Genomic DNA, 411,730 nt, shown 5'->3' on the forward strand with positions numbered 1-411,730 from the left:
CCGTGCCCGAGCGCTGCAGCTGCGCCGGGGGCAGCGTCCACACCGACTCGGCCTCGCTGGGGTGCCTGTGAGCATCCAGGGGACGGCGTGAGGTGGGACAACGCCCCCCCCCCCCCAAAAGCCCCCCTCCCACAGCCCTAAGGGTCCCCGGCCCTACTTGTGCTGCAGCAGCAGCGTCCTCAGGAGGTCCTCCCTGTCCTGCGGCTTGAGCTGCCCCTCGTAGATCATCTGGTCGATCAGCACGTGCGCCACGGCCGCCAGCGAGGTGGCCGCCACGTCGAGGAGCACGGCGCCTGCGGGGACACCACCGTCACCGCCCGACCACCCTGGGGGTCCCCACCTCCCCCCCCCCCATGCCCCGTCGGTGTCCCCACCTTTGGCGAGGGCGCGGTGCAGGTCCAGGAGGCTGCGGTAGGTCAGGAAGGAGACGTGGGGCTGGCCCCAGTCCCCGCTGGCCGTGAAGTTCTCCTCCAGCTGGAGCCAGTGGCCGGCCTCCATCCAGCACAGCTCCTTCTTGCTGTCCATGACCAGCTCGTGCAGCTCCGTGTAGACCTGCGGCCGCAGCCACGGGGGTGTCAGAGCCCCCCCCTCCCCCCCAAACCCCTCACCGGGGACCCCCGGGGGTCCCAAAGCTGCAGCAGTGCCACCCGCCGTGGATGGGACCCCCGGGTCCCGGTGTCACCAGGGTTTGGCACCACACCCTTGCAGCCCCTGCCCTCCCCGGGGGTGGGAATGAAGTGGGGGGGGGTCCCGGGGGCACGGCACCCACCTCATGGGTGTCCCACCGGGACACGAGCCGCCTGCTCCCCGCCGCCTCCAGGTCCACATCGGTCACCGACGGAGCTGCGAGCGGAGCCAGCGCCGTGTTAGCTGGTCCTGACCCCCCCTCCAGCCCCCCGGGGTCTGTCGGAGGCATCCCCCCCATCGCCCCCATCCCCAGCACGCAGCTGGGGGGTGCTGGATGTGTCCCCCTGTCACCTCTGCCCTGCTGGTGCCCCGCTGTCCCTGGGGACAGCGCCCGGTGCTGTCCCGCACCCCGGGGTGCACCAGGACGGGGACAGGGATGGTGACGGGGACAGTTTGTCCCCAGCCAGCACAACCCCAAGAGCGCAGCGTCCCCCGTCCCTGTCCCCTGCCTACCTGCACCCCCTCCGCGCTCCCCGTGCGTCCCTGCCCTATAAAGCCTGGGTGGGGGCGGCGGGCCGGCCCCACGCCCTGTGTGCACCGTAAACCCCGAAGCACTTTGCCTTTGCTGACAGTAAACACGGGTACAGCCCCCGGGGGGGCAGAACGTCCCTGTCCCCGCTGCGCCTGCTCTGGGGACCACCACGGTCCCCTGTATCCCCCACCAGGCCCCGGGGACACCGCGACGCCCGCATCCCGCTCTGCCAGGATGCCACCCGCACGCCAGCGGGGACGGGCGCGTGTCCCCACTGGTGTCCCCGAGGGCACGTGGGCACGCGCCGAGCTCGTCCTCGTCCCGGAGCTCGTCCTCGTCCCGGCCCGCTGCCACCGCCGAGCCGCCCAGCGCCAGCCGGCGTTCAGCCCCGAGTGGTTCTTGTCCTCACCCCAAACAAAGCCTTTATTTATCCTCAATCAGCGGGCGATTACGGGCAAGTGGCCGCGGTCACCCTGCGGCACGCCCCGACGCCCGGGTGACGGCCGCCTCGTGGGGCCGGGGGGGGGACACACACACACGCCGGGGCCGGGTCACTCACTCTGCCCTCCGCCACGGCGGCTGACCCGTCCCGGGGGGGCCCCGGCCGCGCGCCTCCTCCCGTCCAGGTCATAGGATCCCCGGTGGCTGGGCAAATACCGGCTGCAAAACACACACGGCGGGGACGGGCGGGTGAGCCCCGCGCGCCCGTGGGTGCCGGTGGCCTCCCGGGGCCGAGCCGCATTTGGGACTCACCGCAGGGGCGCCAGCTCCTCGCCTCTCGCCCTCCGCGTGGCCAAAGGGGGCCCGGTGCCGCCGCCGGCCCCTGCGCAGAACGGGCGGCAGCGTTACCTCGGGTGGGCGCGGGACGGGGACAGCCACCACCCCACCCCGTGGCCAACGTCACCACCCGGCGTCACCCCATGGAGGGGACCCTGGAGGGCTGGGGACACCGAGACCTTTGGGATGCACAGCGGCAGCCGGTGGGGACCGGGGAGGAGCCACCCTGCTGCATCGAGCACAAAAACCTGGCTGCGGGCAAGGAAGAGGGGCAACGAGACCCCTCTGAACGCCCCTCGCCGCCCACCCAAGGACCTCGGTGTCCCCAGGCTTGGCCCTGTCTCCTGCACCCGCCGGCAACCTCCAGGGTTTCAGCAAGCCACGCTGGCACCCATGCAGTGCTGGTGCCCGTGCAACACGCCTGTGCAACGCCAGCACCCATGCAATGCTGGCACTCGTGCAACATTGGCACCCATGCAGCGCTGGTGCCCATGCAATGCACCCGTGCAACACTGCCCCCATGCAACTCCAGTGCCCATGCAACGCTGGCACCCATGCAACATCTGCACCCTTGCAACGCTGGTGCCCATGCAACACGCCTATGTCGTGCTGGCACCCATGCAACACTGCTGCCCATGCAATGCTGGCACCCTTGCCATGCACCTGTGCAACCCGAGTGCCCGTGCAACGCGCCCGCACAACGCTAACGCCCATGCCGTGATGGTGCTCATGCAATGCTGGTGCCCGTGCAACGCTGGCACCCGCAGAACCCCGTGCAACATGCGCCCTTGAACCTGCAGTGCCCACGCCGTGCCCCCTGCAGTGCCCACACCGTGCCAGCGCCCACAGGGTGCCGGTCCCCGCGCAGCCCAGGTGCCCGTGCAGCAGCACCTCTCGTGCAACGCCCGTCCGTGCAACGCTGCCACCTCTGCAACGCTGGTGCCCATCCGACACCGGTGCCCATGCGGTGCCACCAGCCATGCAATGCCAGTGCCGGTCCCATCGCCCCTGCCCTGCTGGCCCCCACGTAGCCCCCCCGCCACCCCACGTGCCCCCAGCTCCCCCCTCCGCCCGTGGGTGCCACTCACTGCTCGTCTCCTCCAGCGACATCCTCGAGACCTTGATCCCCGGGTCCTCGTAGCCCTCGGGGTCCAGGTTTCTCCGCATCACCTCCTCGGCGTCCTGCGGGGCAGAGAGCGGTGGGGGGGGCTCAGTGGGGCTGGGGGGGTTGGGGGGCCGGGGCGCAGCAGCGGGGCCGGGGTCTCCCTACCTGGCCGGGCCCCTCCATGGCTCCGCGCTGCGTCCCAGCGGTCAGCCCGGCGGCGCATTAACGCCCGGGGCCGGCGCCCTGCGGGCGGTGCGGGGAGAGGAGACAGAGCGTTAGGGAGCGGAGATTGGGGCCCCCCCCGTGTCCGCTTCGGGAGGTGCTGGGGGCCGAGGGGGGGTCCCACGGGAGCCGGGCCCTGCCCTGCTGGTGGGAACCGATGGCAGAGCTCCGGCTGCTGCCCGCCGGGACGTGGCATCGCGCCCCCGCTCCCACCCGTGCCCACGCACGAGGGACGTCCCGTGAGTGGGGTCAGGGCCCCCGGGGGGGCTGTGAGCAGGGATTAGGGGCCCTGTGGGGCTGTGAGCGGGGGTCAGGGTCCCCGTGGGGCCGTGCGCGTGGGTTGGGACCCACAGCCCCTCACACGTGGGGCAGGTCCCGTGTGGATGCCTGCGTTTAGTGGGGACCCCAAATAGAGCCGGGGACGTGAGTGGGGGGCCCCACCCGTGGGCGAGGCCCCCCCTGGGGAGCCGTGCGCGTGGGCTGGGCTCCCCAAATCTTCACGCGTGGGGCGGGCCCCACAAGGACCCAGGGGCACACGTGGATCCCCACGCAGGGTTCGGGTCCTTTATGCCCCCCCACGTGTGGCTCCGGTCCCGCGTGGGTGCCCACACCCAGGTGGGGGGGTCCTGGAGGGCCCCACGCCCACGGGGGGGTGCAGCTCAGGTCCCACCCCGACCCACGCCCACGGGGGGGGTCCCGGCCCCCCCCCGCCACCCCAGGGGACACCCGCCAGGGGGCGCCCTTCCCCACGCGCGTGGGGCACCCCCAGCCCCGGGGCACCCCCCGGGAGCACCCCCCAACTCTTCCCCCCCCCCCCAACCCCAGGAGCTGCGTGGGGAGCTGGGGGGGTCCTGTCCCGGCCCCAGCACCCCCCACCCGTGGGGTACCCACGCAGGGGGACCCCCCACGCCCGCTGCTGCCCCAGCGCAGGGACCCCTCGTGGGGGGGGGCGGGAGGTTGGGGGGGGTCAAGGTCAAGGTGGGGGGGTGGGGTGGGGACAGCGGGCCCCCCAGCTCTCACCAGGGTGACGCAGGACCTCGCTCCCAGGCTGGCAGCAGCGGGGACCCCAATGGGGACACGGGGACACCGGCAGGGTCACAGGGATCCCGATGGGGACTCAGGAGCCCCGGGGGGGGATCGGGGGGGGACGGGACGGGACACACACGGAGGAGCCACCGTGGGGCTGTGGGAGCCACCCGTGGGGACACGGGAGCGGTGACGGGGTCACGGGAACCATGGCTGGCTCCGGACCCGGCCTCCTCCTTCCTGCCCCGCCTGGCCCCGCTTTGGCAGCGGCCCTGGCCCCCCAGGCCAGCCCTGGTCCCCGGTCCCCGGTCCCCGGCCCCACTGCCCCCCCCCAGCCCCACTGCGGCCCCGACGCCTCTTGCGTCAGCCCCGCTGCGCCCCACTGATAATGCGGCTCCGGCCCCCGCCCCGCTCCCCCCCGCTGCCCCCCTGCTCCTGCGCATGGCCCCCAGGGGCCAGGCAGCGCCCCGAGACCGGGGTGAGGGGCTGGGGGGTGCGGGGCAGCCTGGTCACCCCCCCCCGGGGGTCTGCACCTGCTGTGGGGTGCTTGGCAAGGAGGCAACCCGTGTCTCCTGCTTGGGTGTGCAATGGGGATCCCATATATCCTATATGGGTGTGCAATGGGGAACCCATACATCCTATATGGGTGTGCAATGGGGAACCCATATATCCTATATGGGTGTGCAAAAGGGAGCCCATACATCCTATATGGGTGTGCAATGGGGATCCCATACATCCTATATGGGTGTGCAAAAGGGAGCCCATACATCCTATATGGGTGTGCAATGGGGATCCCATATATCCTTCATGGGTGTGCAATGGGGAACCCATACATCCTATATGGGTGTGCAATGGGGAACCCATATATCCTATATGGTTGTGCAATGGGGAGCCCATACATCCTATATGGTTGTGCAATGGGGAGCCCATATATCCTGCATGGGTGTGCAATGGGACCCCCATACCTCCTGCATGGGTGTGCAACGGGGTGCGCACACCTCAACCACGAGCACTCGTGCTGGGTACAGCCCCCTACACCCCACACCCTGTGCTCAGCACCAGGCACCCCATTGCACGCTGCAGAGCCCAAATCCACCACCCCACAGAGCTGGCGTGCCCAGCACGGAGCCCGAACCTCCTGAAGGACATCCCATACTGGTGCCCAAACCACAGCTCCCAGTGCACGCACCCCATGCACCCAGCACGGCACCCATACCTCCTGAAGGACACCCTGTGCACCCCATTATGGTGCCCACACCCTAATCCCCAAATCACTCCCCCCACGCACCCAACGAGGCCCCCATAGGACCTGAAGCACAAACCCCACGCACCCACCGCAGCGCGGGACCGAGGGACCCCACACCCCCCCCCACCCCAGTGCCAAACCCTCCCGACCCTACCCGCACCCTACAGGGCCGTATACCCCCAGGTGGGCACCCTTGGGTGCTCCCACCCGCCCCATCCCCACCACCCCCTTACATCCAGGGACCCCGCGGTGCCCCCCACCCCGAGACCCCACACCGACCTTTGGGGTGGCTCGGGGACGCCGCTGCCGTCGCCGCCAGCCCCCGGCTCTACGGTGGAAGAGCCGCGCGCCACCGGGGCAGGCACCCAAATGCCCTGAGTCACGCTCACCTCCTAATCTGCCCCCCACCGCTGCCCCCCCCGGCTCGCCCGGCCCCCCCCGGCCCCGTAAACAAGGTTATCGGGGTGCAACATCTTGCGCCTCGGCGGCTGCGCCCGGCCCCAACCCGCGGTGCTGCCCCACGCTGCACGGCCCCGCTCCGGCCACCCCGCAATCCCACAGCTGCTATCGGGGTTTTGGGTCCGGGTTTCCCTTGGGGAATCCCCGGGAATCCTCTCCCCTCCTTGGGCTTGGGGTTTTCTCTTTTTTTATTTTTTTTTTTAATTTTATTTAAAAAAAAAAATGGGGTTCCCCCAGGCTGGGGAGGCACGAGGTGCTGCGGGGCCCACGGGTGGTAGGGGGTGCGCCCATCATGGGGTGTCCTGGAGGCTGGGTGCACCCTGTGTGTGTGTATGCACGCCTGTGTGTGCACGCTCGTGTGCGTGCAAACGGGTGCACGGGGCTGTGTGTGCACGCACGAACCTTTGCACTCGTGTGTGCACATGCACAAAGGTGTGCACGCACCTGTGCATGAGCGCATGAATGCGGGCAGGTTTCCAAGTGCCCGTGTGCGTGCACGTGGAAAGTGCAGGTGTGAATGCACGCATGTGCACACGTACACGTGTGTGCATGCACACGTGTGTGTGCACGCATGCGTGGGGCTGCACGCTGCCAGACCAGGCTGCTCCTGCACGCAGGGTGCAGGGAAGGGGAGAAAGGTGAGCCGGGCGCACCTTGCACGCGCACACGCACGTGAGCACACGCATGCACACACTGGTGCACACGCATGCACACTCATGCACACGCATGCACACGCATGCACACGCTCATGCCAGCTTGGGGACCCTCGCAGGGCCATGGGGACGGCACCCGGGGGGCTGGTGGCCCTGTTGGGCTCGGTGCCGGGAGGGGCGCAGCCTGGGTGCGCTGATAACAGCCCCCGCCTTATCAGGGTGACACCGAGGGTTCCCCCCCCCTTCCCCCCCCCGCAGGTTTTGGGGTCCCAGGAACCCCACCGGGAGCTCTGTGGGGGATGAGGAGTGCGTGCCCCCCCCCCCGGGGGTGTCTGGGGGGGGCACATCCCCAGGGACACCCCCTTGGGGTGACGCTGATTTATCTGGGTGCTTTTTTTTTTTTTTTTTTTTTTGGGGGGGGGAATGGGTGCAGCACCCCCCTTTGCTTTCCCTGTTGTACCCCTGGGGAAACTGAGGCAAGGGGCAAAGGGAGGGGGCAAGGGGGTGTCCCCCCCCCCTTACTGCCCATTTGGGGGTGGGGCAAGTGGGGAGGGTGATGATTGGGGGGGGGTGAAGTTCGTGGGGTGGTTTGGGGGGGGGGATGTTTGTGGGGTGGTGACTCTTATGGGGTGGGGCATGGGAGGGGGTGTTCATGAGGGGGGGGATGCTCGTGGGGGGGTGAATATTATGGGGGGGGAGCATAATGGGGGGGTCATCACGGGGGCAGAGCATCATGATGGGGGTGAGAATGATGGGGGGGCATCGCTGGGGGGTGAGCACCATCAAGGGGGGGGGCAGCATGGGGGGGGGGCACGTTCATGGCAGGGCATGGTTGGGGGGGGGATGCTTAATTGGGGGGGTGCTCATGGGGGGGATACTTATGGGGGGTGCTCGTGGGGGTGCTCATGGGGGATGCTCGGGGGGGGGGATCCTTATGGGAGGGGGATGCTCAGGGGGGAGATGCTCTTGGGGGGGTGCTCATGGGGGGGGATAGTCATGGGGGGGTGCTTAATTGGGGGTGATGATCATGGGGGGGTATGCTTATGGGGGGTGCTCGTGGGGGGGGGATGCTTAATTGGGGGTGATGATCACGGGGGGGGATGCTTATGGGGGGTGTTCATGGGAGAGATGCTCTTGGGGGGGGGGGGATGCTTAATTGGGGAGGATGCTCATGGGGGGGGGATGCTCCTGGGGGGGGCGATGCAGACGAGGTGGTGCCCCCCCCCCCCCCCATAAACCCCCCCATTCCCCCCCTTCCTTCCCCCCAATCCCCACGGGGGCTGATTTCGGGAAGGCCCCATCCTGGCTGGCGGGGTTGCGGGGGGGGTGGGTGGGAAAAAGATAGGGGGGGGGGTGTCAGGAGAGAGGGGGGGGGGGGGGAACGCGGCGGCGCGGGGCCGCGGGGAGGGGGCCGCGGGCCCTGTTGGCTTCGCCCCGCTCTGGATGGCAGCGAGCTGCGTCCAGGCTGCCATGGCTCTGGGGCTCTCCTCCAAGAAGGCGTCCTCCAGAAACATCGCCGTGGAGAGGAAAAACCTCATCACCGTCTGCAGGTGGGGGGCTTTTTTATGGGGGGGGGGGGGCGCAAATCCCCGGGGTGGGGGGGACCCCTGAAATATAGCCTTGGGGGGGAAAGGGGGATGGTGATGGATGGATGGATGGATGGAGGGATGGATGGGGGACCCCCGGTGGAGGGGATGGAGGGGAGGGAAGGGGGGGAAGGGGGTGGGGGGGTGGGTTGTGCCCCCCCCTCGCAGCCCCTCCAAGATGGGGGGGGGATTTTTTTTCTCGTTGCCGGTGTTGGTTTTATATTGGGGGGGGTTGGGGGAGGGTTGGGGATGGGGGAGAGGGGGAAGGATGCGGCTGGGATGGAGCCTGGGGGGGCTGGGGGGGGCACATGGGGGGTGTGGGGGGGGGGCGCACACAAGGCCGGAGGCTCCTGGGGGGGGGCAATGTGGGGGGATTGGGGGGGGCACAACAACAAGACGGGGGCTGCAGGCGGCGGGGGCGGCGATGGGGAGGCCGCAGAGGCCGGGATGGGGGGGAGGCCCTGGGGGGGGGGGGTGAAGGATGGGGGGGGGCACCGGGGACCCCCCCCCGTGGGGTGTGGGGCCGAGGAAGTGACGTCAGGCCGCGGGCCAGGCGGGATGCGGGGCTGGGGGAGCGGGGATGGAGGATGCGGGTTGCCATGGCGACGCCGGCTGGATGGGGGGGGGGGGAGATGGGGATGGGGTCTGGGGACCTTGAGGGGGGGGCACGGGGATGGGGGGGCCCTGCAGGTGGCGGGGAGATGGGGGGGGGCACCCAGGTTTGGGGTCACCGTGCCCCGTGCCCCCCTGGTGCTGATGTTGGGGGCTGGGGAGCCCCAAAACCCCTCACAACACCGGGGGGGGGCACCTCCATCCCCCCCCCATACCATGGAGACCCCCTGCACCCCCCCAGGTCACACAGAGCCCCCCCCCACCACGACACCCACACGAGGGGGGGGTCTCCACCTTTATGGCCACACCACGGGTTCCCCACAGCCCCCTCCATCCCCCTCCATCCCCCCATCCACCCCCCCCAGTTTCTCCCCCCCCCCTGCCCCCCCCCCGGCGTTGCCCCCCCCCTGCATCCTCCCCATTCCCCGGCCTTTATGGGCCCGGTCCTGCGGCCAAGCGGCCGGCGGAAGGGGAAGCCATCACCGCCCGCGCGCGGCCGGGGAGGAAGGGGGCCTTTGTTCGCCCTTCCTGGCCGCTCGCGCCCAGGGGCAGCGGCACCCGCCCCACGGGGTCCCCGGGGACATGGGGACAAGGAGCCGGAGCCCCCGCGTCCTGCAGGGCTTGGCAGGGATGGGACGGGGCCGTCCGACTCCCCCCGGGTGTCCCCTCCCTGCTGCAGGTGGATGTGGTGCGGGGATTGGGGTGAATGTGGTGTGCCCAGGGCTGTTGGTTGGGTTTTGGGTGCCATCAGTTGGATTTTGGGTGCCATCAATTGGATTTTGGGTGCCACTGGTTGGGTTTTGGGTGCCATCAGTTGGTTTTCGGGTGCCATCAGTTGGGTTTTGGGTGCCATTGGTTGGTTTTCGGGTGCCATCAGTTGGGTTTTGGGTGCCATCAGTTGGGGTTCGGGTGCCATCAGTTGGATTTTGGGTGCCATCAGTTGGATTTTGGGTGCCATTGGTTGGGTTTCAGGTGCCATCAATTGGATTTTGGGTGCCATCGGTTAGGTTTTGGGTGCCATCAGTTGGATTTTGGGTGCCATCGGTTGGGTTTCAGGTGCCATCAGTTGGGGTTCGGGTGCCATCAGTTGTTTTTTGTGTGCTCGAACCAAAACGGAGACAGCCGGCACCGTGCCTGTGCCCACACAGAGATACAAGCCCCGTTTTGGGGAGGAATCATTGGAATAAAGAGCTTTTTGGGGCTGAAAACGCACGTCCTGGCAGGGCACCGGGGGCGTTTTATTCCCGCTGCAGCCCCGTCCCCCTCCCGCCCCGTGACACCCCCTTTGTGCCCCCCGCCAGGTTCTCGGTGAAGACCCTGCTGGAGAAGTACACGGCGGAGCCCATCGACGACTCCTCCGAGGAGTTCGTCAACTTCGCCGCCATCCTCGAGCAGATCCTCAGCCACCGCTTCAAAGGTACCGCGGGGACCCCCGCACGTCCCCGTCCCCCTCCTTGTCCCCGTGCCAAGCGCCGGGTGGGGACACGCGGCCGTCCTGTGCTGGGTTTGGGGCTCGGGGCCGCTGGGGGTGTGTGTGGGTGCGGCAGCCCCGAATTGTCCCCGTGCCCCCCCCAGGCCCCGTCAGCTGGTTCAGCTCGGATGGGCAGCGCGGCTTTTGGGACTACATCCGGCTGGCCTGCAGCAAGGTCCCCAACAACTGCGTCAGCAGCATCGAGAACATGGAGAACATCAGCACCTCCAGGGCCAAGGTCAGCCCCGGGACAGCCACAGCCCTGGCCCTGGCCCCGTCTCAATTCCCATCCCAACCCCAACCCGTCCCATCCCCATCCCATCCCATCCCCATCCCCATCCCATCCCCATCCCATCCCATCCCCATCCCCATCCCATCCCCATCCCATCCCATCCCATCCCATCCCCATCCCCATCCCATCCCCATCCCCATCCCATCCCCATCCCCATCCCATCCCCATCCCATCCCATCCCATCCCCATCCCATCCCATCCCATCCATCCCATCCCATCCATCCCATCCCATCCCCATCCCATCCCATCCCATCCCATCCCCATCCCATCCCATCCCATCCCATCCCATCCCATCCCATCCCATCCCATCCCATCCCATCCCATCCCATCCCATCCCATCCCCATCCCATCCCATCCCATCCCATCCATCCCATCCCATCCCCATCCCATCACATCCCCATCCCATCCCATCCCCATCCCCATCCCATCCCATCCCATCCCATCCCATCCCCATCCCATCCCATCCCATCCCATCCCCATCCCCATCCCATCCCCATCCCTATCCCCACCCCACCCCATCCCATCCCACCCCATCCCATCACTGCCTCCATCCCTTCCCTGTCCCCATTCCCAGTTCTGATCTTTGGCCCCATTTCTATCCACATCCTGGCCACAGCCCCATCCCTATCCCCTGTCCTTGTCCCCATCTTTGCTGCCATCCTCTCTGTCCCCATCCCCATCCTCCCATCACCATCCCTGTCCTCATCCCCATCCCCGTCCCCATCCCCATCCCCTCTCCCTGCCCTCCCGCAGCCCCATCTTCCCCCTGCACGAATTCACCAGGAGGGGCTCCCTGGGGACCACCCCTGCCCCCCAGGACGAGGTGTGTGTGTGTGTGGGGGGGGGGCACGGAGCAGGGTTTGGGGGCGCAGCAGCCCCCCGCTCAGGGCTGCCTTGCAGGGCCGGGCGTGGATCCGCGTGGCGCTGATGGAGAAGCGCATGTCCGAGTACATCTCCACCGCCCTGCGCGACACGCGGACCACCAGGTGAGCGCCGCGCCTGGGGTGGGCACAACGAGGAATTTTTGGGGTTTTTTCCCCCCCCCCTCCACCTACCCACCCAGCCTCTGGTCCCCGCAGGCGCTTTTACGACGACGGGGCCATCATGCTGCGGGAGGAGTCCACGGTGCTCACCGGGATGCTCATCGGGCTCGGCGCCATCGACTTCAGGTAGGACGCGGGCAGGCGGCCACGATCCCCCCCCCTAATTCCCCTGCGCCCCCCCAGGGCTCCCCTCACCCTCTGCTTTCCCCCCCGCACCCCCCTCCTGGCTCAGCTTCTGCCTGAAGGGCGAAGTGATGGACGGCAAGACGCCGGTGGTCATCGACTACACGCCCTACCTGAAGTTCACGCAGAGGTAGGAGCAGCCCCTGCCCCTCTCCGTGGTCCCCTCACCCGTGCCCACCCCCCTGAGCCCCCCATGTGTGGTGTCCCCCCCCCTCCCAGCTACGATTACCTGAGCGAGGAAGAGGAGCGGGGCAGCGTGGAGAGCAGCACGAGCGAGGACAGCTCCCCCGACCACCCCTACCTGCCGCTGGTCACCGACGAGGACAGCTGGTACAACAAGTGGCGCAAGATGGAGCAGAAATTCCGCATCGTTTACGCCCAAAAGGTAGCGGGGAGGAGGAGAGGGGATGGGGACGGGGGGGATGGGGGTCACGGATGGGTCCCGATCCTTATGGGACGCTCTGAGATGGGTGGGTCCTGATCCATGCGGGATGCTCTGAGCACCCCTGGCATGGAGCTGGGTGGGTCCTGATCCTTATGGGGTCCAAGCACCTCCAGAACGGTGCTGGGGGGGGTCCCGGTCCTTATGGGGTCTGAGCACCCCCGGCACGGCACTGGGTGGGTCCTGATCCTTATGGGGTCCAAGCACCTCCAGCACGGTGCTGGGGGGGGTCCCGGTCCTTATGGGGTCTGAGCACCCCCGGCACGGCGCTGGGGGCCTCGCAGCCCCGCTGACGGTGGCCTCGCGCAGGGGTACCTGGAGGAGCTGGTGCGGCTGCGGGAGTCGCAGCTGAAGGACCTGGAGGCGGAGAACAAGCGGCTGAAGCTGCGGCTGGAGGAGGTGATGGTGCAGAACCAGCTGGAGAAGAGGGAGCTGGAGGGCGTCATCCTGGAGCTGCAGGAGCAGCTGTGAGTGCGGCCCCATACCGGCCCCATACCAGCCCCATACCGGCCCCATCCCGGCCCCATACTGGACCCCCAGCTGCTGCCGGGTCTGGCCCCACGGGATCCGGGTGGGTGGCGGGGATTTGGCATCCTGCATGCACCCAGTGTCTGGGTGCTCCACGAGCCCTGGGGGGTGTGGTGGGTCCCCAGTGCCCTATATGTTCTGTAGGACATGGTGAGCGCACTGTGCTCGTATGTCCTGTAGGACAAGGGGGGTTCCCAGTACCCTATATGTCCTGTAGGACATGGTGTATCCCCACGCCCTGTATGTTCTGTAGGGTATGGTGAGCGCACTGTCCTCCATGCGTCCTGTAGGATGTCATGGGTTCCCAGTGCCTTGTATGTCCTGTAGGACATGGTGGGTCCCTAGTGCTCCATACATCCTGTAGGATGTTGTGGGTCCCCAGTACCCTGTATATTCTGTAGGACGTGTTGAGTGCACTGTGCTCCATATGTCCTGTAGGACATGGTGGGTCCCCAGTGTCCCATATGCCCCATAGGACATGGTGAGTCCACAGTGCTCCATATGTCCTGTAGGACGTGGTGGGTCCTTAATGCCCTATATGTCCTGTAGGACATGGTAGACCCCCAGTGTTCCATACATCCTATAGAAGTGCTAGGTCCCTAGTGCCCTATATGTCCTCTAGGACATGGTAGATCCCTGGTGTCCCATACATCCTGTAGGACATGGTGGGTCTGTAGTGCTCCATACATCCTGTAGGACACAGTAGATCTCCAGTGTCCCATATACATCTTATAGGACATGGTAGGTCCCCAGTGTCCCATATGCCCTGTAGGACATGGAGGGTCCCTAGCGCCCCATACACCCTGTAGGACGTGGTGAGTCCACAGTGCCCTATATGCCCTGTAGGACATGGTTGGTCCCTAGTGCCCTATATGTCCTCTAGGACATGGTAGATACCTGGTGTCCCATACATCCTGTAGGACGTGGTAGATCCCCAGCATCCCATACACCCTGTAGGACATGGTGGGTCTGTAGTGCTCCATACATCCTGTAGGACGCGGTAGATCTCCAGTGTAGATCAGGACATGGTAGATCTCCATATACATCTTATAGGACATGGTGGGTCCCCAATGTCCCATATGCCCTGTAGGACATGGTGAGTCCACAGTGCCCCATACACCCTGCAGGACATGATGAGTACACAGTGCCCTATATACCCTGCAGGACATGGAGGGTCCCCAGTGCCCCATACATCCTGTAGGATGTGGTCAGTCCACAGTGCCCTATATGCCCTGTAGGACACGGAGGGTCCCTAGTGCTCCATACAGCTTATAGGTCATGGTGTGCCCCCAGTGCCCCGTATACCCTATAGGACACGGTGTGCCCCCAGTGCCCCGTACACCCCATGGGACACGACGGGTGGTGGGTGCCCGGTGCCTGCAGGCCACCCCGTGCGCTGAGCGCCCGCGTGTGCCGCAGGACGGGGCTGATCCCCTGCGAGAACACGCAGCTGGCGCAGCTCCCCAAGGACATGGGGACCCCCCTGGTCAACCAGTGGCCCTCGCTGGGGACGCTCAACGGCAACGAGAGCGGCTCGGACGGCAAGCTCTACAGGAGGTAACCCCCGGGGGGGTGTAAGGGGAGGAGGGAGGGGGGCAGAGCCGCCCGGACCCGCGCCCCAAAACAGCCCCGGGGAGGTGGGTGGGGGGGGGACGGGGGCTGAGCGCCGTCCCTCCGCAGGCACAGCTTCGTGAGCACCGACCAGCTCTCGGCCGAGAACAGCCTCAGCTCCGACTCCCAGCGCCTGGGCGAGGGCAAGCGCGAAGGCGAGCCCTGGGGGCCCTTGGGTAAGACCCCCCCCCGCCCCTTCGCCCACCCCCATGGGGTGCTGCACGGGGCCCCTCATGCCCTTCACACCCCCCCCTCCCCAAGCTAGGGACGCTGCCCATACAACCGCGGGGTCCCCAGGCCATCCGCGGCGATCCCCAAGGGGTGCTCCCCGTCCCCGTCCCCGTCCCCACCCGCAGCCCCCCACGACGCCCGCTCTGTGCCCCCCCAGGGAAGGACCCCACGCCCTCCATGCTGGGGCTCTGCGGCTCCCTGGCCTCCCTGCCCAGCTGCAAGTCCCTGGCCAGCCTCAAATCCAACGAGTGCCTGGTGAGCGACAGCAACGAAGCCAGCCCGAGCCGCAGCCCCAGCTGAGACCCCCGGCCCCCTCGCCCAGCGCCGCCGCCGCCGCCGAGGACTGACCTCGTCCCCCTCCACCCCGGGACCGACGGAGGACCGAGGGACTCGCCCAACTCATCGGGGAGGCCGGGGACGGCGTCCTCCCCCCCCCCCTTTTCTGCACCCCACCCCGGCTGCGTGTTGGACCCCCCAGCCCGGACCCCGGCTGGAGACGTGGACCCGTTGGGATGGGGATGCTGGAATGGGACCGGGATGTGTCTGTGTGTGTCCCCCCCCCTTCCTCCTGTCCATCCAGGCTGGGGAGGAGGTGACGAACTGCGGGGACACCGGGGTTGTGCTGCGGGGTGCAGGAGGGGGGCTTGGGGTGAGCCCCCCTGCAGGGGTGAGGGTCCGGGCACGGCCCCGTTGCCATCCCAAGGGCTCGGGGCGCAGCTCTTCCAGCAGCCCCCTGCCTCAGCACCCATGGGACCACCCGGCCCTCCTTGCAGCCGCATCCCCACAACGGCGATTGGACCCCCCCCTCCTTCCCTCCCCATTCCCCCCCGGGTTTTGGGTTGTTTGGGGTGTTTTTGGGTTTTGGTTCAGCCCCAGCTTGCCTTGTTGGAGCGAAAGGAATCAATAAACGCAGCGATACGAGCTGACCCCCCCGTGAGCACCCGGCCAGCTGGGAGGGGGAAAACAGCCTTGTGTCCCCCCCTCCCACACCCCATAAAGAGATATGAGGGGGGTGCTGGGAGCCCCCATGCCCCAAACGAGCCCCCCCAGCCCCATACTGGTGGGTGACAGCACTGTCCCCCGGCAGCAGGGACACAACTGCCAGCCCCAGGGACACCTCCCACGCCCCCCCCCCCCGCACACAGCCAGGCAGCCCTGCAGGGACCAGGGGCAGGGCTCCATGCCCTAAGACACAAATTCCATTTTGTTTTATTTAAGAAAATAAAAGAAACGCCCCCCAGGCACCCAGGGGGACGGGGAGGGGGTCGGGCAGCACCCGCACCGAGCACGGCACGGGGCAGGTCCTCGCGGTGAAGGGAGGGGGCACGGGACAGAGCCTGGCCCCCCCCCAGAGCAGCAGCGAGGTTTGTCCCCACGCAGGGTCTGAGCAGGTCCTGAGGGGGCTGGGGGGGGTCCAGAGGCAGGGCTGTGAGGTTGAGGTGCCCCCACCCCACATGGGGGCAGGAGGGGAGGCTGTGCGTAACTGGGGGCAGGCGGGGGGGGGGGGCAGCCCCCGGGGTTTGGTCCATGCTGGAGCCCCCGCTCCTACCCCCGAGCCTGGCGGGAGGCTGGGGGCTCCCAACCTCGCCAAAGTCCGTGAGTCAGTCCAGCAGCATCTGTCCAGCCTTGAGGGAGGGCCGGGGGGGGGCCACGTCCCCAATGTCACAGCAGGCAGCGTGCCCCCAGCACAGCAGGGCCGGGTGGGCCCCCGGGACCGTGTCCACACCACGGGGCCAGCGGGGAGCAGAGCGCACGGGAAGGCACTTGGGGTCAGTCCGGGGGGTGTCCCTGTCCCACGGGCCACAGTCCCCATCCGTGCCCCCCCCCTTACAATCCCCGCAGCCGCCGCTCCTGGTTCAGCTTCTGGAAGAAGGTTTTGCCGAACTCGTAGGTGCTGATCATGATGGCACAGGCGGGGGCCACCTTAATGACACGGGGCAGGAACCCTGCAAGGACAGCGCCGTCAGCCCCACGATGACACCGGGACACCCCAAAACCCCAAAAAAGGGTGTGGGGGGGGTCACAGCCTCACCTGCAAACAGCCCCCGGGTGCCCGACTCGGCACGGATGCGGCGCATGAGCAGCCAGGTGGATGAGGGCTTGGAGGCTGCGACTGCAGGAGGAGAGGGGAGCGGGGGGTTAGGGGGTGCCGGGGGGGGCTCCCCGCTGTCCCCCCCGCCCCAAAGGAAGCCCCCTCACCCGGGTGCATCTCGCTGCCTCCCAGCTCGATCTGCCGCTGGGTCTTCACCACGTCGAAGGGCAGCGTCAGCACCGCGGCCACCTGCGGGGCGAGCGCACGGGGCTGAGCTCCCCGACCCCACAGCCACGGCACAGCCCCAGCCCTTTGCAACCCCATTCCCCCTGGGGGGGCTGCAGACCCCAAACCCCTTTCTCACCGTGCCGGAGATGGCCCCGGAGGCGAAGCTGATCATGAAGGTGGCCTCATCCAGCCGGGCTTGTGCGCACAGCCACTCGCGCACCAGCTCGTAGTTGAACCAGTAGAGAGCTGGGAGGAGAGGTGAAGCCCCCGCGCTGCCCGGCGACCCCCCCGTGCCACCCCCTGCCCCCCCCAGCCTTACCGGAGAAGGGGACGTCCCGCAGCACGGTGGGTCCCCAGCCCCTCCAGAGGGACAGCCAGCCGTCCTGAGCCACCGCCGACTGGATGCAGACGCGCAGCTCCCGGTAGCTCAGCTGCCGCGACTGCATCTTGGTGCGGATCAGCTCCAGGGGGCTGATCACCGTCACAGCACCCACTGCCCGGGGAGGGGGGAAAAACGGGGGTGTCAGCCCCACCGGGGGGGCACAGCTTGCAAACTGGGGGTGCTTGGGGGTACTCACGGCGGGCGAGGGCCCCCGCCAGCAAGGGGATGTGGTGGCCGCGGCTCCCGGTGCGAGCGTGCAGGTAGTCCCGGAGCTGGTCGTAGGCGGTGAAGTAAATGACGGTGGCCGGCACTGCCATCACCCTGCCGGGGAGAAGGGAGGGGAGGGCACCCCGGCGTGAGGCTCGGGGTCAGTGCGCCCCCCCCAGACCCCAAAAATTGGGGTACAACTCACAGCGTCGGGGGGAGGCCGCTCCACAGGGACCTGATGCCCTCGTAGCGAGTGATCTTCACGAAGGCGTCCTGCGGGGAGAGCGCAGCGCCCGGGGGAGGGTGGGAGGGGGGCAGAGGGGCGAGCACCCCCCTCACACCCCCAGGAACGCCCGACCCCGCACGGGGAGACCCCCGCAGCCCCTACCAGGGTGCCGGTGAAGCGTGCGGGGGGGGGAGCCTTGTACCAGGCGGTGCAGCCGGGGCCGTTCTGGCAGACGTAGAGGTGGTCCATGAGCCCGTTGCAGTAGAGGAAGCATTTCCCTGGGGTGGGAGGGAATGGGGGCACCGTCAGAGCCCAGCCCGGACCCCTCCAGCCCCAAATCAGCCCTGCCTGTCCCAGGAGAGCACCAAACCCGAGCTCCCAAGCCCCAAACCAGAGCCAGAAGCCTCGCTGGCCGAGACCCCACAGGGCAGGGGGCACCCTGGGGGAGGCAGCGAGGCCACGGGTGATGCCCCCAAGGCTGGGGGAGCTCCCCTGGCCATGAGCATCCTGCCCCCTGGCCTGGCACCGCTCTCAGCAAGGCCAGCAGGAGCGAGCAGGAGATCCCAGGAGGCTTTGGCACAGTGGCAGGGCAGAGCAAAAAGAAAAACACCGGGTCCGGGACGTCCCCGCAGCCACCAGCAGCAGCTGGGTACTCACACGTGGCGTCCTGAGAGCCCCCCCAGGGCGCCGAGCGCACCGACCACGCTGAAACACAACGGGGACAGCCTGAGCGGGGCGCCGGGGACAGGACACCCTCCGTCTCCGAGCAAAAAGGGGCTGGGGACGGAGCCCTGCCGGCACCAAACCGGGGCTGCGGGGAGCCCGGAGGCCGTGCCTGGTGTCCTCCGAGGGGTGGAGGGGTCGGCACCCTTCTGGCACCCGGAGGAGCACGGAGCAGCCCCACAGCTCGGGCAGCAGCACGAAAGGCAGCGGGTCCAGGGGATGGGGAGCCTCTGGAGCACGCCGAGCCCCCCACCCAGCCCCGCAGCACTGGCCCAGCTCCAACACGGGGCCATAACGAGGGGAAGGAGGACGAGGGGGGGCCCATGGCAGCAGCGCCCCCACCATGGCCCCGTGCGCCCGGGCACGAGCGGAGACGTCCCCGCCGCCAATGGGGTACCTTTGGAGAAGGGGGTCCTCTGTGCCTGCAGCCGGATCTTCACCACGTCCAGCGGCGTCACTGCAACGACAGCCCCCCCGTCAGCCTCCTCCCGGGGTGCCCCCCACCCCGGGACCCCCCCCCATAGCCCCGCGACCCTCACCGAAGAGCGAGGTGAGGATGGCGCCTGTGCCGGAGGCCAGCATCTGCTGCAGGGGCGTGATGCCCCCCCCGGGGCCCGGTGATGTCTTCTCGGCCATGGTGCTGCCCTCCTGAAATGTAAAAATGGGTCGGGGGGGTCCGCCCGAGCCCACCGGGGGGGCCGGGCACGGCTCCGACCCGAGCATCCCCGGTGCGAGGCCGCTCCGTGCGCCGCTATCGGCAGGGCGCAGGGGGCAGGCGCGGCCCCCACCCCGCTGCTGCCCCCGTAATCGTGCTGCCCCCATCAGGGACCCCTCCTGGGGCCGGCTGGGCCCCGATAACGCCCGGTGGGGGTGCTGGCAGCTGGCCTGGACACCCCATGGTGCTGCTCCCATGGGACCGGGGGGGGGGAGATGTTGTGTGTGTCCCCCCCCTCCCAGTGCTGGGTAAGGGACAAGGTCCAAAGAGCAGGAGCCCCGTGCTGGGGACGGCCCCGTCCTGGTCCTGGCTCCGAGGGCAGCCCCATGGGCACATGGGGGGGGGAGACCCCCTCCTTGCAGAACCCCCCCCAAAAAAAAGCAGCTGCACACCCCAAATCCCACAGTGCAGCACCAGCAGCGTGCCCATCCTGCGGGACGCAGCCCCCAGACCCCACACAGCACCCCCGCTATGGGGTCAGGAGCAGGGGTCCCCTCCCTGGGGGGGGGGCAGCGGGGGGTTTTCTGCCCACCCCCACCCCCCCCCAGGGATAAATCACGGCCGCTGAGCGCGGACGGAGGCAGCGGGGCCAAAAAAACCCCAAACGCCTTCGGGGCCTGACTCAGCACCTCCCCAAGGTCGCTGCGGCCCCTCGGGGCTGGGCGCCGGACCCCGGGGGGGGCCACCCATGGGTGCTGCATGGGGTGAGGGGGTCACGCTCCGGGGGGGGGGGGGGGGGGTCACAAACGTGGAGCCCCCCCAGTGGGGAGGAAAGAGCCCATGGGGGGGGGGGGGCACGGAGCTGGGGGCTGCCATAGGGAGAGGGGGGTGTGAGGGGGGGGCGTGTGGGCACCCCAAGGGAGGGGGAACCCCCATGGGGGGCATATGGGGGGGGGGGGGGCGCACACACACACACAGGGGGGGCTCCCCCACCTTGCCCCCCCCATGGGGGTCTCACCCTGCCAGCCCCCCCCTCCGCAGCCCCCCCAAGCCCTCAGTGCCCCCCCAGCCCCTTACCCCCCCCCCCACTGCTGCCCCCCCCCAGCCCCCCCAATTCCCTCCAGGGAAACTGAGGCAGCGCCCCCACGTGCCCACCCCCCCCCCCGGGGGGGTCTCTTTTGGGGGGGAGGGGGGTGATGGGGGCGGGGGGGGTGTCCCGGGGGGGCCCCCACCTGCTCATTCCGGCCCCGCGCGGCGCTGCCGTCCCCGGGCACGCGGAGGGGGGGGGGTTGGGGAGGGGGGGAGGAGAGGGGGGGGCGGCGGCGCCTTTAAGGAGCCCCACGGGCGCCGAGCGCGCCCCCGCCGCCGCGCGCCGCTTCCGCCTCCTGCCCGCGCACGCGCGCGCGCGCGCAGCGCCCCCCCCGCCCCGCCCCCGCGAGCGCGCGCGCGCGCCCCCTGCCGGGCCGGGGGACGCGGGATGGGGAGGGGGGGGTGGGAAGGGTCGTGCAAGGGGGGAGCTTTGCACGCGCACCGGGCTGGCGGGAGCGCGCTTTGCACGATTGCACGCGCACCGGGCTGGCAGAAGCATTCTCTGCACAAATGCACGCTCACCGTGCTTGCAGGAGCACGCCCTGCATGGTTGCACACTCACCGTGCCGGCAGAGGGGCACCCCGCGTGGTTGCACGCTCAGTGTGCTGGCAGGAGCACGCCCCGCGTGACTGCACGCTCGCTGTGCCAGCAGAGCGGCACCCTGCATGATTGCACACCGAGCTGGCACAGGGGCACTTCACGTGCTTGTCTTGCTGGCGTAAGCACACTCTGCATGATTGCACACTCACCGTGCTGGCAGAAGCACGCCCTGCATGATTGCACGCTCACCGTGCTGGTGGAGGGGCACCGTGCACGCTCACCAGACTTGCAGAAGCACACCCTGCACGTCTGCACACTCCCCGTGCAGCACCCTGCACCATTGCACACCGTGCCGGCAGAGGGACGCTTTGCACACCCATCACGCTGGCAGAAGCACACCCTGCACAATTGCACACTCACTGTGCCAGCCGTGCAGCACCCTGCACCATTGCACACCGTGCTGGCAGAGGGGCACTTTGCACGCTGTGCAGCTTTTAGCTGTGGGTTCCCCGGGGGGGCTGGGGGTCCCTCCCTGCTTCATGCAGCCGCTTGGCTTTGCTCTCTGCACCGTGCTGAAAGCCCCCAGCATTTTGGGGGACACCCCCGAGTCCTGCCCAAGATGTGAGCTCTTTGGGGTGACGTTATTTCTGCTGCTGTTTTAATTTCTCAAGGATGCGTCCTGCTTCCCTGCGGGTGGGAGGTGAGGGCGCTGCCGTGGGGCTCCTGAGCCTCCTGAAAATTTGGGAAATTGTGCAGCGGGGCCACCAGTGGTGCTGGTGCCTGCTCCCCAAAAAAGGGACGTGTAATGCCCGGAGCAGCACCCGCTGGTTGTGCAGAGGCTGGGGATGTGCCGGGTCCGTGCTTGAGGCTGGGAGCTGCTGGCACGGGTGCATGGCCGGGAACGGCCCTGACTTGTCTGCAGGCTCTCGCTGCCTTGACACCAAGTGGGGCGAGGTGAGGCTGCAAACCCCATAAAATCCCCCCAAGGTCACGTAACGAGTCGGTGCATCCCGTGCCTCCCCAACCAGCAACTCTGCCTCTTAAACACCGCGTTTAAACCGTCTGCAAAGCTGCTGTAGCAGAGCTTAGAAGCAGAACAATCATTAATTACAAAAACAAACCCAACACCTTAGGGTCTGATATATTTTTCGGTGTCGGGCTTTGCATGCCTTCCACGTTACCCAACCGAGAAGAAAAAGGAATAAGCTTTTTCCAGCTGGGGTGGGGGCACGAGGGAAGCATGTGAGGGCCTTAATCTCAGGGCGGCAGGGCTCTCGGAGCCGGGGACGGTGCTGGAGCAGCGCGGGGTGGCGAGGAGCCGGCCGGCTCTTTCTGCTGAGTCACGGGGCGTGCGTGCCCGACCCACGGCCCCGCAGCCCCTCCGGGGCTGTGCTGTGCTCCTGGAGCCTGCCCATGACACGTAAGCTGACGGTGGAGAACCGTGCCCAAACGGCAAATCCGTGCGTTTGGTCTCAACTTGTGGGGAAACGGAGCCAGCTGAGCTCTGATCCCCTCCCGCAGGGGCTCGCACGCAGAGGCTGAGCTGCTGGGAAGGGCTGGTGGGAGGCTCTGGGAGGCTGTGGGCTGCTCGGGGCAGGAATGCCGCCCTCCTGCTGCTCCCAGCGGCGTGTGAGCATGGCTGGGAAACCGTGCAAAGCTCAGCTCCCTGCTGCCATCTCCATGGAGAGGCCTCAAAGCACGGAGAGATGTCGCAGCCCAGCCGGTTCCCTGCTCCGGCACCGTCTGCACTGGTGGCCATGCCCTGGGGGCGAGGCTGGGGGCTGCATCTGCCCGGGCTCCCCCCGGGAAGGGGTCGTCTTGGGGTCTGCCAGCCCACCAGAGCGTCTGGAATTGGTTCGGGAGGAGCAGTCCTGTCCCATGGCTGGAAATCATTTCACAAGCCGTTCCCCGTTTCCTTTTCTAGGTGAAGTTTTTATCGGCCAGGTTGCGGGGAGGATCTGGGTAGTGCTGTAATGGAATTACACTGGTGCAGAATTTGAGTATTTATTTCAACTAGGATCACTGTGGTTTTGCAAAAGCCAGCCTTAATCTGAATTAAGTGACTGAAATGAAGCAGCTTGCAGGCAGATAAGGCCTTGGGGACATCAGGCTTAAAACCACCGTAAGCCTGAACCCATCACTCAGTTGCGGTTCTGCAGCTCCCGGTGCAGGCGGGACCTGAGAAATCAGGGGTTACCTTCCAGAGCACTGCTGGGGAAAACCTGGCTGGGGAAAATGAGCCCCGTTTTACAGAGGAGGAAGCAGATTTGGAAGCTTAAAGCTTTCCTTCTTAAAGGTTGCCTTTATAATTTGTTAAAAAATAGTCTTTTTTTTTTTTTTATTTTATTCTTTCTAGTAGCAGGGCAAAAGGGATGGAGGGGAAGGAATAGCCCGGAGTGAGCTATCGAGTATCTTGTTGCACGGTGGTTTCACATCAAGGAGGCGGTTTTGCAGCAAACCAGCGGTGGCTGCGTGGTGTGTGGGCACAGGAATCTCCTGCCACTTGCTGCCCCTCTGACGCAGCCATTCAGCCCCTGGTTTTGGCCCTGCAGGGTGAAAAGAAAGAGAAGCTGGGTGTGGATTTGATTATTTCTCTGTAGGAACCTCGTTTACCAGGAATACCCGTGTGGTTCTGTCCCTATGAACACAGAGGGAATTGGGCAGCAAGTCGCGGGGCCTTTGCTCTTTCTAGATATGAAACCCTCAGCATCTTTTTGTTTTCAAGTGCAGTGCCACCAGGCTTGCATGTCCTGGGCCGGGGCAGGAGGTGTGGTGCAGCCCTGCAGGATTTTGGGGAGGCACTGCTGCTTTCCTACAGTCCCGGGTCCATCAGCTGATGCAGTTTATTCCTGACTCGCCTTTACCAGCAGATCTAGATGGTCAGGCTGTAAGAGTGGCAGTGCTTGAACACCCTCGGGACCGGTTAATACTTCCCAGCTTGTGATTTCCTGGATACTGAAGGGACTCGGGGCCTGGTGACCTGAGAACATTCAGGCAGGCAAAGCTGAACACCAGCAGATGGCTTCAGAAAGCCAGGTGTCATTCTCCGTAATAACTCCTTCTAGGAAACAAAAAGCAGGGAGGTCCCTTCTGGTTTTGTCCCCGTTGGATGATGGAGCAGTCCCGTTAGAGGGTGCTCAGCTGCTCGGCAGTCACTGCCGTGTTCCTGCTGCATCCGTGCCGCCTGTAGGAAGAGCTGCTGGTCCGGGATCGGGCTCTCGCTGCTTGCGCTGCGAGTTCAAATTCGTTCCTTGTCACAAGGACGGATCCCCTCGTAGCATGAGTATTCATTTGACTATTCCCAAAGCAGTGAGATTTTGCACAGACGTGCTTCCCCTGGGGAAATTCTCCAATCAATTTATATCAGGCACTTCTGAAATTCTTTAAGAGCCACTCCCTTAGCTTTTTTTTTTTTTTTTTTTTTTTTTTCAGGTCAATAGAAACAACTGATGCACGTAAGCCTATCTCATGGTGTTGTGTGTTCATAAAGCAAAATTTTTGCCCTCAAACGACTATTTCTACTTCATACTAATTTGACTGTACCTTGTACTCATGTAGTTACTTATACCCTAGTAAGAGAAGGGCTTTCACCCTCAAAGCCGTAAGGCACCTTGTTCCAGCCTGGGGTGGGCCATCCCAAACCAACACTTGTACAGCCTGCTTTTTAGGAGCTCTGGTGCTGCAGGTTCCACTTCTGTTTCTCTCCTTATTGAGTTTTCCCCTTCGTAACCTCTGTCAGAGGAGCCTGTTCTTAAACTGGCTGTTTGCCCTTGATGTACACCGGAATGCTTCCCAGATAAAAAATAATAATAATAATAAAATAAATCTGAGCTTGTCTGCCAGAAGATGAGGCTGCTGCCATGAGGCACCCGAGCACCACGCAGATGATGTGGGCAGGTGGAAGGCTGGTGCCTTCAGCCTCCAATTTCTTTCAGTTTTTCCAATTTCCAGGACTTGAGGCAAGGCCCTCCAGGATGAGGAGGGAGCCTGGTGCTCCTGTGCTGTCCCTTGGTCACTTGTCACCTCCTTCCCGTGGGTGTCAGCTGCCCCAAATCCTCACGGGTCCCCTCCAACGCGGGATATTCTGATTTTTATGATCCCTCCAAGCACGCTGACACCCACCGGGTGTGCGTGTCCCTACAGTCCGAGGTGTGCAGATAACCCGGTGGGGCTGCCAGCCTTGGGAGGGGGGAGGCTGCTTTTCCCTTCCTTAGCTTAAAACTTAAATTTGGGTGAAATTAAACTTTGGGGCTGCCTGCAGCTGAGGGGATGCTGGTGTGTGGGGATGGTGAGGGTAGGAGCCAGGCAGGAGGAGCCTTCAGCCCCCGGACAGCCCCATGTGCTCTTCCTTCCCAAATCGTGCTTAGTGACATGTTTAACCACCACAGCTGGGACAAATAAATTTATTTTTAACCGTCCTGAAGGGCTGCAGCTCCCCCTGAGATCCTCAGGGGAGCAGATCTGCGCTCGTTCCCTTCAGAGAAACCTCCTCAGAGGTTAAAAAAATAAAAAATGAGGGAAAAGAGGCGGCGGGGCAAAGAAAAAAAATTAAAAAAATAAATAAAAGAGGCGGGAGGGCGGGACGGGGCCGAGCACAAAATGGCGGACACGGGGAGGGGGGGGAGGAGGAGGAGGAGGGCGGGCAGCGCGCGAGCGCTCCCTGCTGGCCCCCCCCCAGCACCGCGCATGCGCACCCGCGGGGGTGGGGGAGCGCAGGGAAGGGAGGGGGGACAGGGAAAAGGGGGGGGGAGGCGAAGCGCGGCGCATGCGCACTCCCCTCCCTTGCTGCCCCCCCCCTCAGGGCGGCTCGGCGAAGGTTCCGGAGCTCGCGCGCGCCCCCCCCCCCCCCTCCCGACCCGCCCCCCCCCCCCTCCGCGCGCCGCCGCCGCCGCCCCCCCCCCGCCTCCCCCCCCCCCCGGCCGCTGTCGCTTCCTCAGCGCGGCTCCGGTGCGGACACCCGGCGGCGGCAGGTAGGGGGGCACCGGGGGGGGGGGTTATTTTTTGGGGGTGGGGGCAGCCCTAAACCCACTGATACGGCTTGGGGGGGGGGGCTGCATAACCCCCCCCTTCCCCGTCTGCCAAAAAAAAGCGTGAAAAGGGCGGAAAAAGGGAAAAATAAAATAAAAGAAGCACCGGGGATGGAGGGGGGGGCACTGAGGTGCCGGTTTGTGCCCCCCCCCCCCTCTCTGTGGTGATGCCGGTTGGAGGTTTTGGGTGCCCCCCCCCCCCCGATAATGGGGTGGATTTTTATTATTTATTATTTATTTATATATTTATTTTTTTTGGCCGTTTTGGCAGGTTTTTGCCCCAATTTCCTGCGGCAGGTGGGGCCCGGGGGGGGGGGGGTTGGGGGGGCTGCGGCAAGGAGGGGTGGGCTGCGCCTCCCAGCCCCGGTGCCATCTTCTGCAGCCTGGGCGTGGGGGGGGGGGTCGGGAAAAATGGGGGGGAATCGGTTAAAATGGGCGAAATGATAAAAATCCAGCCGTTTTGGAGAAGGGGGGGGGGGCACGCAGGGAGCTGTCCACGCCCGGCCCTAAAATTGGGGGGGAATCCGGGGGGTGTGGGTGTTTTTTTTTTGGGAGGGGGGGGGTTGAGGTGCTTTGTTGGGATTTGGGGTGAAATTTGGGGAGAAATTTGGGGAGGGGGGGACAAAAAGGGGGGGCAGCCCCAAAAGCTGTCGGGTTTTGGGGTGCTGGGGCCAGCCCCGGGGGGGTGGGTTGGGGTCTCGGTGCCACCCTCCGCTCGCCCCCGTTACCCCCCTCCTCCCCTTGCTGTGCCCCCAAATCCCGTTATCATGTCCCAAAATCCCCTTATCTCACCCCAAAAGGGGGGCAGCGCACCCCCCCCCCCCACGCCCCTTGCTTCTCCGCCGCCTTTTTCTTTGTGTTTTTTATTTATTTTATTTTATTTTTTTATTCCCATCCGGGGGGAACTTCGCTCCCCGTGTGGGGCGGGAGCTGATTTTTGGGGTGAGGGATGGGGATCGGCCCCGCACGCAGGTTTTGGGTGGGAAAAGCGGGATTTTAGCACCTGCCGCCGCGGTCCGGGGGATTTCTCCTCCCAGCTGAGGGTCCCCGAGCCGTGCCTCTGCACCCAGCGAGGGTTTCCTCGGTTTTATCTTCCCTTTTTACCTCGTTTTAGGGTTTCCCTTCTGGAGCGTGATTTTTTTCCCCCTTTTTTCCACCAAAATCGTGCTCGGCTGGGCGTTCACAGGCCAGCAAAGCGCCGTGATGAAACGAGAAACGACCCAACCTGTTCCTAACCTCACCCCTTTTTTTTCCTTTTTTACCCTTGATACGCCAAATATTTGGGATTTTTTATTTCCAAGGGGCCGTCCCGCTCACCCGCAGCACGTGGGGGCTTTTTGGGGCGGATAACTCACCCCTGATTAAAAAAAAATAGTGTTTTTTTTTTTTTTTTTTTCTCGTTATTGGGTGGATCAGTGGTGTTTGGGGGATGCCTGCTGGACGCCGTGGGGAATGGGTTGGGTTGGAGCCTTTGGGGTTTGGCGTGGGCAGGGTTTGGGGTTTGACGCCCGGGGGCTGTGCTTTGCCTCGCTGTGGGTAAAACAAGAGGATTTGGGGACGGTGGGACACGGAGCTTTCCCTTGGAGCCCCCTTTTCATGTGGTTTAGGGGTTTTTAGGGTGTTGGTGTGTGCCTGTAGCCATCCTGCCCCATCCGTCTTTCTAACTGTCCCGAACCCCCAGGGCTGTGATTTCCCCTCCCCGAGAGCCACGGGGAAGCAAATTTGTGCTCGTTTCCCCAAAAGGAGCCCGCTGAGAGGTGAGAAATGGGGGGAACGAGGTGGCACCGCCTTGTCCCTGCGGGGCTCGCTGCCTCCCACCGGGGACGCTCGATGCGTGCTGGCGAGGTGGGTGCCTCGGTCTGCTTTTGGTGCTCCTTTTCCTTAAAAAACCCTTGAATTTTGCATCATCTCAGCTTGTCCCGAGCAGAACGAGCTGCTTCTGGCAGCCCTGCTCCGTGCAGCGACCCGGCGGCACCCTGATGGATAATCGAGAGAGGACCGGGGCTGGCTCCCAGTCAGCTCCCAGTGTTTTCCAGTCCCCTTCCCCTGCTGGGGGTGGGGTGGGGTGGCCGGCAGGTTGGCCGCAGGTAGGTGTGGGGCTGGGATGGGGCTGGAAGCTCGCGGTGGACCCGTGCCGGACCCGTGCCGGACCCGTGATGCTCGTAGCTGTGTGATCTGGGTGATGCTGGGGCTCGGTGCCGGCGTGGGAGGGCTGTGGCTGTCCCCCTGGCTGGGTTTGTGGCTTCCACGGCACCTTCGAGGTCTGGAGAAGCGCTGCCAGCCCCTCCTGGGAGAGCAAAAAGCGATTCTGGCTGCACGGGAACGCAGCAGGCTGAGGATCAAACCCAGGGCTGGTGGTTTGTGCCTGCCCCACAGCCAAACGCCGTGAAAAGGAGGTGATGGGGGCACTGATCCTCGAGGAGCTGAGCTCCTGCTCAGCTTTGGGGCACGAGCAGCCCTCGGTCCCAAGGATTTGTCCCAGGACGTGGCAGGAATAGCAGATCGTGGCCCTGGAGGTGACCTCTTCTTTTTTTTTTTAAGACGGGCGCAGCTCAGCCCTGAGGGACCGAGCGGATCTCAGCCTTTTCTCGTGGCAGGATGGGTCCCCTCCATCTGCGAGGTGGAGCTTTGTTTCACGCTGAAATCTGCTGCTCGTGGGCTGGGTTTTATTTTAAGTGCCTGCGGAAAGCATATGCGCGTTACCCCGGAGTCTGGAGGAGATGGATTTGCGCCTTTAGACTGGAGTGGATTTTCTCTGCAAGTCTAATGAGCCCTCGGTGCTGTCGGAGCATCAAGCCACTGATTTTTTTTTCCCCCCTTTTCCCTTCCAAGAAGTCCGATGAGCAGAGGCAGTCATTGCTGCCTGGCTCCCGTTCCCAGTGCCTGCTCTTTAAATACCCAAGGAAAAGCAGCGCCAGGGGACACCTCCCGTGGAGCTGACGGGATCGGTGCTGCAGCTGGGCTGGTGATTTCCATCCCTGCAGCCTCCCCGCTGTACCTGCCCTGACTCCTTGCAGAGCAGCTCCATGTCACTGCCTGCCCGCCTCCGTGCTTGTCCCATCAAAAACGGGGAGCTGGGCTGCTAAAATCACTCGTATTGGGGTTTTTGAATAACGTTTGGGGCTCTGAGCCCCTGTGGTGCCGAGCTGCAGGGCTCTCTGCTGCTCCTAAGCATCTCAGGGCACGGCTCCCCACCAGCTCCTGGAGGTGCCCGATGGCATCCCCATCGCTGCATGAAGTCACTTTTTGCCAAAATAAATTCCTCGAGGTGTTTGTAAACTGCTCGCATCTCGGGAAAACTCTCCCGTGATCCCTGAGCAGTGCCCAGCTCAGTAACGCACACGTTTGCGCTGGCCTGGAGCTCATTTCGCTCATTTTTGCTGTCTTGTATCGGACAGAAGCGTTTGGGATGCGCTTTGGAGGCTGAAACTGTGCAAGGACACATCTGGCCAGCTGGGCACCTCCTCGGCTGAGGAGTTAAGAGGAGAGGCAGCACACAAAGCACTGGGCAAGGATATTTTTTTTGGGGCTGGCTGTGGCAGCAGGGCTGAAAGGGACGTTCCCAGCGGTGCTGAGACACGAGGTGGGTGGAAGGGGGGCGAGAAGAGGGCTGAGGAGATGGAGTAAAGTGAAATAGGGACCGAGGAGTGATGAGCAGCTTCATCCTGGGTGTCCCTGCTGGCTCTGAGGTGACAAAACGGCCCCGTCCTGCTGTGTGGGGCTCGCGGGATGAGCTTTCCGAGGTCAGTTTGTAGCTCTGCAGGTTGGCAGGAGGAATCTGGTGTAAACCAAAAACGTGACCTTTACCTGAAAACATCCCTCACGGTGCTGCGGGCAGGGGTGAAGGAAACTCAGTGGAGAGGTGTGGAAGGGCTCGTGCTCCTCTGCCACCTCCTGCAAACCAGTGCTTCCTTACCATCCCACTGCAGATCCCGCGTGTGTGATGGGACGAGTGGCTGGCACCGAATTCCCTTTGGGTTTTAAGGGCGAGGACTGTGACGGGGCTGGGTTCGCACGGCTGCATTGCAGAATTCCTGTCCCTGAAGCTGTATCTTGTGGTGCTGGGGAGCCCGGGGCTGGGAGGTGCTCCTGGGGCAGAATTTGGTGGTTTCAGCCTGGAATTCAGGGGCAGGCTTTACCCTGAGCGGGCTCTGCCCTCTGAAGTCCCCTCTTTTAGCGTGGTTTCACCCCTGCCTCGTTGCTGCTCTTTTGGGAATGGACATCTCCAAACGGGACAGAAACCCCTGTGCTCTCCCGTGCCTTCTGCTGGGCAGGCAGGAGCAGCAGGCACTGCTGGGGGAGCACAGATGGGAGCACACAAAGCTCCCAGGACCAGGACCCAGCACATTGGGGCGTTGAGGATGGATGGGGACAGCACCGGGGTGTTGGACCTGTCCCGTGCCAACGGCCCTGCGAGGAGGAGGCGTGCGGGGATGGCAGCGGCGGTCGGGACATCCGAACGGGGTGACCGGGAGCTGGGGCAGGACCCAGCAGGAACCAGCACTACTCCCACCACAAACCTCACCCGGCAGACCCAGACCCGGGCTCTGCAGCGCTCGGGGAGCCTCTGGTGCTCGGGCAGGAGCTGGGGGGCTGCGAGCGCCCCGTGCCCGGCTCCCTGCAGGGTGCTGACGCGCTGGGCTGGGCTCCCAGCGCCGGCTGGTGCCGGAATCTCAGCTGCAGCAGTGCTGCTGGCAGCGCATCCTCCTCCTGCGGGTGGGTTTGGGAGCCTGCTTTGGGTGTGTTTTTGCCTTTTTCCTGCTTTAGTGGCAGCTGAATTGCCGTGCCTCTTGCCTGGAGGAACCTGGGGGTAGAGGGGAAGAGAGTTAGGAACGCTGGTTGATGTGAAAGCGCTGCTTAAAGCCGAATCTCCCCGATATGTCGGTGCTTTTATGGTGCCTAATAATAGGGCTCATTGTCACGGCTGTCTGAGGTCCCTGCGCAGCTCCGAAGCCGGTTTCCTTAGTGACTCTGCTCAGGCACTCCTCTGACAGAGGGATTGCTCGCTCCCGGGGCTTTTTTGCTCTTCCAGCACCCCGGAGCCTCGCGGTGCTTGCTTCGAGCCCCGAAATGGCAGAATCCCGTCCTCTGTGCCCCGACCATCTCCCCTTGCTGGTGCTCGTTGCCAAATTTCTAGCAAGATGCAGCCAGTGGGAGCGAGCTGGGTGTGCCAGGCGATGCCGAGGAGCCATCAGCGAGCATCAGAAGGGTTTGGGGACCTGGCAAGAGCCACCAGGCACTGCAGGCGTGCACCATGCAGAGGGGGAACACCACGGACCCTCACCTCGTGTGCGCACAGGTTTGGCTTTGCTGCAGCTCAAGCCTGCTGTGGGAGCAACCCCAGCATCATCCGCCACAGCCAAGTGCTTCCTGCCTCCCCCGGGGGGCTCCGGGTGTGCCCAGAGCCTCCTGCAGCACCTGGCCTCTGCTCCGTGCCGCGATATTTTTATAGAAGCACGACTGCAGCACCCGCACCCTGCTCCTTCCTGCCTTTGTATTAACGATCCGGGGGAGCCGTGACCTTAGGGAGCGTGAATGGATCCTCGTAACCCGAGAGCAGCAGCAATATTATTTTAGGCAAGAGGTGAGGCTCCCGAGCAGGCTGTCCCGTTGTGCGTGTCAGACGTGTGACAGCAGAGCTGCATTTAGATGGAGGGGGACGAAGCCCCTGAGGACGCTGGCTGCACCTCGCTGATTTTTACCCAACGTGCTGGGAGGACGGAGCCCAAATCCTAGACCTTAAAGGTGGACAGCTTCAACTGCTCATCCCCTGGGCCTCTAGGTGACTGCCACAGGATGAAACACACACGGGAGCTGGATTTTGAACCTCTCATCCCGCAGCCTTTGGGTTGGGAAGGGGAATAACGGGGCTACCGCTCGGGCTGCGTTTAGTGCCTGGATTTATGGCACTATCGCTGTTGGTGCCGCCCGCACCTGCTGCTGTTGTCAATGTGTTTGTTGGCTCAACAAAGCTAGAATCAAGGCGAGATGAGATGGGTACCTGGTTATTGTCCCGAGTGGCCCTCGTGGGGTGAAGATGAGCTGGAGGGAGACTCCCGAGCACTCGATTTTTACCTGCTGTTGTTTGTCCTTCCGCACTTAAAAATCCTCCTTTGCTCTGCGCCTCAGCACAGTTCCAGCTGAGCTCCCTCACTACAAAAAATCCAGGCACTACTCTACATCTCTTGGTGTAGAGGATTTAGGGGAGCAATTTGTTTCTGCTGCTCTGCACCAACATGACAGCGGTGACACAAGCACGGGGAAGTGCTGGATGAAGATCCTATTGCATCTTTGGGCTTGGAAGAAGAAAGACTGAAGCACGCTCACTTTGGACTTCAGCTGAAATGTTTCCTGGTAGGGGAGAGCAAAATGATGCAGAAAATTCGGGCAGAAGCTAAAATCTTCCTCTGGATGCCCTGCGATTGCTGATGTGAGAGTCCCAAAGAGCTGAGAGCTCAGCCGTGCTCCTTTCGTCTAGGGTGAGGCAGCAGCGTGTAAGAGAGCTGGCTTCCTTTCCCCTATATTTATAGGATCAGCCACAATAAGGCGTCCCGCTGCCTTCCAGTGCTGCCAGTCCCAGTGGGATGCTGGAGCTGGTCACTGCGTGGCCCGGTTTGGGTATCAGGAGGCTCCCGGTGACGTCCTGGTGAGATGAGCACTGGTGCTGCTCTGTCACAGGACCGCGTGGGTCACAGCAGAGGAAAGGGGGGGATTTTTCAGGCCAGCTGTGCCCTGGGCCGTGGCGGCAGCTGGAGCAGATGGTGCTGTTGTCATCGGTTTCATTTCTAGCTGTGTGCTGAAACAGCTCAACGTACCAGAAAGGCCAGCCCGAGGAGATGGCCTGAATGTTTTCCTTGCCCTGAAAAAATCTCCCACACCCTCGTGGTGTCCCCAGCACGCTCAGTGTTGTTCCCAACACCTTCCCGGCTCCTTCCCATCCCTGCTGGCTGGGATCATGTGTTTGTAGGCTAGGGCTGTGGCCCGGAGCATCTTTGATATTCAGTGTCCTCGTTCCTGAGCTGAATGTTCACCGAACTTCTGCCCAGGCTGTGCTGTCAGGGCTCAGACAGTGTCGGCGCCGCGAAATCAAAGCGGGAGGAGCGGCTGAGATCAAAGCGAGCGAGCAGCACGCACACCTTGTGTCTCAACAGCATCTTTCCCAAAATCTGCGGCTCAGGGTGTGGCTGGATGGCAGCTGGATGGCGAGATCCCTGCTTCTCCCTCCGGAGCTGCAAACCCAGGGCGAGGAGATGACAGAATCACACAGATGGCGTCGCTCAGTGCCACGCACAAATCCTGCTTGTGCAGGGTGTGCACGTGTGATGGTGGCCAAGGTGGAAGGTGACAGCACCTACCCGCATCTCCAAACCCATTTACAGGTGCAAACGAGGCTTCCTGCTCGTTAAATTGCAGTCTGGCTGCACGCTGATCCCCTCGGCATGGAGCGAGGCCGGGGAAGGGGCTGGTGCTCAGCCTGCTCGGTGCTCGCCCTGAGGCTGCTCCAGCACTGCAGGATGTGGCTCTGAGCACCGCAGCAAAGGCAGAATTCCTGCTGCAGCAAAGAAAGAAGAGACTGCTGGGGCTGGCAGGGAGGTGGCCGAGTGCTGCAGGGAGAGCCCTGCCTGCTCTCCTCGCTGGGGGCTCTGCACGTTTTTGCTGCTAAATGCAGAACATTTGGAGCATTTGACACGAACGCTCCGGTGCCCCCCCTCTGTGCCCTGTGTGGGTGACCCCCGCCTGGTGCTTGCTCCCCCGTTCCCCCCGGGCTGCAGACATTTCTCCAGCCGGTGGCTCTGGCGCTGCAAATGGATGCTGCTGTACGTGTGCCGCTACAAAAAGCCTGCGGAGAGACCGAATTAGCAGGAGCTGTGGCTCTCAGACCGGCAGTCGGCTCTGCTGGGTCCTACGGCACGCGGCTGCGCTGCCGAGCGGTTGTAAAATGGAGACGGTGCTCGGGAGCCTGCACGGAGGTGAAGAGCGGAGCTGCTGTCACGGAGCTGCTGTCACGGAGCTGCTGCTGGTGGCCAGAAGCACCCCGAGCACCCTGACCTGGTGCTGTGCAGCGCCGTGCACCTCCCTGAACACCCATCTCTGCGCAATCCCGCTGGCTCAGCACCAGCCTCGGGTTTGAGCCCTCGGTCCGCCAGCCTTTCCCAGCCCTGGGACGTGTCCTGGTATCAGTGGAGCGTGAAATCAGCCCTGTCACTTTGTTCCTGACCTCATATTAAGGAAGAAAATGGTGATAGCCACAAGGAACCTCTGGCCACGCCACCAGTCCTGCTCATGGTGGATTGCAAGCGTCCCCAAGCAGATGAGCCCCGCTGGGCTCCTTCTGCCACCGACGGCTGTGAGAAAGGGATCTCCCTGGGCTGCCATCGCAGGAGCAGCCTTTATAATTGTTCCACGGGAGCGACAGAGAAGAGGGCAGCAGCTGCTGGGCAGTGGGGTGATGTCTGCTTTCCTTCCTTGTCCTCGGGAAAGCCATTTCTTCATCCCCACGGTGCAACCTGCAACCAGGAGACAGGAGGCTCGGTGGGGCAGGTCCTAATTCATAAACACTCCAGCAGCATTTTGGGCAGCTTTTTTTGTTGGTTCACACTGACTGACACAGACCTGTGAGCCTGCAGCAGCAGAGATGCTCTGATTTCCAGCCGGTCAGGCTGAGCCCGGGATGGGAAGAGTCAAAGGGAATTAGCTGGTAAATAAGATCTTCTGCCTTCCCTTTGATCCGCTCTACGCGTTCAAACTGCTTAAAGGCTTCCTAAGGAAGCAGGATTTTGGGGGAGGAAGAACTGAGCTACCCACGGCCCATCTCGTGGCTCTGAAACGCAAAATACTCCAGCAGGGGGCTGGGGCGAAATCCGAAGGCGGCCTCGTAAATCCCTGCAAAGAGGCTTCCCCTCCTCCTATCCTCCCGGAGCCCGCTGAACGGCAAGGGCAGGCTCCAAAATTCCTCTGGCTTCTCTTTCCCTGCCCTGTAAGCCCCTCTGATCAGAGCCCTAATCTAGCTCAAGCCAGCGGGCTCGGAGGCAGCCTGAGCTTCGCATCACAGTGCGGAATGAGAGGGGGGATCCGGGGCACTGATGCCCTTCAACCACCCCCCGTGTGGGCGTGCAGGGCTCGAGGGGGGCTGCAGGAGGCTGCTTTTGGCTGGGTCAAGTGAGGCAGGAGGAGAAGAGGAAAAGAAAGGTGGGAAGGGGTGGTGGCAGCCCGACACGGAGGTGTGTGGCTCCGGGCGAGGCGAAAGGTGGGTCCTGATGTCCTGGGGGTGTCTGTCGGGGGGAAATCAGGGAAGGTGGCATCCCGGGGGTGTCTGCCAGGGAAATCAGGGACAATGACATCCCGGTGGTGTCCACCAGGAGCTTCCTGATGGGATCTGGGGGTGGCGCTAGGTCTGCAGCAGTCTGCACCTCTGGCAGTTATGCAAGGCTCAGGGTGGGTGTTCCTGCAGTGCAAAATACTCGCGTGTGCTCCTCAGGCGATTCCCAGCAGGGGCTGTGTTTGTGGTGTCCTGTTATCTGGGCAGGTGACACGTTTCCCATTCCCAAATCTCACTGCTCGGGCTGGGGCCGGCTAATCTGCTCTCCTGATTGCCACCCTGCGTGGAGCCAGCTGCCAAAGCGAGCCTAAGCTGATTCGGGATGGCAAATTGTGTTAGTGTCATCCTCAGAAATGCCGAGGAACCGGCGGCCAGCACGAGTGGCCCTTGGCTTTTCTCTGGCCACCGGCGTGCCCTGGGGACCGTTGCCAGCTGCTGAGAGCTTGGTGGCCCCGGGCGAGCGGTCAGATTCCTAAGGGAGGGTTTCTGATGGTTCCCCGAGCTCGTGTGTCTTTGAACCCAGCTTTTTTATCCCCTTTTGACCCAAAGGGGTGTGCGTGAAGCTGGGATGAGGTCCTGAGCCTCAAAGCTGCTCTGCCATGAGCCCAAACCACATCTGCATCCAGGGAAAGTGTCGAATGTCCCAGGCCTCCAAGCAGCCACCTACACCAAAACATGGAAAAAACATGAAAAAAATGTAGAAAAATGCATTTCTGAAACCATTTCTATTGCAGCTCCCTCCTGCTTCTCTAAGAGGCATTTTTCTTGTCTTTGAACCTGGGGGAACTTTTCGAGCCTCTTTTCAGAGAACTCAAAACTCCGTTTAATTCCTCAGCTCACCGCATATCAGACAAATAACAAGATTGCCGTCCGTATTCCTTCATCTGTCGGCTTCTCGGAAAAAAACAGCACTTGGAAAAGTACACAAAGGAGATGAAAAGGGAGTTGCTTATGAATTATGAAGCACCTTTCAGGCTGGTGGTGTTTTCACGGGGCTGTCACTCCGTTTTAATTGAGTAATCCAGGCGGAAGCCTGCTTTGTGAACCCCCCTGCTTGCGTTTGATCACCTTTCAGAGGTAACGCTGAGCAGATGGCTGATGTTTGGTGAGTTTTCATTTTTAAGCAGCACGAGTGGGCGCCGGCTGCCCTTGCAGGTGAGCCCCTGGCAGCAGAAGGGCTGCGGGGCCGCGGTTCCGTGCCCCTTTGTGACCGTGCTGGCGACGTTGGCTGGAACATACCGCGAGAACCCAGCGCCACCAAAACGCAGCTGCGTGTCCCCGGCACCTGCTTCCCTCCCTGGGCGTCTCTCCGTGGGGTAGGTGTTCTCCAGCCCTGCTTTTCTTCACCTCTCACGGCGAGGAAACCTTTTGCTGAGGGATTGAGGCTCGGGGCTGCTGGATCTGAGTGGGGTGTGAAGCTGCCCGGGCTTGGTGCGCTGCTGTTCGGCCCCAGGGGAGCAGGGTGAGTGCCATGTGTGCTGTGTGTGCTGTGTGTGCTGTGCCATCGCTGCTGGCCCTGCAGGAATCACAGCACCAGACCCTGCAGCCTTCAGCCCTGTAGCACAGGAGGCACGGGGCAGGAGGAGGAAGGTGCTGCAGCACCAAGGAGTTTCTTACCAGCACCTGGGGCTGGTTTGTGCCCCGTACACAGGGCTTCGGTGTGCTCGACTGGAGAATTTATTGTGTATTTTGGTCATTTATTGGTTTTTCCTTAGTAATCCTGGTTTGTACAGGCTGTTCTCCCCTCTTTGTCAAACTGCTTGCTGCTGAGCCCTCGTGGAGGGAGGAGGTGCTGCTGCGCTGCCTGGCCCCGTTCTCACGCGTGCGGGTGGTGCTGGGGAGATGCCAGGAGCCCAGCACTCAGCTCTGCTCAGGCAGTGCCACCCCGGCTCTGGTTGAGCTCCCCGTGGCTCAGACCACACCAAACCATTTTCCTGACACCTCTAGGGAATACGCTTTGGACCAGGCGATGGGAGGGGAGCGCTGCTTTAATTTCTGAATCACATCAGGGCGCAGGATGATGCCAGGGCTGTGGCTCTGGCACCCCAGCTCCCGAGCACTGCATCCTGCAGAGGAGTTGAAGTCTGAATTCTTCGCTTCAGACTTCTCCTGGTCCTGCAGGCTTTGGGCTCTTTTGGGCTGGAAACTTCTTTTGTAGCCACGTCCACTTAGGCTTTTAGCCCCTACCATTTTGCACAAGAGTCCCGCAGGGACCACCCTGGGCCTGAGCCACACAACGCCACCATTTAAACCCAGCAGGAGCTGCTCCTGGTTTCGGCAGCACTGGGCTTAGCCCCCAGCCCCCCAAACCTCCTCCCAACCCAGCTGGGAGCCCAGCACCACTGCTCCATCCTCTGAACCACCTCCAGGGCTGCGCGCTGTCATGCAACACCAATTGCTCCTGCACTGGTGCAGACGGCAAAAAACAGCCAAACCTGAAAAATCAGATTTAGGCTGAGGGACCTGACCAGTTTGCACCAGCAGAGGTGCTGGTGGGAGAGCTGGCACTGCCAGAAAGCGGCCGCTTTCTCCTGCCCTGGCCCCGCGGTGCCTCCTCGTGTGCCTTGCTGCACAGCTGGGAAGGGCCCCAAAATAAAGGCGCCTCCTCCCTCACAAGGCGGGCTGCGGGTTTGAAAAATGCGAGGTTTGGAGGAGCTGTTCGTAATGGGGTGGGCTGTAGGGTTGCAGATAGTGGCCCCGAGAACGACAATAGTTCTGCTGGAATGGATAAGGTGCTCAGGGGGGCTTGTGCCTTATCTGCCAAGCAGGAGGTGCTGCCAAAGTTTATCTCTGGGCAGCTCTCGTTGGTGTAATTATACATTATCAAGCCACTGCTTCAAGGTGGGGCTGTTCCTACAGGGGTTTTGGAGCATTTCTCCCCTTATGTTTTTCCCTGAGAGGGGGATTTCCCTGTCCCCCACTGGAGAAACAGATCGTCATTACAGGCGTTGTCCAGAACTCGAAGCAGCTCCTCAAACGTGCGATTCCAAGACCCTCTTTCTTCAAAAAGAAAAACCTGAATCCAAAACAGGCACTTTCTCAGGACTTCAATTCCATTTATTACTTGAGTGAGAACCCAAAGCCAAGCCGAGCTGTTCCCCTGGAATAAGAGGGGCTTTGCAGGCAGGACAGATCCGTCCCCACCCCGTGTGCATCGCCAGTGCAGTCCTGAGCTTGCCGTGTCCAACGGGTGAGAAAAAAAGGAGAGAGAATGAAGCTGAGCATCCATCGGAGAGGCACGAAGTGTCTTTATGAGGCTGTTCCTGCTGAATACGGCTGTATGATTTTTCCGTGGCCTGCGTGTTTCGAATTCAGCTGGGAGAGCTTCGCAGCTTGGAGATAATGGTGCTGCTGGCTCCTTCCTGCTCACCCACCGGCTCGCTCTGCGTGCCCGCCGTTATTTATTTACTTCTCTGTTCCTGTTGAAATTCCATCAGCCCTGCTGTGATGGGTTTCAATCTCAGCCTCGGAGGGCGAGCCGCAGGAAACGCGTCCGGGGCGGTGCAGGAGGCATCTGGTGAGCGGGCATTTCTCCTGCTAAAAGCGTGATGCCACGGGAGCCTTGTGGGAGCCGGGTCCCTCTCTGTGCTCCTTGGCTCATGCTGGTTCAAGGAGCTCCTTTCCTCCTCCTCTGCCCACGGGAGGATGACCTGCTTCGTGTGGGAGATGCTTCTGCTCCACGTAGCAAACCATGCCCCCATGCTGGCCAAATAAATGAGCATCCAGGGCTTCTCCTCAGCTGCAGCCAGGTTTCTGGGGCTCTCAGGGTATCGCTGAGTGATTTTTTGATGCATCTTTGTGGCTGCTGGTGGTGCCTTTTTCCTTGTAGCCGAGCAGGCAGCTCTTCCTTTCATCTCTGCAAAATTAATGGCTGTATCCTCCCGGGCACATCTCCACTCCTTGAGCTCTGGCTGAATCGTGCTGTATGCACGGAGCTCAGGGGGAACAGAGCCTGCCTCTGCCTGGCCGTGAGCATTGCAGCGTTAAAGCCCTTCCTGCAGTGCTCAGAGAGACGGCGAAACCAGCAGCTTCTCTAAAAAACACCCAGCCCTTTCTTGGCGCTGAAAACCCCCAGCACAGCAGGTCAGCGGCGCATCCACCGGCCTCTGCTGAATCATCGCTCGCTGCTGTCGTGCCAGGCTTGCACAGATGCTCGATGCTGTGCTCGGGGAAAAGCAGGATGGCTGTGGCTGAGATGGGTGCTGTGCACAGCACCAGCAGATGAGCCTCCGGCACGGTGCGTGAGCTCGGTGGCTGTCGAGCCAGGAGTCCTCTCTGGATGGTGTCCCAGGAAATTCTTGTCTGGAGGCAAGAAAGCACGAAACGTGTCCTTCCAGGGAGACTGGGAGAGAGGCTAAGTGCTCCTCTCCAAAAATCAGGTGGGAGGAAGGAGAGAAGGAGGCAGGAGGAGGAAGCCTCAGTTAAATCCAGCAGGGTGTTTGTGGGCGGTTTGCCTTGGGGTCAGCAGTTTGGAAGCAGAGCTGTTGGTGCCTGCAGAGGTTTAGTGAGCTGAGCTGGGCTGGGGGGGCCCACCAGTAGGGAGTGGGACAGGGGCCCTCTTATGTCCTCTATATGCTAGGTTAACAATATATTTTTGTATTTCAGTGCTAACTAGACCTGTAAATAGCATCAAGTCCCAGCCAAACGGGACCAGGATAGCATCAATGCGATCCTTTGAGCCCTGGGAGGAGGGCGGCCGTATGCCCAAATAATTAGGGGCGTTCATTTTTGAAGGGCAGCCTCCCAAATTTTGGCAAACGATGGATACTTTATTCCTTCCCATTTTATACCTCCATTTTTGTGAACCATTTTCTTTCAGGGCAAATTCTCGAACTTCCTCGGTACAGCTAGGTCGGGTGGCTTTATAGCTGTCCAAGGCAGAAATTCAGTTGCATAGTCATCTTCCCAAGGCTTAAAAAAAAACGGGGTAAGATCTGGTTACTGGCATTTGAGCTTCCCTCTTGCTTAGTTCCATATATCCAGAGAATTTATTGCCAGCAAACAAACCCACGTGAGCTTGCTTCCTTGCTGCTGGTAACCGGAGCCCCACTGCTGGATCCATGCGCTCCTGGCGGTCGTGGCAAACTCGCCATTTCCCTTAATAGCTGGTTATTAATCACTGCCACTGGCTGTAATTATATCAGCTATTAGGAAGTCAGCTAAACCCACTGTCTGTCCAGCTAGCACGGAGGATAAGGAGAAACACGGTCCATGCTTTGCAGGAGCGGATGTTTGTTGGCGGCTTCGTTTCCTTGAGCAGCTCGATGCTCGCTGGAAAAAATAACTGAATTTTAGCACCTTTCTGCGTCAAGACCCAGTGCTGGTCCCGCTCAGGCCCTGTGGGAGGTGGTCCTGGCTTTGGTTTCTTTGTGGGGCATGTGGCTCAGCTGGGAATTTTGGATTCGCCCTCTGAAGCCAACCCACCGGAACGTGAGGGTTTGGAATGGTGTTGAACGGCAAGCGGGATGAAATAAAGATGTTCTTGTTGCTTTGTGCTTCCCTGTCACCTTCTGCACCGTTTCCCAGCAGGCTGACCATGAGGTTTGTTGGCTCTGCATAGTTTTTCAGTCCTTCTCCCCTTTGGAAATCCCAACCACAGCGTTTCAGGCATCCCTGCCCTGCTGCCAGCCAAGGCTCCGGTGGCAGAGCAGAGGCTGAGCAGTGCCCAGGGTCACCAGGATGGGCGTTTTGCTCTGGAAATCCTAAACACCTGGGTCGTTCTGGTGTTGCAGCTGGGCAGAATTCACCCATACCCTTACGCAGACGGATGCATCGACCAGAACATGCTGGTGCTTGTGCAGGAATCATTAGACCTTCCCTCTGTGCACAAAGAAAATCTTCCTTTACATGTCTTTTATGAAAAATGGGTGCTCTGTTGGCTGTAGGTACATTTTCAGCACCTTAGTGCTCCCTTTCCACTGCCCTCCACTCAGCGACCGTGGATAAAATCTGCTCCTGGTGGACTTGGAGGCGCCTGCATTGGATGCTCCGGGGAATATTGCAGCACAGGTGTGAAACACAATAGGCAGCGTGTATCTTGAGCCCTGACCTTCCCCGAGCACAGGGATGGGGTTTCAGGGCTCATCAGAACAGGGAACAAAGCAGACACCTCGCAGTGTCTGAAGAGATGGCTGGAAGTTGGTTGATTGCTTGCAGGTGGGTATTTGGTGCTCCTGAAGTTGGCTGGTGAACCAAAATCGCTGCGTGGAGCAGGAGGAGGGAACGCAGCAGGTGAGGGTGTGCGGTGCCAGCATTTTCCTGATGCATGATGATTTTTTTGTCCTCTTCCCCAGGTAACTGTGCTGAGAGATGGCGGAGCAGCGTCAGGACGTCACCACGATGGAGGATCACGCAGCTGGCCAGGAGAAGCACATCCCCTCAGGTGAGCACCTCCAGGAGGAGGTGGTGTAAAGGACCTGCCCTGGCCACTGCTGGGAGAAGAAAGAGCTAAAACCGGGGAGAGCAGGGCCAGCGAGGGGGCCTTGGGGACGGCCAGGAGGAGACCTGAAAGGGCTGCAGCCAGGGGACATGGGTGGCCCACAAGGTGCTGTGGTGTTCACAGCCGTAGGAAACCGCTGCTGTTTGATACCATTGCCCAGCAGGAGCAGAAATCCCTCTGGTATCTAGCCTGGGGTGATCTTAGTGCTGCAGCTTGGCACGTGTTTCTGTGTTCACTCCTCAGTTTGCTATCGAAGTAGAGCACTGCTTTTATTTTGAGACACGGCTCAAGGCTGCTGCTTGCTGCCTGCTTTTCTCACCTGCACAGGGAGAGGGGAGGACTGAGCAGAGAGCTCTGCTAGCAGGAGCCACGCAAGGGTCTTTTGTCCCACATTTCAGACCTGCATTTCTCGAGAAGCCTTTCCTTTCTCATTCCACCATGCTCCACAGTTGAGCTTGGAAGCCCACACAACACCAGCAGACGTGGTGGGACTCACTCCTGGCTATGCTCCATGTAAACATCATCTTGGTTTTCTTTTCTTGAGGTGCTTTGGCCACAGCTTACACCAGATAAGTGGGTTTGTCTCTCTCTTCTGAAGAGAATCCATAGCATCCATTCCTCATGGGTCGTATAACGCATTTCAGTCAGAGCTTCTCGCAGCTTGTAGTCCCATCTTTGCACATCACAGCTTCCCAGGGATTTCACTTACATTAGTTTGAATCTTCTTTTCCAAGCCATTTTCTCCAGTTCTCATTATATTATTTTATTTGCCCAGACTCCTTGCAAAGAGGAGACTTGTGCTTCTTGCCCTGCTCTTCCAAAAGATGACTTTTGCAACCAAGCCTTCACATTGTACGTTACGTGCTGCACCGAGCCCGTTACAGAGACTTGCTGGTTTGCAGTGCCGAGAATTAACACATCGTGGAAATGTTCGGGAGCCTGCTCTGGGAGGGAAGCTAACGGCTCTAGGGATGGCAGAGAGGACAACAACCCCTCAAATATTGCACATCTTTTCTGCTTATGTTGCTGAGATCTCTTTTCCTGCTTGTGCCATGCTTTCTAGCTCTCTGGTTCACTGGGTTTTTCTTTTGCTGGTGGGCTCCTGCTTGTTCTTTTTGGCGATGGCACCGGTGCTTTTGGTTGGCATTTTCACGCTTTGCTTGCTCATTGAGGTATTTTACACTCTCCAATTCCTTGCTGCTGTGGATCTGGGCTGGTAGAGGTTCGTAACACATAGGCCGTGACTCGTAGCCAAGGACTTGTTCTAAGCATTTGAATGTTTTCCAGGCTATCCCCTTCAGATACCAGTCGATGATGGATCGGATGAGCCTGTTTCTGAAACATCTGACGCTAAGAGCACCCCAACTACGGAAGGTGGGAGCTCTTTGACTTACTGCTTTGAAACCATGATGGATGGGGTCGTGGTAAACCTTGCCAAAAAACTCACTGTGCCTTGTTCTGCTGGGGTTTCTCAGCAGGAGTATTCGTGCTCTTGGACAAGTGCTCTTCACGAGTCTCATCAAAAGTGAGGTTTGCCACTGCAGAACGAGATAATTCATTTAAAGGTGGACACTGGGTTGGAAGGCCTACGGCTGAGAGTGTGAAATGTTGCTCGTAGTTGAGCGAGTTGCTTGTGGGTTGTGTCCTGAAGGCTTTTTACGTGGTGACCACAGGATCCCATCAGCTCAGCACAGCCAGGAGCAATCCCACCTTGCTCCCAGGGGCAGAGGTGTGCACATGGTGCACCACTGAGATACTCACAGCACTCTCAGAGCTAGCTGTGCCTCACAGCTCTTTTTTTGATCCGTCTGTATTTGTATGTTCACCAGTCCAACACCATTCGTGCTGGAATGATGAGATGGACAGAGTCTATACACGGAACAAAACTTTGTGCTGGTGTGAAGGTCCTGTGGGTAGGACTCAGTGCCACTGAATGCCACGTTGTGGAAGAAATCTCATTTGGAAGTAGTCTAGGGACTTGTTCACTGTTTTAATTAACTGCACTTTTTGTGTTCCTTTAGCCAGGAAGAGGCAGACTCTGAGGCAGAATCCTGGGTGTCTGCCTCTTGGATAGATAAAGGTATTATCTGCAAACATTATCAAAAAGAAAGACGTGCAGAGATGCTGACTAGTCCCAGCTCTGGCTCGTTAGAGGTGTGGGCTGGCAGTGATCTGCAGCACAGCTCTGTTCTGTGCGTGTGGCTCAGGAAATCAGGACATAAAAGAAGGGATGTTGAACATCTTTCCAGTCGGATGAGGGCTGTCATGACGAGCAGATTGCCCTCTGGCAGGGCACAGTTCAGGAAGGGATCGAAGGGAGCTGCAGGCCCAGTGGCCTCAGCTCTGTATTTTCAGACAGAGATTATGGAAAAGCCTCCAGCTGCCTTAGGAGCTGCAGACGTGTGGTTTGTGTGGCAGAGGGGACAGCTCATGGTGTCCCCGAGGGACTGGCTTTGCTGTGTCGTGCTCGGCTGTCTCCCCACACAAGGCCTGGCTCGAGGGAGGGAGCCGGGTGCTTTTCTGAGCAAAACCATCTCCAGAAACGTCCCTGCCTCCCCCCAGGGCCTTGCCGCTCACCGGCTATGTGAAAGCTGCGTTGTTTTTCAGATGCCACAGCACCTTTAGTGGAGGAAGGAGACCAAGAGGATCAGGGTGGTGTCGAACAGCACGGAGAGATCCCAGAAGGAACCACAGGTGAGGGAGACCAAGGCGCAGCTTCATCTCTTGATGCAGACAGGGCAGAGAGCTGCACTGGTTGGTGCTTAAAAACGACCAAACCTTTCGCAGGCTTGCTTTGCTCCTGACGCTTCCTTCTTCCTTCTCCATGGCCTGCAGAAATCCTTCCTAGCTTACAGCTTCCTTCTTGCCTTCCCCAGCCTGGGGGAAACTCGCAGCTTTTCCTTCTCTCTTTCTCAGCTCCTCATCTGGCAATCTTTCTGAATCTTTCTATCTGGTGTCTCTTTGTGGCTTCGCCTCCCATCTCCAGGCTAAGCGCGGTCCCTTCCCGAGCCATCTGCGACCTGCAGACCCCGCTCATCCCTGCCCCTCTGCCGGTGGCCGCCGGGCCTTGCTGCTCGTCTCGTGGCCCCCTGCCTCGGCCCAGCTCCTGTGGCTCTCTCGGGAGTGGTGGCTGGAAACCAGGCTGCTGCGGCGTGTTTTAGGGATAACACAGAGGAAGGGAAGGGGCTAATTCAGCCCAAATGCTCTCTGGGGACTCCCTGCACCTGGGCCTGGTTTGGCAAGGAGCAATGGTGGTCTCTCAGAGGAAAAACTGTGTGTATTGGGGTCTCTCAGAGGTAGAGCTGTGTGTACGGCCCAGCAGGACTCCATGAGAGGACCAGGCCTGTCTGTGGAAAACGAATGTCTGGCCCCTGTGCGGTAGCTGCTGGGTTCCCCAGGAAATTCAGGCAGGTTCTGAGACAGGTACTGGGTAGAAATGGGCTTCTGCCAGTGCCCAAACACCGGCACAACCCCACAGCTCAGCCCCACAGGTGAGCTGCCTGTCCTGCATCCATCCCAGGCTGCTGGAGGAGCCCTGGATGGGGACAGCTCGCCAGGAGGGACGTGCAGTGTCTGCACAGCCTGACTGCACCAGGGAGCCAGGAGGAAGCAGTTCCTCCAGAACTCTTTGGAAAAAAAAGGAGGAAAATGGAGAAATTCCTAGTTTGACTCTAGAACTGTGGCATACAAGTGTAATTGCTTAGGTTGGTTTGAAGGTATTTATATAATACTTGGAAATAATTCTGGTAGAGACAAATTATCACTGCCATGAAGAAAATTATGCTTCTCTAGTGTATCTGTATTCCTGAAGCAGCAGATTGATAAAAGACAGAGATTAGTTGGCATCAAATAGCCTGGGCAGAGTTGGTTGCAGTAAGCTTAGGTGCAAGACACCGAGGAGGCAGGGCGCAGATTGGAGGCAGGCTTCACGTGAGTGCCACCGACAGCGTAACTGCTAGGTGGGGATGAAAATCCACAGGTTTCCCTGCTCCTTTACACCTTGTTTTCTCCACCTCTGCCTGAAGGAGCCTGTGCTAAGCTCCCACCCAGGACTTGGTGAAATGCTCCTCCAGCCTGGTACAGCACATGCTGAATAAATCTGGCTAGGTTGATCGTCGGCATGGGTCAGTTCCCTTTCTGATGCTGCCCTGCTCGTAGCACAGCAGTGATGGGCAGAGTCAGCAAGGAGGTAAATACATTCTCCAGACATGCTCAAACTTAATTCTTGTGGTTTTGATCGTGTTTTTTCCCCTTCTTCCTCTGAACTGGGACCAGCTGAAGAGGCGGGCGTAGGAGCCACCCCCAACCTGGAGGACCACGCTTCAGGAGACACCGCTCAAGGTTAGTCCAGCTTCTCTTACTGGGTCCAGTTAGTGCTGCTGGTGGCTTGGGGTTTTCTTCTATGATGAAGTTCTCCCTCTTCCTGCCGGGAGGGTCACACATGCTGGGAATGTCCCCACACAGTCATTTCAGGGAACTGCAGCTTTTCATGCACCAGCTTTGTCTCTCAGATGGCTGAAGCCCTGGTGCTTGGTTGCAAAGCACCAGGTTGCAAAAGAGAGCATCCTCCAGGCTAGGAAAAGTACTGAACAGAGCTGGGATGGTGCAGGTAGCTGGGGGGCACTGCTCGATACCAAGCAGGGTCAATTTGGGGCCCTGCATGTGAAAGAAGTGAATTATTTGACTTCTATCAACTTAAAAGTCGATCTCAAACCTACTCACTGATGCCCTTGATATCGCAATAAGGGCATTGTTTTCTCATCCCAGCCTCCAGGAACAGAACTGACAAAGGCAATGATGGGCTGTAAGCATTTCTAGAGCATTAATTGTGCATCTGCTCAGAGGAGCCAAGTAATTATCCGGGGCCCTCCTGGCTATCTGGAAGCCTGCCTTGACTCTGCTCAATTCAGACTCGAGTGAAAACTTGAGGATGGGATTCTTCCAAAGCACCCAGTGCTGGCTGAATTCTGTGCCCAGTGAGGCAGACTGAGGGGTTTGAAATCCCTTTGACATAGCCAACGTGCTCACACTCATATATTATAGCTCTAATTTTGTGTGCTGTTTACAAAGCCAGTTAAACCCTATTTTGTAAGGTAGTTTTGTTACACGCTACGGATTCCTCAAGCTGCTTGGCCAGTGTCTTTCCTCCATGGCTGAATTAGTGCATTTACAAACATCCATCTCTTTTCAAGAAGTGGATAGGTCTCTGCCTTCTCATCTTGGGGAATAACTGAGGTCTTTGCTTTCCACACACAGCACAGTTACTCACATTCTGCTCCTTGCAATTAAAATACAGCATTTGCTTACCTGTCCAGTGGGTCTCAGGTTAGCAACTCTTCTGTATTAAAGTAGTGGCGTCGCTAAAAAAGAAATCAAGAGAGGGTAAAGGAGAGGGTACCTCTTCTGCCTGCCCTGTTTAGTCTGGTTCTAGCTGCTGTTCATCGCCAGATTTTTAATAGGACCTTTCTATATTGTCCTGGGATCTTTCAGCTGTCAGATTTGGGGACATGCAGCTAGCTGGAGCTCTGATATGTCCAATACAACGTTTCTAAATTCTTATGTAAACTGTTACTTCTCTGAAAATGGACTTTTAATAATGTGCTGCTTCCTTTTAATGATGATGTGATTGTCTTTGATTCGGAGGAAAATACGATTATTGATGCGTGCACACAGCCGTGGATATCTCATTACTATCTACCTTCGTTTTTTGTGTTGTGGGATTTGAAACACTGATCTCTGGAGTGAAGATGGAGCGTGTTAAAATGCCTTTGGAGTCTCAGGTGGAAAAGCATCTTCTGATTCACGGTGCTGTGAATTTTTGCCGTGCTGGTGTTCTGCCAGCTCCTGAGCTGGTGCTGCACATTTTGGCACAGCTAATGAATTGCCTGTCCACATCCCTGCACCAGCAGCCCTTAATGGTCCTGTTGGCAGCAGAAATGAGCCAGGACGGTGAGCTGGCTCCTGCAGAAACACTCTTCAAACCATGTGGTTGCAAAAGGAGTTTCTTGATGCCACGTTTCAAATACTCCCTTGCCAATAGATGCCACTTTAAGGTTTCTCTTAAACCACAGTTCCGGAGGTCTTTGTGTGGTAGTCTCATTTAACCATTATGTTCTCTTAAAATGGGGAGACCATTGCTAAAAGACTGAGTCAGTCTTGACTCCTCCTTGTCCTCTTTTAATCTCTGTCACCTAACAAAGAAAGAACTGGAATCTTGGTACTGAAGTGCTCTAATCGAGGCTCTTCAGTACTCAAAAAGACCAAAGAGAATTTGAAGGCAGACAAATTCAGAATATAAGGTGCACGTTCTTCCAGGAGCAGTTGACTCAGAGCAATTTACCTGTGCTCGGGGTGAATTCTCCACGGCTCAGTACATCTCTGCCTCAGTCGGATGAGTTCCTAGCAGAAATGCTCCGGCTCAACCAGAATATATGGCTTAATGCAGCAATTGTTGGGTGAAATTGTGAAGTTCTGTGTCATGCATGAGATCAGCGATAGAACATAATTGTCTCTTTTACTCTAAAAAAAAAAAAAAGATCTGTGTCTCTGTGACCTTAAGTTTTGGGTTTTAAATGTCACCATGTCTGAATGGTGGCAGCGCTGCTGGAACACTGAGGAGTGGATGTGTGCTCCAAAACTGCTGTGGCTGCGTAGTTACAGCCACCTTTTACTTGCAGTCCTTTCCACTGAGGCTCTCTGCTCCACTGGCTGTTGAAATACACAGCGTAAGAGAGGGGACATTTTAAGACATTTAAGAGAGGGGTGCTCTTTTCCAAGCTCATTAGAAATGACCTAGAGAGGAAAGCAGAGAAGGTTTGAGCTCTGGGAGGATGTAACTGGGCTCGTGATGTCTGCATGAGCATCTCCTGGAAGGGAAAAGAGGCCTCCAGGGTTTTGTAAGCCCACGAAGGAGGGGAGGGTGCCTGGCCTGATTCATTCAGGCCCTGTGCTTGCCAGCTGGTGGTCCGATGGTGATGGTGGATGAGAAGCTGGATGCGTTCATGGCCAGCTCGCAGCACAGGTGAGGCAGTGTTGGGGTACGTCAGCCTCCCCTGAGACTCCAGGGAGCCTTCCTCCTGCTGTGCCTGTCACTATTTCCAATCCCCCTGGGGTCAGGGTCCCACATTTTGCTGACTGGGGCAGGGTGGACTCGCTCTTACCCTCTAGATCAATAGCACAACTCCTCAGTCTCCCTGTCCTGTTCCATGACTGCCTGTTTGCTGTGCCTGTGCTAATTGTTTGCCCACGCTTCGTACTCTGCATCTTCAGCTCCAGGGGAGCCGGGCTCTCCAGAGCTACAGCCTGGCCCTAAAGAGCCCGTGGGAGATGCGATCAAAAAAGAAAGCCAGCCCACAAAGCAGGTGGCCGGGGCTCTCCGGGAGCCTCCCCCGTCACAAGAACCGAAGGCTGCTCCCACCAGGATCGAGGTCACGATCCCAATCCCGCTGGACATGTACCAGGACTCCAGACCGCCTGAAGACGACGAGGTGTGGGATCATCGAGGCAGGGAAGGCATCGGCGTGGGTGCAGAGCTGGGAGCAGAGCTGGGTGCTGATGTGAGCGCTGCGGGGCTGGCAGCTGCAGGAGGCACGGTGGACCCCCGCGGTAAGGACGGGCCAGATCCTTTGGGTACCAGAGCCCCGCTAAAAGAAGATGCCAGCAGACGGGAAGGAGATGAGGACCGTGATATTGATGAGACTTCTGAGCAGGATTTGCCTTCCCTGCTGGGACAGCGCGTTTCTCCAGGACCTGAAGCAGGGTTCTGTGCAGCAGCAGCCAAGGAAGCCCTTGAGGAATCTGCCTTTGGAGAAAAGAAGTCCCATGATGGCCTCGGAGACACGCCGAGAGAGGCGCTTCCTGGTGAAACCAAAGCACGAAAAGCAGAAGAAGACCAAGAGGACAGGAGACAGCCAGAGAAGGGGGAAGAATACACAGAGACCACCCCACCAGAGCCTGCTGCAGCCACCTCCCAGGCAGAAGCTGAGCCCGGCGAGGCAGAGGATGCCGGACCCTTGCTGGAAACACCCAGCCTCCCTGCTCGGTCTGAAGACGACACAAAAGACCAAGATGCTGCTCTGGAAGAGGCTGTGCCGGAGGCAGGAGGACGCCAGACACCCAGGAAGAAGCCGAGTGCCCCCGCTGCAGACAAAGCAGGCAGCCGCGTGCCCCTCCGGAAAGGTGTGTGCGCACCGCCTGCCCGCTCCCCACAAGGCTGCCCCAGCCTCCTGCAGCTTGCTGCCACCTCTCGAATCCCTCTGCTTGGGAAATGGCCCGGACCCGTGCTGCCGACTGATCTACAGAGCACCGCTGCTTCTCCCTCCCCTTCCTTCCCCCCCCTCCCCGTGATTTAATCCCGGGCGTCCTGGCGTCCCCGCTGGACCCTCGCGCTTTGGTTCTGCGCCCCCCTTTGCATGGTGCTGGGCTGTCCCGATGGTGCTTGGTTCTCCTGGGTTTGTTTCGGTCTCTTTGGATTTGGGGGGTGGGCTCCTCGCCTCGCCCCCGGCGCTTTCCCAGAGGAGGAACACTGGCTGGCGCTGTCCTGGCATGGTTTGCGGGGCTAACCCGGCGCACGCTGTGGCTTCTTCCTAGACCCGTGTCCTCTGACCACCCCAATAACTCCTCGTATCGCCTGTCCTCACCAGGAGGGAGAAGGAAAAATACAACTGAGATAGGTCAGACCTGGGAAAAGGCCCTGCCTTGGTCCTTTTTCCCCTAGTTTTCCCTTAAAACCGCTGACTGCTGTTGGAGGCAAGGTCTGGACCTTCTGCAGGGCATTTCCAGCACTCTCACACAGCACCCGCTTCCATCCCGGCTCGGGATGGTGTGTCCGGGACGGCCGCTGTGATGGCTGCGTTTGGGGTGGACACTTCCAACGGGGGCTGCGTGTCTCTGGGCTGGGCATCCTCCACTGCGAGCCCCTGGGGGGCAGTGGGAGGCTGGAGCTGCTGCAGTCTCAGCTTCCAGCTGGGTGAAGGGCTGAGTTCACCCCTCAAAGCATGAGGGTCCCTGCCCGCAGGGCAACTCTCAGAACTTTCCTTTCTCCAAGAGCAATTTTCTGCTTTTTCTGGGGGTCGGGGGTGGCACAGAGGAGCCTGCTCGGTGCAGAAGTGCAGATTTTGCAGCGAGTTGTGGTGAGAAACCAGGGCAGTGGGACACATCAAAACCCGATGGTCACCTCCCCATCTCACGCCTCCCCTCTGGCTTTTGGGGTCTGGCTGTGGGGAAGCTCTGCCTTTCACTCCAGCGCCACGTCCCCGAAGCTGTCCTGGCTGCTTCCCTATCCCCCAAATCCTGCTCCCCGCCTCTCTCTCTGGTTTGCAGCAGAGGGAAGCGTGCTCTTTGCTGCGTGGGGTTGACAAAGAAATTGTTGATGTAGCTTTTCCCCGTGGAGCTGAAGCTCAGGACATATTTCTCATCGCATCGCTCCCGATACGCCAGCAGAAAGCTTTGCAGATGGGCTGCAGGGTGCCAGCATGGCTTGCTCGCGCTGTCATCAGAGCCTGGAACCAGTGGTGGGTTGCAGATGCATCGCCCAGCGTCAGCCAGTTTCTGATTCAGCAGGAGGAATTTCCTTAATTAATTAATGAGCTTTTCCTTCAAACCCAGAGGTATTTTGTGGCTGTTCAGCCTCGCTCTGCTCTGCAGCACTCTGGCTGCTGGGATGGGGTCAGGGTCTCGGCGCTGCTTTAATAGCGTTGGTCGTGGGCTGAGCCACCGGGGCTATTTCCAAACGCTGGGGCGAGGATCAGCAGCTTTTCCTCCCAGATTAGGGAGGAATTAGCTGAAGATGGAGAAAAGGGGCTTTGTTACGAGTGCCCTGTGGTACAAACGTTACTTCCTCCCCGCTTATAATCTCCTAATGACTGCAGTCCTGCACTGTTTTGCTCGTGGACTAACGGGACAAAGCAGTGAAACTCTGTGAGAGTCACCAAATGCTTGGTGTGAACCACACAGGACAGCAGCTGAAATGCTCAGACCCTGCAGGGCCTGACCCAAATCGAGGCACGCAGTTCTAGTCTGCAGTTTTAGTCTGCGTCTGTGTGGTTGTTAGAGCCAACTGGGTGTTTGTTTTAACGAGGGAGGCTCGCATTTAGGGACAAAGAGGGCTGTTCTGTCCTAAATTAAATGGGTGTTACTGGAACCGACTGCAAATCTGGGCAAAACACAGAGCTTGTGTGTGTCTGATGCTCCAGCGATGACTAACGCATCACTGCCTGGGAACAGGATAATCTGCTAACCCAGACACAACGTGCTTACGATATCACATTTATAACTTGCTAATACTTCTAGGAACGGGATTTAATTTAAGCAAGAGCAAGGTGTAACACCACCCCAGCATGCATGTTACCCTAGCACAGACGTGCTCAGCTAGCTGGAGCTTACCTCCCAGTCCCAAAACGTGTAATTGTGTCTGTTTCCCTTTGTCAGCTCGTATTGACAGCAAAGACAAGGAAGGGGCTGAAGCTGAGGAAAAGAAACCGAAGGTAAGCTAAAAAATCAACCCGCCACGATACCAGCCCACCTGTGTGGGTTGTGCATGTTGCTGTCTTCCTCTCCTGCTCTCCTGGACTGGGCTGTGCCAAACCCTGCCATTATCTTCCATCCTTCAGTCTTTCTTCCAAGAACATTTTTGTTTTTGTCTTCCCTCGCCCTGGTTTGGATGGTGCAATCCGTGGTGATCTTGGAGGGCAAGGAGGCAAGGCAACCGAAAACAAGGATGTGGCTTGTGGGGTTGTGCAGGCAGTTAGGAAAATCATTTTCTCAGCCCAAAACCAGGGAGCAGCAGGCTGGGTTTGCTGGGCCAAACTGGTGCAAAAGCAAATTCCGTGCTGCATTGGGTTGTTTCAGGGATGAGTGCCATAACAGCACAAAGAGCAAGACGTGTAATTAAAAAATGAAATTAAATAATCCAGGCTTTGCAGATGCCATGTTCTTCAGGAGGAACAGAGTTTAATAAAGGCTAAATTGCAGAATTTTGGAAGGTACCTGCCACAGTGCTGGTTTGGAGGATGTTCAGCTCAGGCTGGCCAGGGTCTGGGCAAGATAATGGGCAAGCTGAGAGACAGCAGTGGGTGAAGAGTTAAAGCGAGGCATGTAATTCCTTCCAAACAGTAGGAAATGGAGTCTTTTCCTAGGGAAGTCTGGCAGGGTTGACAAGGAACTTAATAGCAAGCTGTTATTGATAAAGGTGTGATGGGGCTGAGGGACCTGGGAGCAGCCGTCTGCGTCTCCCAAAAGTGCTGGTGGTGGTGGTGCTGTGCCTGGTGTCTGCGTGGCGATCCTGCAGTGTCTCTGCTAGTGGTCTGGGAGAAAATGGAGCAGTTTGGGTGCTAAAATGGTGTAGAGGGTGGTGGCAAGGACACGCTGCATCCCCTGGGAGGGGGCTCGGCTGTCACCGTGTCCTGGTGCAGCCGCAGGACCTCAGCAGTGCCCCAGGACCTGCACCTTTGCCTAATTCTGTGCCTCAAGGACAGGGCAGTGCCAGCTGTCTCCTGTCCCACGCCTGCTTCTGCATTGCACCTTCTAATCCTATTTGATGTCAGCCATCCCTTTCTGTTCCCCTCCCATACTGATTTTTTTTTGTTCCAATTTGATTTTGTTTCCATGTTTAAGAAATCCTCACCTTCCACCGCCAACCCCCCAGGCGATAGAGCCTCCATCCCCCCCCATCGACACACCTCCTCTAGCACAACCCCTCCGAAAACACCCTCCAGCCCTGCTTCCACCTCTAAACGAGTCTCTTCTGTCACCTCCCGACCTGCCAGTACAGGAACACAAGAAACGAAAGCCAAGGTAAGGAGATGGGATGCGAGAGAGGCAAAAGCTGCCTCGGAGAGCACCTTAAAGCATTTCTGGCAGTGCTTACGGGGCTGCACCATGTCTCAGGAGTATCTCACGTGCTGCAGGGTGTTAGCTGGTCTCCCCGAGGCATGTCAGGGTCCCTTTGTGTTTTTTTTTTGTTTTATTTTTTGGGCAGCTTTTTGCTGTGTCTCAGGTAATGGGATGCCGAGTTTCTGTGATTGGGGTTGTGACTGCTCTGCTCCGCTTCCCTGCTGCCTGGGGAGCAGCCGGCTTTGAAGTTCTCCCTTGCTGTTTTGCATCAGCTTGTGTACACAGACCAGCATCAGACAATTGCTAGAAAGAGGATGTGCAGATCTGGGAGGGCTCTCCTGCAGGATCAGAAGACAGGAAAAAGCATCTTGCTATTTACACACCCCCATGGGCTATTTACACGTTACCTGAGGGCGTTCCAGCTGGGGACCAAGGAAAAGCTGACCTGTGCTCGGAGCCTGGCTCTGTCCTGAGCGGAGGCTGGATTGGTTTATTGCGCACGAATTTAGCAGGATGAGGGGAATAAAAGGGGAAATGCAGAGGACAGACAGAGCAGCTGGGCACATCTTTTGACCTGAGTTTGCGGGGAGCGCTGTGGCTGCAGCTGGGAGCTCACGTACCCACGGCAGTCGTGGCAGGCACTGCGATGGCAAGCAGGGTAGGAGCAGGCACATCACGGATGCCTGCACCTGGGGAAATTTGGGGAGCCCTGCAGGCTGCCAGGGCGGGCAGCAGAGGGGTCCTGCGTGGCTCTGATCCATGAAAAGCGATGGCAGACACCCCCCTGCATCAACCTTCTCCCCCTTGTGTCCCCAGGGCCCGGGTGGCACGAAGGCGGCCACGCCACGCTCCGCAGCCGGGCAGGCTCAGAGGAACTCGGCCAACGCCACGCGCATCCCGGCAAAGACCCCCACGGCCCCCAAGACCCCTCCCAGCTCCGGTAGGTGGTGGCGAGAGCGGCGTGCGGCCGCCTTCCCTCGGGGCTGCGGCCCCCAGGCTCTCCGTGCAAGGATTTTGGGGTAGGGGTTGTGCACGGCGCTGAGCAAGGGCAGGGCCAGCAGGATGAGATCCGTGCGGTGCCTCGGAGCCGCTCAGCATCGTCACGGGGCTGAGGAGGGTTCCCCCGAAGGGAGCCTTGCTGCACGCTGCTTCCTCTGCTCGCTTCCTCTAGCTGCCAGTGTGTAGGAGAGGGCACTCGCTTTATCCCCGTGGGATTTCCTCCAATTTGGAAGATTTAGACGGCTCCGTTTTTTTTTTTTTAATCCGTCTATTCCTTTTCTCTTGATGATATTTCACAAAGACCTGGGAGAAGAGGATCAATTCTTCGATTGCAGGAATGGAGATTAGCCCATTATTCTCAGAAGAAAACCCCAGAAAGCATCAGGCATTGTGAATTTCCATTAAAACGGTGCATTTCACTGAATATATATATTTTCCATACTTACCCAGAGCTGCATAAATTCTTAAATCAATTAAATTTCCAGCTTTATTAGGTTTAACCATCTTTCTCATTCATTAAACAGGCAGAAAGGAGCAGAAAAAACCACCTCCTGCAGCAGCAAAGTCTGAGAAAGGTGATGTGTGAGGATTTTCTTTTCTTTTTTTTTTGATGGGGCACAGTTCCGAGCTGCTCAGTGATCTGAGCTGTATTTAATTACATCATTTTATAAAAATGCTTCCAAATTCCTTATAGAAAAGTAGTTCTGATTCAGTGCCTTTTGTCAGGTTTTTCATGCATGCTAATGCCACACGCTAGCGGGGCATGATCCGGACAATAAAAAGAATGTCTTTCTTCTGAGATATTGGGGAATATTGTTTCTAATTTGAGCTCTCACTTGAAAATGAAGTGCATCTGTCTGCTGACCCTGTGCTCGCCTCGCTGTGTCTGTAAACTGCAGGTGAGCAGCCCAAGTCTGGAGACAGAAGCGGTTACAGCAGTCCCGGCTCCCCCGGGACTCCAGGCAGCCGTTCCCGCACTCCTTCTCTGCCCACCCCACCAGCCAGGGAGCCCAAGAAGGTGGCAGTGGTTCGCACCCCCCCGAAATCTCCTGCATCTGCCAAGAGCCGCATCCAGCCCTCAGCTGCACCCATGCCTGACCTGAAAAACGTCAAGTCCAAAATCGGCTCCACCGAGAACCTGAAGCACCAGCCCGGAGGTGGCAAGGTAAACGTGGGCTCTGCCTTCCTGCGGGGACAGCGGGCACCCAGCGCTGCCTCTGGGAGCAGCAGTCCTGGGGGGGCAGCTGTGGCAGCTGTGCTGGGGCTGATCTCCAGCCCCATTCTGGTTTTGGGGTGTTTTGGGTTGGGGGCTTGTCCTGAAATCTGCCTGCCTTGTGGCTTCCACGGGGTGCTACATCCGAGTGCAGACCGGCTGCCGGCGAGTGATACTCCCCTGGGCATCCAGTTAGGGAGAGCAGCTTGTGCCCTGCAGCCCTAAAGAGTCGCAGGATCGGGGCTGTGTTTCTGGATCCTACCTGGAGCAGTCACCCCGATGCTGCCTCCGTTCCTTCGAGATGATGGCCGCATCCTGTGAGGGTCCCGGGTTAGGTGAAACACCCCCAGGAGAACTGCAGCCTCTGCCAGGTCGTGGTGGTGCTCCCTGAGGGCAGAGAGCTTTGGGCTCGCTGGGCTGGCCCCAAAACATGGCCAGCGCTGAGACCGCAGGGCTCTGGGGTCCGACGGGGGGGTTCCTGCTGGGTGCTTTCCCCCTGGGGCCAGCCAGGGCTCTGGGGGCGATCCCAGCCCTGCTGGGATGGGGCTGGGGCTGAGCTGGAGCTGCTGCTGTGGCCAGGATTTGTCGGCTCAGGTCTGGTGAGGGAAGCAGTGCAGGAGCTGAGCGGTTTTCCTAAAGCACTGGGGTTTGGGATCTTGGTTCTGCTGGCAGGGCTGTGGGCTGCACACTGCAGTCAGCTGCTGGTGGCAGTGTTTTATCCTCCAGCCCCTGCTGCTTTTCACTCCCAGAGGGAGCAGCAAAATGAACGCTGGGCTCCGAGCGCTCGGGAACGAGGGTGGCACGTTCAATTTTGCAAGCCCGGTGGCAGAGACTTTTGCAAAGCCCTGGCACAGACCTGGCCGAGGGCCTGGTGGCTCTTACGGGGACGTTACGCGGCACAACCACACGCCTGGTGCCCGCTGCAGCCAGGATTTGCTGCGTGCTCGTGCCTGCAGCTGCCGAAGCAGCAGGACCACGACACGTCCGAGCGGTGCCTGCTGCTTCGTGCCACCCGGTGGCTCCGTGCCTCTGAGCCTTTGGCACGGGGGGAGGCTGTGAGATGGCTCCTCTCCATCCTGAGCAGCGGGCTTTTGCATTTCTGGAGGTGCATGGGCTGGCGGTTTGCTGGACGATGCACATTTCGCTCTCTGCTGCAGTCTGGGGATCAGTTACGGTCTCTGGACCCTGGCTGTTAGCAGGGCAGAGCAGCATGAGTCCCTTCAGCTGCCCGTGTCCCAGGTCTCATCCCTACTGCCTGCGTAGCACCACGCTTACATTTTTCTGCCACCCCCCAGAACACCGCTCCTCTGGGAGTTTCGGAGCCCTCCCGCTTGCTGTAAACGCGTCAAATTGTTGGCTTGTTCTTTTTAATCCAGCTTTTGCTTTTTTTTTTCCCTTTGTTGGCTTCTCTCTCGGGCAACATGCTGAATTCGGGACGATTCATTGCTCCCTGCAGGGGAGCATGGCTGGGTGCTCTGCTGGGGGATCTGTAGGGCACGAGGCTGCCGCTGGAGTGGAAGGGGCCGACCCCACAAGCCTGGGTTTAGGCTGGCAGAAGGTGGCCCTGCAGCCTTCTCTCTCCACCCAAATTTCTGCCCCCCAGCTTAGGGAACGTGGCGCACGTGAGCCAGAAGTCAGCCAGACCAAATCCTTCCCAGTGCTCCTGCACCGAGCACTTGGGTGGGTGTTTCTCTGAGCACTGCCCTCGGTTAGCCCGGTGAGCTGAGCTGTGCCCTGAGCTGCAGGATTCATTGATCTGGACTTGAAAAACAGCACAGGGGGCTTCTGTCAGCCTTGGTGCTGGAGAACCGCGGTTCAGCGAGGAGCAATCCTTGCTGCAGCAGGCTGGGGAAATGGAGAGTGAGGTTTTGTGCCCTGCCAGAGCCCTGGTTTAGGTCAGGGAACAAACCCAGCCCAGGCAGGGGAAGGAGCAGGGACTGTACCTCCATCGGTGTCTCTTCTGGCACAGCTCCTCCTATGCGTGGGGTCATTCCAGCATCACTGGCCTTATAAAAGACACAAAAAGCAAAACAAACCCTAAGTGGAAACAGCTTCTTTGGTACAAAAAATCAGGGAGAGGGCAGGCAGGCCTCGGGACGGGAGGGTGATGTTAGCGGGGTGTGTGGTTCCCGGGGTACCGAGCCATTTCCCACCCGAGGTGGTGTCAGGAACATGGGGCAGAGCCTTTGGGGTTGGCCTGGGCTGTCCGATCATCTTATCTGCACGGGGGTTAAGAAAACTGCAGGCATGGGACCTCGTCCCCGGCAGCCACGGCGTTTTCTCCTCGGAACTGCAGAGGGAGTTGGAGCCCTGCGCAGCACGGAGCTCGCCGTCCCCTCCGGGCTGCTCTCCAGGATGCTCCGGGCATCCCGGCACAGTTTGCTCTGCATCTCCGTGCAAGGGAGGGGAGATGTGGGCTGGTGCAGGACTGGGTGCTGAGCCCCGGGGTTTTCCTCAGCCCCATTTCTCCTCCCAGCCCGATGCAGGTGCTGAGTCACTGAGCGCTGCCGCTCTGCAGCGCGTTTGCTGCCCAGCAGCTCCCTCCTTTTGTTCGGGGAAAGCAAAGGGGGGGCGCTGGCTGTTCTGCTGGTGTTCTGCCTTGGAAACCGGGGCTGCCTTGCCAGCCAGACATCAACAATCTCTGCCTAAAGCTCGCCCACCTCCATCTTCGGTTTCCAACCCGTGAGCAGAGTCGTGCAGCCAGCCAGAGCTCCTCCTCTGCTCCTGACGCTGGAAGGCAGGCTCCTGGTTTTAGTGCTGTTTCGCATGGTCAAGCTGCAGATGATCACGTTGTTTCTCACGCTCTTTTCTGGCTACCAAAGGTGCAGATTATTAATAAGAAGCTGGACTTTAGCAGCGTTCAATCCAAGTGTGGCTCAAAGGATAATATCAAACACATCCCAGGAGGAGGCAGTGTGAGTACCTTCACACTTTCATGCACTGTAATGGTTCTTATGCTAAGTGGCATGTTGTGTACGCTGAACTGCCAATGCTATCTGCAGCCACCGTGCCGTCAGATAGCCATTGGTGACGTGCAATGACTCTTTTCTGGCTACCAAAGGTGCAGATTGTTAATAAGAAGTTGGACTATAGCAGCGTTCAATCCAGGTGTGGCTCAAAGGATAATATCAAACACGTCCCGGGAGGAGGCAGTGTGAGTACCTTCACACTTGGAATGCTCTGTGATCATCCTGACCAGTAGTGGCATGTCCTAGACACCGAATCCCCAATGCTATCTGCAGCGGCCCCGCCGTCAGATAGCCATTGGTGGCGTGCTGTCCTTTAACCCATTAACCCAGAAGACGTGGGTAGAGGAACCCTAACAAGTCCTGGACGTGGACAGAACTAACTGACCCGTGTCTGAAGCGAACCGTCCCGTTAACCCCGAGGTTTTACACTACCTGGAAGGCTCAAAGCCTCATTGCCTGCAGGACGGGTGGCCTCCAGCAGGCAGTGACGCAGCTGCTGAGGCAGTGCACGGATAGATTTATGAGCAAACACAGCCCTTACTGCTCATCCCCTGCTAAATTGCACCTGACCCTGCACAACACGTAAAAGCCCAGGTTCCTCATCGTTCCCATCAGGCAAGTACGATCCGTGTGAACATCCACCGTGCTAATGAATGTGCCCAGTGTGTGCCAGTGCCCGTGGAGGCTGAGCCTGAAGTAGCACTGCATTAATTGAGCTGAACCCAGGCGTTTCCAGCCATTCCCAGAGGAGCAGCCAGCCTCAGCCTTCACTTAATGTGCCAGAAACCTGCAGAAACTCCCCAGAGGTCGGTGGATTTGCACCGGTCTCTCTGGAGGCAGAGCTGGGGGCTAGGAAAGACGATGGGCCAAGGAGGGAGCCTCGCCGAGACCCCAAACGGTGCAGCCCACGGTCTGTGGCCACCTGAGGCAGCCATCGGGTGCCCCTCAGACGTTCCCGATGGCTTTTTGTTGTGCTGTTTTTGGTCTCTGGGGATGCCCTCCCTGGGAAACCGAGCGTTGCAGAGGGCTTGGCACGTAAGCATCGGGACATGCCTGGGTTTGCAACCTCGGTCTTAAATTTGCTGGCATTCTCCTTTTATTTTTGGGCCGGAGGAGCTGCTCTGCAGAGGTGGGTCTCTGTGCAGCAGGTTCCCTGCTCTTTTTGCCATTTCTCAAAGCCGGGTCCTGCATTACGCCAGGAGGGGGTGTCTGGCCATCCCATCACATCACATCATGTGCGTGGCTGCTGCTCAGCTGCAGCACGAGGTGCTGAGCTCATCCCTTCCTCCACTGAGCGCTCGCACCGTGGGCAAGCACTTGCCTCTGCAGTGGCTTACAAATCCTCTGGATTTTTGGCTAGAGATCGCCATCCCTCCCCAGGCTCTGCCAGCACCCAACGTGCTGTGGTTGCTGACACCGAAAGCAGCAGCTTTGCTCGGGGCACGGGTGCTCGGGGCAAAGTTTTGTGCTGATTTGGCTCGAGTGTGAGCACAGGGGCTGGCCTGGTGGCAGAGCTGTGCCTGGGGGCTCCTCTGATCGAGGGGCAGCGAGAAGCCCCTGGGGGCACGATGGCATTCGTGTCTTAATCCTCTGCAATGCTGCCAGCAGCGACGCCTGCCCAGCCTCTGCCGCTTCGAGGGAAGCGAGCTGCTGCTGCTGCTGCCTGGGGTCGGTACCTTTTTTATTTATTTTTATTTTTTTAATGCCAGGGGGTGCTCTGGCAGGGGGATGCAGTAGGCAAAAACTGCCGTAAGAATTGGGGATGCTAAGAGATGGGGTCCCAAGGTCTCTGGCGCTGATTTCCCCGGCGAGCAGCTCTGTGCCCCTTTCCCTTTCTTGCTGCACTGGGAGGCCCCTGCTCTGCTCCCAGCAGTTCATCGAGTCCCTCCTGTAAAAAAAAAAGGAGCTGGGAGGAGAGCAGAAAGGGATTGGGGTGCAGGTTGCTTGCTCTGGAAATGGGGGGGGTCTTCCAGACCCAGCAGTGCCCCGAGGTGCTCCCAGGCCCTGGGATCAGAAAGGCTCTGCCCTTCTGCGGGCTGTCTGCTACCTTCCACGTGAATTTAGCTCTCCTACCCAGTGCGTTAAATGTCTGAGCTTCCCCCCACCCTGTCTCCATGTCTGTCTCTGCAGTGTGCTCCCAGCCCCTGGGGTTGTTTTTCTCCCCTCTCCCTGTCCCCCCCCCTCTCATTTACCTGTGCCTTTTGGCGTGCGTGAGCATCGGGACGAGCCTGGCCTGCGGGCATGGGGCACGGGGCGGTGGCACCGAGCCTGTGGCCCTGCAGGAGCCAGGCCCTGCACCTCCCTGAAGATTTTTGCACATCCCAAGCACCAGGGACGCTGCGTCCCCCCCGTGTTTTCCTGGTGAAGGGGGGGGGACGTTTCCTTAGCAGTGTGCACAGCCACGTCCCCACCCGGCTCTGAGGACGGCGGCCACGGGGCTGCCAAGAGAGCTGGGGCTCTCGAATCAGTGCGGGGTGCGTGGTGCCATAAATAAAGGTGACCAACCCTTCGGCCACGCTGCTTCGGGGGCTGCCTGGCTGCTCGGAGGGGTCCCCTCCTCTGCAAGGGTCCCTTTGGTGCTTTCGGAGAGCTCGGGGGGCGTGCAGAGAGCAGCACGCGCTCCCCCCAAATCCCAGCCTGCTCCCGAGAGCCGGCTGCTCCCCAGCGGGATGGGACCAGCCCGGAGGTGTCCGTGAGCTGGTTTCTCCTGCACAGGCTCCCTACCTGCAGCCAGAGCCGATTCGCACGCAGGTGTGGGTCCGAAACCAGGCTCCAAAGCAACTTTGGGGGGATTGGGGACGTGCCCTCGCCCCGCTGTCTCCCAGCCCTGGTGTCGGTGGTGTGCACGTGCTGTGTTTGCCGCTGCTCCCAGACCTCCAGATGTTGGCGTTTTCCAGCGTGGTGTCTAACCTCTAACGCAGCCACTAAAAGCTCCCCGTTAACCGTCCCCGTGTGTGTGTCTCGTGTCACCCCGTGGCTCCCGGCACGGCGCCGCGGCCGCTCCTCGGACGGGGCGGCAGAGGTGGAGGTGCCGGAGCCCCGTTCAGGGACAATAACGTGTGAAAGAACCAAAAAAAGAGCATAAAACCAGGAAATGCTGCAGTACTGCTGCAGTTCAGTCTGTTATAATTGCCATTTTAATTTATATTATGTGAACTCCTGCCAGATATTTAGACTTTGCTTTTGCTTTTTAGTTATTTATTTTTTTTGTTAACCGTTATTTCCATTGCAGCGTTTTTCAGAAATGCATATTTTGGTCACTCTTTTAAAATTTCTGTGCACATTGATCATTTCTGTTCTTTCAGTTTTTGTGGACATAAGCTTTATGTTTTACACCAGCAAAGGTATTTAATTTTTTACGTTTTCTCTCTGGTATATATCTCCTCCTTTTGGATGATGTGTATGCAAATCTTAATTAATCACCACTCCACTTTCTTTCTCACTTAAGCACCTTAAAATTGCCTCTACTCCCCCCCTCTGTGGAGAGGTGATCTTGTGCATGCTGACATTAAGAGAGGCTCCTGCACACGGGCATTAATGATCTCCCGTTTCCGATGCCGGTTTCTTTTGTACTGTTAATCTCACCGGGGCTGGAGCTGTCCTTTCCCTCCAATCCAGCTCAGGTGCTGCTGTGTGTTGTGCCTCCCCCTCCCCGGGCACCCCGTGCTGGCAGCAGGCTCATCGCCTTCTCTTTTCTCGCACGGACAGGTCCAAATCGTCTACAAGCCGGTGGACCTGAGCCACGTCACGTCCAAATGTGGGTCCCTGGGCAACATCCATCACAAACCAGGTACCCGTGGTGGCTGCACGCTGGTCCTGGGGGGCTCCCAGGGCGGTGGGGGGTGCAGGGGGTGCGGGGAGATGCTTGGGCAGCGACTGGAGGGAGCATCAGCGTGGTGCTGGGCGCTGTTCCCAGCTCTGACACCGTAAAACTGCTCTGGGGAGGGATCTGCTCTGGTCCATGGACATCCTTGGTTGTCCCAGCACACCGCTGCCCTTCAGGATTAATTCAGGGTGTGGATTGGGGTAAGGGTAATAACGCCCTGCCTGTGGCTCTCCGAATCGTTGGGATGCCCTCCAGCTCCGCACAGCATCCTCTGGAAGGTCTCTTTACCCCAGTTCCCTGTGTTTCCAAAACTCTTGCTATCATTTTTGTGGTCCTTGCCCTCTGCACAGCCCCAGCAGCGCTCGGCTCGGCCCGGAGCTCTTCCTCTCCTGGCTGCTGCAGGGGCTGACTCTGCCCTCCTGGTGCTCCTCTCTTCCAGGCGGTGGCCAGGTGGAGGTGAAATCTGAGAAACTGGACTTCAAAGATAAGGTGCAGTCGAAAATCGGGTCCTTAGATAACATCAGCCACGTTCCTGGAGGAGGAAATAAAAAGGTAAAGGGGAGCGTGGTGGGCGCGGGGCTGCTCTGCTGCTGCGTGTGTCCGTGTGCCCTGAGAGTGCCTGGAGGCTGGGCTCAGAGGAGGACCCGCTGGCCAGGCTCATCTTTAGCCCACACGACCTGAAACCACTTGCTGCCCAAATTCTGGTGGAGGGCAGTCAGTAAAAGCCCCCTGCCCGTGGAAGGAGGCAGAGCTGAGGGCTCCCGGGCTGCGTTTTCCAGCCCCGGGGACGTCGGAGCCTGGCGGTGGCGGAGCTGTGGGGCTTGCAGCCTGTCCTCCTCCTGCCCACGGCCGCCTGAGTGAGTGTGAACGCGTGCGATGTCCCCTCCTGTGGTTTCCTGCTCTTCCTGCTGCTCTCTGAAGGCTGCGCACCGCAGGTTTGTGTCTGGAACCTTTCACGGGTGCTGTCGGCATCTGCACCGCGTGCTGCTGATGAATCTCAGCGGCGTGGCACGGAGCTGGCGGTCAGGGCACTGCGTGGGCATCGTTTCCCCAGTGAAAGTGGAGCATTAAAGGCTTAGCTTTATTTAGAAGAGGTGGCTGTGCCGGAGGCTGCCATTTCCGAAGCAAGGTGATGTCTTCTTCAGATCTCAGTCTCCCACACGAGGCTGGCCAAGGACGGTGTCAGGAGTGGCGCGTGTCTGGGGGAGTTAAATTGAGAGGGAAAAGCTGGGCAAGTTGGGTGAAATCCTGAACCTGGAGGGAGCCGGTCGTGCCGAGGCTTTGATGGTGCCTTCCCAGTAAGGGTCAGCAAGAAAAACCCCTCTGCAGCTGCAGCTGAAGGACAGACAAGCCCCTTGCAGGCAGGGCAGCCGGGAGATGGGGGAAGCGTTGGGACCCCAGCCTGGTGACACACACGGATGAATTTCCCTAGGGAACGGGGCTTTTTCTCTTGCTTGTTTTTCAAACACTGTTCTTCTCGATGGGAGGGGAAGGCTCTATTTCGGCTCCTGTGTTTTGGCACTCTGTTCCTGGCCATGTTTTCTCTGTGCACCTCCCAGCTCTTCATCTCCCAGCGGTGCGCTGGCCTCTGCCGGAGGGGCCGCTTGACTTCCTTACCCTTCTCTCGCTGCTGCTACGCATCAGACTGCCCTGTGCTTCACTGAGCCCATTTTCATCATTTTTATTATTACGACGCTGACGATTCTTTCATAACCTGGCACATTCACTGGGCCATAGCTTGAAGAACTTGCCCTTTGGAGGGGGAGTTTATTTGCAGGGGGCTGAGCTGGCAGCGGGATCACCTGCCTCAGCCTCCTCGCATGGCAGCTGCCCAAATCCTGCCCAAATCCTGCCTAAATCCCCACCTGGAGGAGGTTGGCAGTCTGGAGTTCATCCGCTTCCCTTCCCCAGCCCATTCCCCTTCACACCTTAGCACCGGGACCATCCTCAGGTGCTCCGAGGTGGGATGCTGTGGCCACAGGGTGGGCACAGGACAGAGCCGTGCCTGGTCAGCCCCGCAAGCACAGCGGCTGGGGGCGGCTCTGCTGCCCCTTCCCCAGCCTTTCCCTCGTCCTCATTCCCCTTCTTGCTGAAGGATCCATTTGGACACGTCCCCAGCTCTCCTGGCCCCAATACCTCGGAGCTGGGCTGGCTGCAGTGCAGGTGCTGGGGATGCTCCATGCTCTGCCCCATACCTGCACTGGCAGCACCTGCCGTCCCCTGCCGCACAGGGGAAGCCTGGCTCCTGTCTCCCAGGGCGATGCTGTTCTTCCTATGAGTCAGTGAATGGCCTGGTTTTTCAAATCTTTTTCCACCAATTTTCTCTTTCTTTTCTTTTTTTTTTTTTGGTCTTTTTCCTTCTGGTTGACATTTATTGGATCTTGTTTTTTTTTTTTGTTGCTGATGCGTTTTTTGCACCCCACCGCCTTGGGCGGGTTTCTTCACCTGTAGAGAGAGAAAGGCAAGGAAGACAAGACCTGTCCCCAGGCTGCTCGGACCCCGAGCCCAGACCCCGCTGGGCTCCAGTCCCTGGTGCTGGAGCCGCCCACCCCCCCGGAGAGCCAGCCCCCAGCCTTGCACTTGGCTGGGGAGGGCACCAGTAAGTAGCAAACCTCATAAACCTCATCCGCTTCACCTCCCCTCGCGCTCACCAGGAGAGAGGGGTTTGGCTCATGGGAGCAGCTGGGCCATGGGGTAAGGGGCAGCCGAGCCGTGCGCGTCCCCCTCACCGCATAAACCCCAGCCAGGGGAGCAGGAGCAGCTCTGGGTGTGCCAGCTGAGTCCTGTGCCCGGGACCCAGCCCTGCACCAGGGCTGGGCACTTGGGAAGGAGTCGGCAGCATCCCGAGGTGCCCCAGTCCTGCCACCCCCTTCCAGTTGTGCCCATCCCCAGTGTGTGCGACTGGAAGGGACGCGCCTGAGGACTGGGGGCACTGGGAGGGATCAGGCCAATGACCCGAGCAAGCCTCCGGCCCCCGGGGGCTGGCAGCCCAGGGGAGGGGGCTGTCCCCAGCGCCACTCTCGGCTCTCAGCTGCCTCCTCACCGCTTTCCTCCCAGCTGCACCGTGGCCCAGTGGATGGCCTGCAGGTAAAAACAGCCTCTCCGGACCGTGCTCCCTGTCCTCTTATCTCACCGACCTCTCCTCTCATTGCAGATTGAGACTCATAAGCTGACCTTCCGCGAGAACGCCAAAGCCAAGACTGACCACGGCGCCGAAATCGTCTACAAGTCCCCCACCATCTCCGGAGATGCCTCCCCGCGCCGCCTTAGCAATGTCTCCTCCACCGGCAGCATCAATATGGTGGACTCCCCCCAGCTCGCCACGCTAGCTGACGAAGTGTCCGCTTCGCTGGCCAAGCAGGGCTTGTGATCGGGGCACGGCGGGCAAAGATGAGAGAAGACAAGGAAAAAAAAAAAAAAGAAAAGAAACAAAAATAATAATCTGGCCTTCTTCCTCTGTTCCTTTTACAGCTGCTTCCCCATCCCCTAACTGGTTAATGATTTAACCTGCTTTTACTGTTCATTCAGCTCTAGCTCCAGGACTTCAAAATCAGACACTATGAGGTACAAAACCTCCTCTCCCCCTGCTCCTCGGAGCGCACAGCCCGTGCCCGTCCCCGCTCCCTCCCCTCGTCCCCTCGTCCCTTCGCTGTCCCGGCGGGAAGGAGCCAGGGGGTGGAGGGGGCAGCCCCAGCACGACGCTGACCCCAGCACCCCAAGGGCCTCGCGGGGAGCGGGGGTGACAGCCCCGGGGCTCCCCACGCTCGTTACCCTAACGAGTCCCGGGCTGGAGGCCTGGCCTGCACTCAGCGCAGGTAGTGGGTGCTGCAGCCAGGGACTGCAGGCAGGCGCCCTCCCTTTCTGCATTAAATTTGCCTGCTGATTTGGAAGAAACCTTTTGTTTTTCCCTCTGAAAGCCGAGATGTGTATGAAGGTAACTGCCAGGCATCCCCTAATCCCGCTCTCAGCTCCGGCAGCTGGAGTACCGGCGACACCAGGGTGTCCCGTTGCAGAAGGGGCCCCGGCCGGCCGGCCCCCTCTCCGAGGCTGTGCTGGAACCGCTGAGTGGATGAGTAGAGGCTTTTCCCCGTTCCTTTGGCAGCCCCTCGTGTCGTAGAGTAGATTTGTCTGTATATGCTTGGACCGTGCCAGGGTGATTGTTTTCATAAACAAGCATGTGTTTGAAAACGCTGTAAGTAGTTGTGCGCTGCCCCGCGCTGGCTCCGCCGCAGCCCAGCGAGGAGGGGGGGCGTGGGGAGCCCCTGCCGAGCTCCGGGTTGTGCCCAGACCCGGCACCGCATGCCTGCCGGGTGCGTGGGCGCACACAGCGCCGCTTCCCCACTCCCTGGGGGGGCCTGGGGGCCGCACAGGGTGTCCCGGTGCTGCGCCCCCGCGGCTGTGCGCCTCCCGGGGCCCGGGGACGCGGCACGAGGGGCACTCACAGCTCCAGGGCTGGGATGGCTCCTGGATTTGGGTGCAGCTTGTAACAGTTTGGGGTTGATTTGTTGTTTTTTTTTCTTCCCTGCAAGGTCAGCTAAGAGGTCACGGAAGTGGCAGCTCCATGGCTCTGCTGGTCTCGTGCCGTTGGCAGCGGTAGGAGACAAATGGGAGAACGCGAGGGGAAGGCGTGAGGGAGGTGTTAGTGGTGCGTGGCGGCAGCGCCCCCGGCCCTGTCCCGAGTCCAGCGGCTGCTCGGTGGCACTGCCCGCCCCTTTCCAAGGTGCCCTCCCGGTTTCAGCACGATTGCACCCACCCGGTGTCCCGGTCACACAGCACTACCCGTGTCCCCCCCCCAACACCACGCAGGGGAGAGGAGCTGACTGCTTGCTTTCACCGCTTTTGTTCCTGTGGCAACCTAGGGCTCGTGAGGGGGTGGCCGGGGGCTGTGCTGCACCCACCGCCGTCCCCGCGCGCCCCTTCCTTCTACAACCAAAGAGGCTGAGATGCGATCGGTGCAGCTCAGCGCGCATCCTCCCTCCCCGTCTCCCCCAGGAGGCGCGAGCCGAGGGGCTGGGGCAGAGCTGGAAGCGGGGCTGAGGGCGGGGGGATGCCCCGCAGGACCGGCACAGGGCCCAAAGGGCTGTGCTGCAGGGAAAGCCGAGCTTTCCCAGCAAGGGGCATGCGGTGCTGGGGCCAAAATCCCAGTCTGACTGGGGCAGCAGGGGGGAGGCCTCGGGGTGGGGACCGGGAGCCGCCAAGGCTGTTTGAGCTGCCGCTCCTCGGGGCAGTGCCGCGTTCACTCCCTGCTCCCGTCCTTAGCAGGAGGTGAGGAAGCTGCCGTGGCCTTCACACGGGTGCACACCACTGGGCTCTGCAGGGCGCTGGGGCCGAGGGGGAGGCCTGGGGAGGGCGCCTGCTCCAGGCTGGAGCGCTGCTGGTGGGGTGGAGGTGGTGGTGGTGGGGGTCCAGCCCTTGTCTCTGCAGCCCCTGGGGCGAGAGCCCACGTCCGGCGTGTCGCTAGCTCCGTTTCAGTTGACTCGATGATTGTAAGCCTCTGTATTTAAGTCCGTGACCCCCTTTGTATTGCTGTGGGATGTAGGCGCCGCTGTGGCTTTTTTGTCCTTTGTAAAAGCGAGCGAGTGGGAGACATCCCCACCCCCACGCCGTCACCCCTTCCACCCCTGAGGCTGCAGCGCTGCAGCTCAGCTCACCCAGCCCAGCCCCGTCCCGACAGCCCCCTCCCTGCGGCTCCCGAGGGACACCAGTGCCAGGAGCCGGCCTTCACCTGCGGCTCCAGTGAGCGGCCCCTGCCCCGGGTCCACCGGGACACGGGGGGCCTGGACAGCCCCATTCCCCCCCCCCCCAAGCACCTCCCGCTGCCCCCTCCCAGCAGCCCGAGCCACGGCCCCAGCCCCGACCCGCCTTCAGACCCGGGCCTGGGGGTTTCTGCGAGCAGCTGGCCAGACCGACCCACGGCTTTCCCTTTACTCCACACACATCTTGGTCTGAAAAGGGTTGAAACCGGCACTGATTCCAAAACCATGTTTTCTGCACTCAAAATTATGCTTGTTAAGTGAACTGCCAGTGTCAGACTGCCGTGGCGGTGGCAGTCCCGCGTCCCCTTCGTGCGCTGGGGAGGGGAGGGCAGGTTTGATCTCAGTGTATCATTCTAGCTTAGCTTCCTGTCTGTGAATGTCCATAGTGTATTGTGCGTTTTAACAACTGGTTTACACTGTTGCCGTAAAAGTGAATTTGGAAATAAAGTCATTACTACAAGAAACGCCGCCTCTGTCGCGTGGAGCGGGAGCGTGGAAACACCTGGGGAGCAGCAGGGAGCTGGTGGTGGGCACGTGGGGGCTCCGCAACACTGGGGCTGGGTTTTGGCTGCACTGTGGGGTTGGAGGGGGGGGCGAGGAGGGCAAGCGCGCGTTGTCTGTGGTCCATGACAAACCCCCCACCATGGCCAGCAGTATCCACAGAGGTGCCATGGATGGGGACTAGACAGCTCTGCCCACGGGTAGCAGTGAGCACTGGGGGTTTTTCAAAGCCCATTTCAAATCCACGGTGACGCCCTTTTTGTCCCCTTCACCAGTTCCAGCCCCCATCCAAGCCCTTGCCCATCGTGGTTGTAGCTTTTTCGGCCCAGAGCCCTCCAGCTGCCAGCACTCTGGGGGCCACAAAGCAGCCCCAAAGGGCCTTCAACCGCTGCAAACCTTCCCAAGGGCAGCGCCTCTTCTTGTGGGGTCAGAAACCCCGAGTTGAATGGCCACAACCAGTGCGGCTGCCAGTGCGACCGCTGGCCGCCACCATTTGCTTTTCAGATTGGATTTTTCCTCCTCGTTGTAAATACACGGGTGATGCACAGGTCGCTGCCTCCCACTCCTTTGATCATGGGGCGAGCAGTCACCCCACAGCTGCCCGTTTCCCAGCCACACCGGTTACTAGGAACAAAGAATGGTCTCAGCTTGGAAATTTAAGAGCAGCCAAGGAAGTCGCCTCCCACTCTTGCTGACATTTGAGTGTCGCAGTAACAGCCTCATTTCCACAAACCCCACCTGGGCATGAAATAACCCTAAACACAAAATGAACGCCTCACCCAGCCCCAGGCATTTACTGGTGGCCGCAGGGCAGAGCTCGGTTCTCCTGGGCTCTCTCAGGGAAGCGCCACCAAGCCCTGGGCGTGCTTGATCTGATACCACAGAGCAACGCCTAAATCCAGAGATCCCGCGGAACAATTCCTCTTTTCAGTCCTTGACAATAACTGCTGGGAAATAATGGTATCAAAGAAAAAAGAGGCCATTCATCCAGGCGGTGGGAGGGAAGCGGCTGATCGGCCCGGGACCGGGCTGAGCACACCGAAGGCTCCCTTGCACCACCCCAAGCCAGCGTTTCACAAACACACATTGCATGGAATATTCTGTTTTAATTTTTTTTTTAATCTTTTTTTTTCTTTTTTTTTTTTTTTTTTATAAGCACATTTGTGCTTTGCCAACAGAATCAAGACATTAACAAAGATCAGCTTCTCGGAAGAAAAGCATTTCTATATAACAAGGACATTACACAGCTCAAAGCAGGAAAAGAAAATATTTACAAAATACAAGGTGTTTTTTGTGGTTTTTATAATGCTAAAAGGGTTATTCAGAATTTTCAACCTTATAAATAGAAAAGCACTTATGCGGAGGGATATGGTAGCATTGTTTTTTGTTTTTTTTCTTTTTTTTTTTTTAAAGAAACGATGACATATCCTTTAAACTAGAACAGAACCAAAAACACTAGATAATGTTGAAAATTGTGAAAACCCCAACCATTAAGCAGTTTAGCTACTATTTCTTTACGATTACAAAATGGAAAAAAAAATATGTCCTTTGTATTTTTTTTCCTTTTTTGGTGATGTGATTATACATAAGACAGGCACAATGCTAGCAACAGGACAGGGACCAATAGCCACACCGTCGGGATCAGAAAGCGTTACAGATGGGAACGGTGTGCGGGATCCGGGAGTCGCTGCGGGTGCAAAGGGCCGGGGAGGGAGGGACGGGAGGAACAACAGCGAAGTCGGTTCCAAAATAAAATACCTGTCAGGAGGTGGCGTGTCAGACCAGACTCGGAAATGAAACAGAATCGACACCTTTCTCGGACCGTGCGTGGAAGTGGAGCGAAGCAGTGGTGACGGATCCCCATCCCTCCCATCCCTCCCAGCACGTCGGTGCCGGCGGGAGCTGCCCACCCCCCCGGCAAAGCGCCGCTCTTCCCTCGCTTTTTTCCCCTTCTCTCTGAGACCAAACCCACCGAAAGGAGCCACCCCAGCGCCTCGGCCTTGCAACCCAGACTTGCCCAGCCCCGCTCCTGCCATGGGACGCTCCCTCGACCCGCAGCTCTCGGCGGCTCCTTGGAGCCGCAGCCCAGAGCTGCCCTGACCCTGACCCAACCTTCCCAGCCCTGCAGGGGACACAAAGGCCGAGCTCGAAGCCACAGCCACAGCCCCGCATCTCCCAGCCGAGAGCTGCTGCTGGCCTCAGCCAACGATCGCATCCCCGAAGGGTCTGTAAGTGCACGGTGCGCCCTGCCTCTGCTCGCAGCGCACGGGGGGCTCTCCCCTCCCCACCTTCCACCCAGGGTAACAACGCGAGGTGTGAACGGGGCTGTGCCCGAAATCCCTCTCCTCCCACGCGGGGCTGTGCGTCAAGCGGCTAAAAGGGTCCTTTCCTTCCTTTTCCCCGGCTGAGGCAGTGGCCAGGGCTCGGCACAGCCGGCGGCTGCTCTGGGACAAGGAGAAGGAAGGAGGCGGCGGTGGGCGGCTGGGGGCAGAGGGTGGGGGGTCGGGGGCTGTCACCCCCCCCCCCCCCGGGACACCTGGAACCAGAAGCTGCGGGAGGGCAGCGCTGGAGGTGGCGGTGCAGGGTGGGCACGCTGCAGGTGAGGACAGACAGACAGCTAGTGAAGGTTGCAATCCCAAGACATCACTTTTTCACCACTAATTTCACTCCACTAAAACCTTTCAGGGAGGGGGAGCGGGTTAAGAGAAAAAGACACCCTTTTGCTTGAGAAAAACTATCCCCGAAGTCCGCTAGTCAGCTAAATCCTGTGCTCTAGTTTTATACACCTAAGAGGGGAGGGGAGAAAAGAGGGAGGGGGACTGGTGGGCTGCTCCCCTCCCGAGGCTTCACTCTGCTGGGAGGAATCTGGGGGCTCTCATTTGTGTGACAAGGAAACATGGAAAAAAACAAAAACAAAAAACAGTTTCTAAACTCCTTAAATTCACTAAAAACTGTGAAAATTCCCGGCAGGATGTTTGAATATCAAACGCAGATTTTGGAAGCTTTAATGCCAAGAGTTAGTTCTGTGTGTTGGTTTTGCTCATGTCTTCCCGTATGTCTCTATCTGTGCGCTGGCCGCTGAACTGCTGCGGAGGAAGAGGAGGAGGGTGTCGCCAGGGGGGGTCGGCTCTTGAGGCTGGCCAGGTTGGGCAAAGCAGAAGTGCCATCGGTCTCCCGGGAGGATTTACTGCCCGACGTGCGCCGGGTGCAGCGCGACGACCGGTCCTGGGGGTCGGATTGGTCCTCGCACTCTGTCCTGGGATCGTACGACAGGGGGAAGGTGCGCCGCTCCCAGGGCAGCACGGCCTAAAGGGAAGAGACACCAGGCTATGGAAAAGCCTCCGCACAAACTCTTCTGCTCCCCCTCCGTGCGTGACTCCGGCTGCCCGCAGTGGCGGTTGATTTGGGCAGCTCTCTGGGGCGGGCTCAGTGTCACCCCGTTAGCGCGGTGCGGAGAGCAGGACCTTCAGCACCCGTGGCGAGGACGCGGCGGCCGCCAAACCGAACCCACCGCCGGTGGGCAGCGGGACGTGTTCCAGCACGGGACGGGACTCTACCTCCCCTCCAGCCGAGCCTTGGGGCCGAATTCCCCACATGCAGCTTTCCAAGCTGTTGCCCCCCAGCCAGGGGAATTAACCAGCCAAGTCTGAGCACCCGATTTAGCTCCACGCCTCTACAGCGGTCGCTGCAGCGACGCCGTGAGCAGCGCGGCGCTAGCGCCAGCAGCCGCGGCCGGGCCCTGCACCCACCTGCTCGTCGAGGCCGGCCTCGGGCGTGGAGCAGCGCGTGTCCTCGCTGGACAGAAGCCGCATGGAGTCGCGGGACAGGGGCGTGAGGGGGGCTGAGAGCAGTTCGGGGCTGATGGGGCTGCGCGGGGAGTGGGTGTGGGACAGCTCCGAGTGGGAGTGGCAGCTGCCCACGTCGGGGGATGCCGGCTGGGGAGTCGAGGGGTTCCCCAGCTGGGGGGTCGTCCGTCCATCTGTCGATCTGTAGGACCTGAGGGAGGAACAGATCCCAGAGTTTAATTTCAGTCCCGTTCCGGGCGCCCAGACCGCTCTCTGCCACCCGATGCCACCCTTTGGTCCCTTCCACCATCCCCACCTCGGGAGGGCCCATGCAATGGGGAGTGCTGCAGGAATTGGGTGTGTGCACCGAGAGGGGATGTCACAGCCCCAAGGTTGACTCCTCCAGGCCCACCCGTGCCCATCTCCACTGCCTCCATGCGGCACTGCAGCACTGACACTGCTCTGCCAAGGAAACTTGTCCCACACGGCTCCTACTTCATGAGTGCTGCCTAAATGCCACCCTGAGAAGGCCCCTATGAAATCAGATTTTTTTTAGCAGCCCCTCCAAGTGTTCCCAACATCATCCACACACCACCTGACACCTCACAGATAGTCCAAGAGGCAACTGTAGTGAATCGGTAACGCTGAAACCGCACCGAATTCAACATTCAGCACGGGAGGAGCACGGTGAAAGCCCTCGACTTCAGCAGATTTAAACCAAGAATTAAGGAAGCTCGAGCAGCCACACAGATTGCCTGATAAGAGACCCAAAGGCTGCAAGCAGAAAAGCCCATCTCACGCCTCCCTATCTGTGGGTATCTTATCAAGATGAATTCCAGCAGCAAGTGGATGAATCAAGGATGGCCAAGGATCACACTCCAAAATTTACCTGGGCTATGATGTTCATCAGAACACACAAACCCAGCCCAAACTGCACCAACTACGCCTGCAGCAGGCTATATGGAGCACGATGTGCTGAGTCAAGATGCCATTAGAAGCTGCTACACGAAGAAAACAAAACAAAACGATCTGTTACGTACACGAGGCAGGAAGACCACAAGATGCTCAGCAGATCTGCTGGGGCAGGTCACTTCAGAGAATGGTATTTCAGAGAAACCGACTTCACCCCAATCTGTCCTGCTGTTACCTGGCCCACGAGGCCACAGGCAAGGAGCAAGGACTGGCCGAAGCACAGCAGCAGTTCCTGGGCCGTGAGGAGGAGGCCCCCAGCAGTTTCTAAGGACCAAAGCAGCCGCAGCAAACAGCCCCAGCATCAGCCCAGGCTGGCCACGGAGGACCAAGCAAGGATCCTGTCGAGGAGCAGCTCGGGATGTGGTGAACGCCAAGCTGAGCTCAGCACAACTCACCACAAACACAGCAAACCACATCCTCGGCTGCACCGAGGAACGTGGCCAGTGGAGCAGGGGCACCTACATCCCCATCCCACCCTGCAGGGTCCCAGGATGGGCATGAGAAGCAGAGGGAGCTGGGCTGGCTCGATCTGGCAGAGAGGTGAAAGCAGGATCCAACTGCTGCCTCCCGTAGCAGCAGCAAAACCTGCTTCCCAAGTGGGCACAGCCCTGCTCCAGCCACCACGGAGGTGGGGGAACTTCCATCCTCGGAAGCATTCACACTGTGTTAGCCAAAGTCATGGCCAACCTGATCTTCAGCCCTGCTTCAAGCCGGAGGCTGGACCAGAGACCTCCAGAGGTCCCTTTTCACCAGCATTTCTACACCCGCACCATGAATTTATGTCAGTGATCCAGTCAGGGCACCATCTTGCACCAACACCCCCCTACAAGGGGTTTTTAGAGAAGAGAAACGGTGGGGTGAAGTACTAACAGATGTGAGAAACTAGCTGAAGAAGCTTGCAGACAAACACCAAAATGTCCCACGCTCAACCAGCGCCAGGAAATGCAGCTGCAGATGAAGTGCAGCAGCAGCAGAAATGGAGCTTGACAGATGCAACCTTTGGTGAAGTCCTGCACGATCACACCCCCCCGACAGGGCTGATCTGAAACCACAATGAGACCAAGGCCAGTGCACGTTGCAGTTGCACTTCGGCAAGAATTTCTGTCCAAGAGCAGAGTGGTGCGAGGCCAAGGCATCAGAAACCAAACGGAGAGGAGCCAATCTCATCATAAAGCTGTGTAAGAAGAGAGCCACAGCTGCAAAGTGCGTGCAGCTTTAGACACCCACTCACAAAAAGAGGCTGCAGCACAGGAACCAAGTGTCAAGTGATGAGAGGAACGGAAGGACACGTGTAAATGGAACACCAAAGCAGCACTGCTGAAGCTATCGAGCAGCGATGCGATCCGCAGCACAACGCTCAGCACAACTGCTCCGTGTTCCTGTTTAAGGATGCCCAGCTCAGCCCTTTTGTTTTTCTCAGAATCCAAACCCAGAGTGCAAGAGTTGCTCGTCTGCAACTTCTCCGGTGGGTAAGTTACCCCCGGGCTGAGCCAGACCCTGTCCCACTCCTGCAGGGGCTCCTCAAGTTGCTCTTCTAGATGGAAGCAACCTTCCCGATGCCAGCACAAACATCCAACCATTTTTATCCACCAGCCAGCTTAACAAAGCCAGATCTGTTGTGAACAACGCCTGGGCCGAGGGAAGCACACTGCGCCCTCTGCCCGAGTGCTGCTGACCCCGGGACACCCGTGCCCTGCAGGGACATTGAGCTGACAGCGTACCTGCTGCCCCGCCGCTGCGGGGGCATGCTCGTGCTCCAAAGCCACCGGGCCCGCTCCATCTCCTCGCATTTGCCATGCCGAGCAGCGAAGGCCGAATCAGACAAGTCCTCGATCTGGAAAGGGAATGGTACAGGGCTTGGTCAGGGCTTTTCTGACGTTAAACGCACAGCTACGTGCAGTTCTTCCAGCGTTAGCTACAGCACGGGTTTAAGTAAATGTTCATGTCTGGAGGGAGGCAGGTGCCTCAGTGAGCGAGCAAGCACCTTGTTAAACTCAGCCTGCATTGCTAAGGAAGGGATTAAGAACTAAAAACCAAGGGAAAGCCATTCATCCCAGAGCGAGTGCACTCACACAGAGGTTTAAGGAAATGCCGTCATAGCAGTTTAGCTAAAATAATAACTACAGCAGCATGACCGGTCATGATTTCTTGATTAGTCTATCTCTATAAAAGATTGCTGCCCAGAAAGGTCTCCTGACAGCAATCAGACCTCAAATTGAGCTGTGCCCAGTCAGCTAATCCAAGTTCTGCCCTATCACTCTGTTTCCAAAAAGAAATCGGCACCAGAATGGCTCCTGCAAAGCTAGTTGTGCCCTTTTGTTGCCAAAAAGGAAAAGATTGCACCTCTGCTGCAGTCCCTGTGTCTGTACCCTTCCAGTATCCACCACCGACTCCGTTAGCTGCCATCAACCCCGTCCCGAGCTAAGGGGGACATAAAGCAGCTCTCACCTCCTCGTTGTCTTCATCAGGGCTCGCCTTCAGAGCGCCGATATCCACTTCACGCCAGCTGCAACACACAAAGTCAGACCGTCAGAACGCAGTTAGGCATGGGCACGGCCAAGCACGTGCCCAGCACACCCCAAACCACCTTCTGTGGGAGAAGAAACACAACCCTGGCACAGCGAGAAACACATCCGGGCTCAACTTTAGCCACATTTATCTACCCAAATCCACCCCTCGTGGTACCAGACAACAGTTTCTCCATTTCCTGCGTTCGCCTGACCCATTCTGAGCAAGTTTTTCCATAGGAAGGGGGCGGTTTGTGCACACTGAGTGCCCACGCAGGAGATTTGTCCTTCCTCAGTGGGCTGAGCCATGGGCAACGCAGCTCCTGGCGCGCTCCCGCTGCAGCCCCTCCTCGCTGCCCCTGCCCAGCTCCTGGCGCTGCTCCGGCAGCGTGGCCGGAGCCTGCGGGGGCAGAGGAAGCGGAGCAGATGCTGCAGCGTTTCCTCCTCTTCCTCTGGCCCAGCAACAGGCTTCGTTCAAGATCATCTGAGCAGGGGCTGACAGCTCACCTCCTCGCACTCAGCTCGGGCACAGACTCCCAGTTCCCACGGCTGCCTCTGCTCCTGGCCTCAGCCACCCTCAGCATCAGCCCCCCCAGCCCAGGGGGCCTGGGCACACCCGGGTGCATGGAAAGCACCGGGAAGCACCCGGACCTTCAGCTCACTGCAATCAGGAGCTTTGTAGAGGGAAAGAAAACAACCAGAATGACTTTGGGTTGCTCGGGGAGACGTGAGCAGCGCAGGCGGCTTCCCTGCACCACGGACACTGAGTCAACGCAGCCCTACCCCAGCCCAAAGTCTGCTTCAGTGAAATGAGCCGAAGTTTTCCAAATTTTCTCTTCCTCTCAAGGAGGAAGGAAGCCCCTTTCCTCACCAGCCACAGGAGCAAGCCCTAGGCTTCATTTGAGGCCTGAGAGCTGCGTGGTGAAAGCAGGCAGACCCCCTCGAGCTGGGGCTGGGGCACGTACCTGGGTGTGAGGATCTCTTTGTACTGCAGCTTCTCCACGCGCGTTGTTGCAGCGACAGACATGGGGATGACAATGTTGTTAATATCGAAGGAGCTCTCCCCTCTCCTCCTCCTTGGCTGCTGGAAAGAAAGGACAAGAACAACGTGAGAGAGGGCTGCAGGTTTCGCCGCGTTAAACCGTGGACACAAAAAGGACGTGGCCTCACGGGACGTGGTCTCGTGCAACCAACAGACCCCAAAGCCAACAGCAATTTGTGTGGGAACAGAATTTGCCTACCGCCTGCTGGAAGCCCTCCTCCCCCATGGGCACAGGGCGACCAAAGCCCTTGGTTTGGAAGGCACGAACAAGGACGAGGCTGCGGTGGCTCCGTGGGCACTGCAGCGAGGTGAGCAGGGGCTGCTGAGCTCCAGCCACCATCTCCACCCTGCTGCCACCACCACATTGATCCGGCTGAAAAGCCAAGCCAGCAAAAGATGAAGCAAGGTCTCCTTTACTACGATCTTACTGCTTTGATACAATCCTATTCCCTCCTGCCTGTGCGAAGGGGGCGGTGAGAACATGGGGGCAGAGGGAAGGACCACGCGTCTGGACCACAGCCCCGTTCCTCGGGGCACTGCAGGGACCTGCCAGGAGATGCTGTGGCAAAGCAGGAATGGGAAGCAGGCAGACAGCAGCAGTTCATCTCGGGTTTTGACAGCTGTACCGAGAACCTAACAGCTTCCATCTGCATCGTACTTCTGACTGGAATAGCTTTTCCAAGACAGAAATAAGCTACACACTTAGCTATTTAAACCGGGCTGAACGCTGGGTGCCCTCCTACCATCTGTCTATCCCCAAACCTCCCCCAGACCTGTGACAGCAGCGCTGCCGGCACAGCGACACGAACCTTCCCCATCAGCTCGGGGTGCTGCCTCCCTGACGAAGCCACCTGCACGTTACCTGTGCCCCCTCTGATCCCCGTGGCTTTTGGGGCAAAAACACGCAAGAGCCCAAGCGCAAGGGACCTGCTGCGGGTGCTGGATGAGGATGTGAGCGGGTGGGCAGCTGCCATCGCCCTGGTTCAGGTTCCTCGCCCTGTTTTTCAGCACATTCCTGGTATTCAGGTGGTATTTGGGGGTGCTCTGAGCTGTGCGCACAGCCCCTGGGAGCCAAAGCCCAAAGCTGGGTGCACCCCAGCAGGCCAGGCGGGCTGTGCTGCACGGGGGGGCTCTGGTTGGGTCACAGCACACCCAGATGGGGCGAGGATGTCCTTTTTTACATCTGTTCCCTGATCCGAGAAGAACAGCAGCCCTTCCCCATGCAGAATCCTATTACCACATGCCTTTGTGTCCCCAAGCAGCAGTGTTCCTGTATTACGCTCGGAGCTCAGCCCACACTCGCTGACAGCACTTCGCTGAGCTGCCTCAATCAAATTTGTATCGGATTTGGTAAAACACAACAAGGAGCAGCATTTCTGAAGCAGAATCTGCTGGGGAGCCACAGAAGAAAATGAAGACTACGGGCAAGACTGCACAGCCCCGCTGCCCCACGGAGAGTTAGGGTGCAGCACGCTGCACCTCCCCTCACACACACAGCTCCCCGTTCAATCCAGCTCGTTCCACCTCCCCTAATGAACAACTCTGGGGGCACTGATTTCATGCAAGGTTCTGCATGCTGGTAGTTACTGCAAAACCATTAAACCAGACCCAAACCCTGGCCTGCCCTACAGTAACTCATGCATACACCGACAGCTTCGGGCTTTTGGAAGAGCACAGGAGGCTTTCTGGGACCAGGGAGAGTTGCTGGACTTTGGTGATCAGCAGATTTGTTGGATTTGTCATCTGTTTTCAGAATCGACACTCCACTGAGATTGAATGGGGAAGCCTGTAAGTCAAAGCTGCAGCCTCAGCTCGTCTGCAGGCTGCAAGAGACAGACTTTATAAATCCTAATTTCAACACGAACAGGCACAGCCATGAATGCAAAAAAAAAAACACCCACCAACAACCATTTCTCCAAAACAAATATAGATTCTGCTTACCACATTTGTTTAATTCTCCAATCTATACTACAGACTCAAAATCTGCCAGTGCTACGAACCGAGAAGAGTCTCGGCAAGGAAGGAAAGGAGTTTTAGGAACCAGCTGCCAGGATGCACCGTTAACGTCCTGCCCAGTCTGCTCGGGCAGTGAGGGGTGGCGCAGGGATACCTGGCAGGGCTTCCCCTCGCCCCTCAGTGGACATTTTTGAGGGCATCATTTCAGCTGTGAGGCTGTCAGCACCGCTCAGCAACCTCGCTTTTCAGAAGGGGTTTATGAAAAAGCAGCGAGAGAAGCGGAAAGCAAGCCCAAGAGAAGCACACGAAGCACAGAGAGGTGGCATCCTGAGACACTACAGCTGCTGGGAAGAGCTGTCCCCTTCCCACAACACCCAGAGCATTCTAGCAAATGCTACCATTGCTGGCTGGGTTCTTCGGCCACCCCGAGCTGGCATCATTGATGACACAGCTGATGACGCAACAGCAAACGTGTGTTGGGCAGGAACCCAGCTGGGAGCTGGCGGAGCTCGGAGCAAGGACCAGGGCACGCGGCGGGCTCTGAGCCAGCAGGGACAGACGCCTCCCACCCGCCCTACGCCCAGCCTGGGCTGCACCACAGAGAGGGGCCAGGGGCTTCCCTGGGCCACCTTCAGAGCTCAGAGCAGGATGGAGCTGGGGTCCTGCTCACTGATGGTTTTCAGGCACCGCTCCATGAAGGTCCCAAATCCCGTTATCCTTTTGGGAGGCTGAGCAGATCTCGGAGGGCAATATGAATTAAGCAACTGCTGAAACCCGTGTCCAAGTGCAAGCTGAGGTCCCAGCCAGCACTGCTCTGCCCCAGCCCCATTTCCAACCCAGCACACACAGAACAGGCCGTGAAGGGGAAGACATCGCAGTGGAAGCACTGCTGGAGCAGCAGCAACACGCTGCTGGTGCTCAGCTCTTCTACTCTTTTTTTTCCTGGCATCCACTGACAACTTCAGAAACCAAAATCCGGATGTGGAGCGAAGCCAGGGGACTACTGGGAACAGGAACATTTACCAGCAGCTACTGAACTAGCAGTGAACCTCTAATTGCAGCTGACTGGCTCTCTGCACAGCCAAAGTCAATCCAGAAACGCAGCAAACCCAAAGCCAGAGCAGAAAAAGGGCCGGCGATCCCACCTCCAGCTGAAGCAGCGGGTCCAGCGAGGTAAGAGGAACACCAAACCCTCAAGTCTAGGTGGAACAGCTCGAAGGCTGAGCCACGCCGTGGTGGAGAGGAGCTCAGAAGCCCCTCCAGCCTGGCAGCAGGTACTTACGGCTGCGTTGGAGGTGCCCTGTGAGCTCGTGCTGGCAGGGGCAGAGCCTTCCGAGGAGGTGGACAGTTGCCGTGCGATAGGGCTGTGAGGGGCAGGGGTCGCAGCCGCCGACAAGTAGCTCGGGCCACCGACGTCCGCGTGATGCTTCAACACTGCACGGGGAGGGAAGGAGAAAACAGAGAGAGAGAGGGAGATGTTAGCCACAAAAGGCCGGGGGGCTGGGGGCAGAGAGAAGGACCGTCTGCACCAGAAATGGCCGGTGCTGAGGAGCACTGCAGGAAAGAGAAGCGTCTTCTGACCGCAGCTGCCAGCTCGCCAGGCCCTGCGGGATGAAGCAGTTAGAGCACACGAGGCGTCGCTGCGGTGGTGACAAGGCCCAGAAGCAGTGCGTTCCCCCCTTCTCCGAGGCCGAAGGGGGAGAGAGAGGCTGGGTATGCAGCAAAGCCCAAGCTCCCCCCGAGAGACCTGGCCGTGGGAGCCTACCTTCACTCCTCTCAGATGAGCAGTCTCGCAATCGCTTTTTGTCATAGGCAGGAGGCTGGACAAGCGAGCGCTCTGGCGCTCTCTCGGCCTTGGACACGGCCGTAAAATCGTCTAAAGCCGGCCTGTGTGCCTTGTCTGGTTGGATTTTTTGATGTGAGCGCTCTGAGGAGGGGAACAGAGAAAGAGCTATGAAACGCCAGTTTTCACCTCTCTTTCTGTCGGCACAGGAGGCTCGGGCAGGATGGAGCAGCTCCCTGAATCCAGCCAGGTCGGGCTCAGCAACATCCCGGCCCCGGGCAGCCACGCTGAGCTAAACTGAGCTGCCCGTGCTGGGAGAGCTGCGTGAGCACAGCCTCGGGCTGGGCGAGGAGGGGTCCCTACGAACCGAGACCACCTCAGCATCCTGCACACGTTTCACCTTCAGCCCTGGCCTCATCCCTGAGGGCTCCGTTTGCAGGGCATCCTCCTCTCTCCTCCCAAACTGCACTGCTTTTGGGTACGAGACCGGGGCGGTGTTTGTGCACGCGGCGGGGACGAGGAGGGGGCCACTTACTGGCTGCAGTGAAGAAGGAGTTCACCAGCTTGTGGCGGTCCTTGCGAATAGGGTCGGACAGGCTGCTGGTAGGCATGGGGGCTCTGTGCTTGAGCGAGAGCTTTTTGGGAGCTTTGATTTTCTCGTAGGGTTTGTTCTGCCACTGGGATTTCAACATGCTCTGGAAGTGCAGGCTCGTCGGCACGTCTGCAGGAGGACACGAAACACAAAACACGGCGCTCACGTTAGCTGAACGATGCCCCAGAAACACCACCACTGCCCCCCAGTCCCCAAAAAACACAGCAGCTTTCGCTGCACAGCCCGGGTCTGCCTTCCTCGGGCTCACGGAGGACCTGCAACGTTAGGACCCAGCTTTTCCAACCTGCAGCTCTTGGAGAGGGGCACGTTACTGCTTTCACAGCCCAAGTACATCCTGGCAGGGGAACGAGACCTTTGTCAGGAAAGCCACGTGTCTCCACCACTAGCAGGCACCTCGTGTGCCCACGTTTTGTTCTGCTATCTCAGATCTGACTTCCAAGAAGCCCAGTTATCTCAGCACATCAAATCTAGAGAAGTACAGGCTGGAAGAGAGGAATTCAGCTTAAATCCTCCATTTCAGGTCAGCCCCAAAGCCAACCGAGCGCTGTGTGAAGTTAATCTGCCTGATGGGGCATCTGAACCACCTAACGAAGGCTGTGCTAGGACAGTCCTACACCAGGTCACTCCGGAGGCTCCGGGTGAAGGCAGCCACGCTGGGGCTCTCCCCAGGCAGGGGCTGGGTCACTCAGCCACCCACGAGCACGGCAGGCTCCATTCATCCTCAGCACACCCCCACGGCCCCCTCTTTGCCCCTAATCCTCTTGCCCAGCACCCCGAGCACCTGGCTCCACATCGTCCTGCCTGCTCACAGCCAGCACGTGCTGTGCAGCCGGCAGACGCTGCTTCTGCCCATATTTCTCAGGCTTCGTTTCACCCCAATCCCACGCACATGTGCGCCGCTGACCTTAGCTGAAGGATGGGAGCTAATGAGATTATTCAGTGCTGTGCTCGGGCGGATAGCCTGAGCCGTACGGTAGTCTACAAACACCACTAGGTGGACCAGGAGGCTCCCTCAGCCTCAGAAGTGCCACAAATAAACCTTCCTTTCACACCCAGAGCTTCAAACCTCCCATCTGATCACCAAACGCTGGTGCTGTGCATCCCTCTGCCGAGCCCCAGCTCTCTTCTGTGCGCCCAGGGGCCAAAATCCCAGCCTGGAAAAGCATTAAAACCTTTCAGGTTAACAAATTCACATCTCGGTAGTTCTCTTATCTTCTCCAACCACCCCTCAGATCTCTGTATATCAGCACGAGGTTTGGCATCCCACCCATCGCTCTCCTTCTGAGTTGTCCTGACAGCTCAGTGCTGGCTCTGGCTGCTGAAACCAGGAGTGAGAAGCACGAAGATGAGCACGAGCAGTAAAGCATCCCTCCCCTAGGTCTCACACGACATTTTCACAGGGATTTTGAAGCAATCTTGCTCAGAGATGAACCTTCCCAGGCCCCGCAGCAGGAATAAAGCTCCCTGCGAGGCCTGCAGAGGGGACACGGCAGTGCTCACGAGCTGCCCTGCGATTTGGGAACTCCATCTCGATAACCTCAGAGGGCAACCTGAAGGGATTGAAGCCCTGCCGATAGGCTCGATGGCTGATATTTGAACCCCTTCACCATTTCCCAATAGGTCCAGGGACTGGAAAGCCCCAGCAGAGCTGGGACAGGCAAACAGGACAGCGGGAGCTGGCAGAGCTCGGGCTGGAGCCCGCTGTTATTAATAGGGGGAACCTGACTCTCAGGAAAAAGCCAGGACAGCTGCGTTTAACGGGCTTTGACAGCTACAGCTCTGGTTTGGCCCCATCTGTTTGGGAAGGAGAGGTGATCACGGTGTGACGGCAGCTCTTTGGCCACCACCGCTGTGTGCAGAGACACGTCCCGAAGAGAAGAGAGGGCTCAAACCCTCTGATTATGCAGCCAGCGAGGTTCAAGAGCAGGATGCTGCAGCCTCTGGGAAAATGGCCTCTTTGCCAACCTTTTGCTTTCTCCTGGAAATTCACTCCCTCCACAGCAGCTCACATGTCGGTGGAAGGACGGGCCAGGTTGGGAGGGAGGAGAAAAAGGAAGGCAAAGCAGAAAAATGAGTAATCTGCTGTGTTTTTTCCTCTGCCCTGCCGCCAGTGCTGGTTGCAGCGGAGCCCGCGCAGCGCCGGCGCCGCTCCTCCTGCAGCGCGCTGCAGCCTGCCCAAGGACCGGCAGATGGCAACCGCGCCGAGCCCGCGCGCCGCGGCTCCCATCCTTCCCACCAAGGTTATTACATCATCTGAAAATTCCCAGCTAGAAATCAGCCGAAGCAGAGAGAGAAAAAAAAAAAAAAAAAAAAAAAAAGCAAAGGGAAGGGGAAAAAGCGCTCGCAGAGTGGGTTAAAAGGCACCGAGCCTCCCCGCCCGCCTGCCCGCCAGGAGAATGAAAGGAGCTTTTTCCTCCTGCAGTGCTCCCGGAGGTTTTGCCCTTGGCAAACTGCACCGGAGAGCCCCGGCTGCTGGAGGAGCCCCAGGGACATGGGCTCAAAGCGAAAGGCAGCACATGCTCCCAGCTCGTCAGACCGATTGCTCTCCGGGTGAGCCCCCAAAATCCACACGCGGGAGCGCTGGCAGCAAACGGCGCTGCCACTTGGCGGGGAGACAACTTCAGGCTGAGCACTTCCCCTGCCTTGCTGTATGCCTCGCTGGGAAGGTACCCCCAGCCCCAAAAAGCAACCCCAGCAAAACTCCACGAGGCACTAGGGAATAATCCAAGTGGCTCCGTCCCCGGCTCCGGGAGGGAGGCAGAGGAGGTGCTTCTGTGCAGACCCTTTGAGCTTTAAACACCCTAGTTTTAAACACAAAGTTTTTAATCTCACGCAGCCAGAAGAGATCTTTCATCATGTGAGCTGGCTGCGGCTGACCCTAATAAAATGGATGAGGCTCTGCTGGTGGCCGTGATGCAATGGTTTGTAACAGGGCTGCTCGCCGCCCCGCGGGGTGTCACATCCAGCACTCCGGGCAGAGGATTACCGGTGCTGCGCCGCAGGAGGTCAGCACATTCAATTCCTGTAGCATTCCTGAACACAGGGATGTTTCTTAAGGATGGGTGGGGATTTAGTTTTTAAAAATAGCCCAAATTTGTTTTTTTTAAGTCTGCTTTAAACACAGGGCTCCTGAAAGATGCCAGATTAATTGTTCCCAGACATGCCATGCATTTCCTACTGTTGCACAAAGTTTGCACAAAGCTGGAATTTAGCTCTGCGCACACCAGCCCCATGTCTTAACCCAGACCAAGCACTTCTCATCACCAGCAGCAGGAGCGTGCAGCTCCCTCCGTGCGGTGCCAGCGGTGTCTTACACCCCGAGCCTCTCCTAGCAAGCAAAGCGACTGCTGTGATGTTTAATTCCTGGCTCTTCTGATGGAAGTGCCGGTTTGCAGCCCTGTATTCTGGGAGCAGAGGGAAAAGATGACAGGAGGACACCAATTTCCTGCAGGGCAGTTGTTTTTGGTCAAAGCAGCAGCTTGTTTTTAAGTCAGGAGCTTAGGAAGCAGAAGACCCTGGAAACTACAACTACCACAGCGCTGGGAGAAGTCCCCGTGCACCGAGTGTGAATGCCCCACAGCCAGGGGTGGTGAATTACTCCTCTTAACGATGACTAACCTTGAAACCAGAACACAGGGAAATGAGCATCCTAATGGGAACATCCCTTCTTGTACCCTCTGACCCAGCTCCGCTCATTTACAATTCCATACAAGGTCAAAGAAGTTTTCTGTGACTTCAACCAATCCACAAGTAATTTTACACAGATGAATAAATTCTGCAGAAGCCAATATTTCTCAACTGGTTTGTAATGACACCAGCCTGAGGGCCAGGTCCCAGCGTGGACTCGCAGGCTCCAGTAAGCGCTCTGCTCCTAAAACCACTTGCAGACGAAGGAGCTCGGTCTTAACAACTGCGCCCAGCAGCTCTGCGATTCCTTGGGGTGAAGCCCTGCACATCCCTCATCTCCCATTTCGGGCCCCAGTTGTCCTGTGGGTGCCGTGCTTACCATCTGGGAATGATAGAACAGGATGGATGCAGGAGTCCAGCTGGGAGAGGCGCTCCAGCAGAGGGGCATCGTACTGGATTTCCAGAGTCGTCGAGCTCCGGGTGCCGCACAGAGCGCACGAGGGGTTCACGTCGCAGCTACATCGCACCAGGCTGTTACGGTGGACCTGGGAAGGGGACAGGGAATTCAGCATATCAGAGGTCATGTTTCTAAGGGCTCTGTTCACACGTTCCCCTTTGACAGCTCATGAAAAAAGTCCTCAAGGCTCAGGTTTTTTGTAACAGCCTGCAGAAAACCCACTGGCTTAGCCCAGACTCGGATGGACACTTTCATCTCATGTCAACAAACCTGAGAACTGCAACTCTCCTGCACAGCTGAACATCTAGTAGGTTTGATTAAAAGAGTTTATCTATGTTGAAGAACTCATTTAGAAAACCATGAGGCAGCACAATTTCATTGTCAGGGAGGAAAAACGCCTTTTTCTAGTTCAGACAAGTCAGAGAGCCATCGTTACGCCAAGAGCTGGCACCTACAGGGATGTCTTTACAGAGTGAGGAGATTTTCCGCTTGTTTTTTAAGCAGGACAGACTTCCAATTCAGATTTATAGACCTCAGACTTCCTTTACATGAAACCACCGTGGCACGGATGCACAACTGGATGTAAAACCCATACAGAGACAGTAAGCAATGAGTCCCTGTCAGAATGTAAGGATGCTTCAAATTGGATCCTGTAAAAGCCTCGTCTGAGTCTAGCATTATTCAAATAATTTCCACTAATGACTTGAATGATGGAAGAGAGAATATCCTGAAGGCTCAGAAGGGCTGTGAGCACCTTGAAGGAAAGAGCTGCAATCCCAGGCACGGTTACAAATTAGAGAAGTGATCTCAAATAAATCAAACCCAACTCACTACGGGCAAAAGCACCAGGCAGGCACTGCAGCGACCCGTGACGAGGAAGAAGAGCCAAGCGAGCAGCAGCTCTGCCCAGAGGAGCTCGTGGTGGTTATGGATCAGAAAACGAGCATGAATCAGCAGTGTCGTACCATTACTGAGAATTAACACCCCACGGGGCTTTACAAACAGGATGGTGCGAGTGAGGTAATCCTGCCTCTGCTCGGCGTTACTCATGGGCGAGCTGGAGGGCTGCGCCCAGTTCTGGGTGCACATTTCACGAAATGCATGCACCAAATGGAGGGAAACCAGAAGAAAAACAACAACAAAAAGACAAAAAGATCCAAGAGCCACGTCCTGTGTGGAAGAACAGAGTGGCCTGGGTTTGTGTAGTGCACAGATGACGACATTAAGAATTATCACAATAATTTGCAAACTATCAGGAAAAGTGCTGGAACGAGGCGTGGAGCTGACCAGTTTACAGCAGGATTTGGACTACTGGTAATATCTTTATCCAGTCCTGTTCCACAAGACTGATCCCGTTCCCAATCCATGCAGGCTACCAAGCCTCTCCCCTTTAAGCCTCTCTTCTTTTCTACAAGCCATCTCCTCACTTGAAGAATATCTTCTCTTGAATATCTGGAAGAGCCCACACAAATCCTTTGCTACCTAGCACTTCTTCCACTCCTTGGAGCTGCTCTTCTGAACCAGCTCTGATTATCAGATGTAGTAGATGAATGCAGTCAAGAGCTAACTCAGAATTAACAGACCTTCCTCGAACAGCAAGTGCACAGTCAGCACTACCTATGGGATGGTAGATAGCTTGTCAGCTTCAAAACACTGAAAATCACACAAGCAGTCACTGCAGAGGTCCACCAGAAATACCCCAGGTTAACTGGTTCATCTTTTGCTGTTTTAAGCTAACTCAGCTGGCCAAGAATCTGTTTTGCTCAGCAGAAGGATGCTTTTTGGGCTTTCTCTTTTTAAACTCTAGCTCCTGCAGAGTGAAACCCCCTGAAACCTCGTGGTAATGAAGTTTGACTTGAAACACTGACTCAAAGGTAAGTGAATTTGAGCCATCTATGGTTCTGCAATCATAAGAGCACAAATGCACAGAAAAATGTCCTTATTCCCTCAATTTCTTACCATCTATCCTCCAACTGACAGTTTATGGCATTCCTAGGGGAGGTCAAAAATGAATGAAGCATGGCCCTTCCTCACACAGGGTGCTCAGGGAATAAACTGCATTTCCACTGAACTGAATCCTGCATATGGGCAAGGGAGGACTATGCAGAGAAGAGTACAAAATTAAAAAAAAATAAGGAACAGAATCACAACACTCAGTGATTTCCAAACGTAAGTAGCAGAAGGGAGCAGGGTCGCTTCTGCAAGTCTTTTGCAAGACACCCCCTGTACACCTGGGCAGACAGCTGCAGTCTTCCTCGAAGCAAGCAGCAGCAAGTTCTTGGTCTGTGTTAATTCCTGTGCTCAGGGTGAAGGTTTCCTGATACCTGACTTTCCACAGGTTCACTTAACTGCTGAGGCTTTACCACATTAAACTACCCAGCCTGAAGATTTCCTTAGGCTGGTTGGTTTTAGAAAAGAAGGCCTCATGTCAGAATTCAGCATCTCCCTTCCACAGTGACAGCTAACAGAAGTCTCCATCAATTAAGAGCTTCTCCTCTTCGTGTAACTAGTAAAAGCAGTGGGCCACCACATCAGGAGCTTACCAGGACCTTTTGCTACATGCAGCAAAGAAGAAAAAGAAAAAAAGGACAGTACTAACCTTTTTGGAAAGGGGCATAATGCTGCTAGGTCGAACAAGCCGTCGCTTCTTACAGCTCAGTACTGGGCGAGTGCGAGCTGCTACACACGTTCCATCAGATGCAGAAACCATGTTCAGTCGTTGCTTTTTATGCAAGAGCTCCTCAGCTTCCTGGCCATCTCCCTGAGCGTGTTCTGCCAGGCCAGGCTGAAGACTGCCCAAGAAGAGAGGAGAGGAAGAAAGACGAGCGTTATTCGTTCAGCCATCCCCCATGACCCAGCAGTACCAGACAGGGTCAAGATTCAGACCTTAGCAGGGTTAAAGCACTGCAGTTTCACAAGGCAGTAGTTTTATTAAGCCAGCTCAAATTTCTGCTTTTGCTTTGGTCACTTTCCACATTCTCTCCCACCTCTCAACCTTTGACCAAAAAGCTTTGGAAGTTCTGAACAAAAAGCAGTTCTTAAAGCCAGGCATGGAACAAGCTCCCCAAAAGCCACTCTCGCCACAAACAGCTTTAATCCTAGAATTCATCCTGCCCAGAATTACATTTCAGGGTATCTTAAGCCTACAGGTCCTAGTGAGTTTCGGTGCAAGAGAGCGCAAGGCAGAGACCTTGCAATTTTCTAGTAAAAATAATAAGCCTAGACGTAAACTTGATTCTGATGCATACTCGGGAACTGTACCTCTAACAACTCTCTGCACCTTTCTGGTGTCACTGCCGTGCTGCTCCTCACCTTTCTGTTTCACACACAAAGGAGTTTCCAGTCCGTGTGCAGTAACCCTACCCTGCCGTGGCATCAATACACCACGCCACGCACCAAATACCAGAGCAGCTCCCCAGCTTTTCATGTATATTTCACAAGTGCTTCATTTCTAAAAATGCAAAACATGAAAGCCCTGCAGTCTAATGCTCTGTAGTTCAAAGGCTACGGGCATATAAAGGGCCCTGTCGTAGCCTGCAGCGTTTCAGCTGTAGCGATGAGTTGGTCAATCAGGATTTCTGCGCTGGCTCACGCTGCAGCATCCTGCCCAAGGTACTCAGCAAGGGCAAAGGTGCTGGCAGCGCTTCTCTAGCCACTACAGAACTTAGGGTTCAACCCTGAAATCATCCTGTAGCACAGGAGAACTTCTGTCGCTTGTTTGCATTTATGCACTTAAAAGATTTTCTTAACAAAAACAACCTGGAGAAACAAAGGATTTAGAGAATCCCATTCCCAAGGAAATCAATGGGATTTGGGTTCCTCTGCATCTTCAGAAAAGCAGGCCAATGGTTTACAGATTTCTGCAAGCTAATTGCAAGCAGGCCTCGAGTATCTTTGAATCACCCAATTTGCAAGTGTATTAAAAATACCCATAAAGGAACAGTTTTGAACATGCTCACTGCACAGTTGCCTGCAGGGCTTGCTCATGTAAACACAGCTCAGTTCAATACCATTTTCAGAAAAACAATGCAGCATAAAACCTCAAGCAAGAGATCTCCTCCAACGCTGTTTCCGAGCACGATCTAGTACCAAACATTATTTTTTTCAAGAAGAAACCATTCATACCATTACCCACCCAGTTACTACCAACCAGCACATTACAGGGCTGCTTTGCAATCACAAAAACCAGACTCCATCCGTAACACACGGGCAGCTTACGTGTTAATAACTCCATTGACGGGTCTCGGTGCTCCACAGGGCTTGGCGGGATGGGATTCAGGAGTACTTGAAGCAGAAATCCCCGAGTTCTCTAGTGGCTGGGATCCAGAAACACTCTACAGAAGGATGAGAAAAAAAAAAAAAGATAAATTAATGTTTAGAAATATTCTTAAGTAGCTACAGCTCTTATTGCTAGTTTCGAGCTGAGGTTTCTGCACTGTAGCTACGGGCTTCTGAGCAGAACTTCAAACCAAAGATTTAGGAGTCAGTGTGAACAGGACACCAGGGGTGTAAGGACTTTGTGGGGAGCAGCTCTGGCAAGAGGATGGATCCACAACGGCGCTTTCCAGGTGAGAAACAAAGGCTTCAAATTCCCCTCGGGCGACCGCTATAGAGCATGAAAGACTTGGGCTGAGGTTTTTCAGATTTTAGCATTTTGTGTCGAGGTGCAGAGAAGTTCCTAACCACCTGCACAGCTCGCAGGCTGCTTCTCGTGTCGGACGGCGTGCTGCAAGCCACGGAGCTGCAAGCGCCTGCCTCAGCATTTTGGGGGAAAACGGGCGGCAAGGAGAGCGGACTCGGACAAGTCAATCTGCATTTTAACTCAAAACCTGTGCCAGCACGGTCCGAAGAGCACTCTGCAAGATCTTTTAAATTAAAATGCACCCAGGCTGTGGTTTTGGGGTGTAAGCGGGCCAACTCTTTAAAAGTGCCGGATACACACAAAGCTGGAAACACCTCTGTGGAGAGGGAAGCAAGTACGGGCTAAGCTGAAGACCTCCTCTCCCTCCTGCCTTGGGTGTGAGAAGCAGACAAACCCTCTCAAGCTACAACGAGCTGCAGCTCCTGCATGGCTCCAGCACAGAAATATCAAATATGGCAAAGCTTGTGCTGGCCTAAAAGTGGCAAAAGAGGGGGGGCTGTCGCTGTCACCTCCCTGCACACGCTGGCTTTGTGCCTCCTGCCGTAGCGTCCCCGCTCTCCGCTGGTGCTGGTGAAGCCTGGCACGTCCTTGCCCTGCCACGAGGCTCCCCCAAACCCATCCTCGCAGCCCTGTCTTAGCTTTCAGCCACGCTCCTCCTCTTCCCCGGGGTTAACCCTGCTTTCTTCCCTCGTGCAGCACTTCCCAAACTCGCTGCCAATGTCTCTCCAGCTGGGCTTCCCCCTCTGTGCACCCAAGGGCGGTGGTGCATTTCAAGCACTAATAAAAAAGACAAAAGGCAAAGGGCTGATTTATCTATCCGGGCGTCCAGGCAGCCACCCTGCCCGTCCCATGCTCCTTCTCAGAGGGATTGGTACTGGCCTCGATTCAATAAACCTTCCCTGCAACCGCGGTGCTGGGCCACGCGGAGCCCAGCAGAGACCTGGCTCAGCCAGGGCAGAGCCCTTTCTGACGAGGCAGAGAACTTCTGCCTGCTGCCTATTTGAGGAACTTGGCTGGCTTTTCTGCACTTCTGCTAAAAAAACACACACCACATTTCTCCTGTCCGGGCTGATGGGCTCGTCTGGTATTCGGTTGCCCCAGGCACGGGTCGGACGGGGCTGGGAGCTTTACGCAAGGTGAAGGCTGCACCCCGAGGAGGTGAAGCGGGGCGAGAGCCGTTCCCCTCGGCTCGCAGAGCCGTGGCCAGCCCGTGCCATCACCCGACACCTCCGCCGGAGGCAGGGCCGGCGCGAGGGAGGGCGGGTGCACATGACTCATGAGCTCTTTTGAAACAGGGCTATTTATTTTCTCCTCCAGGAAGGGCCTTAAAGGAGGAAGCTCTTCTCCAGCGCGGTCTCTGGCTTGGTTATTTGAGATAGGAACACGGGGCGAGCCGCCTCCTGCAGAGGAGCTGCAAAGTGTCAGGGCAAAGTCCCTTTTATCAGTCACACCGCAGGCTCTCCCTATCGCACTGGACATGGGCGTTCCCTAAGCGGGCTCTTGCACGACCAGCTCCAAGCACGGAGATCTCCAGCCTTCAGACTCTGTCCCCAGCTATCCCTGGCCGCACCTCCCCGTGCCGCGCGCTTCTGCAGGGCAGCCAGGCTGGGATCTTTGCAGCAGGACCACGGCGATGCTCCACGCTGAGCTCTTCTCCAGGTTCTGGGGCTGGAAGTCCAGGTCTTGGGGATGCCTGGAGCTTTTAGGATGGTCAGACACAGCTTTATGCTGCTGCTGGCTGCACGTGAAACCAGGAGCCTGCAGAGCACCTCTCCCAGCAGCACAGGATCCACTCCGTGAGCATGTGCTGGGAGGGGGGTAGCCATGACCCAGGACCAGAAATGTCCCTTCTGTTCCCAAAAACACAGGTTCAGGCCCTCACCTATTACTAGACACAGCCCCCAGGGCACGGCAAAGTCCTAGCAAGTCATCCATCAGTATCTTCTCTCATGTATTATTAAAATTTCAACTGTGTCCTCTCGCTAGCAAGTCCAGCAACGAACAGGTATCAGCGCTGAGTTATTTCTTCAGGGCTTCACGTTATTCCCATCTTCAGGCAAAAACATTTAATGACCCTGGGCTTCCAGTTCTAAAGTGGAAGTTGGCAACGGACCTTTCCAAGCCTGCTCTGTAAAGCCTTTCCCTCACTGCTGCTATGATTAATTCCTCTAGGGATTATCAGCCACGTCCTACAGATCGAGCTGGTGCCCAAGGACACACATCCTGGATTCGGGTTGGCCGAAGGAGGTCCCAGGGGTGGTTGAGACCCAAAGGTGAAGAGCTGGGCATGAGATGGGAGGTATTCCCTCCCCTAACCCTGCACTGCAGACCTCTTCTGCTCTTTGAGCCTGAACAAAAGAAAAATCTAATTGTAAGCAGCCCAAGGAGTGCCAAAACGATAAGCAGCTCTCCAGCAGAGGCCTGAGCTACCCTTCCAGTGAGTGTCCTAATGCACCAGGAATGGTCTCTGGGCTAATCGCTGGCTCTGAGCAGATCAAGGCTCTGACTCAACACCCCACCCTTATGAGCAAGTCTCATTAGGCACAAACCCTCCTGCAGGAGGGCGTAAAAGCCGGGTGCCTGCAGGCAGCCTTTCTGCTGGCTGCCGCCTCCAGCCCCGCTGGAGCAGCGGGCAGCTGGGTGCCACGCACACCCACCAGCAGCCACGTGTGCAGGGGGAGGAAGAGTCCATTTCGGGAGCAGGCATCCTCCGAGGAGCAAGGACAGCTGCAGAAGTTGCTGCAAGAAGGTGCCAGGCATTAGCTACTACTGCTTTACTTCGTAGTAATTAAGCCTGCTACACGCAGATGTTCTGTGCTGCTTTTGGTACCTGTTCCTCGTGTCACTGCTACCTCCAAGATCTGCAAGAGGTCGGATCTCCGTAGTGCTACTGCTCCAACAATAAAAATCCCTGAAGAGCTTCTGTCCCAGAGAAAGGGATGAGAAAGGGGACAAAGCAGGGAATGAGTGAATGGCAATAGCGAGGTGGCTGAGCACCAAAAGTGCTGCCTGAGCAAGCATTTTCTTTCCTCTATACCAAATCTGTGGATGTTTTCTATTCTGTACACACAGAGATGTACATCTCTGGACATTTTCTATTCTATCCATATAGAGATGCCTAAGACAACCTGAAAAAGGGCAGCGTGGTGATTTTAAGTATTATGGACAATGTCTTGAATCTGTAGGGACAAAGTCAGAAGGGACACAGTGCTTCCATCTACAGATTCCAGGTTGAAAATATACCCGTATCATTGGATAAACATCCTGATTGAGACAGATAAGAAAGAAAATTTTCTTCCTTATCATTGTTAAATTTGATTATTTGTCTCTGTTATCAGCCTATTTACAGGTCAGCTCCCAACCAGCAGCCAATCCAGCAGCGCAGGAGCCTGCTATTTCCGAGGAGAACCGGAGCACGCTGTCCCAGCCTTTGTTTATTATTCCCTGAGTGCTTTTTGGGTTAAAGCGTGGACGGGGGGGGGGGATGACAGACGGACATCACTGTTCAAAACCAGACGCTGCGTAATGCTTCTGCTTCAATCATGATCCGTGGCGGCCCTGCCATCGCTGCTCTGCAGCCTCCTGTTGCTCTTGCGGCGCGGCTCCGTTTCCATCCGAAGCGCCATCGGTCCTGAGCACAACCTGCTCGCTGCACCAATTACACCGCGGAGTTTTGGGGCTGAGCTAATCTGCTAATTAAAGCCTTAAATTCCAAACACACAGCTGAAAGGCAACGTTAAGCAAGGGGACATTTCATTACAGTCCCTTGTCAGAACCCCTCGCGGTGCGCTGTTAATCAAAATTTTCACAGCATTTCGTGCTGTCGCTCGCTATCAGAACAACCCCGACAAAGTCTCACCAGCGACAGAAGGAAATAGTTGAAATACAATTTTACGGTCGCTTTCAGTTAATTTTTTTCTCTCTATCAACCACGTTGAATATTGGGCTGCGAAACCCAAGCACTCCCTCTGCAGTGAAGTTTTGCTTCTCCCCATCAGGACAGGGAAGCGGCAGCTCTGCAGCCTGGCAGCAGGAGCTGGAGCCAGGCAGGGACCACCCTTCTCCTCGTACTACACCACGACTTCAAAACCCTCCGTTTTAATACGCCGATGCGTCCCGCAGGATCAAAAGTAATCACAGCCAGAGCGAGCGGTACGATCAAGCCTTTACTCTGTGGCCTACATTTCTGCATTAAATAATAAATACCTGGCACTCCACATAGTTTCCAGTGCATCTCCCTGAAATCATTAGTTCCCTTTCTGAGGGGTAAAGCTCCGGCAGATTATTAATAGTCACATCTTCAGAAGCCTTTGCTAATTGTGCTGCTCTCAGTTTGAGGTACTGTTGCTAGAGGGAAAGGATTAGTTAGGATTTTTAAGCTTCATAACATGCTAATGGCATATTGCACAGGTACCCAAGGAACTCTGGGCTAAAAGGTGTTTAAATCATATCATTAATTAACCCCAAAATAACCCGGGAGGGGGCAGAACCAACAGCGGGGCCATGGCCACATGAAGCCCTGCAGGGGCTCCTGCAGAGCCCTGTGGTTTGAGCATCCCTCCTGGCTCCAGGATTACGGAGCACCAGGTCCCCAGCATCACCCTGCTGCTGGCACTCACCAGCCGCTCAGCCCCGGGCTCCGGCTTCCCCTCAGCACTGACGGCACGGGACGCATCATCTACCGCAGGATCAGGGGGTGCTGCTTCACCGAGAACTATCAGCCCCTGAAAAAGAGGGAAGGGAACAGGAATTAACCGCGGATCCTTCGGGTTCAGCAGGGAAACTGCGCATCATTCATCCTCAAATAAAAACCCCATAACCTGAACCCACTGCAAAACGAGGCTTGCATCCCCCCATTTTCCAGACGTGATGCCAAACCGAGTCCCCTGCTGGATTTTCCTGACACTGGAGCTGGACTCAGATGGGGAAGGATGGTGGCAGAGGACAGATCACACGCCTCCAGCCCTTTGGGAGCAGACACCGAGCTCCCTTTTCGCCCTTCCCCTCCTGCACTCTCACCGGCTGCAGCACAGAGCAGGAAGCGGCTGCTCTAACAGCACCGAGTGCAGCCGAGCAAACCATCTCGAGTGGGTGCCAGAAATCTGCAGTCAGACTCCTAACTCTGAGCAGATTTTTTCAAAGAAGTGATATTCACAAAATTCAATAAGGGAAGAACAACACTGATAAACAAGCCCCTGCCGTAGAGCTAGCGGGACCAAGCGCAGCGGCTCAGCGCTGTTTTATCAGCCGTCGCATGCGCTGTCCTGGTGGTGTTTCTCTCCAAGCAAAGCTCACTCCGGCAGCAGGAGGACTGCTTGCTCACTCCATGGCACAAAGTAAAATAAAATCATTGCATTTATGCCTATTCCCAGCTATACCATCCCAAAGAAGGCTAAAATGTGTGAGGGGTGACAGCCAGAACCTAAAGGCCATGAATACGGCTGGGATAAGCCGTGCCGGAGCAAGTTGGATGGAGAGAACATTCATTTGGGAACAACTTCAGAGTTTGCTCCGTGTGTCCCAGGGCAGTCAGCCTGAGAGCGGACCTGGACACATTATCTGGAGAGGAAAGAGCCGCCAGACATCCCTCAAAGTCCTCAAAACCAGATTTCACACGTAACAGTGTCACTGACCGAAGCCATGGCACGTGGCCACTCAAATCTCCCGTAAGGTTGATCCTACACCTTGACACCATCTTCTGTACAACACGGCTGTGGCTTTCCAGAGAAACAGTGGTAGCTCATCGTTCAGGGACCGCTTATTTAAAAATAGCTCATTCATAAACTAAATACAACTCGACATGGCCTCAGCAATCAGGAAGCAGCCAGCTTCTAGATAAACACGACGACAATTTTCTATAGTTTTCTGAGATCCCAGAAGGCTGTTTAGCAGATGAGAGAGGCTGGAAGCCTAAAATCAATTAAATGCTGCTGTGCTGTGCTTGTATTCCTGGAAAAATCCCTCTCGGAAGCACCCATCGTGTTCTGCTGCCGCTTCTCGAACCATCCCCGGGCGTGCTGCAGAGGAGGTCGCTCGTCCCCGCGTGTCCAGTGCAGGAGACAAGGGACACAAAAAGGGGAGGAACCGGGACTAAATGCAAACTTGGCAGCAAGGGAACCGCTTCCCTTTGCCGCTCCGGAAAGCGCTCAGGCTGTGTTTGCTCAGAGAGAGAATGAGATGGGGAAGCGAGCACATCGGGAACAGGAACAGCCAGCGGGGACTTCTGCCTTCAGCTGAAGGCAAGAGGATGAAGCGAGGCGCCCGGTGGCTCAGGATAATCCAGGTGGATGTTGAGAGGAATGTCCCTGTGCTGGGGATTTGGCTGCACTCCCCTGCACGATGCCTGCAGTGTGCACAGCTCTGCTTCCCCCATCCAGCCCATCCGCAAGGCTGGACGGGCTCTCCGCTTTGAAGATATTTAATCTGTTATTTGCACCCATCTGAATAACAGACAGGAGTCAGAAGGGCAACATCACCCTTTCAACTCCCTTCCAGGCCACGGAAAGCCACGGTGCTTGGCGAGTTATTCCAAGCTCACCCAACGCTTGCTTTTTACCAGCATCCTCCAAAATAAACAGAAATAACGAAGAACTCCTTCGTGCAGCTCTCAGAAGCAGGTCCAGCTGAGGCTGGCAGCTTCTGCCAAGGGGCCAGGGGGGAAGGAAGGGGCTGAAGGCAGCAGGAGCCTTTGGAAGAGATAGGGAGGCCCCAGCGGTGTTGCTCGTCGTGCTCTGAGCCCGACACCACCGCACCCATGTGTCCTGGTCATCGTGTTCCAGCCAAATCACCGCTACACAAAACTCCTCCAAGAGCCCTTCATCTTCATTTACCTCATCTACGGGGGAAACTCAGGAGAAAAGAGGCACGGGAGAGGGAAATTGCTCTCCGTTCCTCCTCCAACAGCGAGCACTTGCCACCCACACGCAGGGAGGTGCGCAGACGCGATGGGGGGAACTGGCATCATCCTGCACCCCCTCTAAAAACAGCCCAAGGAAGCAGAGCAGCGAAAGGAGACAAAAACACCCCGTTACCTTCATGGACATCCAGTCCCTTCAATCAACTGCACGCACGCTTCAAAACCAACACAAAATCGAAGCCCGACAGCCAGAAACTCAGCAGCTGATGCTGAGCTGTGCACACACGCCTCTGATTTCTTGTTTTCCTCCACATCTTGCCAGACTCCGACCAAAGCGCTCCCAAATGTGCTGAAAACACAATTAGAGCCCAGACGCCGGGCAGCGATGTACCCTCAAAGCAGAAGGTTGTTTTCCCCTGCCCTGTCCTTCCCTTGCTTTGCTTTGACAAAGCGACGCGCCCCGCTTGCAAGGGTACGCCAGGATGGAAATTTTAACGTACAGGTGCAATAAAACCAGAAAAGGAATAAAAAGGAATGCCTCCAGAGCCTACACCTTAACCTCCTTAGGTTTTAGGCCAAAAAAAGCCAGAGTTATGTTATGCTGACCAAAAAAAGACGGTGTCTCCAAATTCTTTAACTCCTACCCTTGTACAGTTTGAAGTCAAGCCCATTCGAAGTCTCCTGCGTTATGTGTGTTTATTTCCTCGTCTTCTCTGCTTGCTGCAAGTTGATTTAGAAGTCTTTCTCCGAGCTCCTCGTTGACAAAACCCAAACACATTTGCCAAGGCATCCGTGAGCTCCACGACACCGACACGACAGCTGGGTGCAAGCGGTGACCTCCATGAATCCGTCAGAAGGACGGGGGCTGTGACTGCTGCTTTCCTGTGCATCCCTCAGATCCCGAGCATCCCAACTCTTCTGCCACGTTAACTGGCAGGCTTCATCTTGAATTCACCCATCAGGTGACCGCAGTTGAGGAGTTTTTGTTTGAGCAAACGGAAACAAGGTGACAAGCTGTTTCCCAAACCCTCAGCTGTACTTTTCAACTCTGACACAATGCTGTGATGTTCTCCTTTCAGACCCGGAGATTACAACCTTAGATGCAAACACATGGGATGCTTGTAGCCATTATGGGGCCGCTTCACGAGTCTGACAAGTTGTCAGAACCTGGGAAAAGCAGCACATCTTCCACTTCATGAGATGAGCTTCCCCATCTCCTTTCTTTATTAGCTCATAAATGTTTAGCCATTTTCTATTTGATACTTCAAAACCACCTTGCAAGATCTGCTTTATTAAGGCAGAAGGGATAAGGATTCCTCTCCCTGATGTATTTATTCCCTTTCAGCTGGCCAGGCTCCTCCACCTCCTCATTTCCAGCCCTCACTCGCCCCATCAGCCTGTTCTTCTGCATAGCTGCATAACAGACCACAGTCTTCCTCTCCTGCCTGTGCCTCTCTGCCCCTCTGGAAGGCTCCCTCCCGGCCATCCCCATTCCACCGTAAATCTTGGGAAAAAGAGTTCACTGGACACTGAATTCCTGAGGATCTCCAAGTTGATGCAATACCAAGATCCTTCTTGCCACAAACTCCAGACATTCCTCCCTGCAAGGCCTGACATTTAGACGTGCACGCCTGGACAAGTCTCGGTAACGATTCCTTCCTCATCCTTCTCTGCTCTCCCCCATCCTGCCATCTGAGAGCAAGTCTGAAAAAAAATAAATTCCTTCCATAGAGAAAGGTCAGCACCTACAGTCTTTTTTTTTTTTTTTTTTTTCTGACTCAATTTTAAGCCTGTGCTCTGATAGCATCTGAAGCTAACTTCCTCCAGAGTCCCCTCCCTTCCCCAGCAAGCCTCTGGTCGAGCCGTTCCTTATCCCCGACTTCAGATACTCCCAAAGAGAAAGAAAGGTTAAACAAATCAAAGAAAAAACCAAGACTGGAGTGGTGGGCGAGTGCAACACATGTGCAAAAGCAGCAGTTTTGTTTGGCACCCAAAGACTGGCTTCTAGGTGAGGGATTGCTCTCTTCTTGTTACCGTATTGAAGCAGGGAAAAGAATTGCACTCAGCCCATGCCAAATTGCATCACCATTAGTCAGCGCCGTGCAATGTGCTTTCTGAGATGCAGGGGGGAAAAACTGCATCACGCTCTGCACACACACTCCCCGCCGCAGCGGAAGGGAGAGCCATTAGGAGGCAGGGCAAAAACCCCACGTAGCCAAACAGTCCTCACCTTGTTGGCTCTAATCTGCTTGTAAATATCCGTTTGCTGCCGGATTCGGTATTCCAGGTCCGAGACGTGGGCTTGGAGCCAATTCCAGCGACTGACGATGGCTGCACGGTCTGCTGCCCATCTCCACTCTGCCCTTCGTCTCCTGCAAAAACAGACAGGGGAAGGGGGGATGATTTTGAGTGAGATTTTAATTACACAGCCCACGGAAAACCCGGCAGAACTGACAGCCAGATCAAAAGCTACAAGCTGAATGGCACGACTGATACCATCTAGCCACCACCAATAATTATCGGCCCAACTACAGGCGTGCTGGAAAAGCCATGCCTCCGCAGAGCGATATTAAACCAACTTTTGGTACCCGGTGATTGAAGTTCTGCCTATGCAAGCGTCAAGGTTTTACTCCACGCTCAGCTGAACCAGCAGCTCCAGTCCTACCTGGCCGCATCAGCCGGAGCCACTTGGCCAAGTCTTGAAGAAATAACACCCACCTGCCCGCCCTCCCTCCGCTTATCCCCTTTCAAAGCACCTCTGGCATCCGTCACAGAATAGGCTCGAACGCCAGCACAAACCACACGCCCACAATTAAGGCGCTGTGGCCACTCTCACAACGCATCATCGTTGGGTTTTCGGAGAGCATCTTCTGTTTGGAGGCGAGCAGCAGAGCTGACAGCGCCCTGCACAAGCTGCTGCCCTGCACGGAGGTGTTGCAAAGGAAGGAGGGCAGCGACAAACTCGATTTCTGCCTCTGATGGCTCGACCAAAGCCAGGAAAAAAGAGCAGAAATTACCAAATGAGCTGCACCCCTCGATCTCACGGCTGCATGGGGGAACCCACATGCTTTGCAACCCTTGGCTGATTTCCCACCTTCTTTATCTCCACTGCGACCACAAAATACGGTTCAGCAGGAGCATAAATACGCTTTTGCTAGCACGTGGGCTACAGCATCGCATTTTAGAGCCAACTGCTACAAAAACGCCCTGCTCCCTGCCACCGAGCTCCAGGCAGGAATAAACACAAAGAGGTAAGGGACGCACAAATCCACGGCTCCGCTCTCCTACGTTAGAAGCTGTAATACCATGGGAATGGATCAGAAGGATCCTGATTCTGGTGGGTAAATACTAAAACTACCCAGGAAGAAAGAAAACCGCAACATGATGCAGAAACAAGGCACACAGAAGCGCACGCACGAATCCAGTGTTGCTGCACAACGCCTTTGCCACATCTGGATGGCTGAGAATAAGGAATTAGTGAGAAAATAATTCCCTCTTCCCCCCATCCCTTCCTCCTACAGCATTTTTGGCACCGAGCACCTTGTCTAGGCTGGAGCACAGCCACCCCACCGCCCTCCCACCAGGCAGAGGAGCCCCGGCGAGGTCCAGGTTTTTCTTCCCCAACTACCCCAAGTCCCCTGCTGCTGAGATTGACCCGGTTGGAAGCTGAAACCAGCCACGAGAGCGAAAGCAATACGTGGTACACGAGATTTATTACCGAAGCACTGCAGAGACTGCGCGCCACAGCAATAAGCAAGTTCTTAGAAAAATCTGCACCTCTGACGCATCTGCCCTCGGTCAGGCGTCCTGCTGCCAAACGTGGCCCTAAGAAAAGCACCGGGGTGACTACGGGTTTCACATCAGCTAAGCAAAATACCCTGAAACTAAGGAGTTGGCTCCTTCGACCTGCAAGCGAAACCCACAAATTCAGAGCCAGACGCGTTCTGCATGCTCGTGCCGGGCTGGTGGAGCATGCGGGGGGCTCAGCGGTTGCTGGCATCACCCCATCACGGAGCTTGAATCCAGATCTCCATCCCAGCCAGGCTTTATTCTGTTCCACGAGGGATAACACCGCAGGAAAGGCAGGAAAGGGGTGGCCGGGCACCAGACCTTCTCCCTCCTCCTGCCGGGAGCTTTCCCCGAGCATCGCTGGGAAGGCAGCGCTGCTCCCACTCCGTCACCCATGAGACCGATGGCATTTTTGGAGCATGGTTTCCCACAAGGCTTTCCAGAGCACGTTACTTCTCCACCAGCAATGTTTCAGTGAAGTTCTACCACTCTCATTTCAGAAGCAGAGAACAATTTCACTGGAGAAGAGGTTTTTTTTTTTTTACAAAAGGCACCCTCAGCATCTGCAGGTAATCCCGACTTCAGGAACATCCCCAGAGTTTGGGATTCTAAGCCAGATCTCTGCAGGACTGTGCTTGCTTGCTGGGGATCCACCTTGGGAATATTTTTTAAAAAATTGGGTAGAAGAAATGTCAAAAGCCGCCGAGAGCACCTCCGAACTCCTTCCTCCCCTGGCTTTCCTCTGCAAGGCAATAAAGCACCTGTACAATGCTCCAAAGCCCCCGTGCCTGCTGGAACAACGCTGTCCTGCCCCGTGAAGCCTCACTCTTATTTCCATTACACAGAAATCAAGATTAAGGGTAAAAAAAACACCCAAAGCCCATTTCGATTCCGAGGCGGCACGGCGGTGTGAGCGGCGGCACAGCCATTCCTTGTTTCACCTTAAAATCAGGGCACATCCTACCCCGGAAAAACCCACTGGATTTAAACCCAAAATAAACCGAGAAAGCGAAAGGCGGGAACGTCTGCTTCATCCTGTGCCCCCCCGCAGCACAGGGGGAGGAGAGGAGGACAGGCAGCGATGGCTCAGCCACACTTTCCAAAACAGCGCCGGGCGCAGCGCGCTCCCTCTATATTTAGAGCCGAGGCTTTTCAGAGCCGGCTCCATTCCCCCCCTCTGCTGCAGTGTAGAGCTTTTCCTCCCGTAGATCAGCTTTTGGACGCTTGGTGCGCAGCTTCTTTAGTTTTAATCTCTGCACAAACACCTTGCAAAGCAGTATTTTCACTAGAAAGTGGCAACCGAGCACAAAACAGAGCGCTGGAAGAAGTCACGGGCAGTCACCCCAAACCCCAGCTGGACACCCAGCTGCTGGGGGCAGGGACACCCACTTTTTTTCTTTCTAAACATCAGGGGCTTGGAAATGATGATCAGTAGACCGGTTCGCTCCACCTGCCCCAAAACAGGGCTGAATGAAGCTGGAAATGAAGGGTGGGGAGAGGCAGATGGCTGTGACCGTGCCGCGTGGCTCGTCCCGGGTGCCAGTGAAGGTGGCATGGGCAGTGCCATGAGCAGCTCCTGCATCCATCCTCCAGGACAAACTCCTCCTCGTGCTGCTGCGTGGGCACCGTTTTGGGCAAGAGCACACACAAAGCAATCTGTGGAAGACAACACAGGACAGCCGTGCAGCCTCTCCAGCTCAGGACATGGCCACAGGACAGAAAAATGATTTAGGGGCCTGACTCTTTAAAAATAAATACGCTCCCAGGTAGGCTCGATCCCCTGGTGGAGGCTGTGACGTGTGCAGGGCTGCAGGCGTTGGGTGGTGAGCACGCAGCTGGCGTGGCACTCAGCTTGAGCGACAGGGACAGCGCGCGGCCAGCCCGAGCAGATGGCGCCGCCGGTAAATCGCGCGCAGAGCTGGCAGCCGGGAGCTGACACCGGCCCGGGTGGTGCAGGAAGAGGTGGAGGAGGAGGAAGAATAGAGGAGGAGGAGGAGAAGTGGTGGAGGAGGAGGAGCAGAGGAGGAGGAGGAAGAATGGCAGAGGATGAGGAAGAGCGGTGGAGGAGGAGGAAGAGCGGTGGAGCCAAGCTAGAGAAATGCTCAGCAATGCAACGCTGTGTCCATGGGAGGCTGGGGGACTTCACCCATGGAAAAAGGCCTCCAATCCTGGGGTAAAATCAAGTTAAAGCCTTGACAAGGTGGCAGCAGCCCCCTCCTGGCTGGCACCGTGCTGCTGGATGTGCAGGGTTGGGCACAGCCTCTGCCTTCCCCACAGAAACGCTTTGGAGAGCTGCAGGAAGCAACTTCATCAACGTGCCGAGTCCTCAGATCGCTCTGATTAAAGCACGGGGAGCAGCTGAGAGATGGAGGGAGGCAAACATTTCATCAAAAAAAACAACACAGCAGTTAAACATGACTGAAGAAAGGCAGGGGGAAAAAAAATCCCGTGTTACATCAGCGCAAGTCCTTGGGACAGGCTCCAGTCCCTCCCCAAGCACACGACAGGCAGCTGTGGGTTCGATTCAGTGTCCTGAACAGCAAAAAAAAGCTCCCGAAAGCAAACACCCCCCCACACACCCCTGGGGCAGGTGCTGCTGCCCTGTGTTAGGGTCCCCAGACGCAGACCATGGTGCTCACGGCCAGCCCCGCTCGCTGCCACCCGGAGTTTTGGGCATTTCAGCCCGGGGCGTGCGCCCTGCTGTGTTTGGTTATAAAACAGGCAGGATAAATACAGCCCTGCCAACAAACACAGCCCACACCTAGGTCAAGGCGCTGCCGTCGGTACGACCTGTGCTAGGTTCAGTTGTCTCAGCAGCTGCGGTGCCGTAAGAGCCGGACGAGCCCCGTGGAGATAAGCGCTGCGGAGCGCAGCCTCTGCAGGGCTAAAACCAAGGGAAGCCACACAAACCGAGCTGCAGCCGTGCACGAGGCAGTTCTGGGTGAATTGGCACAGGGATCTCCCCGACAGAAGGCACGCCCATGCCCTCTTTCCCCAAGCAGGAGGCTTTGCCCACTGCCTAGGAGGAAATTAAAGCCCCGTGAGAGCTCCCTGGTTCCCCACAGGTCTGATGAGCCGCGTTTGCTCGGCTCCTCCTAGACCCAGGAGAAGCTGTGCTGCTCCCAGCCCCCAGCCGTCCACCAGTCCGGCTCTCCTTCGGATGGACCCACCGGAGTGTAAGGAGAAAGCCCTGCAAAGCTCAGGAATTGGGGATGAGCAGAATTTTCTTCACCAGGAGATGCCCCGCGAAAGGCCCGGCTGCGAAGTGACCTGAGCAGAGCCGCCAGCTGCTGCTAAACCATCCTGGTAATGGCACAACAAAACGAAGTAAAAGGATTTGGGATGGAAAAGTTTCCTTCACCTCGAGCCTAGATCATCCCAGGGCATTGTGAGGAGCAACAGGTAACGATGGAAGCAAGAAGACACCACCAGGGGAGAGGAATGGGACCCGTGGAAACGCTGAAAAACCCTTTACACAGCCCGGGGGGGGGGTGAACCAGCCCCGGTGGGACTGAGGGCAGGCTGGGGAGAGCTTTCTGCCAGCAGGCACCAGGCCTGTGCCGTGGGGACGTGGTGGGTTGGGTTGGGTCGGGTCGGGCAGCGCCGTGCCGTGCCGTGCCGGCCTCCCCCTGCAGCTCCCCGTGCGGCTGCTCCCCTCCTCCACTTCCCCTGGCAACCCCCCAGCGGTTTTCTGTCCCGAGCTGCAGTTGTTCCCAAAGTGGAGGCCGCGCTGGATTTGCTCTCCCCCTTCCCACGCAGCTTTCGGTGGAAAAAAATCGCCCAAGATGAGGCCGAGGTCAGAGCCCCGGAGTCCGAAGCCTTCTCCCCATGCCGGCACAGCCTCCTCGTCCTCCTCGTCCTCCTCGTCCTCCTCGTCCTCCTCCTCCTTCTCCTCCTCCTTCTCCTCCTCCTCCTCGTCCTCCTCGTCCTCTTCCTAGCACACAGTGGCAGAGGTGTGAGCAGCTTTCACAAACCCTCGTAGGACGAGCATTTCCTGACCGAGACCTGCCACCGAATGAGGTCTCGGTACCAGGAATCGAGACCTTTGTGAGACATTTGCCAGACCCACGCTGGGGGCCCCGCTCTGCCAGCCCTGAAGGTGCCCTGGCACGGCCCTTGCCCACATCCCGCTGCCAAAATGCTCCAAGGAGCTCTCGGTGCCTCCCCGAGCACCGGCAGCTGATGCAATTCCTGCAATTCCCTGCTCCTGACCGAGGCCGGGCACGCACCAGGACCACGCTCCTATTTCCACCTGGGCTCGTCGGCGAGGCCAAACCCTGCCAGCAGACCACAAAAACCAGCTTCAGCTACGCCAGCTGAAGACACTCAGCTGTCAGCTCTGTTAAAGGGCAAATTATCCACATTAATCCCGCGTGCTTTCCCTGCGTTACCTGCCACGAGGCAGCAGCCCCGGGGCAGGACTCGGCTGCGCAGCGCCTCGTGTCCGTCCTGGTGCAACGTCAGCTCCAAAAACCTCATGGTTCCATCAGCTCCTTGCTTCACAGCACTGCAATCTGGTTAAGAACAGTATTTTATCATCTGCTTTTTTTCCTTTTTTTGAGAGGTTCAGCTGCCAGTACTGACTGGAAGTAAAATATGGGGACATTTGTGGTGGGGCTCCGTGCTGCGGACACCATCACTGGCATCAAACGACAGGACAAGGCCAGGCAAAAAGGCCAGCGCTCTGCTCACGGACGTTGCAGCCAGCAGCCATCCCAGCACCGTCCTCCAAGCGCTGTAAACAACTTCTTCACGTGCTCTGCTGATCTTTATTTGTGCCTCACTGAAGGGAAGAGATTCACACCCAACTCAGGAGCTGTTTTGCAGCTTGTTCCCGTCCCCATATACTCCCCACGTCCACTCCATCCCCCTAACAGACCACCAGGCTTTTACACCTTCCTAGACTGACACGAAATGAGGTCTACGGGTGGAGCAAGGGTTAAGGGGAGGAAGAGAACCCCCCCCAGCGATCCCAACAACCTCCTGAGCCCACCCCAACGTCTCTGCCCTCGGAGGAGCCAAAGCGCCCCATTTGTTCAGCTCAGCGCCCGCCCCCACCCCGCGGACAGCGGACTTGTGAAGGGCTCCTCTGTTCACAACTAAATCCAGCTCAACCCTCGGCCCGCTTCATTCAGCCCCGGACTCTGAAAAACCCGAGAGGCTGGGAGCAAAGAGTTATAAAATTCCACCGGTCCTCCCCGAAAAAAAACCCTGCTGCTCGGAGGATGTTGGCGAGCGCAAATCCTACGGCATTTTGCGCAGGGATACCAGGCTGCTGCCCCAGGGAGAGGGCAGCCCTGGGTGGCTGCCAGCAGCCCGGGGCCATGCGTTATTTGCATTTGAGCACAGCCGATCCCAGGACCCCGCTTTCTGGTGCCGAGGAACCATGCGAAGCGCCCCAGCGGCCGCAGCACGCGAGGCTTTGTCTGCAGGGCAAGCAGCGCTCCGGGCAGGATATGAAAGGTTTGTTTTGGCATCTCCGGTCCGGTTCTATGAAAAAGAGGAGGGGAAAAAAAAAAAAAAACTGGCCCAGGCCAAGCATTAAAAGATGCTTGAACTCCTGCATAGGAGTTACAGCGGGACAAGCACAGCAGAATCCGGATTTCTAACACCCCGCTTGAGGTCTCCGGCAGCACCGGGCTGGAGCTGGTGCCCAGTGCTGGAGTTGCCAAGCCCGAGCCTTGCCCCGGGCCACTCTCTCCTGGCACTTTGTCTCCCCCAGATCCCTCCCTAGCAGAAGGGTGCAGCCCACGGATCTCAGAAAACCCTCGGACGGCACAGAACTCAATCCACCACCAGCTCTGCAGAGGGGAGAACAAAGGAGGGAAATTAAAAATACCAGAGTGAAGCAGCTGCCGGGGGGGGGGGAGGACAACCCTCCCAGCCCTTCCTGCTGCCTGCTAGCAGGTTTTACTGAGATTCAGGACAATTTTAACTGCTTTAGAAGCTGTGGAACAGAAATATGCTCAAATCCACTCTTCAGGAGTTAAGTTTTCCCTAACATAAAAAGTCACGGGATTATTTATCTTGCTGAACATCGTAACCGTCTGCATTCCTTGGTATCACGCTTACCTTAACAAGTTTTATACCTCTGAAGTGCAAATGGCTTCAAAAAAAGAAGCAAAAAAAGCAGCTATTGAACTATCCTTCCCTTAAAAGTAAGGCTTGGAGAAAAGAGCACGCCGTGTAGGAGCCATCCCAGCGAGCGGGCAGGGAACGAGGCAGCAAATTTGATGGAGATGCACGCACACGGAACGAACACCGCACTCAGTTTTTCTCCAAGAACCTGAAAATCATCATTTTCTTTACCTCCTGGTTCAGAGCAACGCTGCTGGCTGGTGAGATTTTAATTTCAGCTCACGCACACCTGTGCTGCAGGAAACGCAGTGAACACCTGAAGCCATCACAGCCCAAGGACACCGCTGCTCCTGGCATCACGGGGACATCACCTCGTGTGCTGCTGCTCGTCCCAGCCTCACGTGGAGCCCACAGCATCCCGGATCCGAGGCCAGCAAGGTGACAGGGCGCAGGGTTGGTGGTGCCAAATCACTGCCACGTCTGCGTGAGCCCCTCTCTTGGCCCCATGAACAATCCTGACGGGAAGCACGAACCCAGTGGGGAGCACGCGGAGCCTTTTGCTGAAGCCTGGGTGCCTCCGAAGGGCAGAGCGCATCCCTTAGCAGGGCTTGGTGTGAAGAGCTGGAAGGATGCAATAAACTCTTCTATTTGGGTGGTGAGCCTAATTTTAGGGTCGTTAAAGCCACGCTGGCAGAAGGATCTGTGGGATTCCAGACACCAGCTCCCGAGGTGGATCTGTGCGTGGTGTCAACACATTTTGGTGACACCACAGCAGCTCCATCGCACTCAGCTCGCCTACAGCCGAGCCAACAGGAACCAAACCATGGCCGGGCACTGGTGGATAAGAGAATGGACCGGGTCCCAAGGCAAGAAATATTACAACAGCCCTGACCCCTGTGCCATCCCAGCAGCGTGACCAGCACACGACGGGGTGCCCCAAGGAGGACACCTCCCAAACACAGACACGGGAGCCTGGTGCCGGTGCTCCTCTCAGCACCCCTACCTTGTCCCTTCCTAAAGATCACCGCAGAGAGCATCTTCCCCAAGTCCTCGACCCCCCAAACCATCGCGCACACACAGATGTGACCCCAACAAGCTCCTTCTGGTTCCTCTGAAGCTCCTGCTGCTCCATCACCCCGCAGCTTGCTCAACTTCTTCAGCTGCCTCAAGCTGTCACCTGCTTAAAATTAGAAATAATGCCCTAATGCTCAATTAAGAAAATCCCAGTAAGGCCCCTAATCATAAAGGGCTCTGACGTAGCATATTGGGTAAACTATAAAAAGATTTCAGCAAAACAACCTTCATGATTTTATTTTCCGTCGGGTTCACGACCGAGGCACCAGTTTGGCAGTGCGCCGATCAGAAGGGAAACAGCACGGCCCAGCAGAAGGCTCTGCTTAGACTCAGAAGCAGAGTTCAGATTTTTTTTTTGCTCTGTCTCAGTCTCCCGAATGCTTGAAGATCTTTGCTGGAATTCCTCACGCCGGTTGCCAGGGCTAGGTTTGAACTTCGGCGATATTTCCAATCCGAGCGCCCCAGATCTTTACGCTCTGACATTTATGTAATGCCCCAAGCATTTGTTCAGCTGACTGTCTGAAAAACATCCACTGCAAGCTTTAGCTGCTCTTCAGCCCTTGGTAGCAACAATTGTTCTGTGACAATAGCCTCAAATTCCCAGTTATTCGTCTAGGCCAATGCAAGGACTTGGGCTCCTGGCTGAAAGCTGCTTCAGCTCCTGCTCACTACGGGGCAAGACGAGGGGGGGAGAAGGGGAAGGTGGTAGGGGAGCAGCCTGGGGGCAGGGGGGGCAGCCAGAAAAACGTGGACGTGAAGAGCTGGCTGGTATCACCAGCAAAAACCGCCTCTCCAGCTGCACAGCAGAGCAGCCAGCTGGAAAATACCACGTTTATAGGAGAATTTATTGGAGCGCTTTTCCAATGTAGCTCTCCCCACGCTCACGGGCAGCTCCGCAGGCACAGCGGCCAGCAGAACGGGCAGCCCAGAATTTGCCTGATCATCCTCGCAGCAGAAAACGCAAGGCAGTTCGTTACCCCCGGCGGCTAAAGCCAGGAACGAGGAGGTAAGAACAGACCACGCGTGGCACTTTGGGTTGGTTTCTCTTTTTAATAACTGGAGAAGTTTTCTCCGACTGCAGCGCGCTGCTAAGTTCATCGGTAATTTTCCCCTTTAGCTCTAATTAATACGCCGTTCCCAGCCATACCGACTGAGCACCACGATGCATAAATACCTAACGTAACAGGATGAGCAAGCTCCCAACATGCTTCTTCCAGGAACGTGTGCTTCGTTTTGGTAAGCGTGGCCCTTTATCAGCGCTCGCATTTCGCTTACAGCAGCTTCCCAGCAGGTCTGGGTCGCACAGGAAAGCACAATCGTTACCTTTTTAGACCCGCATTTTAGTTATATTTCTTCCATTAGAAAGCAGAGTGATAAAAGCTCTATCCTCAGGCAAATCTGGCCCTTGTTTTTCCTCCTTCAGGTTCAGAGTGGGGTTTACTCCGAGATTCACAACCTGCCTTTTGGGAGGGACTGGCAGCTCCTGCTCCTGGAGCAGAGGATACAGCAAGGGATACCAGAGGTGCTTTTACCACCTTTGCTGATGTATCGTGGGCACAACCAGCAACAAGTGCAAAAATTCAAGAGAATGGTTAGGTTGCTTTCAAGAGGTCCTGAACTGCTTGGCCAACTGCAAGGATTGCAGTTCCAGCCTAAAACTGCTCGCTGCCGAAGAGCAGCAGCGCAGCACGCGCAGGCAGACGGACGGGCAAAGAGCACAAGCCAAGCATCCCCAACACATCCCCGGACAAAACCAGTGAAGAAACGAAAGCTGCACAGGATGGATCTGACTTTTCGGACCGCTGTCAGCTGAACTTCCTATAAATTAACGCAGTTACAACTCCGAAGAGAAGGAAGGGGGTGCTCAGTGCCTGAAATTCTCCAAATGAGACTAAGCGCGCAACAGAGAGGAGACAATTGCAGCCCGGAGTAAAGCGTTTGAAAAGTTATTACACTTGTTCAACAGCACAGCCTTTTGTGTGTGTGCAAATAGAGGAGTTTGGTGTCAAAGTGGGGGAGCGCTCGCGATAGACCATTAGTGGCACAATCCCTGGGGAAAGGAGAATAGAGACTATGCAAATCAGGAGCTATTGTTAAAAGGGAAAATTTATTTCACATTCCTGAGCAGCAGTGTTCCTGGAGCATAACAATTGGTGAGGCCCTTCTGCTGAGTACTGCACATTTTTATGCTCCACAGTAAATCAATATTCCATAATACAGAAACTATGTTAAATGATTGCCAGTGCGAGGCCGGCAGCTCCGAGCTCCAGTTGGTGAACAGCATTAATGCAACGCTCTATCAAACCAGGACTTATTTGGGCCATGCTTTTCATTGATGAGAAGAGTTTACTCAAGGCAGAAGTGATGGAATTCATCTCCAGGATGCTCAAACCTCCCAGCGCATCGCGGTGAGGACAGCACGGGCAGACACAACTCGATCCGAGCACGTGGGGCTGCCTGCAGTCACCTCGGGGTTGCAAAGCCTTCCAGTCGGGCAGCACCAGCACGACTATTTTGCAATAAGGCACCGAGGAAGAACTCTAATCTTGATGTGGGAGCTCCCTGGATGCCCACACCCCAGCTCTCCTTGCAAGACGAGGGGACGGCTCCTCCAGCAGCGGCTGCGAAGGATGCCCCAGCACCAGCCACAGCCACCTGCCCAAACTGCTTCCAAGGAAGCAACTTCTGATCCTTATCTTTCCAAGGAAGCATTTTCTGATCCCTACCCTTCTAAAACTGACTGTTGGGAGCAGTCCAACCGAAACGTGTTTGTGTTTTCCTCTTGGCAGAGCCAGCAGACGGCACCAGGTCTTCCTCTTCTCCTCCTGTCCCCCATCCACGGCACTTTGCAAAAACCAGGGAGTGATGGAGGGAAGGGAACCAATGTAGCAGTGCACACCGCTTCCAGCTCTTCCCTTGTTATTATGCAGCTGTAGGACCAAAGGTCAAAGGGTGTTTTGTCATGGGTTGAAGGGAGGGGGGTGTCTTTGTTCAGCTCCGCAGGTTGTGGCCCAAGATCAAAACAGGACTTAGAAATAAATGCCGGCCTCTGCTGCCGGCCTGGGAAACTCCTGCACTCCCGGGATGAGCAGGAGGAAAAGGAGAGGGCTTGGCAAGCAAGTCTCAGAATGCAGAAGCCTAACGTGAAGCCTGAGTTCACAAATCCAGCTCCGAGCATCACAGGAGCAAGCTCTGCTCTGTACCTGAAGCACAAAAGCCCCGAACCCTTTTCCCAACAGTCTGTTTTTAAGAAGCTTTCCCGGTCCTTCCTCGTTGCCCATTAAAGCAAGCTTTGAAATTCAGCAGCAGCAATCTAGAAAAGGTTTGTTTGGAGCACGCAGCAACAGAACAATACAGGTAGAAGCCAAGAAGGATTTCCAGCCAAAGCAGCTGCCGTGAGCCACGCAGCTCCAACGGTGCGGCTGGGCAGGGACCAACAGCAAACCAGGAGGTTTGGGGGCACGTGGGAGCAGCGAACAGAGGCAGCCCCGCAGTGTAACAGCCTCAGGGGAGGGGATTTACATGTGGGGTGCAGTCCCCAGGCCCCCCACTTTCACCAGGGGCGATGCACGAGGCAATCTGCTCAGCACCCGCAGCTCGTGCCCGCTCACTCGGGGGCTTGCCCTGATTTCCAGGCCTTCAACCTAAGCAACAAGACTCAAAATACGTGTTTCTGGCTCAAAGCACAGGACGGTCGTCCCTCTAAAGTAGAGAAATAGCAGGCCTGTTAGGAGCAGGGGACACCCACCGACCGCAGCTCCTGGCACCCCGCGGTAGTGGCCGCGCTCTGCCCCAACCAGCACAGGCACGGCCAGAGGAGGCCCCCAGCACCAAGACTGGTGTAAAACAGAGCAAGGGGACAGCCACACGTCAATGTCAAATCTGAAGGTCGTTTAGCCCAGGGAAGGGGCAGACGTGCTATTTCTGGCACGAAACCAAGAGAAGTTTCCTCCCTCAACCCCTCTGCGTTAACGCGGGAATAACACAACGCTTCTGGCCCCCCTCCTTTACCTTAGGAACAGAGTAAAAAAATCCTGGCCGAAGGTTTATTGTATAGTACGGGAGCATGAAAAAGTCCAGAGAGAAATGGAAAGAGAAAAAAGAGAGGGAAGGAGGGGAGGCTGATGTGAATGATGCTGCGTTGGGTTTGGCCTGAGCCACAGGGAGAGGTGGCACCGAGCATTTAGGGGTAGGGGCAGGGGGGCTGCTGCTGGCCACGGCCCCGTGGCAACCAGCACTAGAAAAGGACCATCAGGAGGCATGAATTAAGGAATTATGAACTAAGGAATTAGCAATTATGGCCCACAGAGAGGTTTTAAGGCACTGGATCAAATCCGAGAGCGATGACGCGGGGGCAGGTGCTGGGGCAGAGGCTGGGGACGGGGAGCTTTGTGCAGGGTCGCCTGTCCCGGGGTAACTGGGGACGGCCAAACTGCAGCACGCCCAGGCTGTGAAAATCGCGTTTTATTCCCATCAGGAGAAGAAAGGCACAGCCTGCATTGTTCGACCATGTTAAACGCCTTTTGTAGCAGATGCTGCGGCGTACAAAGAGCCGAAGGAACGGGATTCGCACATCGGGCGGGGGACACAAAGAGCATCTCCGCTTTCCAAGGAAGGACTGAGCTCCAACCAGGCCCAAGAACCTTCCAGAAGGGCAACTGGCCACTAACGAAGGTCACTAATGAAGGGTTTTCGGGGAACTTCCCAGCTCAGCTCCATACAGACCGACACATCACGCCAGTTCCCTCCGCTAGCACTCGTCCCCCCTTTTCACACCAGCAGACGTCTGCCAACACCTCTGCATTTCTCAGGCACTCCTGGCTCCTTTTTTTGCAGTTTTTCCACCCAAAAGCTCACTTAACGAAGCTGCAAGTCACCCTGCACGGTCCCACGAAGCACAGCACAAAAACCTGCCCTGTGCTGGACCCAAAATCGGGAGCTCCCTGGATCCGTCCTGTGCCTCCCACGCCGGGCGCCCTACCCCGGGACGAGGCGTCACCGCTGAGCTGTGAGCGGCCTTTTCCCCGTAACACCTACAAAACAGATTCATCACCGGCTTCAGTGGAAGTTGGTGAGTCCAGGAGGACAAGCTATGCAGTAATGTCTGTGCTCTGTGCTGGGGCAGCCTCGGTTTTGGCCTGTGAAGGCGTTTGGGATGTCCTCGCTCGGCCAGGCAGCGGGGAGAGCGGGTACGGCGCTGCCTGCAACCCCGAGCAGGGGATCGGAGCCCTCCTCCTGCCCGTCCTTGGGGAGCAGCAAGGCTCAGCGGTGATGGATGCAGCTGAAAAAGCCTGCGTGAGCTGCAAGGAAGGAACTGAGACAAAAAGGGCCGAATGCTCCACTTGGCGAGCGAGCTGAAGGCCGACATCGTCTCCTCCACCCCTGCCGTACGCGCTGCCCTTTGGTACAAGGACAAAACACGCTTGGCACAAGGGGTTTGGAGGGAAAAGGGTGAGGGGAAGACTCGGTGCCTGTGCTCCACCTGTCCCCCGGACAGAGGACTTCAGTCTCGGGGCTGTCAGGGCTCCGTCCTTCACCAGGACTCAATGCACTGTAAAACGAGTTCCTCCCCCCAAACATAGTTCTATCCACAGGAGGCCTCTGCTCCTCGCTGCGGGCTGACAAAGGCCTTAATGTTTAAACTTACAGATACCCTATTTATTTTCCTGAAAAGAGTACGGGGTAATTCAAACCCTGGGAGAGCGTGCATGCCTTGGAGGGGGAAGGAAGCGGGAGCTGAATGAGCCCGCAGAACTCTTTTTCTGCGGCGCTGAGAGCTGGCGATGCTCACAAACGCTGGAATTCCTATGCACGCCGTCCAAACTGCAAATCCCTCTGTGCCCAGCGAGGCCAAGGCTCGCACCAAGAGCCTGGAGAGCCGCAGGCTGGAGCCCTGTCACGGCTCCACGGTGCCGCCTTCCCCACGGCTCGGTGGCACGGGCTCCGGTGGTGGCAGCTCGCCGGTGTGCTGCTGGCGGCCACCATTGGGTCCCCCAAATGAAAGGGGCAGAATTGGGGTGTGCTGAGCGCCCGCAGCCACGAGGGAGCAGTGGGCACGGCCGTGGCAGGGCAGCCCAGCGAGCCCGGGTTGCTCTTTAACCAGGTTGCTATTTAGATTGCTGCGATAACGAGCTTCAAAAGTAACATCCAGCTGAAAGCCGCCCGAGGACGGGCAGTTTGCACATCACGAGGTTCCCGTTTCTGCTTGATGGCAGATTTCCCCCCGGGGTGTGTCTTCCTTTAAGGTTCCAGATGTGAAATTTCCTTTGGGTGTCCCTCTAAGGGCCGACCTGGTGGGCGCTGCTCTGCTCACAGCAAGTTCCCGACACCAGAGGTTCTCCAGAGCGCAATAAATCCTTAACTGCGGCATTCCTGCAATCACCCTTTACAGCCTGTTTGCATCTTCAACACAGCAACAAGCGCTCTGCAAAGCTGATAAAGAACTGGCTGCACTAGTTCCCAGGTGTCCAAGTCCACTCCAAGTGTCCCCAAAGGGGACGTGGGCACAAGGCAGCTTATACAGGTGTGCCACCGCCTGCTGCCTCCCCGAACTTTCTTGTCCCAATGGTCAGAAAATCCACTCAGCTTCAGCCCCGAAGTTCAGCCAAAGGAACCCCAAATTCAGATGGACAACTAGCACAGAAATTCCCTCCATCCTCCTGTTCAGACCATCCACAGGGCTATGCAGCCAGACTGAAGCAGACCACCAGCACATCTCAACCCCCCAATACAACAGCAGAGCCCTCGTACGTTTCTCCTAACCCTGCTACAGCTTTTCCTAAGACAACGCTGCCAAAAAAAAAGCCTATAGAGGTTTTAGTTTAGTACATCACAAAAGTTTATAACATTTTTTATTTCAGCAGCTCGCACACATCCTGCTCTGCACGTAACAGATCTCTAACATTTCATTCTGGACTGCTCTGAACGGCGCAGGGATGAGCGATGTGATTTCATTGAGAACTTCTCCGGCTGGAGAAGCAACTCCTGCGTTTCCTCCGCAGCTCTTCTGGTAAGGCACCAACATCCCCCGGTGTCCCACTAAATGCCAGCTGGATTTGTGCTGCCACCTCCTTCGCAGCTCCTCCTGTGCTGAGCAAGATGCTGCCGCCCTCCCCTCTCCCTATCCCCAGACCACCAGCCACTACTCCGCTTACACCACCGAGTACAAATCCCTCGCTGATGTGTGAGTGAGATCCAACCTTGTTCCCTCCATCTGCGACCTATTTACATCTCTAAAGCACATTTTTTAATGCTGAATGGTTATCAGGTCCCAGCAATGCCCGGATTTGGGGCACTGCTTTGAATGGGACGGGCTTCGCAGGGTGAAGTTGGTGTAGCGCAGAGCCCAGCTACGTGAAGTCACAACGGTGCGGCCGCTCTGCAGAGCCGAAAGGCACCAGCCCAGAAGGTTTAGGGACAGAACAGTGAGGAGAGATCCAGAATTAACTCCAGGTAGGAGCAGATCCACATCTGACCAGGAATAAAAGCACAAAATCAGGGCGAGAAGCTGGCTGCTGCGTGTGCAGCTGTAGGTCCACGGTGAATTATGGGGGTCCCTGTATTATGGGGTCCTTCTATTTGAACCTTTTTACCATTTCCCACAGGAAAGCTGTTCCTTACAGAGCAGGACACTACAGGTGTCCCACCACAGAATCCCGACTGAGGAGGTGGGGAGGAACCCACGGACACACTTCGTTCAGTGTTCTTTTTATCTCCTTGCGCTCCATTTTCTTTCCTCAATGTCTCAAAAAAAAAAAAAAAAGAAGCTACAAAACTATCCCTCTCCTTTAGTAATCTTGAATATATTTATTAGCACTCCTGCTGTACAAGAGGAAATGTACAATTCGACCTCCAGCAGCCTACACCCAGCCTTTTTTGCCCTTTTTTTTTTTTTTTTAAATACAACTCTCCCTTCCCCCAGAGCTCTCGTTCCACGGCAATCTTGCCAGCGCCTGCATCAGAAACTGGCCAGCAATTAGGGTCAGAGGAAGTGGCAGCATTTCATGGATGCGTTTACTGAGAAAGCCCCCAGGCAGCGGGGCAAGGAAGCCCGGGAAGTTCTCAAAACCCTGCCATCCCTTCCCAGCCAACCTCTGCCCGCGTAACATTCAATTATGGGGAAAACTAAGTGAAAGGACACAATTTGGAAGGAAGGAAATGCAGATCCTGAGCCCCAGATCACGTGCGGGGCAGATCTCTTCCCCACTGCAGACAGGATGCTGGAAGCTCTGAGCCCTCCTCCCTCTTTTCTTTTTTTTTTTTTTCTTTTTCCTTTTCTACCCCAAGGAGGAAAGCGTGTAAGACAGCACGTGCTTTCCTGAACAAATCCAACCACGCTGCATTTTTCCCCTATGTGCACGTCACCGTCCGGCCCTGATTGCATTGAGCATTTTCCAACGATTCGGACAAGGCATGGGATTATTTCAGCTCGGCAGCACTCTCTCCCTGCTGGATGGGATGCTCGCTGGGACCTACGGTCCTGTACCAGAGCACACCGCCTGTGCCAAGCTCCCTCCTTTACACTTGTAGGGAAATTTGGGGAATTTAGGGCTATTTACTATTTATTGGATACTAGAGGATGGTGGCACTGCCGTGTGCTCGAAGCTTACTGCTCCTGGAGGCTGCTGCTGGCTTTCTGCAGAGCTCGACGCCAACTGCGGCAGATGCAAGCCCTGATCCCGATGTGAGAAAGGCGAGAGCCCGGCGGCACGGGGCTGGCTGCTGCGGCCGGCCGACAGGTGTGGATTCGGGAACCTGGCCTGGTGACAGCGCCTCAATGCTCCCCTTCATGCCGGGCACTTCTGGGACAATGAAGTCCCTTGTCCGCCGCTGCGTAAATCAAGTTCCTCTTTGTGAAAGTTCAGCTCCAGCCAGCCACAGCCCCAACCCCACCCCAGGACTCAGAGGGACAAACCCAAGCTCCAACGCCTCCACTGCCCTCCGATCCTGTCTTGTTGCTGCTGGGAAATTCTCCGTACGGCCCTGGCTTAACCAAATCCTTGCAAATTCAGAGCTTTATACCAGATCCAAGAGCCCCGGCCATCCTCAAGGGCAGTCGCCAGGCCTGGCAAAGAGGGCAAAAAAGGCAGAGGAAATGAGTCTGGGCGCAATTCAAACACTCGTGCGCAGCCATCGCATGGAGAGGTTGTGCAAACGCGTTTCAGAAATAGGTCAGAGAAACGGGAAAGCAAATGAAAGCCAGATGGCACCGCGAAAGGGGAGGCAGGAGGAAGAGGGCAACAGCACCACAGCCAAGAGAGAAGCAACCGAAGAATTCCTCAATGAAATCCCTGTTCGGTTTCACAGCCCCGTGCTCCGGAGCTGACAAGTAGTGGGGATGGAGCAGGAAGCCCATTTTACTTTATGCTTGGGGGGGGGGGGACAGGAAAAAAAAAAAAGAAAACCGCATCTCTGAGCACAAGGCACTGTTCACCTCCCAGAATCTCAACCTCGGAGGTGTCAACGTCTTCCCGGGAACGGAGCCAAAGCGTGCTCGTAATTACGGACTAAAGGACGGTGTGGATTTAGGGCACGCCACCCTCCATCTCCAGCAGAATCCCGCCGGTGTCAATACCACCTTTGTGCAAACTTCACGAGCCAACTGTGACCTGCGTGCGCCGCAGGAAATTAGGAGGGAAATTAGGAGGGCGGTGTCTTCAGCTCTCTGTCAGGGAGGGAGGCCTCGGTGCTTAATCTCATCTTCTGCCCTAATCCAAATCTATCCCTGTGCTACCGCGGCGCTGAGCATGGCACAACTGTGACACCATTTCGGTAATTTAGCTCTTTTGTTCTTCTGTAAAGAGTTGTTTTTACAAGTCTAAAGCTGCGTGTATGTAAAAAAATATAGATCTCTTTTTAAATGTTTAATTGTTTAAAGGTAACTCTTGCTAAGCTATCAGAAGGGTTCGTACACACAGGAGACAAACCACATCCCGGCTGATTAGCAACTGAAAGGGAAGACTGAGAACAGGAGGCATTTTGAGTAATTTCTGCAGAAACACGAATCTAAATAAACCTTGATTGAAGGAACAAAAAGGGGTAGGACGCGGCGCTGACAGAAGATGGCTTACTGCACCAGCAGCGGGGGACGGCTGAGCACGCTTAGCGCTCCTGTCCTGATTTAGCAGAAACAAAGGAACATAAACCAGAATTACAGAAATGTTTTTTTTTTAAAAACAAGGGGAAAAAACACGCTTTTGAAAGAGTTTCTGATCATTCAGGATGAAGATCGCTCTGTTAAAAGAAATAACCAGCCATCCACCCACGAGCAAGAGCAAGTCGAGTCTCGGTGGTAACAGAAACTGCCGAAAGCCACCGCATCTCGATTTCAACTCTTAGCTCTGCTGAGATGGCACAGGACAAGAAGATCCCATCCACGAGCACTTCAGCTTGCCACGAGGCTTCCCGACCCAACAGGCAGGGAAGGAAACAAGAACCGATGGCCAAGAGATCAACCCAAGCAAGGTCAAGCCAGGAGACACGAGCAGATCCCCATCCTACAACGATTCCTTCCTTCCCTATGTGATGTGAGTGATCCCATTGGGCCCTGAAGTTCAAGTATACAGGGAGAAAATACTAAAACACGTTTATGACATCAGGCAGCGCTGTCCATACTGTGTGCTCACGGAGGGAGCAGCCAAGCTGAAAGTATTTTCAGTCCTAGCAGTGTGTCCCAGAAAGTACAAGAAGTATTAAAACATTTGGCCGCGCTCGCTTTGATGTGGTATTCCTGGGAGAGCGAGCCAAGTGTTTGGATCATTTCATGGAATCATCTTTGTCGTGGAGGCTTTAATCCAAGGATTTTGTTCTAGTTTCCATTAAATTCTGCCCCCAAAGGTGCAGAGCGCAGCTCGGCAGTCACCACGCATGCATCTGGCTGCTACCGAAATAACCACTCTAAGCAAGAGATGGTCAGGAGCAAACAGTCCTGCAGCAGCTGATTGCTTAACAAGATCTTCCTGGAAACATCTCTTAGGAGACCAAGGGCACGTAACCCGCGGGTATCCAAACTGCTCCAGGTGGTCTCAGCAGGGAGATTTCACCACGCAGCCAGAGAATTGGGAGGCGCAGAGGTGGCGAAGCATTTCTTCCTGCAGCCGCTTCAAACAAACGATGCCGGTGCTGCACCAGAGTAGCAGGCATCCTCCCCAAGTCGCAGTCAAAACTAAATGAATCATAAACCAAGAGAAGGAGCAAACAACTGAAAAAGTGTCCCGGCTCTGACTCACCAGAGGATCTGATTCCTCCGTGTCCGTGGTTAGAGGCAGGACGGCCGCGGTGTGCCAGAGGCACTGCTGCTGCTCGCTTCTTACACCCAGCTGGACCCACGCACACGCAGCAGCCGCCACCAGCACCACGCGGATCCTTCACCCCAGGCTGAAGAAATCGGCCAAGAGCAGAAATCCACTGCCTCCTCCTGGGAGTCGGCTTTAGGGGGACAGCTTCGCTGGGAAGAGCTTCTCGAGGCCATCCCGGCTTCCACAGGATATCCCCCAGGAGAGGAAGGAGATGACACGGTTTGAACTTTTAAGACACGAGTAAACAGGCTGGAAACGTAACCCAAGACGATTTTGGAAAGCAGAACAAACAACAAGTACCCGAGGCAGAGGTCGCTCGCATCCTGCCTGGGGCTCAGCCGAGACGGGCAGCGAGGGACGAGCACCAGCTGGGAACGGCCCCCGCTCCCTCCTGCCCCTTTGCTTTCCCCTTCCCCTCCCAACAGGGAGCTTTTTCCTTTAAAAAACACTAAAATTAAGCACCTCTCTCATTATTTCACAGAGCAGGAAAAGAACAGGCTGCGCCCATTTTCAGCTGTTGTTACAGAAAACACAGAAAACCAGAAAAAGCGTTATCTGTTTGGGCAGCCAACCTTCCTGCAGCCGCTCCCCAGGCACTTCGGGCCAGGCTCGGCTCAAAGGTAGAGAAAAAGGAGGACAAAAAGGAAGGTGGGGGGGGAAGGAGAGGGTTAACAACTGTCAAACTTCATTATGCAGCGGTTCTGCTCAGCCACCTACTACTCCGAGCTGGAGAGTGCTGACCCTGGTTATTTTCATCCTTCCAGGCCTTCACAAGCTCCTGCAAAACCTCTGCGTGTCTTGAGACAAAGTGGGCAAATCCCGGGGCAGCGAATAAAGCCCCCGATCCTCCTTTCTCCATTTCAATGCTTCTCCTCGCCACGTTCTTCTTTTGTAGGCCAACGTCCCCCGCTTCAAGATCGAGGAGCCATAATTGCTTCAAAGCAGCCAAGAATCCTGGAGGAGCTATTCCAGGCTTCACGACGCTGGTGGGAATAGGGTCCGCGGTGAATGAGGCTTCAAAAAGCGCCCCGTGCCCTCTTCCTCTTTCAACTCCCTGAAATAAGGCTTCAGAGGAAATCTGCCAAGACACCGAAGAATAAGGCCACCTGTTCTGCTACGAGAACGAAAGGAAGCAACAATAACCCGCTCGCAAAAGCACAAAGACGAAGGTTTTTCAAGCTCTGCTGCAATGCCGAGGGAGCCAGGAATGTTTCAAGGACTTGCACCCACGTCGGGTCCTCCCTTCCCGGGGAAGCGTCCCGATGCCGTCCCCTTCCCCACGCACAGAGGAGCGGGGCAGCCCCCGGAGCTCTCCCCAGAGCTGTTTTTGGGGTAATTATGTGCTTATTTTGCTTACCACCCAGGTGAAGATGCGGAGATTCGCCGGATGAACCAATTTGGTGCTCCCCCAAAATGAGGCTGCGATGTGGTCGCTGGGTTTCTGCTCGCATCAGTAACGCGGGTCAGAGCCAAAAGCAGCTCAAGTTCTCCTACACTACCCAGAACCATCAAACCCTCGACTGGGATTTTTGGCCCCCTTCGGCAGCCCCTCCTGCAACTTGCTCGCAGTCAACGTAACGCTACAGCCGGCCAGGAGCCTGCCCTCAAACCTCAGCAAACTCTAGCTAGGAGAAAGTTGAAGGCTTCACTGCTAGAGATCATTCTGAATTCGTCTCTCTGCTCGCTGGTACACAGCTACACAGGTATCTGCTTTTTGTAGACGTGGTACAGGAATCCAGAAAGCCAAGTTCCAACCCTTAAACTAGATAAGTAACACCAAAAATATTCTTGAATGGCAGAAAACCATCCTGAAAGGCCATTTTTTTCCTGTAGGATACCTGTAAATCTCGAAGAGCCTCAACTTCACGGCCTATGGAGTTTCTCTGACCTCCACGCTCAGACACCACACACCAACCACGAGAAACTTCAGGGGAAAAAAATGCCCTATAGAAGACTGGAAAAGCTCTAGAAGGTTTAAGCAGGAATATGATATATAAATATTTAATATTTATATAAATATTTATACGTGTAACAAGTTTTAAAATGAGATTCAGACAAGGAATTTCCAAGCTTGGCCAAACAGCATTGCAGCTTGATGGAGAGCTGCAGTAAGGAGGTTTCCTTTAATGGGACATCTGAGCCCAGGTCTCCCTCCCTGTACCTGAAAAAGCTTTTAGGGAATTTCTGGAATTGAGTTTATTCTTTAATCAAAAGAATATTTTCTTTCAGCTCTCGTAGCACATCACGTGGTACCCCCATGTCAGAAGTGAAGACAAAGCTCCTAGGACTTCACGTTCTTCTTCCTCTTAACGCAAGGCACGTGGCTGGGTTACACCTCTCGTCCCTCCTGCTGCTGTTTCTTGGTCCCCAGACTCTGATGCACTGCTCCGAGCACCTCGGGGTGATGGAGCACAGGCCACTTGTGCAGAGACACCTCCCTGCCCTCCTCCTGCACGTTTCGTGGCAGGGAGCAATGCCAGTGCTACCCCGGGTGCAGGTGGAGAAGGCAGCAAGCACCGCGGGGGGCTGAGCTCACCCTGCAACACACACGGTGGCTACAGAGCTCCCCGAATACCAGATGAGTATATATACCACCCTATAACTCACCTCGGTCTACCAGTCCAGCAGTCAGAGCACAAATCCTAAGAGCAACACGCTAAAACAGGCCAAGGAAATCCTGCATCCTTGTCGGATGGAAACCTGGAGCAGAGGAACGTGACCCCAGAGGGAAAATTTCTGCAGTCCATCCGTCAGAGCGTGCCTTCAGTTTAAGTACTCCAACATGGGGGGACACTGTCCAGTGGCCTCCCTTCACTCTCACACCACATTATAAGGTACATTATATATACCAGAACAAGGTCTGCTAGCTTTGCTGGTGCGCATCGATGTTCCCAACACAACAGTCCCCGAAGTTTCAACTTAAAACACCCTAGCGCAGAAGACATAAGCCTGATTTTAGCTGACAAGCATTTTGCTGGTTACAGAACCTCTCAGCGTACACCCAGTTCTCAGACAGCGCCCAGGAAGGCCGCTCGGAGCCCTTCCAGCCCTCACACTGCAAAAGGAGGAATCGTGCACCGCAGGCACCTCCTGAGCAGAAGCTGAGCTTTCTCGGAACAGCAGAGGACAAAATCCACCAGCAGGATTTATCTGTGCCAGGAAGACAAGAGGCAGATGTGTGCGATTGCCCAATGCCTTTATTTATTAATCCGTTCATGAGAAGGATTACATTTAACAGAAGAAAACAGCAGTACCTGCACATCACCACCTCGACTTGAAAGTCTGAAAGCCCGTGGCACGGGCTGGAGCCAGGACAGCTCACACCCTTCAACAAGTCAGCACAGATCGAGCAGGGCAGAGCACGAACGGCGTTCCCTGACGCACGGTGCCTGCCTCCTGCCCTCTCCCATCCCAAAGCAGAGACTTCATCCTGAAATCAAAAACGCACCGGGGCACAAACACGCACGGCTACTGCAGAGCGGCTGGCAGGCTGCAAGCTCGGGGTGAGATAAATCAGATCACGAATGTTTCACGTCTGAATCCCAAGCCCGTAATTCAAGCCTCTACTACTGAGAGAGGGAGTCATCCTCAGCCTAATGAGAACAAGAAGATGCTCAAATATTTACAATAACAACAAAAATAAGCAGGCTCTGAGGCTATAAACCACAGCTGCAATTGTTACCGAGACACTAACACCAATTTTCCTGGAAAGGAGGAAAAGGCGTGCACTAGTAAAAAAACACAACAGCTTTTATACGTTTCCATACGTCCTTCACTACAAAAAGCAGGCTTAATCCAGGTGCTCACAAGGCTGGTCAACAACAATTCCCTACAAAACAGCTTCAGGAGACTGGTGGTTTAGAGAGGAGAAGCTGTGAAGCCAAGTCTTTTCCCAACGGGACCAACACAGATATCATCGAGTCTCTTCCCCACCGAGGTTCTCAGAGGTCTAATAAGGGAATGAAAAGACTCCCACGAAAGTTTTCCTTCCACCACTTGCTGGCAGCCTCTTTCCCCCGAGTTGCTGAGTTGTTGTTTTGATTTGTTTTGTTTTTAAGATCTATTTACTCTGCTTTTGGAAGCCCCCGTGCGCACGGAGTAACCGCGGCAGAACGAGCAGGGGGCTGGCTCTGCCCAACAGGTCCCAGTCCTGCTGCAGAAAGCGAACGCATCGCTTTAGGGGATTTTGGCAAGGCGCAAGCAGGAAATAAAAAGCAATTTTAAGAATGATCACAAGCACTTTCAGCCATATGAAATCATCTTCCCAATGGCAGCGTCCAAATCACGTGCTCTGCGCTTCCTGCAGAAGACAAATTCACGCCGTATGCCCGAGCACGCTCTTCCCCCCCAGAAATCACACGCTACAAGTTTAAGGGGTGTTTTAAATTAGCCACGTACGCTTGATTTAAGACTCACTCGGGAGGTTTTCCTACAAGAGCGCAAACCACGGAGTTCACGACACTCTCAGAAAGCAGCACGAGCACCAGAGGAGAGGAGGAGCACCGGGACGGGCTCGCTGCTGCTCTACGATTCCCTGCTCTTTGCATGTAATTGGCCTCCGAGGGCCTCCAGCCCCAAATTTGGGGAGGAAACCCACATCTGATCAACCCCAGCATTAACCCCACACCCTCCCTCTCATCCACAGGCTTTTCTTTCCAACACTGGCTCCAAGAAATGTCTTTTGGTCTGTTCAGCTGTGCCCTGCGCAGCACACAAGAAACCCATCACAATGGGAAAGGAAGGACAAAAGCAGCTAAAATTTGTCAAAGATTTTATACATGTACCCAAGTTGTTTCAATGACCAAACAGTCCAAGAATTTGGACTGCAAGGTGGTAAATGCAAAAGGTGTCACCTGAAAGCACAACGGGAAAGCTGCACGCTCAGCTGTGCGAGGAGCTGGCAGCAAGAATGTGTTTGGATCGAGCATCCTCAGCTGTAGCGACCTGCCCGTCTTTTTTCTTCAGGAGAGAAACCAGAGACAACCACTGGCATCAAGGAGCCTGCTCCATGCTGTGAATTCTTTGGAGGTTTGGGTTTTGGGGACAGGGGCTGTTGAAACTAAAGGCATTGCCACTGAAATGCAGCAGCCCAGCGTACCGCACGCTTCCCAGCTGCGTGGGAAACTCCCGCTGTGAAGAAGGGAGCTGGGGAGGATCCAGATGCACAAACCCCCCCCATGGAAACCCAACTGCTGCGGAGGGACCGGGTGTTTTGTTACACCTTCCAGGAATTCTGTCTCCAAGGACCTGTAATAAAAACTTCACAAAACCACTCCGCTGCCAGCCTCCTCCCACAGCTCCCCACGCGCAGCACACCCTGCGCTTTCGCAACCACCAACTGCAGCAGATTCGGTGATTCCCAGGCACAGCAATGGGTAAATCATCAACCCTCCAGAAAACACCAGCCGTGCAGCAGTTTTATTAACTCCCATTTTGACAAGGAACATTTATTCTCGTTGACATCTTTGCTTTGGTCTCCCGGGAATTTAGGAAAGGTCCGGTCTCCAAGCGCCTTTTTCCCCAAAGTTCGGGCACGGATATTTGGCAGAGGTGGCACCTGAGACTGAGAAGAGCGACGACCGCATCATTTTTTGATTGGTGTGACTCCCAAAAGGACAAAGAAAACAAACAAAGACACCTAGTTCCATCTCAAGCATCAGAGCAGTAATAGAAAAGGGATTCAGAAAGCAGACAATTTTAGCAGAACGCGTTACTGAGTGGCACGCAGCTCGGTGATCGCAATAAAAAAGCTCAGAGCTGCAGTTTGGGTGAGCTGTTTTGAAGCATACACAGCTTCTGAGCAAGGAGGGATGTGGTGCTGTGTATCAGGACTCAATTTGGCTGGCCTCCCTTCTCCAAACAGCACCAAAGGAACATTGCTCCTCACCAGAGGACGGAAAACATTGGCACGTATTTTCGGAGACACCTGCTACGACCGGAGGAACTGGCACCGAGGGCAGCAGCGGTGGCCACGCGAGCCTCACCCAGCGTCACGAGGCCGAAGGAAGGTGACAACACCGTGACTGATGCTCCAGAGGCCACCACGCTCGCTGCTTTCTCACCCTGCTATAAACACAGGTACACAACCAGCAGAGATGCTCCGTGTTCACCGGGGACGAGCTACAAGAGGATCTTCAGCTACGTTTTGTAGGTGAAGCCCACCTCCCAGGGCAGCATTTTCCCTTTATTTCTCCATGGAACGAATAAAACACTGCAAAGCCCACTTGGGCTTTGGTCAGGAGTTCTCAATACTTATTTTACTTTACCACGCCAGCTATTCCTGCTAACTGCCTGCAAAAGCCTCACCCTGGAGGAGCTCAGGCAACTGGCACGCTTGTTACAGCTGCAGCTGGAGACACGCAGGCTATGGACCCTCTTCTGTTTCGATGTACACCCCCAAATACTTCAGGCTCCAATCTGGAGGGGAGGAGGTGGGGAAAAAAATAAAGAATAAGGCCCACAGCACGGGGAAAAAGCAGCAGTTGGAGGCTTTGAGAAAAGCTTTCCCCTCCGAGCCTGCCAGACTGATACAGAGTGCTCCAGACTTCTTTGACCTTCACGAGAAGACAAAGAACTCGTGATTTACGTCCCTCGAGATACAGCCAGAATTCACTAAGGAGCTGCAAGAAGGGTTCTGTGTTATAAATGAAGTCCTCGACAAGCTGCTAACTGCAGGCAGTTTGGTTTAATAAGAATCTGCAACCCCTTAATTCCACTTGAAGCAGGGCTGATACGCTGTCCTCTGCTTATTGAGGAGCTTCAGATTTCAAATCTTCCTGGAGAAGATTGCAAGTTCCCAAACATTTCTCAGACCCGGGCAAACAATCTCCAGGCCTGTGTGCAAAATGCTGCAAAAAACAAATTGCACCGCTTGCTAGGCGAGTTTTGGGGAAGCTCAGCTGCATGGTTTTTTGTTTTTTTTTTTTTCTTTCTATTTTGAGGGGTGGGAGCTCTTGGGTCTGTCTTCGACTCCAGTTAGAGGCGAGGTGAAGGGGAAGGAGGCTCAGGTGAGATGCCAACAGACCGAGCTACAGCAGGGCTGTGCTCTGTACCACACCGGATCTGACAGCAGCACTTAGCAGAAGTGACGGCGAAGGGAAACCTCTAAATTTCTGAAAGCTGCGAGTTACAAATAAGGAACGCTTGCCAGAACTTCACATGAGACAATCTAACTCCTCCAGCAGGCTCCAAACAAACCGAGAAGTCAGCCACATTTACGTGTTTTGCTTACTCTTACCCACAAAGTTCTAACAAGTTTTAGCCGAGATGTTAAACCTCCAGTTTGAAAATTTAAACCAGCCCCTAACAAACAGGAATGAAACCTACCACGAAGAGCACAGCTTCCTCATCAGCTTTCCTCTGGTCTTTTAAAGAACAAGGAAGGCTACAGGAACACGGCCACAGTCCAACATAACCCCCTCCTCTGAGCAATGGACGTGAAAAAAAGAACAAGACCAGATTGTGGATGTGAAGGAGTAAAACAGGAGATGTTTTTGTGGCTGTACTACGAGGAAGTATCCATGCACACAAAGATTTGGTGCTCAAATCCTCAAAATACTCCTGCTTTCACCTATTACAAACACCTCGCTTCCTGCCCTTCCCCTGCATTAACGAGGTTACATTCTCCTGGAATTAGAAGGGACTTCGGATCCCCTCCTTTCTGCCACTGAACTATTTCTGTAGGTAAGGAGATCGGGGCAAGGGCCTCAGGAGTAAACTGCTGGGATAACAGTAAACACAGGAGCTTTTGTAAAACCTTTCTGCTATACCACACGCACTGAGTGCATACATACGCAGTGAGATGCTTAGACATCATTCAAGGCTTACATAGGTCCCTATAAATCCCATACAAGTCGTTCAGAATTCCCTGTAGTTTGAAAAAAACAACACAAACAGCTAAAAAAAGGATTGTATGTAAACACGTGCAGGGGAAAACAGGACTATTTGTACTTTCCAGCAGTCCGACTCAACTGCAGCTCGGTAAACTTACTGCCAGGTGCATTTTTTCCTGCAGCTCCGGGTTCCTGCAGCCCATTCCTGACCCCAGCACTACCTGAATCCTCTTTGTGGGTCTGTTTACACATCTCCGTGTGGCTACAGCACTCCAACTCATTAAGCTGCTAACGATTAACACAATCCTGCAAAAAGGCAGAAGGCTTCTGATGCTACATAAAAAGATACACGGAAGTATTAATTTCTTCTCATTTAGACACAAAGATTCACCGTTTTGCTCGGCAAACGTAAGATGCTTTCCACTGCATCTAGGCAGCCAGAAAGAGCCCGAAATAACGAGTTCCCAGCCACATCTCTGGTTTTCAAGTAGACAAATTCCACAGCCTGAAAGAATAAATTGCCGTCTTAAGCAATTAAGCAGCACTTCCCATCCGCAAAGTGCATTCTCCTCTGGCGTCACTGAACTGTGCGCTGCTTTCAAACAACTCAGCTGCTCCTAAAAAAAAAAAAAAAGAAAAAAAGAAAACTGCTTTCTTGCTGGCAAGGTGAACGGCTGGAAGGATCCTCCCTCGTCAAGGACAATGCGGGTCGCTATCCCGCAGACGTGGCAGGTTTGCTGCTGCTCCCTGTTGTTAATGCAAACAGGGGAGGCCCTGCCTCCAGCGCCGGAGTGAGGGCAGCCCGGGGAGGAGGGCAGGGAGCTGCGGCCACGGCACCAAACCTGGAGAGGACGGAACACGCCGAGGCCCGGCTTCTGGCCTAAAATAATTCAGTCCTTCCTTATCTGTAACGGTTCAAAGACGAGAGGCTGTTATCCTGCCATTCCACCCGCGTTGCTCGGAGCCACCCTGGGAAATGAGCGGCTACGGGCACAACGTATTTCCACCCCCTGTCATTCTCCCTCCCCAAAAAGTGGTTGAAGTCACACACGCCGTTGGCAGCTCCACCAGAAATTTGTTTTGCTTGGATAGCTCGTGCCCAACCCTTTCAACCAGGTTCAGCCAAGACACACTCCCTACTTTGGGACTCTAGAAAAAAGACGAGATAAAGTTTAGTCCATGCCAAAACACCAGGCACCAAGCAAACGTTTTGGCACAGAAAAAGCCTGGTTCCACCTCCTGAGAGGACCCCCTTGCAGCCCGAGCTTGCAGTCCAAGTCCTTGCCGAGTTTTTCGAAGGATCTCAAGTCCAGACTAATTTTATTTGTATCCTGTGTAAAGGCTGTAGGAAATACCCAGCGATTTAATAGTTAGGAGAGGAGTGAAAGCAAGCCGTGCATTCACACGCACCTACGTTAGCCCTGAGCACTGCCCTGTTGCTTTAACGTGGATGCCCTGCAATCAACACAACGTTATTTAATATCGGGCTCCGATTTGCAAGAAGAGATTCTTCTCGAAGATGGGATATTTTTAGACGATGTTGTGATTGGCAGCACTGAAACACCTCGCACAAGAGGCAGAGCTCCCATCATTACCCCGGCCCTCCCCAGTTAATAAATAAAAAAAAAGCCAGACCCATCTCTCAGAAGAGTTTGGAAGAGTTTGGTTCAGGAGGGCTTTATCCAGGCTTTTGGGGAAGAAGGAGCCAACGGAGCCCTACGTACCTTACAGGGACGACCTTACAAGAGTTGCACTTTTCAGTAAGAGCGAAAGCTCGATGCTTTTTAATTTCTTTCCAAGCAAAAGCAAAGCATGTCACACTCACATGCCTGGAAGCCAGGACAGGAGCCAAAAAATTAAGCTGCGGCAACATTCAGCCGAGCAATCTACGAGCAAAGGCAGCACATGAAAATAGTTTGCATTACTGTCATCCTCCAGACCTTAACGCCAGACAAAAATCTAAAGAGGTTCACACAAAACAGAAGAGAATACAGACTCTCCTTCTACTGAGGCTTCCAAAATCTGCTGCAAACAATTTGCTGATGGCAAATTCAGTCCCAGGCCTGGTGCCCCAGAGGCTCTCGTTGGCCATCAGGGCGAGTTACGGGGCTGAACCTGAGCCTCGCTGCTCCAGGACCCTGCTCCCCTGCCTCACGTCAGAGTTCTTTGGACGTGTCAGAAGGAAGCCTGACACACATGGTCCTTTTTCAAACGCATTCAAGAAGCCCGAAGCCAAGCATTTCCCAACAAAAGCCAAGACAAAACGAATTGTGTCAGAAACAAAGAGCGATGGCTGCAAGATGACTACACAGCCTCCAAGGGTCCAGAGGGTCTGAAAGCCAAACTATTACCCAAACTATTACACGTTTTCCCCTCCCCGGACCTCGAGGACTCCCGGCTCTGGAGGACACAGGACGATGCTTTATTGTGGGTGCAGCTGGAGCAGACCGGAGCAGGGACCAGAGCGGCCGTGCAGCCGCTGTGCTCCAGTGCCCCGGTCAAGGGCTGCGGTGCTACAGCAAACGCTAGCGGCAGCGGGGTGTTTTAACCTAAAAAGAGCCAGATCTGGGCACAAAGGGAAATTTTCCCTCTGAAATTGTCATCTGATCTCCTGCCTTAGGTGTAAGGAGTGTAAAACTGGTCCTAGCCAGCGCTAAGCTCACAGGCAGCTACAAGATGTGCTCCTTTTTTTTAATCAAAGCGAGATCGTGAGTTGGTTTTCTTACATTCTCTAAGACATTTTTGGGAGGGGAGAGGTGACCCTTCTCTGCACAGCTCTCTGCCCCCATGCATGTCAAAAACCAATCGCAGGTACAACGGAGACGCTAATCCCGGAGGAAATCAGGCAGCTGCTGCAGTTCGCAGTGGCAGAGGAGGGGTGCTGCCCGCTTGCTCCACTGCACCGGGGAAAATAACAACAGCAGCGTAAGCCCTGCTAAGTCGATAATCACGAATTCTCAGAACCCCCTTTATCTAGGCGGGCATCAGCCGGAGAAGCAGAGCGAGGTGCTTTTGGGCGAGAGGCACGGGAGCTCTGTGGCTGCAGGGAGCGCTCCCGTTTGTACCCGGTCAGCACTTCTCAAGGGCAGCCCGCACAGGCACGGGCACGTCCCCGTATTTCCCGTCCGACCAAAATCCGCCAATCTCCAGACAATAAGCAGCAAACTCACTTTACGGCTCCAGGCAATCTCTTACACCGCCAAAAAAATAATAATTAATAAAATAAAGCTTATGGGAAGGAAGGCTCCACCAGGGTTGGATATTCTTAGAAATTTTTTATTTTCAGTCTCTCAAAAGGGGAGGGAGATTAGACAATTTCCTCCCAAGCCTAATAAACTTCAGCAAAAACAAATATTTTTCCAGTAAGCAAGCTCCAGAATGGGAAAATTCCTTTATACGACAGTTTGACAAGTTGAGAAAGTCAAACACCTGCATCAGAGCAGCAAAAACTCCTCCTAGAAAGCTCTAAAGGAAGGGGGGCAAAAAGTTTCAGTTCTATAAGGCAAGCATTTGACACAGCCAAGTGCTCTGGGTGCAGAAGGCTGGAAACGAGCAGACAAGAACAAGATGAAAGTGATTTTGAGGAATGCTGCAACATCAGAGCAAGGCAGCAACGAGAGGATTCCTGGGGTGGATTCACCAAATAGCTGGGCAGCAGCGCACTCATTACTGGGAGCACTTCATCGGTGCTATGAGATTTGAGATTTGGTGCTACACGACTGCAGAGGTGACCTTCCCAGTGCTGAAGCCTTGCAGCCGTTCCTCGACGCACCCATCACCACTAAAAGCTTTGGGGAATTTATACCGGAGCCTTTGCACGCACGGCAGCACTCAAGAAACTCAAAGTCTTGCACGCATTTTATCATCTCTAGGAGCTGGGTCGCTGAGGAGTTGTCGGATCCCCTCGCTCCGAGCTGTGGGAAGGATGGGAAGAGGAGGGAGCCCCGAGGGCTGTGCGGCTTCCATCACTCGGCCACCAGCTCCTGCAGGGGGGACACGAGCCCCAAGGAAGCAGCTGCAGGGGCTACCCAAGGGTGAAGAGGAGGAGGCAGCAAACACGCAGCTGCTGCCCGAGGGGAGAGGGAAAGAAGGCCAGAGACACTCAGTGTACCAGCAAGAACTGAGCACTTTCAGTGGTTTTTCATACAGCCACCAGAAGGTTCAACCAAGCCCTTTTCTTTGAATTCATCACCCGAGAGCGCCGCAGCCCTAGCGCACACAGGCAGGCAGAGTAAGCGAGTCCATTTGCAGAGCAGCTTAATCTGCTCTGGGCTTACCTGTTCCCAGCCTGGCGTTCGGTTTCAGACATTTAACATAACCAGAGCACGGCTGGGAACAGCGGGGAAAATACGGCAGGTCTGTGCCATGACAACTCGGGCAGGTTACGAAAGCTTTCCCCCCGCAGAGGTCATGATTCTGAAAAGCGATGCTGCTTCGGCAGCCACGCCACGGGAGGATTACCTGCACAGATAACCAGAACGCCTTTACCTCGGGGAGCTGGATGGTAATGCAGGAGGACAGCTCAGGAGGGAGAGGAGAGCCACGAGGGTGTGTTTGGCAAGTCAGATATTCCCCCAGAAGAGCAGCCACGTACCTCGGTGCTGCAGCTGGAGACATCTCCCTGCAGCCCGTAAGGGGTGGGAGAAGTGGGGATGTTCACCAAAAAAAAGCAGCTTGAAAGAAAGCGGAGTTACATACCTGGTAAGCCAGTTTAAGATCCAACACACAAGGCGGTGTCAGTCAAGGCTTTCAGGTAAGATTCTCGACAAGAATCACTTAATGAAAATAGGTTTAAGTAACAAGGAGTTAAGTTGGTTTGGGCTCCCTGCCCATTTCCAGAGGCAGGGAGAAGGGGGTGGTGCAGGGAGCTGGAGGGCTGGATATGGAAAGCTGTCCTCAGGCTCAATATGAATCATCACACCGAAGGATTTTCTTTAAGTGGCTGGCTACGACTCAAACAGATTGAGTTATTTCATTTAAAAGGCAGGGCTTTGACCGACGCCTGAATGACAAACCTCTGGAAAAACTCAAAAAGATGACAGTCACGTGCGTGCGCTGGAATAATACTCAAAAATTACCCTGTATTGGATTTATCTGCCCTGAAATAGAAAAAGCAGCTAACGCCTCAAAAGACTTCCTAATAATGCTGTAGTTTCTTCAAATTATTTTCTGCTGTGTCAGGAGAAGCAGCATCTTCCCTCTGACATTCAGCAAACCCTGCAAATGGCAGAGGAGCTGCCCACAGCAGAGCAGGAGCGGGGAGAATTCTTTTCTTGTTTTCGTCTGACACAGTCAAGAGCCAACGCCACAAAATGTTGCATACATGGAGCAAGAGCCCCGCAAGTGTTCTGCATTCAAAATGCACACCCACAGAAGGCTAATTGTCTCTTTTTTTTTTTTTTTTTCTTTTTTCTGAAATAGCCAGCGCTGGAATAGCAGAAGTCACATGGAGCAGGGCTCCGATTCACACAAAAATAGGCAGACTTTGCTGCTGCCGTTTTTATTTACGCTGCTGTCCCAGCCTGGAAATGGGAAGGGCTGCTAAAAATGAACAAATATTCTCCCCCTGGATGCAGGATGTGAGCCTCTAGCAGAGCTGGAAGCCAGCGGGCACACAGAACCACCACCTCAGACACCCAAGACATGAGCACCCTGAGCGAGGCCAGAGGCTGGAAGACTTAATGCCTAACTTAATGGAAAGGTTCAATATCTAACCCGATAACAGAAAGCCACAGATAAGATACACGGAAGTGAGACGGTTGCTCGCTGGTGTTTCAGCCGACGCGGACGGCAGGAATTGCTCCTTGCTGGGTTCCTACAGGTGATTTCACTGCAAGGTCACCTGAACCGCAGCGCCTTTGGCTGCCCTCCGCTGCTGCTTCTTGCCAAAAAGTGGGCAGAAACGCTGGGCTGGGACAGCTGCTGGGGCTGCAACGCACAGCTCACATCCACAGCCCCTCAAACGTGTGCACAGGAACCCCTCTCTGAACCCTTTTTCCTCCAAAAACCCATTTTTGTGACTTCTGTCTATTAAATCTACATAAAAAAGCAGCACTTCTTACCCGAGAGTGGATTGGATTTGATAATGCAGTGTAACAGCAGCAGCCCTGAAGCAGCAAAAGCTCAATATCGGTCATTAAGTGGGAGCCACCGGGGAATTTGCTAAATGAAGATTGCCTGGAAAGCCACATGAGCTCCCCTGCCACAAAGCCTTCCAAACGGAGCCGTCCCATTTTTAACCCAACCGAGCTCAAAGAAAACTCCGGGCACACAAAGGGGCCAACAGCTCCCAATATTTAACCAAGTATCATAAAAAGAAAACGAGTTCCAACCGCACACGGGCTGGGTTCAGAACTACTCGTGAGATAAGATTGGAAAATGATTGATAGCAGAACACCTCCAGAGCTTCACCTCCGGTACCAGAGAGGAAGGATTTCATGGCAAACACTCCCAGGAAAACTGCAGCTCTTATTTTCTGTTCTCTAGCCCGGGAAAGTTTGATCTACACAAGGCTGATGGCTCAGGACCATAAGTTAAACCACCGTCTCCTACCTAGCCTCGTTTTTCCTGCTCCCACCAGAAAACACCACCCGACTTCCCTGCGATTCACGCCGCCTCTCCCATTAATATTTTACAGTCCTGCCTTATAGAAATAAAAACCCTGCAACACTCCTCACAACATCATTATGTGTTACTATGGCAACTGCGAAAATGTCACAAATCCGAGCCCAAATCCCTGCTGCATGAGGAATACCTTGCTCCTCCTCACCTCCCCCTTTGTGAAGTCGAGGACCGAATCTTTTGAGCCTCGTTTAAAAGCCACCATCGGAGCACCGACGGGTGCTGCTGCTTTTGCACCACTTTCAGTTACTGAATATTTCATTAAGCAGGCAGCCGAGTGATGTGACGTTTCACAGGTCACCCCCGGCGTCTGCTGGGGGCACTTTTTAAGTTCATCGAGTCCCAAAAGCATCTGAGAACTGGACAGGGACACCTGGAGCCACAGGGCCGTCCGCAGCGAGGTGCCAAGCGAGGGGTGACACAAATCCTGTAGTTACACTGCCATGTCACTAGTAGTGACAGCATACAGAAGTCTGGGGTTTTGTTCATATGTATTTCTCTTTACATTCCATATATGCTTGCTCAGAAGTAACTATTACCGATAATTACATCAAATCAAGAATAAGACTTAGATTTAACATCAGTTATTCTCCTGTTCCAAACTTGCTGGTAAATCTGATCTGATTTTGTATGATCAGAAATTCTGGCACCGTTCAGTTTCCATCCTTTACTGTACTGGAGGAGGGTGTTCAAATCAATAAAGGAAGCATAACTGGACGTGTATCTCTGGAAGTATGATTATACTGGTTAAAAGACACCAGATTTTTACTGGCCTGACAGCACAAAGTCTTAGGATTCCCCTGGATGTGCGTAGGCCTGAGCTGGTTTTACCTTTTTTCAGCTGTGATACCAATTGCCTCCTTCGCAGGGCAGCACGAATTAATCCGTGCCGCCAGCAGAAGCATCACGAGGTGTTCCCGGCCCCGCTCCGCCACCACGAGCCAGGAACAGCTCGCCCTGCAGCTAAAGCTGCACCAGTACGGGGGAAAAAACCCACTGCCGAGCTGCTCCTCTTCAGCAGCTATCCTTCAGCAGGATCACAGCTACCAGCCTGCACCCTCCCAGGGGCACAAGGGGTCTGGCACAAAGCTGGGGGGCTACGGGCTGTAGGCACCTGCAGCAGGACCCGTTTGCAGCAGAGGTTGATGCCTGTTTTTTTTGGGGAAGCTGGGGGGCAACCTAAGCTCTCAGCAGCACAGGTTTCCAGCAGCTCCTTTTCAAGTGTTTTTTCCAGCAGGGCATCCCCTCTGCTGCTCCTGAGGTGCTGTGCATGCTCTGCAAACACATCCCAGGCACCAAAAGCCTCGTCTCTGCGTGGCCGTGCCCAGCACCCTGCCCAGGAGGAGCTTGTTCAGGGCGGGGGCAGAGCTGGAGCGGGTGGTCCAAAAAGCAGCCTTGCCACTGAGAAGGTTGGGGGAAAGAGAAGTTGGATGTGACTCGAGCAAACCATTTGATTTCATTAGCACCCAGTGCATCAGCAAGTCTTTTGAAAACCCAGAGCTGTGAGCAGAGGGCGCTGGGGACAGCTCTGGGCGCAGCAGTGACCCAGCTCCAGCTCAGGACCCACCTGGCTCTGGGGACAGACAGGGCAACTCCAGCACTCGACTGCAATTCAAGATTGCTTCTGCTTCCCGGCTGAATCACAGGTCAGTGCAAGTGCCTTCATCCGTTTGTATTTTTAAGTCCTTTCTTTCATTCAGCAGCTAATACCCAAGTCAATTTATTTATTTATTTTTTTTAAGTTCCCTTTCGCCTCCAGGGGTTTCTCCCGCGGATGGCCCAGCAAAGCCATCCAGTTCTCCGAGCCTTTGAAACGAGACACTTGCAAAACGCACCACGGCCAGGGTGTGCCCAAAACACGCTCTGTGGAAAAAGCTGTTGGGGTAGTGCCAGTGCAGCAAGGAAAACATTTTTCCCCCAGCTGGAAGCCGAGCGCAGCGCTGCTGCCGAGCGAGCGCAACCAGAACGTATCTGCTGGAACGGAGAACAAAGGAGAGGGGGAAAAAAAAAAAGGCAACGTTACAGCATAATGAAAACCAAAATCCTGCAGGAAGAGGAGCACATCTGCGAGGCGCACCTTTCCAGGCTCTGTAAGGAAGCCCACGTTCGCTGCTCCTCCACTTCTCGTGTCAGGCAGAGTCACTTTGCAGCTTGTATCGGCAGCAGCAGAACAAAAACGCGGCTCTGAGCCGCTTCCAGATGCCGGGGTAACAACATGGGAACCTTTTTCCCATCCCCCAGACCGGTGCGTAAGGCTTCGGTATCAGGGATGAGCTCTAAGCAGGGCCCCTTTCCTTGCTAAAACGCTAACTGCAATTGGGTGTGAGGCTGCGGGGCAGCAGGCAGGACACCGCACCCGTCCCGAAATGCCAGCCCACGTCCACAGACATTTTTCTGCTATTCGGATGCTGTGACAAACTTTTCCCAACGCAAAGTGAATGTTTATCCAAACCTCTCCAAAGCATCAGCCACAAGTCCTAAAATACCTGAGCGAGAGCCCATTCGTTCCTCCTGGCTGCCCCCCTGGGGCAGGGCTGTAAGGACAAGGTGTGACTTCCAGGTAGCGCCAGACCCCAAATCATTCCCAACCCTCCACCTTACTTCAAACACGAGCCCAGCACAGCCCCACAGCCTAAAATCTGGCAGAGATGTGACCCAGCAAGGGGAAAAGAGCTGAAGGAGATGGGTGCTGTAGCAGACGGGTGATGCACACCCATGTGCTGCTGCTCCGCGCAGCCACCCAGCAGCACCCAGGGCAGGCACCCATGGGAGAGGCAGGGGAGGGTTTGTAGGGCAGGCGGCAGCACCAGCCCTGGAGGAAGCAGCTCTGTCGGCGCTCAGCCACCTGGATGGGAAGGTTTTCCTGCAGCACAGCACCCTGACTGCTCGCTGGGGTGACCCAGCACCAATACCCTCCTGCTTGGGTCCCCTCTGACACAGCCGCAACTTCAGCCCAGGGAGATGGAGTGAAACAAACCCATTGCGGGGTGAAAACCCATGCAATCTTAACCAAACTCTGCAGATGGCAACAGGAGGACCTGGTAGGACACCCAAACTCTCGTGTGTACTCCAGGGAGGCACCAGGCTGAACAAAAAGCCCGGAGCTGCTCGCTGGGCATCCCCTGCACCTCCGCACGGCGTGCTCTGACCGTGTTTCCAGCAGCAGCACTCCCTTTCCTTAAGATCTTTTTCAAGCAGCGTTCTCATTTGCCCTCTTTTCTTAAAAGCAAGAGGGACTCACACAGTGTCCTACTTACTGGGGATACCTGATTAAGCAGTTTTGAACAATGAACTGCTCCCTGCTATTCTGCTTTCACACGCAGAGCGAGCACGTGCTCAGGATTTGCTCTTGCGCTCCCTTCCCAAGCGAAAGACGTTTGAGGGGCATCACCCTTGGCCAGCAGCAGGCGGGTCACGAGCAATTCGGGTGTGATATGTACAGATGTTCATACACTGCTGAGAACCAGAAGGTCAGGAACTGTGCTGCAGTCCGTACCTACAAACACAACGAGGTCAAGAACAAGAAAAACACCACAAAAACACGAGCAGGTAACTGACAAAAAAAAATAATTCATAGAGAGTAGAGAGAGTTTTATGATTGCTCTGCATAGATCAGAGCAAGTGAAACATGCTGGAGACCAGCAGGAAAAGTGTCCTTGGTCTCTGCAGAGGGGGGGATCTGCCACCTGAATTGCTGCTCCATGAAGTCACCGCCATGAGAAACGTTCTTTAATAGCCCTCGAGGCTACCTTCTCACGCTCTCACTTGAAAAATAAAATCAAGGGAGAAAAATCTGGATTTCTAAATTTTAATTCCTCAGCCCACTGATGCACCGACTGCACCTGCCCCTCCAACGACCCCTAATGCAAGCACCGCAGGCATTCCTCTCCAACACGGGGCTTTGAAATCGGTGCTGACAAAAAGCATTTATTAGCCAAAAACCTTCATTACTACTCCGGGTCCAGCAATCCCGAGCTGCAGGCAGGGTGACGCGACACAGCACGAGGGAGGAGCCAGCACACAAGCTCCCAGGCTGGGGAATGATTCACTGCAACACTGCAGTGCAGAAGGTGCTCGGATTTCCCACCAGCACAGGGGATAATTACAAAGCGTGCTACGGCATCGCGGCCAGAGGCGTCGGAACAGCCCCGACCCAAGGCACGGCACTGCCTGGCCCCCGGAGGAGGTGGCGTGAGGAGTCAGTCCCTAAAACTTGGCCTCCCTCCCAGCAGACATTCCAGGTAAGAAATCCGAACTAAAAAAAAAAGCCAAGTTGCCATTAAATATTTGTTTCCGGTACCTTTTCAGACAGTTCCTGCGATTCTCAGGCCGAATTTGGGGAGCAGAGGCTGCCTCCCACATCGCTTCCCGGCTGATGACCGCATCGTGCTCGGCACAGGTAACTCATCAGCCAGAAATAGCTGTCGGCTCCTGAGGAAACCACCCCACAGCCAAACACAAGGCAGTCAAAGAAACCAGCCAGACCGAGGAAGGCAGCTCCTACGGATACACGTGCACGTGAAACATTTCCCACTCTTACAGCCACGAGCGCAGGGAGGCAGAAATACCAGGGCTTGGGTAACTCGCTAAACCCTCGCTCGATTGCACAAGCCAGAGCCCCCACACCAGCAGCCCTCCAGCGCCGGGGGGAATCCATGCGCCGGGCTCCAAGGCATCTTTCACAATCAGCAGCCCCCGATCCTATCGCTCTGACAGCAGTTTGGGCCCTTTCAAAGCCCCACGGGTTTCAGAGAGGCAGGAGGCTGCTGCCTACGGTCAAAAATCAGAGCAGTTGTTGACAGGGGAGGCTCCAACCTGGCTGTGCCACCACGAAGCGAGGCACTGCGCCTGCTGCTCCCATCCCTGCCACCAAGCACGCTTCTGAAGCAACACCTCCGAGGCTCTTAGCTGTGAAGCAAATCGCTGCTTATGGTTAATCTGAGGGCAAATGAAGGCAGCGGGGGGGTCCTTGAGCCAGGGAAGTCTGCAGCTGCGCACCAAGAGCCGGCCCAGCCTGCGCGCACTCGGTTCCGCGTTAGCCGCATGGGAGCCAAGAGCAGCTCATTAAACCAAGCCCATAGCTGGCAGGGCTTCCCAAAAAAGAAGGTGTAACGAATACCTCCCTGCTTTGTTTATGCATTACACGCTGGCCTGGTTATCTGCTCCAATGGCAGCGCCTTCCCAGGCAGCAGGAAGCTTTAGGAGGACCCAGCGAGTCCTGGTGCGCGCCTACTGCTACGGGGAGCTGCGATCCCCGCCGAGATGCTGCCTTTACAACCAAGACCAGGCCTGAGCAGCGCGAATGCTTCAAGTCTGTCCTTGACCAGATAGCGATTCTGGAATGCCACCGTGCCAGAAAAACTCAAAGGTCAGCTCTTATCTCAGCATGATGTAAACAGGTCTTTGTTTCTTTCGCATGCTTCTACTTCGGTCCCAGAGGCGGGCGGCGACTCGGCCGCTCGCTGCCAGCCAGACGCAGGATTTGAGAAGTCAGGATTTGAAGAGTCACTCTCACTAGGGAGTGAGAAAGCAGCAAGCGAGTCCTTGGGGGAAGGAAGGAGCAGCCAGGAACAATACCCAACCACAGGAACCCGGCTGGGGGATCAGGCAAAGTTTTCGCACCCATTACCATACTCCGTCTCGCTACTGGAATTATGAATAAGTATAATAAAAGTCTTCCCAATAATAAATAAATTCTTCAAGCTGCAAAACCCAGCCATACTTAAGCAAGCCTCTGCCCTTCTGTGCTCGCACAAACACCAAGCAACGCCTCTGTACAAGCAGCTGGCCCAAGGTAGCTCTTCCCCCTCCTGCCACCGCGCTGCTCGCGGACGCTCAGCCGCGTGCACCAGCTCCTGAGCTCGACTCCAGGAGTTTGGGTAAGGAGCACAAACGCGCATTCAGCCTCAGCAGCACCAGAGCTCATGAGACCCAACGTCAAAGCGCTCGCACCAACAGGACAGTCGATGCTGGAAAGAGCAATTAGTGAATCCCCAGAGGCGTAAACTTTAAACTAGGCTTGGTGGGCCTGGCCTAGATGCCACTCCGCGTACACAGCGGCTTCTGAAACGGCAAACAACAGAAGGATCATTCTTTTTATTGGCTTTACAAATCTTTGGCTTTTAAAGAGTACTCGGGAGGCCGGGGAATGGCAAGGCATGACTAACAGAAAGGGCAGAAAAGTCAGCAAAGAATTTCACGCGTCGTGTCTCTGAATACCGCACTTCCTCTGGGGATTACGATGAGTGGCACAGGGATTTCACTTTGCTCGACGACACGGGAACCTACGAAACCCGCAATGTGGAAAATTTAATATTGCTTTGGACAGACAATAGTGTCAGGTGCCACCTCCAATAAGAGCTACAATGCTTCTGAATTCAACTTCACTACTAAACCCAACAGAGTAAGTTTGGGGATGTTATACAACGGGAATAAAGTTACCCAACTCTTTGCTACCAGCACCAGGGCCGAAAGCCTGTGCCCAGCCAGCACAGATCACATGCCCAGCTGCTAGCTCCACGCTGAACTCATCTAGAGCTAAAGATTTCACGTAAAGAAATTCATCTTACACTAACATCCCCAAAACAATGTGAAATTCAGCTGGAATTTAATGCCCGAGAGCCGCAATATACATGTTTATTAGCTCTTATCACGTGAGCGTGTTTTCTGTGGGACGCTCCAAGGTACCAAGTGCGCACGCTGTCCGTGTCCTACTTCAGTGAGATTTATGTCACGGCACCTGACCAGCCATAAACGTGCCTTTGGACAACAGGAATCAAAATACATCCAGCCAGTTCTCCACGGCTACCTGCACAAACCCAGAACAGCGCGGGTATGCCAACAGCGTGCCCAGCCAGGGAGGAGCACCGTGGCCGTGCAGAGCTTTCTGTCTGTGCTTCAGCCCGAGGGTCAACCGGGATGGAACCGATCTGCTGAGGCAAGCAACATTTCACACAGCCCAAACACACAACGCGGCCTTTTAAGAGATTTGTTCAAAACTACCCTGATAAGCAATCCCAGGACAGACGCTTGTCTTTGGAAGAGAAGTTTCCCTTGTTCCTTGCCCTGTCTCAAGACCTTTTTCCTTGATGCGGGTTTTCCTCCTCCACACACAAGTTGACAGCTAAGACTTTGGCAAACAGGATCCAGTTAACAACCTATTAGCCGCTGTCATCATCTAATGCAACTCATCACAAATAATAAGAAAATTGCCAACAGTGACTTCCCAGAGGTTAAGGAAGACGACACACTCACTTTACACTTCTACCACCACTCAACCCAAATGCTTTAAGATTTTTTTTTTTTTTTTTTTTTTACCCCCAGGCAGTTTAACCAAAAAATATAAGAAATAAATTAAAAACCATCACCACTCTGCAGTCAGTGAGGATTCAGGCTGGCCTTACTTTACATAACTGGTTTACAACAAAGATCCCCATTGTAAAAAGACAAATATTTCATTTCAGGGGACAGGGCCAACACATAAGCAAGATAGCAGAGAGAACTGCTCATAGTATTTCAGGTTTGTATCTGCAGCATGCCTGAGCTGCTCCAGCCAGCCTCTTTCCAGGACTTGCTGCTCTGAAGGAACACCAAGGACTGCAGGATGCATGGAGGATTTTAACTTCAGCACTCCATGCGCTGCCTGAGCTAGAAGTGTGCCACAGATCACACCACACTGATTTTAACAATTATTTCTTTGATCTAAGCCCATCAGAAGAGAAAGGTGTTCCTACAAAATCCAGATTCTCCATCCGCCACCTTTCCCCTTGCTCTCCCCCCTGCCAGCAGTAAGGCAAAGCACAACTGCTACTTACAGCGGTACGTGGGGTTGTTCTGGGTCTGCTTTGGTCAGTTCCTCCTCTTCGACGTCAGACTCTCCTCCCGAGCTGCTGTCAGTGACATCCGAGTCAAACGCTTGTTCACTGGATCTCAAGTTGGCCATACCACTGGCCGTGAATCTCTCCAGTTCTTCCGATATCGAATCGCTCTTCAAGAAGCTGCTCAGGCCTTCTGAAGTAACTGTCTCGCTCGCAGCTTTCCTTAAAGCTGCTTCTGCCTTTCTGGTCAACATCAACTGGCTCCGATGCCTCAGGGGGTCCAACGTCGGGAGCTTGCTCAGAGTTTTCTCCAAGAAGCCACCCAACTGCTGCTGGATGTGTCTCTCCACCTGCTTCGCCTGCACCACTTGCAAGCGCTTCTGCAGCCTGCGAGCCCGGTTCTCGATGTCTGCCTGCCGTCGCAGCAATGCCCTCGTCCTCATCTCGGAGTCAAGAGCACTGTGGTAACCGGCCATCAGAGAAGGTTTCTGCTCCTCCGACTTACCGCTCCCGAAGTCTGAGTGGCCAGCAGCACCGGGCAACCTGCTCTCCCCACTGCCACCCTCGAGCACCCGCTGCTGCTCCATGGAATTAAGGGAAGATTTGTTTGCAGTGCTATTATTGCTAAACGGAGTCGTGTGCTCGGCATCAAGGCTTCGGTGTGGAAGAGTGCAATTGGTCAACCCGGTCTTCAAATCCCCTGATTCGGAACCCCCTGCGTTATAGTCAACGCCCTGGAGGGCAGCGGCAGGAGGAGCACACTTCCCACCATTCAGAGCACTCGAGTTTTCATGGTCTGAATTGGTACTTTTGGCCAATTTCTTGGCCAAGCCGTTCACAGGCGCTTGCGGGAGAGGTGGCTGGCTATTAGTACTCATTGTTTTTAGATTCTCCAAAGTAAATTCCAACACCGGTTGCCTCCCCAATAGATCGCTTGTTTTCAAGAAGGACTGAGATAATAGAGAGTGAGATTTAAGGACTGTCTGCTTGTTGAAGACTCCTTGCAGCTTCAGAGGCTCTTTTGAAGGAACAGATGTAACATCCGAGCAGAGATAAGAGGCCACTAGCGGCTGCAGCTTGCCCAGCTCTTCCTTCGTAGGGTTGTTTCGGAAATCTAAACTGGGATCCTCCGGAGCAATGGCTTTCCTTTTGGTGCCGTTGGCAGCCAGGAGGATGTTGTTGGCGTTGCCGTTGCTCTCGGCACTGCCAGGCGACAAGGTGGAGGACGGGGGAGCCAGCTTGAATCGGATGTGGTGAGCTTCAGCTGCTGCGTCAGTGAGAGCGGGCGCCATCGCAGCCATTCAGCACAGAGAGACGGGAAGTCCAGCCTCTCCCGGTGCCGAGGCCAGCTCCACTGCCTCCCACTGCCTCTCCTGAGGACAGCCTGCAAAAGAGAAGAAGGAGACAGTGAGGCACTGCACTTACATCGGATGCAATAAGCAAGACAACAGTAACCAGAGGTACCGACTCAAGGGGCGCGCCATCCTCCCCCTGCCACCACCAGCCCCGTGCCGAGCGGAGCCACCCAGGTGCCAGCAGGGTTAGGACAAAAGCAGCAACACATGAGCTGACCCCGAGGATTTTCCCGAGCTGGTGCTTCTAACGACTGCCCTCATCTCACAGACCATCCACCGAGCACCCCTGCATCCTTCCAGGCCTTTGTGAAAGGTTTGGCTCTGGGTACCCACAGCCCACTGCTCAGTGCCACCAGCTCGCCAACTTTCTCTTGAAAATCCTTGAGCTGTGCCTATAAAAAACTTTTCACTACTTCTGCTGCCAACTCAGGTGTAAGAAGTGACAACGCAGAACTGGAACGTGCAACACAGACAGGGCCCGAGGGGAAAAAAAATCTCCATATGCTCCAAATCCCAGTAGCCAAAGAAACCCCGCAATCCCACACGGGCTGGGAACCTCATCGCTTCCCTGAGAGTAAGCCCTGGACTTCAAGGAAGCCGGTTCCCTGCTGTGTATGAAGCCTGCTTTCCCAGAAGTTCATTTCCGAATAAGCCAGGTGATTTCCAGCGTTAGCTATTTCCATTTCTCTTTCAAAAACATGGATAAAGATTAACTCACACGCACCATGACGGAGCACTTCTACACTGGCCGTAAGAGCAAGCCGCTGGCTTAACTCAACTAGATCAAACAAGAAAAATAACCAAAGGCATTTCATTCATATCCACTGCAACTTTTTTTTTCCCTAGACGTCAAGTTTCTAATAATTTACCTACTTCCTTTCCCATTAAGCATCAGCAGTTTTAATGCCTTTTTTTGTTCCAACTGCCTTCACAGAGCCCCCAGGACAGGCTGTGCTAACAAGTACGAGTTACTTTACCCTCCTTGCGCTGCAGAAGTTGTGCAGCACCTTCACAAGCTGTTTCAATGTCAAGCTAATAACACGGAATCGCCCTGATGTCTTGCCTGATAATGCCAATCCTCTAATTTCACATAAATTTGCATAAGCTTGTTGTAGCTGTTCATTAACGCACCCCAATGACCAAATTAATACACCATTAGATAGTCCTCGCTTATCCTGTGACAACTTTGAAGATGTTGAACGAACAAAATTCAGCAGGCAGCTTTGGTTTGGGCCTTGTTCGGCCGCACCGAGGTTGCTCCCCCGTGTCAGACCAAGCACCTAAGGCAACCTACAGAGCTGCCTTCAATTCCCACTCATGTCTGCTCTCAGAGCTCTGCCCTCCTCCTTGTGGACCTTCAAGCACTGCAAGATGAGCATCTCAACCTCCTTCTCCAACTGGGAATCGAGCAGGGTGCTCAGGTCAGACCAGGAGCAACCCGAGAGCAACCCCAGCTCTCCCCCATGCAGGTTGGGGCTCTGCTTCCCAAAAATAAAGAAGAGCAAGACCAGTAGAGATGAAACCTTTTCCAAACGGATCGCTGATACTCTTGCCAGGTCCACAACTCACCACCTCCAGTCCTGCTCACGCTTGCCCAGCCCGCAGAAGGGTGGCACAGAGGAAGGCAACAGGGAAAAAGGAGACACTCATGGGGGAACTGGTTAAAAAACAAGCACAGAGCTACTAGGGATGAGTTCAGACTTCAGAAGTCCCCTGCTGACAGAACTTAACCTCTTTTGTAATCAGCTATACTTTGTCCTCACTGAAAAGAAAGTACACTGCACGCCTAAAAATTTAATGTACATCGCACTGAAAATAGTTTTGAAGTCATCATTTGGGTCCATAAATAATGACGATGACTCTTCGGGGCAGAAACAAAAAAAAAGGAACCTGCAGGGAACTTTCCACTTGTAGCTAAGATGCCCTTGGGAGAGGAGGGAGGAAGAGTGCCGGAATAAAGGACTTCCCCCACTCCAGCCTCCTACCAAGACCTCCAACCAGACGTGAACACCAGGAGGGACTGGAGCAGGCAGCAGGATCCCACTGTCCTGCCTTGCAAAGGGAGGCTCTGGATCTGTGCTCTTCACCACAACTGCCACCGTAACATCACAAGGGAATGAGAGCAGCTTTGTGAACGCCCTCACTGCAAAAGAGCAGAAAAATCCACGCCTGGTGCAGAGGGCAGCGATTCACTGTGGACACATTCGCACTGCGCTGCAGCCGTTGAAGTTTACCAGGGCTGAAAAGAATTTCGGAGTAAATTTGTAGGTCATCAACTTCAGTTAAATTAAGAGAAGTAAGAAAACGGAAGCAAAACTTTCATGCTGCCTCTTCCTCCAGGTTAGCAAACTCGCTTTAAAGAGAAAACCTTCCTCCCAAGCTAGAGCAACCCCCCCGCCTTCACTTTGAGTTGGGTGCAAAACATTTCAACCCTTCTGAAGCCCGGGAAGACACCCTTCAGAGTAAGGCTTTGCTCTGGTAGCTTACAGATGACCTCCAAAAGTATTGGGTGCATGGCTTTTTATTTAAATCCTTAAAAACCGTGTTTCCCTAGCACTGACTTAGCTCCCTACTGCTCTGAACAGCCTTGGGAAGAAGCGCTCAGAACATCTGTGAGCGTGCTTCCCCCTTGGCTCTGCTCGTAGGTTTTGCTTGTTATTACAGCCCCATCACAGCATCTCTACCTCCTTCCTCCAAAACTGGGGGGAGAGGGCAGGAGGCACCTCGGAGGTGAGCAGGAGGACAAGGAGCAGGGGTCAGGGACACACGGACACAGCCCCAGGAGCTCTGAACGGCTCTGGGAGCGATCTGGCAGTAACTCTTAACAACAACCCACCCCACCAGCCTGAACCTTGCCTGCCCCTGGGGCTCAAACCATGCTGCAAAGTTCTCCCTGAGCTGCTGTCACCCACCAAGATCAATGCCAGCACCCACAGGTCCTATTTTTTGGTATTCCTCCACCAAGGGCCTGCAACTCCAGGCACCGGAGCTGGCAGGCTCATGGCCCTCAGGAGAAGCCCGCTCCAAGCCCTGTTGTGGACATTCGAGAGCACCACAAACTCCACACCCGCCCTCAGCAGCCACAGCACCACCCTCACGCATGCCTCAGTCTGGATTTTGCTTCAAACCCCCCCAAAAAGGAGCTTCTTCTGGAAGGGCAACACACAACCAGCCTGAGAGCAGCGCTCCGAATCCACAAGCACATCCTTGATTTTTCACTTCAAAACTAGAGCACTGGCAAAGCAGTTAGTGTTAATTAACAGAGGAAAGATGAAAGGCTGTAGCACAGCAGTTAAAAACAGGGTAACCGTAGCTCGCCCGGCTTCCTGAGGAGCACGAGCCAGGCCACCGAGGGAGGCGAGTCACCGGGCCGACTCGGTCAGGTGGCTCCAGCCACAGCCCCACGTGCACGGCGCTCGCATTCAAATCCTCACCCGCCTCCCAAAAATCAGAGCAAAGGGAAAAGAGTCAGCAAGGCCGAGGAAACGACGGGAGGGGAGGAGAAGCACAAGGAGGGGGGCCGGTCACGCTACCGCCACAGCGGCCGTCGGGTCGCAACGCCCCCGAAAACGACCTTCCTGCAGCACAACGACTTCGCCAGGTTTGGAAACTCAATTTTGGAGCCGGCCCTTGAAAGGAGAACTGGCTTTCCAAGCACACCGGTTTGTGCAACGCCTCATAATATAAGCCCCGAACGGACATGGAGAGTTTTTGTTCCCTGAGAAGTTGTGACGGGAGTTTCAGGAGGGGGGAGAAACCGAGCACCTGTGCTCGCAGGAAGGCTCACAAGAAGCGGAGGGCTCCAAGCACCAAGGGCCTTGCCACCCGCCTGCCCCCAGGCCTTGGCCACCCCACGCAGCCCTCCAGCCCCACAGGCGGCCTTGCCACTCGCTGGCCCCGCTCACAGCCACCTCCTGTCGGTCTGAATTCCCCAAATTGCCATTTGAACCCTCACACGGAGGGATTTCTGCGTGTGAACATCACCATCTCCTTTCACCTCACAGGCCGGGGCTGCTCTGTGAGGGCTTCGAGGCCCCCTCACTCCCCCAGATCTCCTCCAAACCCACTTCGGGATGTGCCCTTTTCCTACTCCTTGTGTTAGAAACGGGGACAGAGGAGGTTACGGGTACCCACACAAAGCTCAACGCGTGCACAAAGGGCCAGGCATCAAAGTCTCTTCGTACCTGGCACCGCGACCACCTTCCAGCCCCCCCAGCTCCACGTCCTGGCAGCGGGGGCCACACGTGGGGGCTCAGCACCTCACACCGGGTGCTGAGGGAGGGCCCCTCCGAGCCGAAGGCCGTGCAGATAAAGAGACCCCAAGGGAAGCGAGCACCAGGCCGGCTCCCACTTCCCCCCTCACCTCCTCCATGCCCAGGCAGCTCCGCAGCCCGCGGGGTCACAATCAGCTTTGAGAAGAAACTTTGTGAGGATGAAATCCCCTCACACCCCATTCTGCGGCCTAAAGGCGGCATCTGAGCTCCTAACCCCACAGAGTAACGTAAAACGCAGGCACTCGACATGAAGCCAACCCCCTGAGCCCAGAAATCCTGTTTAATAACAATACTGCACAACACACACAGCGGATCCCCTCCACGCCTCTTTATCACCCCTCAACGTTTTATGGCTGTCAGACAGATGTCTGCCAATTTAGGGAGGGATTCACAGAAGTAACTCTCAAAGCTTTAAGAAAACGTGACAGGCAAGTACAGGACGATGAAGTTATCGATAACCCAGTGGTCACATGCAGTTTGGCAGCCAGCGCGCCTGTAATGACCTACATTTGGGAAACGGGCCCCTTTTTCCTCTTCTCTTTTTTTTATAGAAAGAATGAAAAAGGTGAAGAACATACTGGAGAACTGCAGATTTTTAAAATATATCCCTAAGTATCTTCTGTGTATATTGACGCAACAGACCAGCTCCTAGTCACTCAGGGAAAAATAACTATTTTAACATTAACCTCCCAGGGAATTGTACTTCTGCTCTACAGCAAAGAAGAAGGAATCACTAAGCTCCAATTTTACAGCCTTTGTTTCCAAGCAGAAGCTCTCAAAATTAAAATAGAGGCTGGTCCACAGAAGTGGCAGGGTCTTCCTCCGACTTCAAAACCAGCAACCTGAGGTCTCCTTCTTCAAGTGCAGTTCTCTGTTTTGTCTGAATTCCTACCGGATATAAATAAAACTCCCCATGCTTTGCATAATTTAAGGTAGAAGAGTTCTTATCAATATGATGTCAGAAAAAGAAAAAAAAAACAACAAAAAAACATCCACAAAGCCAAATTAACTGTCATCTCCCTAATCAAAAGTATGGAAAGTCAAATAATTTGAAGCAAGAATGACTTCACCGGGTAAACGAAGCGTCTGGAGATAAAAATACCCCTTGCTTTTAGGTTACTCTTCAGAACAAAGTTGTTTTCTACATCCAAATATAAAGCAGCATGGTTTAAAAAACAATAGTGGTACATTTGCAGAAAGCAGCAGTCTGACAGAGTACTAACAAAGACAAAAAACAAGCTTTAATTATTAAATCCAGGTCTCCCCCCTCATCCAGTATCAGAGAGATTTTGTTTTTCTTTCGCATAATCTGGGCAAGTTGCCCAGGAAATATGAAAACCTGAACTCAGGACTCAGAGAGCAAGTTAAACAAAAAACAGAATTGCCTCTTCAGTTTAAAGACACATTTCCATTCAGTAGGTGCTGTTATATCCACCTCTGTGCAAAAGCATACAAGGATTTTTATTTTATTTTTTTTTATTTTTTAACCAAAACTCAAAACCCCTGCCCTGTAAACGGTACCACCTTGATCCTTGGTGCTTTAAATGCTGCCCAAGGACTGTCCCTAGAAGCCTCGTGTTAACTGCTCTCCACCACGAAGCAACAGGCCAGAGGAGCAGAATTAAGCATCCCAACCACTCGATCCCTGCCCAATCTGGCAGGCCAGCCTCCCGCTGGGTTTAAATACCTTACATTGAATGGAGTTCATGAGAGCTCTCCGGATACGTGTGCTCAGCTAACTGCAGATCTCAGCTTTTATTGCTCCTCAGATCTCACAGCAGAGAGAACAAATCCAGCAGGACTGCCATGGCAGCAACCAAAGCCAAGCCGACACAAACTCCAGAACAGAGATGCTCACTGAATGGAAGATGATGCCCGATCACACAGCACAGGTTCCTTTTTATGGGCCACGACTACAGCCTGAACTCACTTTTTTGCTGTTTCTCATTCAGCGTAAGGCAACTCGCTGGTAACCCTTCCCATGGTATCCTGTCACTGCAGACCTCGACAGGAAGTTATGAAGATTTCAGAGAGGAGAATCGTGAGGTCTGACAGAGCTGAAAATGACAAGTCTTTAAGGTCCATCTTCTGCTAACATCTCCAAGGTCCAGAAAAGCTCACATCACACCAGATTATCTCAATTAGTTTTTTTTAATAGCTAGTTTTTTTAAACACTTAGCTATCCACTAAAAAAAAAAGTTTGCAGCCAAAGATTAAGTAACAGATGAAGATGTGGCCTGTTGAGGCTGACAGCTACTCCCATTTCCTCTCTTCAGATGCAATTGTTATCCTTTTTCCTTGTTCTCTTAGATAAACAGCACAGCTCCACCACTAAATTCAGACAGTGTGCTCTCAAAACTCTGTCCCCTGGAATTAAGCCTCCACGCCTGTTAGCATATCCCATTTTGCTGCAGTCATCTGCTAACAAGAGTTCAAAATATGGGGGCTGGGGGGGAGAACCAACTTATTTCCCTTATTTTCTGCCTTTCTTTGAAACCTGACCAGGAACTTATCCACAGCCCTCTCCCAAAAGCAGCGGCCTGAACTCCGGCTGGAAGGACACGCGCGGGGTTTAAAGGAATTGTGTTTAATGGAGTTGTGTTTACCGAACCCCGCAGCACCAGGACTCTCGCAGATTTGACTGCGACAACCCCGTGCCCGGTGAGAAGAAACAGAAAGCTTTTTCTTCCAGCTTCAACTATTTGTTACAGAAAGCTGCAGCCTTGAAGATGCGGCTGAACCGCTACTTACAGGGCAGGGAAGGATTCTCAAAGCAAGCGGCATTCTGGAGCTGGCTCCGCTCATCAGTCCCGACAGACACGGTATTCCTGCAAGTTTTGAGCTGGGACGTGGTATTTAGAAAATGCAGCAGCGGAAATGGTGCTCCTCCTGTCACCTGCCATTCCGGCTGTCCCAAAACCAAGCAGCTCCTTGTAACGAAACTACAACTGCTCCGAACACGCGTGCAAAGTCACATATCACAGGGTCTCAGCACGATGTGATCCAACCAAGCCACTTCCACTGAATTAAACTCCCATTTTTTGCTTAAGCTGGCCCACCTGTTTCCCGCACAGCCCAGTAAAAAGCAAACGAGAAAGACAAAATCGGCTGCTGATAAACGGGACAGGCAGGGATATCACCGACTGACACTCGCAAAAAAAAAAAAAAAAAGTAGTTCCAGAGAAATATTAAGACCCTCCCATCGGAAGGGGAAAAATAGATGAAGTTTTGTGGGCGGGGTGGAGGGCACCACGCTGCTGCTCGTCCTTTCTCCCCCGTCCCAAACCTTTACCCCTGCCCTCAGGCCGTGTCTTTGCCCCGCTATGGGTTTAGTCCTCCCCTGCCTGGAAAAGCCTTTTGAGGCTCCTGAGGACACGGCACCGCTCGCTGCCTGAGCAGGAGGAGGGTGGAGTGCTGAAACTCCAGAGACATTCTTTGTTCGGAGCGTTCATTAGATAATGGCAGTTGCGCTCTCACACACACACACAAAAAAAAAAAAAAAAACAGTTATAAACAGGGCAAAAGGAAGTGACTTTGGTCGAATAAGTGCTCAGCTTTCCCCCCTGGCTTTTGTGATGTCAGAATTTCACCACGTCTCCGGTTACCGAATGAGCTCCGAGGGCAGACGAGACTCGAATTCGGCAGTACAAAAAATGAAAAAAACAAAAAACCAAGAAAACCACACAAGGAATCAACCCAGCCGCATCTGCCTGCTCATCTGCTGCTTTATCACGCCTGAAGAGGGACCGACTGCTGCCGAAGCACCGCGGCTCGGCCCCGGTGCTGTCGTGGGACCCGGCTGGGGGCCGTGCCACCCTGGCAGCGCGGTGGCACCCGGCCCTCCCGCGCCAAAAGCACGCCCCGAGCTCGGCCCGATGGTGGCCGGCAGCGGACAGCCGGAGCCACGCGCCCGGGGCTTTCCCCACACCTCCTCCTGCCCCTCTCCGTCTCCCCCCCCCCCACACTTCGTTAATCGAGGCTTCTTAATTAAAGAAATGACCGCGGCTCCAAGCCAGCCCGCCGCCCCGCTCTTACCCGCGCGCCAGCGAGCGTTCGGGGAGGAGGAAGAGGCTGAAGCAAGGGGGAGAGAAGCGGAGGTTCCTCCATGAAAACAAAGGCTATAAAAAGGACAAATGTGGTTTAAAGGGAAGGCGCTTCCCACGTTCGGGACGGGCCCTGCGGGGCTCCTAACGCCCTGGAGGACCCCCCCGGAGGGATCCTGAGCCCCCCCCCCCAGGCAGCGGGACCCCCCTGGAGCCCTGGGCGGCGCGGCTTTTACCTCGCCTTATTTTTAGAGGCACAAATCACACCGCACGCAACACATGACATGATGTAACCGCTAACACCGAAACGGCCCAAAGCGGCGCAAAAAAAAAAACGCACCGGTCAGCCCCAACAAACCCAAAAAAATAAAAAAAAAAAATAAAAAAAAAAAAAGCTGCAGTTCCTCCCAGAGCCTGACCGCTTTTTATGGAAAACTACAGTTTTGTCATCCGAGGGCATTTTACATAACAGGCGGCGGAGAGCCCGCGCTCGGATCCACCTGTACACAAATTTAATTAGCAGGGAGATCGCAGCTCGGGTCGCCTTGATTTTTGGAGCAAATACCCTTCGTTTTTCAGGAATTTCGGCCGCCGCATTTTGCCTTTTTCCAAGACCTTCGGCGCCGCTCCAAAGGAGGGGAATTTCTCTGGGTGAGCACGCACCGGGAGATGCTAATCCCGTGATGAAAGTAAACAGCCGGGGCCGCTCACCGAGAAGCCTTTCGGGAGAGCCGCGCTCTCTGCTTTTTGAGAAAAAAAAAAAAAAAAAAAAAATGCATTTTGGGTTGGCGGGGCCGCTCCGGAGAGGGCAAAAAAAAAAAAAGAGAAAGAAAAAAAAAAAAAAAAAAAAGAAAGAAGCAGCCGGAAAGTAAATACAGGAAAATGGCTTAGCAGATCAAACCCAGATGAAAAATTACGCTATTGTACAGCCCGGGAGCGGGGGCAGGAGCCCCGTGCCACAGCCCCGGCCCCGCTGACAGCCCCGGAGCCCCCCCCGGCGGCGCTGGGAGCCCCCCCCCCCCGGGCTCCTTTTCCACGCGGGGCCGGGGCGAGCGTGCCCGCGTGTTGCAAGCTGGAGGTTATGCAATTTTTTTCTCCCATTTTTTTTTTTTTTTTAAAAAAACCTTATTTTCTGTTTACTTTGAAAACTTCGCTCGCCCCCCCCCCACCCCCTTTCGGCCCCCCGTTAACCCCCCCCAGGGCTAAAAACAGCTCCCACCCCCCCCCTTCCCCCAACCCCCCCCCCCCCCCCCACCCCGCTCCCGGGGCTCCACGCGGTGCCCCCTCCCCGTCCCCCTCCCCGGTGCCCCCCCCGTTTTCCCGTCCCACCCCCCAATTCCCGGTGCCCCCCCCCTTTTCCCCGCTTCCCCCGCCACCACCGCAGCCCCCCCGGTAATACTTTACCGAGCGGCGGCACCGGGAAAACGGAGGGGGGGGGGGGGGGGAAATGGAAAGGGAGGGGGGCAAAACGAGAAAAAGGGGGGGGTGAAACGGGAAAAGGGGGGGTTAAATAGACCGAGGGGGGGGGGTTAAATGGACCGGGGGGGGGCCGCCTCCCGCCGGGTGGAGAAGTTGGGGCGGGGGCGGCCGCCGGTGCCCGTCGGGGCGCGGCGGCGCTAACAAAGGGGCAGCGGCGGCGGCGGCGGGAGGGGGGGGGGGGAAAAGAACCGGGAGGGGGGGGGGGGGGGGGGGGGGTTGGCGGGAGGAGAGGGGGGGGGTGGGGGGGGGGGAGGCGCGGAGCGGCACCTACCACGTGATCGGGCGGCGAGCGCGGTCCGCCGGGGGAGGCCCCGCACAAAATGGGCCCGGAGGAGGAGGAGGAGGAGGAGGAGGAGGAGGAAGGCGGCGGTGCCGCAGCCGGCGCCGCTGCCCTGCCCCCCCCCTCCGCCCCCCCCCCCCGCGTTTCCCCCCCCCTTCGGTGGGCGCGGAGCCGGGGAGGGGGGGGGGGGGGAGGCCAAAAAAAAAAAAAAAAAAAAAAAAGAGGAGGAAAAAAGGGGGGTGAAAAAAATTAAAAAATACAAAAAATACAAAATAAAGAGGGAGGGGGGGACACACACACGCACACACGGGCCCCCCCCCCAGCCCCGGGTCGGAGCTGCGGGCGGGGCGGAGCGGAGCGGGGCTGCGGTGCTGCCCCCCCCCCTCCTCCTCCTCCTCCTCCTCCTCCTCCTCCCCGCCCCCCCCCTCCCCTCCTCCCAGCGCGGTTTTGGCCGCCGCCCCCCCCCCCGCCCCCCCCCGTGGCCCCCCCCCCAAAAAAAGGCTCCGGGTGAGCGCGGCGGCGGGCGGCGCGGCTGCGAAAATGGCGGCCGGGCTCCTTGTCGGCCCTCCCCCTCCCTTCAACCGGAGAATGCACGGAGGGAGGGAGGGAGGAGGGAAAAAAAAAAAAAAAAAAGTGCCGGGGGGGGGAGTGAAAAAAAAAAAAAAAAAAAAAAAAGGGAGGGGGAGGGTGAGGGGGGGGTGGGGGGGGCACCGCAGCGCCCCCGCCGGTCGCCGTGCGTACCGCGCCCGGCCGCCCGCAGCCAGGGGGCCCCGCCGAGCTCCCGCCGCCGCCGCCGTCGTGCCGAGGAGCTGCAGTGCGGGAGGGGGGGGGGGGGGGGAATTAAAAAAAATAAAATGGGGGGGGGCAAAAGGGGGGGGAGGGGAAGGGGCGGGGCCCGCCGCCTATTGTCCGCCCGCCGCCCCGCCGCCGCCCGCTAGGGGGCGCCCGCCCCGCCCCGCCCGCGGGGAGCGCTGCGCATGCGCTGTGGCGCGCCTCGTTGCCTCCCTCCCCCCCCCTCCTCCCCTCCGCCCTTCCCGCCCAGGGCACGGGGGCGGCGCGGGGGGTGATGGGAAATGTAGTCCGCAGGAGGTGCCCCCCCCCCACCCCTCACGGCCCGACACATGCGGAGGGGAGGGGAAGGGAGAAAGGAGGGGAGGGGAGGGGGGAGGGAGGAACCATCCCGGCCCCGCCGCAGGAACTTTCAGCGTTTTAAGCGTTTTCACCCAAAACACCGCTCCTCAGCCCTCTCTGCCCACCACACTCCCACCCCCCACGCACCCACCAGGTGTTATTTCCAAAAATTCCGCCCCTGCTGCTGCTCCTCAGGGTCCCCAAAGCCTGAGGGGCACCAACTGACCCCAAAACATCAACCCACGCCTCGTGGGGGGCCACACCAGCCTCCCCAGGCCGTCCTGCACAGGGGGTCCCACAGCCCCCACTGGGGGTCCCACAGCCCCTGATGACGAGGGTCGCGGCCTGACCCCACAGCCAACCCCACAAACACTCAGCACTGACAGGAAGCCTGGCGAGCCCTTTCCACAGCCAGCACAAAACAAATTTTCCACATGTTACAATACAGCTCCCTCCCCTCCCACTTCATCCCAGTACACCCAGTCCCCCCAGGACCAGCCGGCTGCCAGGACCCACCCGGCGGTGCCCAAACGGGCAGGACCGGGCGCTGCGCACGCCTCACGCCTCTTTGACCTTCAGCTTTGCCACAGCACAAGGGTGACGCCAACCCGCGTCCCACACAGCCAGAGCTAACGAAAACTCGCTCATCTGACGCCCTCTGAGGGCCCCCAAGCTGAATATTGCTGCTGGACAAGGCCACCCCACCCCCCCCAGGCGGGTCTGCGCGCTGGGTTTGAACCCGTAGCCGTTTAGGCTAACACACGACCTTCCCCTCGCTCCTGCTATGCTGCCCCTACAGTAGGATTGCAGTTATGCCAGCAGAAAGGTGCTTTGTATCCTCACCGTCTGCCTGCAAAGGGAAGGAGCCACAGCAGGGCACGCTGCTGTACGCCGGCAGAGAGGTGTCCTCACCCTAAGGAGTCAGCTTAAAATAAAAAAATAAAATAAAACCTCAAAGTGACACTGTTTTGACTGCAGAATTAGGTAAGACCTGCAAATATTGAATCCACAGCCAGTGTGGGCAACTGGACCAGAGCCAGACCTGCAAGCAGCAACTCACCCAGACAAGTTTCTTGCCCCTCTTTGCTTCAAATCCACCACCAGACAAGTGGAAATGCAGCCAGATGCTGCCTGCTGCCCAACACAAACCCGCAAAGCTTAGCACGTGTCTCAGTGTTTCTCAGGAGGACCGTCCAGTGTAGGACAGCGCAGCCCAGTGCTGGTTTTGATGCCCAGACAACTCGCCCTGCTCCTGTGGATGCTCCGTCCCTCGCTGTCCTCCCTCCCTGGCTGACCTCGATGGCCCTGTCCCAACGGAGCAGCTCTTCTATCTCAGCAATTCCACACAGAACCTTGAAAAATTACTCCAGAGATCTCGACCTGGTCTCTAAGTGAATGGTGAAACAGTGCCAAGGAGGACACGGGGACCGTGTGTTAGCAGCAGCCCCATGGCGGTGCAGAAGCAGAGCACGCAGAACGAGCTCCCTTCTGACGGGTTCCCGAAGTGCTATTTTTGAAAGGCTGCCACATGGTGAACTCAGCAGCTCCTTGCTTTCTCCTGGCCTGTTTCTCCCCACCACATTTGGACAACTCCTTAGGAAGCCAAGATACCAGCCCCTTACAAGAGCAAAACTCTCTCTTATTTTTTAGAAGCCTACCTACAACTCGGTTCAGCTGAAAACCAGTAGCAACACATGCACCTATATACCAGAAAAGAGGGAGAGGAAGGCTTTAGCAATCAGTTGTGGAGGAAGTTTAACATTTAAAAATCCAGTGCAAGGAGGTTTCTCATCTTTCACTCGTTCTGCACTGCCAAATTCTGCTAATCGAGGCAAGAACAACCACGAGCTGACCCCAGCCTGGCAGCCTGCTGCAGATCTGGGCTCTCTTGCAGCACAGCCATACCCACAGCTTTCACCAGTCACCCTGAGCTGGGGATGATGAAGCAAAAATTTCTGTGCAGTCCAAAATAACACGACTCTGGCCTTTGCCACGTACCTTTTTATAGCCTGCCCATTCAGAAGAGCACTGCAGCCTCCTCCCTGTCACCCAGCTGCTCCCGTCGGGCACGAGCCCACACCTCGAGTCACAGCTCAGTTGGCAACGTCCCCAAGGGGCTCTCGGCCAACAGCCCCATCCCTGCTCTACCAGCAGAGCCAACTGCCCTGTCCACGAGTCCCCCAGACGGGCTCAGGGCTCCTGCTGACACCCCACACATCACGAGGTGCTCTCGGTGCTGAACCCACAGCTTTTATAGCAGCAGCCTGGAAACCTTTCTTTGAAGCTCTCCTCTCCTACAAAGCACCAAGAACACACAAGCCACAGGGCTCCATACCCGGTGTACCCAATTGCTACCTTATTTCCCCCCCCACACACATCCTTTACCTATTAATCCTCGTGATTTGCTTTGACTGTTGGATTTCTAAGGCAGGTACAAGCTTGGTGTGCATAGACAACTATTTGTTCAACAAAACATACTAACAAATAAGCTAGGGCACATGGAGGGAGACTTCAGAGCATGCAAAGACCCCAGATCAGCTTGAGAAGCATCTTATCACAGCAGGGAAAGCAGTGACCACCAAGGGACACGGTGACACAACTCCCTACAGACACTGCCCCGGATACAGCTGCATTTTTTCCACGTGCTGGTTTGCAACTTTGCCATTTTTTGTTAAAACATCTAACGATCTCAGACATCAGCGGCCACTGAGGCTTCAGGAGATGCAAGACTCATCTATATTTAGCTTCAAACCTGATGAGCTGCAGCAACAACAACAAGAAGAGACCTTTGCAGCGATCGCTGCACTTCCAGTGCCCTTCTGTAACATCCGAGAAAGTGTCCAGTCACGGCACCAAAGGCACTCAGCTGTGACACACAGCACTCCCCAGCTGGCTCTTCTGAAAACACCCACCAGAAAGGACAGAAAGAGAGCAGAGCCCTTAAAGAGAGCCACGTGCAGATGGAGCAGAGGCTGGGGGGGCTCGGGGGGTATCTGTCCTGCTGAAATACCCCGAGGTCGAGCTACAGACCTGCACCCTCATCAGAGGTCAGCGGCTATTCCGATTTGCTTGGTATGAACAAGAAAAGCACACAGTACTCCCTTAACAAGCTGGCAGACCCACAGAAGTGACATTCCTGGTTTGAAAGCCACGGTAGTGATCCGGATCGAGTCATTTGATGCAGACACCCCTCACTGCGAGGGCAACGCGTGCTGTTTGTTCCCACATCGGACAGCCTGCTCTGGAAAGCACCACGATTCGAGGTCACAGTCCTATTGCCACCCAGGCCAGGAGTTGTTTTAACCAGTTGTGAAGGTGAAGAGCAGTCAGTGCCAGTGACATGGTAAGAAACTATCAATTACGGTTGCAACTGCAAAACGTTTTTATATGGTTTCCATAAGGAGGTTTTTATATGGTTTCCATAAGGAGGAGAGGCTGGGAACGGACGGCTTCTTACTGAAGGTAACAAACTAACTTCGCCACTGTATTTCTGAGTCCCTGCCAAGGATGTTGGTTTCTCCCTGCCAAAAACTGCTCAAATACTCCACACTGTTGCATCAGACCAATGCACGTCGTACTGAAAAGCCTCGCTTCTTAAAGTCCTCACGGGAAGCTCTGTTTTTACCAGTTTGGGGAAAACAGTGGAAGATCTTCCAAAGAACAGCAGGCCGAGTACTCACAGAAGAGCACCCTGAATTTGTCAGTCCAGCTGGGGTCTGATAGCCAGGTTCTATCAGCTTGCAGAGGGTAAAGCAGCCAGTTCTACATTTAGTTGTAACCCTGTATCATTTATGTCCCCGTAAGTTACCAACGATATTATCGATATTATCAGGTTGGCTTAGATCCATTCAAAACACGCACGTGGAACTGCACAAAAGGGGCAAGAATAACCCTCAGATCTCATCAGATTTCTCAGATATTTAAGAAGCACAGTGATGGCAGGAGTTAAGGTGATGTTTCACTATGGGAATCGTGATGTTTTGTGCAGCATGCAGCACACGATCCCAGGCATTTCATGATATCATTCCGCTGTTTATCTGTAAGTAAGGCAATGGCACACTTCGAACAAGTTGCATCCCTTCCATTTCACTTTACACGTACTTTATATCATGGGAGAGAAAAAGGAGGAAATAAAAGGACAAGGAAATGTGATCCTGCTCTACCTATGGAGAAGTCCATGTCTTATCAAACCAGGAGACAAAGGCTAACAGCGTGGGGACAGCATGTTGCAAATCCCAATACTCACATTTGTGTCCCCATAACTAGGGGCAACATTCTGCTCCACTGGAGGATGGGCAAAGACTTGGGAGGCTTCATGTAGAGGTTCAGAAGAACCAGCGAGGTCTGGTTAGGAATTCCAGCAACTCGTAGCAAGGAGTCTGGGGCTGAGGGGAAGGCCAGACCTGTACCTGCTGTGCAGCTCAGCCCTTCTTCCTTCCACTTGCAAAGTCTCGATGTATTTCCCTTGATCCTGGGTGAGGAAATCCACAAGCCACACCTACGGCTCGCAGAAGGCCTTCACCAACTTGTCCTGCACCAAGCCCTGCACTCACACGTCCTGCTGTGAGTCAACGGCTGATCGGAGAACCAAGCCAGCCTCTAGCCACGGACACTGCTGGAAGCTGGACAGGGAAGTTTGAAGTCTCCATTTGTAATTCTCAGCCTCTTCCCCCCCACCACATTGCCTTTCCCAGCCTTTTTAACAGCAGAATCAGTTTCTGTTTCTATTACTGTTTAGATTGCCAGACTCAGGGAAAAGCACACCTTGCTATTGACCCACGGCTGCTGCAGCTGTTTAACCAGACTGAAACAGAATCAAATATGCTGGTTATTGACTATTTACTCCTCTGGTCATACTTAAGTCTCACCTAGCTATGCTCTGAGCGCTTCTGTTCCGCAGATAACCGTCTTCCAGTCTTCCAGCCCTAGGTTTTGGTGCTTCACACAAATTCCTCAGTCTCCGCCAAATCCACCTGCCTCCAAACCCGCAGCAATGCAGGAAAACACCAGGCATCATCGGTGGGAAGAGTCAAGTCCCTACACGCTTTCCTTGTTAAGGACACTTCCTACAGCAAGGCAGGCACAGCAGAACTGCAGGGGAACAGCAGCGAGACCAAGGCAGTGAGACCCCAGTTCTGCCACCACCTCACAAAGGCAGAACACACGGTGCTCCTGCTCCTCTGCTCCAAAACACCCTCCCTTCCCCTCTGAGGAGCAGCAGGCAAAGAGCTTTGTAAGACTTAAGGGCTGTAATGGAGCTGCTTTCCTTATGACTATAAAAACAAACTCAGGCTATGACAGCAATATCAGGTGCCACGGTTTGAGCCCAAGTCAGGAGCGCAGGACACAAAAGGATTCAAATACTGACTAGCCAAAGGTTTAAAGCTATTGGCACAGGAACAGAAGCCATACTCAAGCGCTCAAAAAAAATAAAGCAAGGTCCACCTGGCTCCTCCTGAACGCCTCCAAGCAAAAGCGCCGAGCGGACGTGAGAGCCCGACGCAGCGGCTGGCTGCACACCCTCCTCGGGACGCCCTCCAGCAGGCTCCTACGTGACCTGCCACGGGCACACCTCCTTCCCCTCAGCTCCTGCCACAGCTTGCGGAGAGCAACCCACCTTATCCTCCCGTGTGCCTGCTCCCGAGCCGCTCTGCAGGAAGAAGCGGGTACCTCCTGCACCCCTCCAGCACCCTGAGCCGAGGTTCTCCCCGGGGCCACCGGGCACGGGTCCAGGCTGCGCGGTGCAGGCGCTACCTGCAGCGTTTGCAGCCACCAGCATGAGATGGATGCTGCCTCTCGGGCTCACCGTGGCTTAAGGACTCCTCAATTTCACTTGGCTGCCCCCCATCCGCCTCTTCCAGGCTGGAGCAAGGGTAATGAGCTCACGTTTGGAATCCTGACATTTCGTTACATGAATCAGCACCGCCTCCAGCTGCCGCAGACCCTCACCCACTGACAGGGACAAGAAAATCCCCAGGCTGACAACATCCCAAGGCCACGCAGGCACCAAAGCCCCCACAGCCGCACGATGAACCCCTGCAGAAGTGAGGACTGATTTCCAGAGAAGCCACTTCCTGGCTTCCCATCGCTCCAGCAGGAGCTGTAGGAACTGCGATTTCTGGGAAACTGAGCGATAACCTCCAAAACTTGTATCGGAGCCTTAGCTTCCTTTTTAAAGCCCACACAACGATTTGCTGTTATTATGTACACACAGAATAAGAGCCTCTGCTTGTTTCGTCAGCCAACTGGAAATCAGATAGCAGAGCAGATTTGTCTAATGTTAGTGTGAAAGGACTGAGTAAAGATTTTTGGTTTTCCCATTCCAAAAGAATTTGTCTAAATTCAGCCCTGCGTAATTGGGCTAAAGTCAGGCTGTTTTGGCTTATAGACTTACGTGAGGAGGAAAACGTCCTCCCCTTCAGCATTCCACTTTATGCTTTACCCAGATCCGCATAACTCGATTGCTGCACCTAAGTGTTTACCCCGTAATAAGAGTTGCAAGATAACAGGTGACTTCTCAAAGCAAGCATCAGCAAGTCCTCACGGCCCTCCGATCCAGACCCAGAAGCTCTTCGGTCACCTCGCAGAGGCATGTGAAGGCGATCAGACTTGTCCATGGAAAAAATAAAAGCCAAGTTAAGACCCTCAGTTCTCATGGGGGAAAGCCAAATCCCTTAGACTGCTCTGACAGGTGCACACAGAACTCTGATAAACCAGGCTAAGGCAGCACACAAGGAGGATCTGCCAGCTGTGAGCCTGGGTTTTAGGGATGCACATGGTGTGAGGAGCAGAAGATTTTCCTTTTTCTAGGCAAGTCCCACCTCGGTGCCCTGGTGTTGCTGTGCACACGGACAGGCAGCACCAGGACACACAGACAGGCTCCCAAGAGGAGGCTGCACATCTCCTCCCTGCGTATGGGGGCACGGGTCCAGGCGGCACGGACCACTTTTGGGGGAAACACCCCTCAGACACAGAGCACGGCCCTGTTTTGCCCTGCCCCCGCATCTTAAACTTCAGCATTCACCAGGAAACCACTGCGGGGGGCCAGACTGGCCCCGCACCACCAGAAACCAGACGGGACCCTAAAAGCCCAGCGCAGCCCACCCAGCTCGGGTCGCTTTGCAGGCGGTGAGACCGAAATTCCTGCGGTCGGGTGGGATCGGGGGGGGCCCTACCTGGCTGGCCATGCCGGCGAGCCCCATCCTCACCACCTGTGGCCAGGGGGTGACCAGCAGCGTTCAAGGGAGGGATGCCAAATTCCAGGGGGTCGCTGAGCAGCGTTGGCGGGGGGGGGGGATCCCCAATTGCAGGGGGCGAGCAGCAGCACGGGCGGGGGGGTCCCGAACGCCCCCAGCCCCGGCGGCCCCGCAAGTTTCTGATTCCTCCGGAGGCGGCGAAGATCCGGGACCTGCGGGAAGAAGAGGCTGCGGTGAGAGACAGTGGGGGGGGGGGGGGGGGCCGCACCACTTTCACCCCCCCCCCCAAAACCGTGAAACCGGGGGGGGCACCCCAGGATCCCCGCCCCCCCCCCCCAGCTCCCTCCACTCCCCCCCCACCCCGGGCCCGGGATGCGCCGGGGCTAAAATGGAGGCCCGGGATGGGCTGGGGAGGGAGGGGGAGGTTCCTGAGGGGGGGGTCCCCGCCTCACACTGAGCCCCCCCGAGGGGCTCAGCCCCCCCCCGGTACCGCGCCCCCCCCACCCCGCCGCGGCCCGGCCCGCTCCCCGCAGCCAAGTTGCGGGAGGCCGGTGGGGAGAGGGAGAAGGGGGAGGGGGGGCGAGGCCGGGAGTCCCCCCCTCACGGGAGCCCGACCCCCTGAGGGGGGTGTGGGGGGGGTCCCGCATCCCGGCCCCCCCCCCGCCCCGCACCGCCTCGCCCCGCACCTACCTGCGCCGCTCAACCAGCCTTGAAGTGGGGACCTTCCGCCCTCCCCCGCCCCCATTGGCTGAGCGCGGGGCATGCGCCCACCCCATTGGCCGCCGCCGCGTCAATCAGCCCCCTTGGGGGCGGGGCCTGCCCGGTGATTGATGCGGGGCCGCCGCTCGCCCCCCGCCCGCGGGGGCCGGGACCCCCCCCCCCTCCTTTAACGCCCCCCCCCCCCTCCCCTCCACGCCCCCCCTCCGGTGCCCCCCCCCCCACTTCGCTCCGTGCGCGCCCCCGAGGCGCGCCCCCGAGGGATGGGGAGCGCGGGGGGGGGGCCGCAGAGCGGGTCCCGGCCTGGTCCCGCCGAGGGGGGGGTCCGGGGGGGTCGCCACACGCGGCCCCCAGCCCCGTCCCGCAGCCCCGGGGGGGGCGCCAGGGCCCCGTGCCCTGGGTGAGTGGTGACACCAGGCCCCGGGGGGACACCGCGCCGTGTGGCCTGGGTGGCAGCAGGGCCCTGTGCCACGGGTGACACGGGCACACGGCCCACGGGTGACACGGCCCCGTGTCCCACGGGTGACACCAGGCCCCTGTCCTGTGGGTGACACAGCTTCCTAGGTGACCGGTGACACCAGCTCCATGTCCCACGGGTGACACGGTTCCTGTCTGAGCAGTGACTCCAGGCCCTTCTCCCACGGGTGACACCAGGCTGATGTCCCACAGGTGACAGAAGGCCCCTGTCCCACAAGTGACACCAGGCCCTTGTCCTGTCAGTGACACTGCTTCCTAGATAACCAGTAACACCAGGTCCATGTCCCACAGGTGACACAGTCAGGAAGTCTGAACAGTGACTCCAGGCCTTTGTCCCATGGGTGACACCAGGCTGACGCCCCACAGGTGACACCAGGTTGATGTCCCACAGGTGACACCAGGCCTGTGTCCTGTAGGTGACACAGCTTCCTAGATGACAAGTGACACCAGGCCCATGTCCCACAGGTGACATGGTCAGGAAGTCTGAACAGTGACTTTGTCCCACAGGTGACACCAGGCTGCTGTCCCACCGGTGACAGAAGGCTCCTGTCCCACAGGTGATCCTAGGCCTGTGTCCTGTAGGTGACATGGCTTCCTGGATGAGCAGTGACACCAGGTCCCTGTCCCACAGGTGACATCTTTTCCCGCCTGACCAGCGACACCAGGCCCACGTCCCACAGGTGACACCAGGCCCCTGTCCCCTCGGTGCCTGTGCCCTGCACCCATGGGATGCAGGAGGGGCGAAGCAGGGAGGGAAGAGCCAAGAGAGGGACAGAGCAGGGACACAAAGGTGTGACAAAGGCACGTGGAGCAGACATCACCAGGGCCGCCATCCCGAGCAGCCCCCCAGGACCACCAGCCCCTGCACCTCCTGGCCAGGACAGCCCGGCCACCATGTGCAGGTGGCACACCTCACCTGGGTCACCTCTGCTCTTTCTTTTTGCTTTTATCCATGTGCGGGGCTGGGTTTAACCCCACCAAACAGCCAGACGCCACATCCAGCAGGCTGAGGACGAGGGGAGCTCCTCAGCTTTTATCTGACGGAGCGGGGATCCCTAGGGCAGCAAGAGGACACCTGGATCATCCGTGGCTTCTCGGGGACCTGTAGGTCTCACCCCGCTTGTCAGGAGACACAAGCTGCTATACCCACACACCAGACGCCTTTCAGGAATATCACAACGCAGATATAAAAAGGGGGCAGGCGGCAGTGGGGTGCTGCAGCCTGTGCCCGGTGCAATAACTCTCAGATCGCTTTACACCACACAGGGAGGCTCTGAACAACGGCAGGCACAACCCCACAGCCCTGCCGAGCCATGGGCTGAGCCTCTGGTCCCCTGCGAGGAGAATTCCTGCTTGTTTGGGGCAGCAGCAACGCAGCCACATTTTAAAGCCAGCATCCTTCCAGAAAACAGAGCAGGGGATGCGCTCCCACCCAGCTCAGGGCAGAGAAGCAGCCGTCAGACCCCAGCGGGTTCCATTTCTAAATCCGTGCAGACACACACGAGAAACCAAAAGAGGCAGAAATTAGCAGGCTGAGCCTCTTGTCTCATTAAGGTTGCTTTCCAAATGTCCCAACAACAAGGAATTTCTGTTGTTCCTCGCGTATGCACCACAGGATTTTTTCAAAAAAGGAGTTTTTCAAGCAATAAATCATCTGAATGGGAAGATTGGCAGAAGGGAACTTTAGGCTCCTTCTTGGATATGGCTTTCCAAGGTATTTTTTTCTGGAATAGACCTTTGAAAGTGTTTTTTGGTTGGTTTACTTTTTTTTTTTATAATTATTTTTATTATTATTATTATGATCTGGGAGGTGTTTCTGAGACCTCCCTTATTAGTACCGTTAGGGTTCTTGAAAACCTCCTTATTCTTTAAGGCCAAATAAGACTGGGCCAGGAGAGCAGGTCCCATATGAGAAGGGGTCAGAGCATCATGAGAGCAGGGGCCAGGACGCCCAGACCCCAATGGAGCAATAAGGATCACAGCCAGAGCCACAGGTGGGATGCCCCCATTCTGTGATTTGGGCACCAGCAGGCGTGGGGTGCTGAGCATTGTGCTTGAGAAACCCAGAAAATCCCCAAACCAACCCAATCCTGCTGAACACAGCCGGCGCTGCGGGGCTGAGCTGTCCCCGAGCGGGCAGGGCTGGCACAGGGGCTGTTGGTTCAAGCAGGGATTGCCAGTTACCATTGGAGCTGTGACATTTGGGGGGCCTGTCACCCTGTGTGGGTGTTTTAGGGGGACCCTTTGGTCTCCCCGTGGAGCAGGGGCCGCGGTCGGGTTTACCTTTCTCATGGAGGGGCTCCAGCAGGGGCGATGCCGAGGCGAGGCGCAGGATCTGGTCCCACTCTGTGGCCAGGGCAGCATCCGCAGGGCTGGGAGGTGCCAGCCCTCCCCGGCTGGGGGCTTGGGATTTCTCCTGGGTCCATCTGGGTGCAGCCCCAGCCTTCCCCGTGCCCAGCCGGCCACACTCTCCTCGTCCCAAGCCATCCAGGCCGTGCTCACTGGAAACTTCCCCAGCCAACTGCCACGGAACCCACCGCCCGCTCCCAGCAGCACAGGGCCCGTGGGTGCTGCACCAACAGCCCCGCGTGCCCCAACCCTGCCTGGGGCACCCCACTGGTGGCACTGCCACCCCAAACAAGGGACCGGGTCCCCCCGCTGTCCCCATTCCCCAGGCTGCCACTGCAGGCAAGGAACAGCTCCCCAAGCTCACGCAACAGCAGGAGCCAAACTGAGACATCACGGGCCGCACAAACACAGTTTTGAGAAGCTGATAGAGAAAGCAAGTGGAGGAAGCCTGATTCTCTGCATTAATATCATTTTAAGCCCTGCTCCTCTGAGGATCAGGAACTCTTCCTGCCTTAGAAACCCAGTTCTTCACACCATGCACAGCCGAGTCTTACAACTCCTCTCAAAGCAGCTCAGCTCAGTTAGGAAACAAACAACACCTTTCAAGCAATATGAAAAATACCAAATTTCAAGCAAAATGAAAAATACCAAAACTTGGGCTCCTCTACCAAGTCTTGCTCAAATCAAGTCCCTAACGCTGACCGAGGGGCAGGAAACAGGGAGATGCTGCAGCAGCAAAGAACCACAGAGCAAAGCCCAACGTACCTGTACGAAGCTGTACACACTGAATGCCAAAAACATCCCCAAGCTGCAAAGTCCTGAGATGTTTCCAAGCCCTAACACGCGCTGCGTTGCTACCATTCAGTATCGCAGCCGAGTCAAATCTCATTTAAAAAAGGAAAAGCTTTGCTTTTCTCCGGAGGCACCTAAAGCTCAGCCAACCATTGACGAAGCTTCGCTTTGCCGCTAGGAAGCGTGCAGCCCGACGCACCCCGACTCGCCCAGAAGAGCGGCACAGGAAGAGCGACTCGGGGCTCTCGCTGCTGCGCGCAACGCGGGGTGGGAGGGCGGCTGCAGGAGCCAGCGCAGCCGTGCCCGGTGCGCAGCCATGGAAGGCCGGGTGGAAAGGCATGGAAGCAAAAAGGGAGGAGGAGTAGGAGAGGGTTAATTTCAGTGCAACTTTTACAGCCAAACCCGGCTCTCAAAAAGTCACCGGATTAGGCTGACACAAGACCCAGCGCTAGAAGCTTTAATCCAAGGGTACCGTGCTTGCAGCAGGAGGGATTCCCGGGGTGCCTGAAGCTTTCCGCACGTACTGACGAGCGTGCCTTCCTGGCAAGCCAAGGCTGTGACCATTTATCTGGTGTAGTTTCCTTCACCAAAGAGGAATAAGTTCTTGTTAGAGTAATTAATACAAAATGGTGTCAGCTGTGAATCCGGCTGGCAGGTTTCCAGCAAAGGGGGCTGCAGGAAGAGCCCCGGGACACAGGAGGTGGCACGGGGCAGAAAAGAGCCCCGGGCACCCAGCAGCTGCATCGCTGCGCCCACAGAGCTCTCCCCCTCGCGCTCTGAAGGCTGCATCCCAACACCCAGCCAAAGCACCTGCTGCTGAGCCTGCTTTTAAAAGTAGTTTATTTGGATTTTCCACATCCTTTAATGAATCGCAAATATATTAACAGAAAAGACTTTTTTTTTTCCCCCTAAGACTGTACAATTTCTGAAATAAAAAGTCAGGAAAGCAAAAAAAAAAAGACAAATTACATTGTTTCAATGCAAATAGTACACACCACACCCACACTTTGCATTTTTCCATATTTTTGTTGTAAGAAAATGACAGTTCCCTAATTCTTTTCAGTGAACACCCTTGCCCAAACCTGGCTGCCAGAGTGCCTTCGTGCCCACCGCCCTTCTCCTCGCCCCTCTTCAAAGAGTAACAAAACTTTGATTCAATACTAATTTTGTGCATCTATTTAGAAGGTAAAATAGCAGCGTGGTCCAAATGTTACTTGATATTCTTGGAGAGAAAAAAAAAAAAAGCAACCATTTAAGATATGATGTACATATAAAACAACAGGACAGTTTTTAAGTATTAAATCTTCAAGGTAGAATGAGTATCCTTTTAATACCCCAGCTGAATTAGGAACTCTTGCCAGGGTGTTGGAAATCTTAGTACAATTGTTCACAATTTTCAGAGAAGGGAAAAAGCCACCTAGTTGCCTAAACCTCTGGTCCCCAGTTAAACAAGCAGCACGTCTTTTGGAAAAGTCACAAGAGCAGCACCTGGTTTTTTTCAGATCTGAAATGGATGGAAAAAAAGAAGTGTGCAATTTTGGGAGCTAGAAGCACTCAGCGTTTCTTTAGATCTAAAGACAAAAGGCCCCCTGGCTTCAGCCGAGAGTCTTCTAGCTCCCGGGGAGAGGGAAGAAACTCCTGCTTTTTGCTTAGAAAACATCGGGAACCAAAAGGAAGGCAATTCACACATCAAGTGGTGGCACTCACACAAGTACTGCCTCCAGACCTTCTGCTGAGGTGTGGGGTGCTCTCAGACTCCTCGAGGAAACCTCATGAGGAACATGAGCCAAATCTGTGGGCGCAGTGCATCTGGATGGAAAAACGATGTCATGACAGAGCCGGGGAACCCAAGAGCCCCACGAGAGCTTCACCGTTGGCACAAAACAGCCCTTGGGAAATGCAAACCCTGTGTTTTCCTCAGGGAAGACGCACGAGGAAGGGAATCGCACCAGAACATTGATCACCACGGGAAGCCGTGCAGGATTCAGCACACTCAGGTCAGCCGAAACACGTTGTGGCTTCAGTTCATCCCCCATCCAGACACACATCGGGCTGAAGTGCATGGCTGAGGCACAAGGCTCCTTTCATATACCACCATTCCTCATTTTTTTCAGATTTAATTTCACACTATTAGGGGAGTTCGGGCCTATTTCTCTCCGCTTGTCCTCCGTCTTCCTGCTTCCAAAAAAAATCAGAGTATTTCTGCACAGCACTCGTGGATTATTTTGCATTTGATAAAGGCGTCCCGGTGGCTCACAGCCAGAGAGGAGCCTGCTGTAAGACAAGGCTGCAGTTTTAAAAGCTGAAGTTCTAAAGGGTAACTACACAACCCCTAAAAGAGATATTTAAAAAAATTAAGATTGATGACAAATAGGTTGCTATGAAATTTGTATCACTCCCAATTTATTATACATAAATTTAAAACTGCTTTTATCGTACACTTTCTCTATCGCCACTGCATAAAGGGCACCAAGTGTTGCTGCAAAACGCTACAAAGATCCTTTTGGACTGGATACTGTGGCATAGTTTTCTTCCCACAGCAGCAGCCCCAGTGGAAGAGGAAAGGGGTCTATGTTCCGACAGTGAGAAAGTACTCTAAGAGGCTTAAAGAACAGCTTAAAAAAGAAAGAATTGCACATTTTTGCACACTGCTTGGACCACACTTTAGAAAAGTTTTTAAAAGGACACTATCATAGCAATTACTTGATGCATTTGACTGTAAGGTCCTGATTATATTAAGGCTTCCACGGTCTTCCCAGTTTATTTGTTCAGAAAGACACAGGCGCTGTTGGTTAAGGGTTTGATGTTTCCACATTAAGTTTTATCTGCATTGCTCTTTGATTTCGCCCTTTATTAATTTTTATTCTCACACTGGGAAGAACAAGTCATGGGGTAGATGAAAAAAAATGAAGCAATGTGTTGCCAACTTGTTTCTCTGACGTACAAAGTAAAACATTGACATTTTAGAAACTAGGTGAATAAATTAATCCTTGGTTAGAACATGAAAGCATTCTGTGAAAGCTACGATTCTGCAATGTGATTCTCCTGCTACGTTTCCACTCCTGCAAGTTTGCACTCTAAGTATGGACACTGGGCATTTTACGTAGTCTGACACGCTCCCAGTCCTGAGCACGTGCATTGTATTTGTTCACGGGAAACACTGCAGCTTTAAGGTCATATACATTCCCTGGCATTTAAGTTACACTACAATATGCGAAAGTCTTTAACAGCCTGCATTTGTCAACACTGTCCTTGAAGAACTTGGAAATGAAGTTCAGCACTCTGCTTACCAAGAAAGAACCAAACTAAGACACATTTCTGGAAAAAGAACAAGACACTGCTTCATTAGTACTATCCCCGCATCTACTGGCTTCGTTACAGCAAACCACAAGTCTTTCTTCCGCGATATTTTTCCAGCAAATGGGAGTCCAAAAACAGTATTTCCTCCTCAGTCATTTTCATAAATGTGTAAGAGCCAACTAGTCAGACTCAGTAGCAGCTGAATATTGCACTGCCATTAATTCTGGTACAGTTTAAGTCTGAGTGGTGTACTCATGGTGTCAGTGGAGAATAATGACAATGCTGGCTCAGTGATGTGAAGACCCAGGATGCGAAGGAAGGGGAGAACACAACAGTACCAGTCACACACTCAAGCCCAGATACTGGCTTTTGGAGGTTAAAATTCATCGCTTTCAACTGCATGGAGCTGTGTGTCATCTGCATCCGTCATGCTGCTCTCTTGGGATTCATCTGTGCCAACTTTGAAAGAAAAACAGAACAACAAAACACAGAGTAGTCAAACAGTACTAGGCTGCTTCACTACAAAAATTCTTATACAACCAACTCCAGCATGTTAAAAACACAGCAGCAGCGTGCTTGTACTTCATTAACAATGTGGAGCTGAGTTCCTGCTTTCGTCCCCTTCCCCCAAAATGCTTTTAGGCCATATGGCTTCTTCCTTGCAATAAGTCAACCCCTGTCAACTTAATGAAGGCTAAATAAATGCATTTAGAAAGGAATTAACATAATTCACTATAAAAACATGCAGCCTAATTAAATGTCTTTTTAGATACCTTCTGTTAAATATCTGGAATTCCCGATGCCTGGCTAGGTAGGGATGGGTATGGAAGGTTCCAGAACTGCCTTAGAATTGTAACCCTACCAACTCTTTTGAATCATACCAACTACTTGAAACGCTCACGTTAGTTACCCACTGCATCAGTGCATCATGTCCACTTAATTCACAATCAATTAACATTAAATTAGAAGCATTAGACAGTCTCTAGTTGCTCTCTGCTTTCGTGACAAAAGCTACTGCATAAAACATAGGGGAAAAAATTGCTTTGAGTAAATGCATACAGAAGTTCCTCACACTCAATTACTCTGCTCACTCAAGCTCAGATGATGGCTGGCCTACAGCTTCCAGGAAAACTACTCAAAAACAGCAGAAATCTAAAGACAGCATGCTATGCACAGCATAAAGGAAAAATATATATATGAGAAGCTACCCTTAAATATTTAAACTTCTATACTAGTTTAAATTAGTACCAAGGTAAATATCTAATCATGGTTCTTGACGCATAGGAGTGCAACTGGGGTCTTTCTGTAGTACAATTCAGCGTATTATCATTTCCCAAATGACTAAGAGGTTTCATGTAGAGAAACACAGATGATTTTGCTGCTTTAAAGCAAACACTTCACAGGTTTCCTGCACAATAGGCTCATCAAGTTCCACGCTACAGAATTTAAAGCACAAAATATACTAGCCAACATGTTGTAAAGCAACTCTCCACTTATCTCACGTATCCTAAAAATGTTATTTAGCCGACACTGTGAAACTCATCTACATTATCTGAAGAGCCGAGGAAACTGAACTGTCTACACACAGCTTAAACATTGACATTGGGACATTGTTTTATTTCAGTTATGTTTATTGGACAATTTTTTTTTTTTTTTTACTGCTCTGTGACTTAAGTGTTGCTCAGAAGTTCAAGTACTCTGTCTCCATCTTCTGGTCAGAAACACACTCAGCCCCCAGTAAGCCAGCGTTCTAGGTTAGTCCAACTACAACAGCAGGGAGAAGAAAAGTCTGATACTTCAGGAAACACAGCGCAGGAGAGTTCCCATTATTAAAACGCACACTGTACACAGGATCAGTAAAAAATATTATGATATACAGTCACCATAACAACTTTTTCAGATGAAGATTTTGGATTGTAGAACATAGTATACATGTTTTTGTTTTCAGAACTGCTTTTTCTTCTTTGGAGGGTAAGAACTAAATGGTTTATTAGTATTTATTCTCCACCACTATTTCATTTTCTATCAGCGAGCTCAATATTTATGACTATCCACTTAACATTACTCTGTGCTTCACTGGAACTTAAGCTCACAACAACAGCTTAGAAAGAAGGGAGACATCTGGGCCATCCTTTTCTGTGGATTATTCCCAAGTAGTACCTTTGGGAACATTTTATTTACTCTTGGTTTGAGTGAAACTCTTTCACTAACTTCCTTTTTCAAAAGCTACCTTTGATCATCTGGAAAATATCAAAGATGTTTACCTAACATCCAGTTTATTTAATTTCTCCCAAAGCATCTATAGATAATTTTAGTTACCATTCAGTTACATCGCATGATTTGATGCTTCTATGGGGGAAGAGTGGAGGCTGTAGGAACATTTTGTTCTTTCCTAAGATGGTATTAAGCAACCATGAGTTGTGACTTTACAGCATTATTTTTGTCCTATTCCATCTACATACCCTAAAGAAAAGTCAATCCTTTCTCATAGGAAATCTGAAATAAGACATACCTTCTTCTGAATCAAGAACTTTGAAGTTTTTACTTGCTGAGCAGCAATGCTGAGTAGTGTGCTTTACTTAAGAAGTCTGGAATTCTTCCTACTTACAGACACTAGGTGACATCTAAGCAGAAATACCTTCTTGAATGACAAATGATTGGAAATACAAACCTGATTCATAGGGATAACATTCATTTATTTGCTCTTCTTGAGTTATTGGTTCCTCATCATCTGGAAGGTAACGCTTATCAATAGCCTCTTTAATCTGGTTATTGGCTCCTTTGGGATCTAAGTCCATCGCCCATGAGAAATTCATTAGGGCCAAATGTGTTTGACCCAGTTTTTTATAAACCTAAAATAAAAGCATAAGATGCTACATTTACAAGAAGTTGCTACTTGAAAGTGTGGACAAACATGAAGCCAGTTAACTAAGATTTTATGAAAAGCAATGGAGAATACATGCAAGATTTATTATACAAGCCAAAAGGTAAAGAGAAAAGATGTGCAGAAAGAGCATGCAAGTGTTCCTACTTAAATGGCCAAAAGGATTAAAGGATTAAAAGAAATTAGCTGCTGACAGATTCAAGAACATAAGAAAGTGTCTCTTCAGATATAATTTATGCTTTGCAACTCTGGCAGCAAGGTGGTATAAAAGCTTTTAGCGTATGTGTTTTGTGTTGCCTCCCTCCTCTTCTCCAATTTCTACAGTCATTGTAATCCCAAATCTACTACTTGCTCAGGAAAAGCCCAAAGTCTCAGCCTTCTATTGTCAGAGACAGAGAGAAGTCTGGTGAAGCAATCACCACACGCATACAGTGACCTTATATTCTTCCCTACAGGAGGTTGGGGAGACACCAATATTAAGCACTACCCAGCCTGTCCTGCTAAACTGAATGGGAACATTTTCACAACAGTACGTTACCAAATCCAGTATATATTTTAATATATTTTAACTTCAGAGCAAGTTTACCATGATAAAGAATCGCTCTTTACCATTAAGGGTAGGCAAAAATGTAATTTATCTGTATTAAGATTTAAGCAGCAAAAGTTCAAGTTCGTCAAGATGTGGCAACTAATACCAATTTAGAGGTCCAGCTACTCTTGGATAAACACCAGTCACAAAATTTCAGCACAAATCCTTTTACTCCTCTCTAGTTCAAAAGAAGTCTCATTGATTAAGAGTTACCCAGTACTGTGAAAGAGACTAACTTGCCTTGTTGCTTCCTAATGACCACCCACAGAAGAAAAAATTGCAAAACTTAAAGCACATTAGCCAAAGGAGATCGGTGAGGAAGAACTTGTACCAGATTACTTTTCTCTGGCATTAAACAAAAAAAGTTGGAATGTGAATACAGTTGATGGACTAGTAGCATCTTTTCCTGTGTTAGCCCTGTCCTGAATAAAGACTTCTTGCTTTCCAAGCTTATAGCTTTCTACAATTCTTTTGGGAAAGCCATCAACTGAATGAGACACTGAAGCTACTGATGGAGACTTAAATACTCCAAAAATTCAACATTCAACATTTCTGATATGACATATTGGAGTGTGATTCAATATTTTAATAGCTTCATGTCCAAAAAAACATGTCTGGCTGATAGAAATTCTTAATTTTGAGGGATAGACCATTTCCATTGCTGCTATAACACTGGATCAACTCTTAATGGAGTTCCATTTTCAAGGAAAAATACACAACTATTCATAACCAGTACATCTTTTTTTACAGTGAATTATCTCAAAGATCTATTTCTCAGTTTCTAAAACAAATTTTCAGGTTGACAGTAGTGAATCAAAGGCAGCTCAGAACAACAGGGGACAGTTATTTTTTCTTGGTTTTAAAAATACCTTGAGGCTGCTCCTGTCTTCTGCATTTAAAAGCTGATAAAGCTGTGAGTTTATATGCAGTAAGTCTTATTTAAAGCTTTGGGAATTTTTAGAATACTGCCCCAAATGGAAGCAGCTTAGTGACAGGCATCAAATTTTCTCATTAAGCATACATTTCTGCAATGAAGGAAAGCAAAGTACTTACGAACACAGTTAAGTTCCACCTACCTTTCCTATTAAAAAGTAAACAAGAGACTCTTTGGGAACAATCTGTTTCAGTTCTTCAAGTTCTTGTAAAGCAGACTGAAAAGGAAGAGAAAAAGATTAAGTACAAGCTAGCAGTCTGCAACCAGTTACAGCTTCACTAAGGTGCATTTTAATGCTGACGAGAACCCTGGCATTTACATACAGTATACTCCACCAAGAACAACAGTACAGGAATCTAAGGCTTCTTTTACATTATTTCCTCATGTAAATAATGTAGGATACTATAGCACAGTTATAGCAACAGAGAAAGTCTGTTGGGCTTTGGTCTCCTAGAAAAATACTCAATATTCTTCTGCTCCCATATTTATCCTCTGCTTTTAATTTTTAAAAATCAATCTACAAATAGCACTTCAGTAATTCCTTAACCTTAATACTTCTTATGTTTAACTGGTTACATTATGAATTCTCAACACAAGTTCTAAGTGAAGTTTTCCCTTTACATATGTACACACACTTCTGAAGCAAGGTTTCAGAAGCCAGACTGCAGCTTGTATTCTGTGGCCAAGAAAAACAGGCCAGAGGACAAGAGTCACTGGAAAGACAGACTGTGGGAAGATAGTCTCCAATCATAAATAGGGTACAAGTCAGCAAGGGATCACACAAATTATTTGTCTTCCTATTTTTTACTTGATAATACAGCCTTTCAAATGGCTAGTTCTTATTGCTATAATCTGTTGTGGGGCTGTTTGCTGAGCCAATTTTTAGTAGTTTAACAGAAATTCATGATAGCACAGCCCCATCTTGGTGACAGCTGCAATAACATCTCCTTTTTTCAGGGAGAGACTAAAATATTAATTTAAAAAGGTACCTGTTGGCTTCAGGTTTTATGACAATCAAAAAATTTAACATATTGCAAAGGTGGCACTTGCCAAAGCAGGTGCTTTATGTTAGACTCCACAGGGTAGGTCAATCTTCCTGCTCATGCTGCAAGCCTTGATGTTACCAGTTCAAATTCAGCCACCAGTGTATCCCCATTCATAGCAATTTCAAGATAATTTAAGGTTGTCTATGTGTACCAAATCTTACCTTGTACTTTTCATTTGCAAATAATACAGAAGCTCTATGGAATTTGCATAGCGGGTTCTTGGGGTCAATGTTAATAGCTTTGTTTAGGGTATCCAAAGCCTTTTCAGATTTTTTCAGTGCATGCTGGACCTATTACAGAACGGAAGGAAAATCTTAAAAAGGGAAAATGGCCAAACAGACTTGTCTGGCAGGTAAGTTATACTTGCTTCTAAGATATATTTGCTTACAATATGTTTCAAAAAAAAAAAAAAAGTAGTCCAATTCCAGACCAAGTCTTAAGAAAGCAAGCTTTACTTCTCCTTATCACCACTTCAAAACACCATCCATCCACTGGCTGATAGAGATCATCTAGCCTTTGGCCAGGAGTAAGCTCAATGCCATTCTCAGTGCTTAAGTGGTAAGAATCCTACTGTTCCTACAGACCCTGACAACTTTGCTGCTGTATAACAGGTGAGTGAATGCCAGCAGGTTACCTGTTCATGTTTGCACAGCCTTTTGTTGCCATCACTAACATCTAAGAACTGCTTTATCACATTTGCTGGAGTGAGGCTTATGGCTGAGGTACTGCTTTATGTACCACAGTGGCAGATGGACAAATGACCAGCTTTCCAGATCGTCCTGCAAATTCAATATGCTGTTCCCATGAGTAACTGCACATGGGCTTGACTTTCATACCACTAGTAACTTGGCTTACTCATATACACAGCCTGATAGTATATTTCATTACTGGCTAAAAACAACTGGGGGTGAGGAGAGAGGAGGGTGTATTTCCCTCACACATTAATCCCATGGCTATTAATCCATATGGCACTTAAGATCCTGTAAGAGGTACTCTGAGCTTTTACTTTTGTGCTTAAAACAAGTTTAGTAGGACTACTGCAAGCAAAGTACAGAAGAGGCAGATTAAAACCTAACAAGGAGAGAGCTGAGTACAGACTACTTACTACTCCAATGTGGCACAGTAAGACTGAGCTCTGAGGATTGATATCAAGTGCTTTCTGGAAATGCATTTCTGCTAGACTGAATTTTTCCTGTTTGTAATAAATCATTCCCAACCCATACCTGCAAACAGAAAAATAATTTTGTTAAGTAAGACTGCATTCTGAGCACACCGATACTATATTCACTGACAAAAGTTAGTTAATATAGACTTGCCATTCCACCAAGGGTAAGAAGTGACTCTTTATAGGAGAAAGCTATGACTAAAGTTACTTTTCTCTTGACTACATAGGTTGAAGAATTGATATCCAATACACAAAAAAACTAGCTGAAGAGCTACAAAGATAGAAAGCATACAGAATCGTCTAAAAGATTAGGTGACTTACATTAGCAAATCTGAATTTTACTACTACGTTTTTTCCCCTCAAAAAAAGCTACAAGAAACAGATTACATCCTAAGGTGTAAGAGGACAGATCTCATCTGTCCAGCTGCAAGTGAAGAACAAACAACTAGATGCACAAGGAGTGCTGCACAGAACAGTTGGCATAACACAGCCCAAAAGATCAATAGAAGCCAGAAAAGCTCCGATTTCTTGCACTCCCTGTGTAAAGTAAGTGTTTAACAAATAGATGAGGTCCACATCTTCTGCAGGAGCAGCTTTGCTCCCTTCTTAGTGTGAACAGTGCTAAGAAAACATTGCCAGTGGCAGCATGTTTAACTTTTCTCCAAAAGGTGTTCCACATCACATGCAACACAAAAGGGTTGAAGCACGACTTACCATGCATTATAGTGTCTAGGGTTGACTCTGATTGCATTCCTAAAACAAGCTAACGCTTTGTCTAGTTCTTCTGTCAACACAAATTCATGTCCCAAAAGGGTGTAGGCATAAGCATAGTTTGGATCAACTTGAATGGCTCTCTGGAAGAACTTGATTGCAATGTCATGCTCTCGTTGCAAGCTGAAACAGTTTCCTGCAGCACACCACGCCTAGTGAAAACAGCATTCCACAGTTAGCAGTTTCTTTTTTACAACCAGTTTGAGATGAAGAGATTTTCCAATACTGACTTAGTTTTCACTTCCTACTAGATTATAAATAGTCCTAATAATAATAATATGAGTTATTTAAGCCTCTGAGAAAGAGAGGGCTAAATATCCCTTTGAGCTAGACAAGCTGAAGTACAGAAATCAAGCATCTAGACAGCCATCAAATCTGTGCCAATTAGATACTTTGATGACTAAAGCTTCTGAAGCTGTTGAAAGGCTAGAAATAAAACATCTTGGATATCCAAGAATAATGATGGAGAGTACATCCACACACTCTTCTCACATTCCAGGATTCTGGAAGCTGCAGAGTAACAATTTTAGCAGCAACCTCCTCTCCCCCTCCTCCGGCAGCCATCATCAAGATAGTGAAGTATCAGAGACAAGGTCCCTTCCTTTCCCAAACTGCTAGCTAGCATCACTGCTAAATTCCCTAACTGTTCTCCATTACTTGCATTAGAGTCATTATCTGTTATTTTTAATCTTCATTTTCTCCTTTCCAGAATATCTTAACTACAACTTACTGACCCGCCACTTCATTTTTTTCCCCCCTCTGCTGTTAGACAAGCTACTAGGAAGACACAAACAAGATTCTCTCCTCCAACACCAAGAAAAAACTTTACAGCTTTCTCAACTCTGTTAAGAGCACATTTATAAACACATATGTATTACTTGCAGTGTGGCAAGTATTAGAAGAGGTCTTTTTTTTTTTTTCTGCATATTATGCCTGTACTGCTGCACACTCTGCAGGTTCAATGGACCTTAGAATACAAGTGTGCAATATTCTGTTGGAAAATAAGCTCTAGAGCAAATATGTTTTATGTGTCAGTGAATTAGTTAGAGCAATTAAGAGGTGGTACAGGAAAAGACATTCTTTATCTTCACATACTGGCATTAACAGGCACAACTGACTAATCCATGATCTTCCTGGATGAATGGTGCCAATGCAAATTTAAATAACCACTAACAGATAAAAGGTTCCAACCTGTTTCATGTGAGTTTATATTCTAATGCCAAGAAGCCATTTCAGGGATCATCAGTTCAAAAGCCAATCCCTGCCACGTCCCTCTCCAGTTTCCCCATGTAGTTCTCACATGAGAATACACCCAAGCTAGATTAGAATTCAGAGTTTTGTTCTAAATCACTGATTTTGCCAGTTACTCTTCTCATTTAACACCACAGCATTTTATACCTCTGGTGAGTTTTTATCCATGTCTGTTAAATCCTTTGAAAGAACAGAGAGCGCAACATCTTTCTGCAGATGCCACAGCGTAGTTGAATAGATCTCCATGCCTTCTACTCTGTAGTTTTCAATCCTCCTTACTTCTGAAAATATCCTCTCAGCCTGAGAACAGAAATCAGAAGTCAAACTTAAAACAAGATTCCACCCACCAAAGCAGAGCACATAGGAGGCTTCTAACCTTGACCTATGTCCAGATTGAGAATCCTCTTTGCTTTGTAAGTGTATTATGCAGAGCTACGAGTTCTGTTGTATTTTTAACATCACCTCCAAGTGAGGTAAATAACTATATCTCAACATAGGTAGACTAAGCAGAAACCCAGCTAGCCCTCCCTGCTGCTGTCTCGGATTACACGACTGTTCTATCGTGGTGCAAGAGAAGCAAACATCAGCAAAAGATTTGTCAGTCCTGATTATTAGCTGTTCTAACAGATGGCAGGTATTGCACTCATACTGAGAACTATTCCCCTCCAAACATTGTGTGTATTAATTACGGGGCAAAAGGCAACAAGTGAATTCCTTCACTGAACATGGCTGATGCAGGGATGGGGTGTGAGTAAGGGTGTGACAGCATATACATGCACTTTATTTTCATTTGAAACTGGTGCACTTCTTATGAACAGTTGACTAATGAAGTCTTTCTGATGTAGACTCCTATTTCAGAAATGCAATTTCCAAGTTGTAACACTCAAAGTAGCAACAAGGGAAGAACACTAATTCCAGGAAATTCACCAAGGTCTGTAGCCTCAGCTTTCAAAATTAACTATTAAGTAGTGCAGTAACATACAGCCTGATTAGAGACAACACAATCTAGAAACTGCTTCTGAAACCTGTTTGTCTCCTGCACACAACATATCAGAAGTGTTTGAAAAGCTTCTCCTAAGGAAATGAGCATGTCAACTATCAGGACAACAGTGATAAGCGGAGTTTTACTGCTGGATTACCCTTAGCTGCTCACTTCTGTTTCTGAAGCAGTTTGGCATCACCTCAGCTGTACAAATACAGTCATTTCTGAGGCTGCAAAGGAAACTAGGTCACTGATGTGATCTGCATTAACTAAGAAGGGGGCGAGACGTCTGGTTTTAGAACCCAAATAGTTTCAGTGATCTTATTTACTACACCACAGTACAAACAGTTACATTGGCACAGCTGTGGGTAAAGACAGGGAGAGGCAGGGGAGACCCCAGTGACTGGATGCAAGAGAAAATAACTCAAGGATTAAATTAAGTCTAAAGCATTCTCAGCATCTTCAGGAAGCACTCAGCCTCTTCCAGAAGGCTGAAGGTGATGCAGCTTCAAGATCTAAATCCACTTTAGATATAACTTTACCATTCATACCTTGTTTATACAGCTATATCAACTGTAAACTTCCCATAGCTTTCACAGGAAGTCTGCAGGTTTTCTGCAAAGCTTTCAAAACAGAAGTGAAAAGAGTAAGAACCGACCACACACAGTTCCTACCTGCATGTATTCCGCCAGCTCAAAGTAAGCTCTCCCAATTTGGCACAGCACCCAACCAGTGTTGTAGTGGTGAGATGGTAAATGGCTTAAAATATTTATCGCTTCTTTGCAGTTGTATGAACACAAGGCTAAATAACCTTTCCCCATGTCCCGAAGAAGGCTCATCAAACCTTCTAGGAGAAAAATACAATAAATAAAAATGGAAAAAGGATTGCTGAAACTACTAATCCCTTAAGCTCTTCAATTGTGGCAGGCACTGCTCCTGATTTTACTTATTAAAATCTCCCAAGAGTTTCTAAACAGGCCTATACACTCTTAATTCAGGCATAACATCCTGAACAGCAACTCTTGTAATGGAAGTCAGATACCAACAACTTCTTAAGTCAGCAACAGAGAAACTGAAGTTCAGGACAAGTGGATTTTTTTGCATTTACAGCAGCAATTCAAACATTTTTTCAGGTCTGAAGCAGAGTTTCCACGTCTGGTATCCATGGATACCTCTGCTTACTGCCCAGAAACTCTATCGAGCCAAAAGAGTAATTCAACAGTTTGTCAGAAAATCCTAGACAATCTGGATAAAGACAAGCTTTTAAACAAATGGGAAATAAGGAGGGAGAATAACTACATAAACCCAATTATGAGGGAAAATGATTTGATTACTTACAGTTCCTTCGAATAAGTTTCAAAGAGCCTTGTCTGAAAATATTTTAATCCCTAATAAGGACCAGAGCTGATGAATAGATTTGCTTACAGATAAACTTTTTTTTACTACTACTTTACCTTTTACCTTTTTTTTTTCTTTAAGTTAACTAGAATATACTGAATTCAATCAATCTTTATAATTATATGAAGGTCATAGGTGCAGGCTAAGAACAGGAAACAAAACTGGAGCATTCTTCCCCACTAAACCATAAAAAGGTACATTTACTAAGTTGGACAGCATTCAAACAGACCTGCTGCTGCTTTTTGTAGCGTAAAAGCCTGGATCTGTGGTGCAACAGTAGAAATCTTCCCTTCTGAAATGATGGAAGAGTCTAGTTTGGTAATTTCCAAACTATCATTTATGTTTGGTTGAGTTATTCCTCCCTTATTTGTTTTACTTTTTGTTTTTCTGTTTGGAATCTTAGGTGGAAACTTCATTTTCAATTTTTTGCTATTTTCCTGTAAGTAAGAACAAGAGTTACACATATAAAAAACTTCTGAATTCAGATTACTAAACTTACAAGTGAACTGTGTAAGAATGTATGTATGCCCAGCCATTTTACTTTCAAACTTAAATATACAGACACCTTGTAGCTTCATTAAATGTTTAGCTGTCCTTTTCTTGGTAACTACAGTTCATGAGTATTTGCGTTTTGGTGTCCTGCTCCACTGTTTATAGAGTAGAAAACTGGTATGAAAAATATAGCTTTTCATAAAGCAAAGCATCCACCCAAAATAAATTTTTCAATAAATATGAACAACACAGTGCCTTATCAAATAGGCTGACAGCTAACAGAACCACTGCATTTGTCATCCGAGCACACATTTTTGGCTTTCTTCACGATATTCTTGTTCTCAGTCTTAGTTAAGCATTCTCAAGACTGAAAATTTACATATTACAGCAGCATGACGTGTTTCACAGTCAAGATATTTTGTAAGTTCTACTCATTACAGAACCTGTTCTTAAGCTGCTACAATTGCTATGCATATGGGGAAATTATTAGTCAGTGCAGTGGCATGTGTAAGGGAAAAACCCCACAAGTTTGAAAACACTGCAGGAAGTTTGTTACCTTTGTTGTAGAGCTATCACTAGTAAATAGGCGAGAGCTTCTTCGAGGCAGTGCATTTGGTGGAGCAGCAATTGTTGGGCTCAATACCTGAGGTGTTGTACTGAAAAACAAACAACACATTATAATAAGTTCTTAGTTCCATTCTGAGCAAGTTTTAACACAATTTTATTGTTGTGTTAAAGAAAACTGCTCAGGTACAACAGTGCAGGTATTCCATCTCAAAGAGATGGGAAAAACAGATCTACCTATCCCACGTTAAGAAAGTGAGCAGGTTTTCTCTTCAACTACCTTAACGTTTATTGAAGAAACTGTTTAACTGCACAATGAAATTTAGAACCAGACTACCCACCACATGCAAGCTTCCTATTCAATGAAGTTCTTTTCCCCCTAACAAAAAATAAGCTTCTTCCTCATCTAAACAAGAACTCTGCAGGAATGACCAAACAGGCTGTGGAAAATAAATTTTAAAATCCCCAAAACTTTCAGAAAGGAGAAGCAAAAGAGATAGTTCCAAGTTGAATTATTTTTATTTTCCTACCTTGTCTGTGGGCCAGAGCTCTGTGTTTGTGCAACAAGAATTGGAGTGACTTCTCGGCTATTTCCGCTCTGAGAGAAGACAGATTTTGTTCCAGCTTGGCTTATCCTGGTGACAGCCTGCATAACACAAAGTTTCTACAGGTTTGTTATTATGTCACTAAGAAGCCTCAATCTGTTATATCAGACCAAATCCCTTCTGCCTATTGAAAGCTGCACTAAGGAAGAGAAATATAAGTTACTTCCACAAAGGCTTCCCCCAACCACACGAGGGGCACCCAAAGCATTTCTCAAGCTACCTGAAAAAATGCCAGTAGCACTGAGTTTACCAAAAAGTCATGCACAGCATTTGAAAGATTTGAAAACTCCATCTAGTGGCAAGAAACTGTTAAAACTTGGTGCAAGAACAAAAGGGAATTAACAGATGCCATATTTTAAGTTCCTTCTCCACATGGAGAAAGTTGTTCAAAAATTCCCAAACAACCAGGGAATGAAAAAAAATCTCAAATTCTCACACCACATTCACATCCAGAATCCACTCACCATTAACATCTCATTGTGGTGCTTACTGTACAACATCTGAGCCTGCCACTCCCCTGAAGATCCTACAATAGTTTCAACGCCTGTTTAGCATACCTGTTCCCAGCATGAATCAATTAACACCACTACTGTGTGAACCTTTGGGGCAGATGCAGAAGAAACCTTTTTGATCAAAAGGGGATCTGCACGATGCCACGTAAAAGAAAGACTTGCAAGGTACTGCATGTCAGCTCAGCGATGCTTAGTATCCACATACACATATTTGTGCTTTTTATTTGCTGCAGATCATAAGCAAGGAGCACTGCACAGCACCAAAACATTGTATTATATTTTCTTACATCTTATGCAAACCAAAATGGGCACTTTGATGCCTACCCTGGCACAGCTAACATATAGGAACTTAGAGTTGCGATGACTTGCCTGAGAATTCTAAGGAACAAGGTTAGATAGAAATTCATTGTCTGATGTATAGGGTTCCTTCTAAAGAAAGCCTAAATTGTATTTTTCTGTCCCCTTCCAAGGGGGCTAACATTCAAGTCAGTGAAAGTTAGAAAAGATGCTCTTTGCAACACCAAAAATCTGCAGTAGGACTAATGACAGCACAAGCAACAGCAGCTTACAGATTACCAGACTTGTAAACATTCTACTCTTCCCTTCCTTCTCAATTTTTGTTATCAGAGGACAGTTTAGGCAGCCAGCAAGCACGCTTGCCCACTCAGATAGGAAGCCTCTGGATCCATCCTAATGTTTCATTCATTTACGTAAGCATCTCCAAGGTAACTGCCTCCGTTAAGTCATGCACATTCTAGCCACAGCTACACTAAGCATTTTCAAACTTGGTAATTTGAAGAGCAGAAGTGAGACTGGCCAAGTAATTATTTATGTTGGACAAAGCAGGCATCAGAATTCTAAAATATTTATTAAAATTTATTAAGTGTTTGTGTTTAGGCACTAGCACAGATGCTTCTGGGCAGAAAGCATATCCATGAATTAGTGACATTTACACCATGAAGCTGTTGTGCCATACCTAGCAAAACAACAACGAAGGAACAAGTAGGACTTGATTTCCTGAAGCTTTACATCCATCATGTAGCACATGTGAGATCAATCACAGATGAGTATTGCAGTCAGTGAAGTGCAGCTCTTTGCTATTTCAGTTGTACAGACTTGTGACAGCTTACCTTCCTACGCACGCACGATCCACCACAAAGCAGTGCTTTCAGCTATACTGGGGAAAACTGGTTGCTCCTCAGCAACTAAGGGCAAGAATTGGACTCGCCATACAAAGCATGCTTCTAGCAGACTGTTTGAGCACAGCCCACCCCAACAGAAGAAAGGCAAAAAAGGGCAGGACTAAGACAACTGATAGAAAAAGTTGCAGTAAGGAGGTGCCTAAAGACAAGATACCATAATGGCTTGTGCAAAAAGAATCTGGAGTTCCCAGTAATGGGTTTCAGAAGAACATCCAGAGAAGGAAAAAAAAATACATACATAGTTACCTGCTTACTGCGTTTTATTCTTACAGGGATTAGGCTATTGAGAGAAGAGAAATGCAGCTTCTAAGAGTTTCCAAATTTCTCTTACAGAAAGGCACAGCTAGGCATCACCTGATTTGTCCAGACTATCAGATGCAGAAATTTAAGTGTTACTTTTTTTAGGAGATTAAAACTTTTGCACTGAACTTTTCTTTTAAAAGGTGACCATCTATAAAACACTAGCATCCCTCATACAACTTCTAGATTTACTAAAAATACCAGGAAATATCCTCAGGATTTTGTTTTTAGAGAGGAACAAATGGTTCTTCAACTGTCATCAACATTCCACCTCTCATTTATCACTATGGCAACTGTGGCAATTTCTTACTGAGTAAAGAAAAGAATTTTTAGCTTCTTCTACACAAGATCTAGCCAAGTGAAACACCACTGTTCAGTCAGACCTCCACAGACCACCAGCAGCATTTTGGTTTGACCTGCCTGTAAACTAGTATTCAAGAAATGCTTGCAAGAAAGCAGCATTTTCAGCTGACTTGAAGCTTCTAGAATTATTGAAGTTACCCTTGAAAACACCTGAGTTAAACAAAATTAACGTGAAGACTCCAAGTTCTGGCTGTTCTCAGACTCTGGCTTGCACACAGAAGTTTTGAATTCTTCACAGTTTAGAGTCATTGTTTGTACATTCCTCTCTAATTGCAGGTGGACAGGAGTCATAGCATCTGCCCCAGGTTGCCTCTTAAGCCTGCCAAGCAATGCCAGTGAGGCAGCTTGCACGTGCCTGGGCATTAGGGGGCAGGAGAGAAGGTTTATTTTTATTTAAAAGAAAAAAAAACTATTGTCTATCTTTATAAAACTTGGGAAAACAAAAGTCTGTTTCAATGTCCAACAGAAGTGACATAAGCTGAAAACATTTACAACACAAACATCATTGCTTGATATTAGACAGTAAAGAAAAAAAGTTGTATTTCCTTAGCTGAAGATTTTCAGAACAAAATGCTTTTTGTTGAGGCTTTAGAAGCTGTTGTTACATTGAAACAGACTATTCCAGAGCAGATTTCATTTCAGTTGATACTTTCTAGAAGTCCAGAAGATTTTGTGCAGGGAGATAACTGACCAGTTGTAGTCAAACTGAAAATGAACTCCTCCTCCACAATGCCTTTAAAAAAAATGAAGGCAATACGCAGATTTCAAGTACACTGGAATGTAAAACACATACAGAACAGCAATTCCATTCTAGAATGCAAAGTACCTTCTTTGAAGGTGCTCCTGTGGATGGCACATCAATTACAGAAGAGGAGTTAGTGTAGTTCTGTAAATAGGATCCATCTCCAGGGCTGGGGGTTTCTAGTGGCAAAATTCCAAAGCTGAGAATAAAATGAAGAGAAAGTGTCTAAGTCCAAATATTAGACCACAAGTATCAGACCAATTCTGTGAATAAAGCACAGACCCAGGTTACCTGCTTTATTTCAGAAATACTTCAGATTTATGTTAACCCTAAAAAAACAACTTACTATCCATTCTCATCTGTAAAAGATGCTTCAGAACGCATTCTTGTTCCTGAGGTTTAAGAACACAGAACTTTGCCTCCTGCAGAACTAATAGACACAGACTGCCCAAGTATTAACGGCTTGTAACATAGTGCTGGAACATTTCTTTAACCAAGATGGCACAAAGGAAAGATTATTTACACACTCTTTAGAAGAGAGATTTTTCAATGCAAGTGCTTAAGAATAGTTTTTCATAACAGTTTATTCCAGAGTAGAAGCACATTCCTTTAAAGACTTTTCTAGTGTGAATACAGCAATAAGCAACATGGTGAATCAAGAGCTCCTCTCTTCTAAACAAGAAGACCAGATGCTTGTTTAAAAAACAGAAGAGATGAACACTAGGACCAAGAGCAGTTACTGAAGTTGTTTAGTTTGTTTCTGTATGCATCATAATCCACTATCAGCAAGGATTGTGCTGCACAATACACAAGTTATCAGCAGAACAGTTAACTACAGGAGTGGTCCATCTCAAAAGACTTACCTTGGAGTTAGTGGGCTTAAAGCCGCAGGTCCCCCTAGTAAACTCCGCCCAGTTTTTGGTTTATTTTGAGCCTGTTTAGACAATATGGCAGATCCCGACCCAAGAGGGACAGCATCTGGTGAAATTACGGCCGAGTCAATGTAAGACATAGATGAATCCGTGTTCAAGGAAGAATATTTTGAATTGGAGGATTCTAGGTTGAGCCTGTTCAACTCCTGAAAAACAGAAGGCTGCTTTTAGTAACCCTTGCAGTGTAGTTTCTAGTTAGTATTTTTCAGTCAAGCTGGAAAGACTGCTTCAAACACAACACTTTTAGCAAAACTTACAATTGTGTCTTGCGGAGTTTCCATCAGGACAGAGTCAGGCTGTCTATGGGATATGTTGTGATTAGATACCAATGTTGTGCAAGTGTTAGGCAGACAGCTGCTGAAGTTCTGTAAAGATGTTAATTTAAATGTTTGGTCAGGGTCTGGTTTTTCACCTGTAAGATTGGAAGGAGATTTAAACAGTTATTCCTGAGTCTGTATGCTGAAGAATCACGCTGAAACAAGGATGGCAAGGGACAGTATTTTAGAGGGGTGCATTATTATTTTAAAACCTCTTACACTAAATTGAAAGTGTTCTTCCACTGCAAAACCCTGGACAATCAGTTTTATTGTTTTATGTAACTTGCTTAAGTTATTCTCAGAAACATGGTTTTCTAAGGGTCTCCTCAGAAAACACACGGTATTGCTAAATCCAAGATGTAGGAGTAGTGAAAAATAAGAAAATGAGAAAAGCTCTTAACACTGGTAAAGTATTTTAAATCCATTATTACTCACAAAAACACTTGTGAAGAATCCTGCTGGCATTTTACTCACAATGTTTTAGACACAACATAAAAAAGCTACCACATGGGGATGGCAAATGGGAAAACTTGACATAACCAAAAAATGTAGAAAATATCTTCACTGGGAAGACAGTTCTGCAGACCTACCTATTTCACAGAGCGATTCAAAAGGGGACCAGAGGAAAGGATTTAAACTAAGGCTCTTTTGGTAACATTCTGATCCTTTGGCAAGCCGATCTGTCTTGCTGCAAAAAGAATGCAACAGTTTAGAGGGAAACTTAAGAACAGTGCTTTTGTTCAAGATAGCTTTCCAGGAGAGGAGTTGAAAAACAAAAACATGTTGAGAACCACAGCAACATTCCTCAGTTTTCAATGAGGAACAGAAACATAGCAATATCGAGTTATTTGGCATATTTATACACTGAAGAAAGTTAAAGATCTTAAAGAAGAAAGCCCCAAGCACCGAAGTTTTCATGTTTAGAGAGATGCTGTTCTCAGCAACAGTTCATTTCATTTTCTGAGCTGATTGCTCGCCTTTCCGCTATTTAAAATATCTATGGATAATATTTTTGCATATAAATTAGAGGTAAGCAGAATACTTAAATGTACACAAAAACAATCCGCTTCTGTAATTTTTTTTTGAGAACAGGTATATTAGGGAAAAATCCAAGAACTCCACTATTCCCATTTGTTCATTTCTTCACTTTTACTAAAGTGTTTCTTGTATCTCAGAAAAAGCTAAACACTTAAATTTGCAGTTATTCTGAAAAGGTATTCCTCACTGCTTTCATTTGAAGATTACAGCAATACCTCTATAAACCAGACAGAAAAATTGATGTGGTAACACTGAGAACAGGTTTCATCTGTATACAGGAAGATGTCAGATGAAACCCTAAGTTACAAGAATATGACTCCTAGGTATATGCTTAACCTGGAAGAGGAATTAAGGTGTTTTCAGGCAGTCAAAATCTCTGGGTAAAAGAAATCACATTCACATTCCTAAGCTAGATTGTTTCCACAACTATCTATCTGGATCTAGCATATTCTTTTGCACAGACCACATGGCCTGGCCATAGAATCCAGAAACAGGTAAATAAATAAAAATCACCAAAAGATTCATTTTTTCTTTTTGACTAAAATTTGGTTTGGTCAAAAAATAGAACACACACACGAAAAACTCACCTGCCAAAAAACAAAATCCAACAACAACCCCCCCCCCAAGCTTTAAAAGGTAAAATCAAAAAAGCAACATTACCAGTAGACATGTCCTAGTAAGGAGAGTGTAAAGCATGCAGAGTCACCAAACTCCGTAACAATGTCATCATGGCTTTTCTGTTTATTCAACACTCCACCAGATAAGATCTGCTCTCCTTCTGCAAGCCTTTTTAAAAAACAAGAGGTTTAAAGGGGTTACAAGGCTCACAGTATTGGTAGTCCAGTGTTCTCACCCTGCTGCAAACAAAAACAGAAATCCACTGTCACTGTCAAGTTTCAAGTCCCATATGTACTAGCTCCTGCAAATGAACGTTAAATAAATGACTGATTCCTTTAGCAACATGGAGGTACAAAATACTTTGAACATCTCTACTGCGAAAAGAAGATATTAACGAAAAAACAAAAACAAACCCATGCCACTCCAAAACCAGAAATAGATACTACAGCACGATTTTTCCAGAAAGGGCCTGATCTTGGGTAGAATACAAAGGGGAGAGCAGTCTTTCAAGCACTTTATTTTTTGAAGGTGTTCAAAACACATCTTCTAAAATACCACTTCAGTTTGGCTTCGTTTCCCAGCTATGAGAAACAACCTGTAATGCTCCATGCACTCAGTTCTTGAGATCCAGTACTGGGATGTGGTAGACTCTGCATTTTAATGCCTTTGCTTCTTTCATAATCTCCTCTTGCTTCCACATGACGTTACACTTCTATGTAGATGCTCCTATCAGTACAGACCATTCCCACAAGCAAATAAGGTACATCTCTATAAAAGAGCTCATGTAAATGTAACAGTGCCAATGACAGTTAAATTTAACAACTTCTGAAGAACGTTTAAGGAATCCCACCTACCTAACCGAAATCAGCTCAGAAGCCGATGTATCACACATACACCAGACTTTGTAAAAGCACAGGAGAAAACAATCAGCTTCAAATTTATTCTACTGGGACCTTTCCAAGTAGAGCATTAACATGATTTCCCTTTCAGAGGACATGGTAAAGAAACTGGTATCCTAATAGCTCCCGAAGTGCTAAAATAGTGTCAAAAGAAATGCAACAAGTCAAGACTTCGCTAGTACTCTAAAGATGTCAGAAGATTTGCCTACTGAAAAGAGCAAAGAAAGAGCTTCCCCAAGAGACCTACATTCTGGTTCCATGTTGTGGGTAGGATCATGAATACTACAACACAATCGCATCACACCACATCGAACTACAAACTTCACTTCCTATTGTCTATTTTATTCTTTCCATTCGGCATCTCCACCAGATATTGTTTCCTACGTTTGAGTTGTAACAATCTGAAAGATCTACACAGAAGCAAAATACCCTCATTAACGTCTCTGGGCATTGGTCAGGCTACAGTCCCTGATCTCATTCAGGTGCTCTTGCAATGAAACTCCAGCAAACTACCATGATAGCCTGATATTACTATGTCCCTGTTAAGGTTAATTTTGATGTCAAAGCCAGCATTTGTCAGTGTAGACTCAAGGTAGTTTGTTTTCTAAATAGATGTTTGTCTGACATCTTTTTCTCTCATCCACCCATAGCACTAAGTGGAGCAAGCTTACTGTTTGAGGGAAGTGGCCTGTCCATGAAATCCATACTGGAAACACTTAATGAAATAAGCAAGAGTATCAGAGAAATGCAAGAGCAAAACAAACACTTCCCAGCCTGGTCTCCTTGAGTCATCTCAGCAGTCAATGCTCTTTCTCTCCCTATGCAGTTTGACAACTCCTTTGCAAGTTATTCAATACCTTTTAGAGGTTTCTGCAATATGGGCTAATGTTCATTAGGTCCATATCTGAAAGCAAAATGAATTGAACTTATAGTAATCTTTAGAGCTGAAGGGCCAATGAATCATTAGTTTATGCAATATGACAGCTTTCAAGGAAAAATTCCAACAAAAAAATGCATTTGTAACCCTGGAACAGAACATAGAGGGTGCACTTACTTGCTGAGGTCAACACAACATTTTGCAAGCAGGTATTTACATTGTGGGGTAGTACAGCTGTGTCCCTTTAGGAGCCTGTATGCTTTATATGCCTTTCCTGAGCGGTAGTAACACGTTGCCAGTAAAAACAGTGCTTCTTCTGAATGTACTACAAGAAATCAAACAAAAACCATCAGTTAATTGCTTACCATTTTGATGCAAGAAACTGGTGGGAGAAGGCAGTTAAAAACAAGATACAAGAAAACAAGTACTGATATTAGAGACAGTCATTGCCCGTTGAGGTGTATTTCTTCATTCATTAGCACACAACTAGCTTTAACGTGCTGCTTTCTTGTACAGTCAGAGCAATTCTTAACATCTACTGTTAGAAGAGATCTTTGATCCTTCTGGCTACCCAACATAAATAGGCAATTAGCCAGCTTCTTGTTAAAATACCAGCAAGTCAAGCAATGCAGTCATTCCTAGCAGAACAGAACCACTTTAACAACTTGCTGGCAATACCATCGGCTCAGGGTGTTAACAGGGAACACCTGCAAGTAACACTCCACATAGGTTTCAGCTGTGCATAAGCACAACAGCTTATGTGAAAGAACTTCTAGTAGGAAAGACCAATTTCAGCCTAATTAACACTTTTCATGATAACTTCAAATGTTTTTTTTCCCCATTTGCAATTTTATTTGTTATTTTTCTAAAGCAATTGATTCTGTATCTTCACATGACTTAGCAAAGCAGGTTTTCTGATTTTAGTGGCTGTTAAAGCAGATCAGTTACCAGTCACCTCTATCCCAACATTAATTCTTGTCCTTTTTGCTGCCTACAGTTATTTACTTCATGGGGAACACGGCTTAAAACTATTATTCAGATGCTTTATTTATTTTATGGTAGGAAGTAATAACAGGGACAAGCTCTCCTGCAAATCTTCCCAAGCAGAGTTGTCACAGGTTTCCAAATTCTGAATTAATTAGCCAAGCTTCAGGAAAAATAACCCATCTGAACAGAAAGCTAAATTAATTGAGACAAAAAAAATCCAACACTCTTTCTTTGACAGAAACTAGATGTTTCTAGCCTGAATCATGTCTGCTTCACCACTTTCACCGCCAAGCTGTATTATGGACTGCACTGAGAACGCTCTATTCAAACAACTGGAGTTGGCATCCAGATTTAAGACTGAGGTCAGACTTGCTGATTTTACTTGCGATTACAGTGTAATGGACAGGGCACCTAATCCCTAAAGTAACTTTAGAACCTTACTGTGTAATTGTCAGCTGAAACTTGAAACACCAGAGAACACACATTTGAAAGGCAACAGCGAGCATTACCATGCTGTGATGTTAATTCCAGTGTTAAGCTATGATTGTGTCTTCATTTTTCACTCCTTTTACCGGTTTCTAAGCCAGAGCAGAGATCTCAGATACACTTCTGAATTATTTAGCCTTATTCTTTGTACTTCCCCCAAAGTTTCACTCCAGCCACCATTAAGCAAAGCATTTTACCTCAAAGAAGGCTGGCTGTAATGGCAAGCCTCTCAAACCTCCGAACAATTAGAAAAACAGTATTACTTTAGACTCTTCAGAACACACTAGCAAAAGAAAAAACAGTTATGATGTTTCTTTGTCTGCCTACATGGAACTCTTCAGAAAAATCAATACAGGCATCGTACAAAAACCTCTTTGGGCAACTTACTCAAATCCTTTGCTGCACTGAACACTATTTTAAGCTTGTGTCATCACTCAGATGATGGCAATGGGAACTGAAGACCCAAAGAGAGGACATTTTATTGTCTTTCTGCTAAAAACTCCAAAAGATCTTTTTGAAAGTTAAAGTTACATCAATTATTTTATCCACTAATTTAACACATTTTAAGCATCCTGGGAAACTGTCACATCACAGATGTCCCCACAAAGACAGTAACTGCAGGTGGACTTAGGATTCTTCTTGGGGTAAGATTCTTACTGTCATTATGAAATCTGAATACTGTCATTATGAAATCTGAGTATTTGGGCTCAGCAGCTTCTACCCTGCAATATAACTGCTTATTTTAACCAGAAGTGAGATGTTTTATCAACAGTTAACTGTTTAAACCAAGGGACAGCATGCTGTTCTCTCAACACTGTTAGTCACTGAAAAAAAAAACTGTCTGAAATATTCTTGTAGAGTGTTATTCTGCAGAGATAGCATCATTACGTTATCGTACATTTTCTCCTGGCAGCTGCAAAGGTTGGATTCTCCCCATTTCTACAATATCCTTGGCATTTACTTTCAATCTAGCATGTTCCTGCATCTCAGAATGTGCTGTGTTCAGGGGAGATGAAGGAAAGTTCTTAGGGATGGCTCATGTACACCTTTATTATAATCTGAAGGTTCCCACAATATTCTGTACAATGCTTGTCATTTCAACACTAGATGGGAGACTCCAGATTTCATGGGTAACCCCAACAAAAGGAAAAACCCTCTAAAGTTCAGTTTGTGCTTCCAGTGCTAGAGTACATGGTAGGCACATCAAGCAGAACATCAAAAGCAAAACATTTCATTATAAAACCTGGATCATAAAATAGCTTACCCAGTTTAATTCATGTCAGAAACTTGCGTTTTGCTTAGCCTGAAATTAACACTTTTTTTTGCTTAATGGTGGTGGTTTTATTTTTGTTTTCATGTTAGCGATTAAGGGACAATATATTTCAGAACAGAAAAAGTGAACACCAATGTCAAGGAGAAAGAAACAGAGGAGAACAAAAAGCTTGTCTGGTGTCACATAGTTAAAGATAAGGAAGAAAAGGGACTACAGTACAAGGAAATGGTCTTTGAAGGACCCAGTTGTACAGATCTGTGTTACTGCTGCCTGTTGAGTGCACAACGCAGTTTAGAATTAATGGCATCGCAATGAGTTAACAGCTAACAAGAATTCCACAGGAGATGCATGTTCCGTATGTTCTGATGCTCACTGCCTCAATTTCTCTCTGTTCTTCTCTTTATTACAAAATTACTTCTTTCAGCTAAGACACCAATCAACGTATCTGACCAGGATTCTTAGCAAAGACAGCTTTCAATATCGAGACAATTTGTAGAATGCATCTCTCCAAGTCAACCTGAAGAACTGCATGTCTTCCGAGGGTTTAAAAACCTCCCTTCCATTTGACACCATGCAAGATACCACTGGAAACATCACACTTAAAGACCCAACTCTGAATTTAATTTTAAGGAGGTTTTACTGTACGACAACAAAAAAAACCACTGCTGTTACATTATTTGGTTTCCCAACTTAACTGCAAAGTATTCTCCTGCTTTCCCCAAGCAGAAAGTTAAGCTTTATTATCACAATGACTACAGAAAGACAAAATAGGACCAGAGGCTCAAAATCCTACATGAGAATTGAGAAGACCATCAATTTTATGTTTGCAAAGTACGTACCTTCTGCATATAACCTTTCTGCGAGGAACACAGCATCACGGTAAGCGTAGTGGTTAAGTGCTTGCCATATAGCAGCCTACAAGACAGGAAAATAGTCTGGGTTTAGAGAGAAGCTTTAAAAATACAGAACTCATTACGCTCTTGCTATCAAAAAGCAAAGCTCTGTTTTGTTGTTGTCCTGGAGTGACAAGAAGAAAGCACATGAATAAATATGAAATTTCAGTTGTTTCTACTATTAGTAAGGAGATTAGAAGCAAAACTATCTTTGCACTGATACCACAAACCAATCTAAGAATACAACTGCTTCTCACTAGTTACCATACACAGCCATCTATAAACCTCAGCCTGCACACGATTCCACTCCTTACAGTGTTTTAGCCTTGTGCCCGAGCATGGATTATCACCAACTTCCAAATAATTAGGCATTTTCTTACCTACTATCAAACAATAATGCATTAAGAATATAAACATCCCCAACTGTTTAGCAGAGTGACATTTTGCTCTTGGCTCTTTGCAGTGCTTGAGGAAGAAAAGAAAAAAAATCAAGCATGCCCAATGCATTTTAATTCATTTCCCATTTAAAGCATTTAACCTCGAGACAGGGCAAACTGAAAACCAAAAAGACCAGGAATCACATCTGGGTCTGAGGCTGTCAGTGCTGCTTATTAAGCATATGAAATACCCAGCATTTTCCTTGATGAGGCATCAGCATCCCTTTAAAAAACAAGATTAAAGGGACCCACTGCTTTTTGTCATGGTTTTGTTCAGGTCTTCACTCACCAGCCACTGCTTTACCATGGTGGATTAGGGCTGGGAGGTCTCACAAGAACATACGTGATGCAGTAGGATGGACAAACCAATCCCTGCACACATACCAAGGTTACCTTTTGCTCGTACACCCACATTCGGCCAAAAACAGCTACCTGCTTGAGGGCACCAATCTTCCTTTTTCAAAGTTCAGTGTTTGGGGCTGTCAGTATTCAAGCAACCTCTCAGGATGGCATTACTCCAGGGAAATGCAAATCCAACGCACATCCAGGTGTATAAACCTCATGCACATTGGAGTAGCTGTTGTAATTACCTGCCCGGTGTCCTTATTAGCGGAGTTAAAAGCAAGAGCTGTCCAGCAAAAGGAAGAACAGGGCTGGGGGGTGCAAGTTTCGTTACACTGAGCAGCTGATTTTCTTTGGATCCAATTAAAATCTCTAAGTAAAGGAGTGGGAGGGAAAAAAAGAATCCCTTTTAACATCTGCTTGGTCCTTCCTTCCCATCCATTAGAAGTTGTGGTATGCATGCTTATCAGGAGTTGTTTTCTGAGGTTTGATGGGCTGGGGTGAGGACAGCAGCTCCTTCCCATCTGGCAGCCTCGCTCCAGTTCCAGAGCCGTTTCCCACAGGCCAGCACACAGCCATTTTGCAGGAGCTGTGCTATAACTGATCCAAACAGGGTCTGAACTCATGAACTCAAGGCTCTGTGCTCTAATACTTCTCCAATATTTACAAGCAAAGGAAAACACGAACAGAACCTAGCTTCTGATTCCCCATCAGGCGCTGCAAAATCTAAACCGAGACTTCCAGAACTGAAGCAGCGAGCACCCTGCAATGCCATCTCCAGCAGGAATAGCAAGTGCCAATTCCAATTAAAAACCCCAAACGTCACAGGCAGTTACATGGACCATATGCTACTTCTTCCAACACAAACTTGACAAAGTCAGGGTGTGAAAAATGTGCGAGTTCTCTTCACGGGAAGCCTACACAGCCCTTATGAACAGTACACACCAGAGCTTTCAGTTACTACATGGAATATTTTATGCACCATCTCTCCAGAGATGCTGTTTTCCTCTACCAGTAGGCCCCAGCAGTAGATTTTAAAAAATCAACAGGTACTTTTAAGCCTGTGTGAGAAGTATTTAACCACGGATTCTCTCGGTTTGATTATAATAACGTAAACACATTATTTCTCCCTGGTTGTATTCCACACTTCAGATAACTTCAGCCACAGCATCTGCCTGAGGCGATTACTCTGCTTTTACCTTGAAAAGCTCCAAGGCTGTTTATTGTTCTGTACCACGCTGTCCGAGGGGCACAAGAAGTACAAAACAGAAGGAGGGTGTTAAAATCTTTCAGGCTAAACCCAGGTTAGAGCAGCCTAACATCTCCTTTTTCTCCTGCTCTCAGAAACAGCTCTTCCTTTACCAAGCCACAAGTGCCATTCAGATGAATATATTCGAGTTGTCCTGTCTTAAGGTTAAAAACATTGTCTTCACTGGGACATAACTCGCCATGCTTACAAAATTGAGGGGTATGGGGGTGGTGAAACCAATGCCATTTGACTTCTCAAACAAGAGCAAATTGCCAGAAACAGCCTTGCCAAAGGCCAAGAGGGGACCCAAGTCGTTTTTGGCTACATCACAGCCAAATGATAAAAGACACACTACAGACTGGCTCAAGTGACGATCCTTGCTGAGCCGAGTCCTGGAGCAAGCAAAAAGCCAGCTGGTAATATGTAATAATTACCATTTTGCTACTGAAATGGTGCAAGTTGGAATCCTGCCTTCAACTGATGAAGTCTGAAGGCTGGATCCTTGCACGTGCTGTCCTGCAAGAGCAAGATGAGGGGAGGAAGCAGAGCAGCAGCTCGGTTTGCTGCATCCCCCCCAGCAGCACACGACAACTGCTGCCCCCCACCAGGGTGGTTTGGAGCAGGAAACTTCAGAGGCATTTATCCAGTAAATGCTATTTAATCCCAAAGGACTTCGGAGGAGGACAATCCAGTACAGCCACAAACACAATCCAAATGCAGTCTTAGTTTCTTCCCCGTGGTTGTGATTGAGGTTTAGACAGAACCTGCCAGCTGAGATCCAAAAAGCCACCTCCTCGGGGGTGTGCAAGGCAGTTAAGACACTTCGGTTGTCATGTCTGTTCTCGGGGCTACAAGCAAATATGGACAGCAGGGAAGCATTTCATAGTTTTATCATGCTTTCATGATAAAAATATGCAGCTCCTGGTCAGATGTCCTACCAATTCTATGCATTAATTCGCAAAGAAAGTGAACAGAGAATTTCCAAACTACCACACCAACTACAGCTGCATGGCAAAGTACCCTCAAAAATGAGAGCAGGAAAACAAAAGCTGGCTCACACACGCTCCTCTTTGATCCAGAAACTCCTGTGCGTTGTCCAAATATCATCCTACATCTAATCCTCAAATCTCTTAAACAGTAAGGGGACACCTCTGACAGTTACGTGGCCCTGGAAATTATTTTCAAAGCTTTACAGCCTATTGTCACGTTAATCAATCTGTTTCTATCATGTTTTAAGATTTGTTCAGGGTGAGCAAAAAGTTTTCAGAGACAATCTTTGCTACATTTACTAGCTATGAAAACTTTCTCCATTAACTAATCAGACACTTATTGGTGCTGCATGCTTTCAGCCATGACAGCAGCCTTGGAGTTCAAGCATTATCCGAGTGGGTCACAGCAAACGATCACCTTGAAAAGCCAAATTCCAAGGAAAGCATTCATCTGTTTCCAAGATGTTTTTCAGAAATATTTGGAAGGCATCCAAACGTGCATGGGATACAAGGCTTTATGCCTGAGCTGAAGAGTTTTAAGTTGACCACGTCAGGAAGTACAATAACGGTCTGTTGTCTACATAAAATGAGTAAAAGTACCAGAGTTTGAAGAATTAAAAGAAGACCTAACCATCAAAGTGGATGCCTTTAGCGACATTAATTTTATATTATCAAGGTGTTACACTTAGAGGAAAAGATACACATTATTTGTCATACTTCGTATATCATGACCGTAAAGGTGACAGCTTTTCCCTAGAATACCAAGCCCTGTAAGTGTCTGAAAGGAAAAAACAGAGAGAAGAAATTCCTGCAATGACAAACAAAACGAGAAGCGGTGTCAACTTTTTCAGACATACTGCCAATAAATAAATAAATAGAAAGGCAGAGACAAATACGTGGACTCCAGCTGAAGTCAACTTCATCCAAACGTGTGCTGCAAGATGGAGACTGATTGTTGGACCAGACACTAGTGAGAAAACAAGCGTGAGCTGCTTTGGAAAGCCTTCGCAGTACAGATCCAAGCCCTACATCACTACTCACAGCCATGGCACCAAGAGGACTCCAGCTTGCAACAGCAGATCCAGGCAAAACTCAAATGTCAGCCTTGTTTTGGATGGTGCACTGGTAACTTTGTCTTTAAAATCAATGGTATGACCAAGATCACACAAATAACAAATCCTAAACTTACCAGCACTGCTGTCAGCAAGGAACAGCAGCGAACAGCAGTTGAAGCACTGACTAGAAGTGATGTGGCATTTGAGGCAGACAGAATCTAAATAGATATACTCAATGTAGCGAAGCCCCATCAAAACTTCCAAGCTGATAAGAGCTTGAGAATTGCGCTAGATAGGTCATTATCTCTCTGAAAAATTAAAACCATACTCTGCATTTCTATTGGGGAACTCTCAGAATAGCAAGTATTTTCCACTTGGTTAATCTAATTAGCACAGTACTGGAAACATTAAATATTGTTTCCTGTCATTCACTCTGAAATGTGTTCTTGGTTCCTTTTCGACTGTAACCCCATGTTTTCCTAGAATACCCAAGTGCTGCAAGACACCAGCCCAGCTCCAAGGGTAACAGCAGAGGCTTTGGTACAGCCACTGCAGAACATGGAAGCCAAAAGCATCTCCAGGAACACATTGACCCTTGCTCTCCAGGTGGACCAGCAGAACAGTGGCATCGAGAACACAAACTCTACAAGGATGCCATCGTTGCCACCATCTTGCACAGGTGGGGTCAAGTCAGCAGGGTGGTCTTCCAGGCAAGAAGTCCTTCTTTCCTCTCCCCATCCTCTTCTCCTTAAAAGGAGAGCCGAGAGCCAAACCCGAGGATTTTCACAATGCTCATTATAGAGCACAATTCCTGCACAACCAAGACATGTTTAGTACGATGTTTCCAACAGAACAAGAAAAAAAAACTGTTAAGATGAAAAAATAATAATAAAAAAAAACGTAAATGAGATTATGGTATCATTAACAGAAAATTACAGAAGTTAGAGTACAGAGGCTGCTGGAAAGCAGCAGCCAACTTATCCCATGAATCATGTCTTTTGGAGGGGAAGACCGAGAAAAAGAGCAGGAAGCCCATCAGGGCAACTGCAGCAAGACTGAAATACGGCAGAAATGCACAATTTACGTTATTTTCTCCCCTAGCTCTCCTGCGGCTCTGCAAATAGGAACTCCTCGGGAATAAGGCACGTCCTCCGCCGGCACGGCTCGCAGAGCTGCGAGCTCCCCAAAGGCAGGAAGGTGAGCACGGAGAGGCATCAACAGGTCTCCCGAGGGGCAGCACGAGCGGCCTGCTCCACTCGCAGCCCGCCACCTCCCGAGGGGAGGCCGCCCGCCCGGGGCCGGGGCAGCCGAAAAAGAAGCGGAGAGGCCGGAGGAAGCTCGTCCCGGCCGCTCGGGGCACGGCGAAGGGACGCCCGGAGGCCAGCCGCAGCCCGGCAGCCCCCCGGGACGGCCGGAGGAGCCGGCGAGGAGCCACCGGAGCGCCCCGAGGCCCGGCCGAGGCCCTCGAGGCCCGAGCGGCTCCCCCCGGGCCTCGGGACAGGCCCCGGCTCCCCCCCCCCCCCGCTAGGCCCGGCCGGGCCTCGGGGCCTGGAGCGCGGCGGCGAAGCCCGAGCCGGAGCTCGGCCCTCAGGGGGAGGAGGGGGGGGTCGGTACCTGGACGGGTTCCTGCAGCACCGTCATCCTGCTCCCCCGGCCTCCTCCGCCACCGCCTCCTCGTCGTCGCCGAGCCCGGAGCGGGGCGGCCCCGGCCCCGCCTCAGTGCGCGGCCCGGCGCGGCGCGGCCCGGCCCCTGCTCATTTAAACTCCCAGCGACCGTTACCGGGAACGAGGTGGGCCGAGGCCGCCCGAAGCTGGTGGCGGAAACAGCCGAAGCTGCTGGCGGAAATAGCCGAAGCTGCTGGAGGAGCACCCGAAGCGCCTCGGCGGAAAGAGCCGAAGAGCCCCCGCGGAAAGAGCCGAAGCTGCTGGCGGAACACACGAAGTCGCGCCGCGGAAAGAGACGAAGCGCCTCGGCGGAAACAGCCGAAGCGCTCCGCGGAAAGAGCCGAGCGCTGACGGAAAAGAACACGGCTGGGAAAGCCCCCTCGGCGCCGTGAAGGAACGGCCGCGCTCGGCGGAGCCGCCCGAGTGGTTCCGGAGATTGCCGAACGCTGTGGGGGGCGCTGAGGGCGGGGATCCCCTCACGGCCAGCAGGGCGGCGGCTGCCTCAGGGTCTTGTCCCTCGAAACGCCCCCACTGATTAAAATTTGTGTTTTGTACCAAAAGATGGGGTTCTTGGGGTGTGTTGTCTGTCAGGAAGCCTTGGCAGCCCTCACCAGGGGCTTGGGGTTTCCCTCACGCTATGTCCCCAGGGGAAAGGGGGGTAACTTGGCAGTGGCCATTTCAATCTGTGAAGGTGCCTGTTTGCCTCCCATCACCAGGTACAGAGAGGGCTCTCTTCCTTTCCCAAAATAACGGAATAAAGATGCACAACTACACTTCAGTTTATTAAAACCATTCACCTCTCTGTAGCCACCTGCAGCTGACAGAGACCGTTCTCCAACCCCCCTCACAGGCTTCCTGTAATAAAACAGCCCCACACCACCGACACACACACCCCACTGCTCACAGGCTCTCTGCTCCTTCCTTCCTCTTACACTCCCTCTCCACTCCTTGAAGGACGGATCCTGGCACCCACCGATGTGCTGCCGAGCACGGCGGAACAGCCGTGGGAGCAGGAGGTTGCACCCTTACATGAGAATAAAGCTCTGAGCACATTGCTTATGTTGAAAAGTTGTGTGGAGAGCAGGGAGCCTTGGCCCGCTGGCTTCCCCAGTCCCTTTGCAGGTCTCTGCGCTTCTGAAAAGTGTATTTACAGGCTTGCTATCGCTCCAGCAGATCTGCAGGTGTTTGCTTTCAGGGTGTGGGCAGGCTGGCACGGAAAGGCAAAGCTTGCTTCAGTCCCTGACCTGGAACAAATACAACGAAGAAGTGCTCTCCCCAAGGACAGATACCTGGCTCCCAGCTGGGTTGATTCAAGCCATTTTGCCCCAAACACTGTGAAGTGTTTGCCTCCCCAAAGGGCCTTTGGCCTCACCCACCATGATGATGGTGATGGTGGTGTGTGCATACGTGGGTGTGCGTGTGCGAGGCTGCGTTTGGAGGCACGCAGTCCATCCTCATCACCCTTATCGCAATCTCTGCCCTGCCATGTGCAGCTGATAACTCCCCAGGATGAAGGTTGGCTCCCTCTGTCTCTCCTGTTTCACGTAGGCAGCGCTGACTTTCCTGACATCCAGACCATCTTTGGTATGAGTCTGCCTTATCACAGGCTGAGGAGATAGAGCCACAGTCTCCCCTTTGAGTGGGGGAGTATTTTTACTTCTTGGAGACTCCTGGACTCCAAGTAAAGCATCTGAAATATGAAAGAGCACAGCACGTGATCATTGTCTTGGGACATCTCAATTTATAGGGATGCCTCTAGCCCTGAAGTGCAGTTCTGCATATGGGGTCACTCGCTGGTGTCAGCAGATGCTTTGTGTAAATGTCCATGGGACTAAAACTGCCTGTTCCTCGGCATCCTCAGCTTTTCCAAAGGAGGCAGGGCACAAAGGCACATGTCGAGGTACACAGCCATACAGATACAGAGCTAGATGCTGTGCCTGTTCAAGTGCATCGTTCCAACCTGCTTCAGTACAAATCAGCTTTGTTTCACCCTAGAGAGACAGAACAGGTCCCCAGAGGGAATGGGGCTGACTTACCCCGGGAGTGCTTCAAAGGCTGGATTTCTCAGCCCTTGCATTTTTATCTAGTTCTTCCCATCATTTTCCACTGCTCTCTTTCTGCCTGTCTGTCTGCTGGAGTCTCTGCTTTTCATGTACAGCATCATCCCTGTCTGCACAGACGCTGGGGGCTCGAATGCAAGGCGTGCACTCTGCATACAGGAACAGGAGCACGGCCTCCTGCCTTGCCAGGGCAGGCACATCGCAGCCAGCGGGGCCCCTGGCCTCTGTTGTGCATTTCCCCTGCAGGTTGGGGCAGGTCCCTCGCCTCTGCTCCATTCCCGTCTGTTACAGCACGTTCCTCTGCAGGAGCCAATGCCACGGTGGTGGCAAGGGCCAATATGACCCCGGAGTAAGTGCAGCAAGCAGTGTCCCCTCTCGCCCTGTTACCATGTCCTTTACCAGGTTAGAACACAGGTGTGATTTCTAAAGGCATGAAATGCCCTGATTCTCCCTAGTGGGAGCTGTAGAAATACCACAGGCAGAAGCTAAAAATCTAATCTCGCATCCATAAACAGCTTATGTTGCTTTTTACGAGCATTTCTATCAAGCAGTGGGAATTGAAAGCGGCTGTTACTCAGTCACTGCACAGAAATGAGCAAGTGGCAGCTGAAGGCAGCCACGGCGAAGCAAAACGCCTTCAGTTTCTAGTCCAAGCCATGGCATGGATCCATGGAGGATAGGGGAATATGGAGCAAATCAAAGGAAAAGCATTATCTGCTCCCAGGTGCTCTGCTGATGGGGGGCTGAGTTATCTGTCATGAATTATTCACCGCTTCTAAGGATGCTAGGATGATTTTCTGCAGGTAGGAAAGGAGCTGGCAGCTCACGTCACACAGCCCCCAGAGAGCTTCTGGCTGCAGACATGCTGTCCGCCTGTACAGGGCCATACAGAAAAGAAATAATGTTGTTAATGCTTTCTCTGTTTTTTAAAAATAAATAAAGAAATAAATTAAAAAGAGTCTCTGGGCTCCTCTGTCCCTTTTCTGGCTGGGACAGGCAGATCAAGGAGAAGGTGCCCATTGCTCTCTCCTGTGATGGGGACAGCAGCAGGACCAAGCAGGTCCCTCCTCTCTTCATGGCATGGTTCAGCCTGGACCTGACAGAGTGCTCATGGGCTACAGGTCCAAAAAAAGGCTTGGTTTTAACACAGAGAGACGTGTCCTAAGAACAGGGGCTCACTCCATGCAACCTGCCCCTTACTCTCACTTTGCTCTGAGCCTTCCAACCCCTAGCAGCAAAACACAGCCAGCTCCTGGCCCCACATTGAGGGTGGGTGATGAGCAAAGACCCTTACACCCGGTCTGAATTCCTCCCTCACATCTAGAGGTCATGAAGCCTTCCCTTGTGGTGAGAACATCCCACCAGCTCCCATCACGGGTAGCCCCAGTCTCCCCATCCACCGCTCCACTGACCACGCCAAAGCCACAGGTAAGGAAGGATGGAATGAGATTTAATGAGATAAATGTCACAGGAAAAACCTGACAAGAATAATTTAGAGTTTAAAACCAAGTCGTGGGCTTATCCCATTGTATACTGAGGCTTGGGCAGATCTGCACCGGGGCTCTCGTGGAATGTTCTGCTGATTGGGGACATCTGGGGAAGAGGGGACAGGGACGCAGGAATCTCACAGTTCGTGGTGCTCAGGTGGGGTCCAATATTTCCAAGAACCTGGGAGACAACCATGAGAGGGCTTAATGCAACAAATCCATGCTTCCCAGATAAACCCCAAATGTCAATAACTGTAATTCCATATCATTAAAAAAAAAAAAAAAGTGTTTCATGCAAATAGTTTTGGGTAGAACTGCATCTCCCTGGCAGTGTTTGCCACCCAACCGCCCGTATTGCTGAGCTGATGAACAGGAGCCAGAGAAAAAGGGATCGAAAACAAGATAAAATGGGCACCGAACATTCAAAGTTCAGACTTCTGTCTGCCTCGGCTTTAACCTTCTGATGCTTAAAGAGATTAGCAGAGGAAAGAAATGAAAGAGATTTCTAAATGTTTAATTTGTGTATTTAGCAGTATCTGAAGTTTGTTTGTTTGTTTGTTTGTTTTCTTTTTCTTTTTTTCCCTGCTGCCCTCTGCACAGCTGAGGAGAGGAAAAATGCTTAAGAAAAAAAAAAAGCGAGATAACAAAAGCGTAAGAAACTGGCAGGGGTGAGTGGGGCCAGCTCTCAGTAATCTGGATTTTCCTTTAAACTGAATACATTTCAGAGGAAAAGTTCATCCTAAAAGACACTTGTTTATCTGTTTTCCTCAGGCAGCCTTAGAGGGATGCAAAAAGCTTAACAAGCAGCAAGGGTACGTTTTCCATATTCTTTCTAATGTTAATGGGAACGTTGGTATTTTTTTAAGCATTAACAAGGAAACTTCTGAACTACTGTGCTAAGTAGTTAATATTTTAATATTTTCTTGGCGTTTAGTCAGTCACGGTTTTTAAAATATTTATGTCCACCAGCAGGAGTTACATGTGCAGGTTTTTTAGGCAGAGCTTCCAATCTGAGCAAAGAGGGGAGACGCTGATGGACTCACCTGAAGTTGGACTCAGCCAGACATGATGTGCTTGACAAAAGCTGAGGAAGAAAGGAGAGGTGAGAGCACAACCGTGCTGGGAGCTGAGGGCAGAGGTCCCCAGGGCACCCAGGGACAAAGGGGACTTGGCTTGGCAGAGATGCTCTGCCAAGACCACGATATCTCCTTCTATTCCCACTTCCCACCCCAAACCCATTTGGAGAGATACCAAACCCTCTCGAAGACATCCAGTCCCACTATTCCCAGATCTCTGAGGCCATGGGGAATGGGTGTCCTCTTTTCCTCAATTCTCTCCCATTTTAGGGGTTCCCAGACTTCATGCCAGATTTTCACCCTCTTGGAGCCACGAGCAACCTGCGTCTCCGAACATTCCCAATTAGCTTCTGCTGTGAAAGATGCTGGCTTTGTATATTTTTGATGGCTTGCAGCAAAACAGTGCCAGCACTGGGGATAAATCTGTCCCGAAACCCTTGGAAACACGCTGTCTTCAGCAGCCTTTGCTGGAAATCACTGGCACAGCTGCTCTGTTCCCACCCCAGCTGGGATCCCATCTCACATCTCTCCTCTGAGGGGCTTTCGAGGATGGTCCACACCTTCCTCTCAGTGCTCCCCAGTGATCCACACATTTTGTGCCCTAGGACAAGACCGCTGTGTGTGGGACAACCCCAACAGGAACCTCTTGCTCCTACCTTCGTAGTTGATGCAGCCGTTGGCATCTTCTTGCCCTGCCATGAGCTGCTCCACCTCGCTTTCTGTCATCTTCTCCCCTGGAGGAGGAGGATGGAGAGGTGAGGGGACGGCTGTGGCCCTGCTGTGACCCTCCTGACCTTCTTCCAGAGAGCCAAAGCCACCAGGAAAGGAAAAGGGGGTTAAATAGGTGGGGGATTGTGAGAAGACCAAGGTGTGGCCATTGTCTGACGGCTCACTTGGCTCACGCATGAAGCTACGGCTTCAGATGGAAAAGCCACAACTTTGGGAGCCATCAACTCCTACAGAAGCCTACAAGCAGTGGGGTCTCTCCGCCAACAAACCCAAACTATTTGCCCCAAAAGAGCTCCCAGGTGGCCCGTGGCCTGCTCCCCTCCCCGGGCAGCCCGTACCCAGTGTGACCAGCACGTGGCGCAGCTCTGCCCCCATCACCATCCCGTTGCCCTCCTTGTCGAAGACGCGCAGCCCTTCCACAAAGTCCTCGAAGGTGCCCTGCTCCCTGTTGCGGGTGAAGTGCTGCAGGATGGGGAGGAAGGTCTCGAAGTCCAGCACCTTTGTGTTCATTTCTGAAAGGGGAGGAGGAGAAGGGGTCAGAGATGAACCTTTCTAATTTCTTTGTCTTGCAGGGCTCCAGGGGCTATGTCCCTCCACTGACTGTCTGGCTTTGCATATCCCACCCCGTCCCACGGCCCCGCTGTGCTGTTACCTTCTGGTCTGGGCTTCCCCAGCACCTTCAGCACCTCCGCGTTGGTGGGGTTGTGGCCGAGCGCCCGCAGGACGTCCCCGCACTGCGCGTAGCTGATCTGCATGGCTCCCGTGGGCGTGCGGTCGAACAGGCTGAAGGCTTCCTTGAACTCTGCGGGGAGGAAGAGCTTGGCTGCCCCCTGCCCATGCCGGCCCCGTGTCCCACCCCACCTCCCAGGGCGGCCAGGAGAAAGTGGGACATGCGGGAGTCCCCATACGGAGCTGGACGGATGAATCCCACCGGGGTTCCTGCACCACCTTGTGCTGGCAGCACCAGCTGCAGGCTGCTGTCCCCGCTGCTGTCCCCTTTGTTCTTCCCCTTTGCTCTTCCCCTTCTCGACTCAGGCCTCCTGGGACCCCCACGACCCTCCCTCCGCACCCCCACCATGCCCACAGTGCCAGGCGGGCACCACGCAGCTCTGCTCGTGTTCAGGTAGGGTCACCACATCCACCCAGTCCTGCTTGGGAAGACCCAGAAGATCCATTTCCAAGCTCAAATCATCACCCCTTTGAGCATTACCTTTCACCTGCAGGAAGGAAGCCTAAATTAGGACGAATTTGGGTCTCTCTCCTCCTTTACAAGACGCTTTTTAGCTTCCTAACCTACTGCTGGATTCTCTCTTTGGTCCCCACGTTGCCTACACGGCCACCAGATGCTGACTGCATGGCCAACCACGCTCCTCTGCTGCTCATGGCCTCGTTGCTGCCCAACCCCAGGAGGCTTCTCCCCTCCAGCAGGCTCCGTGCTGGCGTTGAGGTGCAAAATGTGGAGAACCCAACTCTCCAGGAACCCCCCAGCTCCTTACCCTCCTGGGGCAAGCCAAGGGTCCCGAGCCTGGCGGCTGGTTCCTGCCTCTCCATCTGCCCCTCGTGGGCAGCGAGATGCTGGTTCTCCTGCACCAGATGCTCCGCCAGCTCCTCGGTTTCATCCTGCTGCCTCCAGGCCCGTGAGCCCACCTGAGCCGCTGACTCGCCCATGTGGGCAATCAGCCTTTCCAGCCGGTCCACGTGAATGCTCAGAGCTGTGAGTTTAACGTCCATGGCTCTGAGGAGCTGCAGGTTCTGGTCCATCTTCCTCATGATGCCCAGCATGAGCTCGCTGGAAGCGGAGCAGCCGCTCCTCCTGCCGGCGCGTGGGACGAGACGGTCGTGGTCTCCATGTGGGGCTGGAGATGTGATGTTTTGGGATATATTGCTTTGGGTTTGGTGGGAATCCTTGCCTGGGGCTTTGACTTTGCTGCTTGGCATCTTTGTATCTTCTGCTGAACTTCACCGTCCCCTGGCGGTGTCCATGGCATGGATCTGTGTCCCCGCAGGGCTGCCCAGCACCTCGGGGTGCTGCTGTTTGCCCATTTGACCTCACAATGGCTCTGCCTCTGCGGGTGGCATCTGGGGGGACCCAGGGAGGGCCAACACCACCTGCAAGCCCCTGGGCCAAGAGGACGCTTGGTGATGTCCCCTCTTGCCCCAACACCAAGGTCTGATAACCCCGAGCACATCACACACTTGGGGACAAGGCTGCAGCTTAAATCCAAATATCTTCCAAATGTTTCTCTTTTCTCTTTACAAAACCCAGCTGGGGGGCTGAGCCTGCACAGCACTCATCTGCTCCTCCCAGTGATCCCAGCAGGACGTGCCCTCAAATCTCATCCCTCCCTGCCCTGCACCTTTTTCCTTGCTGGGCTGTGAAGCTGGGGTTATCCCCTTCATCTGGGGCACCCTCAGTGCTGAGCAAGGAGCCCGGGGCTGCTCCCTGCTCCCTGCTGTCTCCACCCCAGTCACGTCCCTGCGCTGGCTCCTGGTCACCTCCTCTCCTGCCTCCTTTCCCATCTCTTGCTGCCGAAAAATCTGGAGGAGGAGCTCCCCATGTCTAATGCCATCTGAGGGCGAGGTGGTGCCCGCTCTTACCTTCGATCTGCTCCGCTGTGAATTCGATCTGCCGGGAGAAGAGAACAAGCAGGGCATGAGGATGGTGCTGGGGGCAGTGAAGGGGCTCAGCCCTGTCTTTGGGCATCCCCCCGAGCTCTGCAGCCTGCTCAGGGCGGTGGCCATGCCCGTGCCATGCCCGTGCCGTGCCCGTGCTGTGCCCATACCCGTGCCGTGCCCGTGCCATGCCCAGAAATGCTCCCACCTTCATCACAGAACCAAAATCCCCATGGAAAGCACAGCCAGCAGCAGTGCAGTGGGCACAGGGAGGAGGCTCAGACCACGGCAGGGTAGGACGGATGCCATTTGGAGGCTTGACCCCGAGTTCAAGTGATTAAGCAGCCTCTGTGCTGAGCCTGCTCTTAACAACCCCCCTGCTGCAACTGGGGCTCAGAAATGTAACCGTAACCTGGGGAATCGCCGCAAAAATGAGCTCCCGTTGCGGGGACTTGGATAAAAGGTGCCATCCCACGGAGGAGGCGACGAGGGGGCAAAGTGCTTTGGGATGCAGGCAGCGGGTGGCAGAAATGCTTTTAGAGCTGCGGGGGCCCCCGGAGCTGCCGCGGGGCGTTTGGCTCCGCAGCCCGAGCCAGCGCGATTTCCTCGGCTCTGCGGCACGCGGGGCTGGATGGGGGAGGATTAAACCCCCCCCACAGCAAGGAGAGCATCGCTGCCAGCTCTCTGCATCAACGCAGCGGGATTGTTTTCCCCTCCCAACCCCTGCTCCTAGATGGCAGGGCTGACGCCAAGTCGCGTGCTGCCTCGCATCGCCCACGCCGGGCGGGCGACAGCAGGATGGAGGCACGCGATGCCTTCATCCCTCGCTCACCTTCACGCTCCTGGGATCGAAGGCGAGCTCCCTGGGCACCTCCGGGGCTGCAGCCGCTTTGGCTGCATCCTTTTTGGGGTCGGGTTTTTTGAGCGGCATCTCGCTGGGAGCTTTGCAGAGGTTCAAGGCTGAATCCTCCGGGCCGGCGAAGCGACGGAGCGGAGGGCTGAGAGGCAGGGGCTGCTCCTTCCCTTATAAACCCAGCCCTGTCCTCACCCCGCAGGGGCAGGCCAGCTGCTGGAGCAACTGCTACTTACTATAAAAGGAAGAAAACTCAAACGAGAGGGGCCCCAACTCGACAATTGCCCATTGTCATCGGCTCCCGCGCGGCGAAGCCACCAGCCGCGAGAGGGGGGATGTCCCCCCCAGCACCTGCGCCGGGTGGGCTGCACGGGGGCCACTCACTAAAACAGATCCAGAAACCTAAATGCTGATGGCCCTGGGTGCCTGGCGAGGAAAAAGCAATGTGGAGAAGGTGCTGGAGGGGCTGCGTGGCTGTGCTGTGGGTAGAGGACACGCTCGCCTGCAGCGGGGTGGCTAACGAGGGCGATGAAAACAGTGTGACCCTTAATTCATCAGCTTGGGATCTTCCTACCTGCACGCCTCCTGCACATCCCCATCGCAGCCCGTGGTGCTGGATGTGCTGCTTTGGGCGCTACCTGGACAGGGGAGGTTTCCAAAAGCGGCCTTGTTTTTTTTGGGAGCAGAATAAAAATAAAAAGTTCCACCCTCCCACAGTGAGGGATAATTCTGGCAGCTGGGAAATTCCTGAAAAAAAAAAGCCAGAAGAAACCATCGAGGTTCAGCATCTTGGAAAATGGTGCTGGAGGGGCAAACCAAGAGATCCTAAACCATCACCTCAAACACAGCCAGGCTGCAGCAGAGCGTGGGGTTGCACCAAGAGCCCACTGAGCCCTGGTGTTTGGGTAACAGAAATGGGGAAAAGCCATTTAGAAGAGATGCTCGGGAGATGCTGCACGGCCTCGTGGCTCCTGCGCCCGCCTGGGCTGGGCTGCAGGGACGGCTGCGAGCCGCTGGGTGGAACAGGATCCTGCGGGATGGGTCCTGAGGGATGTGTGCAGGGTGCGAGCCGTGGCACTGACACACAAACCCCATGAGTTGTGTGTGTATGTGGGTATGCAGAAGGCAGATTTGTGTGGGCTCTTGTTGGTATTTTCCAGGATTGAGGATCTGTCTCACTGCCAGGCTGTGCAGGAGCCGGGCAGCTCCTCCGCTTTGTGCCATCTCCCTGAGGAAACTGAAGGGCTCAGGGAAGATGCACACATGAGCAGGGAGGTCTCCGGCTGTAAATACTGAACCCCCTTTGTCCCATAAGGCAGAAAATTACCCTAGAAATTAAATTCTGAGCATGGCAGCTTTCCAAGCCGCTTTAATTCCTAGGGTAATTTTCCATCTTCTGAAAAGAGGAGGGGAGGGTGTCCTCCCCCTGCACCCAGAGCCCTCACTTTGGCCTCTTTTTTGCCAAAATGCTGCTCAATGCTGAGCTGCCGCCAGCCGGGTCACGGGGGTCTTTTGGCAGGAGGGAGCAGCTGAAAACTGCTGGGCAATTTGCTGTCTGCCCTCGTCTCACGGCTGCTGGAACGGAGCTGGGGTCTGGCGGGGCTGCGTGCTGGGGCTGGGTGGGTGTCATTTGCCGTGATTGCTTTCCCCATCTCTGCATAATAGAGCAGGCAATTTAGCAGAAAACAACATGTTTTGCTCGCTGCAAACTCGGAGTCTGGGTCAGGTTTCGCCTGGGGGGGGGGAATCAAATCGCCCCGGAGCTTTGCTGCCTCCCCTTCAGGCAGCGCCCGTTCCCAAATAACCTCACCCGAACCCCATCTGCACCCCTTGGGAGCTTCTCGGCCAGAAATCGGCACCCAGAAGAGCCTCCAGAAAATATCGATCCTGCAATTTAACTGCTTAGCCCTTTTCTTGCCCTAAAGGTCCAGGCGACGTCCTGATTGAGCCCAAGCTGGGGTCAGCACCCACACAGTGCTCGGGCTGGGGGCTAAATAGGGCCGGGGTGATGGGCAGCTGCCAAACCTGCCCCAATCCCTCATTTACAGCTCGACGAGGCAGGGGAAGCAACCCAGAGGCTCGTTCTCCTCTCCGATTTAATCCGAGCCAGCAGCACCTCCTGGGCACTCTCTCCAGGATTTGCTTTGCTCTCACAACTCTCAGCTCTGTTTCTGCTTGCTGCAGGAGCCGGTGGGGCCTGACCTCCTCCCTGCAGCGGGGAGGCTCCCGGTTAGGACCAGAGCGAGCCCCCCCTGCCTGGAAAACCCAAAGGGAGGCCCCAGGGGGCTCTGCCCCGTGCGGGATTTTGCCATTTACGGAGGCAGCGAAAGCTGCACCCAGCCACGGATTGCATGGGTGCAGCACCGGGCTGGGATCTTGAAATTCCCAGGGTTTTGCAGTGGGGGCTTTGAATTTCAGCCTCATCCCACTGCGGGCAACCTGCTCAGGGAGGGAGGACGCCCTGCTTTGTGCCCCCAATTCCCCAGGAGGATGCTCGGGATGCTGGGGGGACACGAGGTACCCAAACCGGTGGGGTGGTGGGAACAAGCCGGGTGTATGCACGATCCCAAAACGCAGGGGCCACCCTGGGGGGTGCAGGTGATGAGGGAGCTGCGGCTCCTCCACCCCACAGCCCCTCTGGGCATGGCCCCGCAGCGAGGTCCTGCACAAGCACCGTGGGCCGACCCCACTGCACCTCCCCAGCGTACGCCCCAGCACCAGGAGAAGGAAAAGGGTTAAACTGGTGTCTGCCTCAAAGACATCCCAGCTCCAGCAGTGAGGATGCTCACGTGTGGCACCCTCTGCCTGCCCACCTCCAGCCACTCTTACTGGGATTTATCCCAGTCTGCCGGCTCCTCGGGACCAGTCTGCAGCTGGGGGCGGCAGGGCGATGCCGTGACAGCTGACAAATGAAGCCACCGGGCAGCGAGAGGAGTTCTGAGAGGAGGAATCTGCCTTGACTGCGGAGGATTTTAGCACCTAGGGCTAAGCCAACAAAGCTGTGCCGTCCCCATCCCCACGGGAATTGTTTGCTCTCGCTCCGGGAGCTGCTTAAAGCAGACACGGGGAGCGAAGAGGAGCACGCGAGGCGGGGAGAGACCCTCACGTGTGGCAAGCCTGTGAGCATCCCATAGCCCTACCGGGACTGGGGCTCACCCCGAGCCCCCAGGGACACGCTGTGCCCCTGCTGCCACCTTGCCTCGATGGGGACCGTGGCTGGGAAGGCGCTCACAGAAGATGCTCGGCCTCGCCGAACGTGCCGGCTCGCTTTGTAGCCCGTGGGCTGGTGGAGATTCCCGGTGCCCGGACGGCTGCGCCCAGGTGAAGGCTTTGCTCTCTGCATCCCTCTGTCCCTGAGGATCCCGGCGGGACCATGGTGGCATCGGGCTCTGGGGGAGGCGTTGTGGTGGCCCTGCTCTGCTGCTGCCTCCTGAGCTCTGCCTGGGCTCTGGTAAGTCTTTTTATTTTATTTTATTTTATTTTATTTTATTTTATTTTATTTTATTTTATTTTATTTTATTTTATTTTATTTTATTTATTTTATTTTATTTTATTTTATTATTTATTTTTTCCATTTCTTGCACGTGCCCGGGGCAGGGCTCGCAAGGTGCTGGAGGGACCCAGGTGAGTTCTGGCTGTGGGGCTGGCAGTAAGGACAGAGCTGGGGGCACCCACGGCAGCGCCTCTCCCAAAGCACCCCCCCTGCTGATCTGTGCCTCCCCAGCCCCACTGTGAGAGCGCCCAGCATCCCGGCTCCTTTTCCTTTCCACAGCTGCTGGTTTGCCCATCCCGGCTCCGAATCGTTTCCCTTATCTCTCTCTCTTCCCATATCACTTAACTCTACCCCCAGCCTCCCTACACCCGGCTCACCGGGCACAGCGCGGTGCTGCGAGGCTGCGGCGCCTTCGTTTCCAGCCTGGCTGCCCCGTTGTCTCTGCCCACCTCCTCCAGACGCACTCTGGGCCTCTCTGCTTGTCTCTTGCTCCAGCTTTGGCTCATTTCTTACCCGAGGATGCTCCTGCTCCATGCAGGAGGGTGCAAAGAGCGCACGGAGCAGACCTGAGCCAAGTTGCTGTTAGGCACCAGTGGCCAAAGCCCCCCTGTGATGGGGGAGGTCCTCACCTCACTTTTGTCTGGGCAGGTGGACCCCGACGACGTGCTCACGAAAGAAGAGCAGATTTACCTCCTGGTGGAAGCCAAGGAGAAATGCCAGAGGGACATAAAAGCCCAGCTGGAGAAGATCAAAGGTAGCGTCCTGACCCTGCGCATTGGGGGGCAATCCCGGGTCTATGTCACGGAGAAAGCTGTCCCCTCCGATGGCAGCAGGACGGGGTCAGGGGTACACAAAGCTCCTGGGGACCACAGGGTCCTGAGATGAGGTTGTGCAGCTCCTGGGTGCAATTAGGGGCTAATCAAACCCTTGCACTGATGAGCCAGCGCTGGCTGCACTGGGCAGCAACATTTGCAGCACAAACAAGAGCTCATGGATGGGATGGGATGGGATGGGATGGGATGGGATGGGATGGGATGGGATGGGATGGGATGGGATGGGGATGGGATGGGGATGGGATGGGGATATGGGATGGGATGGGATGGGATGGGATGGGATGGGATGGGATGGGATGGGATGGGATGGGGATGGGATGGGGATATGGGATGGGATGGGATGGGATGGGATGGGATGGGATGGGGATGGGATGGGGATGGGATGGGATGGGATGGGATTGATCCCCCTGCTCTGCAGGGTGATGGCATGGTTGTGCAATTCCTCGCCTTGGTCGGGGGAAAGGGAGGCCAGAGGCAGGACGAGGCACTGTTTGGACACGGGGTGCGATGTCCCTTTGCTCCCTGGCCAGATACCAGCTGCCTTCCAGAGTGGGACGGGATTATCTGCTGGCCGGAGGGCTCCCCCAGCCAGGAGGTGGCCGTGCCCTGCCCCGACTACATCTATGACTTCAACCACAAAGGTGAGTGCTCGCAGCCGCACCTCGGGGAGCCGCCTGCGCCCAGCGGGGGTGCCGATGGGGCTCCTGCGGGTTCTGCCGCTGTCACAGCACCCGCCGCGTTCCCAGGTCATGCCTACAGGTACTGCAGCGCCTACGGGACGTGGGAGATGGCTCTCAGCCTCAACAAGACCTGGGCCAATTACACCGAATGCGCTGTGCTCTTCTCCTCCGAGAGCCGGAGCCGCGAGAAGGTGACCTTGCTGGGGGTGGGCTGGGGAGCAGGGGAATGGTTGGGACTGGGGGCTCCCCAGAACAAGCTCCGCTCCTCCCGTGCTCTCAGCCTGGAGGCTGAAAGGGTCCTGGGCCGTGGGGGAGGCGTGGAGCAGAGCCCTTCTCTTCCAGGAGGTGTTTGACCGCCTGCACCTGATGTACACCATCGGCTACTCCATCTCCCTGGCCTCCCTCATCGTGGCCGTCTGCATCCTCTCCTACTTCAAGTAAGGAGGGGCTGAACCCCATCCCCGCGGGGGGGACAACCACGGCCCCATCTCCTGCACGCAGCCCCGGGGGGCATCGGCACCACCCCAACCCCAGCACAAACCTCAGGGCGTTTCCCAGAGCCTCCCAACATGTACTGGTGACCAGTACAACCAGCTCCTCGCTCCTGGAGGGGGGGGGAAAACCCACTCACCCCCAGAGCTGCCCTCTGTGCCCACAGGGGGCTGGCACTTTGGGGCTGACTTTCTCCAGGTCCCCCCTTGCCTGGTAGCCCCCACGCGCTGAGCTTTTTGGGCAGGCAGGGCCGGGCTGGTGTCACACCCCTCTCCATAGGCGCCTGCACTGCACACGCAACTACATCCACGTGCACCTCTTCACCTCCTTCATCTGCCGGGCGGTGAGCATCTTCGTGAAGGACATGGTGCTCTACTCGGCCAGCGAGACGGAGAAGCTGCGGGAGGACGACTTCAAGGCAGAAATGGGCTCCTCGCCAGGCCAACAGGGCCACCTGGCAAGTGCTGCACGGAGACCGGGGGCAGGAGCAGAGGGAAGGGGGATTTAGGAGCCCTGGTGCAAGGAGATGTAGGGCTGAGACACTCAGGGTGATGCTACCAGGGAGGGGAAGGAAAAACCTCAAGGAGATGCAGCTTTCAGGGGAGGGTCTGATGTGGGCACCTCCCTGCCCGCAGGTCGGCTGCAAGGTGGTGGTGACGCTCTTCCTCTATTTTCTGGCCACCAACCACTACTGGATCCTGGTGGAAGGTCTCTACCTGCACAGCCTGATCTTCATGGCCTTCCTCTCCAACAAGAGCTACCTGTGGGTCCTCATCATCATCGGCTGGGGTAAGCTTGGACCCCAACCCAACCCCGCGAGGTGCTGGGGCGCTGAGCAGCACCGAGTGCCAAAACATAGGAACCGATTCTGGCTGCAAACCTGGTGTCTCAGCTCTGCTCCTCACCCCGGTTCCTGTCCCTCCAGGTCTCCCTGCTGTCTTTGTGTCTGTCTGGGCCAGCGTCAGGGCCTCCCTGGCGGATACGCAGTACGTAGCTCCTCCTGCACCTCTGGGGAGGGAAAGGTTGGTTGCAAATGCTAGCAAGAAATCTGTGGGCACCTGAGCTTCTGGAAATGCAAAAATTCTGAAAAGAACAAGAGGAGTCAGCACATATACAAGGCTTGTTCATAAAATTGTTGGTCATCTAGACCAGTAATATCTTTGTGCTGCACGTAGAAGGAAGCTGGATGCAGCCTTACATCAAAAATTGATCAATAAATGGTGCCAAGGTGAATACTAAAGGGTATGTCCTAAAGTTAAGATTTTAAAAAAAGAAAGACCGCAGGACTTAGAGCAGGAGGTTTAGACAAGGAGCTCTCAGGAGAGTTCAAGTTAATTTAAAACTGGTTTGCCACAGAAAGATGTCTGGAGGTGGTTGTAACAGGGCTGCTGCTGGGTCAGGATTTACCCAAACTCCGGATTTCTCCCAGCCAGGCTCACTCGGAGGTGGCAAAGAGGTGAAGGGTGGGAGGACGGGAGATGGGGGCGGTGGCTGGGGGGGACAGGGACCAGCAGCCAGCAGTTCTCACCAGTGCCTGCAGCATCTCCAAAGGTTCTTCACTGCTCTCTTCAGGTGCTGGGACCTCAGCGCGGGGAACATGAAGTGGATTTATCAGGTCCCCATCTTGGCTGCTGTCGTGGTGAGAACCCCACAGCTCCACTTCCCCACCCTTTCCAGGGAAAAGGGCCTGGGAGCCACCCAGGGCTGCTTGCTTGTAGTCGCTGGGCCGGGTTCCTGCAGGCGACAAACCCACGGTGGGCATCTGTTGGCAGGTGAACTTCTTCCTCTTCCTCAACATCGTCCGGGTGCTGGCCTCCAAGCTCTGGGAGACCAACACGGGGAAGCTGGACCCCCGGCAGCAGTACAGGTGAGTGCTGGCAGCGGCAAAACCATGCCCCAGCCCCGGGGGCTGAAGCTGGAGCTTCTGCAGCAGCAGCTCCAGCACCTGCCCTTCGCTGGGGCGCTCAGGGCTGGCTGGCAGGTCCCAGCTCCCCGCCCCGTGTTTCTCCTCTCAGGAAGCTGCTCAAGTCCACGCTGGTGCTGATGCCGCTTTTCGGAGTCCACTACGTGGTGTTCATGGCCATGCCCTACACCGACGTCTCCGGGGTGCTGTGGCAGATCCAGATGCATTACGAGATGCTCTTCAACTCCTCTCAGGTGCGTTGCCCTGGGGCTGCCTGCCCTGCTCCGAGCGATGCCCATCCCGGCTCAGGACTCAAAGCCCACCACCTCCGTCTCTTTTGGCAGGGTTTCTTTGTGGCTTTCATCTACTGCTTTTGCAACGGGGAGGTGAGTGAGGAATGTGAGCAGCTGAGCTCTGGGTCAAGCCCCTTTAGGGTCAGTGACTTTAAGCCACAGCCCCCAGCTTGGGATAACTGGAGGGAAACTGATTCATCACTGGGGGAAGGGAAGGGGAAGGGAAGGGGAAGGGGAAGGGGAAGGGGAAGGGGAAGGGGAAGGGGAAGGGAAGGGGAAGGGAAGGGAGTTTTGCTGTCTCCAATCCCTCCCTTAGGTGCAGGCAGAGATTAAGAAAGCCCATTTTCGGAGAAGCCTGGCGCTGGACTTCAAGCAGAAGGCACGTGCCACCAGTGCAGGGGGGAGCTGCTACTACGGCGGGCTGGCCTCCCACGCCACCACCAGCTTCAGCATGAGCCTCGCAGGACGAGCAGCGGGGAGCACACAGCAGCGCGGGCTGCTGCTCCCAGCCCGTACCAGCCTGCCAGGCTCCATCCCCGGCTCCTTGCCCTCGGACTTTTTGCCCTGTCCGACCCAGGAGATGAGCCAGAAAGCCTGCGGGGAAACCACCGGGGACTTAGACGTGGATCGGAGTCACCCCAGCCTGAACAAAGAGCTGGAGACGATGCTGTGAAGTTAGCGGCGTGTCTCCCAGCTGGACTGGTCCTCGTGCTCTGGGCTCCCTTTGTGCTCGTGTGTGGAGCTGGGGCAGGGGTCAGCAGCTGAACCAACACGATTCCCTCTGCCTCGCAGCCAGCGCACAAAGGGTCCGCGGGCTCCTGTTCCTTTTTGGACCTACCTGGCCTAAAAACGAGGTGGTTCAAAACCTCCTCTCCTTCCACGCGCAGATGAGTGGTGTAAGCGATGCCTGTGCATGCGCAGCCTTGAATCACCACCAGGACACAGCCCTCCAGGCCCCATCTGACAGCCTGGAGGCTACTTCAGCTCCAGCGTGTCCAAAGCTGAGCCAAGGACAGCGCAGCCCTGAAGTCTGCCTCCCCTCCTTGGCATTAATTCCTGCGTTGCGCAGCCTGGGGCTGGCAGCGAGCAGTGCCCGCAGGGCTGCTCACCCTGCCCTCACCTGCACCCCTGCGTAGCTCAGCGGTGCTGTGACTGCTCCCAGGCACTGCTCAGACACAAAAAGGGGGCACGGAGGCACCAGGACCTGGGGCTGAGGGAGCCAGACCGCGTGTTACAGCCTGGGGAGGGCGCAGCAAAATGCCTCGGTCCCCCGCGATCGTGCGGAAATGCAGAGACCACAGCACGCCCGAGCCTTGGCCCTGGGGTCTTTTTGCAAGCTAGTTAATAAAGAGACATTCTGCAAGGCTCGCTTCCATCCTCAAACTTCTTTATGGTCTCATATGGTTACGGGAGGAAGCAGAGGGGGTGAAGGGCTGGAAACCCAGCCAGGTTCACGGCCAGCCAGCTCTACCCTCACTGCTCGCTGTTGGGGTGCGGTGACACCTCCCGGCTCCCTCCTGCCCCCTCTGTGGCACACACAGTGCCTGGAAAAACCTCAGCACGCAGCTGGGAAAAGGCATTCCCAGGGATATTGTGATGCCCTGTGCAGACAATTCACTCGGGTGGTGAGGGAGTGGGGTGGGGGTGGCAATTACAACGTTGTTGGGAGAGGGGGTACATACACCAGGTGAAGTTACAGGGCATGTCAGTGGTTTTTTCCTACTTGAGACACCTTCCAAGGCAGCAATTTCATAATAAAGCAAGTGACAGAGAACTCGTAACTAATCCTGCGCATGTGCAGGGCTTTCTGGTGAAAGTCTCAGGTGCAAACTGAGCCACAAGGATTAGGAATCACTACAGGAACCAGCAGCAAGAGGGCCAGGAGACATCAGGGCAGGGACGAGGTTTCCTGCTCTGGAAGATGGCACATCCGATCACCCCCAGGCAAGGCAGCAAGTGCCCCGCTCTGGGGGACGGGAGGCAGAGGGGGCGAGCGATGCTCGAGCAGAGGCAGGAGCAGGGTTGTACTTCCCAAACCTGAGCTTCCTGTAACTGATTTGCTCAGTGGAGTTGTGCTCCTGCCTGTTCAGAAGAAAGCACAGCCAGCCCCTGCAAGGAGAGGTTCCCTTTCAGGGTAGTTGGCATGCAGCTCACACTGCTACCTTGTTCCGCGGAAAAGGAACCAACCCCCTCCTGTATCTAACGGGGACCTGTGAACTGACATTTATGGCTCTCTGTCACCGATCAATATTTACTCACTCCATTCTCCGGGGGCTCCTGGTAGCTGAGAGAAGGGTGAGGAATTTCAATCATCCTATCAGAGCAGCAGAGGGATGCATTAAAAAGAAGGAGAGAAACCCACGTACAGAACAGTTCCTGGTGGCAGCGACCAGAGACCAAGAAAGGGAGGGAGCAGAGGGCAGCTTTAGACCACCAAGCTATTTTTTGGTTTTAAAACTCAAATCTTTAATTGTGCTGAGTGGTAGACACTACGTGTGATAAGGAAAAAGGAACCCAGCAGTGGCTCCTAACCCCCTGCCACATCTGCCCTGGAACAAGACATCATCCTCATCTTAACACTAAATATGCTGAAGTCTCCAGTTTTACAGAGCTCAAATCAGTGCAAAGGGATTTCTGCCTAGACTGTGATTAGATAATTCAAGTGGAAGCCATTCTAAAACCTGTGTTACAGTTAGACAGTGAGGGGGCCCAAATAATCAAATTATTATTTATTAAATTATCAATTTATTCAATTATCAAATTATTATTTTTTTAAAAAGTTTGTGTCTTAACTGAAACCAGGACATGTGCAAGGCAGCTGACAGGACTGGGGCTGAGTCCTCTTTCCAGCTCTACAGTGACTCCAGGAAAGGCTGAGAGAAGCAACGTGTCCTGGACTGCACACCTCCACGCTGGTAAAATGGAGAGAAACCTATTCCCCAGCAGGCTTTGAAGCTAAAATACAGTTTTCAAAACTATGGAGTGAACGATGCTGAGAAAAACCACAGGAATTATTTTCTAAACTACAGTCCAAAACTTCTGTTCAAAGAAAGGGAGGCAGTCAGATCTCCGGCCAGACAAATCGCTATCCAAATGCCAGAACAGCCAAAGGAAGAAGTAGAGAACAAAAAGCCCATGCTAGGTATTTTGTCCCAGTAATAAAACATTTACTAGAGCAAGCAGAAAGTAAATGCACAGCTGATAAAGAAAACATCACAATGTCACAAAAAACTGACAGTTTCTGATACTTCTCTCAGTAGAAACAAGACAGAGGTGGGTGCTGACATGTTTCAACAAAAGAGTTCTTCCTTACCTTTATGGTGCAAAAAAAAAAAAAGTTAAAAAACAGGTAATACACACAATGAGTTAAAAACAGTCAAGCAAGATTTTACAGTTTTAACTACATGTGTCCAATATGGGGCGAGATATTTGAGCTGTTCCACTCCATCAATTGCTTTTCAGGTTCTCCCTAAAGGCTTCTGAGCAGCAGGTCCCTGAATTTCTGAATGAAGCCTCTTCATTTAGCTTCACTTCATGGGGGGGAGGTGCCAGCCTTTGATTGCTGTGGCATATCTACATTTTTTTTTTCCCTTTTCTGTTTTTACTTTGAAGAAAGCAATCAGCCCTCTCATAACAGAGGGTGCATAGGCACAGCAGAGAGACAAGTTTGCTATGCAGGCTTCCACCAAAATAAAGGTTATTAGGAAAGAAGTTTTTTTTTTTTTCTTTTTACAAGGAAATAAAATACCTGGGGCAATGGGATTGGTGTACTGACCACAAAAAAAAACAGGGAGTTCATCCTTCACTATGTGTGACGTCGTGGTTAACTGGGCTGGAGAAGGATCCCTTGAACAGCTTCATAAGAAATTAAAGAAAAATCAACTTGCTCCATCCCCCCTTCAGCAACGTCAATTAATACATTCTTAATTGATGGGGAGAGACAGATGGGCCAATCTGGAGGCCAAATTATTTGGGGACAGAAGAATATGGGAAAAGAAGAGACTGGAGAAGAACTCACCATACTGAACAAATTGCTGAAAGATTAAAGTTAAACAGGTGGGTCCTGAGCATCTCCAGATGAACTTTTTTTTTGTTTGCCTTTTTTTTTTTTTTTTTTTTAAATGTGAATGCTGGTTAAGAAAAGACTACCTTCAACAGTTTCTTAATGTTCCAAGGACATGAAACAGCTTCTTTCTTGTCAAGAAGATCTGTTTAAATCCAGCAGAGTCACTTGAGCACTGAATGTTTAAAAGCAGAACCCAGGGAGCTTTATCAAAATGATTTCTCTTTGACTAAGCATTGCATGTACACATCATTAGATTGAATCTGTCCGCAGATGTACCGGCGCAGACTTCCACGGGGAGTTCTCACAGTTTCCTTCTCCTCCCCCAGCTGCTCAACAACCAGTTACCAAAAAACCCAAGAAATCCTCTGGAAAAAGACAACACTACCTGCACTGATTCCACCAGGCTGCGAAGCACCAGCCTTTAACTGTCCCATCGACTCTTCTTACGTTTTGGGGGCTCCGGGACAGCAAAACCATCTGTCTTGTTGTCCCGGCTGTTGGCATCCTTCCTGTTCTCACCATTCCTGTTCTCGTTGTTCCTACCCTCGCCGATATTCCTGCTCTCACCATTATTGCGATTGCCACCGCTCCCGTCAGTGAAATGCCGGCTTTCAGCGTGGCGATGGTTGTCACCGTGCCGGCCCTCCCCGTGCCGGTAAGCGTCACTGTGGCGGCCCCCTCCTTCCCCGTGGCGCTGCACGTCGTTGTAGCGACCGCCACCGCCCTCTCCCCGGCGCGGGGCCTCGTTGTGCCGACTGTTCCTGCTGTCGTTGTATCGTTCTCTGACAACGCCGCCACCGCTGCCGCCACCACCGCCACCAGGAGCGACACCGGTGCTGCCGATGCCTTCTCGATTATTGGTGCTGGCATTCGTGGTGTTGTTGTTGTAGCCCTGTACTCCGACGCTTGGGAAGGTGGGAACGCTACTCAGATTCCCGGTGCTGGTGAAACCTGGAACACCCTTGGCTGCTGCAGCAGCTGCAATTGGGCTGTCGGGATTTGCAGAATTTTGCTGTGCTGAACTTGTTGGTACTGAGTTCAAGCTCCCAGCACTAGTCCAGCCACTAGCACCAGCAGCAGAGCTTCCAGTCTTTTGATTATTTAAGCTTGCAGCAACAAAGTGGCTCTTATACTGAGACTGCCAGAAAGAGATAGAAAGAAAAAAAGAGCATGTTTGCCTCTACACTGCACCACAAAACACACAGTCATCATGCATATACAAGCCTGTCTTGAACTCTGGGGAACCCCTAGTAAAAAGAGTTCCTATAAAAAGTCAGTCTTGGAGCAATTACATTCCTGCCGTGCTTATGAACACAAAATTAGTAACGGACATCTGCTACCAGACCACAGAAACAACGGAACTCCTATACTGCGGGGTTAATTTTCACACTCAAGAGAAAGGGTTTCTCTGTTCCCTGCTTCTTTTGTCTGCAATTACACTACTGCTGCTAAGCAACTTAAGTAGGATCAAGCCTAGGAGCAGAATCCAAAAGGGAAAAAGAGCAAATAGGCAGCAGAAAACAAAATAAGTTTGGCACATTCATGTTGTGCAGATCTGTTCAGTGCAGCCTGCATGCTATTCTTCCACTTTGAACTGCAACGCTGAGTGCTCCAGTTTGATGACACAGCTGTAACTACCAAACTTAACTTCCCTGAAGTCAGCAGGGTTTCTGCACTCTTGAGGGAGGAAATAAATATTTTGAACCATCAGTAGTAAAATTTTTCCACGTTATTTCCTTTTCTCTTTAGGTAGAATTTGGGATACAAGTGCCTGAGTTAGAACTTGGGATACAAGTGACTGAACCAACCTGAAAAGCTGCTTTCATTGCTGTAAGTCTGTCGCCCATTGCCCCAGAGGATGGCTTATATGCTTCGTAGTTGCTCATCACACTGTTGTTGTTTCCACGGTCCTAAGAAGAGAGACAAAGGACAACTGGAGAGATTTATCCAACTCAGACACCTTCAATTCAACACTTCTCCAAACCTATCTTCACTCTGCACTCAGGGAATATGCACACTAAGAATCACAAAACTCCAGGAGCACTGAGCAGTAGCACAGTTTTGCTCATGATCTTGAGGGTGACAGAAAGGTAAAGGTGCAGGAGGTCTAAGCAGTGCACTATTCAGCAGTATTACCCCATTTCCCAGGTCCCTGCAGCACAAGCAAAACCGAAGTGCAATCAGGTGATAAAACCAAGGTGAAATCAGATAGTTCACAAAACAAAAAAAAAAGCTACAAGCTGGTCAATCCTGAGTTTAAAAGTTCCAAGAACCTGTAAAGAACTTCTTCAGCATCTCTACTTACAGAGCTTTCTGATCCCAGACCAGGACGCTCACGATATCCTAAGCCACCACCACCAATATTCAGCTTCTTGCCTTTTCCTCCTTTGAAACGGGATTTCCGGAACCATGGATTCTATGCAAAAGAAAACCAAATGCTTTTCAACACAGGGAATGAAAAGATTGGTAAACGTTGGTAATGAGGCTCAGAAAAGAAGGATTTTGAGCATTTCAAAAAAAAAAAAAAAACCCACCCCAAAACAATACAGTTTCCCAATCCACAACACAGCTGTTGCAAGGGGATGGGACATGGCAGACTACACTGCTTTATAATTAAGTTGTAGACAGTCCTGTCACATGGGTCTGAAGCTTTTCCTACAAATGCGCCTTATAACAACTAGTTTTATGTCCTGAGTTCACATACATATTAAAGTTTTGGGGGGTTGCATTCTGATAAACCCAGGAATAAATGCAATCTCTAATGCCATTGACTTGAGAGCTCTGAATTTGTTCATGTTTGGGTTTTATGGATTTAGTCCATCGCCTGGCTAAGAAGAAATTAAGTTCTGTCAGCAAAACTTATTGCAACAAGCAGTGGCTAGGAAAGGGCAGTTCAACCAGACCTCCTGTTACCATGATTTTAAATAATAGCTAGCTGCACCTCTCTTTATATCCTGTAGTTTGTTCAAACCTGAAGAAGCCTTTAAGCCAAGGCATTCAGCTTCTGTTCTCTCCTCTCATACACAGCCTCGGAGCTGTGCCTCACAAACTTTGTTGCTTCTGAAACTGCTGCCTCTGTGCATCAGAAAAAATATTTACTTCCAGCAGCTCGTGTCTAAGCTGTTGGGTGAAGTCACAAGCTGGCTAATCCATACTTGAAATGGAAAATTACCAAAAAGCCTTTGCTCCTTTGCAGCTACATGGGCAGCAAAAGACAAGAACTTAATGAGCTGACAAGTACAGAGGCATAAACACAATTGTTTGAGCAATCCATCAGACCTATATATAGTAAGCCTGCCAGACAGCACTGCCAAGCAGGTAAAATGATCAAGCCACAACCGGTTCACAAAGTGAAAGTTCCCTGTAATCAGCTTCTAGTTCAGCTTACAACTAAGCTGCATCTTCTAGGTACCTGCTCTTAATGCGTATCAAAAATCTGATTGTAATGAGATAGCAGAGTTGGAGTGCTTTGCTGACACCAGACAATTCTTAATTTCCTAGTCAATGTTTTACCCCTGAATAGATTACTTGTTGCAGTCCAAAATCATCTTGTCTTCCACATTCTTTCAAAGGCCACAAAAAACACTAGAAAGCCTACTTAAAAACAATATAGGTTCCCAAAAGTTCACTGAGAATGTATGATGGAGCCAGAAACAAGCTCTGAACTCCTTATTTTCTCACTGCGCTACTCATGGAAGTAACCATCCTCTACTCAAAAAGTTTTGCTTTGTACCTGCATTGCTAGATCCAACAGCTCTTTGGAAACATGTTGATTAGCACCTTCCAGATTTCGGACGAGATCACCAGCGAAGTTACTGTCTTTGGGAGTCAACAGAGTGTAGGCAACTCCCTTCTCGCCTGCTCTGCCAGTACGACCAATTCTGTGGGTGTGCGTGTCTATGTCCCGAGCCACATCGTAATTGATCACAGTCTTAATGGAAGGAATATCTAACCCACGAGCTGTAACGAAGAGCAATACAGTGGTAAGTGTGATTGGCCTGAAGGAACTCAAAGCAATCCCATCCATACCAGCACATCATTCTGTTCCAGCATAGGAAAGGAGTTCTCACAGAAACAGATCCCTGTTAAGACACCGTTCATACACCACAACTCTTTGTTACCTTAAGTACAGCAATATTGCTCGTCTCCAAGCTCACAGCATTGGAGATGGAAGATCTCTCTTCAAATTACTTTTATTTCAAGTGAGAAAGATACAATGAAATCCATTCTTTGTTCAGCTAAACATCTGGGTCCAAAAGGTTTTCTAGAGAAGGCTCCAAGTGCATCCATCTCCTCATATAAGCATGCATAATTTGGCAGCTGACTGATGAATAGCAACTACTTCCTTAAGAAGCAGTTTATTTTCTTTTTGTATATTAAATAATATACCTGTCACCATAACTCAAATATCTCTAGAAGACTTTAAAAATGTAACCCCTTGCTAACACTACTTCTGAAAAAGACCTGGAAAACTGTGTCCAGCAGGTGTAGAAGCCAACCTTGTTGCCTTCCAAAGTGCATTAACCTTTCTGCTAACATCTACAACTTGTAGCTTTCTAAGAAACAACAGCTCGTACATACCTGCTACATCAGTAGCTACCAGTATCGGGATCCCTTTTTTCTTAAATTCTGAAATGACTTTATTCCTTTCACTCTGGTCCATGTCGCCATGAAGCAGCCCTAGATTGTGATCCTCCTGCTTGAGGTTATTAGCCAGCTCTTCTGCATTTGCCTTCTTGGTGACAAACAGGAGAACGCTCCCAGAAGATGTGAACTCCACGAGGCGTCGAGTCAGCCAGTTCCATTTGCTAGGGCCAGAAGGGAAAATCTCCACAATTTGAGTAACATCTTCATTTGCCTGAGGAGAGAAATTAGACAAGCCACAATGCAGTACACAAAACACAGTATTGCAAACAAACACAGACAGCAGAATTAAATCAGGAATTTAAACTAAGTGTGAGAATAAAATATACAGAAGAGCAGGGGACCAACATCCTCTTTTGAATGAGGTTTCAGTTATCCCCTGCTTGACTAATTGCTGACTGCTTTATCTTCACTACACAGAAAAGGCAGGGGTTAAGTGAGCTACTCTTTTAAATCTGAGAGGCAAACTGCAGTCTTTGACACAAACAGAAACTGACTGAGCAAGGACAGCTGCTTTTTTCTTTAAGCAAAGTTTAGAAGAAAGAGTCTCCTAGAAAGGCAAGGCCTCAGGTAGCCATTCATTTTTTGTTATGGGATACCTCACAACCCTGATTGAAAAAAATTAAATGCAGAGAACTGGTTGAAAGAAGAATGTTCTGAAGTAATTTTGTGAAACTTCTCAACAGTTTGCATATATTCTGTGCAAAGTTTCTTCACAGCAAGCATACATCTGCCCACTTCATTGACTTATTACCAAACCATGCTGCTAGTTCACCTGCTACTGTCAAGCAAGTAGAGACCAACATTCCCACAGAAAACAGCTGAGAGACATTACAGTCTAAATTGCAAATCCTCCATTGCAAAAGCTGTAATTGCCCTATTTATATTTTTGAGACAAAGCAAAAGGATACACCTATTGATTCAGCCTAATAAACAAATCAATCACTGCCTTAATGTTGTTTCACTCTTAGGTGAAACCTTCCCATCACTACGAGATTATTTCCTGGCAGAAAGCTCAATAAAATAAAATAAAATCAAAACAAAACCCCCAAACTATTTTTTTAAACACCAAGTATTTACTCTTAAATATATGTGATGAATATTGCAGCTTAACATAAATTTCAGACAACAGAATGATTCATTTCTGTGATTGTATCAGAAGTAAGGTGGAATTACCTCTCCAATGTCTCCCTGCACAACTCGAATTGGGTCAATCAGAATATCTCGGGCCAATTTCTCAATCTTCTTACGGAAAGTGGCACTGAACAAGAGGGCTGAGAGAAAAAGAAAGTGTCTGAGCTCCACGAAAAATAAATCTTTTTCAGAATTATGAGAACACTGCACAGATATTGTGAACCTGTATGACTGTGCTGTATGTCAGGGATCTAAAGCTACAGTCTGTTTTAGTGGTTCTAATGAAAATTATCAATCACAGTGACTATTAGAATATCTCAAAGCAGAAATACATTTCATGGTATTTGAAATAGGATATGAATAATAGGTGGCACTGCTGTGAGCCTACTTTTCTGCCAGTTTAGAACACAGGATCTCAGAGAATATGAATATTAATTCTGCTAATCATCTTTTCTCCGAGTAAAGTCTGTGGAGGGATTACAGAGTGATGAACAGCCTGGTTAAATGCTCACACTTAACGAGCAATCCCTCCCAGCAGCCCACAGAGAATGCCACCACTGGAGTCCTGAGGAAGTCTCACTGCACGGCTGTGTCAAGAACAAGAAATCCAAGCTCTGCTTCAGATTCTTAACTGGCAGCCCACCATATAGCCTCCTTCATCTCCCAGTAGTGTATTTTGAAACTTGCTTATACTCACTCTGTCTGTCAGGACGTACGTGGCTTGCAATTGATCTGACCTGATATTCTGGAAAAGAGAGAAAATGCTCTAATCAACACTGTGTGCTCATTAGTTAGCAGACTAACTCAGAAATGCAACTACACTGCTTTACTTAACAAATAGCCACAGAATGAACGAGTGTTTCTCACTTGATACTTAATTTTACTGGGACTTTCTGGTGCTCTTTGCTGCACAATGAAAGTTCATTGAAATTTCCTTAAGGAACTTTCTTAAGGTTCCTTGAACTTCAGCAAAAGTTCCTTTAAGCAAAGATCCTAGCTGACTCTGTGCACACTCTGTACATCTCACAAGTGTCTCTCGCTTTGTGGTATCATAGCACTGCCAAATTTTTACCATTTCCCATGATTCCTGGGCACATATTCAAAGTCATATAGATCTGAATGACTAAACCTGATCCAAGAAAGCAAAAAGTTCTTCTAACAACACTAGTTTGTACACACAGAATCAAACCACAGAAGTGACTTGCCCAAAAGCTGTTCACCAATTCTAAGATGAAAATCAGGCTTTTGGGAATTTGTTCATCAACAGGGCTTTGCTAATCTCTTTATACCAACAGATAATAGACCTTTAAATATGAGCTTTGTATAGAAAGAATTTCCATAATGTACTAAGTAGAGGAAGCTACTGGAGCTATAAGCAGTCATATTAAGCTGGGAATCACACTCTGCTGCTTTCCAAAGCTTTGACCTTTGGTCAGTACATACCAAAACCCATATCAAACATTCTGTCTGCTTCATCAAACACGAGGTAAGTGACTCTTTGAAGGTTTGTAGCTTTCTTTTTCACATGATCAATCAAACGACCCTGTGGAAAAAAAAAATAAAAAAATCACTTAACTGCTTTTTATCCTCACTTACCAGAGACAGAACAAAAAACATGTCAGGGCTTCGGTCTAGAAGTGTTAATATTCAAGTCATAGAAATAGATTCCTAAACCTCTCATGAAGTATACATGACTAGATTAATTTTATGACTAGTTTTTGAAGGATATCAGTGCTAAGACCCTAAAACTGCCTATTTCTCATTTTGACTTAACTGTAATTGTGAATTATTTAATTCCAAAATTGTTGGTGCAGGAGTTCTTCATGCTTTGCTTTTTTTGCCCAGTACCCCAATAAATAGCCACAATAAAAATTCCTCCAACCATTAATTGCTCAGTTTTGCCTAAATTAGTAACTAGTTTTTGCAGTAAGCAAAAAATGAGTTGAGAATAGCGCTCATTTAAATCACTGGCTCAGCATCAACACCCAGTCAATGCCTCAGCCCTTCAGTATAACTGTTACAGGCTCTACACTGATTCAGGAAGATGTCACTCAAATTAAAAACATTCTGGGAATTTTCCTCATAAATTTCAGACTCAGCAATCAGAAGCTGGTGTTGCACACAACTGACACTGATTCAAGCAGGTCTTGCTTGCTACTCTGTTTCCTCTGGTAAGATCATACCTAATCTCTTTCAATTTCTCTTGGGACAGAAATCATCCCAGTCTATTTAACATCTGATAACCTGTGAAGAACCTGGATTTTCATGATCAGAGAGCAAATTCTGCATCACCAATGATATTGAGAGATCTGTCTCAGCTTCAGTTACACAACAACAAAGCATGTATTATGAGCAGACAGGTACTTACCGGTGTGCAAACAACTATCTCTGCCCCCTCCTGGAGGGCTTTGGCTTGTTCCCACATGCTTCCTCCTCCATACACAGCTACTGAGCGCAGATTATACGCCTTACCAAAGCGCTTACATTCAGAATGGATCTGAGAATTTTAAGAAGGACACATCTCAGTTCAGGTGAAAAGGATCTGAGAAGATACACCTACCCTGGCAATGGAGCCCAGCTCCTGGAATCCACTTTTCAGCTATCAGCTTCATTAAATTATTCAGAAATCCTCAAGACTAAACGCTCTAATACTTGTGGATAACTTCCATTCACTTACCTGGGAAAGCTATTTAGGCATTCAACTGCAATTTAAGCTATTCTTTTATACATACAATTTGTGGTAACGGATCCACAGTACTCTCAATACTTAAGAGTAACACGGGAGAACTGTATAAAAGTGACAATTTAAAGTTTGTCATGATCCTTAGACTAAAATTAGTGTGAGGATTGTGAGCTTACAATGAAGGCAGGTGCAGAATAATTTTTTTAAACAGGTTACTGAGGTTCTCTGGTAACTTCTGCACAGAATTCTGCCTTCTTCTGTAGAAACACTGTATGGTACACATATTTTCTAGACACTCACCTGTTGGCAAAGCTCTCTGGTCGGGCATACAATCACTGCAATGGGACCGTCCCCTGGTTCAAGCTCTTTTTGATCCATGATGTGAATCAACATAGGCCAGATGAAAGCTGCTGTTTTTCCACTTCCAGTCTTAGCTATCCCAATCATATCTCTGCCACTCAAAGCAACTGGAACACCCTAAAAATAAGGAGATTCTAAACCCATATTATGCCCAACTTAGCATATTACTGTCCTAGATATTAAATGAAAACCCAGATAAAAAAGGAATGCATGTTGCAGGGGACTCAGAGCAGCATACGTAGATTCATACACGTCTTTATTGCCAAGTCAGATCTGAATTAGTTTGGTTTAAGGGCTGGAAGTAATTGCTGTATTACGTTAGTGTTCTATACAAAGTCAGTGTTTGGGCACAGTACAACATTCCCAGGATATATTTACATGGCCATAAATGCATCCTGTCCAGCTGTAAGAATGCTAAAACCAAGAAAAATAACAAAGCTATTTACCTAGAAAAATCCAAATTATTCTTCTCTGTGACAGGTCTATATAGGAAACTAGAATTGTATACACCCTCATGTGCACCAGGGACCTTTGCATGCATTCTGTTAGCTTCGCTTAGATGTAAGAAAGTGACAACACTCACCTGGCACTGTATAGGAGTGGGCTGGGTATACTCGGATTTCCTAATTTGATGCATAAGTTGCTCATCAAATCCAAAATGAGCAAAGCTACTGCCAGGTCTTGGAGGAGCAGCACCGGAGACCTTAGAAATAAAAACATATCTTTGTTCATGGAAAGCAGTAAGAGAGAACTGAAGAGATCTATAAAAAAAATGTACAAAGTTATCTCTACCTCAAAAAACTGCTTTTTATTTTTTTAACAGACCTAAGTATAACTTAGTGCAAACTCCATATGTGCCGTGTAACTAGGTCTTTCAGATATAAAAAAAATTACGTAAGTTGGCAATCAACACAAGCTACTAAAAATCATACCTACTTCCTTGTAAAATTTATCTCCTTCCTCCCCCAAATAGTTCCCTTCACAGGAAGTCATTACACTAACATGTCTCAAATAGCAAAAAAAAAAAAAAAAAAAAAAAAATCTTGAATATAGTATTTCCAGTTTCAGTTCTTAGCTCTGTGGTTCTTTAGTACAATTGCAACTATACAACTGGCAATTTTGGGTGCCCAATTTGAAAAGCCCAGGGATGACTTTCAAAAACTGCTGAGGAAAATCAACCTCCTTTAAATCAAAGTCACTAAAAGTGTCCAAGAGGCTTGGTATTCAAAACTGGCAATTCCCTGTCAAAATCTTCATTAAAACTGCTAAGACAATTAGAAAGAATGTGAGTACAAAGAAAAATACCACGAAGACAGTTCTGTGACCTGCTTACCCGGAGATTTAGCTTATGACGTAACTCCACCACTTGCTGCGGGGTGAGACTGGTGATCTCCTCATGCTCATCATAGAAATTTTTCTCAAAAGGCGGATATTCAATCTGCAAGGTAATTGCTCAGTTAGTCCAAGACTCAAGATTCTCTCTGTACATCTAATTTTGGAGGGAAAGTTTACAGAAAAAAGTTCTTAGCTGTCTGCGATAACGTTAACTTAATAGGGAGCAATTTTAAGGATCTTCACTATGACCCAAATGGCACAGCAGTGAAATATTACAACACTGCTTCATAGGGAAGGAAGCATATTTCAATCCACTTCCTAGCTACAGACCCTTAGAAAGAATAGAATAGAGTAAGCTTCCTACCTCTGAATGGTCAATAGGTGGAAGGGGATCAATGATTTTTTTGGACGGTGCAATTGGGTTCCCATCACTGTCATACTCGAGGTTATCCTCTTCCTCTTCTTGTACCACACCAGCAGTAGGGTTTTCAGCCATGTAGCGAAAATAAGCTTCCTGCAGCAAAACATATCAGTAAAATTGCACACAATAGGATGCAAGAATAGTGCCACATTTGTTTAAATGATGTACAAAGCTAGATGGTTTTTGCTTTCACACACATCATCGAGAAACAGAACATTCACTAGAACTGGTTCTTCTAACAAATACCAACAGCTATGCCCAGAGAAAGGACAGTAAGAAGACATGAAGAAAACAACTACAATGTTCAGGTAGACCACAAATGCTTTCTTTTAAAAAATAAAAAACAACGAACACAAACTTTTCCTCTTATAGGTCTGCTTAAGAAATCCTTCCCTCAAGACTTGTAATGCTTTAACAATATAAAATTCTATTCTTATTTCCACACAAACACAATACAAACACTGCAGGTTTTTAAACACAGAACACAATGTTACTCAGCATATGCTGTTCTTTTTTTGTTAAACAAACTATGCCAAAGATAGTTTCTCCACTTCTAACTACACTCAAGAAATGAAAAGTCAACAGCAAATGGGAAAGAAACTATTTCAAGAGTCCTTCAACACAACCCCAAGTTAGCAATCACTGTCACATGCTATCCTTACAGCTCACAAGGAAGTATACATCTCACAGAATCCCATTTAGGTCTCACTGGCATATCACGACATTCTCATGCAGAAACACCAGTCTCAATTGATTTTTAAGTAAAGATTTAAGACCAGAGTTTTAAAGCAAGGTTCAATTACAAAGAAGTGTGCATACCCATCTATTTTTTTTTTTCATTCACATGGCCAATTATTGCTCAGTCATTTAGATATGCATGCAACATACTTTCTGAACAACCGTCTGCAAGCATAAGTTAACTGTGCTCAGACTTCAGCATGGCTACACTCACCAAACTGGAAGCAAAGACCTACAAGTCAGAGAACCCTTCCATGCCCTGCTTAACTACAAGTATCACGATAACTGTTAATTAGAGAGACATTTTGAAATTATGCCTTTCCTCTTTGCTTAATATTTCATTATGGTGATGTCTACAGTCCTCAGTCAAAACTGGAGCTCCTCTGAATACTAAGAGCAAAAAGCCAGACTCTTGCCCTAAACAAACTGTGGAGGCTATTTGCAGTGAAAATTCAACAGCCTCTCAGTGGTGTTCCATATTAGTTGATTCAGTTAATCTCAAATTTGATGAGACCCTCAGATACTGAAAAACCTGCAGTACAGGAAGTTGAAATTCAATTTGACAAAAAAATCTTCTCAAATGGTAAAAAAAAAAAAAAAAAAAAAAAAAAAAGAAAGAAATTGTCTCCTAATATTCTTTTCTTTTCTTTTTTGGTGAAACACCTAGAATGGTGGAGACAGGAGAGTAACCACTAGAGCTTCCTGCTGAATTGTCCGGGTACTGTGCATGACACTGGAGTTTTGTTTGTACCTAGTAGTTACACATTTGGGGAAGGAAGATAAAAAACAAACAAAAAAAAAGAAGATAGAAAGACTGCATAAGAACTCACTTGGTCATCTTCCTCTTCAATGTCATCTCGAATACCCCTGGAAAAACAAGCGGAGAAAAAAAAAACTTCCCTGCAAGTGTTCCACATACTCAGCTCCACACTTTGATTTGATTAGTGCTGATACTTTGTGGAAGATACAACGCTAACAACTCAGTAACATTCATAATCCCAACCCATGGATTTTTCACATTTGGTGCCAACCATAACAGCGACCCTGTAAAGACTTCATTTTACTTCTATTAATGAGACTGAAAGATTAGGATTCCGTCTTCCCAGTAGAAGCCACATCAAAGATCATCCTGGTCTAAGCTCTCGATGCTACCAGATGTCCCATAAGTGAGGAGCAATATGAGCCAGGAAGTGCAAATCCAGTTCAGGACTTCCCCAGGTGGTCATTTGGATCCGGTGTTCTGTTTCAGGACCATGTATAATCTGATCAACCCCATGCAATGCAATGCAAGTTCTATCAATGTTTCTGACACTTATTTCAAGAATCACAATTATTTCCCTTGGTCAAAACAGATAGACAAGTTGCAAAAGCATAAATTGCTTGAATTCTGAATTTAGTAATCCCAATTGTCACCCACTACCTAATGTGTCAGCTTTACAGGGAATGTCTTAAAACTTAGTTCAAGTTTGAAAAAGCCTCCAGCATCTCCACTACTACAGGTGCAGCAGCACTGTTTCATATTATCTACAGAGCAATGAACATCAAAATACATCGGAATTTTCTTAGCACCATACAAGACACAGGTAGGAATGGGAATTACAAGAAAGAACTTACTTAGCATTCTTTTTTTCCTTGTCTTTATCTTCAAGTCTCTTCATGTCTCGAGCAGCTTGATCCTAGCAGGTCATAAAATTGTGGCACGTTAAAAAACATAACAAGGTGATAAAATGTGGAAAGGAAACATTGTTCCTATGTAACTAGACCATCATGCTACAGTGATGGTACTTTCTGGACTAAACTTTTCCTTGTTCCATACACTAGTAACATTAAACAAAAACTAATTCCTTTGAAATTTATATATTGTAACTTTGTGGCAGTGCTGTTGAAAAAATACATTCTCTGCATTCTTCTATCAAACGCTGTGATAGAATCCAGCTAACTACAGAACTGCAGCTAAGGAACTGCTCCTGATAAACCTAAAACATTTCCATTCAGGTTGTGAAAAACACACAAAATGTTAGCTTTGTATTCAGAGACACACAAAGCTCTTTGTGGCATTGCCTTGGCAAACCCAAAACACTTCAATAGTTAAGCTACTGTAAAGTACATCCGCTACATCCCCATTTAATTCACATTTAAGTTCTAATTAGAATATCGCCTTAAATAAAAATCAAAAGCTAAGGGACATTCAGAATGTGACTGCCAAAGCCACGAGGGGCATTTGCTGCTCCCAACAGGAGAGGAGCACTGCCACAGAACTGAACAAACATTTCACAAGCCGGGTCTTGCCTCCACTTCAGCCATGAATGCCTCCAGAGGATCATCGTCGCTGTCAGAGTCTGCCGATTTGGAATGAAACTGCTGGCGAGTGGGGGAATTCTCCGCTGGAATGTATGGCAAGTCAACATTGCTGTTATCTTCCTCTTCGTCCTCAAAGTACCTGAAAAGAAACAAACACTGGCCCAGTCAGGACGGAGCCTACAATAGCACACTCTCCTGCACTGTTTTTGAGTTGAGTCAAGCTTCCCACGCAGAGATGGATAATAAAAGTCAGTGCATGTACAGGATCTGCCACTAAAACGCTTTCCTTGTGAAAGGCACACAGATTTACCCTAACTGGCCCCAGTTCCAAACACAACATCTCATGCAAAGTCTCGGTCGTACCAGAACATGAGATTTGAGTGGTCTAAGGCTCAGCTGAAGGATGCTCTTAGGGAGAAGGAAAACTAGAGGAGGAAGGGAGCTCTCCAAGAGCTTCTGTAGCATCTCACTGTCTTTTACATGTATTTAAGGCAATGAAGTATTGCTGTTCTTATTTTATAGGTGATAGGCTGAGACAGAGAAAGTGTAAATAAGTCCAGGGACACACCAAACATCTACCCAGGGACGGGTAGCAGGGACGGGCATTCCTGCAGGTGACCAGCTCAGTATTTTTGATACTATTTCAGTAAAGCCACTGGGGTTCTGTTACACCACCACGCAGCATTAAGGTATTTACCCCTGAGCACGCTGTTCTAAATAACTGAACCGCACAAACATCACGGGTACTTTCCCTGACCTTGGGAAGTATAAAACACTACAATCTAGAACTAGAGAGACACAAGAAATAACCCTACTTACGCGTTCTCTTCATCAAAATTTGCTCGCTTTGACCCAATTTTGTAGAACGAAGGCAGCTGTGGAGGTCCCGATTTCGCAAATGCAGCAGAGGAACCGGCTGTTCCAAAAGCACTATGAGACTGTTGAGAAAGCTTGGGCTCCTCTTTCTTTCCAGGCGTTATGGCAAATCCACCAAAACCAAAGCCTCTCTTTGTACCAGGTCCACCTTTATTCCAATTCATGGTGCCCTCAATATACCTGTTAAAACCAGAACAGAGACATTAATGCCCTTCCTGCTTTAGGCAGGAATAAACAATCATGATCTTTCTTGAAAGTGGGTTGTTTTACTCATGATAAAGAGACTTGGGAAATGTAACCACGAAATTTTGATCCATTTCCCGAATAGGATTTGCAAGTACAAGTGAACCCACAAGTTGGAAAAAGAATAAATCAAAGAAGTTGTCTTCTAAAATAGATCCCATCCCTCAAACCCTACTTATGCTTAGGTTGACAGGCTTGTTTGTTTTACATTTTACATTTTTACAATGTAAGACAAACAAACGCAAAGTCAAAACCTGGCACAGCAGGAGGAGCGAGAGATGAAAAGTCAGCTCAGTAAATATTTCTGCATGCCCATGCAGTGTTTCCCATCCCTCAGTGTTTCACGGCTCTGTAAATACCACACTACAATCCAAACATTTCTAGAAAAACAGGCCCAAAGAGCACACAGCTCACCGCTTCGTCGTGAGACAAGACACACTTCTGCCAAAAAGTTAGCTCCCTCTTCTTCTCAAGCAAGTGTTTCTAGCCATCAATATGTGTTCTCCATTCCAGTCTTCTAAGTTAGTTGAAGACCCAACTGATATTCTAAGATTTATGCTTTTCATTCCAAGTAATTGAATTATTTCATCTTCACGGTCAAGTCAAGCCTTTAAGGCTGCCAGAAAGAACACGACCCACACTGCTTCCAAATGTTTTGTAATTTGACAGCCCAATGGCTACAAGACTTATTGAAGGAATCCTCACATTCAGTGAGAGCCCTCCAACGAGATCAGAACTCACTGATAAGAGGAACAATTTCAAAACAACCTCACAGCCAGCGCTGCTGCTGTGCCCTGGGCAGGACGTTTACCAGCCTGGGGCTTGCTCTGTAGGGCTCAAGCCTGGAGCTCATGAGGAGGCTCTGGGGAAGTGTTTTTTGGTTCTCCGTGGCAGAGACTGGCTGCGACACGCTGTTCCTGCACAGGCACCCGGTGCAGCTTTCACACCTGACACGGATACGAGGCCAAAACGCAGAAGGAATGGATAAAAAAGGGGGAACTTCACAGCCCTGGTGCTGACAGCACAGCGGGCACCCCTCCGAGTGACAACACCCGCGTCTAAGGATCCATCCCCACACACTCAGCGCCTTCCTTTCCCCCAGGACCAGAAAAGCAACATTCCCTTCTTCCGTTTTGTGCCTAAACCCCCCCAAACCCGCGTCAACTCGCCCACGGAGCGGTGACGGGCGGCGGAGCGAGGCTCTGAGGCCGCTGGGGGGGAGGCAGCGACGGGGCTCGGAGCCCCCTCACAGCTCCCCGGGCTCGGGGCCCCCCCTCAGGGCGCTTCGGGGCCCCCCTCACGGCGCTTCCCGCCCGCCGCGGGCCCTTTGTGCGGGCCGGGCCGGGCCGAGGCCTCCCTCAGCGGCGCTGGGCGGCGGCCCCGCGGCTCCCTCGGCTCCCTCAGCGCCTTCCCGTGAGGAGAGACCGGGCGGGAGCCGCCGCCCCCATCCCCGCCGGCCCCACTCCCCCCCCTCCCCGCCCCCCGCTCACCGCCCGGCCCCGCGGCCGCCGCTCCCCCGGTTACCGGGCCGGGGGCGTGGAGACGGGACGCGACGTGCCCACGTACGTGCGTGGCGCGCTGACGTCAACGCGCCCTGCTGGGCATGCGCGGTGGCGGAGGTGAAGCCAGCGAGGGGAGGAGGGAAGGGTTCGGGCAGAGAGGGGCCTGTGGGGTCTGGGCTCGTAGCAGCGGGGCTGTGTGAGGAGGAGACGGGCTCCGGCTGCTGGGCTGGGCTCCGGTTGCTTGCTCGGGCTCTGGCTGCTGCCCCCGGCTCGAGGCGGGGGCTGTCGGGCCCGCTGCCCCCCTCAGGTCCGTGTGTGGGCAGCCCGCAGTGAGCATGCTCCCCTCGCGCTACGCAAAGTACGCAGGCAGCGCGGAGCACACGGGCTGCGCCAAACACGTAGGCTGCGCAAAGCGCGCGGGTTCCGCAAAGCGCGCAGGCTCCGCTGAGCGCTCGGGCTACGTAAAGTGCGCAGCGTGCGCCGTTTGCGGCCGCTGGGTGCGGGCCGGGCCGGAGCGGTGGCGGCGCCGCGTGCCTCAGGTAACGCGGCCGGGCCGGGCCCCGAGAGCACCACGCTGCTCCCCACGGGCTGCCGGGGCCGGGCCTCGGCTCTCTCCTTGCCCCCGACCCCGTTACCGGCAGCCCTCGGCCCCGCGGTGCCCCCCGGGAGGGGCGGCTCGGCTCTGAGGGCTGCGGGGCCGGGAGCTGCGGGCTCCCCGGGGGGCTGAGGTGAGGGGCCGGGGGCTGAGGGGATAAAGGGTGAGGGGGGAATGGGGGGGCAGAGCAGGGGGATAGGGGTGAGGGGGGGCATAGCCTGCAGCCAGTTTGAGCCTGGCTCACCTTGACTCGTGTCCCTGCCAGCAGCCCCCGGGCGCTGTCAGGGGTCTGTTGGTTTCCACACGTTTAATTTTGTATAAGGCTGGATGGAGTGTGTAGGGTTTTATTTTATTTATTTATTTATTTTTTGTTTCTTTTTTGGAACTGGATGTGCTCAGGGTTTCAAAATTCATCCCATAAAAGCCTTGTGGGTTTGTAGAGCAGGTGGCTCCGTTGTCCAGGTGTTTCATGCAAATCCTGTGGCATGTAAATGCTGTTTTCGTGTTTGAATTCACCTAAAGCTGTGATATAAGCCAGCAAGCAGCATGCTGAAATCCTGGGGTCTGCCTTGCTGTACTTCCCGTCTGGATTCATGCTCACGTGAATGTGATCTGTTCGGGTTTTTGCTAGAACGAGAAGTCTTGAACATAAGCGTTTATTTTAGCTGTCCTTGTCACTCATAGCAGTGAGTTCCCTGCATGCATTACTCAGAGGAGTGCTGGTCGAATTTAGAAACAAATTGCTTCTATTTCAAGTTCTTGAGAGAACGGTCTCATTAACATTGAAGTTCCCACTCAGATCTGGGTGTGAGAGGGAGTAAAGGGAGTACTGCCAAGTCTTCTGCAGCTGATCATCCCCAGACATTTGTGAAATGCACAAATGCATTTTACATTATTACTGCTGTCTGAAACCGTGGTTTGGACCTCAGTAATCTGCAGTTGTCAGTGATGTACAGTCTGAGTGACAGACCGTGACTGCGGCAATATTAAAAAAAAAAAAGTCCTAAGAAGCCGAGGGGGGGAAAAAAAGTGAAGTATCAGATCATCTCTGCAGGTTCCTGGGAGATCTGGGGACAGAACTCCAGGCTCATGAGCCAGCTTACTCTATTATTTTGAGGACTAGTGCAATATCCATCCTCTTCGTGTTTTTTTTTTTTTTTTGTAGACCTTTAGTTATAAGGTCGCCATCTCTGAACAGAAATAGCGGAGGGATGCTGTAGGACCTGATTGTGAGAATTGATCTAGAAAGATCAAATATGATCAGTTTTAAAGAAGCGGAGGCTATCAGAGCATTTCTGTTTAAAGTAAATGAATTAAGCACATTATAAGATCTACTGCTTTTGTAACGCATTCCTGGATCTGACTGTGTCTAATTGCTAATTAATGAGAACTGTAGGCACCATGTGTGCTGAAATGAGTTGGCAACTCTGACTGAGAGCTGCTGCTGAAGAGTCATTTTTAGAGCAGGACATCGCTGTTTCTAGAAATTGGTCACCTGAACAGTTTTGCCAGATGTGAACTTGCTGCTGCCTCAGCTGCTCCTGCTACCAGCAGAAAGTCTACTACCTTGCTATTCAAGTTAGTTGTTTTTTTTTTTTATTGTTAGAGTGTTCACTTTATACAGAAGATGGCAAGATGAGGCAGAGCTTTATTTCTCTCGTGCTGACCTGACTTTAATAATGTTTTGAAATTGTTCGTGGAAGTTGGGCATAACTGGAGGTGTGATGGAACAGGCTTTGTATCTCCTAACGTAAGGATTTGTTGCAATGTTTTGGATTTATTTTATTTTTCCAGTGAAAATGAAGAATTTTTATATTTTCGTTGCTGTCCTGTTCATCCCGTGGAATTTGTCTTTGGCAAAGTACGATGAATTTGAGGACGGAGATGACATTATGGAATATGATGATAATGACTTTGCTGAATTTGAAGATGTCAGTGAAGATGCAGTCACTGAGTCTCCTCAGAGGATCATCACAACAGAAGATGATGAAGAAGAAGCCACTGTAGAGCTTGAAGGTCAGGATGAGAATCAGGAAGACTTCGATGACACTGACACACAGGTAATGCCTCATCTCCTCCCCCTGTGTGTTTCCTAATGGTGTCTCTGAACTTTACCTTCTCACCCTGTCTTTTTGGATTTTGATTACCTATCTTTGGATTTTCATGATGCATGTGATTTTGTCCTTTAGGAAGGTGATACTGAGAGTGAGCCGTACGATGATGAGGAGTTTGAAGGCTATGAAGAGAAACCAGATGCGTCTCCTAGCAAAAATAAAGACCCCATAACAATAGTTAATGTAGGTATAAATTTTGATCCTTTTTTTATTTAGTACTTCATCAGTTATTTATGGCACTATTTTGTTGTACAAAGAGAGAATCTGTCCTAAAGTATTTGCTATTTGAATTAACAAGATTCAGAGAAGAAATAGGAAGAAGCTCGGAGACGAGAAACACCTAAAATAATACAATAGGATAGCAGCAGAATAGGATCCATCAGCTCTCGAGTCTGTGCTCTTGGAATTCTTCGTGCATTGTTTTATGTTACTTCAGATAGCAACTCCCGAAGTAAAACTTCCAGGGCAGGTATGTTTGGTCTGTCAATATCTTTTAACATGGTAGAACTGCTGTCCTTGGGTCTGTGCTGGATCCGAGCTGAGAACTGCAATTGGAATATAGACGAGTAAATTCTTCATTAAAACACGTGGTTTGATGCATAGGTTTGGCCAATGCATTTTATGACTTAGGTTCTGTTACCTATATGAAAAATGTGGAGAGATGGCGGAGCTATAGAGATAAACTTAATTTAATCCAGAGAAAAAAAATACATCCCAGAAATGTCTGGGTGCTCTCTTAACACAAGGAGGAAGTTACAGTGATGATAGGCTTGCAGTAAACGTAGTGTACTTTTAGCTTGTCTGTGGCTAAAGGTTCAGGTTGGATGGGGTTTGGAGCAACCTAATCTAGTGGAAGATATCCCTGCCCGTGGCAGTGGGGTTGGAACCTAGATCATCTTTAAAAATCCCTTCTAATCCAAACCACTTTGTGATTCTGACACGTGACTTCTCAGATGGTTTTTGAAACCTATGTCTGTCCACACTGCTTCACCTGCTTGTTGCCTCCCAGAAGGGTCTTTTACAGAATGATCAGGAGCTTAAGGCCTATGCTTTTATTATCTGTAAGATCTCTTTTTAAATATGGTGGCTGACCTTGGCAGTGAAAATGAAGGTTTGGATTGTTTTATGACTGAAGGGTGACGTGGTGATAAGCAGAACTGCTGATTATTCTCTGAAATGGAAAGATCAGGCAGGCTTCCATGCTTCCTCCGCAGTCCATGGCTCTTGGTGCCATCCTGAAAATGTCCCTGGACATTTAGATTTCAGCAGAAGTTAAATGATGATCGGATAATGCTGTGATGGGCAGGGCATTGAGCCCAGATAACCACTGGGCTGAAATGCTGGGCTGTTGACTACTCTGAAGGATAAATGTTAGCATCAGCTCACTTGGAAAATATTTTTTTCTTTTTGTGGTAGTATTTTGGGAATGCTGTTTTCAGTTGTTTCCCATAGGACTTCTGTGTCCCAGGAGAGCTAAATGCATTATGTGTAGGCTTAGTTGTGTCCTGTTGCCATTGTGACGCTTGCTGCTGGATTTGGGAGGAAACCTCTCCAGTACTCTTCATTTTTTCAAATTGCATATACCTAATTCACTCGGTAAGGGAAAAAAACAAAACGATTTCCATTCACTTTCCATAGGTCCCTGCTCACCTTCAAAACAGCTGGGAGAGTTATTACATGGAGATCCTGATGGTAACAGGTCTTCTTGCTTACATCATGAATTACATCATTGGGAAGAACAAAAACAACCGTCTGGCTCATGCGTGGTTCAATACCCACAGGGAGCTGCTAGAAAGCAACTTTGCTCTTGTTGGTAAGTCCTGTGATGATTAGGATGCGTTTTCAGTTTGAGTAGAGATTGTTTTAGACCCGCCTGTAGGCTCTAGAGAAGGGAAACCTTTTCTATGCATATGTGTGACAGTGCTGAGGGCAGCTCTGGGGGTAGATAAATAGTGCGCTAGTCTTTAAGTGTTGATGGTGTGGTATAAATTATTCAGAAACATCAAGGTGAGTCTGAAGTAATCCAGGGACAACAGATTTATAAACCTACTGATGCTACTCTGGCGTATAAATTTGTGCTTTCTAGACTGCAGTTCTTTTTCATTGTCATTTTCTCCAGGGGACGATGGCACCAGTAAAGAAGCCACAAGCACTGGGAAACTAAATCAAGAAAATGAGCACATATATAACTTGTGGTGCTCTGGAAGGGTGTGCTGTGAAGGAATGCTTATCCAGCTAAAAGTGAGTATGAGCGAGTTTGTAGCACTGCTCACCTACTGCCAGTGTTCAGGAAGTCCTGCACGTGGGATGGACAGTCTCACATGTTAGTTCAGCTCATAACTTGAGGGAGCAAGTTATGAAAAACTCGATCAAACGCAGAAAGTCAACCTGCTTTTGAGCAGTATAGGTGACTTTTAAAGGGCTCTTCAAAGTTAAACTATTCAATGAAAAACATCTACTTACATCTGTTCTGTTTTTCCTTAAGTTCCACAGCTGTCTGCCAATGAAGCCCAGCATTCTAGTTATATTTATCAATGTTCTGTGTTTACAATCTTGTGTTTTTAGTTTCTCAAGAGACAAGACCTACTGAATGTTCTTGCGCGCATGATGAGGCCAGCTTGTGACCAAGTGGTATGTCTTCAACCCTTTAGATTGGCTGTGATAAGTTGTTGCATTCCTTTTGCGCTGCTCTGCTGCTTTGGGCTGTATTTATAACCCACACATGAAGTGCTGGGTATCTTTTTGTGATGTTTACTATCTGTTGAAATAATCTGCAAGAATCATTCATATTTCTTTTTTGTGTGTGAAATGCAAACTGATGACTAGGAAATGTTTTATCTCTAGGGGTTTTATTATTTGAGTGGTTTTGTGAACAGTTCATTGTGCTTCAAGACCTCATCTTGATTAAAACGTATTTTTACAGTCTAAATTTAATCTTTAATAATAAAGAACATATAAAGAATAATCTTTAATTATTGTTCTTTTATCTATACAGTCAGACTGAACAGAGCTGCTTATTGCATATGCTGGCCTGCATGTTCTTTCTTGTAATGTCACTATTTGCCCAGCCACTTTCTCTTAGAGGTGAGGGGAATCTTTAATCACATAAATGTCAAGAGAGGTTATATTTTGGAAGAATGGTGGCTTAGAAAATGTATTCACAATACACAATGTGACTATAATTGCATTTATAATATTAATTAAAATACTTAAATTAGATGTGGGCAGATAATCTTATCAACAGATATCTGCACAGCAAAGGCTTATAGCTCTTCTGTTGAGGAGTCGCTGTCATTACACAGTAGCATTATACCAGAATGCTGAATTGAGTGCTCCAGGAAAGGCGTTTTTTAATTTTAAGACACACTGAGAAGCTTTAATTTAACAACCTTTATCTCAGCTGTGTACCGCCTTGCTTAGGCTTTGTTCTTTGAGGTTATGAAGGATGAATCAAAATGTCAGATAACCACTGAGGCAGCAGAAACTCTTCTTCACAGAAGATGCAGGTCTCAATTTGGCTGGTAGTCTGAAGATGGAGTGCATCGTAGAAATCTGATCAATGCTAATAACTTTCTGTCCCACAGCAAATAAAAGTAACAATGAATGATGAAGATATGGACACCTATGTGTTTGCTGTTGGAACGAGAAAAGCATTGGTGCGACTTCAGAAAGAGATGCAGGACCTGGTATGTGTGCTCACAAGGGAATAATAACAAGATAAAGCCAGTGGGATGTAAGAACCTCTGATCAATAGATTGCTTATTTTCTTGGGAACAGCTGAACACTCATGACTGACCTGTTGGAATTACTGTGGGGGAAAAGATATTTTCACCTAATAGATGGACATTTAATGCCATCAGCAATCAGCAGCACTATCCTGCTGCTGTCAGAACTGTAGGAGAAGAGGCAACTGAAAGCAGCCTGCCTCCTTTTTTTGATGTATAGTTAGCTTAGGAGGAGGTTGAAGTAGTACATTTGGGATACATGCGAGTCTCCTTTTCTCCTAATCTAATTTGCACAAATGACTTTGTAAAGGATTGAAAAATGAACTTAAGCGATGTGGAAAATTTGCGGTCATGTTTTTACCTAGTGTGAAATAAAGAAAATTTCCCATACATTCAAGCCCTGAATTTTGCAAAGAATCCAGTGATAACGAGCAGTGGTTTGCAGATCTTTTCTCTCATAACATTTTAAACAGCACTCAAACATGGTTGGCAGGATGCCAGTTGGTTTTGTTGATTTAGCAAACAAAATAAGCAAAATATATTAAACTTTATCAGGTGTGCTGGCATGGATGCATTATATCTTTTTCTTTAAAGTACTCACTATTGAGGGGAAATACTGACTTAAAGGCTCCAGGCATTTACATTACATGCTTTACTTTATGCTTGAACTGTCCCCAGCCAGACTGAGTGACTGAGTTAATGCATTTTTACTGTTTCTTATCTGGTACTTTTAGGGGTGCCATTGTATTGAAACAGTTCAGTTGATAAGCTATTTGCATACTTGTGCTATTTTTAATTTTTTTTCCCCTTCCTTTCTTTGTAACAGAGTGAGTTCTGCAGCGATAAACCTAAGTCTGGTGCAAAATATGGGCTTCCAGATTCGCTGGCTATCTTGTCGGAGATGGGGGAGGTCACAGAGGGAATGATGGACGCAAAGGTGATCTTGAGTGAATGAGTACAAATACTCCTCGGTGTCCCTGGTACTTGCAGCCTGTGCAAATGTTCTAATCTTTGTCTCCTGTAAAAATCACGAGATTTAAATGGCCCTCATGAGATCTGGGAGAATCGAAAAATATAAGGGCTAGCAGAAGGGAGTAATTGCCGCTTCTTTATTTCTTTTGTGTGGCAACTGTTAGTCTAACATATGATCTGAGGACTTAGAACTGCCTTTCAAAGCCTCAAAGTTAGCTCCAGCACCTGGCTTGAAGGAGGGTGTTGGTCTCTCTGCAGATCCTCAGTGCTGATGTTTGTTATCAAATGAAATGGCAAACCCCAAATGAGAGCAACATGAGTTATTAGATGCGTTAATTCCATGCATTGAGGCCCCTTCTAGCAAAAGCTAAAAATTCCAGCAGTTTAAATTGTGGTGTTACTGTGGCAAGCTGAGCACAAAAATTTTGAGTGATGTGTGGCCGTGCTGCAAACCAATACAGAGCATGTAGGCTGATGTCACTCTTGGTGGTAGCAGAAACTAACCCCTATTTCTCTTGTAGATGATACATTTCCTCACGCACTATGCTGACAAGATCGAGTCCGTCCAATTCTCGGACCAGTTCTCCGGTCCAAAACTTATGCAAGAGTACGTACATATAAAGCTAGATCTCTCCTTGCAGTAGCTGCTGTAACAGTATGCAAAGTAGAGGCTGACAAACCTGTTTGCAGTGTGGAGCTGGCTGGAATGCACATAAAGAGAAATTGGGAGCAAAGGTGAAACAGCTGAATAAATACGCTCCCAACGCTTACAAATGCTGCATCAGTGTAGATGATCAAGGTGCTGTATTGCCTTAATGTTTATTTTTGAGTGCTGGTTACTCTCTAGTTTGGGCAACTCTAAATCTCAGATAGCACCTGGCTGTTACAGTGTACACAGCTCATGGAAAACAACTGAGTAATGCCACTAAGAGGATACAGCGTGGTAGAATTCAAGAGCCAAGAAATAATGCTGCAGGAGTGGTTGAAAAAGCACGTTAATGTGTTCCAGTAGCATCTGAATTAAGAACTAGGTTTGAGCAAAGTCTGAAGTGTTTAAAAGAAGTGCTTTTAGCTGCTGCCTCAGAATTGCCAAGTAGTGGGTGCTTTATCTTATCATCTGAGCTACTATGTAGGCTTTTGCAAGGGTGTATTATGCTTGCAGGCATATAAAAAAATGATCTGTATCAAAACTTGAAACTGCCCTCCAAAAGGATCATGTTTTCTTATAATTAAAAAACAGCAGCATGTGAACCTTGTACTGAAATTGCAAGGCTTTGGAGGCTCAGTGGAATGTAGGTCTGACTTTGTTGCATGAGCTAGTGTTTTTTTGGGTAGTCAAGTCTTGAATTCTTAAGGTTATTTTTTTTCTTTCTAACTGATGCTTATATAAGCTTTATGTCTCAAGTAGTAGTATAAACTTCAGGGTATATGTAAAAGTGAATGCCTTTAAAAATAGACAAGCTTATCTAGGGGTCAGATTACTTCTGACAATCAGCTTGGATGATGTTATTTGTATGCCCACGTTTTTCTTAACTGATTCCAGCCCCTTTTTTTCTTTCTTACAGGGAGGGTCAGCTTACAAAACTGCCCGAAACTAAAAAGACACTTTTGTTTACATTTAATGGTAAGAGAACTGGTGTATGTGTGTAAATGTATCTGGGGGGTGTTGTGTTTTACCTGTGCAAGGTATGCTCAAGTTATGTCACCTATGGAAGACAATATTATTAGGAATGACTGGTGCATGTAAACAGGATCACTGACTGATGAACCTGTAAGCAGAAGGCAGTAATAACAAGGAGGACTCAGCAGCATATTGTGATGATAAAAGGAAACTGAACCTTGCTATTGCGGGTCTTAGTTCACAATCATATCTCTGCTGGTGGTTGTATTAGGTTTCAATTGGAAGGTGACTTGTTTTAAGCCACACTGTTTGCAGTGTGAGCTTGCACAAAGTTCCTTGGTTATCCCTGTTTTGGAAGAAAAGCAGTCTATTCCAGAAAAAGACCACAGTTCTCTTAAGAATTCACAGCCATAGCTCCAAGTAAAGTTAACATCAGAGCCAGAACTCTGTTTACTTTTTTTTTTTTCATTCTGTACTAACAAAAAGAAGGATCACGTGGTGGAAATGTGACTGAAGAATCTATGTGCAATCTCCAAAGCAAAATCTGTCTGTTAGTAAAGTCATTTCCAAAGAGGATGATAAGAATATCTTTCTTGAATGGTGTGAGCAATAAGGAAAGAGCGTTGCAGCTAATAGGAAAATCTTGCCAACCTAATTAACAAGGAACTCTGTGTTTCAGTGCCTGGTTCAGGCAATACTTCCCCAAAGGATATGGAGTCTTTGCTGCCTCTGATGAGCATGGTTATCTACTCTATAGACAAAGCAAAGAAGTTCCGTCTGAACAGAGAAGTAAGTTGTCTGCCTTCTTAGTGCCTTCTGAATATTGTATGAAATTGCAAACGTTAACCTTTAATCCTTAATCCTAAGGCTGGAAGCCTTTCCTTTCCAGTATAACTACTACAGATACTCCATCCTGCTCATAGGGAATCTGTTCTAACTGTCTTTGCTTTTATCTTAAAAGGGCAAACAAAAAGCTGATAAGAACAGGGCTCGTGTGGAAGAGAACTTCCTTAAGCTGACTCATGTGCAAAGACAGGAGGCTGCCCAGTCCCGTCGAGAGGAGAAAAAACGGGCAGAGAAGGAGCGAATCATGAATGAGGAGGATCCAGAAAAACAGCGACGGCTGGAGGTGAGATGGATTTTCAGCTTGTTTCAAGCTACAGGCGAATTTCTGCGACATATCTCCAGGGCTGCTTGTAGGCATACAAGCAGCAGCAGCCAGCTTTGATTTCTTACTTTGCCAGAAGGCAGCACACGCTTCCTGTGTATACTCTCTTGCTTTCCCAAACATGTGAGGGCTCTCAGTGGGGAGCCAGCTCATTTGATTAGGGATGTGAACCCAAGTACAGTACTGGGGGTTGCCGCCTTTGTTCTTTTTTGAACTGATCAGCTTGTTCTTTGAAGGGATTGCTGATGTTCATTTAGCTCTCTGTATCCTTTCTTACAGGAAGCTGCTTTGCGGCGTGAGCAGAAGAAACTTGAGAAGAAGCAGATGAAGATGAAGCAAATCAAAGTGAAAGCTATGTGACTCCATTGTGAGACGCCTGTCTCAGTGCCACCTGCAGAATTTTAATTCACAGGGTACAAAGACGTACTGAACTCCATAATCCTACACTTTTTTGAACACTACTAGCCATTAAGGGAAATGCTCCTTGCATCGGTGTTACTTATTTAAGTATTACAGCAACATTGCAGGTGTATGTAGAGAGCTTTGTCTCAGCAGTTTTATTCCAGGTGGTATAAATTTTTGCTACTTGTCTGTTTAAAAAGAAAATTGCAATATTCTTGAATGCTCATTGTCATTTGTTCTTCAAAAACATATGATTGTAAACCTGTCCACGTGTGCTGGTAACATATTAATGCTTTGGTTTTAAACTTTGGTTTTAGTTTTTGGGAGGGAAGGGGGAAATTCTTAATTTAAGGGGAGGAAAACCGCACAATAAGCATTTACCATGCATTTATTTGCATCAAGCTTTTAAAGGCACAAAACTTAGCCTTCCATACACAGTATGGATACTTCAGGGATTTTAAGTCCAGTAGAACAGAATTTTTTTTTAACAGACAAGGGTCTGAAACAGTATTAGGTCACCTGTAGGCGTGATTGGCATATGTGTAAAACATGTAGATGGGTTAGATACCAGGGAATGGAATACATGAGCATTACTTCTTACCTGTGGTTTTGAGTGCTGCAAGCTTAATACGATGTCAAGTCTGTCATGTCAGCGTGGTGTTTCTTCAGGAGTTGAGTGCATGGTGAGTTAGCAGCTTCAGCTAGTTTTTCCTTGAATATTTTAACTGTACAAATTTGCCTCAAAAACATTTCTCCTAGTCTTAGCAGCTGCTGCCTAATTCACTCCAGCAAGAAGCTAGATTCAGTGAAGTATTTGCTATTGCCAATTTCCCCAAGAAAGTAAAACTGCTTCAGAGGCTGTGCATCCTCTTCCACTGATAAGTGGTCGCTTCAGGTTTTTGAGTATAACGGGGAAGGAAGTGAGCGTCCTTGTGCAAGCACTTGGCTAACTGAGAGCTCTGCATTTTATAAATGCTTCCTGTCTCGCAGGCGTTATATTGTTGCTGTAACAGACTTTTTACAGATTTGTGGGGAAACAATGTCTTGCATTTTTCTTGTTCAATAATATGTGCAAATTTTGTTCCGAGGCAATAAGGGCGAGCTGCTGTTGAAACAGCAATTGCTTAAAATTCTTGTTCCAGCATGGGGTATTTCAAGCTGATTTAAATGCAGAAGTCTGTAACCTGATACATGCAAATACATTAATTTTATAATGGTTGGTAAAATTAATTTAAAACCAAAACTAATGTAGATCATGTGAAATTTTAGCACTATTTAGCTTTAAAGATTAACGTGGTCTTGTTTCACGAAGTTCTTGGGAAGGAAATAGTAGTTTGTGCTCTTTTTTGAATAAGTCGACAGTGTTCCTGAAGTCCTATGGCAGCTAATTTTGTAATATGAACCTTCAAATGAACTACCTAATGAAGAGTAAAATGATTGAAACACTCCGCCTGCCTAGTTTACTGCACTCTGTGTTCCTTTCAGCTACTCCCCCTGCCTACTGTAACGTTCCTTTCAGCATCTCAACACCTTATTTATCCCACTTAGGGTATAAAAGTGTATTTTTTGTGAGGGAGGCGGATGCTGTACCCAGAGGAGGGCCGTTTTGGGGCACCCTGACAGGAGCCAACATGGCGCCCGCCTCCCTCCCCCTCAGGTGCGCGGGGCCGCCATTAGGCGCGGCGGGAGCGGCGCGCTGACGTCACGCGCAGCGCCGTGCTGACGTCACACGCGGCGTCTCCTGCCGGTGCGCGGTGGCCGCGGCGCTGAGGTGAGGCCGGGGCCGGGGCCGGGGCTGAGGGGATCGGACCGGGGGGGGGGGGACGGACGGACACGGAGGGACCGGGAGGGGCCGGGGCCGGGGCTGAGCCGCTCTCGTCCCCCAGGTTGCCTTCCGCAGCGTGTGGCGACGCACCCGCGGCCTCCATGTCTTTCCTTGTAAGTAAACCCGAGCGCCTGAGGGTGAGTGTTACCCCCCGCCGGGAGCGCCACGGCCCCTTCGGGAACCGCGCTTGGGCGCTGCCTGCTTGCGCTCCTTGCACACCTTGCACACTTGCTGCTTGTACCTTCGCTCCTTGCACACTCGCTCCCTTGCTCCTTGCACGCTTGCTGCTTGCACGCGTGTACCCCCCGGCATTTACAATAAATGTTATATTTAAGGGAGAGCCGAGGCTCTCCGGCCTCTCCTCACGAAGCGCCTGCCCTCGTTGCACCGTGTACAGCTCTGTTTTTCCCAAACCTAGCTGATTTTGGGAAGTTAAACGTCAGCGTTGCTTAATTCTGCGTTTTTGAGTGTCAAAGTGATTGGTTTTACACAACAGAAGCGCTTCTGGTGACTCAAACCGGCAGGGTTGTGCTGCGCTGTGTGTTTTGAGTCACTGACACCAAGGACTGGAGCTTTCCAAGACCGGCCTCGCTCACACCAAGCGACATAACCCCTTTCCTCACTGCTTCCACTGAGCTGACAGGCTCTAATGTGCTGCTGTTCCTGGCTGTTTAATTTAATGCTAACTTAATCAACGCCCTGCAAGTCTAAAACTGCATATTTTATTCCCTATTACATACGCGGGCCTGTTTTTTTTCAAGTCACAAAGCCAAATGGAATGGTAGAAACTTTTCTCTGCACAAGCTAATGCTTAATGCTTGCTCTGAATTTTAAGCATGAATTCTGGAAGGGAACTACAGCTTTACAATACTTGAGTTTTAATTTTACTTGTAGTTAATGGATATATTGCCAAAATAGTTCTCAGAGCTCTAAGACATCATCGTGTTATAAAAAGCTGAATCTTTTTCACACCTGTTACACCCAAAGGAACTTTTATTTGCCTGTATAAGGGTGCATAGCATGCTTACTGTTTTTATGTGCACATATGAAGATTTTTGTCTGAATAATCTGAAATGAACTTTACTGTGAGTGCATGCTGTCCAGGAGGGGTGGCAGCACCGAGGTGCTTGCTGGGTGCATGTACAGGAAGGTAACGTTCTTGTCCAGAGTAAGGATGTAGCTCTGATGTCACAGCTTTTAGATCACAGTAAAATCGTAGAAGTGTTAGCATTGTGGTTTAGTTTTTGTTTTGGGGGGTGAGGAGGGAAGGGGGAGTAGATTGTCTCTGAAGGAAATAACTAATTTATTTTTCTTTTTTTTTTCTTTTAGCGGTGGGTGTCGGAAAAGTTCATTGTTGAGGGCTTAAGAGAGTTTGAACTGTTTGGAGGTAAGTTTTCCTCTTGTTGGATGACGTTGGGAAGGTTAATTATAATTCACGAGTGAAAATGGGTTTTGAAACTCTGCTGATAGCTCCCCAGTGTGCCCGTAGGAGAGCTGGTTGGTTTCTGGTCTGCTTTGTGTGGAACAAGCAAAATCTTCCACCACGATGCAGAAATCATGGTCAGTGACTTAGAAAGCAATCAGAACATAGGAAATCAAGGTCTCGTCTAGATCTTGCTTCTAGAGGGTGTGGAGAAACTTTCACTACTTTAAATAAATAACCCCTAGACAGCTTCTTCTGTATTTAGGCTAAGTATGTATGTCACTTGTCAATGTCAGTTTACATTAATGTGCAATATCTGAACAGTAGCACTGTTTGAATCTTTTTAATTCCCATTCTTGTACTACGTTTGATGATTTTTAATGTAATTATCTGTAAATTAAATCTTTGTCTACAATGTATTTGTATGTATGTGCTATCAGTAAGTATCACGCAGGGTTATTTACTTAGTTTTCCTCAGTAAGTTCCAACTATATTTTTAATGGGTGTCTGTTGAACACAATTTGGTGAACAATTAATTTCTTTACTCCAGAGCAGCCTCCGGGTGACTCTCGGAGAAAAGTAAGTGGCTTTTGCAGGCTGTGGTGCTGTGGTTCATTGCATGGAGATTATCCTTGTGAAAGTTTGATTTTTCTTTTTACCTTAGTTTTATATTTCATCTCTATATTTAGCTCTACGAGTGTGGAGACAGGTTTCACCCTGGAGTGGAGGTTTTGGTGTGTGGTATTAAAACTGGACGTGACTAGCCAAAACTAAACTTAATCTCTCAGATTTGAGGGTCTCTTTTTTGAGGTGATTTAGGTCCGATTCTTCAGAGATGCTGATCTCTTTGAATTCTTTTGAAATTGAGGGAAGAGGCTAGCCTATGAGACTTCTGAAAACAGCCCCCAAATTTTTATTTTGGCTGTTCTAAGCCAGCGTTCCCCTCTGGACATGCTGATTCTGGCTTCCTTACTTTTCCCTGCAGAGCAGTCACATCAGAGGCTCCAGCATCAGAACCAAACATCGTGTAATTTGCAGTTTGAGTGACTTTACGTCCTGTTGGCTGCTCTGCCTCTTAAGAACTAAAGTCACTTCCAAATGAGGAATGTCTGTTCAAAAACATACAGCCAAAATGGGTCAGTTGAGAACTTCACGTTTGCTTTTTGTTCTGCAGGCCCTGATTCCGTGCTGTGTGGTGCATTATGCACGATTTATAGCAGAATATATTGGTCTAAATGGATTCCTACCTGCCCACACCATACTGAAACGTTTCTGTGTGCAGGTGTTGCTTTAGTTTAAGGCAATTACAAACAGGAATTAAGTGTGATTTGTTTATAACTGTGTCAGCTTAAACTGTTATAATTGATTTTGTGTCAGTGTCTGTAATTTGCTGGCACAAACAAAGCTGAAAACATGAGATCTATACAGAACGTTTTGTATAAAGTCAAGTGAATTCACACCTTATTTAATTGCTGAGCATCCAGCATATGCTGTGCTGGAAGCAAATGGAGATCAGCATCTGTATCGTTTTTGTTAAAATATTCCCTTGTTTTTTTGGACATCACAGTGATATTGGTGACTATTTTTATTTTTACAGCTAAATAAAAGCTTACTTTTTCTATCATAGCTATACAAAAAGGCAAATAATTGGGGAAAGGGGCAGGAGGAAAATTTTTGTAGCTCATGCTGAAAGGGAGTGAAGGAGCGAGGAGGTGGTGAGGAAGGCAGCAGAACAAAAACAACTTTCCCTCTTCCTAATTCAGACGGACGTGATTTGGCAGAGGCAGATTCTTGCAAGCATCATATAACTGATTTTCTTATGGCATTTGTAACAGCAGTTATCTTCCAAAGATTAATTTCCTTAAACCTATTTCCAATTAAAATCTGATCAACAAGCCCTACAGCTAGCTCCTAATGAGTGTCGGGCCATAAAGCCAGTTGTACGTGACTTCATTTCGCAGCTGCTTTTGCTTTTGACCATACACCAAAAGTTGTCCTGTGTGAAACCACAGAGGAGCTTTTTTGCAATATTTCATGAGTGACATTTAAGTTTAACTTTTTTTTTTTTAAAACTCTCGTATAATGTTGATAAATTTCTGGTAGAGCTCCTTGTGCATTAACTTAGTTATTGGTCACTGCTAACACGAAGACAGGTGAGTGAAGACCTCTGATGTTCTGGAAAACTTTTAAATAGGGATTTTACAGCCTTTTTCCATTCCTGTTGAAACAGCCTGCACCATTCATAAGATTAAATTTATTTATTTTTTCGCATCTGTTTTGTTGGCTTACGCTGTATTTGGAGTGGAGTTTATTAAAGCAAACCACTTAACGTGCTGCTCCGCGTTTCACCAGCTGTCACTGCTGCACACCGCTGCTTATCAGAGCCTTCTGCTTTCCTTTCCTTGGTGGTGCCTTTCTGCTTCAGAGGTTTCCATCTGCCTGTGTGTCTCTGTGTGAAATTGATGGCAGAAGTAACGAGTGACACAATCCAAGTCAGAATTGACAAGGATCTTTAGCAGAAGTTTGAAAGAGCGAGTGAAAGGTTGCTGCCTCTTTCAGCCAAGCCACAGCACGGTGTAGTGCTAGGACTGGAAGTAAAGGTTTTGAGATCTGAGGGGTGGGTTACCCTGAAACAGGCGCCAGCTGAGTTGCTGTGCTAGAGTTGTGTGAGCTGGAGTTGTGTCCTAGCACTGTTCTCAAAGCAAAGTTTCACCTTTTCCTATAACTGAAAAACAAACCTATTTTTAAGGTAGACAGAGAGAAGTAAAACGTATGCTGGTCAGAGGCAGTCAAAAAGCTGAACGTAGGAAGCCTGAATAGCAACTTACTCCCCAGTACACTTAGAGATGAAAGCTTCTCAGGAGCTGAACCCTCAAACAGAACCAAAGGTAATTAATTTACGGTGAATTCATGTCTGCTCTTGTTGCACTACATTTACCCTCTGCTGAACGTAGAACAGTGCCTTATTTTTCAGCTGCCACTGTGTCATTTCCATCTTTCAGCAATGGAAAAGAGAGTATTTGCTGTCACTGCAGGAAAAGGGACAAGCTTCTTCTCCTTCATGAATCATGAGGAAAGGTCTGATAAAGGGCACTTGCAGTTGATGAGGAATGAGTTGGCAAAAATGAGCTGGGGTTCCAAATGTCAGGAGGAGTTAATGTGCTAGAAATTTGACATTACTAAGTCTGGTCTTAGACACCAAATAAATTTGGATCCCCATTAGGATGCGTTCCTTGTGACTTTGGAAACTTAAGTGAGTTGCAAGGTATAAAGGAACTTGCAAGAAGTTCCTGCTCGAAAAGATTTTGTGATTGTAAATCGTTTAACTTTGTGTCAGATGTGTCAGGGTGGTGTCATTGGTAGGCTTAGGAGCGCTGCTTCCCTGCGTGGTGTGAGTTTTTTTTCTATCCTTTTTCTTTTTTCTCTGTAAGCACAAATGCATTGCAGCTAAATTTTTGCTTTCATTTGGAGCTTTTCTTTTCACGTGTGTCTGACCTTCATACCTTTGCTGAGGTGGGTTCATCACTTTGATGTTTGGCTGAGCAGCTTCAGCTGTGCTGCTCTTCTCACAGATGAGCAGCTGAAAACCAGAAGCCCCAACTTCAGGCAGGAATGCTGACTGCCATGGTGCAGGGAGGTGCTGTGAACGAGCTTTCCTTTGGCCTTTGCTCAGGCAAGAGGGTGACACAGAAGTCTGTAAATAATAGGAGGAAGACAGTTACTATAAAGCAATGCTCAGGCTGTCCTGGGGAATAGTAATTGGCTTTATCCAAGTATTTCTAAATAAATTTTAGCTTAACCTAAGTGAGAATATTGCCTTTTACGGTTACCTGATTAAAACACAGATGTCTGGATCTTCTGAAATGAGGCATCTCCTGGATTTTGATTGATATTTAACTATTGTTTTAACAGCAGTTAAATTGTCTCTTCTGTAGTTTGTCATACTGAGTGTGTATGATAAGGAACAGATGACTTTTCTACCACGTGTAATCTTTATCTCTTTTGACCTGACTTTATTTTTTCCCTAGACAAATGAGGCGAGCTCCGAGTCGATAGCTTCTTCCCCTAAAAGGGACACCATGAGCAACTTCCTCCCAGACAGCAGCTGCTACGAGTTGCTCACTATCATAGGTAAGATTACTTGTGGGCTGGAGGATCAGAAGTCTGCTCTGCAAAGAGAATAATTTCCGCAGACTTGTTGGCCTTTTCTTGATTAATTATTTATTTTTGACATCAGATGCCCTTCTTCTTTGATTAAAAAATCACTTTAATAAAAACTGAGATGCTTGTCCTAAGGCCTTGCAACTCAAAGAGGCATGTGGCGCGTTAACAATGCTGAGTATAAAGTACAAAGTCAGCAGAAGGACCCTGAAGCCCTGTCCTTGGAGGGGCTGTGGCCAAATCATTTTACTTCTGGCTCAATTTTGAACTTGAAAGACTGGATAATACTAACTGGCTGGCTAGGATAATTTCTCTCCATGGGATACATGCTAGGGGAAATGGTATCTGATGGAACAATTACTTTCTTTCACAAGGCCATAAATAGTTAGAGTAAATGAGTATAAAGATTATTTAAGGGTCAAGGACTGGAGAAGTTCTTTAGAAGTGTGTGCTCCAGAAATATTGCTGAAGCTTTATTGCCTTTTCTTTCAGGCAGAGGCTTTGAAGACTTGATGGTTGTGAACCTGGCCAGGTATAAACCCTCAGGGGAGTATGTCACTGTCAGAAGAGTTAACTTGGAAGCCTGCACCAATGAAATGGTCACGTTCTTGCAGGTAACAGGAATCCACTAATACAATAGTGCAAGTTTAGGAGAGAATAGGTGGCAAGAACAGTGCTTATCAATCCTGTATTCATATTTCTGCATTTACTCGAATCAAAATATCTTTTTTTGTTTTTTTTTTTTAGGGGGAACTTCACGTTTCCAAGCTCTTCAACCACCCTAACATTGTGCCATACAAAGCAACTTTCATAGCTGACAATGAACTGTGGGTGGTAACATCTTTCATGGCCTATGGTAAGTGGAGGGGGAATACTTTGACTGGCCGTCATATCCTGTTAAGAGGTGTTGCATCTTTGTTGGAGCATCCTTGTTTTTCTGACCACTGAAGAGGTGTTTTGTTTCTTTTTAGGTTCTGCAAAAGATTTGATCTGTACCCATTTTATGGATGGGATGAGTGAATTGGCAATTGCATATATCCTCCAAGGAGTACTGAAAGCACTTGACTACATCCACCATATGGGCTATGTACATAGGTAAAATAATAATAATTTTTTTAAAAAAGTCATTATGCAATAAACTTACCTCTGTACCCTGAAGACCAGTGTCTGAAGTCACAACAAACCACGTTGTCAGGCAGACATAAGGCTCTGTTCAGGTGCTGTGTAGAGTCTCTGAATTGAGACTTGACAGCAAGGGGAAATTTGTCCTGTTGCTGCAGAAGGTCCCGAGTCCATAACCTCTAGTCCCACACTTCTCCTTGCCACAGAAAGTTTCTTTTGGGAAAATGCAAAGTGAGTGAATCAAGTCCTGTTAGTGCTTGTATGCATAGTTTTGCACAGCATTTGGGATGGCCGTCAGGACTCTCAGCCTCCTAGCATGCTTTTATCATTTCCACAGGTGCTTGCCAGGGCTGATTTTCTCTTCAGTGCTGCAGTGTTTTTTAATCTCTTCCTAAATCACCGTGTCCATCCTTTTAGCATGTTTTTCCTTTCCTCTGATATATCCTGTTGTGAAAGTAAATTTCAAACACAGAATGTCCTAGGTTATTAATGGTCACTACATTTATTGTATGCACTGTAAAAGTTGTTCAGCTCAAGTGTTCCTGCCTTAAATCCTCTGTAGTGCACTTCCGCACTAGCAGGGTTCCCGGGGATGCTGTAAGGAACATAAATCATCCGAGGGCAGAAAACCTGACTTCTTTTGTTGTTGTTCAAGGAGTGTGAAAGCCAGCCATATCCTGATTTCCGTAGATGGGAAGGTGTACCTCTCTGGCCTGCGAAGTAATCTGAGTATGATTAACCACGGGCAGCGACTCAAAGTTGTTCATGACTTCCCCAAATACAGCATCAAAGTCCTACCTTGGCTCAGTCCTGAAGTCTTGCAGCAGGTATGTTATAAAAACAAACAAACAAAAAAACCCCACAAAACTATGGCTTGTGCTCAGTGATACATAGCATCTCTGTGTAATTTTCTGAGGTTTTAGGGCCTGTTCTGGGAGAAGAAAAACAGCCACAGTGTTGCTTTTTCTCATGATGAGCATCTTGCTTTATACTTTTTAGCTTAAAACTACTACCACCACCAACAAACCATCCTATATGCAGGTTGTGCCATTTCTGCTCTAATCATTTGGGTTTGTTCTTCTGCATGGCGAGTCGTGAGCATTGCCTGTCCACATTGCAAGTCCACAATTTTTATTTTCCTTTTCTTTTAGAATCTCCAGGGTTACGATGCAAAGTCTGACATTTACAGCATAGGGATAACAGCCTGCGAGCTGGCAAATGGACACGTACCATTTAAAGACATGCCTTCCACTCAGGTAAGATTTAAAGGTTCTTCCTTTCTCTGTTTCATCTGAGCATGTGGAAGTGCCTTGCAGCACAGGGCTGTGAAAACAGAAGGGTGCTGTGCCTCCCTGAATTCCCTTCTCATTGCTGCTTTTCCTGTAGAACTGTTTTGCTGCTGTATTAAACCTTTGGTGTCCAAACGCTGAGGACATTAAAAATCTACTGAGAAATTTTAACTGTCGTGATTGCATGCATGGGATGTTGATGTCCCTTCGTTTCCAGATGCTGTTGGAAAAGCTGAACGGAACTGTTCCCTGCCTGCTAGACACCACCACTATTCCTGCTGACGAGCTGACCATGAAAACCTCGCGTTCAAGCGCTAACTATGGGCTGGGCGAGAGCATGGCCGTCAGCAACGTGAGAGCAGCCAACGGCGAGTCAGCCCTGCACCCTTACCTGCGGACCTTCTCCGCCTGCTTCCACAACTTCGTAGGGCAGTGCCTCCAGCGGAACCCGGACTTCAGGTAAGGCCAGGCCAAAGCTTTTCTTCACAGCCATGCCACGAGCACCGTTCTAGGGACTGACTGAACCAGGAGAGCCAGCAAAGGTTGTTTGAAGTTTTTTTCCAAAACTATAGCTGGGCAAGGATGTGATCTGCATTGAGAGGAGTATGTAAAGTATGCAGAACAAAAGCAGTGTTAAAAGCAGGTTAAGATATTCTTTAAGAGAGCTGAAGACTTTCGGAGTTCATAGCTCTGCTTTGCAACCTTCTCTGGGGAGTGGAGAGGTCCTGTCCTGTCTTTCTGGTGCTCATCAGACCACTCCACGAGGTGTGAAGAGCAGGGCTAGCTTTCTGCTGCATTAGTGGGTTCAGTCTTCAGACAGTTTGAGTGCCAGAGCTGGTGTGAGGGAGGGGTTGGGACGAGGTTGTGACACTGAACTGCCCACAGAACTACACTTGAGCATCTTGAAAGGACAAAATATCACTGACTAATTTTTCTTGTGTGCTTGTTTTATTCTGACTCCCTTCTACAGGCCCAGTGCAGGCGCTCTCCTTAATCATCCCTTTTTCAAACAGGTAAGGAACTTGTTTAATATGCAGAGAACAGTGGCTTTTTTGTAGCGATTAGCTTGCTGTGTCACTGAAGCTGAGGGTGGGAGTGTGGAGTTGCTTAATGCTTTCAGATCACAGAAAAATTAAGTTAGTTTGGTGCCGCTTCGTGATCGTCAGCTTCTCCAGGAAGGAGAATGAGGTGCTTGTTCTCTGGGAGTGAGGTAGCTGTGGAAGCAGCTGCCTGTTCTGTGGGGCTGCAGCTTCTCTCGATGCAGGCAGGAGGACAGCACTGCCTGTGTGGGGAGGCATTTCAGCAGCTGAGTTCTCTCCTTTTTGTGCAGATCAAGCGCCGTGCTTCTGAAGCACTCCCTGAACTTCTGCGCCCCGTCACCCCAATCACCAATTTTGAAGGAACGCGGCCCCAGGATCCCAGTGGCATTTTTGGGCTGGTGTCAAACCTGGAGCAGCTAGACGTGGATGACTGGGAGTTCTAGAACAAACAGGGACTATACGTGGTTCTGGAGGAGCTTCCTGGACATTGTAATTTATTGGTCCTGTTCATAAAAGGTGATGAATGTTACATGTAGAAGAGTTTACAGGTCCTTGGGAAGGAACTTCAGCTGCCTGTTTACTTGGAAAGTAGCCTGGAAACAAATGGACAGACCTGAGCTGGAAAAGGCTCAACCCCAAGGAGCTGCGGATATTCCAGTTGGTGCAGGGCCCCAAGCCCCAGTCCTTGCAGCTGAGAACACCAGAGTGGGTTGAGCAGATCTGTTTAGTTATGGTCTCTATTTCTGTTTCTAAAAATCATTGGCTTCCTTGTATCACAGTCAGAGGCTGCATGTCCCCATCCTCTTTTGTTCTTTCTTTTTAAGGGTGCCTTAGAGTTAAGAAGGGGAAGGAGGCAGCTCTTAGCTTTGGGCGTTTTCTTAGAGCTGGTCAGCTTAGTTACTGCATTGTCACCAGGTAACTTTTGAGTGGGGGAAAAAAAAAAGTGTGTGGTCTTAGTCACTGTTTTGGGGTGGAAAATGGGAAATAGAGGATGACCTCATTCTGTTTTAGGCACATTCACTGTGTTGAATGTTCCTCTGCAGCACTTTTCCAGGCTGGGAGAGCCCTTGGAGAGACTCCTCACTTGATGCTGAGGACTCTGAACTCCAGGTCAGACAGGGCAGGGCATTCCAGCCTCTCCTCCCGTGGCTGTGTGGGTCGGTGACTGCCGTGTGTGATTCTCTGCAACATACCAGCATTTTTACTCCCTACAGCGTATCTAGTTCAGCCTTCTGTTAGCTGGGCTGGTTTCACAGCATGGAACATTCACACCAGCTTGTTCTCACCGACTTAACTTGGCATAGAGGGGAAGTAATTTGATTTTCATGCAGAATCCTTATTCACAACTCCTCTTTGAACATCACGTACAGAATTAGCTCAAGCCTTCTCTTACCATTGCTGTTCCACCTTCCCTGACCGAATGCCAGGTTAAAAAAAGGCCTCTGCTTGCTTTTCACATGGCTTCCCTCGCTTCATGGCCGTGGCAGCTCTCCCCCATTCCATGGTATTTGTTTTTGGAGGTGTGTTTAAGGCTTTTAGTTTGACCTTTCCAAGGACCGCGAGTGCTGGAGGTCTTTCTACTCTTCACTGAAGCACTGAGAATCCAGTCCTGCAGGGGTGGTTGATGGGAGTAGTGGTGCTGGCAACAGGTCCTTCTTGTGTTTATAAACTGTACTTGAACCCAGATAAAGTTTGTTACTCTAGTTTTTTGCCAAAAGAAATAAAATATTTCTGAAGTTTTTAAGCCTGCTGTTTCTGCAAGGTGGTGGAGTAGATCCCAGCAGTGATGACAAGCTTGCGCTGCAAGCATATGGTCTTCCCAGCTCCTTAAGAGGCTGGATCTTGTACCTCAGCTCATGAAGTCTGCATCTTGGCAAAATCTATCCCTCTCACCCAACCTTGCACAGGAATGGGGTTAGTGGTACTTGCAGCAAGAAAAGCAGCGTAAAACCTTTGGGGTGGTGTTAGTTCCATGCTTCCTCACAGAGGGATGGTTCCACAGAGGTATTGCCCACCCAAGTCCTAAAGTCTGTGTGACTTGACTTACCTCTTGAATTCCCCCAGGAACCAGGAGGCAAGCAGGAAAGCCAGGAGGAATACACTCCTGTGAGCTGTAATAAACCACACCTACCTGCAGAATCCAGCTTGCTTCCTAATGTGTGAGCATTTCTAGGTTGCTGGATGAACTTATCACAAGCTAATTCTTCTCATTCCTCTCCCTGCTTTCAGCTTACTACACAATTAAAGGTTTACAGACCTGAAGCTCAGGGTAGCGTTTTCTCCTTGTAACTTAGGGATAGTTTTGTGCATCCACAGCTAGCAGCGGGACACAAGCACGATCAGTGCAAAGTTATGAACTAACTGAACGGTCTTCAACCCTTCCCTGAGCCCACTGCTGCACTCAGGCAGGCCATCATGCAGCCCTGCTAGCAGCACGGTGGCAGCAGGCAGAACTCAGCCACACCTCAGCTTACCTCTTGCGCCTTCACAAAGCAGTGAACAAAGTCCCTGGCACCAGTAATGCCAGCATTTTAGTAACAGCAGGTTGGACAAACACGCACAGGCTACAGCTGCTGGTCCCAAGGCAACTGCTGCGACCGGTATTTGTGTCCCCCATAAAAACTTTATTCCGCTAAATACAAAACAGTGCTTTGCTACTGTGGATCCTCTCCGTGGTCTGAATGCTCTGATTCCTGCTCCTCCTCCTCCGCCTTGTGTTTTTCCAATTTTGCCATGAGCTCTGAAACACAGGAAGAGGCAGGCTGAGACTCCAGATACGGGATATGTCCAGCAGCACAGCTGAGGGCCCAGGACCCGTGAACATCCCTCTCCCCAGGAACCAGGGGAGCTGCCAAAAGTCACTCGCCTACGCAGAGGCTGAGCTAGGAGCTGCCACCCTTCGCTGAGCCCAGGGCATGCGATGCTGCAGTCAGGGCATCACTGACCTGCCAGCGAGAGCCTCAGACCAGCCTCTGCTCCCCAGCACCCTCCCCCTGCCCTCACCAGGGTCACCTCCCCAAGCTCCTCATCTGGGCAAGCACAAGATGCTGTTTTTACACCCAGAGCCACCCAGGCCATGACTCGGTGTCTTCAGGCACTAAAGGAAGTTCTGCCTGCAGCCAAAAGCTGCGAGCCCCAGCTTAGGGCCGGGGCAAACACCACGAACATGTATCAGGAACTGGCGCCGTGCAGACGCTCCAGCTGAAAGCCCTTTCCCTCTCACCTTTTGCTGGGTTGAAGACGCCGTTGGTTTGCTTGTCACACACGTAACAGCGCTGGGATTTCCGGTAGTGCTGGAGGGCACAGCTCTCACAGAAGTAGTGCCTACACCTGTAAGGGGAGACAGATGCCACTGCCAGTCCCCAGACACAGCTGCTGTGTCCAGGAGATAAAAACAATTAAATACTGAGCCCCGAGGGATGCAGAAGCAAGCTACGTGCAGAGCTTCCTCTGGAGCACTGGCCCATTCCTCCCCTCTACTCAGGAAATGTGTTTTAGCACTGCTTTACTGACACAGAAGTGACTGCAGAGAGCCATCAGCGAGCACTTCCAGGGTCACCACGGGCTCAAGCGCTGAATTTAGGTTGTGGTGTTGCCTGTGGGAAGTGTGGAGGTATCAGGCAGCACTGTGGGCGAGGGCTGGCAGTGTGCGATATCCCCTCTGCACCCCATCCTTGGCCTCTTGCCTTCCCCAGGCTTTTGTTTCTCTGCTCAAACAGTGTGGTGTCATTCAGCGTTCAGGAGGAAAGAAACAACGAAACCTCAAGGGAAAGATGATGCAAGCAGGCAACATCTTTTGGGAATCTAAAAGGTGCTTGGACAACAGAGGCTTGGGATCCCTACCAAGGAGACGCCTCAGATGTAGTTACAAGGCTCCCTGGGTACCTGAGGCTTTCCACAGCCACCAGAAGAGCCACAGCAGACAAGAAGCAGGTTCCACCCCCAAGCCTGCAGGCAGTGCCTGGATTTGCCTCCAGTGAATGACTACTGGACCGGATCTGCAACAGACGTTTGGCTCCCCCTGCCAAAATAACCACTTACTTGGTGACCACGGGGTTCTTGAAGGAACCTCTGCAGATGAAGCACTTGAAAGGCATGTCCTCCTCGTCGCTGCTCACCTCGTAGTTTTCTTCGTCTGCACAAGAGAAAGGTAACCAGACTGGAGCAAGAGCAGAGGCAGCCAGGCCAGCTGATGCGTGGGACACGAAATATTAAACACGGAGAGAGCACAGCAGGTGGGATTGAATCCCTGCTGGAAACAATGGGGTTCTGGCATCTGGGTGTCACTGATGTCAGTAACATGTGTGGGATTGAGATATAATTAGTCTAATGAGCCAGCGTGCCTGCTGCTCATCTCACAAGAGCAAATTTTTATAGCAGCAAGTGGGCGACGCAGAAGGGACGTATCCTCCAGCCCCCAACTTTTCAGATTTTTTTTTCCCAAAGCAGCTGCTATCAAACTCAACAGCTCCTACTGAGCAGAGACTGCACCCATCCCCAAAACTGCAAAGGGGTTCATGAGCAACACTCAGCTGCAGTTTTGGGCCACAGGTATGGACGCTGAGTGAGAAATAATGATGTAGCATGAAAGCATTCCAGCTTCAGGGCATCCGTGGGGCAGGAAATGGTTGCAGCTCCCCAGCTCCACAGGGCTGGGACTCATACAATAGCGTGCTATCCTCTGTACAGACAGAGCAGAAACCCACTGACACCAGGGAGAGTTATCTGAAAGCAGCAGATTAGCTCAGCGCTGTCAGCAATTCCTGGCACTAAGATTATCCCACAGCAGGGAGTTCCACAGCTAGGTGGAACAGAGAGCTTTCTGTCCAGTATTAATTGAACCCATGGCCTACGCAATTTGAGACAACACAGCCCCTGAGTACTCAAAACAGAGTATGAGAGCAGGCAGGACCGTGTGGCCCCACCACCATCAGCCTCAGGAGAGGCAGAGCAGCGGGGCGGTGCCGTACCATTGCCTCCGTACCGGCCCTCATCCAGCTCCCGTTCGATCTGCCAGCCGTGTTTGTAGTCCGAGCGGTCGTGGAGGAATTTGCAGCTGTCTGAGGAGCACAAAGAAAGACAGATTCACATCTTCATCCCACTGCCCAGCTGCCCACAGGACACCTCGTTCGGGGGCAGCGTGAGCTGTGCCCAGGACAAAGTGAAACCGGATTGTTTCCCCACCCACCCCTGCTCTTCCTCCCAGGGCAGTGCCAAGCAGGCTGGATCTCCTCCTCAGGACTGACAGGCCACGAGCACTGTGCCCTGCATGCCACAGCGACAGATCCAGCACTGACCCACGTGGGAAGTGGGATATGGGTCAGGAAATCCCATCCCTCCCACAGCCTCAAGGGAGGTGAACGTTATACAAAACAATTCTGCAACAGCACCACATGCTAGCTCTGCAAACAAGTGCCTGTAAGGTACTAAGTGTACATCTGCGTGCCACAAACATGGGACCACCAGCTGGACTAGATCCCTTTGGATCCCTCTGCAGATCTGGTGCAGCACACATTCAGCTGCAGGCAGGACCCACTCACCTCCGAAGCCGCAGAAGCCCGTTTCTTTGTAATCCTTACAGATGTCAGGCTGGTAGTCCCATCGCACCGTGGCCCGCAAGTGCTCTGGAGCACGGATGGGTCCTTTTCTGAAAGGGTGGGAGAAGGCTCAGGCCAGCTGTGCCGCTGCAGTGGAGAAGGCCCCTGGGGGCCTGGTCAGAACCAGACACCGGACTCATTAGACAGGAACAAGTCGGCAGGATCAGCAAAGTTCAAGCCCCAAACAAGTGCCTTTGGGGACAGCGCCTGAACTCCTCTGTGATCCCACTCCTCCAAGGCTCATCCCGACCTACCTGACCATTCCTGAAGAGGCATTTCCCATGGACGTGTCCTTGGGCTTCACATACTTCTGATAGTTGTTAATACCACGGTAGATTTTATCATCTTCCTTTCCTCTCAGTTCCTAGGAAAGGGGGGGAAAAAAGTTATTAAGGGTCAGAAGAGCTTCAGGTCCTGGATTAGCTTTTACATCTGTGACAAGTCTCCCAGCCCAGCCCTGCCTTCCTTAATACCAAGATATCAATAAATCCATAAAGTTCCTCTATTTATAAGGGCAACACTTTTGTCCTCCTTAAGAGAGGAAAAGACTCCCAACTCTTTTTGGCATGCAGAAGGGGATGAGTAAAACACACGGACTCCTGTAGCATAGCACCTGCTCCTACAGAGCAAGGCTGACTGACCTCCTGGATCTTCTGGCTGCGCTCAAAGATGGCCTGGGCATCTTTCTCCTTCTCCGTGTCCAGCTCATACACTGCTGTGGCCCCCATGTCTTCTGGGCCGACAGGTTTCTGAAAAGCAAGAACAATTTGTGACCATGGCGAAGTGAAAACCCACATAAGACAAAGCTCCTTGGCTACCTGGAGTGGGGGGGGGGTCACAGAGCTAGTACTGAGCACGGCCTGCTTCACCTTCCAGCAGTTTGCATCTTCCTCTACCACTTGCCAGAGTGAACCCCCCCCCCCCAGGCTGGATGCAGTGCTTGCAGAGGCCAGGACGCTAATTACTGATCGCTCCCAAGTTTTAGCCTGCACAGTCAGGACACGCTTGTCCTCACTTTACTCCTTCAAGCTCAGCCTTGGCTTAGCTGGAAATTGAGCTCAGGTCTCCTGTGTTCAACACTCCAATCATGAGACCGTCCTGCCTACACGCAGGATGTTACATCCAAACTTTTAACCCAGCTGTGGGCGGCTTGCACCCAGTTTTAATACAGTGATCTGGTTTAGATTCCTCTTGAATGCACTGAACAGACACCTACCTCTCCAGGAACAGCTGCATAGAAACTGAAGAATAATCATAACCAGCCTGAACTGAAAACAAATCCAACTTATATGCCAAAAGTTTCTGGAGCCCAAAGGCTGTCACCTCCTCCTTTCCCATTTTCCTGCAGCAAGTAGGGCTAACAATATGCAGCCCCCCCTTTGCAGCAGCCAAAGCGGTGAATAATCACAGCACGAGTTTTCATATTAGTTTCTAATGTGATAAGGAGACCCAAGTCTGATCCTGCATCTGTGACTGGGGACAGCTGGACGTTATTCCCATTTTATACAGAAGAAATGGAGGCACAGAGACTGAGGAAATAAGACTGAAGAGGATAAAAAGAATCAACACACCAAATGTTGGTACTTGCTTTTAATACTAATTATATCCTGGCCGGACTTTTACTAATGGGCACAATTTCACTGCGTAAAGAGGAGAGAGAGAGAAAAATCCAGTGGAAAGAGCTCCAAACCTTCACAACTGACTTCTTTCCACTCCAGCTGTTAAGAGGACCCTCAGGTGCCTCCTGTCAATCCCAAACTGACCTCCCTCTGTAGCTTTTACCCCATCACTAGTCACAAGAATAAAGATGGATGCACTTCCTAAGTTACTTGAATTCCTTGGCGAGGAAGCTGTTCTAAAGCTGTAAACATGAACCTAACAATTAAGTAAACCTGATTCAAGTGCTCCATCTCCTGAAAACTTTGTGTGATGTTGGGCAAGTTTAACTCCCACCTCTGAGAAAGGACAACCAACCTTCGATGGCCTGCCAGTAACGCAGGGGGCAGCAGGAGAATAAACCTAGCACGAGGTGTATGAAGAGAGAAGGGACAGAGAAATGCATCTAGAGCTAAAAAGCAGGAATAACTGATCAATAACTGATCCCACATCCGCAGAGCCTCTCTGGACCACCGCCGCGCTCCGTCCTTACCGCCGACCTGGTGGATTTGTAGGTGACGCCGATCTCCTTGGAGGGATCCTCGTCCTCGCTGCTGCTGGCTGCGTACGCCGGCCTCTCCTTCATACACCGCCTGGTCTGGGGGGCGAGGAGACAGCGGGGTGAGGGCGGGCAGGACCCCGGGACCCCCAGGGACCCTCAAGGACCCTCAGGGACCCCCCCCCCGTGCCCCCCCAACCCCCCTTACCTTCTGTATCATGGGGTTGGGGACCTCCCGCCGCCTCTCCTTGCGCACCACGGTGCTGCCCTCCTCGCCGCTGCTCTCTGGGGAAGGAACCCGGGGGCTGAGGGGGGAGCCAAGGACCGAGCCCCCCTCACCCGCCCTCAGGACGCAACCGCAGGGCGGGCACCGCGCCCCCCTCCCCTCACCCCCCTGGGCTCCCCCCGCGTATTGAGAGCCCGGAGCCGCCCCTCCCAGTGCCCTCACCCCCCTCCTGGTCGCTGCTGGGCCGCTTGCGCCGCCCCCGGCCCGCCGCCGGGCCCCGCTTCTTGAAGACGAAGCCGCAAACCGGGGCCGCGTCCGCCATCTTGCCGCCTCACAGGATGGGGGGGGGGGGGGGGCCGCGCCATGGCGCCCCCTGCGGGACGGGAGGGGCGGGGAAGGGGGCGGGGCTTTGAATCAGGCCACGCCCCCTTTGGACTGCTGCGGGGCCCGCGCGTCGCCATGGCAACCCGCAGCGCCCCCCCCCCCCCCCCCCCCCCCCTCCCCAGGCACCGGGTGTGCAACGGGAGGGGGGGGGAGTGTGCAAAGGGGGGCACGGGGGGGGCAAGGGGGTGCAAGGGGGGGTGGGGGGTTGTATGGGGTGTGGGTGTGTATGGGGGGGTGTATGGGGGGGGGTGTGCACATGGGGTGTGGGTGTGGGTGTACAAGGGGGGGGGTGTGCAAGGGGTGTGAGTGTGCAAGGGGTGTGTGTGTGCATAGCTGTGTGTGTGTGCATGTGTGTGCACATGGGTGTGTGTGCATGGGTGTGGGTGTGCAAGATGTGTGTGCATGTGTGTGTGTGTTCACATGGGGTGTGTGTGTGCATGGGTGTGGGTGTGCAAGGGGTGTGTGTGCATGGGTGTGCAAGGGGTGTGTGTGTGCATAGCTGTGTGTGTGCATGTGTGTGCACATGGGGTGTGTGTGCATAGCTGTGTGTGTGCGCACATGGGGTGTGTTTGTGGGTGTGCAAGGGGAGTGGGTGTGTGCATGTGTGTGTGTACACATAGCTGTGTGTGTGTGCACAGGTGTGTGTGTGTGCATGAGTGTGTGTGCACATGGTGTGTGAGTGCACGTGTGGGTGTGCAAGGGGTGTGGGTGTGCACCAGTGTGTGTGTGCATAGCTCTGTGTGTGTGTGCACATGGTGTGCGTGTGCATGTGTGTGTGTATGCATGGGGGTGTGTGCACACAGGGATTTGCACAGGGGGCTGTGCACAGCAATGTGCACACAGTGGGTGTGTGCACAGGTGGGGGTGTGTAGGTGCACGGGGGTGTGTGTGCATGGCTGTGTGTGTGCAACCATGCATGTGCAGGCGCACACTAGCATGCATGTGCTTCCATGGGTGTGCATGCGTGGCTGTGTGCAACAGCTGGGGTGCACACAGCCATGTGCACATGCGTGTGTGGGCTCATATGTGTGTGTCGGGGGGAGCACGCACGTGTGTGTGCACGTGTCCATGCATGTGTGTGCACAAGCACGCCAGCATGCGTGTGCTTTTGTGTGAGTACCTGTGTGCACATGTGTGTGCACATGAGTGTGTCTGTGTGTGTGCACATGTGAGCGTGTCTGTTTGCACACATGTGCACGCTGCCCCTGCCACCAGGCCTGGCAGCTGTGGATTTTCTCCGGTTCCTCTTCCCTTTGCCCCGGGTGGCAGCAGGCCGCTCACCGCAGAGGCTGCTCGGGGGCCAGAGGTGACGAACGGCACCGCTGCCGCCTCCTCGGCTGGTAAACACCGCCATAAATCCTGTAAATGTTTTTATTTTTGCACTGATTTTTTTTTTTCCAAAGCGATCGCTCGCCCGCCTCTGCAGCTGGGAGCAGGCACCACACTCGGACCCGGTGCTGTCCCAGCCCCACACGGCACCGAGGAGCCCGAACGCACCCCAAAGCTCTCCCCAGCAGCACTTTGCACTCTTGGCCTCCGTTCCCCCCACACCGGAGGGGTTTGGGAGGGGAAGGGGAAGCCCCTGTGTGCACCACGGGGTACCCCAAACCCCAGCCCACCTTCCCATCCCCAATTCCCCGCTCCCAGCTTGCCTCCGAGTTCCCTGCAGATTTAACCATTAGTGCTTACCTGGTCCTTCCTGCCCCTCTGCCCTATTTCTGGGGCCCCCCCAGCCCCCAAACCTCATCCCCTCGGCCCCACAGCCAGCAGCAGCAGGGGGGGACGCTCGGTGGTGACCCTGCTCACCCCAAATACCCACCCTGGCCATTAAATGCACCTCAGGCGCCACCACCCCACGCACGCTCCTAAACCCACCCGGGGGTAAAAAAAAACCAGGTTTCCAAAACCCTCCGGAGGCTGGGGGGGGACCGTGGAGGGTCAGATCCTGTGAGATCCTTGAGGGTTGGATCCTGTAGGGTCCCCATGGGATGCTTGGCGTGGCCTCGTGCCAGGCACAGCGAGCCCACGGCCCCGAGCGAAGCCCACCCGGGCCTCGTGGCGGGGAGCTGGGGGGCGAGGGGTGATTTTGGTGGCACCTTTGGTGGGCTGGGGGCTTCGGCATCGCCCTGCCGGCCTGGGGAGAGGGCTGGGGGAGGCCGGGGGTGAGAGGTTGGCTTCACACAAAGGAGCCAGCGGCTCGAAGCCGGCACGAAGCCGGGAACCAATCACCGCGGCGGCCGAGCGATAAAAAGGGCTCGCGAGGCGGCCGTGGGAGCTCGCAGGAAACGCTCCCCGCGCCCACAGCCCCGGCCTCTGCAGCGCAGAGAAAAGGCACGGCCAAAAGGCACGGCCAAAGGACAGACAGACGGCCGGACAGACGGCCGGACCCCGCTGGGGCCAAGCCCTCCCGCTCGGCACCTCCGCCGCGGAGCCCAGGCGTATGGTGGGTGCCTCGCTGCGCCGGGAAGAACGGGGCCGCTGGGTGGGAGACAAAGCTTGGGTGGGCACCACGAAATTTGGGGAGCATCAGGGGTCGCCCAGTGTGGGGCTGGCGGCTGGGGTGGGGTGGTGGGGAGAGGGGAAAATGGGGGGGGAGAGGGGAAATGTGAGGGGAGGGAGAGAGGCAGGCACCCAGGGAGAAAGGGATGGGGGGAAAGGAGGGATGCGAAGATTGGGGAGCCCTAAAAGCAGAGCCCCTGGCCAGGGCCACCCAGCAGGTGGGGGTTTCCATCCCCCTATGCTCACCCCCCCCCCCCCCCAGAGGTCTGACCCCCAGGCAGGAGATGTGCCGGGAACTTTTGCTTTGGGAGGAGGCTCGGCCAGGGGGGGCACGGGAAGCAGATTTGGGGTGGGGGGGAGCACAAGGGGGGCTCTGCTCCCCGAGGGCAGGTGGGGAAAAGGGGATGCTGCCAGAGCTCCAGGCACCTTTTGGGGGGGCGATGCTGCTGGGGAGGGGCAGGGGGCGAGCACCCTGGACCCCGCGTGGGCTGGGGGGGTGCAGGACCCACACCCGGTGCTTTGTGGGGTGAGGGGGGGGCTTGGGGGCACCGGCACGGCTGCAGCGGGGTCTGGAGGCGCAGCATTTCGGGGCTCACATCCCCGCGCTGGGCTGAGCTCCCTCTTTGTTGTGCGCTGCAGTGCGTGCTGGAGGGGGGCTGGACAGATCCATTTTATTAAGCCGATCGGAAGGAGCAGATATGGAAGGGAACCTGTTAGATCCCGAGCCCCTTATCCCCCTCGGCTGATGCCCGCTAATTCCCGGTGCTGTCTCCCAGCCCCATCCTGCCCGGCCCCGAACCTTTGCAGCGCCAGGTCTTTCATCACTTCCCCGGGGAGGCTGTTGCACGGCTGTGAGATTTAATTACAACACGAATACCCCGAGCTCTGACACAGCCCCGAACAGCCAGGGATCTCCCAGGGCTTCACAAAGGAGATCAGCTCTGTTTTCAGCCTTGGGGGGGGGGGATGGAAAGGGAACAGAAAAAAAAAAAAAGCAATGGTGTGCCCGGCATCACCCCGAAACGAGCAGCAGAGCTGGGAGCAACCCCAGGTCTCCCAGGTCGCGGTCCTGCACCGTAACCACCGGCTTTATCCCTGCAATCCCCTTGGGTCACTTGAGACCAGCCGAGCTACCTTGCAGGTCACGTTTTTGATCAATTTTTCCCCCGGTTTCTGCCCATGGGGTGGGCAGCAGTTCTGGAAAAGCCGGCTAATTCGGCAGCCCGGATCATGCCTTGGAAGCTGGGCTTTGTCCACCGAAGACATCGCGCGAGGGCTCTCCCAGGGAAGACATCTGGTGCCCCAGCTGAGCTGCCACGTATTTAAGGCCAGGAAGAGCTCGTCTGCGGCGTTATTAATGCAGATTAAAAAAATAATAATTGCAGGGTAACTGATCGAGCATAGTCTGAAACTGCCCCCGTGCTAACGTCCTTCCTCAGTGGGAGCCCCGAGGGAACCAAATCCCCGTTAGGAAGCGAGGGTCTGCAGGGCCCCCCCGTGGGCCAGCACAGCACAGGGTGCGAAGTGATGGGATGCATCTTCGTTGTCACCAGGCTCAAAACAAAGCTGCTGACATTTTTTGGTCAACACAAGTCCCACGAGACTTCTCGTTAGGGAAGGGAGTTTCACTTCTGGTTTCCTTTGGCGTGTCAGCTCCGCGAGCCTACAGATACCCCCTTCAGGCCCAGCTGGGGTGGGTTTTTCCTCTCCTTTTTGCCCATCCCCAGCTTTCCAAGTGTTGCCCATGGTCAGGCCATGTTCCCCGAGGTGTCTGCCTTTCACTTTCCAGATAAGCCATTTCTATCTGCCGTCTGGGGGTGTTGCAGAGCTTACCTAGCTGCTAGCACAGCGCTGGGATGGAGGACATTAAAGCTGGGTGAAGGGATTATTGCAAATGCTGCTAAGCACAATTTAGACGTATTTTTCACTCCTCTGGTGTGCCCATAACCCTCTCCACGTGGCCGGCTCAAGGGTTTTCAGACACAAGAGCCTGCACACACCGGGCTGTGTGGCATCCTGAATCCTACCAGAGAGCACAGAGGCGAAGGCTGAGCCGAGAACAGACGGGTCAGCTCAAAAAGAAGGAGCTTTTTGGAAACTTTGACATGCGAATGCCATTTCTGGTGGCTTGAATTTTTGGATGCAATCCGTACGTTGGGCAGCAAAGGCAGGAGCCCACAGCAGTGCTCACAGGGCTGGTGTGGAAGGCCCATGGGACGAGGTTGTGCTGGGGTTTGGGTTTGGGAGCAGAACTCCCCCCTGCTCTTGCTGCAGGTGGTGAAGCAGCACCAGCTCCCAGGCTGATGGGGCTCTCTGGGTTTTGCTCAAGGTATGGGCTAACCCACGTAGGAAGTGCAAGGCCAAAGTCTGGTGTTTTACTGGTGATATTCCAAGGGAGGAGATCAGCCAACATAACACCTACAGGTGATGTTTGGGGGAAGGGGAACTTACAGGTAGTTACAAGTCCACTGGTTGGAGTACAATAACAATGAGTTTCTAGGAGAGGTTTTGGAAGAGGAATTAAATGTTGGGAAGCAGAATAAAATGCAGCGTGGTTTCAACACGGATCATATCAAGTTACCTTGGTATCTTCCTTCGATGTGATAACCAGCTTCCGAAACAATGTGGCCTAACGAGTCCACATTTAAGGAAAGCCCTTGGTACACTGCCCCAGGGAAATGACTTCAGGTAGAGCTAGGAAAGAGGATAAAGAAGAGGGGAAAGAGGACAAAGAAGATACAGAAAAATGGAAAGAGGACACTTGGATCCTGCTGCAAGGGGAGGTCTAGAGATTGAAGCAGCCCCTTTAGTGCCCAGGTGAGATGGAGCAATGCTGGCAGGATGCAGGACATCTGCCTACAGTGAGAAAAAGCAGATCAGCAAACAGGACGGGGAGCCAGATTCCTAGAAATGGCTCAAGTGGAGCTGAGCCAAGCCAGGTGCTTGGCAAGCTGCAACAAGAAGCTGCTGTAGGCGGGGGGACCTCAGCAAGCGGAGGGCACTGAAGAATGAGCATCTAGGATTACTGGCAGAGGTGAGAGAAGAAAACATCGGGCCAAGTGTTTTCTGTGGTGCCAGGGAAGTATTCATACCAAGAGACAAAGGTCTGAGATTTCCTCCAGTGTGGGGCATCCACCTGCCTGCGGTGAGCCACCAAAGCAGCTGGAGGACTGGAGAGCAGAGTAAAAGGGTTGGCTCTCATGGGGAAAGAGGAGGCCGACAGGCACAGCCTTTACAAAGACTTTGGAGAGGCAAACATTAGGGTGGGCAAACTGTGGGCATCATGCCAGTAAGCAGATAAAGGCAGGAAACCAGAAGGTGAAGTTTCCAGGTGGAACACGATGAGGTTGTAGAAGGGATTACGGAAAAACGAGAAGGGGAGGGAGGGCACACGGCCTGCTCTTTGCCTCTCGTGCCTCTTTGCACCAGGTTTATATGGCACTTGATCAGTACCGTGCTGCAGAGCTTCCAGGCCTTTCTCCCCGTGAAGTGTTTTTGCCTAATGTCCAACCTGAACCTCGCAACCTGCAATTTTGGCCATTGCAGCTTGCTCAATCATTAATGAGAAAGGTTCATCTCCTCCTGGAAGAGGCTCATCCCAACCTCCCAGTGGGCTTTCTGCTGCATTTGTCCACTCAATCTTGACTCGTAGCAAGAGAAGAGATCCCAGGGCGCAGAGACTCCCTTCAGACCTTAACCTTTCAGGGATGCCATAAAACATGGCCGTGGGCCAAGGAACGGGCTGCTCCGTGCTTCAGTTTCCACTCCTGGAAATCAGATGGATCCCAGCAGCATCCTCCTGCCCCAGCCGCCTCCTCCGAGCTAGGCAGGGGCTGGCCCAGCCCGGATCCCCTCACCCCGGTCCTTCCAAGGGCTGTGACCTGTCCGGGAGGCAGAGCCGGGCAGGGCTGAAGGTGGCAGCAGAAGGGGTGGGCAGGGTCTCCCCTTGGGCTCACTCCTCGTGTGCGCGGGTCCCCCCCTTGGTGCCCTGACAAAGGCAGCCCTGTTCATCCCCACAAGTATTCCTTGTCAGCATCCCTCAGCACTTCGGCTGCAGATTTCCTGCCCACTGGCAGCCTTTCAGGAGGCAGCCCGGGTGCGGGACGTGGATGGAAAGAGGATTAGTGGGGCGGGCTGGTGGAAGGTAGTGCGGGGCCATGGGGTTCAGGCAGGAGCAGCTCGGGGTGGTGGGGCTGCACCGGTGGCCCTGTTGGTCCTCCCCAGGGTGCTTTGTCCTGAGCCAAAGCATCCCAAAGCTGATACTGGTGAGGTCAAGTGGTTGGCTTGAAGCCACGCAAGGAGCCAAGATCTGAAGCTGACAAATTCTTCCATGGCCAAGGTTGGAGTCAAGACCACCGGGCTCACTCTGCCATCCCCCCACAAATGCAGCTCGCTCTCTCTTTCCATTCTTGAGAAGCTGAAATAGCATCGGGCGTGCTGAGCCCCCTGGTCAGGTGCTGGCCCATTTGATGCTGACTCTTCATGGTGTAGTTTGGCCGTGATGCCCCATGGCTGCAGAAACAGGGCCCGGCTGTGCAGTGAGTTGGGGACCCCCAGGTCTGGGGCTGGCCTCATCCAGCTCCTTCCCTGCAGCCCTGCCACAAAGCCAGGCGCTGAGCTGCTCAGGGGCTGGCCTGCGTGTGTAAGCTCTGCTGATCCTGCACACGATCGTGGGGACATCGGTGGTGCTCCGTTTCATGGGGGAGAGGCCTGACAGCCTCTCCGAGGTGTTGAGCCCCTGCCCGTGCCTTGCCGTGCTGCCGGGGACGCTCAGCATCCTCCTGGGACCCGGGGAAGGAAGGGGCCCGGATCCCCCGTGCTGCGTTTGGTCTTTGGGAAAGCCTCTTGCCGTGGCCCAGCGATCCCAGCAGTAAACATTCACTTCACAGGGCCCTTAATGGGAACCATATGGCGGAGAGGGGCCTCTCGCCCTCTGCAGTCACGTTGCTTTCCTGTAGCGGAAACCCTTCGGCTTTCGGCGAGGCGTGCAGCCAGCAGCGGGCTGCTCCGCGCCGGGGGCCCCGTGGGACCGGGCTGGAGAGGCACCGAGGGCAGCCTGGGCGGCCCTGCTGGATTAGGAGAAGGGTGGAAAAACCCCACACCTGGCCTGGCTGTTTTAGGGGCAGGTTGTGGTCGGGGGGTGCCGCCATCCTCCAGTTGGTTGGGAATTTCCCGGAGGGGCCCCTCCAAACACTTCTCTGTCCTTAACGCCTGTCCCCGGGGGCCAGGCAGGAAGGTGAGCAGGGACGGGAGAGGCTGCAGGACAAACACTGCTGTGAGCAGGGAGCTTCTGGGCTGAGCACTGCCTTCCTCAACCCAAAGAGCCCCTTGGTCAGTGCCTAAAGGCAGAGCTGCGGCGCTTCCCCGGCTGTTTTCACATGGTGGCAGGCGCACGTCCCCTGCAGGTGCCAGAAGAGCTCCAACCCCGAGGTCCTGAGCTAAAAACCAGCTTGTTGAGAGCACCAGGAAAGTCCCTGGCTGGCAGCTTGGGCGCTGAGCACATTGTGCTGGCTCCAGTGCCACCAAGAGCCAAACCCCTGTGAGATCCAGACCCCTGTGAGACCCAAACCTCTGTGAGACCCAAACCTCTCTGTGCTCCCCACCCTGCAGCCACCAGCGCTGCCACCAGGCTGCTCCATCCCCCTGGGCAGAGGGCACAAGCCCAGGCTGGAGGCTCATCGGACGCAGGAGGAGCAGCACATGCAGGGTGAAGGTGCTCTCATCCCATCCTGAGCCGAAATCGCTGGCTGCATGATTAGGAGACATCAGTACAGTGTCCTGCTCTTCCTGGGCTGGGTAGGTGGCGAATTGGCTTGGGGCACAGAGGTTTGGGGAAGTCAGAGCAGTTATGGCCAGCCTCCAGCACAGACCTGGCCTTGGCTTCCTTGCCTTGCCACAGATGCTGTGCTGTGGTCCTCAGAAAATCGGTGAGCCCCTCCAGTGCTCTGGGAGATTGCCCTGGCAATGTGAAGACGTCCCAACACCCATGTGGCAATGTGTCCTTGAGCAAAGCCTGTGCAATGGGGGTTCCTCTGTGTGTGTTTACTGCCTGGGGCTCAAATCCCCCCCTGTACAGCCCAACACCTCCCTGAAAAAGCGATGACAGCAGCTGGGAGCCTCTGAGAATCCCTCCCGTGGTCTCCAACTCGTTGCGTTTCCCTTATCGCTTCAGCACACCCTTCCCCTGTGAGATTTCTACTCCTGCCCCACAGCAGGAAGGACATTTAGCAACTTCTGCTCGTGTCTGTGGGGCTGCTCTGCCACGGGGATCGGGAGAGCGTGGGTACGGGGCTGCGAGCAGGGCGTGCGGGGAGGGATGGGGGCAGCAGGATGGAGAGCATGGTCTGGGGGGAGAGCATCAAAATGTGGGTCAGGTTAACTGGGATGGTGTGGAAAATGGGGAGGAGGGAACTGGGTAGGGGAGGAAGATGAGCTGTGAGAGGAAGGGGAAGGGAAGCTGGGGTGGAGGTGTGTTTGTAGGGGAGAGGGTGAAAGGCAGGTGAGAAGGGCAAGGGTCATGCATCTACACTCGGGGCACGTGGTGGGTGCAAACCAGCGGGGTTTGCTGGGTTCCTCAGGCTCCCCTTGGGGTCTGTGCTGTGCTTTAGGCACCCTGCACACCCCCGAGGCGTCAGAGGGAGGGTGCTGAGCCAGGATGTGGAGGGCAGAGAGGGGCCGTGGGCTCGGGCTGCACCCCCAGCCCCCTTTGCCCAGCCCAGGGTGCTCGTGGGGCCACGGCAGCCGCCTGCGTGCACCGCCACCCGCCCTGCTCGCGAGCAGGAAATAACAAGCGAACCGCAGAGGAGACGGGAAATGATTTAGGTAAAATCGAAGCCGTGTTCTCAGCCGGAGCTCTGAAACGTTTGCAGCAGGGGCTGCCCAGCCCCTTGGCCTGCGAGGGTGAGCCCGGCTCCTCTGCTGCTGCTCATGGACGCGGAGCAAAGCTGACCCCTGAAAGCAGGCATTAATTTTGGGTGCTCAGCCTGGCGCTGCTCATGCCTGAAGCCAGCTGCTGAGTGTTGGGACTTTTTGGGGACCAAAGTGCCCTCCAAAACCCAAGGCATTTTTACAAACGTCACCACGAGATCAGCAGGAGCAGGGAGTGCTGGCTTGCCAGCCCCCAGCACCTCCCTGTCCCTGCAGAGCCACCCCTTTCCCCCCTTTTGCACCCAGGACAACATGGGGGGGCAGGGATGAAGGCCACGGGTTCATTGTCTGCTGCTCTGCTCCTCCCTCTGCGCCTCGTGGTGCTCAGCTCCGCATGTGCACAACAGGGCTCATCAACCCTGGCCTTTTTTGGGTGTTTTCAAGTTAAGGTGCAACGGGGAAACCCCCGTGAGGATGTCAGGGCCTTTTTATCTTGTACCAAAGGAACTGGTTTGCAATGCTGGTGGTTTTGTTTTGTTTTGTTTTGTTCCGTGCTGCATTAAAAGTGGTCAGAGACGCCTCGAACTCAGCCTCCTGGGCACTCGGCACATCACCTGGAGGCCGCAGCCTCTCAGGGAACCGCGCTCAGCCTCAACCTCAGTGAGGCTTTTCTGGGTTACAATTAGACTAAAATCACCATCTTTGTGATTTTAGCGTTGCCAATCCTTTGGTGGCTGCATCGGTGAAACCCTGGGCTCTAGTTGCACTGCCTGGGCAGGAGAGCAGCTCTGCCTGGAAGCTGCATCCCTTATCCTCACTGCCGACAGCTTGGCCATTGCCTGGTAATTGCCTTCCACGCGTGGTTTGGAGGCTCTTTGCAGGAGCTGTCACATTTCCACATCTCCCTCTCCCATCCCAGCCCATATTTTTGCATAGGAAAGTGGACAGGAGGTACCGAGCTGTGCGCTAGGCTCAGCTCAGCGCCCAAGATCGCCTGCCAGGTTCCTATCCCGGCTGTGCCCCAGACCTGCACCTCCTGCCAGGGGTGCCCCAGGAATCCCGGACCCCAGAGGCTGCCCCGACCCCACAGAGCAAGCTTTGAGCAGGCACCAGCTCCTGCAGAGAGGAGCAGCTGCTGGGTTTGGGGTGACGAAATCGGCCTCATCCTGCTGACATTTCCTCTCCAGGTGTTGCAAGAGGCCACCTTGCACCACTCAGCCACCTCCCCAGGGACCGTCGGGCCACAAGCTTCAAGCTCAGGATCAAGCGGACAGAGGAGGGCGAGGGACCATGTTCCAGGCCACGGAAGCCGCCAGCACCCCCCCGGCTCATGTACGTCGCTCCCCCCGTGGTTTGTATGCGAATTTCCAGACCAGCTGGGTTTGTTCTCGGGGTGGAAGGTTGGGCAGGGGAGCTGTGTGCAGGACGGGGCATTTTAGAGCCACCAAAGGCGCAGTCGCTGCTACTGAGCCGTGAGGACGAGGGGCAGGGATGTTCCAGCAGAAGGTGCTGTTTGCTGAGCACGGTGCTCAGCCAGCATCCCGGCGCCCAGCCCGTCCCTCACCCTGCTCCTGCCTGGAGCAGGGTTTTTTTGGCTGTTTGTTTGTGTTTCCATGGCTTTCGGCGATCACAATGGAGAGCATGCGAGCTGCTTAGGGTCGGAGCGCTCGGAGATGGAAAAACATCAAAGCTGAAGCACAGCCCCTGCTGGGACAGGATACGGCCCTTCCCCGAGGGAGGATGGGTCAGATATGAAATAGCGATAGCTGGTGAGCCTGAGCCGAGCCAGGAGGCTGCCGAGAAATGACGAGAGGCGGTGGGTTGCCTGTAGCCTTGGGAACGGATGTGATCCAGCTCCAAGGCAGCAGCGTTTGCCTTCGCTCTGCTCAGCTGAGCCTAGAAAGAGCACCTCAGACCCTACCCTAACCTCCGGAGAGCACCGGGGGATGCTTTAGCAGGGCCGAGGGACGCAACTGGTTTTACGCAGCCCGAGTCTCCCCACCGCCCATGTTCCTCTGTTGATTTTGGCTTCCTCCTCCAGCCTTGTGCAAGCAGGAGGGAGAAAAAAAATCACATCGCAGACCTCAGTCAGCGCGAGCAGCTGGGAAACGTCTGAAGAGGCAGCTTAGCAAAGTGAGAGCTTCCTGTGTGTCTCTTAGACAAACTGCTTCCAAAAATACAAAGGAGAAATGGAGGAAGGGCAAAGCAGGGGGAGGGGGGTGGGAGAGCACCCTGGGGGCAAAGAGCTGGGGAGCGTTGCCCAAGCAGGGCTACGGCAGTGACAAGGGGAAGGATGAGGAGGTGGCGGGGTGATGCTCCCAGGTCACTGCCCTGGGAACGAGGAGCACAGAGCAGCCCTGGCTGAAAAATGCACTAAAAAATGCTCCCTTTGTTCCCTACTGGAAGGAGAAAGGGGGCATTTTCATCAGTGCAAAGGGAGGCTAAAAAATAAAAAAGGCTTGCAGGTGACTGAGTGAGGAGGAGGAGGAGGAGGAGGGGGAGGTGATGGGCTGTTGCAGCTGCAGACCAGAGGGACTTCACGATGGGACCCCTGTGAATCTGCAGAGACCTCGCTTGGAGATGCTGAGGGCAGAGGTTGGGGCACCTCAGTGCCTGCATCTGCCCCGCTGCTCCCCCCACAGCTGCAGGGGCTGAGCAATATCCCCCCCGCCAAGCAGCTGAAGGCAGCAGGGCTCATCTTTAGCCCTGCCTGTGCCCCGTTCCCCCTCCTGCCCCACACACGTGCAGTCTGTGGGGAGGTTTTGAAAGCTTTTCGGTCTCAGCCACGGCGCAGGCGTTTCCTGCGCAGCGCAGCAGTGCCTGGCAGGGGAGCTCAGACACAAAACATCCGGAGAGGGGCACCCAGCACAACGCACCTCGTGAGGGCGGGGGGCACCCCAGGTGGGCACACGGCCAGCCTGGCACCCTCCCACTGCAGGAAAAAACCTGGCTGAGCCCGGTGTGCCTCCAGCACAAGAAGCATTAATTATTGCTCTGCAGCCCTGTGGGGTAAATAGTTGGTGGGCAGCAGGGACACGAGCAGCATCTCACACCCAAACAGAGCTGTTGTTAGCTAAGGGACTTACCAGGCAGCACATGAGGCTTCCCAGTGCGGGGCTGTGCTATGGGGGCTGCTGCAGCCCCTCTGCAAAGCCCTTTCCCCCTCTCTGTCCCAAGGGATCTTGAAGCAGGGATGCTTCAGCTGCACTCCTCTGCTTCGCTGAGGGCTAATGGCAGCCCTGCTTGGCCTGAGATATGCATGGGAGGTAGCCAAGGACAGCGATCACTGGCGGATGGAGAGAGCTGCACGACTCTGGGGCTGTGCCCTGCAGTGCTGACAGCGTGACACCCCTGTGTCTGTGCTCGTGTGCTGCCTCTAAAAAAAAAGCAGCCGGTGTGTTTGCTACGTCTTGGTCCCAGACGAAACAAAGCCATGGCATGTGCTGGACCCAAGCCTCAGTGAGCAGTGCTGGAGGCAGCGCTGGCCGCTCTGTGCCCACGGCCTCCTGGTGTGAGTTCCCTCTGCAGTATATAAATGACTTTCCCTCTTTTTCTATTTTCCTTTCCTCCTCCTCGTCACTTCAGGAGAAGCAGCACAGTGCAAGCAGTGCACACCGGGGCCTGATTGAGGTCACGGCCTCTGGGCAAATGAGTTCAGAGACTCACGGGGTGCTGCAATGGCCAGGCTGAGGCTGCCGGCGTGCCCCAAGGTCCTGCTGCTCAGCTGCCCGTACAAATCCTCTGCTGCTCCTCCTTTAGCACAGCTCAGCACCGAGCCCCTTTAGTCTCTCAGGCTCTCATTTGGATTTCTCTGCTTCATCTCTCCTTAGGAGGCAAAGAACAACTCAGGAGGCAGCACGGTGCAGCGCTCCAAGGTACCTACAGCTTTATGGCACTCTAAAGCTTCATGGTGAGGGGGAGAGGATGGAAACCTAAAGCCTGAGCACCAATCCAGCCCAGCATCAGTGGACTGGTACTGGGAGGGCAATGGGAGGCTGCTTCAGGCTTACTGGTGCTCCAGCAAACAGCAGCAGGGATGATGGGGAAGGCGGCTGCATGGTGAGATGGGCACCAGACCTCCAAACCCCCTTCCTCACCCTCTTTCTCTTTGCTGTCCCCTTGCCCAGTCCTTCAGCCTGAAGGCGCAGGTGAAGGAGATGTGCACAGCCTGCCAGAAGACCGTCTACCCCATGGAGCGGCTGGTGGCGGATAAATTTGTCTTCCACAACGCCTGCTTCTGCTGCAAGCACTGCCATGCCAAGCTCAGGTGAGCTGTGCCAGGTATCTCCAAGCCGGGGCCGGGGAGGCTCTTCCAAAATGTGCACCCCCTGCCCACCGCAGCCCTACCTCCTGTAGGGCAGGGGAAGGCCCTCGGTCTCCCAATCACAGCATGAAGGTCCCATCTGGTCCCAAGTCTCAGTTTAATCCCACCTGGTACGAAAGAAGAGTTTTTCCCCTCAAGAGCAGGGACAGAGCCCCACGGGGATGCCAGAGCTTCCTCCGAGCTGACACGGGGCAAAGGCTGAGCTGCCCTGCAGGACCCCTCTTTGCAGCCCCTTAAGGCTGCTCACAGCAGCCCCAAGACCCCTGGAGTTAGCAGCTGGCCCTTTCTGCTAAGGGGCAGCATGTTCCCTCCTCCTCCTTCCCCTCTCTGAGCCTCCCAGCCCCCCGGCACCCTCAGCTGCCCCCTGCCCACCCAACCCCTTCTCCTTCCCCAGCCTGGGCAGCTACGCGGCGCTCCACGGGGAATTCTACTGCAAGCCCCACTTCCAGCAGCTCTTCAAGAGCAAAGGCAACTACGACGAGGGCTTCGGGCGCAAGCAGCACAAAGAGCTGTGGGTGCACAAGGAAGTGGAGAGCGGGACCAAGACGGCGTGAGTGGGACCCAGCCCAGCCTTCCCTGGATGGAGCCGAGCAGAGACGGCGCGGAGCACTGCTGAGCCGGCAGCTAACTGAGCTGATGTAAAGCAAAGGGGACCCCAAGAGCCCGTGGGCGGTAAGGGAAGGGAGGCAGCCCGATTTTGAGGCCTCTGGAGGATGTCTAAAGGGGTCCTGCAGACCCTAAGGACAGGGTGGAGGTGAGCGGGGTGTAGCCCCCAAACCTGAAGCCCTCTCTCCCTGATGAGATCAGACCAGAAGCACTTGCCCCCATGGGAATGCCCCAGCCCTGTTCACACATATCAGGCCTGCTACCATGGAAAAGGAGATCTGGGGGCTCTGAGAGCCAGCCCCAACCTAGCCTGTAGGTCAGAGCAGAGCTCCCTGCTCCTGCCACACCGATTCTGCCTTGTTGGGGCTCTGAATAAGGAGGGTCTTTGGTTTACATCAGCTCCGTTCAGCTGGGATTGTTCAGCCTTAAGGATGTTGCCCTGCGACTGTTTAACAGTGTCTGTCTTTTTTATATTTGCCTTTCTTTGGTACGTTCTGCGTTGGAGCCCGGCAGGGCCTCACGTGTGACACTGCGCCATGCGCTCTTTTATTTTTGTAATACAAGGTTTCCAAGCCTTCCCTGTCTTGTCCTGTGTTCCTAGGGACACGGGGAGGTGGGAGCAGCGGTCAGGTCTGGGCAGCTGCTGTGGAAAGAGCTTCTGCCCATAAAGTCCCAAGAAATTATTCCTGGGTGTGGAAATCCTGAGCGATGTGAAGCCCTGAGCAGCATCAGCACCCTGCACGCTGCAAGCCCCAACCCGAAGCTGCAGTTGTAACCACATCAGCTTCCACCTGGAGCCCAGACCACCCTCAAAGGCAACTCACTGCCGTATCAAATTTTGCCCTTCATACACTTCGTGGCTTGCTCCCCCCCCCCCCCCCATACCAATAAACACCGTGCCTTGCCTCTGCAGCCCGATGTGGGCTCGCTTCACACTGCAGCTGGGGCAATGCGAGGCCTAGCCCGGCCTGGCCCATCCCCATCTGCTGTGATGCCTGCACAGGGGAGTCCATACAAATTAATACAAATTAACGTGTCCAGCAAGGCCTGCCAGGCTGGAGACCTAGTGCAATGGGATTAAGGAAAGCAGGTAGGTCTGCTTTTAATTATTATTTACCTGCTGCCTCCACACACACGGATTTGCAAGGCTAGCTTGAAAGAGAAAGCAGTGAGGAACCTCCTGGCTTTAAGTACTGTGGGATTTGGGCTGCTCAGAGCCCAACAGCAGCTCCTGCTGAGGTCCTGTCCACCACCAAACACTGCTGGGAGAACCCAGACCCAGCCAAGAAACCACCAAAGAGGGGAGGAGATGGGCATGGGCCATCCACAGGAAGCCAACGGTGCCTCTTCAGATGTGTCTCAGCCCAGGTAACTGTGGTGCTCCTCCCGGGGGAGCTGGAGGCCTCAATACTTCACCCTTGGTCCTTTTGGGCTTGGGATACACCCTGATGGCCAGGCTCCTCCATGGCTCTCCTTCACTGGTGAAGCAGGCTGCAGTCATAGAATCACTAGGGTTGGTAAAGACCTCCAAGATTATCTGGTACAACAATCCCCTACCACCAGTATCACCCACTAAACCATGTCCCTAAGCACCACGTCCAACCTTTCCTTGAAAACCCCCAGGGACGGTGATTCCACCACCCCCCTGGGCCTGACCACCCATCCCAATGCCTGACTGCTCTTTCTGAGAAGAAATTTTTCCCAATCTCATGCCTGACCACTCTTTCTGAGAAGAAATGTCTCCTCATTTCCAACCTGAACCTCCCCTGGCGCAATGTGAGGCCATTCCCTCAGTCCCACCTGATTTTGGAGATGTGTGCTGGATAACCCCAGGAGCTCGGAGGAGTCATTTCTCCTCGTTAGTTTAAAGGTTTTGCAGGCAGGTCTGTGGGGTGGGCACTGCCTGGGGATTTCCAGTGCCAGCACAGCAAGGACTACACACAGAGAGCCTGGAGCCTGAGCCTCACAAAGTGCTTCCAATCACCACAACCACCCGAAGCTGCTGACTCCTCTTTACACCAAAAGCCGTGCAGCACACACCACGCTTACACCATAACAAAAGCCACATCCTGACCAACCCTGTAGGATTCACTGTAATACAAACAAAAGCACCAAGTGTCTGTGGAGGGGGCCTCGTGACCCCATCAGCTTCTGGTCCCTTCCTTCAGCAACCCCGGCTTAGAAAATGAAAGCAGGCTCCTCGATTTCGTTTCCTGTTTCGTGCTGGCTTCACTTCCCCATTCTCTCACATTGGCAGGCTGCTGCTCTTTTCCACACAGCAGGGAAATTATATACAAAGAATTTTAAACTATACTAAACGATTTTGGGGTAGGGGAGGGAGAAAAAAAGCTTTCAAGTGTTAGGCTTTCAGTTCAAAGAGAAAAAAAAAAAAAAAAGGACAACAAATGAGAAGAACAATGATGTTCTGTTTTTCTCCCTCCCTTCACTCCAAAAACTGAAATTTGGGATTCTGTCTATAGACAGTAGCAATCCCCATTCTTTACCATCTCACCTTCCTATAGCCCTTTCTCACATGGGCACAGCAAAGTCTTGGCAATACAGCAGAAACAGAGGGAACAGATAAAAGACCACGAGGTGCGAGGTCTTTTGAATATAGATAAAAATGATACAGTATCTCCTGTATCACTGCTTTCTGCACAGCCCCTTTTCTCAGCTGGAGCACACAAACCAACATCCTCTGTATCACCAAACTGGGCTGCAGCAAGCTGACCCAGGCACAGTTGAGGGGACGGAAGGAAATCTGATTAATATCAAATCCACACACGGGTACAGCCGAAATCGACCCAGCTACTTTCACAGAACGGCTGCTGCACATTGAGCAGCTAAAGGCAAACTCCTGCCTCCCTGACGAACGTGCCCAGCTCTGTACACAGGGAAATCCTGGCGGTAATGCACATGGGAAGATGTTTTAAACAACGCTTTGTGCTCATCTGATCTGCCTGATAAGTCTGAAGGCGGGGGCAGTGCACGGATGACAATGCACACTTCACATTCCCAGGGAGTGCCAAGAAGCAGCAGTACAGAAACCCCGGCTTGAAATTTCTCATCAGAGAGGTTTTTATGAGACAAAGATTAAAGATTCACTTCTCACTGCGACGCCCTTGCTTCAGATCTCCGTCTTTAGGCACAAAAGCCATCTTCCCTCATCCCAGCTGCCACCAGCCTCTCCTGAGCAGCAGTCCAGCCCGGCGACCTGCTGGTGCTGTGTGCCTGCAGTCTGTAGGATCCAGGGTGCTCAGACCCCACAGAAGTGTAAGATTTAACAGCTTAAGTACCACAAAGAAGAGAAAGACCACAGGTTCCCAGCGCCCACAGCTGCCAACCACCACGACAGCTTTTTAGTTGGAGTGGCCAGAAGCCAGCCATCAACTTGGAGAAGCTGAGCGAGGGCGAAAGCACCCTGTGCTCCCCCTGGAGCAGCTCAGCAGCACCGCACAGCGGCACCCAGCGCCTGCCTGGGACAAAGATGCTCCAGAGCGATAAGGAGCATCAGCTGGGTTCAGAAAGCAGCCAGCACTATTTGGTAAGTGAAGCAAGAGTCAGGGGGACGATGCTGCACACAGACCCACTCGAGGAAGCTGCACAGGACCTGCACCCACTCGTGCTGAGATGAACTACCTGGAAATAATTTCAGGTCGTGTCCTTGTCCCTGTTGGGGCTGCTTTTTGTTGCTCCGGCACAGTGAAAGCAGCTTAACCCCAGCACAGGAGCCTTAGAGGTAGCGAGAGCTGCAGCCAAAGCACGACATGCTGTAGCTCTCTTGGGCTGCAAGGCAACAGGGAGCTCGAGAACAGTGCCTGTAATAGCAGCAAAAAGCTATTCCAGGCTGTATCGATGACTCCTGCAACACTCAAACCGGCTTCATCTGAAGCACAGACAATGGCAGACTGCCACCTGCATTTCCTTCCCCCCGCAGCACAGATCTGGTCTTTCCACCGACAGTACAAAACTGACAGGCACCCAAAAGCCTTGATTTGTTCTGCACACACCAAAGCTTTCTTTTTGCTTTTCCATACAAGCTCAAGGCTTCCCTGTTAGCCAGCTTGCCTTTCAGCTCAAGAAGGGACCTTTTACAAAGCCTAAGAATTCAAGCCAATAAATTCACGTAATAAAAAAAAATAAAAAAAAATTGTAGGGATAAAAAAAAAAATCAGTAAAAATCCTTTTTATATCGATACCATCCAGATGTCCAGTTTTGGATAAGACACAGAGCACTAGGCAGAGATCAACACCAGAAGAACAAGTGACATGACAGCTAACTGTGCCAGCATTTCCTGGATATAATGCAATACACCCACACCCAAGTGATATTAAATCCAGAAGACGTTGTTCCTAGTTGAGACTTTACTATCCTAACAGAAATAGCCACAGCAGAGCAGTATAACCAATCTCTTCAGAGATTTAAAATTACATTTGCTTCAGAACTGTTTAGTGCTGGCTTTAAAGAGGAAACTTACCTTAAGTCACCTTCCCTCGAGCCACGCTGTACATGTAACATGTAACACAAATTACCACAAAAACATAAAGGCAGTGGAGGTTTTTAGCTTTATTTCTTCTGTGCATTGATCAGTGTTTTGGGGCTGATTGTATCCACCTTCAACCCAAGCTTGGAGTCATTTTCCTCTCCCAGCTCTGGCTCCAACACCACCCAAGGACAGGCATGGTGAAGATTCAGGACAGGAGCAGATGCTGTATTTATGGAAATAAACTAGCTGCCTCTAGAGGGGGGAGTGGGAGGGGAGTCCGGGGGAAAACATGCCATCCTACAGGCCTGAGATGTGCATCTCCTGTTCATAAAGCAAGTGTTAGAATCATAGAATATCCTGAGTTGGAAGGGACCCATAAGGACCATTGAGGTCTACCCAAAAATTCAGACCATATGACTAAGTGCACAGTGCAAACGCTTCTTAAACTCTAACAGGCTTGGTGCCGTGACTATGTCCCTGGGGAGCCTGTTTCAGTGTGTGACAACCCTTGTGAAGAATTTCTTCCAGCCTGAACCTCCCCTGCCTCAGCTTAACACCATTATCGCAGGTCCTATCAATGGTGTTTACAGAGAATAGCTCACCTGCCCCTCCACTCCCCCTCATGAGGAAGATGTAGGCCGCCATGACGTCCCCCCTCAGCCTCCTCTTCTCCAGGCAGAACAGGCCCAGTGCCCTCAGCCGCCCCCCACACGCCTTCCCCTCTAGGCCCTTCACCATCTTCATCGCCCTCCTCTGGACACTCTCTGATAGTTTCACGTCCTTTTTGTGCTGTGGTGCCCAGAACTGCACACAGTGCTCGAGGTGAGGCCGCACAGCACAGAGTAGAGTGGGAAAATGTCACCGCTCAATATACCGAGTGGGGAGGAGAACGAAGGCATCGGTTCTGGGAGGGGTCTCTTCCACTAACAGTGGTTTTCAGGGCCTGCAGGTTTCTAAATTTCTCCTTCAGTCCAGGTTCTAACACACACAGAGGGTGTCAGGACGCAGCGGCAGATGGTTATTTCTAATTCCACATGACATCTTTATTCTGGGACAGCTTCAATTGTCTGGTTCTCAGCTGTTCTGGAAGAGCACACAAGTGCCACGCACGTACTTGTTTCATGTACCGGGGCTTTTATTGCATCAGCTTGTTAACCCATTTGTTCTTATCTGTTCATAATTTACATTAAGAAATACTGCAGTATTTAATTGGCATAGCAACTAGCTACAGCCTGGCCTGGGAAAAGGCGACTACAGGGAAGGCTGTGGTTAGGGCCTGGGGAAACCAGCATCCCAGGGGACCCTGGTGGCATTCAAACCACTGTGCTCAAGTGGCAGCAACAATGAAGACCAGGAGACACATAAACAGAGAGAACAGTACCAGGAAAAAATGAGAATCTGAGCAAGTAGTGTAGACGAATTTTATAGGAGCACTATTTCTGTTCTTTCCTAAGATAGTATGCTGGAAAAAAAATAAAGCCTGAAATTAGTTGGAAATGTGGTCACCCAATCCCTTGCCCTACTCCAGGACACCTAAGCTTACTGGGTCCCAAATCCCTAGCACACCAAATGCGAGGCTACCCAAATTCCCCCACTTTTGCGGGGAGGCTTCAGTTCTGGCAGAGGACCTTGTGGAATCTCCCATTTGCCTGAAGCCCAGAGGCCACACTCCTCCAAATTTTTGCTGTCTAAAATGGCAACACATGCAAAGGCAGAACAATACAGGAACTGTTTCCAGGTACGTAGAATAAACACATTTCCAAGCAGGCTGAGCTTCATCAGCTAGGACTGGAGTTACCCACTTAACCTAGCTCCTCAGGGGTACTCCCAAGTAAAACACACACAGCAGACACTGCCACACAAACCATCTCCTCTATTTTGTTGTGAACTGCCCAGGTCCCTCTCCCACACGTGATGACAATCTGCCCTCGTAGGCACCGATGATTTAGGGCCATTTACAGACCCAGGTCTGGACGGAACAACTCACCACCGCAGCACAATCCAAACACAAGCCTCAGCTTCTGCTCTCCATCAGAAGTATCTCCAAATGAAGAGCTAACGAACCAGCTACTCTCCTGCAAGGTGAAATGAAGACAGCTATTTTTACACTACAACAGGGGCAGTGGAAATACCTAGACAGAGCCGTTTTACCTCTTTGGAGAGAGGGAATGGATGAATGTGACCTTCATCAGAGGCAGCCTTGCAGATGACAGACACTTACCCGATCCAAGAAGCAATGCTTCATAAATAGGACACTTCTCCATCTGTCACAAAATATAAATTCCTGAAATGAAAGATTTCTTCCTTCAGTTAAGGTCCTCGGTTAGGAGGAAAACGTGTTACCTTATTCACTTATCCAGAAGCATCATTTACATGGGAAGCAACAGACGCTACCTTGCAAATAACCACCAAAAAGACTTTCATATAAATGATAATTTTATTGTAAATAAAACGATACATTGGCCTGGCTTTGCACTGCAAGCCCCCGGTCGGTATATATAGACTACTGGTTCAAGGTCTTCTGCACAATCCAGGTTAAAGCAATTTCTCCCTGCTCTGCATGCTTTGTGTCAGACGGGTGTTAACACACAACAATGTCCTTTTCGAAACTGCCTCCCAGGCATCTGCCTTTTCTAACTGGGGAATTCAGAGCTGTTTTGTGAGATTTGCTCCTGAACAAGGTTGGGGTTTAGAGAGCTGAAGCCCAAACACCATTAAATCACAGACAACACCAATCTTTCCTCTGAATATTAGAGGGACTGAATACTCCCAGCTCCAAGGGCAGGTACCAAGGTGACAGCCACAGGCCTGTAAGAGTTCAAATACATAAAACCTTTCCACCCAGCAGCTATGAACCTAATAACCAGTCACTGGGATCTCATTCAGCTGTCCCTGCACAGCTTCAAATGTGCCTTTCTTTGCCTACCAGTGAAAGCCTGTACAGCAGGGATAGAGTTACTGAGGTTTCACAAGTTATCCTGGCTCTCTTGGCACTTGGAAATAACGTGTGACACCTGAGCAGGTACCAATTTCCCTTTGGGTTGATTTGTTTTGGTAATTAATGGCAAAGGAACCTCTTTGGAGCATCTTCAAGTTCTTTGGAATACAACTCCAAAAATGTGAAAAAATCCAAAGTGCTGCAACCTACAGCAATTAGAATAGGCGAAGACCAGATGTAGTGGAGAAGAAGCTGGTAACCTGGAATGCACAGAATCGTCACACCAAGACCAAAATGCCAGTAGTTTGCTTCCTAACAAGCTCACGGATAGCCAAAGTCCCCAGTCCCCCAAGCTCCTCTCTGATGGGAATCAGACATTTTCCTGCTCAGACTCACAACTATTTCAGGATAGTAACACTCCTGTATTTTTTTTCAGACAGAATTTTCTCCACTTTTGCAGCACCTTCCATCAAGAATTCCAATACTAAATATTCACGGAATCTGCCTCCCAGGAAGGAAGAGCTGAAAACACAAAATGACATTTGGAATGGACACAACAGCTTTTTGTTAGCCTGGCACTCCCTCCTCTGCTCTCCCCTAAACAAGTTTATCCCCATTTTTTTTTTCCAATTCTGCCAGGATAAAGAGGCCAGATGTGATTCAATTTAGAGGTATAATTACATTTATGTCCACTTGAAACTTTTTTGATGTTGGGGCTGTATAAAGAGACCGTAGTATAAATGCTGGCCCCGCGTTTATTCGCTGTAGCCGTGGACTTAGGAATCCTGATCTTCCTTTCCATAATCAAGAAAGCTGTGAGGAAACAAAGAACGCATTTTGGCTTGGCTCTACTTGTTATAAACCATCAGCAAATTCTCTGCAAAACCAGCTGCTTTTTTTTCCTTTTTAAATTCATAAAGGCGTCAAATTAATTTCCCATCCTCCCCCCTACCCCGTAACAGTCGAGTCGATATATATAAAAATCACCAAATATGATCTTTTACGATATAAATAAAAAAAAAAAAGTATGAGGCATCACCGTTTACATGATGTAAAAAGAGCTAAAAAAGAGCGATATAAACTACATTCATAAAAGTGCATCTCCAAACATACAAGTAATGCTTTGGCTTGTTCCTGTGCCGAACGGGTGGCATTGGGTCAGGTACTGGAATACAAGAAGTCCAAGCTGGCACCCCATGTTCTCTTGTCACTGTACAATTGCTATTGACTTCCCTTCCTACAGACTGGAATACAAGTGTATACAGAGTAGGCACATCTCAGCATAGGTGGTGGGAAGGCCCAGAAGCTCTGGCGGGGAAAGGACTGAGCCCATCAGCCCACGACGCTCTTTGCTCTGCTCTGGCACAGCCTTCCATGCCGCGTATGAGGTAAAAGCCACAACAGATCCTGAGGATTTAGTTGCTTCGAAACATTAAAAGTGACACCATTTCCTCATGCCCTATTCTCCCAAGACACGATGCGTGGGATGGCAAGGAAAGACCACGGAAGGAGGTCTCGATTTGGTGAGGACAAGCCGAGGGTACAGAGAAACCTACACGGACAGCATCACTGCAGTCTAGGTCGCTGCTTTACGCCTGCGGGTTCAAGTGTGAAAAATAAAAGATTCCAATCTTTGGTACGTTCAGGTGCTAGTTGCAAGGCTTGAAGAGTGCTACCGGGCCCCACAGGAGTGCTGACCACCCTACTTCTGTCGAGACTACGGGAAGGATTTCACATCCCTCTGCAGCATACGCAGCCATTTACGCCACGGCAAAGTGGTGTAAAAGGCTCCCCCGAACAGAACAGTAGTGTTACGCCCTCACCTTCCTCTGGTGCAAGCGACAGTGAAGTGCAGGCCAAAAGTCAGGCCATGTGTCTGGACAATTTGGAGTCAAGTTCCAGATTTTAAAGAGATCAATAGAAGTGCTCTCACTAGAATTAAATAAATTATAGAACAAGGGCTTTCATTAAAAAAAAAATAAAAATCCCCCTAAGTGCCTGCACCCTAAACAGTGCATCCTTGTAGTGGTGCAGGAGAGCCAAAAGGGAAACCAACACTAGCTTTCTTTCACTGATTACACATTGCTCTGAGTTCGGCACAGAAAAACCACGTCAGATTGTTAAAGCCTCTCAGGGCTTTTCTTCTTTTTAGTTCCCTCTTCTAATTTCACATATTATTTGTCGGGTGTTTAAGGAGCTTGGTTTCATTAAAACTTGCCTTATCCTGCTAAGAGCTTTCACTTAATATGAACTTCTGTTTAATTTTACTTCATTAGGAAAGTAATTTCCGTTTTTTTTTTTTTTTAAGGAGGGGAGGAGGAGGCATGTGGACCGTTAACATGGTTTCTAATACGAGAGCAGAACACCTCTGATGTTGCTCTATAAAGCAATATTTGAGCTAGCAATGTGCTTTCTTCTCTTAGTTTCATTTCACACAGAAAACGTATTAATTAACCAAGAATCCCCAGCACTTAAAAACTGCTGCTCTTCTACGTGAAGTAAGGACTGTGGGTGCCCCATCAGGAAATCTGATATCAGGTGGAACACTTCAAATGCAGAATGACTTGGACAGATCTTGCTGGTACCTGTCTGGGGATCTCTGCAACCCTCTCGTCTAGTTTCACAAATATGCTACCATTACAAGTGTTCTCTTTGTTTCACCGTTTACTTAATTTGTACAAAAACTTACTTAAATAGGACCAAAATATTTTACGGAAACCTTAAATGAATACTTGCACACCTGTAAAACAAAACACTCGCTGAAGGGTTCACCTTGACTCTAGCTTACTGTGCACAAGTAAAACTAGTGTCCAGCAAATTCTCCCCGTGAAAAAACAGCAACCTCTTTTCTTAATTTTCCATCGGGCCAGGCCATCAAAGAAACTCCTAAGCTTTTACTGAAGTACATTCCTGGACACCAGGTAAACTATCTTTGGTTTAAGGGATGGTAAAAAGTTACCAGCCAAAAAGATAGGTACAACACAAAGCTGTTCTGCACATCTCCCTTCCACAACGGATTTGTTTAGACCCAACAGTCTCAGGGAGATGAACCAGGGACACAGATTTGTTGGCTACGAGGACACAAGCTTACCAGCACTGCCTTAATGCTAGGACAGATCAAGCCTTGGAAATCAAGCTCCGGAATTTTCTAATGTCAGTGGGAGAGCCCTTGCCTTAGACCCTAGAGTGATTGCATTCTGCTGAAACTTTTCTGATTATCCTGACATTTAGCTAGAAAGACCTCCCTCACCCCCACCCCCGAATCCATGGTTTCATTATAAAATAACACTATTCACATACTTTTGAATCAATATTTTCTGAACACCTTCAGATGCTGAATACTTAAGGAGAAAAATATATAATATAGTGAGCGCATGCTCAATGACACATGGCTTTTTGCTGGATTCATGTACTATAGATGCCTCTAAAGCCCCAGAAGTCTGGAAAGCAGTGACCCAACACGAGGAGCCACTCGCAGAAAGCTGGTCTGGGTAGCCATTGCACGTTTCTGAATAGTGTAGCTCTTCCAGTTCCCACTTTGGTTCAGATTTCTTCTAGGTTCAACCGGCGAGACACTTGTAGATTCCCATTCTTGGGCCTGCAGAAAACATGCAGCCAGCTACAGCTTCACATCAAGGTAACTAGGGCAAAAATGCAGCTCTGTTCAGACAGCTGTCGGTAGAACAAACATTAGTCCAGCAAACAAAGGTATCAGGCACAAGGGCAGACCCTAGGTTCCCTGGCATAAATTCCCCAAAGGACTAGGACAGCTGAGTTGGCATTTTGAAGATGCAGCACCACGACGGGCAGTTGCAACTAGACCAGGCGGGGCACCGAAAGCCCAGCAGGAGCTGCGAGCGAGGGAGGTAATTCAGTACTGGAGCTGTGCAAACTGGTGTCTGAGCAGCTCTTCAGCAGAGGGTCTGTGCCTGGCTTCCACAAAGATTTGCTTTAGAAAGTCCCGGCAATGTTCTGATATGTGGGAAGGGAGCTGGGGGTTGGTTGGCTGGGTGGCAATCTTGAAGATGGCTGCCATGGCTTCGTACTCTGCCCAGGGTGGTTTCTCCGTCAGCATTTCCACAACAGTACAAGCGAGGCTCCTGGAAAGGCAGACAGGAAAAAAAAAAAAAAAAAAAAGTGAGAACCAACTGCCACAATAACGCTCAGTGTTCAGAGAGAACTTCCAAACAGGCAGCACCAAGGTACAGCTCTGCCCTGAAAATGCTATAAAATGGCTTTGTGCTCAGCAAACGCCATGTGTGCACAGATCCACAGCCAGATCTGCCAGCATCGCTGCTTTTACCGCTGGCAGCCTAGCAATAAAGTGCTGAGACAGGGAGCCTGGTTTCCACTGGGTTCTTGTTGCTCTGAGAACTGCGAAGCGCCATCTGTCCGGCTCTCCTTCGCCCAAATTCTACTCTCAGTAAGCATTTGTATTAACAACGGGGGAAAAGAGGTGCACACAAGATGCCCCTGAAGCTGTTGTTGGACCTCAGTGGTATTTCAGGTGCTGCTGCTGCTATCTCAAATGCACTTGCTGGGTTGCAGGGCAGAAAACAGACTTTGAGCTAAAGTCCAGTAAATCACAGCTGGTTGACTCCACAAAGCCATTTTGGCAAAACCCCTTTTCATTGCTCTTCCTTGGAATACCCACACGAGAAAGCTCCAGTCTCCACAAGACACCAAGCATCTGCCGCAGTCAAAAAGTAATTAAAATCTTAACAGCTCCAAACTGAAAAGGCAGCAAATTAAGATGCCAGTAGGGCAGATGCATCGATACGTTAGGGAAAAACAACTAGTGAAGTTATAATGGGGCTCTGTGGGGTGATTCACGGCAAGAACGTGATTATGAGGACAGACACGGCTTAGCCACCTTTCTGAAGCGAGTGTGACACCGAAACTTTCACAGGTTTCTGTAGTACAGCAGTGACCCTTTTTTTTGTACAAAAAGGACTGATTGCTTCCTCAAGGCCACAGATTAAGGAAAGGCAGCTAATGAACTTCGAACATGCAGTTTTGTGTTCTGATCACACTGGTCCATTAAAAAAGCAAAACTGCTTCTTCTACCTTTAAACTACACCTTCTTTTGAAGTGAAATACAAAGAAAAGACATTTTCAGAAGCAGACCTGCAACAATTGCCAAGACAAGGAAGGAAAGGAATTAAACCCAGTGAATATGCAAGAAACGACTTCTTGACAAGGTTTAAAACTCCAACGTGAAAATTTTACACTGGTTTCCAGCCATTTAAGACTTACTCGAAGAGAGTACAGAAAATGCAAACCATGTGTGCTGAAGTGCTGGGGGTTTGCTCAAGAGCAAGCAGGGATATATTATTGTTTAGACTGATTTATACCGTTTAAGCAGATCCGGTTTCTTTAAGATATTCAGCAAACAGCAGGAATGTTTTTCATGTCAAGTCACTCCAGCAATAACAAATAGCTCACATATTCTGCTATTTAGGAAAAAGAAAATTGGAGAGGGGCCTGCAGCAGTGGCAGAAAGCCAGGTGGCTAGATTTGTTACGTCTTTGAGCCTCTTGGCCATACGCATCCACCCTGGGACTAACATTGCGCTGGAAAATTCTGACCCCCCTAAATAACGATGGGGATTGTAGGAACTGGAGCCCAGCCAACGGCAGTGTCTCTTTGATGGGAATGGACCGATGTCAGCACCAAGAGGAAATCCACAACTGCAGCAATCCAGGGGGAAGGGCACGTGCTCCGTTCTCTCCCAAAGCATCCCAACTGGGAGACTATGCAGAACTTAACTCTTTGCATATGAGAAAATTTCAGCTCTGTTTCCACTCGCTGCTTGTATGGGAAATAGCACAGGCCTTGCTTTACTGTTGGGACACAAACTTACTTTTTGTTGCTGTCGTTTAGGTTGCTTTTATAATCTCACCTTTTTAAAGCCTCCAAAACTAACATTTTGACACAGGACCATTTTCTTTTGCCTTTCGAAAGAGGCTGTTTCTTGGCTATGCCAATAATAGCATGGCTACAGTTTCCACTCATGCATGCTTCAGATCACCTCTGATCTGACCTGTACCTTGTGTGTTATTCCAGATTCGGGCATCTTTCCTTTAAAGCTTTGTCAACATACTCAAATTCTGTTCAATTCCAGGGTTATAAGCATACCTCTCATTTTAAAACAAAATGAACGGACTCTCCCCAAACAAACTTCGGTCTCTTATCAACATAAGGGATATAAGAAGGGTGGAAACCTCGCACCAGAAAGTTAGGGAACTGGCTATCAGTTCGAGGGAGGAACAAATGGAAATTGTTATGGAAACACTAAATGGGCACTTGTGTGTTGACATTGCGCAGCTCAGCCTGCAGCAGGTCATGTCTTAAGTTCAAACCAACTTCTTAAATTCACCTTAAACTGCGCACACTTTTGATCCAGATGAAATCTGAATTTGGATATATAGGGATAACAGGATGTGTATGCCTATTATCTTAGGGATAAGGTATGTATCTCTATAATCTCACTCCAGAAAAGCTCTAAATTGATTGACAGACAGAAAGTCGATCCCTCACCATACGTCTGCTTTTCTTCCATAGCCCTCTCCGCTGATCACCTCTGGGCTCATCCAGTACGGTGTGCCAGTGACAGAGCGGATGCCTGTTCCAGACATACAGATTGTCTGCAGCCGTTTGCTGGCCCCAAAGTCCCCAAGCTTCACATTCCCAGCAGAGTCACGGAGAATATTGGCTCCTGGACAAAAGAAAGAAGGGGGGAAAAAAAAGAAAGAATCGAGACAGATGTTTTCATGCAATCCAGCTGTTGGATCTGCAGCCTATGAAGTTGATATCCAACCCAGAAATACCCATGCTCATGGTATGGCTTTCAACCCTGTTAAGCCTCAGGTGACCTGCTAAACATCATTTCTTTATTTCAGGCTGTAGACAAGCCAACTGCTAATGGCTGCGAATGGGAAAAACTTCAGGGGAAAAACACAAGGAAGCAAAGGGGGAGGGGAAATGAGAGCTGAGTCAGCACTGTCATTGTTAACACTGCCTGTAAACAGCGCAGACAGCCTATACAGGGCCCCTAGGCCAATGGCTTAGATAGTTCATGGCTGTGTAGAAAAGGATTTTATTTGGATACTACTTTGGTGAATATACCCAGCTGACCAGAAAGCAATGGTTAACAGATGTACCTAATTAAACCACTTTGAACTCCTACAATAAACAAGTCAATCTCCACTTCACTTGGTCAGAGGTCCTGAACATGAAACACAGAGGAAAAAAAAAGCAAACTTAGAGGATAGCTTGTGTGTGGACACAAGCTAAGGCTTAGACACCAAAAACAATTCTTCCTCCAAAGCTGCAATAAGCTCAAGAACCCTTTGTTGCCATTATTTGGTATATACCTAGGTGAACTCCTCCTGCCCCCCAGTAAAATGCATTTGTGCTGTGAGATGGCTTTACCACTCCTCTTCCCCAGTGGGAGAGCTGAATTTGGAATAGCAAGTCTGGTGATCCAGCACCCTAGGGACAAATGAACAGTTTGGTCTGGAAGATGGGTGCAGACTACTGAATAATCCATCGGTAGGAAATCATTTGGTAAAGAGCACCACACGAGCAATATACAAGGTGTTATTCAAGAACCAGCACCTCATTTCCCTTTGCCAAGCCTAGAGGGGAGGCAATGAAGATTTATAGGCAGGAACAAGAAGATATTTTTCTTACAGCGAGCAATGCTCCCGTCCCTCTAGAGCACAGAAAAATGTGTGTGGTGTCTGCCACATCTGTTGACATTAACTCTTAAGGAGACTGCCTGGCTCCATGGGGTTATATTGGGAAGAGGACAACTAAGGACTGATCACGCAAGTTTTATATGCAAAGTTAAAGAGGTTCCTTGCACGGAGCAGGAAAGACAAGTCACAAGAGCCTGAGGTAAGCAGGATTGTCAAAAGCAGGCATTGAGCTCTGACAGCAAGTGGTATGCTTAACAGCTGAGAAATGGCACTTTGGTCAGAGAGGAAATTAGAAGGGAATCAACAGGGAAATGTACTTGTGTTATGGGGGCAGTGAAAGTCAGGTGGCAACTTAACCTCATTTTACTGGGGTGGAGTTGCAGCTGAGTAGTCCTAAGAATTAGAAACTTCCAGTCTTCCTTACTACAAACACCAACTGCCACGCTCCCAGGTCCTGTAGAGAGAACAGCCCAACTTCCCTCGCCCAGCCCAGAATATCTCCATCCCTAAGACCTGGACAGGATATAAGACAAAAAGGGATATCTGAGCAAAGCGATAGTAAGAAGCCACAACCAGGATGCCGAATATTTAACATTGGGCTTCTTTTCCCCACAATTCCTTCAGCACGTGTTATATATATAAATCACCAGCTGATCTCACCCTTTATGTCCCTGTGCACAATCATGTTGCTGTGAAGGTACGAGACTCCTTCGAGAATCTGACGAGTGTATTTTCGGGTTACATTTTCCGTGAGAGCACCATACGCCTTCAGCTGGTCTTTCACTGACCCCTGCACCAAAAACAAACAGAACAGATTGGCAAAGAAATGACAAACCACAAATCTTGCAGTCTCCATTCAACTCCCAGAGCTGCGACTGTGTTATATACCCGATCAGCACAAGTAATGAATTCTGGCCTCTTCTAAAGCCCTTTTGTGAGGTGCTCAGAACTTCTTGCCCTATGAAGCCCCTTTTGAGAAAAGCAAGGACATGGCTTTACAGCAAAAATAGCTTGAGGAGGTTCTTCGCGCTTCCTCCATCCTCTCACTGTGTTGATACAACTGTCTGTGGACACAAGCAATAAACTAGTTCAGCAGACAGATCCGGGTCAAAGGTTTCCCTTTTTGCAGGGTCATTTTTAAGCTAATTTGCTGCACTGTATGCCTCTGCTAATTCAGTTATCCCAATTTACAAGTTGGCCCAAGTTCTTTCAAGTACTTTGGCAGAACAAATTTAGACTGAAGGAAAGAATTAGCTTTAGTGATGAATGAACAGAACGTATTTCAACTACAAGACACATTAGGAAAAAAACAAAAGAGGTGATTTGAGCACGAATAAAAAGCAAGCAGTCAGTGGCACTGTAACACATTATGAGAAGGGAATGTACCTAACAGGACACAACATGGAAATATACAATATTTCAGCTAGAAGTGACCTACAAACATCACCAAGTTCAGCTGCCAGACCACTTTAGGGCTAACCAACAGATAAAGCATATTGTTAGGAACATTATCCAAAGCCTCTTGAACACTGACAGGCATGAGGGCATCAATCACCTCACTAGAAAGCCTGTTCCAGTGTTTGATGGATTACACAGATGAAGCAAAAGCTTACTACAAATCAACAAAACCATCCCTCTTGCTTTGTTCCAGCTCTTACCCCTGGCATGTACTCCATGAAGATGGTCAAGGTCTTCTCTGCCCGATCCCGTAGGCAGCCGTAATACTGAACAATACGCTCGTGCTGGAGGTTCTTCAGCAGCTGAATTTCACACTCCAGGGCACTCACCTCCTACGGATGTTGAAGGAGAAAATAAAGTTTTGGCTTCAAGGAATATTCCATCCTCATAAATCCTTCCTTATCACTGTCAGGATGAGACCACTACTACACTGATACAGTCTAATCCATGGCATTGGCTCAATTAGCTCTTGGGAAAGGCAAACATTCACCAATGCCTTAAGTCAGTCCTTCCTGTGTAGTTGGTAGTAGCAGTGCAGATGTTAGAAACAGAACAGAAGTATCATATATGAATTTAGTACCAGAAAAAAAAAAAAAAAACACAAAAAAACATTGTTGCCTTGATTCTGTCACCTAGTTATTCAATAGCTCCAGATAAGTTGATGGAAAGAATTATTTGCACACAACACAGCAATAGCCTTACTCCTCAGCACTAAGTTGATGGAGTGAGCTTTAATTTTAATTATGAAAAAGGTCTGAACACATTGCTACAGAATGGCCAGGAATCTTTCTGCAGGAACCCCAATCCATTAGATAGCCAGATTACAGGAGCTAAAAGTTCCTGACTTCTTTTCTCATGTAGTCCTGCTATGGTTCACATTGATGATTTTACTTGGATCAACCTTAGAAACAGTTTCCTCTTATTTACTTCAAGGAATCTGCAGCTATGCACGTGAAACTAATTCTCTGCTTTATGTCTGCCACAAACAACAGGGTATCGTAGTGCAGAGGCAAAAAGGCTATCCAACAGCTTCAGACTGAATCGGAGATGTTTGTTGTCCAGGAAAAGTATCAGCTTCTTGCTGAATCCAGGGAACGAACAGGCTGAACATCAAAGGCACTGGAGCACGAGGACTTATGGAAAAAGGAACGATGGTTTCCCCCAAATTAGTCCCACTTAACTCTCTCCTCCCCTGCCGCTGGAAGCTGCCAGATTTGCTCCTCTCACTTTAGGAGAGGATACAGCTCTCCGAGAGCAGGGACCTGGCTGCTGCAGAGATGCATGGAACCAGAGGAAGGAGCTCGATGGGGCCAACTGATAGTTTAAGGTTTGGAGCTTCAGTGCCTCCAAAATCTTTTCCAGCCTGATCTTCCTTGGCTCAGTTTTACTGTCTGATTTACAGCAGAGACATGGTACAACTTACAACGTACCAAGTTAGGCCTGCTCTTGGCATCAACGTTCCACATAAAGTCAGAATAATTAAATCTTCATGGATCAGTTATTTCAGCTCAGAGTGGATTTGTTTAATATTGGGAAATCAGTTCTTTGTTCAAATAGTAGCAAAAACCTAACAGTCAATCCATCTGCATTCACTGCAAGGGAATCATTTGCTATTGTACAGTTTCAAGGTACCCCTTCCCATCACCACCATCCCTACTGTGTTGTCACACCATGTTCTTGCTTAATTTACACACCACAGTTCAGTCTATCTTGAGGACAAAGAGAATTCAGCAGTGGAAACAGGCAACTATTAATTAATACACTCGATATAGGGCCCAGAAAGCCATAAAAGCCCAGAAAATGGGTTTTGCAAGTGCGTGAAGCTTTTTTTTCTTCTCTTAATTAAAAAAAAAAAAAAAAAAAAAAAGTCCTGCTCTTTCTGGGTCTAGTTTCACTCACACCCGTGTCTAACCAGGAACACAGGGCAGTCTAGTATTCCTCAAGTAACCTGGCAACAAACCAAAAAGCTGCGAATAGACAGCCAAAAATGAAGCCAGAAAATGGATTTTAGTTTCAGACTGAAGTTAATAATACGGAAAAGCAATTTTTAAATGACTCCTATTCCTCTCCACGTGATTTGAAACCTTAGTACAAACTAAATAATGATGCCAGCTTTCGAGGGCAGACAGATACAGACAAATTACAGGATCTCAGAGTCTGCACGGCAAAGTTTAGTAGCTGCAAAGACAATTACCTTGCTCGTTTCAGGACTCTCTGGGTCAAACTGGACCTGCTTAGCTGCGAGCTCTCTGCCCGTGTCCACATCGTAGCACAAATACACACGGCCAAAGGCACCCTGGCCCAGCAGTTTTCCTCGTCGCCAGTTTATTGGAGCACTCGGAGCTAAAAAACAGCAGAAAAATTCTCCTTTTTGGCTGTGCTACTTATAGATAACGGTGAGCTTTTCAAAGATCGATTCCCATCATAGCAAGACTGAAGCAGGTATTTTGCAGATGAAGAAACAGACATGAAAGGGACTCTCAGAGCATCAGTTAGTGGCAGAGCTCTGAACAGAATTCAACCATCCAGACTCCCAGGCCACAGCATCCCATCAAAGGGAAACTTTGCAACATTTCATAAAGATACGCTATAGACAAGTTTGAAATGAGGCTGGTGGAATTCCGTTCTGCCAGCAGGGTGGATTCTACAACACCACGATCTTAAGAGACGGGGCAGCAACTAAACAGGGCCTTCCGACCCTTGATATGTATGTACTACACACATCAGATGAAGAAGAGCTGGTTCAGCCTTGCTAAATCAATCCCACCTGTCTAAGAATGACTGCTAAGCTTCTGGGACAATGTGAAGGACACAATTTCTGAGTTCTTTGCCAACTACTCATTATTTTGGGGTTCCTTCTCCTGCATGAATGATTTTACTGCAAGGCTATCTCTACAACAGAGGAATTCCCTACTAGAAATGTGTACGGTAGGGAACATAACATAAGAACAGTGAAGGTATCTTCATCACCTGTTGAACAATTAAGACTCTAAAAAACACACAGGAGAACCAGCTAAAGCGGGAGGAGGTTACGTCAGCAGGGAATTACGAGTTCTCTTTGTTCTGCTGTACTGGCCAGCTCACTGTACAAGTGGCAGCCTCCTGACCCAGAAAGTCCTGAGCCCAGTTTTCCAGATTGCACTTAACACCACAGCACGTTACTCAGAGAGCAGTGCTTTAACTCAAACTTTGAGAAGGACACTACCAGACACATGCAGCGCGATGCTTCCAATTATGCTGCATCTAACAAGAAATTGTAAAAACACAGACAGGAACCAGCCATCTGGACAGTGTGAAAATACAGAAAAGCTCAGAGATTAGCTTTGCCATGTCTAATTTAATCAGATTTACTGCCAGTCGGTGTTTTAGCGTTGCTTGCTCTGCTGGCTTAATGTCTTTATTTTGATCCCTAAATTACTGTATGGGATCGCTGAAGTTCATTACTAATGATTGATGCTCTCTTTCCCCTTTTTTAAAACAATAATAAAATGTTCCCAAAAAAACAACTCAGGGATGTTATAAATACAGAAGTACATCTTTCTGCTAAGGAGCAAGTGAAATAAATAGTCCTTAACTGTAAAATAACTGTAATCCACAAGCCTGAGTATAAATGTTAATGTATCAAGAAAATAAGCTTGTATGCCTGGTTAAAGAATCCTGTACATCATCTAGATCCAATCAACTTTTTTTTTTTTTTTGGTAATTTCTTAGCTGAATTTCCAATGCTTTCTAAAGGAAAAGCCATCTTACATGAAAGCCTACATATTTTTACTTAACAACTACTGATTTTTTTCAAGCCCAGCAAACTCCTAAAATCTTTCTTACACGATCATGTTACTGTGGACTATAATATAACTTGCTAAACCTTACTACCAAAATAGGAGGCGGTAGAAAACAGCTGGTTATACAGATCTAAAAATGCTTTACAAGCAGCACTTGCCTTCCTGGACTGTTGTTTGACCAAAGATTATCACCAGCTTCTAAACCACCTCAATTGAGGGGAAAAAAAGGACCTCTCATTGGTGAGACAGCCTGGTGGCAAAACACAGCCACGTGATTATGTGGTTTGGAATGGCTTGTTAAAAATCAAGCTATAGTCTAAACTGGATCTGGAGTTCATCTCTAACAGCCCTGCCTGCCTGTAACCCCAGGAAGCCTTTCTCCAGCATCAAAGTGACCACTTACATTTAGTGGGAATGTTCCTCTCCTGCACAGCCAGGGCATTTTCACTGTCAGCACTCCGCAGGCGCCCCCGGGGGTCCAGGTACTGCAATGCCAGGCCCAGGTTCTCCCCGTTAGTGCTTAAGGAACGACTTGAAGGCACCAAAGTGAAAAGATTCCCTTGGTGACGCCGTATCCGGGGAAACGTCCTCCGACCTGGAGAAAAATGGTAAAATTTCTAAATGACGTCCTTACATCTGGGAGGTAATGGCTGGAAGTTAAACACAGAAGAGAAATGACTGAAAAAACACGTTGTGTTCTTTTCCCATGAAATACAACCTACTACCAAACAGACAATATGCAAAAATGTAACAGCGCAGGGCTGATGTTGAGTTCAGCACAGCTTTGGATGACTCCCAAGGCAGAGGGGAGAGAACACTTTGTAACGTCCTCGGAGCTGTTGTGCTTCTATCAAGATCTAAACAGAACTTGCCTTCCAAAGCAAAATTTGGTTTACAAGCTACTGCACAAGCTCCAAAGCTTGTTAACAACCACACAGACAGAATGACTTTCTAAATAACGTGCCTGGACTTGCAAATAAAAAACACACACAAGGATTATGAGAATTTGCACCTCTTATGGAACTTGGAGAAATTAATTTCCTTAAAGCCTGCCTAGCAGAGCTGTGCCCGTGTCCCTGGTATCTTGTTTTAAAATACATAGCACCAAGTTTACATTGTGAACTAGCGAAGCATGATGAATCCTTCAGGTAGGAATAAACCTGTCCAACGCTCAACCCTACCACTCACAGATCAGCCTGGATATATGCAGAAAGGGCAAAATAATCAAAGAAATCTTGTGTCCCTTTGGAAAAGGACAAGCATCATGTGCAGCATCATGCACAGTAGCAGCAACTCGGGCACTAACTGCATGGAGCAGGGTATTCAGAGACTCCTGAAGAGTTTTGCTGGTCCCTGGAGGTTGCCATTGCTTCAATTTCTTTTTCAAGTCTGGAATGAAGGTCTGAACACGACTCACCATCGTTGTAGTCTTTGTGCTGCATGGAGACGTTGTAGCGCCGAGGGTAGGTTCCACCTTTCCCGGCTTTGTCATAGATCTGATTTTCGCGGTCTGGAAGTAGATGCCAAGAGAGAAGTGAGGCTCCTTCAAAAAGCACACATTTTCTAAGAACAGAATTTTCCCAATACAGCAGATTTTTTTGTTTTTTTTTTTTTCCAGGAAGATGTAGGAAATAAATAACTTCAGCACTTTTCAATCAACATATCCCCAGTTCCTCTATTTTTATCATCCCAGCAACCACGGAGGCTAGCCAGCAAACAGCAGAAATGTCTGGATCAAGAACTCTTTATACTGGACACTGACATACCTGAGAACTCCTGTCTATTATCAGGAAAGCTTTGTGCCCTTGACATCCGTGACTTCCGAAAAGAAGGACTATTAAAGAAAGAAGGTAAGAGTAAGTTTTGCTAGCAGCTGGAGAGAAACTTACAAGGACTTTAAAATACAAGCTAATGTATTTGCACATCGGTAACGGTGATTCTCAAGCTGGTGTCCCTACAATAATTTCATGCTAAAACGAAGCCAGGCTTAGCCCCAGACTATTTCCCAGCACGGGCAGACATCCTTTCTGTTCAGTTTGTGTTGCTTGTTCAGTGGTTCCCCAGCCCATGGTTTGAAACCTAATGCTTCCTGCAGTTACATGAAATGGAAGGTTAAATCCAAGGCTGAGAGGAAGAGCAAAACTGGACGCTGCTTGTAGCACACTGCTCACAGGGCAGGAGAGAACAGGGACCACTGCCCTAAGAGGTTCATCGTGAGTTTTAAGAGTTCCTGTCCTGAAAACTTCTGTTCCCTTTCCTTTCTACCAGCAGCAGATGAGCCCAACCACAAACATTGCTTGCAGCAACGATACCTCACAGCTCTCCCCAATAAGCAGAACTCCTCAAAGCAAGCCTAAGTGCAGAAGGCCTCTAACACCTCTAAAGAGATTACACAAACTTAATCTGTACCAAAGCTGTGTTACCTACACTTTTTTTATTTTTAAACCAGTGTACAAGGAGAAAAACAGCTTCCCCACATGATACCCGCACCAGCAAAGGATGAGGGGAGAGAAGGACAGGTAAGAAAACCCAAAATAAATAAATAAGTGTAAATGTGTGCACACAGAGGTTAATTTAACTGCTTCTTTGTGACTCAAACTGTGTGGAAGAAGCAGATGGACACAAAACCCAACCTCAACATAAAGGCTTACACTACCTACAGGAACCAGCTCAGAAGAATCTTAGAAACAAGGTGAAGCCCATATGGGAAGCCATAGTTGCTATTCAGGTTAATAGGACCTACAGTTGCCTATTGACACCTCAGGGCATGTGCGCCCTTCCTTCTCCCCCAAATCAAAGCCTGCAGGGGAAGAAATTAATTTGGTAGCTTCTAGATTCCTTGAATTAAGAAAAGGACTTGACTTTGTAAAAGAATACTCTTTCTAGGAGGGTCTATACATAACCTTAAGTGGGGCATTTCAGTTTATGATTTTTAGGTTATTTCGAATTACTGATTTTACATGGGAAGCACTCAAAAATTCTCAGCCTTTTTCACGCACACTTTAGATGTTCAAAGGCAGCACTGATCCTAATACCTGCAGGAGATGGGCACCACCACCAGCAAAGGAAGGGAAGAAAAAGCTCTAGACCATCAGACTGTGACTAACTTCACCAAAAGAAAAGCCCCCCCCCCATTTACCTGAGGAATTAATAGAGTATCTTGCAGGGCACAGGAATCTGGTGTAATGATATATTTGTGTAACCTTAGAATAGGTTGTTGTTTTTTCTTTTTTCAAATGAACAAGTAGAGCCTTGTCTAAAAGATTTAAATACCCCGCAGCCAGATGTTCTGAGCCCAGGCTCCACGCAGACGGCAGACTTTAGAACTTTGTATTTCTAACACAGAGCTACTGAAGCACCAGGTTGTTGGTGTATGGTTTTGCCAGAAAATAAAACAGCCTTAAGATGCAGTTAATTCTCTCTAAGAAATATATTGGGATATAGGTAGGAAATAAATTCCTAGTTCTTTCCAAGAAAATTTGAGATGGAAAATAGCCTTTTGTAGAAGTACAACTGGTATTTTGATTTGAGCACGTAAGTTCCTACCAGCCTATACCTGTCTGCTGACCTGTCCAAGGACTGACAGCTTCCTGACACCGAGTTCTCAGCACTGCTTAAAGGGTCCAGCATCTGCAACACAAAAGAAGTCACACAGCAACATCAGTCTGACGCCTAAAAGAGGCTGCACAAGAGAATCAGAGTCCACTACTGCTTGCCTGGAGGATGTCCAGAGGAAGAGGAGAGTCTAAAGCTATTTAGGGAGTATGTTTTTCCTACATCTCCCACATAAACTGTTAAGCACATACTGAATTTTAGCCACGGCTTTGCTTTGGGTGATGAAGGACTTTGCTGTGACGATTAAAATAAATCGACCAGCGTGCTGGGTTTGATCCCAAGTGATTTCAGAAACAGTCTCTGCTGGTGCTACTGCATTGCTGTCCCCACCAGCAGGTTGCCCTTTGGCCTTACTTCCTACTTTTTTTCAATGGAAACTGCAGTTTCAAATGCAAGAGGGTCGATAGGAAACCTGAGCATACATGTGTAATGCCACCAGAACTGCAGGGTTCATTCGGAGGTGGACAGACAGTGCCCAATAACCAATGCAACAACTTCTGGTAGTCCAACAAAGGCACTGAGGTTTGAAGCATGGCTTGAATGAACAAGGCAACACCAGTAGCTGCTAACACAGCTACAACTCCTGATTATTCTGGAGTGAAAGAGAGGGCCCAGACAGCAGCAGCAATTCCTTAACTGCTGGGCTTCCTTTTCGTTACCCCGATGTTCATACTCACACACTGTTCATTGGTTTCCGGGATGAATTCGCCTTCGCTGTTGATGCTGGTGTAGGAACCCTGCCGAGCAATGCGCTGCTGCCTCTCTGGAACGTACCCAGGGGGCGGTGAACTTCGGCCTGTGTTCTGGGAACCTGAGCCAGAGAGAAGGACATCTTTGAGACTGATGCTTACTGAAACGAGACAGCACGTGCATGCACACAAAACCCAAATATTCACCTCTAATGTTAGAGCTCTCTGATCACAGCAATGCTGGAGTAAGCCTTATAGTCTGGAATGAGACCAGGAGGTGCGATGTAAAAAAGCAAATTGGTGAGTGAGCTCCTGTGGCTCCATTTAAGCTGCTACAAGAAAATTGCTGGCAAAGCTCCTAAAGGGGATGTCACCTGTCTCTCACCTCTTCTGCTCAATCCTCTGAGCATAACTTCATTATCCTGGGGAAGGCAGAGGACTTCAGGACTTCCTGGCTTTCTAACAGGGGCACGAACTTCACTACACTGCTAATCACTAGACAAAACTCTGGTCAGAGCAATCGATCTTTTGCCTTGGCTGTAACTTTGCCTCAATCAGTGTCATCTCCCTTGAGTGAGAACACCATCCCTGCTAGCTATCATCAGCTGATCATACCGATACTGAGCAATTTAAGTGTTCCATGGGAAGACTGGTAACTTTGTAAATGACCCCAAAATTTGTTCTGCTATGTGAAATTGAAGTTGTACAGTTAGCCAGTTAGCTTGGGCAAAAACACACAGAGGTCAATTCTGCAATTTTCATTTATGAGACAGGTAAATGGTCAGAGCGTGTATGTTTAGGGGCCAAAAGAAAACAATGAGAAAAACATTTTACTCATCTGTTATGGTACTGCCTAAGGAGTTTCTGTTGTGCCTCTAAGAAAAGCTCAGCCCCTGGGATTTGCTTTTTCTTTGCTGATCTCAAAGACGATACTTGAGAAACAGGAAGGAATAAAACCCTTTTCTGCAGTAACCCATCCACCTGCGGCTCCCACCAAGTTAAGCCATGAGCTCCAAGAAATGCCGTGGTCCAGCCGATCTGCCCAAGGTCACCCATGAAGTCAGAGACAGCGTTTTAAAATCAGCTCTCAAGCTGTGCTCCTCACAACACTGTCTTTAATTAACTGTGTGTACTCAGGTGCTACGAAAGATGGGTGAAGATCAGCAAATCCTCTCCCAAGGAAAATATTTTCTACAGAAATTATTGTAATAAAGAGTGAAGGCAAACATTGGCAGAAGCTAGCCGAAAACCAGCATGTACACCTTTCAGAGGGCTGCAGAGCGGAAAAAACCCCTCTGCTGGCATGGTTCAGAGCAGGCGGCGGGGAGGTGGACTGCATGCACAAAAATCTGCTGAGCTACTACCTGATTTTCCAAGCAGCTCTGCGGAGCTCACGTGATGGCACGAGCCAACTGCAGCAGGGATAAACAAGCGAGTGCGCTTTGTGGCTGCACTGAGTGAGTCACGGGAGCACACTTTCACTCTTTCCGAGACAATGCCACCACGGCTGGCTGAAGGCAGCCCCAGTCCTGCTGGCAGCAGCCCAGCCGCTATTGTGGACCGGCCACCAGCGCTGGGCAGGAAAGGGAAGTCGGCACTAAATCAATGCGTACCAAAGGAAGTGAGTGGAAAAAACACAAGTGCTGCCAGAATGCTTAGCAACTTTTTTTTTTTCTCTCTTTTTTTTTTTTTAATAAAACTTATCTTTACTTCCTCTGAATTGGTGACAGCGGGCTCGAGGCCTGGCTGTTTCAGAAGACAGGAACTACACGGATGGATCTCCTGCAAACACCTTCTGTTCTACGCTGCCTTCGACTTCCATCTCACGACATGTCATGAACAGGGAAGTTTCTGTGCCTGGAATGCTAGCTAACAAGGGTACGCTCTTTTTCCAAAATCAAAGATAGGAAAAGAGGAGGAAGAGGGAGCAGATTTAATGCTAAGCTATTGCCAACTTACTATCAGACCTCCTGAAAAACTGGAATCCTTCTGGACCTCTTAATAAGGTAGCAGCCTGAAACTTTGACATGTTCAGAAAATAAAACTAGTGCCTTTATGATTGATGACAGGCTAATCAGAAAATGTTCATAAGCCAGGATAAGAGGAGAGAGTCTGTGCAATAGGGTTACAGAAGGGGCCCCTTAGTACTGTACCGCTTCCCCATGACAGACACGCGGTACAGTCTGTTAGCTTTGGCATCACGATTTGGATACCTCCGAATGCCAACAAAAGAGAAAGATTTTTAAAAATCAAATATTTTTGGCATCGAATCTGTCTGAAAAAAAAGAAACGTGGTGTTCAGACAAGCATGGATATCACTGCTTGCCTTATAGGACCAAGGAATGCTGCTCTTTTTATGCATGTTAACTTCAAACTAGAATGGATGGGGAAACCCTTTCTGTACCAGTCCCAGACGTACTTCAGCTTATAGCACTTCTTTGTTTTTGTTTGCTACTTCACAAAAGCAAACTGTGTAAAAGGGGATCAGCAGACTCCAGAAAAGATACAGAAGACTTGCTAAATTAGTCTAATTTAGAGAACTGCTGGTCCAGTTCTCAAGTCCTTCTCTACTGAGCTTCCTCTCCCAATTAACTTTGGTCAGAGCAGTGTGAATCTGACTCTGGTTTAGGGCCCCCAGTACGGGACTGTCTGCACTAATTTAATCAGATTTGTTATTTGACACCAGGATTGCTTTGCAAATACTGTTAAACAAAATATGGTTAAGATTACGCCTCAAGTTTACACTTAATGAACCTGAAGCACTCCTCTTCCACAGAAAGAGCTGGTTGAGAACTTGGAAACAGAACAACTCTGACGTTCCCAGCTCCTAGTGCTGCCCTTGTGATTTGCAGCACCTGTCAGCTGAAGCATTGGGCCTGACAAGCCCTAAAATAGCTGCTAAAGCAAACACAACTATCCTCTGCTTCTGTTTCCTGCAAATTTCAGCTTTTCTCACTTTTAAAGCAAAAGTCATTTACATAGAACACCATCTCAGGCCGTAGCCTTCAGGCTGCAGATCCCTATTATCACCTTCACCTTCTTCCTGCTCTTTCACAGCTCACTGAGGTTTCACACAGAGGACACAGATTCTAAACCACGGAGCTTTTTGTTTTGACCCAAAAATCTTTGAAGGAACTTCAGACATTTATTTTTATTTTTTTTTAATATAAAAATCTTAACAGCTTTGAGCATCTTTCAACAGTACTTTACAGTTATACAGGGGGATATCAAGAGAAACTGGGACGACTCAGCCAAACCTACCACAAGTAGAAACCATGCAGATGAAATGCTTGCTTGTGGATGTAAATCAATGCACTATGGTACATCATACGTTCTGCAACATGTACACACAGTCAGTGAGTTCTTTCTCTAAAACTCTGCACACTAACTTTTAGAAGTTATGAGAATTGATAGTACTTGGCAACGTACAGGTTTAGATTATTTGCATTACTGGAGTCTTACGTGGACCCTCTCACTGAGTATGTATTCACTAAGCTAACAAACACAAAGGAAATGAGACAAAGTTACATATTACATTGAATTTTTAAAATTCTTTTCTGTGCAGCTGTGCCACTCACCTACCGTATTTGCCTGTGCTCTACCCATAGGTAATTAAGAGAGTGGAAAGTAAGGGAAATCTGTATGTAGGGCAGCGGTTAGATACGCCGTGGCAATTCCTGTGATACTCATAAAATGCTTGATTACAGGACCAAGCACCAATTCCAAAACTCAACATAAAAAAATAAAAAAAAAATAATAAAAAATCAAATCTAGATTTCATGAAGTGAAATTGCCAATCTAAATAAAAAAGCTTAATGGACTCACGTAAGCTTTCCAAACTTCTAACCTCAATGAATCTGGCTTTAACACATCCCTTTTAGCAGCTCCTCAGCTGTTCAACAACTTAGTAAGGAACTTTGAAACATTCTATTATAAACATATTAAGAGCTTTTGAAAATGAACAGCCTTGTCCTAGAATAACCTTTCAATTTCTCATGGCTTTCATAAACGCTATACCATAAATCCTAGTGCCCAAAAGGTAATTTTCACAAAATAAAGACAAGCAGAAGTGGCAAAAATACTCACTGACAGACAGATGCCTACTTCTGGGTTCTGGCTGCTGATAGGGTGTGTTCACATCCCCCACAGATTGGGAGGTTTTAATCCTGACTTGTTTGGGCAGTCCAGAATGGGGTGAAGAACTTGTCTGTTGGGTAAAATGAAAGTGAAATAGAACAAAATGAGACTGAGGAGCTCAAGCAATCTGGCCACAGTTTCAAAAATAGCATTACGTTTAGTAGCAAGAAAGTAGCTGAAAACCAGCCCTACAGCCTGATGTCTTATTACTTCAAAGAACACAAACAATAAAGGCAGCAAAAGAGGAAGCTTTGCAATTATTCTGTAGAACAGGAGTCAAACAACTAGAGCATGCTTCCCTCCAGCCTCAAATCACACGCAGGATTTACCGGTCTCAGTGTTTGTCTTCCTTTAGCAGCTACCTGTGAAGCTAACAGGAAAGGGGCTCAGATCACCCTCCGATATCAGACCATAAAGAAGCTGCAGTTTTGCCAGCCACTTTGGCCAGCAGCAGTAAATTATGAATCTTGCATTCTTTCAGAAAAGGTTTGCTAGCAACTTGATTCCCCACATTTTTTAAGACAGCTGACTGATCAGCCTAGGCAAAAATAAATCCTAGAATTTGAAAGCACAAAGACTTGGGAGATTACAAGATGAATGCTGCCTGTGTTGCTTTTACTCATCCTTCCCTGCACTAACATGGATGTAATCGAATTAAAGATCCTTTTTCCACAGTGCCTTCCTTTCATTCAAAGCAGAAAGAGCAGTGAAAGGAGACGTGCCACAGGACTTCTCCTGCATTTGCTGAGGAAGACAGAAGGGGTAACTCGAGTATGCTTTGTAGAAAGAGAAACCACAGGGTGGTTTTGCAATTCACTACAGTAAGAAGCTGCCCAGGAAATTTGTCGTCCTACTTGTACGACAGTTACGCAGAGCTCTCCCAGAGAAACTGCAAGGCTTAAATGCTGAAACCAGACTCCTTAACGTGCTCACTTGTGGAGCTCCAGGGAGTTAACCCCTCTGCGCACTCCCTGAGGACTGCACAGGTAACGTGGGCTCTTACCATGGAACTGAGCTTTGCTGTGAATACTGATCCTGGGCACCAGTTGTGTGAGGATGCTGCAGTAGGGTCCAAATATTTGAAATACTGTGGATTGACAACCTCCCCCGAGCAAATGAGATATTATGCATGACCAAGCAGGTGCTCAAGACCAGGGGATTTTTGATTTCAATTGTCCTAAAGTACCTAGTTTTACAAGAGGATAGGATATGCCCTCTCTCTCATCTGTTACAGAATTGAATGCTTGTGAAGCACTTATTTTACTGAGACAAACAGAACCAAAGAGACCCCAAGGAAATGAATCCTCTCTTTTGAATTTTATTTGAATAGGACTGACAAACAAGGTGTGAGGCTGTAGAATCAAAAAAGTAAAACCATCAAACAGCTGGTCATTTAAAAAGGAAAATCCTTTGCACCAAGCAAGGAGGGAGCCTGGTTTAAATTGCAGAAACTCCATCATGAATACATTCATGGGAGCTGAATAATGGATGCAAAGGTCACACCAGTTATGTGGACAGTCTGCCTTTAGTACTCTAGGTGTTCAACTTAACCAGTTCTTCCCATTAGTTTCTAAAGAGAAAGAAAGGACGACAGGAGTGAGTTTCTTGCTAAAAGAAAGAGCAGAAGTGAGCCACAGTAAGAGGCATAAGGAAATTAATAAAAACAAAGACAGGCTCACAGTACTAGTCACTGGAAAGTTGTTTTATACACATATTAGTGCCAAAGTCACGGCATTACCTTTCCATCCCCAGAAAAAGAGCACAACTAAAACAAAATCTGCATCCTGTACTTCAGGAAAAATAATGCTTCCCGCTCCCTCAGTGGGATGAGATCATGCAGCCAAGAAACCTCCTTCAGCCTCGTGGGCTTTTGCTTTATCACATGTAGGGCTCTCCTGTCAGGCAACTCAAGAGATGAAGAGGAAGTCAGAGGAGAGGGGGGAAACAGTGGCACTTACTGAAGACTTTGCTGTTTGTTTCTGCTTTGAGCAAAAGAGGAAAAAACAGCTAATAAAAGGACACCACCACAGTACTGGCTACTGGCTGGTGCAGGGATGAGACTTACTGAGTGTTTACTGTAGGAAGGTCTCGGGGGCTTACGTAAAGTTTAGATAGTATCATATAACATCTGGTTTGTAGCCTCAAGACACTGGAATTAAGAGGGCTGTAAAAGACGATTGTTTTACTGGATAATACCAAAAGTAGAGGCCACCTTTCCCAGACCATTTCCTGACCACACAGAACAAAGTCTGACTACACTAGGTCAGACCAAAGGCCTTCTTGCCAAGTATTGTCTTCAGAGCAGCCAGTAACAAATGCTTAGGGACAGGGCATAGGACAAAGAACATCATCGTTCCCCCGGTACCCTTCCAGCTTTTGGCACGTTTGAGAAACTGCTGTTAATACACCTGATGGTGTTTATTTGTCTATTAGCATAGATTATCAATTTCAAAAATAGTACAAAGTATATTTAATTCCCCTGACAGCTCTAAGAATTAGAGGAGTGATTATTCCAAGAGCTGGAGCTCACAGCCTGCAGAACTTGCACAAGGATGAACATTCAAGATTGACAAGCTACAATCAACAGAGATTTCAAGACAGGGTAGCTTTTTGTGTCATGCTGTTCAAGAAGATTTAGTAATTTGCAAATCAGGTATCTAAGCTACCAGGGGTCTTTGGCTTTAAAAGCTGGTTGACTTTTATTCTAAAAATAAAAGAAAAAAAAATCACCAAAAAAAATCACCCCAAAAGCACTGGTTTAACAGCCTGAGTGAACAGAGGTCATGTGCAGACCAGCAGTATAAGAAACTTGGGACATTTTTTGCCCTCCTCAGTTTGTATTTCAATTCACTGCCTAAAATAGGCATATTTGGGAATTTGACTTACTTCTTATGTTACAGTCTTTTCTGATGAAAAGTGCAAACTACTCTGATAGTCACTGTCTGCCACAGCCCCTTATGATGGACAGTGAACCAAGACAGTCAAATTCATCTTAGGTGTGTATGTGCCATTATCAGCTAAAAGCAACTCAGTTCCTACACAGCAAGACTGGATTCAAAGCAGTAAGCCACAAAACTGGAAAAGCATCAGGTATATCCTGAGGCGTTCCATCCAGAAAAAAATACATTGCTAATAGCTTGTCTTCAAGAACAACTTGTGCTTTCTTAAAGACAAGATAATTACATGCAGTTTTGACACTGTGCTACTAATTGAAACTTAAAAAAGCTCTCTATGAATCAAACTCATCAAGAGTTTTCTGCATACAGTTATTGGGTACTCCACATAAAACATCCTTCATAATTACAGCTTGAAAACCTCTTTTCAATAGTTTAGTCCCTAAACACCTGCTGCAGCCAGAAAAAAAAGAAAAAAAAAAGAACAACAAAACAAACTCCCCCATAGGTAAAGCCAAAACAAACAGAATAAACATATTTATGTGTGTCTCTGAAGCAGAGAAATCTTACTAATTCCTATTATGCTTGGATAAAATCACCATTATGACTACATTTTGCTGCAGTCACAGAAGTTGTTACGTACATGGTTTCTGTCCTGAGACAGCAGTAATATTCTAAGGCTTTTCACATTAGAGCTTCGGTCTAAGAGATCTACTGCTTTATCCAGGTCATCTTGGTTTTTCAGAGGAATCGATAGCTGCAAAATACAGAACATAAAAAAAAATCATTAGAAAGAACAGAAAAAAGAGTCTACTTCTGCAACAGGAATTTAAACAAGACATAAAAAATAAAAGTAAGATCAGAATATAGAATAGGATTCTGATTGCTCAATTATGCCACAAGTTTTCATCACAATATTGTCTTACTGTCCTTTTATACAGAGCTTTCCTTCCATACCATCAGAAAAGTGGTTGAACTCATGCAAATTTCCCTAAGGCAACATCCACAAAATACTAATTGCTACCTGAATTCATTGCTTGCTAAGAACAAGTCAGAGACAGGCTGACTCCCTGATGAGAACATTGTCTCTGTATATTTATGAATCCAGACCTAACAATCAAACAAAAAACAGGTTTCAGCTAAGAGATGAACACAGGGAAGATTTACGCTCTGAAAGAGGAAATCAAATAAGATTTTAAAAACTTGCTGGTAAAACACCATTAAATTACCCTCAGACACCTTCTATTCCACAGCCAACTCACATCTAGATATGTGGATGTTATTAACACTGAAGAAATACTTTCATTTTGTTTGACTTCTACTGGTGAATGGGGTTTTATATCTCTTTCATAGGAATGCAGTCTCTAACAACACAAAGGCAACACTACAACAACAAAAAACAAACAAACAAACAAAAAACCAGGAAAAGCCACTTAAATTATTAACACAGACTACCCAGCTCCTCAGAGACAAGTGCATACTCCCCAGGTCACTTTCTTTTATCAACTATAGTGCCCATAATCCCTCACAACCACTCGATAGCATTCCCTGTTCCCTCACTCATGTTGTTTGCCTGCGAGCTGAGCAATATGCAGAAGGGTCACAGCCAGCAAGAAGTAAATGTGTTACAAATGCCTGGATGGCAAACTAGACACTTCTAAATCTGTTCCTGGACAGCTAAAGAAATGATGTGGGGACTGCCTGTAGCCTGCAGACTGCGTATCTACTGGCCTGTGATAGTTGGTTTCAATAGCCAAAATACTTCAATTAACTTGTTTTTACTTCCCCAAGAAAGTCTCCCAAATAACACCAGTTGGAAGAAGCAAGATGATGATGTCTACAATACAGACATCAGTGTCATGTTCTGTCTGTATCAGCACATCTTCCTCTAGAGCAGAGAGATTCAATCATGGTCCATATTAGAGGGAAAAATTAACTTTAAAGGCACACAATTTGGGATGGAAAAAGGAGGCATCATCTAGAGAGATTGTTGCATTTTTTTGGACACTGATAAAAATGCTCTGTACCTCATTGTTCATGTAGTGGAGGTCCAGGGGCTGGCCAAAGGCTGTTTTCACTTTCTGTTGCACATCTTCATAGCGCACAGGACGGACAAATGGGATAATTCTGGAAAAACAACAAGAAAATTACTTATTGAATTCAGACATATACCTGATAATGCAATCAAATGAGATGGTTGAATCATTAAAAAACAGAAACAAAACACAAATGTTTTACTTTCATCCTCAAATAGGTAATTATCTTTTTAAGCTTGAATTAATATTATTTATTTTAGCAAGGAATTGTTAATCTCTGGTGCATTTGCAAATTGGTTCACCAATATGCAACCTCCGAATTATTCAGCTGAAGATTTCAAATAGAATGCCCTTGCTCCTGGATAGAAGAGTATGCTTTACTGAATAAATTTCTTCCACATTAAAGGACACAAATCTACTATGTATGTTGGCTTAAAGAATACCGCCTCAGGCACTAGACACACACAAATACATTTAGTGAGATTTATGCAGCAAAAGGCCCAAAGAACAAAAAGGCATTTTGGTTTAAATACTCTGATATCTGAACAAAAAAACTCAGTTCTTAATATTTTCCAAAATGTGTTCCAACTGAAAGGTTTCAGCAAACTTTCCCACAGCAAGTTAGGCCTGGACTCCTGAGGGAAGGTATCGGCAGGCAGACACAAAGGAACCTCAAAGCCCTCGATCCCAAAGGTGATCGGGGACATAAGCTCCACATTTGCCCTCTGCAAATTCAAGTCAAACATCTCCAAACACCCAAAGCACAGACTCACCACCCTGTTTCTGTAGTTCTACCTCGAATCCCATGCAACGAGCAGCGGCTTTTCCTCAGGAGTTGAAGTCAAACCTAACTCACGTGCAACTGTTGGTCACTCGTGGCTTTTTTTCTTTTAATTGTGTTTTTTCTCTCTCTCTTTTAATTACAGAGGTGTAATATATCAAAACTTAAATACTGCTTCAGCTGTAACAACATCTTATAGTAATTCAAAATATTCATATAGAACAGATCAATCTCAATCTCATCATAATCTCATGTGTCCTCCCTACTTTAGTAAAAGAGACAGATTTAAATAAAGCAAGTATTTTTCTTGTGTGCTTCCATGTAATGCAACTCTGGGCATATCCACCAACGGACTGGCAATTAAAATATGCAGAGATATAATTTTTTCTGATCGCTATCTGTGAGCCCAGACTTTGTGGCCCACTAAAATCCTTGTCCTGACATCCAGCTGTTTCCTTGCCAGCTGAGTGGCAGAGCGTCCTAGGCCGATAACACATCAATGGCCTCAAGAAAGACGAAATAGCAACAGGCACAGCTGTCCTAGGGGAACCCTGGTGCACACCACAGCATAGGCATGCTTTTAAGAAAAGTGCAGTATAGATTTCTTTGTTAGGTATTTATTACCGTTTTGCCTCCATGAGGATAGAAGCGATAATGCTTTAGGCATAGCAGTAAAACGAAGTTCCAGCAAAGCACCTAAAACTGTTTATTTTGCTGGAACGTTCTCCTGCAGGAAGTTGCCAAGTACTCAGAAAGTTGCTACCTTGACGGCCATGGAAAAAGACGATTTTACCTCTCTCGGAAGAATAATCAGCCAGTAAAATGTGCTGGGTCAAGAACTGGAGGACTCAAATATAAACTATAGCTTACAACTCGTCAGACCTTATTTTAGTGAACCAAGGATGTCGACCGCCCAGAAATCCATTTAGGTGGCTGCTCCTGCCTTCAGGCTCCTGCAAGCAGACTCCTCACCATCTGCTGCCATGGGCCATGACACCAGGCTGCCTCCTGACCGCAGGTCCAACAGCTCTGGGATGTGGCACTGCCGTGCGGGGAGCTATCAGAAAGCTCTGAGATTGCAACTTCAGCTCTGCCGAGCTGAAATATTGGCACAAAAAAATGTGGTTATTTGTATAAACGTGGCACTGCTTGGCAACTCTGCCATCACGAAGAGCTCAGACTACCTGAACGGACCACGGATGCTCGAGATCCATCTTGCTCGCAGCTTGGTGAAACCCCGAATCCCTGGGGGCAATCACACAGCTTTGTGCTGAGCCTGACCTCAGGACAGAAGGCCCAACTTCCAGAAAGTCCGTCCAGCACACTTTGCCAACACTCAGTGTCCTTTCTCTACATGCAGCCTTTGTTTTAAATAGTTCTAGTGTTAGTTGGCTTCCTCAGCCACTTCCCAGGAAGGGTTCATCTCGCTACCAGACCTACAACGTTCAGCAATTTAGAAATAATTGTCCTTGTTAAAAACACAGCCCACAATAACATTTTCTACATGTTACTAAGAAAGCCGTCCATGAAATTATAGCACTCTGGCACCGTCGAAATGTAATTTAGCTCTCAGCTGAACTGAAGCCCCTTATGAAGGCTTCCATTCTGTGCTCACGGCATTGAAAAGCAGAGCTGTTCTCAGGTGCCACAGATTCTATTAGTGTAAAAAACTCCGTGCACTCTTCTAACACAAAATCATGGACTGCATGGTTTAAGGAGCCCATTCCTGCCTCACCACCTTAAATATTTGTGGTCAGCTCTGGCAGCTCCTCTGAAACCCAGCACACACACTTACATTCTCGGGGCGAGCTCGCTGTCTGTAACTGCATACCGCTCTGGGAATGGGGAATTCAGGCAAGCGTAACTGCATAATTAGACTAACACACAATCAACCTTTTCATTTTAATGTTACTTCAGGAAAACCTTCCTTCTCCCCGAGCTCTGTGCCATCCTAAATGCACTCAGGCAGGAGACACGGAAGGTGACGGGACTGTGGTGACAGGAGTTCGCTTCCGAGGCGCCTTGTCACGACACGCTATCGCGACAAGCTGTGACACCTTGCACAGCGGCTCTGTCACAGTCCCCACAATGACTCTGACAGAGCAGAGCATCCAAAATCATTTTTTTAGTCATAAAATTCACCATACAGGACTTAGGTGAATGTAACTTCATTTTTTTGAGGAAAAAATTAAGTTGTTCTTTACGGTTTGCTTTATCAACAAAAATTGTTTTCCTCTTTTAACAAAAATACCTACATTCGACAAAGGATGACACTTGAGGAAGAGTTTAAGCAGCCCAACTGATAACCTTTGCTAGTAACAGGCCGTTAGGATCTCTGTACACAACTTGTACTGAGGTACTATCAAACATATAAAAATGTTTTATTAAATTTGTGTTTTACCATCAAATCATGAACTGCTTCATGTTGAAAATACTGCCTGGAATGGAAGGATTTCTATAGGATGCCTGTAAGGAGTAGCGTACAAATTCATGCTTACAATCCAATTGATTTCTTCAGAAAAAGGAAACGGGAACATAAATAACATCAAGGTTTTGATATTATTTGACCTCAGTGGAGGCCCAAAAGGACCCTCAAAGAGGCTGCAAGCAAGCCTGGAGCCTTCCCATACATTCACATGGCCTCTGACCAGCTATGATGGTATCGAGGTCCTCTCAAATATGGGACAAATTAGGGCCTTTTTGAGACCAGCTTTTGAAAGTTCAAGGCAACCATTACAGCTTCCAGGAGCTCCCACTGGAACAGCATTTGCACTCTGTTGGCTGCTCCAATACACTGAGCTATAACTAGCTCCAGCATCGTGGTCCAAACTGGACCAAACACAGAGCATCAGGAGAATGTTCATTAAAATAATCTTAAATTGAGGCCTCGATGTGAAAAATGAACTATGAACAACAGGGGCAAGTTTTAAGCCATAATTAACAATGCATTGATTGCTTTATTATTTTATATCCAGACGCTGTGAGCAGTCAAGGTTTAACTTGATGTACTAAACTAGATACATCCCTTATCTCTAAACCCTTTTTGGTGCATGCATAAGCACAAGATGCATTTTTACAAGACCTCTGTGAATGTTTGACTGGCACATCAACAACGTGTGTAATCAACCGATGCAGGTTGTTGGGTTCTGCAAAATTAAGGTGTATTTTATAACCTCCTGCAACAACCAAACCAGGAGCCCAAAGTGCCAAAGAACATACCAATAACTTCCTCTGAAAAGCAACAGTTAGTGATCCTTTAACAATGAGCATGAACAGTGCAAAATCAACTTGTGACAGAGAAAGTGTGTACTAATCACACCTGAGCTCCTTCGACAAGAAAAATGAAGGGATTATACAATGCACTGGTATCTTAAGAGTATGTGTAAGGTGGTCTTAAACCTCAGTAATGACCTTCTGTGTACACAACGTCACAAGATTTACAAAACGAGTAAAATTTACTTGTGTGAGAAATTTTCTTTCAGCAAGAAAAACTCACGTATGCAGAAGAGCAGGGAATGAAAGACCTGACTAAATTTTACCCACTGGACACAACATTGTGAACAAAAAACGTCCATTCAGTTGTTGTTTTTTTTTTTAAGAAAGCATCCCAATACCATGCATCAGAGGAAATAACAAGGAAACAGAGACCAATGAAACACCTTCCCTTGCTGTGTATGTTGTTCAGTCACAGCAGGACAGCAATAGTGATAGGCCATCAGGAAGTGACAAACTAGAGAAGAATGAAGCTAGTTTGATTAGCTTCATTTGGTTTTAGTTAAATGAAACAAAAGTGAAACATATCTGAGATAAAAAGACTCAGGCTGGAAGCTTACTTAATATTACTGCAATTCACTTACAAATAGATATTATGGAAATAAGTAAGAGGAAAGTTATTTTCTAAAAAAATAAGTTGTGTATAATCTGTCTTTAATGACAACATTTCTCACTACTGTGTTTTTCACTCAGCATCAAGGAGAGTGAAACCTACAAGATATTTAACCTGACTAAAGTATTCTACTAGGCAAAATATTAAAGTAGTGAAGACAGACTTACCGCCTTTCTCCATGATATTCAAACTTTATCCTTACATCATTCTGCATAAAAAAAGAACAAAAAGTTAGTTCACAATGAGAACTCTGACATACACAGAACAAAGCAAATGAATGGAGCACGTAAGGATTTTAAGGCCCAAACACAAAGCAGGCGATTCTGTGACTGCAGGAGGCACCAACTCCTAAAAGGCTAACCAGAACACAACAAATCCGAGGGCTTCAGCTTCCATGGAGAAAGTCAACTGTGGACAATTAAGGGGATGGCATGTGAGCACCATGTGGAATGGAGAAATTGCTAAGGGAGAAAGAGAAGGAAAGGGGGTAAAAACTAAGTTGTAATCTGTATTAATTAGTTAATTTATTTTATTTAAATGTATTAATTGCCATTTAAACAGGGGACACATTTAATTATAAAGAAAATTAATCCATCCTTAACACTGCATGGCAGAAGCCTGAAATGGTGTCCAACTGCATATTCATGCGAACTGAAGCTGATTTTCTTTATGAATTCTTAAAACATGTCTTTCTCCACGGCAGAAAAGAGGCACACGGAGAACACACCACATTATTCACTCTTCAGACACAGACAAAGTCTCCGCTTTTGCAAAAAACTCAGTCCCTGAAACTCAACCTATGAGAATAAAAACAAGTTAACTATTATGTCACCTTTGAAAGTGCACAGGGTTATCAGCCATATCTGGCAGATGGTTAATAGCCCTGACTGCACAACCTGTGCATTTCCCTGTAAACTCAGAAGATGCTGGATGACACGGAAGAGTCAACATGCTGAACTTTCACCTCTGGAGATCAAAGTTCAAATCCCAATTTAGGTCACAAAGATAAAAATAAAAGGGAAAAATCTGCTCTGATAAGCCTCCATAATTTCTGCTGCACAATTTATGTGATTGGAGTAGATTAAGCCATCTGTGAAAGCCTCAGACAATAGGCAATCATACATCTAGGAACTTCAAAAAAAATGTGGCCAGGAAATGCTCTTTAGCTAGAGGAAATATCTGGCAGGCCTAGTGGTCAAGAATGCAGTTCAAAGGGACCCATGCAATCACTGCGAGTACACGGTATTCCTGCAGCACTACTGTAGGTACATAATTGATCCGAATTGAGCTTCCCAATCACAGCAACAATAATCTGCAGGTGGGTAATTTACACATCAGCTTTACCAAAGACAGTTTCTTAGATGTGGGAAGAAAAGGAATTTACTCTAGAAAGACACCAAAACAAAGCACATTATAGAGAAATCATTTTAACAGAACAGTAAAAGAAAAATGCAACAAACAGCGTAAGAATAATAAGCTATAAAAGAGTTCCACCAGCTAACTATTGATAAAACAGACGGATACTGATGGATAGAGGAATGAGCCCTTAATACTATGATTTTCTGGGAAGGAAGGCTCTAGGTTTTTTTTTTCTATACAATTCTAGGTAATCCAGTCGAAGTGAGTTAAATATGACCAATTGGATGAAATTATGTGACAGTAGTTGTATAGATTAAGTTTCTGACCCCAAGATGAATTCTGGGTTTAGACATTTTAGGTTTCATTATTTTAACTAGAAAGAACTAAAAAAAAATAATCTTCAGGGCTTTGCAGAAATTGTTCTTCAACTTGCTGTTACCTGAAAAAAAAACTAAAATATCTTCTCGACTCTGCTGTACCCTTTCAAACTAATTTGAAATTAGTTTGTAATTTGTAACAAAAAGAAAGGGGGAAAAGCAATCATGGGTACTGACATAATTTAGCATTTACCTCCTGATAATTTTTCCAAAAGGATCAGACACTGGCTGTTTCAAGGAATTCAAAGTCATCTTAGTGTTTCAGGGAGAACTTAGAAGAGTTAAACTATAGCACTTCTCATTTCCTTTGAAAGTACAGCAAACTTATCTCCTATACAAACTGCTTTTCAAAGTGACTCACATAAACTGTCCTAAGAGAAGAGTAAGAAAACAAATCCAAGTTTGGGGCTTTAGTGTTCCAGCTCTGTGATGTGGTATCATAAAGACTGATTACAGATTGTGATTTAAGACTTCACTGAATTTACATTTCAGAATGATTTGGAAAGGGTTCTGTACTGCTCCATCTATGGATTTGTCCAGACATTCAAAGAAATCCCAGATCCCAGCTGAACAAGTAGATTATGAACAGCCAAAGCACAAGGAAGAGACAGACATGAACTTTAAAGCCTGCTCCAGCAAGCTTATGTCTGTAACAAGCATATAACTGGAAAGAGTGATTTTACCAATATCAACAACTTCTCATGTTAACTCCAATCTAATTACGAGGAACTTGATTTAATTCTTTAAGACAGTAGTGGACAAAGAGTTCTTGACTGAAACTGTTAATTCTGCACTGAAGTATTTCATTTAAATGATACGCAGCATACAGTGCCAGAGCTACATTACTCTGTCCTTTCTTTCTACCAGAAAGTCAATGCAATAGGTTTCTCTACAAAAAAAAAAAAAAACAGTCTCTAGCAACGTGAGAGAGAAATTTTAAAGTATTGACCCTGCCGCTTATTACCTTGGGAAAAGTATTTCATTTGTAAAATGGATTTTACATCCCCATACTCAAATAAGGATGAGCTTCATTCCCCTCTTCACGTGATATAGGATGGGTAACTCCAGCCAAGCCTCCCCACGAAGGATGCTGGCTGCATTCAGACACCTGTAAATGGCTGTTTCCTCTTTCACAGAGGCAAGATTTATTACAGTTTCACTAAAGCCAGCCCTTTCAGATAATCCCCTTCACTGTACTTGAACCAACTTCAGTTTGACTCACTTTCATCAGGATCCTCATCCTGTATTCATACGCAGTCTGAATCATGTGAAGATTAAGACCAGCATTAGTTCATTACCCAACAGACTGCTTTATGCAACTGTGAACTGCAGTGACCTTCTTTTGAATCAGAAATTGAAATACTTGTTTCCTTTTCATCATTACTGCTTCTCCGTTCTCTGCTTCCCTCTGAATTTAAGGATTATTTCCACTACAAGGAGAAGTGCATGCTACTGCCATATGACAGTTAGTAATGAAAAGCTCTCCTGGCCTCCCACACCTGCTTAAGTGAATTCTGTAAATGCTGCCACGCACAATTTAAAAACATGCTCCTAATTCGTAATTGTTAACACTGAATAGGAAGCAAGCTCTTACCGGAATTTTTTTTTCTTCCACTGCAGAGGCACACTGGTTTGTTATTGCAGGGCTGCCCAATAGGGGTGGACTGCTGGCATTGTGTTTTTTCTTTAAGAATGATAAAAAAAAAAAAAAGTGATTAAAAAAAAAGGCAATATGGACTGCAAAACAAGAAAACCACTTGGTAAACTTTTAAGCTATTCTACACAGATCAAGTACCATCAAAAACACACGTGGGAGGAAGATGGAGTGCTGAGATACCCAAACTGCACCCTCCTTGGTCCATGAAGGTCAGCAAGTGAAAAAAACACAGGGAGCTACTCCAGTGGTGATGCTTCAGCTGCCAGGCCAGGAGCACAGAAGACAGGCAGCAGACCCACCGTCAACCCCACGCACCCCTCCTGAGTCCAGGCAGCAATTTCGGGTACCCGTTGCCCAGCCTATTATTACCTGTTTGTTGGAGTGAGCGGTGTCTTTGTTCTTCATGGTATCAAATCCAGTCAGCCTGTGCCGTCGGCCCATCTGGAGTGCTACCAGGTCCTTCATGATGGAGTTCAAGGCCTCTTGTTCGTCTGCCAGGGACGAGAATTTTAGCGGTGAGTTGCCTGAGTGAGCATCAGCTCTGACGCTTCTGCACCTGTTTTCTGCTGGATCACAGAAATGCAACCCTCTGAGAGATCTCTGTAAATACACTGACATTTCATCCAGTCATAAAAGCCCAAACTCAACCTAATATCACAAGGTAGCAAACAGACAAGTTTTAAGTCTCTCCCCCAATGTCACAGAGGATCCGGCCATAGGAAGGCTCGGAACAAACATCCCAGCCTCTGGTTCTGTTAAGATGGCTTCAGAAGAAACTGCACGACTTGGAAAGATTTGCTGCATCACCACAGGTCACTTCGGAAGAGCAAACTGACGTGCTCCTGCCAAGGAAAACCCAGTAAGAATCTCTTCCTCCCAATCCTATATCCTGTTACCTTACAACTCTTGCTTGCCAGTGGAGCAAACCGCAGCCAGCAGAAAGAAAACGAAGATCTGGCCGGTGAGCCAGCTTAGGACATCTCAATTCAAATCCATTTGTACTGGTACCTCCCCAAACCGTCCTCTCTTCCCCCAAAGAAGAGAGTTCATCTTAGGAGACTTCAAGACCTACTGAACAGATCCAAACCAACCAGCACTAAGAACTCCCTGCTGCCAGCACACAGTGCAGCAGATTCTCGTCAAGGCTTCTTGCAAATGCATAAAAATAAAAAGATACACAGAGAAATATATCTTATGTACACTAGACTAAAACTTTTCTGATGCTAAGACTCCTGATGTGACCAATTTCAGGTGTTCTGCTCTTGAGGAACACACAGCAGCCGGGCTGTGACGGATGCCAGCACAAAGGAAGGTGTTTAACAGCTACTGGAAAGAATCCTTTGCTTCTGCAAGCATCACAATCCTAAATTACTCGATACATTGTAAAAGGGGAAAAAAAAAGTTGAAGTTTGGTTCAAAACCGGACTGGGCTAGTGTCTGTGCTCCTAGGTCCGTGCCATCTGTGCAACAAAGCAGCATCAGATGCCACCACTGAGATGATCCACTAATGGCATGCTCACGTCTACTGCATTGCTGGGCTGCGGTTTCACGTATGGACTTGGTGTTTTGGGGGATAAAGCCTTGTTTCCTTGGCAAATAATGTGTCCAGTTCAATCCTTCCTGATATTGAGGAATAATAGATGCATGAAACGTGAACCAGTGATTAAATCAGCTCTAAGCATGCCCAGAAGGACAATCTGCATTTTCTAAGGGTCTGGTTGGACTTTACCAGCAGTTCTGGATGCAAAGCTGTGCTTTAGGGGCTTTTTTTTTTTTGGGTAGGAACATTTGGAAGTGCTGTTACACAACACAGGCACAGACGACACCCACCCTCGCACGAAGTGTATCAGGTACGCAGGTTTGCATATATCAGGTTCCTCCTTTCTCCCCAAGTTCCTGAAACATGGGTTTGACGTGCTTGAACTGAAACGAGAGTTTCTGAGGCTGATATGCAAATAACCGAGAAGTTCTTTCACAATTCCTGCAGGACTCCACCTTTACTCACACGCCAAGGTGCTGATTCAGATGGGTGCAGGTTTACATTGGGAAGTGGTGCCCTGGGACCAGCTGTAGGTTAAGTGATGGGCTGGGGTGCACCTGCATTTCCCTGGAAAGGGAACTCACTGGGAGCAATTGTTTCTTCAGCTTCACGTGATGCTTTCATCCAGGGGTGTCTCTCTCCATACAGCTGCCTGCTGTTTTATGCAGGAGACTGCGTTCAGAATTAAGCAGTGCCTCAAGAACAGATTTTTGCAGCGCTTAAAGCTGACAGATGCAGGACACGTCCAGCTCCTAAAGCACGCAGGGAACAAATACCACCAACACTTAGGCGCAAAAAGGATGAAAACATACCTACGTGTATGGGGGCAGCACCTAAACCAGCCCCAGTCAGAACAGAAGCCACACTACCACTGCCTTTGTTGCAGCCCAGATCTGTTTCGCCTCCCTGGCAGGACTGAATGGTAGAGCAGAAGTACTTCCAGAAATACTTTGCTGGTAAGGTGATGGAAGCTCTCGTTTTACTATTTTTTCTTGAGAGGCAGCTTTATACGCCCCCCCAAAACAAGAGCGATGGGTTAACCACTACACAATCTGGATCATATTCCCATTAAACTTTTTCCAGTTCATTTAAACCCAGTCAATAGCCATAGACCTCGGCAGTCCTTCAACGCGTGGAGCAGGTGCTCTGCAAACAACCAGGGGCATTTCCTACCAAGGTTGCTCAGCTTGGGTGTTTGCTAAGAGCCACTGACAAACAAATTAATTGTTTCCAGGATTTTGATTGCATCAAGAATCGGTAAATGCAACATGGAGCACCTCCGGTAGCTTGAGGGCAATTTTGGAGGGTTAGCGTCCCGCTCTCAGATCGTGCTTTCATCCCATTGCTCTCCCAGCACCACCAAGAAAAGGATTATTTCGATTTTAATGAGGTGTTGTGCCGTTTATTAAGACATAAATCTGATCCAAAGTGAAACAGAAGCATCGCGCCTCGGCCAGGCAAGAGAGGGGAAGGGAAGGGAAGGAGCTCTCCCCACGTCACTTGCAGGAGGTGTTAACTTAGAATAAAACCTTTCAAATTAAAGCAGAGCACAGCAAACAAGGTTAAAAAAAAAAAAAAAAACGCACCAAATCACAATTTTCCAAGGCAAGCCGGATGAGATAACTACACTGTGGTACTGTTCCTTTAGTTTCCATCTGCATACTCAAGGAACCAGGCGATGAGTAACCCACCCAAAGCAAGAGGGTGCTTTCTGAGAAGCGCACGGCTAAGGGAACTAATTCCTATCCCTATCTCAGCACTCAGTAAACCCTTGTGCGAGGAAAATGTGAAAAAACAGGTGAATGAAGTTCAAGTTTCAGGTAGCTGACAGCACAACTCCTTTTTTAAATTGTTTCCAACTCTACACTGAATGTTTAACCTTTTACCTTACTGGAGCATCTCCAGTTTGCTCTTCTTGAATCTTGGTTGATGTTAAGCATAACCTCTGAGTAACCTGGCCAACAAAGACTGGGACTCTGCACAAGATGCTGCAAATTAGGGACTGGCACGTCCCTGGAGTGCCTGCCACCCAAAGCACGGCGTGAGGAGTAGGGACACGAGTTTTCCACTACAGTGCACTTGGGGTTTGGCCAGATACCAGGAGGAGGAAGAAGCGCTCATCTTGGCAGCTGGTCAGGGCTCCTTTGGGCAAGCAAAACAGCTACAAGAACAGCTCAGAACTGAGCACTCATGACAAGAAATCAAATCAATCAAGGAACCCATCAGTGAATGAGGAGTTGCATCTAAACAGCACGACACATCACTCAGAAACCAAGAGCTGCAGTTATGAGGGGATCATGGGCTGGAGGCGCCGGGTGCCAAGGCCACAGCTGATTTTCTGCCTCTTATTTGGGCAAGGAGTATGGGCATTTAATCACTTCTCCATCTCTTGATGTAGATTATAATTCAACCTGTGGATTCACAGCGAAGATGTTAAGCTCCTAAGGGCGGCAGCTAACCTTGGCTGGTGCACTGCGAGGTCTGCGCAATGCTTACTGCGATCTGGGCTTCATCTCTAATGCTGAAAGCTTCCATCCAGGCAGAAAGGAACACGCTGGAACAGGGCAGGCTGATGGAACAACTGCAGGTGAATCTGAATCTGATGCAATTACGTTTTAGTAGGCTCACAGCAGGCTGTCAGACCCCTGGTAACTAGGGTTGGGTTCGGGTTAGGACCCCAGTACCAAAACATATCCTATAATTCATCCCTATGTTGTTGAGATAAAAAGAGAAACAATCCATTTCCTAACATAAAACCAAGGCCAAATATTGATTTGAATGTAATGCATGGAAAAAATGTTTCCATTTCGGACAGCCTTGTGATGGATTTAGCGTTGAGGAGCATGAATACTTCTTTATTTCCATCAAAATAGCTGATTTCCAGCGGCTGGCTTTAAGGAAGCACGAGCAGCATCGCATTAATCACACAATGCAAAAGTTATTACAAATGAAAAATAAGCAATTTTTGAAGCTCACTGAGAGCCCCTGTTTTGCTAGGTCTCCACTAGGTCTGGGAAACACAGTTCTGCTTTGTGCGGGAAAGATGTTGTCCAGGAAATGCTTTTCATGTTTTAAAAACTACACTCAAGGATTTTTATAACATCGATAAAGGGGAACTGCTGCTCATGGAGAAAGCTGTTCCTCTGCATAAAGCGTTTATTTCAGCTCACACACGGCTTACTGCACGGGCCCGAGCAAGTCAGCGTGTTCGCAATGGCAGAAAATAGAAAGAGCTTTGCAAAAAAAAAAAAAAAAATCACAAAGTTCAAACAGAGTAAAAGTATCTGCACGCTGGTGAAAACAGGAAGTCTGTAAACCCCTATAAACCAAGATGCTGCTTTATACAGTGTGATAATACAAGGCACGATGCTGCAGCTGTTTAGGAAAAAAAAAAAGAAGAAAATTGAACAAATAAGGGGTTGTTTGTTATCTCCCCCCAACAATAGTAAAGCCGATTGCTTGCACAAACGATCAGCAGATGCAGGGGCAGTGAGTAAGGATCACAAGTTAGGGAGAGAAATTGTGTGTGCCTGCAGAGCTTGCAAACATTTCTTTGGGAAGTTTGGATGCTGAGCCCCTCGCAGCACCGCGCTGATCATAGTGCTGGGTATTCTGCCACACTGTCCCAGCAAAATGCTGCTCTGCCAGATTTTCATTGGAAATCACGAGTGGCTTGGTTTGTGCTTTAAAAGAGAAATCAGAGCACGTCCACGAACCTGACGCATGCGATGTGTGTTTGGGGTCCCCCTCCTCACCGACAGAGCCCCCCCGGCAGGATTCGGCCCTGACCTGCAGGCTTGGCCCCCTCCCTTCCCCCCCCGCCGCCGCAGGGGCTGTCACCGCAGCGAAACCCAGGAGCTGGCTACGGGCAAGCTGTGAGCCAAGGGAAGGAAGTGACACAGGCAGGAAAAAAAGAGCAGATCGAGGGAAAGACTCAACTGCAGCTGGGCCTGCGACGAGCATTTCATCCTAGGCCCTGCACAGGCCACTTGGCCCAAAGGCTGCTCTCCCCTGTCCCACGTCCACGTGCATTTCTCTGGGTGAGCAGCGAGTAGCCCCAGATTCACTACGAAAGGCAAACTGGTGAGATGAACTTGCTCTGCTTTGGCTTTGAGCAACGCTCGCAATGCTTTGTGAAGTTATGACATCAATAAAAGAACTGGTTGTGCATGTATTTACTTGAATTGCTGCTGAGGAGCTCCCCGTTGGGAAATCAGCCTCAGCTGTAGTCCCGTCTTTGATCCACCGTCCGCGAGCCTCGGCTGCATCCACGGAGCCCCAGACCTGTGACACTGACCTCTGGTCACCATCCCCTCTGCTTACCTCAGACCAGCTTCCGAAAAACACGAGGGAAGCAAACTAGAGCACCACGCAGCCCGTTATCCACCAGCCTTGTTAAGACTCGATAACGAGCGCTGCGTTAATTTAGATAAGACCTTTCCTATCACTTTCCTATCAGGAGCAATCTGCTTGCAGCTGTCCCATAATTGCTCCGTGCAGCGCTATGGAGGAGCGCTCCATGAACTGCTCGCCGTCGTTCTGCACCCAGCTGCTTGCAAACGGGCGTCCCAAAGCTGCTGGAAAACACTTCTGTGGAAACCCAGCCCCGTCCTTCTTAACTATTTTAAGTCTGCCAGGTACCAGCAGGTCGGTTCCTTCGGGGAAGATACAGACCAAGCGATCCTGCACCTTCCTTTATAACACAGAAACCTCCTTGTGGATGAGCACTTTTGTTGTATTTACAAAATCAGAGCAAGTTACAAGCTTGTTTGAGGTGCTCCTATAGTTAGGATTGTCCAGGGCCACGAAGGAAGGGAACTTGCTTTCCTTCAGCTTTGAGCAAGGTTTGCAATGCTTTATGAAGCTACAGTATAGACTTGGTTATGAGCAAGGACTAAATAATGCAGGTGAGCCTCAGAACAGCAAACTTAGCTGGAGGAAGGGAACAGGCTGTGGCCCACAAAGCACGGCGATTAGAAAAGCAGAAATGCACAGGATCTGCTCAAAAAGTCACAGAATGGGGGAGGCTGCAGGGGACCATCCAGTCCGACCTCCCTGCCCAAGCAGAGTGGCCCAGAGCACTTACATGGGGTCATTCCCCTGCCAGCATGTAAGGGGGGGTAAATTCGGGTTTAGAGAAGTCAATTTTTTTATTCTCTTACATAAGAGACATCTCTTTAAACTAAAAAGGAAATGAGGCAACAAAACAAACAAACAAAAGCAAAACCCAAGAACGTAACCGGTTCTTTACAGAAGGCATAACTTCAAAAAAAACACATGTTAATCATTCCAATTCGGTGCTGCCAGCTTTGGAGACCAACTTTTTAGTCTGGAAGGAGTTCACCGAACTCCTTTAGGTGGTTTTGTGCGTGATCCTCGGAGTTAAACGCAGCCAGCAAGCTTCAATGGAAGCTCCTGGAGGAAGCGGTGCCTTGACAGGCCTGGGACCAACGTGACGGACAAACACCCTACAGGCCCCACAGCCACCCTGCTGGCCCCACAGCCACCTCACCGACCCCACAGCCGCCTGGCCAGCCCCACAGCCACCTCACTGGCCCCACAGCCCCGCTGGAGGCCACCAGCAGCCACCCCCGAGCAGCCCCGAGCAGCCCCGTGCTGCCCCCCAGCCCATTTACCCCACACCACCCCCCGACGCGCCCACGTTCGGCCCCACTACCCCGATTTTTTGATGAAAAAAATAAAAAATAATAATAATTATTAAAAAAAAAGAGCCTGGCAAGCACGGGCTGTGCGTGCTGCCCGGCGGCCTCGCTCTTTGCCAGAGGGCCCCGAAGCCAAACCCAGGGACCGGGACGGTTCCCTCAGGGCCCCCCACACCCCCCGGGACCCCTCCCCAGCCCCCGGTCCCCTCCTGCCCCATCCCCTCCCGCTTTCCCTCGGCCCCCCCCAGGCCCCTCGGTCCCCCCCCAGCCCCCCCGGTGCCCCCATCTCCCCCTCAGGCTCCACCCCCAGCCCCATAACGCGGCCCAGCCCCCCCCGGTCCCCCCCCCGGTTCCCCCCCGTGTCTCACCCATGGCTGCGGGGGGCTGCGGGCTGCGCTCCGGGGCTGTCACCGCCGCGGCTCCATGGCGGCCGGGCCGAGGGGGGAGGGCTCAGGGCCGCCACATTGCCGGGCTCCTTCCGGCGGCCCCGTGAGGGGAGGGAAAGGGGGAGGGGGGGGGGGACCGGGGGAAGGGAGGGGGAGGGGGGGGGTTGGGGCGGTGCCGATCGTTCCCCGCCGCCGCCGCCGCCGGGAGCAAAACAAACGGCTCGGCCGCCGCCGCGCACCCGCCGCCGCCTGCCAATCACAGGGGCCGGCCCGCCGGCAGCAGCCAATGGGAGCGGCGCGGCTCGCCAACGGACGGCTCGGCCCGCCAATCAGCGCGCCAGGGAGAGGGATGGGGATGGTGGTGGGCCCGCCCCTCCGGCCCGCCACAAGGGGGGTGAGCGGGGAGCCCGCCCGCTGCTGGCTGCCAATCAGCGTGACGGGCGGCACGAAGGGCCCGCCCCCCGCCGCCCTGGGCTCTGCGCTGGGTCCTAGAGCCCGCCCCGGCCCAGGGGGCAGCGAGGGGAAGGCCCTGCTCTGAAACCCTCCTTTTATTTTTTAAAAGGGCTTCTTTTTCTTGAAAAAGAACACGGTTCCATGATGGAATAGAGCCTCAAAGCCGCAAAAATGGGAGTTTTGGGGGGTTTCAAAGGAAAAAAAAGAAAAAAGGATATCACTTACCCTAAGTACCCCTCAAGGCCACCTGTGGGAAGAGCCCTGGCCCAGGGGCTGCCCTGACCCCAAGCCTCGCAGGTGCCTCACAGGGTGCAGTGAGGGACAAATGGCAGAGTAACAGCTTAATTCCCGCATTTGTTAAGCCTGCAAAAGCAATTTCTTACTCTCCACAACACCACAATGCCTCTAGGTCATCGCATGTTTATTAAAGATACTCGAGGTGGAAGCAAATTCACCTGGATTTAATGCCCAGGAGTGAACTCTAGCTCAGCATTTCCTGCTTTTTATTTAGTGGTCTGACTTAACGAGAAGTGTTTTTGGTGGTGGAACTGCTCACCTGTAGACTCGATGACAATTTCTTCCTCCTCCAGCTCTAGCATCCTTATCTGCCAGGCCGCCTCGAACAGGCGGCCCAGAAGCAGAACCCATCCTTGCTGAAATGCTCAGTGCCACAAAACATAAGAAGCTTTGAGGGGGATCACCCCAAAACAAAGCAGACACCACACAGCGCAATTGCAGAGGTTTTAGGGCAAAGGAGAACTACTTCAGCCGTCCCATCTAACCAATAATTCCCTCTCAAACTTCATAAATCAACTCATACCTTTTGAAATGACATTCAGGCTTCAGCTGCTCCTTCCTTGCTTTTGTCTCCATTCCACCTGTGAGATGATATTTTGATAGTGCTTTTTTTTTTTTTTTTTTCTGCACAAGGGACAGTGGGGCGTGTGGTTATTTTATTTTTACGAGCAAGTCCAGCTCTCCTTCCCTGTTGCTGCACTGGCCACCCCGCTGCTGGGAAACCCACCTCGAGCAGATGGTGCCAGCAGCTGCTTCTCAGTCTGGCAGACATCTAGCAGCAAGTGCATCGTTTTCTAAACGTTTTTGCTCACAACCAACACGGCAATGTCAAAGGGGTTGCATCCATGGGATAAGCCACGCGAAGAAAACCAGACTGGAAAAGAAAGTTTCTTAAAAAGTACGGACAAGTGCAGGAATCCAGACCCCACACACGGAGGAATTTAGGATTTAGCTGAAGCATGATGACAATATCTGTGATGCCATTACCTTTTTTTTTTTTTGTAAACTACTTGGGGGTAATAAAAAGATCTTGCAATGCCACACTAGATAGACACATTAATCAGTAAAGGATTGCTTAGATCAACAGATCTGGCCTCTCTAGGGCATGAAGCTCTGCACAAAGCCAATAATCTCACTTTGAAGCCAGCCTGCTTTGAGCAGGGGTTTGGGCTAGATGGCTTCCCCAGATCTCACCTTGAAGTTCCCACCCAAAACCAAGTCTAATGCTGTCAGTGTTTAGGCTTTTTAGTATCTCTTGAATTGCTTTTCCTGTATATTCCGTCTCATATTCACGCCCAGCTTATAGCCATTTGTTTTCATGTCAAGATTATCCTTTTACTTAAATAATCTTTTCCTCTTCCCTGGTGTTTTCTCTCTAAATACTTCGAGAAGATAATCATATCCCCTTCCAGGCTTCATTTTAATAGATGAGTAAGCCACTCTAACTCTTATAATACAAGCTTTGCATTTGTGGTATCTTCCTGGCAGCCTTTTCTGCCCCCATTCCAATTTGATTCCTTTCTCGATGACAGTATCTTCATTGCCACCAGACCAACTTTCCTCATGCATTTTCACAGCCTTCAAGTAGCTCATCGCTATCCTTTATCAACTAGTAGAGCCAACTTCCTTTCTGCACTAATTTCCAAGTAATAAACCATTAGCATCCTTTGCAAATTTCTCCTCGCCCCTAAATTCACAGCTTTGCACTTTCCACAGCTACATTTCGTCTCATGTCTACCTCTCACTCTTCAAAGTCATCAATTCTCTAAGATATTCTAGTTCCCTCCTATTATTGAAGCCTCCCACTTTTGTTCATCACCAAATTTAATTATCATACTTGCTTTTTGTGCCAAGGACATTATAGGAAGGTTTTAATGAGATTGCTCCTGGGACTAAAACTGAAGAAATTCAGTATTAATTCCCCACTGTGCCAGCTCTGATGTCAAAACACTGTCACCTCACCCTTTGGTATTTTTGTCTCTCTTCCAGTTCTTATGTGGTTTTGAATGAAATTCTCAGTTGAAGCCCTGTTACATGAAAGCTATTACAAGTCCTTTGTGTAGAAAGTGGACTTATTTAAACCGAAGAGACACCAGACTTGCTAGTCATCAGTTCTGACAATGAATGAGGAGCCCCCAGCAGATGGTAGGAGACAGCCATCCTGGTTCAACGTGCTCTTTCCATCTCCAAGTGCCCAGAAAGCCTGGATTTCACTGAAGTTTTTCTTGTTCCTCCTTTGAAAACAGAATGATTTGTCCTTGATGGTTCATTACTTCATGCACCTATCAAGCCTGATGTGCAAGACAGCACGTTGTGTCTGCTGATTTGCAGTTCTGTGCTCTTTTCGAGACATTATCATGACCCTGTTTATACACCAGTGCCATTAGACCTTTTTTGGCCTGTTGTAGACTTCCCGCCTGATATTTTATTTTCTAGACAAGCTGGTACACCCTTCCTGGACTGCAGTTACAGTTTCTACCATGAAAATTTAGCAGATGCCCCTATTTCATATATCTTCAGGGGAAAAAAAAAAGGATATTTTTTTTTTCCACTTTTACCATCTACTTAGTGATGCACTAATTTTGAACAAAAGAATCAGGTTATTCATTTTACTAAAAACACTATGATACCAACTGATGTTCTGTGGTTTTCCACCCTGATTGCCCACATCCTTTTAAAGCTGCTGCTTTCCAGAAAAGCAGCAGCATTTCTGTAAATAACAACTATAAAACACACTTCACACTTCAGCTTCAAGCTATTCAGATTGTTTGAAGCCGTTTTATGCAAAATCATCAGTACAGATATTCACCAAGACTCTACAGGAGCTACTGTGCTTAGAGTCAGCTCATTTGTTTTAAAGGAACTTTACAGAGGCCTAATTGTTTAATGCCGTCACACAGCATGAAGCAAGAAAAGGAAATGTAATCCCTATTTTAGGGATTAAAGAGCGTTGCACAGAGAGCCAGTGACTTGTTAAAAGTTACACAGGAAGTCTGGAGTAGGCCTTTGGGATTTAGCTCCTGGCATCTTTTCCCAGTCTCTTAATTGCTATGCCATCATATTTTCTATTCTGGTAGTATTTCCGTTTTCTGAAGCATACCTGTCTGACTCAAAGAGCCTCTTCTCCTTGCTATCAGATGTACTATTTCTTCTTTCCTTCCTGTTTCCCTTCTTGTTTAGGTACACACATCCTTCCTGGGGAGCTTAGCAGTCTCCAGGCTGAGCCTTGTCCCATGCCAAAACTTCCTTATTCAGCCTCTCAGACCGCACAGCCAGAGACACTGAACTGGGAGCTGTGCAAAGAAAAAAACCTGGGGAAAGAGGGTGGGTAGCAGAGAAGAAACTCCATAAATCTTCAGACGATGCATGGAAGCGTTCTGCACTCTCTTCTGCAGATCTGAGAAGAGCAGTTACGCTGGTTCCAGGCAGTTCTGGGTCTGCGAACACTCTCTTGGTGTTCTCAGCTTTAACATTGCAGGCAGGTTTTTTGATGGAGAACTGACAGGACTGTCACCGTAATCCAGCCTCAGGAGAGAGTGGCACAACACGGAAGGGCCAAAAACCTTACCTCCTTACCAACAGAGCGCATCAACCATGTGAAACACCTCCTTAAAAAGCACGAGTGTGGCATTCACTCTGCAGCCCCAGAGCAGCTGGTACCTGTCCTGTCCTGCTGGCCTGCTGCTGTCAGCACTCCAGTAGAGGGGGCTCTGAAGCTGTCTGGTTAAAAAAAATAGGAGCCATTCTCCTGCTTGTAGTGGGCTGAACTGAAGAGAAGGAAGAGGAGGAAGGACGTTAGAAATGTTGTGTGCTTTTAGATCATTACTTGCTTCTGAGCTGGCAATCTGGACCACTTATGGAGCGGCACCAAAAAAAAAAAAGCCCAAGATTAAAGCACAAGTTTGTTACTGTCACTGCATTACTGTAAGTAGTGTGCGTTACTGCTGGACATCTTTAACTTTCAAGTATTTTCCAGCCACTTACTGATCAGTGATGAATTACGTGCTTTCCACTTACGGCTGCTATGAAAGAAGTGACTTTCCCAGGGTCACACAGCAAGCGAGCTGGCCAGCCACAGCAGATGTCAGCTGTTCCTTAATATTTACAAAGGGCAGAGAACCTCTTGCTGTTTCTTTTTCGGCGCATATTCCTCTACAGGACTTAATGGCACTTGTTTTGCTACACTGACAAGCAGTCTGTTTCTCTCATCATCTACCAGCTCTTGACTTTTTGCACTAGTAGGTCCAATTTGCAGAAGTTGTCATCACAGTCTTTCCCACAGGACTTAATTAGGGCGCAAACCGGTTGCTTCCAGCTGTATTTTATAGACTTTTAGTCTTTATCACCAGAGAGACAGGACGCCCAGAGAAACAGGTAGATTTGTTTGGTTATTGCTGAGCTAGCCCCCGCATCCTACACAACCGACACATTTCTGCATCCTACCGGTCCCTAATGAAGGGAAAAGATGGGAAGACAGGTTGAGTTCCCTCAGCTGGAAGGTGACCTACCTCCAATAGCACTGATCCTGTTTTTGTTGCATTCCCCACAATACCATACTGGGTAAGGAGAAGTTTAAAATTCAGTTATGCCAAATGGAAAGGACAGATTTAATTTAGATTGCAAAGTTAACCAAAGAACAGTAATTTGGCTTCAAAATGAATGTTACTTTTCCGTTTTTTTTACTTCTCTGTTTTAGTTGCTTCCCTACAGAGATGGGGATTTTCTTCTCAGTTGAAAGTTACTAAAAATATGACAGGTAGTGCTTGGCATCTTTGCATTCTGGCATTAAATATTTGCCACTTGAGATTGTCACTTAAGATTTCTGCATAAATTGATTCGTAGCAAATGCAAGTGTGATGCTATTTGAATACATACTGTTATTTACCTCTACAAAGATGAAAGCATGTTCTCCAGGTGGGAAGTTGCTGCGGTATGTCTCAATATTGAAAACAGTTGCTGGGATTTAGCATACAGAAATTTAAATTTCTTGCCTTCTTCCACTAGAATGGAAGTGGAGAAACCTTCTTTGGAGAATTCTGAAGCACAGATCCAGGAAAAATAATCTAGGAGGATGTAAATACATTTCTAGGGTAAAGACACAATTCTTAGAAGGAAGGCATCTTTTCCAAATATGGATTACTGGAACAAAGTCCATATATAGCTTAAACAGCACATCTTTATAGGCAACTCTTTCCACTGTGGTCACAAAGCTTAAAAAGCTTTCATTTCAAAGCCAGTACACAAAGAATTAGAGAAGAATCCAAAAGTACACTAGTTTTCAGACAACAGTTTAGTTGAACCAGAGATAATCTAAATACTTACTGCAATCATCAGTCCTGCTCACCAAGTTTTAAGGTTAAAAACAGATTTCCAAGTTCTGCCACCCTACTCCCTTTTAGGTCCCAGTTGCAGCAACAATGCTACCAGTGACAGAGCCTGTAAAGAAAATGCCCTTTAACAGAGGTCACCTATACCTAAGGCTTAGGAACTAAATAAGGGCCTAATTGCTTTGTCTTCAATTTGCCTGTATTCAAAAAGCCTTAGAGACCAATTATTTGTATTAGAAAATCCCTCTTCCCCTCATCTTAAGTAGCAGAAACACGCAGGCAGATAATTACTATTTGTTCTGTAGGGAAGAAGCACTGTGCAAGGAAGTCAGAAAACATGAGCACAGACAACACGTGGTACATTTGTTTCAAAAAAAAGTAAATGTGGGTATACTTTAAATATCAACCATTCTGTTCAAGTTCCCTTGTGACTGGCTTCCTAACAATATAATTTGGAGCAACCTGTAACTTATTGTAGCTAGAAATATGAAATTAGTTTCATTATTAGTAGGATAAGTGATTAATACATCTCACCAGCTTTGTACAGCAGAGACGAGATAAAGCAATCACCCTCCCTTCCACAGCAATGAACTTCATGCAGGATACATGAAACCTATTTTTAAATATTTCCCTGCTAGTCCCACGGGTACCAGTTTCAACTCACCACACAGTGAACTGCAGTCAATCTACAAATGTTCCATTTTTATTACAAAGTATGAAAGGCAGAAAATACTGTACCTAATACACAGGAGGCTGAAACTTAGAAAGAAGGTTAAAAAATCTGAATAAAACTACATAGGAAGCAGGAAATAGCATAAAAGGATGCAACATTCCACTTTCAAGCGACTTCAGAAAATTGCCTTAAAATTTACAGAGTTTCAACAGTATGGTTCCATGACTCAGGTGTTAAAATCCATTGTAACAAAACCTTTTGCATTTTCTCCATAAAAATAAAGGAGTATAGGGACACTGCAGTTATCCATGTCAACAACATATGTCTGTTGAATAGCAGGATACTAGGATTCCTCTAGGACAGTATAGTAGCAAAGTTGCAAATCTCAATATGGAAGGTGGAGAAAAGAAGGACAGAAGTAAAACTACTATTGCTTTAACATAGTTTAGTGAGAACAAGAAGTCGGAGTTTCATATGAATGTTTGTACAATCATGCTACAAAGATTACACCTTCAGGAAATTACCACAACGGGACTGTGAATGGAAAGAGTAGAAGGGAAAAAACACACAAAAAGTAAACATCTCCTACTGACTATCGGTAACAAAAATGCTTCGGCGCAACAGATTTAAATTACATTTTACACTGCTAGCAACCCAAGTTTAAAAAAAGGTTCCTTTTAAATAGTAGATTTCATAACTCATATTCACCAGGTTGTCAGAAAAGCAACACATTGCTTCACAGCTGTACTATGACTTTCACTAGTTCTCGCATTTCTGCCTTGGTTCAGATTCGACAGACCGATCGTCGTCTCTAACGGAGGAGACTTGAGAGTCACGCGTCTTACAATCGTGAGAGCAAACTCCAAGGGATGTTGACTTGTGGCTATCAATGAGTGCTGGAATATGGGCTTACGGCTACCCTTTGCAGCAATAATTTTCAGGAAATCTTTTTGTTAGATTTTCTGAGAAGGAATAAATTTGATAGAAGTCATCCAGATTTGTTTTTATGAGTATGAAAATCCTAGCTTGATGCTGAGTACCAAAGGCTGCACAAAAGGCTACTGAGACACATGGCAGCCACAGTTATCTTCTGAAATTAGACAGCAGCGAGCAAGTCTCACAAGTGCCTTTGTCTCTGGAGTCTGCCACGAATGATGAGCATTCAGTAACTGGTGTTTAGCTGCATTTTTAATTACTGCTTTTTAGTGCTGGTGAATGCTGCTGATCAAAAGTTCTGGAAATCTCTTCCTAAAAAGAAGAGCTGGGGCATGCTGAATTCCTCTCAATATCCCCAACAATAAAACATTTCTGACTCTTCTCAGGTAAGAAGGGTGAAGTAAAGCTGCCTCTCTAAGCATGAGAAAGTGCTCGTTAAGTGCCACATACAAATAAATCCCTGGATTCTCTGCAAAGATCAAGAGAAACAGGGACACAGCTGACAGTACCTTGCCCATTCCAGAACAGGTCTTGGACACCTCAGTTTGAATGTCCACTGTCTAATAAATACAGGCCTGCTCTGGAATACTGGTCTGAGAGTAGAAAGCGGTAGATGTGTAGATATAACCTGTATTAACTGATAAGGTAACAGAACGGATGTGAGGGGGTAGGGCCATTTTGCTAACCAGCAATGGGAAGACAAACCAGTCCAGTATTTGGATGGAACTGTAACTCTGCAATCCACTGAGCCAACAGCTTACCCTTGCTGCCATTCATCCTTTTGAGGATGTTCTGAAAGAGACAAAACACCATTAAACACGAGGAACTGACAAGCTCCAGAATTTAGGTTGTGTGAATTTACAGACAGCAGCAGCAATTTTTCTATCACAAAAACGTTACCCAAAGAATCCAGCTCCAGCTGTGCACCACCAACCTGCCACTACTGCCGCCAAGGAGTAGAGGAGAGATTGCCAGACACTGCCAAGTTCCTAAATAAAGCAAGAGGGACTCTCTGGATGACAAGCTGCACTAAATTACTTGGGGTGACCTTGCAAGGTTGTGTCATTCTCTGAATAGAGAGCTTCAGTTTAACACAAACAGTATTGTCAAGTGCTCATGGTTTGGGTGTTTAGTAGAAACAGATGAGGGTCCACTAGATACTGACAACCGTAGCCAGTTGAGGATTTCAGTGACTGATGTATTTAACATTTCACACAAAACACAGACAAACGCCTACCATAAAAAGACTGAGGAAAAGATGACTCTCCTCCTAATCTTACCAAAAATATACTTGTTAAAGTGCCATCTGCAAGAGAACAAAACAGACACACTCAGCTTTCTTGATTTACATTTAAAACAAGCACAAGAGCATCTGTGTGAAGAATTCCAATATATTGGACTTCTCTCCTCACCTAGTCCCTGGTAGGCAACGATCTATAGTTGAGCCTGATGCAGCTTTCTCATTGCGACACCAGGCAAAAATAGATCCTTTTACTATTATCCAGAACATTCAGGAGAGTAATTACAGCTAAGTTTTGAAAGGATCATTAACTTTGACTTATGAGAGGCAATGCCTCCCCCCTTTAAGTACATTTCAAGGTTCCATACGGAACAACCTGTATTATCAGTCTCCTGTCATATCGCTCTTTGAAACCACCGTTTCCTTTCTAAATAGATTGTCAAAGCACTCACATCCTTGCCTTTTAAATCCCTGCACACAGAAGCACAAGTCTGGTACACGCAACCTACCATAGGCTGTTTCAGTTAGACGATGAAGGGTTAGCATACTGCATGCTAATTCAACATCCAACTTGTATTCTGGATGCTTTCCCCTCACTAACGAGGTATTACACAATTGAAATCTCCTGGTTGAAGCCCATATACTAGCAACCGGTTGCCCACATAACAGCAGAAATCTGTGGAAAGCTTGGTTTAAACGGAACATAACAACCAGACAATAGCATAATATCTGGAATTAATCAACTGGAGTGCTGCACAACTACCGAAGCCAGAGAAAAATGACATCTCCGTACCAGAATCAAGGCCTTGCCTGTACCAAAATAGCCTGCGATTTTCTGCTTTTCTAACCTCACTGATGCTCAGACTTTTCCCTTAATGTTGATGCATACTCAAGGGATACGAGGCATTTGAAAGCAGTTGCTCTGCACCCTCCAGCAAGCACAAAATAATCAAGATCAAATGCTGAAGTATTTATATCCATGAACTTTGGAAAAAAAATAATGCTTATGAGGGTTTCATACCCAACATAATTGAATGTTACGCCAGTAAAATGTGATAAATTCTATCTTCTGATTCATGGGGTACAGTGGCAAGTCTCAGGGTTTTATTTTATCTTGCAAATAAACTTGAACCAGCAAGTAGACAGTTAGTTTGCTGCCACTGTGTCAGCAGGTGCTGGCAAAAGGGCACCGAAGTCTCTCACTTCCTCTCTGGATGGAAGTGCCATTTGCACTACAGAACATCTCACCCATGAGGATTTTCATGTCTTTTCAGTCATTAACCTTTCAAGTGACTTCTTTGAAAAGAAGCTATTTTAAGTAGCATTTCCCTGTTCCAAAACAGCCTCTGGTGATTCTGAATGTAATTTCATAAGAAGAATGACAACAGATTATGCCCAAAGCAACATGTTATAGACCTAGAAGGTAGCCCAACTGGCTACACAAACAGGATATGAGTTTTATTTAGAATCCACTGGAGTCCACAAAATTCCTTCACTTGCCTTTGAAGAGTTTGGAATGAGAACCCAATACCACAGGCGAACTTCCATCGGTTTTATGGATGGAAGGGCTGACACTCTAGGTTCACAACAGAATTTTACTCTAACACTAGCAAAAGCTACCTGGTTATTTGTCTGTTAGCCCCTTCACAGGTGCTCTTTTCATCATCTTGGTACAAACAGAGATTCTATTCCTAGAGAAGCAGGCTGTATTTGTCATTTAGTATAGCCAATGGAGTCTCTCAGTGACTTTATTTTCAAATAAATTAGCTTATGTCTTTTTTTAAAGCACAATTCGGCAGTTGCAAAAGATTTATTAAGCTAAGCAACAGGCACATTCATCCTTGACTCACGCCATCTATTTAAGAATGAGACTTCAAAGCACAGAGGGGACTTCTGGAAGTACTAACGTTACAGGTAGTTCCTGCCATTCCCCAAACCACAACTTAAATTAAAAGCTTGTCTGGTAACAACTGACTTTGCACTCCAAGCCAAAGTTAAAATCCCTTAGTGACACAGCACACAATATCCACTGCTTGTAATTAAGCAGCACATTACAAGGATGTGCACATTTTGATGAGTTTCTAAAGCTCGGCACGTAGTTATACGCTGCTACTAAGAAAATCCTAATTTTCACTTAATTCTGAGTATTTTCCAATTTAAGATGAAGCGCTACTTAAAAAAATTGTAACCCAACTGTTTGGCTAACACCATTCTGGTACCTCCATCAAATCTGTGGAACACACTACCCTCAGCACCACAGCTAGCAAGGAAAACTGACCTTCAAGTCAAATGGAGCCTTCTGTCAAAAAAAACCCACAGCTGAACACAGAACGCCACTGGCAAACCACGAGCTTAAACCGTGTTAGTTTCTTGGCTCTGAAATTAAAAAGGGTGATGGAATAATAATGCTGTTTCTAATGAATTGCAAACAAATTCGCAAGGCAGTGCTTTTCTGAGCTCATGTTGAAAAGTAATCTGTAGAATATTTCCCCATGTCCAGAATGACAAAACTTTTCAGAGTCTGTTCTCTACTTGACAGCACTTTCAGCGTCAGTTTTACTGTTTCTCAGCAATCTCTTTTCCCAGCTCGCCTTTGCTGCATAAACCATCACAATTCAAGTTTGGCAGCGTCCTACTATTTATAATGCTGCCTGTAGTTGTAGGTGAATGTACGTTAGGTGGAAGGATGATTTTGATAATTTCTGACACTTACATCAAAACTCAGCTGGTACAGCCTCAGAGACCAGCTACGGTTGTCATGTCTTCGTTAGGAGAGCACTGTGGAACATTGATCTGAATAGCTGTGTTATATTAAGACTTTGCTGAAGATTTTTATCTTGCCTAATCCACTCAGCTTTGATTGCAAAGTATTACTGCAGAGCGTTCCACTATTCAAAACAGAAACAGATGCCCCTGGACACATCCCAAAAAGACATGAGGATGACAAGTGCCAAACCATAGCCTCTGTGGCACTGTTTCTTTCATTTGAAACCCATCTTCTGTGCATTGCATTAGGGAATTCTTTCTTTCAGAGAAACAGCTTTCATTTGGATAGCAGACCAGCTCTTCCAACTCATCTCCTCGTTCAACAAGACCTGACAGTACAAAGCAAATACATTTAGGAAAAAAAAGATTGCTTTGCACTCCTTTCAAGAACTCCCAGGAACACAGGCCAAATGCAAAGAAGCTCCAAGGTGCAGGTTAACCACAAATCTTGGTCATATTATTTGCCAATCAAGCAAGCTACAAAGTGTGAAACCATTTTATTTTGGTTCAGATAGTAAGCCCTCTAAGGGGAAATCATTTCATTGGAAATGTCACTCCAAAGTCCATTACAAATAACATTTTTTGAGAAGTCATTTACCTCAGAGGGAGCTCAAGTCATGCAAGTATCTTCTTTCTGAAACCTATTACCATTCTGTTAGCTAACACAACTGCAGGAGACACACAATAAATTCAGTTATAATTTAAAAATAAGGCCTACCATAGTAGCAACTGCCTCTAGCATCAGAAAAGTGTAAGGAAATTGTGCAACAAGTACTTGTACTTCACAGCACCAGAAAATTCTGCCCAGGTAACCAGGTATTGAGAGCCAAGGCAACGGTTAATTCTGGCAGGCCTTTACTGCCAAGGAGCCTGCAGTGTTATTGTGACTTGTATCAACAAATATATCCTGCTTTGGGCCTGTGGAAGTGGATCACATATCAAAAGTAAGAATTCGGGAGAAAAGCCTTACTCAATAGAAAGTTAGCCCAATATATAAAAAACATACAAATGTTTAAACAGTTGAGAGGCAGCAACAACAGGAATGACAGATTCCTGCCAAGGTGGCTGTTAACATCACCGTCTTTTTCCCCACCTTGTTTTGCACTTACATCTATCGAACTAGTTAGATGTGCTGCCCCAGCTGGCTGACAAACACGTGGACATACGCAGCAACTGAAAGCCTGCAAGCTTATTAACACAGTCAAACAAATATACAGAACTTTAACTGAAGAAAAAAAAAAAAAAAGAAAACCAGAACCCAAAAGGTCCAAGAGGCTCAGCATGTCTCTGCATTTTAGAGTCTTGGGGACAGGGAACACCTGTCCTTGATTCTTGTAACAGTTTCTTGGAACAGTAGATGCAAAGCAACAATAGATACTGGCCACTTGACTTGTGTTGTTCTTACTTTAGAGGGGAGGGGAAATTATACGGCCTTGCCTCAATTTGGCATGAAGCAGTAACGTTACACTCTCAAAATCTCCAGGCAGTTGTTGTAGCAGATAGCTATCCAGTCTGGCTGAGTCGATGCCCACTGTACATTGTTGATTTCTCCCTCTGCTGTATAGGCCAAGATAGGGTCCTCAATGGCACGAGGCATTTGCTGGATGTCCCAGATGAGAGCCTGATGGTCATCCGCTGCACAAGAAAACAAAATAAGTAGAATCAAAGCATTATGGAATCTCCCTACACGGGATCTCCCTAATATGGGTGTAGTAGAAGCAGCTAGATAGAATATGGCTGTTGCAGTCCAGATAAGAAATCAAGATGGAGATACAGTGGTGCAGCTGTTCTCCAACAAAACCAGCACACCTCTTTGGATAATTACGTGTTATCCAGGACAGTTATAAACTGAACAATCAGTGGAACTCCAGTTGAAAACATTTAAGAAGTAGCTTGCAAAAAAAACCAACCAAACAAAAAAACATTAAAAAGCTTGGAAAATAGAATAGCTTAGCCAACAGAGATGCACAGTTTGGGCACTGAGCTCACTATTGCCATCCAATAAGCAGGCATCTATTTCCATAAGCTTTTTAGGAAAGTCTCTAATAAAGGACTTCTCAATCACTTATAATCTTTAGCAAAAGGCAGTAAGAGAAGTGCATTAACTTTTTAGAAGAAAGGATTTTGCAAATGTAATGGAAAGCTCCCAAGCAGAGATTCACTAATGCAGACAGCGAGAGATCGATCTGGAATCTCTTTCCACACCTACCTGCTGTACAAATATGGCAGGAAGAATGAGGTGCCCAAGCAATTCCATTTACACACGCTCTGTGGTTGTTTAACCTGGCAACAGGAGTGCAGGGAACTCTGACATCTAGAATCACAACCTTCAGAAACAAAACAACAAAGTTAATAATTGGCATTTTTAATTTTTTCCTCCAGAAAACAAAAAGATTTGAACTAAGGCTGTGAAGACTTTCCCAAAGGGTGCACCTGGCAAGCACACACTGTTCTCACAGAATAGTTTCTAGCTGGTCAGCAAATTGTGTGCATCTCAAGAAGAGTCAGGCCTCACCAGGAGGGCTTGTGAGGTATGAGAACATGGCAAATGAATTATGCTTCCCTGAAGCAGCACAGGCAACAAACTAAGGTACATTGCCTTATGCAATGAACTGAGAAAGAACAGAATGACTACAGTACTTGCATTTATGGTTTTATGGGAAAGCTGTTGCCCAACTGGCTCACAGACCCCTCTTAAAAAAATCAGCTGAAATATTTAGGAGCCCCAGAGATCTCCAAGTCTATAATGCCAGTTACCTTTAACTCCTACTGAAATTACTAAAATAAGAAGTGATCCTTAATCATACTCCACACAACAACATTGCCCTCTTCCTTCAAAAGTTAAGAAATTAAGGGCCAAGCAACCTCCCAAAAATCCCAGCCAGTAGCACCCCCAGGAGAGCTAGTGCCTCACCTCCATGCCATCCATGGCCATCGTAGCAAGATAGTTGGGATCCTGCTTGTTCCAGCAAAGACGCAGCAATGGATGGTGCTGTGGGTCTTCATAAATGATGGTGCTGTGTTCCAGATGACGGAGATCGAACATCCTCACCGAGCCATCTGCACCAACTGAAGCGAACATATCTCTTCCACCACCTGCACGGCTAAATGCTATGTCATACACCTGCTCGGCACCAGGGCAGAGAAAAACACAACCTCAGTTTTAGTCAGTGCACTGCCTCCTAATTCACAGCAAAACGGATTTTCCATATGAATAGCAGAACTAGTAGTGACATTGTCTGTTAAATGCTTGAGCTTCCTAGCTAGTTTTTAAGTCACTATGTTTGCCAAAGGGAAAGGGGAAAAAAACAACAACTAGTCATGTCATTACAGGATTATTCACTGAAACCGAACATATTTGTTTTCCAGACTCAGATTTTGTTAAAATGAAAGAATCCTGTAAGCTGTTTATTGCCTTTGATACCCAGTTGATTACAATTCCAGTTTGGTGCTTTATCTCATTTTTCTAAAATATTCTAGAGCATAATCTAGTAAGACAAACATATTCTCAAGCCCAGATTTTATGACGCGTAAACAGAGCAGTAGCCAACAGAACAGCTTTAATCAGTTTGTAACGTATAAAACCTGTATATCTGAGCTATAACTAATGCATATCAGAGCCATACATCTTAAATTTTAAATACATTAAATTTTTGGATAATCAGATTTCTCAAAAAAAAAAAAAAAAAAAAAAAAACAAACACAGAAAAGCCCTTTTCCTTGTCTGCTGCTTTAAATATATGCAATGTAAACAACCAAATGAAGCCATCACCTCTTTGTCATGCGCAATAAGTTGGGTCTTAACATGGCCAGAGACCAGATTTACTCTTCCAAGAACCTGCCCTGTCTCCAGACCCCAGATAGTGCAGGTCGTGTCAATACTAGAAGTACCTGAAACAAAAAGGCTTCTGTTAGCAAAATGAATATTCTTAATACGATAATTTGTGAGAATTTTGCTAATGACTTTCTCCATTAGTGTAATAGCCTCTGACATCTACAGATCAGAATAGCTCCAAGAGCAGCGTACAATTAAAATCAAGAATGCCAACCAGCCAGCAATCTGCCATGCATTTAAATGACCCAAACCTTTTAGCTGCGGAAAGAGTCTTTCACACAGGAATAAAGTGTAAATAGCTCATGTCTGCTTCAATCTATGCAGAAGCCTGATGCAGATCTGGGATGAACTTCCCCATCCTTTAAGTCTCATGCACATGTCAAAACCAAAGCCTAATCCTAGAATTGCAATAGCACATCGTTATTAACTGATTGCTTCTGTGGACTGAAGGTGGGGCTAGCAGTAAAGCTCTTAAGAGAGGAGCAATGCAACACAGAAAAAATAAATCATGTAGTAAATAATTACTAAGACACATTATCAGTGTTAATCTCTGGGCAAATCCCCCTGACATGAACGGCTGTCCTCTGCTGGAAAACAAACCTCTGCTGAATCAGTCATCATGGATTGACAATTTCTCCCAAAGGCTAAAATTAAGCCTTAAGCATTCAGCCCCCTTCTCCAACTGAATTAAGGGCTCCTGCCATTGAAATGATTTTCAGAAATAAAAAGCTTGGTATGGAGTTTTCTACCCACTCCAGAACACACTGGGTACGTCACAGGAGTTCACGTCCACTTTTACTCAGCACTGGAACACCAGCTCACCAGCCCCGAAGGCTGATAGCTCCTATCTGCAAGGTAGGAACAACCGAGGCAGCAAAGGAACACCCCTAACCCAGCCTCCGTAGCGCAGGGGCCACCTTTCAAATATAAAAAAAGTCTCCAAGAGCTGGCTTTTTTTTTTCTTCTTTTTTCAAAACCCAAGACAGTGGCAGTTTCTCCAACATACAAATTTGTCTGCTTGTTAGTTACCAGAGTGCTGCTTGCAATGACAGCAGTCGGGCACATCTGGGATTTCACCAGACTGGATTCAGAAGCGTGTCTTTCACACCAACAGCTGCAGCGTTTTGTCAGTCTCACCTAGGAGGTACGGATCCACTTCATTCCAATCAAACGATGTTAGCGGAGCACAGAAATCAGAGTTCTTGTTATTGTTCAGCAAACACTCCAGCCGGGTCTCTGTTTCACCCACCTTTAGGAAAAGCAAAACACCTGACTGAAATAGAAACATCACGCGACTCGTTCCACTTGTACTTCCAACACAGAGCGCTAATCCCGGCTTTCTTTCCCTCAGCTTTACAGCCTAACTGTCTGGAAAACACAATCACCACCTCTGTCTTCAATCAGGTGATTAAAACAGCAATTACCACCGTAATTCTGCCTTTCCTACAGTCTTTGTATTTAGTAGCATTATAACTGCAGCTAAGAAAAAGTTATTCAGTGCTCTGCCTTCATTTTGTGTTTTCACCTTCACACTGCAGCAAGCACAAGACACCCTGAAAGGAAAGTGAAAAATCTGGTCTCAAGTACAAAGGAGATAACTACACAGCAGTCAGTATCAGAGGTCTCTCCCCAGGGAGGATTTACTCACTCTCCACACACGCAGGTAGTCACCGCTGGTTGCCAGCAGGTCTGGGTAGACTCCCTTGGTGTCCGGGATCCACATCAGCTTTGTGGTGGGGTAGGGGTGATCAAAGGTGTTCCTGCAAATGAACTCCGAGCTCTCTTCATCCAAACCAACAAGCTGCACCTGTAAGAAGCCACATTCAAAAGAAAGCATTTTTAACAAAAGAATCATTTATAATTAGTGCATTAGGACAGCGTATTTCAGAAGGATGCTTTCTGGAACCTCAAGGACAATTACAAAGGACAATTAATCATGGCAATGGAATGAGAAATCTTCAAAGCTGTGCTTACGTGCCCAGCTGGGAAGCAAAGTGAAGTACCCATCCTCACCACAGCCCTGTACTTGGAAGACGTAATCTTAAGTGAAGCAAAATCCCAGTCCCAAGGACTGAAGCCCACCCTTCTCTTCCACACACTGCACCAGATCCCACCAGTTAACTCTTGGGCTGCTCTCAGTGTCGCAGTAGCAAACACAGCCTGCCACAGCTGCACCAAAGGAGAACATGGATTAATCCCACCTGGTGTCAGAAAGCAAAGAGAATTCAAACTTGAGAAAAAAAGGAGGGGGAAGAGAAAACATCAACAAAATTATTCTAGTGTTTTGTGTGAGAAGACCAAGAAAGTGGGCCTGCTGAAAGATTTTAGGCAGCTGATCTCCAAATTAGTATTTTTCTTCCCATGGTAATGTGATAGAGGGAAGGGCAGACAAGAAGCTATCTCCACATAGCTCGGTCATGACAGCACCTGAAGTAATGCTGGTAGTCCCAGACATGATGTTATTAGAAAAATATTGACATGTCAGAAAGCGCTCAGAGAACAATACGGTGCTGGGAGGAGGTGTTTACCTAGCAGTGCCTACAAGACCTAAACAGGATGAGAGCCCCACTGTGCTGAGCGCTGCTCGAACACAAACACTGCGAGGACGACTCATTGCAAGCAGTTTGTAAGCTGCTCACAGTGGGAACTTCCTAATACTTTCCACACTGCAGCTTTCTCCTGGAAACCGTGGCTTAATAGACTTATTCTAAGATGTTTATCTGCACAATTCCTAAATATTCTGGCATATGCAATTCAGCTCATGAACTAGACATTTGAAGTAGGCTGGAAATCACCACATTTCCCCCCAGACACACAACAGCACACCTCCACAGTCCAGTTACGAGTCCATTTAGGGATGCTCCTAACAAATGCGACCCTTGCTGCTCATCAAAACTGAAGATCCATCCTTTCCACCCTCTAAGAGACCCCAGAAGACATCAAACCAAGCCTCTAAAACCAGTTCACGTCTGCCTCGCACTCCCCTCACTGCAGCTGCTCCACTTCACAGCCCACCACGAACCAGCCCCGCATCTCCCGGTCTTCTGAAGCGATTGACAGAAAGCTCCAACTCCTTTAGGGCTCAGGAATGCTAAGCGGATTTCACAAAGGAAGCAAATTGTCCTTGGTCACAGAAAATCTTGCGGCAAGGTCAGAATCAGAAGACAAACGACTTGTAATCATTTCTTTCCCTTTGCTTATGCTGTTTGCAGCTCAACACGTGGGCATTAAGCTGGTCCGAAGCAATCAACATTCCCCAACCAGAGGGGATCTCAGACAGCAGAGGACTCGCTTTCCTGGTGTGAGCTGACAGATCCTTGCCCTGCATGATCACGTTTAACCCCTCTGCAGAAAGAGCAGTGCCAGCCAACCCTTGGTGACCTTTGATGTTTTTCAGCACAGGCCAGGTTGGAGAACAAGAAGCCCACCAAGGACACGAGACCTCCTGGCACCTGCTGCTGACTGTGGGACCCGGCAGCAGCAAACACCGCTGGAGCAGCTCTGCTCTCTCCTAGCTCAGCACGTTCAGAGGTCTGACTCTTCTCAGACCCGATCACAGGCAGCAACTACAGAACCCCTCCAGCCAAGCTCTTGGTGCATGCTGCAGAGACAATGGGGTTTATTTTCGGGATGCTGCCCATATGAGAGCCCCGTCTCAACTCTCTTGCAGGAGGGAGAGATTTGCTGCTGTCACCCACTGCATGAAGCAGTGCCTGAAGCCGAGACCAGAAAAGCCTGAGGAGATGCTAAAACCAAAGTAATGGTCAGGCAGGAGACAATCTGAGCTGTTCTGCATCTACCTGTCACTTGTCCCGGTGGGGAAAGGAGGACGAGGGGGTTCAACCTCCATGAGCTTTGCAATTACGCTGCGATGGCAGCCAGGAATGTTGCATAATTATTTCATTTCTCCCATAGATCAAGATATGCTGCAATTGGATGTGTTTTCCTACCGCTGTCCATCAAGTGATCGACTTGTCTTTGCAACCCTAAACCTTACAGAAGAATAAAAACCACAGCCCCCTGGTAAAGCAACCACACCAAACGCTCCCTGATCTGTTGCACCTCTGTCCTCCAGGTACAGCCTGCAATCAGCCTGCCTGCTCCTTTCCACAGATCACTCCTGATCCCCGAAGCCACACTCAGCAGCCTGCAGCTGCCCTCCCATCACACCAGCGATCTGCTCTAAAGCCTAGCAGCAGTTTGCTAATCCAAGGTGTTCAGGAAAAGCCAGCCTAAATAATTTCAGCTCTTCCCACTGTCTCCTTCTACCAGGGAACGATCGGTGCAGGTGTAGGAGCTGAAGCAGAACTCCCTGGGGGTTCAGAGAGATCCTGGCAATCAGCTCCCTCCTGTGCCCTCCAGCTTGTTAGTCGTAGGGGAATTAAAGCGGTTAGGAGAGTCTGGGAATTGGGGACAGCAGGAGATTGGGGTTTGGCAGCCAGTAGAACTGAATCCCCCACAAATGAGAGGTGCAAAGAGGCCTTTTGTGCATGTAGCTGCATGTACTTGGAGCTCTGGTAATTACTACAGAAATGGAAAGTCCCCAAAATGAAGGGGACAAGAATTCGTCCTCTTCCTTTCCCAACCCCAACAGAAATCGCTGCTACAATGAATGCTTGGTGCATTAAATCTTTTTAAGAACACCTTTAAAAATACAAATAAAACAGGAGAGTAACAGGGAAAAGCTACATTGACCTATTTGGTTACGTTTTCAGCAAGCTAGAATTGCTATTCCAGTCTGGGCTTTGGTGCACCAGGGGGAAGGAAGGAAGGAAGTCGGTTATTTAGAACAAAACACCGCAGCAACAGCAACAGAAATGTTTGGTGCTTGTCAAAAGCCTCCAAAGATATCCGAGTGCAAAGAGAAAGCTGAAATGAAAGTGAGTTTTCGTTAACCTTTTGATTGGTTCCACCTGCAAGGGTATTTTGATGTCAGAATTTGGCAACGTAAAACATCTCAACCGTGCAGGGCGGCTTCAGCAAGAGGACAAAGCTTCCACACGTGCCTGAAAAGTCTTAAATTCCCACTTATCTCAGAACTCGGGTTGAAAAAAAACTGCTCTAATCACATTATGGGCTACTTGGGACACCTTCAGTTCTTTCCCTGTGTTACCTCAGTTTTACCACTCCCACAGACAGAGGCTGGAGCTGAAAGAACTCACAGCGAGCGTGCCCCCAGCACAACCACGCAGGGTCTGTCCCAACCTGGAGCCTGAAGCCATTTCCCAAGGGTTTGAGCATCCCCTAAAAGTTTCAGCAAAGCGCCGAGAGCCTCAGAGAAACACCATGAAGAGCGTGCAAATAACAGAGCACTCCCAAGCTCCCTCTGGTCTCCAAAGGGAAGACACCACCAATGCTCTGAGCACCACTTGCCTTTATCCAGGAGGGCTCTACCTGTCATCACCTACCTACAGCAGAAGGCTCTACTGAAAACACCTTAAAAAACCCCAAACCCCACCCCCTCACCACACAAAAAACCCAGCACCCTTTAAGGATCACAGCAAACCATCTCAACAAACCGAAGGCCACGTTTCGCTGTGTTATTGTACAAACTGAATTGTTAATCACCCATTTTCTGTACTTCCAGCCCGGCAACTCAGCCTCGCACAATTACTCTCCTGCTGTTCACACCGCGCTGCATAAATACAGAACGAGGTGCTCGGAGGGACCGGAGTCAACAGGATTGTGAGTCCTGAGTCACTGAGGTCAGGAGAAGCTCTGGGGAATATTTACAGACGGGTCATTTACACAGCCCTACAGAGCTTGTCTGCACCAACTAAGTGTAAAGGATAAAAAAAAGTGGCTGACTCAACTGCCTTTATGGTGGAAGCCTGAGCCGAAAAGCAGACTCGATAATGCTGTGATTGGGAATAATAATCCCTAGGGAATGACCCAAAGTGAAAAGCACCAGAACATGTCCCTTATTAGCCAACTCCATCACTTCTAAACAAAATATTCACAGGCTGGTGATTTGGCGTTTAAAGAAAGGAGAAGTTTTGGAGCTCAGCGAGCTGCCACCCCCAGCACCCCGATGGGGCTCAACTCATTCATAGCTGGTCACTGACCGGACCGCAGCGCACTGTGAGCATCCCGCCAGGACTGCTGCAGGTGCAGTAACTGAACTGCTCCCAGAGGTGCCACCTGCCTTCAGATCACCCCTCACGACATCCCTGCCCAATGCCAACTTTTGGCCTTATTTTCTACATTAAGCAGCTCGACAAAGCACCATGCTATAAACACAGAGCTCTATTTGCAACAGCTTCAGTGCCACACAACTTTCTGCATGCTCTATAGCCAGGTTTATTTCCTCATCCCTCCTCTGCTCGTATGCATTCATCACCCAGACTGATGCATTAAAGGCTGTCGAGAAACGAAGGGTTTAATTTGAAGAGCCAGCCACCTCTCTGCTACTTGCACAAGGTGCTCTGCTTCGATGTGGAGGGAATGCTGAGGATACAACCAGATGTTTTGCATCAGCGTTGCTCTCAGAGATGAGTAAAGGCGCTGAGGGCTTACAGCCTCATGAAAAAGCCCCCCCAGCAACCTTCCACGAGGAGAACAAACGGTAAAACAGGCGTAACGCTGCTGACACAGCCTCAGCCCAGCTCGCACGCTCCCAGCCTCGAGTCCTGGCCGAAAACTTTCCCCACAAAACCCGGGCACGCCGAGGGGGGGCTGAGACCAGTGAGGAGACCTCTCTGCGAGCAGCCCCCCCCCCCCCCCCCAACATCCCCCAGCCCCCAAACCCCACAGGGAACGACCCAACGAGGGGGGGGGGACCCCAAACCCCCCCCCGGGCCCTATTTTTTTTTGGGGGGGGGCCGTGCCCGTGCCCACCTTGTTGTTGTACTCCTCCACGAAGCTGCCCAGCGCCAGGCGGAACCGTTTGTCGGGCCGCACGCTCCAGTTCATGGCGTACACGGTCCATGGCGCCTCGTACTTGTAGATCTCCTTCCGCTTGCCGTGCAGCGACATGGCGGGGCCGGGGGGCGACCGGGGGGGAGGGGGGGGGAGAAAAACGAACCGGGACGGGACCGGGAGCGGGACCCCGGGGCTGGGCTGGGCCCTGCTGAGGGGAAGGGCCCGGGGCAGGCGCTGGGCCCGGCCTCAGAGGCGGCGCGGAGCGGGGCGAGGCCGCGGCGCCCCCAGGCCCGGCCTCAGACGCCCGGCGGCGGCCGGTTGGGATTCGGGCCCCTCACACAACGGGAGCGGAAGCCGCGCGCGGAGGCCCGCCCTCTGAGCGCGGATTGGGCGGCTCTGCTGTCCATTAGCCAGGCGGGTGGCTATTGGGTGGAACGCACGCCCGTTTGGCGCCGCGCGGTGTCCTATTGGTCGGTTTGCCCTTCCCTTGCCGGGAGAACCTACCGCGGAGGTTGGTCCCGCCCTAGAGGGAGGCCGCGCTCGTTCTCGGCAGCGCATTGGCTGCCAGGGGTCGCAGTGGCGCGAGGCGGGCTCTCGAGCCCTTCTTGACAGCCGATTGGCTGGAAGCGCTGTCCGTCACCCCAGCCCGGGGCCCGCTTCGGGCGCTCCCTGTGGTTGCGAGTTCGAATCCCGTCTCCGCTGGGGGGGGGGGGGGGGGGCTGGGCTGTAATTAGCCCAGGGTTAATTACGGGGCTTTACTGCCAGTAACACCAAGCAGCCCGGCTTCCCAGGAAGCTCCTGCCTGGAGCTGGGCAGGCTGGGGCACAGTGCCTGGCTTCAGCCCCTCATGGCGGGGCAGGTGGTGCCTGAGGGCCCAGCACAGGGGGCGGGTCTGGGGGCTCCCTTGGGTGCTGCTCCCTTGGGTGCTCCCCAGGGGTGAATTTACACCTACTCCCAACAAACACAGCTGCAATCCTCGTTAGGTGCCAAAAACATCTTTATTAGCAAAGTGTACACTAAAACTCCAGAGAAAGAGACGCTCACAGTTTTACTACTCTCAAAGGGAGCTCAATACGTTACTTGAGCAGGCGGCCTAGGACTGTCACAGCATCTACCCGAACAGCGAGGCGGCAGTGCTAAGTGGGCTTCTCCTACGGGGGACGCTGTGGGAGTCTGCCAGGGACAGGGCCGAGGAGGAGGAAGCATCTATCAAACCTTTATCAAAAGAGAGAAGCTGGGAGGACGGGCTGGAGATGAGGTGTCGGGGACTTTTCGGCTTTCTGGGATTGTGCTTTTGAGTTTTGTGCTTTATGGCCAGGCCGGTGACCAGCTGGGTTCCTACAGGGATCGGTGAGATGCGTGTTGGGGTTTGCAAGGCGCGGTTGGCCTTGCTGGAGAAGTCAGTGCCCTAGGACTCGTGCTGAAGCGTGCTGAAGTGGCGGGGGTTGTTGGCTCTCAGTGTCTCAGTGGCCATCAGGTAGGACAGGGATAGCTTCTGTCCTCTGTCCTTGTCCTGGGCTTCCCACCTGCAGCTCCCCCCAGTACCGCGCTGTGGAGATCTCCTCCTCCTCTGGTTGACTCCCCTTTATTTTGTGGTGCCCACAGGCTCCGCTGGGCTGAGCCCAGTACCAACGCAATGGTCCCGGCTCCGAAGAGCTGACAGCAAAGCGCCCTCGCAGCTGAGAGCCACGGATTTGCTCCCCTCCAGTCGCTGTGGCTCACTCGGCTTTGTGCTGCTCTCGAGAGGAAGCCTTGGCAAGGAAGAGGCGGTGGGTGCTGTTTGGCCTAGCCAGCCTGTTGGTGGCCGTAAGAAAGAACTGCTCTGGGTTCGCTATAATGTGCAAATGAAATCTACTCTATGGAAACCGCTGGAAAACGTTGATCTTGGAAGCCAGCCACTCTACTCTTCCTTTCACGGTGGCAGAAGACAGCTACAAATGATACCCCTGAGCCAATGGCATTGTCCTCCGTCTTACCCCTGCAGTCAAAATCAACATCAACTGACCGAGCTCACAGTTGAGGTTCCTCTTGACTTGCTTCGCAGCCCCCACATCTCTAACTTCCAGGAAGCACTGGGTCGGAGAGGTGTCTCTGAATGTCCTGGTGCTCGGAAGATGCCTCCAAGTGCTCAGGGAGGGAAGGGAACCGAGAGCCCCGCAAGAGTCCCTGGGTGTTTGGTGCCCTTTGGTGGGGAGGCTCTGGGTTGGGGAGAGGTGGGGAATGGTGCTCCTGTTCGGAGTAGACCGTCATGGTTTCATCGGACGCCACGGTGAGGTGCATCCCGCTCGACAAGGAGTCCCTGGATTTCAAGTGGAACTTTTCCACCTCCGTGTAGCTCGGGTTCTGGTGGGAAAGGAGGAACCAGGTGGGTTATGGCAAAAGCAAAACATAGTCATACTTTCTCCTTACCCCATCAGGTCTCAACCCCTTCAAAATGTTATTTTGGGCTTGGGGAAGCCTAAGAGCAGAGGAACCCACCCCGTTCCCTACTGACTGGGAAACCTGGAAGCGCTGCGCCCACAAATCAGGGGCAGAAGCATCCCCAAGTAGATCTCTGGTTTCAGGACCCCTGGGCTTTGCCTGGACCCCAACAAACTTAGCTGTGTTTTGCATGCAGGAGAGAACTGCTGGTCCTCCCAGGGCTCATCCTTTGGGGGCAGCAGGAAGCTTGGTGGGTGCTGAGCCAGGACGGGGTGGCCTTACCTGCCCCAGGGCCGTCTGCTCCTCATCCTCCAGGGGTGAGCAGGGGGCGAGCGGCTCCAGGCTCCGCGGGACGACGCCGTACATGGCCAGGTTGTGCGAGGACGGCGAGATGGGGCTGTAGGCGGGCGGCACTTGGGACAGCTGGCGCTGCAGGAGCTGGAGGATTATATTAATGTCTGACGACATCCTGGACTCCAGCCTGGGGACAGAGCAGCCCAGCGTTAGCTCAGTGCGTCCTGCTGCACCCCGTCAGAGCCAGACCCACGGCGGGGTGGGGAGGAGGTGCTGATTCGGCTGCCTGCGGGTGCTGCTGCTCTGCCTGGTGCTGCTTGGGGAGATTTTTAGCAGAGCTTCAAACCGGTGCTGCCACAGAGAGGTCGGTCCTGCCGCCTCTCTCCTGCCACGCTCAATTTTCCCCTGCCTGGTTTTATTTTTTTGTGGAGCCAAATGGGGATCTGGAGCAGGGAACTGAGCAAAGTTAAAACTACCCCGGAGGGGGGGAAAAAACGTAGTGGTTAGTTTTAACCTGGATCAATTCTGCAGGCCAGCTGCCTGTGCTGACAAATGGGAGCAAGATGGGTTGGTGCCAACCTTTCTGAATGGAGTAATGGAGGGAAAAGGAAAAGCAGAATAAGCCCCTTCCTTCTGCCTTGTCCTAACCCTAGGTGAAACGAGCAACACTGGCAGCCGTGGGCACAGCCCTCCTTGCAGGCAGTAGCCCTGGGAGTGCTATCAGAGCAGATGGGAGGTCTGGCTCCTGCTGCTGGGGCTGGCACCTTGGTGAGACACCGAAATATGTGCACAGGCGCTGGGGTGAAGTGAGATTAACACGTGCAGCACCGTGGATGGGAGAGCTGGCTGCTAATGTGGGTGCTGCCTGGGGCCTTTAAACCCATGTTTCCAGTGCAGCCTCTTCCTTTTTATTCAAAAATCTCGTCCTTTTTCTTATTTAGAAGGCAACGATGTGCATGAGGAATTTTGCAGCTCTTTGCAAGAGGAAGAGGAGGCCTGCAAAGGGCTCAGGCTGTGAGCCTGGGGGTGTTTTCATGTCTGTGGTTGCATCAAGCCTGGAGGCACTGGCAGAGCAGTGGATGTCAGGGGTGATGGGATGGCAGAGACGAGGTGCTGGGCTGGAGCCTGGGCTGAGACTTGTAGTTGAGAAGCTGCTGCATTTACAAATCACCTCCACCTCCTCCCCAAGGACTGCAGAGTCCCAGAGGGTCAGGAGGTGGCATCTGCTGCACACAGAGCCTGGTGCAGCCACCGTTGGAGAGCAGGAGAAGGTGATGACCTGGATCTCCCCCTCCCCAGGTGCTCTCCAACCCTGTGCCCTGCCCACCTGCTGAGCTGAGCCTGCAGGAGCTCCAGCCTGGACTCGATCTGCCCTGGCCTGTAGTCGCTGTGCAGGGGGATGTCCCGTGAGCTGTGCACCAGGGAGACGTGCTGCAGGGGCTCCGGGTGGTGGTTCGGCCTTCGGTCTTCCCAGAAGGTGAACATGTTGGGGATGTCCAGGGGGGTGGCTGGAAGGAGAGGAGACCCCTCAGCACCTCTGATTTGTGTCCCCCAGCTCCCTGGCATGGAGATGCTCCAGGGCCCAGCACCCAGCGCACTCATGGAAAGCTACCCCCCGACATACACGGTGCTCAAGGAGAGTCCAGCACCCTGGCAGCTGAGGTGCTTATGGGGATCCATCACCCTGGGCACCCAAGGTGCTCATGAGCAGTCCACCACATTGGCACCCACCACACTTATGGAAGCTGCTGCCTCCTGTGTGGCCCAGCACAGATCTGGCCCCTTGGGACGGCTCCAAGAGGGGTCCCTGGGTGCTAGGGGAAACCCCATGGCACTGGAGTTTCTCCTAACATCCTTTCTTCCACCCTCCTACCAGCTGCAGATGTGCTACCTGTGTAGGACTGGCTGCTCTCCGCCGCCTGCTTGCCGACCTCCGTGCTGCTGGCGTTGGCAGTGATGAGGCTGAGCGTGGGCAGAGCAAAATCATCCTTTTTGGACGCGGGGAAGGGCTCAGCTTTCGTGGGGCTGCTGGGCTTGGCCTCGTTGTCACTGGTCTGGGAGCAGGGGGTGGTGCTGCTGCCCAGGTCATCCCACTGGTCCTTACTCAGCGGGTCCTGCGGGTTGGTGAGCTCTGAGTAGGTGTGATACTGCTCGGCATCAGAGGTGCCCGCGTCTGGGTCTGTGGGGCAGCACAACAGGTTAATTTGGGGGGTGGCACAGTGGTAAAATCAGCCCCCGTCCCCTCTGGGATGCCTGTAGGGCTGGGGCATCCTAAGGAGAAGGAGGGAAGGCAGCATGGATGTCAGTGTGGGGACGTAAAGGGACAGAAGCACCGCTCTGGGGTGCCTGCCAGGGCAACGACTGAATGGCAAATCCCACTCCCTGGCTCTGTCAATGCTTCGGGCTGCGGAGCTGGCACGGGGCCGGGGATGGCCGGGGCATGGCGAGGGAGGCAGGGGACTCACCGGGCTTGTTGGGCTGGCAGAGGGAGTGCTTGCGTCGGCGCACGCGCCGGTAGGTGCAGTCGTACTCCTCGCTGAGCGGTGTGCGGGGAACGCTGTCTGCCTAAGGGACAAGAGGGGCTGGTCACCAGGACAAGGTGCCATGGCCCACCCATGGGTCCTGTGGCCCATCTGTGGGTGCCAGGGCCCATTCGTGGGTGTCACAGTCCCTCCACGGGTGCTGTGTCCCATCTATGGGTGCCAGGTCCCATCCACAGGTGCCACCGCCCAACCACCATCCTTCTAGGCCTGGTCTCCAGCCACCTCTGGCTCTTCTTCACTTCCCCATCCCACACAGCAACTCCTGGGCTGGTGGCAGAGCTCAAAGGACCCTAAGGGCTGGCCTGAGAGCTCGGAGACTGAGCACAGGCTGACGTCCTCACTTCATCCCTCCTAGTGGCCAAATTGAAGGCATTGACGGGCCCATCCCTGGGACACCCCTGGCACTCACATCTCGCAGGTTGAAGGTGATCTCTAAGTTGCTCCAGAAGTTGTCGGAGAAGGCCGGGTACATGTCCAAAACCTCCAGCAGGTCCTCCCGCTGGATCTTGTGCAAGTCGCAGTAGGTCAGGGCCCTCACGTCGGCATTCGACTTCCCTGGGCGGGCATAGAGGCTGATGGGCTCCCCGAAGATGTCGTTCTTCCCTGTGCCAACAGACAGCTCGTTAGGGAGAGGTGAAGGCCCACCCCAGCTCTGCTGGACCAGGATACCTCACTTAGGGGCTTGGGGACAAGGGGGTGCCCAGAAACCCTGACCCTGACTGTGGGTGTGGAGATTACACCATGACACCACCACTCATGGGGAGACCAAGCCAGCAGTAAGAGCTGGGGACTGCTGAACCCTGCTATCTGTCTTCAGTCCTTTGGGGCCTCTCCCCAGCATCTCCAGGCAATCCTCCATCCTCCATCCACTTGTATGGTGACCAGCTGGATGATGAGGAACAGCCTTTCCTTCTCCAGGACTTGGAGAAGCCCTCTGCCCCTCACCTGCCACCCTTTGTCCATCGCTCATCACCCTTTACCTCGCATTTTTTGTCCATTGCCCTTCACCCATCACCCACCACCCTTCGCCCCTCGCCCAGCACCCCTCGCTCTCCCAGAAGGAAGGACTTCTCCACCTAGGATGGCCACCACAATGTCTTCCCTCAGGATCTCAATGGAGCCCCGGGAGATGAAGTAGAGCGTGGTGAGGACGTCCCCGTAGTGCACCAGGGTGTCTCCGGGCGGCGCGTGGGTCGTCTTGAACTTCATGGCCAGGGCTCGCAGGCAGCCTTTGCTGGCCCCTCGGAAAGCCTTGCAGTTCTGCAGCAGCGTGCGGTTGAGGTGGAGGCAGATGTCTGCCTGCAGGCAGTCGGGGAAGCCCTTCAGCACCTGCAGAGAGCGAGGCAGAGATGCCCTCACACCCCTGTCCCCGGGAAGGACAGCCACGGTCCTGCCCATCCCGGGGTGCTGCGTGTTGTGGCCAAATGGGGAGCCCCCAAAAAGCCAAATCCCAAAGCTGGGGACATCTTCTGAGCTCCCCTTGGAGGACACCTGCTGCCCCTGGCTTGTACCACCTGTGCTGGGGATGAAAGCACTCCTGAGCAATAAATAATAATAATAACCAAATGAATCTATTTATACCCACTGGTGGCATATCCCCCTTTCATCTCTCCACCCACTAATCTTGGCTGAATGAGAGCGCAAACTGGTAACGAGGTGCTGTCCTAATTAAACAGCACCTGCCTGAACGCCAAGGAGCAGCACAGGCCAGTTGTGTGCAGCAACAGCTGAATATGCCCGTGGCAAACACCTCTCCTCGAGCAAAAGCTGAACCTGAAGGTGAAATCAAGGTAAAACTCGCGACATGGAGAAAGTCACTGCCACCGAGGGCTTCGGATGCCTGCTCTGGATGCCTTGGTTTGGATGCCTGGTTAGGATGCCTCAGTTTCCCTACTGGGAAATCGGGGGCGGACGCTTCGATCGGGACGTGGGATGATTGATCAGAGAGTATCGTGTCTTAGCAGCATCCAGCAGGAGCTGGTGTGAGTGGTGGCACGTCCAAGCTCAGCTCATCGCAGGGGATTTGTGCCAGGCCCTGAGCTTCACGGGGTGCTGTGGCTTCATTTCCAGTTACTGCCACTGATGTCCAGCTCAGGGCGTTCCCTCCGTGGGAGAGGGATAACCTCAGGCTCTCCCAGCAGCAAAGCTCCCAGCGCTGCCCAGTTTATTGAGGCAGCAGCTGTTGAATTAATGCAAATCTGTCCCCTGGTAGTGCTCAAGGATGGAAGAGGATCAAGTCTTAGGAAAAAAAAAAGGAGGATGAGCTGGGAATGAGCGGGTTAGCAGCCTGGTGAGGGCTGAAAGTTGGGGAGCACCAGGTGCCACCTCTCTCCTCGCCTTGCCCCTTCTCATTCCTCTCTGCCTTGCAGCTGGCTGAGCCAGCACGTTTGTGCACAGGACCCCATGGCCAAGAGCTGAGTCCTGCCACCCCGAGACCACCCCGAGACCACCCCGGGCTGAGCCCCCCCTGCAACCCCACGGTGCCTCGGTGCCATCCAAGCCTCCCCACCAGGCTCCGAGCCCCGGCGCCTCTCCAGCGTGGCTCCCCCATTGATCCCCCCTTCGCTAACAAACAGCTGCCTCTCTGGGCTCTAATTAAAATGGATTGAGGTTTATTTAAATGCCCTCCTTTCCCTGCCGCCGAGAGCGGGATGCACTTTGCTTAGCAACCGGCAGCGTAGAGAGGAGCTGGATCGATCCCGGCTCTGCGGCACCAGCAGACACCGTCCTGAAAGCGCTTGGCGCCGACGGGGGCTCTGAGCTCCTCGCTGGCACCAAAGCCGCCCTCCAGCTGAGAAATGTTATCATGGGCCTGGAACGGAGGGATGGATAGATGGGGGGCTGAAGGAGAAAGGGGAAAAATAGGGAAAGAGGGCTGACAGACTCCCTTCAGCCTCCCAAATCTCCTGCCTCCTCTCCACCCTGGTCAAAAGGGTGGACACGTTTGGGTGGGCTCCCAGATTCAGGACGGGGTGCTGCATGAATTTGGGGCCTCCCCCTGCCGCACTCACCGCGTTCATGTCAATGCCGTTGGTGTAGGACCAGGCGTGCTGGAAATACTCCTCCAGGCGCTGGCGGAGGGGGTTGGGGATCTGGTGGAAGCGGATGAACTCCTTCACCCGCAGCATCTGCGTGTGGTAGCGGGCCGTGCCCGAGTACAGCCGCTGGATGATGGCGGAGACGTTGCCGAAAATGCTGGCGTACATCAGAGCTGCAACGAGAGGGCAGGACTCAGGGGGCCATGGGGAGATGCATACCCAACCACCAGAGACTGCAAGCAGCAGGTTCCCAAATCCCCTATTTCTATCCCCTCATCCTCTGTGCACAAGAGGCACGGGCAGAGGGAGATCGTCTCCAAAACCCCACGTGCCGCAGCCTGGTGGCTGTCCCCCCACGTCACCCCACAGCAGCCCCTCCAAGCTCCGGGGCAGGGCCAGGGCCAGGCACTCACAGCCGATGAGCATGACGCAGATGGAGAAGATCTTCTCCGAGTTGGTATTGGGCGAGACGTTGCCAAAGCCCACACTGGTGAGGCTGCTGAAGGTGAAGTAGAGGGCAGTGACGTATTTATCCTTGATGGACGGGCCGGAGGAGAGGTCGCTGTCGTTGTAGCGTTTGCCGATTTGGTCGCCCAGGTTGTCCAGCCAGCCGATCTTGTGCTCCATGTAGGGCCGCTCCACATTGCCGATGGCGTACCAGATGCAGGCCAGCCAGTGGGCGATGAGGGCGAAGGTGCACATGAGCAGGAAGAGCACGGCCGCCCCGTACTCCGAGTAGCGGTCCAGCTTGCGGGCCACGCGGACCAGGCGCAGCAGCCGGGCGGTCTTCAGGAGGCCGATGAGGGTGGTGGTCTGTGGGGCAGAGCAGAGACAGCTCAGGGACAAGCAGGGGGGATAAATGTGGCCAAAGGCGTGTCTCCAGTCTATCCATGCCGGCTTTGAAGGCTAAAAAGGCACTTTGAGAGCATGAATCACTTGGCCTGGAGGTGACACCTGAAAGAGGCTAGGTGGATCGTGCCACAAAATGGACGGCCTCCCTCTGCTGACTGGGCAGGGAAGGAGCCCTGGGATTACAGGCGAGCACGCGAGAGGAGACAAGGCCAATCTCATGTTTCTTGATGGGTCCTCACCTTTTGTAGACCCCAGAATGGCTGCTTTTCACCCCATCCCATGGGCTCTGAGCCATGGTGGGGCCTCCAGGTAGCACAGTAACAACAGACCCATCCCACTGCCTACATTTGGAGTCTGTCTTGAAATGCAAGCCCAAATTCACCCTTGCTGATGTGTGAGGCTGGTCCCTAAACTGAGCTCCTGGCCTGCTGTGCTGGGTCAGCCCTGGGCTGTCTCCCCGGCAAGGAGAGCGGGTCCAGTTGGACATTATCTTAGCTTATAGTAGAGTCTGCGTGGCTGCCTGACCCTTTGCAAATAAAAACCCAGCTTCCAGCTGCTTAATAAAAACCTGTTAAACATCCTTGCTCATCCCTCTGACCATCTCCTTGCAGACCTATCCTCCCACCGCTTTCATTAACCCATCCATACCCCTCTCGTTCTCTCCCCTAAACCCCTCTCCCCGTCCCTCCACGAGTCCTCTCCTCACCTCGTCAGAGCCGGAGCGGAAGATGAGCAGGTCGAAGGGGATGGCGGCCACCATGTCGATGAGGAACCAGCCCTTGAAGTAGTGGATGGCGATCTTGCCGGGGTGGCTCACCACCTCGTCGTTGATGTTGACGTAGGTGGTGCGGAAGTTGATGACAATGTCCACGATGAACATGATGTCCACGATGAGGTCGATGATGTTGAGCGGGTCGCAGGAGTAGCTGCAGTTCCAGTGCTTCTCCTCCACCTGCTCCTCGTTGAGCAGAAAGGCGGCCGAGTAGGGGGTGAAGACGGCCGTGTAGATGACCAGCAGCAGGATGAGCCAGTCCCACACGGCCTTGAAGGGACTGTAGTGCAGGATGGTCCATCGGTGGATGCGCGGTGCCTGTAGCTTGTACTCAGGGAGGACGTCGGCCCCCAGGGACAGCACCTGCCAGGAGATGGGCATGAGAAGGACGTGGAGACCAGGAGGGAGGTTGGACAAGGCTGGGAGCCCGGTGAGGGTTTCCCTTGTGCTTTTAGGGCAGCAGGGAGCATGCAGTGGGGTTTCTACATCTATTTCACTTTGGTTGCCTTCATGTGTGTCTGTCCAGGAGGCCACAAGGTGAGGTGACCACTGTGGCTGGCACCAAGGTCTGCCTGGCTCCTCGGCCAGCTCTGTTGGCTGGAGGACCCTCAGGGCAGGCATTTTTCCACTTTACACCCTTGAGACCCACACTGGCAGGGAGGACAGTGCCTCCTATCATGCCTCCTTGTGCCCTCAGCTTAGTGCCACCAGCCCAGGAGCTGCTGGGTGTCCCCACCACAAGGCACAACAAGCCTGGAGATGCAGTCCCGTGGCTGTGCCCCCAAGGGTGATGGCACATTAAGCATCCTGCAAGCCTCATGTGATGCCTTTCTTGGTCACAGCAGGACCTTCCCCTCAATGTCCCTCTGGGACAGAGGGGACAGCTGGGGCCACCCACAGCAAAACCTGGCCTTGAGCAGTGCCCGTTTCCCATCTGAGCATCCTTAGGGAGGGGACAACCTGTGACCACCGAGGGGCACACACCATCTCACACGCACAGCCAGCCTGCCGCGTTGTCACACGCCCTGGATTTGTCTTTCCTCCTGGGGACACAATCCCACAGCACCGGTGAGTCCCCCCATATCCCAGTTCCCCCCTCCAGGCCCACCGCCAGCTCCTGGTGGGCTCTGAAGCCACCGTGGGGACACAACGCAAGGTTTTGGGGACCGAGAGGGCTGGGGCTGTCCTACTTTGGATGCTGAGATGGTGGCATGAAGGGGGTTATTTGGAGTTGGGGGCAGCCAGATGCTCCCTGCCTGTCTTTTACACTCTGTTGTCCTGTGGGTGTCCCCACAGTGCCCACCACCCGTGCTACACAGAGGAGAACAAGGGGCATCCCCGCACGGAGGCCCCAGAAAAACGGGTGTGATTCGGTGCCAGCCTGCAATATCTGTCCTCGAGGAGAGAGTAGGACCCATGCCGATCCCACATCCCACCAGCAGCCCCATATTCCCTGAGGTGGTGATGGGCACCACCACGACTGCCAACAGCTCCGGAGGAAGGGCCGGATCCTTCAAGGCTTCAAGGTGCTACCTGAGGGCTCCTGCTGCTGTGACCCCGCACAGATCCGGCCCCACAGCCCCATCCCACCACGTCCTCAGCTCCTACCTGCCTGCGGCTTGCCCGGCGCCCTGGGTGGCAGCTGACCCGCGGTGAGGTCCGGGTGTCCCCCATGGGGGTCCCCAGCCCCATGCGCCCACGCAGCGACCGGCGCAGGGGGCGCAGGACCGGGGCCGCGGCATCGCCCGCGCAGGCACGCACGCGCTCGGCCGGGCGGGTGGGAGGCATGCGGCTGCGAAGGGCATTCGGGAGCCCAGCGTGGATTAATCAAACCCGATCGATGCTGGGGCCCCCGTGGGGACGAGAGCGCCAATGGGGCCGCGGGAGCTGCCGACGTGGCCGGCGGACGGAGAGGGAGGGATAGGAAAAAGTGACTGAAATGCAATCGTTGCGGAGGGGAGTGAGGCACCGGGTGGGCTTGGGGAATGGTTCCCGCGGGGACAAAGCGATGCTGCTGGAATTTTTGGTCCCCAAGCTGAGATGTGTCCCACAGACCCCAAACGGTCTCCAGAGCCTTGTGTCTGGGAAAGCCGGCGATGCTGCCACCCTTGTAGCCAAATTGCCCTGCCCGGCTGGGAGCAGCTCGGTGAGGCCAGTCCCAAATCTGAGCATCTCGAGCGTTGTTCCCTGTGCTCAGATGCCTGCTGTGCGCCCCTGCTCCTGGCACCTGGCTCCTGCAGCCGGAGCAAGAGTGGGTCGAGCCCCCTTGGTTTCCAGGCAGGGATTAATAAAAAAAGGACAACCACAAAGATTTGAGGCAGAAAAGGGAAAAGAAACAACCTTCAGAAGAGCATCTAAAGCAACCCAGAGGGAGGGAATGCCTTCAGCCTTGTCCCCGAGGCCTGCAGGTGGCACCTCTCGGTGGCCTGGGTGGTTCAGGGGGTGTCTGAGGGTGGCAGTGCCGGGTGTCCCCCATGGTGACTCCATCGGGTGCGCCTTCCCACATCCCCTTTCCCCTGCACTTACCGGCTTCAGCTGCAGCCGCAGGCTCATGCTGGGGGTGCAGGGTGCTGGTGCTGGGTGCGAGAGGTGGCCGTGGGAGGGAGGAGGAGGAGGAGGGAGGAGGGAGCAGGGTGCGTGTGGGCTGTGGGTGATGGAGGGGGGGCCCTGATGGCCCCAGCTGACCCAGGCCACTGCTTGCTCCCCGTGGGGCTCAGGGCAGAGCAGGTGTAGCCCCTTCCCCTTCTCTCTTTGCCCCATGCAGGGGGATGGGGATGAGGAGGAGGACACCAAGCTGGGGAGGGGGACACACCAGAGCCACCAGGAGACCCTCAAGCAAAGGGACCGGGCAGGATCAAGCCCATGGTGCTGGCTGCAGGCAGGCACTGGCCTTTCCCCCCTCTCTGATCTTCACCCTCTGGTGCAAATCCTGACACCACTCAGCACCTCCACCCCTCTTCCCCATCACCCCCTGACCACCTCCACATCTTTCCCCCTTCCCTGGGGACCCGGAGAGGTGCCACCCACAAAACAAGACCCCAAGCTGGTGGCACTGACCCCGCAGCACCCGAGCACCTCCAGCCATGCAGGCTGAGCCCGGCGCACTCATTGCACTTGTGACCGACCCTCCTGCCTGCCCCGAGCAGCCACTGACTGCCTCTCCCTGCTGCCAGCCGGTATTTTTAGATGCCATCAGCCACGTCTCGCCTCTGTCTCTGCCTCGCTGTGAATTATTTAGAGGGCAGGAGCAAGGAGCTGTGGCGTGGTGGGAGGCATGGGGTGAGGATGGGCAGGATGCTTGGGTCCCCTGAAGCCATAGGGAGATGTAATGGGAGGAGAGGTCTGTCCCATCCCATCCCATCCCATCCCATCCCATCCCATCCCATCCCATCCCATCCCATCCCATCCCATCCCATCCCATCCCATCCCGACACAGAGGCCACTCGCCGTCCTGCTTCAGCCTTCGGGGCTGGTCCCCAGGTCTCTGCGGTCACCCCCGGATCAGAGGGGTGCAGGCTGACGGGGTCAAGCCAAAGCAGGGAACAAACCTAAAACCCATCCCATGCTGTTTGGGGAGAGCCCGTCCACCCCGCACGGAGGACACGAGGTGGAAAGTTTCCTGGCACCAAGCTCCTGGGAGGGAAGATCTGCTCTGAAGGAGCAAACTGCCAAACCCTAGGGCTTTTTTGGGCTCAGATGGCTGCATTTTCATTAAAATTGCCCTTGGCTGCTCCTAGCAGTGGTGGGAGGTGCCCTTGGATGTATTTTGCATGCCACAGCTCCCCCGTGCCTCAGTTTCCCCACTGTTAACAGATCCTGACCAGGGCTGTGGGATGCAGCAGCACCTCCCACGTGCACCAAAACGCCACTTTCCCTGCTCACACCGTGGCTCGGCACCTCCCCTGGCCTTTTAATTAGCTCGCTGCCCCAAAGTCATTATTTCCCCATGGGGATTTAAAAATATTTCCCTTCCTGTGCATAGGAGGGCAGGCAGCTGTGGGTCACAGGCACCGTGGGCAGGTGACAGCAGGGTTGGTCCTCGCCACTTTGCGTCCTGTTCCTCCTCACACCCATGCCACCACGTCCCACGCTCAGGGCCAGCAGGGAGCTCGGTCCCTCTGGGGACAGGGCAGCGCCGTGTGTTTGCCTTGTGGTGACAGTCCGGGGACACACGTGTCCCCTGTGGTGACAGGGTGATGCCATGTGTGTTCGCCACGGTGACAGCGCGGCGTCATGCGTGTCCCCTGCAGTGACAGCGCAGCGTCACACGTGTTGGTGACAGCGCAGTGCCACGTGTGCCCGGTTTGGTGACAGTGCAGTGCCACCTGCTGTCTCCCAGGGGATCCGTGGGGTCCCCAGCTGAGCACACAAGGGCCACCGGTGTCCTGGGGACAGACAGAGCCTCCCCGGCAAAGGAACCACGGGCACATGCAGGCACACGCGTGTGTCCCCTTCATGGCCACCATCATGCCTGTGTCCCTCTGGGCACAAATTACCCTTAAAAAGTGATTCAGGAAAAAAAATAAATAAAAGTATATTAAAACATGCAGAGGAAAAGATGAAAACCAAATGCTGAGATGCTGCCCAGGGTGGAAACTCCAGGTATCATTGCCCTCTCCTCCCAAAGCCACTGGAATGGCCGTGACCACGTCCTGGTGGCAGTGCCAGCACCCCAGTGCCATCTCAGTGCCCACGTACCTGCGTGACCTTCTCGGTGACATTCTGCGTGCGCTCCATCACCTTGTGGGGCGCGATGATCTCAATCTCGGTGGTGGAGCCCGAGCGGTGCTTCTCCAGGTTGAACTCCACGAAGTTGAGCGTGAACTGGGGGATCTGGCTGATGGTCCGGTACTTCATCAGGTCCGAGTCCGAGGTGGAGTTCGGGGGGTTGGGTTTGACGTGGGAAGCCTCTGAAACAGGATGGAGAGGAGCGTTGAGGAGGGTGGCGAGGGCAGGAGCAGATTTGCAGAGCTCTAACCTCGGTGCGGGACCACCACGGGGTGCCACCAGAAGGCACGGACCAGGCCATAAAGGCTTGGCTTCTTTGGGGTGGCTTCTGACGTGGGATGCCCAACCCAAGACACCCGAGGGGGGCTGCTTTTCAGGCACATCACCCATCTTCTCACCATTAAACCTCCTTCAGGGGGCTCGGATGGGATGCCAAAATGCGGAGGCACCCAACGTGCTGTGCTACCCCTGAAGATTGCTGTGGGTTAGGGACCGGTCCCAACGAGACCCACCAGGGAGGGATGTCAGGAGCTGGTATGAAAGCAGATGAAGGGGAAGGTGGGCGTCCTCCACCCCTGCACACTCCAGCATGACCCACACAGCTCCTCAGTTCCTCGCCTTGGCTCTTGGCCACCAAAGCGAGCCAGGAGATGGGCAATGTCCCCACCCAGACATCTCCTCCTCCCTCAGTTCTCCCGAAGAAGAGCTGTGGTGGGGTTGGGGTCACCGTGCTGTGGGGGCTGGATCCCACCTGGTTTTCCTCCCTGCCTCACCCTGGTGCAGGACCAGGGAGGAAGTCCTGGAGGCACCAGCTTGGTCTGGCCCATGGCAGTGTGTACCCACAGAGGTTCTCGTACCCACACCCGGGGGTTCGGGAACATCCCCAACACCACAACCAGTCTGTCCCACCCCCTCCATCTCCTACGGCCAGGGCTGGGTTATTTTTTCATTTTTTTTACCCCTTCAATCCCCTACATTCTGACATCACCCCAAGAGGTGTCATGGGCAGGAGGTGCCGAAGACCCCGTGGAGGTGCCCTCCTGCTGCCACCCTCCTCCTGCCCGCTCAGCCCCTCTGTGCCGTGTCCCCTCCTGAGGTCCGTAACTTGTGACTATTTGAGGACCACGATCCCCCACCCCGATTCCTCAAGCCAAACACCGCATGCTGATCTCTCCCCATCCCCAATTATTGAAGCTTCCCTTGCCTGCCCTCCACCTTATTTAGCATCACGTCTACGAGAACAAGAGGTCCGAACGTGAACACGGGGTGGAGGCGCGTTTCCTTCCACCCTACAGAGGTGGCCTGGCTGCTGTCCCCTCCACCTCCAACATGGGGACATCACTCACGGGGCCATCACACTGCCTGCCGACCCCTTCCCTCCCTCCTGGCCAGGTGGGATGGCATCGAGATGCCTCTCACCCGGGGCAGCCAAACACAACCTTACACAGTCTATGGCCCATGCGCAACGCCACCGATGCTCTACGACCTGCCTACGCAGGGAAGCACGCCGAGATCAGCGGGTTTGAGGGAGGAGATCCCATTTAATCTCCACTTTGCAGAGGAAAAAGCAATGCAAGGTAAGAGACCTCCCCCCCCGAGACGTGCCAGTGGCCCCTGGGGCCGTCGCTCCCGCAGTAGGACCGAAAACTCCGGGGTTTTTCCCCTACCTGAGTTTGCCCTCCTTTCCCTGAATTTTCTCTGGAACTCAGACCTCGCAGCCTCAAAGTTGTCCAAGGAGGAGACCCTGCGGAGGCTGTGGAAGCTGCCCCCGGGGCGAGACCGAATGAAACCCCACGCAGAGTACGGCCCTCGCGGGCCCAGCGAGGGAGGCTCTTGTTTCGGGGACGAGTGTTGTAAGGTGGGGTCGGCCTCCAGGCTCGGCCTCCTCTCCTTTTCCAGGAGGGATTCGGTCTCTGACTGCACACAGTTCTCCTTGGGCGATGTCTTCAAGTCCCTCAAAATCAGGGAGTCGCCACCGGGCTTTAAGACAGCCGGGAGAAAGGGTTTTATTAGAAGGAGTCCTCGCGTGCTGGGGGGAAGGAGGGAGCTGGGGAGGTAAGAGGAGGGGCAGGGGGCCGGGAAGCGCTGCGGTTCCCCCGTTCAGCTCCAGCTTGGACCAGAACCGAGGGTGCTTTGCGGTGGGGGTGACCGAGCCCTCGGGGACGTGGCAGCCCCAGGACGGTGCCAGGAGCCGGCTCGCACGGCCGCGGGGCTGTTTGCAAGGCGTAGCTGGAAGCAGGCAGAGCAAGAAGAGAAGAGGAGACCCTAAGGGTGGGTTTGCCTGGAGCACCTGCCCTGCAGCGCTCTTTCCTGAGGTGTCCCCGTGTCCCACCACCGGTCCTGCCTTTCCCTCACCCCTTGCAGGAGCTCAGGCCACCACGGCAGGTGGGTGCCCGGGGTCCTGTGCTGCTGTCTGTCCCGGGGAAGGGATGTGCTCTGCACCGGGAAGCCCTGGAGATGCTGCTGGGTTTGCAAATTCAGCCCTATGAGGTCCTCCCTCTCCTCCAGCGCCCCTCGGCCATTGCTAAAGGTTGCTCCCCGGGGACCTGAAGAGCTTCCAGCCTTTAACGGCCTCTGCATCGAGGAGCACAAAGCCACCACCTTTTGGGGCAGAATCGTTTGGGTCCATGCAGCCATGCCTGTTTCGGGGACCGGGGCTTTGAGCGCGTGCCCAAGGCACGGTGCAGCACTCCTCACCATCCCCAAGGGCCTTATCGCAGGTTGTAGGATGTGGTGACCATTGGGGCTGGCTGTCCCTGCTCCTGCCAGGCTCTCCCCACTTGGACCAGACTCCACCAGAGCGGTGGACCATCAGGACGTCCTCAGGGCGCATCTTCCACGTGTGTGCCCCCAAAATGCTGCAGTGCTTCACCGTGGGGCGCCCAGAGCCTTTAGCAGCACTGGTGGGTGTGGGACCAACGTACCCAGAGCAGCTGACAGCACTACGGATGCCTTCAGCTCGCCACAAGCACAACCTGAGAGGAGACATGCACCTCCCGCCTTCCCCAAGCTGTGATTTTGGGAAGCAGCTGTATCCAGGCTGTCCGGATACACCCAGCGCAGCAACCGCCTCGTGCCTGGGGATGCCTCAGCAGAGCGAAAGCCTCCTGCCCACAGCCCCGTGCCTCGAGCTGGAGGGTTTCAGCAAACAACACGCCTTTGCCCAGAGGTACCTCGAGCACTTCCGACAGCCAAGAAGACACTGAGAAGAGCAAGCTCTAAAGAGGTTCCTCCGGTACCTCCCCAATCTCATCAGATCGGCAGTGACAGCATCACCCTCCATCACGGTCTTTGCATGAGGACTGAGAAGCCAGAGCTGCCTGGGCTGGTCCCGGCCAGCAAAATGGGGAGAAATGTGCCATTTCGAGGTTTTTGCCTGCAAGCCCTGCCAGCTGTGCTCCCTGCTCACGCCACACCTTCTCCAGCTGCCACCAGCATCTCCGCGGAGGGGACATCTCCCCCGACCTCCGCCATCCCAAACAACTCGCCCTACGGAGCCGGAGCTTCCTCCCAGCTCGGCACAGCTCCCGCTCCCCCCGTGAGCCACGGCTGGCCCTGCGGAGCAGCACGGTCCCATGCCACCGAAGCAACGCCGCCGGGGCCGGAGCCCCCCAGCAGCGGGTACGGCCCGAGCCACAGCAGCCGAGGGGGAGCGGGGATGGGGAGAGCGAGGAAGAGCGCTGGGTCCTGGCCTGAGGCACGGGCTCGTATCAGACAAAGGCTGCGGTTACCTTTCCATAGTCAATGGCTACTCCATCAAACTCACTGGTGGGCAGAGATTTCCGCTGGACTTTGAGTCGCCGCAGGGACGGGAGACTAAACTTCAACCGCCTACCTTGACCTTGTTAAAAAGAAAAACACAGACAAAACACAAGAGACACAGATGTAACCTAGCTGCACGGGATGGCCGCAGCGAGGCAGGTCGGGGCGGTGGCGGGGGAATGGGCTGCGAAGGAATTTGGGTGGTTTTGGGGGACATGCGTGGGCCTTCCTCCTGCGGCGCTCACTAATCCCGCAGCAACGTGAGCTCAGGGCAGACCCTGAGCACAGCGGGGCTGCAGGAGACCCCGGCCACTGAGGATGCAAGAAGGGAAAGGTGCGGAGCGTCTCTAAGCTGCTTAAAGCCACTTAGGGGATTTGGACCTGGAGGAAATCGAGCCTCTAAATCTCCTTGGTGGGACTCAGGGGAAAAAAAAAAAAAAAAAAAAAGAAAAAAAAAAACACAAAAGCAACAAAACCAAAAATACAACGTGCAAAAAAATCCTACAAGTTAACAATTAGGAAAAGTACTTCCAGCCATTTTGTCCAGTGCTGGACCAAAGTGTTGGGGTTGCCCCTGGGGACAAGGGCACTGCCTCGCTGGAGCCCAGGACCAAGGTGAGAGCAGCTGGGGCTGCAAGGAGCAGCAGAAGAGGGTGAGGAGGGGAAGGGGTGGATGCAGAGAGAGACCAGCAGCAGCCACAGCAGGACCCGATGTCCCTGGTAGTGATGCCCAGCACAAAATCACTCGTCCTCCTCTGTGGCTGCTCTGCGGAGCAGACCACGACCCTCAAAACCAAACTCGCATCCCGGACCAAAACCTTCCCTGGGCAAACCCCGTCAGCAGGGCCAGGAGCTGGGCAAGGCTTGGACCAGCTTGGCTTCACCCTACACTAAAAGCAAAGCAGCCGAAATCACCATTGGATGAGCCTCTGGCTGACTTTCCCTGCGTCTCATCCCTCCACTGGCGGCAATACCTCTTGGCAGAGGGACGCGGGATGCAAAATAAGCTCCAGAAAGGCACCGTCCTCTGGGAGAAAGCAGCATAGTGTGGAGCTGACGGGTTTTGGCACAATTCGCCTCCCCTCACTTAACCCCAAAGCACTGCCGAGCTGCTCGGTGTCAGAAAACCCACGCACAAGGGGCTGGTCCGGGCTGGCCTCTCCCAGCAAGGCTCCTTGGGGTGCGCAGGGAATCACTCGGTGCTGGCTCTGTTTGGGCACCTTCCGCAGCCAAACCCAGACCTCGGGGGATGTTCAGCAGGACGGGAACGCGTCATATGTCGAGATGGACATATGAGAGCTGGGAGGCAACACCGGTGCTGGTATTTAGGACGTCCACAGCAGTTCATGCACGGAGGCTAACTGCTCTTGTCGCGATGCACCAGAAATATAAACCTATAAACCTCGCCAGTTTACAGACACAGCAGGATAGACACACACCCACCGCATAGCTCTGCTCGTCCCCTCTGCATATGCTTGGCCTGAGGATGCACAAAACCCAAAACCACACACAGCATCCCCACCGGGACCTGCAGCCGCGCACGGGAACCCCTTTGTGGCACCGGGGCTGTGTCCGTGCACCGAGCGTGAATGCATTAAAAACACGTTACACTATAAAAAGGGCAGCGTGAAGGGACCCCGCCAGTCCCCAGTGCAGCCCCAGCCCTGGCTGTGGTCCCAATCCTACTGTGCCACCCCCAGTGCCATGGGGGGACAGACCCAGGCTGCTCCCACAGCTTTAGCCTGGTCCCCAAATGTCCTGACGCAAGCCTCTTGTAGTGCCCCGCACCCCAGGTAGTTTTTTATAGGAAGATTTATGTAAGATTGTTCACCTGTTTAAAATACAGGTGGCTGGCACAGTGGACCCTATAGCAGGAGGGTATTTGGAAGCTCCACCTCTGCTTCCCATGGTCTGGTCCAACTTCGGTATCGTTTGGTACCCGCACCCCCTGCAGGGCCTCGCCACGGCTCTCCCTTTGCTCCAGCCTCCCCCAGAAATTGCTATCGGGTTTTTCACTGCCCCCCAAAAGCCCTGCAAAACCCTGGGATGAGCCTGGGACTGTGGGAAACAGCCCAAAGCTGGAGCGAGTTCAGGGCCATCCCAATGCATCCCTCATGCGGGGACATCCCCGTGGCACAGCCCTGCTGTTGGTGACACCAAATATCCCCCAGCTGTCCCAAAATATCCACACGTGGCTCCTGTCCCACGCCAGAGCCCTCTGTCCCGACCAACGCCGTGCTGCCTGCCCGCAGCAGGGACCCGAGGGGCTGCCACAAACCCCTCCCAGCATGAAACATCCAAAGGCTGGCAGCAAAGCAGGAGGTGTGTGGGCGAGATGCCCTCTCCTTAAATCTGCACCCTCCTGTGCCTGGGGTCCGTCCCCATCCCATCCCGAGGTCCCCAGCTGGATCAGGAGGCACACGGCACACAGCGTGCCTGGGCGTGCACACAAAGGGCCAAAAAAGCCCTTTTTCCACCCATTTTCTTTTCAAGTGGCTCAATTCCCCGACCCGTTGGAGCTACGGCTTTGCAGAAACGCAGCCCCCGGAGGATGCAGCCCTGCCTCTCCCCCCCCGGTGTCCCCAGTGTCCCCAGTGCCACCCACCTGCGCGCCAGCTCTGCGACAGCCGCTGGTGCAGGCTCCGGCCGGCGCTCTTGGCGATGAGCTGCGCCAGGTCCTCGAAGTTGAGGATGAACATGATGACCACGCCGTCCTCGTTCTTCACCGGCACCACGTCCACCAGGCACCGAAAACACGAGGCTGAGCGGAGAGACGGAGAGGTCAGAGGGGGACGCGGGGGGGCTCTTCCCCGCCCCCCCCCCCCCCCCCTCCCCCCTGTGCCATAAAATGTTTTTAGCAGAATCATATTTTTTAAGGGATGCAATTTCCGAGGGGGTTTGGAAGGCCCGGCCACATCCCAGCTCCTGCAGACCGCATCCTGCCTTTATTTTTTATTCTTTTTTTTTTTTTTTGTCCCAGACAGTCATTTATATTAATGTACTTTAGACTAGCAATTACAGCGTGGGTAATTAAGAACTCCGAAAGTTTCCAGGTAGCAGTTCAACCTCATTAAGCGTGCTGCTTGCAATCAAGCCGCCGCTAATTGCCCTGCAGTCACCAACCAGTTTGGAGAGGACTCATTTTGGCCTTCTCCCATCCTGGGTCCAGGCCATGGGTGAGGGCAGCACCCTGGGGAAACTGAGGCACGGGGGGGACATAGGGGTGGGCGCAGTGACCTGGGAGCAGGGGGGGCTGTAGGAAAGACCCTAGTGTGGTCACGGAGCATGGGGCCACGCAGATTTACCCGCTGGATGCACGATGACCCCACGGTCCTGCTTGAGCTGCGGGCAGGTGCCAGCCTGCAGCAGGGGATCCCCAAATTCCCTGCAGCCCTTTCCCCGACGGGGGGACGCAGAGGGCTTCCCACCACCCTTCATTCCCACGATAATCCTAAAAAAGCCATTCCCAAGGGTGCAATCAGCGCGGAGCCCTTCCTTGAGCCGCCTCCTGTTGCTTTGGCACCGACCGCATCCCTGCTGCTGAAATCCCCCCGAAAATCCCCCCAGGCCCCCTAGAAGCAACAGGGCAGCGGGGTAGCGCCGCAGAGGTACCTGCTGGGTGACAGGATAACCCCCTCATCACTTTGGGGCAATTTGGGCCATTTCTACAAGCACCAGCCCCCGCAAAACCACCCAAACCTTCCCTCCGTCCCTGGCCACGGTGATTAAAGGGGCTGGCGCCCTGCGAGCGGGGGATTAGCGGGGCCGGCAGCGCGGGGATGCGCGGCCACGCTCGGGGCCCGTCGGCCTTTCTGCGTGTAATTTTAAAGAGCTCAGGGCCTCCCGTAATCAGGAGCAGATGGCCGGCATCGGGCAACTTCCAAATCTGCCCTGACGTCAGTGGCGCGCGCACACACACAGGCACAAGAAGGGGAAAGAAATGGATAGGGTGAAATCCGTTTAAAGGGCCCGGCCGCCGGGATTATTCCTTTCCTTTCTTGATTTCATCGTTGTTCACCACGCGGAGGGGAAATCCACTTAAAAGCAGGAGGTGGGGAGGAGGCGGTCGAGGGAGGGGGGGATTTTCAGCAGATAAAGGCATTTGGAAGGGACGCACGGGCACGCTGCGCCGACCCGCGTGCCGTGATACTGGGCATGGAGAGAAATGAAGCCTTTTTTCCACCTTTTGTAGGTATTTCTGTAGGGTCTGAGAGGCGAGCGAGTGTCCTTAGGTGGTGGCATGGGCACGGAGGATGCGGTGCCAGCCCTGGGATGCTGCAGCTCTGCTGGCACACACGTGTGAGTGTGCGGGATGCTTTCCCCTTCTCTGCTATAAATTTATTATTATTATTATTATTATTATTATTATTATTATTATTATTTTTATTACTATTACTATTACTATTACTATTACTGTTATTATTATTAATTTTTTCCCTGCAGGTTATTTTGAAGCATCCCCAACTTCCAAAGGAGCAGAGAACTGGCAGGTCAGCGTGGCAGCCGTCAGCTCTGTGCTTTCCCATGCAAGGGCATCCCGATCCAGATGGCCTGATCCTGGCTCACGTGCTCTGCCCTGCTGCACGCTTCCCTTTCACTGCTTCTTTTTTTTTTTTCCTTCCTAAGCTCCTCCGCGGTGCTGGGAGCCTCTGAGCCACCGCACACCTTGTGGGGGCTGGATCCTAGCAGGACCTGCATGCACCCGAAGGGTTAATCCCAGGCTGATGTCAAACAGCTGAAAATTGGGGACGTGAGGAGCAGCTGGGGCTCGGGTTGGGGCTGGGAGGCAGCTGGCACCTGCTGTGATCCCACAAATCCGGCTGCTGCTCCGATACCCCCCGCTGGTCCCCGGGGAATTGCCCTGGCTGGGGCAGGAGCCCTCCTGCGTGCAGGGAGCTCGGTGCCTGGCTTGGACCCGTGCATTAGATGGGAGGACATCGGGGATGGAGAGGACGGCTCAGCACCTTCCCTCGAGACGCAGCCAAATCCTCAAAGATTTGGGGTTTGGGGCAGCGGGGTGTGGGGTACCTGGGCACCCCGGGGCTGCTGCGGTGCCCGGTGCGGGTGGGCTGAGCCCCCAGCCCTGCGCTGCCGTCCTTGTTCCTCGATCGCCTGTCCCCATCCATCTGCCCGTCTCTTCCCTTCAGCTGTTCAGCTAATCTGTCTCCATCCGTCTAATTTTATCTAGCCGCCAAATGATCTCCTGGAGGAGTCCTGGGGGCATTCGCAACCTCTCTGCGCTTCGCCCCCGCCCGTGGGGCTGCCCACAAAAAGGGGTGGAGGGGGGGGGACGCGGCACGGGAACGGGACCGAGTGGCTCCCGGTGGGCTGGGGCAGGGAGTGGTGGCCTTGGGGACTCTGCTGGAATTTTATTTCCCTTCCCCAGCGCAGGCTTTTGGCATCTTTCCTCCTGCCTGGCAGCCGAGCGGTCCCTGGGGTGTCAGCGAGGGCTCTCCTGGAAAATGGGGGGGTGAACCAGCACCGGGGGGTGTCCCCGCACCGAGCTGGCTATTGGCAATGAGGGTGCTGCTTTGGGGAGTCCCACACTCATCCTCCAAGATTTGACGGGTCTGCACGGGCTGGAAAACAGCTCGTTCCCCAAACCCCGGGCTGGGTTCATCCTCCCGTCACCCAGAATCTCCCCAGAGCCGAGAGGTCGGAGGCTTTGTGCTTTCTGACCCATCTCGTCTCCTGACCTTGATGAAAGCGAGCACTTAATAACATTAAAAATGTCATCGTGGGGCCCCTCCCTCCCCGGCCCTCTTATCCTCTGCAGCCACGAGCGGTGACTGTTTGCCCATATCATCAGCATTAAACTAATCAACGGGACACGGGGGTTTCCGGGAGCCGGACACAAAACTGTATTGTTATGAATATTAAAAAAGCAAGCTATTAATCTGCCCTGGGAGCTCTTACCCAGTCCTTCCCTCCCCCGGCCGGCAGATTTAATCTGCAGGGTCTCATGGCAGAGTGGCTAAATCTATAGTGGCATTATATAACGGAGCGGGGGAAAAAGGGTGGGAAGGGCACGGAGGGGACGGGGCCGTCTCGCGCCCCCGAGACGTGCACAGGGCTGAGCCTTGCTCCCATCCGGGGAGAAATCAGCGCTAGGGCCCCGGTGGAAACTTCAAAGAGCTGCGCAGATTGCTCCAAGACCCTAAATCAAGCCGCCGAGGCGGGGTGGAAAATGCTGGGAGGCTGAGCCCTTGGGAAGTGGGTGTCCCATAGGGTCTGTCTGCTGGGGGGTGGCTGTGGGTGTCCCCCTGGCCCCATGTGCACCAGGAGGATGGTGCTGGGGGTGCCTGTTCCTACCCTATTGAAACTGGCTGTGACATGGGACCAGCAAAAATACTGCTCGGGGCAAGCCCCTACAACCCAAACGACCTCATTAAGGGAGGTGGGACGATGCACCACACCGGGGATTTCTGCTCATGGGCTGGGGATGACAGGAGGGGAAGGAGCAGGAGCACGGAGCAGCTGGGAGCACCGGGGAGCTGCCAGCACCAGGTGGCCGTGAGGATCCCACCCAGCCTGGCAGGGCGTTTTGGGGTGCGGGTGGCCCTTCCCTCACTAAATCCCTGCTGGCCACAGGAATTAGTCCAGCTTAGCATGGGGCTGAGAAGCCAAAGCAGCAGCACCGACATCTCCCGGGGCTGTCCGGGCATCCCGAGGGCTCCGTCCTGGTGCCACACGGTGCCACCTCCCACCGGGGACACCGCAGTTGGTGAGGGTTGGGGGGGATTAGGGTGAGAATCGGTGCCAGGGCAGGGGGATCAGGAAAACCCTCCATGGAAAGCGCCCCCGGGGTGCTGGGGATGCTCTGGGCCTGTCTCTCCATTCCTGGGATGTCTGGTCCAGGGGCACAGCCCCCAGGGAGCTGCAGAGGGTGGAGATGTGTCCCTTCCAGCCCCGTGTCCCCACCGTGCCGTCCCCGGGGCAGAGCCGGAGGCGCAGCACGGCCGTGCCAAGGAGGACGGCTGCGGCCCCGCAGTGCCAGACCCCCGGCAGCGGAGTGTTTGTCATTGCGAGCCGGGGATGTTTACAAGTCCCCATCTGGAGTCGGGCGGCGGTGGCTGTCCCCTTCCCGAGGTCAGGGCTCAGCTCTGCCAAGCCTGACCCTTAAAGAAACACGGGGCGAGCTGCCCAGGCTCGGCGCAAAAGCCGCAAGTTTTTGGAAAAGCCGACGAATCGAGCTGGGGCTGGGCTCTGTCACCCCGCCGTGCCTCCCTGCTGTCCCCTGCCACCCACGAGGTCCCCTGGGTCCTGCCTGCTCCTCACCACGGGCAGCACGCTGCACGTTGCCATCTGTATGGCTGTGAGGAGTAAACGTGGCCGGATCCGTCCCTGTCTGCCTTTCTCGTGGGCTTCTGGCAGCAGCTGACGGAGAGAAGCCCGCGGCTGTGCTGCAAACGTGCCCCAAATGGGGAAGGAGGGGACACGGCGCCGGAGGGGACACCCCGCAGCCACCAGCCCCATGGGGAGCTGCAGGGGACATCGATGGCTCTGCGACCTCCTGAGCCCTTGGGGAAATCCCAGCCCACGGCACGGCGCGAGGCATCTGCGGGGCTCACCCCTGCCCCTAACCCTCGGGGGGACAAAACCCAGGCTCTGGACATTGTCCCCAGGGGGTGACAGGGATGGGGACGGAGGGGCTGCCGGCAGGTGGCTGTCCCTCCAGCTGTCTCGTCCGCACGTCTCCCCTTGCTGTCTCGCAGCCATCACATCCACGCAGATTTAGAGCCCAGCGCTCGGTGCCAGCTGCCACCACGCCGCCTGTGCCAGCGCTACCGTGCCCAGCACCTGCGGCCACCGGCACCGCTCAGGGGGGGTCCTGGGGGCTCTCACCGGCCACCTTTGGGGGATGTCAGCCCCTCATTGATGTGGGGCTGATCCCGGCCTCGGGCAGGTCCAGCTCAGCAGCATCTTGCGAGGAAATCTCCTTTTATAACCAGCGGCACGCTAACGCCAGCATGGGTGTGATGTCCCCAGGGACGTGCTGGCCCCAAAGCACCAACCCCCATGGGAACCTGCCTGGACGTGGGCACAGCCTCCACCCCTGACACCCATGGGTGCCCCGGGCACCCTGTCCCCCCTCATCCCCTCCGTTCATCCCTCCCTAACCCTGCTGGGGGGCTCGGGCAGGCAGGTTTTGGGGGGGAGAACATCAGCTCCGGCAAACCACAAAAGCCAGGAAAGAAGCAGGCAAGCTGCAGAGCCGGGAGTACCGCAGTAATAAACAGCAGGTCGAGCCTGGAGATTGGAGCCGCCGCGATGAAAAGGAGGACGGGCGGGTTCGGAGCCTCCGCGGTCTAATTAAGCAGCAGCTCCCCGTAATGCGAGGGCCTTTTCTTCGCCGATAAGGCCCATTTATAATGGGCTGAGCGATCGCAGGCTGAGTGCTGGGGGGAGACAATTGGCGAGCGTGTTGCTGGTGGGGCTGGGGTTTAAAAATAGCCACGAAGGGCTTTCTTCTAGGCTTTGTTGTGTGTGTGTGGTTTTTTTTTTTTTACCCCTTTTTTTTTTTTTTTAATAAAAAAGAGAAGAAAGCAGCTCGGAGCATTTCCGTGGCCTGGAGGTAGAGCAGGGCTCTGCGGAGAGCAGCGAGCATCCCACGAGCTGTCGGGAGCTCTTCAAGCAGGGGAGGACGGGGCTGGATCCTGCTGCCAGCGGGGACCGAGTGGTCCCTGGGGGATCCCAAACAGCCCTTGGGAAGCCGCCACCTCTGGCTCCCCGTGACCACAGGGGCCAGGATTGCCCCCAGTTTTTCAGCGCTGGGTTCTGGGGGCTGCTTTCTCTCCCTGCTCATCCCGTGCCACCGTCCCCATCCTGGGGAGGGGACGCGGAGCCGCTCGCCCTGTCCTTGCCACGGCCACACGCTGCAGGGAGCAGGGGGACGGCGTGTGCCCGCTCCTCCTCGTGCCTTCCCAGCCACGCTGGGCTGCAGCCAGACCCCTTCAACCCATGGTGGCTCAGGGGGGGGGACACACAGCCCCACCTGGATGCCAGCCCAGGAGATAGGGGCTGGGAGGGAGGCCAGGACACCCGGGTCCCTGCCCGGGAGATAGGGTGCGGGCCGGGAGCCAAGGCTCCTGCCTCCATGTTCCCTTCCCGGTTGTTTCTCCTCCATCCCGGCACGCTCGGAGCTGACAGCAGCGAGGTGCAGCCCCTTTCTCAAGCCCAGCCCCCAGCAATATAATCTGAAGCGATGGGAAGGCGCCGCAGGTTGAAAAAAAAAAAAAAAAAAGGAAATACTTAATGTTTTCTACCTCTAGCGAGCGCCTGATCTCCTGAATTCCCCCCACTTCTGCCAGTCCCGGCCAACGCCGCTTGGCAGCATCGAGCACTAAATATTTATTTAACTTCCTGCAGTATTAGAACTAATCACTAGTATTTTCCATCAAAGCTTCATTTTCATCTTAGTGTAATTCCATCTGTGCGCACGCAGCCACATCCTGCTGGCTGGAGGGGCGGCTCCGACGCCGTATCAGTGCCCGCAGCCGGCTTTGGGGTGGGGGGTGGCAGAATCACCCCCCCACGGGGCCGCAGTCCCACCCCATCTCCTCCATGGGCACCCCATGGGATCCTCGTTCATGCCATAGGGATGCTGCGACTGGTCCCATGGCTCTGAGCCGTCACCGAGGGCTTGCAAACCCCATTCCCAAATATTCCAGCAGCTCCTTTCTGTTGCTCGAGGTGCCGCCACCACCAGAGCCCAAATTCTGGCCGAGCTGGGTCCGTTCAGCTGGGACCCACCGTGGGGTCACCCTGGTCCTGGGTGCAATCCCAAAGCCCCGGTGCCATCAGACTCCCTTTGCCACCCAGCCCCAGCTTCAACGAGCTGAAAGAAGACAAGGAGCTGGGGGTGCCCCATCCCTGCAGGTGCCCAAGGCCAAGCAGGACGGGGCTTTGGGCAACCAAAAGGCTGGTGGGAAGGGTCCCTGCCCATGGCAGGGGGTGGAATGGGATGAACTTTAGGGTCCCTCCCACCCCACCCTGTGCTGTGCTTCATCTCAAGCCCAGACGGGTGACACCACCACGACCACGGTCCCCACCTAGGGACACCGGTTCGCCCCGCGCGTGCCGAAAGCATCTCTTACTGTCTTTGCGGTAGTAGAGGATCTCCAGCTTGCACTCCTCGGAGCCGAGCAGCGCCTGCGTGAGCTGCGCGATGGAGCTCTTGGTGGTGTCGGGGCCGGTGAGGAAGTCGCAGGTGCAGGGCCGCTGCATCACCTCCACCCGCGAGTAGCCGAACATCTCGCAGAAGCCGTCGTTGCAGTAGATGATGGCGCAGTTCTCCATCTGGGCGTTGGCGATGAGGAACTTGCGGTCTGCGGGGACGCAGCAGAGCGCGGGGCTTAGGGGGACGTGGGGACACGCAGGGGGACCTGGCTGGATGGGGGGTGCTGGGGACTTTAGGTGCCACCCGCTGTAGGGCACCCCGGGCTTGTGCAGGGCTGGGCTCCCCAGTGCCACCAGTGAGAGGTGCTTAGGACGATTGCTGGCACCAGCCCACAGCACTCTGGGTGCTGCCCTGCTCTTCAGAGAGCGAAAATCCCCCTAGTTTCCTCCAAATTGGTGGCTGTGGGGACCCCTGAACAAGGGTCCCTGCTAAAATGCCACCGCAGTGCCCTGAGCCACCTCTCCCTGCTAACGCACAAGGACTCGCTGCTGTCTAAAACGTGGGCAATCTGTCCCCAGCAGGCATGGGGAAGAGCTGCAGAGCCCATCTCAGCCCAGGAGCTCATCGGAGACCCGAGATATCTCAGACACTTCCCACCCTTGCTCAGATTTGACTCAAGTCAGGCAAGAGGTAAGAGGAGGCGTGAGCTCGGCTTCTGCGGGAAGCCAGGCTGAAACCTGCCGCACTAATGATCCTCCGAATGTTTTATGGGATAATTGTGCCTTCGGGCTGGAGCTGAAACGCAGACCCCGCTGCGCTGCGTGGCCCACGTGCTCGAGAAGGCCGGGGCTCAGGTGGAGGAAGGGGGAAACTGAGGCAGGGAGCGGCACATCCGCATCGCTGGGCTGGGGCCAAGCTGGTGTCGTGCCGTGGTGACTCGCAGCGCTGCTGAGCCTGGGGTGTCCAGCCTGGATGGAGCCCCTTCGCCCCTTTTCCTGGGGGAGACCCAGCCTCAAGCTTTGATTTTTCAATTTTTGTTTTTGTTTTTTTTTGCTTTTCCACAAGATCGGGGGGTGCTGGGCACCAGGAGAGGCTTTGCTGGGCTGTGGCAGCGGGGGTCTATGTGCACTGATGGAAAAGGCTGCGTCCCCCCCTGCAGCACTCCCCCAGCCTTTGGCATCCTCCCGGGCTGGAGCCGGAGGCAGGTCAGAGCAGAGGGTCCCTTTGGAGGCTGCCTCCCGGCCCAGACCCCAATTAATCTCCCGGATTACCCAGGAATGGCATCTGCAGCGTGCGCGCACTCCAGAGCCCCGCTGCTCTCCCGAGCCGAGCGCCGGCTTCACTCCAACGCGGAGAAACCTCGGCACGGCTGCGGCACCGGGACCTGGCGGGGTGGGGGCCCCCCCTGACACATCGGGGCTCCCCTTAATGTCACCTCCGGAGTCCCTGGGGGAGCGGGGATGCCGGCTCCGTGGTCTCCTGCGTCAGCCCTCGGTGGCCCCTCGTGGGGGGCTCCCACTCTCGGGGTTTTCACCGCAAAGAGCGCAAAACCCACATCCCAAGTGGGTTCCCAAGTTGCATCCCCTGCCCCATCCCGCTCTGCCCCAATTGCTCTGGCAGCACAGGGAAGGGATCCCCCCAAACCCTGCGCACCACCCACGATAAACATCTCCCATGCAGTGCCAGCCCCGTGGGCCGGATCGGGGCCGTGCTGGCGCAGGACAGAATTGATGGCGCTGGCAGCGCGCCGCACCGAGCACAGGGATATGCCCAAGGCCGGCGTGGGGACGAGCTGGGCAGCCAGCTCTCCTTGCGGGTGTTTTTGCCCCAAAATTTGCTTTCTGCCCTGCTCACACCTGCAGGTTTGCCCTTGCCCTTGTGCTCGGCTGGGAGGGTGCCCCGGGCTCTCCAGCTCTGGGTGCTGCGGCACCCATGAGGGCTGCGGGGCAGGGTGAGGGCACCCACAAATAAAGGAGGGTGAAGTGCCACGGGGGGGGCTCGTTTCGGTCTCCCCCAACACCTGTTACACTCTGAGCTGCCCCAGGGGAATATTTTGGAGTGTGGCTGGCAGCGTGCAGGCAGGGAGCCTGCGGGGCCGAGGGGTCCTGGCTGCCTCCCCGCTGGCACGCCTCGCCGCCTGCCCCCGCTGCCCCCCAGCCGCCGCGTCCCAGCGGGGGCTGATAGGATCCAGGGACAGTTTTTCTCGCTTCCCGTCCCCGGGGTCACGTCACTCACTGCCACAGCAGATCCCGCAGGGACGGTCGCCCAGCCGGAAAACTCTGACACCAGGGACAAAGCGCGGGGAGATGGGGTGCTGGGAGGAGGGGTGCACCAGCACCCCACTGCAGAGACCCAAATATAACTGGGGGGGGGGGGAATCCCGCTCCCCTCCCCTTGTCCCCAGCCCCATAGGGACAAAACGGCCCCCTTGGTGTGCCTGGACAAGGTGAGCGCAGCCCCCCCGCTGCCTCTCTCCCCCCCCCCCGCCGTGGCCCCCGACCGACGGCGTGCAAACCCCCGAGCTCCCCGAGGCGCCCGAACTCTTTGCTATATTTGACACGAAAAGCAGCCAAAAAAATTCATATAAAGGGATTACTCGGAGCAACAGCAAATGGCAACATTTCACCAGGGACGGCTGCCTCGGAGCAGCGCGGAGTTGAAGGCAAACAAGCAGCGAACCCGTCTGTGCCGCCGGACACCCGGCTGCCGGCCGGGCCCCCTCCCTGCCACCCCCGGGACCCCCTCCCAGCCCGGGGGGGGGGGGCGCGGGGGTCCCCGGTGTCCCCTTTCCCCGGCACCGCTCGTCCCCTGGTGTCGCCCTGTCTATAAATACCCGCGGGGACAGTGCCTGGCTGTCGCCCACCCCTCCGCCCCCCCCCTCCCCGGGGGGGTCACGGAGGAGCCTTTATTTCCCCGGGGGACACCCTGCCGGTGGCCTCCCTCCTGTCCCCCCCTCTGCTCCTCGCCGCGCCCCGAAGTTTGGGGGCCGCGGGGGGGGGGGGGGGAACGGGGACCGGTACCGGGAGCGGGGAGCGGGGCGGGGTGGGAGGGTTTGGGGGGGTTACGGTACTCACTTTGCCCTTCAAATTTGCGGATGATGGTGTCCAGGTAGGTGTTTTGGGGGGCCACATGGCCCCTGCGCACCGGCATCTCCCCGCCGCCCGGTGCGCCCTGGGCGCAGCGCAACTTCCCACGGGGGCGGCGGGGAGCTCGGCCCGGCCCGGCCCGGAGCGGCTCGGCTCGGCACGGCACGGCCCGGCACGGCACGGCACGGCCCCGCTCCGCCTCACCCCAGGGCTGGCCGAGCTCTGGAGCCGAGCCGGCCCGGGGCTCCCGTGCTCCCGGCGGCCGGAAGGGGGAACCCCACCGCCCGCCCTGCCGCGCCCGGCCCCGGGCGGGGGCGGCCGGGGAGGATGAGGATGGAGGGGAGGAGGAGGAGGAGGAGGAGGAGGAGGAGGAGGGGGTGGGAGGTGGAGGGGGAGTGTGTGTGTGTGTGTGTGTGGGGAGGAAGGGGGGAGGCTCCGCTGGAAAGGGGGAGAAAAGAAAAGAATAAAATTGGAAGAGTAGAAATCCCCAAAGTGCTTAGTCACCGCTGTCCCGGCCCGCCGGGAGGTTCCCGGGTGGCTGTCGACAGCACCAGAGGGAAGGTGGGGAGCTGCCCCCCCCCGGCCCCCCTTGGTCCCCCCCCGGTGCCCGCCGTTGCCCCCCGGTGCCCCCGGCACAGCGCTTGCCGGCAGCGGCCCCGCAGCCCCGGTGGGCTCCGGGATGGAGTGCTGGGGTGGGGGGAGCGGGGGGGTGCTGGGGTGCTGGAGTTGGGGTGCTGGAAGAGGGTCCCTGGGGTGCTGGAGGGGGTGGAGGTGGGGTCTTTGGGGTGCTGGAGGGTGTTGGATGTGAGGTCCTTGGGGTGCTGGAGGTGGGGTGCTGGGGGTGCTGGGGATGCTGGAGGTGGGGTCCTTGGAGGGCTGCAGGGTGCTGGGTGCCAAATCCTCGGGGTGCTGGGGCTGGGGGGTGCTGGGGGGTGCTGGAGGTGAGGTCCTTGGGGTGCTGGGAAAGGGGTGGTGGGGATGGAGTCCTCGGGGTGATGGGACAGGGGGGTCCTGGAGGGTGCTGGACGTGGGGTTCTTGGGGTGCTGAGGCAGGGGGCCGCTGGGAGATTGGGGTGTTGGAATAGGGTGTGCTGGAGGCGGGGGGGTTGGTGGGAGTGTGGGTGCTGGGTGCTGGGGGTGCTGAGGCACGGGACTGGTGGAGGAGGAGGTGCTGGGGGGGGCTGGGGGCTGGGGAGGGTGCAGGAGGCTGGTGATGGGGTGCAGGGGGTGGCGGGGGGGGTGATGGTGGGCGCTGGAGTGCCGGGGGTGGTGGAGGAGGGGATGCAGGGGGTGGAGGGGGGGGCGCAGGGGCAGAGGAGGAGTTGTAGGGCTGCAAGGGTGCGGGGGCAGAGCCGGGGGGGGGGCGAGAAGTGTGGGGTGCAGGGGGGGGCTTTGGGGTGCCCGAAAAAAGGGGAGAGGGAGCTGGAGAGCTGGGGGGGGGGAGTGGTGGGACGTGGGGTGCAGGGCGGCAGGGGGATGGAGGCAAGGCTGGGGGTGCAGGGAAGGTGTCGGGGGGTTCCCGAGGGATCCCAAGAGGGGGGGTCCGGGGGGTTCCTGGGGCGGGCGGGGCCCCGCGCCCGGCGCTGTCCACCCGCGCGGTGCTGAAGGGCCGGGCTCGGGGGGGGGGCTCGGCACTGGGGAGGCACTTTGGGGCCTGGGGGGCACGGGGGACACGGGGACTCCATGGGACGTGGAGGGTCCAAGGGGGGCGGGGGGCTTTGGGGTCACGCTTGGGCTCCGGGTCATCCGGCCCCATGGGGCTGGGGGGCCGGGGGGGGGGACAAAGTGGGCTGGGGGGCTCAGGCTGCCCTGGCAGAGGAGATGCTCGGACAGAGCCCCAGGCTCAGCACCAATCCTGCCACCTCTCCGTGCCTCCAAGGGGTCCTTGTCCCTTTTCTCCCAGCCCACCACGGCTCAGGGCAGCGCCCACCGAGGGGCTCTCCGTTGTGAGTTCGCCACGCACAATTTTTCAGGCATGAAATTGGACTAAGAGGATTATGGGCCATTAGCATCAGCAGGAGTGTTTTGCTGGGGTTTTCAATTAATATTCCGGCGCACCTCAGGAATACTTATGGGGACCTGGCCCTGCCCGGGGGGCACCCGACCCGCTGCGGTGCCCACCGGGGCTGCCTCCTGCCCCCGGGGCCGGCACCAAGAGTGGGTGGGCAACGGCAGGTGCTCCCAGAGCCCATTTCAGAGCCCTGCCGCTGCTTTTATCTCCGCCTGTCAGAGAAGTCAGCCTTCCCCCAGCAGAGAAAAACTTATTCCATTGTTGGAGAGGGTGAAAAACCCATTATCTTCCCCCCCATCCACTCCGCACGCTGCCTCTGCCGTGATTTACTGCGAGTCGCGGAGGATATTTTGCTCTATATTACACAGATGCAGCTTAATAGCATGGGGGAGGGAGAGGGACACAGAGTCCAGGCTCCTGCCTTCTCTGTTTTCTTGTTGATATACTGGGTGACTCGAGGGAGACAGCTCTGTGCCGCAATTTCCTCGCCAGAAAATGGGGACGTCGGTCACTCCGCCTTACGAAACGGCCGCGAGATTCCTGGATGTCCGGCTCCGCGGGGAAAAGAAAACTATTATTATTATGGCTAATATGATGATAATTATGATTATTAATCACCGGGCAGTCAGGATTTAAGGTTGGCCTCCTGCCCTCCTCTCATCCCATAAATCAGCCCGGGCTGTTCGTGGGCACGGCACGTGGCTGCGGATGTGCCGGGTGCTGTGGGCGCGTGACGGCTCGCAGCCCTCGCCGGAGCTGATCGGGTCCCCAGAGGGGAGCGCGGGGTCACTGGGGGGGGGCTCTGGGCATGGGGCAGGGCACAGGACCAGCCCCTCTGGCCCCTCTGTGAAGCTGGGGTCTGTGGGGCGAGCCCGGGAAGCCTTGTCCCCCTCCGGCCATGGCAGTGGGGCAGCTTCTGTATCCCTTTCTCTGGACTGAGCTTCAGGGGCCTCCCAGTGCCCCCATGGCTCTCCCAGTGCCCCCATGGCTCTCCCAATGTCCCCATGGCCTCTCCCAGTGCCCCATGGCTCTTCCAATTCCCCTACAGCTCTTCCAGCGCCCCCATAGCTCTTCCAGTGCCCCCATGGCCTCTCCCAGTGCCCCCATGGCTCTCCCAATCTCCATGTGGCTCTTCCAGTGCCCCCATGGCTCTCCCAGTACCCCACGGCTCTCCCAGTGCCCCCAGAGCATCCCGGCAGAGCTGGCTGATCCGTGAGGCTGTGTCTGTGCCCTCCTGAGGAGTGCCCCGTGCCCAGACTCCTTTCAATTCCCTTGGCTTCTCCGGGACTTAAGCATATGCTTGCAGTTAATCCCGTGCTTACAGCCTATCCCAAATAGGAAGAATTGGGGTCTCCGGGCAAATTCTCCTGCTGTTCAAGGCAGCTGAAGGGCCCCCTCTAATTCAGCGAGCAGTAATCCCCTCCCTGCCCCGCTCCCCTCCTCCTCCTCCTCCCTCGCTCAGTTCTTTCCTCCCCCTCAGGGAGCCTTTTGGAGGTTTTGCTCCTTTCCCCTTCGTTCCTTCCTTCCCACACCCCAGGCAATCAATGGGAAAGCACCCGATATCCAGGGGAAAAAAAAAACCTGGGTGCTCCCAGGGGTGCCCTCCCTTCCCGGCCCCTCCCCATCATTTCTCCACGAGCCATCTGTGCCTGCTGAGCTCGGGTTCAACCGGGGCATGTTTGGTTTTTGCCGGGCAGGTGGGGAACCGGGGGACTCCGCGGGATAAGGCCAGGAAGTAAAATATTTGCGCAGTGCAGGGAATTATAACCCACCCGCGGCCGTCAGACAGGGGCGGCTGTGTTGGATGGGGATGGCACGGCCGCGGAAGGGGCTGCGGATTTGGGGTGGTTGGGTGAGGACGAGGGGCTCAGCACCCACCCGGATCCCAAACCATCAGCTGCCGGCTGTCGCCTGCCGGGAGAAATGTTTGCCAGCCGCGAGCCGGCGTTCCTCCACCTTTCGGTAATCAGAGCTGGGCTGCAGGCACAGCGGGAGAGCGAGGCTGAGGACAGAGATATGGGACTTCCGCAGTCCCCAAAGCTGCTGGCGGCCACCGGGGCTGTCCCCAAACAGGCGCCGGGGTCCCCCCTGCCCGGCACCCCTCGTGCCCTTGGTTTTTGGAAGAAGCTCCGGAGGAAGGAGATGGAGCCGGAGTTGTGGCCCCCGGGGACAGCTGGGGAGGGGGCATGGGTGGATTTGGGGTCATCCTCGACCACCTCCACCACACCCCTCCAAATCTTTTTTTTTCCCCAAGCTTTCCCAGTGACACTGTTTGTTAGCTAAGTACAAAAAATAAATCACAAAACCAGTTGGATGTGCAGCCAAAATTAACCCTGCGCTCTCCCCAGTGCCATCCTGGGGGAGGCCAGAAACCCGGGAAGGTCTCAGTGACACTAAACTGAGTCCTGGGGGGTTATTTCCCAACAGGGGCCAAATCCCGTTCAGCAGAGGGATGAAAAAACAAGGGAGCTCAGCTCCAGGATGTGGCACGTCCACGCTGCACAGACAGAGAAACTGAGGCACGGGGCAGGCTTGTGAATCCCCCACTGTCTTTGGGGTTGGGAGGATGGATGGGGAGAGTGGGAGGATGGATGGGGCAAGGGGTCAGCGCCACTCAGCCCCACAGAGGTGCCTCCAGGCGTGGGGTACCCGTGTGGGTGCCCGATGCTTTCCTGCATCTCTGGCTGCCTCCCTGGGCTCCTGGGCAAGGATTTGGGGTCTGCCGACCCCATCTTAGCCCACCCCACCCACAGGATGCCCTCCGTGCCATATCCCCCCCCATTGATGACCCCTGCCCGGGGTTGGCCCCTGCTTCTGGCCCCTGGGTGCCGGGTGCTGCCAAGCCGCGGCTGCATTTTTCCAGGCGCTCCTTGTCCCCGGGGAAAGGGAATGTGAGGAACGCGGCCCCGCGCGCCCTGCCTGCTCCCGCCCGGCCACCTACCAGCTAAGAATAGACCCGGCTTGGCCGGGCCCCCGCCAGCCGCTGGGGACGTGGGGTCCCCCCCGCCAGTCACCTTCCCCCAGCACGGTGAGTGAGGATAATGAGCATTAAAAAAATAAAAAAAAAAAAAAAGGAAAATAGGTTTCGCTGTGCCCAAAGGGTCTCCAGGCTGGTGAAGGGAACCCAGCGTGGTTTTTGCTTTTGATGTGCGTGGTTTTGAAGCAAATCTGCTCTCTAGGAGCATTGTGCGCAGGCATCCCCAGCACAGCCCCCGCAGGCCTGGGGTGCTGCTTTCTGAGCTCCCCTTGGAGGGGCTCTGTGAATTGAAAGGGAATCTCCTCTTTCTCTGCTCTTTCTCTTTTCCTTTTTTTTTTTTTTTTTATTCCTTTTTCCTAGGGAGTAATTTTGCTAAGCCTCCTAATTTCAGCAGGAAGCGTGATGCAGAAGCCAGAAGGCAGCAAAATCTCTCCAGATGTTATCACAACAGGGGAGGTGAAGCATCCTCATTTTAAAGGTAACTTGTAAAACGCTGGTGATGGGTAGCAGAGCCCTGAGGGCACCAGCGGGTCTTAATTGCCCTGGAAAGCTTCACCTGTGCCCCCACCCACGGCTCAGCAGCTCCAGTTAAGCTCAGCTCAGGACCTTCATTTCATCTTGAGCTGGGCTGGAGGTAGCTGCGTGCCCTGTCCTGCTCCTGGTGGGAGCTCGGAGCTGTGCTGGAGGTAACCTGGTGTCCTCCTGCATCTCCTGGATGGACCTTTGGCTTGTGTTGCCTCTCTGTCCCTGAGCAGGAGGCTTCAGCTCTGTGTTTCCATCACCCACCACTTAGTCGTGGCCTCTTCCAGGACACCGGCAGCTCCCGTGTGGGCTCTGATGGGGAGATAGGGCTGAGCGTGTATTGCAGTCCCTGAGCGGAGTGCTCAGTGTGGCTCTCTCCTCTCCAGAAAGCAATCTTCCTGAAGCTGGCAAGACCTTGATGACCTTGGAGACCTCCGTTAATGGTGCAGAAAGCAGCCACAGGGCTACAAATTACCAGCGGGGAGCTGAGCTGGATGGAGCGCACCTGCAGCAGCCTGCCTTCTGGGGCTGAAAGCAAACTTGGCTTCCAACCCAGCTCGCACTTTGCAAGGTCTCTGCTCCACGGGCATCGCGTGGCTGGGAAGGAGGGGCAGGGGTGGTGCTGCTGTGGGGTGCGGGCATTTGGGGCAGCTGCTCCCCCAGCCCTGGGATTGCAACGGGAAGATGCGCGACCGGCGGCTTCGCCTCCCCGTGGGCGTAGGAGATGGAAGCAAACAAACACAAACCCGAGCGTGGGCGGGCAGACACCTGCCTTCTGCTCCTCTCGGGGCTCCGTTTCCCCCTGTAAGACAGGACTGAGGGTGGAGGCCATCGGGTGAGAGGGATGGCGTGATCTGCCCTGCGTCCCCTCATTTCCCTTCCTGCTTGGGGCTGCAGCAGATCGCAGCTCTTTAAGGCTGCAATAATCCCTGGCCTGGGATTAGTTTTGCACCTAATCACCGCAGAACAAATACGAAGTTTTATTTACAGAAGCAGAAGAAAGACGGGGAAAAAAAGCCTCAAGCACGGCTGATCCCAAGATAATCAGAGCTGGGGAGCGGGAGGCGATCGCTGACCTCAGAGCCCCCCCGGCCCTTACGTAAACGCGCATCGTCCCTGTGCTGGAGCCGCGAGCTCGAGCCCTGTCCCTGCTTGGACTTGGTGACCCTCAACCCTCATTACAGCTCAGGCGTGGACTTTTCTGGAAACCCACTTCTCAGCTGGGGTTTTCTGCCCCTAATGAAGCCCCTCGGTTAGGTCTATGCCCTACGGAGAAACCCTGAGACAGCAGCTGCAACGGGAGCCAATGTTTAGGGGGCGATGGTGCTGCCATAAAGGGATGCTGAGCTTTCATGATGGGGATGGAGGAGACCCCAAAAGCCACATTGACCCCTAGGAAATTGTATTCTCACCAGCCCAGCACCCCACGGAGATACCACCCACAAGAAGGAGCCGAGCTGCTGCGCTGGGGGTAACAAGACATGGGTTTATTTTTCATCCATGCAAGCGAACAGCCCAGCAGTGGGCAAACCAGGGATGGACAGAGGACACAAACGTGCTCTGTCCTTCCCAAGCCTGCCCTCTGTCACTTGAAGCCCCCATGGCTTTGGCCACCCTGGCATAGGGGTCGGAGATAGATGGTGGGTGCCTGGGCTGGACCTGCGCCCCCCAGGCACGGGGGCAGCCCGTGATGGCTCCGTGCCTGCCGGTGCCTGAATTTCTCTCCCCCTTATGCAGACGCTGACAAATAAATAGGTCTTTTCTGCTTTGGCTCTTGCATAGTGGAAAAAAAAAAGTCCAACCTGATTGGAGAGAGGAGTCCTGGGCTGTGGAAACCCATGGCTTCGTGGGCGAACGTGCCCGCAGCATTGCCACCAGCCTGCCCGAGTGCCTGCGCTCGTACCCTGTCTGTGCTCCCCCATCGGTGTCCGCCTTATTTCAGTTCCATTTCTGAGCTGGATTTGAAGGCCTTTCTCCTTGCCGAGGACAACTTGACGCCCAGGAAGATGGTGGTGATCACGAAGACGAGTGCCAGGGCGAGCAGGACCCAGCCACCTGCTGTGGCTTGTTTGCTGTTCAGGGACATGCCCAGGAAATCGGTTCGGTCGGAGGAGCCAGCTTGGCTTTGAGCAGCTGGAAAATGGAGAAATGAGGGACGTGGTTAGTGCTGGTGGCTCTGGGCTGGGTGTGGTGGGTCACCAGCTTCTCCTTTGCTGGTCTCTTGGGTGACTTGTCTCCTTTAGACCCAGCTTGCTGGGAAGTCAAGGAGGAGCATCCAAAACCCCTGTGGTTTTTGGGGTGGCCAAGGGGCACCAGGGCAGCTCCATCTCTGCTGTGAGCCCCATCCCCACCCTGGAGAGGACCAAACTCTCCCCCATCGTGGACCCACCGTGTTCAGCCCATTCCCACGTACCCGTGTAAGGAGTCCAGTCGTACTCAGGCCAGCCCAGGACTTCCCCGTTCTTCTCGTTCTCCTTCACCAGCCATGTCATGAGGGGCTGGAAGTAGCTCATCAGGGCCTCTGCTGACATGTTGGGCTGCCCCGTGATGAGCTGCATGGCTTCAGGCCACGGCTTGCTGAAACCCAGCTTCATGGCCTCCCTGCGAGGGAAAAATCGGCTCCAGTGGGTTCCCCATTGCCCCTTTGCCACCAGCCCTTGCCTTCAGGGCTTGGGGCTCCTGGTGCCAGCAGCCCTGGGGCACGGTCTCTGCTTTCTGGTATCTGTGAGCCCAGAGCGTGGGGGAAAAGGTTTTGCATGTGGGATATGGGGTTTTACATGCCTAAAGCCTTCCAGGGAGCCCAGACTGATGCAGATCAGTTTGTGGGTGAAAGGGTTAATTTTACAGGTGCTTCCCTTGAAGCAAGGGGGCTCTTTTCCCTAAGGATCTGGGGGCTGCAGAGGAGGAAGAGGAGGAGGGAGGGAGCCTTCCACCTGCCAGTGGCCCAGCTACCATCTAGTGGCTGCTTTTGCAATCACAGCTGCAGCACCCAGCCAGGGTCCCCCATGTCCCAGGGCCAGGGACTGGAGCATTGCTGGGGCAGGGAGAGGATGGAGCACCAGGGGCTCTGCTGTCCTGCAGAGCTGTGGCCTGACTTTAAGGTATTTGGGGTCATAAAGGTCTTGGCTCTGCCCTGCCCGCACTTACCCCAAGAGATTCCCGGCCTCCTTGGACTGGTAGATGTCACACTTGTGCAGGGGCCCTGTGTGCCCAGCTGCGTCACAGAGAGCCTGGTGGAACTGGAACTGGATCACGAAGCTGACAAAGTACCTGGAGGGGCCACAGAGGGGTGAGGACACAGGGACAGACCCTGCTAGTGGCTGTGCAGGGGGAGGATGTGCTCCCCCTTATCCTCCAGGTGCAGAATCCCAACCTGGAGGAGTATCACTGGCTTTGGATCTCCACCTGCATCAGTTTGGTCCAATGTGCTGATGCCATTTTTTCCTTTTAATGTGCATTTTATAGCTGCCTGTGTGGCTGAGCCCACCTCCCTTGGACAAGGAGAAATTTCCCCTAGATCCAGCCTTTCCCTCTAAGGTTCTGTTGATATATACCCAGTATTTTGGGATGGGCACCACCAGGTGTCCCTCCAGCCATGAAACAAGGTGCCATTGCTAGTACCTGAATCAGAGGTCCCTGCTTCTGCATGGGCTCACCTATCCCAGCGGTGTCCCTCCCAGCCCTGCTCACTCACCTGATGTAGGGGACATTGGCAGGGATGTGAAACTTTGCTCCAGGGTCAAAGTCATCTTCAGACCTTGGTGTTGGTGGGCACAAGCCCTGGTACTTCAGCCTGGGCCAGAGAGGGAGAATTAGCTCAGTTTGGGGAGGAGAAGGTGGGGTAAGCCAGGAGGGGACACAGCGGGGTGTGGGGACAGGGTAAGGGGTTGTGTTATCCCATCATGTCCCACTGCAGCCACCTGGGCCACAGGGAGAAAACACCAAGTGGGATGATGGCCAAGGACCTTGCACCAAAGAGGGGTCTGAGCTCGAGCACACCTGAGGTTCCACCACTGCTGGTTGTACTCGTCCTCCTTGATGCGCCCATCAAACACCTTCCAGCGCCACTGGTCCATGAGGTACCCGAAGGGCAGGAAGGCGATTTTGTCCAGGGCGACGCTCATCAGGTAGTTAATGTCACTTTCTGTCCAGAGTGGGAAGGTGTGAGCAAGGGGGTACTGTGCCCACCTTTCCACCCTGTGTGGGTCATTCTGCCCAGGGGCAGAGGGTCCCCATCAGATCCTGTCTCTTCCCTGCATACCAAGCCACCGTGCGTGTCCCCTTCTACCTTGCCCAGCCCATCCTGGCCTTCTGCATCCCCAGCTGCCCCCACCTGTGCCGTGGGGTGCCCCCATGCCAGCTCACCTTCGTTTTCTGTGACTTGGTCCAGCAGCTTGATGCTGTGCAGATGTTTGGGGGTGGAGACGGACAAGGCCATAACGTCCCCAATAGCCTCGTGGAAGCCAGGGTTGGCTCCATCGCGGAATGAGATGGGCTGGTTCATGTACTGCAGGAAGTACTGGACGTGGCCCATCTCGTGGTGCACCGTGATCAGGTCATCCATGTTCACCACAGTGCACTGCTTGATCCTGGATGAGGACATGGGGTGGGGAGAAAAGAAAGGGCAGAGCTGGGGTGAAAGTCTCCAAGAACGACCGTACCCCATTACGGTACCATAACCACCTATGTTTCCCTCTGGTCTCTTTCCACGTGTCCCCTCCCCAGGTCTGATGCTGGTCCTGCTCCATGGGGTTGGTCCCTGACTGTCTTTCTGCCTCTCCTTCTGCCCCTGCCCATTCCCTGTCCATGTTTGTCAGCTTTTGCATCTTCTGGGCAGCTCAGGTAAGGTATAAGTTGCCCTCCCCCTGCTATGGGGACTCCTGCCATCAATGCCAGCATCTTGGGTACCAGTGGCAGTGCCAGAGAGGGGCTGCCACAGCTGCTGAGCAAGGGACACCGTGGTGGCACCATCCCACGTGCCCTTATCCCACCAAGATGCTGCCCCAGCACCATAGGAGCCAGGGGCACCACTCGCTCCCTGCAGGCACCTGAAGTCCTTGCGGTTGTAGAAGTCCCATGCTGAGGCGTGACACACCACCTCCCGCCCGTCCGTCGGCTTCTCGATCATGGATTTGTCCCAGAACTCCTGCGGCATGGGGATGAGGCCCAGGGAGGTAAAGAAACGGTCCGACTCTTCAAACATCATTTTGGGTGTCCAGCCCTGGGGAGAGAGCAGATGGAGGACTCGGTGAGGGGCAATGGGGGATCCTGTGGGTGCTGGAGGCTGTGGGAAGGATGGGAGGCTTGGGAGGTCTTTGATGGCAACTACTGTTGGGCCCAGCCCTTGGTAAATCTGGATGGGGAAGGAATAGGGGCATGTCATGGAAGTTTCTGGCAGCATCAAAGCATTCAGCAATGGGGGTGTTGGCAGCGGCCAGAGGGTGATGGGTCCCAGGGGACGTCTCCAGAGCAGACTGTAAAAGCACTGACCTGTTCCTTCATGGCTGGGGTGGCATCCACCTTGGTGGCATGTGGGTAGGGCACCACCAGGTTGAAAATGTTGGACCATGACTGGGCCCACATGTTGCCTGGGAAGAGCAGGAGGAAGATGGAGGGAGAAGAACAAAGACAACCCATTACTCCCCACTTTTCAGGATGGGCTACCCTGTCTGTGGCCAGGTTGCACAGTCACCAGTCCCTGTACTGCCTGCACGAGGGCAATGCAAGCATGAGGTCCTGGCATGACTTGCAGCAAGCTATGCCTGGTGGGAGACACAGCTCTGCTCAAGGTCCCCGCAAAGCCCTTACCTAGCAGGTGAGCAGGGATGGGACCCTTCAGGTTTATGTGCTCAGCTCCATACTTTTTGTATAGGGCCCGGCGTACATAGGCATGCAGGTTGAGGTACAGGGGCTGCAGCTGCAGGTACAACTTCTCCAGATCTTCCTCGAAGGTGGATGTCTCATACAGGGACCTCCAGTAAGCCCCGTTGTCTGTGTAGCCTGAGGTAGGGCAAAAGGAGCTGTCAGACACTTCCCTTCTTGGGCAAGAGTCTGTCTTGCCACTCAGACACCCCAGGTCCTTCCATGCCTATGGGACAGGGGACCTAATGACAGTTTTGGGACCTCTATGCCCTCAAGATATTGGCTTTGAGTTGGATGATCAACTCAATTCTCTGCTCATGGGGTGCTGAGACATTGGTGTGTCTCTGAAGGAGCAGGACACTGACCGTTGAGCACAGCTGCCTTGTTGCTCAGTTCCACGTATCGCTTGTAGTTGTTCCTCATTTTCTTCCCAGAAGCATCCCGCCAGCCCTTCCAGACAAAGAGGAGCTCATCATAGTCCTGTGAGTTGGCCAGGATGTCCGTGAGGTCTAAGGAGAGAGCAGTGAAGCCAGATGATGGCGTTGGCTGGGCTAGCCTGATGCAACGATGCTAGACCCAATATACTGCTCAGGGGCCATCACCGAGAAGGTGGAAAGGCCCCTTCATGACCCTTCTCCACGTCCCTATGAAGAATCCCTCCTTCCTGGGCCTGCTGCAGATGACTCGCTGAGCACCCTGCCAGGTCTTACCAGGATCCAGGGGGTGACAGGTTTTGTTCTCCCTGCAGACCTTGGCTACGCTGTATGTGGTCTCCATATCTGAGAGAAGGGTGTTGTACTGCAAAGGAAATCGAATCGTGTGAGCTTGTTAACTTTGCTCCTGCTCTTGGGGAACAACACAGCCCATTGGGATGTTCCCCCGGCCCCTTCCACACTGTCCTGGCAGGTCAAGTATGACCCCAGAAGGAATCAAAGCTGAGTTACTATGGGAAGTATGGGGCCAGCATGCAATGTGCCATTGCCACCCAAGCAGCTGCGCCCCACAGCAGGCTGGGGCAGGCAACCTTTGGGTGAGAAATCCTGGAGGTGAGGGTCTTGCTTTTGTGCAGAAGGTACCAAACTATCACCTTCTGCAGGGGCAGGGGCAGCTGCCCAGGGCCATTTCCTAAAAGCTGGGCAAAGCCTGTGTCTTCCCACAGGGTAGTGGCAAAGGACAGCCCGTCCTGCCCTGTCCCCTTGCAGCTCACCTCCTTCAGCTCGTCCTCAGGCAGGGCTGCCCTCTCGATGACGCTCAGCTTCTTGAGGATGCGTGTGACAGTTTGGTCCTGGAAGTCGGAGGCGTCGAACTGCCTGGCTCTCATCCCGTACTCAAGGGTGTGCTTGGACATGGCCAAGTTCTTATCCAGCTGCAAAGGCAGGAGAGGAGTTACCTGAGGGAGCTCCCTGAGACACGGGCCTTCACCACAAGCACCACCTGCCCTGCCATGGCTGACAACCTCCCCGTGGCTTCCCTGGGGGTACCTCGTGGCAGGACTTTTCATGGACAAGTCACCTTCTGGATGAGAATGGGGTTCTCATCTACAGCTCTGCTAGGGACAGGGGTTGTCCTGGCTTTCAGAGCTCATTTGCAATGGGAACCAGCTGCCTGCCGTGGCTGTTGCCTGGGTTGTTTCCATACCATGATCTCCTTGTTGTAGTCGGTGATGTTGGTGTTGTAGGTCCAGGACGCCTCAGTGTAGGCGTTCCACACCTCCTCGGCCGTCCTGTTGTACTCGGCCAAGAACTCTTTAGCTTGTGCCTCGTCTGCTATTTTGTCTAGAGGAAGAGATAAGAGGAAAGAGAGGGGAAGTCCGTTTTGCAAGAGGACTTTCAAGAGGTTTCTCCACCAGGCTTGAACACGTCCCAGAGTTGCAGGTCAGCTGAAGGATGCCTGGGAGCATGCTGAAGGTGGAGGTGTCCCACGGGAGAGGGGATGGGATCGCAGGACAAGCTGCCTGCCCTAAACCCTTCCAGCTGGGCCTTACCAATGCCTTCAGGGTAGCCTTCAGGGACAGGGGGACGCCAGTCGAACTCTGGCCAGCCCAGCACCTCATTGGTCTTGCTGTTCTGCTCCTCCAGCCAGGTGGTGACAGGGCTGAAGTACTCCAGGAGGGCCCCAGCGTCCATCTTATCCGTGCCAGTGAGGTTGAACAGGATTTCCTGCCATGACTTGGAAGACCCAGCTTCCAGCACCTCCCTGCAGAGGAGTGGGACAGCAAGAGCCAGCATTAGGTCGGAGGATGGATGGGAGAAAAGCAGTGGTGGTGTCTCTGCTTCACAAGCGTTGCAGATGCTATTCCTGAGAGGGACGTGAGCCTGGAAACTGCCTCTGAAGCCCCCCCAGATATCCTGTGCCTGGGGTCTGAATACTTTCCACCATATTCTCATGCATTCATTAACGCCCAGGGAGTCTACAGGAACCAAACATGCTTTAGTGACCTCTTGTCTGGGTGGGAGCTAGTGACAGGGACAATAGCAGGACTCCGGTGAGGACCACTCACCCCACCCCAGTGCTTCCTTGTATTTCCATCTATCCATCCATCCATCTGCAAAGCTATTTCTCCAGCCATCTCCATGGCCACTTTTTCTTTCCTTCCTTCCTTTCTTCTTTCCTTCCTTTCTTCCTTGCACACCATCAGCTTCCACGCACACATCTGCCCATGGCGATTGTCCCGACCCTTCTCTGTCCCCACCTGAGTTTGGCTCCAGCCTCTGTGGAGTTGTAGATGTCACAGGTATGTAGGGGACCGGTGTGGTTGGCCGCCTGGCACAGCGCCTTGTGAAACTGGAACTGGAGGATGAAGCTCACAAAGTACCTGCCGAGGAAGCCCGTGAAGGTGAGCACCGGAGACAAAGCAGGTGAGTCCCAGGGCATGGCTGAAGGCACCTTGCCACACATCTGCTCCCCACCATTTGTGCTCCCAAGCGTTGAATGGTGTCTGTGTCTTGAGCAATGCATCCCAGCCCCTGCCTGAAGAGTTGGGGTCCCCACACCCCCTGCCCCAAGCCCCCATCCCCTTCCCAGCACCTCCTCTACCTGATGTAAGGGGTGTTCCCAGGGATGTGGTACTTTGCCCCAGGGTCGAAGTTGCTTTCGTTCCTCGAAATCGGAGCACAAATACCCTGGTATTTAGTTCTGTAGGCAACAGAGAACAAGAGCATGAGCTGGAAAGAGGGAGCCAGAGGAACCAAGGCAGGGAACAGGAAAAGAAGGCACAGTGCTGAAGAGATCTGCACAATTTGTGTCCTTCCATGTCTTTCCGTTCCTCAACCCACCCCCCTATGCATTCCTCCCTCCCATCCCTCCACCCCTCCACCCCTCCATCCATCTTTCTCCAGCCATCTCCATGGCCCCCTTTTTCCTTCCTGCCCACCCTCCATCCTTGCACACCCTCAGCTTCCATGCACGTATCCACCCTCTGCGACTGTCCCCTACCTCAGATACCACCAGTCGTAGTTGTAACGACTGGGGGGCGTGTGGCCATTGAACACGTTCCAGCGCCACTGGTCGATGAGGTAGCCAAAGGGCAGGAAGGCGATCTTCTCCAAGGCCATCTTCAGCAGGTAGTTGATGTTGCTCTCTGCATGAAACAGAGCCCGAATGAGGTCGGGAAGGAGCCCTGGCAGGCAGCACTATGGTCACTGGGTTTTTGTTGGCAGTGGGGTGAGGAGAGATGGATGAGAAGTTGGAATAACATTTCAACATGTAATTGTGATCCTTAGAAATTTGTGCACAGGACACAGGAGGTGTTTCTGGCTGCAGCTTCTGCTTGGGGCAACACATCTTTCTACTGAACGGGAGCAATGGGAGTGGCAAGCCTGGTGTCCCCTTGCCTGAAGCCTGGAGAAGTCTCTGGTGAGGGTAACTCTAAGGGCTCCCTGTTAACACGTTCACCCTACAGGGGCTTCAGGGTGAAAGGGATTTGGTCCCCAGGGCTGGCACACCAAAGCAAAGGCTGCCCTGGTTTGGATCCAGACCTGGGGCAGTCACCACCATACCACGCGGAGCACAGGTGATGGTGACATCTGCTTTCCCCTTCACCTTGAGCAAAGGAAGACTAAAGAAGGACCAGCTGGAGACCCAGCTGCAGCTGTAGGGTCGGGAAGGGGTTGGCAGCACTGCCCCGACGGGCTGCTGGCTGCCACCACGGTGGTGGCGCGGCCGCCAAGTCAGGCAGCGATGCCTTGAGGCAGCGACCATCTGCTCTGTGATGTTTGTGCAGCATCAGCCCAACAATTTTGGCTGCTGTGACGGCTTCCCCATCACGAAACAGATTTAACGACAAGGCAGGAGGACCCGGGACTGGCCCTCCTCCGCAAAGCAGCCGCCTGCGGCAGGGCTCTGCGAACGCTTGGTTTCCTCTGCTGCTGTCTGGTTTGACGTGTTGGCTGGGAGGTGTGGGGGGGCGTGCAGACCCTTGCCAAGCTGGGAAATGTCCTGCAGCGACAAGTCCTCCTCCTCTGCACTGGCTGGCAGGCGGATGTGTCACCCGCTGCCTGTCCTTGTGACCAGGCGGGTTGTCTGAGCGAGCACTCGGTGCCGCCTCCGCAGAGCTACGTGGTGAGCTCCTGGGTGGACAGGAAGGGGAGACACTGGAAATGTCAAAACCAATAAACACCATAGGTGCTGCTTTCGGTTTGAGTCTCTGCTGGGGAGGGGAAGGGAACAGACAAGGCTCCAGGGAGCATTGCTGCTGCTCGTGGTGGTGAAGAGGATGGAGCCAAGAAGTTGTCCACAGAGCCCAGAAGGGGTCACGCATGGAGCCAAGGAGGGGTCTGTGCATGGACCCATGGCAACAAGAACCAGGATTATGGAATCATTTAAGTTGGAAAAGATTTCCAAGATCATCTCGTCCAACCTTTAACCTAGCACTGCCAAGCCCACCATTCAACCACTAAGCTCTACATCTCTAAGTTTTTTGAAGACGTCCCGGGAGAGTGACTCATCTACTGTCTTGGACAGCCGGTTCCAACATTTCACAACCCTTTCAGTGAAGAAATTTTTCCTAATATCTGACCTAAGCCTCCCCTGATACAAATTAAGCCCAGTTCCTCTTGTCTTATCACTTGGCTCTTGGAGGAGAGACCGATTCCCATCTCCCTACAGCCTCCTTTAGGGTAATTGTAGAGTCTGTCAAACCAAGGATGGTTGAAAGGTTTGTGTCAACCACAGGGTCTGTCCTGCTCAGGGCTGCATTGCCAGGCTTCAGCCTGCCCTGGCACATCCCAAACCCTTCCCGGTGCCATGGTCAGTGTCCCATGAACCCTCCTGGTCCTAGGGCAGCTGCCATACCCGCGTCCTCAGTGGCGCTGCTGAGGAGCCCGATTTTCTTGAGGTGGCTGGGGGTGGAGACGGACAGGGACATGACATCTCCGATGGCCTCGTGGAAGCCGGGGTTGGCCCCGCTGCGGAAGGAGACGGGCTGGTCCTTGTACTGCAGGTAGTACTGCACGTGGCCCATCTCGTGGTGCACCGTGAACAGCTGCTCCATGGTCACCGTTGTGCACTGCTTGATCCTGTGAAAGGAGTGATGCCTGAGCTTGGTGAGGGTCCCTGGTCTGCCCACGCACATCCCCAGTGGGAAGGACCCTTAGAGGGTGGCAGCACCCCATGGGAAAGAGGAAAAACCCAGCAGTGGGGAAGGCACAGCTATGTGGTGCCCTGAAACCTTACCCCAGATGGTGATGGGGTACCCAAAATAGTGACCACCAAGGGGATGGAGGAGGCTCATGTCCCGTAGCCCTGGGCCCCTGCGTGGCCCCACGCACCTGAAGTCCTTGCGGTTGTAGAAATCCCAGGCCGAGGCGTGACACACCACCTCCCGCCCGTCCGTCGGCTTCTCCAGCATGGACTTGTCCCAAAACTCAGGGGGCATCTCTGACAACCCCAGGGAGGTGAAGAACTCCTCCGAGACCCGGAACATGTGGGTGGCATTCCAGCCCTGGAGGGCAGGAGGCAGCAGGTTACGGCCAAGGAAAGGACTGCCCATGCCTCGGGCATCGCCTCTGATCCTCTCACAACACCACAGGGAGGAGGAAGGCTCCTGCCCCTCTCACCCTGATGGGAAGCTCCAGAAATGGGGTGAGCATCCCTAAGCAGCACCAAGCAGCAGGGCTGGTGCCCAGAACGGACAGGAGATAGGAGCAGGACAGGTGTCTCAGGAGGGCTTGGAGATGAGTGATGGTGGGGATGCAGCCCCCAGCGTAAGGACCAGCACTGCTCCCACCACACCAGCCTGCCTCTTTTCCCACCTGCTGCCTCTCTGGCTGTTGCTGGAGTGGGAACGGGGCCATTTCTCTGTCCCTACCCCTCCCAAACATGTTTTTTCTGCTGTCCCATATGCAGATATGGGCAACCACTTCCATAGGATCAAAGTTATGGGGAAGCCCTGGCCAACGTATCCCCCCTTTTTTCCCAGTGGTGCCCTAGCAGGTCCCTCAGCCCATTACCTGCTCCACCATGGTGCTCGTCACATCGAGGTTGGGCTTCTCAGGGTAGGGGACCATCAGGTCGTAGATGTTGTTCCACTGCTGAGCCCACATGTTGCCTGAGGAGAGAAAGCAGATAGAGCAGACCCAGGGGTGGGTCAGATAGAAGAGAAACACAGCAATAAGTGGGACCACCCACCATCCCACCACAGCTCTGCAGTCCCACCAGGACCCCTGGCTCTTACCCAGGAGGTGAGCAGGGATGGGGCCCTTCAGGTTGACGTATTTGGGACCGTAGCGGTCGTACAGTTTCCTCCGGACAAAGGCGTGCAGGTTGAGGTAGAGCGGCTCCAGCTGGTTGTAGAGATGCTCCAGGTCATCCTCAAAGGAGGCTGAGTCGTACCAGGAGCGCCAGTAGCTGCCCGTGTCCTCGAAGCCTGCAGGGAGGCAGTGATGACCCCCAGCTCCATCCCCAAGGGGCTGCCCCACATCCAGCCCCAAGAGCTGGGCCTGTTGGGCACCAGTAGGATTTTTGCACCCTCCCCAGGGTGTCAACACCAGGGCAGAGGTGAAATGGAGGCTGGATGAAGTGGGATGGGGAGAGCAGGACACTGTGTTGCCCCTCTTCCCACCCCGCTCCCTGACCCACCACGTCCCCATCCCGCTCGCACCGTCCATCCGGTACGCCTCGTTGCTCAGCTGCACGAACTCCTCGTACTTGGCACGCAGCGGGTTTCCTGCGGCGTTGTGCCAGCCCTCCCAGGCGTACAGGAGCTTCTTGTAGCTGCGGGACGTGGCCATGATGTCCGAGAGGTCTGAGACAAAAGGGACACACGGGACGTGAGAGATCCAAGCGGGAAGGAGGTGCGGGAGTGGGGCGCAAAATCGACCCAAATCGAGCCATCCGCACCCCAGGACAGCCCTATGAATGTGGACCAGGACCCTGCCAACCCCACCCCAATGGGAATTTGGGACCAGGGCAAAGTCACGGCCTGGGGGTGCTCATCAGGAGCAGACCCTAAGCAGGGGACAGAGATGGGGATGGGGACTGGGATGGGGATTGGAACGGGGACAGGGTTGGGGACAGGACCGCACCTGGCTCCAGCTCCCAGCAGGTATCGTTGGTCGGGCACACCTTGGCCGTGGAGTAGATTTTGTCCATGTCGCTCAGGATTGTGTTGTACTGCGGGGAGGGAAAAGGCATTGGGGCTGGAAGAGGGTGGGAAGGGCTGTTGAGGAGGGATTTACAAAGACTTCCCATCTCCGGAGCACGTGTGTGTGTCCGAAGGAGGATCGGGGTGTTTATACAGTGCTTTTTTTGGGGTGAGGTGTGTGTTGTCACCCGTTGTTTCTGCACTTTGGGACAGACAGCCCACGCACGGCTGCTCACCGAGCCCCCTCCGTGTCCCGGAGCACGGCTATTTATAACGCCCTTCGTCAGAAGGGCTGCGGCACAGGCTGTTTATCTAAGCGGGCAAAAAAAAAAAGAAAAAAAAAAAAGAAAAACCACAGGAGGAGGGGAGGGTATTTATTTCTGTGAGCTTCAACAACAGCAAACAATAGCAACGGGAGGTTTCCTGGAACCTGCTCGGGGAGCCCATTCCCAGGGACGGAAATTCCCCCGCGCCGTCCCCCTCTCTCTGCTCCCATTCCTCTGCTCCGGAGGGGACGGCGGTGGCTGCGGGCGGGGAGAAACGTGGGTGATGTGCAGGGAGATGGGATCATTTCTGTTATCAGGGACAGGTTTCCGGGAAGGAACTGGGGCTGACGCTGCTCCAGTGAGGATTGTATTACCGGGCTTGCAAGCCAAGCAGGGTTTCGGTGGGGAGGTGCCCCGGGAGCCACTGGAGATGTTCAGGAATCGCTGCCTCGAGCATTTTACTCGCATTTAATTAAAGGACCCCGCAAGCTCGGGGCTGTGATGGGGAAGGCTGTCCTGATGTCCCTGCTGCTGGTCTGTGCCACCGGTCACAGCCGCTCCGGGTGCACAGGGAGCCAGGTGGCTGCCGCAGCCCTCCTGTTTGCTGGGCTGTGTCTGCGGGGGCTCAGGCCAGCTGGCCCCAGCCATGGGCACAGCCTGGCCGACGTCCAGGGAACGCCCAAGGCTGCTCAATGTAAGCAGGAAATCTCCAGCCCCTGCTTGCAGGTGGCTCCAAATTGACGTTAGGGACAGATCCTGGCTGTGTGTCCTCCCCAAGGTGGGACCCCAGCTCCCAGCTCCCCCCTTCCATCACTTTTCCCCAGTTTTCAGCCTCCAGGAGAACCTACAAAATGCAGCTGAGGGGCCAGCAGCAGATTCTGCACGCTCAGGAAAAAAGGTTTTGAGGGGGAATTGCAGCACCCAAGCATCTCCCAGGGCTTCACCACAGCCTTGCCTACCTGCTGTCGCTTGTCCAGGGGCAGGTTGGAGGGCCCCAGGGTCTGGATGGAGCCGATGATTTTCTTCAGCTGGGTGTCACTGAAGTTGTTCCAGATGTTGCCGTAGAGCTCCTTGGCTTTCTTGCCCCATGCCTCTGTGAAGTTTTGCTCCTCCAGCGACGCCTCGACCTGCGCGGTGAGAGAGGGGACGTGGGGACCAGCGCCGGGACGTGACACCGCGCTCAGAGTCACGGGGGTTGTGCGAGCCAGAGGGCAGGGGACACGCGGTGGCAGGCAGGGCTGTCCCCGAGCCGTGACATTTATAGAAAGAGACAACAGTTTCCAGCCGAAGAGGCAACATCTGCAGCCCCCGCTCGCCTCGCAGAGCACCCAAGGAGTGGATTTTGAGGCTGTTTTGGGCACTGTGTTGTGCCCTGGGTGGGATGGGGATATTAGGATGGGGGGTCCGTGCCCTGTGGGCAGGGTGTTGGGTGCTCGTGGGCCATTGTGCCAGCATCATTATATCCATGCTCGAGCAACGTTTAGCTGCATCCCCCTGCTCTGTGCCCTATAAGCCCCATCTCTGGGTTTCGCCTTGCAGAGGGGCACCCATTTACCCCGGAGATGCAACCCCCTGGAGATGCCCCCTGTTTTGGGTGCCCCATTACCCTTATCCAGCACTGCCAGCCCCGACCTCGCTTCCCAGGGCCGTGGGACAGCGGGAGCAGCCTGCACTGCAGGGGTTATTTAGGCAGCTGGAGCTGCAGCCGGCAGCCACGATTTTGGGGCGAGGCGCATCGCGGGCGGTAGCATCCACGTGGCCAGCGTGGAAATGCTGATTTTTTGGGAGTGCATCAGCCCGGGCAGTGCGCAGTGAGAACATGCAGAACGCCTGCTCGCTGCCCGTGCCGTCCCAGCGTGATTTATGGAGCTCATTAGCTGTAATTCGTGGCGTTTCCAGCCTGGTTCCAACAAGCCTGGGTTGTTTTATTTTAATCATCACATTCTCTCGGGAGGGAAGGGAGTTACAGCGTGGTGTGGCCAGAGGTTGCTCGGGGACAGGGAGGGGAGATGCCTAAAGCACAGCTGGGTGCCCACCTCCCCCCTTGGGCATCCCAGCACCTCCACCCTCACCCCGGTACCATCCAGCCCCAGCTCCCCATCCCACCGGGACACGACAGCCCCCACCCTGGAGCAAGATGCCCTTGTATCAATGGGAGTCACCCATGAAGCGTGGAGGCTCACGAGGGATGTTTTATCCCTTCCCAGACCCCGTTTCTGAGCCAGGGAGCTGTAGGAGGCAGAGTCCAGCTGTGTTTCATCTCCTTCTTGAACAGACGCCTGTGTTAGGTCAGGCGATTTGTGCCCTAAACTCTCCTGACAGCTCCGGTGGAGCGAGCTGAGGCCAGAGGCTCTGCCCCAGACCCCTTGCCACGGCCGTGCCCGCCTGTCTGTCATTCCAGCGTCCCTCTGTCCATCCCCACAAGGCCGGGGGCTGCTGCCCTGCATTTAGCCTTCTGCCCGCCCATGTCACTTTGTCCCCTGGCAACGTCTTTGGGGACGGGTCCTGGGGGACCCCACACCTCTGGGCTCAGCCCCTCTGTGCTATAGACCTGAGCGGGGTTTGCCTGGCCCAAGGGTTCACCTAGTCCCCCACATTCTGCCTTTCGGGTCCTGCTGTCCACCTCGAGCCTTGTTAACCCTTTAGTTCTCACTGCCTCCCCATTGCACAACACGCGTCTCTGCTGCCCCTTTGACGGGCTGATTTCAGGGGCCAAATCCCCTCCTCTCCCTCTCCATCTGTGTCAGGCTCAGGCAAACGGTGTGCTCGGCACCACCAGGGTGTTTTTAGCTCTGCAGGGTGCTCTGAGCATTTCTCAGAGTGGGCACAGCTTTGGGCAGAGCAGCCAGAAAAGTCCTGTCTGTTTTCCCCTCTTGTCCCCAAAACTATCTGGGAGCTACTGGGAGGGGAACAGGGTGGCCCGATAAGCCTTGAGATCACAGCGAGCACTCAGCCGTGATCCTCAGGTATTTATTAACATGGGAAAGTGGGCTGGTCTGGGAATGTCCCCGAGCAAAATCCACGCAAGGTGCTCCCCAGCCCCTCCTCACAGCCTGCTGAAGCCAGGATGCCCCCGCAGCACCCAAAGGTCCCCAACCCCGCCACAACATCTGCCAGGCAGCGGCTGGGTGCGTGCCTGGACAGCGTTAGCTGGCCGAAAAAGGCTGGAGGGGCACTCCGGGTGTCCTGCCAAGTTGGCAGCGTTCGTCCCCCGCCACCCCAGCGTCTTGCTGCTGTGTCCCACACAGACAGACGTGCGGCACACCATGTGCCTCCTGCCCACGGGCTTCTGGCTGGGCTCTGGGGCGTTGCGTGACATTATTTGGGGTGTGGAGGTGACACTCAGGTTCCCAAACGCATGCTGGTCACATATTTGTTGTGCTGACCCCGTGCACCATAAGCTACATGGGGTGGGGTGTATGGGTCCGAGCTGCACACAGCGCCGTGTCCGTGTCCCCATGGACACGTCCCCACGCCGTGGCTGTGGCAGCCCCCCAGGTATGACAAGGGCTGGGGGAGCATCCATACAGGGGCCAAGCTCGTGCAACTGAGAGCAGCTCCAGCCCACACCAAAACCTACAACCTCCCCCCAGCCAGCTTGTCCCCATGGGCTGGAGTGCCCCGGTGCCACCCCACTGCTCCTTCACGCCTGGGGCTCCCATGGGGCTGGGGCACGGCACAGTGCTGGGGACGTGGTGCCGGGCAGGGACGGGGACACTTGACACCTGACCCCAGCCTGGGAAGGGGGGGAAGGAAAGTGGAAGGTTCTGGGCAGAGGGAAACACCTCTAAAAATAAACCCAGGCTCTGCTGCGGGGCCAGGGCTGCTGCACTGGGGCAGGGGCTCTCCGGAGAGCCAGTTTTGGGGACAAAACCATTCCCAAGCCAAACATCCGAGTCCCGGGACAGCACCTTGGGGTGCTTCAAAAGGAACCCGTGGGGAGGAAGGGGACACCGCCAGCCCTCCCCACCCTGCCGGAGCCCCCCCAGCAGCACCCCGTGCCAGCACCCACCTGCAGGGCACCGTTGGTGGCCGTCAGGTTGGTGTAATAATCCCAGCTGGCCGAGACGCTCTTGAAGAGGACGATCTCGGCCGTTCTGTTGTAGGCATCGGCGAAGAGGGCAGCCCCCGCCTCGGTGGCATCGTAATCGGGGGGCTCAAGCCCCGGCTCCAGGGCACCCACCGGGCTCAGCACCAGCAGCAGCAGCCCCAGCGCCACGGGCATCGCGGTGGGAGCTGCGCTCGGAGCCTCGCGAGGGAGCTTCCCTCCGCGGCCGGCTGCTTATAAGCCAGCAGCCTTCGCGCAAACCCTGCCCACAGCGCCTGCCTCCCCTCGCAGATAAGAGCGTTTTCGCTCATCCTTCAGCTGCTCCAGGCTGCGGGGAGAAAGCTCAGCCTTGGGGGGGCAAAGTCCCCTCGGTGCCTGGCTGCGCCGCGAGGGAAGGGGAAAGGGCTGGGAAGGGAGGGAGGGAAAAAGGAGAAGAATCGAGGGAAGGGCGGAAAAAGAAATTCCTTCAGCAGGAGGAAGGCTGGGAGTGTGGGGTGGGCGGCCGCAGGACTTGTCCCATGCTGGGCTCTGTCCCCAGTCCCCTCCTGGCTCGGTGGCAGGGGGACCCCATCGCGCCAGGCAGGATGTCCCCGACACGTCCTGCAGCTTCTTGGCGCAGTCGTGCCCCTGGGCATAATTTGTTTTTCAGGGAAACGGCACGTTCCTTCTGGCGGGGAAGGAAACCCCATCCTGTCCCACAAAGTGTCTGGACTTTGAGGAACTGGTCTGATGACAAATGAGCAACAAAAAGTTCCTTCCAAATGAAAACCAGACTCGTTTTGGTGGGCTTGATAGCTCCTTTTGTGCTTTATTTTGTTTTTTTAATTCAATAAATCACTTTTCCCCAGGGGCCCGCCCCAGCCTTGGGAGCTGTGCCCGGGCTGAGCTCAGGCTCAGGGTTCACCACGTCCTGCTGGCCCTGCCGTCCCCAAAACCAACCCATGGGGAAATGGGCTGTGTGTGCTTTTTTAGGGCAGGGAAAATCCCTTGACTTGTTTGCTTTGCAGCACGGCTGGGCACTGCCATGGCCCCATGGTGTGAGCACATGGGACAACACAGCCCCCAGCAAGGAACAAGTCCTCCCAGTAGGGCTGGGAACCCTACAGGGTGCAGAGAACTGTTTCTAGAAGAGAAAGGAGGCATTTAAGAGCCTACAATCTCCTAACATCAATTAATTCCCCCCCCCCCATAAAATCACAGCTTCCCACAACACATCTTATCAGGGTGTGCTCCTAGCAGGAACACCAAAAAAAAACTTCCTACCCCACACTGGGCATGTACCCAGTTGTAAACGGCACCAGCAATGCTTCCAAACCTGGACACCACGGCACCCCCTTGTCATCCCCTCTCCCCACCAGCCCCAGGTCCCTGGAAACTTCCTTGGGAAGTTGCAAAAATGGTTGGTTTGGCTCCAATTTGGCCAGCGACCAAGGGCCAATGAATGGAGATTTCCTGCGGAGCGCCAGCCCCGTGTTCCCAGCTGCTCCTGGGGGAGGGGTTTTCCCGGCTCCTGGGCCAGGGTCTCGGGACAGCAGCGTGGCCAAAATGGGCTCTGGGATCTCAGCATGGTGCTGGTACACAGTGACCCCAATGAGGGCAGTTTGGGGCCCTTTTCCAAGAGGAACAGTGCACTGGGGTGCCCACGGTCGATGCACCTGAGCATCCTCCAAGGTGCTGATGGTGCTGCGGGACTTTGCGTTGGGCAGGGGCCCTCTCGGTGATGCCAGCAGCTTGGTGGCATCCCGTCCTGAAAATCCCCAGCTGGGAGCAGACAGAAAAGCCACCTACACACGGGACAGTGCTGTCAGGTGAAGCAGCTGAGGTCCAGGAAGGCAGGTGAGATATCTGCAAGCCTGAAGACGCGCGTTGGTGCCTCTGTGCTGCCCCAAAGCCACGCTGTCCCCAAACACCTCCCAAGGATGGGCCCAGAGACACCCATGGGTGCAAAACCAACCGGTCCCCACACTCCCCTCTCCCCGTACAACGCAATTTGGGGGTGCTGGGGTGGGTGATGGAGGGCAGGGGACCCAGTTGGGGGGTACCCGGGGCTGCTGGCGAAGCAACAAGGATGAAGGCAAGAAGGATGAAGGATGCGTTGCCACGGAGACGGATGCTGAACCGAGAGCAGCCGCGGGGCTGCGGGGTGACGTGGGCTCCTGGGTGAGCCGCGGTGTCCCCGGCGGCTGCCCCGGCCAGGAGGATGCTTCCCATCCGCTCGCATTTCCATCAAAAGCTGCATGAAAACAGCCTCCCCCCCCGCCGGAGCGCGTGTGCGCGGACACGTGTGCCGTGCCGGAGTCACCACAGCCAGCTCCTGGCATCAGAGGGAGAGGGGAGAGCCCTGGAGCCCAATGGAAAAAAAAAAGGGACCAGAACTGCTGGGATAAACCCCAAATGTCCTGCAGAAAGGATGCCCGTGGCAGGGCGCTGCTTGTGAAGTGCAGTTTGCTTTCTTCATCTTTAACAAGCTCTTTGGCTTGCCAGGCTCAACAAATCTCCCAGCTTGTGGCCCCACAGGGTGAAGGACATGGGAGATGAGTCTCTGGACCCTGAGACCCCCAAATCAGGCAGAAATAAGGAGTTTAACACCAAATCATTCTCAGGAGATTTGTAAGGTATCTGCCGTGACAGTGGTGTGATGGGAGAGGGCTAAAGGTGAGCAGGGAGGTGTGTGATGGAGCAGATTATTTAGACCCCAGTGCCAGACGGGAAGATTTGGGGTTTTTGCCAGGTGTAAGCTCACCTTACAGCCTCTGGCTGGGAATGCTCGAGCCAGTTTTCCCCTTCTTTCATTAAAATCCACATTTCAACATTCCCATCCTATTTCTCAAAGCGTTCAAGGGTGCTTCAAAACTCCTGCCTGACCCATCTCTCTCTTTGAGCAACCAAGGAGCTTCTGGAGACGAGAGAAAGGGTTTGCTGAGGGTTTATCCTACAAAAAGAGGTTTTTTGGGGGGCAGTCTGCCCCCTCGTCTGTTAATTTTCCCATTGCTGTGGTTTTGTGGGCACAATGGCTCCTGCACCAGCTCGTAAAATCCCTGCATGGGGAATTTTTCCTCGCTCTCTGGACCGCGATTCTAAATGATGCTGCTTTATTTGCTGATGAATTCAATCAATTATCATAGCGCATAATTCACTAAGCTGCTTTCCCAGATGCTGTGACGTTGCCATGAGGGAGAGGAAAACATGTCTCCACTCCAAATTTTTCATCTAAACAGCTCTTTTCTCATCCTGCAAAAAAAAAAAAAAAAAAAAAAAAAAAAAAGAGAAATAAAGCAACCCCAGCAACGTGGCGGTTCGTTTCAGACCTGCAGGTGCAAAAATAATTGCAAACTGTTAGAACAACTGCTGTGGCCGGTGCAAGGCAGCAACAACAGCAATAGGAGTAAACCCAGTCCAGTGGGATTTGAGTGGGTGCGGTGTCATGGGGTGACCGTGCAGCCCCCTCTGTCACCTGGGCTTGGGGACAGGAGCTCTCACTCAGTGCACTGCTGGCTAAAAAAAATAAAAATAAAAATAAAAAAAAGATCCATTGAGTTTTTATTTTTATTTTTTATTTTTTTGGCCATTTCTTGCCTAAAAGTGCCATTTAAAGCCCCTCTCCAGGTCTGGGGTGCAGTGAGTGGCAGGGTGGTTAAAGCCACCCCTTAGCACCTCCTTATCACCAAAAGAGCACACTCAGCTCTTGCTGGGGCTGACCGCAGCAGAAATGCTCCTTATCAGCAAGATTTCGGCCCTGCCCTGGGTGACGCCCCTCACAGAGCCACAGGACAGGGGTTTATGGCCAGTGGCAGGAGAAGGGGACACGCCAGCGTGACTGCCTGTGTCCCTGCCCTCGTGGCACCGAGCAGGTCGGTGGGGCTGGGTGGGGATGGGAAAGGGACGGAGATGGAAAAGGGATGGAGATGGGAAAGGGATGGAGATGGGAAAGGGATGGAGATGGGAAAGGGATGGAGATGGGGTTTCACCATGGGAGCTCCTCCAGCTCTGTCTGGGAGCAGTGCCAACAGCCCGAGGATGCGCTGTGACATTTCCAGTCCCCCAGAAAGCAGCACGCAGGGCCCCTAAATGATGGCAGTGCCTTGGGAGGGTTGTAAATAAAAGTAAGACCCCAGAGGTTAGCCCCTGGGGAGTTCCCTGGCTGCAGTGCAGGAGATGAGACCAGCACAGGGCATGGGGCCAGGAGCATCAGAGGGGAGAAGTGAGAGCAAGAAATCATCCCTTGTCCTCCATCACTTACCCCTTGTCCTCCATCCCTCATCCCTTGTCCTCCATCCCTCACCCCATGTCCTCCATCCCCCATTCCTCTCCTTCCACCCACCCTTCCTCTCCAGCTGCTGCAGGATGATGGAAGAGCCCAGCGTGTTCTCTCCGCAACCATGCATCACCCCCCAAATATGTGGCAAAGTCCCCGTTCTCCCTTTTATTTATTTAATTATTTCCCCCTTCCTTAATAACAGAAAAACAATCCCAGCCCCAAGGCGAGCGAGCGTGACTGCTGTGGGTGCATTAATCATCTGCTGCAAGTCCAGCGCAGGTTATTGCTGGTGTTTATCCAAGCAGCTATTAAAATGGCCATAAATGAGCCTTCAGCCTCTTCGGAAAGTGATGAAGTGTTTGCGCTTGCTGCGCCGATCTTATCGGCAGCCCTCCTCAGCTGAGCTCTGTTCCCAGCCAGGAGGAGAAGGCAGATTAATTGGTGCCAGGAGAAAAACAGGGAGCAGTGCCCTTTGCCAGCGGGGCTGCTCCGATCCCTGCTCTGGGGGAACCCGGCTGGGATGGGTTCATCCCAATGGGAATCACCCCACGTCCAGCTTTTGTGGGATCCCAGGCAACTGGGACCAACCATGGGGCAACTGGGACCAACCCTGGGGCAACTGGGGCCCTGGGTGCCACCTTTGGCACAGGGATGGGGCTGGATTCGGCCGTGCTGGGGGTGCTGCAGCCCCTGAAAAAAAAAATCCGTGGTGGGGGTGTGCAAAGCGATCATCCCTGGGGGCCCTAAGCTGCACCCAACAGCCCAACAGCAGCCACAGAGCCCTCGAGCTGAGCTTTTTATTTCCTTGCATTTGGCCCCCCAATGAGCCTGACTTTGCCAGCTGGGCTCTTGAAACGCTCCTCTGGGGAGGCATCCTGCAAATGAGCATTTCTTAGAAATGAAAACTTCATTTAGGGGGAAAAAGGAAAAAAAAAAACCAACACACAAGTGATGGGTTGGATCAGCAGAATGGTAATTTGATAAGCTCAGGGAGAGGCAGGGGAAGGGGCCAGCAGCTGGGGAAGGGCAGGAGCTGCTGGTTTTGTGAATGATCACAGATTTAGGGGGCTCCTGTGGGTCTGTGGGTGCTCAGCATCCCGGGGATGTGCCGGGACCCCCAGAAAAAACCCAGAGCAGCCCCAGGAGAGCCGGGGGGGCTACGCAGAGGGGACAGCTGGGGACGGCCACGGCCAGCACAGGCTCTGCTCCCAGCATCACGGGGAGGATTTCATTACCGCCGGCCACAGGCAGATTTAATAAACCCATTATGTCCC

At 52.2% G+C, this 411,730-nt stretch overlaps 17 protein-coding genes and 2 long non-coding RNA genes across 72 annotated transcripts in view; 7 read left to right on the plus strand and 12 right to left on the minus strand.

The window, feature by feature from the left end:
* Window positions 1-5,948, minus strand: part of SLC4A1 (solute carrier family 4 member 1 (Diego blood group)) — a 14,486-nt gene extending 8,538 nt beyond the window's left edge. For 5 of the 9 annotated variants that reach the window (XR_011089939.1, XR_011089937.1, XR_011089936.1 and 2 more), the window contains exons 1-9: window positions 5,815-5,936; window positions 3,207-3,284; window positions 3,025-3,118; window positions 1,913-1,982; window positions 1,719-1,819; window positions 770-843; window positions 375-552; window positions 158-293; window positions 1-65 (exon numbers count right to left, since the gene is read on the minus strand). The exon at window positions 1-65 is cut by the window's left edge and continues 77 nt beyond it. Coding sequence is in view for 5 of the 9 variants with exons in the window: in XM_068661015.1 (XP_068517116.1) it covers window positions 1-65; window positions 158-293; window positions 375-552; window positions 770-843; window positions 1,719-1,819; window positions 1,913-1,982; window positions 3,025-3,118; window positions 3,207-3,224 (736 nt within the window). In the remaining 4 variants the exon portion in view is untranslated. Of the gene's footprint in view, window positions 66-157; window positions 294-374; window positions 553-769; window positions 844-978; window positions 1,129-1,718; window positions 1,820-1,912; window positions 1,983-3,024; window positions 3,119-3,206; window positions 3,285-5,814 lie in introns of those variants that run through there. The other 4 variants (XM_068661019.1, XM_068661016.1, XM_068661017.1 and 1 more) reach the window with 4 other exon arrangements.
* A 2,076-nt stretch (window positions 5,949-8,024) lies between these two features.
* Window positions 8,025-15,579, plus strand: RUNDC3A (RUN domain containing 3A). Of its 2 annotated transcripts, XM_068661023.1 has the most exons (11): window positions 8,026-8,197; window positions 10,147-10,262; window positions 10,421-10,554; window positions 11,509-11,594; window positions 11,688-11,777; window positions 11,884-11,964; window positions 12,054-12,219; window positions 12,586-12,743; window positions 14,224-14,361; window positions 14,485-14,591; window positions 14,804-15,578. In XM_068661023.1, the coding sequence occupies exons 1-11, from the start codon at window positions 8,091-8,093 to the stop codon at window positions 14,944-14,946; spliced, it is 1,326 nt and encodes a 441-aa protein (XP_068517124.1). In that variant the 5' UTR covers window positions 8,026-8,090; the 3' UTR covers window positions 14,947-15,578. The 2 variants fall into 2 exon arrangements, with proteins under 2 accessions (XP_068517125.1, XP_068517124.1); XM_068661024.1 differs by lacking the exon at window positions 14,485-14,591 and having other exon boundaries at window positions 8,025-8,197; window positions 14,804-15,579.
* Window positions 15,580-15,839: 260 nt separating this feature from the next.
* Window positions 15,840-20,500, minus strand: SLC25A39 (solute carrier family 25 member 39). 2 transcript variants are annotated; one of them, XM_068661025.1, is made up of 12 exons: window positions 20,332-20,500; window positions 18,984-19,092; window positions 18,842-18,901; window positions 18,379-18,426; window positions 17,884-17,999; window positions 17,701-17,768; window positions 17,485-17,609; window positions 17,226-17,399; window positions 17,043-17,152; window positions 16,846-16,927; window positions 16,679-16,759; window positions 15,840-16,592 (listed from the first exon to the last, which is right to left on the minus strand). In XM_068661025.1, the coding sequence occupies exons 2-12, from the start codon at window positions 19,078-19,080 to the stop codon at window positions 16,474-16,476; spliced, it is 1,080 nt and encodes a 359-aa protein (XP_068517126.1). In that variant the 5' UTR covers window positions 19,081-19,092; window positions 20,332-20,500; the 3' UTR covers window positions 15,840-16,473. The 2 variants fall into 2 exon arrangements, with proteins under 2 accessions (XP_068517126.1, XP_068517127.1); XM_068661026.1 differs by lacking the exon at window positions 18,379-18,426.
* Window positions 20,501-25,559: 5,059 nt separating this feature from the next.
* MAPT (microtubule associated protein tau) lies at window positions 25,560-68,573 on the plus strand. 22 transcript variants are annotated; one of them, XM_068661172.1, is made up of 17 exons: window positions 25,561-25,699; window positions 41,369-41,457; window positions 42,802-42,888; window positions 44,122-44,208; window positions 45,790-45,855; window positions 48,784-49,692; window positions 51,943-51,998; window positions 53,128-53,307; window positions 54,163-54,286; window positions 54,870-54,920; window positions 55,245-55,510; window positions 58,381-58,473; window positions 58,620-58,712; window positions 62,236-62,317; window positions 62,793-62,905; window positions 64,805-64,952; window positions 65,508-65,648. In XM_068661172.1, the coding sequence occupies exons 2-17, from the start codon at window positions 41,385-41,387 to the stop codon at window positions 65,510-65,512; spliced, it is 2,433 nt and encodes an 810-aa protein (XP_068517273.1). In that variant the 5' UTR covers window positions 25,561-25,699; window positions 41,369-41,384; the 3' UTR covers window positions 65,513-65,648. The 22 variants fall into 22 exon arrangements, 17 of the variants coding, with proteins under 17 accessions (XP_068517281.1, XP_068517278.1, XP_068517273.1 ...); XM_068661170.1 differs by lacking the exon at window positions 64,805-64,952 and adding an exon at window positions 42,290-42,366 and having other exon boundaries at window positions 25,656-25,699; window positions 65,508-68,573; XR_011089987.1 differs by lacking the exons at window positions 64,805-64,952; window positions 65,508-65,648 and adding an exon at window positions 61,833-61,871 and having other exon boundaries at window positions 25,560-25,699.
* A 1,135-nt stretch (window positions 68,574-69,708) lies between these two features.
* Window positions 69,709-161,824, minus strand: KANSL1 (KAT8 regulatory NSL complex subunit 1). 4 transcript variants are annotated; one of them, XM_068661166.1, is made up of 16 exons: window positions 161,807-161,824; window positions 161,096-161,328; window positions 141,356-142,742; window positions 99,081-99,222; window positions 94,614-94,718; window positions 89,571-89,686; window positions 87,952-88,144; window positions 85,275-85,440; window positions 81,191-81,376; window positions 80,638-80,799; window positions 80,155-80,306; window positions 76,840-76,958; window positions 75,816-75,873; window positions 75,089-75,201; window positions 72,360-72,606; window positions 69,709-71,916 (listed from the first exon to the last, which is right to left on the minus strand). In XM_068661166.1, exons 3-16 carry the CDS (start codon window positions 142,657-142,659, stop codon window positions 71,671-71,673), a joined length of 3,309 nt encoding a protein of 1,102 aa, XP_068517267.1. In that variant the 5' UTR covers window positions 142,660-142,742; window positions 161,096-161,328; window positions 161,807-161,824; the 3' UTR covers window positions 69,709-71,670. The 4 variants fall into 4 exon arrangements, with proteins under 4 accessions (XP_068517267.1, XP_068517268.1, XP_068517266.1 ...); XM_068661167.1 differs by lacking the exons at window positions 161,096-161,328; window positions 161,807-161,824 and adding an exon at window positions 152,781-153,227 and having other exon boundaries at window positions 76,840-76,955; XM_068661165.1 differs by lacking the exons at window positions 161,096-161,328; window positions 161,807-161,824 and adding an exon at window positions 152,781-153,225.
* A 4,450-nt stretch (window positions 161,825-166,274) lies between these two features.
* CDC27 (cell division cycle 27) lies at window positions 166,275-198,779 on the minus strand. Of its 7 annotated transcripts, none has more exons than XM_068660719.1 (19): window positions 198,558-198,778; window positions 192,818-192,893; window positions 189,410-189,557; window positions 187,499-187,624; window positions 186,391-186,488; window positions 185,741-185,895; window positions 185,415-185,629; window positions 184,636-184,750; window positions 181,358-181,491; window positions 180,820-180,919; window positions 180,001-180,208; window positions 179,048-179,217; window positions 177,539-177,691; window positions 176,084-176,292; window positions 175,310-175,427; window positions 174,366-174,494; window positions 173,301-173,375; window positions 171,423-171,603; window positions 166,275-169,210 (listed from the first exon to the last, which is right to left on the minus strand). In XM_068660719.1, exons 1-19 carry the CDS (start codon window positions 198,582-198,584, stop codon window positions 169,128-169,130), a joined length of 2,520 nt encoding a protein of 839 aa, XP_068516820.1. In that variant the 5' UTR covers window positions 198,585-198,778; the 3' UTR covers window positions 166,275-169,127. The 7 variants fall into 7 exon arrangements, with proteins under 7 accessions (XP_068516820.1, XP_068516819.1, XP_068516822.1 ...); XM_068660718.1 differs by having other exon boundaries at window positions 179,048-179,220; XM_068660721.1 differs by having other exon boundaries at window positions 181,358-181,473; window positions 198,558-198,777.
* Window positions 198,780-202,097: 3,318 nt separating this feature from the next.
* On the minus strand, window positions 202,098-207,617 carry LOC137844614 (myosin light chain, embryonic). 2 transcript variants are annotated; one of them, XM_068661086.1, is made up of 7 exons: window positions 207,406-207,610; window positions 206,559-206,586; window positions 204,613-204,762; window positions 204,299-204,472; window positions 203,888-203,965; window positions 203,199-203,239; window positions 202,098-202,336 (listed from the first exon to the last, which is right to left on the minus strand). In XM_068661086.1, exons 1-6 carry the CDS (start codon window positions 207,502-207,504, stop codon window positions 203,211-203,213), a joined length of 558 nt encoding a protein of 185 aa, XP_068517187.1. In that variant the 5' UTR covers window positions 207,505-207,610; the 3' UTR covers window positions 202,098-202,336; window positions 203,199-203,210. The 2 variants fall into 2 exon arrangements, with proteins under 2 accessions (XP_068517187.1, XP_068517188.1); XM_068661087.1 differs by lacking the exon at window positions 206,559-206,586 and having other exon boundaries at window positions 204,613-204,790; window positions 207,406-207,617.
* A 2,492-nt stretch (window positions 207,618-210,109) lies between these two features.
* LOC137844582 (parathyroid hormone/parathyroid hormone-related peptide receptor-like) lies at window positions 210,110-216,611 on the plus strand. Its single transcript, XM_068661053.1, has 13 exons — window positions 210,110-210,877; window positions 211,568-211,673; window positions 212,283-212,393; window positions 212,499-212,623; window positions 212,775-212,869; window positions 213,204-213,381; window positions 213,560-213,713; window positions 213,850-213,910; window positions 214,497-214,563; window positions 214,697-214,791; window positions 214,940-215,081; window positions 215,172-215,213; window positions 215,437-216,611. Exons 1-13 carry the CDS (start codon window positions 210,800-210,802, stop codon window positions 215,791-215,793), a joined length of 1,611 nt encoding a protein of 536 aa, XP_068517154.1. The 5' UTR covers window positions 210,110-210,799; the 3' UTR covers window positions 215,794-216,611.
* Window positions 216,612-218,263: 1,652 nt separating this feature from the next.
* On the minus strand, window positions 218,264-235,565 carry DDX42 (DEAD-box helicase 42). Of its 3 annotated transcripts, none has more exons than XM_068661206.1 (18): window positions 235,446-235,565; window positions 233,622-233,858; window positions 232,791-232,941; window positions 232,116-232,177; window positions 231,332-231,368; window positions 229,707-229,856; window positions 229,341-229,445; window positions 228,591-228,710; window positions 227,948-228,124; window positions 227,333-227,461; window positions 226,408-226,507; window positions 225,662-225,709; window positions 225,007-225,104; window positions 223,768-224,044; window positions 222,920-223,146; window positions 221,492-221,602; window positions 220,995-221,096; window positions 218,264-220,324 (listed from the first exon to the last, which is right to left on the minus strand). In XM_068661206.1, the coding sequence occupies exons 2-18, from the start codon at window positions 233,840-233,842 to the stop codon at window positions 219,608-219,610; spliced, it is 2,832 nt and encodes a 943-aa protein (XP_068517307.1). In that variant the 5' UTR covers window positions 233,843-233,858; window positions 235,446-235,565; the 3' UTR covers window positions 218,264-219,607. The 3 variants fall into 3 exon arrangements, with proteins under 3 accessions (XP_068517307.1, XP_068517305.1, XP_068517306.1); XM_068661204.1 differs by having other exon boundaries at window positions 235,412-235,527; XM_068661205.1 differs by lacking the exon at window positions 235,446-235,565 and adding an exon at window positions 234,336-235,079.
* A 27-nt stretch (window positions 235,566-235,592) lies between these two features.
* CCDC47 (coiled-coil domain containing 47) lies at window positions 235,593-247,468 on the plus strand. 3 transcript variants are annotated; one of them, XM_068661210.1, is made up of 13 exons: window positions 235,593-235,730; window positions 237,813-238,078; window positions 238,208-238,315; window positions 239,771-239,945; window positions 240,252-240,373; window positions 240,698-240,763; window positions 241,717-241,818; window positions 242,684-242,794; window positions 243,351-243,436; window positions 244,395-244,453; window positions 245,130-245,239; window positions 245,412-245,579; window positions 245,898-247,468. In XM_068661210.1, exons 2-13 carry the CDS (start codon window positions 237,818-237,820, stop codon window positions 245,976-245,978), a joined length of 1,449 nt encoding a protein of 482 aa, XP_068517311.1. In that variant the 5' UTR covers window positions 235,593-235,730; window positions 237,813-237,817; the 3' UTR covers window positions 245,979-247,468. The 3 variants fall into 3 exon arrangements, with proteins under 3 accessions (XP_068517311.1, XP_068517309.1, XP_068517310.1); XM_068661208.1 differs by lacking the exon at window positions 235,593-235,730 and adding an exon at window positions 235,778-235,962; XM_068661209.1 differs by lacking the exon at window positions 235,593-235,730 and adding an exon at window positions 235,976-236,151.
* A 222-nt stretch (window positions 247,469-247,690) lies between these two features.
* On the plus strand, window positions 247,691-258,624 carry STRADA (STE20 related adaptor alpha). Of its 5 annotated transcripts, none has more exons than XM_068661212.1 (13): window positions 247,691-247,791; window positions 247,907-247,958; window positions 249,175-249,232; window positions 249,819-249,847; window positions 253,297-253,399; window positions 253,922-254,043; window positions 254,177-254,285; window positions 254,401-254,524; window positions 255,207-255,378; window positions 255,703-255,807; window positions 256,058-256,299; window positions 256,811-256,853; window positions 257,171-258,624. In XM_068661212.1, exons 2-13 carry the CDS (start codon window positions 247,947-247,949, stop codon window positions 257,321-257,323), a joined length of 1,272 nt encoding a protein of 423 aa, XP_068517313.1. In that variant the 5' UTR covers window positions 247,691-247,791; window positions 247,907-247,946; the 3' UTR covers window positions 257,324-258,624. The 5 variants fall into 5 exon arrangements, with proteins under 5 accessions (XP_068517313.1, XP_068517312.1, XP_068517315.1 ...); XM_068661211.1 differs by having other exon boundaries at window positions 247,708-247,791; window positions 247,907-247,982; XM_068661214.1 differs by lacking the exon at window positions 249,819-249,847 and having other exon boundaries at window positions 247,748-247,791.
* Window positions 251,259-255,209, minus strand: LOC137844680 (uncharacterized). Its single transcript, XR_011089994.1, has 2 exons — window positions 254,574-255,209; window positions 251,259-252,962 (listed from the first exon to the last, which is right to left on the minus strand). It is a non-coding gene; the product is annotated as an uncharacterized lncRNA (long non-coding RNA).
* An 859-nt stretch (window positions 258,625-259,483) lies between the features above and the next one.
* On the minus strand, window positions 259,484-265,246 carry RNF113A (ring finger protein 113A). The gene is made up of 10 exons (XM_068661216.1): window positions 265,081-265,246; window positions 264,841-264,917; window positions 264,627-264,731; window positions 263,119-263,226; window positions 262,732-262,841; window positions 262,421-262,527; window positions 261,851-261,940; window positions 260,922-261,015; window positions 260,104-260,210; window positions 259,484-259,620 (listed from the first exon to the last, which is right to left on the minus strand). The coding sequence occupies exons 1-10, from the start codon at window positions 265,178-265,180 to the stop codon at window positions 259,535-259,537; spliced, it is 984 nt and encodes a 327-aa protein (XP_068517317.1). The 5' UTR covers window positions 265,181-265,246; the 3' UTR covers window positions 259,484-259,534.
* Window positions 265,247-267,540: 2,294 nt separating this feature from the next.
* On the plus strand, window positions 267,541-280,116 carry LIMD2 (LIM domain containing 2). The gene is made up of 5 exons (XM_068660996.1): window positions 267,541-267,685; window positions 275,796-275,940; window positions 278,439-278,483; window positions 278,736-278,875; window positions 279,327-280,116. Exons 2-5 carry the CDS (start codon window positions 275,899-275,901, stop codon window positions 279,484-279,486), a joined length of 387 nt encoding a protein of 128 aa, XP_068517097.1. The 5' UTR covers window positions 267,541-267,685; window positions 275,796-275,898; the 3' UTR covers window positions 279,487-280,116.
* A 6,327-nt stretch (window positions 280,117-286,443) lies between these two features.
* MAP3K3 (mitogen-activated protein kinase kinase kinase 3) lies at window positions 286,444-329,180 on the minus strand. 2 transcript variants are annotated; one of them, XM_068660726.1, is made up of 17 exons: window positions 328,909-329,180; window positions 321,707-321,828; window positions 321,275-321,364; window positions 318,112-318,152; window positions 313,269-313,368; window positions 311,885-311,998; window positions 308,297-308,417; window positions 304,199-304,332; window positions 303,475-303,536; window positions 301,673-301,740; window positions 301,324-301,416; window positions 300,310-300,501; window positions 298,319-298,467; window positions 296,325-296,456; window positions 295,327-295,456; window positions 293,504-293,681; window positions 286,444-291,063 (listed from the first exon to the last, which is right to left on the minus strand). In XM_068660726.1, exons 1-17 carry the CDS (start codon window positions 328,910-328,912, stop codon window positions 290,835-290,837), a joined length of 1,959 nt encoding a protein of 652 aa, XP_068516827.1. In that variant the 5' UTR covers window positions 328,913-329,180; the 3' UTR covers window positions 286,444-290,834. The 2 variants fall into 2 exon arrangements, with proteins under 2 accessions (XP_068516827.1, XP_068516826.1); XM_068660725.1 differs by having other exon boundaries at window positions 303,463-303,536.
* A 6,504-nt stretch (window positions 329,181-335,684) lies between these two features.
* Window positions 335,685-351,666, minus strand: DCAF7 (DDB1 and CUL4 associated factor 7). Of its 2 annotated transcripts, none has more exons than XM_068660751.1 (7): window positions 351,291-351,666; window positions 346,102-346,260; window positions 345,591-345,702; window positions 344,391-344,509; window positions 343,533-343,742; window positions 342,828-342,945; window positions 335,685-342,253 (listed from the first exon to the last, which is right to left on the minus strand). In XM_068660751.1, the coding sequence occupies exons 1-7, from the start codon at window positions 351,426-351,428 to the stop codon at window positions 342,081-342,083; spliced, it is 1,029 nt and encodes a 342-aa protein (XP_068516852.1). In that variant the 5' UTR covers window positions 351,429-351,666; the 3' UTR covers window positions 335,685-342,080. The 2 variants fall into 2 exon arrangements, with proteins under 2 accessions (XP_068516852.1, XP_068516853.1); XM_068660752.1 differs by lacking the exon at window positions 351,291-351,666 and adding an exon at window positions 346,428-346,475.
* Window positions 351,667-352,293: 627 nt separating this feature from the next.
* On the minus strand, window positions 352,294-383,233 carry KCNH6 (potassium voltage-gated channel subfamily H member 6). 3 transcript variants are annotated; one of them, XM_068661012.1, is made up of 16 exons: window positions 382,919-383,231; window positions 379,822-380,052; window positions 372,330-372,485; window positions 369,694-369,803; window positions 367,630-367,942; window positions 365,933-366,144; window positions 361,169-361,597; window positions 360,024-360,423; window positions 359,584-359,783; window positions 357,649-357,901; window positions 356,982-357,175; window positions 356,495-356,594; window positions 355,921-356,208; window positions 355,357-355,537; window positions 354,018-354,216; window positions 352,294-353,657 (listed from the first exon to the last, which is right to left on the minus strand). In XM_068661012.1, the coding sequence occupies exons 1-16, from the start codon at window positions 382,992-382,994 to the stop codon at window positions 353,370-353,372; spliced, it is 3,630 nt and encodes a 1,209-aa protein (XP_068517113.1). In that variant the 5' UTR covers window positions 382,995-383,231; the 3' UTR covers window positions 352,294-353,369. The 3 variants fall into 3 exon arrangements, with proteins under 3 accessions (XP_068517113.1, XP_068517115.1, XP_068517114.1); XM_068661013.1 differs by having other exon boundaries at window positions 353,487-353,657; window positions 354,018-354,173; window positions 382,919-383,233; XM_068661014.1 differs by lacking the exons at window positions 367,630-367,942; window positions 369,694-369,803 and having other exon boundaries at window positions 382,919-383,227.
* Window positions 383,234-384,698: 1,465 nt separating this feature from the next.
* LOC137844523 (uncharacterized) lies at window positions 384,699-391,722 on the plus strand. Its single transcript, XR_011089932.1, has 2 exons — window positions 384,699-388,661; window positions 388,831-391,722. It is a non-coding gene; the product is annotated as an uncharacterized lncRNA (long non-coding RNA).
* ACE (angiotensin I converting enzyme) lies at window positions 389,907-406,441 on the minus strand. Its single transcript, XM_068660972.1, has 25 exons — window positions 406,163-406,441; window positions 403,110-403,277; window positions 401,826-401,913; window positions 401,402-401,545; window positions 400,976-401,167; window positions 400,752-400,849; window positions 400,071-400,243; window positions 399,595-399,818; window positions 397,738-397,882; window positions 397,339-397,437; window positions 396,995-397,117; window positions 396,287-396,498; window positions 395,941-396,077; window positions 395,510-395,668; window positions 395,013-395,100; window positions 394,668-394,811; window positions 394,249-394,440; window positions 393,931-394,028; window positions 393,489-393,661; window positions 392,806-393,029; window positions 392,440-392,584; window positions 392,135-392,233; window positions 391,588-391,710; window positions 390,854-391,041; window positions 389,907-390,573 (listed from the first exon to the last, which is right to left on the minus strand). Exons 1-25 carry the CDS (start codon window positions 406,373-406,375, stop codon window positions 390,374-390,376), a joined length of 3,849 nt encoding a protein of 1,282 aa, XP_068517073.1. The 5' UTR covers window positions 406,376-406,441; the 3' UTR covers window positions 389,907-390,373.
* Between the last annotated feature and the right edge of the window lie 5,289 nt (window positions 406,442-411,730).

The sequence above is a fragment of the Anas acuta genome, chromosome 25 (genome assembly GCF_963932015.1).
Source record: "Anas acuta chromosome 25, bAnaAcu1.1, whole genome shotgun sequence".
Classification (NCBI taxonomy): Eukaryota; Metazoa; Chordata; class Aves; order Anseriformes; family Anatidae; genus Anas; species Anas acuta.

Coding starts and splice junctions, on each gene's coding strand:
- RUNDC3A (XM_068661023.1), top strand. CDS start 8,091: ATGGCAGCGAGCTGCGTCCAGGCTGCCATGGCTCTGGGGCTCTCCTCC. Junction 8,198..10,146: donor AACCTCATCACCGTCTGCAG/GTGGGGGGCTTT, acceptor GCCCCCCGCCAG/GTTCTCGGTGAAGACCCTGC. Junction 11,595..11,687: donor CGCGACACGCGGACCACCAG/GTGAGCGCCGCG, acceptor TGGTCCCCGCAG/GCGCTTTTACGACGACGGGG.
- SLC25A39 (XM_068661025.1), bottom strand. CDS start 19,080: ATGGCCGAGAAGACATCACCGGGCCCCGGGGGGGGCATCACGCCCCTG. Junction 18,000..18,378: donor GGGCTCTCAGGACGCCACGT/GTGAGTACCCAG, acceptor CTCCCACCCCAG/GGAAATGCTTCCTCTACTGC. Junction 17,610..17,700: donor AGCGGCCTCCCCCCGACGCT/GTGAGTTGTACC, acceptor TCTCCCCGGCAG/GGTGATGGCAGTGCCGGCCA.
- MAPT (XM_068661169.1), top strand. CDS start 41,385: ATGGCGGAGCAGCGTCAGGACGTCACCACGATGGAGGATCACGCAGCT. Junction 54,287..54,869: donor CAAGACCCCTCCCAGCTCCG/GTAGGTGGTGGC, acceptor TTCATTAAACAG/GCAGAAAGGAGCAGAAAAAA. Junction 62,318..62,792: donor CAACATCCATCACAAACCAG/GTACCCGTGGTG, acceptor CCTCTCTTCCAG/GCGGTGGCCAGGTGGAGGTG.
- KANSL1 (XM_068661166.1), bottom strand. CDS start 142,659: ATGGCTGCGATGGCGCCCGCTCTCACTGACGCAGCAGCTGAAGCTCAC. Junction 99,223..141,355: donor GAACAACCCCACGTACCGCT/GTAAGTAGCAGT, acceptor CTGTTTTTGCAG/GAGACGAAGGGCAGAGTGGA. Junction 85,441..87,951: donor TTATGCCCCTTTCCAAAAAG/GTTAGTACTGTC, acceptor TCCCCTTCCCAG/GTCCACCGTAACAGCCTGGT.
- CDC27 (XM_068660718.1), bottom strand. CDS start 198,584: ATGACGGTGCTGCAGGAACCCGTCCAG. Junction 180,920..181,357: donor AGCTCTGGCCCACAGACAAG/GTAGGAAAATAA, acceptor TTTGTTTTTCAG/TACAACACCTCAGGTATTGA. Junction 169,211..171,422: donor ATGTTATCCCTATGAATCAG/GTTTGTATTTCC, acceptor TTTCTTTCAAAG/TTGGCACAGATGAATCCCAA.
- LOC137844614 (XM_068661087.1), bottom strand. CDS start 207,504: ATGCCGCTCAAAAAACCCGACCCCAAAAAGGATGCAGCCAAAGCGGCT. Junction 204,473..204,612: donor GGGGAAGCCCAGACCAGAAG/GTAACAGCACAG, acceptor CTCCCCTTTCAG/AAATGAACACAAAGGTGCTG. Junction 203,240..203,887: donor CGGCTGCATCAACTACGAAG/GTAGGAGCAAGA, acceptor TTTCTTCCTCAG/CTTTTGTCAAGCACATCATG.
- LOC137844582 (XM_068661053.1), top strand. CDS start 210,800: ATGGTGGCATCGGGCTCTGGGGGAGGCGTTGTGGTGGCCCTGCTCTGC. Junction 213,382..213,559: donor CAGGCCAACAGGGCCACCTG/GCAAGTGCTGCA, acceptor CCCTGCCCGCAG/GTCGGCTGCAAGGTGGTGGT. Junction 215,214..215,436: donor ACTGCTTTTGCAACGGGGAG/GTGAGTGAGGAA, acceptor TCCCTCCCTTAG/GTGCAGGCAGAGATTAAGAA.
- DDX42 (XM_068661206.1), bottom strand. CDS start 233,842: ATGAATTGGAATAAAGGTGGACCTGGTACAAAGAGAGGCTTTGGTTTT. Junction 228,125..228,590: donor CCACTCCTATACAGTGCCAG/GTGAGTGTTGTC, acceptor CCTTATTTTTAG/GGTGTTCCAGTTGCTTTGAG. Junction 220,325..220,994: donor CAATGAAAGCAGCTTTTCAG/GTTGGTTCAGTC, acceptor TCTTTCTGGCAG/TCTCAGTATAAGAGCCACTT.
- CCDC47 (XM_068661210.1), top strand. CDS start 237,818: ATGAAGAATTTTTATATTTTCGTTGCTGTCCTGTTCATCCCGTGGAAT. Junction 245,240..245,411: donor AGTTCCGTCTGAACAGAGAA/GTAAGTTGTCTG, acceptor TTATCTTAAAAG/GGCAAACAAAAAGCTGATAA. Junction 245,580..245,897: donor AAAAACAGCGACGGCTGGAG/GTGAGATGGATT, acceptor CCTTTCTTACAG/GAAGCTGCTTTGCGGCGTGA.
- STRADA (XM_068661211.1), top strand. CDS start 247,947: ATGTCTTTCCTTGTAAGTAAACCCGAGCGCCTGAGG. Junction 249,233..249,818: donor AGAGTTTGAACTGTTTGGAG/GTAAGTTTTCCT, acceptor TCTTTACTCCAG/AGCAGCCTCCGGGTGACTCT. Junction 256,854..257,170: donor ATCATCCCTTTTTCAAACAG/GTAAGGAACTTG, acceptor CTTTTTGTGCAG/ATCAAGCGCCGTGCTTCTGA.
- RNF113A (XM_068661216.1), bottom strand. CDS start 265,180: ATGGCGGACGCGGCCCCGGTTTGCGGCTTCGTCTTCAAGAAGCGGGGC. Junction 263,227..264,626: donor ACAAATCCACCAGGTCGGCG/GTAAGGACGGAG, acceptor CTTGCTTTTCAG/AAACCTGTCGGCCCAGAAGA. Junction 261,016..261,850: donor GGGCCGGTACGGAGGCAATG/GTACGGCACCGC, acceptor TCTCTTGTGCAG/ACGAAGAAAACTACGAGGTG.
- LIMD2 (XM_068660996.1), top strand. CDS start 275,899: ATGTTCCAGGCCACGGAAGCCGCCAGCACCCCCCCGGCTCAT. Junction 275,941..278,438: donor CCAGCACCCCCCCGGCTCAT/GTACGTCGCTCC, acceptor ATCTCTCCTTAG/GAGGCAAAGAACAACTCAGG. Junction 278,484..278,735: donor GCACGGTGCAGCGCTCCAAG/GTACCTACAGCT, acceptor CCCCTTGCCCAG/TCCTTCAGCCTGAAGGCGCA.
- MAP3K3 (XM_068660725.1), bottom strand. Junction 301,741..303,462: donor TTGGACAGGTCAGCAGACAG/GTATAGGCTGGT, acceptor TTTCTTTAATAG/TCCTTCTTTTCGGAAGTCAC. Junction 295,457..296,324: donor TCATGGAGTACATGCCAGGG/GTAAGAGCTGGA, acceptor TTTTTGGTGCAG/GGGTCAGTGAAAGACCAGCT.
- DCAF7 (XM_068660751.1), bottom strand. CDS start 351,428: ATGTCGCTGCACGGCAAGCGGAAGGAGATCTACAAGTACGAGGCGCCA. Junction 343,743..344,390: donor TTATTGCGCATGACAAAGAG/GTGATGGCTTCA, acceptor GGTGCCGAGCAG/GTGTATGACATAGCATTTAG. Junction 342,254..342,827: donor CTGCCATATTTGTACAGCAG/GTAGGTGTGGAA, acceptor TTTCTTGTGCAG/CGGATGACCATCAGGCTCTC.
- KCNH6 (XM_068661012.1), bottom strand. CDS start 382,994: ATGCCGGTGCGCAGGGGCCATGTGGCCCCCCAAAACACCTACCTGGAC. Junction 369,804..372,329: donor GTCGCAGAGCTGGCGCGCAG/GTGGGTGGCACT, acceptor CTTTTTAACAAG/GTCAAGGTAGGCGGTTGAAG. Junction 357,902..359,583: donor ACGGCATTGACATGAACGCG/GTGAGTGCGGCA, acceptor CGCTCTCTGCAG/GTGCTGAAGGGCTTCCCCGA.
- ACE (XM_068660972.1), bottom strand. CDS start 406,375: ATGCCCGTGGCGCTGGGGCTGCTGCTGCTGGTGCTGAGCCCGGTGGGT. Junction 401,546..401,825: donor CTGCTGGGAGCTGGAGCCAG/GTGCGGTCCTGT, acceptor CTTTTGTCTCAG/ACCTCTCGGACATCATGGCC. Junction 393,662..393,930: donor CCCCAGCCATGAAGGAACAG/GTCAGTGCTTTT, acceptor CTCTCTCCCCAG/GGCTGGACACCCAAAATGAT.